The sequence below is a fragment of the Bos taurus genome, chromosome 10 (genome assembly GCF_002263795.3).
Source record: "Bos taurus isolate L1 Dominette 01449 registration number 42190680 breed Hereford chromosome 10, ARS-UCD2.0, whole genome shotgun sequence".
Taxonomy (NCBI): domain Eukaryota; kingdom Metazoa; phylum Chordata; class Mammalia; order Artiodactyla; family Bovidae; genus Bos; species Bos taurus.
The window spans coordinates 75,996,302-76,507,545 of NC_037337.1; the positions used below are offsets into that span (position 1 = coordinate 75,996,302).

Genomic DNA, 511,244 nt, shown 5'->3' on the forward strand with positions numbered 1-511,244 from the left:
TGCTAGCCCACAACAGGATATCATGTCTATCTAAATAGCATGTTAAAGAAAGCCTTGTCTCATAAAACCATCTGTGTTGGATTTACTAGAAATGTTATCAGTGCACAATTCTTCTTGCCCTTTAGTTTCATTTCAGCATTTATAAGGGCATTTATGTCAACGTGGGCTGTTTACTCAATCATTAAATTTACCTTTATGAATTTATGAATCTTGTGTATTCAATATTTCTATATATTTATGAATGTGCATATTTTACAACAAATCAAAAGCATATTTATCTATACATATGACTTCATCTATATAAAAATGTATAAAAAAGATTAGAGAGAATACAAAAAATGACAACAATGATTGTCTCTTGGATTTTTCCTTCATTTTATTTTCATGTCATTTTCAAATTCTCAATAATTATCTTTACAATTTGCAGAAATTAAATAAGACTTTGTTTTAACATATTCATAAAACTGTATGGTGATTTTTAGTATGTAATGACTATTTTAAAGGTTAGCAGTCCAAATGCAATAATTTAACATTTTATATGTAGCTGTACATCTCATTTATTCCTTTTGAGAAAGTTTTTTTCCAGAGTTTTCTCAAAATATAAACAAAATGACTTAATCAAAGAATATTAACTTTAAAAAAAGTGGTCTGCAAGCTTTTTTGCATGTTATTTATTTTTACATTAAATATATGTATTACTATACTGATGTATAATGTACGTTCCCTCATAGCTCAGTTGGGAAATCATCTGCCTGCAATGCAGGAGCTCTGGGTTCGATTCCTGGGTAGGGAAGATCCCCTGGAGAAGGAAATGGCAAGCCACTCCAGTATTCTTGCCTGGAGAATCCCATGGACAGAGGGAGCCTGGCAGGCTACAGTCCATGGGATTGCAAGAGTCAGACATGACTTAGCTACTAAACCACCCACCACCATGCACAGGCATTTTTAAGGGTGGAATAAAAATATAAATTGACATTTATTCAATAGTTTCTTTCCATACCCCGTGGATTGTCTTGTGTAGCCCTGAAGGACACACACCAGGCTTTGGAGACCATTGCCTTAGAAAACTAAAAAGTCAACTAACTTAGGGTTTTACATTTATCTATATGCTGGGTTCCCTCCATTATTTAAAAAAAAAAATGTGACAGTAAATTATTTTTTCCCCCTATTTTTGGTATTGTTTTTGAGAACCAAATTCTACATGTCTTTGATGCTAGATTTTGCATTCTTTTTTTTTTTTTTTTGAAGACTGTGTTTACTATTTAAGTTCAAAATTTGGCATTTGCTGCTTAAAATTATATTTCATAGAATTGTATAGGAAAGGCTGGAAGTATAAATGAAACTGTCAGGCAGCCCATGAACTATAAAATGAGGGCAAAGCAAGGTCAGGCTGTCTCTAAAACACTCTATAACATAATCTCAAGAGCTGTCCCTGGACAAAGACAAGCACCACTGGTTTGAATTAGAAGTTTTTGGCTTTCTTTTAGCCTTCTAGACACTGTTCATAGGAATAAGTAAACAGTTCAAGGAATTCAAGCAGGCGCTCCAAAAATACTTCCAATCTCTATAGTCTCCATCTTTTAGCAGGCATACAGATAAAGGGACGGAAATGAATCTTGAGTCATGCACAAGAGTGAAAAAAACTAATGTCTGTGAAGAAAAGAAACCTTGTTCACTGATGCGAGAAAACATTATTAATAAGTTTATATTTAATACACCAACCAATGTTAGCTAAAAATTCTAAACAGAAAGAATCAGAGAGGTAGTAAACTGAAAGAAAAACACAGTCATTGTTTTTATTTTGAAAGTGTTTAGATCAGATAAATGAATAATCAGGTACACCTTTGCTTTTTAGACTTGTAGTCAAAATTACTTAAGAGAAGCAAAATGAGTTGATTTAATTTTTATCTGTCTGCTCACTGGATATACAAATAAGTAATGAAATAAGCAAGAATTGACTAACACCCTCATTTGTTCATCATTCTTTTATGTCATCCAGTTAGCTGGCTATATTAGCACAATATTTCCTTTTTAAAAAATTTATTGGGGAAAAACGCTATCAGCAACATGTTTTGGACAATTCAGGAGGCTAGAATGGACTATACTGTTAGATTTCTTGGGCATAAATGTGGCATTGTGGGCATGGAGGAGAATACATGATGAACTGCTTAGTTGTGAAATGTCATGGAGCCTGCAGCTTATTTTCAAATGATTCAGAAAGTGAGAGAGAGAAGAAGGCAAATTGGTAAAATGCTAACAAGTGGTGAATCTAGGCAAAGAATACATATAGATACATTACACAATTATTTCCTTTTTTTTTTTTCTCTGTAGATTTGAAATAAAGAGTTGGAGGAAAATGGTGTAAATAAAGCCATTTTTGCAGCCTATAAAAGGTTTTTTCCCTTTGAAGCCTTTTGTAAGGAAGTAATACCCAGGGCTTTTAGAGGCTAAAAAAACCTATTTAAAGGAATTCCCTGGCGATCCAGTGATTAGGACTCAGTGCTTTCACTGCCGGGGCCCAAGGTTCAATCCCGCAAGCCGTGGCACAGCCACACAAAAAAACCTGGAATAAAAGGTGTGATGTGTGCGAGCTAAGTTGCTTCAATAGTGTCTGACTCTTTGTGACCCTTTGGGCTCCTCTGTCCATGAGATTTTCCAAACAAGAATGCTGGAATGGGTTGCCATGGTCTCCTCCAGGGGATCTTCCCAACCCAGGGATCCAATGCACATCTCCTACGTCTCTTGCATTGGCAGGCAGGTTCTTTACTACTAGCACCACCTGGGAAACCTAGATTAAAAGGCAAATAACCCTGAATATTCACTGGAAGGACTGATGCTGAAGCTGAAGCTCCAATACTTTGGCCATCTGATGCTTAGAGCATCAGACCCTGATGCTGACAAAGATTAAAGGCAAAGGAGAAGGGGGAAGCAGAGGATGAGATGATTGGATATCATCATCAACTCAATGGGCATGAATTTGAGCAAACTCCAGGAGATAATGAAGGATAGGGGAGCCTGGCGTGCTGCAGTCCATGGAATCACAAAGAGCTGGACACAATTTAGCAACTGTACAACAGCAACTTTCAGTGATAGATGTTACCTAGCTGAGGTTAAATCCTCATGTAAGCTTACTTTGAGTCTTTCCCTTTTGCAGTGCTTGTTTGAGCACAACTTGTTTGATGCCTTGCTCTCCTGCTGGACCATAAGCTCCTGATGGTGAGAATTCTGTTAATTTTTAAATTTTTTATATTGCCATATTTTAAAGTACATAGCAAAGAAGTTTATTGGTTCAATAAATAGATGAAAATATATCAGGAAACTTTGTGTTCACTTGTTGCTCAAAACAAAGCTATAACAACCAAGCATAAAATTATTTTTCAGATTCCTAGCAACCAGAACAAAGAGAGAAGAAGCCAAGGGCCTTAGCTTGTGGCCTAACAAGCCAGGGGTCAGCCTCCGTCTCAGAAAGCAGTGTGGAAAAAGCAAACATGCTAGCTAAGAAAGTCACTCGGGATTCCTAGTTGTTAAGTGCCTTGAGGAGTAGAGTACAGGGTCCATATCACTGGGCTGGGTTTCAGGGCAGGATTTTGGTCTCTTGAAAGAGCACAGAGGAACTAGCTTTCAAATGGGAACCCAGTTGATAAAGAACAAAATGCAAGCTGTGTTACTTGCAATGAGGGTTTAGGAGGTTACAGAATCCCATTATCAGTTCTGTCCAAGATTAGCACGGGACAAGCTTTAGTTGTAGGAAATGGACCAGAGCTAATACACTAAACTTCCCATTTTCAGGATTGGTCCCAGAGTACAGGGAGGGGTTAAAACTTCAGTGGCTGGGGACACTAAGAACAGAGAATCAGGCAGGCCATTACAAATCCTAGGGTTAATACCGATCCCGTTATTTTATCTCATGATATATCTTACCGTGCCATAGTTATGTGGGAAAATAAAAATAGTGGAATGCTAAAAGGAAAGAGGGGATATACTACAAAAATGCTTTAAACCCCCAAGATCCTCTTTTTTTTTAAACAAACAAACAAACAATTACTCATTTATTTGTTTTTGGTTGTGCTGGGTCTTCATCGCTGTGTGAGCATCTCCTAGTTGTGGAAAGCAGGGGCTCCTCTCTGGTTGTGGTGAGGGCTTCTCACTGCAGTGGCTTCTCTTGTCGTGGAGCCAGCTTCTGCAGTTGCAGGCACATGAGCTCAGTAGCTGCGGCTACCAGGCTGTAGAGCACAGGCTCAATAGTTGTGGCACATGGACGTAGTTTTTCCGCAGCATGTGGGGTCTTCCCGGATTAAGAATCTCCTGCATTGGCAGGCAGACTCTTTACCATGTAGCCACCAGGGAAGCCCAACCCCCAAGATCTTGATGTAAGAAATAGTGAAAAGTACCGATAAAGTACTCAATAAAGCTAACCTCCCCTACCTTATACATGTTTGGAGCCTGTGCTGTACATTCATGGACCACTTTGGATCCTCTCTGATGGCACATTAATCCTCAGTGATTACTGTTTTCAAAATTTTCTTGTAAATTAAAAAAAAAAATCCCATGAATAAATTCCTTTATTGATGTTTTCATTAAAAGTCATTTTGTAGTTTACCAGTCTTAAATATTCAAATAAATTAAAAATGAATTAAGAAAACAGTTGATAGAAACAGACCCTTGGATAAATGAAAACTTGATATAAGACAGACATGACCTGGCAGATCAATAAAGAAATGTAAACCAATTGGAAGGTGGGCGAATGATGTGATTAGATATTTCACATCTAATCTTAGCTATATGAAATAATCATATCATGTCTTGGAAGGGGGGCTTTCCTGATGGTTCAGTGGTAAAGAATCAACCTCCCAATGCAGGAGATATGGGTTCGATCCCTGGGTTGGGAAGATCTGAGAAGGAAATGGTGACCCACTCCAGTGTTCTTTCCTGGAAAACACCACGGACAGAGGAGCCTGGCGGGCTGCAGTCCATGGGGTCGCAAAGAGTCAGACATGACGGAGCACGCACACGCACATGGTAGTTCTATTCGTAGTTTTTTAAGGAATCTCCTTACTGTTGTGCATAGTGGCTGTATCAACTTACTTTCCCACAAACAGTGCAAGAGGATTTCCTCTTCTCCATATCCTCTCCAGAATTTATTGTTTGTAGATTTTTTTGATGATGACCATTCTGACCGGTGTGTGTAGTCCATAGCATTGCAAAACAGTCAGACATGACTTAGTGACTAAACAACAACAGAATCTTAGAAGGGAGAGCATTTACGGCCAAAAAAGCATGTGAAAAGATTCTCAACCTCATTAGTGATCAGAGAAATACAAACCAATGAGATACCATTTCATACCTACCAAACTTGCAGAAAGAAACTCGAAAATTGGTCAATTTTTGATGTTGGGAGGAAACGGAGTCATAGAAACCCTCATACACTTCTTGCCTGCATGCATGTTCACTCATGTCCAACTCTGTGACCCCATGGACTGTAGCCCACCAGGCTCCTCTGTCCATGGGATATTCCAGGCAAGAATACTGAAATGGGTTGCCATTTCCTCCTCCAGGGAACCTTCCCGACCCAGGGATCAAACCTGTGTCTCCTGTGTCTCCTTCATTGGCAGGTGGATTCTTTACCCCTGAGCCACCTGGGAAGCCCCATACGCTCTTTGCGTGCATGCATGCATGCTCAGTCACTTCAGTCGTGTCTGACTGTTTGTGACTCTATGGACTGTAGCCCACTAGGCTCCTCTGTCATAGAATTCGCCAAGCAAGAATACTGGAGTGGATTGCCATGCCCTCCTAGAGGGAATCTTGCTGACTTTAGGAAAACCTGCATTTCTTATATCTCCTACATTTGGGAGGTAGGTTCCTTACCACTAGCACCACCTGGGAAGTCCTTATGAGACTGTAACTTTGCTCAAGATTTTGGGTAACAATTTTGTATTGCCTTATAAGTTGAAAATACCATTTCTAATGACCTTGCAATTCTACTCCTAGATATTTACCCTAAAGAACAATTTTTACATTCACTAGTAGGCATATGCAGGAGCTTCTTAGCTATACTATTCGTAATAGCAAAGAACTGGAAATATCAATGGATAAAGCTGTGGTGTAGACAAATAATAGATTACTATACAGCAGTGAAAGGATGGACTACAGCCATAGGCATTAATATGGATGAGAATCTCAAAAATGTTGACCAAGGAAATAAAGCTAGCAAAGAAAAGTATTTAGAGTATGACTCCATTATATAAAGTTGAGGACAGGCAAAACTTAAAAAAAATATAATTCAGAAATATATAATTAGGAAGCAAAAAATATTTTAAAAGTTTAAAAGTTGCTGTTTATTTTTCTTTAAGTTGCACGTCCTTGCATTTACCTCTGTATTGATGATATGTTTCATAGTATAAGTTCAATTCAGTTCAGTCGCTCAGTCGTGTCCAACTCTCTGAGACCCCATGAATTGCAGCACGCCAGGCCTCCCTGTCCACCACCAACACCCGGAGTTCTGAGACTCAAGTCCATCGAGTCAGTGATCTCATCCTCTGTTGTCCCCTTCTCCTCTTGCCCCCAATCCCTCCCAGCATCAGAGTCTTTTCCAATGAGTCAACTCTTCACATGAGGTGGCCAAAGTACTGGAGTTTCAGCTTTAGCATCATTCCTTCCAAAGAAATCCCAGGGCTGATCTTCAGAATGGACTGGTTGGATCTCCTTGCAGTCCAAGGGACTCTCAAGAGTCTTCTCCAACACCACAGTTCAAAAGCATCAATTCTTCGGCACTCAGCCTTCTTCACAGTTCAACTCTCACATCCATACATGACCACTGGAAAAACCATAGCCTTGACTATGTTTATGTCAGCAAAGTAATGTCTCTGCTTTTGAATATGCTATCTAGGTTGGTCATAACTTTCCTTCCAAGGAGTAAGCGTCTTTTAATTTCATGGCTGCAGTCACCATCTGCAGTGATTTTGGAGCCCCCAAAAAGAAAGTCTGACACTGTTTCCACTGTTTCCCCATCTATTTCCCATGAAGTGATGGGACCGGATGCCATGATCTTCGTTTTCTGAATGTTGAGCTTTAAGCCAACTTTTTCACTCTCCACTTTCACTTTCATCAAGAGGCTTTTTAGTTCCTCTTCACTTTCTGCCCTAAGGGTGGTGTCATATGCATATCTGAGGTTATTGATATTTCTCCCAGCAATCTTGATTCCAGCTTGTGCTTCTGCCAGTCCAGCATTTCTCATGATGTACTCTGCATATAAGTTAAATAAGCAGGGTGACAATATACAGCCTTGACGTACTCCTTTTCCTATTTGGAACCAGTCTGTTGTTCCATGTCCAGTTCTAACTGTTGCTTCCTGACCTGCATACAGATTTCTCAAGAGGCAGGTCAGGTGGTCTGGTATTCCCATCTAGTAAAATACAAATTATTCATTTAATAGTCTGTAAGAGTAAGGATACCCCACTTAATTCATCTCTGCTTGATATCATTATGAAACTGCCTTCCAAATGTGGTTTATATCAACCAGATCTCTACTGAAACAGCATCAAGGCTTCCTATTCACCATAGTCTGATGTACAGCCACTCCGGGTGACAGAAGATTCAAGGCCCTCCCTATTTAGACCCCAGTTGATCATTCTTGTCTTGTTTTCCACCACAGCGTCTGTTGTTGACACAGTGATCCACTCACTAATACTGAAACACACTGAGTTCTCTCACTTCTTGGTCTTTGTTTCTGCCATTTTTATTACTTACTAATTTTAATTCTAGAAACTGTACTTTTTATCACCATCAAGCTACTTACTAGCAGTTACTATTTTGCATTTTTAAAATAATCTATCTAGTTTCAATATGTTGTAAAGAGCAAATTGCGGGATCCAAAGCAACAGACGGAAAAGTGCAGATACCAGGGCACTAGCCTGTTCTTGATTGTAAACTTTTTATTCTTTTGGCTGTGCTGAGTCTTCAGTGCTGTGCGTGGGCTTTCTCTAGTTGCAGCAAGCAGGGGCTGCTCTTCACTGCAGTGTACAGGCTTCCCATGGTGGCGGTGTCTCCCGTTGTGGAGCGCCCGCTTTGGGGCACACTGCTTCAGTACCTGCAGCTCACCAGCCCTAGAGCTCGGTCTTAGTAGCTGTGACACACGGGCTCAGTTGCTCCACGGCATGTGGAATCTTCCCAGACCAGGGATTGAACCCATGTCCCCTGCGTGGACAGGCAGATTCTTATCCACTGTACCACCAGGGAAATCTGGCCTGTGCTTGTTTGTGATCATCCTTCTGACAGAAGAATTTTTTTGTTTGAGCTGAGCACACTTGTTTTTGCAACATGATTATAGAATTAGTAATTCTGCCCACTCATCGACTCTTACAACTATAATAATATTATTAACACTTTGTATTTCTCTGACTAGCTGTGGGTAGCACAGCTGTTCAACCGATTATGAAGTAGCATGAGATTTCTCCCTCACCTTACAGTTTAGGAAACTGAAGACAAAGAGAACATTTTAATCAATAAAATCTGGTATGTGAGTTTAAATGATTGTGTTAGTACTAATAGTAGAAATTAAAACAGCAACAATAATATCCTGAATGTGAAAGTCCATGAGGTCCTGAGTCTTACCTGGTACCTGAATTACTCTATTTACAGAAAAGTTTAAAGGAAACAGCAACCCACTCCAGTATTCATGCCTGGAAAATCCCGTGGACCGAGGAGCCTGGTGGGCTACAATCCATGGGGTCACAAAGAGTCAGACACGACTGAGTGACTTCTGTGTGTGTGTGTTCTGTGTGTTACTAAATAAAGATGAATTTATTCAACAAACATTTGTTGACCACCTGCCAAATGTAAGGTAACACATTAGACACTGACAGATTTACAAAGATTAATGATATGGCATGGTCAGTGTCTCCAGGAAGCTTCAAGATAGGAGGGGGAACCTACCAGTATTTTAGATCAGGTACTTTAATAGCTTTTGTATGTGTTCCACAGATTAAGACATTGTGTTCTCAGTTCACACACTAAGAAGAGCGCCTAGTACTTTTCCTTTACCGTTGAAAGCCTTCAGAGTACATTCAGTAATTTGGTAACCACGCCAAGGAGGAGGGAGCCCTCTGAACTCTGCCAGTGTATTTTTATTTTAAACAGCATCTGGTTCACTGGAGGCTTTAAGTGAATGTTGATTAAAATATTTGTTCCTCTTGATTAAGATGATAGCAAATGATTAATGAATTCCATATCACAATTAAATGAAAATTTCTACCTTCCTGATTAACAGGAATATCCAGATGATAACAACTCTGGAACATAAATCAGAGAAATTACCACGTAACCCTTCAGACAGATCAGTTGCTCAGTCGTGTCCGACTCTTTGTGACCCCATGAATTGCAGCACGCCAGGCCTCCCTGTCCATCACCAACTCCCGGAGTTCTGAGACTCAAGTCCATCGAGTCAGTGATGCCATCCAGCCATCTCATCCTCTGTCGTCCCCTTCTCCTCCTGCCCCCAATCCCTCCCAGCATCAGAGTCTTTTCCAATGAGTCAACTCTTCGCATGAGGTGGCCAAAGTACTGGAGTTTCAGCTTGAGCATCATCCCTTCCAAAGAACACCCAGGGCTGATCTCCTTCAGAATGGACTAGTTGGATCTCCTTGCAGTCCAAGGGACTCTCAAGAGTCTTCTCCAACACCACAGTTCAAAAGCATCAATTCTTCGGCACTCAGCCTTCTTCACAGTCCAACTCTCACATCCATACATGACCACAGGAAAAACCACAGCCTTGACTAGATGAACCTTTGTTGGCAAAGTAATGTCTCTGCTTTTGAATATGCTATCTAGGTTGGTCATAACTTTCCTTCCAAGGAGTAAGCGTCTTTTAATTTCATGGCTGCAGTCACCATCTGCAGTGATTTTGGAGCCCAAAAAAAGAAAGTCTGACACTGTTTCCACTGTTTCCCCATCTATTTCCCATGAAGTGATGGGACCGGATGCCATGATCTTCGTTTTCTGAATGTTGAGCTTTAAGCCAACTTTTTCACTCTCCACTTTCACTTTCATCAAGAGGCTTTTTAGTTCCTCTTCACTTTCTGCCACAAGGGTGATGTCATCTGCATATCTGAGGTTATTGATATTTCTCCCAGCAATCTTGATTCCAGCTTGTAGAAGATGACAATCTTTTGTAAATGTGTCTGATCCTAGAAGGTTAGCACAGTTACAGCTCTGAACTGTTATGAAGTTCATAGTTCAATTAGTACAGCTTCATACCTGACTTTGAACTCTAACATTTGCTATGAATAGCACACATTCCTCAGCACAAATCTCTTTGTCTCTTAGTTTGATTATGATTATGAAAATACCAGGTTATACAGACTAGTACTATTGATGGCAAAATAATTAGTATTGAAGAGAATTTTGCATTATGGGTCTTTGGATGGGTTCAAATAGAAAGAAATCAAAGGACTATTTTGTTGATAAGCAGTTCTACCTGCTATCAAATAGACAGCATTTTGAAGGAGATCATGTAAAAATAGAAATTTCTTATGCCAACAATTACTAATATTAATATTAATAATAGATAAAATATTATTAATATTATTTGAAGATAGATTGAGATAAATTAAAAATGCCAAATTCAGAACAGAGATATAATTAATAAGCCAATATAAAAGATAAAATAGAATGTAAAAATACTCAAGACAAAAGAAGATAGGAAAAGAGGATACAAAAGGACAAAGAACAGATGAGACAGATAGAAAATATCAAAACAATAGACTTAAACCCAATGATATTAATTATTCTATTATATGTAATGACTAAACACTCTAATTGACACATTATTGACCAGGGGGTTTTTGCAGAAACTAAAGCCTGTGACCAGTGATTTGTTACGTAAGTGAATACTAAAACATCTTTGGTCAATAATGTTCAGGTAACAAAAGGTGTATTAATACATCTCTAGTCAATAATGTGTTAAAAGGCGAAGATTGTACTCAGTTGTGTCTGACTCCTTGCAACTGCATGGACTGTAGCCCGCCAGGCTCCTCTGTCCATGGAATTTCCCAGGCAAGAATACTGGAGTGGGTTGCCATTTCCTACTTTCAGGGATCTTCCCAACCCAGGGATGGAACCCATATCTCTTGCATCTCCTGCATTGGCAGGGGAATTCTTTACCATTGTGCCACCTAGGAAGTCCAAAAGCCAAAGACTGCTTAAACTGAAAGATTATATGCATCTATGAGAAACATTCAAAACAGTGACATAATGTCACTGATGTACATAGATGCAAAAACCTCAAAAAAATACCAGCAAACAGAATCTTAACAGCACATTAAAAGGATTATACACACTAATCAAGGCTGTATATTGTCACCCTGCTTATTTAACTTATATGCAGAGTGCAGTATGTGAAATGGCAGGCTGGATGAAGCACAAGCTGGAAATATCAATAACCTCAGATATGCAGATGACATCACCCTTATGGCAGAAAGCAAAGAGGAACTAAAAAGCCTCTTGATCAAAGTGAAAGAGGAGAGTGAAAAACTTGGCTTAAAACTAAACATTCAGAAAACTAAGATCATGGCATCCGGTCCCATCACTTCATGGCAATTAGATTGGGAAACAATGGAAACAATAAGATACTTTATTTTCTTGGGCTCCAAAATCACTGAAGATGGTGACTATAGCGATGAAATTAAAAGATGCTTGCTCCTTGGAAGAAAACCTATGACAAATCTAGACAGCATATTAAAAAGCAGAGACATTACTTTACTGACAGAGGTCTGTCTAGTCAAAGCTATGGTTTTTCCAGTAGTCATTATGGATGTGAGTTGAACTATAAAGAAAGTTGAGCACTGAAGAATTGATGCTTTTGAACTGTGGAGTTGGAGAAGCCTCTTGAGAGTCTTTGTACTGCAAGGAGATCCAGCCAGTCCAACCTAAATGAGATCAGTCGTGGGTGTTCATTGGAAGAACTGATGTTGAAACTGAAACTCCAGTGTTTTGGCCACCTGATGCAAAGTGCTGACTCATTTGAAAATACCCTGATGCTGGGAAAGATTGAAGGCAGGAGGAGAAGGGGACGACAGAGGATGAGATGGTTGGATGATATCACTGACTCAATGGACATGAGTTTGGGTAAACTCTGGGAGTTGGTGATGGACAGGGAGGCCTGGCGTCCATGGGGTTGCAAAGAGTCAGACACGACTGAGCAACTGCTCAGTTGTGAACTGAACTGAAAGTTGTAACTGGAAAAGTTACAGTTAATACACAGGAATCTCTTGCATGCCTATATACTAACAGTGAAAAATCTGAAAGAGAAATTAAGGAAACAACTCCACTTACCATGGCATCAAAAAGAATAAAATACCTAGGAATAAACTTATCTAAGGGGACAAAAGACCTGTACTCTGAAAACTATAAGATACTGACAAAAGAAACTGAAGATGACACAGATGGAAAGATATGTTCTTGGATTGGAAAAATCAATATTATCAAAATGACTATACTACCCAAGGCAATCCACAGATTCAAAACCATCTCTATCTAATTACCAATGGCATTTTTGACAGAATTATAACAAAAAATTAAATTTGTATAGAAACACTAAAGACCCTGAATAGCAAAAGCAATTTTTAAAAAATATTTATTTATTCATTTTTGGCTGTGCTGGGTCATTGTTGATGCACTTGGACTTTCTCAGTTGCAGCAAGCAGGACCTACTCTTCACTGTGGTATGTGGGCTTCTTGTGGTGGCTTCTCTAGTTGCAGAGCACGGGCTCTCGGCGTACGGGTTTCCGTAGTTGCAGCACATGGGCTCAGGAGTTGTGCCTTGCGGGCTCTAGAGCACCGGCTCAGTAGTTGTGGTGCACAGGTTTAGTTGCCACATGGCATTTGGGATCTTCCTGGAGCAGAGATCAAACCCATGTCCCCTGCATTGGTAGGTGAATTCTTAACCACTGGATCACCAGAGTAGACCAGCCAAAGCAATCTTGAGAAAGAAGAACAGAGCTGGAAGAATAAGGCTTCCTGATTTCAGACTATATTACAAAACTATAGTAATCAAAACAGCCTGGTCCTGGCACAAAAGCAGAAATATAGATCACAAAAACAGGATAGAAAGTCCAGAAAAAAACCCAGGCACTTATGGTCATCTAATCTATGACAGAGAAGGCAAGAATATACAATGGAGAAAATATACAATGGTCTCTTCAATAAGTGGTGCTGGGAAAACTGGACAGCTACATGTAAAAGAATGAAATTAAAACCTTCTCTAACATCATATACAAAAATAAACTAAAAACAGATCAAAGACCTAAATGTTAGGCTGGTCACTATAAGACTCTTAGAAGAAAACATAGGCATAACGTTCTTTGACATAAATTGCAGCAATATATTTTTTAATATTACTTGTATTTATTTATTTCAGCTCACCAAGTCTTAGTTGTGGCATGTGGGATCTTCAGTATTTGTGTGGCCTGTGGGGTCCTTAGTTAGGGCATGTGAACTCTTAGTTGTAGCGCTTGGGATCTTGTTCCCCAACCAAGGATCAAACCTTGGCCTCCTGTATTCAGAGCACAGAGTCTTAGCCACTGCACTACCAGGAAAGTCCCAGCAATATCTTTTTTGATCCACCTCCTAGAATAACGAAAATAAAAAACAAAAATAAACAAATGGGACCTAATTAAACTTAAAAGCTTTTGCTCAGCAAAGGAAACCATAAACAAAGTGAAAAGACAACCCACACGATGGGAGAGTATATTTGCAAATGAAGCAACTGACAAGGGATTAATCTCCAAGATATACAAACAGCTCATGCAGCTCTATATCAAAAAGAAAACAACCCAATCAAAAAATGTGCAGAAGACCTAAAGAGACATTTCTTCAAAGAAGACACACAGATGGCCAAGAGCCACATGAAAAGACGATCAACATCACTAATTATTAAAGAAATACAAATCAAAACTACAGTGAGTTATCACCTCACACCAGTCAGAATAGCCATCATAAAAAAAACAAATCTACAAACAATAAATGCTGGACAGGGTGTGGAGAAAAGGGAACCCTCCTACACTGTCTAGAGAGATGTCTAGAGGGATGGATATTTGGATAGATATGTAATAAAGAAAGCAGAGTAAAATATACATGTAGATTCTAGATGGTGGGCATTTGGGTAATAATCATATTATCCTTTCAACTTTTCTCTACTTCTGGAAATTAAAAATAAAATCTTAAATAAAATCAAGGATCTAACTTTCTACTTGAACAAGGTAGACAAATAGGATCAGCTACAAAACTTAGAGCCAACCTTATACAAATAGTAAAATATTAAATTTTTTTTTCTAAGTTCAGCAACAAGGCAATGATGTCCTTTCTCATTATTTTAATTCAAGATTGTGTTGGAGATCTTAACCAATGCAAGAAAAAGTAAAGGATTACAGGTAGGAGAAGAGAAAGTAAAACTGTTAATCTTCGCAGGTAATGAAAAAGTTGGAAATCTGAGCATCTATAATACAACCCCTAGATCTGATACTTCCAAGATCAAACGATACATAGTCAAAATTTACAAATCAATACTATTGGAAACACAATTGGAAAATGAAATGAAAACAATTCTATTTACAATAGCATAAAATACTTCAATTAACTTAACGAAAGCTGTGCATGACCTCTAACCTGAACACTGCAAAAGAAATTGTGATACATGTAAACAATGAAATACTATTCAGTAACAAAAAGGAACAAACTGCTGATACATGAATCAACTTGTTTGAACCTCAAAAATATTACACTGAATGAAAGAAGCTAGAACAAAAATAGTATATAATATATGATTCCTTTACATGTGCTTCTAGAACAGGCAAAACTAATATATAATTAAAAAGAAAATCAGGGCAGAGGTTGCTCCTGGATGGTTTTGGGATGGGAATTGATTGGGATTGACTGGGGAGGAACATGAGAGAAACTTTTGGGATAAAGGACATGTTTTTAGGGGTGAGTTAAATGGATTTATGTAGTTATCAGATATGTCTATTAATGTATGGATATATACATTTCTTAGCTTTGTCTGCTGAGAGGGCCTACAAACAAGGACACATCAGTAGCAGTGAGCATACCTAGCACCCAGATTTTATTCTTTTATTGAAATTTCTATCATTATCTAAATTTAGGACAATTTGAGCCTTATAATAAATGATAGAAATGGAGTATAATCCATTGAATAAAATAAGATTCTATGAATCCAATCTGTCCATTGGATTCTCCAGGCAAGAATACTGGAGTGGGTTGCTATGACCTTCTCCAAGGGATCTTCCCAACCCAGTAATCGAACCCAGGTCTCCCACATTGCAGGCAGATTCTTTACCGTCTGAGTCATCAGGAAAGCCCTACAATAGAGTGCTCAGTAAGAGTTATAGAAGAAACAGTAAAGTTGGATACCATTAGTAGACATTATAACTAGTGGGTAAAAATATTACACACAGAATATTAACATAGTATTGAAGTATTTTCACACAAATTACATAATATTTACATAGGGGAAAATATTAACTTTACAGTGGAGACATCTCATGGCCACTACCTAAGCTAATTAGCAAAGTTTGGCCAGTCTGACTGGGGAATCCCTGGTAGCTCAGATGGTAAAGAATCTGCCTGCAATGCAAAAGACCCGGGTTCAATCCCTGGGTCAGAAAGATCCCCTGGAGAATGAAATGGACAATTTGACATCATGTATCTACTGATACGATGCTCTAAGAAAGCTACAGCATCTCTCTGTGTTATTATTAACAGAAATGAATAACCTGAATCTAATTATGGTGAAACATTAGACAAATTCAACTTGAATGACTTCCTACAAAATATCTGGTGTATATTCTCATCACTGAGGAACTGTTCCATATTAAAAGAGACCAACAAGTCATAACATCTAAAAGCAATATGGAATCTTGGGTTGGATCCTAGACAAGGAAAAATAAATATGAAGAATATTATGAAAAATATTATCTGGACAAGTGATGAAATTTGAATATGAACTTCAGAGTAAATAACAGTATAGTACCAATGTTAAATTTTCTGATTTGGGTCATGGTACTGATTACATAAGAGAATGTTCTTGTTCTTAGAAAATACAAAAGTGTTTTGGGGTAAAGGCACAATTGCCCTCTCTCCCTGGTAACAACTTAATTTTAAATGGTTCAGAAAGAATATATATATATGTGTGTGTGTGTGTATATATATATATATATATATATATGCAGGCAGGCATATACAAACAAATAAATATATATCAGAGTGAGAGAGAGAATGATAAATGGTGCAAAATATAAATAATTTGTGAGTCTGGTGAGTATATGGGGTTTCTTACACTATTCTTACAACTTTTTAGTAAATGTGTAATTATATCAAGGTCTTCTCTGGTGGCTCAGATGGTAAAAAAATCCACCTGCAATGCGGGAGACCTGGCTTTGATCACTGGGTCAGGAAGATCCCCTGGAGAAGGGCATGGCTACCCACTCTGGTATTCTGGCCTGGAAAATTCTATGGACAGAAATTAAAAGTATGTTTAAGTGAACCTGTGTGTGTGTGTGTGTGTGCAGTAAACATAGGGGCGTGCTACGATATTTGTAAGTATACGAACTCAGTGTTCAGTTTGAAATGGTGGTTCTTATTCTTAAGCTGAACAAACCTCTTTACTGATAAGTCCCACCATTCTGTCTGCTTCAAGTGCTTTTTTGTTTCATTGTTTTGGAAATACTGAGAAATCAGGAAAAGATAGCCTACTTTATTTTCATCCATAATCAAAACTAGCAAACCTCTTTCCCGGAATCTACTCAGGATTTGCCCTGACAGGCAAACTGAATATTTACAACCATGACTTCAGATCTGTTCATGAGACAATTATGTGTCTGTTGACTTGCTTCAGGGGATGGATTACTGAAAGGCATTAGTGTAATCCCAAATAGGACATCATGTGTCTAGTGTGAAAAATGTATCCACAAAAATCCACAAAACTCAATAGCCAGAGATGTTTTATAAAACCCAGACAAATATGAAGCTTTAATGAAGCTTTTTGGTTTTCATCACTGTCAGCATTATATATGTACTTTGTTTAAAGAGTCAAGTGATTCAGCAAGTTTTGTTAAGAAAAAATATCAATACCCCATGCTCCCTCTACCTATTCCCCACTCTTCAGAGGTAACACTTTCATCTTTTGTAGCTGGTTATTTTTATGTTTGCTGCCATGTCTCTAAATAACATGATTAATTTTTATTTCTTTGATTTTTCAGTTTTGTAAATGAATATTTATTTGTAAACTTACTGTGGAAGGTAGGACCCAGATTCTCATTGCTCTCCCTTCACCCACCACACAGTTACACACCCTTCCCATCTTTCCATCCTCCCCTCTCCCACAACCTCCAAAAACTGTTCTATCAAATTTTGATTCATCTATATTCAGTTCAGTTCAGTCGCTCAGTCATGTCCAACTCTTTGTGACCCCATGATCGCAGCACGCCAGGCCTCCCTGTCCATATCAACTCCCGGAGTTCACTCAGACTCACGTCCATTGAGTCAATGATGCCATCCAGCCATCTCATTCTCTGGCGTCCCCTTCTCCTCCTGCCCCCAATCCCTCCCAGCATCAGAGTCTTTTCCAATGAGTCAGCTCTTCGCATGAGGTGGCCAAAGTACTGGAGTTTCAGCTTTAGCATCATTCCTTCCAAAGAAATCCCAGGGCTGATCTCCTTCAGGATGGACTGGTTGGATCTCCTTGCAGTCCAAGGGACTCTCAAGAGTCTTCTCCAACACCACAGTTCAAAAGCATCAATTCTTCGGCGCTCAGCTTTCTTCCCAGCCCAACTCTCACATCCATACATGACCACTGGAAAAACCATAGCCTTGACTAGATGGACCTTTGTTGGCAAAGTAATGTCTCTGCTTTTGAATATGCTATCCAGATTGATCATAACTTTCCTTCCAAGGAGTAAGCGTCTTTTAATTTCATGGCTGCAGTCACCATCTGCAGTGATTTTGGAGCCCCCCAAAATAAAGTCTGACACTGTTTCCACTGTTTCCCCATCTATTTCCCATGAAGTGATGGGACCAGATGCATGATCTTCATTTTTTGAATGTTGAGTTTTAAGCCAACTTTTTTATTCTCCTCTTTCACCTTCATCAAGAGGCTTTTTAGTTCCTCTTCACTTTCTGCCATAAGGGTGGTGTCATCTACATATCTGAGGTTATTGATATTTCTCCCGGCAATCTTGATTCCAGCTTGTGCTTCTTCCAGCTCAGCATTTCTCATGATGTACTCTGCATATAAGTTAAATAAGCAGGGTGACAATATACAGCCTTGACATACTCCTTTTCCTATTTGGAACCAGTTTGTTGTTCCATGTCCAGTTCTAACTGTTGCTTCCTGACCTGCATACAGATTTCTCAAGAGGCAGGTCAGGCAGTCTGGTATTCTCATCTCTTTCAGAATTTTCCACAGTTTGGTGTACATAATTATGATCATGTAAATATAATTTACAACTGATGCAAGTCATCTACTATGATTATTGTCTTATCCTGAACTTGCCTTTCTTTTCCCTGGAGTTAATAACTGTCACGTTTTGTAATTGGCTTACTTTTCCATGTATGTATCATGAATTCAGCCCCAAACTCTTTGACAGTTGTGTGAATTTCCTTTCAAGAGGTTCTGACACATCAAATATTCTAGTGGTTTCCCCTTCCAAGGAATAGTGCCTGTAATCCACTCTTGTCTGAACTGATATGCATGTGCCTGGTGACAACTGTCATCCGGAAATTTCCCTTCACTGTCATCTTGTATGTGTGCGTGGTCAGTCATGTCTGACTCTTTGCGATTCCATGGACCGTGGCCTGCCATACTCCTCTGTCCATGAGATTTTCCAGGCAAGTGGGTAGCCTTTATCTTCTCCAGGGGATCTTCCCAACCCAGGGATCCAACCCAGGTCCTCTGCATGGCAGGTGGATTCTTTACCAGTTGAGCCACCAAGGAAGCCAAAGAATACTGGAGTGGGTAGCCCATCCCTTCTCCAGCAGATCTTCCTGACCCAGGAGTTGAACCGGAATCTCCTACACTGCAGGCAGATTCTTTACTGGCTGAGCTACCAGGGAAGCCCTTTGCAAGCAAGAATACTGGTCATTTCCTACTCAAGAGGACCTTCCTGACCCAGGGCCTGAACCCACTTCTGTGTCACCCGCATTGGCAGGTGGATTCTTTACCACTGTGCCACCTGAGACATCCCCTCATTGTCATCATTCACCCCTCAATTACTGTAGATGTCCTGTTCATTTTCATCTTGAATTGTACTTTCGTTTTAGGGGACCATATGCGGGGAGCGAGCTCCGCCTATGGCAAAGGTCATGAGGAAGGAGGCTTGGCATACGCAAAGGCGGGATCAAGCCTCAGGAGTCTCCCTGAAAATTCTCGAGCATCTACCCCCAAAACCAGAGTCTGCCTACTTTCTGCTTTGTGCTTTCACCTACACCTCTGACTTTACGGGGGGCTGTCCCCCACTACCTCTCTCTGAAAAAAGAGTTAGCTTACAGCTCCAGTTAATAATTCCTGGGTGTGACAGTGTTTCAACCTACAAACTCCTTTGGAAATCCTCTAGCCTGCCTGAATAGGTTTTTCCGGCCACATGTGATTGCTCAGAGCCTCCCAACTGTGAGAGGCATGAGATGTTCTAAACTGTCTAAATACAGATTCCTTTGAGCAGTTAAAACATTGATTAGAAATTGTATTGGTGAAGGGATTTTCACTTGTTGGGCCAATGTTTGCTCCTAAGTCTCCATATCCCTTACCTGCTGTGTCCCTGGCAGTGTATTGATTAATATAATTGGTGTAAATAGTAGCTTTAATGTTTGTAACCTGGGACCCTTGAGTTAATTATTTTTCTTGTTATAGCCCACCACACCTCTGCTCTGTAGGAATGCAACTTTATCTAATGCTTTTGGAGGGTGGCGCTTGACTTATCACCTTTAGAGAAAAATAAGTTTTCTGAAGAAAGGGTCTTAAAATGTTAACAGGCCTCAGGGCCAGAAGATCATCGATGCAAATCACCTAAGCTTTTGCATATGATAAGTTTGCAGGAAGAAAGCCTGGCTTGCTGCATGACTCTACCCCTTCCCCCATTATCCTCTATGCATAACTTAAGGTATAAAAACTACTTTGGAAAATAAAGTACGGGCCTTGTTCACCGAAACTTGGTCTCCCCATGTCGTTCTTTCTCTCACCTTCTGGCTGAATTATTCAGCCTCTTTTCTCCACTAAATCTCCTCACTGAGCTATCCTTATTTCAGCCTCTTTTCTTCACTGAATTTTCCTCACTGAGCTATCCTTATTCTATTGCTCTTTATATCCTTAATTAACGTTTAATTAAGCAGTTGTTTCCTGATCCTCGCCGACGCCATCCCCGCTTCGAATTCCCTGGATCCACTGGGGCTGGACCCCGGCAACCACATTCTCCAGTTATTTCATAAGAAAGATGCAAAGGAATTTTGTTGTTCTATTTTTTTTTGTTTTCTGAGTATTTGCATTTCTGAAAATATCCTTATTCCCCCAGTGTACCTGATTTAAGAGTAAGTCCTTCACCAAAGACAATATCGTTGGGAATGGAATAAACGAATATAAAAGTTAAGATCCTGTTGTTGTTGTTGTTGTTGCTCAGTCACTCAATCATGTCCAACTCTTTGCGACCCCATGGACTGCAGCATGCCAGGCTTCCCTGTCCTTCACCATCTCCCAGAGCTTGCTCAGACTCATGTCCATTAAGTCAGTGATGCCATCCAACCATCTCGTATTCTGTCATCTCTTTCTCCTCCTGCCTTCAATCTTTCCCAGCATCAGGGTTTTTTCTAATGAGTTGGCTCTTCACATCAGGTTGCCAAAGTATTGGAGCTTCAGCTTCAGCATCAGTCCTTCCAATGAATATTCAGGGTTGATTTCCTTCGGCATTGACTGGTTTGATCTCCAAGGGACTCTCAGGAGTCTTCTCCAACACCACAGTTCAAAAGCATCAATTCTTTGGTGCTTAGCTTTGTTTATAGTCTAGCTTTCACATCCATAATGACTACTGGAAAAACCATAGCTTTGACTAGACAGATGTTTGTCGGCAAAGTAATGTCTCTGCTTTTTAATATGCTGTCGAATATGCTGTCTAGTTTTCATAACTTTTCTTCCAAGGAGCAAGCGTCTTTTAATTTCATGGCTGTAGTCACTATCTGCAGTGATTTTGGAGCCCAAGAAAATAAAATCTCTCACTGTTTCCATTGTTTCTCCATCTCTTTTCCATGAAGTGATGGGACTGGATGCCATGATTTTCATTTTTTGGATGTTGAGTTTTAAGCCAGCTTTTTCACTCTCCTCTTTCACTTTCATCAAGAGACTCTCTAGTTCCTCTTCGCTTTCTACTATAACGGTGGTGTCATCTGTTTATCTGAGGTCATTGACATTTCTCCCAGCAATCTTGATTCTGGCTTGTGTTTCATCCAGCCCATCATTTCGCATGACGTACTCTGAATATGTTAAATAATCAGGGTGACAGTATACAGCCTTGACGTACTCCTTTCCCGATTTGGAACCGGTCTGTTGTTCCACGTCCGGTTCTAACTGTTGCTTCTTGACCTGCATATAGATTTCTCAGGAGGAAGGTAGGGTGGTCTGGTGTTCCTATTTCTTGAAAAATTTTCCAGTTTGGTGTGATCCACATGGTCAAAGGCTTTATCATAGTCAATGAAACAGAAGTAGATGGTTTTCTGGAATTCTCTTGCTTTTTCTATGATCCAGTGGATGTTGGCAATTTGATTTCTGGCTCCTCTGCCTTTTCTAAATCCAGCTTGAACATCTGGAAGTTCATGGTTCATGTACTGTTGAAGCCTGGCTTGGAGAATTTTGAGCATTACTTTGCTAGCGTGTGAGACGAGTGGAATTGTGCAGTAGCTTGAGCATTCTTTGGTATTGCCTTTCTTTGGGATTGGAATGAAAACTAGCCTTTTCTAGTCCTGTGGCCACTGCTGAATTTTCCAAATTTTCTGGCGTATCAGCACTTTCACAGCATCATCTTTCAGGATTTGAAATAGCTCAACTGAAATTCCTTCACCTCCACTAGCTTTGTTTGTTGTGATGGTTCCTAAGGCCAACCTGACTTTGCATTCCAGGATGTCTGGCTCTAGGTGAGTGATCACAACACGGTCATGGTTATCTGGGTCATGAAGATCTCTTTTGTATAGTTCTTCTGTGTATTCTTGTCATCCCTTCTTAATATCTTCTGCTTCTGTTAGGTCCATATCGTTTTTGTTCTTTATTGTGCCCATCTTTGCATGAAGTGTTCCCTTGGTATCTCTAATTTTCTTGAAGAGATTGCTAGTCTTTCCCATTCTATTGTTTTTCTCTGTTTCTTTGCATTGATCACTTAAGAAGGCTATCTTATCTCTCCTTGCTATTTTTTGGAAGTCTGCATTCAGATGGATATATCTTTCCTTTTCTCCTTTGCCTTTCACTTCTTTTCTTTTCTCAGCTATTTGTAAGGTCTCCTCAGACAGCCATTTTGGCTTTTTGCATTTCTTTTCTTGGGGATGGTTTTGTACAGCCTCCTGTACAATGTTACGAACCTCTGTCCGTAGTTCCTCAGGCACTCTGTCTATCAGATCTAATCCCTTGAATCTATTTCTCACTCCCACTGTATAATCTTAAGGGATTTGATTTAGGTCATACCTGAATGGCCTAGTAGTTTTCCCTACTTTCTTCAACTTAAGTCTGAATTTGGCAATAAGGAGCTCCTGATCTGAGCCACAGTCAGCTCCTGGTCTTGTTTTTGCTGACCGTATAGAGCTTCTCCATCTTTGGCTGCAAAGAATATAATCAATCTGATTTCAGTATTGACCATGTGATGTCCATGTGTCGAGTTGTCTCTTGTGTTGTTGGAAGAGGGTGTTTGCTATGACCAGTGTGTTCTCTTGGCAAAACTCTATTATCCTTTGCCCTGCTTCATTTTGTACTCCAAGGCCAAACTTGTTTGTTACTCCAGGTATATCCTGACTTCCCACTTTTGCATTCCAGTCCCCTATGATGAAAAGGACATCTTTTTTTGGTGTTCATTCTAGAAGGTCATGTAGGTTTTCATAGAACTGTTCAACTTCAGCTTCTTTTGGCATTAGCATTTAGGGCATAGACTTGGATTACTGTGATATTGAATGGTTTGCCTTGGAAATGAACAGAGATCATTCTGTTCACCTATAAAATCTCGTAGGAGAGTTAGATTCTAAGAGTTTAGGAGTGGGTTCAGAGGGTTACCCCCAAACACTTACCTGAAACAGATGATGAAACAGGAGGAAACTGAGATACCTTTAACTAGCAGGTTTACATTCTTATCCCACGTCCACCCTCCCTCTGTGAAATGAGAACTGTAGAGGAAGAGTGAGTCAGTCAGTTCTTACTCAGAAAATAACAAATGCTGTATTTTTGTATATCTGATTTTATGATGTGATCAAACTTGACCAGTCCATGGACATTTCTGATTTCTTTTTTGTCCCCCTTTAATGAATGTCTTTTATAATCAGAAAAAGCAATATAGGTGTTTCCATTTTGAGGCAAAGTGTTTTGGAAAACCAAAGGATATGTTGTACAGAAGTATTTCTAAGGTGTGTAAGTTCCTAATCAACAGGTAATGAGGGTGAAAGAATGGTATTAAATAAGAAGCTGATACATGAAGCGTGTGTAAGGGGATCATACAGTTCTGTTAAATGTGATTTGACATTTTGCAGAGGTCTCTGGCCCTGTGCAGAAAGAACTACCACAGTTTTTCAAAGAGCAACATAAGGATATAATAACCTTATTTTGCCACTTTCTTCTTAGTGGAAACTTTATTCTCACTGGCGCTCTTCAAACTCTGCTGTCCAGCAAATTATGATAAAAGGGCAGGAGCTATTTAATAGTTATTCCCCATTCAGATCAGAGAAGGCAATGGCAACCCACTCCAATACTCTTGCCTGGAAAATCCCATGGATGGAGGAGCCTGGTAGGCTAAGAGTCGGATACAACTGAAGCGATTTAGCAGCAGCAGCAGCCCCATTCAGATGTCTGAGGGTGTGAGATCTAACTTCAGTGAGCTTTGTTTCTCTTAACACTCCATGTGTGTCTAGATCTCATAATTGCTAATAAAAGCCTGCTGATGATAAGTCCACGTCCGTCTAATTATTCTCTTTTTTAGTTGTCTGTTCCCCAGCCAGGGATTATTCCCCTCAGAAGTGAGAGGACAGAGCCCTAATCACTGGACCACCAGGGAATCCCCTCATTACCTTTGATTCCTACAGTTTAACTTCAGTGTGCCTTCCTGTTGATTTGTTCCTATTTTTCCTCATGAAGATCCTTTGTTGTTTTTCAGTCTTAGGATTCATGTTTAGGAAAATTCTCCTCTGTCACCTTTTGGATATTGCTTTTCTCTCATTCTACTTCCTCACCCTGAAGTTCTTACTGGCTTTATATTGGAGCTTCTTATTCTGTTTTTCATATTTCTTAGATACTCTTTGATATATTGTGTTTTTCTTTCTCTGTGCCACCCTCAGGATGATTTTTTTCACATCTCTTGTTTCCTCTTTTTTTGTTTTTCATAATGTCTGATGAAATATTATTTATATCTTATGGCAGGACAAGAAAAAATTAAACATAAACTTCTCTCTGTGTGTTTGGCCCTTCTCACTCCCACTGTGCAGTGTGCAACTGCCTTACACACTAACCAGGGTTCCTCAAAGATGGGATGCTAGCAGGGTAACTTCTTAGGAGAACAGTGTCCTTTCTCAGCTCTGTAGGGAGCCACAGTCACTTGCTGCTTGCTTTGTGTGCTACCCTGGCTATGTATGCCTGGTGAAGTTTATCTGGAATATCAGCATATCATTTTGATGTGTAGTCTTTTGTCTCAAAAATGTATATGACATGCCTTCAACTTCTAACAAATGGAACAGTTTTCAAAGTTTTCTGTGAATCTGCTTCCCGGGTTATAATCCTCTATTTAGCTTGAATAAAATTCCCTCTATTTCTTCTTGATAGTTGAAGTTTCATTGACATTTCCCCCCTCCTTCGAGTTTCACTTCTTTTCTGAGAAGAACATACCTAGACTTTAATATAGCTCAGTCACCTCAGTGTCTGGCTGTTTGTCATAAGTATTATTTGTTGGACCTACTGATCTTCTCTGATATTATTGTTTTCCATCTAATTTTTGATCCTGAGTTAGAGTTATTTACTGTGTGATTTCTATGTACTCTGGCTTATTAAGATGTCCTTATTGAATTAGTTCCGATTTGGATTTTGTCACCTTGAGTGCTCAGTCGCTTCCGTCGTGTCCGACTCTTTGTGATCCAATGGACCATAGCCCACCAGGCTCCTCTGTCTATGGGATTCTCCAGGCAAGAATACTGGAGTTGGTTGCCATTTCCTCCTCCAGGAAATCTTCCTGACCCAGGGGTTGAACCTGATCTTGTGTCTCTCGCATTGGCAGGCCGAGTCTTCCCCACTAGCGCCACCTGGGAAGCCTGGTGAGAATGTGTACCTACAGCCACTGCCTGCAGAGACTGGGTTCAGATCGTCTCTTGGTGATGCTTCCATCCATAGCACAGCCTGTTAGCCTGTTTCTACGCATGTCTCTACACACACCAGCAGGTGGGGTTTTCTTGTTTCACAGGCAGAACAGTTTTTCCCTGTGCCAGCTTTCTGCAGAGAGCTCATTTCCATTCTGACCTGTTCAGGTGTTTGTGTATATGCTGGTGGTCTCAGGTCCTCTATTCCCCTGAGCGTTTCTACCCTGACCCCTTATCCTTGAGGGCCATTTGATTTTAACTCATGATCATCGCTATTCTAGCTTGGTGTTTCTCTCCATTTATTAGCACCTGGAAATTTCTAGGTGGAACTTGTAAAGAGAAAGGCCAGGAAAATGATCTTTAGCTGGTAAATAAGTGGGTTTGAAAATTTAAAAATAAAACCAATCTCATTTCATTGCACTTCTGATATTACTTATTATATCAGATTTAACTTCATCTAGCTAATAGTCTACTAATTTGTAAGCTTTATTTAAGTTTGCATAGCCTTTTTTTTTTTTTTTTAGCTGTGTGGCATGGGTAACCTTAGTTTCCCGATCTGGGACTGAACCCATGACCCCTTCAGTGGAAGTGTGAAGCCCTAACCACTGGACTGCCAAGAAATTCCGTAGATTATTTTTTTAAGTTGAACTTATTTGCTGTTTGGTTTCACAGAACCACATAATTTCCAGGTGGAAGGGTAGGTACCCTGGTGAAAGCATAACATGGTAGAAAAGATAGGGCTGTAGCATTCAGGCACATCAGAGTTCACACGCTGGCTTTAGCACTTACTCTTACCTAACCTTGGGTAATTTACTTGTCTCTCAAAACTTTGGTTTCTCCATTAGAAGAGTGAATACAGTAATACTCATCTAATATTACTGCTGAGAGGATTAAAAGTGATCATAGCAATTAATAGTAATTGAGTATTTATGATGTACTCAACACTCGGCCAGGTGCTTTGATGGATTATCTCTTTTATTGTATGTGAAATTTTTAGTCCAGTGCCTGACAGACTGCAAATGTTTAATAAATGTAGCTATTAGTCTCACATAAGTTACCTCATCCTAGCCAGGCTTTGACCCTATGACACCCTTCACCTCACCCCACCCTTACCGTTAGTTAACAAGCTTCTGCTTAAAGAGAGCAGTCAGAATTCCAGCGTTGGAATCCGACTCAGTGGATTCAAATCTGCCACTTTCTTGCTCTCTGACATTGGGCAAATATATCTGTGAAATGAGGAAAATAGTAGTTTCTTCCAGGGTAATTTTAAGGTAAATTTGGAAAAGACCCTGATGCTGGGACACATTGAAGGCAGAAGGAGATGGTTATATAGCATCACCAACTCAATGGACATGAATCTGAGCAAACTCCAGGAGACAGTGGAAGACAGGGAAGCCTGGCATGCTGCAGTCCATGGGATCACAAAGAGTCAAACATGACTTAGAGACTGAACAACAATTTTGAGGCTCAAATGAGTTAATGCATGCAAAGCACTTAGAATAGTGCCTGGTACATTGTAAATCCTCAGCCAGTATTTTTACTACTACTGGAAATTTGTTATCACCTCGAACTTATTTTGTTTAGGAAGCATTCATACTCACCCTCATTTTTACTCTTTTTTTTTTCATCCATAATATGAAGGAACTATTCAGCCAGTAAATGAGAGTAGGGCATGAAGAAGGGATGAAACAGAGATACCATGGTGAGATTCTGTGCAAACTCAGTAGGTGACCTCTGAAGAAGGAAGCATTGACTAGGATGACTTTGCACACAGTGAGACTCCCGCAGTTGGGGTTATCACCTCAGAGTGTTACAAGCTAAGGAATGAATGTGTAGGGGCTTGATCCCACCTGAGGACTCACAGAAACCACATTCAGAGATCAAGAAAAACTCAGAAGGAGGGTTATAGTGAACTTTGGTCCAATTGTGTCTTCCTGAACATAGATATCACATTGAAAAGCAGAGACATTACTTTGCCAACAAAGGTCCGTCTAGTCAAGGCTATGGTTTTTCCAGTGGTCATGTATGGATGTGAGAGTTGGACTGTGAAGAAGGCTGAGTGCCGAAGAATTGATGCTTTTGAACTGTGGTGTTGGAGAAGACTCTTGAGAGTCCCTTGGACTGCAAGGAGATCCAACCAGTCCATTCTGAAGGAGAGCAGCCCTGGGATTTCTTTGGAAGGACTGATGCTAAAGCTGAAACTCCAATACTTTGGCCACCTCATGCGATGAGTTGACTCATTGGAAAAGACTCTGATGCTGGGAGGGATTGGGGGCAGGAGGAGAAGGGGACGACAGAGGATGAGATGGCTGGATGGCATCACCGACTCGATGGACATGAGTCTGAGTGAATTCCGGGAGTTGGTGATGGACAGGGAGGCCTGGTGTGCTGCGATTCATGGTGTCGCAAAGAGTCGGACATGACTGAACGACTGAACTGAACTGAACTGATCCTCTGCATTGCTGTTAAAGTGCTCTGAATGGATGCAAATGTGACCATACCTCATTATATTTTAAAATAATGTGTGCTCTACCAACCCCTCCCCTGTTGATTTAACAAGGTCCTTCATGATCTGGTGTTTGTCGTTTCTTTCATGTCTGTACTGCCGCTGCTGCTAAGTTGCTTCCGTCGTGTCTGACTCTGTGCGACGCCATAGACGGCAGCCCACCAGTATGCCAATAAATAGACTGTTTTTTGATTCATGCCTTTGCTTATGTGTATCCCTTTCCTGAAAGACAGTGTTTCTTTTCCTTTTTTTACTTTCTATCTCTTTAAAATATTTGGGACCTTTGAAAGCATCTATCTTAATCTATCTCTCCATTGAAGGGGAGGGGGAAAATGGCAGTATATTAGATCAAGTTTGCACATTTTACTAGAATTGGTCAATTGAAGCCTGAAGCAGATTGTGATAAAGATGCATACCATATTCCCTAGAGTAACCAGTAAGAAAAAGATCAAACAATAGCTTAAAAATGAACAAATGAATTAAAATGGCACACTGAAGAGTCTTGGTTTAATGCAAAAGAAGGCAGTAAAGTTGGAACAGAGGAACAAAAATGACACGAGGCATAAAGATACAAGTAGGAAACTAGCAGGCATAAATCTAACCCAGCAAGTAAGTACATTAAATGTAAATGGGTTAAGCCTTCAATTAGAAAGTAAAGATATAAAATAAAGAAATCAGATCCAACTACATACTGTCTATAAGATATACATTTTGGATTCATAGATTTAATATATTGAAAGTAAAATGACGCAAAAAGTGGCTGTAAGAAAATTGGAGTAGCTATAATATCAGAAAAAATATTTTGTCTGATAGACTTTAAGACCGAAATAAGTTACTGTAAGAGGAAAGTAGATATGCTATAATGATAAAGTGATTAGTCCATCAGGAAGATAATTATAAACATATATGCATTTAACAAGAGAGCTCCAAATTATGAAGGAAAAACTGAGAGAATTGAAGAAAGAATAATTCAACAGTAATAATGGGAGATTTTAATACCCTATTCTCAAAAACTAAAATAATAACTAGACAGAAAATCAAATCAGCAAGGTTAGAATCTTAAACATTATCAACCAACTTGACCTAAGGGAAATCTATAGATTTCCATCAAGCTGAAGTAAAATAATCCTTATAAATTTATTGAGACTTATTTTATACAACTCATTAAAAAGAGGCCAAACAAACCAACTAAAAATGAATAGAAGAATTGGTATACTTGGCAGTTACCTAGAAATTTAAACAAATTTACCATATAATCCAACAATTCCACTCCTAGATATTACCCAGAAAACTGAAAACATTGGTTCATACAAAGACCAGCATGTGAATGTTCATAGTAGCATTATTCAGAATAGCCAAAGCATGGAAACCACCTGAAAATTCATTAGTTAGTGAATGGGTAAACATGATGTGTTTATCCATATGATGGAATACTATTCAGCAGTGAATAGTCTGCTGATACATGCTACAGCATGGCTGAACCTCAGAAACATCCTGCTATGTGAAAGAAACACAAAGACTGCATGTTGTATGATTCCATTTACGTGAAATGTTTACCGAAGGCAAATTTACAGAGACAGAGCAGATCCATGATTGCCTAGGGCTGAGGATGGGGCTGGTATATATCAAAGGGGACAAGGGAAATTTTTAGGGTGATGGTAATATTCAGATGACACCACCCTTATGGCAGAAAGTGAAGAGGAACTAAAAAGCCTCTTGAGGAAAGTGAAAGAGGAGAGTGAAAAAGTTGGCTTAAAGCTCAACATTCAGAAAATGAAGATCATGGCATCTGGTCCCATCACTTCATGGGAAATAGATGGGGAAACAGTGGAAACAGTGTCAGACTTTATTTTGGGGGGCTCCAAAATCACTTAAGATGGTGATTGCAGCCATGAAATTAAAAGACGCTTACTCCTTGGAAGGAAAGTTATGACCAACCTAGATAGCATATTCAAAAGCAGAGACATTACTTTGCCAACAAAGGTCCATCTACTCAAGGCTATGGTTTTTCCTGTGGTCATGTGCATGGATGTGAGAGTTGGACTGTGAAGAAGGCTGAGTGCTGAAGAATTGATGCTTTTGAACTTTGGTGTTGGAGAAGACTCTTGAGAGTCCCTTGGACTGCAAGGAGATCCAACCAGTCCATTCTGAAGGAGATCAGCCCTGGGATTTCTTTGGAGGGAATGATGCTGAAGCTGAAACTCCAGTACTTTGGCCGCCTGATGCGAAGAGTTGACTCATTGGAAAAGACTCTGATGCTGGGAGGGATTGGGGGCAAGAGGAGAAGGGGACGACAGAGGATGAGATGGCTGGATGGCATCACTGACTCGATGGAGGTGAGTCTGAGTGAACTCCGGGAGTTGGTGATGGACAGGGAGGCCTGGCGTGCTGCTATTCATGGGGTCGCGAAGAGTCGGACACGACTGAGCAACTGAACTGAACTGAATATTCTAAAACTGAATTGTGATTGTTGAAATATTTAGTACACTGACTAAAAATCATTAAATTGTACTGTTAAAAATGGGTGAATTTTGGACTTCCATTGCAGTCCAGTGGTTAAGACTTCGTCTTCCAATGCAGGGAGTACAGGTTCAATCCCTGGTAAGGAAGCTAAGATTCCATGAAAAAATAAAACATATAAAACAGAAGCAATATTATAACAAATTCAATAAAGACTTTAAAAGTGGTCCACATCAAAAAAAACTTTTAAAAAATTAGAGAAAAAATTTTAAATGGATGAATTTATGTAAATTATACCTCAAAGTTGTTACATAATTACATGTAATAACTTGTTACTTTTTAGTATATTAGAAATAATATTGATAATAATAATGATACTGCGCTCTTGCTAAGTGCCAGGCACTGTTTTAAGCACTTAGTTAGTCCTCACAACAGTCTATGAAATAAATTTTATTATTCCACTTATACAGGCTTCCCTGGTGGCTCAGATGGTAAAGAATCAGCCTGCAGTGCAGAAGACCCAGGTTCAATCCCTGGGGCCAGAAGATCTGCTGGAGAAGGGAATGGCTACCCACTCCAGTATTCTTGCCTGGAGAATCCCATGGACAGACAAGCTTGGCAGGCTCTAGCCCATGCGGTCACAAAGAGTGAGACCTGACTAAGTACATACCACATTCCATTTATAAATGAAGAAACTGAGGCCCACATAAGTAACTTGCCAAGGTCATGCAGCAAATAAATAGGTGAGCCAGGACTGAAATCTAAGCAACTTGTTCCAGTAGTTGTGCTCGCATAAATCTACTAAGGCAAATCAAATTTTGATGATTTTTTAAAATATTCGTTTATTTATTTTTCCTCTGTTGCTGTGCGGGCTTTTCTCTAGTTGCAGTGAGCAGGGGTTACTTTCTGCTTGTGGTGTGCGGGCTTTTCATTGCGTGGCTTCTCTTGTTGCAGGGTACAGACTCTAGGCGATTGGGCTTCAGTACTTGTGGCACGTGGCTCAGTAGTTGTGGCTCCCTGAGCTCTAGAGCACAGGCTCAGTAGTTGTGTTGCAGTGGCTTAGGTGGTCCAAGGCCTGTGGGATCTTCCCGGACCAGGGACTGAAGTCGTGTCTCCTGCACTGGCGGGTGGATTCTTTACCACTAAGCCACCAGGGAAGCCCCTTGATGATGTTTTTTAAGTTCTAGTGAAGCAGCATCATTGTGAATCTCCCCTGAAGTTGAAAAATATATAATATACCAAATTTGACAGTACGAAGCAGGGGAGGAAATGTTATCTTTCAATTTAGGATAACAGTAAAATTGTTCCATCAGATTTCTAGAGAAGAGGTGAAGAATAGTTTCCATTTTCTTTTTCTTCTATCTGTATGGCAGGAAGCAATACACATTGAACAGATAATGGGATTTAGAACTGAAATAACTGAGATTTGATCTCTGATTCTGCTACTTAAGTTATACAGCCTGGAGCCTCATTTTTCTTATATATAAAGGTAGATTTAAATGCCTGTACTTCAGGATTGTATGTTTTAAATACAGTCTGATTTAATGGGCATGAAATCTTAGCATGACGTCCTGCTCGTAGTAGACCCTAAAGGAGCGGGAGCTTTCTTCAGTGATCAGTATCAGGTGTCTTTTCATACATTAGGACCAGTCCTGACTTTTAGAGAAGGTCCGGGCAATTCTCTAGGACTTCTTAACAAGATTAAACCTGAAGGAGAATGAAGAGCAATTTAGAACTTACTGATGGCTTGCTTGCTTTCTTAATTTATATTTCCCCTAGATTAGTCTATTAAAATATAGAATTAAGAAATATTTCTTCCTTGTGCAGCAATCTTACCTAGAACTCTTACTTCAATCTTTTTTTTCCCCCATTCTGGACTCTAACTAGATTCTAGCCCTGGCCTCTGAGTGGTATTATTTCACTGTTATCTCCATGTACCTTGGAGAAGTATGATCAGCACCTCCTCCAAAGTGTGGCTATTATCAGAACGCCCCATCAGAGTTCTAATAGGAAGACAAAAAATGGCTAGAAAGAGGTCTTGTTCCCTCGCCCAGGTGAGTTCTGTGGGACCTAGAGATTACCTGATATCCTGTTGAACAACTCTCTGGGGTACCCAAGGCCCTGGTCACACAAGTTACTGAGAACCTTTTTAGTAAATATATATATGAGAAAAAAATTTTTATTAGTGGCCACTGACCTGAGTGAATCTAAGGGGAAGAAAACATTTATTAAAGTATAAGTATTTTATAGCATATTTTTTCTTAAAGACAGAAATATAAAACGTTAAACTCACCGCCTAGTGGACATGAATCTGAGCAAACTCCGGGAGACTGAAGAACAAAGGAGCCTGACGTCTGCAGTCCCGTCTGTGGGGTCAGAGAGTCAGACAGGACTTTGCGAATGAATAAAAGCTCTAGTTAAGTGAAAGATTTTGTCCACTAGGTGTCGCTGTTGCGCTTGAAAGATAAAACGGTCTATGCTGCTGCTGCTGCTGCAAGTCACTTCAGTCGTGTCCGACTCTGTGCGACCCCATAGACGGCAGCCCACCAGGCTCCCCCGTCCCTGGGATTCTCCAGGCAAGAACACTGGAGTGGGTTGCCATTTCCTTCTCCGATGCATGAAAGTGAAAACTGGAAGTGAAGTCGCTCAGTCGTGTCCGATCCTCAGCGACCCCTTGGACTGCAGCCTTCCGGGCTCCTCTGTCCATGGGATTTTCCAGGCAAGAGTACTGGAGTGGGGTGCCATTGCCTTCTCCGCAAACGGTCTATAATAAAGTTATTATTATTATTATTATTATTTTTTGGTCTTAAAAGGCCTATTTCCTTCTTTTTTTTTCAAGCATTAGAAGATACCACCGGACGACTGAGACTAATTTGATTTCAGGATAATTTCCTTAAAAGGGAAATCAGGAAGGAGTTTCTTGTACAGAATTTAGGATTTGTCCAGAAGGTCTGGAAGCATCCAGCGTCTGCTGAGGAATGACAATTTTCAAAGTCCCATCTAGGAAAGAACTTTTAATTTTCCTGTTAGCCTGTTCATTTGGGGGCAAAAGTTTATTTTGACGAACCCCTTCATTTTTCATGACCTGTGTCGTGTACACAACCCAGGACAGGCTTTCTTCTGACGATAGAAGTCAGAGGTCCGAACATCGCTCCCATATTCTTTCCTTCTTTCGCATCCCAACCTCTTTTATGATCCAAGTCCTCAAAGCATAAAGTACAGTCATATTTCCATTTTTAAATCAAAACACTAGGGACTTCCCTGGTGGTCCAGTGGCTGAGACTCCACGACCCCAGTGAGGGGGCCCAGGTTCAATCCCTAGTCAGAGAACCTGTTCCTGCGTGCTGCAACTGAGACCCGGCGAAGCCAAATAAATTAAAAAAAAATTTTAAGATGATAGAAACAAAATTGTAACACTAAACATTTCTCTAGTCAAGATTTATAAAGATGACTCAGATTTTTTCTTCATTTCTCTTTCCCTGTTGTGTTTATTAACAAAACAGAAACAAAAATCCTACTAGCATATGGTTTTTGAGCCCATGAATGTTTCTTTATCCCTGAAGTTGTACTCAAATACAACAGATGGACTCACAGTAGGATATGACATATGCTGCACAGGGAGAAAAGAGTCAAAGACTATTAGCACTTCCAAAACAAAGAAAGAGAGGAAGAACTAAAGAGGAAGAACTAAAGACAATAGTGACAGTTCTTGATTGGTCCTATCTGGTACCATGTGGCTCATTAAAATGTTTTGAGGAGAAAGTTAAGCTCCTGGAAAGAAGCCACTTATCTATGTAAGTGTCACTTTAACCGTCTTTTAGTTTAAGAACTTCTATACTTGCCATTGTACAATTTCAGTATAAATGAAGAGTGATGGGGAAGTGACTTTAGAACTTCAATCAAAATTATTTTCCAGCTGCAGAAGATTGAGGAGGTAGAAGAAGTTTAGGAAGATATTCTCTGTGACCGGTCTTTCCTTTGCCAATTTCTTCCTACCCCAAGAATGATTCAAATTAATGAGTTAGGTTAGCATTGTTTGATTTTTTTGAAATCAGTTTTTGTTTCATAAAGTTCTATAATTTTTACATCATGTGAATTAAATGAAATGACTTACTGTCAGTATTCTGAGATAAGTACTGTAAAGTACTGCACTGAATACCTTACAGTTAGACCTGAGTTTAAGTCTCAGCTTTTTCACTTACTGGTTGCGTTATTGTGGACACACATTATTTTTATTTATTTGTTTGTTTGTTTATTTTGGTCACACCACACAGCTTGCAGGATCTTAGTTCCCCAACCAACCAGATTATGACGTGCTTTATTGTGATCATTTGCTCTCATGCAATATTTGTTTTATTGTGGTGGTCCAAAACTGAACTCATGACATCTCTGAGATGTTCCTGTATCTGTTTTGAGTCTCTGCTTTCAATTCTTTTAGATATATATTTCCCAGGAGTGGAATTCCTGGGTCATGTATAGTTTTGTGTTTAAACTTCTGAGAAACTGACCAAATTGTTTTTCAGTCTTTTTTTTTTTTTTAAATATTCATTTATTTGGCTGTGCCGGATGTCAGTTGCAGCACATGGGATCTTTGATCTTTGTTGTAGCATGTGAGATCTTTAGTTGGAGCATTTGAACTCTTAGTTGCAACATGTAGGATTTAGTTCCCTGACCAGGGACTGAATGCATGCCCCCTGATTGGTAGTGTGGACCACCAGGGAAGTCCCTCCCTTTAACTTTTTAATCTAGCTTCTATAATTTAAAATTTGACACATGATCAAAATGCAATTAATTGAAAATAAACAATGAAATATAGCATTAATACTCTGTATTAATATTAATCTAAAATGTATTAATATTAATCTAAAAATGCACTTGTTTAGAAACATGTTCACAATGGTGGAGTAAGAACATATTAAAATCTGCTCATTCACAAAAGCAAGAAATTATGTTAGTGTGTGTTAGTCAATCAGTTGTGTCCAACTCTTTGTGACCACATGGACTGTAGCCTGCCAGGTTCCTCTGTCCATGGAATTCACCACACAAGAATACTGGAGTGGGTTGTCATTTCTTCTCCAGGGAATCTTTCCAACCCAGGGATGGAACCCGGGTCTCCTGCATTGCAGGTAGATTCTTTGCCATCAAAACTAGCAGGGAAGCCCCAAAGCAAGAGAACAATGACAAAAAAATTGTCAAAATCAACTTATCAGAACTCTAGAAATGAACGAAAGGGTTGCAATATTCTAGGATCATTTATTCAAGAAAAATGGCTAAATATCAGTAAGAACAGTGAGCTTTGTGGCTCTTAACGTGCCCTATTCCCATGCCTCTCCCCCCAGTTCCAGGAATGAAACCATTGGCTTCACAGCTATGATAGATGTGAAAATCAGAAGCCTGGTAGCCACTGGTGGAGAGGGGCAGAATGGATTCGACACTCCTACTCTTTCCATCCCCAGATAATTGTCACTATTTGACCTTTTAGCTCCTTGAAAAGCTCTGTTATCACAGTTAGTCTTTATTTGGCCTGCATCAGAGCTTACTCTGTGTGCGTAGCCTTGTGATTATAGGACATTTACCAAAAACCAGTCGTGTCAGTTGTTTACCACTGCAGGTGCATGAGGCAATTGTATTGGTTGGAGGTACTAAGACCCTGACCAAAGAAATTAAAAGGAAAAAATATAGAATGAGATGTCTGTGTTACAAAGGTTCCACATATTCCAGGGAATCTGGAAGGTCCTGTGCAGTTATAGTGCTCTGCTCATGTTCAAGAAAGAGCTGAGAAAGCCATGATTTCTCACCTCCGACTGACCTTGAGGCTCTGCACAGGGAGAAAATGAAGGTGAAGGCAGAATTGTAAGCTACCTGCTTACAGCATTGAAAACATACCTCAAAATATGCACAGAGTGGTGTTTAGACTGAAATTTATAACTTTTTTATACATCTATACTAAAGTAGAAGAAAGAATTTAAATCAATAAATTAACCATACACTCTAGGAAACTAAAAAAGGAAGAGCAAGCCAAAATTAAAGCAAGCAAAAGGAAGGAAACAAAAAGATAAGAGTGGAAATAATTGAAATAGAGAATAAAAAATATATTAAAAACCCAGCAAAGCTAAAGCTGGTTTCTTGAAAAAAATGAACAAAATTGACAAACTTTTAAGTAGCTGACAAAGCAAAAAAGAGAGAAGACTCAAATTACTAAAATCATAAATGAAAAGGAAATGTCACTACTGACCTTGCAGATGAAAGGATTACAGGGATTCTGTGAAGAGTAGTATGCTAGCAAATTGAAATAGGCGAATTCCTAGAAGGACAAAGCTACCAAGTGGCCTCTAGAAGGAACAGAAAATTTGGATAGACTTAATCGGAGAGATTGAATTACTAACCAAAGCTCTTCCCAGAAATGAAGGTCCATGCCCCAGTGTTTTCACTGCTGAATTCTACCAAACCTCTGCTGCTGCTAAGTCGCTTCAGTCGTGTCTGACTCTGTGCGACCCCAGAGACGGCAGCCCACCAGACTCCCCTGTCCCTGGGATTCTCCAGGCAAGAACGCTGGAGTGGGTTGCCATTTCCTTCTCCAATGCATGAAAGTGAAAAGTGAAAGTGAAGTCACTCAGTCGTGTCCGACTCTAGCAACCCCATGGACTGCAGCCTACCAGGCTCCTCCATCCATGGGATTTTCCAGGCAAGAGTACTGGAGTGGGGTGCCATTGCCTTCTCTGACCAAACCTCTAAAGAAGAATTAATAGCCATCCTTCACAGACTGTTCCAAAAAAGTAACAGAGACAGGAATGCTTTCTTTCTAACTCATTCTATGAAGCCTGTATGACTGATACCAAGACCAAACAAAGACACCACAAGGAAAGAAAACTACAAACCAATATTTTATGAATATTTTAAAATATTTTATAAATATTTTTGCATCTTTAGGAAAACTGATGCAAACATTCTCAAGAAAATACTAACGTATCAAATTTATATAAAATTTTATATAAAATTTGATCTATTTATATAAAAAGGGTTATGCACCACAACCACATGGAATTTATCCCAGGAAGGCAAGATTGATCTAACCTACAAAAATATCAGTGTAATAAAACACATTAATAGAAGAAAGGATAAAAACACATGATCATGTCAGTAGATACAGAAGATAATTTGACAGAATCCAATATCCATTCCTGAAAAATCTCTCAGCAAATTAGGAAAAGGAGGAACCTTTCTCAACTGGATAAGGGGCATTGATGAAGAAGACTACTGCTAACATATACTCAATGGTGAAAAACTAAATGATTTCCCTCAAGTATCAGGAATAAGACATGGATATCTGCTCTCATTACATCTTCTATCCAGCACTGCCCTGCTATTTCTATCTAGAGCAATATGACTTTTTCTAAAAAAAGTTTCAAGATTGGAAAGGAAGAAATTAAACTATTTAATGTAGGTGACATGATCGTTTATGTAGAAAATTCCATTATATCTACAAAAAGTACTAGAACTAATAAACGTGTTTAGCAAAGTTGCAGCACAAAAATTAATATACAACACTAAAATGCATTTCTATATGTTACCAATGAAAAATCAGGGAAAGAAATTGAAAATATCATTCTCAATGGCATCAAAAAGAATAAGCTATTTGAAATAAATATAACCCCCCAAAAAGGCAAGACATACAATAGAAACTACAAAAGGTCATTGAGAGAAATTAAAGACCAAGATAAATGGAAAGACATCTTGGATTCATGGAGTTCTTCATATTGTTAAGTTGGCAATACTCCTCAAATTGATGTATGTATTCAATGCAATCTCAATCAAAACTTCAGCTGCCATTTTTTGTAGCATGGTGCAAGTTGATTCTTAAGTTCATATGGAAGGACTAGAGACCCAGAATATCCAAAACAACCTTGACAAAGAATAACAAAGTTGGAGGACTCACATTCCCCAATCTCAAAACTTACTAAAAGCTAGAGTAACCAAAGTAGTGTGGAGCTGGCATAAGGATAGACATATAGACCAATGAAATAGCATTGAGAATCCAGAAATAAATTCTCACATTTATGTCAATTGATTTTTGACGAGAATGTCAAGAAAATTCCGTAGGAAAACAACAGTATTTTCTGTGAATGGTGCTGGGATAATGGGATATCCACATATAAAAAAGTAAAGTTGAACTTCTACCATCCACAAAACTAAAGTTGAATCTGACACCATTTATAAAAATTAATCAAAAAAGAATCATCAATTTAAAGGTTTTAAATGTTAAAACAATAAAGAAACTCTTTTTGAAGGAAAAGAAAGAAACTTAGAAGAAAACCTAGATGAATATCTTTTTGACTTTGAGTTAGGCAATATTTTCTTAGCTATGATACCAAAAAGAGTAAACTATAAAAGAAAAAATAGATAACTGAACCTCATCAAAATTTAAAACTTGTGAGCTCCAAAGAACCTCATCAAGAAAGTGAAAAGACAGCCCATGGAATGGCAGAAAGTATTTGCAAATTATATATTTAATAATTGTCTATGCTATGCTAAGTCACTTCAGTTGTGTCCGACTCTGTGCGACCCCATAGTGACGGCAGCCGACCAGGCTCCCCTGTCCCTGGGATTCTCCAGGCAAGAACACTGGAGTGGGTTGCCATTTCCTTCTCCAATGCATGAAAGCAAAAAGCGAAAGTGAAGTCGCTCAGTCATGTCCGACTCCTAGCAACCCCATGGACTGCAGCCTACCAGGCTCCTCCGTCCATGGGATTTTCCAGGCAAGAGTACTGGAGTGGGGTGCCATTGCCTTCTCCGAATAATTGTCTAGTATCCAGCATATATGAAGAACTATTACAACTCAACAACAGCAACAAAAAGAGACAACCCAGTCAAGAAGCTGACAAAAGGTTTGAATAGTAGTGACTCAAAAAAAAAAACATATTAATACAAATAACCAGTAAGCACGTGGAAGGATGCTTGATATCATTAATCATTAGAGAAATGCAAACCACAACCAGAGTGAGAGACCACTTCACACAAGGATGGCTATAATCAAAAAGATAGATAATAAGTACTGGTTAGGATGTCTACAAATTAGAACACTCATCCGTTGCTGGTGGGAATGTTAAATGGTGCAGCCACTTTGAAAAACAGTTTGGCAGTTCCCCAAATGGTTACATGCAGAGTTGCCACATGATCCACTAGTCCTAGGCGTACACCCAAGAAACATGTTCACAGAAAAAATTCCAAAATTTCATAGCAGCATTATTTGTAATAACCAGAAAGTAGGAAAAAACCCAAGTGCCCATCAACAAATGAATACAATATATCTATGGAATATTATTTGGATATAAAAAGGAATGGAATGGTGATACATGCTACAAAAACATGCTAAGAGAAGGAAGTCAGTCACAAAGCATTACATATTGTATGATTTCATTTCTGTGAAATGTCCAGATAAGAAAAATTTATAAAGACAGAAAGTAGATCAGTGGTTGCCTAGGCCTGAATTTGGTCGTACTTATGAGGTTGTGGGCTGATGGCTACAGGGTATAAGTTTTCTTTTTGAGGTTAAAAAAAAATAGTCTAAAGTGGATTGTGATGATACATGCACAACTCTATGAATATACTAAAAGTCATTGAATTGCACACACACGAAAAGGTTATCAGAACGTTTTAACATTTCCCATATCTCCTCATTAGTTTTCCCCATCTATCTGGGGAACTTAAATCATTTCTTATATTCAAGCTATTTTTACCTTTAAATATGTCTTTTCTAAGACTTGATAATAATATATTCTTTGTTTTGTAATTATTCATAATAATTATTGCAATATAATCTTATGATTAAATGGATTTTTAATTCTTAGCACCCATCCTTCCATACAGTCATCTCTCCTCTCTTTGAACCTCTATTTTGACTACTTCTCTTGGCTGACCAGAATTTTACTTGAGTATATTTTCAAGAAGGGTTATAGGCAAGAGTTAGATAGCCAAGGGTAGTCCTTGGCTATCTAACGCTGTCTGTTATCTTCACATATGAAATGACATACTGACTAAGTATAAAAGTCATGAGACTCAATCTCTTTTAAGTACAAAGACATTATTGCATTGCTTTCTAGTATGTAATGTCATAGAAAAAAAGTCTGAGCTTAGTTTGATTATTTTTGTTGCTGGTATTTGTGCTTGATTTCTTATTTAGTTTTATGCATGTATGATTTTTTTTCTCTGTTTAAGTTCAAGATTTTCTCCAGCATATGTCTAAATATTGATCTATTTTTGTTAACTTTTTTCTTAAAACACATACTTCCCATTGACTTATGCAAGTAGAGAATGTTAGAATATACTACTCATTTTCCTAAAAATCTTATTGACTATTGAAGTCATTAAGATAATATGCATTATTTAAAAACTAATTTGAAAATAGATTTTTTTAGAAATTTTCAATATTTAAGAAACCACATTTTATGGGCATCATGTTCATATTATTTTATTCTTGTACTTCACAAAGATTGTTATTAAATGTTCAAAATAAACATCATGAAATAAGAAGAAAACAGATTTACCAAATTATGAGTTTCAAGTTAATCAAATATTCTTTGCTCTAAGCTGTCAAGATAAAGCTTTCTCAGCTTTCAACTGAAAGAAAGAGGAGCAAAAATAGGGAGGGAAGAAGGATGGAAAAGAAGAAGCCAAAGAGAAAGAGAGGCAAAGAGAGACAGAGAGAAAGCATAAAAATTACCAGATGAACAAAACAGACCAAAGATTCAGAACAAAGGAGACACACACACACACACACACACACACACACACACACCAAGAAAGAGGAGAAAATTTTTAAGCTATAAGGACTCAGTATAGGAGAAGACTACAATGGAGGTAGATTTAGAAAAACGAACAAAAAGAAAAAAATCAGGAAACAAGAAAAATAGTTCAGAGAAAGATTAATAGTAATTTTTTAATTGGTTCAAATATGTATTCTGTTTTCATTATATTATGCAGTGAAATTCAAAATAGGCAATTGCTCATCAAATTAACTGGAAATTTTAATTAAAATGCTAACCATATTCCTAACTTTGTAATTTGTCTAATCCTTGAAGTTCGGAAAGTTCTCTTCTGAATCCAAAAGTCATAATAATCCACCAAGGAAAAACTATTTTAGATTGCAGTTAAGAAGTTGAGAACACAATTACCACAAGAAGAGTGTCAGATGTGGTGTATTCTCCATCTCTGTTTTACAGTATTATCACAGAAAAGAAATGGCCAGAAGAAAACCATAATTATTAATAAGTTAGTGTTTAGCTTACTCCTTGGAAGGAAAGTTATGACCAACCTAGATAACATATTAAAAAGCAGAGACATTACTTTGCCAACAAAGGTCCGTCTAGTCAAGGCTATGGTTTTTCCAGTGGTCATGTATGGATGTGAAAGTTGGACTGTGAAGAAAGCTGAGCACCGAAGAATTGATGCTTTTGAACTGTGGTGTTGGAGAAGACTCTTGAGAGTCCCTTGGACTGCAAGGAGATCCAACCAGTCCATTCTGAAGGAGATCAGCCCTGGGATTTCTTTGGAGGGAATGATGCTGAAGCTGAAATTCCAGTATTTTGGCCACCTCATGCAAAGAGTTGACTCATTGGAAAAGACTCTGATGCTGGGAGGGATTTGGGGCAGGAGGAGAAGGGGACGACAGAGGATGAGATGGCTGGATGGCATCACTGACTCGATGGACGTGAGTCTGAGTGAACTCCGGGAGTTGGTGATGGACAGGGAGGCCTGGCGTGCTGCGATTCATGGGGTCACGAAGAGTCGGACACGACTGAGCGACTGAACTGAACTGAACTGAACTGAAAATACACCAAAGCAGGAAAATCTCATTGGCTAATAATAATGCACATATTGTATCTATTTGAACTTCAGATTGAACAAAAGGAGAGAAAATAAAGGTAACAAGGCCTGTTGCTGTTGGAATTTAAGCTGTTTAAAATAAATGTTAATTGAATTCTATATGGCACTCCAGAGATAAGGCTTTAATGGTAATTCCACTCCCGCTCCCAACCTATGTTGAGACAGTAAAAAGTTCACATGTAGACTTTAAACATTAAAAGCACTAACAATTATGACAGTCTGAAGATATGACTTGGCATGAAATCCCAATGAGTAGATTGTTTTATTTCATTTAGGTAAAAGTGAACAAATAAGTTTAGGCAATGCAGCTAGTTTAAAAACAAAGGGAAAATGATGCTTTATGGGTTCATTTAGTGTGTGAAAATTCACTGAACCATGTAGTTATGATAAGTTTTTTTGCATATTGTTAAGAAAAATTTATCTCTGAATCCATTCATATGTCATAAAATGCTCTTTCATTAGTATTAAAATATTTAAACATCCACATATATATTTTGTTCTACCAATATGCAAGGAGGTAGACTACACAGATATAATCACAGTCTTCATGTACTTTTCTTTCTCAAATAGATAAGATATGTGAAGACAGACATATAACAGACCGACACTCAAAGAGCTGACCACTGATTGACAGCAGTATCACCTCTCTTTGTTTATGATAAAGTCCCAGCTAAGTGCCAGAACCTTTTCTTTAATAGCATCTGTTTATTCTCTGTCCTTGAACCATTGTCCATAGATCATTTAGAAACTGTATCTGTCCAGTGTCTCAATTACCTTTCCAAACCTCATCAAATTAATAACTCCTTTTTAATGGTATACAATGTGCTTGGTACTCTTCCTTATGCCTTTAACTTAATGTTTATAAAACTTCAGTCTTTCATTTACTATCATCACAATTTTCAGTGTCATCATACCAACTGGGCTGTTATTTTTAAAATAATTTGAAGTTGACTCATATTCCTTTCATTGTAATGCCTACTTTAACCTAGTCCAAAACATTATTATCCATGGAATTGTTGATTTTTTTTTAATAGCCTGTCTGTGTATCATCAACTAAAATAATCACATAAACCCCCAGTGGCATGCTAACCACACTTGAATAACCACAGCGTTCTTGGAGTCAGCTTAGTTATCACCTAGTAAGAATGATAAGTGTACCAACACAGAATCTTGCCCTACAGAACATAAGTTACTTTCTCTTCTATCTCAAAAGGTAGTCTTATGTTTTTGTAATCTCTAGTAAATAGACACATTCCAAGATGTGCATAACGAAGAATATTTAAGGAACTCTTCTGAATTTTAGTTTAACATGCTGATTAGTTTCACAGATTAAAAAGTTCTTTTCAGAAAAATGATCTGTGGATTTTTTTTTGTTTAAAATTCTTTAGATTGGTTTAGTTATAACTGAAGTTTACTCTGATAATAATGACACATAAATCACTGTCTCTTAATTCTTATCATATAGAATGGTGAAAGTCAAACTCAGAACTTGTGGAATTTAAATAATAGGTAAAGGAAAAAATTGGACCTAGAGGAAAAATAAGGCTCTTTGTTCATTTATTCTGACTCCTGAATACATATTATATGCCTGCCATCTTTCTACATGCTGAACATGCATCAGTAAAGAAGTTTTAATAGACAAAAATACCATGAACATGCATACATAATAATTGTAATACAAAATTTTATAGAAAAGTTTTAAAGTACATGTTTAACTTTGAGATACTCCTACTGAGATATTCCTATCAGTGTTTTCTAGTATCTCATTTCTTATTATTCTCACTTTCAAAATCTCTAAATATTCTAATTACCATTTTAATTCATATTTATAATCTTTTTATTAAAAGTTATTTATTCTCAACATTTGCATATTATAAAAATTTGAAACATAAAAGTTCAGACAATAACATAAGACTTTATTCTTCCATTTGTTCAGACTAAAAGCATCAGTGTTACTGATTCCTTTCACTTTCTATGCCTCACCATTTTTGCAGTATCATCACACCCACTGTGTCATTATTTTAAAAAATATTTTAAAGTTAGCTCATTTTCCTTTCATCCTAATACCTACTTGATTCCTATCCTTCACCAATACCCCTCAAATTTGTTGCTTGTACCTTCATAATATATCCAGAGTTCTACCACTTCTTGTCATTCCCACTACCACAATCTTAGTCCAAGACATCATCATCTATTACATAAATTATTGCAGTAGCCTCGCAGTGGATCTGCCAGCTTCTGTTCTTACTTTCCACCCTCCACATTCTACCTCAACAAAGCACCCAGAAAAATCCAGTTACAATGTGAGTCATATAATATTATTCCTCTGCTCAAAGCACTACAATGAATTGTCATCTTACACTAAATAAAAGTCAGAATTCTTTTTCCTTTTTTTTCTTATTGAAGTATAGTTGATGTACAGTATTATATGATACAGGTGTACAATATAGTGATTCACAATTTTTTAGGCGGGGTATGGGTTGAAGGAAGGATTTATTACTTGCAACAAGTAAAGAGAACACCAGGGATCATTTCTCAAAACGTCTCCTAGAACTGCAAAACTGGGTGAGTCTTAAACTAAGGGTATGTGCAAATTCATGAGGGGTGTTGAGCAGAGGAGAATTCAGCTTAGAATTGGGGCAAAAGTCAACAGAGTCCAAGCTTGAGTTGGTTGAAGTCTGGAGTGTCTACATCATCATTCCCTCCTCCACCTGGGTGGGGTGCCTTAATTCCTGGTGTCAGGACTTAACAGATGCTCAGGTTTTTAGTCTTGTCATGGAAAGAATTCAGTGAGAGACAAAGTGATGGGTAAGAAGTGGTTTTATTTAGAGAGGTACATATTCCATAGGGCTTCTCAGGTGGCTCTTTCGTAAAGAATCCTCTTGCCAAGCAGGAAACTCAGGTTCTATCACTGGGTCAGGAAGATCCCCTGAAGAAGGAAATGGCAACCCACTCTAGTACTCTTGCTTGGAAAACCCCATGGACAGAGGAGCCTGGCAGGCTGTCGTCCATGGGGTCACAAAAGAGTTGGACACGACTTAGCCACTAAACAACAACAACACATTCCATAGACAGAATGGGTTTCATCTCAAAAGGTGGCCCTGAGAGAAAGAGACTTCACAGAGAGGGCGTGAGTCATCTCAGGAGGCAAGAGGCCATGATTCACATTTTTTAAAGGTTATTCTCCAGTTATAAAATATTGACTATTTTTCCTTTGTTGTACAATATATCTTTACAGTTTATTTTATACATATTAATAATAGTTTGTACCTCTTATGCTCCTACCCCTATATTGTCCCTCCCCTTTTCCCTCTCTCCACTGGCAACCACTAGTTTATTCTCCATATCTGTGAGTCTGCTTCTATTTGTTATTGTTTTATTAATGTTTGTTGTATTTTTTAGATTCTACATATAAGTAGTGTCATATAGTTTTTGTCTTTCTTTGGCTGGCTTATTTCACTTGGCATAATATCCTCCAAGTCCATCCATGTTGCTGCAAATGGAAATTCACTCATTTTTATGACTGAGTAGTATGTCATTTTGTGTGTATTTGTGTGTGTATGTGTGTATCTCATATCTTCTTATCTACTCATCTGTTGATGGACACTATAGGTTGCTTTCAAGTCGTGGCAGTTGTAAATTGTGCTTCTATGAACATTGAAGTTCATCAATCTTTTCAAATTATATATATGTATATGTGTGCGTGTGTGTGTGTGTATACACAGCTTATATGTAGTATAAGTTGTATATTGTCACCCTGATTATTTAACTTATATGCAGAGTACATCATGCGAAATGTTGGGCTGGATGAAGCACAAGCTGGAATCAAGATTGCCAGGAGAAATATCAATAACCTCAGATATGCAGATGACACCACCCTTATAGCAGAAGGAAAAACTAAAGAGCCTCTTGATGAAAGTGAAAGAGGAGACTGAAAAAGTTGGCTTAAAACTCAGCATTCAAAAAACAAAAATCATGGCATCCAGTCCCATCACTTCATGGCAAATAGATGGGGAAACAATGGAAACAGGGAAAGACTTTATTTTGGGGGGCTCCAAAATCACTGCAGCTGGTGACTGCAGCCATGAAATTAAAAAATGCTTGCTCCTTGGAAGAAAAGCTATGATCAACCTAGACAGCATATTAAAAAGCAGAGACATTACTTTGCCAACAAAGGTCCATCTAGTCAAGGCTATGGTTTTTCCTGTAGTCATGTATGGATGTGAGAGTTGGACTACAAAGAAAGTATCACTGAAGAAGTGATGCTTTTCAACTGTGGTGTTGGAGAAGACTCTTAAGAGCCCCTTGGACAGCAAGGAGATCCAACCAGTCCATCCTAAAGGAAATCAGTCCTGAATATTCTCCAATACTCTGGCCACCTGATGCAAAGAACTGACTCCCTGGAAAAGACCCTGATGCTGGGAAAGATTGAAGGCAGGAGGAGAAGGGGACGACAGAGGATGAGATAGTTGGATGACATCACCAACTCGATGGACATGAGTTTGAACAAGCTCTGAGAGTTGGTGATGGACAGGGAAGCCTGGTGTGCTTCTCTCCTTGGGGGTTGCAAAGAGTTGGACATGACTGAGTGACTGAACTGAAGTGATCCAAGAATAGAATTTTGGAGTCATATAGTAGCTCTACTTTTATTTTTTTGAGAAACCTCCATACCATTTTTCACAGTGGCTGCACCGATTTACATTTCCATTAGCAGTGTTTGAGGGTTCCCTTTTCTCCACATCCTTGCCAACATTTGTTATTTGTGGTCTTTTTGAAGGTAGTGATTCTGACAGGTGTGAAGTTTCACTGTGGTTTTGATTTGCGTTTCCCTGATGGTTAGCAACGTTGAGCATATTTCATGTGCCTATTGGCCATCTGCATTTCCTCTTTGGGAAAATGTCTATTCATTTCTTCCGCCCATTTTAACATCAGGTTGTTTGTAGAGTTCTTATTATTCTAAGAGTTTTCTATATTTGTGTATGTAGTTACAATAAATTCATTTTTCACTGCTAGATGATAGTCTAAGAAAATAAGTCATTTCATTAATCCATTCTTTCATCTGTGGACATTTAGGGACCTTTCAGTTGTCTTGCAATTATAAATAATGCCCACAGTAAGAAATGCTGAGAGAAATTCTTATGGATGGAGGAATTGATATTAGATATAATTTCAGAAGTTTGGGAAGGAATGACTACCTCTTATTTAGAGTTAACTGATTTTCAACAAGGGTGCCCAAAAAATCTGGTGGGGAAAACATGTTTTTTTTTCAATGAATGGTATTGGGATATTCAGATAGTCATACGTAAAAGAATGAAACTGGATCCCTGTATCACACTATACATGAAAATTAACTCAAAATTGATTATTGAAAAAAAAAATTGATTATTGACCTAAATGTAAGAGCTAAAACTATAAACTTACTGGGAAGAAAAAAACCTAGATTGATATCTTCTTGGATTTAGGTTAGATGCTGGTTTCTTAATGAGATCCCCAAAACACAGCAATAAAAGAAAAAGGGTAAATCAGACTTCATCAAAATTAAAACCTTCTGTGCTTTAAAGGAAATCATCAAAAAAAAAAAAGAAAATATAACACACAGAATCAGAGAGAAAATATTTGCGAATCATGTATCAGATTAGGGACTTGTATCAGAATGACTGAAAAATACAACTCAACAATAAAAGTACAAATACCTTAATTTTTAAAATGAGCTAAGTATCTCAACAGACAGTTCTCCAAAAGAGACATGCAAATGGTAAGAAAGCACATAAAAGATGCTTAATATGCAAATTAAAACCACAATGAAGTTTCCATTTCAACAACTGAGGCCCGAAGATTCTGGGTTACAACCCAGTAGGAAAATTTGGCCTCTGACTGAAGAGGAGACCCATGTAATGTTTGAGAAGACAGCAAAATTCGTCAGAGAGAACCTTCAGCTGCTGGTCAACAGGTCCTATGGCACCCATGGTTTCAGGCGGCACAATGACTGGACAGTGTACTATGTGAATGAGATGATCTTGAAGTTGGTTGTGGGTATCTCTGGTGACAAGCTGGTTTTGCTTGGGAGGTACTTTGGAAAATTCCCTAAGACCCACAAGTTTCAGTTGGACATATCAGCTCTGGATTACCTTGCACCCTATGCCAAGAATGGGGCTTCCCAGGTGGCGCTAGTGGTAAAGAACTTACCTACCAATGCAGGAGACATAGATGTGGGTTCAATTCCTTGGGTGAGGAAGATCCCCTGGAGGAGAGCATGGCAACCCACTCCAGTAGCTTGCCTGGAGAAAGGACATGTACAAAGGACCCTGGCAGGCTACCGTCCATAGTCCATAGGGTCACAAAGAGTTGGACATGACTGATCAACTTAGCACTGTGCCAAGACTAAAGTGTCCCTGAAGCAGAGCAAGCCTTCCTGTCTGGGAACCATGAGCTGAAATCTGGACTTGGTTGAATTACTGGAAATACTTCTCAGTACTAGGGAGTCATGGGGAACTCCATGGTAGACATCCCTTTGACTTTTGGGGTAGCAGCAAAGTCTACACAAGACTGCAGGAGAGTAGACACCATGATTATGGTGGTATTTCCTCAAGCAGACATTGGGGAGTACATTTGGCATGAAGAGATGTTGACTTTAAACCATCAGGAGGACCTGGGGCTGTGTAGATTGGCCTAGCTTTGATTCCTGCGTCTGTAGACCCCAGCATCATGTTGGATTTTGTCAACACTGTTACCTGTTCAGGGACTTCTTGATTTAATATTCTCTCGATTATGGACAAATGCAAGCTGGATTCTCATGCAGAAATGGCTCAAAAATGGAGTCTTGGATCTTTGTGATTGTGAAATAGAATACTGTGTTTTATATTTGAATCAGAGGGCTTTTTGTATTAACAAGTTCTAAATTGTTGGAACTGAGGACAAGAGGAGCTTATTATTGTTATCTGTGATAATACTATTTTACAAATATAAGAACATAATGGATTTTCTTATTTATTAATACAACGAAAGATAGATATTGCCATATCAGAATACTAGGGCATGTCTGGAATTTTACAAATGAAATTTGGATAAAATATACGAGCAGTTTATTCTGATGATTTTCTATATGGTAGGTGCTGTGTGGTGTGGAAGAAAAACTTGGATTCAAGCAACAGTTCTCACATCTACTAGATGTATGACCTTAGATGGGGCATTAAACTTTAATAAGCTTCATTTCTTCAAAAAAATAGTTTAACTGTCTTCCTAAGCATAGTTCTTAGCATTAGAAATCATAACTGTAAAGCACTTAGCACAGTGCCTGGCAAATGATAGGTGTTGAATAAATAGTAAGAATTATTACTGAGATGATTCTACTGAGTGTTTCTGTTACTGAGTAGGATCTTATGAATATAATTTGATTATATCTTGACTTTTAGAAGCAGTTTTTCAGTCTTTCTTGAATGATATGATCTCATGCTGAATGTTATTTTTATCACCTTGATTTCCTAAAACAATTTCTCTGATAAATCTTTTGTTTTGTTTTTTAATTAAAAAAATTTTAAATTGAAGTATGGTTGATTTACAATGGTGTGTTGGTTTGGGGTGTACGGTAGGGTGATTCAGATATATGTATATACATATACATACATATATTCTAATAAATCTTAACTTACCTGACTGAACTGGGTGAAAAACCACTAATCAGAGACTGCAATAATAATTCAGCTCTACCATCCTTCCCTGTGCCTTCCAAAATTATTTTTAGGATTTTAAAAATATTTTTTCATTTTGCTGTATGGCAAAAGCCAACACAGTACTGTAAAACAATTATCCTTCAATTAAAAATAAATAAATTTTAAAAATTTTAATGAAAAACATTACAAATTTTTAAACTACCTGTATTGCAAGGCAATTTCTTTAGTGAATATACTGCTTATTTTAAATTCTAAAGGTAGCATCTCTAAAATAAAGCATTTTTCAATTACCAAAAAAAAAAAAACTGAACTGCACAATAAAATAGGAGTTTAACTATTTCACACACTACAATAGTTAAAGTTAAAAAGATAGACAGTAATTAGTGTTGTTGAGAATATGGAGAAATTAGAACCCTTATACATTGCTGCAGAAGTGCAAAATAGTGCAGCTACTTTGGAAAAGAGTTTGACCATCATGGTCAACAAAAGAGTCTGAAATGCAGTACTTGGATGCAATCTCAAAAATGACAGAATGATCTCTGTTCGTTTCCAAGGCAAACCATTCAATATCACAGTAATCCAAGTCTATGCCCCAACCAGTAACGCTGAAGAAGCTGAAGTTGAACGGTTCTATGAAGACCTACAGGACCTGTTAGAACTAACACCCAAAAAAGATGTCCTTTTCATTATAGGGGACTGGAATGCAAAACTAAGAAGTCAAGAAACACCTGGGGTAATAGGCAAATTTGGCCTTGGAATACGGAATGAAGCAGGGCAAAGGCTAATAGAGTTTTGCCAAGAGAACACACTGGTCATAGCAAACATCCTCTTACAACAACACAAGAGAAGACTCTACATATGGACATCACCAGATGGTCAACACCGAAATCAGATTGATTATATTCTTTGCAGCCAAAGATGGAGAAGCTCTATCAGTTCAGTTCAGCCGCTCAGTCGTGTCTGACTCTTTGCGACCCCATGAATCACAGCACACCAGGCCTCCCTGTCCATCACCAACTCCCGGAGTTCACTCAAACTCATGTCCATCGAGTCGGTGATGCCATCCAGCCATCTCATCCTCTGTCGTCCCCTTCTCCTCCTGCCCCCAATCCCTCCCAGCATCAGAATCTTTTGCAGTGAGTCAACTCTTTGCATGAGGTGGCCAAAGTATTGGAGTTTCAGCTTCAGCATCATTCCCTCCAAAGAAATCCCAGGGCTGATCTCCTTCAGAATGGACTGGTTGGATCTCCTTGCAGTCCAAGGGACTCTCAAGAGTCTTCTCCAACACCACAGTTCAAAAGCATCAATTCTTCAGCACTCAGCTTTCTTCCCAGCCCAACTCTCACATCCATACATGACCACTGGAAAAACCATAACCTTGACTAGACGGACCTTTGTTGGCAAAGTAATGTCTCTGCTTTTGAATATGCTATCTAGGTTGGTCATAACTTTCCTTCCAAGGAGTAAGCATCTTTTAATTTCATGGCTGCAGTCATCATCTGCAGTAATTTTGGAGCCCCCCAAAATAAAGTCTGACACTGTTTCCACTGTTTCCCCATCTATTTCCCATGAAGTTATGGGACCAGATGCCATGATCTTCGTTTTCTGAATGTTGAGCTTTAAGCCAACTTTTTCACTCTCCTCTTTCACTTTCATCAAGAGGCTTTTTAGTTCCTCTTCACTCTCTGCCATAAGGGTGGTGTCATCTGCATATGTGAGGTTATTGATATTTCTCCCAGCAATCTTGATTCCAGCTTGTGCTTCTTCTAGCCCAGCGTTTCTCATGATGTACTCTGCATATAAGTTAAATAAGCAGGGTGACAATATGTAGCCTTGACATACTCCTTTTCCTATTTGGAACCAGTCTGTTGTTCCATGTCCAGTTCTAACTGTTGCTTCCTGACCTGCATATAGATTTCTCAAGAGGCAGGTCAGGTGCTCTGGTATTCCCATCTCTTTCAGAATATTCCACGGTTTATTGTGATCCACACAGTCAAAGTCTTTGGCATAGTCAGTAAAGCAGAAATAGACGTTTTTCTGGAATTCTCTTGCTTTTTCCATGATCCAGCGGATGTTGGCAATTTGATCTCTGGTTCCTCTGCCTTTTCTAAAACCAGCTTGAACAACTGGAAGTTCATGGTTCAGGTGTTGCTGAAGCCTGGCTTGGAGAATTTTGAGCATTACTTTACTAGCGTGTGAGATGAGTACAATTGTGCGGTAGTGTCAGCAAAAAGAACACTGGGAGCTGACTGTGGCTCAGACCATGAACTCCTTATTGCCAAATTCAGACCTAAATTGAAGAAAGTAGGGAAAACCACTAGACCATTCAGGTATGACCTAAATCAAATACCTTATGATTATACAGTGGAAATGAGAAATAGATTTAAGGGACTAGATCTGATAGATAGAGTGCCTGATGAACTGTGGACGGAGGTTCGTGACATTGTACAGGAGACAGGGATCAAGACCATCCCCATGGAAAAGAAATGCAAAAAAGCAAAATGGCTGTCTGGGGAGGCCTTACAAATGGCTGTGAAAAGAGAAGCAAAAAGCAAAGGAGAAAAGGAAAGATATAAGCATCTGAATGCAGAGTTCCAAAGAATAGCAAGAAGAGATAAGAAAGGCTTCCACAGTGATCAATGCAAAGAAATAGAGGAAAACAATAGAATGGGAAAGACTAGAGATCTCTTCAAGAAAGTTAGAGATACCAAGGGAACATTTCATGCAAAGATGGGCTCAATAAAGGACAGAAATGGTATGGACCTAACAGAAGCAGAAGGTATTAAGAAGAGGTGGCAAGAATACACAGAAGAACTGTACAAAAAAGATCTTCTTGACCAAGATAATCATGATGGTGTGATCACTGACCTAGAGCCAGACATCCTGGAATGTGAAGTCAAGTGGGCCTTAGAAAGCATCACTATGAACAAAGCTAGTGGAGGTGATGGAATTCCAGTTGAGCTATTTCAAATCCTGAAAGATGATGCTGTGAATGTGCTGCACTCAGTATGCCAGGAAATTTGGAAAACTCAGCAGTGGCCACAGGACTGGAAAAGGTCAGTTTTCATTCCAATCCCAAAGAAAGGCAATGCCAAAGAATACTCAAACTACTGCACAATTGCACTCATCTCACACGCTAGTAAAGTAATGCTCAAAATTCTCCAAGCCAGGCTTCAGCAATACATGAACCGTGAACTTCCTGGTGTTCAAGCTGGTTTTAGAAAAGGCAGAGGAACCAGAGATCAAATTGCCAACATCCACTGGATCATGGAAAAAGCAAGAGAGTTCCAGAAAAACGTCTATTTCTGCTTTATTGACTATGCCAAAGCCTTTGACTGTGTGGATCACAATAAACCATGGAATATTCTGAAAGAGATGGGAATACCAGAGCACCTGACCTGCCTCTTGAGAAATCTATATGCAGGTCAGGAAGCAACAGTTAGAACTGGACATGGAACAACAGACTGGTTCCAAATAGGAAAAGGAGTATGTCAAGGCTATATATTGTCACCCTGCTTATTTAACTTATATGCAGAGTACATCATGAGAAACTCTGGACTGGAAGAAGCACAAGCTGGAATCAAGATTGCTGGGAGAAATATCAATAACCTCACATATGCAGATGACACCACCCTTATGGCAGAGAGTGAAGAGGAACTAAAAAGCCTCTTGATGAAAGTGAAAGAGGAGAGTGAAAAAGTTGGCTTAAAGCTCAACATTCAGAAAACGAAGATACCACCCTTATGGCAGAAAGTGAAGAGGAACTAAAAAGCCTCTTGATGAAAGTGAAAGAGGAGAGTGAAAAAGTTGGCTTAAAGCTCAACATTCAGAAAACGAAGATACCACCCTTATGGCAGAAAGTGAAGAGGAACTAAAAAGCCTCTTGATGAAAGTGAAAGAGGAGAGTGAAAAAGTTGGCTTAAAGCTCAACATTCAGAAAACGAAGATCATGGCATCTGGTCCCATCACTTCATGGGAAATAGATGGGGAAACAGTGGAAACAGTGTCAGACTTTAATTTTTTGGGCTCCAAAATACTGCAGATGTTGATTGCAGCCATGAAATTAAAAGACGCTTACTCCTTGGAAGGAAAGTTATGACCAACCTAGGTAGCATATTCAAAAGCAGAGACATTACTTTGCCAACAAAGGTCCGTCTAGTCAAGGCTATGGTTTCTCCAGTGGTCATGTATGGATGTGAGAGTTGGACTGGGAAGAAAGCTGAGTACCGAAGAATTGATGCTTTTGAACTGTGGTGTTGGAAAAGACTCTTGAGAGTCCCTTGGACCGCAAGGAGATCCAACCAGTGCATTCTAAAGGAGATCAGTCCTGGTTGTTCTTTGGAAGGAGTGATGCTAAAGCTGAAACTCCAATACTTTGGCCACCTCATGTGAAGAGTTGACTCATTGCAAAAGATTCTGATGCTGGGAGGGATTGGGGGCAGGAGGAGAAGGGGACGACAGAGGATGAGATGGCTGGATGGCATCACCGACTCGATGGATGTGAGTCTGAGTGAACTCCGGGTGTTGGTGATGGACAGGGAGGCCTGGCATGCTGCAATTCATGGGGTCGAAAAGAGTCAGACATGACTGAGCTACTGAACTGAACTTTGGAAAAAAATTTGGAAGTTCCTCATAACTTTTATAATAGAGAATTACTAGAAATGGCAACCCACTGCAGTGTTCTTCCCTGGAGAATCCCAGGGATGGGGGAGCCTGGTGGGCTGCTGTCTATGTGGTCGCACAGAGTCGGACACAACTGAAGCGACTTAGCAGCTGCAGCAGCAGCAGATAACCTACATTTCCAGACTTACTCTAATGAGAGGCCCTGGCAAGTGACATATCATGGACATTATTTTCCTTATTTATAAAGTAAGAATGGTATCTGTTTGTTGATAATTCATTTCTTTGTGTTTCTTGTATTTTGTCGCTCAGTCATGTCTGACTCTTTGTGGACTGTCTGTTCATGGGATTTTCCAGGGAAGACTATCAGAGTGGGTTGCCATTTCCTCTTTCCAGGAATCTTCCCAACCCAGGGAATTATACCTGTGTCTCCTCCAATGCAGGTGGATTCTTTACCCACTTAGCAATCATTCAACTTCAAATAACAGCAAAAATAAAATCTTTGGCTTTCCATAAGACAATGAAAAACCAGCTCACAGACTGGAAGAAAATATTTGCAAAATAGCACATAAGTTTGATGAATGGACTTTATAAAGAACTCTGACAACAATACAAAGACAAATAATCCAATTTAAAATGGACAAAAGATTTGAACAGACACTTCACAAAAGAAGATACTTACACGCACATGTATGTTAAAGTCTAATCAGCAAATGAGGATGCTCAATATCACTAATCATCATGAAAATCATATTAAAATCTTTTAGATACATCTCTTCCCACCAATTAGAATGATTAACATTTAAAAAAATTGATGACACCAACTGAAGTAATTGGAAATCTTGTATATTGCTTGTGGAAGTGTAAAATGGTATAATCTCTTTGAAAAACAATTTCACAATTTTAAATATAATTAAAATAAGTATATACCTATTCCATGTCCTAGCAGTTTCAGTCCTAGATATTTTCTCAAGAAGAATGGAAACATATGTCCACAAAAGGACTTGTACAGAATACTTACAGTAGACTGATCTATAATAACCCCAAGTGAAATAATCCAATGGCCATCATTGTGTGAGAATTCATGCAATGGAAAATTAATTAGCAATAAAAATGAATGAACTCCTGATACATGTAAAAACACAGATGAATCTCAAACACAGTTATTTCAGGGAAAGAAGCCAACACAAAAGAATGTTTGCTGTATAATTTCATTTATATGAATTCTAGAACAGATGAAAGTAATCTATGCTGATAGAAGTCAGATCAGTGGTTGCCTGGAGGAAGGGATTGACTACCAAGGGATATAGAGGAATTTTCCGGGGTTATGTAAGTGTTCTGTATTATGATTGTGGAAATGGTAGCTCAAATATATGCATTCATTTAAACACATTGAACTGCACTTAAAATCTGTGCATTTTACTCTAATCCACAGTGAAGTGTATTTAAAAAGTAATGCTACTAGAAATGTTTATATGAGGCATTTTTGTACCTGTCACATACATGTACATTTTTTACATGTTCTAGATATACATAGTATATACCTGAAAGTGGAAATCCTCTGAAAGTTTGCAAATTTACTGTTTTACAGGATAATGTGAAACTGATCTTCAAAATTATTTTTCCAAGTTACACTTTTAATTTTTTACCAACTTACACACAAATGATTTTAACAACTTGCACTGGCAAGTGTTCCTATTGATTTATGCCCTCATCAGCACTTGTATTTTCTGATTTAAAGAATTTTCCAATCAGTGACTAAAAATATTACCTGACTATGGTCTTGTTAAAATTTTTTTCTCATTATTAATAAGGTGGAACTTTTTTTTTCATATTGATTATTTGGATTGTCTCTCCCTAAAGTTGCAGTTCAACTAGTGTGTTACTTTGTCCCCTTTTTCTCATTGATTTTGTAGAATTTCTAAATATATTCTGAATTCTAGATCTTTGACATGTGCTGAAAATATTTTCTTTCTGTAACTTGTCTTTTCACTCCTTTTAAAGTATCTTTTGATGAACAGTTCTTAGTTTTAAAGTGGGCTTTTCTTTTTCTTTATGGTTAGTGCTTTTTAATGCCTTCTTTAAGAAATCACTCCATATCCTGAAGTTATAAAGATATTTTCTATTTTCTTTGGAAAGTTTTATAATTTTTGTTTTCCACATCTAAATCTTTAATCCAGTGTCTTAGTATGGGTAAAGCTAAGCTTACTATAGAAAAGAGAGCTCAAAATGGAGGGCTTAAAGAATGTAGATGCTTTTCTCTTTCAGCTTTAAAGTGGGCCTTGTCCACCACACCCCGCTCCTTCCCTGATCAGGGATGGAACCTACGCCCCCTGCAGTGAAAGTGCAGAGTTTTAACCACTGGGCCACCAGGGAAGTCCCAAAGTGGACATTTTAGTCTGGAGACTGGTTTCATTTTATGGAGTCACTGGGGGCCCCGGTTTTAGACGGTGTCTCTGCCAGTTGTGCTCAATGCCATTGCTCTGCTGTGTGTGCTCAGTCGGACCCACTCTTTGCGGTCCCATGGACTGTGCCCACCAGGCTCCTCAGCCTATGGAATTTTCCAGGCAAGAATACTGAAGTGGGTTGCCATGCCCTTCTCCAGGGGATCTTCCCCGTCTGGGAACTGAACCTGTTTGCGTTTCCTGCCTTGGCAGGCAAGTTCTTTACCACTGAGCCACCTGGGAAGCCATGGCAAGATATATCCCTTCACTTAAGTAGTAGCTGTAAAAAGGAGACATTACTGCTAGGATTAAGGAACAAAATGGAAGAGATAGCATGGATAGAACCTGGGGACTTGCAGGAGGGGCTCCCACAGGCTATACCCTGTCCCCCAGAGAGAGTCCACAGCTGCGACCTCAAGGGGGCGCCATGGAGCTGGTCCTTGGATGCTGAGCGCTGCTCCTGCTCAGACGTCTAGAGGGTCAGGGCTAAGACTGGTGTTGGGACTTCAGGGAGGAAGGTGCCAAGCCTTTGAAGCTGTGAGCAGCAACAGAAGTGGGAGGCTGGAGATACACCTGTTCTTGTGCTGCTCAGGCGTTCTGACTGCGACTGGAAGCAGGAGGCAAGCCCCTTCTCCCTTCTCCTGCCTTCCTATCTCTGTCTCTCACTGACAAAACCTAAGAGAAACCGTCTGGCAGGGGAACAAACAGTGCTGCTATTTGTGGAAAACCTTGCTCATATGTTGTTTTGTCTTTGTGGAGGTAACTCCTCAGGGTAAATTCTTAAAGGGATTGTATGTCGCTTTGCTAGATATTGCCATATTTTTCTCCATATGAGGTTGACCCATTTTGTACTGTCAGCAATAGCACACGAAAGCATTCGTGCACAGAAGAGAGTGCATTATCAAACTTCTGAATTTTTGCCAAATAGATTCTAAATGATATTACAGTAGAATTTTAATTCAGATTTCTTTTATGAAGTTGAACATTGTCTTGTGTGTTTGAGATCCATTTATGTATCTTTTTCTGTGAATTGTCTATTCATGTCTCTTGGCCATGTTTATATTGGATTTTGATAATTTTACTTGTATATGTTAGGGCAAATAGCCCTTTAATTTCATGTGAGTAGTAATATCCTCCCAGTCTGTCATTTGTCTTTTGACTTTGCTTATCAACTTAACTCCAGAAAAAAATCATGTTAGTACCATTATGAAACTGACTTATATTTATGTATTAATTTTAAGGAAAATTAGCATCTTAATTTTATTTGCCTTATCCAAGAACACAGGATCCTTTTCATTTGTTCAAGATTACTATTGTGATTTCAAGAGTATTTTAAAGATTTTTCTCATATAAGTTTGCATATTTCTGGTTGTTCACTGTTTAGTATTTTAAATTTTGTTGCTTTTGTAAAGAAGGTTTATTTTACATTGTCTTCTATCTTACTCTTTGATATGTCTGAAGGGTAATATTTTTTGTATGGTAACTTAAAATTTAGCAACCATTGCTGAATTCTTTAACATTTGTGTTAAATTCCTTGGATCTTATATGTTTATTCTAAAAACATTGGCAAGTGTAATTTCACTTCTTTATTTCCAGATTTTATGCCTTTAATTGAATTGTCTTATTGCACTGGCTAATCCCCATTAAAGCAGTAAGTTACAGTGGAGACAGTGAGCATCTTTGTTTTGTTCTTGACCTTTAGTAGGAATGCCTCTGATGTTTCCCCAGTAACATGCTGTGATATATTTTGTTATTTTATTATGTTAGGGAGTATCCATCAATTTCTATTTTATTGAGTTCTTTTTTAAAAACAGAAGAAAAGATGTGGAATTGTATAAAAAGCCTTTTCAGCAAATGTGGAAATAATCAGCATTTTCCTCCTTGTATCTATTAATATGATAAATTATATTAATGGCTTTCTTAATATTGAACAATCTTTATATTCCTAGAATAAACCCATCTTGGTCATAAAGTTTGGGTTTAAAAATTTTTTTAACAGACTTTATTTTTTACGGCAGTTTTAGGTTCACACAATATTGAAAGGAAGGAATAGAGATTTCCCATATACTCCCTGCCCCACAGACACAAAGCCTCCCCCACTCTCAGCATCCTCCACCTTAGTGGAACATCTGTTACAATCAAATGGACCTACACTGACATATCATTATTGCTCAAAGTCCATAGTTAACATGAGGGTTCATTCTTGGCTTTGTACATTCTATGGGTTTGGATAAATGTGTAATGATATCTACCCACTATTATAGTATCATACACAATAGTTTCACTGCCCTAAAATTTTATACATCACCGATTTACCCCCGTCTCCTCCAATCCTTGGAAACCACTGATCCTTTTATTTTCTCCATAATTTCGCCTTTTCCAAAAGGTCATGTAGTTGGAGTCGTACAGTATGTAACCTTTTCAGATTAACTTCTTTCACTTAATAATAAACATTTAAGATTTCTCTGTGTCTTTTCTTGACTTATTAGTTTCTTTTTTAGCACTGAATAATATTCCGTTGTCTGGATGTATCAAAGTTTATGTATCCATTCACCTACTGAGGACATCTTAGTTGCCTCCATGTTTTGGCAATTATGAATAAAGATGCTGTAAACATTTATGTGCAGATTTTTGTGTGGATATAAGTTTTCAGCCCATTTGGATACATACCAACTGGTGAATTGCATAAAGTATTTTTTTAATGTGCTTTTGTATTCTGTTGCTGATGATGCTGACTTAAAATTCTTTGCATTGATATACATACATGAGAATGGTGGTGGTGCTGCTGCTAAGTCGCTTCAGTCGTGTCCGACTCTGTGTGATCCGAGATGGCAGCCCACCAGGCTCCCCTGTCCCTGGGATTCTCCAGGCAAGAACACTGGAGTGGGTTGCCATTTCCTTCTCCAATGCATGAAAGTGAAAAGTCAAAGTGAAGTTGCTCTGTCATGTCCCACCAGGCTCCTCCGCCCATGGGATTTTCCAGACAAGAGTACTGGAGTGGGGTGCCATTGCCTTCTCCGAGAATGGTGCAGGATTTGCCTATTTTGGAATTGATGTTATGCTGGCTTTGTAAAAACAATTTGGAATATTTTCTTCTTTTAAAATGCTCTGAATCACTATATGTAACAATTAAATAACAGCTCTTTGGGGATTTAGAATTTCCTTGTGAAACCATCTGGGCCGGGCACTTTTTGTGTGTCAGTAGTTTTTTGATATCTTTAGTTTTTAGAATAAAACTGATTAGTGTATGCTTTTTACCTTTACTGGGATTAATTTTGGCATATTGTGATTTGCATTAAATCTAGGTTTTCAAATGTATTTTTGCAGTACTATGAAAATAATTATGTTATATCAACAACTTCAAATATGCAGATCTGTCAGTTCAGTTCAGTTGCTCAGTCATGTCTGACTCTTTGTGACCCCATGGACTGCAGCATGCCAGGCCTCCCTGTCCATCACAAACTCCTGGAGTTTACTCAAACTCACATCCATTGAGTCGGTGATGCTATCCAATCATCTCATCCTCTGTTGTCCCCTTCTCCTCCTGCCTTTAGTCTTTCCCAGCATCAGGGTCTTTTCACATAAGTCAGTCCTTCACATCAGGTGGCCAAAGTATTGGAGTTTCAGCTTCAGCATCAGTCCTTCCAATGAATATTTAGGACTGATTTCCTTTAGGATGGACTGGTTGGATCTCCTTACTGTCCAAGGGACTCTCAAGAGTCTTCTCCAACACCACAGTTCAAAAGCATCAATTCTTCAGCGCTCAGCTTTCTTCATAGTCCAACTCTCACATCCATACATGACTACTGGAAAAACCGTAGCTTTGACTAGATGGACTTTTGTTGGCAAAGTAATGTCTCTGCTTTTTAATATGTTGTCTAGGTTGGTTACAACTTTTCTTCCAAGGAGCAAGCATCTTTTAATTTCATGGCTGCAGTCACCATCTGCAGTGATTTTGGAGCCCAGAAAAATAAAAGTTTGTCACTGTTTCCATTGTTTCCCCATCTATTTGTCATGAAGTGATGGGACCAGATGCTATGATCTTAGTTTTCTGAATGTTGAGTTTTAAGCCAACTTTTTCACTCTCCTCTTTCACTTTCATCAAGAGGCTCTTTAGTTCTTCACTTTCTGCCATAAGGGTGGTGTCATCTGCATGACTGAGGTTATTGATATTTCTTCTGGTAATCTTGATTCCAGCTTGTGCTTTATCCAGCCCAGCATTTCTCATGATGTACTCTGCATAGGAGTTAAATAAGCAGGGTGACAATAGACAGCCTTGATGTACTCCTTTCCTGATTTGGAACCAGTCTGTTGTTCCATGTCCAGTTCTAACTGTTGCTTCCTGACCTGCATACAGATTTCTCAAGAAGCAGGTCAGGTGGTCTGGTATTCCCATCTCTTCAAGAATTTTCCACAGTTTGTTGTGATCCACACAGTCAAAGGCTTTGGCATGGTCAATAAAGTAGAAGTAGATGTTTTTCTGGAACTCTTGCTTTTTCGATGATCCAACAAATATTGGCAATTTGATCTCTGGTTTCTCTGCCTTTTCTAAATCCAGCTTGAACAGATGATACCACTCTAATGGCAGAAAGTGAAGAGGAAAGAAAGGGCCTCTTGATGAAGGTGAAAGAGGAGAGTGAAAAAGCTTTCTTAAAACTCAACATTCAAAAAACTAAGATCTTGGCATCTGGTCCCATCACTTCATGGCAAATAGAAGAGGAAAAAGTGGAAACAGTGGCAGATTTTATTTTCTTGGGCTCCAAAATCAGTGATTACAACCGTGGACAGTGATTACAGCCGTGGACAGTGATTACAGCCATGAAATTAAAAGAGACTTGATCCTTGAATGAAAAGCTATGACAAACCTAGACAGCATATTGAAAAGCAGAGATCACTTTGCCGACAAAGGTCTGTATAGTCAAATCTATGGCTTTTCAATAGTTGTGTATGGGTATGAGAATTGGACCATTAAAACTGAAGAATTGATGCTTTTGAACTGTGCTGCTGGAGAAGACTCTTGAGAGTCCCGTGCACAGCAAGGAGAGCAAATCAGTCAATCTTAAAGCAACCCTAAATATTCATTGGAAGGACTGATGCTGAAGCTGAAGCTCTAATACTTTGGCCACCTGATGTAAAGAGCCAACTCATGGAAAAAGACCCTGATGCTGGGAAAGATTGAGGGCAACAGAGGATGAAATGGACATGAGTTTGAGCAAACTCAGGGAGATGGTGAAGGATAGGGAAGCCTGGCGTGCTGCAGTCCATGGTGTCACAAAGAATCAGACACAACTTTGTGACTGAACACCGAATAACAATGTAAGTTTTTGTTTCTAAAACCCCTTAGATTTCTTATATTGAATGTTTATGTTTCTTCCCCTTTTTCTGGAATAGGTTCATTACTGATCTGTCATTAAAATATTTTTTATTTTCCAATAATCAGCATGTGTTGACTGTTTATTGGTCGTATTGGTTCTCTGTATTCAACCTCATTGCTTTTATTTTTATTTTCTTCCTCTGCTTTTCTTTGCTTTAGGTTTTCATGTTAGAGATAGAATTCATTTATTCTTATTGTATAAATATTTGAAAGCTATAAAATTTTTTCTAATCACTAATTTGTTTTTTATAGATTCTGATATGTATTGTTTCCATTAGCATTATTTTTTGGAAATGCTTTGAGTTTACATTGTACTTTACCCTTTTCTAACACTTCTTTAATAGTATACTTTAAAATATTCACATGGGAAAGACTGTTTTCTGATTTTGTTATCAATTTTTAGTTTTATTATGGTATTTATTGACATTATTGTCTAACCTAAATACTATTTTCGTGATTTTTACTTTTTTCTACTATTGAGGAGTTCTTTGTTACATAGTACAAAGCCAGTTTTCATGACTGAGTCTATATGTGCTTAAAAAGAGTATATTCTCTATTTTTGAGGTTAAATTTGTCAATAAGGCTTACCTTATTTATCACATTGTTTAGCTTTTCAATATCTGTGCTTAATTTGCTCCATTAGACTTGTCTTTCCTTGAGAGAGATATATTGATGTCTTTTATTTTTATTTATTTATTTTTAATTGTGAGCTGAGTGGTGTGACTAATTTGATGCTGTGCTTTTGAGAGTAAAACAAAAAAGATGTACAACAGGATTTCTCTAAATGATACCTTTATTTCTGCTAAAAACTTTTCTAGGTTCTAATCCAGGAATTGCTTCTACTAGTTTTATGCCATTAGGGAAATCTTTTTCTCTAGAGGCTCAGTCTTTTATGATGTGAGCTATAGAATATTTTTTTAACCCAATACTTTGCCAGTTTGATAAAAGTGCTTTTGAAATAGTACCTTTCTAAGTCCCACTGTTATTTACTAAAGTTATTGTAATCATAGCTATCATTTGTTGAGTGCCTACTGCATGCAAGGCTCCGTGCTTAGCACTTTACATAAACAACTTCACTGAATCATAGCACATTTGTTTTTTCTTCAAACTCTACAATATTGAATAGGCAGAAATTCGATTGACTGGCTCACTATTTTAGGAGACTGTCTACTGCATACCTTGGCAGGGCACACTTGCATGTTGTTGGAAACACCTTTCTACTTGAAGCAGGACAATGGTCAGAAAGATCACATTGGTCCAGGGAGCAATTAGCCAACATTTATTTGTTAGTTTCCGGATTTGGCAGGAAACAAGACTAGAATGAGATAAGGAGCTCAGGCCTTTACAGGGTGTGATTGGACTTTTAGACAAAGAGAAACAGAGCCCTTTTCCTGGCCAGCTATTTTCATCCCAGGCTTACACATGTGCTGCTAGTGCGGTAAATATATGGTAGCAAAAGATTGGTCCTTGCAGTGGTCAGAGTTAACATCTTAACAAATTGTTTAGTTGTATATCAATCTCCTGATATCTTTAGTGGCAACACTGTTAATAAGATAGAAGTAAGTGGTAACATTGTCTTACCCTGCCTTAGTATAATATCTGCCTCTTGGCCTAGAGATACTTTGTGTTGTTCTTAAATTCACTTAACCATCAGGCCAATCATTTAGCATCATTATCTGCTATTGCCATCATGTTGATAAATACATGATACTAGTGTCAGTACTCTCCCCTTATGTGCCCAGGGTAGAGACTGTAGAGACTCAGTTACTAATAAACTTGTATTCCTCCTTGAAAAATGTAGATGCATCCCGTAATCCTTCTTAACCTGTTACCCAAGTACCACTCTAGAATTTACTTCCAGTATAAAATCTGTTGCCTTTCTTATTCAGGCACTCTGGATGCAAAGACAAGGGACTCACAGTTTAGTGTGGGGTGCAAAAATGTAAACAACAACTCTAGTTCAAAGAGGAGTCGTTGCCTAACTTAAAGAGAGGTGACTAGTTCCTTCAATGGCATCAGGATGTCCAACTCACTTGAATGCCTCAGATCAAGTTTTCTGTCTTGCTCTGTTCAATGTGCCAGCATATTTTGAATGTCTGCCTCAGTAGTTCTCACCACATGCCACAGCATGCTTGTGTGCCTAGTCACAGATGTGCTTTGTTTGATCAATTTGCAAAACCTGTGCTTCCCACAGTTGGAGCTAGCAAAGTCTCTCACGTGGGCTGTTGAGGTGGGTGGATCTTTTGCTATAAATATGAAGGCCTGATGTAAATAATAGCTAAGACACATAATATGGCATCATACTGTGTTATTGTATGGTATCTGTGTTTTGGTGCATGGGAGAATGTGGGCATAGCTGGGTTCATGGCAGCCCTTATTCTGCCAGTCAGAGATATATGAGCATATGAGCCATCCGTTCACATGCCTAGTGTTATATTTCAAAAGAGCCAGGTGTGTCTCTGTTTGGCTTAGCATTACTTTTTATTTTTATTTCAAAATGTGGAGGACCTGTTTCAGTGTTCTTGCCCTTAGTCTAATTTGTGGATTTAAAAGTATATATTAATATCTAAATTGGCATGGCTAGGAGATGCTACAGGTAATTAAAAGGCTCTAATTAGGGGTATCTGAAAACATTTTGAGACACTTTATTCTGGACTATCTTAAGTGCACTAGATACAGTATGGAATATGGAACAACAGTCCTTTCACTTTGAGGACTTTTAACCTAGATGCCTGGAAGCGAACAATAATGAAGAAATTATCTTCCCCAGAGACTGTTGCCATGATGGTTTTGCAGCATTTATTATAAAAGAAGCAACCAATATAAAATAGAAACAAATTGAATAGAACAGAGAAGGAAAATAGCAGACAATGCTTTGTGGACAACGTCATTAATCCTGGAGACCTGCTCCACCCCATGGTTGATTTGCATGTATTACATCAGGCAAAATGGTACTATGGGAAAGATACACCAGGACAAGAAAAATCTTGTTATATAGACCACTGTTGTGAACCAAGCCTTTGATAATAAATAATGCAGACCTATGTAGTCCAAGAAGAGAAGTGATACTATCAGAACTGTTATCTTGGAATACAAGGATTGGTAGTGTGCCATAGATTGTGCAGTAAATTGGTAGTATGCAGTTTTTTAAAGAGTTAAGCTATTATCAAAATAATGTGCTTTTAAAACAACTTACCCAAATCATCCTGCTACAGAGGTACAGCTGTTTGAAATAATTGTCCCAAATTGTGGGTGCAATTTTCAGCTACTTTTTTTCCATGTTAACTGAATGCATTATCAAACCTCTTAATCTCTGCTTCTTACCATTTAGTTTGGGTCATAAGCACCAAATTTAACTAAGTAATCCAAGCAAGATTCTTGAACCATATAATACATATGAACTAGGACTTATAAAAAAAATAAATTTGCAACACAAACTCAGTAGAGAAATACTTTAAAGTCACTGCTTCTTCGGTGTGATGATAGTGAGTTGATACAATACCTTTCATTTAGGACCTCCAGTGCCTTAGTAATAACACTATAATAGCAGCACAGGAGGTAAGTGGGAGTCAACTGACATCATCCTGAGTCCAAAGGCATTGAGTAATTTGCTGGAAAATTAAACTGACACTTGCAGTTTGGATTCCCGAGGATTCAGTTTCGACTGAGTATCAGACCAGGGAGTTATATATCGGTGTAAGGTTGAGGCTGTTCTCCACTCCCCAGCTTCCAGGAAGGAGGGACCCTGCATTCTGCATTAAAAACAAGCGCCTCATCTTCCCGCCAGGTGACACTGAGGTCTGGACCACGCTATAGGAAATACTGAACCAGATCTTAAAGGCCATCTAATCCAAATTTCTCGTTTTACAAAGGGTCCATAAACGTTTACGGACTTGATCAAGGTCTGGTATCTAATTCGCAGATCTGCTTTTCTTACCTCCACTTCCAAGACCTAGGAGTCCGAGAATGTTAGGGAAGTTTCTAGCTGAAATCGACTCGAAAAGCTTGCTTGAGGGAGTGTGTGACATTCTCCCGACCCTCGGTGGTGGTTAACCTGCATTCTGAGTTAGCGTCTCCCTCAGAGCCTCTCTGATGTTCCAGAACGTGGAAGGAAAGTTGCCAGTCCTGGGCTGCGGCGGGGCGTGCGGGGGGAGGTGGCTGCTCCGCCTCCGGCGCTCGCGGGCGGGCTCGACACTGGCCACCGAGCGGCGAGAGCGGGACTCGGCGGCGGGCGGGGAAGGCGCGGGGCGTGGTTTGCAGCTTTCCGAGCGCCAAGGAGCCGAGCGCGCTCTGCTGCGCCCCGAGCCTTCCGCTGGACCAAAGAAGCGAGCGGGAGACCGAGCAAAAGGCGCGATCGAAGGAGCAAGGCGAGCGGGGCGCTGACCCGGGCTGGCAGCAGCCCGCGCCCTCTCCGGGCCGGCAGCGGGTGAGCGCGACGGCGGCGGGGCCCCTGCACCCCGGTGCGCCCCAGAGGGAGCGGACTGTGGCGAAGAGGGAGGAAGAACGGGAGGGAGGAAAAGGGGCGGGGGCCAGGGAGAGCCAGGTCCCCGAGCTGAGGGAGGGGGCGGCTAGAGACGGGACCCGACCCACTGCGGGGGTCCGAACCGGGCCCGGGAAACTTTGCCCGGCTGGGAAGAGCGGGGTGCGTGGAGGGCGCCGCAAACTTGTCAGCGGGCGGGGCGCTCCGGGGATTGGAGCGAGCGCCAGCGGGTGGCGTTTGTCTCTCCGGCTTCTTTGTGTCACCTCCGGTCCCCAGCCCGCCGGTCCGCCCGCCTGGGAAAGGGGCTGCGCGGGGGGCTCGGCCGCGATCCACCCGCCGCCCCCGTCGGGCCCAGGCCTGGGGAGCTAGCAGTCGGCTGATTGTTTTCGTTCCTCGCGTCACGCTTGGGCGGGAAAGATTTTGAACGCCGCGTGAGCTAGAAGGCAGAGAGCGGCGGCGCGGAGATTGCCAGATAGGGGGGCGGCGCGAGGCTCGCCCAGGGTCCCCCAGGACTGGCGGGCGGGGATCCGCCGGCCCCCGCACTCGAGGAACCGCGGCGGCCGAGCGCCTCCGCGGCGTGGGCCGCTCGGGCGGTTCGGCTTGTATATTCCGAAAAGATTGCTTGCGGTCTTTGTTGTCTGAAATTGCCTTGCGCATCTGACGGTAGCACCTTCTCCTTCTGAGGTGGTTTTCCTTCTGTTAAAAAAAAAAAAAGAGCGAGGGGAGACTTGTGTGAAATCAGTGCTATTCCAAACAACGTTAGCCACCCTCTTTGATGGAGGTTGAGGAGTCCTATGTAACCTTTGCCTTTGTGGGCGCCTGTTATTTCCGAAAGTTATTATTTTCCCTTCCCCTAGTGGAAGGGAGCGTCTGAGCGAGATGCCAGCAGGCACGATTGTGTACATGCACCGGCAAGTCAGAGCCAAACCCAGGAGGTTCTTTCCAGCCGCTCAACACTTTGGTGTCGCCTTTTTAAAAAAAGTTTGATTTCAAACAGCTTTCACCTGCTTTTCTAAAAGTTCCCAGCGCTTCGAAGAACTCCTTGCAGATATTTTGTGGTTGTAGTAGGATGAGTTCGACCACTTTTAGGGTTGGGGTTAAACACTGGAACCACACCTGGCCAGTTCACCGCTCAGGTCCCTGCCCTTGAGCCATTGTAAACATCATCGGGGTGAGTGTTCACCTTTTATGAGATGGAACATTTGGTGTGTTTTTATACTTTAATGCATGACTCTTTCCTTACCTTTCCTTTCTGGAAAAGTCTCTTGAGACTCTCCCAGACTCTTCTTGAGATAATTAACTGATTGGCCTTAGCTGTGTCATTACATCCCCCACCCCCGGGAGCACCTGAGGGAGAAGAGAACAGGTGTAATCCTCATTAAGTTTTTTGTTTTTTTTTCGGCCCCCGTGATGAAGACTCTGGGGATGTCAAAATAAGCAAAAAGTGTAAATCCTTAGTTCTCTGTCCATTTATTTAAGTTTACGAGCTCTATTTGAAGTCACAAAAATCAAAATCAAACCAGCTTAACCTTAGGTCAGCTTAACCTTGTACATTGATTGTTTTTTTTTTTTTTTTTTTAATCATGTGAATAAGTTTACCCAGTTAGAAATTTTACAAGCAGTTCATTGCGTTCGTCCTAAGTGTGTTTGTAGGATATTGCAGTATGCTTAAAGAACTGAGTCAGAGTGGGATTATTCTTGGGTCATGCCCTTAATAGTATATCAGAGTTTAATATAAAGCTCAAAACCAGGATCAGTCAGGTCTTGATAGGTAAGGGAAGATATTAAAGGCAATTACTTCATTTGTCCTTACTCATATGCTTTAAAAGACTTTCAATAATTTCACAAAATTATTCTTTCATTTACTCAAATAAATGCTTACCTGTGCCAGCCACTGTGCTGGACTCTGGAGTTTCAAATAGTACTAACCATTTATAGAATACTGATTTGGTACCAGTAGATGCTTCACATGGATTACCTCATCCATCTAATAAATATTTATTGAGTGCTTTCAGTGTATTGTGGTAGGTGCTGGAGTTATAATAATGCACAGGACAGCTGTGGTTCCCGCCTTTATCTTAGTTGGTGGGGAGGATAGGCAGAACATAAAAGACATCACTAAACTAATAGTAGTTTTTAAAGTGTAAATCAGATCACACCACTTCTCTTCTATGTAAAACCTTCCTGTGGCTTCAGTCTCCCTCTGAGTGAAAGGCAAAGGCTGGTCAGTGGCCTCGGTGTTTACCCCATGTGATCCTTACCGCCCAGTCCTGTCTCCTTGATTTTGTTTTCTGCTCTTCTTTTTCCTCATACTTCTATAGCCAGACTAGCTTCCTAGCTATCTGCGGGCTGTCACACTTGCTGTTTGCTCTGCCTGGAATGCCCCACCATACCTATATGGTTCTTTCTCTGATCTCCCTCACTTCTTTACTCAGTTGTATTCTCTATGAACCTTCACTGAACCCCAGATTTAAAATCATAACCCACTTGTAACTCCCTTACTCTCCTTTCATAACTGATTTTTTCTCCCTCCATTTCACCATCTAACACACTCTGTATTTTATTTCTCTGCTTATGTTCTGTCTCACCCCACTAGATTGCACACCTCATCAGAGCAATTGTATTCACTGCTGCATCCTCAGAGTCAACACCTGGCATACAGTAGGGACTCAAACTATTTGTTGAAATAAGAAAACCACAGGATGCTGAGACATAGAGTAACCAAGAGTTCCGAAGTGAATAGTAAGAAGTCTTCTCTGTGCAGGTGACATGTAAGCCAAGACAAGTAGCATACAGTGTGTTGTGGGTGAGGAGGTGAGGAGAGGAGAGAGGCATGGAAGATTAGCTGAGGAGGTAGTACTGAGTCGGGAAAGAGTTTGGTGGTGCATGGATTGATTGGACCTGAGAGAAGGTCTTGAGGCTGAGCACTGTCAACTGCAGGGAGAGAACTCAAGGGAAAAAGAACGGTAATCAAATGATGGCAGAGGTTGAGATGGTTGGATGGCATCACTGACTCGATGGACATGAATTTGAGCAAACTCGGTAGTGAAGGACAGGGAAGCCTAGTGTGCTGCAATCTGTGGGGTCGCAAAGAATGGGACACAGCTTAGCGACTGAACAACAACAGCAGCAATCAGCTGACAGGTCATACAAGGCCTCACTGGCGAAGGTTTGGATACATTCACAGTGAATTCTCATGTATACCCTAGTGACCCTATGTTACAGTTAATAAAATTGAAGGAACTTTCAGAGGCTACCCAGCAGGTGAATGGCACAGCCTAGAAAAGGTAGGAAAACAGGTTCTCAGATCCTGCTTATATTTAACCACCATGTATGTGTGTGTGTGTGTGTGTGTGTGTGTGTGTGCATGCATGCATGCACGTGCTCAGTCTGGATTGTAGCCTGCCAAGTTTCTCTCTCCATGGAATTTTCCAGGCAAGAATCCTGGAGTGGGTTGTTGTTTCCTTCTCCAGGGGATCTTCCCAACCCAGGGATCTAACCTGCGTGTCTTGCATCTCCTGCATTGGCAGGCAGATTCTTTACCACTAGCACCACCTGGGAAGCCGCATTTAGCCACTATGCCAGCATCAAAAGACATAGTCTGAATTCTGATGGAGCTGTTTGTCTAGTGAAGACACGCCGTTGCAGTACACATATGGCAGTGCTAGAAAAGATGTATTCTCAGGGACTCTGGGAGGAGGAAAGCATCCATTTCTGCCTCTGGAATGGGAATGGGACAGGACAAATTGGAAAAAAATGAATTTACTTTTCCTTTTTTATAATTATGAAGTGTTTCAGATTAGCTATAATTAAGAAATAATCTTAACATCATTCAAACGCATAGCCCATTCTTCACGACTTTACTGTGTGCTCACTGTTGTGTTTTTGCTTTCGTATTTTCCAATGACCTGGGTTATGTACCCCCATTCCTACTTTCACCAAATTAAGAATTGTGTCTGCAATAGTGTAAAATCAGTTATGTTTAAAGCTTGTAATTCTTTGTGAAGTTGCAGGTTAAGTACTGTTTTGATTGTTATCTTAAACTCTGTCCTTTCTGGGTTTTGTGTGATAATTTTATAAACAGTTTCATTGAGTGTACTTGATATACAGTAAGCTGCATAAGTTTAGTGTTAAATTTGATACGTTTTTGACTTATTTGTAGACCTATGAATCATCTTTCCCTTTGGTCCCTTCCTATACCTTGTACCCTTCTTTCCCAACCGATGAGAGCTCTGACTCTATGGATTAGTTTGTATTTTCAGAGTTTTATTCGCATGGAACCATATAATATGTTTTCTCTTTTGTCTGGGTTCTTTCACTTAGTATAATTGTCTTGAGATTCATCTATGTTGTTCTGTGTATCAGTAGTCGATTATTTTTTATTGCTGAATGGTGTTCTGCTGTATGAATATATGCCAGTTTATTTGTCCATTCACCCATTGATAAACATTTTTCTTTTTTGCTAGTTTTTGGATGTTAAAAATAAAGCTGCTGTAAACACATTATATTCAGTCTTTATATGGACATCTGCTTTCATTTTCCCTGGGTAAATGTCTAGGAGTAGAATGGCTCAGTCATATGGTAGGCGTATGTTTAACTTTTAAAGAAACTTCCATACTTTCCCAGACATTCCCAAACTAGTGTGTGAGGGTTCCAGTTGCTGTGCATCCTTGCCAACACTTGGTATGGTTAAGCTGTCATAGCCATTCTATTAGATGTGTAGTGGTATCTCATTGTGTTTTAATTTGCATTTCCCTGCTGACTAACGATGTGCTTATTTACCATCCATATTATATCTTTTTTTGCTGAAGTTTCTGTTTACATTTTTTTGTTCATTCTTCATTGGATTGGTTGCTTCCTTATTGAGTTTTGAGTTTTTTATATATTCTGGATACAAGCTCTGTATCAGATACGTGATTTGCAAATATTTACTTTCAATCTGTTGCTCATCTTACATTCTCTTAACAAATCTATGAAGATCAGGAGTTTTAATAAAGTCTGATTTATCAGTTCTTTTATGGAATTACACTTTTGGTGTTATACCTAATAAATCTTTGCCTCGCTCAAGATCACAGAGACTTTTTCCCTAAGAGTTATAAAACTTGTAGAAAAACTATAAGAGAATATAAAACCATGAAGTCTTTCTTTTTACTTTTTGGTACATCTACCTTGAGTTAAATTTTGTTTATGGAGTGGGATATGGGTTGAAGTTTACTGCCACTAGAACACGTGACAAGTTTTGGAGATGAGATAATGTCTGGAGACAGTGTCTTGGGGAAGGGGGGGGGCAGGCATTTGCTATTGGCATCTAGTGGGTCAAGGCCAGGGATACTGCTAAAGATCTGCAATGAACAGGAGAGATCATCTCAACAAAGACTCATTCAGCCAAAATGTCAGTAGTGTCAAGGTAAAGAAACCAAAGGCGATTTTATTGACCTTCTCAATGTTTTGGCTATTAGTTTTCTTTATATTTTCTATCTTCTATTTAATTGATTTTCACTCTGATCTTTATTATTATTTCCTTACCGTGTGCTTGAAAAGGATGTTTTGTATGTGCTTGAAAACAATATTTATTCTAATTATTCCATGTCAAGAGAGCATTCCATCAACAGAGCATCACTATTCATGCTAACCTTGATTACTTAGCTGAGGCAGTGCTTGTCAGGTTTCCCTGCCGTAAAGTTGCTCTTTTCTCTGCATTCTGTCCTGTACTTTTTGAGATGGAAGTTACTATGTGTAGCCCACATTTAAGGAGTGGAGAGTCATGCTTCTTCTCCATGTGACAATCTCTGACTTTTAATTCTGGTATTTAGACCATTTATATTTAAAGCGATTATTGATTATAGTTCACTTTAAATGTATAATTTTGCTATTTGTTACATGTTTTTCTTATCTTTATTTCCTTTTTTCTCTTTTTCTGTCTTTGGATTAATTGAATTTATTATCATTATAATTTATTTATTTATTTTTTGCTTATTAGCTAACAGTCCTTTTTTTTTTTTTTAAATTTGACTCTTGGGAATCTTAGTTCCCTGACCAGGGATTGAACCAATGCCCTCAGCAGTGAAAGCGTGGAGTCCTAACGCCTGGAGTGCCAGGGAATTCCCTAGCTATCATTCTTTATTTTGTTATTTTAGTGTTTGCTCTTGGGTTGATAACTTACCACAGTTTACCTTCAGGTATTATATTATACCACCCCATGTACAGTCATTACCTCATGAGAGCCTTGGAATAGTTAATTCCCATTTCTCTCTGTTAACCTTTGTGATATTGTTATACATTTAACTTTTTGTCTGTTATTGATCCCACATTACATTACTGTTTTTTGTTTGAACAGTCAATTATTTTTTAAAGGAATCTAAAACCTAAAACATCATATATTACCCATGTTTTACACAGGTTATATTCTTTATTTTGCTATTTTCAAGTGAAAATAAATTATACATATTGAATTTATTGGATTCATTTTTATGAATATGTATATATTCTAACTTGTAAGTTTAGTGTAAACATTAAAGTAGTAGTGAAATTTGGAAATCAGAGCATAGTTCATTTTCTTAAACTAAATTACTGAGTTGTCATTGAGCTGATCATTGGTGTAATAGATACTTCAGGATACTGTGGGGTCTTATAAGATTCAGAACACCTGGACTTGGAGATCTCTATGCAGGTATTGATGAGTGTGCTGTCTTTTCTTTCCTTAGGGCAGCATTAGAAAAAGGGAAATTTCAGGAGTGAGTCCTCCCATGCTGACATTATCCAGACCCTGAGAAACTTTCAAAGCATTTCTTTCTTCCGATGGTATACGAGGTAAAAAGCACTTGGTTATAGCTACTTGGGTCAGAGTAACACATTTGACAAAGTGAACTTGAAGCTTCTGCTTGTCAGTGTCCATATTTGGTTGAAAACTCCAATCTGAGATGCAGTTCTTAGAACTCGCCAGAATTTCCTATTTGTTGCTCTGGTTTTAGTTAACTTTTAGTCTTCTTTATCAGTGAGGATGGAGTGGGTACCCTTTCCATCTGGGTATGTGTAAATGTACTCCTATTCTGAAGGTTAATACATTGACAAACACTCAACTATAAATGACTGGGAAAACTTAACTCATCCAGCAAATTAACTTACTTTGTAAATGTTTGTTGAATCTGGGCTCTGGCACATTGATGAAAATTTATGTCTCCTGCCCTTTGAAAGCCAACTCTCTTTTAAGAAAAGGGCCCATAAGCACAGGAGCATGCATTCCAATGTGGTAATTGGTGATCACTGCAGTGGAGATACGAACTAGGCAATGGGTGTAAGCTTAGAGCAGTGGTTCTCAAAGTGTGGTCCAGGGACCAGTAGCATCAAACCTACTGGTTCAGAAATGTAGAGGATGAGGCCCAGCAATCTGTGTTTAACAAGTCTTCCAAGTGATTCTGATGCATGCACAAGATTGTGAACCACTGGCACAGGGGATTAGATGATCTCTGAGATTTTTTCCCCTGGGTCCTAGTTTCTACAAATATGATTTAGAAATGTGATATTTACCACGTGGTACTTTAAGAACTATTTTGGCACTAATGAATTGTCAAACGTGAGTAGTTATGTGGGTAAAATAGAAATCCAAAATGGTAAAGTTTTGTCTGACACTGGAGCAAAAGTCAATTAGATGTTAGAACACTATTATGAAAAATTTTAAATATATTCAAAAGCAGAGATATTAGTGAAATGAACTCCTATATAAACATTCAGTAGAGTCACTCAGTCATGTCTGACTCTTTGTGACCCCATGGACTGCAGCACACCAGGCTTCCCTGTCCATCACCAACTCCCAGAGCTTGCTTAAACTCATGTCCATCAAGTCAGTGATGCCATCCAACCATCTCATCCTCTGTCGTCCCCTTCTCCTGCCTTCAGTCTTTCTCAGCATCAGGGTCTTTTCCAATGAGTCAGTTCTTCACATCAGGTGACCAAAGTATTGGAGCTTCAGCATTGGTCCTTCCAGTGAATATTCAGGACTGATTTCCTTTAGGATGCAGTGCTTGGATCTCCTTGCAGTCCAAGGGACTCTCAAGAGTCTTCTTCAATGCCACAGTCAGCTTTCTTTATGGTCCAACTCTCACATCCATCCATGACTACTGGAAAAACCATAGCTTCGACTAGACAGAACTTTGTCAGCAAAGTAATGTCTCTGCTTTAATTTCATGGCTGCAATCACCATCTGCAGTGATTTTGAAGCCCCCCAAAATAAAGTCTGTCACTATTTCCATTGTTTCCCCATCTATTTGCCATGAAGTGATGGGACCTGATGCCACGATCTTTGTTTTTTGAATGTTTTCAGTCAGTCAGTTCAGTTGCTCAGTCGTGTCTGACTCTCTGCGACCCCGTGAATTGCAGCATGCCAGGCCTCCCTGTCCATCACCAACTCCCGGAGTTCACTGAGACTAACATCCATCGAGTCAGTGTTGCCATCCAGCCATCTCATCCTCTGTTGTCCCCTTCTAAAAGTTGAGTTTTAAGCCAACTTTTTCTCTCTCCTCTTTCACTTTCAGCAAGAGGCTCTTCAGTTCCTTTTCACTTTCTGCCATTAGGGTGGTATCATCTGCATATCTGAGGTTATTGATATTTCTCTTGGCAATCTTGATTCTGGCTTGTGCTACACACAGTCTCCTTACCAAGGTTAGACATAACCTGTTTAGTTAGAACTCAGGCTATGAGATAGTTCATGTTTTGAGAAAGGGAACAGAATTAACTTACGCAGGTATACTACCTGTTTTCTCCCACTTTGACTTTGGAGGACTAATTGTAGTATTCTGAGGAAAAGCCGATTGTAATACACCTGAGCTCTTCAGGTTTGAGTGATATGTTAATTAAAGGATCAGACTGTGGGAGTCTGGGGCTTCCTAGGTTGTTCAGTGGTAAAGAATCCACCTGCTAGTGCAGGAGTCTCAGGAGATACAGGTTTGATCCCTGGGTTGAGAAGATCCCTTGGAGGAGGACACGGCAACTGACTCCAGTATTTTTGCCTGGAGAATCCTATGGACCAGAGGAACCTGACAGGCTACCGTCCTTAGTGTCACAAAGTCAGATGCAACTGAGCAACTGAGCAAGCACACAGTAGGAGTTAGCTAATTTTCATTTAAAAAATGCTGATTAGTAAGAAATAATTTTTATCTGAAGTGTAAATTGCAACAAAATAAATAAAGCTGTTCAGGATTGTTCCCCATGCCCTCAAATAAACCTGAAAAAACCCTGCAACAACTTATGCATCTAAGTCGTTGGTACTATGGTAGGCTATAGTCAACGTTTGATGAGATTGTTTGATAAAATAATGCATGCTGGAACTTTTAGTTAAAAATTGTTAGTGGTTCAGAAAGTAAACAAGAGGATTTACTATATAGTCTGTTTATAAAGCAGTTAAAGGCATGTTTTATTATTTGTGCTAGTATGTTGACAAAGAAAATAGGTAACTAGCAATCTCTTGTTTGACTGTCTTTTGTAGTTACTCATTTGATGGCATCGAGTAAAAAATTTTCCTCCGTTAATAGGCCTTTGTTTAAAAGAAAGTATGTTACCTTTGTAGTTTCTGTACTCTTTTTCATCAGAGAAAGTTCCAATTAAGTTGGGTAATAATTAATTTTATAAATAGTGTTTAGTCCAGAACTGATTATATTTCCTTCTGAGCCAAGTGAAAAGAAACTCTCAATCTATAACCACAGGTTGAAAGTTTGGTTACAAGACTGTGTTCGTGATGGTTTTTGAGACTTGGAAGGTAAGCTTGCTCCTTTCATGAGTCATCATGTTGTCTCACGGTTGGCTGTGTGTTTTCTTAGCAACAGCTGTTGATTTCTGGTTTGAGTTGGGAAAGTATGTTTTGAAATGATTCAACATATTCTTTCAGGTTATATATGCTTGCTGAACCTTATAAGCTTACTGTTAATGTGGTGAGTTCCACGATGAAGGAATGATTTCATTCTCTTACTGTCCCTGCATTCCAAATCATTTTTCTTCTGTTTTTTTAGGGAATTAAGGGTGGGTATAAGAAAAGAGAAGTCGTCAATCTGGAAGACTATGAACCTGATCGTTTATGACCCTGGAATAGAGCAGAACCAAAAATGGTCTCCACATGCTGATAGTATAAAATGTAATTTACTGGAGTCTTCATCTCGAGTAATACTCCAGGGTGCATAAGTACTAAAGGACAAGTGAATTTTTGAAATGTCTGTGATATTGTGCAATGGTTATGAGTATAACTTCTGAAGTCAGATGGACCCTGGTTCAAATCCTTGCTTTGCCATATATTAACTGTGTCACTTTGGGCAAATTATAAACCTCTCTGAGTAGAGCTTCTTCATCTATAAAATAAAAGGCAAAATGTGACCTACCTCATGGGGGTGTTAAGAATATTACTGAGGCAACACGTGTAGTGGGCAGTACAGCACCTATGATCAAACATTGTAGAGCACCTGGTGATAAGTGCTAGTTATTACATTCAGTTCGAGAGTGCAGTGAACAAGGGGCTAAGTGGCAGGTGTTAGAGGACAGTCAGCAATCAATCAGGCACGGCTCCCTTTTTGCAGGAACTGGGACAGATAGCCTTGTAAACAAGTCACTCTAGTATGATCCAGAATGAAAGAAGTGCCATCTGAAGTGCTAGCAAAGTGCTATGGTCATAAATGCCCACTTTGGGGAAGTTAGGACTAATTTTGTATAGGATATTGACATTTGAGCTGGACATATAGCTGGGTTTAGAGTGTAGAGTAGAGCTTTCATGGGTGGAAAATGGAGGATAGTAGATTGCAGGCTGAAAAATATCACAAACTGAAGCACAGGGCTTGTGGCAGGTTGTAGTGGGAGAGGTCTAGATAGATGCTTTGTGGTTAGATTGTAGGGCATTTTGCTCATGGAAGCATTTGGACCATATTCTTCTTGTCAGTGGGAACCTACAGCATGCACATGGTGTGAGCTCTGTTTCACAATAATGTTCTGAAAAATGAAGTGGAGAGGCAAGAAATCCAGTTAAAAGGATGTTTTTAGAAATCTAGGTGAGTGATGAAGAAATTTAGAGAACAGAGTCAGAGGGGATTAAAAGGAGTTGGAAGAGAGAGGATTCTAAATTTGATGCCAAGAAGAATGCTGGTGCTATTACTTGAGAGAGGTACCATAGAAGAAGGTGTGGGGGAAAACCAATGGTCTGGTGGCAGGATGGTCTACTGGGTCTTTTTTTAAGTTGAGGTACAGTTGATTTACAGTGTCGTGTTAATTTCAGGTATATAGCATAGTGGTTTATAGAGGGTGTATAGGAATTTTTATATAGAGTGTCTATGTTAATCCCAAATGCCTAATTTATTTGTCCCCCTTCCTCTTTGGCAACCATAAGTTTGTTTTCTATGTCTGTGAGTCTCTCTGTTTTGTAATAAACAAGCTCATTTGTATCTTTTAAAAAATATATTCTACATATAAATGATATTGTATGTTACTTGTCTTTGTCTGGCTTCATTTAGTATGATAATCTCATGTTGTTGCAAATGGCATTATTTCATTCTGTTTGCTGCTGCTACTGCTGCTAAGTCGCTTCAGTCGTGTCCAACTCTGTGCGACCCCATAGACAGCAGCTCACCAGGCTCTGCCGTCCCTGGGATTCTCCAGGCAAGAACACTGGAGTGGGTTGCCATTTCCTTCTCCAATGCGTGAAACTGAAAAGTGAAAGTGAAGCCACTCAGTCGTGTCGACTCTTAACGACCTCATGGACTGCAGCCTACCAGGCTCCTCCGTCCATGGGATTTTCTAGGCAAGAGTACTGGAGTGGGGTGCCATTGCCTTCTCCGTTATGGCTGACTAAAACTATATATATGTATATATACACACACCACATCTTCTTTATCCAGTCTGTCCTTATTTGTCTCTTATAGCAGTCTTTATTTTAAACACTGTTTAAATGCAGGGTCTTTGGGGCTCACAGATTAGTGAGCTGGCAGTTGGGAATTTAGTTCTGAAAGAAGGAAGCTAACATTTATTATGCACCTACCGTGTCTCAGGTTTATGCTGAGCATCTTTACAAATCATTATTGGAAGCAAATAGTATTTTTATTGATGAAGAAATAAAGGTCAAGAAGAGGCCTGATATTATAATGCTTAAACATTAACCGTAATTTCAAAGCATTTCTCACTTCTGTCATTTTCTTCAAAGTCGTTGGAGCTAGAGGAGGGCTGGGGCTAGAAAGATTGAGTGAATGGGTACTGAAGGCATTGAACTGTCCTCTGTGGCACTTTTCATCATTTCTGCATTCAGACTCTCATTACGTATTCTTTACCACAAGGAGAGAACAGCCCTCTGATTAGGTGGTTAGTATTTGTTACTCAAAGACTGTTGAGGGAGTTTCATAATTAACCATATTTCTCGAGTTCTAATATTCCTTTCCTTTTAGAACTGCTTGAAGGTTGAAGTCCTCCAGGACTGTTTTCTTCTCTTGCTTCTGATAAAATGGAAACATTTTGGTACGGGTGGGTTTTAACTTTATAAAATGAGCCTTGTTATATTGGGTTAGAGAGGATGAGCCAGGGCAGAGAGAATGATGCTCTTTTCCTTAATGTTGCCACCTTTAAAACGTCCTAAGGTCAAGACCATGAATGCAGATAAAAATTAAGACTGGGAAGACTTTGAGAATGTCTTAAAAACTTGATGACAAAAATCCAGCTACACACATACAGCACACACATATTAAAAAGCAAAAGTTCGCCTTCATGTTATTTTCACTTTCCATTTCTGTTGTCTCTGTCCCTAGAGATAATCACTGTGGACAGTTTTTTGTTTATCCTGTGTAAATGTTTATGAATACTTAGAACCTTGGCAGTAATTAGGCAAAATAACTAGATTTTAAGCTTTTTCCTTTTCACTCAGATATTTAGTATCAGAGTTTATATTGAAGTTTCATAAATACAGATTCTTCTTTTAGACTGTGTTCTGAGAGCCCTATAAACATCTAATGTAATTTACATTAAATGCTCTCAGATTACCTTTCAAATCAGTGACATACCTAGGATTAGAATTTAGAGAACTTGAGCTTCTCATTTGTTGCTAAACCAGTTCTGTTAGTTAATTTATTATACAAGTTTGCCAGTTAACTGCAACACTGGGCAAAAACATGTTTTATCTTATTTGAGAAGAAAGGACAGAGAACTGCAAATTTAAACTAACATAAGCTCATTATAGTCACTATATTAATCTCTTAATTACTTCATATTTTGAATGCTTAGACAATATGTGTTCTGATAAATTTCTCTAAAAACTCATGGACCAAGTTAGTATAGGTTGGTATCTCTTGGCTGTTAGGCTACCCACTCCAGTATTCTGGCCTGGAGAATTCTATGGACTGTCTAGTCCATGGGATTGCAAAGAGTCAGACACAACTGAGCAACTTTTCACTTCATTGGCTGTTAGGAATTTTAAGGACATGGAGTTCAGAACCTGCACATTTGTGTTCAAGCAAGAGTTGCCAGTAACTTGGTGTTCTCAGGAAAGGTGCTTATTGTCCCTGTTCCCCTAAATGGAGTAGATGGTGTCTATCTTGTGAGGATTAAAGAGATAGTACATGTAAAATGTTTGGCACAAATTAAGAACTAAATATTAGCTCTCCTTTCTACTGTTTTGTCATTATCAAATAGAGGGCCTACAATTTTGTTCACCCATGTAAGCTGAATTTACCTGTTCGTACTCTCAGGCTGTAACAAAGGAGACCTCATTACATTTCACTTTTTTTGCACTGTAGGTTGTTGGGGTATGGTTTTTAAGCAGATACAGATCTCAGTACCTCTCTTAGCTTCTTAGATAAATAAGTTAGAAGAGTTTCAACCAAAGGACTGCATACAATTTTGTTTTGTCCCAGTGGTCCTACTTCTCAAGATTCTTCATTGGTCCCAGTTTTGGTTCTACTCAGGAGAATACTGTAAAATCCACAAGACACTTTCTCAAGAGTGTTCCAATTGTTCATCAATGGGGAGAAAACTACTTAGGTGTATTCCTTTTTGAGGATGTTTTATGTTATATGAGTTTTGGGGGCTGGGGACTGGTCAGGGATCTTTCCATGGGGAGGGCTTTGAGAGAAGGAAAAAATATTTCTGTAGAAATCTCAAAACGGTAGTCTGAAATTCCATGAAGAGAAAATTTAAGATTTTCATATTCTAAGTTACTGGAGTTAAGGGGTCAGAAGGATTATTTATGTTTCAGGAAGTTTTTCTTCACACAGAGGTATATAACTTCTAAATATTTTAACGATGTAGAAGATATACTGAAGAAAAAGTAACCTTAGAAATGGACAGAAGTAGGATTTTTTTTTTTAAGCCAGACAAATTTCTAATGGAGTCCCTGCACATAAGTAACAACAAAGATAATTTTATATACACAGAAAAGTACATTCCGTTCTTTCCCTGAGATGATGTAACCTCATATCAGATGTTAAAATTGTGCCCACAGAACTGAAAACTGTATCTTTAGATAAACTCAGAAACAAATAATTCTGGTTGTTTCTCTTCAGGTGAGAAACTTCTGTGTGTTTAGAAATGGACGCTAGTTTGCAAACTCTGTAGGGAGTCAGGAGGGAAGCCTGGGAGAAGGAATGATCTCACAGTTTGAGGTTCTAGTAGACACTTTACTGGTATTCACTGATCTGCTCTCCACAACCTCCTAAATCTACTTCAGAACTCAAATCCCTTTTTCAGCCTAAGTGTGTGTGTGTGCTCAGTCTGACTCTTGGCCACCCTAAGAACCGAAGACACTCTCTATTTCTCTAGTTGCTTGATTCAGTACCTTTTAAATAAATGAATACTTGTTGAAGAATGGCACTGCTGGCTGACATCCTAGAAAAAACAGCTTCCAAACCACACAACAGTTAATTTTTCCGTTTTTTGGTTTTTTTTTCTCCTCATTTACTTTCCCAGTAACCAGTCATAATGCTAAGATTTCATGGTTAGGTAAGACTGGGTGTCTAGTATTTTGTTAGAACTCTACCAAAGTAGTACTGGATAGTTCCTTGGAAGTAAAGAGTTCAACGGAAACAAACTCAAAAAGGACAGATAGGAGCTCTAATTTGGTGAAGATTTGAATTAAAAATATCTCTAGAACAATTTCCTTAAAATTCTGGTCTGAAAACCCTTTGTTGCTGTTGTTTAGTCACTAAGTTGTGTCTGACTTTTTTGAGACCTCATGGACTGTGTAGCCCGCCAGGTTCCTCTGTCCTTGGGATCTTCCAGGCAAGAATATTGGAGTGGGTTTCATGCTCCAGGGTATCTTCCTAACTCAGGGATTGAACCCACCGCTCCTGCCACATCTCCTGCATTGCAGGCGGATTCCTTACCTAAAGCAATTAGAAGAAATGTCATTTACTCTTCAGGTCATAGTACTCACTAAACTAACTTTTATATACCAGAATCTGTGATCTACATGTTAAAATCTGCAGTGATTTACTGAGTGATTGAAGGATTTGCTAGTTTATTTGCTTTGTGCACCATGTAAGTCTTGGTAAATTAGTTAAAGTTAGATTGTAGAGTGTAGAGGGGAGCTCTTCTCTAAAACGAGTCTTGAGAGTATGAGAAATAATAGAGAAGTTGTAAGGGAGAAGGCAATGGCACCCCTCTCCAGTACTCTTGCCTGGAAAATCCCATGGGCGGAGCAGCCTGGGAGGCTGCAGTCCATGGGGTCATTAAGAGTCAGACACGACTGAGCGACTTCACTTTCACTTTTCACTTCCTTGCACTGGAGAAGGACATGGCAACCGGCTCCAGTGTTCTTGCCTGGAGAATCCCAGGGACGGGGGAGCCTGGTGGGCTGCCGTCTAAGGGGTTGCACAGAGTTGGACACGACTGACGCGACTTAGCAGCAGCAGCAGCAAGTTAAGAGCTGTACCTTTCCTAAGATACCAATTATGAGTTCAAATCCTGGGTTTATCTCAGAAAGTTTTATGTTCTTGAATAAGACTCTGATGTTAATGGTCTTAGTTTCTCTGCCTCAAGAATATCATGATTATTTAAAATCACATATGTGTGTGTATGTGTGTTAGTTGCTCAATGGTGTCTGACTCTTTGTGACCCCATGGATGGTAACCCGCCAGGCTCCTCTCTCTGTCTATGGAATTCTCCAGACAAGAATACTGGAGTGGGTAGCCATTTCCTTCTCCAGTAAAATAACCTATAAGCACAACTAAATACGAAGAATGTTTTGTCTTGGGTCAGTTAAACTGTCCCCACCCCTTTACTGATATTCATTGGTTTGCTCTCCTAAACCCCATTGGACAGCTCTCAAAGGTTTACCATCATCACAAAGGATGGTGAAAGAGAGAATGTCGTGGGATTCAAGTCCATTCCTAGGGTGACTTTAAAATGTGTGTGTGCTATCCATAGTGAGTTAGTATCTCATCTTATATCTGATTTATTTGTCACTTATACAGTGACACAGTGATGAGTTGTTACTAGAGTCCAGGGAGTTCAACACCCATCACGTTGACTTTAAATTTTAGACTGAATGATACCTGGATCTTCTTATTTCACAGAAGACAATCCAAGATTCAGGGATGGCAAGGTACAGTTGGCAACTGGCAGAACAAGGAGTAAAAATGCTGCCTTCAGATTCCTGGCTCTTGCTGGCATAGATATGTGTGTGTGTGTGTATTTAAAATATTTGTATTATCTATTATTTAAAACCTACAAAAAGGTATAAACCACCATACTATTAAGTACCTACGTGTTTTAGCATACTACATAAGAAATAAATTGTTGCTAACATAGTTGTGACCCCTTCCTCCTCAGAGGTAGCAGCTATCCTGAATTTGATGTTTATCAGTCTCATGCATTTCTTTACAGCTTTATTGTATTTGAATAGTAAGGGTGATTTTCAAAGTATTTAACAAACTGGAGTGTGTGGATATGGCCACTCATAATGGATGCTGGCAACAGATCCAGTCATGCCAAGGTCTACTGGCTGAATATCAGGCCCATCATGGACCCCCATAAGCAATGTTTTTAATACCATACATAGTACCATTTTGTATGCATTCTTCTACAAATTGCTCTTTTTCTTTCAGCTTTATATTTGTGAGCTGCATTTGTATTGATATGGGTAGCTGATTTATTCATTTTCAGTGTTTAATACCCTAATGTATGAATATGTCACAATTTATCCATTTTTGGACAGTTTTTTTTGTTTGTTTGTTTATGCCCTCGTACCTGTTCAGGTGTTTTGCTTCTTTTCCTTATTGATTTGTATATTACTTTTGAATTTTTTTGGTAAACTGCTCTTTAATAAACACATTCTTTAACATCTGTACTTAAGAAGTCACATAAAACCTATCATGGCTTTGTCTTTCCAATATTATTTCCAGCTATTACACATAGTTGTTCATATTTGAAAAGGATCTTTCAGTATTCCCTGATCAGGTTCACGTCAAGTACACCAAGGGCATTGCCTGTGACTGCAGACATGAACATGTTCCATTATTTAGAGTGTATTTGACATAGTCTTAACACTGATTGTGAAGATGGACTTAATTTCCCCATATTTCCATGGTCATGCTGGTGAAAGGGTTGACCTTATTGTAACTCTAAAGCATGGGAGGAAAGTCTTTATAGGAAATTATAAAGTTCTTTTTTTTTTCCTCTTTATTAAATCAAAAGCAGGAAAATGAAAGTTACGCTTGCTTCCTTAGTGAACCAGAGTGCCCCACAGGATATAAAAGAAGCTGTAAAGTAAATGGAAGGGCTGAGGCTATTGCTCAGGAAGTTCTTTCTGGAACTTTCTCTGTTTAAACTATGGGTTAGATAGCTAACAGGGACCTGATGTATATCACAGGGAACTCTGCTCAATACTCTGTAATAACCTAAATGGGAAAAGAATTTGAAAAAGAAAGAGGTGTGTGTGTGTGTGTGTGTATAAATAACTATCACTTTACTGTACACCTGAAACTAACACAACATTGCTAATCAACTACAATATAAAATAAAAATTGAAAAGCCCTATCTGGGTTGTTTGATTTTGGCTTCTTCCCCACCCCCTCCCTACCCCCTCCTCCGCCACCAGTGATCAGAAGCTAAAGAAGGGCATGTTAGGTTATTTGTTTCTTTTGTGGGCCAGTTTGTATCTGCTTTCTAGATGGTTATTGGTTTCAGGGATGTTAAACAGCAGGATCAGTACAGTTCAACTTTTCCGAGGCTTGAAAGGTATGATATTCCTGCTAGTTTTGCTCTCCTGGCTCACTTGCTTCCTTCTCTCCTTCCTTGTTTCTTTCTAATTACAAATGGCATTTGTTAGTTAACAATCCTTCAGAGCATCCAGTGGTTTGTTCCTTTTAATTTTTAACCATCTTTTTCTTATACAAAAGGACAAAAACATTTAAAATTACTTTTAGTACTGAGGCTTGCTTTATCCAGGAGCATCGCTTCCACCCCTCTCCCCCGTCCCCCAGCAGCCCCGCCCCACCCTCCACCACCTCCCTCCCACCCTCCCGGCTTTGTAGGTCTCTTTTGTTGTTGGGAGCTAACAAAGTGCTGTAACTTGCTGGATGGTGTGGATGGAGGATAGGCCCAGGGCTCCCGGAAGGAATTTCTGTAACCTGCCCGAGCTCCCTTCTCTTAAAAATTGCTGATTAACTAGACCCTTCTGTCCTGGGAATAGCCAAAACTTTAAAGTGAAGTGTTGTTCAAAAGAAACGTGTTTATTTTTAGAGGCAGAAAGTATTTTGAGCCCATTTGCCAGTAACTGTTTTTTAAAGAAACAAAACTGTGGACTTTAAGCCTAATCCCAAAGCGAAAATAAAACTCTTGCTGAAAGAATTAGCAATATATTAAACATTTTGAAAATAAGCTACATTTTTATTTTAGCTTTCTGTATTTTGATTGAAATTAATATTACTACCGTTGTTCTGTAATCTCCTTTTCTTTGCATGTTTTGCCATATACAGTTGATTTATTTACATAGAAGATAAAAAAATGTCAAAGGGGAAAAGTGTTTAAAGAAATTTCAGAGGACATGCATTTAAAATTAGCAGACAAGCCGAGTTCTCAGAGATAGTGTCGTCCAGATTTATTTTAACTTCATCATCACATGAATACAGAGAACCCCTTCAGTCTTTGGTTTTTAAAAAATCCTGGTTTCTTTTTGGAAGGTAGTTTTCACTTTATGAGTTTCGGTTTCTAGTAATGATGTAGCACACGACGTAGATAAAAGGGAAAGAGGGGGCCAGGAGCACCGACCTTCCCACAGGTCTTTGTGAGCAGAACCCCAAAACCTTTACAGAGGTAAAGGTCTATTTAAAGGTTCACAATAACAATGACCGCGTTTTAGGGCTGTCTTCCAACCCCATCACTTCCTTCTTCTAAGGGGAAGTTGAGCTTGGGGCGGAGGAGGTGCATTCAAGCTACAGCCAGCTTTTGTGGAATGACAGACCTTGATGGGATGTTACACCACGGGACTGGTGAAGTGAAGTCCTTTGATTGATTTAGACTAACAGAATAGAAAATAACAGTGGGTAAGTCAAATAGCAGGACTTGGAGAGGGGGAAAAAACCACACTTTTTTTTGAGGGAGGGGAAGCACATGCTTTTTTTTTTTTTTTTTTTAATCAAGGTATAGTTGATTTACAGTGTTATGTTAGTTTCAGGTGTACAAAACAATGATACATATATATATACACACACATACACATTACATATATATATGTGTGTGTGTGTGTGTGTGTGTGTGTGTGTATTCTTTGCAGATTCTTTCCCTTATAGGTTTTCACAAAATATTGAGTAGAGCTCCCTGTGCTATTGTTGGTCCTTGTTGGTTGTCTATTTTTAAATATAGTAATGTGTATATGTTAACCTGATAGTCCTCTTAATTTATCCCTCCCTGCTTCCCCTTTGGTAACCATAAATCTGTTTTCTATGTCTGAACCTCACATCTTAAGCAATAACAAATAAAACCTTCAGAATGTAAATATTTACAGTGGATTTTGTGTGTGTGTGTTTGGGCATGAATCTTTAAGCAGGTGTATTTGAGGGACTAGCAGTGTGTCACCAAGGTGATGCTTGGCTACTGAGGTAGAAGAGCTAGCCGATGGCCTCTCCAGGGTCTAGAGCCCTCAGACCATGCCAGAAGCCCCAGAATGGAAGAGGATCTCTGGCCAGAGTGCCTGTTGCAGGAGGTGTATCTTAGAAGGTCCCTCTGTGTAACACTGTTGTGCTCTAGGGGAATCTGCGGATCAGGATCATCCTGAGTGTCAAGCGAGTGTATTCTCCTCGGTTCTGTCTCATCACAACAAAGATTTGGAGTGATGGACATTAAAGCCCTTGGCACGTCACAGCTCTCGGGTCTTGGACAGACTGTGTTATAGCTCTTAGACAAATCAGTATTACAGCTCCGTGTTACAGCTCTATTTTATTTAGAAAGTAGCAGGAGAATCCATCCTCGAGGCGTGAGGGCATGCCTACCCAAAGATGTGAAGGGAAGAGAGTGGGGAGCGCACCAGCGTGGGGGGGGGCGGGGGGCTGGGGAGAGAGTGAGAGAGCCCTTGGGCTCCTCTTTTTATGTCCCCCCCCCCCCCCCCGCCCCGGGCCTGCCCTATGTAAATTGGGCCAGCCAGGAGTGCTGTTTGTTCTACCTGAGGTCCTCACTCCAGTCCTCGGACCTTCCTTTGTTCTATTTTCGTGGGCTTTTCCCTTCCTTGTCTTTTAGCCACTGCCATTTTGGCTCCTGTTTCCTATTCTAAGTACCTAACACTGAGGATTTTGATTTAAAAACTGTGAAGCACCTGAAGGTCCTACATTTTTCTGAGCAGATCTCAAGAATTTGTTTTATCTAAAGTGTCTTGTTTTTTGAGTGCTCTTTCTTCCTTCTTTCCAGTGGGACTTCATAAGGGGTTTCGCACATAGGGGCCTGGACCTCCAAATTCTCCCAGTGCAGATACTTCTCAGGATACCCTGAGCTCCTAAGGACTTGAAGTAGATCAAGACCTGGCTTCATTCAAATTTCTGGGGGTGGTTCCAGCAGCCTTAATGAAGTAGATGCCTCTTGGAGTCCCGAGGACCCTGTTGGGAACTTGATAACGTGAGTTCCTGATGGGACCCTGGATAATGAGAGTTCCCACAGCTGCCATGCTGTAGGTGCTCAAAATTTGGTTCCCCTTACTTGTATACTGATTCCCGGGCTTCAGGGAAATGCATCTCACTATCAGTTCAAATACAGTGTAGTCTTGCTTCCTAATTCCAGTGTGTGCTAGGGCTGTGGTTTATGACGGTACATGTTATGGATTTGGTGGCTGTGGATTGAGTTGGTTGCTTAAGCCTTATCTAATTGCAGTAGTGAATACCATTATAGTTTAATTATTTCTTAATTGAAAGAACAACAAAATACATCCCTTTTGACTGCTTGGTAATCATCCTATGATCAGAGAAACTAAGAGAACGACAACTGACTTGTTTAAGGCTTCCCAGTGAGTAAGTGAAAAAATAAGAGATCAGAACCACTGTCGCTAAGTGCCCAGTTTGTTACTTAGTCCAGCAAACCTGTGTTTGAGGATTAACATCTGCTAACAGCCAGAAATAGACCAGTTGAGATCAAAGTCAATTCTCATCATTGGCCACTGAAGACAAAAAGATGAGGGATACATCAGTTTGCTGGGTAATTGATTCTCCCTTAGGATAAGAGAAAGACAAAACCAAAATTGTCCATCATTGAAAATGGTACAGTAAATTATGTTTGGGTTTGGAGAACTTCCAGTCCTATAAATACATTATGGGAAGCCCTCAGGGAGAGAAAAAAAGCACACTATGGCTGTTTTCCTATGTAAAAATAGCAGGGCCATGCAACTTGAAGAAAAATAACTTAGAATGTTATTCAAAGTAGGAACTACGATTTGTGACCAAAACTTCACTTTTTAAGTTTATTATCACACACTGCCACAGATTGGTAAGTTGAGAAACAATAGGTCAAAAGTTTAGCAGGAAGGTTTTGGGAAATGATTTGTACAAACAAGAGGTTTCTGAGAGTTTCCCTTTTTTCCTGCGGGGAGGCAGTTGATTTGGTTACCTGCATTCATGTTTTGTCTTAGTAAAGGTTAAGGAAACCATGGAAATAGAAAGAAGAACCATCTCCATGCTTTAATGTTGTGATTGAAATAGAACTGCAGAATGCTTTGGGAGATCTGTACTGGTGCAAATTGTCATGGCTCTGAGTTTCTAGCCTGCGTTATGTATTCGCTTGCTCTAGTGTTCTGAGTTTACCTCCTTTTTCTTGGGTTTCCCTGACCATGCCAGTTTATAGCCATCTGTCTCAAGGTGTGGCATTCTGCATTTTACAGGCTGGGCCGTTTGACTTGGCACACATGGTCTTTAGGTAGTAAGTGGGTTTGTGAATGTGAAATGGCACATGTGGGAGCTTGAATGTGACTTTGCCCTGCGGGGCCAGCATGTCTAGATTTCATTGATCTGCCCTTGGTACATCTACATCATCTGATTGGGCCTGAAACCCCAGTAACAGGCCTGCTGTGGGGGCAGTGCACAACCTTACCTCTGGGTATAGGGCGGTGAGGTTGTGGGGACTGGTTGTTTGTCCAGAAAAGTTGGTTAATATATTTTATATTTAGGGCCATACAGGAATCAAGATAATGATTTGCTGACATCCATTCTTCCTAGATTTCAGGCATTTCGTTGTCTGCTGCTGAAGCTTGCTTTCTTTGTTTTTTAAAGCAGCAATCAAAATTTAGGAATAACCTATCTGATCCAATCTATTAAATAATACGGTTTGCTTCATTCACTCAGTACATGTTTTTGGTTCTTTTAAATATATGAAAGACTCCAGATCCTTGAGGAATCTTCTTGTTACATTAGGGACAGAAGGAATTCATGGATGTGAAGATAATGATATGCAGATTGAGGTTGAACTCTTGCATTTTGGAATAATAAACCTAAGGAAAAAAGAAAGCCTTTTCTCTATAGTTAAGAGTCACAGAGCATGTAGGATTCTGTTACATCCAGGAAGAAGGGAAGTCCCTGACTTCAGGCTGGAGTGTTTGAGAGTCTTCCAAGACAACCTTTGGACCTTTGCTTGTATAGAAGTAAGAGAACTGGGGAGAGAATGACCTTCTCCTCCATCAAGGGAAGGAATGTACAGAGAAGTCTGTTCTCTACCTGAAAAGATGCTGAATAAAGAGTTGCATTGCCTCATGAACTAAGAAGAAATGGGAAAAACTGAGGTAGGGTTAATTTGTTTCAAAAATAAAAGATACTGAGAAGTCTCCCTTTAGGCAAGTTTTATAAGAAAGTTAATTTTAATATCATTTTCTTCTTGCAAGTATGTTTCCACATCACATAGAGAAAGGAGACCAACATGTTTAAAAATTAACTTCTGTAGTTGAGCGGCCACCAGCCCAAGTCAGCTCCAGTGAATGCTGGCTGTGGTACCCCTTGTGATCCAAGCCATAAATCTTGGGGGGTGGGGATCTGGCAGAGCCCACAAAGGATCTTCATCCCCTGAATCCTGACATTTACCATAAATAGTCTGTTGGCTTTCATTTCTTTCAAGAAAGGCTCTCCAGGGGGCTAGTGTATCCTGGAAAGGAAGCTGAGAAGGTGGAGAAGCCAATTAGACAGAGACTGTTAATTGTGTGCACAAAGAAAGGAGAGAGTGATAGTACATAACTCCAGGGAGAAACCAAAGGACTTGCAAAGTTCATCTAAGGAGGGCTGAGACAGAGGAGGCGGTTTCAACTTGTTCAGATAAATAAGCAAGCGTAGGCAGAAATATTTGTGCTTTCCCTTTAGTACTCCACAGATAACATACTTTACAAATACTGCAAGATTAAATTCTTCAGTTAGTCTGGAAAAGCACTGCAGGGGAATTCAACAAACTAGAAAAGATTACTGTGGGGATTCTTAGGTTTGTAGTACCAACCAGTGGTAGAAATCCTAGGGGCACTGTGAGGACTTAGGTTTATTAATACTATTATTGTTTTTATTAACCACAAATCACATTCTTAAGGGGATATTTTCTTTCATGCTATTTCTTATTTTATAGGTAATAACCTTCTAAATTTTATGTATTTTGTTTCACTTGGTGGAAGAGTTGTGGCAAAAGTTGATTTTAAGGATTTTTAAAGAAATGATATGAGTTACTTGTTTTCATTTAGAAGATGAGGGAGCAGTAATGTTAAAGGTTTTGAATGAGATTTCTGTAAGTATTATATCACTAACAACAATTTTCATTTTTGCACCTTACCTTTTTACTCTTTGTCCACATGAATATGTATTTATATGGTGATATTCCTGTTGAATCGAAACACTATATGCTGTTTATCTTAATATTTTCCTGTTTTCTATTTTCCATAGACTTTTAGGTGATTGGTTTTGTTTGATTAAAAACTTCCCACATCCCAGGTTGATGTATCAGATTTTGCAAAGCATTCCAATGTTACACATATATACATATATTCTGTGTGTGTATATATTTATTTCTAATTAATTACCTCTTAGGATAAATTCACAGGAGTGGGACTACTGAGCATGTTTATGATTCAAGCTACATGAAGGAAAAGTGAAAGTGAAATTGTTAGTTGCTCAGTCATATCTGACTGTCTCTTTGTGACCCCTGGACTGTAGCCCACCAGGCTCCTCTTTCCATGGAATTCTCCAGGCAAGAATACTGGAATGGGTTGCCGTTTCCTTCTCCTGGGGATCTTCTCTACCCGGGAATTGAACCCAAGTCTCCTGCATTGCAGGCAGACTCTTTACCATCTGAGCCACCAGAAGCCCTCAAGCCACACATATCACTCTATTAATTTCCCAAATGTATATATAGTATAGAGGTATATAAGTTTCTTTGTCTACTAGGGAAGGTGAACATTTTTGCATGTGTTTGTTTAGTATTTATATTTCCTTTTAGGTAAATTATCTGTTCCTATTTGTCAGAACTTGGTTTGTTTTTTAGAGGAAACTCTTGACATCTTCTGATTACCCATGAAGCTGTTCACATGGTTGTTTCTTGTCTTTAGTTACTTTGTACATTATGTAAAATGCTTGGTGCATAGTAAGCACTCTCTTTTACCATGAATTTGGTGGCACTAGTGGTAGAGAACCCGCCTGCCAATGCCAGAGATGTAAGAGATGCAGGTTCAATGCCTGGGTCGGGAAGATCACCTGGAGGGGAGGGCATGGCATCCCACTCCAGTATTCTTGCCTGGAAAATCCCATGGACAGAGGAGCCTGGCCGCCTACAGTCCATTGGGTCCTAAAGAGTTGGACATGACTGAAGCCATTTAGCACAGGTGTTTTTTACTGGTTAACTATGTTTCAGTTCTCCTTTATTTTTTAAAATTTAGGATCAATCATATGCTTCTTCACTAATTTTTCTCATAACAGAAAAGTTAGAAAGAAGAAACCTTTTTTTTACAAAAAACAATCCCCATTCATTATCATTTCTTTTATATAGCCGCCTTCTTCTTTTTTTTTTTTTTAACTGACTTGAATGCAGTGAGTGATTGTGGCTTTGGATGGGCACTCTGACTGACTGTGGGCAGATATTCCTTGTGATCTTGTCCTTCCGACCATGTTTAGTCTTATGAGTCAAGCCTCAGGAATTATCTGCATTCCATGAATTCCATCTGTGTGTGAATCTTTGTGAGCAGTTTTGGCCTTTGATATTTGGAATCAGACTTGCTTTTTGTGGACATTTTATTACACTTTATAATAATGATCTATGTGTAACCAAATTCAGTTTCAGTTAGCACAGAAAAGGGCAAAATATATTGAGCATGACAGTTGAGAGTTTGACCTCATACATGCTCATAAAGAAGACTGAGTGCTGAAGAATTGATACTCTTGAACTGTGGTGTTGGAGAAGACTTTTGAGAGTCCGTTGGACGGCAAGGAGATCAAACTAGTCAATCCTAAAAGAAAGAACTGTGAATATTCACCGGAAGGACTGATGCTGAAGCTGAAACTTCAATATTTTGGCCACCTGATGTGAAGAGCCGACTCATTAGATAAGACCCTGATGCTGGAAAAGATTGAAGGCAGGAGGATAAGGGAATCACAGAGGATGAGATGGTTGGATGGCATCACCGACTTGATGGACCTGAGTTTGAGCAAGCTCCGGGAGATGGTGAAGGAAAGGGAACAAGGCGTGCTGCAGTCCATGGGGTCGCAAAAAGTTGGACATGACTGAGTGACTGAACAACAACATTTTGTTAAGAATTTTTTTGACCTATGTTTTGAAAAGTAATGGTCTAGATTTTTTTCTCTCTCTCTCTCCCTTCCTTTCTTCTTGTTCTATAAAATACCAAAATTTTACATGTGGCACGTGGGCTTCAGTATAGGAGCATGTGGAATCTTTTCAGGCAAGGGATCAAACTGGTATCCCCGGTATTGCAAGGCAGATTCTTAACCATTGGGCCACCAGAAAGAAAGAAAGTGAAAGCTGCTCAGTCATATCCGACTCTTTGCAACCCCGTGAACTATACAGTCCATGGAATTCTCCAGGCCAGAATACTGGAGTGGGTAGCCTTTTCCTTCTCCAGGGATCTTCCCAACCCAGGGATCGAACCCAGGTCTCCTGCATTGTAGAGGATTCTTTACCAGCTGAGCCATCAGGAAAGCCCCTGGACCACCAGGGAAGCCCTATAATCAGTTTTAAATTATTCAAGAGCTAGTTACCTAGCTTTTGTATGTATTTATATTCTTGTTTGTTCCTTAAATCGATTACCTTTATTTTTTCACTTGAACATTGTGGGGCCTGGGATGGGAATGGCTTGTTTTCATTGTTGTAAACATTTAGTTTTAGTCGTGTCAGACATTAGCTATAGTTTGCTGCTGTTCTAGGGTATGTATATATAAAGCACTTATGAACATAGTTGAAACTTACACTAATATACTTTGCCTGGAGTGGATCTTCTGGGATACAGATCTGTGTCTTCAACCTTTCTACCTGTTTTCTGCCATAATTGAGGAATAAAATAACCGGTATAACCTCATATTCTACTTAATGGAGAGTAACTGACACAACAGACTGTTCATTTTCAGGGACTTAGACTGTTTACATTGTAAACATCTTTAGTACAACTGAAATTTTCTTTGAGGTTCATTGCAAAGCTTCCAAGTCCTTTTATATTATTATCATTACAAGCTTCATTGTACTGTGGATATAAAAAAGTGAAGTGAAGTCGCTCAGTCGTCTCTGACTCTGCAACCCCATGAACTGTAGCCTATCAGGCTCCTCCATCCATGGGATTTTCCAGGCTAGAATACTGGAGTGGGTTGCCATTTCCTTCTCCAGGGATCTTCCCCACCCAGGGATCGAACCTGGGTCTCCCGCATTGTAGGCAGACGCTTTTACCGTCTGAGCCAGAAGTGACAGTTAATTGACAGTTAATAAAGGCTGAACATGCACCAAAAAAGAAAAAGGGAATTTCTATCAGATGATAAATATCCCTTCCCTTCAGAAGTATTTTGAATTTGGGAAAAAGTTTTCCTAAACCAGAACCTGATGTTTTCTGTGATGAAATAGAAATGTAGAACTGTTTCTGTTGCTTAAAACACAGAGACTACTGAATTTTTTTGAAGTGAAAAAAATATATTGTGGCATCAGGAAGAGAATTTTGTGAAGGGGCCTTGGGTGATGGTTGATGACCAGGGGAGAGTTGAGGGGTGGGTTCCCTTAGTCTGGCCCAGGAGATGAAAAGCAGCCATGAAGCTCAAAGCTTAGAGTCAGGCCATGGCCAAGATGTCGGGGCCAGACATGTCTGTGAGCATCTTCCCACTCCTCAACCATCTCAGACAAAAGAGAAAATTGAGGGTAAATTAAATGAAGTAAATGGACTTTGTCATAGACCACAATGAGGTAAAATTTCTAGGATTAGAGAATGGGGGGGTACAGCAGCTTTGTGGGGAAAAGGGAGAAGTGGTTGAGGCACAGTGTCAGTAGGAGGCATCTGGTGAGGATGCTTATTGGTTCTATTCTTCCCTCCCTCCACTGACTCCTCACACATTTATTGAGTGTCTACTTTGCATCAGAGGATGAGATGGTTGCATGGCATCACCGACGTGATGGACATCAGTTTGAGCAAGCTCCAGGAGTCAGTGATGGACAGGGGAGTATGGCGTGCTGTAGTCCATGGGGTCGCAAGGAGTCGGACACGACTGAGCGACTGAACTGAACTTGCGTCAGACTTGGTATCTGCTGCTGCGGCTACACAGAAGGAAGTGGTACTCACAAGAAGCTTATGGTTCAGATGGGGTCTCAGACACGGAGACCTGACAGTTGGGATATTTGTGCTGCGTTTGAGGTATGGGGTGTGTAGGGAGCCCAAAGGCAGATTTCCTCACTCCCCTGGGCTTGGGTAGGAGAAACAGCATGTGCAAAGACAGAACGGTGAGAGAGGACACGGGGCATTAAGGAGAGCGTCAACTCGCTTGCCATGTCTGTAGCCTGCACCCGTGTGGAGAGTGTCAGGAGTTGGGGATGAAGAAGGAGGAAAGTGCTAGGTCTTGACGAGCCTGGAAGTTGTGAGGAGGAGCCTCTAAAGTGTTTTAAGCAGGGAAGAAAAATCACTAGACTGATTAATTTAAGAGCTCCATCCAGATCTTGGAGCCTCTGGGAGAGCTGTCAGCCTTTCAGGGATTGCCTCAGGAGCAGTGAACCACCTCACCTGGTGTTATGCCCTTTCCCAGGGGTGCATGGTGATGGAGGCCCCACATCCAGTGACTGATGAAGTCAGAGTGTGATGACCCCCTCACCCAACTCAAGATGACTCTGAAAAGCATTTCACTTCCAGAGCCCACTGTTGGGTTAAGAGAGGCTGTTCTGGAGCCACTTTGCAACTCACCCTCGTCCCCTGCCTAACCCTGCCCCACTCGGCCTTTCTGAATTCTGATCTCAGTGGGTTGCTGAGCTTTATTTGGTGTTCCTCTCGAAGCACACATGCACAACACACATCAAATACTAGAAGGCATTGGCTTGGGGCTTCCCTGGTAGCTCAGATGGTAAACAATCCACCTGCAATTCAGGAGACCCAGGTTCAATCCCTGGGTCAGGAAGATCCCCTGGAGAAGGGAATGGCAACCCACTCCAGTATTCTTGCCTGGAGAATCCCATGGACAGAGAAGGTTGGCGGGCTACATCCATAGGGTTGTGAGGAGTCGGTCACAACTGAGAGTGCAGGCACTTGAAGCACTGAAGTCTGCATGTTGTCTCCAGGTAGAAAGCAGGAGCAGTCCTGGGGCTCACCTCACTTATCTCCCTCTCAGAAGGATGACCCTCCACATTGCCCGTTGCACTCTTAAAATCATTGTTTCCTACTTAAAAAAATTATTCTAGAAGAAACTTAATTCTGGATCCTGGAACTCCTTCATGGCCAGAAGTGAAGTCACCTGTTCTACTTGGACTATGTGGCATTGTTAGTTGTGGAGGTAGAGCTGTTAGCTATATATTGGCTGCATGTTCATTGGAGGTATTCAGCTTACATTTATTGAACACTTAACTGAAGCGGAGGGAAGATATTCTGAGAGTAAGCAAATTGCATGGGTGCTATTTCCTTAATTGTGCTTGGCCACCCACCTCTCCTCCCCAGCACCAACATAGGATCTTGCTGCTTTCCAGTGACTGAGCCCTACAACCGTGCACTAGCATGGACAGATATTGATGCCATTTCACAGGGTGAAGATTGCTTTAACACACCCTGATTTGAACAAGATTCCAAATGCACAGTTGCATGGGCTCATTACCTACCAAGCCATCCATACAAGCAGATACACTGTCTTATCACCTCTGTGTAATATCCTGTATCAAGGAAGGGGACGGACTGATGTGTGCCTGGGTTTTGAAAGCTGATGGTACTTTTTTTTTTTTTTCCTTTTTGGCTTTCTGATCTTCAGAAGAGTAATAATTATTTTTGGTAAGACTAATTGACTCTAATGCCTGTAAGGCAGGGTGGAATGCTCTGTTGCCCACTTATTATGGTGTTTTCTTCCTTTTTACTTTTCAAGTCATAGACTTTGATTTCATGAGGTAGGTAGAATAGAGGTGATTTTAAGAGTGCATTTTGTGATTATTAGGTGCAAAGGCAATTATTAAGTGCAAAGTTTGTTTACCTGCTGCTGCTAAGTCGCTTCAGTCGTGTCCGACTCTGTGCGACCCCATAGATGGCAGCCCACCAGGCTCCCCCGTCCCTGGGATTCTCCAGGCAAGAACACTGGAGTGGGCTGCCATTTCCTTCTCCAGTGCATGAAAGTGAAAAGTGAAAGTGAAGTCGCTCAGTCGTGTCCGACTCTTAGCGACCTCATGGACTGCAGCCTACCAGGCTCCTCCATCCATGGGATTTTCCAGGCAAGAGTACTGGAGTGGGGTGCCATTGCCTTCTCCATTGTTTACCTACTGGATGCATTTATATTTTATATTTTGTAAGTAAGTGTCTAAATTGTTTGACAGACTATTTTATACTTATTGGGGTGCATGCATGCATGCTCAGTTGTGTCCAACTCTTTGTGATCCTAAGGACTGTAGCCCATCAGGCTCCTCTGCTCATGGGATTCTTCAGGCAAGAATACTGGAGTGGGTTGTCATTTCTTCTTCCAGGGGATCTTCCCAACCCAGGGATTGAACCTGCATCTCCTTGCATTGACGGGCAGATTCTTTACCACCAAGCTACCTAGGAAATCCACTGGGGTAGTAGTGTTATTAATTTTGTGTCTTTAAATGGCATGGACTATTCTCTAATTATTAAAAAACTTATAAAGAAAACCCTAACAGCATAGAAATAGTGATCATTTTGAGAATGAAAATAAGTTTTCAATAACAGAATTTGTTTGCTAGTTTCCATACTGTCTGAGGGCTTCCCTCATAGATTAGTTGGTAAAGAATCTTCCTGCAATGCAGGAGAGCCAGGTTCGATTCTTGGGTCAGGAAGATCCCCTGGAGAAGGAAATGGCAGCCCACTCCAGTATTCTTGCCTGGAGAATCCCATGGACAGAGGAGCCTGGCAGGCTGCAGTCCATGGGGTCTCAAGAGTTGGACACGACTTAGTGTCCAAAGAGAGAAAGAAAGAGATACTGTCTGAGGATATCATGTAATGAGAGTGTGATTTTCAGTCATTTAAGGTGATATTTTGAACTTTAGCACTAGAAAAGCCAATTTGTACCCATCAGACTCACTCTTTGCGTCCATGGAGAAGGTGTTCATCCTGGGGCCATGTTAGATAACATAGCTGATTGTCCTCCTGGACAATCCAGAGGCTTGCCCCTGCCCTGGCCTTGTTGGCATTGCCAGCCAGACTGAGGATTGATGACAACTCAAAATAGCTCAGTACCTGAACTGGAAGGCATATAACTTCTAGAGCAGCAAGGAACTATTTTTTATTCATTCCTATTGTTTGAAATAATGCTTTTTAAAATGGTAAGATGGCTGGATTTGGTACTTTTGTGGACTGTGAATCTACTTTTTACAGCCTCATAAAATCACAGGTTTATTTAGCTGGAAGTGCTCTTAGAGAATGTCTAGTTCTACCCTTATGGATGAGAAAATTGGGGTTCAGATTTGTTAAATGCATTCTCTATTTTTGGGCCAGAATGAGGAACAGAACTCAGGTCTGTAAACCACTGATGTTGTTCAGTTGCTAAGTTGTGTCCTATTCTTTTGCGATCTCATGGACTGAAGCCCTCCAGGCTCCTCTGTCCATGGGATTTCCCAGGCAAGAATACTGGAGTGGGTTGCCATTTCCTTCTCCAGGGGATCTTCAGGGATCAGGATTCTGGCCTATGTCTCCTGCTTGGCAAACAGATTCTTTACAATTGAGCCACCTGGAAAGCCCTTGTAAACCACTTCTGCTGCTGCTGCTGCTGCTAAGTTGCTTCAGTCGTGTCTGACTCTGTGCGACCCATAGATGGCAGCCCACCAGGCTCCCCTATCCCTGCAATTCTCCAGGCAAGAACACTGGAGTGGGTTGCCATTTCCTTCTCCATGTAGTCTAGGAATAATTCTGCAACATGGCATTGCCTCTTCAAAGACCTTTCAGCTTCCCAGACCAGACTTAGTGCAACTAGGGTATTCTAAGCCTGCATGGTAATCATTGTCCTTTACTTGATAGCCATCCATCAGCTCATGTGTGCTGGTCCTTGCTTCTCTCACCATGGGCAGAGATATTGAGGCCAGACTTGCTTTTCGCCAACTCACATGAGCCTGGGTCCTTATTATTGCTGCCCATTCACCATTCCTGTCCTCCTGAAAATTAGTCTCATGGTATAACTCACTTAATTATTTGATTTAATCTACACAGAACAGAGCTGAAGGACAGTGGTAACAATGACCAGGGATCAAATAAGGTGAGGGATTATGTATCCCTCTTGCCTTGGAGACCATTTTTCCCAGGATTGACTATCTTGCTGACCATACAGCATAGTGCCTGAAATATGCATGCTGCCCATTAATACATTCTGGGTAAATTACTCTGTGGGAGAGGGAGAGGGTGGGTTGATTTGGGAGAATGGCATTGAAATATGTATAATATCATATATGAAACGAGTCGCCAGTCCAGGTTCAATGCACGATACTGGAGGCTTGGGGCTGGTGCACTGGGACGACCCAGAGGGATGGTACGGAAAGGGAGGAGGGAGGAAGGTTCAGGATGGGGAACACATGTATACCTGTGGCGGATTCATTTTGATATATGGCAAAACCAATACAATATTGTAAAGTTAAAAAATAAAAGAAAATTAAAAAAAAAAAGAAAAGAGAATGAAAAAGTTGGCTTAAAACTCAACATTCAGAAAACTAAGATCATGGCATTTGGTCCCATCACTTCATGGCAAATAGATGGGGAAACAATGGAAACGGTGACAGACTTTATTTTGGGGGTCTTCAAAATGACTGCAGATGGTGACTGCAGCTATGAAATCAAAAGACGCTTGCTCCTTGGAAGAAAATTATGACCAACCTAGATAGCATATTAAAAAGCAGAGACATTACTTGGCCAACAGAGCCCATCTAGTCAAAGCTATGGTTTTTCCAGTAGTCATGTATGGATGTGAGAGTTGGACTATAAAGAAAGCTGAGCACCGAAGAATTGATGCTTTTGAACTGTTGTGTTGGAGAAGACTTTTGAGAGTCCCTTGGACTCTCAGGAAGAGTCCAACCAGTCCATCCTGAAGGAAATCAGTCCTGAATATTCACTGGGAGGACTGATGATGAAGCTGAAATTCCAATACTTTGACCACCTGATGCGAAGAACTGACTCGTTGGAAAAGACCCTGATACTGGGAAAGATTGAAGGCGGGAGAAGGGTAAGACAGAGGATGAGATGGTTGGATGGAATCACCGACTCAATGGACATAAGTTTGAGTAAACTCTGGGAGTTTGTGATGGACAGAGAGGCCTGGCATGCTGCAGTCCATGGGATTGCAAAGAGTTGGACAGGACTGAGCAACTTAACTGAACTGAAACAATAACAACTTTTTTTTTCTGGTCTTGATAAGTTTTAGGAGATTAACCCTTGGTATTCTTTTCTGATTCAAATTTTTGTGTACCATCAAAATACAATGTAGGCATTAAAATGATGTTTATGAAGACTTATAACATGGAAATGCTTATGTTTAATATTTAGCAGAATAAAGAAAAATTTCAGCTAAAGCTGAAACTCCAGCTATGAAAACAAAAAGCCTGTGTTACAGATAAAAGTAGTCTAAAAACTCACCAAACTATTAGGAGTGGTGGTATTTGTATGTTGGGGCTGTGGATAGATTTCTCATTTTTTAGTTAAAAAAATTAAAACTTGACATTACAACTTACTTTAATACATACAGTTAAAATTCCAAAAAACCCTCATAAAAGTAAAGAAATTGTATATTCCATTTTGCAGGAAATAAATTTAAACTACAGTTTGACTTTTTATCTTTATAGGGTACATAATTTAGATTAAAAAATTTTTTTTTACTCTCTATAAAACTTGAATCTATTTTTTGTAATACTAACCACATTCTTTATATTTTTTTAACTTTCATTTTATATTGGAGTATAGTTGATTTACAGTGTTGTGTTAATTCTAGGTGTAAACCAAGTGATTGAGTTATACATGTATATACATCTATACTTTTTCAGATTCTTTTCCCATTTAGGTTATTACAGAGTGTTGTGTAGAATTCCCTGTGCTATATAGTAGGTCTTTCTTTATTTTATGTATGGTAGTCAATGGCACCCCACTCCAGCACTCTTGCCTGGAAAATCCCATGGACAGAGGAGCCTGGTGGGCCACAGTCCATGGGGTTGCTAAGAGTAGGACAGGACTCAGCGACTTCACTTTCACTTTTCACTTTCCTGCATTGGAGAAGGAAATGGCAGCCCACTCCAGTGTTCTTGCCTGGAGAATCCCAGGGACGGGGGAGCCTGGTGGGCTGCCATCTATGGGGTCGCACAGAGTCGGACACGACTGAAGCGACTTAGCAGCAGTAGCAGTAGCAGTATATATATGTTAGTCCCAACCTCCAAATCTATCTCCCCTCCAACTATTCCATTTATTAATAATAATCTGAAGTTTGTTTTCTAAGTCTGTGAATCTTTTTCTATTTTAGAAATAAGTTTATTTGTATCATTTCTTTAGTATCCACATATCATGATAACAGATTATATTTGTCCTTGTCTGACTTACTTCATTTAGTATGATAATCTCTAGGTATATCTGTATTGTTACAAATGGCAATATTTCATTCTTTTTTATGGCTGAGTAATATTCCATTGTATATATGTACCACATCTTCTTTATCCATTCCTTTGTTGATGGACATTTAGGTTGCTTCTGTGTCTTTGCTATTGTGAATAGTGCTGCAATGAACATTGAGGTGCATGAATCTTTTCAAATTATGGCTTTTCTCTGAATGTATGCCCAGGACTGTAGTTGCTAAATCATACGGTAGCTCTATTTTTAGTTTCTTAAGGAACCTTCATATTATCCTCCATAGTGGCTGTACCAATTTATATTCCCACCAACAGTGTAGGAGGGTTCCCTTTTCTCCATACCTTCTTCAGCATTTATTGTTCATAGACTTTTTGTTGATGGCCATTCTGACTGGTATGAGGTAATATCTCATTGCAGTTTTGATTTGCATTTCTCTAATAACGAGTGATGTTTAACATCTCTTCATGTGCTTTTTGGTCATCTGTATGTCTCTGGAGAAATACCTATTTAGGTCTTTTGCTCATTTTTCTGTTTTTTTTTTTTTTTTTAAAGTTGTTTGTATATTTTGGAGATTAGTCCCTTGGTTTGTTTTTTTGTTTGTTTTTCTATTAAGCACAATTTTTATCTGTTTTTTTAATCCCTTGTTGGTTGCATCATTTGCAAATATTTTCTTCCATTGATTCCATTTCTTAACTCTATTGTGGTGTTGGATTAGAGGAGCAAACTTATTTTTGCCCTTACTAATGATTAGTAATTTGACTAGATTCAGTTGTCCTAGCCAGCCCCCTCATCCACTAGTCTATATTTGCCAGGTCCTACCTGTGGTCATGTATGGATGTGAGAGTTGGACTGTGAAGAAGACTGAGTGCCGAAGAATTGATGCTTTTGAACTGTGGTGTTGGAGAAGACTCTTGAGAGTCCCTTGGACTGCAAGGAGATCCAACTAGTCCATTCTGAAGGAGATCAGCCCTGGGATTTCTTTGGAAGGAATGATGCTAAAGCTGAAACTCCAGTACTTTGACCACCTCATGCGAAGAGTTGACTCATTGGAAAAGACTCTGATGCTGGGAGGGATTGGGGGCAGGAGGAGAAGGGGATGACAGAGGATGAGATGGCTGGATAGCATCACTGACTCAATGGACGTGAGTCTGGGTGAACTCCGGAAGTTGGTGATGGACAGGGAGGCCTGGCGTGCTGCGGTTCATGGGGTCGCAAAGAGTCGGACACGACTGAGCGACTGAACTGAACCTGCTTTACCAGGAAAATCTTCAGAGTGAGAAGGTAGAACCTGCTCCTTTTCTGATAAGCATGTTAGGACAAGCCTTGCTTATTTGGATTCCCCCAGGCAATTAGTGACTGCTGTCAGTTATGCATCCCAAGCGCACTGTCTTATCTCTGGAGGATCTTTCCCACATACTCATCTTACATTCCTAGTAACTGATACAGTGCCAGGCAAGTAGTAAGCACTCAGTGGATATTTGTTAACTGAATGAATTAATAACAGTCAGTCTTACATGGAATGCTTAACTCTCCATGAATTTAGTTCATGCTTTTATAATATTTATCTAAAGCTTGAGTAGTAGAATAAAACTGGATCAGAAAGCTTCTAAGTTAAGCAAGAAACTTAGCAGTCATGTATGTGTGATTGAAGGCTGATAGTGGAACTTAGTCAGTGTAAGACAAAGGGGACCCTTATCTGAAAAAGGTTAATTCTGTGAATTTCCTCTGTAAGAACATGGTCAAAGAGAAAGAATGGGTACCTGGCCAAGCAGCAGCTGGTGCATCTGTTGATGAATATGTGTGTCATTTGGGTTGGTTGTAGTAGTGCAAGCCAAAAGGAAAAAGCAAATCACTCTTCCTTTTCCCATTTTTAATAGTGAGTTAATTTCAAAGTGTGAAAACATTTCTGCAGCTGCCACTAAAGTTGGCAAATATTTTTCTAAAGGAATAGTACATTTCAGAAACAAATTTCTCATCTTAACAGCCAGCATATTTCTGGCTGTTGTATTTGCTCGCAAACATTTCAAATTGAGAAATATTTATTTTAAATGTCTTGGAGATACCAGTATTTGGAATTTGACAGCCCACGAATCCTTCATCCATGGGGAAATGCTTCCCAACAGAAACAAAATTGCACATACAGCTATGTTACTTGAAACACTTGACAGAAATCCTGTTACAATCAGAGTGAGATCCTGCACTCACCAGGCAGCACCTGAAATGTCCAACTAGGACGTTTTCCCAGACGTTTCAGTCATTTCAGGATTTGGCCAGTGAACATGCAACCATTTTGGCCACAGCTCAGTAGTACTAGTAAGGCTTGGTAAATTTAATACAATTCATCTGTCTTCTTCATCCCTCCTTTTCTTCCAGAATGGTTTGGGACCACAGTTCCTCTGGAACCTTGAAAAATCCAAGAAAAAAATTATTATAAGTGGAAATAGGCATTTTACCTTAAGATACATTTCAGAAGACGCTTGAGGACAGTTCACTTTTTTGTGGCCAAGGATTCTGGCCATTTGGGGAGAAAAAAACAATCTTGTCAAAAGTGGAAGGAAAGGAAACAATTCAAAAGGAGATATCAAAGAGGATATTATAACTTTTTAAAAATACCTTGTGACCCAGGAGGACCTGAATTTCAGAATTATTTTTATTTGTGTATGTATTAGAAGACATCCTTGTAAAATACACTTTCTGAGTTTTGGTTTGCTTCCTTATTTGGTTATTTAGTTTTTTCATTTTTTTACCCTGTTCACAAAGAATTCAAGATGACCACAGCAAATATATATGAGAAAGAGACTGTATGTCAATGAAAAGTAAAAACAAAAAAACAAGATAAAGGCCAGGGAAAAACAGATATAACTAGCACCAACGTAATTGCTACAATTTGACCTTAGAGTTAGCTCTGTGTTTCTAGACATCCTAAGTGAAAAAGGAACACTAATTATATGGTTCTTGTTTTCAGAAAGGAAAACAATAACAAAAATAATACAAAAACAACCACAAGAAAATCCAACCCATGTCTCCAAGGAAATGAAATATTTCCTAGCATTAAATTATTAAAAAAAGAAATTTAATGGAGGGCTTCCTACCAGGCAAATGAGAGTTGTAGAGACAGTGTCCTCCATTACATCGCTCTCATTTGTTCAGTTGTTTACTCGTTCCTCAAACATTTATTGTGGAACACTTTGTGCCACATACTGTGCTAGAGGACAAAGATACAACAGTGAGCCATACGTAGTCCCTTTCTTAGAGCTCACAGTCCAGAGTCTCAAGAAGACCCAGGGCCAATGGATCTGCTCCTCCCTCAGCAGTGGAATTTGTGAGGGTTTCTCCATGTGAGCAGGAATGACATTTCAGGACCTACAGCCTCTGCCGCAATGCCAGGATGCTTGCAGTTTACTCTGACATGAAATCCTGGGAAGAGACTAGTAAGAACTAGGTGATCTAGGTGATCAAGACAGGGCTCCTGCTGTCTTGCCTGGGTGCAGGGCTGAAGTTATTCCTGGAGTGGGGACCAGAGTAACTGATCTGTTAGTCACACAGCTACTTCTTGGGGAAGTAGCCAGTTTCCTGAATGGCAAGTGGAGCTACCTAATTCCGTTTCTTTACACTGTTTGTTTGGAAAATTTCAGCTATTTATATATAATGATTTTAATGGCTTTTTGAAGTTGTATTTAATAGATGGTGTTTAAGTTGTCCTCTTTTCATTTTTATGTGCCAGCAATTTATGGAACATCCAATTTGTGCTTGTGCTGCTGTAATGGGAGGGGACTGGGGCAGAGAGGAATAAAAACACCCTCAGATCCTGGACTGCTGATCTTCAAGAGGAGACTGATGGTCCGGGAGTGGGGACATGTGGGAGAGGCAGAGTAGGACTATATTCACAAAGAATGCAATTATTGAAAACATGTTCTTGAGTGCAAAGAGTTCTTAAGAATATATATTTTTTGTGAATAATAAACCAATTTGTGCCCTTTAGTACCGTGTGTGTGTGTGTGTGTGTGTGTGTGTGTGTGTGGTAGTCACTCAGTCATGTCCAATATGGACTATAGCCTACCAGGCTCCTTCTGTCCATGGATTTCTCCAGGCAAAAATACTGGAGTGGGTAGCCGTTCCCTTCTCCAGGGGATCTTCCCAAGCCAGAGATCTAACCTGGATCTCCCAAGTTGCAGGTAGATTCTTTACCATCTGAGCCACCAGGGAAGCCCTCCACCTCCCCTAGAGGTGTTGCTAATCCATTGCTTCTAGGTTAAGACTCCCCACTGACTCAGGGTCTCCATGGGAAAGAGGCTACAGGTGATATGTACTTAGTTCAAGAAGATGGGAGAGGGGCAAACAGAACATGACTAATAGAGTGGGTCACAAAGTCATTCCTAGTGTTTTAGGAATGCTTCACTGTGTTGTCTATAAATTAGATCTCTTCCTAGAGCTTACAACTGGGATCTAGATATCTTCAAGCAACTGGACATTGAAAAATATTAAGAAGATCTCACTTACTAAAAGCACATAAACTTCATCCTCCACTAATACATTTTTCTTTCTCACCAATGGAGAACAACTTGCATTTGTGTCTCACTTTGTAAATTTCAACATGCTACATATGTTGTCTCATTGTATCCAACAAGACTGACATTGTCCAGCAATGTCAAGCAAGTCTGAGTTCATTTAACTCACTTATCTGTATTCTCTCTTATTCTAGAGAAAGTTTGAAGCAGTTTGCCGAGAAACAAAATTCAATAGAAAAAAAGCTGGCGAGGGTATTGCAGCAAGGAAAAAATGAGTAAATGCATAAAGCCAGTGGGGAGCACCTTGTTTTCTGTAAAGTCATTTGTAGTTGCTAGATCTGGGCTATACCAGCCAAAATAAATAGAGGGAAACTTTGTTTATAAAAATAACATGGTCATTAGATTAAAAGAATGAATGCTCAGGGTCACAGTTTTTCTTGGTACTGAGACCCGAAAATTTTCCACACTGTGTTCTCATAAAAGGAGGTTGTCCTCCTGAACTCCTGTGTAAGAAGTACAACGGTAGGTCTCTTTGACTGTTTTCTATAATATCCTGTTCGGTAAGGCTTACGGGATTATGCCAGAGTACGTTTTAATAAAAGCGATTCTCTGGGGGGAATAAAACAATACAGTTCAAGTTCACAGCTCCCTGGTGGCTGGACCGGATCCAAAGACCACATCCAGGAATGGAGAGTGTTCAGTCTTTCAAACGTTCCTCCAGGAATATTATTTCTTGTAATCCAGAGTTTTTAAATGCACAGCAGAGAACTTCGGGTTAGATTCTTTGGCAAGAATGTGAAAGCCTATGAGTTGGCTCAAACAGAATCATTTCACAGATGAAGAAACGGGACCTTGGAGAAGCTGATGATTTATCAAGGCCATGAGGTCGGTGGCAGAGCTGGGACCAGGGCCAGGTTCTTCCAACTCTACGTCTAGGGCTCTTTCAACCATTTCATCTCTCCTGTCTAACCTCAGTAGAATTCCAGGTTCTTCCAATTCTACATCTAGGGATCTTTCAACCATTACACCTCTCCTATCTAACCTAAGAAGAATTTATTACAATTTAAAAATGTTTACAGTGAATATTTCTTAATGATGTTTTGTTTTATATCATATTTACCACTTATTATGAACTTTATTAATAACTTATTTGATTCATAATGGGTCAACAGATGGCAGAATAGTTTAAAATCTGCAAATGTAAAATGATCTGAGAAGAGGAAATCAGTTAGGATACATGTTTTAGAGAATCCTCATTTAATTTGTTGTTCAAGAAAATAACTAAAAGTTTGGTCTGGGAAAAAAAATGAATGACTGTTTCTAACATATACAATGTACTTCCTCCTTAGATGTTAACTTTTTAGAAGAATGAGTCATTAACTGTAGAGCTGAAGCCCTACCTTCTCACTCTTTTGCCCTCCACCTTGAAATTGGTGGGTGTAATTTCCCAGCATGTTTCTGTTTTTTTACCATATACATATGTGTGTGTTTAAAATTTCATGTGTTTCATATGAGATACATTAATGGCTTCATAATGTATCAGTCCTTTTGCACTTTTTCTGCCCCTACCCCCCAACATTTTAGTTTTTTTTACAAAGCTTTTTATTTTGTATTGGGGTATAGCCAATTAACAAATGTTATAATATTGTTAGTTTCAGGTGAACAACGGAGAGATTCAGCCATATATATACATGTATTTATTCTCCTCCAAACTCCCTTCCCATCCAGGCTGCCACATAACATTGAGCAGCGTTCCAAGTGCTATATAGTAGGTCTTCAACATTTTAGTTTTAATGTATAACCTTGCTGATACTGGTCATTCATTTTAGCTGTGGAATAGTGTTTCCTTGTATAAATCAACTATAGTTTATCCACTCTCCTATTGATGGGATTCAACTGTTTCCATTTTTTCTGTTACATATAATGAAGCTTCTTGAAGATAAGTCCTTGTGTGTGCAATTTTAAAGCATTTTTTAATCAGCGGAGGTTCACTAGTTGTTGCTCCTCTTATCTGAGCATCAGTTAGATGCTGTGTGCTCCTGGGACATCCTTGCACCCCAAATTATGTTTGGGTCCATTTGCAGCCAGTGCTGATCCAGTCTCTGTGCATCTTCAGTGCCCTCCAGCTTCTTGTGGGTCTGTCTGCTTGGTTTGCTCATGTTCTCTACTAGGGCCTGTTTTAAGCACCTTTCATTTCTTAAGAACCGTACACCATCCTAGCTCCCTCACACCCAAGAGATGAACTGACTTCTTATTTTCCTGAGAAAAATGAGGTCATCTGCTGAGAGCTCCCTCGATCCTTCTCTTCCAGACTTCTCAGCATTTCTATCTAGGGGAATTTTCTGTACAAATCATAAGTGCTTTGTGATTCTCAGACCCCAAATTGGAACTCTGTCTTATGGGGAGCTGCAAAAATCACTAATTCAAATACCCTCTGCCACCAGCCTCCAGTTCTTCTAGCTTAATACCCAAAGTGAGTACCTCACTGTGACAGTTCTTCAGTTTCCCTCAGTCATCAGTCTGTGCTCCTTCCTCCGTCCGTTCACCTCTTCCTGTCTTCACGTCCCCTCTTTCTATTTCACCCTCCCTGTAGCTCCCACTCTGGCCCGCTCTTCTAGAATCCTGCTTTTTCCTGCTCAGATCTGCTGTGTGGCAGTCATCCTGGGAACTTCCCTTTATTCTTTCTCTGTTCTGTATCTACTCTGTTTTTCTCATGTTTACTTTAGTTTTCTGTTTTGTTGGAACACTTCCCTTCCTCTTTCTATTTTACTTTCTTATTCTGTTGGAGTAACCTTTTGTAGCAGCTTTCTAAGAGCCAGAGCATAGGAAATAAAGTTTCTGGAGCTTTGCATGTCAAGAAATGATTGTTTTCTACCCTAACACTTAATTAAAACTTTAGCTGGATATAGACTGTAGGTTGAAAATAACTTCCTATCTGATTTCTAAAAATTGTGTTAATACACATAACATAAAATTTACCCATTTAACTGTTTTTAGATGTATAGTTTGGTGGTATTAAGTACATTCATATTGTTGTGTAACAACCATTACCACCATACATTTCCAGAACTCTTTATCTTCCAAAACTGAAAGGCTATACCTATTAAACAATGGGTTAGCTAAATTTAATTAAAAGTTAATTAAAACAATTAACATCTCCCTCCCCCAACCTCTGGCAACCACCATTCTACTTATGTATCTATGAATATGAGTACTGTGGGGACTTCATATAAGTGGAATTATACAGTCTTTATCTTTTTGTTACTGGCTTATTACACTTAACATGATGTTCTCAAATTTGCTGTCATGTTGTAGTATGTGTCAGAATTTCTTTCTTAAAGTTGAGTAACAGTCTGTTGTATATACATGCCACATTTTGTTTATCCATTCACCCATGTATGAACACTTGGGTTGCTTCTACCTTTTACCCATTGTGAATAATGCTGCTGTCTTGATGAAAGTGAAAGTGGAGAGTGAAAAAGTTGGCTTAAAGCTCAACATTCAGAAAACGAAAATCATGGCATCCGGTCCCATCACTTCATGGGAAATAGATGGGGAAACAGTGGAAACAGTGTCAGACTTTATTTTTTTGGGCTCCAAAATCACTGCAGATGGTGACTGCAGCCATGAAATTAAAAGACGCTTACTCCTAGGAAGGAAAGTTATGACCAACCTAGATAGCATATTCAAAAGCAGAGACATTACTTTGCCAACAAAGGTTCATCTAGTCAAGGCTATGGTTTATCCTGTGGTCATGTATGGATGTGAGATTTGGACTGTGAAGAAGGCTGAGCGCCGAAGAATTGATGCTTTTGAACTGTGGTGTTGGAGAAGACTCTTGAGAGTCCCTTGGACTGCAAGGAGATCCAACCAGTCCATTCTGAAGGAGATCAGCCCTGGGATTTCTTTGGAAGGAATGATGCTAAAGCTGAAACTCCAGTACTTTGGCCACCTCATGCAAAGAGTTGACTCATTGGAAAAGACTCTGATGCTGGGAGGGATTGGGGGCAGGAGGAGAAGGGGACAACAGAGGCTGAGATGGCTGGATGGCATCACGGACTCGATGGACGTGAGTCTGGGTGAACTCTGGGAGTTGGTGATGGACAGGGAGGCCTGGTGTGCTGCGATTCATGGGGTCGCAAAGAGTTGGACACGACTGAGCAACTGAACTGAATATGAGTGTAAAAAAAAAAAAAATCTCTTTGCAATTCTGCTTTCAGTTCTTTAGTGTATGTACCGAGAAGTGGAATTGCTGGATCATCACATGGTAATTCTGTTTTTAGTTTTTTAAGGAACTGCCATACTGTTTTCCATAGCAGCTGCACCATTTTTACATTCCTGCCAAGGGTTCTGATCTCTCCACATACTTGCTAACAGTTGCTATTTTCTATTTTTTTTCTTTTTGATAGTAGCCATCCTAATGGGTTTGAGGTGGTATGTCATTCTAGTTTCAGTTTGTACTTCCCTTATGATTAATGATGTTGTGCTCAAGACTGCTGCCCATTTTAATTGGGTTGTTCACTTTGCTGCTGTTGATGTGGGGGAGTTCTTTATATATTATGGATGTTAATTTCTTATCAGGTGAATAATTTGCAAGTATTTTCTCCATCCCATGGGTTGCCTTGTTACTCTGTTAATTGTGTCCTTTGAGGAACAGAAATGTTAAATTTTATTGTAGTTGAATTTATTTTTCTTTTGTTGCTTGTGCTTTTCGAGTCATATCCAAGGAATCATTGTGAAATCCAATGTCATTAAGCTTTTGCTTTTTTTTTTTTTAATAATTTTATTTATTTATGTCCTTATGACTGTTCTGGGTCTTTGTTGCTCCACAAGCTTTTCTCTAGTTGCAGTGAGCAGGAGCTGTTCTCCAGTTGCGGTGCACAGGCTTCTCATTGCGGCGGCTTCTCTTGTTGAGGAGCAAGGCTCTGGAATGCGTGGTCTTCAGTAGTTGAGACACGTGGGCTCAGTAGTTGCTATTCCCTGGGCTCAGTAGTTGTGGTGCATGGGTTTAGTTGCTCCGCAGCATGTGGGCTCTTCCCAGATCAGGGATCAAACCCTTGTCTCCTGTGTTGGCAGGCGGATTCTTTACTGCTGAGTCCCAAGGGAAGCCCCTGCCCTATGTTTTTTCCTACAAGTTTTATAGTTTAAGCTCTTATGTTTAGATTTTCTCAGAATTTTTAAGATGTTTCTGTCTTCTATCGTCCAGCATGACTTATACAGAGTCTGATGCTCTTCCGATTCTTTTTCCTTGGTGTATGGTATGGTTTTATACTCTGGGAAGTTCTTTACTCTTGCTATTCTGAAATTTTGCAACCATGTGTTTTGCTGAGAGTCTTTAAAAATTTTTATTTTGTTGGCCACTCATTGTGCTTTTGTAATACTTGTTCTTTAGTTCTAGAAAATCCTGCATTACTTCTTTGATAATTTGCTCCCTCTGTTTTCTTATTTGGATGTTAGAGCCACTGGATTTGCCCTTTAAATTTTCTATTTTTTTTCTATTTTTCTTCCTTTTGTTTATTGGAGATGTCCTTATTTAATTTTCTAACCCTTTTATTGATCTTTTAAAATACACCACTTAAATTTTTTTTTTCATAGTATACTGTTCCTGTCTTATTGTCTTGCCAAACTCCATCTTCCTGGTCTGAGTTGATCCTGTCGATTTAGTTTCCCATGGGACATGAAACATTTACTTTGAAAAAAAAATGGAGTATGCACAATCACCTGGGTTCAGAACCGATGTCTGATGTACATCTGATATTTCAAACCTGGAAATTTTGCTTTGCCCTCAAACCTGCTCCAGCTGCAGCCTTCTCTGTCTGGCTCAACTCATGGCCTCTCCTTTCTGTTGCCTAAGTCAAAAACTTAGGAGTCATTTTTTATTCATCTTTTTCTCTCACATGTAACATCAAATCAGTCAGAAAACCTTGTTGGCACCATCTTCAACATATACTTAGAATGACCACTTATTCCTTCTGTTCATACAGCCCTCGTCGTAGCCATCATCATCTGGCTTACTGTAATAACCTTTTCCTCCCAGCATTTTAATATGAAAATTATAAAACATCCAAAAATTTGAAAGAATTTTATATAAATAGCCATATTCTTAATTCCTAGGTTCCACCTTTAACATTTTACCATGCTTGCTTTTTCATTTATTATCTATCTGTGCCTTCCTCTGTCCACCCGTTCTATGATAATCTTTTCATTAGTCTCCCTGCTTCATTCCTTGTCCCATATTTTGTTTCCACACATCAATCCAAATGATAGTTTAAGTCTGGTTGTATCTCTTCTCTGCTCAGAACTCTGCTATGGCTGCCCATTTCACTGTTACTAACTCTGTGGTCTTTTGATCCTAAAAAGGAAAATTGCCTTGGTAATTTTCAGATTCCTATGAAATTGTGGATTCATTCTGAGTTTCTGTGTGATATTTCCATTTGTTTCACTGACAATGGAATTGACTTTTCTCTTGGAAGAAATAGAACAAACAGTAGTGCTTGTTCAGAGGGCTTCGATTAAAATCTTTATGCGTTTATTCCTGCCAAAGTCATTTTCTTGCATTTTGCTTTCCATTTCAGCATATGTGTAAGTGTGAGTATTATAAGCAAGACTAAGTCTAATTTCACAAGGGCTTTGCAAAATTAATTTTGTCTAATAGAATATGCTTTTGCTTTGATATTGTTAAAAATCAATGGTTAAAGAAAGAGCTAGTGAAATGTGTCAGCATGCAGAACAAAACTTTAAAATACATCTCTTGTTATATAGTGCATTGTCATGTGAAGGAGAAAAATGGAAGAAATGTTGATTCTGTTTGCAACCGATATTGATAGCTTTTATCAGCTTTAAAATAAAGTTCATTTTATGGTGTCACTTCTAAAAAAATTCAATTACCAATTTCATTTTTTCTTTCTTTTCTTTCCTACACTTGCTGGTTCTTCCAGGTTCCTCTTTTGTGTTTGTTTCGATCTCTTTCATTCTTGGAGGCTCTCTTTAAATGTCTAGTGATCTTTGGTAATATAATCATTCAAGAGTGAAGGATGAAAAAACCAATTAGTGGAAAATCATAGTAGCGTGATTTGGCATGGAACTGACTTTCCTATTGAGGAACCCAAAATATCAATCTCTAGAGGTCTTTTCTGGAAAAGGCAATGGCACCCCACTCCAGTACTCTTGCCTGGAAAATCCCATGGATGGAGGAGCCTGGTAGGCTGCAGTCCATGGGGTTGCTAAGAGTCGGACACAACTGAGCAACTTCACTTTCATTTTTCACTTTCATGCACTGGAGAAGGAAATGGCAACCCACTCCAGTGTTCTTGCCTGGAGAATCCCAGGGACGGCGGAGCCTGGTGGGCTGCCGTCTATGGGTCGCACAGAGTTGGACATGACTAAAGTGGCTTAGCAGCAGCAGCAGCAGCAGCAAAGGTCTTTTCTAAGGGCTTTACTTTCTCCGGAAAAGGATCCTCTGAAATCCCACCCTTGTGGGTAGAGCAAGTAGTTTGGGGAGCAGGTCCATCTACCAGTGCTCATGAAGTAGGTGGGGTAGGTGAGGGCTTGGAGTCCTGCTGTTGCTGTGTATACTTGTCTGAAATCTTGCTCCAGTCTTGATGTTCAACGCACTCAGTTCCATTCATTTTCAGGCCTGTGTTTCATCTTCAACTTCTGCAGTATCTCACTACCAATCCTAGACTTCTTTGGGATGCTTCAAAGATACAGGTGGAGAAGCTAGAGTTAATACAAAAGCCAGAAATCTTTGGCAGCAGTTTAGGAACAAAGTCATGGGGTCGGGCTTCCCTGGTGGCTCAGACAGTAAAGAATCAGCCTGCAATGTGGGAACTTGGGTTCGATCCCTGGGTTGGAAATATCCCCTGGAGGAGGAAATGGCAGAGGAGCCTGGTGGGCTACAGTCCATGGGGTTGCAAAGAGTTCTAAAATATGACTGAGCGACTAAGCACAGCACAATGGGATCATGGGCAGAGGTGATGGCAAAAGGAATGAATATATATATGAAAAAAACCCAAACCACTGCCAGTACTTACAACTTAAAGATCTCTTAAGGTTTTTTTGGGAGACTGGTATTATGGTAGTAACAAAGGCAGGGAACTTTTGCTGGGGGGATGATGAGCTTTAAAAATTGGATTGTGGAGTACTAGGGCAGAATTTCTAGGTTAAAATAGACCGATGAAAATGAAAAACAATTACTTCCTGAATGCATGCTTTCCAGATCTGTGCTGATTTCACACATCAGGTTTTATAGCATTGGAGGTTTTATCCTTGTTTGATAGTCTTCATTTTTATATTGTCACTAGCTTTTAATTTTTACTGCCAGATAAGAAATGGGCTAATCTGGATAAAGTCATTTCCTGGATTGTAGTAAATACTGTTTATATACTGTAGTACATCTACCATAGTAAGCACTTAGTAGATGTTAGTTACTACTGTAGTTTTAAGTTTCATGTGCATCACTGAAATCCAATATGTAAAATGTGTATTATTCCCTTTCTGTAGCGGTGGACACTGCAGTTCAGAGCATTTGGGACTTGGCTGGGGCTTCCATGGTGACTCAGCTGGTAAAGAATCAGCCTCCAATGTGTGAGACATGGGTTTGATCCCTGGGATGGGAAGATCCCCTGGAGAATGGAAAGGCTACCCACTCCAGTATTCTGGCCTGGAGAATTCCACGGACTGTATAATCCATGGGATCACAAAGAGTTGGACATGACTGAGCAACTTTCACAAGGCCAACAGAAGACTCTTTTAGGAAGGAGGCTACATTTGCTCAGAGTGCTGTTACCGTGGTGGTGGTGGGTGGTTTAGTGGCACAGTTGGTATTGGCTGGTGAGTGACCCTGCTTTGTTGTGAAGTAGCAATATCATATCCAGAGAACTGCTACATGTTTGTTTTCTAAAAGTGTGGTGGATAATTAAGATGGATTATTCTGGCATTTTGTGCTGGTCATTAGAAAAATAGTATCTGAAAGCAGATAGGAGAGTGGACCTTAAAAATCAATGGATCTGGTAATTTGCATCAATTGCTTCTGGTCAAATACAGATGAAAAGATAAGTAATAACAGAATTAGGAAAAGTTAATGGGAAAAAGATGAAGAAACTTATTGCAAATATGTCATCAACTTTTCTTCTGTGAGCTTGTAGGCAGACTGGAGTTAATAATTGTCAGCTGCTAGGACAAGCTCAATATCTTAACTGACAAAAGGGAGATCCTTTACAATTCCTAGCTGGACCATAAATAACATAGTGCAGCTGAAAGAACAGAAAAAAGAACAGGGAGGTACCCCAGGGAAAATGTTGACATTTAAACCACTCTGTTAAAGAACGACCTACATGTACTTAACATGTCCTGCTCTGGTACATACACCTTCCGATCAAATTTTGAAGATGACGTAAAAGTCCCTTTCTCCCCACTGACAGTGCTTTTTTCAGTGCTTTTAGAACAGCAGGGCTCATTAGCAAACTGCATAATAATGGAAAATGAAGCCTTTTGAACTACCAAAAGGACTTTTAGCAATCCTTTCTACAAATGTCTGACAAACTCAAGAGTTTTTCTAATATCCCATTTGTGTCAAGAGAGTATTTTTCTCATTATGAAGCTATAGATATACAGTTTCATAGCAAATGGATTGGAGAACGGACCCTGAACTAAGTAATACCTTATTCCTCACTTGTCATTTCATCAAAATAAAAGTGTTTTTCTTATTGCAGCAGAAATAGGCATTCATCACTTGAAATTTTAAAAATACAGATAAGTGAAAGGAAGAAAGTATTTAATAAAAATCGCTAATAATTCCATCAATTAGAAAAAGATTTCTATTCAGATTTCACTTTTGAGTTGTAAAAATTCTAATCATACTAATCTGAAGTAAATACCAAGATTTCTCTTAAAAAAGAAACTGCTCTAGTGTTTTGAAGTTTTAGAGATACCGGATGCATATTAAGATATATTGCCTAAGCAAACCACAGTCATTTCAAAATAGCTTATGCCATTTATAAAAGCACATGCATTAATTTACATGGATTTTAAAAACACAGTTTCGCATGCTTCTTCTTGATCTCTGGGTCTTCAATGCCACTACGTGAATTCTCTACCTAATCTCTGATGTGTCCCTGAAGATGATTCATTATTTTCCTTCCGAACCCCGATGTTACATAATTGTAACCTTTATTTGAAAAGGAAAAGTAAGGCCATGAGGACTGCATGGGTAGAGACCGCGTTTGTCTTGTAATCCCACCAATGAAGGCGGCCTTTGTGCTCCGCACGGGGAAGTCAGAAGGCAAATGGCAGGTTGGCCCTCGGGATTTTAACTGATAGACACTTGTGACTCGTTGAGTACCTGGCCCAGCCTCATTCCTCTTTCTGCTTTCCCTTTCATACTCTTTCTAGCTTCTCAATTTGGATCCAGAGGCATCTCTCAAAGCTTTTCTTCTCTATTCTGTTCCAGTTTTTCATGAGCCCCATTTAGTAAGTATATTCCTCTCTGGAGATGTTAACTGTTTCTCACCCAAAACAATTACATTGGAAATGTCATCATACCTTGTCTTCAGTCAGATCCTCTTGACCTTTGTAGCATGTTTTGATAAATAATTGTACTAAAACAATATTTGGAACAGTAATCTAATACTTGTAATTGATTCCACCTTCATAGCTTGGTTTTACTTTTTTCTTTTTTCTAAATTTTTTTTGGCCGCACCCCAGCTCGCGGGATCATAGTTCCCCAACCACAGGCCGTTGTACTCCAACCCAGGCCCTTGGCAGTGAGAGCACAGAGTCTTAACCACTAGACCACCAGGAAGTTCCCTGGTTTTACTTTTTATTTACATTTTTTAGAAACCCTAGAAAAATTCATAAAAATTATTACATTTTATTGACTTGTTCATTAATAAAATTTCACTGTTAAAAACAGAAATGTCTGAGACAAATAGTTACTTTTAAGGTCTATACTTTCTTTTTACAAATACTATTTTTTCCTATGGCTTTAAGATAGAAAACAGTGGAACCTACATGCCAGTCTAGCACAGGAACATTTTCTTGATTCTCTGGTTATCGATTTGCTGTCTGTGGTTCTGTTTTTAAGTTTTTTCTCCTACATTTGATATTTTATATTTATTTAATATTGAATGGCAATGAGTAGCTCTCAGAGACATTCTTATTAATACCCCTATATTAGCCTAATAATGCTTACAGGACTATTTGGAGTGAGATGCTGTTTTATATTAAGTACACTGCTGGTATCACATCTGTCTCTGATTCATGTGATGGGATGTGCCCTCTCCTTTGCTTCCATAGCACCTTCTACATACATTTCTTAGAAGAGTTCTTTCAATATGTGTTCACTTGTCATTCTCAAAAGATTGAATTCCTTAAGAGCAGTGCATAGCATATATAAATGCTAGCTGAGTAAGTGAAAGAAGGAATTAATGAAATGTAAAGAGTCAACTCATTAGAAAAGACTCTGATGCTGGGAAAGATTGAAAGCAAAAGAAGAGAGCAGCAGAAGATGAGATGGTTAGATAGCATCACTGACTCAGTGGTCATGAATCTAAGCAAACTCTGGGAGATAGTGAAGAACAGACAAGCCTGGTGTGCTGCGGTCCACGGTGTCACAACCAGTTGGACACAACTTAGCGATTGAACAACAACAAAGCTAGCTATATGAGGTACCAACCTGTTTTAGCTAAGAGCATGAACTCTGAAACCAAAACCACGTGGATTCAAATCTCAACTCCATCATTTAGTATGGTATGTCTACGGACAGGGCTTCCCTGGTGGCTTAGCTGGTAAGGAATCGCATGCAATGTGGGAGACCTGGGTTCGATCCCTGTGTTGGGAAGGTATGTTTATGACATTTGTGCATCTCAGTTTTGTCATTTCAAATATGGGATAATTACCGTACCTAACTCATATAGTTGTGCTTAGAACAGTATCTTTATATAAGTAACTGTATCTCTATACAGTATCTCTATACAGTAACTGCTGTATATGTGTTTGCTACTATTGCTATTGTCCTTTTATTTAATAGCCCTGGCGTGGAATAGCAGGTGCCATTAGGAAATTGATTCTGGAATTCAGGTTTTCTCCTGTCATCATGAAGAAGTATTTTCTTTCCACTTTGGGTTCAGGAGCTTTCGGTATGGAAAGAGGCAGGGGCGGTCTTTAGTACATCAAAAACTGAGGACATTTGTACCTTTATCAATCATCAGGCTGCACAGACTGGCCAGAACTAACAAGGAGCTTTTTATTTCAATCAGAATTGTATCACCTTAGCATAGGAACAGGAGAAGGAAATGGCAACCCAATCCAGTGTTCTTGCCTGGAGAATCCCAGGGATGGGAGCCTGGTGGGCTGCCGTCTATGGGGTCTCACAGAGTCGGGCACGACTGAGGTGATTTAGCGGCAGCAGCAGCAGCATAGGAACAATGTTACCTCAGGGAGACTCTGATTCATCTTACTTCCGAGGATAAAACAAATTAATTATTAATTAATAAGCATAGTTTCTTTGGTAGGTAAAAATCTTTAACAACAGTGATCCATGGGAGAGATGATAAAGGAGCTTTAAATAAACAGAGTAGGAAGACAGGATTGAAAGATTTTTGAAGTCTGGCTCAACTGTTGGATATTTAATGATTTTTGTTCTTGTCATTTTGAAAAAGTGGTCTATTAGATATGATTGATTGTATCTAGCTCTTGGCCTCAGGTTTATTTATTTTTCAGTTCCCCTCCTCAACATTTTATTATGAAGAATTTCTAATACACATCGATGTTGAAAGATTTAACAGTGAATACTCATGTGTTCAACACAAAGATTCTGCCATTATTGGTTTTCTATACTTTGTTGATCACGTATCTGTACACTTAACCATTCCTCTTTCCATCCCTGATACATTTTGTCTTCTTGTATATTTGGTTAGGTTTATTTTGATAAGAAAGTCATCATCTGAATGGGAGAAGTCAATGATTTATTCTCAGCCCCCAGGATAGTAATAGCATACACATACATGAAGCAGTACTTTTAAAAAGTTGATGGTAAGAATTACTGGAAGGATTTCTTCTTCTTACTGGAAGGATTTCTCAAGAGTCAAAGTGGGGGTAGAGTAGAAAATGTGAGAGCGAGTGAGAGTGAAAGTCGCTCAGTGGGGTCTGACTCTTTGCTACCCCATAGACTATACAGTCCATGGAATTCTCCAGGCCAGAATACCGGAGTGGGTAGTCTTTTCCTTCTCCAAAGGATCTTCCCAACCCAGGGATCGAATCCAGGTCTCCCGCATTGCAGGCGTATTCTTTACCAGCTGAGCCACAAGAGAAACTCAAGAATACTGGAGAAAAATAAGGACTTGGGAAAATAATTCAATAAATAGGTAACCCATGAAAACATTCTTTTTCATACAGTATTTTTAGTTTCACTTTGCAAATTACACAGAACCAATTGTTATTGTTTCCAGTAAATGACAACCATCATGGAGCAGAAAAGGAAGTAAGTTAAATGGAAAGTTTTAAAGAAAATCCCTATAGGTGGAGGCTAATAATATAATACAAAGACCTAAGATATCAGTTTGTGTCAGCTTTACATCCTCTGGACAACTTACAGAATGTAATTGTGTAGCTTTCCTTTTCACTGGTAGTACAGAATCCACAATGCTAGCCCTTGTGGAGTTCTGCCCGCAACTCTGAAGGGCCTGAATAGATCATAGGGCAAAATCTTGATTATGACTCAGAAAAGACGGCGTAGTCACTTTGTTCCTCATGAAGTAAGCAAACACTCACTAGAAAGCTGTGATTCTTTTGGAGGGCGATTTCTGGTTGCTGTTGTTTTCTGACAGTGCATGTTTACTGGAAATGCAGAGCTGCAGAGTACTAATGAGCATTTATCCCTTCTATTTTTAGTTCACTTCTTTAATTGAGATGAACATGATATAATCTCACTGAGTCAAAGGATGGCATCTAGTCCTGTGCTTCCCGCTGAAGACCAACAGGTTTCCTTGGGCATTGATGATCTCCATTTTTCATTGCAAGGTAATTAAGATTGGTTGGGGTAACCCCATGGCAACTATGCAAACCTCACTGTCACCTGTTCTCAAATTGTACGGCTTTCTGTCTCTGTTATGGTAAAATCTATACATGTGGTTGTTGTGTTAGTCGCTCAGTTGTGTCTGACTCTTTGCAACCTCATGGACTGTAGCTCGCCAGACTTCTCTGTCCATAGAATTCTCTAGGCAAGAATACTAGAGTGCATAGCCTTGCCTTCTCCAGGGGATCTTCCTGACCCAAGGATCAAACCCTGGTCTCCTTCATTTCAGGAGGATTCTTTACCGTCTGAGCCACCAGGGAAGCCCAAAATGTATACCTATGTCTGTATTTTTCCATTTGTAGAAGCTTTAAGTATACTTCAGTATCTTTATTGCTCTCTCAGCTGCTTAGGAAAATAAGGAATACCTAAAAGGAATTTGGTATTTTGGTTTTTTACTCTTCAGTGCGTGTGTTTTTTTTTTTTAATGAAAATTAAATAGTTAATCATAGTTCGCTTGTCATTGTTTACACTTATTTTACATCTTTTTGTAAATCCTCTTTTAAATGTAATATGCTATTTTTGTCCTAATAAAAAGGAATAACAGTAATACTAAAAGTGAATGAACTTCCAGTCACATGAATTATGTATGAATTTATATGAGTACTGTCTATTTTTTTCATGCTTCTTGGCAATCTTTGTTATGTATTTTGAAAATTCATTAATCACTAGACTCTACCTTTGCTGCAAATCTTAGAGCCAAGTAAAGTTAGCTAGTGTAGAAAAAATAAGTCTATAGCAAGTCTTTGAAAATATTTATGTAACTGTGTTTTAAAGTAGTATACGGATTATTGACAGTATTGTGTAACATTCTTAGAATGTCACTTAGAAGCCATAGCCATAGGTTTGAGTCACTTGTTTTTTAAAATTTTTAATTTATTATTCTAAAATTGAAATATAATAGACATACTACAATGTATCAGTTTCAGGTGTACAATATAACAAAATTCAATATTTGTTTACCTTGTGAAATAATCACCAAAATAAGTCTAATTAATATCTGTCATCTTACATAGTTGCAGAATTTTGTTATTGTGATGAGGACTTTTAAGATTTACTCTCTTAGCAACTTTTAAATATGTAAAGTATTGTTAACTATAGTTGCCATGCTTTGCATGTGAGTAACAATAACTCATGTGACCTAAAACGTGTCAGGAAGATAGTGCATCAATAAATGGTCAGGTAAATCCAGTTTCTTTCTTTTTCCTGAATCAATTGATCCTGATATTTATTTATTTATTTTTTCGTTCCGGTTTTATTGAGATATAATTGATGTACAGCACTGATGAGTTGAGGGTGTACAGCCTAATGATTTGACTTACATAAATCATGAAATGAATATCACAGGTTAGTGAACACCCATCATCTCATATAGATGCAAAATCAAAGAAATAGGAGAAATTTAGTTCTATTTGATGAGAACACTTAGAATTTACTCTCTTAACAACTTTCATATACCATAGAGTAGTGTTAATTATATTTGTCATGTACATTACACCTCTGATACTTATTTATCTTAGACCGTGTGGAAGTGAAAGTGAAGTCGCTCAGTCGTGTCAAACTCTTTGCAACCCCATGGACTGTACCCTATTAGGCTCCTCAACTAGACTTAATTTAGCGGGCCTTTTGAAACTTATAGGTATATTTAATTACTGTGCTATGTAACAGGAGCTAATATAGTGTTGGAAGTCAATAAAACTTCAAAAACAACCAATCAAACATACGAACTCATAGGAAAAGATCAGACTTGTTGCCAGTTGTGGCAGGGGTGGTGGAGTTGGCTGAAGGCAGTCACAAGGCACAGACTTCTAAAGGCAAACCTAATTTCAAATGCTGGCTCTGACACTTACCACTTCTTTGAACTCAGATAAGAGACTTTATCTTTTTTGAGTCTCCGTTTCCTCGTATTTAAAATATGGGTGATAATGCCTATCTTACCCCTGTGCTTTGAGGATGAACATTATGCAGGCTTAGTACAATGCCTGCCAGATACAGAGTAGGAACTCAGTAACTGCATCATAATTTCTTTGTATATATTGCAGTTCAAGTCTTTGTTCCAAAGGATTTTTGTGCAGGAGCACAAGGCTAGAGTAGACACTGTGTGCTGGATAGGAAATAATTGTAAACCAGAAGTCTGGTTTTCATTGACTTGTGTTTTGTTTTGTTTTGACATTTCTATTCAACTCCGGGAAATAGTGGAGGTCAGAGGAGCCTGGTGTGCTGCAGTCCGTGGGGTCACAAAGAGGCGGACATGACTTAGCGACTGAACAACAACAACAACAATTCAATGGCTTCGCATCACATGTACAATGAAGTCGAAACTTCGTGGTGTGGCTCACACATACTGTTTGCTGTGCACCTTTCCCTGTGCCCTCCTCTCCTACAAGCACCCTGTTCTCCAGTCCCACAGGCCCCTGAGGAGTCATACCCACACCACCCCACCGACTGCCTGTGTGCTTTTGTTAAGGTGGTTGTCGCTCCCCTGCCATCTCCTCCCACAAGAGTCCAGCTCATCCAGTCCTCCCATGTCCCTGTTCATCCCAAACTTAGCCAGACTCAGCTCCTCCACAAGCCCCACTCTTCCTTTGGCTAAGATTTACGCTTCTCTTTTCTCCCATAGCGGAGAAGGCAAAGGCACCCCACTCCAGTACTCTTGCCTGGAAAATCCCATGGATGGAGGAGCCTGGTGGGCTACAGTCCATGGGGTCGCTGAGGGTCGGACACGGCTGAGCGACTTCACTTTCACTTTTCACTTTCATGCATTGGAGAAGGAAATGGCAACCCACTCCAGTGTTCTTGCCTGGAGAATCCCAGGGACGGGGGAGCCTGGTGGGCTGCCATCTATGGGGTCGCACAGAGTCGGACACGACTGAAGTGACTTAACAGTTTCTCCCATAGCACCTACTTTAGCACTTATAATAGTGTTCATATTATAAGTGTTATATTTAAAAATGCTTTCTTCCCCATTGCAGAGTTTTATGCAGCATGCTCTAGCTTACACATCACCCTTTTGTACATTATCTCATTTGATCCTCACACCCACACTGTAAGGTAGATATTTTATCTTCCAGATACAGGGAAGGAAGCTGTGGCTCACAAAGGTGGAATTACTCTCCCAGGGTTACACAGCTAGCGAGCAGCAGAGCTAGGTTTTGACCTGGAGGATAGCTCTCTTTCCACTGCACCACACCCACTCTGACACAGTTCAGAGAACAACCTGAAAGAGGAAATTTCCCTAACAACTTTCTTTGGAAAGTGCACATAAATCTTAGCTTTAATTTTAGTCAACCCATAGCAAACTTTTATTTTTTTAATTTTTACAGCCAATATGGATGGGCATTTTTAAGTAACATTAATCTCAGGTTCACAAATAGCTCAAAATAATGAACAAATTACTGGTAAATGAGTGTTTCCTATAGCATGTTTTTAATAAAATTTGGTTATTACAGTTTGCTTTACAGTAGGAGATGAGTGTGGGCTGTTTGGCAGGGGAAATGTGATATACATGTGCTGCCAGTGTGAATGATTTGCCTTCATGGTCTCTTTAGAGGACTGTAGAGCTGGGTATATTGCTCTATAGGGGGAGAGGTGGAAAGCCAATACTATAATCTAGTTGGCTTTACACGAAACAAGAGCTGCTCACATTAGCTACGTACCCTCAACCGAGGAGTTCCCGTGACTGTAGAATGAAGGCTTAATGGTGAAATGAATGGGTTTCCCAAAGTTAAGTTCTATATTGTTATTAGCAGATTTACAATGATTCTTCTGGCTTGAATTCTTTCTGGTTGAAAGAGAAAGAAAGCAAGGAGGAAGAGAAGAAGGAAGGAAAGAACTTGTATGTACTTCTGACGGTAACTTTGGTTTCATTGCAGGATTGTTAGCTATGTAGACAAAAAATTGATAGATAACATTATGAACATTAGTTACTTCCAAACTGCAGGCTGTTGGCAGTAGTCTTAAAAGCATTCAGCTCTGTCCACTCTGTAAGCCGACTTGTATTTCACAAAATTCACACGTGCTTAATGATCCTTGGAGTAATAGGAAAAAGAGATTTTATGTAAAATGAGAGGCTCAGGATGACTGCTCATAAGAAAGGTTTTTCCTCCTCATTTCAGAGCCTTTTTAAAAGGAAGAAAGAGGCCTATTTAACTAACAATGCCTGTTTTATTTTAACCAAAAAGTTACATAAGATGAGACAGTTACTGCCACACCTTGCCTGCAAATAATATGCTCAAGGAAAGATTAAAATGTCTGCATTGAAATGTGGTGAATCATTGTTGATATGCTATGAAAACCAGGTATCTTATGTGTTCAGGGCCAACAAGGCATCAGACCTAAGGAATCGCAGTGCCTTTCTGAAATTTATAGAGCAGGACAATAAACAAGCAATTTTGTCTTTCTCTTTGTTCATCATTTGTGTGATCTTTGAGAAAATGTCTTTATGGAGGGATTTTTAAGGGTCCTTTTTGTAAAGAGAGATTTGTGTTTTCTTAGTGTAATGAGGATAACAGCATTGAAATGGTTGGCTTTTGGGGAGGAAAAGGAAATGGAATTTGTGAATTTGAGAATTTATGAATTTGATTAATGTAAAAAAATGGAATTTATTATTTTTTTCTTTTTTTTATTCTTAAACTTTACATAATTGTATTAGTTTTGCCAAATATCAAAATGAATCCATCACAGGTATACATGTGCTCCCTATCCTGAACCCTCCTGCCTCCTCCCTCCGCATACCATCCCTCTGGGTCGTCCCAGTGCAGCAGCCCCAAGCATCCAGTATCGTGCATCGAACCTGGACTGGCATCTCGTTTCATACATGATATTTTACATGTTTCAATGCCGTTCTCCCAAATCTTCCCACCCTCTCCCTCTCCCACTTTAATGCATTTTGTGCTACTATGGATGGTGCACATTTGAAATAAATTATATATATGAAAGTTCAAGCTATTTAAAATGAGAAATAAATGGCTGCTATTTGCTTAACCGAGGTTTCCATTATAGAATTTCTTTACACCTTTCCATTGGATTTCTTACTTGGCAAAATGATAGGTGCTTCCTTCCCTTTTATCCTAAGAGAATAGTTACTACATTTTTTTTTTTGTCTGAAATAACATCTCTGCTAAGCTCATCAGGTGGGGAAAGTTATGTTCAGAGGATAATTCTTTGATGTATGGGGCAGATATGATTATAGAAGCAGTAAGGGGTAAAGTTGAATAATACCACCGAGTTTTCAAGTTGTATGGGATTTTCTTTGCTATTCTGTTTAATTTTGAGATGAAAGGAGGAATCCCTTCAGTAGCATTTCTGAGATGAAGATTCTGGAGGGAGTTGAATTCAAGCTAAGAAGTTTGAGGATTATGCTTTTAGGTAGCGGGTAGCTATGGGTCTTGAGAAGGAGAGGACAGGGTCCATGGTCAGAATTGTGCTTTAGGAGACTAATCTGACTTTAAGGTATGGGAAGATGAGAAAGTGAAGTTGGAGAAACTAACTAGAGAGTTCTACTCAGTACTCTTTGGTGACCTAAATGGGAAGGAGATCTAACAAAGAGTGGATAAATGTAGGGGTATGACAATTCAGCTAGCTGTTCAGCAGGAAAGTAACACAACACTGTAAAGCAACTGTAGTCCAATAAAAATTAAGTAAAAAAGAAAAGCTTTGCAAACATCTGGGTGTTGAGTAATATTGGCTTGGATTCGGGTGACAGCAGTGAGTAGGAAAGTATGGGACATGTAAGAAACTATTAGGTGGACTCTGTAATTATAATATATAATATAATATGACTCTGCAAATATTGACTATGGATAATAAGATGGAGAAGAGCCAAAGTTAGAAGCTGAGCTGCTTGAAATAAAGCAGTAGCAACTAAAATGTCCAAAGACCTCCCTTTTGAATTAGTGTGTTTTCACTATTATAATAGCATCAAATAATAAGACCATTAAATACTATTTTATATCAATGTTTTTAAAATAAATTGTTGCAGATAAAAGATCCTGTTTTCAAAGAAACTCTTTCTTGAGAACTTCCTATGTCGTGGAAAACTTAAAAGCATAACACACAGGTAGAGGACCCATTTGAAAGTCAAATTAATAGTGAGTGAAACTGACACCTGGAATTTAACACAATATTTTAAATCAACTATAGTTCAAAAAAAAAAAAGTGAAATTGACTGACTATGCTGACTCATCTTATGATATTATAAGTGGCAGCTGTGACAATTTTGAATTATTTTGGACAATTAATATATTTCATATTTAAGTTTTCTTTTTAACACATCAGATCAGATCAGATCAGTCGCTCAGTCATGTCCGACTCTTTGCGACCCCATGAATCGCAGCACGCCAGGCCTCCCTGTCCATCACCAACTCCCGGAGTTCACCCAGACTCACGTCCATCGAGTCATTGATGCCATCCAGCCATCTCATCCTCTGTCATCCCCTTCTCCTCTTGTCCCCAATCCCTCCCAGCATCAGAGTCTTTTCCAATGAGTCAACTCTTTGCATGAGGTGGCCAAAGTACTGGAGTTTCAGCTTTAGCATCATTCCTTCCAAAGGAATCCCAGGGCTGATCTCCTTCAGAATGGACTGGTTGGATCTCCTTACAGTCCAAGGGACTCTCAAGAGTCTTCTCCAACACCACAGTTCAAAAGCATCAATTCTTCGGCGCTCAGCCTTCTTCACAGTCTGATAATTTGGGGGCCATAAAAGGACACAAGAAATTTATGTACATGGAGCACATTATTTTGTTTTGAAAAATGAGGTGGGCCCATGATACCTCATTAGAATGACAGTATTCAAATACAGAATGCAATCATCCATTAGACAAAGGACTAGGAAGGAGTGTGTATTCTATTACCTTGGCACCATATGAGGAATTAACTTTCATGCAGTCCTGCTAAAATGCTGGTGGATGGTTAATCCTCTGCATGAACCTGTATAAAACCACGTTTAGCCAACTTACTGTGTAGTTTCAAACAGTGCTCATATGTTTTATTTAGTGCTGTTATCTTCCAGATGACATATTTTAAAAGATTGAAAAGCCCTTTGTGCCTTCTGAGTAGACATGCTTTGTGGACTGAGCAGTGAAATGTGAGTCTCTATAGTTATTACTCTCATTTATTCATGATTTACTGAGTATCCATCTGAAGGGTGGCTTTCAATTTAAGTATAATTTTTAATAATATTAGAAAATATTTATGTTCATTGAGGTAGATTACAAGCATAATTATGTGATGTAATGTTGAATTTTATTCAGTTGTTCACTAAATACTGGATGCCAACCATAGGTAGGGTGTTAAGGCTGCAAAGATGAATAGACTGAGCACCTTCCAGAGATGTGTAGCCAAGCTGTGCTTTTGCCTGTTGATGTCAGGTGAAAGGGACATCAACAAATAATACAAGTAAGAACTTCACTGGAGTTTTTCCTGCTGAATCCTCTGTAATTGTTTCTTATCCTGGAGTTTCCTTTCATCTTTGGACATCACTTGTTCTAATCAGCCATCTGAGTTCCTCTAAGGGTGTGTTAGGTACCTGTTAGGTACCCCGTTAGGAAATCTTGTATCTTTATTGCCAGTGAAATTTCTGACATGTTTTAGGCTTTTAGTAAACAACTGTGTAATGAAAAAATGAGTGGCCATTCCAATATAAAAGTATAAATAAGGAGTTTGGGATTAATATATACTCACTACTATATATAAAAAAGATAATTAACAAAGACCTACTGTATAGCATAGGGAACTCAATATTCTGTAATAAGCTATATGCGAAAGGAAGCTGAAAAAGGATGGATGTATGTATAACTGAATCACTCTGCTGTACACCTGAAACTAAAACACTGTTGTAAATCAGCTATATTCCAATATAAAGTAAACATTTAATTTAGAAGGAAAAAATATATATAAAGTACCCTGAATTTGAAGAGTTGTTCTGTGTTCAGGAAAATTAGGATAGAAATATAGATTTCTTTAGAAACAAGGCAGTGAGGTGTGTATGTGATGTTTAAGGGCTCAATAGTGTTTTAGTATCGTGTTTCTGAGAGAAATTCTACTCAGCCTTATGACAGTGAGTGAATGAAGCTGTGTGAAGTCCGAGAAAGAGGAGTAGATTTAATAAAATGCTTTTGAGTAGAATTTCTGCCCTTTTGCACTCAGGTCCCCACTGTGGAATTTTGATGGATCTGATGAATGAAGGGTAAGAAATGTGCAGACAGTATTTTTGCTCCTCTAACCAAGGCAGACTGCTTCATAATTATGAATAAGAGCAAATTATCTCTGGCTTTCTATTTTTTTGCCAATTAGATGATTATTACACCCAGAGAAATTAAGTTATAGTCCTTCATCAGCTATCAGTGCTGTACTGTTTCAACAAAAAACCTTCCAGAAAATTCCTGAAATCATAGTAGCTGAGGTCTTTTGCTATTTTTTTTTTTTTTTGAGGATTATTAACCTCCATATTGTAAAGCTTCATAATCTTAAAAATATTTCAATTAAATGAAAAACACAATAGCTCTGTAAGAAGTAGTGTTTGCAATGAACAGTGTTTTTCAGGGAAAGGTCCCTTTCCCCCCTCCACCGCCGCCCCTTAGTGGTATATACTGTTTCGTCTTCTGGGAACTTTGGTTCTGTTTTTGCCAGGAGTTTGGGGATAAGCTTACTTTATTCTGGGTCAGTTACATTTTGAAAAGTAGGGCAAGATAAATCCAGGGTCATTTAAGAGTCCTGTTAAAGTAGGTTAACAAAGATCTCATTCATTCCTTATAGAAATCAGAATCCTTTTTAATTAGTCCCATGGGAGATACAAGATTTTTCTGAGCATTTGTGTATGCCTGTGTCTTGGGAAGGGGTGTACTTATTTGGAGCTTGAAGTAGTATGTTAGAAAAAATAAAACTCAAAATGATTTCCCCTTAGGAAATGGTAAAGTTTGAGATAAATATGAGAGATTAATTTACAACCACTTAGTGGGTTTAGTGTGTGATTTTATACTCTAAAAATCAGAGGTCACTGTAAATGTGCCTCTTCAAGGGATTACTTCCCTCATCTGTTTTCATCACTGGTGATTATAATTCTTACAAACGGTTCCATTTTTCTAGAACGTTCAGCAGAGAAACTTGGTAAAAGCTAACTGATGATGTTTGTTGTTCTCAGTATGTATGGGAGGTGAAGTCAACTGATAACCACCGGGTATTTTTAAAGTCATTTAAAAATGATAGATAAGGGCTATGAATGATTTATTACAGAAATAAACGCAGTGAGTGATGTTCTCAACATGTGTGTCTTTACAGGAGAGGTATGAGAGTCTGGATGAACACTCTCTCCGGGTCAGTCTCTCTTGGTCATTCATGGTCTTTGAAGTGACACATGTTGAATGAGCATGGAAAGAAAAGGGAGAAGAGTAGCTACACACACTTGCTGTCTGCCTCTGGGGGTGGGCAGCACCCTCAGGTTTTGCTTTGGTCCTTTCAGCCTTTGCTACACAGAGGACTGCCAGTTACACGGGCAGTGAAATGCTATACAGTCAGAGCACTTGGTTCAAATACAGAACACGCGTGGCCCTTCTCAAATTTGAGTAACATGTAAGATCTTTCCAAAACGTTGGCGTTGTTGGCCCTGTCTTCAGTCAAGGATATTCATGGTGGCAACTAGTTCTGCTGTGTGCCTCCCTCTGCCTCAGTTTGAATGTTTACTTGGCAGAACTTCCAGGGTGGTTTGATGTCTTCAAAACAAAATGTTTCAAAAGTACAGGTGAATTTGCACTGAACTGCTTCATTGCATAATTACAGTTTTTATGAATACAGGTCAATCTATTCACTAATATATTCATGCAACCTGTGTTCCTTGAAACACCACTTGTATCAAGCACTATTTTTTTTAATCAAGCACTCTTTTGCAAGATTATTGAGATGAACGACTCCAACAAACTTCTTGTGTCCATGCATTTCAATTGGAGAGACAAACAATAAATAACAAAAAATATCAAATATTAAAAATGGATTTATGTAATTGTTGTTTGGGTGTCTTCTTTAGATCAGGTTGTCAGAGAAGGAGAAGACACTTAAGGAGAGATTGAATAACATGATGGAGCTGCTGTGCAAAGAACTAGGGAAGAACATTCTAGTCTGAGGCAATGGCTCAAGGCAAAGCTCAAAAGTAGAAACAAACCTGGTGAATTTGTGGAGCCAGGGGAGCCTGGTGTGGTTGGATTGTGGTGGACGAGGGGCAGTGTGATTGGTATTGGAGAGCAGGGCAAGGCAGAGCTTGGTCAGGCAGGGATTCGTCAGCTCTAAAGTTAACGTGTGTGGAAGGGAAACCTTTGGAAAATTTTAATCAAGGGAGTAACATGATCTGATGTACATTTTCCAAAAGATTATTCTGGCTGCTGGGTGGAGAGGGGATTATCTGGGAGTGGGAGGGGAAACAGGAAAGCCAGTTTTGTTGTAACCATGGTGAGATATCATAGAATTTGGACCAGGGTGGTAGCAATGGGATGAAGAACCATGGATTTTTTTTTTTTCCAAAGGATATTTGTGAATGTTGGGATGTGTGTGGGTGAATTATAGGAGAAATTAAGGATGATGTGTACTAATTAAATAATTTTCTATTAAAGAAAAAAAAAGTGTCAAAAAAAAAAGGATAATTTCTAAATTTTTGCCTTGAGCAGTTGAGCAGTTGGTTATACCATTTATTATGATGAAGAAGTTTGGCGGATAAACAACTTTTGGGGGAAATCAAGCATTTATTTTTTCCACGATAGATATCAGATGCTTATTTGGTATCCAAGTGGAGATGTCTAGTCGATAACTGGATATCAGGATTCAAAGTTCTAGACTTCTAGAGACTTGACAGCTATCAGCATATGGCTGGTGTACTTAGATTTAAAGCCACAAACTGAGATCACCTGTGGAGCCAGAGCAGCCCTTTTAGGTCTTGAACACCTTTTAGGTGTTCAGAGGTCAAACAAAAGAGGGAGGAGACAGGCAAAGAACACTGAGGATTGGTCAAAGCCAAAGAGGGAAAACTAGGCAAGCTGATGGGCTGGAAACCCCTCCATAAAGATATTTCAAGAAGAGGATATGGTCAGTTGTGTTGAGTAGACAAATGGCCACTGGATTTGGGCTCATAGTGTCAGTTGGTGGCTCAAACACATTCGCTACACTCAGGTGGTGAGGTGGAGGCCTGACTGGAGTGAGTTAAGGAGAAAATGAGAGGTGAGGAAGCAGAAACAGTGACTTAACATTTCAAGAGATTTGGATGATATCAGGTACTTGTTGAAAGAAAACGGGATTTTTTAAAAGTAAGAGATACCACTCCATTAATGGTTGTGCTTTCCCTAAGTATAGGTTCGTTTTTTCCCTAGGGCCCCATTCATGTATTTATTTGTTACTAAGCAAGTTATTTTGTAAAATGCTTGTGACATATAAGACACTGTACTGAGCACAGGGAATGGCACATAGCTTTTGCTGTCCTGAAACAAAGATACACACCAGTCTATTGGCGGTATAGTATGATGTGTGCTACGGGAGGGAGGTGGCATGGTGCTGTAGAAGTTCAGAGTGGGAACACCTCCCTCAGACTTGAGGATCAGGGAGAGCTTCCCATAGGAAGTGGTTTCTAAGCTTAGACCTGACGTGTTAACAGATGAGAAGGCTGAAGATGGAAAGAGGGTTTCAGGCAGTGGTGACAGCGAATCAAAGCCAGCAGATGTCTGAACGTGGCACATGCAAGGAAATGGAGGTTCAGTGAGTCTGAAGTTTGGAGTTTGAAGGAGAGTGTGAAAAGACAAAGTCATGTGGGGACTTCCCTGGTGGTCCAGTGGTTAAGACTTTGCCTTCCGATGCAGGGGGTGTGGGTTGGTTCCCTGGTTGAGGAGCTAGGATCCCACATGCCTTCAGCCAAAAAAAAACAAAACATAAAACAGAAGCAATATTGTAACAAATTCAATAAAGACACTAAATTTTTTTTAAAAACTGAAGTCATGTAAGTGTACAGAGGTTTGACATTTTTCTTAAGACCAAGAGAAGGCAACAGAAGCATTCTGAGTAGAAGCTTATTCAGAACTGGTGATGTAGAAATCACCTAGGGGGAGCTGTTACCAAAGTCTAACTGAGACATGATCGTGTCCTGATCTAGGAGGCGCCAGTACAAATAGAGAGAAATGGGTATCCAGAGATATCCAATAGGCCCAATTTTCAGAGCTTTGAAATTTAAAAATTTTTATTTTATTTATTTATTTTTAAAATTTTGACTGGAGTATAGTTGATTTACAGTGTTGTGTTAGTTTCAGGGGCACGGCAAAGTGAATCAGTCATAGTGAAAGTGTGAAGTCGCTCAGTCGTGTCCGACTCTTTGCGACCGTGGACTGTGGCCTACCAGGCTCCTCATCCATGGAATTTTCCAGACTAGAGTACTGGAGTGGGTTGCCATTTTCTTCTCCAGAGGATCTTCCCAACCCAGGATCGAACCTGGGTCTCCCGAATTGCAGGCAGACGCTTTACCATCTGAGCCAGCAGGGAAGCCATCAGGAATCAGTTATACATATACACATATCCACACTTTTTTTTTTTTAATTCTTTTCCCATATAGGCCATTACAGAGTATTGAGTAGAATTCCCTGAGCTATACACTATGTCCTTATTAGTTATGTATTCTATATATAATAGTGTGTATATGCCAATTCCAATCTCCCAATTTATTCCTTCCCCTTCATGCCCTGGTAGCCATACATTTGTTTTCTACATCCATGACTCTACTTCTATTTTGTAAATAAGTTCATTTGTACCCCCTCTTTTTTTTTTTTTTTTTAGGATCCACGTATAAGGGATGTCATATGAAAAATTTTTTACTTTATTTCAGTTTTATTGAGATAATTATCAGGGCTTTTTGATTGAGTGGGTGTGGGAAAGGGAGGGAGTAGCAAGTATCAAAGATGACTCAGGTTTATTCTTCAGCAAACGAACAAACGATGGAGCCATGCACTGGGGAAAAGATGCAGAACAACTTTGGTGGCAGAGGGAGTTGGTTGAGATGGTAACTCAGTTCTGGAAATGTTGAGTTTGGAGTGTCCCTGAAATAATGAAGTGGAGATACCCAGAAGATAGTGGGGTAAACATACACACAGCTCAGGAGAAATGGACACCTGGGCTGAAGGTAAAGATGGGAAGTGATGAGTGTATAAATGGTAATTTGTTCCGTGGGAGTAGATGACAGAATCTAGAGAAAGAGAAGAAGGGCCTAGCCAGAACATTCCAGAGATAAAAGAAGCCAAACAAACCCATAGTAGGGCTTGAAAGGGGTGTCCAGACAAGTAGAAAGAAAACCAGCTGAGTGTGGTATCATGGAATCCTAAGAGAATATTTCAAGAAGGAGAGGGTAGTAAATAAAGTTTCAGGAGTCCAAAAAATACTGACAAGTATCCATGAGGTTAGCAGTGGGCATATTATAAGTGGCCCAGCTGAGAATTAAGTGGAGAGGCAGGGGTAGATGCCAGATTTTTGTGGGTTGAGAAGCATGTGGTAGGTGAGGAAGTGAAGACAGCCAGGGTAGACAATTCTTTCAAGAAGTTCGGGTTTGAAGGGGAGGAGAGAAATAGGGTGGTAGCTGGAGGAGACATAGATCTGGCATTTCAGATGATTTTTAATTATAATGAAAAGAACATGGATTTTGGTATCAGACGCATCTGGATTTGAATTTCTCTCTCAGCCAGATGTGACATCTAGAGCACAGTATCCAGGACATAGTAGATTTTCAATAAATGCTTATTGCATGAGTGGCTACAAATCCTTCATCTTTTGTATCTACAGTTTACTCATTTACAGAATGCCTGCCTGAGCACTTGACTAGAAATGAAAATGAAATGTTATTTGCTCAGTCATGTCTGATCTCTGGGATCCCATGGACTGTAGCCTGCCAGGCTCCTCTAACCATGCAGGGAAGAATACTGGAGTGGGTTACCATTCCCAGAAAGTTTAAGGAAATAGTCTCATTGTTCCTTACCCTTGAGTCCTACTTATTCCTGGACATGGCATGCCTTCTGAGTCCCTTGAAGTGTGTCTTAGGATCCCCATAAATTAGAATAGATTTATATTTGAGTTATTAATTCATTATGTTAACATCTCAGAGTTTATTATTTCATTACTATTTTTGCTAGGTCCTTCCTGTTCCCTTGTATTTTTTCAAGAATAAGTCACACGTATAAACCCATCTAATTACTTTAGCGAGGGGTTTCTCAGAGTGAGCTGTGTGATCCCCCTCAGTCAGAATCTCTGGGAATTGGGGCATAGAACCCTGCACTTAACCTTTGACCTCCAGTTGATTAGCTGGCGTTCAAAAGTGTAAGAATCCTAGATTTGTAACCACAGCACCATCCCTTTAGCTCAGTCTGGCTCTTTTGAACTCAGAAGTCAGAGGTGTTTGGACTGCTGGCTCAAATGGAAGGTGTTCAGGCTCACACCTTCAGAGGAAGGTGATTTTCAGAAGAAAAGTGCTCACAGTATTAATGTGGTTGTTAAAAAGTAGTAGGGAGTGAGAAATATGTGTTAAAAGAAATGTGGTCATCTCTTTGATTTATTCATTCCACAGATATTTTTTATTGAGCAACCCAGGTGAGTCAGAAGAGGGTAAGAAAGAAGAGAAACAAAAAGCACCCCAGATCCTAGGCATGTTATTTGCATTGCGGGCTCATTTTCATGTGCTGGAAGTGCAAAGTTTGTTTTTGCAGAGAGCCAGGAGCTGTGTTCCGAGTGGCTGGAAACAAAAGCCTCGGTGTGAAGGTCTCAGGTGTTTGCATGAGGGCGCGGTTGCCTCATGTGGCTACACGACCTGGCTGGATCCTACATGCTAAGGCCCAGAGCAGAAATTCCTTGCTGTGTGTCACAGCGTTTCCCAGCCAACTAAGACCTTAAATCTCTGGATTGACTGGGGAAAAATAGCAGCAAAGCCCCACTCGCACCTTCCAGCCAGATAACCAACAAATACTTTTTGAATCCGAACAACATGAAATGCACAGGGGTACGTACTGCACGCAAGATGAGGAGCAGAATCAGGGTTGGCCTGTGCTCTCCTGGGGCTCACAGGCTAACGAGAAAGCAGATAGTAATCAAAGAAGTTCACAGGTCTTAGCCGCTGTTTTGGGGGTAACAGCATTATGGAGATATAATTCAAGATGTGATTCACATACCATGCAGCTCACCCACTTATAGTGCAATTCAGTCATTTTTACTATACTCACAAAGTTGTGCAACCATCACACTTAATTTTAGAATGTTTTTATCATCCCCCCACCCCCAAAGAAACCCCATACCCTTTCAATATTATTCCAAAACCTCCTCCTCCTCCTTGTATCAGCCCTGAACAAACACTGGTCTACTTTCTGTGTCTATAGATTGTCCTGTTCTGGATGTTTCATACAAATGGAATCATATACTGTGTGGTATTTTGTGATGGCTTCTTTCGGTTAGCATAATGATTTCAACACTCATCCATGTTGTAGCTAATATTCATTTGTATAGCTCGAGCATAGGCTGGGCCAAGGATTGGTAGCCTTTTTTTGTAAAGAACAAAGTAGTAAATATTTTAACTTGGAGGTCCGTATGGTCTCTGCCACAACTATGCAACTTGCCATTTTAGCATGAACAGACAATATGTACATTTTATAGACAATATGTAAATAAATGAATGTATCTGTGTTCCAAAATAACTTTATTTACAAAAATAGGCGATAGGCTACATTTGGCCTTTGGGGTTATCAGTTGTTGATCTCTGATCTACATCACAAGTGTTTAATCCTCTTAACAACTCTGAGGTAGGCACTGCTGTCCCCATTTTACAGATGAGAAGACTGAGGCTCACAGCTTGTATGTGTGGCAAACATGGATCAAACTCAGGTAGTCTGCCTCTAGAGTCCATGCTCTTAGACTTGTCAGTGATTATAAGTTGAAGCAAGTGCTTAAGTAGTAGAGGAAGACAAATCAGCTTAGGTTTCCTTTGGGATGCAACTATTGAGCTGAGCCCTGTGTGTAATTAGAAGTTAAGTACGTGAAGGGGAAGCGTGGTACAAACAGGTGTGGCAGCAGGAACATAACTTCTAGAGGTCCTGGAGGAAGATGGAGTGTCTGGAGCGCTGGGCACCAGGAAAGGGTAGTGTTAATATGTGCTGAGGCTGGAGAGATGCTGCGGGTGAACCATGCAGGGCTTCATAGGCTGTTCTGCTTTTGATCCTCAGAGCAGAGAGAAACCATCCGAAGGTGGAAAAGGTGCTGTGGGCAGATTTACTAGTTGAAGTGGAGACTAGATTGAAGGGAGCAGAGCCGACTTGATTGGCCGTGGCTGCGGTCTGCAGCAGAGCTGATGGTAGATGAGGCAGGAGGGCCATCAGATGTAGAGAGGGAAGTGCATCTGCCAGAGCCACGTGGAGCAAAGTTGGCAGGATTTGGCAATAGGCTGTACCTGGGGCTGATGAAAGATGGTGGTGTCAAACCCATGAGACGAAAACACAGATGAGAGCAAGTTTGGCGAGAAGTAGGGAGGTAGAGTGTGGTTTCAGTCCTGGAATGCTAGTTTGACAGTCCATTGCTGTTTCTTGTTTTTTCCTTTTCCGTAGCGACAATGTAGGTTCTCCAGGGAGGAAGTACTTGAATGAAAAGAATTTTGAGGTAGAGACATGTTTGCATACTGTGCTTACAAGATATGTTAGCAAAGACTTAGCTTCTAAACTCACTCTTCTGATTCAGTAAGTAAGGCCTCAGTCTTGGTACTGTTTATTTTTCTTTCTTGCTTCTTTGTTTGGCGTATGGTTCGTTGCAAGAAAATGTGTTGTAAGTTGTCGCCTTGCTTTCTCTATTGGTTAACAGTCTCCCCTTTGGTAGCTCAGTCACAGGCCTTTTCCTGTTTATTCCTAAGATATTTTAGGCTTTTCTTGTTTTGATTGTGCATGCCTGTGTGTTTTCTTTCTCTTAATTTGTTTCTTCATTTATTTCTATTTGTTATCATCTCCTTGAGAAACAATAGAAGAGGTGGCCTTATTGTTTTTAGTTCCCTTTCTATCGGATAACAGCTTGGGTAAGATTCTTTGGGATGGCTGTTGGAACACGTGGCTAAAATGTGTTGTATTATTGTCTTACTGAATTTATTTATCCTTACTGTGGCTGTCCCAACTAACAAGGGAGTTGGCAGGATTGTTTCAGGGGAGAGAAACAGGGTCTCATTAGTACATGGTCTTTTGTTCAAGACATTTTCTTAGCAGGAGAAAGAAATTGCCCAGGGGTTTTTATTTATTCACTTTATTTTTTTGAGTTTATGTTGTTTTTTAATTTTTACAATGTTGTGTTGGTTCCTGCTCACAGCAATGTGACTCAACCATAATTATACATTATTTTTATATGTATAAAATATATACTCCCCTCTCCCCCATCCCACCCCCTAGGTCATCCCAGAGTGCCAGACTGGTCTCCCCGTGTTATACAGCAACTTCTTACCAGCTATCGGTTTTACACATGATCGTGTACATATGTTGATGCTACTTTCTCCATGTGTCCCCCTCTTTCCCTCCCCAGCTGTGTCTAAAGTTGCCCAGGGGTTTTTAAAACAAGGATTAGGATAAGACCTAGGCCTAGTAACAGTTGCCAATAAATTCTTCTCCAGGCAACGACAAGTCAGTTTGAGCCTCAGTCTTTTCATCTTTACTAAATCTTTCAGTCAGCTAAATTTATTGAGTATCTCTTCTCTACATGGCACTGGGTTAAGAGGAAGCAAAAGCACAAAAGGATAAAAGTTTAGTTTTAAGGTTTGTACACTGAGTAGGAGAGAAGCCACGTGCAGTGCATGACTGCAGTATGTGAGCAGCAAGCGGTAATGACCGTAAGACTGAAACAAAACTTTTTCACGGAGCTATCCTGTCATAAAAATACAGATGGGATCATTATAAACCCGTTACTTTATAACTTGCTCTCTTTCACTTAAGAAAATACACACACACACACGGGCACATATATATCTACTTTGTTCTTTTTACTAGCCAGATATAATTTTCTTCCTTCCTGTTGATGTGGAAGGTTTATGATCTTTTAAAAATTTTCTTATGGTTCAACAGCTGCTTTTCTGATTTAAATAGTGTACCTACATCATGTTTATTTTGAATTATCAACTTTAAAAATATCATGTATAGTAATTAATTTACATATAGATTCATTCATTCAGTCGACGAGTTTTGACTGTCTTTTACTTCTTGGAGCTGGAGACCCAGTGACCAATCCAAACAGTCCTTGCCCTTTAGAATTTCTTTTCTTTGCCTACCTAATCTAGAAGGGATGTACAGGAGATTGTTAATTAATGTTGTCTCAGGGCAAGGAAAGTGGGTGTTTGGGGAAATTAAGAATAACTTTGAATTCTATTACTGTTTGAAAAAAATGTTTTATGAGGATTATATACTTTCTAATGGTAAAGATTAAAAAAAAAAGATCCAACAAAGTGTTGTGGTAAGCCAGAGCCAGAAGAGACTATTTCTGTTTTGCAAAGGGAACACTGAACAGGATATGTCTTATTTTAACAAATGTCGGTCTAACACCCACCATGTGCTGGGTGCTGGGGTTTCTGTGGGTCCAGAGGGATATGGAAGAATTGTCCAATCCAGAGGGTACATAGCATATTGATGCAGAAAACAGTGCAACTCAATTGGGGAACTGTAGATACTCTGGTTTGACTAGGGCAGTAGGATATGAGTGGAGAAATTATGGGAGATGAGTCAGGAAAAAGTTGATCAGAGTCAGATTATGCGTGACCTAGAATGTTAGACTAAGATTTCATTAAGGAATTAGGGAATGATCAAAAGATTTTAATGAGGAGAATGAAAGATCCAAGTAATAAATCTGGGGCCATGTGCAGTAAACCTATAATCAGTAATCCACCAGTAGAAAGGGAAATTCCTGGATAGAAGGAGATTACAAAGCTTCCTTGGTGATCTCATGCAGTAGAGAACATTCTTGGAGAAGCCACATTGTAGTAATGCATTCCTCTGTATTTTAGTGAAAATGTAAATTAGAGATTCTTATGCCTGGGTGACTTTTAATAATGGGAAGGACTGCTGGAGTCAACATTTTAGATGAACTTTTGTGAAACTGGACCTTGCTGAGACCCAGTGGCCATGGTAGTTTTATAATGAGCTTAGTAATGAATTTATAATCCACCCTCTTTAATTGAGCTTAACTCAATTTGTTTTCATTTAAGTTCCCCTCCAGCTAAAGATATGAGTTGCTAGCTCACAAAAGGCAGATTGAATAAGAACAAACTCAGGGATTAAATGTTATTTTTATGGTAATGACACCTAGAGAAAATCTTTTCCTTCTTTGCCTCCTTTCTTAAACTCAGCCAGATTTTTTCCAAGAATGATAATCAAGGACACCTATATGGGCCTGAATAAAATTCACTGACTACATTTTCCTGCCTTATACATATTTCTTATTTGCCTTAAAAAAATTAGGAGACAGAATTTCTCACTGTCTCTACTCCTTGGTATTTTTAAAAACTCATCATTATGGTAGATTTTATTATTCTCTTTCTGCTTTTGTTTTTTTTCCATCCCTAACGTCTGCTGATTAAAAAGTCCTATTCTCATTATTTAGCCATAAAAAAGAATGAAGTAATGCCATTTGCAGCAGCATGAATGGCCCTAGAGATTATCATGCTAAGTGAAGTCAAAGAAAGACAACTATCTTATGGTATCACTTAAATGTGGAATCTAAAAATGACACATATGAACTTATTTACAAAACAGAAATAGACTCACAGACTTTGAAAACAAACTTATGGTTACCAAAGGGGAAAGGTGGGGAGGAGGAATAAATTAGGAAGTTGAGATTACATGTATATACTATTATATATAAAATAGATAATCAACAAATACTGTATAGCACAGGAAACTCTATTCAATACTCTTTAATAACCTATATGGTAAAAGAATATGAAAAAGAACAGGTGTGTGTGTGTGTGTGTGTGTGTGTGTGTATATATATATATATCTGAATGATTTTGCTGTCCCCCTGAAATTAACACAACTGTACTCCAATATAAAATTAAATTAAATTTAAAAAATTAAAGAAATAGAATAAAAAAATAAAAGGTCTTATTCTCTTCATGCCATTCTGTGAAAAGTTTTATTATTGTGTTAGAAAGTTACTCTGAAAGTTTAAAAAATAAAACCCAACATTAATAAAATCTCACCCACTCAAATCAAGTTGCTTTAAAGCATGTAGATCTCAATTATTTTTTCCCCAATGGGTCAACCTTTGAAAAGAACAAAAGGTTACTTATCCTGCCATAGGGTGAGCTATTTGGCTCTGATTCCTGTTGAATTAATAGCACTTTTCAAGGGTAAGACAGTATGGAAGTGTGGGAAAGAGTGTCAAGGGATAAGTGACATGGCAAGGACAAAGCATTCAATCGAGTGGTTATAAAGGTGTTTAATGACACCTGGGACGTCTTTGTTTGCTGTTAGCAAAGGGTCCTTGTTGCATTTGAAGGTTTCTGATTTCCAGGATGACCAAGTATCCTGTATTTGGACAACGCATTCATTAAAAGCCATGAAATTTCCTTTTTAAAGCTTTTCATGAAGATTTCAATTGCTAACAGTAGAGTTCCGGGTGGGGATTTGTACTGACTGCTCATCTTACTGTTTTTCTCCTTGTTTTTATTAGATTTTAATCAAATTATGTAAAATTTTTGGTTATTTTATATTTGTTTGTGTAGATTATAGATTGGGTGCTCGATTATTGAGCACCCTTTAAGGTGTAAATGAGCTACAACTAATTTCAGCTGGTAATACAGAAAAAATGAAATGGATTTAAAAAGTTGAGGAAATCCACCAAGGTTCAGTGCATCTTTAATCTCTAGTTACAGTTATAAAGACCCTAAAATTCCATTTACTCAGGTTCTTTTCATTTTCTCACCCTGAGCTCTCATCAGATTAAAACATTTTTAAGAACTCAAACTAGGTGTCATGTCAACCATTTCAATTTAACCGTGTTAGAGATTAATAGGGGTGAATGGGAAGAGTCAAAGGAAAATAGTGTTTTAGAAGATAGAACAGTCAGCTTTTCAAAGAAGGAATGCAAACACATAAAGGTAGATTTGACCTTCTCAGTATAGAGTAAATAAAATATAACAATAATAATTAGTAAAATTATTGTTATTCCTATTCTTTTAGCAAATATTTATTTAGAATCTGGCCAGACTCTTCCAGGCCCTGGAATGTTTCACAGATGAAACATCTTGCTTATGTGCTGCTTAAATTCTATTGTGAGAAGAGCAAGACATTAAATGATAAACCTACAACATATATGATATACAGAGTGCCTGAAAAACTGTGGACAGAGGTTTGTAACATTGTATAGAAAGTGGTGATCAAAACCATCCCCAAGAAAAAGATAGGCAGCAAGGCAAAATGGGTTGTCTGAGAAGGCCTAGCTGAGAAAAGAAGTGAAAGGCAAAGGAGACAAGGAAATATATACCCCTCAGAATACAGAGTTCCAAAGAAGAGCAAAGAGAGATAAGAAAGCCTTCTTAAATGAACAATGCAAAGAAATAGAGGAAAACAATAGAATGGAAAAGATTAGAGATCTCTTCAAGAAAATTAGAGACACCAAGGGAACATTTTATTTATTTGCATTTATTGCAAAGATGGGCACAATAAAGGACAGAAACGGTAAGGACCTAACAGAAGCAGAAGATATTAAGAAGTGGTGGCAAAAATATGCAGAATAACTGTACAAAAAAGGTCTTAATGACCTGGATAACCATGATGGTGTGATCACTCACTTAGAGCCAGAAATCCTGGAGTGTGAAGTCAAATGGGCCTTAGGAAGCATTACTACAAACAAAGCTAGTGGAGGTGATGGAATTCCAGCTGAGCTATTTCAAATCCTAAAAGATGATGCTGTGAAAGTGTTGCACTCAATATGTCAGCAAATTTGGAAAACTCAGCAGTGGCCACAGGACTGGAAAAGTTTAGTTTTCATTCCAATCCCAAAGAACGGCAATGCCAAAGAATGCTCAAACTACCGCGCAATTGCACTCATTTCACATGCTGGCAAGGTCATGCTCAACATCCTTTAAGTCAGGCTTCAAAAGTATGTGAACCAAAAACTTCCAGATGTTCAAGCTGGATTTAGAAACAGTAGAGGAACCAGAGATCAAATTGCCAACATCCGTTAGATCATCGAAAAATCAAAGGAATTCCAAAAAACATCTACTTCTGCTTCATTGACTACGCTAAAGCCTTTGACTGTGTGGATCACAACAAACTGTGGAATATTCTGAAAGAGATGGGAATATCAGACCACCTTACCTGCCTCCTGAGAAACCTGTACGCGAGTCAAGAACCAACAGTTAGAACCAGACATGGAACAACAGACTGGTTCAAAATCGGAAAAGGAACATGTCAAGGTTGTATATTGTCACCCTGCTTATTTAACTTATATGCAGAGTACATCACATGAAATGCTGGACTGGATGAAGCACAAGCTGGAATCAAGATTGCTGGGAGAAATATCAAATAACCTCAGATATGCAGATGACACCACCCTTATGGCAGAAAGTGAAGAGGAACTAAAGAGCCTCTTGATGAGGGTGAAAGAGGAGAGTGAAAAAGCTTTCTTAAAACTCAACATTCAAAAAACAAAGATTATGGCATCTGTTCCCATCAACTCATGGCAAATAGATGGGGGAAAAAAAGACAACAGTGACAGACTTTATTTTCTTGGGCTCCAAAATCACTGCAGATGGTGACTTCAGTCATGAAATTAAAACACTGTTGCTTCTTAGAAGAAAAGCTATGACAAACTTAGTGTATTAAAAAGCAGAGACATCACTTTACTGACAAAGGTCTGTATAGTCAAAGCTATGGTTTTTCCAGTAGTCATGTACACATGGTGATAGTTAGAACATAAAGAAGGCTGAGCACTGAAGAACTGATGAACTGTGGTGCTGGAACAGACTCTTGAGAGTCCTTTTGACAGCAAGGAGATCAAACCAGTCAGTCCTAAATGGAATCAACCCTGAATAGCCATTGGAAGGACCGATGCTGAAGCTGAAGCTCCAGTACTTTGGCCACCTGATACGAAGAGCCGACTCGTTGGGAAAGACCTTGATGCTGGGAAGGATTAAGGGCAGGAGGAGAAGCGGGTGGTAGAGGATGAGATGGATAAATGGTGTCATCAATTCAATGGCCATGAGTTTGAGCAAACTCCAAGAGATGGTGGAAGGACAGGGAAGCCTGGCATGCTGCAGTCCATGGGTTCACAAAGAGTGGGTCACAACTGAGCGACTGAACAACAATACTACATATGTAGCTTACATAGGATGTTAAAGGTGATAAGTACTGTAGAAAAAAAAAAAATCAAGCCGGACCACAGGCAGAAGAAGGGTTGTTACAGTTTAAACTAGAATGGTCAGAATAGACCTTTACAGATGAGTGCCACTTAAACCAAGATTTGAAGGAGATGAGGGAGTTAGCTTGTGGGGATAGCTGTAGTAAGAGTATTCCTGGAAGAAAAGAGAGCAGTGCAAAAGCCCTCAGGTGGGAATGTGTCTGGAGAAATTTGAAAAAACAAACAAATAAACAAAAAACCAGGTAGGCCAGAATGGCTGGAGTGGAATGAGCATAAGGAAGATGGTGGGGTGAGGGCAGAGGGCAGGTGGTGTGGAGCTTGTAGCCATTTTAAGGAGTGAAGTGAGGAGCCCTTGCACAGTTTGGAGCAGAGCGGTTTCCTGATCTGAGTTAACATGGACCAGGATCGTTATAGTGAAGGTGGGAGAAGTGGTCATATTCTGGATGTATTTTGAAGGTGGACCTAAGAGGATTTCCTGAGGCTTTGGATATGAAGTGTGAGAGAAAGAGCAATGGCAGCTTGTGATGTAGGAGGAAGTCAGAGTGTAGGGGAAGCATGGTGTCGGTGTAGGGCTCTCTCTTGCCCCGGGAAGGAAGAGAAGACCCACCTCGAGTGTTCAGATCTTTCCTGGGACCCTCTTCCCGGTTAGTCAGAATGAGAGCTGGCACTTGCTCTGTGTTTCCTCGTTGCCAAGGTCCGTTCACTTCGAGTGAATCACTAACAGTCTCTCGCAGTGTGTACTGCCCACGAGGAACCTGCTCCATGTCCCACAGCTACTCAGTAACAGAGGCAGGATTTGAACTCAGGTCTCTGACTCTAATTGCAGCTCATTTATGGTGAATTCAGTGGCAATATATTCTTCATGATAAATGTCAAAACTAAACTGCCACGACTTTATGAGCCTTTAGGATGTTTTCAGGTGTTCTGGGTTTATCTGACATTCCAAGTGTTGTTGTCTTAGACTGCAAGTCCTTTAGGATTATCAACTTTTTTTTTTCTTCTTTACAGGTCTTTGTACAGCCCTGTCAAGGTTATGTAGGGGCTTAATTCTTTTGTCAGTAAAAAGTATTAAAAAACCATTGTCTCTTGCAATTAATCTGTGGGTTTGAAAAAAATCTCATATCAACATGTTATTTCCAAAACATTTCTTGGAAAAACATCTGAAATTTAGACTAAATTCCAAGAAAGTTTATAAGATTGTGAGACACACGCACATTCCCAGAGTGACAGACCTTTAATGCTCTGATTTGTTCAAATGGCTTCTGAGGCTTCTCATTTTCTAACTGCCGGTGTCCTTTTTAAACAGCGGAACAGGAAGACACTCAGAAGAAAACCTTCACCTGCTGGATAAACTCACAGTTGGCAAAGGTGAGGAAAAACAGAGCAAATCAAGCTAAAAATATATTTAAGTGATTCCTCCTGTTCTCTCCTGTTTTGGTCTCCAAAATGGCAATGGTGACAGACTGAAAATGTGTGTTGAATGTCACCTTGATCTTTGGTATTCTGTTTTGATATATTTGTTATTCTTTCCTAACACTAAAAGGGGGCACTTGGCCACTTCTGTTAAGGATGTGGGAGACAGTGCTATAAAATATTTAAAGCAGCAACATCTGTTTTATCAAATGCAATTATAATGGAAGTCCTATATATTGACTGTTATGTTAGACACTGTTAAGTTCTTTAAATGTACTGACTACTCATTACATTTCATTGAATTTGCAACATCCCATGATATAGATAGTATTGTTTCTATTTAAAAAACAAGGAATGTAAGGCACAGAGAAGTTGTGTGACTTCTCGAAGGTCCCACAGCTTACAAGTGATAATGTAGTAGTGTAGTGTTAGCTGCTCATGCAACCCCATGCATGGGCTCATGAAGCCCACCAGGCTCCTCTGTCCATGGAATTCTCCAGGCAAGCCTACCGGAGTGGGTTGCCATTTCTTACTCCAGGGTATCTTCCTGACCCAGGGATCGACTCTGGGCTTCTCGCATTGCAGGCAGATTCTTTACCATCTGAGCCACCAGGGAAGCCATGAGTGATCACACTGGGATGCAAACCCAGGCAGTCTGGACCCGAGACCTTGATCTTAATCTCTGTGTCACCCTGGCTCTCAGTGGTGCCAAGTGCCTGGAGTAACCTAGATACAAAAATGAATGAGCCTCTCTCACAGGCCACCCATCCTAGCCCAATGCTTGTAGTTCTAAAAAGAATCAATTCATAAACAGGTTATTTCAGAAATGTAACCTCCTCTCCAAATGGGTCACTACTGGCTGATTCTGACTATCTTGAATGCCACTTCGCACAGGTTTTAAGCTCTCAGTGAAAGCTGAAAGGGTGTTGTGTTTGGAACACAGTAGATTGGAAATCTACTGTGAGTTAAGTTCACTTCTTTCCTTAACATGTTTGGATGTGGAACTTTGTGTGTTTTCTATCATCCTGTTAATTAAGAAGAAAATCGCTACCGAATCTTAGCTTTTGCAGAGATCCTAAAGCACATTTATGAGATTCTTAATGTTACCATGTTGTTGTTCCAAACTGTTAACGATTACTTTTCTCGTGACCTTTGGTAGCACACCCCTCCCTCAGTTGTAACAGACCTGTTCACAGACATTAAAAAGGGGCATGTCCTCCTGGACCTGCTGGAAGTACTCTCAGGACAGCAGTTGGTAAGTTTTTAAAATTAAGTTGGCAAGCTTTTAAAACAACATTAAGAAATTTTGTGGATTAAAAAAAAATCACATTTCTGAGTAATATATTTTGCTTGAATCTCATAGCCTCGAGATAAAGGATCTAATACATTCCAGTGTAGAATCAATATAGAAAATGCTCTGACATTCCTACAAAACCAATCAGTGAGTATGAAATTCACATGAAAATTAGTTGGGGAGATTAATGCTGTGAAATATTTTCTCTTTTCTAACCTGCATTTTTCTTTTCCAGATCAAGCTAATAAATATTCATGTTACTGATATCATAGATGGAAACCCATCCATTGTTCTTGGCCTCATTTGGACAATTATACTGCACTTTCATGTGAGTAGTTTGATATGAAAAGTGTTCCTCTTCTAATTACCACGGTATAAAATAAGTGTAGCGCAAAAGTGTGACGATGCTGGAGCTTCTTTAGAAATGGGCCCCTTTGGAAGTCTTTTCAGGTGAAAACCATATAGCTGACCTTTTGTCACTTACGTTACTCTTCAGTTGAAAATTGAATGCTAAATTATCATGATATACTGAAATAGCATATATGTATCAGCCCCAGCCTGAATAGGACTTGCCGTGGTAAATTTTTGTTTACTCTGGTAGAAGAGAGAATAGGAAGCTTTTGGAGTAAATTCTGGAAAACTAACCCACTAAACTTGGTAAAAATCTCCCCATTTTTGAGGTCCCTTGTCTGTTCTAATAGTCCTGCAATGTCTTGTTCTGTCCCAAGACTGACTCATAACTTTTCTTTCATTCCATGAGTATTTTTGAGCACCTACTATGTGCTTTGCTTTTGTGCTAGGACACTAAGAAAATAATAGCAAATAAGATGATTAGAGTCCTGACTTTATGACACTTATGATTGATAAATACATACTTTCAGGCCTGGAATTTTGAATTAGTGCATGTTTTCTGCAGCTACTTAAAAAGTTTACATGTAGGTTATCTCCATAATTACTTTAAAAATAACTTTAAAAATTATATGGGGAATTTATATCCATACACCCGTGGCGGATGCATGTTGATGTATGGCAAAACCAATACAATATTGTAAAGTAAAAAAAAAAATTAATAAAAAATTTTTTAAAAATTATATGGAAAGCAAGTGCTTATTTTAGGAAAAATAGAAAGTAACATAACTAATTTATATAAAATTTCAAACAAAATGAGACTTTGTATCATTTCTGTATACCTATAGGAGAAGGCAGTAGCACCCACTCCAGTACTCTTGCCTGGAAAATCCCATGGATGAAGGAGCCTAGTAAGCTGCAGTCCATGGGGTCGCTAAGAGTCAGACACGACTGAGTGACTTCACTTTCACTTTTCACTTTCATGCATTGGAGAAGGAAATGGCAACCCACTCCAGTGTTCTTGCCTGGAGAATCCCAGGGACAGGGGAGCCTGGTGGGCTGCCGTCTATGGGGTCGCACAGAGTCCGACAGGACTGAAGTGACTTAGCAGTAGTATACCTATAGTTGGTACAAAATAGACTTTGTATCATTTGCAAAGGGAGACTTTGTATCATTTCTGATTACCTATATTTGTAGTTATAGTAGAATAATATGCATGAGGATGATGAAAACTAAATTTAGGATTTGGAGATTTTTCCTCTGGGAAGGGAAGGAAATGGAATTGAATGCACAAAGACAGAGGCTCAAACTGTGTTTTGTTTCTTTAAAAATTATGAACTAAATGTGGTAAAATGTTAAAATTTAATAATTCATAGGCATGTTAAATATTTTTCCATACTTTTTAGGGTATTTGAAATATAAATTAAAATTTCAACATAGATAATAAAAAGAAAGTCATCTAGAATTTCACCACTCACAGATAACCACTTCAATTAATTTGATGTACAGTCTTCATGACATAATATAGTAGGAATTAATATATATATTCGTGCATGTCTGTCTTAAACAAAATAGGATTGTGCTCTACATATTGTTTTCAAGTTATCCTAATTATCATCTTTCTGGGTTTATATATATTATAATGGAAGCATGGTGTTCTATAGTAAAGCATATATTTCATTAATGGACTCTCAAAATGTTCACAGTTTTTTGTGACTGTAAGCAATTCCAAAAAATTTATCCTTAAGATAAAACTTTTTTATATAATCTTAATCATTCCTATGGGCCAAATTCCTCGAAACAGCATTCTTGGTCCATTAAGTTTGCAAAATACAAGCTTTTTAAAATTTTGTTTTAATATTGTAAATGAAATTTTGGTAAGAGTATAACACACACAGAGAAAAAGGCACAAATCTTAAGTGTAGAGCTTGATGAATTTTCATAAATTAAACACATCCATGTAACCACCATGTAACTGAAGATAGAAAGATAGAATATGGCCAGCATGTCAGAGCCCCAGGTCCTTCTCCCAGTCTCTGCTCTCCTTCCCTTTAGATAACCACTACTTTGATCTTTATCACTGGTTAGTTTACCATTTTAAACACAATATAAAGGGAATTATAACTGAATTCTTTTGCATACACTATATAATACTCTTCTGTATCTGATTCATTTTCTTTAACATCATATCTGTGAGATTCATCCTCTTAATGTCTTTCCTTTTCATTGCTGTGTATGAATATACCAGTGCGTGAATATTCTAGAACCTATTTACCATTCTGCTGTTGACGCACATTTCTTTTGTTGCTAGTTTTAAGCTGTTACAAATAAAGCTGCTAAGAACGTTCTTGTATATGCCATTTGGTGCCTTTGGTGGCCTCATTTCTGTTGCATATTTATCTAGGACTGTTAACTGCTAAGCTGTAGGGCATATGATCTTTAGCTTCAGTAGATCACTGCCCAACAGTTTTTTGAACTTTTTCTGATTTGCACTATTATCATAGTTTGAGAATTCTTTGCGCCAATTCTCACTAATCATTTCAGTTCAGTTCAGTCTCTCAGTCATGTCCAGCTCTTTGCAACCCTATGAATCGCAGCATGCCAGGCCTGCATGTCCATCACCAACTCCCAGAGTTCACCCAAACTCATGTCCATTGAGTCGGTGGTGCCATCCAGCTACTCATCCTCTGTCGTCCCCTTCTCCTCCTGCCCCCAATCCCTCCCAGCATCAGAGTCTTTTCCAATGAGTCAACTCTTCGCATGAGATGGCCAAAGTACTGGAGTTTCAGCTTCAGCATCAGTTCTTCCAATGAACACCCAGGACTGATCTCCTTTAGGATGGACTGGTTGGATCTCCTTGCAGCCCAAGGGACTCTCAAGAGTCTTCTCCAACACCACAGTTCAAAAGCATCAATTCTTCGGCGCTCAGCCTTCTTCACAGTCCAAGTCTCACATCCATACATGACCACAGGAAAAACCATAGCCTTGACTAGATGGACCTTTGTTGGCCAAGTAATGTCTCTGCTTTTCAATATGCTGTCTAGGTTGGTCATAACTTTCCTTCCAAGGAGTAAGCATCTTTTACTTTCATGGCTGCAGTCACCATCTGCAGTGATTTTGGAGCCCAAGAAAATAAAGTCTGACACTTTCCACTGTTTCCCCATCTATTTCCCATGAAGTGATGGGACCAGATGCCATGATCTTAGTTTTCTGAATGTTGAGCTTTAAGCAAACTTTTTTACTCTCTCACTTTCATCAAGAGGCTTTTTAGTTCCTCTTCACTTTCTGCCATAAGGGTGGTGTCATCTGCATATCTGAGGTTATTGATATTTCTCCGGGCAATCTTGATTCCAGCTTGTGTTTCTTCCAGCCCAGCGTTTCTCATGATGTACTCTGCATATAAGTTAAATAAGCAGGGTGACAATATACAGCCTTGACGTACTCCTTTCCTATTTGGAACCATTCTCACTAATACTTGACATTTAAAAAAAACATTTATTTTAGGTATTCTGCTATGTGTAATGATTTATAGAAGTTTTAAAATATATTCTGGATCTAAGTCCTTTGTTGGGTATATATATAAATTGCACATATCTTCTCTGACTCTGTGACTTGCCTTTTCAATCCTTTAATTAACAGACATTCATAATTTTAATGTAGTTCAAATTTATCAGCTTCTTTTTTTTTCTGGTGGCTAGTACTTTTTATGTCTTTTAAAGAATTCTTTCCCATTGCCAATATCATGGAGATATTCTCTTACTTTCTAGAATAGTTCTTTCCAGTAGAACTTTCTGCAATAAGGGGTATGTTCTATACTTGTACTGTACAGAATAATAGATACTAGCAACCTATGGCTATTGAACTCTTAAAGTGTTGCTAATATGTCTGAGAAATTAAATTTAAAAATTAAATAGTCACATGTGGCTACTGGCTATCATATTGGACATCATATCTCTAAAAGCTTAATTATTTCACATGTTACGTTTAGATCTGCAGTCTTTCAGGAATGAATTGGTTTGTCTGTACACCTGAAACTAATACAACATTGTAAATCAAATATACTTCAATACAGAGTTAAAAAGAAGAATAAATTGATTTGTGTGAATATGTTATGTTAAAGCAATCAAGATTTACTTTTTCCATATGGCTATCCAGTTGACCCAACACTAATTTTTTTTTTCCCCTTGCTTTACTGAGAACTTGACTTGAGTTAGGGATTACCAAGGACATTGATAAGCATTGAAAATCTTAACTTACAGAAACTGATACTTTTTGCAGGGGAATGAAGAAATATCACATTTTCCCAATAATTAGGATATATAAGGAAGAAAAACTGTCCCTTTACATAGGGTCTTGAAAGATACTAAACACATCTAGTATAATTACTAGGCAACTTTAAAGCAATTGTGTGCAGAATAACTTTCTCATTTCCAGAACACTTTTTGTCTTCTGTTTGCTGTGATAGCAAGTGTCTGCACTTCCTGTGCTTTTCTCTTTTTTTTCAATTGGAGGAAAATTGCTTTGCATGTGTTGGTTTCTGCTGTACAACATCATGAATCAGTCATAAGTATACATATACCCCTCCTTCTTGAGCCTCCCTCCCTCCCAGCCCTCTAGGTCATCACAGAGCACCGAGCTGAGCTCCCTGTACTATACAGCAGCTTTCTGCAGCTATCTGTTTTACACGTGGTGGTGTATATATTGTCAGTGCTACTCTCCCAGTTCATCCAACCCTCCCCTTTCTCCCGCTTCACGTGTCCACGTGTCCAACATTAATTGAAGAGACCTTCATTTTCCTACTATGCTATAGTATCACCTTCATAAATCAAGTAGTCATGTAGGTATGGCTCCATTTTCAGATTGTTCTGTCCCATTATTTATCCTTGTACCAAGTCTATACTAGATTAATTTCTTTAGCTGTACAGTCAGTCTTGATATCTGATAGTGTGCTATCCTACTTGTTTATCAAGATTACCTTGGCTTCTCTGCTCTTTGTATCTCCATATAATATTTTTTTATTGAGATGTAATTGAGATATACCATTGGGTAAGCTTATTGTTAATTTACACACACAACCTACTGGAATTTTAATGAGGATTGATTAAAGTATAAAATCATTTGGAAAAAGTTGACATCTCTTAAATAATGCATCTTTTAATCCAAGAATATAATATTTTCATTTTTGTTCTGTTCAAAAGATTTTAAATTTTTAAATATGATTTCTCATTTGACTGATGGGTTCTATAACAATCTATGACTTAATTTCTAAATATTTGAAGTTTATTTTTTATATCTTCATTAAGTTCTAGTTTAATTTCAGTATGGTCAGAAAATATAATCTGAATTATTTCAGTCCTTCAAAATTTCTGTGGCTTGCTTTATGGCTCAGCATGTCAATTTTGGTAAATAGTCTATATTTACATAAATATATTTATATAAATACACATGCACTGGGTCCCATTTTAGGTGCAAGGCGGTTTGCAAACCAGATCAGGTTTGTTCATTGTGTTGGTCACACCTACTATTAATGGTTATTTGGGAAATCTGAAATTATTGGAAAAAAGTGTACATCTTTCAATAACACAGCTGTTTCTAGATTTGTCTTTTAACATTTTCTGTAGGTATTATCATATTGCCATCCAAGAAATCTGAATCAATTTATGTGTTTCCAGCAATATATGAATATTCATTACTGTTATCTTTTAAAAACTTTTGCCTGCATTACGAGTGAAAACACTGTCTTCTTGCTGTATACAATTAGATTTCTGAAATGATCAATGAGGTTATTTTTAATATATGTAAGAGGGATTTTTTTCTCTCTTGAAACTTAACATCTCCATGTGTTTGATTATTTTTTCCTATATGTATATTTGTTTTTTAATTGTTTATAATCAAGGGTGCATTTTAATTGACCCAGTCTCTCCAGAAATTTTCTTGACTAGCTCAATTAAGCTCAGTTGAGTTTTGATTGACATATGTTGAGCACCAGTGTAGTGCTCTGTAAGCATGGTGGGGGTGGTGAATAGATGCCTGCCTTCAGTAGTCCACTGAAAGAAAACCAAAGTGTAGCCCCGGATGCCAAATGGCATTGTTCAGGGACTTGTGCAGTGCTCATTTTACCACAAGTAAACTGTTACCGTTAAATGATACTTTTTAGATCTTGTTTTGGCTGAAGGTTTTGTCTCAGTGCTGCTAACTTATGATTCCGTACACATTAACAATGATTATGTCTTCCTTAGATTGAGGAGCTTGCCCGGACTCTTCCTGGCAATTACAGTCAGCCTTCCCTGGACAGTGTGAGTGCAGTTGACTCCTCTCCTACCTCAAGTCCTCCAGCCAAGAAATGCTCCAAAGTCCAAGAAAGATGGCGGATGTCTGCAAAGAAGGCTCTTCTCCAGTGGGCTCAGGAGCAGTGTGCCTCGTAAGTAGCTTGCTGTGACCAGGGGAGACACACAGGGTAGCTGTACCCACCAACATAACCTTACTGACCTCCAGGTCTGAAAATCTGGCCAAATAGGTGTGACAGCTACCTGAAAACTTCCCTGTCAGAAGAAGAAAATGCTCACTCTCTCCTTCTCGCATTGAATTTTTCACATGTAGATGTCTGCGAGCTCAGCCACTCTTGGTTTTAAAGACCAGAAGGTGGTATCACCTGAGTAACTTATCTCACTCCCATGCCCATGTATAGGTGGCCCGTTATGGTATACAAATAAAGTAGTCTTCAAATATCCTTTTCGTTAGGCACAATTCCCTTATGCATCTGGAAGGTGGATTTAGATTTTAAAAAGTTTTACCATGCTGGGAGTTCTTTAAAAGTCAAGACTGTTTTAGTTGACTGTGTATTCTCTTAATTTTAGCCTTATATGTGTTCACGGTATAGTTGGCAATAAAGTTAGGAAGGACTTACGGTTGAAAATGTCAGGGGTAGGAAGAGGATTTCCTTTATCTGAGGTGATCATGGAGTGCCTTTCTGAGGAGACCTTTGAGCTGAGACCTGAAGAGATGGCTTGAAGTATATGAAGATTGGGGAGAGTGTCCAGGCAGAAGGATTAAAAGGGCTATCGAGAAACAGGAATGAGGCTGGTGTTGCTATGTGTTGGAAGGTGGAGATGCTGAAAAATAGCCTCTGAACTGAAAAGGAACTTTTAAGACTGAGGAACGAAGTGGGCAACTCCATAAAGTGCAATTATGAAGTTTATTGTGGGTCACTTACAGGCAGGATCAGGCAGACAGGGATCCAGAGGCACTCCGTGCCCCTAAAAGGGGTACAGGGGGATTTAAAGGGGCCAAAGCTAAAAAACAGAATCAATTACGAAGAGAGAGGTATGTCTGCACCAACAGGAACCAGGGGTTTTTTTGCTCTCCCTGGGGGTCTTGACCATTAACCATCTGTGTCAGCAAAAGGCATTCTTCCAGTTTTCATATCAGATGAAGGCAAGAGAAAAAGTTGATGGGGAACTTACCTGGCTTGGGCATATTCCTCGTGAGCAGGCCAAGCCCGGTCATGCAGAGAGAAGAGGGGATGGGACTAGCAGGCCTAAGCTGAAGCTGACAAAATGGAGTCAGTGTGGTCCGGCCACACTGCAGCATTGTAAGAAAGGAGAGATAGAAAGACGGGAGAGGTCAGGAGGAGCCAAAGCTTGTAAGGCCTTGTGGGCCAGAGTGAGCGATGTTATTCTAAATATAATACAAACTATGATGTTTTTTTTCGAATAGTTTTTTATTGTGATAAAATATACATAGCAAAATTTACCACTTTAACAATTTTTAAGGGTACAGTTCAGTGACATTAAGTACATTCACAGTTGTGTAACCATCACTGCTAACTGTCTGCAGAACTTTTTTCATCTTGTGAAACTAAAGCTCTGTAACTGTTTAACACCTCCCAACCCCACCTTCCCTTCAGCCTCTGGCCACCAGAGGTCTACTTTCTTTATCAGTGAATTTCATTCTGCAAGTTTCCTTATATGAGTGGAATCATGTAGCAGTTTTCCTTCTGTGACTGGCTTATTTCATTCAGCATCATATCCCTAAGTTTCCTCCATGTTATAGCATGTGTCAGAATTTTGTTACTTTTTGGACTAAATATTTCATTTTATGAACATGCTACATTTTGTTTATTCATTCATTCATAATCCATTCTAAGCAGAGGAGTGACAAAGGCAGTCATCTATCCAGTGAACTATTGACCATTGACTTGGCACAAAATATTGTTTAAATTTTTCCAATGAGAAATAAAATTATTTCTTCCAGTGAAAAGAACTTAATGGTTCATAGAGATCCAAACTTAGTCAAGCCAACAGATTGTTGAATGAAGAGCATTAAATTTGAGTATCACTGTCATGTGAAGGACTTTTAAAGACAGATTTCAGGCCCACTTCCAGAGTATGATTCAGGTAGACCTGGGGTTGGGCCTGAGAATTTCTACCTGCAGTCCAAGTGAAGCTATTACTGCTGGGCCAGGGGCCACACTTTGAGAACCAATATTTTGTAGTGTCGTGAGCCTTATCAAACTTGACATTTTACTTTAATTTGATCTTATGATTAAAATAAAATACTTTTCTAGGTTGACTGACATAATTTGATTTGCTGAAATTTAAGTCCTGATGAATAGATTAGAGGTACTTTGGTATAGTCTTTTAAATAGTATTTTTAATGTTTTTATTCTTTTGTGATAGGTATGAATCTGTCAATGTGACAGATTTTAAGTCAAGCTGGAGAAATGGGATGGCTTTCCTGGCTGTCATTCATGCCTTGCGACCAGACCTGATTGACATGAAGAGTGTGAAGCATAGATCCAACAGAGACAATCTGAAAGAGGCCTTCAGAATTGCAGAACAAGAATTAAAAATCCCCAAAATGCTGGAACCAGAAGGTAAAGAAGCTTCTTTCTTTTTGAAACAATGTCCAGTGTGAAGAGGATTTGAAAATAGTATCCACATATGAGCAAACATAACAGCGTGATATTTAAGTCCTGGAGGGTTTAACTTTAAACTCCTTTAAATTTCATGAAATTAAGAATTTCTACCAATTACTTAGACTTAGTACTTGCAGGGATGATGTCATAGCTGAAAGCAAATGATGCTGTTTTGTGGAATAATGTGAGTCTTTGTCTTAATTTTCTTTTATTGTGTTCTATTGTGGCCTCCTTGATTTGATAATTCTTTTCTAAAATTTCTCAAGTAAGATATTACTTTGAGTTGTCTAGGTGGCTCAGATGGTAAAGAGTCTGCCTGCAATGCGAGAAACCAGGGTTCAATCCCTGGATCGGAAAGATCCCCTGGAGAAGGGCATGGCAACGCACTCCAGTACTCTTGCCTGGAGAATCCCATGGACGGTGGAGCCTGGTGGGCTACAGTCCATGGGGTCACAAAGAGTCAGAGATGGCTGAGCGACTGACACTCTTCACTTGAGTTGTCTGTTGTCTCTGTACCTCCCTTTTCCTGTTCCCTCTCCTAGTTAAAGCTGGACCTCTGTGAGGACAGAAGCTACTTTCCGTCTCTTCCTCTGTGGCGGGTCCAGCTTTGCCGTTGACTGTGCTCAGTTTTGTTGGATGGTTAACAACAGTAGCAAAATCCCAAATACTGGCTATACTCAAAGAGATAATTATCAGGTTATGTTTAACTTCATGAAATTAAGATTTAAAAAATTCACTTCTGGAAAAGCACTGTACTTTGGATTGCATGGTTTCCCAATGTGCGTGCTAAGTTGCTTCAGTTGTGTCTGTTTGTGGCCCTGTGGACGTAGCCCACCAGGCTCCTCTGTCCATGGGATTCTCCAGGCAAGAATACTGGACTGGATTGCCATGCCCTCCTCCAGGGGATCTTCTTGACCTAGGGATCAAACCTTATGTCTCCTGCATTGGCAGGAGGGTTCTTTCCCACCAGTGCCACCTGGGAAGCCCCTTCATAATGTATCCAAAGCTTATTTATTTATTTATTAAAATAAACAAAAAAACAAAGCACCAGTAAGGTCATAAAAATGGCATGTGGTGAGAGTTACAATGAACTAACAGGTCAAGAGGTACAAATTCTAGTCTTGGCTCAACAACAGGGGTGTGTACGTCAGTGTTTAATATTAGGCTCTCTGAAACAGGTATGTACGTGTGTATGTGTGTGTATGTGTTATATACACACATGTTTAAAGGATGTGTAGCACAATTTACAAATAAAAATATATGATGCACTTTATTAGAACTTCCATATAGCCCCCAGATGCCTATGATGATTTTTGCCAAACTCTTATATCCATCTGTAGCCAGCCTCTGGTTGCAGTTGCTGAACCGGTACAGTTCTGACATCAGTGTGGGTGGGTAACTTCCTTTGCATTAATGAGTAAGTGCAACAGCAAAGAGGCATGTCAGAACTTCACTTGTTCTTCAGTGATGTGAATAAATTATTGCTGAAAGAATACTGGAAAAGTTTGAGTTTTATTATAGTCACAGTTTGACAGCTATAGACAGGACATACTTTTAAGATTAACCTGCATTATTAACAATTTCTCCATCTCTTTCTTAGCACTCAGAAAGTGTTAGTCTCTCAGTCATGTCTAACTCTTTGTGATCCCATGGACTGTAGCCTACCAGGTTCCACTGTCCATGGAATTCTCCAGGCAAGAATATTGAAGTGGGTAGCCATTCCCTTTTCCAGGGGATTTTCCCAACCTAGGGATTGAACCTGAGTCTCTCTCATTGCAGGCAGGTTCTTTACCATCTGAGTCACCAGGATAGCCCTCTTAGCACTCAAGGAAACAGCAAATCAAGCCCACATTTGCTGATTTTCTGTGGTATAAATCTTGCCTCCAATGTGAAGTCATTGAACACATTGGGAAAAGATGCACAGTAGTATATCATTGCATATTATTTCTATCTTACAGATACTATAAGCATAGTCCCAGGCGTGTAGATAAGTAAACTGCAAAGAAATAGTTGAGTACTGATGAGTTTTGAGTATTTATTACCCTTGTTTTATTATAATTTATGTAATTGTACATTTATCTAATTTAATTTTTAATGCTGTGTTTAACAACTGACTTATGGAACTGCTGAAAATTTAACGATCAGCTCTCTCAGGCTGATATAAGCACATCACTGACTGAGTTGACTATGTCTTTGTCACTTAACCTTTCTGGTTTTCAATAGCCTTATTAGGATATATTCACATGCCATGTGGTGTACCCATTTGACTCTACAATTGAATGGTTTTTAGTATATTCACAAAATTTGCAACCATCATTACAATCAAATTTAGAACATTTTCGGCACCCCCTAAATAAACCCAGGGAGCCCATTAGTAGTCCCTTGCCATTTCCCGCAACCTCCCAACCCTGTCAACCCTGCCTCCCCTCCACTCATAGCCCTAGGCAACCACTAATCTACTTTCTGTCCCTGTAGATTTGCCAGTTTTGGAAATTTCACATGAATGGAATCATACAAATACCTGGCCTTTTGTGGCTGGCTTTCTATATTTTATTTTGCTGACAAAGCAAGAGAATTTGGGGGGGAAGTTTGCCTGGGTGGGGAGCAGCTGGATAAGGAACCCAGGAGAACTGCTCTGTGACTGACTTCTTTAAATTAAGCATAATGTTCAAAGTTCACCCGTAATATGTTGCAACATTTATTGATACTTCATTTATTTTTAATTTTTGATATACTTTATTTTTAGGAACAGTTTTAGATATACAGGAAAATTGGGAAGGTAGTACAATAAGTTCCTGTATACTGGACACTGTTTTCCCTATTGTTAATATCTTAGTGCAGTACACTAGTTACAATTAATGAGTCAATATTGTTATGTTATAATAAAGGCAGTACTCTGTTCACCTTTTCTTAGTCATCCCCCAACGCCTTGTTTCTCTTCAGGATCCTGTCAGGATACATTACATCTAGTCATCATATCTCCTTGAGCTCCTCTTGACTGTGATGATTTCTCAGACCTTTTTCTGTTTTGTTTTTGATAACTTGATGGCTTTGAGGATTACTGTTCAGGTATTTTGCTGGATGCCTCTCTACTGGAATTTGTGTTATGCTTCTTCTCAGACTGTCAGCTCGACAGCACTGTTGATGTTGACCTTGATCTCCTGTCTGAGGTAGTAGTTGTGAGTTTTCTCCACTGTGAAATTACTCTTTGTTTCCCCTATCCCATACTCTCCTCTCTGAAGGGAAATCACCAGGCACAGCCCACGCTCAGGAGAGCTATGCTCACTCTCCTTGAGGGCAGGTTGGCTACATAAATTATTTGGAATTCTGCACAGGAGATTTGCCTATTCTTCTCCATTTATGTACTTATCCAACTATTTATGTCACTGTAGACTCAGTACTACTTTATTCTATTGCTCTAATTAGAAAAAATTCCATTCATGGGCAGTTCCTTACTCTGGCACTACGAGATGCTCCAGGCTCATCTTCTGTACTTCCTACTGTAGTCCTGGGTCAGTCATTCCTCCAAGGAGCCCTGGTTCCTTTTATTGGAGAATGGTATTGGAAACCAAGGTCTGGGTGCTGCGTATGCTCACTGCTACTGATTCTTACTTTTTTGAAACTTAGTTGTTTTTGTAGAAGTTAAATTAGGTGATATTCCTAAGTTAGGCTAATGGTTCCATATTTCTATAATGTTAGGTTTGTTATTAGTCTGATTTCTTGTTGCTTGTTAATAATCCTTCTTATTTGACCTTCACCCATCTTCTTGTTTTTTCTCCCCTCCTTTATTTTTCTTACTTCTTTTTGTTTTTTAATCTTTTGTCCTCCCTAATTGACTTTTCATTATCTTTTAAAAATCTCTTCCTTTTCCCCCATGCTTTGCTTTATTTCCTATTTCTGTTTTTTAACTGCTCCTCTCCTTGTGTTTGCTAAGCCTTTATTACTAGTGTTAACTATTTTCTCTAGTCTAGTATGTGAAAATAACCATGCAACTAGAGGAATAAACAATTTAATCAAAACAAATTTCCACTGTATAAATGATTTCCTATAATTCGTTTTATATAGTTTAAATAATAGGTCAAAAATGTGAAGTACATCATGATTATTTATGCAGACCAAATACCAAAGTCATATTTGAATAAGGGAATTATCTTTTGAGACAATCTTGTTAATACTTTTATTCACTATGCATTCCTTCTTATCCAGTAAAAATATTTTAAAGTATCCAGTTAAGGTGATATAATTATTTTATGTATCTCTTGATATTTATATTTTTTCCAATAAAAGATAAAATAACTCTTAGGGATCCTTTCTTTATTGAAACCCCACTCCTACCTTTTTATTGATTCTTTTTGTGTGCTTACTGTCTTTACGTTTATTATTTGGATATAGATTAGTTTCACTTCTTCTCTCAGCTGACTTAAAGCACTCACTGGGAAACATGTTTCCTAAAGCATGCATAATTTGTTGTATTTGTTTGTTTTTCTCCTAACTGCAAGCTCGTTGAGGGGCAAATAATGTCTTAAGGCATCTAGCATCTACTCAGGAGTCTAGCATCTACTTGCTGAATGGAGGGATGAGACAGTCCCTATGAGCAAAGTCTGAGCCTTACATGTCATGCTTGTGACCTGCATTTGTTGACTGTCCGCAAATATTTTTAAATTGAGTTTAATGGAATTAATAAACATAGATTTCCTTGTCAATATCTTCACTGGACATAGCTAAAGACATCCCCAAATCATGTGTTCATTTTACCTGTAACGTACTGCAATCTTTTCTTTTGATTTTGCAAATTACTTAATTTATTATAGGCCTGGAGATGTTCTGCCCTTTAATTAATTTATAATATTTTAAATTTGTGTAAATCAGCATTTTCCAAATTTATTTCACCATGGACAATTTCAGTACAATGCAAAGACTGGCCCATAGACGGCTCTCAGTAAATGTATTTGTTCCATGAATGAATGAATAAAATCTTGCGGATGTTTTGAACAGATCTTCTATACAGCATATACTCTTTGAGATTCTTTAGGTACAAGTGCAGAGACCAGTGTGTCAGGAGTGAATTCCGTTTGCTCTATATTCTTAGACTCCTGGAGGAGTTTCTGCATTGAATCACCAGAAAGAGGAAGGCTTTCCTTTTCCTTTCCACCCTCCCTGACTACTTATGTCCTTGTACACACAACATGCACAGTGACTTTTTTATTATTAGGAAACCAAGGCTGTGCATGTACTCCTGCCAGGATTCAACCCAGCTCCATCTGACTCCAGATCTAAACTCTTAACTACTGCATAGTCTTGGAGCAAGGGTGAGTGTGCAGAGATTGCATGATTGGTTGACTGCTTTGATTCATTTCATGTTCATTTCAATACTGTTCTTGAGTATTACAGTAAATCACACCTGAGGCTGATTGGTGTATTTTGCAGACGTGGATGTTGTTAATCCTGATGAAAAGTCGATCATGACCTATGTGGCACAGTTTCTGCAGTATTCAAAGAAGGCACCTGGGTCTGGAGATGAAGCCCAGGTATGTCTTTATAAGTACAAACCAAGCTCATTTTTGTTGTACCCTACTAATGGTTTAATTGTTAGCATAGAGGCATAATTTGCACACAGATCTTAACTGTACAGTTCAGTGAGCTTTGACAAATGCACACACTATATGTCATACTTTAATCATGACGTAAAACATTTCTGTTACCCAGATGTTTCACTGTGCCTCTCTGTCCCTACTCCTCTACCCTAAGCAACAGCACTCCAGTTTCTTTCACTGTAGATTAGTTTTGCTTATTTTTTTTTAAAGTTAAAAGCAGTAATTTATTAAACTTTGCTGAATTACTTAAGACAACATTTAGATAGGTACTATATGGGACAACTTATAGCAGGCTTTAAAAATAGTTTAGAGATATCAGACTTTTCTCTGTTGTAATTTTTAGCAGCTTTATTGAGATACAGTTCACATACCATAAAATTAAATCATTTAAAATGTACAGTTCAGTGGTTTTAGTATGTTTACAAAGTTGTGCACCATCATCACGGTCTAATTTTAGCATATTTCCAGTTTACCTGTTCTTTAGCTTCGTATCAATGGAATCATTGTGTTCCACTCTTAATCCTTGTTTGTTGAGACACTCTTGAATTTCCATCAGATTTTTACAGTTTTTTCCTTTGACTTTCAGTTAATTACACAAAGTATTGTGAGTGGAAATTTCATAAAAATCAGAGCTGAAAGTAAACAACCTGCTTCTTTATGGATAAACGAGTGCTGTGAATTTAGTAAAATGTTTTTCAATATTATTTTTAAATGTAAACTACTTCCTCAGACATGTAAACATGCAGTCGTATTACTGCATTTTGTTTGACGAATTTAGGACTATGTGTTCCTAACTGTTATGTTTGAGGCACCAAGCCAGATTGTTGCTGACTCTGGAGGAGAGACTCAAGCTGAGACTTGGGCTTATAATGTACTTCATTTATTTCTGACCTGCTGAGGAACTTCTTTTTTCTAATTAATTTTCTTATTAAAAACTAAAATTAAAAATTCAACTGTCCATGAAATCAGATGCAAAAATATATAGAAACACTCTTCCTTAGTAGGAAGGAAAAAGTAAATGAAGGTTAAAGGAAAAAGTAAATGAAGTAAGATGTAATTTCTTTGGCTTTATTCCCCAGCAGTAAACTTTGCTTCTAAATGTGTGCAAGTTTACCACCTAAACGAGAATCTAAATGTTGCTCATTTCCATAGGATAGCTTAACCAAAGCCTTTAATAGTGTTATTTGTAGCATCTTTAAACTGTTCAAGATATGTTTTGATGTCATTTATTTAGTAGATGTAAACATTTCTTGAGTTACCCATGTTTGGGTTTATTGGAAAGCAGAATTCTGAAATGCCTGTTATAAATGAATAATTTAGAATAACATTCTCTAGAATTGAAGAATGATGGAAGTGAATGAGCCAAAAGCTAAGAGCTTGATTGCCCTGTTCTTTTAGCACGTTCTGTTCAGATTCTAGTTTCAGTCCATTTTAAAATTTAAGGTGCTACATGAGCAAAATCCTTCTTTGACACAAGTGAGTCACTGGTGTATAGTGATTACATTATTTCACTGCTGTTTGAAGTTGTTAATTTTGTTGTTAAAAAAAATCAGTCTATTTAGGATAGACTTTTAAATGTGTGTGTATGGGTGTGTGTGAATTACAGGGAAAGGTGAAAGATGCTATGGTCTGGTTAGCTCTACAAGAGAAGAAGGTACATAAAATGCTAACGGATTCAGAAAATGAGACCTACTGTAAAACGTATGAAGTAAGTATGACTTTAAACAGCAATTTTTTTGTGGTTTACTCTTAGGGAAGAGTAGGATGTTTTTAGAAAAAAAATCTTTCGGAGCTAATTATTTAAATACCAAATGAACTCCCAGGTTTTAATGCTGAGTTCTAGGGACAGAGCTTCTGGGAAATCTTGTTAAAGTACAGGTTCTAAATTAGTAGTTCTGGGATGGCGCCTTAGACTTTGCATTTCTCACAAGTTCCTAGATGGTGCTGATTCTACTAATCCTTAGAGAACTTTGAGTAGTAAGGTTTCAGTGTGGAAATCGCAAACTGGTCTCTTGACCCCACCACCTTTTTTATGAATACACTGTTATTGAATATATTATATTATAATATACATTGTATATGAGCCATGCCCATTAAAGTATGGTTTGTGACCTCATTCTCATCGCATTGTTGAATAGTAACAGCAGAGACCATATGGCCCAGGACACAAAGACGAAGATGTTTGCTATCTTGCCTGTTACACTACACGTTTTCCAATCCCTGGTCTAGAGCACAAATATGCTTTTCAGAAAGAATTTGAAGGAAAAAAAGATTAGGAAATCAGAAATGGAGCCATCCTGGAAGTACAGTGCAGGGTTTCAGCCAGCATGTCCTTTGGGGAGTAATAACAACTGATATTATCACCATATATTGAATATTTGCTACATATCAGGCACCTTGCTGATAAGCATTTTACATGTTATAACATCTTGCAGAGTATGGTATTGTTATTTCAGTTTTACAGATGAAGATAAGACTTAGGAGGACCCAGGGATTTATCTAAAGTTACATAGATACTATGAGGTAGAGGTGGGATTTGAATGAAGTCTAGCTTTAAAGCTGTAGCTCTCTTGGTGTCCTGATGCTTCTCCAGGGTAAGCAGTTATTCCCTCTGCATCTTGAAAGAGACTTAACAGGAGCCAATGTGAAGGTCCACAGGTCTATTTCTCAGAACCCAGTGTGCTCCCCACCTGGTCACCATCCTAAAAAGGAAACTCTCATGGGTCTACCCAGCATGAGCACCTCTAGGTCTTTATCCCCACATTGGTTAAGGGAGGGAATTGGATGAATCCAGTCCAGCCTTTCTGTGGGTTGTGTGACTTGCTGGCCTCCCCTTTCTTTTTGGTTTGGAGCCACCACCAAAGGAAGGGATCTCATCTTCCTTCTGTCTGAACTGCGTGGGCTTCTTGTGCTTCTTGCCTCTGAGCTCTGCCCTTAGAGTTTTTTCAACAAGGCGCTCAGTGTCCACAGAAAGTATCTTGCTCTCTCTTTGATTTACTAAAGTACCACAGATTCAGGCTTCCTAAATGAAAGACTATGTGAGGTTATTTTTAGAAAGAATTTAATTATCCCTCAGTTTGAACACAAAATTTAATTAGAAACATGGCCAAAGTTTATGGGTAATCTTTTGAATAGTATTTATGCAGTTGTTGACTCAAATACCAGTATTTCACACAAATATATGCCAAGAAAAGATTTATTTATTAAGTTTTTGAGGGCAAAGACACAGTATTTTCTTTTTTCTTTCTTTTTATTTATTTATTTATTTTAAAAATTATTATTATTATTATTTTTTACTTTACAATATTGTATTGGTTTTGCCATACATCAACAGGCATCCGCCACGGGTGTACACGTGTTCCCATCCTGAACCCCCTTCCCACCTCCCTCCCCATACCATCCCTCTGGGTCATCCCAGTGCACCAGCCCCAAGCTTCCTGTATCCTGCATCGAACCTGGACTGGCGATTCATTTCTTATATGATATTATACAAGTTTTAATGCCATTCTCCCAAATCATCCCCCCCACTCCCACAGAGTCCAAAAGACACAGTATTTTCTAAAATTCGTATAAAATGACTTGGGAAGAATTGACTGAAGCTCAGTAAATCATGGACACTTCAAAAACCATTTATACTTGACTGCTGTCATTTAATTCTTATTTCCACTCATTCTTATTTTGTTGTGAACACATATTTAGGGAGGAGAAACTTACATTTTTCATGGGTTATTACGACTTGTCCTCTAGAGCTCAGTGGCCTTGCTGCCTTACTCCAGTAGAGGCAAAAGCTGTGACTTATGTCACTATAAGGGTGCCCAGATCGTGAGGGTGCACTGAAGAAAGAAAATGGATTGGTGAGAGGATCCTAGATTTAGGGAATTTTCGTTTTTTTCTAAGTAAAAATTTAAATATAATCTACAGCTATAGACCTTCAAATAGCAAATTACATTTTATAAGCTGGTTTAAACATTTGTCTTTATTCTTCTAATTGTAGAGCCTGCTGTCCTTTCTGGAGTCATTCAACAAAGAAAAAGAACGCTTTTTGGATGTCCTGACAATAAAAAGGAATGTAGATGACCTGAATAAAGATCAGTTGCAGTTGAGAGAAGCCTGGGATGGTCTCAACTACCAGGTTACTGCGTTACGTTGATTAGAACATTTTTGTGGGGCAGCTCGTTTGTTGGACCAGAGCTTGAGACTTCCATGAGGAATTCTGTAAAAGACAGGGTAGATGCTTCAACAGAAAGTTGTGAGAATGTTACTATATTTTCTCCATGATCTCGTTTGAGTAGTGGTTGATATGAATAGGAACTTATAACATTCTCTTGAGAGAAATTGCAGGCTTATCCAAAGTTTTTGTATCTGCCATCAGTTCTTGCAATCGGAATCCTTATTCTACCAGTATTGACCTGCAGCCTCCTCTCTGCTTTGGGACAGGACCATGTGTCAATATCAATAGATGCTTCAAGTGGGTAGGGACTAACCCAGAGAGAAAGTGTAGTGATAAATGTGTGTCTGGATATATCTGTATGATTTCAGTCATTTAAAATTTATTGACTCATGTGTTATGGTATATATGGAAGAACATGTATTCTGTAGTCATCTGATATAGCATTCTGTAAATATCAGCTAGGACAAGGTGGTTGGTAGTATTCAGATTGTCTATGCCTTGACTGTCATTTTGTCTAGACATTCATTCTACCAATTTCTGAGAGAGGATTATTAAAATCTGTAGCAATCCTTCCTTTAATTTAGTCAAATTTTGTGTCATGTATTTTAAGACTTTGTTATTAAGTATGTACATTTATGACTGTTATGTCTTCCTGAATCAACACTTTTACCACTATGAAATATTACTGTTTATCTCTGGTAAGACTATTTTTCTAGATGTCTACTTAATCTGATATCAGTATCATCATTGCATTCTTCCTATGCTGACTGTATGCCACATCTTTTTCCTTCATTTATTTTCAACCTATTTGAGTCTCTCTATTTAAAGGGCATCTCATAGATAGCATATAATTGGATCTTGCTTCATTATCCACTCTGACAACATCTGCTTTTTCACTCAAGTGTTTACACAATATTTAATGTAATTATTGATATGGTTCAGTGTAGGTTTATCATCTTATGCTTTTCTATGTTTGTGTACATGCTAAGTTGCTTCAGTCATATCCAGTTCTTTGTGACCCCATCAACTGCAGCTGGCCAGGCTCCCCTGTCCATGCAATTCTCTAAGCAAGAATACTGGAGTGGGTTGCCATGCCCTTTTCCAGGGATCTTCCTGACCCAGAGATTGAACCTGTGTCTCTTACATCTCCTGCATTGGCAGGCGGGTTCTTTACCACTAACTAGTGCCACCTGGGAAGCCCTTTTTTAATGTTTATCCCCTCTGTTTTTTGGGAGGGCTTCCCTGGTGGCTCAGATGGTAAAGAATATGCCTGCAATGCAGGAGACCTGGGTTCAGTCCCTCCTCCAAGATCCCCTGGAGGAGGGCATGGCAGCCCACTCCAGTATTCTTGCCTGGAGAATCCCACAGACTGAGGAACCTGGTGGGCTACAGTCCATGAGGTCACAAAGAGTCAGACATGACCGAGCAACTAAGTACACACACCTCTGTTTTCGGTATCTCTATTCTTTCTTTTCTTGTCTTGTTTTAGATTATGTTAATTTTTAACATATTAAATTCCATTTTAATTTAGCTATTGGCTTTTTAACTCTACCTCATATTGTATTTTTACTGTGATTACAATATACATTATAAAATTTTTGCCATCTACTTAAAAGTTGTAAAATTCTAAGTTGTACAACTTCTTACAACATGTAGAAGTCTTGCAATCAAATCTCTCACTTTTTATGACTGGTTGCTTTATATATAAATATATGTATGACACACACATATGTTTTATAGTTCCCAAGACCATGTTATGAATTTTTGTTCAAAACAGTCATGTGTTTTAAATAAATTAAGGGGAAAATCAGTTTTTCATATTTATATAACTATTTACATTTCCATTGTTCTTTGTTCTTTCCTAGAGATTTGAGTTTCTGAACTCACTTCTTTTCAGCTCGAAAACTTCTTTTAACTTACCTTGTATTGCAGGTCTTCTTTTTTTATTTTGGCTTCCCTGGTCTTTATTGCAGTGTACAAGCTCTTCATTGCAGCATGCAGACTTCTCTCTAGTTGTAGTGCCTGGGGGATTCCCTTGTTGTGGTGCAAAGGCTCAGTTGCTCAATGGCATGTGGGATCTTAGTTCCCCATCAGGGACTGAACTCATGTCTGTTGCATTGGAAGGTGGATTCTTAACCACTGGGACCACCAGCAAAGTCCTGTCTTCATTCTTTCTAAACAGTTTTGTTGAGGTATGATTTATATGCCATAGTATCTGCTCATCTTAAATGGCTAATTGACTTTTAGTGAATTTACAGAGTTACAACAGATTATGCATCACAAATACTCTTTGGCCCTGAAAAACTTTGCCAATCCCTGCTCAAGACTCTTGACCACCTGGAGTGACAGCCTGTTTTCAGAATACGTTTATCACACCGTCTGTGAAATGTGTTCAACACTAGCTCAGTGGCTTAAAAAGAGCCACACTTTCTGAGTCCCTAATTTTGAAGGACCAGTGCAGCTCCAGAAATCTTCCCATAAAGTGGCAGTGCTCCTTGTGTTATCAGCTCCTGTTCTGATCACAGCTCTGACAACTCTGATCCTTGTGAAGGGCAGGAACTCTGTTACAAATCCTCAACAAGACAGGAGAGGAAGAAGATGCTGTCTGTATAGTTCAGGCTGTTCCAGGCCACTGAGATCTGGCCTCATTTTGCTGCCTATGATTTGGAAAAATCACCCAAAATAATGAGGAAAAATCATTAAAAGAACTATTTTACAAAAGTAAGTGCTACAAATTGATGGTAGCTTGAAAATCCAATCCTTAGGCAGACTGCCACTCATTTTCTTGGTGTTACATAATGAAACTTAGTAATTTTAAAGTTATCATATGTATAACAGTGAATACCATCCAGTTTCTGGTTCAATTGGTTGAGGACACAGATATCTCAAAGTATCTTGATAAATGGTTTCATTTTAAGCCTGTATAGGAAATAGCCACATTGTGTTATTTTGACCTGACAAGATCTTATATAAATTTTCATTCAAATTCAAAAGTAATTTCCAACACTGAGAAAGAAAGCATAGAACTAGTTTTCTATGTTAAGAGTGGAAGGAGAATGAAAGACAAATATTGCCTTCTATCGTTCCTCTTCCTACTGCTGCATAGCGTACAGCTCACAGTCAGAAAACTCACATTTGTCTTCTTTCAAAGCATATACGGAATTCAACCCTGTGCTCTGTGACAACCTAGAGGGGTGGGAGGAGGGACAGAAGTTCAAGAGGAAGGGGACATACATATACCCAAGGCAGATTCATGTTGATCTATGGCAGAAGCCAACACAACATTGTAAAGCAATTATCCTCCAATTAAAAATAAACAAACATACAGCTTTCTTTCAGTTGCGAAAAGAATAATAGCTGAGTTAGAGGTATCATTCTTAGCTCATCTTTTGCTCAGTTGTTTGCCAGTTTTCTGTTTATTTTGGGGGAAATGCTAATAATAATAAATCACACACATATATATATATAATAAAAGTACATCCTAGCTTCTTTATATTAAAATTCATAATAATGAGAATCTCTTTTTCATTTTTTTCCACCTGGAGGCTTCACGGCATATAATTAATGATTTAGGATTGTAAAGCTGTCTTTTGCTACATGTGTTTTGAGAAAATAAACTTGCATAACATCCCTTATATGCAGAATCTTTATTTAAAAAGTCAAACTTAGAAGTTCCCTGATGGCTTAGTGGTTAGGATTCTGGGCTTGCATTGCTGTGGCCTGGGTTCAATTCCTGGAAACTGAGATCTTGCAAGCAGCATGACGAGGCCAAGAAAAGAAAATGAAAGTCATAGGAACAGAGAATAGAAAAGTGGTTGTCCAGGACTGAGGTGGTAGGAAACAGGGAGAAGTTGGTTAAAGGGTACTTTCAGCTATAAGATGATTCAGGTCTGAAGAGATAATGTAAAACTTGGTGACTATAGCTTAACACTGTATTATATCACTGAAATTTGCTAAGGGAGTAAAACGTAAATGTTCTTGCCAAAAGAGATAAATATGTGAAATGATGAATGTTAATTAACTAGATGGTGAGACTCCTTTTACAATGTAAATGTATATCAAATCACCATCATGTACACTTTAAATATCTTACAGTGTTATCAGTTATACCTCAATAATGTTAAAAAAAAAAAAAAAGCAAACCAAAATGCAGAAAATTCCATGCTTCTAGTTTATGAATAGTGCCATTTGACTGCCTTAAAAGAGCCTAGCTTTGTTCTCATTTTACATCTTTGTATTTGCGTTGTGGATTTAATGGTTTTTTTTTTTTTTAATACTTGCCTTGTATATAGTGGGCAACCAATAAATGTTTTTCAATGAGTTAATTATGAATTAAAGAACCCTATTCTTAAAAAGTAACCTAATTTTTGCCTATTCTTACCTATAAAAGCAACTTAACTCTAAGAATACTGACAATTTATTTAGTAGAACTGTGATAAAAGAGAGAGTAGAAATTTAAAACTTATGCTTTCATCATCAGTGTGGGGTCCTCCCCAGCCCTTTGCTCTGTTATACTGCTGACCACCCTTTACTATGGGCTTCCCTGGTGGCTCAAATGGTGAAGAATCTGGCTGCAATGCAGGAGACTCAGGTTCGATCCCTGGGTCAGGAAGATCCCCTGGAGGAGGGCATGGCTACCTCCTCCAGTGCTTGCCGGGAGAATTCATGGACAGAGGAGCCTGACAGGCTATGGTTCATGGGGCTGTAAAGAGTCAGACATGACTAAGCAGCATTCACTTCACTTCACTTCTTCACACATTACTGTAACCATGAACTTGTTTGTTTCCCCCACTAGGTGGGTCTGGCAGGAGCTGTGGCTGCTGTTCATCTGGTTGACCCTCAGATGTGTGGACAGTTGTGCTAAACTTACTCTTGTCTTCATGACACATCAATCTGGACAAGATCCTACTCTTATTTTATTCACTTATTAAGTCTACAGTCCGTGGGGTTGCAAAAAGCCAGACATGACTGAGCAACTGACACACACAAATTGTGTGTTTATTTGCTTTTATCTTCATACCCTCCTTCCATTCTTCTTTTTCCTTAGGCCACCATTGTGATGTGCCTAGTATGTATCTTTTCGTGTATATGTTCTTTCAAAATGCAGTAAAGTATTTACGTAACCATGTATTAAGTTGTATAAATTGGTATTATATGTTATTCTGCTTCTTTCAGTTTTGAGCACACATATTTAAGCCACCTCCACATTGCCATTCATGTACCTCTAATTGGCTCAATGAGTGAATGTATGAATGTGTGAGTGAGTTTTGGTGGTTCCTCAGCAGGGAGAAAATTCAGGTAGAAGGGGCAGAAAAAGCAAAGACCTGAGAAGGTAATCAGGGCTTGGGGCAATAGGTGGTTGGCATGTGTGTGAGTCACACATGTCAGGAGTGGTGGGAAGACTGAGGAAGGAGGAGGCAGTGGGATTGAGGGGCGGGGGCTCTGGTGAAGGACAAATAATCAGGAGATGTGGTAGAGATATCTAATATAAATAGACGATTGGGGCTAGTGAGGAAAATAACCTATACATCTGCTTGCTAGCTGTAGATGTTACGTCAGAGAAGACAGGGGATTATAGGATTTCAAACGGTCGTTCAGTACAGTAGTCTACCCCCACTTTGTAACTATTTACAACTAACTTTTTACCCCCTTGCTGTAACTATTTCTGATTCCCTTCTTATAACTGATTGTGGGTTGATCAAAACATTTGTTTTCATTCTTGCACCCTCTTCTGAAGCTTTTGAACAAATTATCTTCTCGATCAGCAGCTAGCCAATGATACTTAGAAATATACCTATTGATCAGTATTTCCTTGACTAACATATCAGAATTAAAGTATTGTGTTTAAAGGGTTGTTTTAAAATAATTCTTTAGAGGATTAAGCATACTGTATGTGAACAAATAAACTAGAGAAGTGTCTACTGAAGAACATCTTTCCTTTTTTTTTTTTTCAGATTAACGTGTGGCAAACAGAGTTGAATCGTGTCTTGCCCTCACCCCTTTATCAAATAGAAACTTGGCTCCAGGAGGTAGAAAAGCTTATAGATGAAGATTTGTCAGTCTCCCAGGATTACAGTGAAGCCATGGCTCTAACACAAGAGAAAATTACTTTATTCCAGGTTGGCAAAGAAGAAACAAGGAAAAATCTATATTTTGTTAGAACTGTTCTTGAGGAAGACTTTTCTCCTAGAAGAAAGGGAAGGAAATATAGTGGGTATTTGAGGATGGTTTAGGTGATTCCTCTGGAGATTTTTGGGACCCAAAACGATTTGTCCAGTAAGTCCTAAAGCAACTGTAAAGTCTGGCCAAAAAGGAGAGGGGAGACTGTTTAAAACATGGGAGATTGGGTTCTCACTAAAATGATATGGAAGAATTTAATAGATGAGGTTTATAGCATTTGAGCCCACAATTGAATGGAAAATACATCTAAAAACAAAAGAATTTGATAATGCTTTTACCAGAGAAACCACAGTCTGCCTCTCTGTAAAATGTTCTAGTTTAAAACATCTACGATGGAAATATTTACTCACAACATTTTAGTTGAAAATGTAAGGGCTTTAGAATTTCTTTTAAAAAAGATGCAATGCGTGCACAGAGCAAATGAGGTTAACAAACCCTTGGTTACAGAGTTTGACAATAAATGTGGTTCATGTTATACTGAATTTCTTTTCAGAGTCTGATGGATAAATTTGACTGCCATTTGAATACTCTCCTGGCGTTTGAAAATAGAGACGAAAACCATTTGCCTTTGGTACCCCCTGAAAAATTGGAGGAAATGAAAAGACGGTTTGTACCACCATCCTTTCACCACTGCTGACATCTTCATGTATGAACACTAACACGGTTCTGCAGGCAGCAGGAAATACAGATTTGTAGATAATTTTTGACAATTAGTCTTTAGCTCTTGATAACAATTCCTTCGTGTTTTATGTAATAGTAGCATGATAACATACTTCCTCTTTTATTTCCTGGGAGGATATGGTGGTAGAAAAAGTTCTGGAGGTAGACGCAGAAACTGAGCTCTTTATCTTGGTTTTGGTCAAGTTATTATGTCTTTCTGCACATTTTCTCATTTGTAAATATAGAGTAATGGTAATCACTGTGTTCATGTCTCACAAGGAATACTAGGTGAAATGGGAGGAAGTATATGAGAGCACTTAATAAACTCCAAAAAACTATAAACTAAAGATTATTTAATTGGTGTTTGTCCACATCATCTTCTCTTTTCTCATTATTCAAAGAATGATAGTAAGAAGGTATTACCTTTAATAATGAAAGCTGTTAATATGTAAATGTGGAAATTATTGTTGTATTCTTATATGGAAGTTTTCAAATTCAGTAAAATGTTTTAGAGATTAACATTTTATCATAGAAGTTCTCAATAGGGGAATAATTTCTTCAGAACATAATTCTGTTGGGTATTTTTATCTTAGAAATAGCTGGTTTATATCTCATCACAATGTTTGTTTTACTTTAAAAAAAAAAAAAAAGAGGTGAGGATGCATCTGAGTTCCATGTGATTAAAAGAAAATGTTAAAGCCCCAGTATTTTTTAAAATGCCAAACAGGTTTTTCACATTTGGCCAATCGTATTAAATTAAATTCTAAAACCTGCACTATCTTCCAGAATCAACAACATTTCGGGGAAAAAAGTCATTCCACGTTTAGAATTTCATTACTATGAGTGCTCAGTTCTTGGTTTGCTAGAGGAGGTGAAATCAAAATTGCTTGTTTGGAACATCAAATACGGGAGCAAAGAATCTGTGGAATTATTGCTGGAAGACTGGCATGTAAGCTACTTTATTTCATGTCTTAGACAACTGTTCTCCATGATTCTGGGTTTGCATGTTTCCTGAGCACAATATCCCTTAACTTTTCAGGTTTTGAGATGAGTTTTCTTGGTAGCTTTCGGTAGCTTAAATATTACCTAGAGAAAAAGATTATAGGTAGTCAAATGACAGACATCGAGAAGAGTAAGAAGCAGACAATTACATTATTTAGCACAACAGAAGAAACTGAGTTAACCAGGCTAAGTTACAAAATAGTTAGAGATAGTTTCAATGTTACTTCCTTTAAAAAAAATTCCTATTTCCACCTACTGGATATCTTGCTTAATATCTTTCCCCACTCTGATATATGGTTCTATTCAAAAATTAAATTTTTCTTAGAACATTTTAATCTTAGCCTTTCAAGTTTAAAGAATGGGCAAAACAGTAAATTCTGTCTTGGAGGTTTTTCTGGGGGAGGGGTTTAGCTCTTACAATTTATAGGAAAAATTTTTGCAAATGACTTAAATATATGTGTTTATATGGTAAATTAAAACTGAAGCATCCTAGCAATGTCATTTCTATAGTTTGGCCTTATTACCCTTCTTCCTGTATCTCTGTTTTTATTTTTGACCATGTTGTGTGGCTTGCAGTGTCTTAATTCTCCAACCGTGGCTCCTGGGGCCACGGCAGTGAAAGTGCCGCATCTAACCCCTGGACCGCCAGTGCGTTCCCTGTTCCTCCGTTTTTGGAATGAGGGCCAGAAAGAAAAATCTAAGCTTATGAACATCAGTGGAAAAATTGGAAAAACATGATGAGGAAATACGTATTTACAGTTTATGATTTAAACACTGTACATTCCTGAATAGGAATCATCACTCTAAATTAGATTTTGAGTATTTTAACTTCTTTTTCCTACTTTGATTTTTCATTTTTTCATTTAAATAATCATACTGTTGCCACATAAGTGTATAATAATTGAGCTTTTAATTGTCTGTTCTTCCATGAAAGATTTTGCTTGCTTAAGACACATAACTTGGATAATGGTATTTCTCAAGGGTCTTTGGTAGATGATTGATTGTATCTATTTATTATCATGCTCAACATATCTAATAAAAATTGTTCAATATTAGTAAAGACATGAGAAAAACCAAGGTAGAACTGTGTCACTACATTAAGATAAACTTTGTCAAGTCTCGTACTTGTATATTGCTAATACTCATATGTATGTTTCTTTGACCTTAACTATCTTTCTTCATGAACTACTTACCCAAATATGTAGTATTAATTACTGTAAAGAAATTTTGGTGCCTAAGCGCTTCATCAATGTTTATGTCTCTGTCTGGATTTCTTGACACATTAAAAAAAATTGTCAATATGTTTTATTTTCATTTCCACCCCCAGAAATTTATTGAAGAAAAAGAGTTCCTAGCTCAACTTGAAACTTCGTTTCAAAAATGTGAAGAAATTCATAACAACTTGGGTAAAGCTGTATTTTCTTTTTGATGGAATGACCATCACTTAAAAATAACATTTCATTTGTTTCACTTTCCTTATGTATCTTAATGCTTTAGGAATTGGTTTTACATATATGTATATTTTGGAAAATTCTTGCATTCACTGTTAATACTGTTAGTTTACATATTTATTTTACCACTGTCAATTAGTATGCCAATATTTTTCTTAGCAGTATTATTTTCTTAATGAAAAACTGTTTTTTAAAATTGCTCTCTTGTCTTGTTAACATTATAGCTGGAGAATATCCAAATATTAGTAAACAATATACGATGGTGAAATATCATTTTTCCATGTATAGAGAAAATATACTTAATGTGAAGTCCACTCTACAAAAAGTTCTGGCATGTTGGGCTACTTATGTGGAAAACCTTCGTTTACTAAAGGCTTGTTTTGAGGAGACAAAGAAGGAACAGATGAAAGAGGTATTTTCAGTCTTATGGCATTTGCTTAATTTTAATTTTTTTTTTTTCATTTTGTTTGGATACCCTCGTTTTCAACCCAAAAACGAGAGACCAAGAATGAGTAAACAATTGTTGGAAAAATTCTCCAAAGTATTGGAAAGAGTTCAGGTTCTTTCTCCTATAATAGCTAAAAGGGATTTTCCTCCTTACTGTAGGTTTTATATACACACACAGAATTTTATTGAGGTGTAACCCACATACACAGTATAGCATTTGGAAGATATATTGCTTAATTCCTTGGAAAGAAAAGACATGGAGTACTGGATAGCTTATGCTGCTGCTGCTAAGTCACTTCAGTCATGCCCGACTCTGTGCAACCCCACGACAGAAGCCCACCAGGCTCCCCCGTCCCTGGGATTCTCCAGGCAAGAACACTGGAGTGGGTTGCCATTTCCTTCTCCAATGCATGAAAGTGAAAAGTGAAAGGGAAGTTGCTCAGTCGTGTCGGACTCTTCGCGACCCCATGGACTGCAGCCTTCCAGGCTCCTCCATCCATGGGATTTTCCAGGCAAGAGTACTGGAGTGGGTTGCCATTGCCTTCTCTGATACATTTAAAATAAATTAATAAATTAGAAAGTTTTCTTTACATTTAGGTGAGTACCTTTCAGTTCTAAAAGCTTTCTTACTTTCTAGAGGAAGAAAAACAAAATACTTCAGATTTATGTGGAGAAGTGTGGAAAAAATTTTGGTATAATTTATTATTGTTTTTATTTGCCATTTGTGTAATAACCTGTTTTATGATTTTTCTTTGAGGTAGTTTTCTTTCTTTCATTTGCTTTCTTCTGTTGCAAATAAGTGTAGACAAACTCTCAGATTAAACATTTTCCGTATAAAAGCTAAAGATACTGAACAAAAAACAGGCTGTTCGTATGAAAGTAAAATTTCTAATAAGTGTATGAGTGCAAAAAGAATATTCGAGTGAGTCATTACTTTTCCCTATAACCTATATTGATACCCAAAATTCAAATCTTTGGCTTTCAACAGGTCTTCTGTCTTTTAAAGGTCTTTTAATGAGATTCACATTTCTTTGAAAAAATAAGACTTTAAGCCTTGCAATTTCCAAACTCGATGCTGAGATGCCCTGAGCTACCAAAGAGAACTCTTGGGTAAATTTAAAATTTGAGGGAGAAAAGCAACATCTGTCTGTTGAACAGCACACAAATTACCACTAAGCTGTTTGGACCTGACTTATTATGAATGAGAAGTGTTTGGTACTTTTTCTAGCTTAGGGAATCCTTGAAAAAATTTCTGAGACATTAAGGGGGCCATGAACTGAAAAGATTTGAAACCTTTGCTCTAAGCCTGTCAGCTGCTTAGAAAAATAGAAGAACATCACATGCTTCTTAAAAGTCCAGGATCAAGAATGATGACAGACAGCTGCTGCTGCTGCTAACTGCTTCAGTCGTGTCCGACTCTGTGTGACCCCATAGACGGCAGCCCACCACGCTCCCCCGTCCCTGGGATTATCCAGGCAAGAACACTGAAGTGGGTTGCCATTTCCTTCTCCAATGCATGAAAGTGAAAAAAATAAAGTGAAGTCGCTCAGTCGTGTCCGACTCCTAGCGACCCCATGGACTGCAGCCTACCAGGCTCCTCCACCCATGGGATTTTCCAGGCAAGAGTACTGGAGTGGGGTGCCATTGCCTTCTCTGTGACAGACAGCTAGCAGCTGCCAATTGATCCAAGGATGAAGAGGTAGCCCAACAGGGAGGGTCAGAATCTCTGCAAAACCTTCACACTTACTTTTGCTCGAAATCAAGCTCAGTGAAGATCTTTTATGAGTAATAGAAAGACAAATATTATGTCATTAAAATATTGCATTGTTTATATGTTATATAGGTTCCCTTTGAGACACTCTCCCAGTGGAATCTACAACATACTACTTTAAATGAAGTGGGAAATTTCTTATTTCAAGTCAGCAATGATGAAGTTGGATCGTCTATTTCTAAAGAACTGAAGAGGCTGAATAAAAGATGGAGAAAGCTTATTACAAAAGCTCAGCCTGTAAGGTTTTTTTTTTTTTTTTTTTTGCTAACAGCTTCTTTGAGGTATAATTCACATGCATACAATTCACTCATTTAGTGTGAATTCCTCAGCGGTTCTCAGTATATTTAATGTTGTGCAAGTCATCACCATAATCAATTTTAGAACATTTTCATCACCTCATAAAGAAACTTTGTACTCATTAGCAGTCACTCCTCATTTTCTCCCAATGTCCCCAGCTTTAAAAATTGTCCTGTTCTGGGTATTTCACATAAAGGAAGTCATAAGATATGTAGTCTTTTGTTTCTGGCTTTTTTCACTCAGTGCAGTGTTTTTACAGCTCATTCATTCTGTAGTGTGCATTAGCACTTCATCCCTTCGGACCAGCAGAGCATAATCTGCTGTATGGACATGCCGCACTGTGTTTATTCGTTGACCGGTTGACGAACATTTGACTTCTTTCCACTTTTTTGACTCTTACGAACAATGCGGATATAACCATTCATGTTCAGCTTTTTCTGTGGACGTTCAGCATAGATTTTTAGTTGAACTTTATGTGCCATTAAAGAGTAACATAAGCATTTTTGCCTGTTAGATTTCAAAGCCTTTGAAAACATACAGCAAATTTTATCTTTATATTTAATATTTGTTGTTGTTGTTTAGTCCTAAGTCATGTCTGACTCTTTTGCAACTCCCCAGACTGTAGCCTGCCAGGCGCCTCTGTCTGGGGGATTTCCCAGGCAAGAATACTGCAGTGGGTTGGTATTTCCTTCTCCAGGGGATCTTCCCAACCCAGGGATGGAACCCATGTCTCCTGCATTGGCAGGCAGATTCTTTATCACCAGGCTACCAGGGAATCCCTATATTTAGTATAGTGCTTCATAAAAGCACATATTTAAAAAATAATTTTTGAACTTAAATGATTATTCTCTTATTCTTAATAATTTGAGACTGAGGTGTTGTATGGGAAATTTTATAATGTTCCTAATAAACCCTAAAAAAATTGTTTTTAATCATATATCTTAGAATAAAAGATATAAACATTACATTTCATGACATTAATTTTTCATAGGAAGTGAACCTGCCACTTATGAAATTACAAGATGAGCCCTTTCTTGACAATTCTGGAAATATTCAGCTATCCAAGGAAGAAAATCTAGCTGTTGGTTTTTCAACATATAGGTCAAGCGAACTTCCTGAAAACCACAATCAGAATATTATGGTAAATAATCATATTTTATGTAGTTCCTTTGTATTGATATATGGAAATAATTTAACTTTGCTGTTTTTTCCTTTGGAAAACAACCCATATTGTTGAAACATAGATAAGAAAGATTATTAGATAACACTTAAAGTATGGTCATTGTTCAGTAAAATGCCCAAGTGGAACCCTCACGCAGTGGTCATCAGTGCCTAAACAGTAGCCATAAGCCTCTAGCTTTTATGGTTGTAGGCTTATGGATTAAAATAAATAAAAAATTTGAAAGGAAATAGTAAATAAAAGCCCTGTGCCTCTAACTCACTGAAGAGTTTGCAGACACACAGAAGCAGTCATGCTTTCTGAGCTGTGGAAGTGCAGGTGCTGTTTTCTTCAGATTACTTCTGACTAGTACTCAGTTGTCCAGCTTTAGGCTAGCCTCTGGCCTGTCTTGCATCCTTTCTGTAAAATGGGGGGAAGTAAAATCTTTATTTCCTGCTGTGTTGTGTAATTCAGAGGGTGACTTTAGATTATAGATAAGAATATGGAAAAGAAAGAACAACAACAAGAAATCATACACATGTATGGTGTAGCTCCTGTGATTTTGGAAATATGCCCCCTTCAGAAAAATAACTTATACAACTTTAAAGAAAATACAACTTTAAAGAAATAAATTTATCTGGCTTTTGCCAGTTGCTGTGATGGAGTCCCTGTTTTCCCATCATTAGGAGACCTAATTATGGAACATCTTGAATCTGTGCACTATGCTCTTCGTATAGAAAAATACAGAATATTTTTCTCATACATTTAAAATGTGATCTGATTAAAAACAGCTTTAAGAATTTGTCATATAAAACTGTAGCATATCAACTTATAGGATACTGAGAGATTATTAATGGGAAAAGACAATTTTATTGAAATTTGATTCTGATATTTCACAACTACTGTTACCAATGGCTAGCTGTATTTAATTAAATTGTATACCAGTTTTAGAAATGTGTTTATAGAGTCAATACTATAATTTTCTAAGCTCTAATCTTTCCTGTAAAATGGAAATAATAGTAACTAACTGATAGGAATGATATCCTTAAGAAGATTTTGTGAATAAATCTCTTAATTTTTAAAGTATTTATATTATCATAATGTATCATTATCATGTCCAAAAAGTAGATCTTAAATCATTAAAATATGTTGATTTAGCACTCTCAGGGGGAAAAAAGCGATATAATGTGTTTATTTTTATTTTTTTGGCATAAAAGTTCAGTATGCATTTTAACTAACTTTTATAAAGATGCTATTAAAACATTGAGTTTAAAAAGCAGCCATTGTTTTTGAGACTTTAACTGTTAAATTAATTTAATGGTAAATGATACCATTTTCTCGAGTGATAATTTTGAATGTTGTAGGCTGGGGAAGTACATGAAAAAGAAAATGAAGACTTTTCAGGGCCACTGAAAGTGGCTAAAGAGGTTGAAAAGCTCATTGGACAAGTGGAAACCTGGGAGGCAGAAACCACGTCTGTTTTGGATCTTCTGAGACAGCAGGATGATGTAGAGACCTCAGTGGAAGAATCTTTGCAGGTATGACTGTAACAGCATTAACAAGACAGCTTTTGTGGCTGTAGGCTTATGGATTAAGATAAAAAGTTTTAAAGGAAATAGTAAATAAAACCACTGTTTGAATTTTCTTTGTTGGGGTTTTTTTAAAAAATGACATGGAATCTCAACCCTGGATCATTTGCTGTGATTTTGCCTGAAGACAGAGGATAGAGTTGAAGACTAATAATACCTGAGGAATTTAAATTCTTGAACTGATTTTCCCAGCTCCAGAGTGGAGATTAAAATATTCTCTTTCATCAGAGGGCAATGAGATGAGTGAGTTCAGTCTTCCTATAGCTCAGGGCAGTGTGAATATGAGAGACGATGCAATCTACTCTTGGAAAGCTCAGCCCCTGTGGAAGCCACTTTCCTTTCTTACCTGATGCAGGGAGGGGGCTGTATGTTGTTAAAACTCTGTTCTGTCTTTATTCTCAGGCAGTTGACGCATTGAAAAGCAATGAGGCAAGAGTGTATTTTAATATCACTCAGTTCTTCCTGGAAAGAAGTTACAATTGAGGTTTTACTGAGTTCCAGCTCAGCTATGAAATTTATAGAGCATGTCATACATTATAGCAAGATTGCAAGTTCTAGGAATAAAGAATTACTTGTTTAATTCTTTTGACTTTTGAAATTCTTTTCTACATTTTGAAAAGGTGTATATGAATAATTCTGTGTTTCATTGTTCATAAGAGTAATACCTTTCCTTGCTCTGAAAATATTATGTGAACTTAACCTGTGCCATCTGCTGGTACTTTTCTAATTTTATTTATCTATTTATTTTTGTAACTGGAATTTCTTTTAGTGTAATAAATGAGTGATAAATGAAAAACTCAGTATTTTTAAAATATTGAATTTTTAAAAAAATCAAAGGTGTTAAACAGTGAAAACACAAACATGCTGGAATATACTTCTGGTAAGAAAAAGTTAAGTAAAACTTATGGTTGCTGGGAGGAAGGAGATGGGGGAAGGGATACTTAGGGAGTTTGGGATGGACAGATATACACTGCTAGTTTTAAAATAGATAACCAACAAGAACCTACTATGTGGAACAGGGAACTCTGCTCAGTGTTATATGACCTGAACGGGAGGGGAGTTTGAGGGGAGAATGGATACATGCATATGTTTGTCCCTTTGCTTTCCACCTGAAACTGTCACAACATTGTTAATCGGTTATACTCCAATACGAGATAAAAAGTTTGATGAAACAAAAAAAAATGAACAAAGGTAGATCTTTATTGGATCAAGGTATATTGTTAATCAAGAAATACAAGTTGCTGAACAGTATGGGTCATGTGTTTTTAGTATTTTAATACTAAAACTCTAAATACTTTTAGTGTTTTTAAAAACAGTTGCCTTTTGTACTTTATACTTTTAAATCTATAGAAAAATATCTGTGAGCCCTCCTCTGAGTGTATTTCCTGGTACATAGTAGATATAAAGTACATATTTTTTAAATGAATATGCAAATGATTGATTAAATGACAAGGGAGGGATGGGGAAGAAGAAAAACTTTTTATTCATGTGCTCTACTTCTATTCTTGTTGAAGTATTTTACAGGAACTTTTGTTACTTTTATAATTAAAAATAGAAAAAATTGAAATTACAAATCAATGTGCTCATTTCAGAACATTTAAATAATTTATAAAAGTATAAAGTGAAAGTGTTAGTCACTCAGTCATGTCTGACTCTTTGTGATCCCCTGGACCATGGATCCATGGGATTTTCCAGACAAAAATACTGGAGTGGGTTGCCATTCCCTTATCCAGGGAATTTTCCTAACCCAGGGGTCAAACCCCGGTCTCCTGCATTGCAGGCAGATTTTTTACCATCTGAGCCACCAGGGAAGCCCATAAAAGTGTAAAGAGGAGAATAAAAATCACCACAATTCCTCTGTTCTATGATAAATAAGATCAATATTTCCATAGTTGATATCACACAATATAATTTATATTTTATAGAAATATACCTATGCCACCTCTGAGTTGTAATTTAAAATTTTTTTGTTATTTTGATAACTGAAAAGTGGTGCCCCATTATTTTAATTTGTAACTTATTTGATTACATGTAAGGTTGAACTGTCTTTCATATATTCATTAGCCATTTGTTTCCATGAATAATGTCTTTGTATTTTCTGAATTTTCTTTGGGATCTTAGTATTTTTTTTATTGAATTTATAAGCTCTCTGAATCATGACTCATTTTCATTTGTATGGCAAATATATTTACCAAGTTGTTGACTTTTAAGTTATTTTATTTTACATACAAAATTTTTGTATTTTTATAGTCATTTCTGCCTTTAAAGGCCCTCCAAACCACCCAGGGAGCAGATCAGTTTTCATGGATAATTTCTTCCCTTTCTAGTTTCATGTTTTATATATAATTTTCTAATTCATCTGAAATTTATTTTTGGCATCTTGTAAAAAGCATGGTTCTAAAAAGATGTTTTTCCAACAGCTGTTTTCTCCAGTAGCATTTATTGAACTCCTTTCTGACTGATTTGACTAAATGAATAATTTCACTTTAAGGTTTATTTCTACTCTCTCAACTTATTTTCTCTCTATCGGCATTGTATTCCTCTAGTCTTTATTTTATCTAAGTGCTTAGTGTTTAAGAATAATACACAAAAGACTATGTTGCTCAGAATCTGATTGTATTAATATAAATTTTAAAATGAATTTTAAAAATAACTTTTTTAGAATATAAATTTGCCTCATTTTGGATTAACAGTTAACTTTTTATGATTTCCTGATGAGATTAATAATATGTTTAACATATAATCAGAATATTTATTGTTATCTCACTCTACTTATAGCATCTTATTGCCAAAGGCTCTATGTATGAAGAGCTTGTATCTAGAATTGAAGACACTTTACAAATGGATGTACAACATGTTTCAAGTCAGGAGTCTCTCCAACATGTCCTCACAGCTGGACTTCAGGCAAAGATTCAAGAAGCTAAAGAGAAAGTCCAGGTCTCTCTTTAATCTTCCCTATTTACTGAATTTAGTCTTTAAAACCAAGTAGTCAATGGGAGGGCAGGACAGAGAAGGGGATTGCCTTGTAGTTTGAAAATTTTTTGCAAAATATTAATTTTCCCTTTTATTTCTTTATAATTTAGAGCATGTTGGAAAATATCAATATAGTAAATAGAATATTCTTATGTCTAGTGGGAAAATATGAGTTGCTACTCAAGCTGTTTTTCAATTTATGAGTTTTCTAAGAAGTTTGGCCAAGTGTTATGTTGACAATTTTCTGTCATTACAGATCAGTATGATAAAATTAGTAGCTGTGTTGAAGAACTCAACTGATGTTTCCCAAGACCTGGATGTCAGGCTGAAGGTGGAAGAAACACAGAAGGAACTTGAATCATACATTACAAGGGCTGAGCAGCTACTTGGGCAAAAAGAGAGCCAGAGGGGACTAATTACAAAATACAAGGTGGGGCTGTTTCAACTATCACATGTAGGGCATTTTTCATTACCTCATTTACAATCAAGATGTTTCCATCACTGTAATTATAATGAAGTTATCATAACTTTAAAAAAGTCCTAGTTTTCTATATTGTTCCCCAGAGACTCTTAAACATTCAAGTGATTTTTTAAATTCAAATTTTACTGTAGACTCACTGAATGAATTCAGTGATATAGTGTACAAAGCATGGCTGACTCTATGACACTGAGCAAGAATTTGATTTCTCTGGCTTTTTTAATCAATAAAATGGACATAATAATTCTAGTCCTATTCAACTGCCAAATAAATGAAAACAAGATATGTGAAGAAGCTTTGAGCGGTTAAAATTCCCCAAATGTAAAATAAAATTATTATTAAAATACTTTAATCAAAGTTACTAGGGACATATACTTATCAGCAGTTAAAGATCCAGTAATACTTTGCATGGAGACAGTGTTTGGTTGACTTCATGGTTTGATAGGCAGCTTAAGATGGTATCAAAATCAATGGTAAAAACTACTATGTATAAAATAAATAAGCTCCAAGGATATATGTGCAGCATAGAAAATATAGCTATTATTTTATGATAACTTTAAATGGAGTGTAATCCATAAAAATATCCAATCACTCTGTTGTACACTTGAAACTAATGTAATATTGTAAATCAGTTATACTTAAAAAAGAAAGATATGTCCAAGCATATCTAAAGCAGAGACTCACTATTAATTAATACTGGGAGGCACTGGGAGATATGAAATAAAAGTAAAACAAGGTCTCTACCCTTAGACATCGGAGAGGTAGAGAAATATATGTTCCTTCATTCATCCATTCAACATTTACTAAATTTACTGAACATTTTAGATGGGCTAGGCATTTTGGGAGAGATAAAAAGAAGTAAATCCAAAGCAGAAATAGACTACCAGGCATAAAAAGCAAACTTATGTTTACTAAAGGGGATAGCAGGGTGGGGAGATAAATTAGGAGTTTGGGATTAACATATACATACCTCTATATATAAAATAGATAATCAGCAAGGTCCTACTGTATAGCATGGGCAACTCTACTCAATATCTTGTAATAACTTCAGTATCTTATAATAATAGAAAATAATCTAAAAAATAATATATATATTATTTTATATATATGTATATATAACTGAATCACCTTGCTGTACACTTCAAAGTAACACAGTATTGTAAATTAACTAAACTTTAATTTTTTTAAACAAAGATGAAGTCAATCAGTACTCTGTGCTACTGCACCCAGTCTTTCCAGGAAAAGGGACTCCTCCAGCAGCCTCTCTTAATCCTCCTTGTGGCCTCCTCCTCTTGTCTGGGTTCAACCCTCTTTTGGCTTTCTGGACTGTTAACCATACTGGACCATAGCACCAGCTATTTCAACATTGCTTCTCCCACAACCATCTTATTCTGTTTGCACCTTGTCAGCCACCAGTTTTGCCCAGCTCCCACTGTCTTTTTTTTTTCTCCCAGTTTTACTCCTGGAATGCTGAGAGTGCTGAACTGAGCTTGAGTCAGTGGTTCTTGTAAATAATCACTAGGCTGGATTTCAAGAGGACAGATACAGTCAGCTGAGGAAAGAGTGAAGGGAAAGAAAAAGCAGAGGCCTCAGGCCCCTTCTCTACCAGAGGGAGGAATTACAGTGTTAGTCCTCATACCACTTTCCTCTTCCTGCCCTTCTTCCTTTTGAAATCTGAAGCCAAGGCCTCCTCCTTTTTGTCTCTGGCATTTAGTAAAATAGTCCCATTTTCACAGCAGAAGCAGAATCCGTGCCTTGCTAGTTACTGCCCTGAGGCCCCAGGGACTCCTGGGACACATGAGTGGCAGGAGTTCCCTGCCCGCACATGGGGCTAGCATGTCTTCCCTTTCCATAAATCTAGCAGTCCTCACAGAGGCTTTAGAGGAGGTCCCTGGGGCTCAGACTGTACCTTTTCTGCACGAGACCCATGATAAATATGTAATAAGTAAATGAACAAATCGCCAGCCTGCTTCATTGCTTTCTCCCTCAGAATTAGTTTCATCTTCTTGTCTCTTATAGATTTTTCTGCCCTTTCTTAGACACTAAACTATTTTCTATTCTGTTGTTTGATGGTTGCCTAAGCCGGATTTCTGTTCTTACAGAGTATTATTGCCAGGCAAGATCCTGTAAGAGTAGGTAAGTGTGAGATGAGGAGCAGGCACGTTCCAGTCTATGGGACTGCCACTGGTGTGGGCCCTAAACAAGCCTTTGAAGTCCATAAGAGGATGTCGCCTCCTTGCAGCATAAAGTGATTATGCACAGTATTAAACATTTGCCACATCACCCCTACTATAAACTGTGTCTTATTGCAACACTGATATCTAATACAAGCTGGTATACTCTTTGGACTGTATTACTTATGAAGTGTGGTCATCTGCTCAATACTTAAGAACTTTAGAGGATACTTTGCCAGTGGCTCATAATAACAAGCCTTTTAATTGTTTATGAAAGGGACCAAAAACTATTTGGAATATCAAAAGGAAGTCTCTGTCTTGGCCTCAAAGGTGTAACTATGTTTGAATAATAAATATTTGCAGTTCTTTTCAAAAGAAATCAAAGCATACAAAAGGGAGATCAAAAAAAAAAAAAACACAAAAGGGAGATCACCTTCAGTCTACACCTAAAAGTATCCCCTAAATCTTCAAGTAGTCTCCATGGAGTCCTCTCCTGGTTCTCCCTGTTAAAATTCTCTAAAATTCTACCTGTTAAATTAGCTTTGATAACATGGCCGTAGAATAAGGCTTTCATTCTCTTGTTAGTGGTTTTTGTTTGTTTGTTTTTTTAGGAAGCACTGATAATTTCTAATACTAAAAGTCTGGCCAAGTATTTGAAAGCTGTTGAAGAACTGAAAAATAATGTAACTGATGACGTAAAGCTGTCTTTGGAAGAAAAGAGTAGAGACATTTGTGCCAAGTGGGAGGTAAGAACATGCATGTATGTCTGGGGCTTATGATCCTGACATTGATCCTGATATTAATATATACACATGTAGAGTTTCATAGAAAATATGGGTAGGCTTTGGTGGCAGACAGACCTGGATCCAGCAGCTAATGAATGAACTTGAGCAAGTTGCTTAGCTCCTAGGAGTTTTATTGATGAATTGGGAAAAACCTCACTGACTTGGCAGGATTGTTGCAAGGCTTTATATAAAGCACCTACCACAGAGATTGTTTTTGCTAAATGTTATTGAGTATTAAATATGTGTGTGAGTATATGAAGAGAGAGAGAATAAAGTAATATAATTGAATGTCTACTGTTAAAGGGTTTCTTAAAACACATTTTAAAATAATCTTTTAATTTTAGAACAATTTTAGATTTACAAAATTATTAAAAAGGTAGTAATAATGATACAGAGAATTCCAGTGTATGCATGCCCAGTTTCCCCAGTTATTAATATATTAATATAGTACATTTGTCATAAGGGACTAATAGTACATTATTAACTAAAGTTTAATTTCCACCTAATATCCTTTTTCATCTGTTACAGAATCCCATTCAGGATATACATTGTAGTTACTTGTTATTTCTCAATAGGCTTATAGCTCTATATTTTATATATATTTTCTCCCAGTCTACCTCTTGTCTTTTAATTCTAACCATGTCTTTCACAGCTGAAACACATTTTTAGTTATTAGAAAGAAAAAAAAAATGTTTATGAGTTTTAAAACATCCTCCCCAAAGATATATGCATGAATCAGAATTACACATAAATTCATTTCTATGCTTGGTTACCACAAATATTTTAATTTTTTAATGGAAATCTTCTCAATATATCCTGTTTCCGTGGTTAATATGTGTCTTTGATTTTTTTTAATAGTCTCTTCATCATGAAATGTCCCTGTATATTCAACAACTAAAAATAGACATTGAAAAAGGAAAACTTAGTGATAGTATTGCAAAACTTGAAAAGCAAATCAATAAAGAAAAGAAGCTAATTCGCAGAGGAAGGACCAAGGGTCTCATCAAAGAACATGAGGTAAAAACCTGTTTTCATTCAAGTTTTGTCATCACTGTGGGGTTTATCCTAAATGGTTTAGTAAGTCCTTGGCTAGGATTAAAACTGCTCTGAAAATTACTTCAGTGCTTTTGTCCCCTGGGGTTCATCCCTTCTGCAGTTGAAGCTCTATCTAACCAGAGCCTGCGTGTCTTGTTTTTTAGAGGTGAGAAGAATTCAGCATTGACTTAATTTTTTTTTTTTTTTTCCATATATCTCAGTGCCCCTTGTCCTCAAGACTCTGGTTACAAACATGTCACCGTCTGTTGAAGTTCCCGTAGTTACTTTTGTAAGGACTCGGCATCCTCTGAAGCACAGCTTTTGTGAAAGATAGCAAATCAGGATATAAACCAGCCTGGGCCATCTTATGGTCTGTTTTTGGTCCTCATCCTATTTGATTGCTTTCGTATATTTGACAGTCCCGACCCCTCTTTTCATTTAAACTTTCTACTGCTGTGGCTCTCTCAATATCCATCTCTCTTGCATTTTATTATTTTGCGGGAGATCCTTCTTTTTACATGTTCTTCACAAATTTTCCTTTTTTCTTCTGATATCCCAATGCTTTTGTTCTGGTGTCTCTGTTCTTGGCTAATCTCATGCTTGCTCCAGGTGACTGTATGCACTTTGGTGCTTTAACTGTCCTCTCTGCAAGGAAAAGCCCAGATCCTTATCTCCAGCTGAGTCCTTTCCCCTGAAGTCCAGATTGTGTCTCTGAGTAGTAGATACCACCAGTGTTCTTCAGAGACCTCCACTTCAGCATGTCCAAAACCAGCCAATCTTATCTCAGACTTTTCTTCCTCTAACACATCCTGGTTATCAAAGACATTGCCGTCTCAGAACTCGCTCCCCCCTTCCTCTTCCCTCTTCCCTCTTCCCTCAGCCTTGGAGTCAGCTGCCAGGTCCCATCTGTTAATCTTCAGAAGAGCTGCTGCTTCTCCTTCCTTTCCATCAGTGTTGCTACTTCCCTTAACCTGGGTTATTTTTTCAGTGCGATGGTGGTGGCATCATTTTCTGGTCCCGTCATGAGAGTGACCCATTGAACCCCCCTTACTCTCAGGACATCTCCGAACTCCTCAGAACTCCATGCAGGCCCTTCACCGTGTGGCCCCAGGATACACCTTCAGTGCCCCTTCTGCCACGCTAGACTCCACGTCCTTTTGGAACATCTGGAGCTTTTCCTGTCTTGGCTGCTCCTTCTGTTAGGCACGACCCCTCTCTCCTTTTCCTTGGAGGACTCCGTGCATGTTCTTTCAACCTCTAGCCCAGATGGTTCCCTCATGTGAAGGGGTTTTCCTCTGACTGCTTAAGGCAGGAGGTGTCTCTTGTCATGCTGTTTGCTCATTATTTGTGTGGTTACTGTGGGGAAGGAACAAGCTTTCCTCGACGGTTTAAGATCCTTGGTTGGATCTGGAAATTGAACCGACAAAGACAGATTAACAGGAGAAAAGCATACATATTTCCTTGAATTTTTTTAATGTGCATTGGAAACTTCATAAGGGCATAATGACCCAAAGAAGTGACTGGAGCAGGAATCTTGTGTACCTTTCAGACAAAGAAACAATACATTTGTGAAGAATTGACAAGACAGAGAAGTTTGGGCTAGGGGTAGTGAAATGGTGAAGAAATAACTAGGAAGAGAAACGTTATGGTACAAGGTTTCTTGCACATTCCTTTGGTCCCATCTCTGGGCTGATAAAACTCTGTCTCCAGTAAAAGGAGCTTTATTTCTTGCCTTTAGGCAGAAAAGGAGAAGCCTTTTCTGTTTTATTTTTTGACCACACTGTGCAGCTGGCCGGATCTTAGTTCTTGAACCAGGGATTGAACCCTGGGCCCCAGTAGTGAAAGCACTGAGTCCTAGCCACTGGACCGCCGGGGAATTCCCTCTGCATTTACTGCTGCTGCTGCTTTTTTAAAAAATATTTGTTTATTTGTTTGGCTATGTCAGGTCTTAGTTGCAGCATGAGGGATCTCGGTTGTGTGTCCAGGATCCTTGCCGCTAATGGACTCGAGTTGTGTCTCATGGGCTCCAGAACTCTAGGGAGTCATAATGAAGAATAATATAGACATATAGTTGGCAGTTGGCCCTAAAGGGATTCGCCACAGCCTAATGATGGAGTGAAGGAAACCAGAACATGTCATCCCAACATATGCCTCTCTGACACACAAGGAAATTTTTTTTAATTGAAGCATGGTTAATTTACAGTGTTGTGTTAGTTTCTGCTATGTAGATGAGTGATTCAGTCATATGTAATTCCCTCTGCATTTACTGCTTCTTTTTAAAAAAATATTTATTTATTTACATATTGTATATATTGTTCTTCATTATGATTTATGACATGAAAATTATTTTTTGCTGAAGGCAAGTATGAAGCAGAAAAGGGACTTCCTTGGTGGTTTAGTGGTTAAGAATCCACCTTCCAATGCAGGGAAAATGGGTTCAGCCCATGGTTGGGGAACTAAGATCCCATGTGAAGTGAAGTAACTAAGCCTGTTCACCCCCACTACTGAAGCCCTAGAGTTCCAGAGCCCATGAGACACAACTAGAGTCCATTCACCACAAGGATCCTGGATACACAATGGAGATCCCTCATGTCGCAACTAAGACCTGACATAGCCAAGTAAATAAATACTTTTTTAAAAATAAGAGAAAAAAACAAGAAGTAATGCAGAGGGAGTTTTATATATATATAATATATATATTATATATATATATATATATGACTGAATCACTTGTCTGTATAGCAGAGACTAACTCAACATTGTAAATTAACCATGCTTCAATTAAAAAAATCTCCTTTCGTGTCAGAGAGGCATATGTTGGGGTGACATGTTCTGGTTTCCTTCATTCCATCATTAGGCTGTGGTGAATCCCTTTAGGGCCAACTCTCTCATCTTTGTTTCCAGTGCCCACTCCCACACCAGGCACACTGGAGGGGCTTATAAAAGAATGTGTTGTTAAAGCCACACACATCTGTTCATTTCTAATCCTCATGGACTAATCATGTAAACTCATCGGAAACACATTTCCCACTTTATTTCCTCAATCAGGCCTGCTTTTCTGAGGAAGGCAGCCTGTACCAGCTTGATCATCACATGGATGTCCTGCGGGAGCTGTGTGAGGAGCTGACTTCTCAGAAGAGTCAACAAGAAGTGAGGAGAGCGCTCAAAGATTACGAGCAGAAGATAGAGAGGCTTCGGAAATGTGCTTCCGAGATTCATATGACACTGCAGCCCACCTTGGGAGGCACATCGAAAAACAAGTTAGTGCCTCATGAGAATAGCTACATATGAGGGAGAAATAAGATAAAGCCTTTTGTGAAGGCACATGACACTGAACATTATTTATTCTCTCTTAGGCTTCATTTTTTTCTCCTGATACCTTAATATGCAATTTTGATTCCTTCCTAGGGGAACCACGGATGCATCTAAGAATGGAGGAGGGAATACCCTCAGCGAGGTGCCATCTGCAAAATCAGACAATCAGCCGTCAGCTGAAAAGGTGTTAAATCTGGATAATGTGTTTTAGAAGTAAACCCAATAAGAAAAAATACCAAGAGTACAATAATCCACTTCTCATTGAGTGTTGGTTTTAATTATCTGATTGTTTCTATCAGCTGAGAATTCTCACTTAAATAATGTAAGGAAGATTGCTTTTCAAAGAATTAGAATACAACAAACCAAAGCCAGGACAATCATACTTGATTGTCCCCTGAGGACACAAACAGTTCTTTCCAAAAGTGACCATTTTGAACCATTACGAATACATGCTGCCTATGTGCGTTACTTTTGAGAACACAAGAAGGTTGAGCTTAATCTGCACAGATGCTTCAGCATCAGAGATGAACTAGTTCATTTGTCATGTATTTTTTTTTTGTCATTTGTCTTTTTATCATTATAATGTCTTTTACTTTCTTTGGGAATTGGATTTTCTAAATTGTTGAGTTCTAGCTTAGTGGGGATTTGCTGTGAGTCTAGGCCACCAGTCAGAAGGTGTGGGGCAGGAATGAGGTGTACTTGTTTCAGAGGTCTGCTCCTATTGCTATGCTGTGCTTCTGTCTGCCCTTGACCATGGATGGCTATGTGGTCACAAGCAGAGACAATGCTTAGGGGTTGGGAGAACTCCTCTATCCTGCTGGCATACCAATTAGAAGGTGAGAATCAGCCTGATAAATCTCCTGTGTCCTACAGGAAGACCTGTCTCTGAGCTGAAGTGTGGGGTATAAAGAATCAGTGATATCCATTTGTATCACAAAACTGTTTATTTTTTCCAGGCTATTAAGTATATTGAAGATAGTATGTTTACTCTTTTGTGTATTTGCTTAGGCAATGGAATTGGTTCAGAATTTTCACCTGGAATCCAAGTTGAAGCTGCAACAGGAGGAAAGCATCATGGAGAAATATGAAAAGGGTCACAGTACCTCTATTGACAGTTTACTAGAGAGGTAAACTGTTTTTTAAAAAAAGATTTTTATTTGAAGTATAGTTGATTTACAGTATTGTGTTAGTTTCAGGGGTATGGAAAATGATTCAGCTATACATACATACATATATATGTATATATTCTTTTTCAGATTCTTTTCCCTTATAGGTTATTAAAAATATTGGTATAGTTCTCTGTGCTATACAGTAAATCCTTGCTGGTTATCTATTTTATGTACAGTATTGTGTATATGTTATGGAGAGGCAAACTCTTTTAAACAACTAGAAAATCCAGCAAAAATCTTTTATCAGTGCAGATACGGTGTACTTTAAAAAGTTTTTCTTTTCCTTTAGTCATAATTTTTGTCTGTAGTCCAATATCTTAAGCAGAAATTCCCTGGGCTTTCCTCATGGACAATTGACAGTAATTTAAAAAATTTGGGGGTCTAATTTAAAAACTCAAGTAACTTTGCATTTAATTTTTTTCCAGGTATGATACACACAAAGGCACTCTTGAACTTTACCTGCAAAACAGCATTGCCAGAATTACTTCTGATTTCTCTAGTGACAAGGAAAGGAGTAGTGTTTGTCTCCAGGACAAACTGACAGATCTACAGGTAAATACTGAAAATATAACTAGAGGAGTTTTATCTTTATTAGAAAATAATGTCACCGTAGGGTTTCCCTGGGGGTCCAGTGGTTAAGAATCTGCATGTCAGTGCAGGGGACATGGGTTCAATCCCTGGTCTGGGAAGATCCTACATGGGGCAGCTAAGCCTGTGTGCCACAACTGCTAAAGCCTGTGTGCTTAGAGTCTGTGCTCGACAACCATGAGAGAAACCACCCCAAGAGGAGAGTAGCTTGGTGCCCACAACTAGAGAAAGCCCATAGGCAGCAGTGAAAACCCAGGGCAGCCACAAAGAAATAATACATAAAAACAAATAAATCTTTTAAAAAAATCGTAAAAAATCTTTATTACAAAAGAAAATAATAGCACCCTAAGTATAGAAAATAAAGACACCCTAAGTATTACACCACCATTTTTGTTGAGGTCCCAGATGCTAGATGTTTCTGAAGAATGTTCTGTCACCCATTTTCAGAAAGACACCCCAACCCAGTGAAGAATTTGGTTTCAGGTCCTAATTTATTGCTTATGCTCTAATTTGATATTTTATCAGAAGTTTGGATTCTGTTTGGAATGGAGATGAAATTGGATGAAACAATATGTTTGAAGTTTATTTCAACCAATACACCTTCTGGTTTGCTCTAAAATTAAGGATATGTGAAAAATCAGCCACTCTGAATTTCTGTTTCAGCCAGCTATCACCTTACCTGAATTGTCACATTATCTGTTTGATGTTGGTCAGTAAGGAAGGGGCAGGTAGTGGAGAGAGTGTTCACAGTATGTGATGGGTGACCTTATGGAGAGCCTTCAGAGGAAGTATTGCATCTGACTCAGGAGCTGCAGAAAAAACAATTTATCTAGTGGTGGGCATACCAATTGTAAGTTCTACAAATAAACATCTTCCTTGGACTTCCCTGGTGGTCCACTGATTGAGAATTTGCCTGCCAATGCAGGGAGCATGGGTTCTGATCCTTGGTCTGAGAGGATTCCACATGCCACAGGGAAAATAAGCCCAAGCGCTGCAACTACTGAGTCCGTGTGCTGTAAATACTGAACCCTACTTGCCTTAGAGCCCACGCTCTGCATCAAGAGAAGCCGCTGCAGAGAGAAACCCATGCAATGCAACTACAGAGTAACCCCCCACTTGCTGCAACTAGAGAAAGCCTATGCACAGCAGTGAAGACCCAGTACAACCAAAAATTAATTAATTAATTTTTAAAAGTCTGTTTCTTATTTAGAAGATAATCGGCATTACTGTGCAGCACCCTTGTATGCTTGGAGGTACATTAGAGTGAACCCTTAGAGAAGGCATATCCAGTGGAGAAAAGGCCATGGGTGCTTCCTTCAATGCCTCTAATATTTTCTAGTTATCTTCCTTTTAAGATGCCAGTTCCTGAGTCACATTCTACCAAATGGCTCCTTTCTATTTTCTGTCTGAACAAGCAAAATTCATGTGTGAAAATCTCTGTTGTTCAAGTGATGAATTTAGTATGTTTTCATCACAATTAAGAAATCGCCTTTGAGACCTTATTCCTATGACTGAATAATAAGTTGATTAGAAAAACTGTACTAAATCCTTGGGGAAAGTGAAGGACAAATGATGCTGATGAACACTCAGATTTTATAGCAGTGCCTTCTTTTTTAAAAAATAGAACCAAGAGAAAGATTTGGAATAGTATAGAATTTTAGTACTCTTGCCTGGAAAATCCCATGGATGGAGGAGCCTGGTAGGCTGCAGTCCATGGGGTCGCTAAGAGTCGGACATGATTGAGCAACTTCACTTTCACTTTTCACTTTCATGCATTGGAGAAGGAAATGGCAACCCACTCTAGTGTTCTTGCCTGGAGAATCCCAGGGACAGGGGAGCCTGGTGGGCTGCCGTCTATGGGGTCGCACAGAGTCGGACACGACTGAAGTGACTTAGCAGTAGCAGTTAGATGTTTGATAATAAATCATAAATTAATTTTATTCACTTCTTATTTGACAGAAATGATTCTGTTTTGCTTCAGTTTTAGTTTAAGGAGAAAAATGATTATCTAGATAAAACTAGAATAGCTAATAGAATATCTGTCCTTCCTTCTCTGTGTGTCTTTCTGAGTTGTATTCTGTGTATCTCACTTCAGGAAGGGGATTTGGATTCTTTGAAAGTCATGTTGCTGATTCCCTTGACTTCTTTCAGTGGATCCTCTGAGAGCACATTAATGTAATTGTTCTCTGAAGGACAGTTTACTTGTAGATGGTTGGAAGATATCTTTTCAAATGTATTTTCACGTGAAACTTGAAGATGTGAAACTTGCTTGTGCCCACAGTTGTGAATGTTTCATTTTGTAAGAATAGAATAATTGTGCCTATTAACCCATTCATTAATCAATTATGTATTCCACACAGGTCTTAAAAAATGAAACTGATGCTTGCTGGAAAGAGTTTGAAATCACTTCATTGAAGTTAGAAGAGCTTGAGAGTGACATTAAGAAGCCTTTTATAGTTAAGGCAAGAGACAAATTAAAGGAGAAAGAAAGAGAGCTTCAGATGGCTCTTAAGTCCAGGTATCATTCTGGGATCTATTAACCATTCATTTACTAAATTTGCTGAATTTGTTAATGCTGTTTTAAGCAAGGTGAGTATTATATTTTGGAGAAGGAAATGGCAACCGACTCCAGTGTTCTTGCCTGAAGAATCCCAGGGACGGGGGAGCCTGGTGGGCTGCCATCTATGGGGTCGCACAGAGTCGGACACGACTGAAGCGACTTAGCAGCAGCAGTTAGCAGTATTATATTTACAAAGTATGTTATTTTATTGAATTGTCACAGCAGCCATAAGAGAAGCTGATGAGGAAACTGCTACTGAAGGAGGTTAAATCTTAAAACCGGGTTACACTAGCCAGAAACTTAAGTGGAACTTAAGTTTTGTTGAGTTCTAAAGGCTGAGCTTCCCACTGTCTCCCCTTGAGGCTGAATTTGGGCACATCACGCGACTTCTGGGCCTTGATTTCCTCATTTCTAGAATGAGAGTGCTATTGTTTTTTCTTTACATATTCCAGCACATCTACCCATTTGACATCAGATGAAACTGAGGCTCGGAATCTACATTCTACTGATTCAGATTCACAAATTTCAAATTATTAATTAGCTTAGTCTTTGAAGGCTATTATATTCTCAGTAGTCAAATAATTAGTATTCATATGAGTTTCTTTGTCACCAAGGCAAGGTTCAGTTACATCCAAGTATTTTATATGTCAAAAGGGAGGGAAAAGCTTAGTCTGTTTTACACCAGTTTTCTATCTAGTGCAGTGTCAGTTAAATTATCAAAAATACTTGGATATAGCAAATAGCTCATTTGCCATTGTGGATCACTGGGTTTGACTTTTAATGGGATGATCTATGCATTTGATTGTATGTATTTTCATCAAATAATTGTTTTCTGTTCTTGGTTAATAATGGCATTGATATGTTTTATAGGATAACTTTCTGCTGTGTTTTCCCCTAATGTCTGGCTTATTTTTCACTCAGAATGGAGTCTTTAGAGACTGTACTGAAGATGGTGTTACCCATGGAGAAGGAGTCACTGCTTCTCTGTGACACAGACCTGCTCCTCCGTGAAATGGCCATTCAGGAATTTCATCTCACTGATGCTGATGACATTTATCAAAACCTGAGGGTAAATATAAATTCTCACAGTATATTTATGGAATTATCAGTTCTTCAGAGACCTATATATGTTTATGGATTTTTATTAAACATCAGTAGTATTTCTTTCGAATATAAACCATGACAGAAAAACCTTCAATAATATAGACTTGTTATTTATTTCTCAACTCTTTAATTCCTCGCCAGTTCAGAAGTAGTTACCTTGGAGTAAATAAGAATGTATTTTCTTTGAATTAAAAATGAAGGCTTGCTAAGAGTTTGGGGGAGAATGGATACAGGTATGTGTATGGTTGAGTCCCTTCACTGGTCAGCTGAAACCGTCACAGCGTTATAAATCAGCTATATCCCAATACCAAATAAAAAGTTTTTAAATAAATGAAGGCTTGGTAATGAATGCCTTCTCCAGTGACTGAAATCCTAAATATCTGTATAGACTCATATACTTAAATTATCATATTCTGTAGTTTACTTATTCCCAGTCTCATCTTAAATTGAAAATATTTGCTTTATTTTTCAAATTATAAACAGGTGTCTCAGCAGATCAATCTGTAATTATTTTCCTTGCATCAATAATTTGATATACTTCTTTTCTTTTGGAGACCAAAACGTCAGGAAGGCTATCAGATAAGAAAACACCTGGGTCATTGGATCATATGTAATTAAAATGTTCCTGCTGTCAAAACTGTCAACCTTGGTTAAATTGAGAAGCAGTTTTCTAGATCAAACCTAGTGACATAATTCTGGGTTAGTTTCTGTTATACAGTCTGTCTTTCTTCTACCTCAGTCTTTCAGCTTTTCTTATTACTTTTATTTTAGAATATCCAAGATTCCGTAGTAAAACAGATTGAAACATGTAAGAATTTGGGACAGTCAGGCAACTTTGCATTAAAGGAATTGCACCCCCTTGACCTGCATGCAGCACAGAACATTATTTTGAAACACAGAACACAACTGGAAGAGATGAACCACAGAGTACAGAAGAGTAAAGATGCTCTCGAAGCTCTGGAAGATTTTTTGGCTTCTCTGAGAGCAGCTGAACTCTCTAGTGAGCTTCTTACAGACCATTCAGCCTCAGATTCACAGGGGGTACCGGCAAATACTTTGACGGTGGAAAATAAAGAGAGAGAAATTCATCGGATGAGAGACAAGGCCAGACATTTGGATGAGCATTTGAAGATGCTTGGTATAAGCATTAAAGACAGTGAACAGGGTGAAAACACTTCCTGTGAAAAACTTCTGGATGCTTTGTCCAAAAACTTATCTGAGACACGTTCTGGTGGGCAGGAGGAAGTCACTGAAGAAGACAAATTACTAGGGGCTTGTGTTTCTAAGAATGATGAACTCCTGAAAAATATTCAAGATGTGCACAATCAAATCAGTAAAATTGGCCTGAAGGATCCGACTGTTCCAGCAATAAAACAAAGGTAGGTATTTTTATCCATCTCCATGCAAGATGACATTTTTCTGTTGTTTTTTTTTTTTCCCCAAGTATCCATTAAGTGAAATAAATGCTTCCTATGTCTTTCAACTACTGTTCCATCCTCCTCTATTCAGGGTTCAGTGTTCTTTTTTGTAGACTTTTCAGACAAACTTCATTTTTGTTGATATTATGCCTTTACAAAGTGTTATGTAATTTTTTTCAATTTAATAGGGAAATAATTTTTTTCTTTAAAGTTTTCATTCTTCTGGACAAAGGAAGAGTGAAATAAGATACGTATAAGATCCATGAGTTGCTGAAAAGCCTCTTGACTGCTGTGTATTTATTATGGAGTTGTCTTGATGGGGAGAAGTCCTGGGAAACTACACACATTTGATGATAGACAAGTGGAAGATGCACAGGCCACCTTGGCCTGACTTCTTCTTCATTGCTTGGGGACTGAGTGGGAATGCAGGGGACTGAGTTTAATAGGTAAACTAAAGTTCGTGTTGAATTTGGAGCGTCTCCAAAGTCAGCTCCGTTGGCAGCTGCTATGAGTGCTGCTGCTCTAATTCTGGCATTCAGATCCTGAAAATGAAAATGTTAGCAAAAGCTAGCAAAAGAGTTACTTTGGTAGAGCTCCCCTCCCCCTTCTAAACCTCTCCCTTTTCCTGGCTTTTCTTCTGTCCACCTCTAATCCCTCAGGCTCAGTGCTCTCCCAGGGCTCTTTAGCTGATTAAGCTCTTCCCTCTGAAATCTCCCTGAGCTCTCGTCTCAATGAGACATCTGTTTCTGCAGTGCTCCAATTCTTAATAAGGCATGGAACTGATTTAGTTATTGATTGTTAATGCATTTACTATAGATTTATAAATAAATTAGTAATAAATATTAATTTATAAGTGAAAACTACATGTTGATAGATGGTAAGTTGCTTTAATTTTTAATTGAGTTATCAATAGAACAAGCCAGGCACTGTTTTAGGTCCTGGGGATATAGCAGTTAACAAAACAGACAAAAATTCTTGCCCTTTGTAGAGCTTATTATCTAGTGGAAAGAAGAAGATATACAGTATGTGTGCTGATGATAAAGGCTATGGGGAAAAGTTAAGCAGAGAAGGAGGAGGTGGTTGCAATTCAAAAGTGGTCATTAGGCAGTTTTACAGAGAAGGCTTTCACCATCTCTTGGAGCTTGCTCAAACTCATGTCCATCGAATTGGTGATGCCATCCAACCATCTCATCCTTTGTTGTCCCCTTCTCCTCCTACCTTCAATCTTTAGCAGCATCAGTCAGCTTTTCACATCAGGTGGCCAAAGTATTGGAACTTCAACTTCAGCATCGGTGCTTCCAGTGTATATTCAAGATTGATTTCCTTTAGAATTGACTGGTTTGACCTCCTTGCAATTCAAGGGACTCTCAAGAGTCCTCTCCAAACCACACTTCAAAAGCATCAATTCTTTGGTGCTCAGCTTTCTTTATGTCCAACTCTCACATCCATACGTGACTACTGGGAAAACCATAGCTTTAGCTATATGGACCTTGGCTGGCAAAGTAATGTCTCTAGGATTGCGTATGCATGTCGCAAAGTAATCCTGTCTATGTTTGTCATAGCTTTTCTTCCAAGGAGCAAGTGTCTTTTAATTTCATGGCTGCAGTCACTATCTGCGATGATTTTGGAGGGAAGTCAAGAGAATCCTGGAGGTCAAGTGAAAATGCCTTTCAATGAGGAGAAGCGATTAGCTGTGTCATATGCTGCCTACTGTTGAAGGAAGGAGATGATGGAGACTGGGACATGAGATTAGCAATGTGAAAGTTACTGGGTAGCTTGACAAGCAGTCTTGGAGGAATGAGCGCCTTATTGGAGTGGATTCAGTAGAGAACTGGAAGAGAGGAAGTAGAGATAGAGAGAGTATCTGATAAAAGCAATTTAGACCTAAGCAAATGGAGTTAGCCCTGCCAGGGTTAATTTTTACATTAAAACCCTTAGTTCAAATGACTCTTCTTTGTTTCCGGGGGCTTTTCGTACACATTTGCATTCCCCTTTCTTTTTACCCCCTCGTGCCCTGCCTGAGGGGTTTGCAGTGTTCTGCCACCTGTCTGTTTTCCTCTCTCCATATCATCCTTTCTATCCCACCCATGCACACATATTATTTCTTTTTTCTCATATGCATATATACACCCTTTATAAGTGTATTCATCACTGAGAAATGTTACTGCTCATGGTTTTGTATGTCTGTTCTATTTAAAACACAAACTAGTTCTGGAAATGCAGAACCTCCTGAACTCTGTCATAGGAATCTGTGATCTTGGCATAAATCTCATGAGGGCAAATTAAAGTTAGTGTGCTCCATGAATTACCCATATTTGTACTGAATCAAAATTGGCCAATATTGATACTTGGCAATTAAACTTTTCTCTCTCATGTTCAAGGAGAAAATCGTTAATCAGACTGGATAAGGACCTAGATGAATATGAAGAAGAGAAGAAACACTTGCAAGAAATGGTGAATTCTCTTCTGCAATTCAAAGATGGCAGAAACAAAGCCCTGAGTCAAAGGTGCCAGGACACAGCAGTCTTGTGGGAGAATGTAAAAACCTTGGTCACAGAATGGTAAGGAAAAAACATTCCTCCACCAGCTAAAATTTTAAAATAGAGAATAATAATAATAAAAAAAACCAAACCCCTCCCAAATCTGAAAGATTGTCTGTGGCACAGTTAACTTTTTGGAATTTGTATGTTAATAACACAGTCCCTTGGGCCTCAAGGAGAGGCCAACTTAAGAGTTTCACACTAAGCTCACTAGGCCAATGTCTGGGGCAAGACCTGGAATCCTAGGTTATAGGCAAATGAATTTAAAAGGTTATCTAAGAGACAGGACAAATATAGATAGTGTGTTTATAATCACTATTGCCCCATTTGTATTAGTTTTCTGTTGCTTCTGTAATAAATGGCCACAAATGTAGTAGCTTAAAGGCAGCATAAACTTATCGTACAGTCTGGGGGTTGGAAGACCTAAAATCAAGCTGCATTCCTTGCCGGAATCTCTAGGAGAGAATCCACTTCCTTGCCTATTCCCTTTTCTGGAGGCCGCCTGTTATCTTCCTTGGCTTGTGTCCCCTTCCATTTTTAAGGCCAGCAGAGGAGCATCTTCAGATCTCAATCTCTTTCATCTCTGCTTTTGTTATCACATCTTCTTCTGACTCTGACCCTCCTGTCTCCTTCTTATAAGGGCCTTGTCATTATGCTGCACCCATTCAGATAATCCAGGAAAATGTCCCTATTTTAAGTTCCTTAATTTAGTCACATCTGCAGAGTTCCTTTTGCTATGTATATAAGGTGTTCGCAGGATCCAGGGATGAGGACGTCGATGTCTTTGGGAGTTGGGGGCATTATTCTACCACACCTCTACTTGATTGACAGGTGTTGTCAGTCAATTACCACCATCTTTCCTACAGAGCCTGGACAAGGCTCAGAGTTTTCTTAATTTTGTAGCAGTCAGTACTCACCAATCCTGGTTGGCAGTGCAGCTGGACAGTCTTCATCCTTATCTTCTCCCTTTACTTTCTGCCTGAGGGTGGGAGTAGCTGGGAGGGCTGACCATTCCAGGGACCATACCACTCAAGCCAAGGGTTCCAGTTGGGTTAGGAGGTGGGAGAGACTAGTAGGAGATTCGTGAGCAAGAAGAGAGAGAAGACAAGGTGGTCTTAACCCCGTCCTTTTCAGCAGAGGTTCTGACCGCTCTTGTCGGCTCCCTCTTTGACTCAGGGCACTTTCCCTCTCTCCTCTGGAGGCCAGGTGGCACATCTGTTATTGGAAAGGTTAGTCTCCAGGTGCCTCAGCTCCCTTGTGGTCTCCCTTAACTCTACCCTCAGTGCTTCTTCCGCCACAGAACTCCATCTGAGTATACCTTCTGCTTCCGGCTAGAACCTGAGTATACAGTATTCAAGATGAAGCCGTCTGTGGTGTTTGATCTAGTCCACTCTTAGATTTTACAGAGGAAAGAAGTGAGGTCCACAGAGCCTGAAGTAACTTATGTAAGGTCACATGACTAATTTTACCCAGCCATAAATAGAAACCAGCTGTCTTTTAACTGCCGCATCGTCTATTCTACTTAAGTTTTTTTTTTTTTTAATGGCTAAAATCTATAATGAGTTGAAATAGACATAATTGAATTGTATTGAATTAACACTGAAACAATATCCAAAAATAATGCTAAAGAGGCTCATTTTCCAAGATATTTTTTAGTTAATGATGAAATCGAGGTGCTGATTCCTTAAGGTTATGAATCCTGTGTTTCTGTCTAGAGCTTACATCTGGTAACTTTTTAATATTGACCTGGTGAAAATAGTAATCCAGTCCTTATTTAGGCCATCCATTTGTCAAATAATTACATATACCATCATTTTTGGGTTAAATTGTAAAACAATATTATAAACCTTGTCTAGAGGAAAAATCCTTCTATAATTTATTAGGTTATTTTTATAGCATACAACAAAGAGAAAGAATGGTTTTGTAACTTTCAGAAATTTAGCTGTGTTATTTTTTTCATAGCCTTGACCAATGTGAAAGAGTTTTGGAGCTCTTAAAACAGTATCAGAATTTTAAAAGTGTCCTGACAACATTGATTCAAAAAGAAGAGAATGTCCTCTCCGTCCAGGCTTCCTACATGGGAAAGGAGAACTTGAAGAAAAGGATAGCAGAGGTGAGTCCAGATTCCAAAGGAAACTTTACACAGTGGCCTCGATTGCAAGCCTGACAATAGAGAGAAGGTTATCAGTGGAATCATTTTCAAAATGTAGTTTAGAAGTAGTTATTAGTGACTCTGTTTTACCAGGTATACAAGAATTTATTGAATTTATCCCCAGGGCTTGAAAAAATGTTGGTCACCAAGTTAATACTGGGTTGCATCTGTTTGGGTTTTGATATTGGTGGTATGGTTTGCTTGGAGTCTGAGCTTGCCTTTGCTGAAAGGTTGGAACAGTCTGTGCACTGACTTTCCACCTAAGAAGAACCTGACTTCACCACAGACTTAAGAGAAAGAGGGTACTAGGAAAATCCCTAAAATCAGTTCTTAGTGGATAAAGAAAAAATTATCTTTTTATTTCTTTGTTTTCTGTAAAGATGTGTGAGCTTATCTCCAAGTTGCTCCATCTGTATTCATAGCCTTGCCAATCACAACTTTATAGTCTAGGAAGAATTACACTTTTGGACACTAGATGTCATTATTTTCTATGATTTTATGTGGTTATCAACCAGAGTGGCAGAAGAATGGAATACTTAGAAAAGAATATGTTACACTGTATTCTTATACTCCAGAAAATTACACCTCCTCTTGGTTTTCTGAGTACTGTATACTAAAGTGCTGTCAGAGTGTCAGAGGCATGTGTGAAATATCACCTACTTGATACACCTGGCTGTTAGAAGGCAATTTTATTAAACTTTCCAATGACTGAGAGCAACATTAATGAAGCTTATATACAGACATACTTTGTTTTATTAGACTTTGCTTTATTGTGTCTTTTACAAATTTGAAGTTTGCGGCAACCCTTTGTCAAGCAAGTCTATTGATACCATTTTTCCAACAGCATTTTCTCTTTGTGTCCCTGTGTCACATTTTGGTAATTCTCGCAGTATTTCAAACCCTTCACCAGCAGAGGTTATGGTTTGCTAAAGGTTCAGAGAATGGTCAGAGTTTTTTTTAGCAGTGAAGTATTTTTAAATTAAGGTATGTACGTTGTTTAAGACATAATGCTATTGCACACTTCATGGACTGCAGTGTAATGTAAACAAAATTTTTATTTTTTTATTTATTTATTTTTTTTAACAAAATTTTTAAATGTATCTGGAAACTAAAATATTCACGTGACTTGTGTTTTTGCAATACTTCCCTTACTTCCATGGTCTGGACCCAAACCTGCAATGTCTCTGAGGTATGCCTGTTGACCAGATTCTTACGGACAATTTAGTCTTTGCCTAAAACACGTCCCAGTTCATACAGCTACTTTTCTACTCTGCCCTAGCGCATTTTCCAGCCTGCGCTCTTGTTTCAGGATCCAGGTCTCTGCCTTAGATACTCACAGATCCTGAGTCCCTGCCTTTCGAACTGACCAGAGAGCAAATCCCTCTTGACTTGCAGCTATTCTTGTTTTGTGCCAGGCCCACTGTGATGGCGTAACCTTACCCACCCCCCGACCCCCCACGCCCGGCTTGGCTGGACAGGTTAGCAACTTTCTCTGTAAACAAAGAAATAAAGTAAGGATAGGGGTTAAATAACTTTCCAAAGATTATATGGCTAATAAGTGATAGAATTATTATTTAAGCTCAGCCTGTCTGACTACAAAGTTTGTGTTTCAACCATAATATTGTCTTACCTGAAGACGTATTTGAAATGTGAATTGTAGAAGTAAAAAATGGCTAGCTTTATACCTCTTTCTCAAATCTAAATATTTACTCACAAGAATATCTTGAAATTAATGAAACAACTGATTATATTTAAGAAATGTATAAATGTCCAGGTTTTTACTATTAGATTGAGAATCTTATATCTAGCATGGTATTTTTGTATATTTGCTGAAATAATATATCATTTTGCATGGGAGATATAGAAGTACACTTGTGTTTAATCATTTTCTCTAATGCTTTTTTTTTTTTTTAACCTGTCTGGAAAAAGCAAATTGTGGTACCAGCTGTTAATGTAACTCTCTGTTAATTTTGTGATGACTTAGGTATGGTCTTGAGAAACAATCAACTTCTGGCATATGTATTTTCATGATACTTTGCACCAGTGGCTGAAATATGATACCACTGAGAACTTTTATCCTTAAGAACCATAGAAACCTGGATGTTTATCTAGGGTATGGTGCTGAATTTCCACTCTCTTTAATGAAAGGCAGAAGTGCAAAAGTAAGACTAGAAGGCTAGAATGTCGGGGGACTATTAAAGTCTGGGAAATGTCAGGGGGTATCTGGTTTCCTTTATTTACTCCTTCCATTCATTATAGGACAAAACCTGCAGCTCCTGTCAATACTAGAGGTGTCCTCTCCTGCTCTTGCTTTTCTCATCACCCACCAGTAGCTTGCATCAGTGTAACAACAAAGCTCTTTGAATGTAATAAAGAACAAGATACATACATATATATGTATATTCATATATATATATTTCCATTTATTTGAACAAGTGTCCTGAATGGGTAGAAAAAAAAACACCAGAGTCTACTTCTCTGCTCTGCCAAAGTATGAGTGAACTTCAGGTCAGGAGACAGAGACAGCCCAATTTTGTTTTTTATTTAAAACATTTAAGTAAATTTCGTTTTTTAAATTGAACTTTTAATGTGAGATAATTGTAGATTCACATACAGTTATAAGACATACTACAGAGAGACCCTGTGTACCCTTTACTCAGTTTCCTCTGTAGTAATGTCTGGTGTAACTATAGTACAATATTGTAGTCAGGTTGCAGACAATGATGCAATCAAGAGAAAGAACACTTCCATCACCACATGATACCTGGTGTGGTCATCTTATAGCCCTACCATTTCCCTCTTGCTCCCACCTCCTCACAACCACTGGTATGTTCTTCATTTCTGTACTTTTGTCATTGCAAAAAGTGTTATATAAATGAAATCATACAGTGCATAACCTTTGAGTGAAAGTTGCTCAGTCATGTCTGACTCTGCAACCCCATGGACTATATAGTCCATGGCATTCTCCAGGCCAGAATAATGGAGTGGGTAGCCTTTCTCTTCTCCAGGGTATCTTCCCAACCCAGGGATTGAACCCAGGTCTCCCACATTATAGGCAGATTCTTTACCAGGTGAGCCACAAGGGAAGCCCAAGAATACTGGAGTGGGTGAAAGTGAAGTCGCTCAGTCGTGTCCGACTCTTTGCAACCCGTGGACTATAGCCTACTAGGCTCCTCTGTCCATGGGATTCTCCAGGCAAGGATACTGCCTAGTATGCTTTATACCTAAAGCATAACCTTTAGGGATTGGTTATTTTCATTCAGCATAATTTTCTGGACATTCATCCAGGCTCTTCCATGCATTGATAGTTTGTTCTCTTTTCTTGCTGGGTAGGATTCCATGGTATGAATGTACCACAGACGGTTTAATGGTCTTCTGGACATCTGGATTGTTTCTAGTTTTGGGCTGTTATAAATAAAGCTGCTATAAATATTGGTATACGGTGTGTGTGTGTGTTGTCTTTTTATTTGTCAGGGATAAATGGCCTGGAGTATAGTTGCTGGGTTGTATGTTAATTTTTCAAACTGTTTTCCAGAGTGGCTGTACCATTTTACATTCCCACCAGCAATGTATGAGGGATCCAGTTTCTGCACATCTTTGCCAGCATTAGATGTCTTTTTGTTTTATTCATTCTGATACACATGTAGTGGTATCGCTCTGTGGTTTTCATTGGCATTTTCCTAATTGTTAGTGGTATCGATCAGCTTTTCTTGTGCTTATTTGCCATCTGAATGTCATCTTTGCAGAAATCTCTTTTCATACCTTTTGCTCATTTTCTAATTAGATTTTTTTTTTTTTACTGTCAAGTTTTGAGAGAGATACACACACACACACACACACACACACATATATATATATATATACACACATACATACACACACACACATTCTACACACTGGTCATTTGTCAGATATATGGTTTGCAAATATTTTCTCCCAAACTGTAGCTTGCCTTTTCATCTCCCTAACAGGGTCTTTGCAAAGAAAAGATTAAAATTTTGGTAAAGGTTGGTTTATTGGTTTTTCCTTTCATAGATTGTACTTTTGGTGTCAAAGTCTCAGAATTGTTTGCCTGGCACAAGATCCCGAAGATTTTCTCTTATTTCTTTTTTAAAAGTTTTATGGTGTTATGATTGACATTTAAGTTCATCATCCATTTTGAATCAGTTTTTGTATAAGGGATGAAATTTGGGTCAAGGTTCCTGTTTTTGTTTGTAAATGTCCAGTTGCTCCAGCACCATATGTTGAAAAGATTCCTATTTCTCCCTTAAATTGCTTTTTCATCTTAGTGAGAAATCAGTTATTTGTTGGCTTCACTTTGATCTATTGATCTGTGTATCTGTCCCTCTGCCAATTGATATAATCTTTATTACTGTACCTACATGATAAGTTTTAAAATCAAGTAAACTTCCCCCTTTCTTCTTCTTTTTTTCAAATGTCTTAGCTATTATAGTTCCTTTATTATTCCATATACATTTTAGAATAATCCTGTCTATATCTACAAAAAATGCTGCTAGGATTTGGTAATAATTGTATTAAACTTGTCCATCGGTTTCAGGAAAATTGATATTTTTGCTATGTTGTCTTCTGATCCATGAACTTAGTATGTGTCTGCATTTATCTAGACCTTCTTTGATTTTTTTAATTGGTATTTTATAGTTTTCGGCATATAATCACTATATATGTTTTGTTAGATTTACACCTATTTTGAGTAATTGTGGATGGTATTATGTTAAAAATTTTAGTGTCCATGTATCCATTGTTAGTATAAAGAAACACAGTAGATTTAAAAATTTTTTTCAGAGTCTTTTCCATTATAGGTTATTGTAAGATGCTGAGTATAGTTCCCTGTGCTGTGCAGTAGGACCTTGTTGGTTATCTAGTGGTTATGCTATATAGCAGTGTGTATCTGCGAATCCCTGACTCTTAACTTATCCCTCCCTGTTCCCCTTCCCCTTTGGTGACCCTAAGTTTGTTCACTATGTCTATGAGTCTGTTTCTATCTTGTACATAAGTTCATTTGTATCATTTTTTTTTAGATTCCGCATACAAGTAATATCATGAGATTTGTCTTTCTGTTTGGCTAACTTCACTTATAGGATAATTTCTAGGTCCATCTTGTTGCTGCAAATGGCATTATTTCATTTTTTATGGCTGAGTAATATTCCATTGTATATAGGTACCACATCTTCTTAATCCATTCCTCTGTTGATGGACATTTAGGCTGCTTCTATGTCTTGGCTATTGTAAATAGTGCTGCAATGAATATTGGGATACATGTATCCTTTTGAATTCGAGTTTTCTCTGAATATTGTGCATGTCTTTTTCCCTGAGTTTTGGATTTTTTCCCTTTTTTTCTTTTTTAAATTATGAAAGTATTACACATTTACAGGAGACTTGGAAAATACAAAACAAAGTTACATACAGTTTCACTATATATTACAACTGAGAAATGTACTCTATTTTTATATGTTTATCTTGTATCCTGTGACCTTCCTGAACCAACATATCAGTCCTAGGGTTGTTTTTGTAGATTCCTTGGGCTCTCTGACATAGATAATCATTTTGTCCACAAATAAAGACAATTTCATGGCACCCAAGATAGAGGCTTCCTTGTTACTGGTTGAGGGTGGGCATTCTCACTTTCTACAAGGTCTCCACTGCTACCTCCCTGAATCCTCCTTACAGCTCCCTATGTAGCCATCTCTGACATCATGAGTGTGTGTGTGTGTGTATGTCACTGCTCAGCAGGAATGAAAGTCTGAGCTCTACTTGGCCTTCTTTTTCCTGGCTGGGGGAGAGTGGGGCTCCTGTTACTACCTGGAGATGGTGGTGATCTAGGCTCTACACTTAAGCTTTGCTGGTACAGGACGGGGTTAGGGCCACGTGTTCTCTAAGGTTTTTTGCTCCAGCGATATTTCCTAAAAGTTTTCTGTTTTACTGTGTTGTCCTATTCCTGGTTCTTTGGCTGAAGAGAAGAGGCTTTTCTTGGTCTGTACACGTGGATATTGCCAGGTTCTGACTTCTCCAGCACACACTCTGGGATATGCAAGGGAAAAGGAAAATTCAGGGAACTGATCACCAGGCTGGCTTCAGGAGCTGATACCCCCAGCCATGCTCCCTCCTTGAGCGCCTCACTTTTTAGTTTTCTTAAGTCTGTTTTGTAGGTAGTGTCCAGGGTTTTTAGTTGTACTTAATGGAAATAAGGAAAATTATGTTCACTGCATATTCCCAGAAATGGAAGTCGTATCCCCCATAGGGATATAATTTTTAGTTTTTTATTTATGAGAAATCACTATTTTCAAGTTTTATATAATCATTAAAAATGCTTGTGTAAGATTAGTAAATTGAGTGGAAACATTAGAATTGCATTACTCAACACTCAAATTTTATTTTGTAGTTTAAAATCGTTGGCCTTTTGATAGTGTTTCACTTTCTATGTTAGAAATGATATGGGAGTTAAAATCATGAAAGATTAAACTAGAAGTCATGTTATTGATGTTTTAGAGCTTTGTCTGTTTTAATCAGATGAGCACTTAGGTTCTTCAAAATTACAAAAACGGTTCCTGTTGAAGCAGTCTAGGAGCTGTCATTTTTCATACCACTGAATAGAGGTGACTTTTTTGATAGAATATAATTTCATTTGACTAGAAACATAGTTTTAGACTATTATAAATATTTCATCATGCAGAGTGGGACAAGGAATTTGGCTGTAGGATTATTATTAAACCAGAAGTTTAGGATTCTAAGAATTTCTTGTTGAGAAAGTGGAACAATGTCTTACCAGTTTGTGTCAGTATATCAAAATATGTTTCATATCACTTTTACAGATTGAAGTTGTTAAAGAAGAATTTAATGAACACTTAGAAGTTGTAGACAAGATTAACCAGATCTGCAAAAATCTGCAGTTTCATCTGAATAAAATGAGAACCTTTGAAGAGCCTCCTTTTGAGAAAGAAGCTAATATTATTGTGGATAGATGGCTTGATGTAAGTGATAATTTGATTGACTAGAAATTCTGCTTTATAACAATTAAATTGATCTTTTCGTTTGCATCTTTAATGTTGTTATCTAATTATAAAATTCAAAAGTGCTTATTATAAAAAAATGTTCAAATAATATAAAATTTATGACTTAGGATTTAACTTTACCCCAGAGTTAGGTACTACTAAGAAACGGGTCCATACTCTTTTAGATCTACAAGTACATACTCAACTTATTTAAAATAAACTAGTTAATATATTACTCATCCATGTAAGTTATTGATGTTCAGCTTTGTATTTATTTACTAATTTTTGGTTGAGTAGTAATGATATTTCATGAATTACAAAATAAGAATTTGTATATTTTGAACTGGATTTTTGAAAGCTTCTTTTATTATTGTGGTTTAGAAATGAGAAAGACTATTTCTTTCAGTTGTTTATAAACTGCACCAAATCAGCTAAGTTATTTTTGTAGAATAATGAAACTATGGTATATTAAAGCAAAATTTTTGTTGATAAATAAAGCAAATAATTTAGCAAGTAAAGGTAATCTAAAATTTTATCTTAAAGTTGTGTTTGAAACAGTCGTTCTTATACTTTTCACCATTCAATGTATTATTTTTATTTTTAAATTGTGGTAGATAAATGAGAAGACAGAGGACTACTATGAAAATCTTGGTCGAGCTCTAGCTTTATGGGACAAACTTTTTGACTTAAAAAATGGAATTGATGAGTGGACTGAAAAGGTCCTTCAAAAATTGGAATTACATCAACTGACTGAAGAGGAAAGAGAAAAACTGAAGGTAATTGAACAGAAATAGAACATATGTCCTTATTATAGACATTGGCATTTTATTATCAAGTTTGCTTTCTTGAAGACGGATAGAGAAATCACAAAGAAACCCTTCATTTCTTTCATTGTTCCTCGAGGGAGACCTGAATTCCATTGTCTTCTTTGTGGTAGTCCAGGAAGATGTTAGCAGGTGTTAATGTGGGTTCACAGACAACCTGGAGGTTCATAGATAAAAGTGACCTCGGGGATGGGTCAAGTGTGTGGCAGCCTGAAGCAGGATCTTAGTTCTCTGGGAATGAACCTGTGCTATAGTAGTGAGAGCGCTGTATCTTAACTACTAGACCACCAGCAATTAGTGACTAGAAGCTACGCTCTGGCTCTTGTGTTTTTTGGAAAAGAATTTCAACAAGGAGACATAAAATAGTGAAACAGGTAGCTGTCTCTTTATTAAGAGAAAAGTTTTTATGAATAGGCACTTGGATGGGCTCAGAGGAAGAGAGGAAGAGAGTTGTGCAGTTATATGTGGTTCAATGTAATATAAAAATGTATGTATGCATGCATGATGACTTTACAGTATACCAAGTCTGATGCTTCAAATCTTTTTTTCTCTAATTTTGGTCCCTTTATTCACTTTTAAGTTCACATATCCATTTTTATACTTTTGGAAAATACTTTCCAAATGTGTTATTGCCAAAGTGTTTCACTCATAAGTTATAACATATGCCTGACTCATGAAGACACTTAGTTTTGTATCTCCCAGGACTCTGTCAAAAATCAAGTGATTTGGGAAAATTCAAAGCTCTTTTAGTTGCTAAATATTTTCAGTACCAATCACGGGTACCAGAAAATAAGGTATAAAATAAAAATATATTTTCTATTGGCATTGTGTGTTTTAGGAAGAGTTACAAGTCCATGAACAAAAACCTTCAGAATTTTCTAAAAGAGTGGCTAAAATACAATTCCTGCTTCAAAGCAGTGAAATACCTCTTGAATTACAGGTAAGAGAATTTTTGTTTAAAAGTTGCAGTTAAAAATGCTCTCTATCCTCTATAGTAATATTTATAAACCAGAATTCTAAAACTTAAAATAAAAACAGGGTCATTATTTGATTCACCTTTATTCATGCCCAACCAAATTTTTAACAGTCAGCATAATTTATTATATTTGTTCCAATTTAGAATGAGTAATTTTTTACATTGTTTTATTCTCAATTCACTTATTTCACGGACCTCTTGTGTGGAAGGGGAGATGTTACTGTGCTCCCATGAAAAGTAACAAGGGTTTCCTCATAAGTGTTCTTGGGCATAGGATGGAGTCATATGGCTCAATGATTCCAGGTTTATTAGTTGCTAGACAGGGAAACAGAGAGATTGCCCCAACTGGGATTTTCTGTTGTATGGAGAGATTTGTTAGACTTTTACTTAAATAAAAATGCAAAAATGCTTGAACATGAGCTCTGGAGTCAAACTTTCTGGGGGAAGGCCTTGCTCTGCCACCTGCCAACTTTGTGGTCTTGGGCAAGTTGCTTATCCTTCTCAAGCCTGAATTTTGTATATAAAATACTTACCATGATTCTGTGTACATAATAAACAGTAAATGCTGGCTACTTACTTTTTTATATATGTTTTAATATTAGTTTCCAATGAGCACCATGAGATAGTACCTCAACTGGTATGCTAAATAAAACTTGTTTCAAGGGGAAGAATTCAGTTACTCTCTTAGAAAAAAATTAGAATGTCAATTTCAGTTTTCCATGTTACTCTTTTTTTTTAACAGCAGTATTTAAACTGTTGTATCATCATGCAGAACAAGGAAAAAATCAGAAAGAGAGAGGTGATTTCACATTGAAATGAACAAAGTTTCAACTCATTCTTCAGCAATGTAGTTGTCTTAAAATCTAGTTAAATCAAATCCGTGACAGTACTTCATATGTTTCATAATTTCAGGTGATGGAGTCTTCTATTTTGAACAAGATAGAACGTGTGAAAATGTGTTTAATGGGAGGATCCCACTGTGGTGCAATCAGCGGCAGCACAGCTGAGCTAAGGGAAGATCTTGACCAGGCCAAGACCCAGATTGGAATGACTGAGTCTCTCTTAAATGCCTTGTCGCCTTCCGACAGCTTGGAGATCTTCACTAAACTCGAGGTACTTCCTGGTTGCTTCTCTTCTGTGGCTCAGATTTATTTTCACACTTATTTCTGGTAGTCTTATCCTTTTGAAATTAATACAAATAATTACTTTAAAAAAAATGAAAGCCTGGGGAGAAAAGTCAGAAAAACAATTTATGTATGTTTCACCTTTTAATTGGAGAAGGAAATGGCAACCCTCTCCACTGTTCTTGCCTGAAGAATACCATGGACAGAGGACCCTGGTGGGCTACAGTCCATATTAAATATCAAATAATTATTGCCCACAAAGGAATTAAAAGGTGAGTGAGTTAGTGAAAGTTGCTAAGTTGTGCCTGACTCTCTGATCCCATGGACTGTAGTTCACCAGGGTCCTCTCTCCATTGAATTCTTCAGGCAAGAACACTGGAGTGGGTTGCCATTTCCTTCTCTAGTTAAAAGGTGAAACTGTAAAATACATTTATTGGGCCTTCCCTGGTGGCTCAGATGGTAAAGAATCTGACTGCAATGTGGGAGACCTGGGTTCCATCCCTAGGTTGGGAAGATCCCCTGGAGAAGGGAATGGCTTCCTGTCTGGAGAATCCCATGGACAGAGGAGCCTGGTAGGCTATAGGTCATGGGGTCACGAAAGTCAGACTCAACTGAATGACTAAGCACATACATTTATTATCTAAGAGAAAGCAGATCCACCCAGTAAAAAATTATCTAGGTTTTAATAGAAACAATGGATACCTAATATTCTGTGTGTAAACTGAGCCCATTTTAAGTACTGGTTGTTTGTTTGTTTATATATTTAGGAGATTCAACAACAAATTCTACAGCAGAAGCACAGTATGATATTACTTGAGAATCAAATAGGTTGTCTGACTCCTGAACTCTCTGAATTAAAAAAGCAATATGAAAGTGTCAGTGATTTATTTAATACCAAAAAAAGTGTTTTGCAAGATCACTTTTCTAAGTTACTGAATGGTGAGTGCAATGCTTCCTTACTATTCCTGGGAATATTGAAAAGTGAATAGGTACTGTGAACACAAGGGCTAATTAATCTAAGCTTCACTTAGAGATGATGGTTGCACAGAGCCTATTTAAGGAAATAATATTCAGATAAATCTTTTGGGAGCAAACACTCACTGATGTATGTCTATTATAAAAGACATGCCTTTTGTTCAAGTCCCAGATCTTTATTTCATGAAGGAGAGGCACCTGGGTCCTAGCGTTTGACCTGCTCACTGTGGTCAGAGTCTGGGGACATGCCTGTGAGCGGGCTGCCCCTGTAGGTTTCTGTGTGGGTCTTGTATGATTGGAAAGGAGGTTTGGTATAGAAAATATGCCACAATTACTGTGTAGGTTCTTTTAACCCTCAAAATTAGGTTTTAGTTTATTATCATTTCACAGTGACTTGTATGTATGGCATGGGGAGCAAGTTTCAGAATCTCTTAATTTAACAAGGTAGGTGATGTCATCTTTGAATAAATACAGCTTCCTTTGTTTTTTCCTACAGATCAGTGCAAGAACTTTAATGACTGGTTTGGCAGCATTAAAATGAACCTTAAGGAGTGTTTTGAACCATCAGAAACAAAGAAGTGTGTGGAACAAAAACTACAAAAACTTTCTGTAAGAAGACATATATAAATTTCATTCAAAATTTATCAAAATTAAAATACTGGAGGCAGAACTGTATATAAGTAGATAAGATAATAGTTATTTTGACTTAGTAATTTCCCTACATAAAGGTAATATTTACCAAAAAAATCTGACTTTTTCTCAAATATTTTAATACACTGCTGATGGGAGTGGAGTGGAAGGTAGCCTGAGATAAGAGGCATTAATAGGGCATTTAAAATGTGTATGGCACCCTCAATTCTTGATCACTTTATGGTAGATTATCAAGTATTTTAGGTGATAAGGTATGCTCTCCAGCTTATTGATGGCATTAAATGTTCTCAGTATATTTCTTGCTTTGATGATAACCATTCTTTATCGACAGAATCATTTTTCTTCTGCTTTTTTCATTTAGAGTTCTTTTTTCTTTTCTTTAAATTTGCTCATTCCATGGGTCTCAGCAATTGATACTCAAACCTTGAAACCCAGACATTGAAATAAAATTCTGATTTGACAAAGTTAAGTAGAAAATAGGCTGCCTGGTTTTACATATTGGTTGCCAGAAAGGCTCAAATATTTAGGAGAAGTTGAACAGAATGTGGCTTTCCCGATCTGACTCCCACTGACCCACACGGTGGCATCATTTTGCTTGATGTGATTCCCGGAAAGTCAGATGCAAACGCCAATGTGCACACACAGTCTAGAACTAATATAAATCATCTTTTGATCATTTGCCATTGGAGTTAGCCGTATCTCCTAGCTCTTCTTTTACAGAGGAAGTTATGGAGATGGCTTGTCTGTGTACTATCTTGGAAAAGTGTCACTGGGGTGACAGGGACCACACTGAGGCTTGCCTGTAGGATATAATTCAGTTTTTGTCTTTCTTAAGGATTTCTTGACTCTTGAAGGAAGAGGCAGTGAAATACAGCAAGTGGGAACTGTACTGAATCATGTGAAAAAACATCTGCCCAAAGCACCTGTTAAGAAGCTTAACAGTTGGATCGTAAGTCAAGAAGTTGAATTAGAAAAAATGGAGTCCATATGCCAGGCACGAGCAAAGGAGCTTGAAGAGTGCTTGCAGCAGCTACTGAGGTAGGAAATAAAGGTGATCTTTCATAGTAAACTTACTGTGAAAGTTTACTTATGTAAAATCTTCATATGTACTCTGCCTCAGTACAGCTAGCAGTGGGATATATATACACATGAATTTCAAAAATAAAATATATACTTTCAAACCCATGTTTGACACTGGGGATACAGAGGTTTGGAGAATTCTTCAAATTATGGCAAAGGTTCAGGGGAGAGCCCCAAAATATTTTCTGTTTGTTTCTTATTTTTTATGATATATCTCATGCTCATGCTCATCGCTAAGTCATGTTCAACTCTTTGTGACCCCAGGGACTGTAGCCCTCCAGGCTCCTCTGTCCATGGAATTCTCCAGGCATGAATACTAGAGTGTGTTACCATTTTCTCCTCTAGGGGATCTTCCTGACCCAGGAATCAAATGCAAGTCTCCTGCATCAGCAGGCGGATTCTTTACCACTCAGCTACCTGGGAAGCTTATGATATATATTTATGGCTTATTAGAATTCCACTATAATACATGCTGTTATTATTCAGATTTTAATGTTATAATTTTGTTTCTAAATTTGTTATTTGTAACATTTTGTAAATAATGTTACAAAATTTTTTATAAAGAATAAAAATAAAATGTAAAAAACCTGGTTGGCTTACAAGATTGGTGCCAACGATTTCTTCAGATAGACACTTTTTGCTGATTTCATATTTTAACATGTGTGATGTTGTTTTAGACTCCATAATGACCACAGAAACCTGAGTAAGTGGTTGACTAATCAAGAAGAAATATGGAAAGAAATGGAAGGAACACGAGAGAAAACGGAGCTATTTTGCCAAGCTGTAGCTAGAAAGAGGTATAGATGATCTTGCACAAAATGTGTTTCTTGGGGATATGGTTTCTGAAGGTGTGTCATGGCTCCTATAATCTTCCAATGATATTTGGAATTTACAGAGAACAATTCGAATCAATGGCCCAGTTGAACAACTCTGTGAAGCAATATGGGATTACTGAGGAAGAAGAAATAGTAACGGAATCAACACATCTGATTGATAGATACCAGACATTATTGAGACAAATATGTGAAACTGACAAAGAGGATAAGTTACCTCCTGCCGAGGACCAGAGTTTTAATGATCTTGCACATGATGTAATTCATTGGATAACAGGAATTAAAGAATCCCTTATGGTTTTGAATTCATCTGAAGGCAAAATGCCACTTGAGGAAAGAATCCATAAAATAAAGGTATAACTATGGAAACTAAATGTCAGAGGTCAGGATGAACTCCAATTTTAATAAGATTTAGAGGAAAGTTGCAAATATTTGTTTGTTAATGGAAAATAGGATCAGTGTGGATTGGGTGAGAAATTCAGATGACTGAGCTTACAAAAGAGAAGGCCTGTGATGAATCTAAAATTATTTTAACGCATATAGAAAGGAAAGGTATATCCTCTCTTTGTGAGAGCAGTGCCCAGTTATTATCCATCTTCACTGACTGCAGATATGAAATAAAGACTATAAATTAGAACTGCAGCAGGTAGGAGTTTGCTAGGATGTTAAACGAATAGATATCAGTACATCAGAGGCATTGGCAATGTCAAAGTCAGGGCTGGAGAGGAGCTCATTTTCAGAGTGGATATGTATGGATCCTAAAGGGTATTAGATCCTGAGTGGGTTGAGTGTTTCCTGGTTTATCAGATACTAACTGTGGAGGAAGATAATGGTCAAGTTTCAAGGGTTAGTTTGACGTACAGAAGTAGTCAGAAGTGTTTGGGATCACATCTGAAAGGTTTTCCAGAGAAGGTGAATCTGAAGTAGTGTTTCTAAGAAGAGAAGAACTTGATTGTTTAGGGCAAAAGAGGAAAATCAAAGTACAGGGAATGAGAATTAATTATGTTGTGCTGGAGAAACAGGAGTGGGCCTGTGACACTGTGCATTTTCCTATAGGAAGCCGGAAACCCACTCTTAGATGTATAAAGACGTCTTGTTCAGGTTGTCACCCCAACTTTTTATTTATAAATAATGGTGCAGGTTGGGAGGAGGATTTGCCAGGGAGTTTTTTTTGTACATAATTTCTTTGAGTGCAATTGAGAATCGAGAGGAGAGTAGGTAACGTGACAGATGTTTACTGAGAAGCAGTTCTATGCAATGTGAAGGATATCTTTGTGCTTGGGGCATATGTAAAAGTGAAAGGGAAATTTTGAAATCTACTCCGCAGTTAGAATCTCTGAATGATGTTTATGAGTAAAAAGATATCATATGTAATCCCCAAGTAGTATGAATGGGATTTTAAGATCATTTTTATTTAATTTAGGAAATCATTTTACTAAAACCTGAAGGGGATGCTAAAATACAGGCCATCATGAGTCAGGCTGAGAGCAGCAAGACTCCAGTGGTTCCACAGACCCTCACTGATATCAAGAACCAGTGGGACAACACGCTCCATTTGGCCAACACGTATCTAAGGTAAAGGGCATGCCTTCACCATTTTCATGATTTTTCATTGCACAGAGAAGCCATAACAAGTATGTTTTGTCTGCCTTCTGGATGTAGATATAATATATCTGTTGGAGAGAAAGTAATGTCAGGGACAACCACAGTGTTGAGGCAGAAACAGAGACTAGTTCTCTGGATCAGATATGAAACATGCTGTAATAACTCCTTGTTTACTTTGACTGGTGCATCAACCCACCATTGGTAACAAATTAACATTGTCTATCTTTCTACCTTCAATAAAGTCCTTCTGTACCAAACCTCCTGCCCCGAGACAACCTCAGTGTTTACTTTACTGTAGGATAGTTTATGCTTTTAAATATATATGCTATGAGAAACATTTATAAATGTATGAATTAAGTGAACATAGTTCTGGTGAAAATTCTTAACTCCTTTCACATCAAATCAAATCATGATACATTTAATGTTCAGTGGAAATGTAAATTTCATATTTTTATAAGGAAGCAGTCAGATCAAAATTAAAATCAAGCTGTAGGAAGCATAAGCTAGTTAGCTGGCCAATATACTGCATGCTTATTTGTTTTACTTAAATGAAAAAGAAAAACACAGAATAATTATATTTAAACATAATAAAAACTGGACTAGTTTGAAATCTAAATTATTAAACTTTTGTCCTCAGATCAAATTATATAATGGAAACAATAGTTTTTTAAAATCATACTACAACTAATTTTTATCTTGATTTCTGAGTTAAACTTAGGGCCATTTAGAATGTTACAATGCCAAAGAAGTCTCTGGGAATAATGTACAGTAGTGTTATTTTAATGCTTTTTATAATAATGCATGTTGTATTATATGTTGCAAAATGCTGTTTTGTTTTGCTGTGTCATTTCATTTATAAACTATTTTGTAAAATTTAGCCATCAGGAAAAGCTTCTACTAGAAGGCGAGAAGTATTTGCAAAGTAAGGAGGATCTGAGATTAATGCTCACAGAACTGAAAAAGAAACAAGAAGTGGGCTTTGCTCTGCAGCCTGGTTTGCAGGAGAAGAAAGCTCAATTAAAAATTTATAAGAAGTTCCTCCAGAAAGCACAGGATTTAACATTCTTACTAGAGGAGTTAAAATCTCAAGGGAATTACCTCTTAGAGTGCACTAAAAATCCCAACTTTAGTGAAGAACCGTGGCTGGAAATCAAGCATCTACATGAGAGTCTTCTTCAGCAACTGCAGGTGAAATGCTCAAAACAAAACTTTAAGTGATCATCCTCAGTATGCTTAATTATGTACTATTTGTGTATGGGACCATTTTTTGGTTCTTTTGGAAAATCTAAAACTTTTAGAAATGTATCATTTTTAGATACAAATGCTAGCTCCACAAAATGGAGGAATCGATTTGGTCAGTTTTGCTAGAGAAATCTAGTGTGTATTATTTGATGATAGTGTTATCTCCTTTCATCAAAGTTCTCCTCTTCAGGGATTGGAAGGTTTAAAATTTTTTTCCAGGCCCTCGGCAGTGAAAATGTGGAGTCCTAACCACTGGACTGCCAGGGAATTCCCTTAGGCATTTTTATGTAAGAGGTAGTGTCAAAATTGCCCATGCAGCATCCATCTATCCATCCATCAGTCTATTATTGCCTTCACCCATCTATCCATCCGCACATCCATCCATCATCTATTGTGATAGTTGTATCCATTATTCTGTATAAACTTTATCAGATTTCTCCCTTGAGTCTTTCCACATGATCCACAATAAAAGAATTAAGAAGTAAAATGTCATTTTGTCATGAAGCATAGTATTATCTTAAGAGAATTATTTATATTCTTTGCACATGGAAAGTTGGATTCAGTGTAAGGATTACCTGGGTTAGAAATCTCACTTATACAGATAGCAGGATTTGTGCGGAGGTGAAGATTATGCTCACTTGGCTGTAAGTTATTTAATTGCTGCTTTTCTGATCAGGTGTGGTCACCTTATTTTCTTACTCCAGGAAGAGAACTTGAAAGTGGTTTTGCTCTTGAGTTAGGATTACTTTTTCTCAACTTTGGGGTTTGATTCTTAGGAAAGGAATCTGAGGTTAGGTTGATTTCACATAGTCTCATTTCTGAGAAGGGTAATCGAGGGAGCTGCTTTATTATGGATGTTTGTGATTTGGTGATATAATTTGTAGCCATTTCATTTTGTAAACCTCTGACAAGTTGTTTTTGGGAGTGAAATGAAAGCAAAGAAACGTGGGGTGGAGAACAAATAAATATCTCAACACTAAAAATTTTACTTAAGAACTCTGGATGATTTATGGTCTTATTTCTATTTCAAGATGAACCCTCATAAAATAAATATTTATGAACAATTTAATTATTTTCTGAGTGAGATAATTCAGAGATCTAATTCATACATTGTCAATGTTTTGTTTTTAGGATTCTGTGCAGAAACTAGAAGGTCATGTTCAAGAACACGACTCTTACCAGCTTTGCATCACAGACCTGAACACTGCATTGGACTATATCGCTAAGGAATTTGTCTGTTTTTCTGATAGGCCTGTAGATGAAAGAGTAGTTGAGGAAAAACTGCAGAAACTGCAGGTATTAAGCAATATCCAGAAATGATAGGCATTTTAAAAAATCAATATTAAACACAACTTGACAAATTAGTGTTCTTGATCAGAAATTCAAATGCTGAAAGGAAAGAAATAAAAAAAGAAAAATTAAAATGCTGAAAACGCTATTCAGATGACTATTGGATAAAGTCCTATCTGGTCATGAAAAGTGGAAATGTTCTTCATTAGTGAGCAAATCCATTTATCACTTGAGTTGGACAGTACTCAGCCCTCTGGACCCTCAGAGATAATTCCACTCATGACCAGTCAGCAGCTGCTGGAGATCTCTGTCTTAGAAAAAAGTGCAGTGATTCTAGGAGATAACTAGGTGATCAAATGGTGTACCTAACGCACTAAGGCCGAAGGGGAAATGGTTCAGTTTTTCAGTCTTCATCACAGGTGGATGGGAGTTGTGTAATTTTCACCTTATTTATTTTCATACTCATGGACTACCTTAGAGTTCTCTGCAGATGGAGAGCTTTTAAAATTCCCACCCTCACCACTTCAACAACCCCTCACCTTACACAGTAAGCATTGCAGCTCTTTACCTGCATTCTCAAAACACATTCCTTTGAAGCTCACTGCACAGCCAACAAATGCAGTGTCCTCTGGAAGGAAACAGTAAAGTATGTTCTTTACTTTTCTATGCTGCTTTCACAGTCCTTTGGAGATTGCATGGGGTGAGTCTCAGGAAGCCCTAGTGCCTTGAATTTGGGAATTTCTGATCTCTTCTTTTTAGGAGCTTGGGAATCAAGCAAGACTCCCCCTTCAGAATAGCTTGACACTCTGACAAGGCCACCTCCCTCTCCCTCTTTTTTTGGCCATGTGGCATGTGGGATCTTAGTTTCCAACCCTGAGGGATTGACCCTGAGCCCCCCTGCAGTGGAAATGCAGAGTCTTTACCCTGGACCACCAGGGAAATCCTGCCTCCGTTTTTAACAGTGATAATTTGACAAATGTTGAGGGTCATCATGTCCAAGCCCGTGTTTGGGTACCTCAGATACTGAGAAAAGTATAAGACATGAGCTATAGTTGGAAGGAATCTCAGAAACTATCAAGTTCAGATTCCTCATTTTATATATGATGAGCTAAATGACAGAGTGGGGGCTACTTCTTGGGTCTCCTGACCCCACTAGACTTCTGTACTTGGGTGTCTCCTAGTTATTTGTGGTTCAGCATGTCCAGAAAATAACTTGTCATCTCCTTCCTTTTGTCCATACCCCGACTCCTTCAAGTGAGCCTGCTTCTTCTCCTCTGATTCTGGATATCTACACCATCTCTCTAGGCTGTGGGTCAGAAACCTGGATATCCTTTCCTAGGCTGCCCAACCTAGAGGGACATCAGGAGTTGTCTCTTTCGTCTCTGGGTCACCTCTACACTTGGTCCCTCTGCTGTTACCCCCGTGGCCGCTGCGTTAGAGCAGACCCTCGTCTCACAGATGCCTGTGTTTGTTAGATGTCTGAGTAGGCTCCCTGCCTGCACTGTCACCCTTGCTGGTGCAGCTTGCCCATGGCCACCTCGTATCTATCCAAAATGCAATCTGGAACTCCCTTCTTCCAGCTGAAAATGTTTCAATGACCTGTGCGTATTTGTTAGCATACATCTTTCCACATTCTTTTACAATGGTCTGTTTACTACTGTGTCACTCTCACTAGGCTATAGGATTGTGAAGGGACTATATTTTACTCATCTATGTAATTTTAAAACTTGACCATATTACTCGCATGAATGAATGCTTACTTACTGTGTAGTCCATTAGAACAGTGAGCAATAAATACAGCATAGTTCACCTAGTAACTTTTAGGCTTATTCTGTTTCAGTAGTAATATCTGTACCTGCTATAGTTTATCAAATTCCTTTTGAGTCTGGAGATCTCAAATTAGCCTCATTCATTTAAGCATTTAGTAAATATTGATTGAGTCCCTACTATATTTAAGATATTGCATTTGATTGATTTAAGCTTTGCTCTGAATTTTAAATGTTAGCACTAGATTCATATGAGCACATACTAAATGATTTTATTCTTTTTAGGGCCTTGCACAAAGTAGGCACTTATTAGTGTTTTGGTTGTGTTTGATTTTAGTATTATTTATATATTAATTAGTATCTTGAACAAAATATATACTCAACAAATATGTGTTGGCCATTTCCTATGTTCTAGGAATGGGTTGTGAACATTTTCTTCATTACTTTTTATAAATGTAATCTTATAAAATTTTCTGCTGCTGCTGCTGCTAAGTCGCTTCAGTCGTGTCCGACTCTGTGCGACCCCATAGACGGCAGCCCACCAGGCTCCCCCGCCCCTGGGATTCTCCAGGCAAGAACACTGGAGTGGGTTGCCATTTCCTTCTCCGATGCATGAAAGTGAAAAGTGAAAGTGAAGTCGCTCAGTCATGTCTGACTCTTAGCGACCCCATGGACCACAGCCTACCAGGCTTGTCCATCCATGGGATTTTCCAGGCAAGAGTACTGGAGTGGGGTGCCATCGCCTTCTCCGGTAAAATCTTCTAGTATCTTATAAAATCTATTGGGGAATTTGATCTGGGTCACTACATTAGTTTAAATTTTGCCCAAAGTTTCTTCTTTGTGATATGGGTTGATATGTTTCTTACAAAGCTTCCCACTAGTGAAGCAGAATACTCTATAATTTACAAAAGTCAACTAACTTTTGTGATAATTGAACAGTGATACTTTTGTGACAATCTTTTCTCTGCTCACAGGACCTAGAGAATAGTCTCCATTTACAAGATGGCCCATTAGAGAAGATTTTAACTTTAGCAAAGTCCGTCAAGCAAAATACATCTTCAGCAGGACAGAAGATTATTAAAGATGATATAAAATCACTGAAGTGTAAACAAAAAGATTTGGAAAACAGACTTGCATCTGCTAAGCAGGAGATGGAAAACTGTCTCAACAGCATTCTCAAATCAAAATGCTCAACAGAAAACAAAGCAAAGTTTCCTCTGCCAGGCAGAGAGGAGCAGGTCACTTCTGATGTACAGGAGTCCACTCAGGACTCAGCTGCAATGGAAAAGTTGGAGGAAGACTGGGAAATCAATAAGGTTAGTGCTTATGATTGCAGCTCTAAGACATCATGTCTGCGAACGGAGAGGTGTTGTTGGGCTCTGAAGAGAGGGTCGTAAATCAAGCCTCCTGATTTCGTAATTAAACCCTCAATGTGCTGGCTATTTATGATGCTCACTTGTAAAAAGAGCCCTTAGAAAACTGTCCAGGATTTCAGCAGTGAAATATTACTGTTCATCTGTTAGAAATGTCAGTCATCAATTTAGGTTTATTATTCTCTCTGATATGTAATCAGATACAATTTCTTGGGTCAAGAGCTCAAAAGCAAATTAGAGAAGGCAAAAGAAAATGCACTTTACCCATTTTCTAAAGAAAAAAAAAATCTAACGGCTCTATTTTGGTGGGTCTTTGTTGTTGTTGTTGATTTCATAGTGAAATCAGAGACTGTATGGAAGGATAGCTGCCTTTCTTTATCTTCTTACGTTAACCCTATACTGCAAATGTATTTTTAACTGTTGTCAGGTCATTTAGTGTGAGAATAATGACATTCAGACTTCTGATCTTCCTGGGGAGAAGAAAGAAGAATATCGTTCTGTTTTCTTTCTAAACATCCAAATGGGTATATTTCCCTGTGGCTTTTAAAGTGGTTTCTCATAGGTGAGAGACTGAAATGGAAAAGGCACAAAGAGCCTTCCAATAAACTCTACTTGAAAGAGTCTCCTTGTTTGGCAGCCTCTCGCAGTCCAGGGTCCATTTGGACAACAGCGAAAGTTAGCCCTTTAATTGTCAGCATTTTATGGAATATGTGATACACGGGGATGAAGAGAATCTGCACTTCTGTTGTCTTCCAAGAGCAGAAATACATGGAGGGACTTCCCTGTGCTGGTCTAGTGGTTAAGAATCCACCTGCCAGTGCAGGGGAGCATGGTTTCAACCCCTAGTCTGGGAAGATTTTACATACCTTGGGGCAACTAAGCCCATGCAGCACAACTGCTGAGCCGGTGCTCTAGAGCTGGCGAGCTCCAACTACTGAGCCCAAGAGCTGCAGCTATTGAAGCCCACATGCCCTAGAGCCTCTGCTCTGCAATAAGAGAAGCCTCTGCAATGAGAAGCTCACCCAGCACAAGAAGAGAGGAACCACCCCTGCTTCCACAACTAGAGAAATCCCACGTGCAGCAACGAAGTCCCAGTGCAGCCAAAAAAAGAGAGAAGAAGTGCATGGAGGACTAGAGGAGCCAGATAGGGTTTCCTAAAATGAGAAACAAGGTAAAATGCCAATGGAACATGTCTCTGACATGAAGTCCCACTTGTTGGATCGAGCTAACAAAGTATGTCTTAAAAGCTTAGGGCCCTGTGATGAGACTCTTGAAGTTGTATCTGTAAAAGGAACTTTCTTAATGGTATTTAAAGAACTGTAAAAAGTAAAAAAGGAAAAACACTTGAGTACTTTTCTATCCTAATACGTGACATTGATAAGTGAATTTGCTTAATAACTCTAAGTTTAGCTTCTCAGACCCATGTTGGCTGTGAACTACCCGAATTCAGTAGAGTATATTGAAAACTAAAGATCACAACCCAATAATAGAAATTTTTGTTTATTAAGCTTTTACTCATTCTTGAATGATGAGCTAATGATAATTCATGCTACTTCATTAGAATGCTTTTTCCTTTTTAAAAGCAGATGAAGGGACTTAAGTCTTCAAATAATTTTCACAAGCCTGTACTAGAGGAAGCTAGTTTTAGTTTCTAGTAACATTTTTAACACCTTTTTTCCCCTCTATTGTAACATGAATCTTTTTTCTTTTTTTTTAATATGGAAAGGCATTTTATTTCAAATATAGCAGTGTGTACATGTCAGTCCCAAACTCCCAGTCTATCCCCACCCTCCGTCCTGTCCACCTGGTAACCATAAGTTCATTCTCTACGTCAGTGAGTCTACTTCTGTTCTGTAGATAAATTCATTTGTTTCATTTTATCTTAGAGTCCACATATAAATGATACATGGTTTTATCTTTCTCTGTCTAGTTGCTTTATTTAGTATGACAGTCTCCAAGTCTGTCTATGATGCTGCAAATAGCATTATTTCATTCTTTTTTTTTAATTTATTTTAATTGGAGGCTAATTACAATATTGTAGTGGTTTTTGCCATATATTGACATGAATCAGCCATGAGTATACATGTGTTCCCCATCCTGACCCTCCCTCCCATCTCCCTCCCCATCCCATCCCTCACGGTCATCCCAGTGCACCAACCCTGAGCACCCTGTCTCATGCATCGAACCTGAACTGGCGATCTGTTTCACATATGATAATATACATGTTTCAATACTATTCTCTCAAATCATCTCACCCTTGTCTTCTCCCACAGAGTCCGAAAGACTGTTCTTTACATCTGTGTCTTTTTTGCTGTCTCGCATACAAGGTTATCGTTACCATCTTTCTAAATTCCATATATATGCATTAGTATACTGTAAGGAGATCCAACCAGTCCATTCTGAAGGAGATCAGCCCTGGGATTTCTTTGGCAGGAATGATGCTAAAGCTGAAACTCCAGTACTTTGGCCATCTCATGCGAAGAGTTGACTCATTGGAAAAGACTCTGATGCTGGGAGGGATTGGGGGCAAGAGGAGAAGGGGACAACAGAGGATGAGATGGCTGGATGGCATCACTGACTCGATGGACGTGAGTCTGGGTGAACTCCAGGAGTTGGTGATGGACAGGGAGGCCTGGCGTGCTGTGATTCATGGGGTCGCAAAGAGTTGGACACGACTGAGCGACTGATCTGATCTGATCTGATACTGTATTGGTGTTTTTCTTTCTAACTTACTTTACTCTGTATAATAAGCTCCAATTTCATCTACCTCATTAGAACAGATTCAAATGTATTCTTTTTAATGGCTGAGTAATATTCCATTGTGTATATGTACCACAGCTTTCTTATCTGTTCATCTGCCGATGGACATCTAGGTTGCTTCCATGTCCTGGCTATTATAAACAGTGCTGCAATGAACATTGGGGCACACGTGTCTCTTTCAATTCTGGCTTCCTCGGTGTGTATGCCCAGCAGTGGGATTGCTGGGTCATATGGCAGTTCTGTTTCCAGTTTTTTAAGGAATCTCCACACTGTTCTCCATAGTGGCTGTACTAGTTTGCATTCCCACCAACAGTGCAAGAGGGTTCCCTTTTCTCAACACCCTCTCCAGCACTTACTGTTTGTAGACTTTCGGATCGCAGCCATTCTGACTGGCGTGAGATGGTACCTCATTGTGGTTTTGATTTGCATTTCTCTGATGATGAGTGATGTTGAGCATCTTTTCATGTGTTTGTTAGCCATCTGTATGTCTTCTTTGGAGAAATGTCTGTTTAGTTCTTTGGCCGATTTTTTGATTGGGTCGTTTATTTTTCTGGACTTGAGCTACTTGCTTGTATTTTTTGAGGTTAATTCTTTGTCAGTTGCTTCATTTGCTCTTATTTTCTCCCACTCTGAAGGCTGTGTTTTCACCTTGCTTATAGTTTCCTTCGTTGTGCAAAAGCTTTTTAGTTAGGTCCCATATGTTTATTTTTGCTTTTATTTCCATTACTCTGGGAGGTGGGTCATAGAGGATCCTGCATAATCAGATTATGTCAGAGGGTGTTTTGCCTGTGTTTTCCTCTAGGAGTTTTATAGTCTCTGGTCTTATGTTTAGATCTTTAATCCACTTTGAGTTTATTTTTGTGTATGGTGTTAGAAAGTGTTCTAGTTTCATTCTTTTTAATGGTTGGGTAAATTAAAAGATGGTTGCTCCTTGGAAGAAAAGCTATGACCAACCTAGGCAGCATATTAAAAAGCAGAGACATTACTTTGCTGACAAAGATCTGTCAAGTCAAAGCTATGGTTTTTCCAGCAGTCATGTATGGATGTGAGAATTGGACCACAGAGAAAGCTGAGTGCTGAAGAATTGATGCTTTTGAACTGTGTTGTTGGAGAAGACTCTTGAGAGTCCCTTGGACAGCACAGAGATCAAACCAGTCAATCCTAAAGGAAATCAGTCCTGAATATTCATTAGAAGGATTGAGACTGAATCTGAAGCTCCAATACTTTGGCCACCTGATGTGAATAACTGACTCATTGGAAAAGACTCTGATGCTGGGAAAGATTGAAGGCAGGAGGAGAAGGGGATGACAGAAGATGAGATGGTTGGATAGCATCACTGACTAGATGGACATGAGTTTGAGCAAGCTCCAGGAGTTGATGATGGACAGGGAGGCCTGGCATGCTTCAGTCCATGGGGTCGCAAAGAATCGGACACAACTGAGCAACTGAACTGAATATTCCATTGTGTATATGTAACACCTCTTTTTTTATAAAAAAAAATTTATTGGAACCTTTGGCCACCTGATGTGAAGAGCCAGTTCTTTGGGAAAGACCCTGATATTGGGAAAGACTGAATGCAAAAGAAAAAGGGGGTGACAGAGGATGAGATGGTTAGATAACATCACCGAGTCAGTGGACATGAATTTGAGCAAACTCCAGGAGATAGTGGAAAACAGAGGAGCCTGATGTGGTGTAGTCCATGGGGTCGCAAAGAGCTGGACACAGCTTAGTGACAGAACAACAAATCTGAATTTTGTAATACTTTCTTACTTAGCCCCAGTAAAGACACGTGGGCTTCCTTATAGCTCAGTTGGTAAAGAATCTGCCTGTAATACAAGAGACACCGGTTCAATTCCTGGATCCGGAAGATCTGCTGGAGAAGGGACAGGCTACATACTCCAGTATTCTTAGGCTTCCCTGTGGCTCAGCTGGTAAAGAATCTGCCTGCAATGTGGGAGACTGGGTTCGATCCCTGGATTGGGAAGATTCCCTGGAGAAGGGAAAGACTACCCAATCCAGTATTCTGGCTTGGAGAATTCCATGGACTGTATAGTCCATGAGCTTGCAAAGAGTCAGGCATGACTGACTGACTTTCACTCACTCACTCACTCAAGGGATATTTTAGAATCAGACCTTTGGCTGACTTTTTCTTTAATATCAAAAATGTTAAGGCAGGCTTAGAGGCACAAGAAATTACAAAATGCAGTCTGAAGGGTGTAGGTGCTTATGATCCAAGATCATACTGTATATTTTTACAGAGGTGAATTTCTAAAATTTTTTAAATATGAAAATACAAAACTACCTTCCATCTCCCCCTTCCTATATAACTTAAGTGGGGTTACAAATTAGGATATGATAAAAAGTGAGGTCTGAGTAATCTCTCAGGATTCTACATGTCATAAAAGGAAATGATAAAAAGGAAACACAGGGTGACTGATACATTATTCTCATTATTTTTCTAAAAACTCATAAAGCAGCATTATAGCCTAACCCATATTGAATGATCTTTCTTGTCCTTTCCTTCCCAAATGTCAACCTTCATGGCATAAATATGCCTAAAAAAAACAAAACATCTTTTTTCTATGATTGCTTTTTGAATGTCTTTGTTATTGGGTGTAATTGTCAGTCAGTATGTCTGAATCATTTTTTGTTCTTTTTAACATTTTCTGAGTGTTTATAATTTCCGTATTTAAATGAACATGGATGATCATAGACATAAAACATGCAAGGCATCCAGCTGTAGCTGAGTGACCAGAAACTCAGGGAAGTCAGTACTAGAATGAAGAGGAAGAAAGAGAGTTCATTCCTGGGGTAAATGATGTTTATTTCTGGTGTTGGTTATCCTAGTAAGTCAGTAGAAAAATTTTTGTCTTGGAACATGTAGTTAGGTCGTGTGTCAACTCTGTCTTCCAAGTATATTACTTTGCTTTCTGGCCACTATGCAAATCTTGGTTGTTGCTCTAGAGGTATTATTCTCAATCCAAAATTTATTTCTGTACAGGAGTGACTTACATGGTATAAATGGTATTAACATCTAGGAGCAACATGCATTTGAGGACATTCTTCAAAGTCTTAAAATATTAGGCTGAGGAACCTTAGAAAATTTCTATCCTAACTCTGTGTTTCGGGTTAGGGAATTGACATCAGAAGGTGTTAATCAGCCAAATTCTCATTCTAGAAGAGTTGGGATTAGAACCAGTCTCGTCTCTACCCAGCTTGATGTTTGGCGGTCTATCCCCCAATTTTATCAAGTGTGTTACATGGGCTGTTAATTGAGGTTTAATATGCTAATATGCTATCTGGCACAATGATATCTGACACCATGATAAACCTCAAATCATATTGCTGAATGAAGAAAATAAGTTATAAAATAATATATATGTGATTCCAATTTTATGAGTTAAAAATACATAAAATAATACTGTATGAATATTAACATATGTAGTCAAAGTATAAAGACAAGTGTATGTGGATTTAGAATAGTGGTTAGGTCTAGGGAAGAATAGATGAAAAAGAAGTGAGGACTGGACTTTAAATTGTATTTTTAATATGGAAAATTATATCAGTTATATCCTTGTCATGGGTAATGAGTAACCATGATATTGTATTCTTTTAATACATGAAAAGAATACATTATATATATTATGTATAATTATATATAATATATATAATAATTATATATATTATATATTCAAATATAATGCATTATATTTGAAACATCTTATTGTTTATTGTTTAAAATAAGATGTTTCAAGTGAGTCTGGAAAATCAGAATAGAGCTAAAGATGAGGAGCAAAAGATGACTGGTTACAAAAGAATCTTTCCAGGAGCCAATCAGGGCAGGTGTCTGTGTTCTAATTCTGGGGTGTGCACAAAGGAATGTTACTTTTTAAATTTAAAATGTTCCTTTGAGGGATTCTGTTGGATTTTCTGCCAAAGTGGAAACATGGCTTTTGGATTTGGTAAACAAATGGTGTTTTGGGGTGATTTCAGGCTTTTTAGGATGCTCTCTCTGACCACTGAAGGCTGAGTACAAATAGCAAGCTATAAATGTGGCTAGTCCAGTGACTGGTCCATCAGGTAAGAGAGACCAGGGCTCTGAATTCCTAATAAATTATTGATAAGGAGTGAAGATTTCCTGGGTTTAGTGTCTATGTCTTTAGCTCAGGAGCTCGTGCCCTGCAGGTGGATTTGTTGGGGTACTAAGTAACAGTAGCCATCAGGTGACAAAGAGACAGGCTTCGCCCTCACAGGACTTCAGTTTATGGTGCAGAAATCTGTGATGTGGCACCAACGCCCCCTCTTCTCACAGTCTTCCTGGATCTCCCTCCCTGTCCCCCATCCCATGCAGAGATCCTACCTTCCATGGGGATTAACCATAGTTCTCATGAATAAATTGTTAGAAATGGAGGAAATTGGCAAAATCATCCCACTTATTTACAGCCTTTTAGAAGAAGTGTCCTGTGCTAACTGCCAAGCAGATACTTCAAAACCAGTAACACTGGTCAACTGAATTTTCTTACCAATCAGTATTGGTGAAGCTCCAGACGGTATCTGTTTTATTTAAATAAACCCTGATTTTTTAATAGTTTCACATTGACAGAAAACTTGCAAAGATAGTACAGATAGTTCTCATTTATCTCTTACCCAGTTTTTCCCATTGTTAACATCGTAACATTACTATCTAGGCTGTATTTTTAAGACAATTTTTTAAATAATTTCTGCCATGTTTGGAGATGTGGATATATTTTATTCACAGACTTGGTACAGACTGGATGTTTACTGACATGAAAGTATATGGCAAATTTGAATGATATTTCACTTATAAAGTAACCTGAAAATGAAATCTACTACCTTAGCAAAATAATGTGAAATGTTTTAAAATTACTGCTGTGGAACCTGGTATATATAAGTGCTCAACAAATGTTTGTTGAAAAAATAAATAAATGAGTTGAAATGCCATCTCTGTATATCCTATTGAGAACCTCGAGTTCTTAGAGCTTTTAGAAAAGATCAAATTACCCTGTATATAACCTGTTCTGCCATACCCAGAATTGGTATTCTTACTGTTACTTGGTTTACGGCATGACATTTTTAATGCATGAAATTTTGGCATTTCTTTCATCTCTCCACTTACTGTTTTTAACTACCAGTTGTTACCATTGAATGCCTATTTACTAAACTAGCCCTCTGCGTCATGGTGAATACTAAGTATGCACTTTGGAACTTTGGTTTTTTTCCATATCTGTTTCTTTCTTTAAGACTGTAGCTATTCCTCAGTATATAATTGAGAAATGCTAGATCCTATACTATCTTGTAAAAAAAAGTTTCATTTTTCTTGGTATTAAATATTGCATGGAATATACTAAATATTGTCATTAAATATTGCATGGAAAAATCCACTTTGGTCATGGCAAAAATATACTTTTGAAAAGTCTTTAATGTGAGTAAATAGAAGAAACTGGAATTTTTTCACCAAGAAAAATAAAAATTATTCATTTGGAAGTTAGTCTATTTAGCAATTAATCTTTTTATGTTTTCAGAATTCAGCTTTGGAAATGATTTTGTCAAGACAACTTTCTCTTGATGTTCAAGAAAGCATGAAAAACACTGAAGATGAGCAGAAAGTCAATGAGCTGCAAAATCAACCTTTAGAATTAGATGTTATGTTAAGAAATGAACAATTAAAGGAGATAGAGGTATGGAAACAAGAAAAACACTGACAACATGATTGCATCATTTATCTAGTGCAATACAATATATTTTAATTACCAAAAACTTGCTTGCACAGAATGAAAAATCTTATTTAACCTTTGCCTGATGATCAATTTGGTAACTATATAATTATGTACTAATCAGTAAGTTGTATAAATCTTTCCATTTAAAAAGTGTAAGAGTTTAATGAACATTAGTCTTTCTCTTCCAAAAAGTTCCTAAAAACTTACTTATTCAGTGATAAAATTTGGAGATTCTGGCTTGTCATTATTCCTTTTTTTAGTCATATCTATTTTCCTGCATTTGACAAATTCCTTTTGTTTGTCTTAATTATCAATATTATGGGGTATTCCTTCTTCATTTTTATAGCTGTGTTTGCATAACTATGTTTATGTATTTATGTACTTATAGCCATGGAAAAGCATCCAAAAATCCAGTAGATGATCATGTTTTGAAAAATGATCCTTATAATTTTAGCCAAGTTTACGTAATAGTAAACGTGTATCTAAAAGAGGAAAAAGAGATGATGCATGTAAATAATAAAAGCAAGATAAATCTTCTTTAGACCTGGTAGAACCTTTGAACACAATAGGGTGACCAGATTGCTATTAGATATTAGACCAATGGTGAATGTTAGTTTAGATTTTAACATGACTCCAGTCGGGGGGGAGATCTTTTAAATGTCAGGACCTTCGTTTCTCTGGGTGCAAATGAAATATTTAAAAATATTCTTGGAATGGAATGTATTACTGGAAGGAAAGAGCAAGGGGGAAAATAAGTGAATTAATTAATCAGTGAATTAGTAAGTGCATATTTATTGATTTCCTTTACTTGTTTTCAGGAATTATGTACCCAGTTGGAAGGAAAGAAAGCAGCCATTGAACCTCTAGAACAAAGTGAATATCTCAGCAAAACAGAATCAAGTGCCTTGGTTCTCCACGATGAAAGTTATTCAGTGCAGCACTTGGATAATCTGCTTCAGGCACTTATTACTTTGAAGAAAAAGAAAGAAAGTCAATACTGTCTCCTTGAAGATTTTCAGGGACATCTCATGGCAGGTGAATCCTCCATGAAAGCCTTGTTGACAGAAAAGGAAAGTCTGAAAGTGTAAGTATAAGAATTTAGGACGTGCATTCTTTATTTGAACATAGGCTTCACTTTTTTGGACAGGCCCAGGGTGTTAAGAGCTTATATTGTTAAAGAATATTATGATTTTAATACTACAGTATAGAAATTAATTTCATATGGAAACCATTAAAGAAAATTCTTTAATGGTTTTCTTATTTTAAAGAAAGATTTGTATATTCTGGGTATGTGTATTAAATATAGCTTCTCCTTAAAAAAAAAAAGTTTAGCCTGATGGTTATGCCTTCTTGATCAGTGTCGTTATTGTTGGTAAGATAATAACAAAGGAGTTGGATATTGTCATTTTTCTTAGTCCTAACTTTGCACAAATACTTTGCAGATTATAGAGGACTTTTGCGTACATTGTTCCCTTCACAGAACCATTGTTCCTGTGGTTCTCCATTTTTATGATACTCATTTTATAGATGAGCTTTCTACATTGTCACACATTAATTGAGAGCCACAGTAAACAAGATTCTGATTTTTGTTTTAAGGAAAGAGTGTTCTTACAGACAATCCAATCTTCTCTTTCATGAATTCAGAGCAGAATTAATTTCTTTTAATGACAGCTAACTTCATGTTGAGGTAGTAAATATTAATAAGCTTCACTTTTTCTTCTTTTGCTAGGGGACTCCTGGACAGTACAACCTATATGGACAAAATTAAAAATTTTCTGGCATCAATAGAAAAAGAGAAAGATTCTTTAAGCAAGATGAAAATCGAATGGGAAAATTTATCAAACTGTCTGACTGACATGGATAAGAAGCTATTGGAAAGCCAGATCAGGCTACTTGAGCATGGTTGGGAGCAAATGAAACAACTGGCTCAGAAGAAGTATTCTCAACAATCAGTGGGACACGAAGAGTTTATGTTTCTCATGAGTAAGATTCAAGACCTTGAAACTTCCCTGCAGCAGCAGCAGCAGCATCTGCAGTTAAGGCTGAACTCTCCAGAAGCCCAGGAAGGGAATCTAAGCGTGGTTGCTTTGGCCACTGAACTCCATACTATAAAGCATAGGTTTTCTATGCTCAAGGGGCGAGCTGAACTTCAGATGAAGAGGATTTGGGGAGAAAAAGAAAGAAAGATTTTAGAAGATGCAATAAGTAATTTGCAGAAGCAATTGGAAGCATTGGAACCATTAAACATGGAGGTGGAAAATCAGATCAAGAAGTGTGAAACCAGATACAAAATAAAAGAGGCTATCTTATGGGTCCAGAATCTGTTAGGGGAACTCACTCCTCCCATTTCCCTTCTCCCAGATGATGTTCTTTCACAGATCAGAAAATGCGAGGTGGTGCACGATGGCATTCTAGCTAAGCAGCAGGTTGTGGAGTCGTTGGTTGAAGAGGTCAAAGATAATATTCCTAACTTCACAGCATATGAGAGCAATGATTTCAATAACCTCCTTCAGGACTTACAGAATCAATACCAAATGCTGGCTTTAAAATCAACCCAAAGATCACAGCAATTAGAACTTAAATTGGAAGAAAGAAGCAAATTTGTTGCCATAATAGGGAAGGTTCAACTTTCACTTCAAGGAAATGAAACACTGATAATCCCCAAGACAGATACAACCTCCACAGAAGCTGAACTAGAACAACTGTATGTTGCTTTGACCACTTCTCAGAAGGAATTGCAAGAAATTAAGAGTGTAATCTCGACACATCTTCAGGAACAAACAAACATCTCTAAGGATCTAAGTGTATTTGAAAGATTATTTCTAGATGATCGATTGAAAAATCTTAAGACTAGAGCCAACAGAACTCAAAGATTCATTCAAAATAAGTGTAATGAAGTAGAACACAAGATAAATTTTTACAGAGAATTTCATGAAAAAATATCTGCACTTCAGAAGGAGTTTGACCATATACAGCACAATGAACTTCTACTGAATCCGGAAGTAAATCCAGATGTTAAAGAGGAGTTGTATCATCTTAAAAACCAAATCACTGGCATTCAATCTAGTATCCTACAAGTACTGAAACTCAAAGAAGTGTTTGACTGTATAGAACTAAACTGGGATTGGACCCAACTTGATCAAATACAAACCCAAGTACTTGAAAAAGAACGAGAACTTGAAGAAAAAATTAAGCAGTTGAATACGTTTGTGGCAGAATACGACAAATATCAAGCATCACTAGCTAAACTGAAGGCTTTGGATTTACAAATTAAGAAAAGGGCTGAACCAGTACTAACAATGCCTAACACTCCACCAGAAAGCAGTCTGCTCAATGCTCAAGTTTTGAATCAGAGAATTGGGAAAGCCATGAGCTTGTATCATGAGATTATCAAGAAATTAAGTGAAAATAAAGACTTTGATGACTTATTCAAAGAGAGAGAAATACAACAACTAAAGCTGTATGCAGAAGAACATAATAAGTTGCGCCAGGTTCTCCAACAAAAAATGGCCCTGCAATCCCAACTGAAAGAAATGGATGAAAAGGATTTTAAGGACAAACTAGAAAATTCTTTACATGTTTTAAATCAGATAAAATCTCAGTTACAACAGCCATTGCTTATAAATTTGCAAATTGAATATATTCAAAATGAAAAAGATAATTGTGAAGTGTTTCAGGAAAAAGTTCAGGCAGAAATGGATAGCATTAAAGCTGTGACTGTCATTGAGAAGCAAAGTGAGGAAAATTCTTCTGAAGCTAGTGTTGTGGAAGCAAAATTAAATGACATTGAAGATCTTTACATGCAGCTTAATGCAAGCATTGATTCCCGCACTGTAAGTTTTTTAATTAGGCAGTTAATGTATTTGTTTTATTTTCATGTTTTTAAAACATAAAAACCCTATTTTATGTTTTACTCTAGTTAATATCTACATTTCTCAAGAAGTAACAGGTTCTTATGGCTGACCCACGTTATTGTTTGATAGAAACCAACACAATACTGTAGAGCCATTATCCTTCAATGAAAAATAAACACATTTAAAAAACGGAAGTTACAGGTTCTATAAGAACATTCTACACAGGAGAATAGTCATTTTAAAGAACTTCAAAGGGCCAGTTTATAGCCCCAACTCATTCCACATCAAAATGTAGTGCTTGTAGTGGAAAAAGATGTTTGACACTGTGAGTTCTATATGCCTTGTAGAATCTGTTGGGCTCAGAACCAAAAAGTTTGGGTTTTGGTTTGTTTGGGTTTTTTTTAGAGATAACAGAATGTAGTGGAATAAATATGGTGTAAAGAACACAAAACAATAACTCCACATTTCTTTAGCACTTACAGTGTCTAGTAGGTATGCTGAACACTTTCATCCTCACAGCAACTCTGTGAGGTGGGTGCTAATATTAGCCTCATTTTAAAACAAGGAAATTGAAGTTTAGAAACTACCATTTTCTCAAGATCTTTCAGTAGTAACAGAACCAGGATTCATGTTGAGATCTGTCTCCTTTTAGAAAGTGGTCATCAAATTAAGGCTCATTGGTCAATCTGCCTACAGCATCTGATTTTATAAGTAAAATCTTACTGGAACACAGCCATGCCCATTCACTTTATGGCTTGTTATGGCTGCTCACCTGCTACAACATCTGGGCTGAGTAGTTGTGACAGTCTGTATGTCTTGCAAAACCTGAAATATTTAGTCTAACCCTTTACAGGAAAAGTTTTCTGATGCCTGTTGAAGAGCGACTGTAACAAACTCCCTCCTTTCCTGTAGTAAAAGGGTAGATATCTTAGGCATCAGTTAAACACACTGTGCTTAACGTAACTCCTTTCACTGTGTTTTCTGAATTGTCACACTAAATTTATAGAATGGGGAAGTTAACTCCCTTCTTTAATTCAAAGAGTTACTAGATAATGTATTTGAACTATTTTGCTAGGTATAAATACTATAGAAATATAAAGTCATATGAACGCTAATATGTTCTTTAAATTGATACTTAATTTCTCCATTTGATTTTAATATGGTTTCCAGAAACACTGTACATAAATCCTCAAACTGTTATGCTTAGAGATGGACTGGAAGGGACCTTTCAAGTTCTTTATTTCAACTATTTGTTATTTCAGCAAGAAGACAGAGATCTGGAGACATTAAGTGATGTGCTCAAAACTAAAGTTAATGGCAGAGACATTAATTTAGTTCCAGTTTTTTTTTTTCCACAAACATTGCTTGAGGTTATATACACTAAATATATTCAGTAGTTTTATTTAATAGTCTAATACAAGAGTTCTAGAGCATTAATATATATCATTAGACGTGATTCATGGTGTGTATTTTTAAATTTAGATTGGATTTCTTAGAAATCTAATTTTCTTTATGAAATATTTGAAATTGAAATATGAAATAATTCTAGAAATAATTTTCTTTATGCAAAGAAAAACCTATTCATTTTAAAATATCAGTGTAATATTATCAAACTAAAAGTGTGAAATGCTTGCTCTTGTATGACCCAGAGATGTATTATGAATGTATCACAGACATTCAAAAATGACAAAAATCCCCCAAATTTGAAAATTTCATCACAGCATTTAATCTTCCATTCACCAGAGTGTCTTGAATGATGCTTATGAAAATATGACACGCTATAATGAAGCAGTCTCCAGGGCCATGGGGATCATCTCCGATCTGGAAACCATCATTGTGTCGCATAGAGTAGATCTTGATAATCCGAAAGAATCAGTGGAGGTGCCTCGCCAGAAACAAGAGGAACTGAAATCCACAATAGCAGGCATCCAGGACCTCACCGAGAATCTGGGGACCGTCTCCAGCCTGGAAGCTAAACGACAACTTGAGTGCACTTTACAGGACTTAGTTTCTAAGAACTCAGCCTTGAGGGAGGCAGCCAAAGTAAAGGAAGCTGAAGTAGAAAGGTAGGTACTTCTTTCTAAAGGTAACGCTTTAAGAACAAATATAGATTATAATTAACATGTACACATTAGAACTAATTTGGAAAATATGGAAAATAAAAATCACTGTCTAAGGAAAACTATAGCAAATATTCTGTTGCATTTATTTAATTTTTTCTTAACATCCAGTACTTAAAATGGAATGTTTATAGAAATCTGCATGTGGTATAAAGAATAATGATAATCACCTTTGTACTGAAAGGTTCAAAGGTAAACACCATGACTTTTTAGTTCCTTCGTGGACTCCTTCCCTCTCCTCTCAGAAATAACCATTATCCTGTCTTTATTGACCATGCCTTTGCTTTAAAAAATATTTTTACTATGTATTTGTATCCTATTTTCACATATGTATTCTCTTCTGTGACTTCATTGTTTTTTCACACTTACAATTATGATTCTGAAGTTCATTTGTGTTTTGTCTGTAGTAAAATTCACTCACCCAGGTATTGGTAGATATTTGGATTGTTGCAGTTTTTTCTAGGAAGAACATTTTCAAATTCAAGAGCTTCTGTTGGGTGTATACTTAGGATTGTGATTACCGGGTCAAAAGTTATACACATCTTAAATTTTTAATTCCAAATGATTTTATCTATTTCTACTCAAGCCAGCAGCATATTAATATTCCAGTGGTCCCATATCCTTATCAATACTTAATGGTGTGAGGTTTAATTTTTGCCAGTCTGATGGTTGAGAAATGATATTTCTTTGTGGTTTTAATTTGAATCTTTATTATTGCTAATGAACTTGAGCCTCTTTTGTGAATATTTCTTGATCAAAAGTTATGAGCAGTTTTAAGACGAAGGAGCTTTCTACAAGAATTGTACCAGTTTACACCTTGTTGGCAGTGTTCAAGAATACAGTTTTCCAAAGTTTAAATGCTTGGGGAACAGTCTTATCTACCTGTTAATATTTGCATTAAAACTCTCATGCAGATCTGGTGAGGGGGAAGAAGTCAATAAGTATTTGTTGAAATACACTGAGTAGCAAAAAGAGAATTAAATTCTGTTTTTTATTAGGGGTTCAGAATACATTCTGGAAAGCTCAGAATTTATTGCACTAAATAAAGTTTAATATTACTTTTTCCCCCAACTGTGCCTTACTAGGTGTCTTGACAATTACAAACGCTATAGGAATATAAATGAGAAAATTTGCACGAACCTCAGCCAGATGGAGACCATTCTTGGGCAGTCCATGTGCCCCTTGCCAGTATCTTACAAAGAAGCTTTGGAGCGCTTGGAACAGAGCAAGGTAACAGATACTCCAAATCTTCAGTAAGACTGTGTGCAAAAAATTGGCAGAAAGAGCAAGTGGAGGCATTGGGGGATGTGGCTCTGTTATGACCCACAGAAATCTTTAACCTAATTCATACACTCAAGAAAATTCCTAAACCAAAAGCCATGGGGAAAATGAAGAATTGTTTCTGAGAGAGTTAATTGGTCGAATTCACAGGACAGTCCTCTCCCCAGTAGCATACTGTCCTTATTGATCATTCTTTTGAAAGCTTTGCCTTGCTTGTTACTTTGTTGGAGATCACTGGGCCTATGACAGAGCATTTAATGCAACTATCTTAAGTGCTAAATTCTGGTTACTTTTTATACTCTATTACTGAGCAATTTTAGTTTTGCATTTTTTATCTGTTGCAGTATTGTGTTATAAGCATTTGGATGAGAACATTTTAAATCATCTGTGCTTATCATCTACCACAAAACTAAAAAACCTTAACTAATGTGTTAGTGGTTGATGCAGTAAGTGTTGTACAAATTATTAATACCTATCTAGTAAAATATGGGCCAAAGCTATGGTCTTGCCAATAGCTATATATGGATGTGCGAGTTGGACCATAAGGAAGGCTGAGCACTGAAGAATTGATGCTTTCAAATTGTGGTGCTGGAGAAGACTCTTGAAAGTCACTTGTACAGCAAAGAGATGAAACCAGTCCATCCTAAAGGAAATCAACCCTGAATACTCATTGGAAGGACTAATACTGAAGCTGAAGCTCCAATACTTTGGCCACCTGATGGGAAAAGCCGACTCACCTAATCCTGGGAAAGATTGAAGGCAAAAGGAGAAGAGGGCTGCAGAGGATGAGATGGTGGAATAGCATCACCAACTCAAGAACATGAACTTGGGCAAACTCCAGGAGATAGTGAAGGACAGGGAGGCCTGGCGTGCTGAAGTCCACGGGGTTGCAAAGAGTTGGACACAACTTAGTGACTGAACAACAACAAAATATGAGGCTTACATTAAAATTTTTTAAAAATGAACTTCTAGGAATATTTACCTTGGAAGACACATGTTTACTTGGAAAATCTGTGATTTAAGGGTCATTATTTGTCCCCATAATTCTAAATTCATGTGCTATATAACAATACATTGATACTTCTCATCTGTCTCAAATTGACTTTGAAAAGGAATAAAAAATGGATCATATCTGACTTATGGATGATTTAAAAGCATTAATTATTCAAGATTAAAATAGTTTATAACTTTCAGAATAGTTCTGAATTCAGAAAAATTCTATTCTTCCTTTTCTTTTCTCTCTTAAGGCCTTGGTGTCAAATCTTATGTCAGCCAAGGAAGAACTGCTGAAACAACGACAGGTCCTCAGACACTTGAGAGCCATGTGCACGGACAGTGACAGCCTCTGTTTGCTCAGAAGCACATCAGCTCTGTGGGAGAGATGGCTGAGTTTGCTGGAAGCTGCTAAAGAGTGGGAGATGTGGTGTGAAGAACTGAAGCAGGAGTGGAAATTTGTCCATGAAGAAGTAAGTGCTTCATGTGCAACAATCACAACATACAGTTTACTAACATTTGTCATTTAAATTGTTTTATTATTTTCATTTTTTTTTAATTGTAAAACAAGTCCTCAATCTGTACCATTTGTTTACATCACGTATATGGAACCATGTCCATGGTTTATAGTGATCAGGTCCTAGCAAAATAATCTCCAAGATATGATTCAAGAATGATTCAAGTTCATTCATGATAGTGGCATTTTTTTCAGTATCAGATAACTTAGAAATAAGTGATTAGTTGCCCATATGATCTTTAAAATCTTTATTGTGCATGTAAGTTCAGTTCAGTCGCTCAGTTGTGTCCGACTCTTTGCAACCCCATGAACCACAGCATGCCAGGCCTCCCTGTCCATCACCAACTCCTGGAGTCCACCCAAACCCATGTCCATTGAGTCGGTGATGCCATCCAACCATCTCGTCCTCTGTCGTCCGCTTCTCCTTCTGCCCTCAATCTTTCCCAGCATTGGGGTCTTTTCAAATGAGTCAGCTCTCCACATCAGGTGGCCAAAGTATTGGAGTTTCAGCTTCAACATCAGTCCTACCAATGAACACCCAGGACTGATCTCCTTTAGGATGGACTGGTTGGATCTTCTTGCAGTCCAAGGGACTCTCAAGGGTCTTCTCCAACACCACACTTCAAAAACATCAATTCTTCTGCACTCAGCTTTCTTTATAGTCCAGCTTTCACATCCATACATGCCCACTGGAAAAACCAAACCATAGCCTTGACTAGACAAATCTTTGTTGACAAAGTAATGTCTCTGCTTTTTAATATGCTATATAGGTTGGTCATAACTTTCCTTCCAAGGAGTGTCTTTTAATTTCATGGCTGCAATCACCGTCTGCAGTGATTTTGTGGCCCAGAAAAATAAAGTCAGCCACTGTTTCCCCATCTATTTGCCATGAAGTGATGGGACCGGATGCCATGATCTTCGTTTTCTGAATGTTGAGCTTTAAGCCAATTTTTTCACTCTCCTCTTTCACTTTCATCAAGAGGCTCTTTAGTTCTTCTTCACTTTCTGCCATAAGGGTGGTATCATCTGCATATCTGAGGTTACTGATAATTTCTCCCAGCAATCTTGATTCCAGCTTGTGCTTCCTCCAGCCCAGCGTTTCTCATGATGTACTCTGCATGTAAGTTAAATAAGCAGGGTGACAATATACAGCGTTGACGTACTCCTTTTCCTTTTTGGAACTAATCTGTTGTTCCACGTCCAGTTCAAACTGTTGCTTCCTGACCTGCATACAGGTTTCTCAAGGGGCAGGTCAGGTGGTCTGGTATTCCCATCTCCTTCAGAATTTTCCACAGTTTATTGTGATCCACAGAGTCAAAGGCTTTGGCATAGTCAATAAAGAAGAAATAGATGTTTTTCTGGAACTCTCTTGCTTTTTCCATGATCCAGCAGATGTTGGCAATTTGATCTCTGGTTCCTCTGCCTTTTCTAAAACCAGCTTGAACATCCGGAAGTTCATGGTTCATGTATTGCTGAAGCCTGGCTTGGAGAATTTTAAGCATTACTTTACTAGCGTGTGAGATAAGTGCAATTGTGTGGTAGTTTGAGCATTCTTTGGCATTGCCTTTCTTTGGGATTGGAATGAAAACTTAAACCCTCTTAAAAATAACTGTCTCTCCATCACATTAAAGGTTAGAATAAGGTAATATTCATAATAACCAACTTATTTTGAAATTAATTACAGTTATTAACTGTGGAAATTAACTACAGTTGTTAATTATTGACCTAAAAGTATGTAAGATGTTCTTTCCGAAGACTGTCTCAAAGAAAACCTCCATAGTATAAATTGATTACAGAAGTTAATTTAACCATGGTTGAGGCCTAAGGCATCACATACATTTAGAAGGAAAATTTAAAATAGTATAAAATTATCTTTGGTGTTTTTCATTCGCTCAATCATGTCAGACTCTTTGTGACCCCATGAACTACAATACGCCAGGCTTCCCTGTTGTTCACTATTTCCCAGAGCTTGCTCAAACTCATGTCCATTGAGTCAGTGATGCTATCCAACCAGCTCATCCTCTGTCGTCCCCTTCTCCTCCTGCCTTCAGTCTTTCCCAGAGTTGGCTCTTCACATCAGGTAGCCAAAGTATTGGAGCTTCAGCATCAGTCCTTCCAATGAATATTCAGGACTGATTTCCTTTAGGATTGACTAGTTTGATCTCCTTGCAGTCCAAGGGACTCTCAAGAGTCTTCTCCAACAGTACATAAAATTATCTTAGGGTATTCTTTAATCTTTCTACAGAACCAGTCATAAATGAGGTACAAATCAGAACGTTAAGTGAAAACTCTTCTCTCTTATGCCTATCAAAATTCCTGCTGAATTTGCTTAAAACAGAAATATAATCAATACTTGATTGGCAGTAGGTCACATTGCTTTAGGATTTAAATGTTTAGCACTGTCATATTTTTCTACGAGTCTAATGATAGAGGAAAGTTACCTACAGAACTTAACTTGAAAGTCGCTCAGTCGTGTCCGACTCTTTGTGACCCCATGGACTATACAGACCAAGGAATTCTCCAGGTCAGAAGACTGGAGTGGGTAGCTGTTCCCTTCTGCAGGGGATCTTCCCAACCCAGGGATCGAACCCAGGTTTCCCGCCTCGCAGGCAGATTCTTTACCAGCTCAGCCACAGGGGAAGCCCGAACTTAAAACTTGGTCTTCTTGAAAATGAGTATCATTTTAGTGATGTTGCCTGGATTGGATTAGTAAATAGTCTCTCGAATGTGAAAACATCAAGGAGCTTTGTAAATTGTACTTTTAGCAGGACTGCCAGCCTCCAGTTCTTTCTCATCCACAATGGCACTGTGTACTGAGGCCCTTCTGTGCAGTGTGTTCCTGTGTGCTGTGCTGAGAAGGCAGTCCAGTGGTTAGGGACATCTTACTCTCATTGCAGGGGGCACGGGTTTGATCACCAGTCAGGGAACTAAGATCCCACACATCACACAGGAGGGCTGGGGGAAAAAAAAGGCAGTTCACACATGATGCCACTGAATCTTTGCACAGCCCTCACGAGTTACCTGTTATCACCATTTTCTAAATGGAAAAGCTGAGGCACTTAGAAATTTAAGTTGGTACAAGCCCTCCAAGCTAGTGATTAAACTGGGGCTGTGGATTGGGGCCATATCTATTTTGCCCATGCCATAATTTTGGAATCTGAACAAGGCTTTGCACTAAATTGGCACTTAGTGTTTGTTGAGGGACAGCTCTTATTCAAATCCAGGTCTAGGCCAGTCCTAAGCTTATTGTTCTTTATATTTTATTACATTATCTTTTCTTGCTCTATACCCATTAGCAATCATATTTTATCAGTACCATGCAATCATACTTAGTAGTTATTTAGTTGTAGTTATATTTGTAGTTCGGAGAAGGCAATGGCACCCCACTCCAGTACTCTTGCTTGGAAAGTCCCATGGACAGAGGAGCCTGTTAGGCTGCAGTCCATGGGATCGCTAAGAGTTGGACACGACTGAGCGACTTCACTTTCACTTTTCACTTTCATGCATTGGAGAAGGAAATGGCAACCCACTCCAGTGTTCTTGCCTGGAGAATCCCAGGGATGGGGGAGCCTGGTGGGCTGCCGTCTCTGGGGTTGCACAGAGTCGGACACGACTGAAGTGACTTAGCATAGCATATTTGTAGTTATTCATACAACATTTGACAGTATCTGCTAACAGAATGTCTTTCAAAGAGTAATGCAAACAAAATATGTTCTCCTGTACTAACAATAATAACTACTAACACTTAATAGACACTTAATTGAATATGTGTCAGGCATAGTTCTAAGCACTTTACATGTATTACATTTACATTTATCCTCACAAGAATCCTATGAAGTGTAGATATTTTTACTATCCTCATTTTATAGATGAAGAAAGGAGGCACAGTGAGATTAAGTTGCTCAGTTTCATAAGTGAGTGATGGAAGATTCAACTTATAGTCCGTTTTTAACCACTAAGCTATCCACTTAAATGATATTTACACCTACCAAATTGATATGAGTTTAAAATATCTTTCATCCATTCAATAAAAATTATACCATCTAAATACCTGTACATCCAAGATTCTGTTGGCATGGTTGATGATTTTACCAGTGACAAAACGAATCTCTGTTTTTAAAAAGTACAGTCCACGGGGTGGGAGGTGGGAGCGGGGTTCAGGATGGAGAACACGTGTACACCCCTGGTGGATTCATGTTGATGTATGGCAAAACCAGTATAATATTGTAAAGTAATTAGCCTACAATTAAAATAAATAAATTTATGTTTTAAAAAGTACAATCCAGTATCTTTATGAAAGAAAGGTTTTGTAAATATATTTTCAAAAGCATAAGTGCTTATTTAAATTTACCAATTAAAAAATTAATTTAAATTTTGATTTACTGTGTTTTCCCCCTAAAGTCTTACCTTCCTGTTTTCTTAAGCAGAGTCTGCTTAATGTAATTATTCATTCCTGGTTATTCAGGATCATCATTTTATGCTCCACTGATCATAATGTGCTGAAATAAAGGCATGTCTTCAATAATGACGGGAGGTGTAAGGCTGTCTTCTTTCCCTTCTACCAAAGATCCCAAAGTCTTTTCTGTTTTAGTTTTAGTTCTTATTTTTGTTGCTTGCAAGTTTTTCAGTCTCCTTCGCTGTGTTTACTTATGAAACAACTATAGTTCCTCCTCCCTTTCTAGACTCAACTTTATAACTGACCGAACCTAAAAGTTTTATAACCAATTTTTGTTAGACTGCTCTGTCTAAGGAAAATCATCCAGAGGCTGCAGAATGAATGCATAGTCTTTGTGGTAACTCTTTTACTAATTTAGAGTTTGCTGCATTTTGAGAAATGCATAGTCACATGACCACCAATAAATCAAGGCTTCATTCCATCACCCAGAAATCCCCCTGTGCCCTTTGTAGTCAGTCCCTTCTGTTACCTCCAGCCTGTGGCAATCAGCAATCTGTCTTGCCATTTTCAGAGTCATAAAAATGGACTCAAATGCGTTTGAGCTTGGGCTTTTCCCGCTTAAGCATAGTATGTGTGAAATTCCTTCATGCTGTTGCTTATATCAGTAGTTCATTTCTGAGTAGTAGTCTACTAGACTCACACACAACAGTTTATCCATTCACAAGTTGAATAATTGCCTGGCTTTTGGATGAAAATATTGTCCAAAAAGAAAATTATTCTTCCCCCTTGCATTCTCTTCCTAATGACTTAGCAGCTTTAACAGCAGAGAGCAGAACCTGAGACAGGGGCTTGTCAGCAGGTGGTTTATTTTGGAAAGTGATCCAAGGGAACAGGAGTGGGAGATAGGAGAGCTGACCGAGGAAAGGCTAGAGCCTTTAGTCGCTTTACTCTTATCGGGTCCTGGTTGCTGCAGTTGCCCATTTATGGTTATCACTGGCCATGGAAGCACCAAGAAATGCTTGATTAATCCTGGATTATGAACATAGTTCTTTCAACCCCAGTGTATGTTGGAAACCATAGATGGACAGTTACCTCTGTCCACATGGCAATTTCTTTCTTCTGTGCATGCTGGTTCTTTGACTGGTGCAGGGTGGGGCATACTGTAAAATAATCCAGTGGAACCCGTTTCCCATTCCCTGGGGGAACTGCAGCTGCAGAACTAGGACTTCAGTTCAACTGAATTTAGGTTTGAGGTGATGGAAGCACGAACTCCGTAACTGAGTCCTTTGGAGAGGGGCCAATCTGCACATGTACCCATGTATTCTAGCAGTTGGAGACTCGGCTGGAACCTATGGCCCAAGTGACAGGGCTGCTTATACCACAACCTGGCCCTGCTGCACTGCCCCCTCTACACTGGCAGGATTCTGATAGATGGTCACAAGTTCTGAGCAGCAGTCACAAGTATAGCATACACAGCTGCCAAAATCCCAAAGGGTCCATCTGGTTCTGTGCCTCGTTCTTGGTAGTAGAAGTGCAATATTGAACAACTTCATCTTTACCTTATAGAAGTGCTGGCATGCCCCAGACCATAGGTCCCTGAGAAACTTAACTGATGCTGGGGCTCTTGAATTCTCATTCTTTGGCACGTCTTACTAGGCATCCAGTTCATCATTTCAGTTAGCATGTTGTCATAAATGTAGTTGAGCTGTGTGATATTCAGTGATGTCAAGACTGCAAGATGCCTGATTCTGTCTCAGCATACAGCAGGAATGTTAACAATGCTGGAACAATGTGATAAATGTTTGCTGCAGCAGAGGAGAGAGCTAGAGGATTCGAGGAGGGAGTAAGAGGGATCTGGTTTTCTGTGTCTTTGTTTGAGTTTCAGGGCTGGTAGAACTCCCGTTTCTAGAGATTTGATTTATTAGGTTATGTATTTCTGAATTCTACATTTAGCTGTGGTTGAGAAATACATGAGCAGTCCAGTCATTTGGGCAGCATTCCCATTGGTTTAGGTGACAGGTAATGAGGACCCATTGAACTTACTTTTCTGAGTATATAGGGATTGGATGTGAAGGAAAAGAGAGAGTTATAGAAAAATTATCCAGTACTTGCCTAACCTCTTCTACTTCATGGATGCAGTTTGGTGGAGCTCATTCAAGGATTTGCTTTAGTAAAGCAACTGATCATGAAAGGAAAAAGAAATTATGAAAATATTCAATAGCATTTCCTTCACTCGTAACAGCAACACTTCTTTTTAACCACACATCTACATGATCAATAGCTGGGAACTATGGGATTCAAATCCTGGAGGGATAATATTCCCAGCTATAGGAAGACAGATATTACTTTGAACTGGAATTTGGCTTTGGGAATCCTCTGACGAGCCAGTCTTTAAAAATTATGATTCCTGAGTCCTGAAGTGGTAAGAATATATTTTACTTATTTCAGCTCCTTTTTTTTTTTTTTTGCTTATTAAATTAGATTGAACGAGAAGTAATTATCCTAGATAATCTTCAAGAAGAAGTTCCTGAAATTTCCAAAGCAAAAGAGGCAGCCTCCACAGAGGAACTCTTGGGGCTGCTGGACTGTTTACGCCAATACGAGGAGAATGTGGAGCAGCAACAGCTGTTACTGGCCCTTCTTCTGCAGCGTATAAAAAATATCCAGAGCACTCCTGAAAGCTTGGGGGCTGTGGAAAGTGTTCCTGCATCTCAAGAGATTATGTCCATGCAAGAACGATGCCACAAGTAAGATTTATGAAAAACTACTAAGGAAATGGGTTTGCAACTCAGGCTAAAAATTGAGAAAATATTGAATTTCTAGAATATAAAAATATTATAGAACAAGGATAGATGGTATGGCAGAATTGAGTTGCATCAACACTGATAGGTATGAAAAGGATAGAAAAGATTAATATTAATGATAATTAAAACAAGCACACCTTCTCCATCTTGGTGTTACTGTGGATGAATCTTTCAAAAAACTTTTTTAATGTTTGCTGTTTTTCTAACTTAGTAATACATATTCATTAAAGGAAGTTTAGAGAATGTGGATAATTATGAAGATTAATATAAAAATCACCTTTAATTTTTCATTCAGTGACAGTTACTACCAATCATTCAACTTTCTTACTATGGTTATATTTTTTTAAAAAATTGTGATTATAGTACTATCCTGTTTTGTATTCTGCTGAGCCATCTATCAGCATATTTTGTTCATTTTCCTATGCTATTAAATGTTCTCTGAAATATAACTATATCACCTTGTAGATATGCTATAATGTATTTAGTAGTAGTAGTAGTAGTGCTCAGGTGTGTCCAACTCTTTGTGACCTCTTGGACTGTAGCCCACCAGGCTCCTCTGTCCATAGGAGTTTCCAGGCAAGAATACTGGAGTGGGTTGCCATTTCCTACTGCAGGGGATCTTTTTGACCCAGGGATCAAGCCTGTGGCTCTTGCATCTTGCGCATTGACAGGTTGATTCTTTATCACTAGCGCTACCTGGGAAGCCCAATAATGTATTTATGTGAGTGTGTGTGTTAGTCGCTTAGTCATAATCAAGCCCCTAACACAGAACCTTAAAATTATATATAACCTTTTTACTTTTATAAAAACACTACAGTGAGTATTGTAGAAGGAAATGGCAACCCACTCCAGTATTCTTGCCTAGAGAATTCCATGGACAGAGGAGCCTGGCAGGCTACAGTCCATGGGATTGCAGAGTCGGACATGACTGACTAAAGCTCATAGTGAGTATTATGCTAGAATTTCATTCTAGAATTAATTCATCAAGAAAGATGCCAAGAAGTAGGATCACTGGGTCAAAGGAGATAATATGTTTGTAGCTAGAAATACCAGATAGCCCTAAGGAAAAGTTTTAACGACTTAAGTTCCTCCAAAAACATGATGGCTGCATCCATAGCAAGTAGGGGCAGCTCAGATAGAAACACCAGTGGGGTCATCTCTGACCCTATGAGCCCACTCATTCCTTCATTCGCACCTCTGGTCATATTCAGTTGAACTCAGGGATTATATGGGAAAAAGGAGGATAGAGCTGGCACTTGGAATGTAAAGTGTGAAAAGAAGGTATTTTGAAATGAAAGTTTTAGAGAGGTTTTTGATGGAGTGATAGAACTTGATATATGTTTGTATATGGGGTTCCCTGGTGGCTCAGACGGTAAAGAACCTGCCTGCAATGCAGAAGACCCGGGTTTGATCCTTGGGTTGGAAAGATCCCCTAGAGAAGGGCATGACTACCCACTCCAGTATTCTTGCCTCGAGAATTCCATGGACAGAAGAGTCTGGTGGGCTACAATCCATGGGGTCGCAAAGAGTCAGACGTGACTAAGTGACCAACACTTTCACTTTTCATATAGTATATAAATCTTGAAAACTGGTCATTTTCTCTCAGGAGAAAAAAGGTCTTTTGTCAGCTATATAGACATCTTGTTAATTGTTGAAATAAAATTATTGACTAGAGAAAAACAGAATAAAGGAATAATCTTATTTTGATGCTCTACTTTAGGCTTTTGCAGAAAGCACAGAAAAATAAGGAATTGATGCAGAATGAAATCCAAGAAAGACATTCCTTTACAAAAGAAATAACTACTTTGAAGAATTTATTTCAACAGACCACAATCTCTTTCCAAAATATGGAATTACAAGACTGTCCAGAAAAGGCAGAACAGCTTGAGGTAAGTGAGGAATGAACTAGTGAATGTGGCTGATACAGGTCTGAAATCTTGGATCCAAAGTTATTAGAGTAAAGGTAATACCATGGCTAGTGTCGAGGGAACCTAGAAAAGGAGAATATGCACACAGGCTCTGTGGCATGGTGTGGGCAGACCCACAGGAGATCCACAGGAGACCCACAGGAGATCCACAGGAGACCCATGTGATTGGAGCACAGAGAGCAGAGTTGGGACCAGGTTGGGAATAGGCCAGTGTGGACCAAGCAGCCCCTTTTCAACTACATTTCAAGTGTGTATGATGAACAGGGTCTGTGACTACTCTTGTATAGTATGTTAAACTGCTCGCTTTAGTAGGATGTAATACCTTATCTCTGATGGACCACTCCATCAGAGTGTTTTTACTCAAAACATTCTGCCACCAAATGTGTGGGGCTTCCCCCCCGCCCCCAACACACACACATACACACTAACCTGTTCTCCAACCCTCTAGACACCAACTGGGACACCAATTCCATTCTGACACTAACTGCAAGGAGTTAGTACTGACCACCAGCTTTGGGGCTCAGTCCCACAAGACTTCCCCATTTCACATGCTACTGGTAAATTTTGAATGACAGGCTATAAAGCCAGGACTTCCATGACTCCTTCCTCAGGTTTGTAAATTTGCTTGAATGGCTCAAAGAGCTCAGGGAGGCACTTTATTTGCTATTCCTGGTTTATTGTAAAGGATACAACTCAGAAACAGCCAACCAGAAGAAATGTATGGGGAAAGGGGCAGCAAACCTCCGTGCCCTCTCTGGGTGTACCACTCTCCCAGCACCTAGATGTGTCCATCAATCCAGAGCAACCCCAAACCATGTTTAAGGTGACTGCAGCCACGAAATTAAAAGACGCTTGCTCCTTGGAAGAAAAGTAGGACAAATCGAGACAGCATATTAAAAGGCAGAGACATTTCTTTGCTGACGAAGGTCCATGTAGTCAAAGCTATATTTTCCAGTAGTCATGTATGGATGTGAGAGTTGGACCGTAAAGACGGCTGAATGCTGAAGAATTGATGCTTTTGAACTGTAGTGTTGGAGAAGACTCTTGAGAGTCCCTTGGACTGCAAGGAGATCCAACCAGTTAATCCTAAAGGAGATAAATCTTGAATATTCTTTAGAAGGACTGATGTTGAAGCTGAAACTCCAATACTTTGGCCACCTGATGCGAAGAACCGACTCATTAGAAAAGACCTTGATGCTGGAAGATTGAAGGCAGGAGGAGGAGGGGATGACAGAGGATAAGATAGCTGGATGGCATCACCGACTTGATGGACATAAGTTTCCGCAAGCTCACGGAGATGGTAAAGGACAGGGAAGCCTGCTGTGCTGCAGTCCATGGGGTTGCAAAGAATCAGACACAACTGAGCGACTGAACAACAGCAAATGGAGGCTCCGTTATATAGGCATGGTTGATTAAATCACTGACGGTGATTATCACAATCTACAGCCCTTCTCCCCTCTAGAGGTGTGGAAGTTCCAACCCTCTAATCACATGGATGGTTCATGTGGCAACCAGCCTCCTTCCTGAAGCTGTCATCCCCTACACACCCCCAACCTTCACCCAACCACCACCAAAGGTTGTCTTATTACCATAAACTCCCTTAGAGTTGGAAAAGGCTTGTTATAAATAACAAAAGACACTCACCCCAATCCAGGAAATTCCAAAGGTTTTAGAAGCTGTGCCAGGAACTAGGGATGAAGACTGAATATATCTAGGAGAAATTGTGAGATTGGGATTGATACTCTATATAAAATAGATAACTAATGAGAATATACTGTATAACACAGGGAACTCTGCTCAATGCACTGTCATGACCTGAATAGGAAGGAAGTCCAAAAGGGAGGGGATTTTTGTATATGTATGGCTGATTTATTTTGCTATGTAATATAAACCTATACAACATTGTAAAACAACTATACTCCAATAAAAATTAATTTTTAAAAACTCTAAATATGTTTCTTATACCACACTATCTATATATAAGTGCTTCCCAGGTGGCGCAGTGGTAAAGAATCCACCTGCCAGTGAAGGAGGCTAGATTCTCTCTCTGGGTCAAGAAGGTTCCCTGGAGAAGGAAATGGCAACCCACTCCAGGATTCTTGCCTAGAGAATCCCGTGGGCAGAGGAGCCTGGTGGGCTGCAGTCCATGGGGTTGTGAAAGAGTTGGACACAGCTTAGCAACTAAATATCAGTCTATACATAGGCTAAGGGTCCATCTCTTTTCATTCCATTCAGTGGTTACAGGCAAAAGTGATGAAGGTTTATTCAAAAGTTGCAGAGCTTTTGGTTTTCAATGAAAAAGGAAGCTTACCCTGTGTCACAGAAGCATTCTTCATGGGGAAGCCGTCTTGGGGTAGCTCTGAATGAAGATCTGTACTCGCGGCGAGGTCTAGATAAACCAGGAGCGCACCGTGTCTGAAACCCCACATTTGTCAGAATGGTGGTGTTCTCTGACTTTTCCTCTCTAGATTTGTTCTCTGCTGAGGGTTAAAAGGAAAGCAGTGACACATTGTGGAGTCATTCAAAATTGTAATCATTCTTCAGTGTGGTGGCTCAATCCATTGACACAAATAATGCTCCTGAACAGCTACTGTAGAAATGAAAGAAACCTCCAAAAGCCACAGGAAAGTCAAGAAGTATTTTTCCACTTTATCTTTGGGAAACTTTCCCAAACAAATGAGTTTCTCCTTTATAATTAGTGCAGGAGAACGCAGATCAGATTCTGTTTCTAGGCCACTACCAATAGACGGCTTGTTCAGGTTTCTTTTATCTCCTAAAAACTCACATTCTTTACAGGGAACTGGAACCCTCCCTTTTGAAAGAGGTTGAGCTCCACTGGGCTGTCTAATTACATGAAAGCAGACACTTCTGCTTCAAACACAGGGCTTTTAGTGGCCTTGAATCATTGTGATGTTAATGTAGGAAGAAGCAGAAATGGCAACAAGTTAATAAAAAAAAAATCTTTGAAACTTTTTGCTACTAGCAGCCTTTTATATCAAGACTGCTACTGAGATATACTTAAATCCTAGAGGTACTTTAGAAGCAGGAGATGTTGTAATGTCTTTTCAGGACAATGGGTTGACACTATGAAGAGATATCAAGCTTAATTCTTTACAATTTAGAAAGCATCATCTAACCGAACTGAAGATCTCTCAGGCTTAATCAGCTTGTATCAATAGTGAGGTTTTGTCATGCAAAGTTTGCTCATTTAAATCATAAGGATGTGCTGAAAAGCGGCTTTCCTGTTTAAAGTTAAACTTTTTCTCTGTCCTGGGAGCATTTGAAACTCTCTTGATTTTTTTAGGAGCTTCAAAGCATTCTTAAGAAAGGGAAGCTAACTTTTGAGAATATTATGGAAAAACTGCGAATCAAGTATTCTGAAATGTACACCATAGTCCCTGCAGAGATTGAATCCCAGGTGGAAGAATGCAGAAACGCTTTAGAAGACGTAGATGAGAAGGTAATAATGTTTGTATTCGTGGTATTATTTATGGAGGGTAATGAATATAAAGAAGAAAATATCATTTAATATCACATTTTCATTTGTCCTGATTCCAACTATGTCTGTTTTCATAGAGTTTAGTTGAGTGATAATTTTTTGTGAATTCAATACTGCTCTAAGTAAGTGACACAGGTAACAGAATTAGTCTATTTATTTTTAGTTGTCAAGATGCTTAGTTTTTCTTCTCTTGCACTTAAAAATAGAGTTATATATTGTCTTTTACTTGGCTTTCCTTTTTCTGGAAAGTCACTGCAAGTCATTCATTTTGGACATGAATAATACTTTGCCGTTAACGTTTTGAAATTGCAACCAAGAGCAATAAGAATACAGTTTCATAACTCACTAGGAATAGCACTTAACACACGGTGCCTTTCTGATGATGATGGTAACACAATTCTCACACAGCATTCCCAGACAAGTCTTTTATACCTAAAAGTCCAGGTTGAAAGAAAGAATAGGAAGTTTCTCTAGTACTTGGAGACATAGGAGAATAACAAGACAATTTTATTGTGTTATTTAAAGGCTGCCCCGATCCAACAGAGCAGCATTCAGTTTGGTCCAGAAGAATGCAGAAAGATTTTTGTATTGCCTTTTGAAGCCTAGAATACCTATAATTCAATAAGGTAGATATTAATTGCACACACAAAAAAACAGATTTCAAACTTATGGCAGATTTCTTAGATAATCTATTATGAGAAACTTCCTCAAGAATAATGTATTGTTAGAAAATATTAAATGTTTTTGAGAGAAACTAAATTGGTTTTCCTGACTACTTCATATGAAAATCCTTGACAAAGTGATTTAATCATCAAAATTTACCTTTTAAATTTAGGGTTGAAAGTTTCATCTGTAATTCTTATTTCTGTGTATGTCTGTAAACTGATTTTTCTTGCGTGGTATGTTTATAGGACCCACGCAGTAGACACAGTACCATTCTGTGTAATTCAGATGGCTGCATACTTCACCTAATTCATGATCTCCTAGTGTATGAAAATGATAAGCATTTCTGCCTGGAGAATAACTACTTAAAATATCAGAAAGGTTCATTTCGTGGTAATTTGTTATATAGCAATAAAAAGCTAATACAGGATTAATTTTTTTCTACAAATCTTGACCATGGTATGGTCTGTGGGATAAAATCATTATATAAACTATCACTTATTATATAAACTATAGCAACCTTATGTTGAGAAAAGAGCATAAGGCCTTGGTGTCTGATGGCTCAGGCTTCTTGTGATGAGTTCACCTACGCCTTGATGTGTGACTTTAAGCAAGTTATTTAGCCTGAGTTTCAGTTTCTGTATCTGTGTAGTATCTGCATTGGAAGGTTCAGCCTCAATGGTTGTACAAATATAGTGGTTTTAAAAAGTGAATTAAAAGGATTATGCAAAAGTATTAAGTATTATCTGATTCAATTCCTGGGTCGGGAAGGTCCACTGGAGAAGGGATAGGCTACCCACTCTAGTATTCTTGGGCTTCCCTGGTGGCTGAGATGGTAAAGAATCCACCCGCAATGCGGGAGACTTGGGTTCGATCCCTGGGTTGGGAAGATCCCCTGGAGAAGGGAATGGCTACCCACTCCAGTATTCTTGCCTGGAGAATCCCCATGGACCGAGGGAGCCTGACGGGCTACAGTCCATGGGGTCGCAAAGAGTTGGACACGACTGAGCAACTTTCACTTCACTATTTGGTTATTCAGTGGCTGCTTGGAGAAAGCTTTATCAACATAGTTTAAGGAGAAAAAAAAAAAAAAAAAAACCAAGAACTTAAACTATCAGGCATTTGAAAAATGATACATTCAACATTTATTATCTTTCTGAGAACAAGTTATTTTGTTAGGTAAATCATTCCAATTAAAAAAAAATACACTGTTTAGCAGCTAGATTTCTAATTGCTAGGAAAACATATACTAGAAACATTCACATAGAAAAACTAAGCTTTTTTGCTGCAAGAAACAGCTAACTTAAGAAGTTTTTTTTTCACCTAAATGAATATTAAGGTGAGGATTACATTTTTTACATCAGATTAAGAATGTTTGCTTTTATTGAAAACAGATCAGTGCAGAGGATTCTCTCATAAAACAGACTGTATGATAAATAAATGTTCTCCTAGGAATTCTTTCCTATCATTTGCTCCCTTGGAGTGTATTTCTAAGAGTCCTCTCAGTAATTTTGCCCAGTACAGCACACAGCTGTCATACATACTGTGGGTTACATTGAGCAAAATGTTGTTGGTCAGTTTTCTTTTTTTTTAGGTTGGCTTTAAAAATTCAGATCAGCCCAGCTGCCATTTCCTAGTCCACTAATCTACCGTCTCATTTTGGCAGTAGTCAGCATGGTTCGGAATTTTTCCCAGACCTTAAGAAATGCGTACAAGTAAAATTTCACACTTGTGTGACTGCCCCTTTTAGTATTTGAACCTCTGAATACAGTGCAGAAAACATCTCCGTTGTGTCTTTCTCACTTGTAACAGATTAGCAACGAAGTCCTGAAAAGCTCACCGTCGTATACAACGAGTAGAAAAATAGACGAAATTAATAATGGGCTTCGTAATGTCGAAAAGATGCTACAGCAGAAAAGCAAAAATATTGAGAAAGCTCAAGAAATTCAAAAGGTAACTTCCTCCCTTAGCTTCCTCCAGCATCTGGTGTATTCCCTGTTCATTAGTCATCACAGGGATCCTAACCCATGTTTAAGGGGCCTCCTTGCTGACAGTGTCACCTGCAAAGCCTTGATGGAGAAGGTTGCATTTAAGAATTGTGATGTTTCTTCCGTAATGGGAAGAGACCCAGACTGCTGAGAGCTTGTGATTGTGAACCAGCCTTTGCACAAGGGAAGAAAAGTAAGGATCCTATCTTGGGAACACTGACATATAAAAATATTTCAATAGGATATGAATAGGATTAACAGCTTGTCTTTAGACTGCCAAAGGAAAACAGAAAAAAAATAAAAATTTCAAATTTATTTCCCATGCAAAATGTCTTAGGTTTTAGAATGGTATATAAACATAATATTCTGCCTCTTAACTTCTAAGTAAACTCCTGAGTGTGGAAAACATTATATTTTACACTTTAAGGAAATATTCTACTATGAATGGAAACTTTTAAAAATAGGGCTAAGAGAGACTTCCAGTTGTCCAGTGGCTAAGACTTTGTGCCCCCAATGCAGGGGCCTGGGTTCAATTCCTGGTCAGGGGACTAGATCCCATACGCTGTGACTAAAAGTTCACATGTTGCAAGTAAGCAACTAAAGATCCTGCATGCCACAACTAAGACCCAGCACAGCCAAGTAAGTGTTAGAAATAGTTCAGAGAATCCATCTTAAAAGTCCTTATTACAGGGGGAAAAACATTTTGTAATTATGAATAGTGACGGATTTTTTTTTTTTTTTGGTTCCAAAACCCAGGATTATGGATTTTAATTAGACTTATTGTGGCAATCATTTTGCAGTAGATAGAAATAGTGAACCATTGTGTTGTACACCTAAAACGAATAAAATGTTATCAGTTCTACCTCGATTTTTTTAAGTTATCCTCGGAGAAGTCTTACTTCTTATCACTCCCCTTCCATCTATTCCCTCCCTGCAGTTAAACTTCTCCTTTGGTTTCTAACTCAACCTGATTGTGTTCCTTTTGGTAGAAAGAACAAAATAATTATAAATATTGAAAGAAATAATTGTACCTGTTGTATGTGTTCTTCTTTCTTATAAGAAGACATTAGAGTGTGTATATTCTTTTAAAATAAGGTGAACAAGATTTGCTCACAAACAATCATACCTGCCTTTGCTTTGTAGCTCCCTCTAAACCAAATAAATGTGATGTCAAAGGATAAAAAATTAAATTAAAAATAAAAATAGGTCAGAATATGGCTTGCCATTGGACAAAACCCTGGGCTCTCAATAAGCAACTTAACCAGATTTTTTCATTTCTAGAAATTATGTTCTTATGTAGATATTAAGTAATAATTGAATGTTGCCTTTGAAATTTCCTCACCCCAGACAAGTCCACATTTGAATCCAGTCTATTGGTTTCTTGAACCAAAAGCAGTTGCTACTAACACATGTGGCTAGAGTTTCCTGCCTCTGCATTACTCTGAGTCAGAGTGATATTTTCTTTTTATCATTTTTTTTTTAACATTTATAAGAATTGTCTTCTAGATTAAGTACATATATATACTGGTCTAAGATAGGTATTTACCCAAGCCCTTTTAAATATAATGTTACCTCATCACTCTGGAAAGATTCGGTTAGGGTTATGTTGACCTTGTTTGGTGTCATTCATCTCTGAAAATGCCCAGGACTTTGTGCCCCCTTACAGCTAATTTGTACTGAAATGAATACAGTTAGAGTTAAGAGCTGGAGAAGGAAATGGCAGCCCACTCCAGTATTCTTGCCTGGAGAATCCTGTGGATGAAGGAGCCTGGTGGGCTGCTGTCCATAGGGTCGCACAGAGTTGGACACGACTTAGGCGACTTAGCATGCATGCATGCATTGGAGAAGGAAATGGCAACCCACTCCAGTATTCTTGCCTGGAGAATCCCAGGGACGGAGGAGCCTGGTGGGGGCTGCCATCTATGGGGTCGCATGGAGTCGGACACAACTGAAGCCACTTAGCAGCAGCAGCAGCAGCAGAGTTAAGAGACCTCAGAAAAAGTGTTTTCCAGTTCAGGTCACATGCTGTTGCTGGGCATAAGTGAAAAACTTTGACTGCAGTGTTGTCTCTGCCATATTGTTTGGGTAACACAAGTACAGACACTGTGTGAAAACTTAGAAATTAACGTATTCTTCATCCGAACTGACTTATGCTTTTCATCTCCAGAAAATGTGGGATGAGCTTGATCTCTGGCATTCCAAGCTAAATGAGCTGGATTCTGAAGTTCAGGACATTGTTGAACAGGACCCAGGACAAGCTCAAGAATGGATGGATAAATTGATGATTCCTTTCCAGCAGTATCAGCAAGTATCACAGAGGGCAGAATCTAGAACCTCACAGCTAAACAAGGTATGGCTGTAACAACACATTATAGCTACGCAGAGCCAGTGGTGGTAGTGAGATGGGTTTAAAACAGAAATACATATTCAGAGGCAGCTGGTTTCCCTTGAATTGCCAGTTTTAGGACCTGAGGCTAGAGCCATACCATAGGTTCAAGTGGTCATCGAGGGCACAAGATTTCACATCTGGCAAAACTGGTATCTCAGTCCTACAACTAAATTCTACCAACAATGAGAATGAACTTGGAAGAGACACCTAAGCTCAAGATGGGGCCTTGATTGCAGCCTTGTGGCATCCTGAGCTGAGGACCCACCTAAGCTATGCCTGGACTCATACTCCATGGAAACTATGAGATAATAAGCAGGAATCCAAAAGTGAGACCACATAGGATTTCCCAGGCAGTCCAGTGGTTAAGACTTTGCCTTCCAGTGCAAGGGGTGTGGGTTTGATCTCTGCTCAGGGAGCAAAGATCCCACATACCTTGTGACCAAAAACCAAAATATAAAACAGAAGGAATATTGTAACAAATTCAATAAGGACTTTAAAAATGGTCCAATCAAAAAAAAAAAAAAAAAAAAGAACTTTAAAAATAAGCCAGAGCACACAAGGATTCTGGGTGAGAATTAGACTTCTCAAGAGGTAAGAGAGGCAGGCAATCTCAAGTATCCCTGGAGAGAACCAGAGAGAGAACATCATTCGGGAACAAGACACCCCACCCTCCCTGCAAGTAAGGGTCATGGTGGATGAGTTGTGCATGTGATCTAGCAGGAGCAAGGCAGGAACCTACTCTCAGAAGGACTGGGATGCTGCAGGACAAGGCCCTGGACAGGAAAACCAAGTGGAAACTCAGTTTTCAGAATAGAGCATAAAATGGGAACCAGACCAGTTGCAAAGCTAACTTGGAACCCATGCTGAGGCCTGTAGTGCCGGGATAGAACTTCTTCAATCCTTCCCACTTGTGGCCAGGATTCAGTTTATAGATTGAAGGATTGAAAGCTGGATGGGGTGGGCAAGTGTCCCAGCTGTGGGGCGTGGAGCCCTGTGAGACCTGACACCACTGACTCACAGCAACCAATTCTTTATTCAAGAATTGTTTGACTCAAGGAGGAGGCATCAGACTGAGTTTGGTTCTGCCTCTCTTTCACAGGCCACAATTAAGATGGAAGAATATCATGATCTTTTGAAGAGTACTGAGGCTTGGATAGAAAATACCAGTCGTTTGCTGGCTGATCCTGCAGACTATGACTCTTCAAAGACACTGAGTCACCATGCTAGCACCCTTCAGGTGAGTGAGCTTTCACTGTTTCCTGGGTGTCACAGAATCTATATAATGATTAATGGCTTAGCCTGACCATCATGATGCTTTCCTCCCCACGTCTTTCCTATAAAATACAACCTTATCCTGAAGCATGCCAAATGGCAGAAGGAAGTTTGGGAGAGTGGCAGGCTCTAGATAGGGGTTTTGGAGACCAGGATCTAGTTCTTTCTGTCCTCATGAGTATGTCATGATTTTATGAATAATTCACTGTGTCCTCCCTGGGCCACGGTTTTCCCCATTTGTAAAGTGAGAATGTGGCACTGAATGGTGGTGATGGTTTTGATCGTAGAATTCCAAGGCGGCTCCCAATAGTCCTGTTCCCTGGTGTACATGACCTGAATAATCCCCCTCTCTTGAGTGTGGGCAGGAGTATGAGTATGTGATGGGAGAGTCACTCTGTTGATTAAGTTACAGCATATAGAGATGTATATGGGATAGTCACTCCCATGAATACATGACTGATCATGGATATATGATTTTAAAACTCCCTGGTAACAGACTAGAATAAGATTCTCCTGCTAGATTGAATAAGTAAGACCTCATACCATGAGAGGTCTTCCCACGTGGTACTGGTGGTAAAGAACCCACCTGCCAATGCAGGAGACTTACGAGACAAGTGCTTAATCTCTGGGTCAGGAAGGTCCCCTGGAGGAGGAAATGGCAGCCTACCCCAGTATTCTTGCCTGAAAAATCCCATGGACAGAGAAGACTTGTGGGCTACATTCCATAGGGTCACAAAGAGTTGGACACGACTGAGCACGCATGCATAGCATAGCATACTATGAAAGGACCCCAAGGCCAAGACCCTTGCTGCTAAGTCACTTCAGTCGTGTCCGACTCTGTGCGACCCCATAGACACCAGCCCACCACGCTCCCCCGTCCCTGGGATTCTCCAGGCAAGAACACTGGAGTGGGTTGCCATTTCCTTCTCCAGTGCATGAAAGTGAAAAGTGAAAGTGAAGTCGCTCAGTCATGTCCGACTCTTTGCGGGTTGCCTCCAAAAGTCAACAGCTCACAAGAAAACTAGAATCTCAGTCCTACAGCTAAATTCTACCAACAATCAGAATGAACTTGGCAGAGAAACTTATGCTCTGATGGCACCTTGATTGCAGCCTTGTGGCATCCTGAGCTGAGGATCCACCTAAGCCTGAACTCATAAGCCATGGAAACTATGAGATAATAATTTTGTTTTATTTTAAGCTGCTAAGTTTGTGGTAATTAGTTATATAGCATTAGAAAACTAATCTGTCGTTCCTTCCAGTACTAGCACACCATGATTCCAAAGTTCCTATCTCCTTCCTGGTGCTCCACAGATGCCCTGTGTTTCCATACTAACCTACAAAGACAAAACAAATAAAAGTCTTTTCCTACTCAGGGCCATGACTGCTAGAAATCTTCTGGACACCAAGTGTTGGCTTAAACTTTATTGTGAAGGGATATTTCCCTTCTCTCGTATTATTCAGCCATGAGAAAGAATCTCTTAGGAGAAGGTTTATCCTATAACAGCTTTTAGAGTAATCAGACCTCAAAGCTGAAATAGCTCCTTTTTTATATCTTTTAAGTAGCACAATGTGTCCCTGAGTAACAGCTGACCTCTGGGTGTTTGAGATTTGTTGGCACACTTTTTTCCCTATGGCAACAATTGTAAGGATATTGCATTTTCACCTACTTGTTTCTTTTTACCTTGCCTGTAATTGCTGCCCCCACCTCTTGGGTTGATGTTCCACATATCCAAAACATGCCATCTTTTATTTTATTTCAAATCATTTATTTATTTTTGGCTGCACCGTGAGTGGCATGTGGGATGTTAGTTCCCCAACCGAGGAATGAACCCATGTCCTCTACCCTGGAAGCTCAGAGTCTTAACCACTGGACCGCCGGGAAAGTCTTTCATCTTTTTGTTCTAAATCACTTGGCGGATTCATTTCAATATTTGGCAAAACTAACACAATATTGTAAAGTTTAAAAATAAAATAAAAAATAAATAAAATGTAAAAAAAAAGTAAAAAAATAAAATAAAAATTAAAAAATTGGCAAATAGGAAAAAAAAAGAAGAATTTTGCAAAGACGGAAGAGAGGAACGATGCTTGTTTTTTCCTCAAATTCTCCTTAGGAGTTTTTTTGTTTTGTTTTTTTTTTTTTAAACTGTACAAGAATGAACTCACACAAAAACAGCTGAACTATTACTGCCTTCTTCTGACACAGTGTAAAAGTGTGGAAGTGTCTCTCAAACTGTTCAGGATACCCTTCTTTGCTGGCCTTTGTTTAGGAGCTGGAACTGAGTAGAATTTAGGTTATTTGGTGGAAAAGTAGGGACAAGGGGACGTGCAGGCTGATACCCACAGAATGTAACCTAGTAAATCCCTAAATGGGAGATAAGTCACAAATAACTAGTTACATGTGAATACCTCACTTTGTTCCTGTTTTGAAAATAGTTGTCCTACTTTAGAATGTTGTTGTTCTTTAGTCACTAAGTCCTGTCCAACTCTTGCAACACCATGGACTGTAGTCTGCCAGGCTCCTCGGCCCATGGTATTTCCCAAGCAAGAATACTGGAGTGGGTTGCCATTTCCTTCTCCAGGGGTCTTTGCAACCCAGGGATTGAACCCGGGTCTCCTGCAATAGCAAGTGGATTCTTTACCACTGAGCCACCAGGAAGCCCTGTACTTCCCTTAATAGCCTGCAGCAAAAGTAGGATTTGGAAAAGATTGGATGAGAGCCCTGAGTAGCAGAGTTGGATATTTCAAGTTTGGGGCTACATACATATACTGCTGTACAACTCATTACTCCTAAAGTTATCTGCTTAAAACAAGAAACATTTCATATCTCACAGTTCATGTGGGTCAGGAATTCAGGCATGGCTTTACCTGAGTGCTTCTGGCTCAAGGTCTCTTAAGAGAATGCAGTCAAGGTGTCAGCCAAGGGTGTGGTCTCATTTGAAGGCTCAGTTTGGGTGAAGGAAGAGAGAGGATGCACTTCCAAGTTCATTCACGTGGTTGTTGGCAGGCCTGAGAAGATCCACTTCCATTCGCAGACAGATGACCCTCTCTGCAAGACTGCCTCATGGTGTGGCAGCTGGCTTCCTTCACCATGAACAATCTAAAAGATATCGAAGAGCTCCCAAGACAGAAACGGTCTCTTACAATCTAATCTTGGAAGTGACAGCTCATCATTTCCACCATATCTTACTAGAAGTATATCAATAAGCTCAGCCTACAATCGAGGGAACTGATTATAAGGACATGAGTGCCAGGAGGTAGCGACTGCATGTGTGTGTGTGTGAGTTGCTCAGTTGTGTCCAACTCTTGTGTGTCCAACTCTTTGTGAACTGTAGCCTGCCAGGCTCCTCTGTCCATGGGGATTCTCCAAACAAGAATACTGAAGTGGGTAGCCATTCCCTTCTCCAGGGGATCTTCCCAATCCAAGGATTGAACCCAGGTCTGCTGCACTGTAGGCAGAGTCTTTACCACCTAAACCGCCAGGGAATCCCTATGAGCAAAGCTACTGAAAACAATGATTTACAAATCTTTGTGTGGACGTGTGTTTTCACAGATTGCTGGCTCTTACAGTATTTAGCTAGGTCAGAAACTGGCAAATTATTTTCCAAAATGGCTGTACCATTTTTCATTCCCACTAATAATATGAGTTCTAATTAATTATCCTGTATTTTTGTCAGGACTTGATATTATCTTTTACATTTTACTCTAGTGACATGTAGTGGCATCTCATTGTGATTTAAATGGCATTTCTTTAATGACTAATGATTAATTTATTTGAGCATTTATTTGTATACTTACTTGTCATTTGTACACTTCCTTTGTGAAGTCTGTTCAGTTTTTCTTTATTGCCCAATTTTAAATTGGGTTGTCTGTCTTTTTATTATTGAATTATAAGAGTGATTTATACAGTATTCTAAAATCCAGTCCTTTATTAGGAATGTAATTTACAAATATTTTTCCCCAGTTTGTGGCTTGTCTTTTCATTCTCTCAATATTATATTTCAGAGATCAAATGTTATTACTTTGATGGGGTCTAATTAATAAATATTTTTTCATTTATGTATTATTCTTTTGTGTTGTATCTAAGAAATCTTCTTCTAACCCAAGGTCACTAGGATTTCCTCGTATCTTCTAGAAATTTTATAGGTTTAACTCTTAGTATGTTATGAAGTGAGAATTAAAGTTCACTTTTTTTCCTCTGGGGGTAGCCAATTGTTCTAGCACCACATTTTGAAAGGGCTCACCCTTGAATTACTTCAGTGCTTTGTTGAAAATCAATGACCTCTCATATATGTGAGTCTGTTTCTGGAACGTCTTATTCTATTGATCTATGTGACCAATATGATACAACTTTGATTACTATAGTAAGTCTTGAAATCAGGGAGCATAAATTCTTCAACTTAGTCCTTCTTTTTCAAATTTGTTTTGGCTAATCTGAGTCTTTTGCATTTCCATACAAGTTATATAAGTTTTAGAATCAGCTTCTGTATCTGTGCAGAGGTCTGTTGGAATTTTGAGTGGGATTGAATTAAATCTAGATCAGTTTGGTGAGAATTTACATCTTAGCCATATTAACTGTTCCTATCTAAGAACATGATGTTTCTCTATTTATTCTGGTCTTCTTTAATTTCTCTTTAATGTAAATTGTTAAATTTATACCTGTGTATTTTTTGATGCTATTGTAAATAGTATTATTGGAAAAAGCATTGGTTTTAGTTTTGGTTTCCTTAAAGTTTTCTTCTGCTGGGATTTTGAATGAAGTCAGTAACCTTATTAATTTTAGACTTGATTCTAGTCTAGAAATAACTAGATTTCTAGTTGCATGGTCTTTCTCATGTCAGTTATTTTTTATGAAATTATCTGAAGGCAACATTATCAGGTTGAACATTTCCAACAGGTGGCTGAGATATTTTGATATCTTACGTTTGAAAGTTAATGCTTATAATTATTAAAAGGAAAAAAAGAAAAATTATAAGGAAGAATGTCTGAGAGACTTTAAAAATGGATGTTTTCCACTTTTATTTGGTTTTATCAGCTAGAACTCTTTGGTATCAAATTATTCAAGTGACTTCAAGCTATAAGGTTGTCTCACAGAAGTCAGTGACTCCATGTGGTAAGGCCAAGGAGGACACTGGCACCAGGACTGGCAAGCCACTGAACTGCCTCTTCATTTCTCATCCCCACTTCATTTATATATTTCTCCAAAGCCCATGTTCCCAAAATTACAAATCAGCCAACTGAATGGCTTTCTTGGCCCTAATTCCAAATTTATAGAGGGATGGACTTACAGGTCAGGTGTTTCTGATTCTGTTAATGACGGTGGAGGAGCAGGGCTACATGCTGTAAGACAGCTGCTGCAAGCCCACTGAAATGGAGTAGACAGTCTATAGTTACTACTGCCACTGAAGAGAATGTTCAGTGTTTCACTGTTGTGCAGTCACTCAGTCGTGTCCGACTCTTTGTGACCCCATGAACTGTACCCTGCTAGGCTTCCCTGTCCTTCACTATCTCCTGGAGTTTGCTTAAGCACATGTCCATTGAGTCAGTGATGCCATCCAACTATCTCATCCTCTGTCACCCTCTTCTCCTCCTGCCCTCAATCTTTCCCAGCATCAAAGTCTTTTCCAGTGTTTCATCACAAAAGTGGAAATGAACAGGAGTTTGAAATATTGAGACAAATTCAGATTTTCTCTGATTTAATTTTTTTAATTAAGGTATAATTCGCACAAAACATTTATTAGTTTCAGGTGTCCAATAGAATGATTCAATATTTGTATGTATTGCAAAATGATCACTCACATTAAGTCTAGTTGACATCCATCACCATACATAGTTATAGAATTTTCTCTATTTTAAATTTTGATTACCTTGTTCCAATATCTTGCTGTTTCTCTCTCATTTTTCATGTTTTCCGTTATCTAGATGGCTTTGGAAGATTCAGAACAGAAGCACACTCTTTTACATTCAGTTTTCACGGATCTCGAAGACCTGTCAGCGATTTTTGAGACAGATGACTTAGCACAGTCCATACAAGAGTTAAGTCATCAAGTAGCAGCTTTACAACAAAGAATCATAGAAAGCCTTCCACAGATTCAGCGAATGGCTGATGTAAGTCGGCACTATAAAGATGTAACTTCTTATTTTAAGTTTATATTTCATTTAGTAAATTAGACTTATGCTGCCAATCAGTTCCTACAAAGACACATTGATCTGATATATATTTTTTATTTATGTTATTTTTTGAATGATACTTTACTTTGTGCCCTATAGTACAACTACAATAAAAAATCATATCCCCATTCTCAGTTCAGAAGTGGTCTTTTAAAAGGGAGGAATCTTGGTCAAATATGCTCAGTGTATTCTCTTTGTCAGAGAGGAGATATTATTGATTTTAAAGCACAGATTAGCAAAGAGGGAGTTAAAACAGACAGCTTCCCAAGACTTCCATGACCTATAGCAAATATTTTTTGAGAGGATGCTGTATATGAGCCACTGGACTTTTAAATAATTTTATTTATTTTAGCTTGAAACGTGTGAGGCATTTATCTAAGGATGGAGTCGCACAGCAAAGGCAGATGCAGTTAGTCTTAGTAATTTACCTTTTACTTCTCAGTAACATTCCCTGCAGTACACTTAAGTAACTTCAGAGCATCATACTTGTTAAATATTCTTATTCCAAAACTGTTAAATGTGTCTACAACTTTTCACAGAAATTACCATAAAATGCATTATATACTTTTATATACTTTCTTAAATGTAAGGTGCAGAAAATAATTTCAATATGATTGAACTTCTCATAATATGAAGACATCACTATAAATTACTATAATTACTGCTTCATTTGCTTGTAGAGTTATGTTTGTCCTGTATTGAATGGCTCTAAATTGCTATAATTTGAAACCCTTTGTCGATTTCTATGTAGTTTTTTCTATTTCCTTCATTATTAGGCATACCTTATTTTTGCTGCACTTTATTTGCATTAAGCTCTAGAGATCTGAAGGCCTTCTTACAGTGTGAGTGGACTTTAAAATGCAGGTTTTATAGCACATATTCTTAAATATGGGGGTTTGATAGCAAAAATTGCAGCGTTTTTACTTTAATGTTTCGGCCATGTTCTAGAGGTTGAAGTTGACGGGAGAATAGCCACTGGACAAATGATCTATTGTTTATGTTAACCTGAGTAGGTTATAAGGTAATTTAATGATGCTGCACATGACAACAGTTTGTTAGGGAATTGGCAAGAAAATCTGTCAGTTTTCTAGCTCCTTGTGTGTTTGCTTCCCAAGGGTGACTGTATCATTCTACTTAGAGTAGTAAGAATTTTTTTTCAACATTAGACCCACTTGTATTCAAGTGTTTGAGCACATTCCAAAGATAAATCTAAAGAGTTTGCACATAATTGACAATTTACTTAAAATTGTTTCAGATGCATTCTGCTTTTGTTCTCATAGCATAAATAATTAAATATTGGCCTCTCGAGGATCTTTAACCCAGCAACTATATGCAGTGCTTTGTACTGTTACATGCCATTACTAACAGAACGGCGTTTTTATTGAAAACAATCTACATTATCTGTGAAGCACTTGGTTAGTTTTTAAGAGATACAAGTGGCAAACATGTTTTGGTTAAACGTGAAAATAAATGGCAACAAATTGTGTTTTATAAAGATGATTAACATATAATATGCTGTGTGAGTGTGTTATTTTGTTTATGAAATTTTAGGATGTGGTTGCCATTGAAACAGAAGTAAAATCAATGGAGAAGAAAGTTTCAAAAATCAAAGCTATCCTGTTATCCAAAGAAATATTTGATTTTTCACCTGAAGAACATCTTAAGCATGGAGAGGTAAGCATAGATCTGTTTAAAAATCTTTTCTCTTAGTACTTATTATGCTTATTTAAAAATATGTAATAATATGTGATTTAAAGTAAGAGCAAGATCAAGTTGAGAATGACTATAAGGCAATGGCACCCCACTCCAGTACTCTTGCCTGGAAAATCCCATGGACGGAGGAGCCTGGTAGGCTGCAGTCCATGAGGTCGCTAAGAGTTGGACACGACTGAGCGACTTCACTTTCACTTTTCACTTTTATGCATTGGAGGGGGAAATGGCAACCCACTCCAGTGTTCTTGCCTGGAGAATCCCAGGGACAGAGGAGCCTGGTAGGAGGCCTTCTATGGGGTCGCACAGAGTTGGACACGACTGAAGTGACTTAGCAGCATCATGTTTTAAATCCTATTCATAGTGGTCTCTGTATAAAGATCATTTTCCTATAAGTTATTTTTTCAATTAATTTCTTCCTAAAACTTCAAGGTTTGGCAGTTTTTCCTTCAAGTCAAACCTAAGTGTTTAATAGTCTAGGAGCTTATGCCTCTGAGTCAGGAGAACTGGGTTCCAGCCTCAGCTGCTCTGCCTCTGTGCCTTTACACGATTGGTTAATATTTCTTGGATTTGCTTTCATGACTATGCGGTGGTAATGCAGTGATTATGTTGGACAATTATAACATATACAGAGCCTCTAGCACAGAAGCTGGGACATACTGAACAGCAGGCAGATGTTGGTTCCCCTTCAGCCTATCAGTTAAGAGCGTGGACTTTGGGCTCAAGCAGCCCTGGGTTCTAATCCCAACCCTGCCTCTTTGTGATGTGCCCTCATGTGGGTCTTCTAACTTCTATGAACCCAATTTCCTTACGTGTTTTGATCTCTGCCTCCTAGGACAGTTATGAAGATTAGAGGAAATAATGTATATGAAATGCTTAGTAAAGTGAATACTGTCTTATAATTTATTCACTATGTAAATCCAGATTTCTATGGACAGGATGTCATTAAAGTGAAGTAGAAGTATACTTTTGAGACTTAAGAACTTTGACAGGATAGTTATCCCTTCAGTGCAGTAAGCATGTTTTGAGGGTCTGTTAGTGGGAAGCCCTGTGCTGGGTGCAGTTGCTGTGAGAGTTAGTAAGAGGGCACTACCTACCTTACGTGGCTCACTGCCTGGCGACAACACAGAAAGCGAAACAGTGGTTCTACGGACAGAGGTGGGAGGGGAGAAGGAAGAAAGGCTGTCCAAATGCGTCATGTTGTGCTGGAGGGCACTTTTGCCCCCCACATTCTTTCCGGAGACCCCCTAACTACCAGATCACAAGTAATATTAGTTCTTTTCAACCTGAGCTAAGAAACTGTTTCAAAACTGTAAAGACAGACGTTTAATATTTAATCGACTTAAGAGTGGCCTTTTTGTCCCCCACTTGTGTACCATGTTTATCTAAGGTGATACTGGAAAATATACGTCCCATGAAGAAAACCATTGCTGAAATCGTGTCTTACCAAGTGGAACTGAGGTTACCCCAGACAGGAATGAAGCCTCTGCCTGTGTTTGAGCGGACAAATCGGCTTTTACAAGACATAAAACTGTTGGAAAACGTGACTCAGGAGCAAAATGAGTTGTTAAAGGTGAGTGGCTTGTGATGACAGCCAGCCTGTTGGATGAAAATGTTCAGCAAAAGCTGGTTTTGTTTTCAGTTTTAAAGCTTGGGTAGATCAAATTCCCATGACAGTAAGACACTGCCTGTGTTGATTCTTTTTGGTCTCTTCCAGTATTATTATCCAGGAGCCAGGATTGATATAAGAGAGCATTTTATTGTTCAAATGGAGCTAACATGATTTTTTCTTAGCTCTTACCCTTGTTCTGGTTGAAGACATTGAAGCATAGTTATGGTCTGTTTCATTCCATTCTTTAATAATTGAAGATCTACGTGGGTAAAATGCTATGGGAAAAGATTCAACCTGCATAGTGCATTTGCAGTCACATGAGGCCAACAGACCCAACAATAATCTCTCTATACATCTCAGTTGCTTTCCTTTTAATCATTTCATTTTATTACCAACATGATGCAGGTCAAGTAGGCACTTTGCCATTTTATTTTTACACGTTAGGAGACTAGTGTCCAAAGGTTAGGTGATTTGATAAAATACCAGAGTTAACATGTGTTAGGATTAATTTATGTATGAATAAGACAAAAATTGGGGTTTCTAGCCTCCTAGTATTATTCTTCATATTAGAGTCTCTTCTTTCTAACTGATGGCATCTTCTAGCCTCTCCCTGAGGGCTTTCTTTTTATTCTTAGATTTTGATTGATCTCAAGCCAAAGAATAGATAAAAATTGCATTTTACTTTGGTTTGTGTTCCTAGATCAACAACCACTCCTATAGGGAAAGAAAGTTCCTGAAAGAGCCATGGACTTTTCAACCCTCTTAGTAGACTCCCACATTCTGCCTACTGTTCTTGATCAGGGGGTCAGGGTAGGAGAAAAAGTTATTTTTCCTCCTTCCCACTCATACCCTAGTTATAGGAAGAAAACTGCTATCTCCTTCTCCCTCTTCAGTTTCATTCACATTTGGTGGTCACTCTGTTCTCCTAAGATTTGAGGATATTGTATCTCTGGTTTGAGTCTTAGCTCACAGTCTCTCTGCCTAGCTACTAATCTGTTGACGTTATTTCCTAACACCCACAGGGAGAAAAAAGATCTGGCACTCAATGTACTATTATTTTTAATAATATAAAGAGAAAACAAAAAGCAACGATAGAAAGTTTGATCTGTTTTTCATCTTTTTGTGTTTTATTGGTCTCTTGGTTAGAAAAAGAAAATAACAGTCCTGACTATGCTTTAAAATGACTCCTTCACAAGATGAAAGGGGGAAATAGAAGAGGAAATTAGGTTTTGTACCAAGTTAGATATCAAGCTGTGCTGCTAAAATTTTCCATCTTATTGTGTTAGTGGAAATCAGATATCATCTCAGGTATTTCAAAGCTAAGTAAACTGATAGTAATGCAAATCATAAAATATGGTGCATTTCTTTTAATTTCTAGTTAGATATTGTTGTAAGTGCTCTCATTGTAGAAAATAAGACAAATTACTTTTGGGGGGAGTAATGGGATGCAGCTCATTACTGAGGGCTGGGAAACAGGTGTGTGCAGTGAACATAGTTATTCATTTCCAGCCTGTGGCTAAAATTATAGTTAAATGTTAAAGAGAATATAAGGAAGAATTCTGTGTCGACCAGAAACTTTGTAGTTTCAAAAGGCATTTGGTTTCATTGTGAAGCATACCAAGGAAATATCCAGATCTTCTTTTGAAGTCCATTTCTTTGACTTTCATCACACTTTGATTGTATCATTTAGCACACTGGTAGGTTCAAGCTCTTAACACCAGATTCCAGATATTGTTCTGGTCTGCCTTATTCTTCAAACTCTCAAGCCTCAACCTCTTACCACAAAATATACCTCACAGATCCCAAAGAGTACCAGGTGAGGATGAGTCTGTACCGGGGAAATCTATCATTTCTCAAATCACTTGCCCTTTCCATTCTCAGTTAGGATTGTCACCTCTTTGTGTAGAAATATGACAAGGAATATGTATTAAATGTCTTACGTGACTATCAGTAATTTCATAAAACTTAGCCTCTTTGTTTATATGCTATCAAATGCGTCCCAGAATAAGCCCATTACACTGGGACAACTTAAGAGCAAATGTATGTCTGATTCCACTCCCAGCATTGCCCAAGGTGCTCTGGCATCTAGTAGAGCAAGTCGGTCAGGTGCCAGCTTTGCATATGTTGTCCTCTATGTTGAGACTACCATTCCCTATTAAAAACTGTGTAGTTGTGTATTTGATAGAATTGATTGGAGTTTGGAACAGGGTTAGACATTGAAAGGAACCCATTGGTCTAGTCATTGGATTGTAACAGATTCTTTTGGGGGATTTATTTTATAGATAGCCATAAAACAGACAAATGAATGCAATGAAGAAATGGAAAAATTGAAGCAGATCTTAAATAATTATCCAGCTGAATTCTCCCATGAACATATGTCAACAGACCAAGCTGCCAACCTGTCACAAGTACAGGTATGTTTCTTTCATTTCATCTGTCTCATTCATTTGTCCAGCAGTTCATTCACTTTCTAAGCTGTTGATATCTAGAAACCTTTTTGATGATCTGGTGTATTTCCTACTTATCTCTTTCAATTGAAGGTATTTTATGTATATGATTACTTTCTATGCCTATTTCATTAAATAGGTTATTATATAATTATCATAATGAAAGTCTCTTCAAGTGTCTTTAGCCTCAACTTGGTGCATTTTGGCTGGTACCAAAGAAGCTGATGTTACACACGGTATTGGACAACCTGACTTCCCAGCTAGCATTCTGACATAGGGGTCATGCAGGCTGGGCTTTAGAGGTAAAGACTGAATGCTGTTGTAATAAAGAGTTCCATATACTAAGCAGTCTCACCATATGCCTTAATTAACAATGTCCTACGGGCCCAGTTACAATGGTTTGCATGTTAACTCTCTATTGCCATCAAGTTGGTGTTGGCAAGCAGTTGCTGTGGTATTCTTTCTGTGAGTCATAGGGCAAATTCTTTAATATCTAAAGTGAAGTACGAGGGAGTCTAAGATGACACAAGCTATTAAGTGGTGGACTCAATAAGGCAGACTCAATGTGTTAGTGATTCAGTATTAGAACAGTGTCATATTTCCCTTTACATTAAAAAATTCAAGAACTCCAAAGAGCTTTCATGTATATTAATGTTCAGAAATGTAAATATATCTGTTATTTTAAAATAGTGATAGTAAACCCATTAAATATTAATGGAAATTATATTTTACAGGGAAAAAATATAGTGAGAAGAATGACATTGTTTTGCATTTTTGCAAATCTCATGAGGATCTGGCTTTCTAGGAGACAGCTAGATTCTCACCTGGTTCTGCATTCAATCTTTTGAGGTATATAGTTTTGTGTGAAGCATATAAAGATTTCCAACCTCTCAAAGACACATACATGGAAGAGAAATATTTTAATAATGCTTTTGAATAATTTTGGACATCCTTTGAAACGACACTAAACTCTGACAAGTAGCATTACTTACAGGTTCATTGTTAAATGGAATTTGGAGCCATGTCAGTGAACTTTCATACTCTTTCATTAAAATCCATCAGTCTGTCTTATACTTGGAATGGATCTCCAACCATGCATGATTTTATAACATCATGCTTGATCATTTGGAAAACACTTATCTGACTTGTTATGTAGATCCTCCAAATGATGACACATCTCAGTAGCCAATATTAAAGAATTCACATTTATTAACATCTACAGATGTTACCTCTTCAGAAAAATCTGTGTATTATGTACATATGTATGTATAGTTTAACAACTGTCTTTTTTTCAAGTAAAAATAGTATTCTATGGGGAAAAAAATGGATAGGTCAGCTTGAAACTTAATCACATGAGTGCTTTTCCTCAACCATTAAACTTTGGTATACAGCAGAAGTGCTTTATGCAGGCTTCGCACTTTGTCAAACAGAATATTAAAAATACATGTTCTTTATCAAGGATATTCTTAACTGAAGTTGGCTTTTTTTGCAGTTAAATTCATGATACTAAATTACTAAATTTAGTATGATCCTAAATTACTAGATATGAAGCATCTAGTAATGCTAATACAGTTGATGTTTCTGCCTTGGTTCCTACCAGACTTCAGGAGTTTTCCCCACCATTGCTTTTACTACATCACACAGTGAAAAATGTCAACACAGTGAGAAAGGCCAGTAACATTTTGGTATTATTATGAAAATGATCTTGACCTCATACAGTGCAGACCTCCTGGGGTTTGCAACTACTGCTTTGAGAATGGCAGCTTTGTGCCCTTCTCTGCCTCCATAATTCCAGTGGCTCTGGAGACTGGTCTGTTTCTCTAAGTGCTGTTCTAATGGCTATAATGTTATGTCTGTTGGGGGGCACTGTAGCTCTGAAGTTTAGTGCTTATGGAAAAGGGACGCACACCACAGCTAACTCAGATTGAATTATTTCCCGAAGCAATCACAAGAAGGTTCATTTCAAACAGAATAGGGGTATGGTGTCAGAATGTGTGCGGGAGCACTGGAGTCATGGGGCTGGGTGTCAGAAGTCCAGGTCTGCGCTCTGTCCTGGCTGCAGCTCTGGAAGGATCACCTTCTTTCTCTGGACTTCAGAACTTTCACTCATAGGTGGAGTTTCTCTGTCTCTAAAAAAAAAAAAAAGATGATTCTATCAATGTCTCTAGGATAGATGGACTGAAAGAAGAAATAAGGAAAAAAGGAATGAATGAACACAGGGTTTAAAGAATACGTTAGGGACAAAATTTCAGTACCTGAAGTTCTGCTAAAAAGGAGCAGGTCTGTCTTCTGATACAGCTCAGGCTTTGAATGATGCCTTTCAGAGTACTGGAGAGGAGGATGTCAAACAAGACAACGCCTGACGTTCCCTCCAAATCCAGGATTCTATGACTCTGTAATCCTCCTGGACAGACAGTGGGCATCTGCACTTTTACTGCCCATGTATGACATTTTATTCCCACATATCAGTCACACAAATTTTTTAACCTTATAAAGCTTGGAATTATTTCTTCATCATTCCCGTAACAAATTACACTTCACAGCACCTTTATTTGCTTATTTATTCCCATATGGTAGGAAGCTTTGGCTGTAAGAAAAAAAGGAAATAAATTTAGGAAAACTAAAGAAGGCTTCAAAAGTGACAATAAAAGTGTGAGATTTCTAGCCTTGTTTTCTCTCAGTGGTTCCCGAATGTTAGTCTGCATACAAATCTTCTGGAAGTTTGTTAAAGTGTGGTTCTTTACCCCTGTGGATTCTGGCCGGTCAGTCCTATGGCCACTGAGGTGAGGCAACCCTGGCTGTACTTCACGGTCACCCATGGGGCTTGTCACAGATTTCTGAGCCACCACTTGACCCCCCCCAGCGATTGATTAACAGGGTGTCAGGTGAGGCTAAAGCATCCTATAAGGGAGATCATAAACCCTCCCTGGATCATTTAGAAACACAACCAGAGGGAAGGGAACTATGCCATACCAGGGACTAGTTCCTGGCTGTGTAAGCCCACAGCGTAGAAAAAACTTCAGCCCTTGCACCAAATGCAGCAGGCTCCTGTGGCAAAGGCATCAGATGTCCCAAACCAATGCAAACATTCTTTCTGCATAGGGAGAAATCGAAGGTATGGAAAAGCAGATTCTGAGCTTGAATCAGAAGAAAGAAGACCTGGTGGTGGACTTGAAGGCTGCCATACTAAATCTTCACCAGCATTTACAGCAAAAACAGCAAGAATTAGAACAGGAAGTGCTGTCAGTCGGGGCATCCGAGGAGAATACAGGGGCTGAGAAGGATGCTTCTGAGTGGAAGGTGGGTATGGCTGTAGTTAACAATGGTCCCACATTCCTCAAGAGCTTTAAATTGGTAGTGTTTTTCATCTGGAAAACCTGCGGCCTCTATATTTATGGCCTATAGAAAAGGAATTTCTTCACGAGGAAATACTCTGCCTGAGATTATTCACGAGTGAATATTAATTCTCAGGGTGTGTCTGTGCTGGACTCGATCCAGAATTCTTATGCCCAAGTTACTTAAGGGGGTGCTTATGAAATCCTATGGATAGGTGGGTGGCAGCCACCCTTTGAAGTGTCTTCCTACCAAACTGTGAGCCCATTTCAAACTCAGAAATGGGCCCAGCACCTCTCAAAGCCCACTTTGAATCTACATCAGTGAATCGCATTCTTGAATTGTTTGATGAGGGGCCACAGAAGGCAATGCAAATGAAAGGGATCTAAGATTTGACCGAGTCATGATATTTGGCTGGATGAGTTGAGAGTTGCTAAACCCAGAGGCTACTTGTGTGGGTGGGCATCCTGGATAAAGAGAGTAAAAAATTAGCTACATAAAAAAGCAGCCGGGCCGGGATCCTGATGAAGTTGAACAGCAACCCGGCTGAAAGTCTTTGTACTGTGCCTTTCAGTTGAACAGAACGAGTTCCATGTCCTTCCTGCCAGCACTCGAGGAAGAGGCAGAAGAGAGCTCTCTGAAGAGTGAAGTAAGGAAAATGATTTTCTCGTTCAAGTTTGGTAGAAGCGTAATCTCTAAAAGGTCAATGAGAAGATCTTAAAATGAATGGAAACATAAGGATTTTTCAAATTCGATGCCAGTATTTTGTAAGGGTGGTTGAAGTAGTTATCTTATGTTATTAATGTTTAAGTGCATATAAACCTACTTCAGGCCGGAGTGGGATAAATGTAATTCAGACACACTTGTTGGCAGAAGGGAGAAGATGAAGTTCTTTGTCATATCCTGAGTTCTGAGTACTTTCTCTGGAGTTTTGAGAGTTTGCTGTTTGGCTGGCACTCCTGGTGGCTTTATCTTTCCATATTTGAATTACTTTTGCAGTCAGACAGCACTGCCAAGGACACGGAGAACGGTGTTGGCAACTAACCCTACTATGTTACTACTCCTATCAGAACGGGTTGAATGAGACCTTTACCAGTTTCCTCATTATATCAATTTCCATTTCATACTTTAAGAACTAAAGCAGTAATGGGTCTGAGCCAAAGGGAAGAAAATTGCAGCAATTGACGGTTTTTAATGTCTCCTACGTAACGAGCAGACATTCTTCCTGCTCATTTTATAGATTGCTCAGTAGCTCCATGGTCACACGGAATAGCCTGTAGTCCTTCACCATATCACTGGGACACGTGGGGCTGAGTGGTCGGATGAGGAGTGACCCGCAGACAGCTTTGTGATCTGATTCTACCTCTTCATAGCAGAGAAAATTTTGAAAATGAAAGAGGTGCTGGAGCCAAAATAAGAGTGCATTTCAGTATGATTCTAATTTGAGACCTGTATTTGCCTCTGAGCTGATATGTTTATAATCATTGTTTGTCTTTGACACCAGTCAAAAAAATACATGTTGTTAAAGAGCCTTTGAGATTACATTTACCAAGGCAGATGAAATTCCTAAAGTGCTGTTTTAAAGGTCCCCTTTGTAGGACATGAACTGACTGCCAACTTTAAGAATATTTTTTTGGCTTTAGGAAGAGCTACCACATTTGGACTCCTGTGATGTAGTTAGCCAAAGAAATCAATGATAAATAGTGGGGGAAGGGGAGGAGAGGGTGGAATTAAGGACTGCAGTTATACTGCCTGGTAAGCTGAGTATTACATAAAAGATATAAGGAGGATGCTGTTATGATGGTAGGAAATCACCTCCCTCTGCTAATCAATTGATTGCTGTGTTAGAGTGGAGATAAGAAAGCAGAGCCGTCTTCCGGGTTCCTGTCTTTACTCTGGAAACATGACAAGGACGTGGAGGAGGACAGGGCATCCTCATCCTCTGGAACAATCATTCAGGTAATGCTGTGCGGGTCACATTTCTTGGGGGTGGGGATGGGCAGGGATAGCAAGTCAAAGCAAAGACTTTCTTGTTTGAAAGAATGTTTCAGGAGGGAATCTATGTGGGTTGAAAATGTTTAAACTTCTTACTGCCACCTCTGGACAAAGCAAAGGCAGCCAAGTATTAGTTGCGTTTCTTTTGTGCGCTCAGTGATAATGTTGTTGCTGAGTCCCTAAGTCATGTCCGACTCTTGCGACCCCATGGACTGTAGCCCACTAGGCTCCTCTTCATGGGATTTTCCAGGCAAGAGTACTGGAGTGGGTTGCCATTTCTTCTCCAGGGAGTCTTCTGATCCAGGGATCAAACCCACGTCTCCTGTATTGGCAGGTGGATTCTTTACCACTGAGCCACTAGGGAAGCCTGTAAGTATTTACCTGAGGAAAACTCCCTAAGTGAAAATCCAAACTGAAAAAAAAAAAAAAAACAAAACAGTTAAAGGAGCAGCTAAAAGGTTGACCAATGTGGTTAAAGCATTTAACATGCCTCTTTTTGGGGGAGCAGTTGAGGGTGAGAGTTCTCTTTTTGAACAAAGTAGTGTGGAAGATAAATTAATGAAATAAGTCTTTTTGCTCCTGCTTCTCTTTCATTGACTACGCTGAAGGCTTTGATTGTGTGGATCACAACAAACTGTGGAAAATTCTTAAAGAGATGCAAGTACCAGACCTTACCTGTCCCCTAAGAAATCTGTATGCAGGTCAAGTAGCAACAGTTGAAACTGAACATGGAACAACGGACTGGTTTAAAAAATTGGGAAAAGAGTATGTCAGGGCTGTATATTGTTATACTGCTTATTTAACTTATATGCAGAGTACATCATGTGAGATGTACTGGGTAATCACAAGCTGGAATCAAGATTGCTGGGAGAAATACCAACAACCTCATATATGGAGATGACACCACCCTAATGACAGAGCGTGAAGAGGAACTAAAGAGCCTCTTATTGAGGATGAAAGAGGAGAGTGAAAAAGCTGGCTTGAAACTCAACATGCGAAAAAGTAAGATCTTGGCATCGATCCCATCAATTCATGGCAAATAAAAGAGGATAAAGTAGAAGCAGTGACAGATTTCATTTTCTTGGGTTCCAAAATCACTGCATATGGTGACTGCAACCATGAAATTCAAATGTGCTTGCTCTTTGGAAGGAAGCTTTGACAAACCTAGATAGAATATTTAAAAGCAGAGACATCACTTTGCTGACAAAAGGTTCTTATAGTCAAAGCTATGGTTTTTCCAGTTGTCATGTATAGATATGAGAGTTGGACTGTAAAAGCTGAGCATCAAAGAACTGATGCTTTCTAATCGTGGGGCTGGAGAAAACTCTTGAAGAGAGTCCTTTGGACAGCAAGGAGATCAAATCAATCAATGCTAAAGGAAATCAATCCTGAATATTTATTGGAAAGACTGCAGCTAAAGATGAATACTTTGGCCATGCAAAGAGCTGACTTAATGGAAAAGACCCTGATGCTGGGAAAGATTAAAGGCAAAAAGAGAAGGGAGCAGCAGAGGGTGAGATGGTTAGATAGCATCACCAACTCAATGGACATGAATTTGAGCAAACTAGAAAATATTGGAGGACAGAGAAGTCTGGTATGCTGCAGGCCATGGGGTCACTAAGAGTCAGACAGGACTTAGTGACATGAATGAATGTCATGTCACTAAGAGTCAGATATGAATGAATAACAACTTTTTGCTCCTTGTGAACTTATAAGCTTCTTCAGTCTCTCAAAACAGAGGGCAAATGCCCTCACATTAGAAAATCATTTCATGCTGATATGAAGACGATGTTTTTCCCTTGCTTCTAAAGGATCTCTGCATCATTATGAACCACACTTCCCCCCTTACCTGCCTCCTGACTAGGGCTGACCCTACCCAGCTCCCAGACCAGTCCTTTCTTTGATAGTTGGCATGAGGACACTTATGCCAGCATCTTCGATCTCTGCTTCTTGGTCATGTCCTTTCCTCTCTACCTCAGAAGTGTTCAGATTTCCCTTCCCTAACAAGTTCCTTCCCCCATTGCCCTATCCCTCCCAAAGCCCAGACCATCTCTTTAGAACTGCTCTGCCTCCACGGGTACCCTTCTCTCCATATCTGCCTAAGGACTTCCTTCCTGCTCATCCATAAAGTCACTTTTCAACTCCCACTGCCTCCAAGAACCCCCCTGTTCTTTCCCTTTGTTTTCCCATAGCATTCTGAACCTCAGTTATTATAATTTATCACAGTTTTATACATCGATCTGACACAGTTTCATGAGAAGCAGGAACTTTATCTTTTACATTTTGATGTCCTGTACTGGGCTGATTATGCTACTTTGTAATTTATTTGTTTCTTTTTGGCTGTGCTAGGTCTTCCTTGCTACCCAGGCTTTTCTCCACTTGCATGGAGCAGGGGCCACTCTCTGTTAGTGGTGCCCTGGCTTCTCTTGTTGGAGAGCACAGGCTCTGGGCACTGGTCAGTAGTTGCAGCTTGCGGGCTGTAGAGCACAGGCTCAATAATTGTGGCGTATGGACTTAGTTGCTCCGCGCCTGTCGGATCTTCCTGAATTGGGGATCAAACCTGTGTCTCCTACATTGGCGGGTTGACTCTTTACCACTCAGCCACCTGGAAAGCCCTCAATATGCTACTTTAATGTATTGAATTTCTTGATCCTACTTTCCAGATCAATTTCATGGTGCTTCCTCTTTCATTTATGGCTAAATGTCTTTAGTTGGTGCTCCTCTTTCTTGGCTCCATTTGTAATCGAGATTTTGCCCCTTACTATATTTATACTGCCATTGACTTCTGGATATTAATTTTCAGTTCAGTCACTCAGTTGTGTTCAACTCTGTGTGACCCCATGGACTGCAGTACACCAGGCTTCCCTGTCCATTACCAAATCCTGGAGCTTGCTCAAACTCATGTCCTCCGAGTCGGTGATGCCATCCAACCATCTCATCCTCTGTCGTCCCCTTCTCCTGCCTTCAGTCTTTCCCAGCTTCAGGGTCTTTTCCAATGAGTCAGTTTGTATCAGGTGACCAAAGTATTGAAGTTTCAGCTTCAGCATCAGGCCTTCCAATGAGTGTTAAAGAGTTGATTTCCTTTAGGATTAACTGGTTTGATCCCCTTGGTGTCCAAGGAACTCGCAAGAGTTTTCTCCAACACCACAGTTCAAAAGCATCAATTCTTCAGCGCTCAATTTTCTTTATGGTCCAACTTTCACATCCATACATGACTATTGGAAAAACCATAGCTTTGACTAGATGGATCTTTGTTGTCAAAGTAGTATCTCTGCTTTTTAATATGCTATCTAGGTTGGTCTTAGCTTTTCTTCCAAGGAGCAAGCATCTTTGAATTTCTTGGCTGCAGTTACCATCTGCAGTGATTTTGGAGCCCAAGAAAATAAAGTCTATCACTGTTTCCATTGTTTTCCCATCTATTTGCCATGAAGTGATGGGACTGGATGCCATGATATTTGTTTTTTGCATGTTGAAGTGCCCTTTTATTAGTCCTGATCCTTCTTGACCTCTAGCAGTAGCAACCTCTTCCTTCTTGAAATGCAGTGTTCCTCTGGCTTTATTAATTCTATACGTTCTCATCTCATCTGTCTGCAGCCCCTCTTCCAGCTCCTTCTCTTTACCCATCTCTGTCATAGCGGGCATTTCCCCCAGTGGTTTACCACCTTCTTTCTTTTCTGTTTTGTCTCATGGCAGTTTCTCCTCTCATAAGTTTTGTAGTCACCTCTATGCCACAGATTCCCAAATTAAATCTCTGGTCTTGATTTTTCCTGTAAATCTGTTCCACATTTCTACCATCCAAATACATTTCTCTTTTTGAATGTGTTTTCTCAAAACCATTTACCAACTTTTCTTCAAAGCTTACCCTGCCTCGTAATCTCTCAGTGTCTGTTAGTGATACAACTCTCTTATCAGTGTCTGAGACAGACTTCAGAGTCATTTCGGGCACCTCATTTGTCTGGCCTTTTATGGCTACTGCTCAAGTGATGTCCATTCAGTCTTTACATCCTACTTCTCCCATTATTTTTGTCATTATCCTATTCCAGGCAATTATTAACTTCTTCCCTAGACTTTGAGAGGAGTCTTCTAAGTGGACTTGTAGCCTCCAATCATTTATACATCTTATACTTAACTGATGGATCTTCCTAAAGCAGTTCATGTTAAATTCAAGTCTTTCCTAGATTTTGATTTCTACTGAATAAAACGCAGTGTTCTTAGCCTGGCATTCCAGACTTTGCATGATCCCAGCTTACGTTCCCACTTTTATCTAAGCTTTACCTTTAGTTCTTGGTTCATACCTTTCTAATAGCAGTTACTGTTTTCAGTACATGGAGCTCTTAGGAATTACTAGGTGCTTTGTATGTGTCATCTTGTTTACTAATCACAGGAATGAGTGAGTGGGTTGTGTTGCCACTTTAAAGATGAAGCAGGTGAGGCTCAGAGAGTCCAGGTTAATTTGTCCAATATCACGCAGCTTGTAAGTAGAGCGGTCAAGATTGGTTGATTACAATATGCATACTTTTCCCACCACACTGGTCTTTTGTGTAAGTTTCATTTTCCCATTGTTTAACCTTGATTAACCTAGCAAGTGGATCAAAGTGTACATCCATTTAAAATGTGACACACATCATTAAACTGTCCTCTAGAAAGACAATAATTTTATTTCTACCAGAATGCATGGAAATGCCTCTTTTCTGACCCCAAGTTAATATTGGATATTTTCAACCTTAGTTAAACATAGCCAGTGGATTAAATAGCATATATTCTAAGGATGTTGACTATCACTTCAGGTATGAATTGGCTTTCATGTTCTTTTTTTATGAATCATGTATCCAGGCCACTTGTCATTTTCTACATAGAAGTTGATGTGCTCCTAATTTATTTGTAAAACTAATTAATACATTAAAGATGTTAACAGTTTGGAAGATGTCATCTCAATCTGTTATTTCTCTTTTAACTTAGATTATGATGTCTTTTTGTGGCACATGTTATTTAGGTTGTTAATACTAACATTTTTTCCCTTTATTGTCAAGCTTTAAAAGTCCCTTCCCACTCTTAGAACGGAAACAGATTCGCTCATATTTCCTTCAATAATTTTTATGGTGTATCCTTTACATTTAAATATTAGATACAATTGGAATTCATTGTTAGCAGTGAGACAGAGATTTGGTTATGTTTTTCCTGAAGTGCCTGGATAAGATAGTTGTTCCCAAATTTTAAAGTTTCATCTTTCCTCCATTATTGGAAATAGGACTTTTATCACATAATCTTATTTAAGTTTAGTTCTCATAATAATTCATTTAAATACCCAATTCTTTGGATTTCTTATGTGTTCCTCATTAACCACAAAGCTTTGGAGATTTAAGTCTTCAAATAAAGATAAACTTGAAGAAGTTGATTTTTTTCCCCTAATGAGCAGACTTTTTTTTTCTCAATGTACCTGACTAGTCTAGACATTTTTGTAAGCAGGTGACTTGTAAACTGAGCAGGTGCAGAAAGGACTTGTAAGGCTTCAGGGCAGGAACCTTTCTGAACCTGATTCTTTTCTTTACAGGAGGCAGCTGGGAAAATAAGCACATGTGATAGTTCCATGGCACAGGTTCTTGAACCAGACCTGCTGAACACTGAGCGAGGCCCAGAATTTTCCCTGAGCCCCAACCAAACACCAGAGGTAGGTCCCTGCTGCTGATGAGCCATCTGCCCAAACCCCTGGACTAGCACCCAGAGGCGGCGGGCTCTCTGTGTTTTGCGATATTTTTTTTACCAAGCAAGAGGTCTTTGTGAACCTTAACACCTCCATGTGTGCTGCCACGCTGGAGAAGTGGAAGATTTTCCATCAGATATTTACATGGAGACTAAGCGTGGCACAGGGCAAGTAAAGACTTTTTCCTCACTCACCACGTGCCAGGATGAACCAGCCTTTCCAGTAGTATCCCCTTCTTTTTTCTGTAATACAACTTATGGGGGTGACAGAAGTGGAGGAGAGCGAATGTTAATTATCTACCTATTACATTAGAGGCATTTGTGTTTGCTCTCTAATCCTCAGATTAAATAAGGTAGGTTAACATGTACCATACATTTACAAAAGCAAAATCAAAATTCAGGGTGTAAAAGTACAGTTAGTAAATGGAGGAATAAGGAGGTAGACTCAGAATATTCCAGTCTGCCTTCCTAATTTGAATATTTAGTATTTAAAGATGTAAAACTGAGGCAGATTTGGCCTCACCAAGTAAGCTGCCACCACACCATCCCAGCAGCATATTTAGTATTTGTGCAAATGCATTTAGGTCAGGCACTTTACCTAAACCTTCCCTCTTAGCACAGTAGGCAGCACATCAGTCTCATAACCTGAAGATCCTGAGTTCGAGCCTCAAAAAACAGCAGATCCTTCACTTTTGGGGCTTCCCAAGTGGCGCTAGTGGTAAAGAACCCGCCTGCCAATTCTGGAGACGTAAGAGATGCGGGTTTGATCCTTGGGTCCGGAAGATCCCCTGGAGGAGGAAATGACAACCCACTCCAGTGTTCTTGCCTGAAAAATCCTATGGACAGAAGAGCCTGGTGGGCTACAGTCCATGGGATCGCAAAGAGTCAGACACAACTGAAGCGACTTAGCATGCTAGGCACTTTAGCCAGGCAGTTTTGCATTTTATACAAGGGGGTGGTGTGTGCAGATATTTGTAGAATTGATGGAAAAGTATTTAAAGGTTTGGTATTTTGGCATGAAATACTGCTACAGCCAGAAAACTCATTTGCATTTTAACTGGATCTTGGTACTCAAATCAGCGATGTGTTGTACAGAAATCAAGCACTGCCACACTCATTGACTGAGAGGCTAACTTGAATGCCAGAATTATGTCAAAAATGTGGACTTGTAGACCCCAAGGCATAATGAAATCAGAGATTGAATCCTGGGTCTAGGATTGAATCCAGTGACCATAGGCAGTTTGAATAACTTCTCTAAGCCTCAGTTTCCTCATCTGTACACTGGGAATAATGGATTTGTGGCATAAAATATGAGATAGTCTTAGCACAGTAGCTTAGCTCTAGAACCCAGTAAAAGATTGGGTATTATTAATTTATATTTATGCTTTAGACTCTAGATGACATAATTCTCTAACAAGACATATTTGTGGTCATGTTTTTTTAGCCCTCCAAAATATACAGTTATAAAACTTTGATTAAAATAATTTCTGCTTTTAAAATGTGGGGTTATCATTTGAAGAAGATACTCAGCAGGCAGACTACTGTGGGAAAAAATGTAGACTCAGAATTAAAAGATCTTGAAACTTTGTGACCTTGGGCAAGTAATTTATGTCTGGGCCTGAGTTTCTCAGAAGCAATGTGGTGGGATGGGAGGGGTGTGAACTGATTAAACATTAAACACACTTGGATTTCTTTGGCTATAAAAAAGATGTGAACTGATTCCTGGCACGTTTCCCAGACCACCTTCAACTATTGAAATTCTACTGTTACAGATAATCTTTTTGTCTTCCATTACTTTTGGATTCTTTCCAAGTTCAAATAACTAGCAAATAAAACCAAGATTAGTACTCCAGCTTCCATATTTCCTCATTAATTCAGTGACTTAGTGGAGAAGGCACTGGCGACTCATTCCAGTACTCTTGCCCAGAAAATCCCATGAACGGAGGAGCCTGGTAGGCTGCAGTCCATGGGGTCGCTAAGAGTCAGACACGACTGAGCGACTTCACTTTCACTTTTCACTTTCATGCATTGGAGAAGGAAATGGCAACCCACTCCAGTGTTCTTGCCTGGAGAATCCCGGGGACAGGGGAGCCTGGTGGGCTGCCATCTATGGAGTCACACAGAGTTGGACACGACTGATGTGACTTAGCAGCAGCAGAGAAAACAAAGAAACTCAACTTTGTCGTTTTTTTTTTTTTAAACATCTGTGGCAGTTGTAGGTGCTCAAATAATGTTTTTGAGTAAATAGGGAAAGCAAATGGAAAATCTCTTATTGCAGATTAATTAATCAATCAATCACTGTTAACAGATTTTTATCTCAGGTGACAAAAAGGGGGATTGCAAAATCTTTGCCACTGAGATATAACAATATCTGAAAAATCTGAAAACTAGGAAGCAATCAGATGACTAGAAATTGATGTCTGACAGTAAACTCACATATGAGTTGCCTTTTTAAAGATCAGAATTAAAAAAGAAAATTGAAATGAGTGAATCTAAATGTGGATCCGACTGCGTATGAGCTATAGAGAAAACACAGTACTGGAAAGACTTCCTTAGGAAGATGATTCTTAAAGAAAACCCTGATTAAAGCAGGGGAGAAATAGCATTTTGGCAGAAAAGGCAGGCATCTGTGAAGTAAAGAGATGGTCAAGGGGAATGAGTACAACTCAGAGGACCCTTCTGTTGAACCAGCTCTTATAATCCTCATCAGAGTGTATGTGAAAACGAGTGGTATTTTCATATCCTGCATATTTTTGTTACCACTTACCAATTTTGTCTGTTTCTATTGTACTGAAAGTTCTGTGTTTAAACAAAATTCCATAAATATTAGGAAATAGTCACTTAAGTTGAGACAGGGTATATATTTGTGAGCAACTCCCATTTCTCAGTTGGCCAAAATTATGCCTTGTTAGATGCTGAGATGTAGTTAGCAAAGCCTTATATATTGAAAACATTGTCTTTTCCTCATAATCAGAATGAATAAAATGTTTATGTCATTGTTTAGTCGTTCAGTCATGTCCAACTCTTTTGCGACCCCATGGACTGTAGCTCGCCAGTATCCTCTGTCCACATTAACAGGTGGATTCTTTACCACTGAGCCACTTGGGAAGCCCTGAATAGATATCACTAATTTGGTAGAGCAAAACACAAATCCTTATTCCTAAAAATATTCCTCTAGAAAGGTCAATAATACTGTTTCAGTATTTTGGAAAAAGATGTGGGAAGCAAATATCTGTATTGGTTTATCTTTTGCCTCCAAATTGGAAGTATCTATCACATAATCACCAGAATACTTTTACTTGGTACCTGGGAGAAATTTTTCTATGGGATTGATAAACAACCTGGTTGTTTGAATATAAAAAGAATACATCACACACATCCTGCCTTCTTTATACTATACTGTGAGTATCCATTCCTTAACACGGTAATATTTGAGTATCTAGAAGCTAAAAACTAACTTTAGAGAGTCAAGAATACGAGAAAAGTTTCCAAATTACCCCAATGAAGCTTATCACTTGACTCAAGCTATTTTTAATAGAAAAAGATAAGTAATAGCAGGGCGGAGGGAAAGCTAAAATATTTTTTAATCTTAACCACTTAAGATGTTAAGTTAAAAGTGTGAGGTATTAACATATTTTCCTTGTGTCCCCACCAGTGTGTAAAGATCTCTTTTTTCTGTTTGAACAGAGGGCATAGCAATGTAAGCATTGCTTAATCATGTGTCACGCAACTTTAAACACTGGCCAATTCGCTGCAGTGTTTCAGACACACACACCCACATGCACACCCTCTCGCGCACACTCACCTGTCTCCTGGGACCCACCGTTTAATGAACCGTCAGCCTGTTTGCGTCCTCCGTGTCCAGGAACTCTGTGCCTGTGTTCATGCAGATTGGCTGCTTGGAAACCTGGGGCGCCAGGTCACGTGATTGTTGCTATGCCTGTGGAGGTGCCTTCTTCGTTTCTTTTTGTTTTTACTTCTTCTGCCCTTATATATTTGTTTTTCTTTTAACTGGGGGAAATGCTATAAGTTTGTAGGTCTTTACAAGTCCAAATCTGAATATTTTGGACTCCTAGTTTTTCACTGCCGGATTATCTTGGATTTTTTCATAGGGTGCCACACCTCCCATCAAGGCTGCAGCTACTGGCCTTTCGGACGAGCAAGGAGCTTTTGAGGCCACGGTGGAGAAAGTGAGGCCCGAGCCTGCAGAAGTCCTCCATGTCTGCAAGAATCAGGTGGCTGAGCTGGAGCTGTGGCTGCACCAAGCCAACGTGGCATTTGAGCCAGAAACATTAGACGCAGACATGCAACAGGTGGTGGAACAGCAGTTGGTAGGGTGCCAGGTAAGGCTGCTGGGTCTGAGTTCATGGCCTGTCTCTTCAGCAGTTACGAGAAGAGGAATTTCTCTGAAAGCAACAGTCTGATTCTTCCTGTTGCTCTGACACCTATGTTTATTTTGGCCTCAACTTTTTGTTCTCAGGATAATTCTTTGAAATAATTTATGTAAGCAGAGTATTTGGGGAGACAGTAGTGGAGAAGATCTCAGAATCTAGAGTTTAGATCTGGTCACATTAACTATGAACTGGAGGGAGTTACCTCTCACTTCATTTTCCTCAGATAGGTCAACTCCTAAGACTTTGTTAGGATTAAATGAGATAAAGTATCTAAATCAGTGTCTGGAGTATAAAGTATATATAAAGTGCTCAGCAGATACTAGTTTTATTCATAATATTCAGTTTTTAAAATTTTCATTCATCAGAAATGAAACTGAATATCCTGATTGGCAGGGTTACAGATACAGCAGAAAAGGGCTTTGCTGTCATTTTACTATGAATGCTCCTTCTCTTGCTGGCTTGGTGGCGCTAGCAGTGAAGAACCCACCTGCCATTGCAGGAGACGCGGGAGTCGTGGGTTTGATCCCTGGGTTGGGAGGATCCTCTGCAGGCGGAAATGGCAACCCACTCCAGTATTCTTGCCTGGAAAATTCCATGGACAGAGAAGCCTGGTTGGCTATAGGACACAGTGTCACAGAGAGTCAGACAGGACTGAACACACGCACCCTTGGCTAGGGAGGGGCAGGAATGTAAACTTCCTTGCCTGGAGTCATTTTGAGGAAGCTTTGCTGGCACAGCCCAAAGGTTGGGATCTCTGGATCCCTCCAGGGAGGGGCGAGACTGACATTGCTGGAGCAAAACTGAGTGTCCTCAAGAGCTCAGCCAAGACACCTCCCTCCAAGGCACTTACACCCACCTTGGCCTGACATCTCCACCTGATTGGCTCATTCGCAGTGGTGTCCAGGGACAAGGACTTCCTCTCAGAGTGCCTCAAACCACTGGCCTGTCCACAGGGAGCTCCACCCACTATGTGGGGCTGGGCATACGACCCACCTTGGCCCGAGGCCGGCGCTCCTCCCCTTTCCATTCAGACCCCCACTCTTACTACATCCGGAGTCTGCCTAGTAGGACCCAGCCAGGCAAGCTGACTTCCTTCCTCAGGCAACTCAGCACCTCTCACCCCAAAAGTCAGCTCCCGAGGGTTGGATTCATTCAGATACAGGCACTACCATGTGGCCTGACTGGTAAGACGTGCAGGAGGGTCTGGAGAAGACAGTGTAAGTGGCGCAGAGCAGTGTTCCTCTAACCTGAACCTTCGGTATTCCAGATGTTGAGACCCGGCCACTTAGGGCCTTTCAGGCGCCATCTGCCGACTGATGGTCCTGCTGACTGAGTAGACCCCACAGCCAAGTCCTTGATCATTACCGGAATCTGGTCCTTGGGCCTCTTGTGAATTTAAAAATGTGGGGGCTGCTCAAGGAAAAGACACGACCACAAGGTGGCAGTCGCGCGCAGTGAGCATTACTTGGGCAGCGTTTAGGTGGGGTCTGGAGGGACTGGGAAGTCTCATGCCAGATCTTCCAGAGGCTTTGGCAAGGAGTGGGGGTGGAGCCACCACCCAGAAGGGGAGGAGACAAGGGAACTCCTAGGGGTTAGAGAAACCAGAGGGGTGGTGTGTCAAGATGATGTCAGAGAATCTGAAGGAAGCAGAGGCTGGAGTCTTTAGAGCTCCAGAGTTTGTCTTAACCATGACTAGATGTGGGGGGTCCAGTTTTGAGTCTGGCACTGGTGAAATATGAACTAATATTTCTGCTGTGAAGAAATAAACAACATATAGATCCATATACACGGGCCAACTCTGGCTCATTTATATAACACCATGGCGTATAGACTTTAACACTGAAACATAAAAAGCTTTACAGTGCTCTGTAAAAACATTAAGTTCCCAGAGGGGAAATATGCAAGGACAGGAGCAAACAGATCAGTCAAGAAAAAATTGTATTCCGTAACTTAATATTGAGAAGAAATGTTCAGCCTTGATTATTAAAGATGCATGAGTCAAAACAGCTGTTTTGTTCCTACATTATCTTGACAAAAATTACATTTCCGGGAAAACTCTGGAGAAATAGATCCACTAATGTTTGCCTGATTGGTTCAGTATTTGTGGAAGTCAGCTGTTAGCAGATAAAATGTCTATCTTCTTTGACCTATTAATCCCATTACTTTAAATTTATCTTCTGAAAGTAACCCTAAAAGGAGAAGAATATTTATGGCTGCATTGATTATAAAAATGAAGCACCAGAAACAGTTTAAAGGCTTAACAATAAGGAGATGAAGAGAATCATAGAGTACTAATATGCAGCTATTAAAATAGATATCATGAAACATATATATGTAGACCCATGAAAATGTATACATAAAATAGCTAAGTGGACAAAAAGCACAAAATTATAGTACACTTTGTTTTCAGCCACTTTATAAGTACACGTTGTTTAAGCTTAAAAGAGTCTGTATTCAGAGGATATAAGTAGTTTACTTGGATGAGAAATTATAACTGTTATTGAAAATCTGTTTTAAGTTTTTAAGTTTCTCTCAAAGGATTGAACTTGTTCTTAGCACCCACGATTTTAGCGCAAGCAATCGCAGTGTTAGAATGTGTCTGACTCTACATTCTGCTGCTGCTACACTCGTGTGCCCAGCCAATTGGCATGACTTTTGCGGCTCCATAGCTCAAGGAGAGAGCAAACTTGATCTCTTGAGGAGGAAAACAATGATGATGACTTACTGGGAAACTTACTTCATCCTCCTGACTTATTTTTAGACATGGGTGTAAGTTGACCAGTGGTATCAATGACTAAGTGTTTTAGGTTCCAAGTTATGTCTTCCTGTAATCGTCTTCTGATATTTGGGGAGCTTATTTGGCTTTAGAAAGACAAGAAAAGAGCAAAGGAAAGAATTTCCCAAGGGTTCTGTGGAAGTATTTTTTTTAATTACTACTCAACACTTGGATTGCAACAGAAAAAGTTTAGGAATAAGGTGGGAAGTAATAATAGTAGGCACAGACTACATATCAAGCACTGGCCAAAGTATATGGATTTAACTCTAGCTTCTCAAAGTGACCCCGGAGGTAAGTTCTGTTATTATCCCCATTTTACAGATAACTAGAGGTACACCCATGCAACGTAAAGTGCCCAAATTTTCCCAGCTATGAAGTTCTAGTTCTAGTGTCTGTGGTCCTAACCACTGTGCTGTACTGGATGTGTTCAGCTCTGCGTTCTAAGGGGAATATAGCATCACTTGTTTTAGATTGTGATACAACCAATTTAGTTTATTTATTCACACCCAATTTGGAGTTGGTTTGGCTGAACCCCTACTGAAAAACATCAGAATTATGTGGAAGTTGTTTTTTTTCTCCCCCGACAAGGTCCCTATCAACCTGTGTTTCTGGAACTTCTTAAATACACTTAGGTGTAGAGACAGTGAATCTAACTTATTTTAGAGTGTAATGTGTGTTTGAGACCAAAACTGTGATTAATGAAATGATTTTACTTTCTAGGCTATGCTAACAGAGATTGAGCAGAAGGTGGCCTCTCTGTTAGAGAATTGCAAAGATCAGGGCCTGGGAGACAGTGGAGCCACTCAACAGGAGGCTGAAGCACTTTCCTTGAAACTGAAAACTGTGAAATGCAATTTGGAAAAAGTCCAAATGATGCTTCAGGAGAAATACAGTGAGGACCAGGTAAAATATGACTGTGTGTAGACATGTATGTAAATACAGGCATATGTATCAGGAAGGAGCTCTGGGTGCAGGTAAAGAAACAACTACAGAGGAATTACAGTAAGTGAAAAAGAATTGTGCCTCTTAAAGCTTTAAGGGGTGGGTACCCTGGCTTTTGTCATTGGTTTCATTTTGCTGTGTAGTTTGCTCATCTAGGTTGTTGTTAGTGATCGTGTTGCTTTGATTAGGTTTGGTTTGACTGGGTTGGTTGTTGTTCTTGCTGGTAATGAGATCTGTGCAACCTTTCATCATAAATTTTAAAGGAACTTCGTATTTGAAAGGAACTGTGTAATCATGGTTGACTAGAAAAATGAAGCCTTTATAGACATGCTTAAAATTTAACATCAGAAACACAAAAACCTGTTTCACAGGTACTTTTGTTTTCCATTTACAAATATTTATATATACTGATCCAAGTATCATATAGTTAAAGTATGCTTATGACTTTTAAAAGCATTCTGTGTATATAAGTGCAAATGTGCATCCTATGAGTAGAATCTTACTATGTAAAATTCACAGCCATTCTTAATGAGATGGTGGTTTCTACTTAAAGGACTTCTATTTACAGAAGTAAGATTGGCTGCAGATATACAGGCTGTATGGAACCCCTTTTATCCTAATATGTTCTCTCTCTTAAAAAATATACTTATGTTTTGGACATAGGGGAAATTTGAGTTCATAAGCTTAATACTATGTCTGTTTTTGATATTTATTTCACTTTGTTCTCAAGAAAAAAGGGCAATAGATTTTCTGGCTTTTAGTAATTCATTGGATGAATTAAATTGAGGAAATGATAAAATGACCACTTCATTAAATGTAGTGGTTTTTGAAGTAGTTATGAAATAAGTACATTAAATTGTAGTATGTAATCATTGTAATTAACAAAATACAGTCATTTACTTCATATATAACTTTTCCATTGTGTAGTTACATTATTAGAATTGAAATGGATCACCATTTTAAATAGTCTGCCATCATAAAATGTTTTGCAGCATTCTACCACACTAAAGAAATCTTCAGAGCATCAGAAAGTTCTCCAACCAGATAACCTTTCTGAATTTGAATCTGTTGTTACCGAAAGGCCACAATTCAGTAGACAAAAAGATTTCCAGCAGCAACAGGTATTTTCAGCCCCTAATAGTTATAAGGACAAGAATAAAGTTTTCTATATGGAATTTCCCACTAAGCTGTAATAAATACCCAAAGGCCACTGGAGTGCTTTCTTACATGACTGAATAGAAAGTGTGATGTGTAGGCGTTCCTGTGTGTACAGCAGTTTTGAGTTTTGAGCATTTGCTGCACTATCTACTTTGCTTTCATCTGCTACCACTGGGGATACTTGAACTTGGCTGCTTTGTTAACATGCATCTTAAACCAAGCAGGGATATACCTCTGCAACTGCAACACTTCTTTCCCTGTTTCAAAATGTGTTTGTATTTTTTTGGTGATTTTCCTTGTGTGTAGTATTATGTTAAAAAATGCTTGGTCATTGTCTAAATATTTTAAATAAGTTTTTGAAAAATAAATATTAACAAGAACAAGAGATAGTAAATAATGATTTAGGAAGTGGTTTCAAATCTGATGATCTCAACAGAAGAAATCCTTGTGTACTAAATGAAAACCTTGATTAATTGGACCATTTGAATCTTATTCAATTATAGGTTTTGGAGTTAAAACCAATGGAACAGAAAGATTTAATCAAATTCATAGAATTTAATGCTAACAAAACATGGCCCCAGTATTGCCAGCATGATAAAGATACAACTCAGACATCATCTGCAAGGTAAAATATTTTTAAAGAATTGGACATTCAGTAGTTTTGTAGTTGGGAGAATTAAGAGTGTTTCTTTTAATATCACTTATAAAACTCTGTCTGGATGTAACATAATTTTTGTACATTGATCATTCTTTTTACCTTTTGTTTTCCTTTAAAAGCAGTAAAACATCTAGCCCCCAAAATGATGCTCCAGACTTGATCTTGTCAACCCAGGGCCAAAGTGGAGATAAGTGGCAATATTTACACCATGAACTCTCATCAAAAATAAGGCTCCCTCTCTCTCAGCTTGTACAGCCCCAGGTCAGTGTATATGTACACGTAGTGTAAATAAACATGTTTACCTTTGAAAAGCCAATAAGCATTCATTAAACACACGTGTGTGTTCTGCATTATTTCCAGAAAGCGATTTATTTATTTTTAGAAAGCAAAAATGCCAGATAGATTTTCATACTTGGCTATCCTCTTTTCATCTTCCTGGAAATCTGCACTTCCCTTTTTGCTTCTGTAGCACCGTGGGCTTCCCCGCTCATAGCTGTTACTAAACTATACACCCGCTTATTTGTCTGTATTCCCCATTAGACAGCATGAGAAGAACGATTGTGTCTGCCTGGTTCACATTTGAGTACCTGGAGCAGAAACTAGAACATCATAACATCTTGGTTACTATATATTGAATGAATAATATATATTTTAAAGAAAACACTTTAAAATTATACAGTGCTATATGAGTGTCATTCATTCATAAAAAGATTACTTGAAATCTGCAGTGTGCTGGTCCCTATGCCAATGGTACCCGTCTATAGGTATTCTCACCAACACACCTTAGCATACCTGATCTTTGCCATTATGATCTTTGTCATACCGTGCCAGCTACTGATGCGTGTCTCTCTAAACAGAGCCCATGAGCAGAATAGCACCGTTGCTCCCAGCAGTCAAGCTTGTGCCTTCAGTTTTGCACTCAAACTACCCGGGCAGTGGTTACCAGTGGTTTCCCAATTCCCCAGTCTGGTGGGAACTTTTTCAGTTCTCTTCTATTCTGTGAAGAACCTTATTTGACCAATTAAAGTTGAATTGAATTCATTGGGAGGACTTTAGTCTTGGTTTCTCCTTGTCATACACGCTATAACATGTATGTTGTTCTTTTTCCAGAATAGAATAACCTCCCTCTTTCTCCACCCTCCCACCCCAGCAGAGTCCATCTACCACCCCATCCTGTTCCTTTATATGTTAGTTTTCCAATTTGGCAAAGAAATTAACTCTGAGTCATTCCCCCTTCTGAAGTCACAGCTCATTTTCAGTACTTATTTGGCTTTTCAATAACAAATCAAGATGCAGATCTGCCCCTGGAGGTTACTGTATACTATTTAAGAGTTGGCTGTGTGCCAGGAGTATGCCAGTAAACAGGGAAAGAAAGAGCTAACCGTGGAAGTCCAGTAGCATGGCCACAGATTGAAAAATGAGTGGTTTTACTCTATTTTTCAAATTATAGTTTCTTTTCCCTTGGTTTTTTTTTTTTTTTTTCCTTAATCTAAATGGACCCTCAAGTGTCTAAGTAAAGCCTGTCATGACTTTTCAAAGCTGTCCAAAATATTTAAATTTTAACTAGATCATTTTTTTTCTTTTAAATGACAAGATAGACAAAAATACTTACCAAGAAGATAAACTCAGAAGATAGCTTGTTAAAGCACTTTTGATGTTTTACATTAATAGGATCTCAAACTTTTCATAATAGTATTTCCTTTTTTCAAATGTAGGTTACCACAAATATGAGTATTCTACCCAGTGTGACTGTGTATAACTTTAGATACCCAACAACCGAAGAACTGAAAACTTACACCACCCAGCTTGAAGACCTGCGTCAAGAAGCAAATAATCTTCAGGCACAGGTAGCAGCTGCCTATTATGTATTTTCTTCATTGCAATAACAAAAAAAAGGGAAATGTGATACTGTAAAATACCATAATTTTCTTTGTGGATTCTTCAACTTACCCTCAGAGCCAGCATCCAAGGAGTGTGCCCAGTCACTAGGTTATGTCGAACTCTTTTGCAACCTCATGGACTGTAGCCCATCAGGCTCCTCTATTCATGGGCTTTCTCGGACAAGAATACTCTAGTGGGTTGCCATTTCCTCCTCCAGGGAATCTTTCCGACCTAGAGATCGAACCTGCATCTCCTGCATCTCCAGTGTTGGCGGGCAAATTCTTTACCACTGAGCCAGCTGGGAAGCCCATTATTTTCCTTACCGAACAAATAATAGGATGTACAATTGAAGGAGTCCTAGAATTGCAAATAGAATTTATCTCTGTTACTGACTCTGGTAAATTTGGTAGTGGCTACATAGAATACCACGTATACAGGCTTCGAAACCTGAGTCTAGGATTGGCAGAAACAAGGATCATGATCTATTAATACTGTCTGCAGTGGGGCACTGGGGTCGCAAGGCTGAGGAGAGGTGGAGGGAGGAAGTAGCAGCAGGGTTGCCAACCTTGAGTAGGCTTAACACTGAGATGGTGTGCTGGGTAGCTTAGGTATCCATCAAAGGAAACAGTAGGAAACAGCCCACATTGGGTGATTAATAGGTTTGGCAGGCTCCTAATTTACTTATAGTCACTATACTGTACCATCCCTGTCTTTAAGATGCTGTTCCTCTTTCTAATGAATCCCTTCAAGTTTCTTGACTTCTTTCTTCAGGCCATCCTTGGTGTCATTAACCCACTTTCTCCTTACATTAAAATATGGGGGACAGAGAACAGTGGGAAGAAGGGCAGTACGGTTTATCTGGAACCACACTTCCCTGGTGGCTCTGACAGTAAAGAATCTGCCTGCAATGCAGGAGACCCGGGTTCGATCCCTGGGTCAGGAAGATCCCCTGGAAAAGGAAATGGCAGCCCGCTCCAGTGTTCTTGCCTGGAGAATTCCATGAACAGAGGAGCCTGGTGGGCTACAGTCCACGGGTCATAAAGAGCTGGACACGACTGAGTGACTAACACTTTCACTTTCACACTTCCAGCTGGACAGCCCCACTAAAGAAGTCCATCTTTCGATTTACCTTTTAATTCTATTCAGTAGTCAACTCAATACCTAACACTGAGTTTCTTAAACTTGTTTCTCTCAGAATTAACATCTTAATTTTATTTATTTATTCTGCTACCTAGTTCACAAAGTATTTGAAATGACTAATAAACATAACATGAATGGTAAACTATAATGGAAACCAGGGAAAATATAGGCTTAGGAAGGCAAGGAATCTTAGTGATTTCTGTTTTTCCTTTTCTTCTCTTGATTCAGGAAAACACGTCAGAAGAAACGTACACGAATCTGGATAAGAAATTATTTGAACTGTTTCAGACCCTCCTTCAGTGCCTGGGCAGTGTGGAGGACATGCTGCAGACACCTGGGCTCTTCAGAGGGGATGTGGGTACCCAGCAGGTGCACTACGAGGTAGGGAGCACCCATCAAGCACGTGTGTTGGCTGTTACCGCAGGCAGCCCACCGGTTAGCCAGAACTGAAACCTCTCTTAAGGTCAGAACTTGTTCACGGTGTCTTTCTTCTTCTCCACTTTGCAGACATTGGCTCTTGAGTTGAAAAAACTTTACTTAGCTATGAGTGACAAGAAGAATGACCTTTCAAAAGCCATGACTTGGCCTGGCAAGAACGCCAGCCAGTTCCTTGACTGTTTTGATAACCTCCAAGTCTACCTGGAGCACACCCAGGCTACAGCTGCCTCTAGAAGCAAGGCTCTGAAAGCTGGCCTCGACTACACCCACAGTTATCAGGTACAAGTCTGGGCACTGGGCTGCTTTGGCATAGTGGTAGGTGACAGAACGGACCTCCAATCTTCATTCGCTCCTCTACCCAGAGGCATTCACGAATGGAAATTGCTAAGGAAAGCAGTCAGACTCTTTCTATGAAGGTCTTTAAGTTAGTTCAGCCGCTCATGGCTGGAGACCATTTGAAAGTGAGGTCCTTTCCAAAATCTCAGGTATGAATTTGTTAGGTCTCGCTAAAGTAATGCTTCTTTCCTGTATGACATTCAACCACTAGAAGTGTCACCTGGGAGGATTCCCAGGTAAGGAGGAGCTATTAAAGTTTTTGAACAAAGGTATTACAGTCTGTGTACGTTTCTGGTAGATCCAGCTGGCAATTGTCTAATGAGGATTGGGGCAGAGACTTGAGGCAGCCCTGGACTAGTTAGGAAGCTGTTAGAAATTGTCTAATGAAAAGGAAATGAAACACACCACCACTTAGGAAGGAGTCTTCCCTGTAAAATCAAACCTGAATCTGATCAAGTCTCTAGAATCCAAGTCCTATAGACACAAGGGAAGAAAATGGTAAGTGGTGCTAAGGGAGTGCAGTTAGCCATATACAGGCAGTGGCAAGTTGTACAGAATAGGTAGCCCATTTTTTTCCTACTACTGCCTCCCTCCCCGCCCCGCCCCCTACAAAAAAATCCCACAAACAAAAAAGAGAGATGGGCAGGGGGCCAGCAGATTATGAGGGATTTAAGATACATGAATCCACTCACCTATTGGACCCCATTTAGATCCCAATTCAAGCACACCAAAAGGAGAAAGTATAGGCGATTAGGGGAATGTGAACCTTGCCTGGGTAGTTAATAATGCTAAGGAATTATTATTGATTTGTGATATTTTTAAAGGGAGGAATCTTTGTCATTTAGAGATACATACTGAAATATATACTAATAAAATAATATGATATCTTGGACTTGCTTCAAAATAATCTGAGGGAAGGGAAGTCAGGTGTAGTCAAGAAAGCTCAGGGGAGGGGGCAGAAGAGTGACGACCAGCTACAAGTCATCAGTAATTGTTAAGGCTGATGGATGATGATAATGCAGGGGTTCCCCTATTTTGACATATGTTTGAAATTTCTGGTAGCTCAGAAATTAAAGGACAGCTAAATTTTTTAAAATGTTCCAAAGCTCTAAATGAGAGTCTCACTGTTTCCTACATTTCTCTTTTTATACAGAATGAAATAAAACGATTATATGATCAACTTGTTAAGAATAAGACATCTTTGCAACAATCTTTGAATGAAATTAGTGGCCAGACTATTGATGAACAGCTTCAGGTAATCAAGTGAAAATCGTTCAAACTGACTTAACCTTGAACCAGAGAGTCTCCTGCATAAAAGACTCCATAAGTCTCCTGTGCTTGTGAATCACTCCCTAAAACACAAGTCTGTGCAGTGTTGGGAAGGTTGTTGAGAAATGAGACCCTCATCCTCTTGGGAGGGGTGCTGACTACTCCTCCATCTAGAGGTCATTTGGCTACATATCAGAATTGTAAATCTAAATGCTCTTCATCCAGCAGCTCCATTCACTTATACAGCAAGTGTGAATTGACCTAATGTGTTCAGGCCATGGTTCTACATTCTGGGTTTGTACTTATCCTAAATAAATAAGACAAGTGCATAAAGATAAATATGTGTGTGAATATTCAAGGAGGGACCTGACAGAACTGCTTGAATTAAAAGACTCTAAATAGCCCAAAAGTCCATTTTGAACCAACCGTTACTAAAGCAGTGAGCAGCCTTACTGTGTCTGTTTAAAAGGCTCTAGATTAGTTTGTACTGCTATGACTAGATGCTGAGAAGCTGATAAGTAAAGCATGCAAACTGTAGAATCCAATGACATGTGCAAGCCAGTGCATTTCAGGATAGGAATGTATCCCTCTTCTCAGTACATGCTTTGAATACATTAGAAACAGACCGTCAACTGTGGATCTTTGGGGAGAACTGGAGAGGATGGAGGAAAAGTGGCACTTTCATTTTTCGTTCTTTTCTATATTGTTTAATTCTTTTTAAGTGACTATGTATACTCCTGACTTACTAAACAGTTTTATTTTTTTGTGTTGTCTCTCTCTTTAGAAAGTGGATGCATATACAGTGGAGCTGCAGAACTCTGAGAGCCGAGTGGCAAAACTAAGAGATGAAGGAGAGAGGCTTCATTTACCTTATGTTCTCCTCCAGGAGGTTTACAAATTAGAGGTACGTGTGAGCAGAACATATTCAATCCATAAATTACTATGATTATAAAAAGTTAGGCATTTTTCTTCTAGCAAGGAAATTTGTGCACTGTGTGCTCAGTCACTCAGTCTTGTCCAACTCTCTGTGACCCCATGGACTGTGGCCCCCCAGTCTCTTCTGTCCAAGGGGTTTCCCAGGCAAGAATATGAGTGGCTTGCCATTCTCTTCTCCAGGGGATCTTCCTGACCCAGGGCCCACATCTCCAGCATTGGCAGGTGGAATCTTTACCACTGAGCCACCTGGGAAGCTCTCCATGGAAATTTAGATATGCTCTTTATTTGGGTTATTTTCATGGTTGGGTGGAAATGTTTGTGCACACCTGTTCTTTCTTTTCAGGATGTCCTTGACAGTATGTGGGGACTCTTGAGAGCCAGGTACACAGAACTCAGCTGCCCTTTCATCACTGAGAGCCAGCAAGACGCTTTGTTGCAAGGCATGGTGGAACTGGTGAATATCGGGAAGGAAAAGCTTGCTCATGACCACTTACAGCAAACCAAAAGTAAAGTTGCCCTACAGGCTCAAATACAAAATCACAAGGTAAGACACACGGGTCAGATCACCTTTTCATAGACTGTTATTCTGAGTATGAACAGAGCATACATGTCCTTCCTGGTGAAATATACATCATTCCTTTATTCTTTAAACAAACATCTATTACACCATGTACCAGGAAGTCTGCTAAACTCTAAGAATATAATTGTGAATGAAAACAGACACAATTCTTAAGATTTATGGAGCTTTTAGTTGATTGAGAAGACATTTTTGTCAAGGAGCAATTCAAACAAATTTAAAATTGAAATTGGGATACATACTTTAAGAGCATTTAATAGAGGGAGTTGAATTCAGGAGGTTAGGAAGGGCCTTACTGAGAACTAAAATCAAAATAAATAAAGAAATAAATTACAAATGTATATGTAGTATAATGCTACAGTAAACCCTTTTGCTTTCCATTAATTTCATTAAATAACACCTCATGATAACCAACAAGAGATATGTAGTAATTTAAATGCTGATAATAAATGTGTAAGATATAGTCCCTGCCTCCAACAAGCTGAAGTCCAGGTTTTTGATAAGTAGACGTTAAGAAAAATTCAAAGGTAAATATTGTATAAAGAATGGAGGGGAAGAGGAGAAAATATATTAACTGATATAAAAATGTCTCAAAGCTTATGGTAGATCCTTTTATGTATCCTTTTCAGGGAATAAGAAAAGAGATTCACCTAATAAGAGGCCCCTCAAAATAATTAAGGGGGCAGCTGACTATAAATGGTGAACCATGTGAAGGAAAGCCTTTCTCTTTAAAGGTCTTAAAGTGTTGTTGTAGGAGCTTTGACCAACCAGAATCCCAATAGACCCCCATCAAGAAATTTCCTTTATTTAACCATTGTATTGAGTAGACGTTAGAACCAAAGTTTAGAAACCCCTGGCAATTGAATATGTGATGTGAATTTTTGAGGCTCACACATCTATCTATCCAATTTATTGTCTTGAAACCAATCAGCCAAATCAGCATCTACATTTTGGTAAAAAATTTAAAAAAAATAAGGTTCTTAAAACCTGGAATTTCCGATATACTGGAAATTTTAATTGCCTAATTAATAATATTGGCCCTTTAATATTGATAGTTTTGAGAAAAATATTACCAGGGATAATTTTTCATTGTGATTTGTTAAAATTCCATTAGTATTTGATGACCATGGATACATAGGCAATATTTGGTTTGTTTTCTCATGAATTTGACTCTACATGGCTGTCCTGGGATTTCAGAGTAGAAAGTAAATATGACAGTATAACATGTTGAAAAAACTTGAATTTTAAGGCTTTTCACAGCATAAAAATAAATAAATGTCAATATCTCATTTCACAGCTTTTTTTCCAGAAGCTTGTTGCTGACATGCTCTTGATCCAAACATATTCCAATAAAATGCTTCCTTCTTTAATGCAAAAGAAAGAAACATTTGGGGCAGAACAAGTCAAAGAAGTTAAATTGCTAGAAGAAAAGTCACATCAATATGGAATAAAGCTACAGAGTTTACTGCAGGTATGTGGCTTTCATACATTTTGTACTTAAGCCAGGAATTCTGGATTTTCAACCACCACCTCTAGGTTTGAAAATAAGTATCTGGTTATTATTAAGCAGTAGTTATGTGAGAACCAGCAATGAGGAACGTGGATCCTGTTCCAGCTCCTACTGCTGCTCCCCCAGTGAAATATTAGCTGAAATTTCCTATACGTCAGTTAGGGATGACACAGCATCTTTCTGCCTTCAAGGGCTGTGTACAAATAAACAAAATGGGAAGCACTTTGAGGTCTTGAATGAGATCATTTCATGAAACATCAGGGGTTCTGAAACTGTGCATCCCAAAGAGGATAAGCCCAGATGTTCTGTTGCTAAGTAGATTTATGCCAGTTCTGTCCTGATTCAAAGAAAAAAGGGAGGCGGTCCTAAGATGGAGGAGGAATAGGACAGGGAGACCACTTTCTCCCCCACAAATTCATCGAAAGAACATTTGAACACTGAGCAAATTCCACAAAACAACTTCTGAATGCTGGCAGAGGACATCAGGCACCGAGAAAGGCAGCCCATTGTCTTCAAAAGGAGTTGGAGAAGTCTTGAGGCTACTGTAAGAATATGACTGAAAACCAGAGGCAGGAGGCTTAAGTCCAAATCCTCAGAACACCAGAGAACTCCTGACTCCAGGGGACATTAATCGATAGGAGCTCATCAAATGCCTCCATACCTACACTGAAACCAATCACCACCCAAGGGCCAACAAGCTCCAGAGAAAGACATACCATGCAAATTCTCTAGCAACACAGGAACATAGCCCTGAGCTTCAATATACAAGGCTGGCCAAAGTCACACCAAACCCATTGACCTCTCAAAACTCATTATTGGACACTTCAGTGCCCTCCAGAGAGAAGAAACCCAGCTCAACCCACCAGAACACCAACACAAGGTCCCCTAACCAGGAAACCTTGACAAGCCACACGTCCAACCCCACCCACAGCAAGGAAACTCCACAATAAAGAGGAACCACAAACTGCCAGAATATGGAAAGGCCACCCCAAACACAGCAATATAAACAAGATGAAAAAGCAGAGAAATACCCAGCAGGTAAGGGAACAGGATAAATACCCACCAAACCAAACAAAAGAGGAAGAAATAGGGAATCTACCTGATAAAGAATTCCAAATAATGATAGTGAAAATGATCCAAAATCTTGAAAACAAAATGGAATCACAGATAAATAGCCTGGAGACAAAGATCAATAAGATGCAAGAAATGTTTAACAAGGACCTAGAAGAAATAAAAAAGAGTCAGTATATAATGAATAATGCAATAAATGAGATCAAAAACACTCTGCAGGGAACCAACAGTAGAATAACACAGGCAGAAGATAGGATTAGTGAGGTAGAAGATAGAATGGTAGAAATAAATGAAACAGAGAGGAAAAAAGAAAAAAGAATCAAAAGAAATGAGGACAACCTCAGAGACCTCTGGGACAGTGTTAAACGCCCCAACATTCAAAGCATAGGAGTCCCAGAAGAAGAAGACAAAAAGACCCTGAGAAAATACTTGAGGAGATAATAGTTGAAAACTTCCCTAAAATAGGGAAAGAAATAGTCACCCAAGTCCAAGAAACCCAGAGGGTCCCAAACAGAATATACCCAAGGTGAAACACCCCAAGACACATATTAATCAAATTAACAAAGAACAATTATTAAAAGCATCAAGGGGAAAACAACAAATAACACACAAAGGGATTCCTATAAGGATAACAGCTGATCTTTCAATAGAAACTCTTCAGGCCAGAAGGGAATGGGAAGACATACTTAAAGTGATGAAAGAAAATAACCTACAGCCCAGATTACTGTACCCAACAAGGATCTCATTCAAATAGGAGAAATCAAAAGCTTTACAGACAAGCAAAAGCTGAGAGAATTCAGCACCACAAAACCAGCTCTCCAACAAATGCTAAAGTATCTTCTCTAGACAAGAAACACAGAGAGGGTGTATAAACTCGAACCCAAAACAATAAAGGAAATGGCAACGGCATCATACTTATCAATAATTACCGTAAATGTAAATGGGTTGAATGCCCCAACCAAAAGACAAAGACTGGCTGAATGGATACAAAAACAAGACCCCTATATATGCTGTCTACAAGAGACCCACCTCAAAACAAGGGACACATACAGACTGAATGTGAAGGGCTGGAAAAAGATATTCCATGCAAATAGAGACCAAAAGAAAGCAGGAGTAGCAATACTCATATTAGATAAAGTAGACTTTAAAACAAAGGCTGTGAAAAGAGATAAGGACACTACATAATGATCAAAGGATCAATCCAAGAAGAAGATATAACAATTATAAATACATATGCACCCAACATAGGAGCACTGCAATATGTAAGACAAATGCTAACAAGCATGAAAGGAGAAATTAATAATAATACAATAATAGTGGGAGACTTTAATACCCCACTCACACCTATGGATAGATCAACTAAACAGAAAATTAACAAGGAAACACAAACTTTAAATGATACAATCGACCAGTTAGACCTAATTGATATCTGTAGGACATTTCACCCCAAAACAATGAATTTCACCTTTTTCTCAAGTGCTTATGGAACCTTCTCCAGGATAGATCACATCCTGGGCCATAAATCTAGCCTTGGTAAATTCAAAAAAATTGAAATCATTCCAAGCATCTTTTCTGACCACAATGCAGTAAGATTAGATCTCAATTACTGGAGAAAAACTATTAAAAATTCCAACATATGGAGGCTGAACAACATGCTGCTGAATAACCAACAAATCACAGAAGAAATTAAAAAAGAAATAAAAATATGCATAGAAACAAATGAAAATGAAAACACAACAACCCAAAACCTATGGGACACTGTAAAAGCAGTACTAAGGGGAAGGTTCATAGCAATACAGGCTTACCTCAAGAAACAAGAAAAAAGTCAAATAAATAACCTAACTCTACCTCTAAAGCAACTAGAAAAGGAAGAAATGAAGAACCCCAGGGTTAGTAGAAGGAAAGAAATCTTAAAAATTAGGGCAGAAATAAATGCAAAAGAAATAAAAGAGACCATAGCAAAAATCAACAAAGCCAAAAGCTGGTTCTTTAAGAAGTTAAATAAAATTGACAAACCATTAGCCAGACTCATCAAGAAACAAAGGGAGAAAAATCAAATCAACAAAATTAGAAATGAAAATGGAGAGATCACAACAGACAACACAAATACAAAGGATCATAAGAGACTACTGTCAGAAACTATATGCCAATAAAATGGACAACTTGGAAGAAATGGACAAATTCTTAGAAAAGTACAACTTTCTAAAACTGAACCATGAAGAAATGGAAAATCTTAACAGACCCATCACAAGCACAGAAATTGAAACTATAATCAGAAATCTTCCAGCAAACAAAAGCCCAGGACGAGATGGCTTCACAGCTGAATTCTACCAAAAATTTAGGGAAGAGCTAACACCTATCCTACTCAAACTCTTCCAGAAAATTGCAGAGGAAGGTAAACTTCCAAACTCATTTTATGAGGCCACCATCACCCTAATACCAAAACCTGACAAAGATTCCACACACACAAAAAGAAAACTACAGGCCAATATCACTGATGAACATAGATGCAAAAATCCTTAACAAAATTCTAGCAAACAGAATCCAACAACATATTAAAAAGATGATACATCATGACCAAGTGGGCTTTATCCCAGTGATGCAAGGATTCTTCAATATTCACAAATCAATCAATGTAATACACCACATTAACAAATTGAAAAATAAAAACCATATGATTATCTCAATAGATGCAGAGAAAGCCTTTGACAAAATTCAACATCCATTTATGATAAACCCTCCAGAAAGCAAGAATAGAAGAAACATACCTCAAATAATAAAAGCTATATACGAAAAACCCACAGCAAACATTATCCTCAATGGTGAAAAATTGAAAGCATTTCTCCTAAAGTCAGGAAAAACACAAGGGTGCCCACTCTCACCATTACTATTCAACATAGTTTTGGAAGTTTTGGCCACAGCAATCAGAGCAGAAAAAGAAATAAAAGGAATCCAGATTGGAAAAGAAATAAAACTCTCACTCTTTGCAGATGACATGATCCTCTACATAGAAAACCCTAAAGACTCCACCAGAAAATTACTAGAGCTAATTAATAAATATAGTAAAGTTGCAGGATATAAAATCAATACACAGAAATCCCTTGCATTCCTATACACTAACAATGAGAAAACAGAAAGAGAAATTAAGGAAACAATTCCATTCACCATTGCAATGAAAATAATAAAATACTTAGGAATATATATACCTAAAGAAATAAAAGACCTATATATATAAAACTATAAAACACTGGTGAAAGAAATCAAAGAGGACACAAATAGATGGAGAAATATACCATGTTCATGGATCGGAGGGATCAATATAGTGAAAATGAGTGTACTACCCAAAGCAATCTAGAGATTCAATGCAATCCCTATCAAGCTACCAACAATATTTTTCACAGAACTAGATCAAATAATTTCACAATTTGTATGGAAATACAAAAAACCTCGAATAGCAGTCTTAAGAAAGAAGAATGGAACTGGGGGAATCAACCTGCCTGACTTCATTCTCTCCTACAAAGCCACAGTCATTAAGACAGTATGGTACTGGCAGATCATACTGCCAGAAATATAGATCAATGGAACAAAATAGAAAGCCCAGAGATAAATCCACACACCTATGGACACCTTATCTTCAACAAAGGAGGCAAGAATATACAATGGAGAAAAGACAATCTCTTTAACAAGTGGTGCTGGGAAAACTGGTCAACGACTTGTAAAAAAATGAAACTAGAACACTTTCCAATACCACACAAAAATAAACTCAAAATGGATTAAAGATCTAAACGTAAGACCAGAAACTATAAAACTCCTAGAGGAAGACACAGGCAAAACTCTCTCTGACGTAAATCACAGTAGGATCCTCTATGACCCACCTCCCAGAATATTGGAAATAAAAGGAAAAATAAACAAATGGGACCTAATTAGAATTAAAAGCTTTTGCACAACAAAGGAAACTATAAGCAAGGTGAAAAGACAGCCTTCAGAATGGGAGAAAATAAGAGCAAATGAAGCAACTGACAAAGAATTAATCTCAAAAAATACAAGGAACTCCTACAGCTCAATTCCAGAAAAATGAACTACCCGATCAAAAAATGGGCCAAAGAACTAAACAGACATTTCTCCAAAGAAAACATACAGATGGCTAACAAACACATGAAAAGATGCTCAACATCACTCATCATCAGAGAAATGCAAATCAAAACCACAATGAGGTACAATCTCACACCAGTCAGAATGGCTGCTATCCAAAAGTCTACAAGCAATAAATGCTGGAGAGAGTGTGGAGAAGAGGGAACCCTCTTACACTGTTGGTGGGAATGCAAACTAGTACAGCCACTATGGAGAACAGTGTGGAGATTCCTTAAAAAACTGGAAATAGAACTGCCATATGACCCAGCAATCCCACTGCTGGGCATACACACCGAGGAAACCAGAATTGAAAGAGACACGTGTGCCCCAATGTTCATCGCAGCACTGTTGCTAATAGCCAGGACATGGACACAACCTAGATGTCCATCCGCAGACAAATGGATAAGAAAGCTGTGGTACATATACACAATGGAGTATTACTCAGCCATTAAAAAGAATACATTTGAATCAGTTCTAATGAGGTGGATGAAACTGGAGCCTATTATACAGAGTGAAGTAAGCCAGAAAGAAAAACACCAATACAGTATACTAATGCATATATGTGGAATTTAGAAAGATGGTAACGATGACCCTGTATGCAAGACAGCAAAAGAGACACAGATGTATAGAACAGTCTTTTGGACCCTGTGGGAGAGGGCGAGCGTGGGATGGTTTGAGAGAATGGCATTGAAACATGTATATTATCATATGTGAAATGGATGGCCTGTCTAGGTTTGATGCATGAGGCAGGGTGCTCGGGGCTGGTGCACTGGGAAGACCAAAAGGGATGGGATGGGGAGGGAGGAGGGAGGGGGTTCAGGATGGGGAACACATGTACACCCGTGGCGGGTCCATGTCAATGTATGGCAAAACCAATACAATATTGTAAAGTAATTAGCCTCCAAAAAATTAATTAATTAACTTTAAAAAAAAAATTTAAGCCTACATAAAGCTCTTTCTCAGTTTTAAGGTTTTTTCTACCTTTACCTTCTTAAACATGGTAGATATTTGTTACATAAAATAAAGAAATACTCAACTTTTAAATGGATAATAAGATTTATTATTTTATGCTAATAAAATTAATTTTCTAATAGTATGTCAAGTGGGTATTTATAGTAATAGTTCATGGTGTTTAAAAAAGAAAAAGATTCCATAAGTGACTTCCCTCATGGTCCAGTGGTTAAGACTCTGGGCTTCTGAGGTAGGGGGCACAGGCTTGATCTTTAGTCAAGAAACTAAGATCCTACATGCCATGCAGCACAGCCTAATAAATTATGAGTTAAGTTTAAAAAAAAAGAAGGAGACTCCATGAGTCCAGTGAGTGTCCCTAACTTTCAGGTGACCCACTATTTCACTCGGTAGGAAAATTAGTGAAGTGGTTCGTTTTCCAGCAGGTAATATTTTCTGTCCATAAATGAGCTCTGTTGAGGGTAAGGCCCCAGAGGTGGGCTTTTCTGGAAACAGAGTGCTGGGACCAGGCAGACTCTGGCAAAGGCAGTAGTACTCCCCTGCTGAAGTGTAAGCTCACAGCCTCTCAAACCACTTATTTGAGCAGCATGCTAGGGTAATGGATTGGGTCATGTTCAGTGGGCTGGGAGTTGGAGCAGGGAGCGTTAGGAACAGCCTAACATGAGCTTCTGTTGAAAAACTTTAAAAGTTAGCACCTTCCTTTCCAAGTAATAAAAGTCCTCTGAGATCACAACAGAGGCGTACACTGAGAGTATCATTTTAACTTAATCCTATTATTCCCTGGGTTGGGAAGACCCCTGGAGAAGGAAATGGCAACCCACTCCAGTACTCTTCCCTGGAAAATCCCATGGATGGAGAAGCCTGGTAGGCTACAGTCCATGGGGTCGCAAAGAGTCAGACACGTCTTCCCTGGTGACTCAGACGGTTAAGCGTCTGTCTACAATGTGGGAGACCCGGGTTTGATCCCTGGGTCGGGAAGACCCCCTAGAGAAGGAAATGGCAGTCCACTCCATTACTATTGCCTGGAAAATCCCATGGACTGAGAAGCCTGGTAGGCTACAGTCCATGGGGTCGCAAAGAGTCGGACACAACTGGGCAACTTCACTTTATTATTCCCTGCTCGATTTGACAAGACAAACATAAAACCCTAGTACCTCCTGGATTTTTTAAAACCTTTTCCACACTGCAGTGAAAGTGGAATCGTTTCCTACCAGACACTGAGCTCTCATTAGGGTAGGTTATATCTCAGAAACCCCTGGAATCTGTGCTTTAATTTTGTATGGTCTCGGAGTTCATTTTTGTTTGGGAGATTAATTTCATCCCTTTCTGGAACTAAGCCCTCTGGTGATCATGTGTTCTTAATTCTCTAGAAATGGGAAGAATTTGATGAAAACTACGCATCTCTTGAAAAGGACCTGGAAATTCTTATGTCTACATTGCCCTCTGTGAGTTTGGTAGAAGAGACGGAGGAAAGATTGGTGGAAAGGATTTCATATTACCAGGTATTTTGCTTCCACTTACACTATCAAAGTCATGGTCTGAAGCACTTTGTGTTTTTATTGTGTTTTGACTAAAGTACTTGATTTTGAAGGTGAATAATTTGAATTGAAATGAAATGTTCCTCAAACAACTCACAGGGAGACATATTTGGGAGAACTGCAGATTTGCTTGTGGGCTTCTCTTCATAACCATGTGCCCGACGTGGGGTCGGGACCTTGGTTTGAGTCCTGACTCTCTCTCATTTAGCACTTTGTCAGCTTTCTGTCCCTAAGGTTCAGTGTCTTTATCTATAGAATGTAGGTAATCAAGCTTGTTTTACCTGTCTCTGGAGGTGGATGTCAGCAGGTGTGGACATGAGCTAAAGTATGAGAAGAACTTTGCGAACTATGGGCCTCTGAACATATTTTTAGTCTTATGACAAGTGAAGCCCTGATTGGACAGAGCCAATGAGGAAAACAACAATCTGCTCCCTGCCACCAGCATTATAAAGAGACTTCAGACTTGAAATTTTTTCTTGTGTAACATTTGGTATTGTTATGATCAAAGTCTCTGTGTCTCAGATTTCAATACCATAGAAAAGATACAACCTTAGCATGGTTTTTGAGTGGCATTGAGAATGTGACCTACAAGATAAGAACAGGGTCTAAATATTTTCAACAGAAACTCGAAATGCTTAGTTTTTACTTTAGAATGTTTGTGGTCAGAACCTGGTTGTGTGGTTAGTGTGTGTATGCACTATCAAATAGCCACTTTAAAACTTCAAAAGCAGGTTTGTTGCCTGACCAGACTGGATGAAAAATGAAAAAGTGAATTACTTGGCAGGGTACCACCATTCCTTGGAGGCACTTAAACTCCTACAAAGAGCATTTTCCAGAGGCTGGAATGCTGTAGTTATGCTCTCTAGGTGTCTTGAAAGTTTCAATTGATCTCTTTGCCATCTTCACATATTGAGTCAAACTCAAACATAAATCTGAGTCTTCTGGGACAAGAAGCTGCTCTTTAATTCTTTGTTAGCCTAGGGGTGCAGAAGGTGCCATCTGAACAGCTGAGAGAATGCAGTGGAAAATATAGCTTTTAAACCTCGTGGGATTAAGAAACATTTCACATTAGCCAACCTGATAGAAGGCTGATTATTTCTCCAAGAGTAGCTGTATACCTTAAACCAGTGGTCCCCAGCATTTTGGGCACCAGAGACCGGTTTCATGGAAGACAGTTTTTCCACGGACTGGGTGAGGAGATGGTTTCAAGACGATTCAAGTGCATTATATTTATTGTGCACTTCATTTCTGTTATCATTACGTCAGCTCCACCTCAGATCCTCAGCCTTTACATACAGGAGGTTAGGGACCCTTGCCTTAAACTATAACCTGTGTTTCTGTTAAGCTTGAAATATTTTAAAAAAGAATAGAATTGTTCTAAGACTTTTAGATACATCTGCCAGACTAAAAGAAGACGGATTATCTAGTGAAGCCCATCTCACTGACAGCGGTCCTAAGATTGTTATCAGTCTTCTGTGTCATGGGGAAGTTTGTATATATCTTGACTAGGGGACATCTATGGGCTGGGAATATAGGGCCAGTCAGTTGTGTGACCTCTGGAGTTGAACAGGCCATGTTCAATGCTGGTTGTCACCTCATGGGCCAAGCGACTAGTGCAGCCTGACTCTAGGGGACAAAATGAGGAAATTAAAACTTCTCAGAGATGCTCTAAAGATGAAGTGTCTTGCACTGAAGGCTTAGAAAATTAGAAACATTTATTTTTTTAAACTAACATTGAACAGTTTATTCTAGCCTGCAGACTCAAGCAGGAAGAGGGATTTGCAACTAGAGTGGTAGAAAGGGATTGGAGGTAGAATTTTTAATAATTTTTTAAAGGCTTAAGTTAATTGGAAAATGGCAAATGTTCTGTTTGACCACAATTTATTTTTTAAGATTAAATTTAAGTAACTGTCAGGATGTGTCATTAAGCTGAACCCAACTGCAGGAGATAATTGCCTTTAGAGAGTTCTCCTCAGGGGATCATTGTATTTGCAGTTTTGAAGAATTTTATTTTTCTTTTCATGAAATTGAATTAGCAGTGTACATGAAATTGAATTAGCAGTGTACAGTTTTAATTCTTCTGAAGTCCTCTTTTTTCCTCCCTCCTGAGTCCTTATATTCAGAAGAATCTCAAAATGAACTTTTCCCCCTACTATTTGGGTCTAAAGAATAACCCCTACCTACCTAGCCCACTTCCCTGGTGGCTCAGACGGTAAAGTGTCTGTCTACGATGCAGGAGACCTAGGTTCGATCCCTGGGTTGGGAAGATCTGCTGGAGAAGGAAATGGCACCCCACTCCAGTACTCTTGCCTGGAAAGTCCCATGGACAGAGGAGCCTGGTAGGCTACAGTCCATGGGGTTGCAAAGAGTCGGACACAACTGAGCGACTTCACATTCACGTTCACCTAGCCCACAAGGTAAAATGCTTCCAGGGGCCCAGGCAAGAGAACAGAAATAAGGGCAGCTTAGTGGATGGATATTTGTGGGCTGGTGGGGAGAGCAATGGAGGAGAACCCAGGAGAACAGCCTCTTCTAAAGGAGCTTGCTATAATAGATCTTTCTGTTTTCCCAGAGTCACAGGAAATCCTGATTTCTATATAAAATTTCTTGATTTTTAGACTAATCCTTAGGTCACACAAACCCTCTGTGCAAGCTCGCTGTGCCCTGAAGACTGTCACCGTTTTAGTTTCTAGGTGAAAGAATTAAATGATCAGTTCTAAATCTGTGAATTTTCATTTCCTACTGTATATACATAAGTCCATGCAGGAGAATTGCATTAGACATTCTCATCATGAAAGATAATAATCCATTAATTATGCTCAGCCAGACTGCAAGAGTCTTGAGGATTAGGAAAGTGTTATTGTTTCTTTTTTTTTTAAATTGAAGTATAGTTGATTTATAACATTGTACCAATCTCTGCTGTAGAGCAAAGTGTTACATACATTATACATTTTTTTTAATATATATATTTTTCCATTATGGTGTATCACAGGATATTCAATATAGTTCCCTGTGCTATACATTAGGAACCTTGTTTATACACCCTAAATATGATAGTTTGCATCTGCCAATCCCACACTCCCAATCCATCTTTCTCTTTCCACCCTGTCCCCCTCGTCACCCCACAGGTCTATTCTCTCTGTCTGTGAGTCTGTTTCTGTTTTGTACGTAGGTTCGTTTGTGCTATATTTTAGATTCCATATATAAGTGATACATGGCATATGTCTTTCTCTTTCTTACTTCACTTAGTATGATTATCTCTGGTTGCATCCATGTTGCTGCAATTGGCATTATTCCATTCTTTTTAGGGCTGGGTAATATCCCATTGTATATGTGTACCACGTCTTCTTTATCCATTTGTCTGTCGATGGACATTTAGGTTGTTTCCATGTTTTGGCTGCTGTGAACAATGCTACTGTGAACATGGGGAAAACATATCTTCCCCCCATTATAGTTTTGTCCAGGGATATGCCCAGAAGTATAGTTTTGTCCAGGGATTTGCCCAGAAGTATAATTTTGTCCAGGGATGATATGCCCAGAAGTGGAATTGCTAGATCATTCTATCTTGAGTTTTCTGAGGAACCTCCAAACTGTTTTCCATATTGACTATGTTATTTTTTCTTCAGTAGCCTCAACTGTAGGTTTTTCATGAGATATTTGTGAGTTGACTGGCCGATTTAATTTTAAGTAATTCAATCTATGACTTTATTTTTATTAGCAAATAAAAAGAAACTTGGATGAGAAGCATGCCCGGCTTTACCAGACTCTGAATGAAGGTAAACAGCTGGTTGCATCCGTAAACTGTCCTGAACTAGAGGGCCAGATTGCAAAACTGGAAGAGCAGTGGTTGTCCCTAAACAAAAAAATTGATCATGAACTACACAGACTACAAACACTTCTCAAACATCTGCTCAGGTATGTTTTCTTAGGGATTGATTGGTGTCAGGTTTTGCTGTGGAATAAGACCTCAGAAGGGTTCTGCAGTCAGCTAAATTTCACATGTCATCCCCCAGTGGTACAATTTTTAATCATCTAAGGCAGTTGGGTCCCTCTTCCAGGCCAAATGGGATCTAGAGTCTCTGATGTTGGTTCATATGACTCAGGATAATGTGTAATCAGTTTTCTATGGAAACTAGGAGCTATGTTATAAAATTATATACATGTCACCTTTATGTCATGATGTTGCTCTTTCCTACACTCTTCCAAAATTCTTTTACATCTTAAAAATAATTTTAGCTAATGGAATACTTTGGAAAAAGTCTTTGAAGTTCTTCAAAGAATTTTTTTTTGCTTTAACAGCTCAAATCTTTTATAAAAAATATTTTTATGAAGTATACTTGATTTATAATGTGTTAATTTCTGGTATATAGTAAAGTAATTCAGTAATATATGTATGCTTTTTCTTTTTTATTTATTTATTTACTTATTTTTTAAATTTTATTTTATTTTTAAACTTTACATAATTGTATTAGTTTTGCAAATATCAAAATGAATCCATCACAGGTATACATGTGCTCCCCATCATGTATTCTTTTTCACATTCGTTTCCATTGTGGTTTACTATAGGATAATGAATGTAGTTTCCTGTGCTATACAGTATCTTATTATCTATTTTATACATATTAATAGTATTGTGTTTATGTTTATCTCAAACTCCTAATTTATCCTTCCCCCTCTTTCCCCTTTGGTAATCATAAGTTGTTTCCTATGTCTCTGAATCTGTTTCTATTTTGTGAATAAGTTCATTTTTATCGTATTTTAGAATCTTCATGTAAATGATTATCATATGCTATTTGGCTTTCTCTGTTTGACTTATTTCACTCTTGAACCCCTTGAGGAAGGTGGAAAACACATAATGTTTAACCTGATTCTCTTCCCTGCCCCTTAGGGGGCTGTCTTAACCTAAAGAAGTTTAGACATTTACCAGACGGAGAGCATTTTGCTTGGATATTTTCATTCTATCAGATATATTGGCATCCACTGAACAGCAGTTTGCTGTTATATAGCTTAAATAAATAATAACAGCATATAATAAATAAATGTTGGTTATATTTTTATTGTACACAAATCTATAGAGAACATTTGATGAATAAAAATAATCTCTTTCCTTACCTGTGGGTTTATTTTGGTATAGCTATCATAAATTTTTAAAAGAATATTGTAGACTTTAAAATGCGTCTTTGTTCTTGGTTAGTCATTATAAAATCATAGAAAATGACAGAAGCATCAGATTTGGGGCCTGGAATGAAACAGGGTATGCTGCTAAGTCACTTCAGTCATGTTTGACTCTGTGCGACCCCATAGACAGCAACCCACCAGGCTCCCCCGCCCATGGGATTTTCCAGGCAAGAGTACTACTGGAGTGGGGTGCCATTGCCTTCTCCAAAACAGGATATATAATCCTTTAAAAAAATCATGATTTTGTTCTGAATACCAGGTTTGGTCAACACAAGAAATCATACAGTGAAACAAAAGAAAATTTGTGGGTATTGCATATTGTTTCTTATTTCCTTTCTCTCTCACTTTGCCCCTGTTAGTTATAACAGGGATTCAGATCAGTTAACCAAGTGGTTGGAGTCTTCTCAGCAAACTCTGAACTATTGGAAAGAGCAGTCCCTCAATGTGTCTCAGGACCTGGACACAATCAGAAGCAACATAAACAATTTTTTTGTAAGTTGTAATAGAATATGCTTGAATAATTATTGGTTGGCTGTAAATAGCAGGGGAAAATTATGAGAGTTGATGTATTTCGTCTCCATAACCTTTATGTGTGGATAAGGAATAAGACTTGGGCTAATAGCAGCTGTATTCTTTAGACTTAGAACTATTTGTTTATATTGTGACTTATATGTTTATAATACTGATAAGGTATATTTTTTAATTGGCTCTATAAAATATATGTAAATTTAAAACTTACTCTGACATGGAACATGTTTCATAAGTGCAGAAAATATCTCTCCCACCAACTCCATCCCAAAACCTCACAAGAGAATCAATTCATAAATGTTAGTTAATAAATACATGGTTTTAAATTGTTCTTACAGAATTGATATTTCCACTAAAATGTTATTGTTCTGTTGTTTTCAGGTCTTTTTTTTTAAGAAAGAGTAGTAACTTTTGTAATATAAATTATACTTCCAATACCTGTTTGTCTTTTCTCTTAGTCTTTTCTCCACTTTTCATATTTTGTAGCTATCATTCATTTTGATGTTAAAATGAAAATATTTCTTAAATTTACTTGGAGAAAGCTTATAAATACACAGGAATATTTTCAAATATTTTAGTTAAAATTTTGTTGCATTTAATTCACTCAGTATGAACTTTGTGCTGTGTACCATAGTTTCTTTTTAAAGTTGAAATGATTTGGCTATTTTTAAAAACAATAATCCATCAGATTATAACCCCCTCGAGGGGCAGGAATTTCATCTCTTTTGTGCCCCGCCATATATTTAATGCCTGCAACAGTGCCTGACATTTAGGAAAAATGTGTGTGTGCATACATGTGTGAGTGCATGTATACACATGTGCGTATACATATAAATATTTACTATTTGAACTCAGTTATTTAGCTTTGAACTCTAACCAGTTATTCTGATTCTTAATTACTCCATGCCATATTTATATATTAAAAGTTTCTCTCTTTTATTATGTATTTATTGAATTTGGCTGTGCCGGGTCTTCGTCGCTACGTGTGGGCTTTCTCTAGTTGTGGCCAGCAGCGTCTACTCTCTAGCTGTGGTGTGCAGGCTTCTCACTATGGTGGCTTCTCTTGTTGCAGAGCACAGGCTCTAGGGCGCATGGGCTCAGTAGTTGCAGCAAGTGGAATCTTTCCAGACCAGGGATTGAACCCATGTCCCGTGCATCGGCAGGCAGATTCTGGACCACCAGGGAAGTCCTTCAATGTTTCTAAATTTTAAAACTGTTTGCTTTTAGGAGTTTTCAAAGGAAGTTGATGAAAAGTCCTCCTTGAAGACTGCAGTTCTAAGTACTGGAAACCAACTCCTTCACCTGAAGGAGGCTGATACGGCAACACTGAGAGCTTCTTTGGCACAGTTTGAACAAAAATGGACAGGGCTCATAACTCAACTTCCAGACATCCAAGAAAAACTTCACCAGGTGAGTATTCAAAGACCCAGCATTTGAATTAGCATCCATTTGTTAACGCACAACTCTTTTAAAATCATTTCTCTGACTCAATAATTTTCATTGACACCACCTTTTTTTTCTCTGGCAGCACTGAATATAGGTCTTAATTACTGAACTCTCCTCCAGTGGGATCTTTCTTAAGAGAGAAATCAGGCTTAATTACTTTATTTCCCAGTTTATCTGCACCACTGTGTTAGTTTATGTGAAGGTCATTGTCATTGTTTTGGGGTCACTTATTCTGAGCTTGAATGCTGGGTTTGTTTTCATGAGTAACTTGCATAATTATGTGGCATGACCTTTTATCAAACTAGATATCATCGTCAGTGATGCCCTGATTCATTTTGTTAACTGCAGGTAATTAAATGGAAATCATTTTGTTTTTGCAGCTTCAGATGGAGAAATTGCCATCTCGTAAAGCAATCATGGAAATGATTGACTGGATGAACAACGTGGAACATCAAACTGAAGATGAAGACTCTGAGCATTCACTGAGTTCTGCATCTCAAGTTAAAAATCTTCTTCAAAAGTACAAGGTAATTATCCAAAAAAAAGCCAGAAGCCATTTCATGAAATAAAGAAGGCAAGTCTGTGGGGAAAGAAATACTGAACAAAGAGACATGTAGAATATAATTTAGAAATGCTGATTTTATCAGTGGGGAATGGGATGGTGGATGATTCTAAAGAGAGAAGTTAGTATACTTGCTCTTATCCTGTCCTGATTCTTTTGGTAGCTCCCATTATCACAGTACAGAATCCAAGATTTCCGGCGGCCTCTCTTTTCCTCTCCAGCCTCATCTCTTCATTTTTCCACGTAAACCCTGAACTCTACCTGAACCAAGTCCTTTGTGGTCCCTCCACTGCTCCTGGGGCTCTCCCACTCATGTTTTTGTATGTGCTGTACCTTTGGCCTAGGAATTCTAGTGTCCCACTTTTAGCCATGGGAATCTTCTTAGTCATCCTTCCAGAGTCAGGTCAAGTGTCTCCTCATTTGGAAATCTGACTCTCCCAGCCAGATCAGTTTACTTTCCAGGATTAGGTATCTGCATGGTGCTATCAATAGTTCCTATCACCTGGTATTGTAATTATTGAGTTGGCCAAAAAGTTTGTTCCAGTTTTTCTATCACATCTTATGGAAAAACTGGAATGAACTTTTTGGCCAACCCAATGTTTCTTTACTTGCCCATTTCCCCACCTTGACTTTGCTTCTTGAGAGCAGGAGCTTCTCCTTTACCTTCCCAGCCCACCTAGCACAATAGGTATTAAGTAAATGTCCCTTGGATAAGAGAATGCCTAAGGAAAACTTGATATCCTTCTACAAATAGATAGGAATGTGGACTTCTCCATGATATTCAATTTCAAGTAGATTTAACTAACATTTAACAAGCCACATGCAAATACTTTTTGTGTGCCAGCAAGGTGTTTGCCACTAGGAACACAGAGAGAAATGAAGACTCTGGTCATTGCTTTCTAAGACCTCATAGGCTAATAGATCTAGCCTCTGGTCCGGTAAAGAACCTGCCTGCCAGTGCAGGAGACGTAGGAGATGTGGATTCAATCCCTGGGTCAGGAAGATCCCCTGGAGGAGGAAATCGCAACCCACTCCAATGTTCTTGCCTGAAGAATCCCAATGACAGAGGAGCCTGGCAGGCTACAGTCCATAGGGTCGCAAAGAGTCAGACACAACTGAAGTGATTTAGGACAGGCAGAAAATGAATGGCTTAAGCACAAATTTAGGTATTAGTAACGATTTTCTTTTTAACTCCTATCCCATCCTAACTTCAGTGAGTAGTAGAATCTGTAGAGGGACTATATGTATTTTCTCACAGGCCCTAGCAACCTAGCACATAGCTTGGTTTTCCCCCTAGATGTCTCCAAAGGAGGTGCTCGAACTTGCCAGGATAAACCTAACAAGTATTAGGCTTGAAAGAAACATGCTTGGCCCTAAGGAGGGTTTAGGATTGCTCTAGAACTTAAAGTCATCCAAACTTGGAGGCTCCTGAGACAGTCCCCAGGGGAACAGAGAAGCTGCCTAAACTGGCATTGTTCCTTAAAGGTGTCCTGGGTTTTCTGAGAGTTTTAACTTCAGGCTTCCCATCCAGTCATTTCACAGAATGACTCTGAATTCCAATGTAGCTCTCAGGAAACCTCTTACAGGAACCCCTTGGCAGATCTTGGGTCTTGATTTTGGTTCCTATGATTCTACTACCATTCATGGTGCCATCTTTGATTTTTCAGTCTGTTTGAAAGCCATGAGTCTCTCTGTTCCAGAAACGTGTAATTCCCAATAAGGCTCTCCACTCAAAGTAGACACCTGGTGGGGTTGGGGAGGGGTAAAATGTAAGTCTGGACAGGTGCCCCTTGATGACCCAGTGGCAGCCTGGGGCCCCCTACAGCACAACAAAGGGGAGGTCCAGTTCCTCTAACCTGTTTCAGTTCAGGCGTTGGTGGTTTAACTTTGTTTCCTTTGTTTTAGGAGTTTAGAATGGAAATGGACTATAAACAATGGATAGTTGACTTTGTAAACCAGTCATTACTTCAGTTAAGCACCTGTGATGTAGAAAGTAAGCGCTATGAGAGAACAGAGTTTGCAGAGCACCTGGGAGAGATGAACCGCCAGTGGCAGCAGGTCCACGGAGCCCTGAACGGCAAGGTGAACTCATGGTCACATGTGTGATTTGGCCTTCGCAAAATTCCACTTTCTGAAAAATTTACAAAGACATTTATGAGTCTTTCCTAGTGGTCCAGTGGTTATGAGTCGGTGCTTCCACTGCAAGGAGTGCAGATCCAGTCCCTTGTCAGGGAATTAAAATCTTGCATGCTGCACAGAGTGGCCAAAAATAAATAAATAAATGGACATTTGTGTGGTTAACTTACAGTCAAACCTAATAATCATCTCAATTCTAGCCCCTTTTAAATCCAGAGCTTCATTCTCCATTGGTGCATTTAAGAGTGGGAAATTGAATTAGGCAAGTGAAGATGAGACATGTTATTTAGAAAGACGTCGGGTATTGCATGAGGCTACTAAATGGTCAGAGGTTTTGACATTTTCTTTGAAAGTAGATGTTCAAAAGCAGCAAAGCTATTTCAGATTTAGGACTATAAAAAGGAAGAAAAATGTAGACTTATTGTTAGATTTTTATTCCATGACTGAAAAGACTAAGGAAACCTACTCTTGGGAAAATATTTAATATTCATATATAATAGTGAAATTGGTTGATTTCTTTGTTGTGTACAGAATGCAAACAAATAGATTTATACAATTAAGTTTAAGTACATGAATGAACAAAGAACATGAACAGATAATTTACAGAAGAGAAAATTATAATTAGCAAATAAACATAAGAAGGTTACAGCTTTGACAGCTGAAATAAACATTAATAACATTATACGCTTACTAAACTAGAACAAGATAAAGATAAAAGCCCAAAGCTTTCACATTCATGCAGATAATGGCTTCAATACCTTTTTGGAAAGCCGTCAGAAAATTTCAAGAACCATAATAATCATCTTACTTCTTAAAACAGCAATCCACTTCTTATACATTTATCTAAAGTAGATAGTCCTTTGAAAAGGAACAGATATGTGCACAGAGTGTTCAACATTACTTATTCTGGTGAAAAATGTAGACTGCTTGAATTTCCAACTTGAGAGAAATATTAATAATTAATCCTATGGTGTCCATTTGATGAGGTATCGGGCAGCCTTTTAAGTGAATGCAAGTCATGCCACAGCAAGTGCCTGTGGCATATGAAAAGGAGTATTAAACTTTATATATACTGTGGTTGTAACCTAATAAACATTGTGAGCATTGGAAATGAGGAGAATCACAGACTGAAAAAATACTACTTTATTAAGTTTATGCATTATTTGTGATATTCTTTATACTGAAAGTTTTTAAGAGAGTCTAATAAAGAGAGTCTGGAAAAAAGAACATTTTCTTAAGCTTTACATATATCAATAGATGATGCCATGAAAAAATATTGAGTGTTAGCAACATGAGTCTGTTTCCCAAAGATACTGTGGCACTCCAGAACAGCCAGTATTCTTAGCAGGTTAGTTTTCATTTCAAAAAGGAGATTATTATTCTTTTTTCCTGGTTTATGAATCTTTATTCCAAAAATTATTGGGGAATCTTATGTAAAATGTTAGAAATATGACAGGAAACAAAAATATCTTCTTAAAAGTATCATGAGATTCACATTTTAAAGCATGTAGTTGAAAATAAGAAAATTTTATTTTCTTATTCATAACTGGTAGATACAACATTTAGAACAACTTTTGGAAAGTATTACTGAGAATGAAAACAAAATACAGATTCTGAACAACTGGATGGAGGCCCAAGAGGAGAGACTGAAAACTTTACAAAAACCTGAAAATGTGATCTCGGTACAGAAGACGCTCCTGGATTGTCAGGTGAGAAGCTGTTAGCTCGGGCTAACATAGCTACCCCTCCTCCCCCGGGGAGCAACTCAAGCTGCTGCAGTTTCTCAGGGTTCTCCTCCAACCCCCAGGTCCTTACTTTCTTATATAAAACAGAGAAGTGTCCATGTGTTTTACAGAATTGCAAAATGCTATTTTTTTTTTCTGATGAGCAGAAAAAGGTATTTTCATGGTTATTGTGGTTCTTAAGAGATTTGAATGTTACTCTTAAGAAAAAAATGTTGGGAGTGCCCTCGCAGTCCAGTGATTGGGATTTGGTGCTTTCTCTGCTGTGGCCCAGGTTGACTCCCTGGTAGGAGAACTGAGATCCCACAAGCCGCATGGTGTGGCCAAAATTTAAAAAAAAAAAAAAAAAATTGCAAGGGAATTTTGATTTAGATGTTTTCCAATATTTGTGTATTTATTAATTTATCTACTGTTTACAAAATTATTCTGTCTCTGTGATTTTTATTATTTCATTCTGTTTCTTCAGAGGAAAGTGGCTTTCTTTTACCTACTGTGTAATGTGTTCTAAAAGGGGTGCTTTCCCTTGGAGACCCTGTCTAAATCCCATTTGGACGGGAGCGTGTTGGCTGTGCCCTTCTTTCATTCAGTCATCATTCTCCAGGTCACTCAATCTTTAAGGTCCCCCACCCTCCCTCCCCACTGCCCTGATCGTGTCACTCCTCCTGGGAGCCGTCCCCAGGTTCCTCGGCTTCTGTACCACCTATACGAAGACATGACGCTCCTCACTGTTGGGTGGAAAGTCAGCTCAGACCCCAATTCTACTTCGAAGGTTACAAAATGATACTGGATAGAACACGGGTGGCAACACCACCATCTGTGTTCATTTTCAGATGGTCTACCCTGTTTCTGACTACCCACTAGCCATTTCCACTTTTTTGTTTGTTGTCGTTCAGTCGCCGTGTCGTGTCAGACACTTTTGCGACCCCATGGATGGTAGCCTGCCAGGCTCCTCTGTCCATGAGATTTTCCAGTCAAGAATTCTGGAACGGGTTGCCAGTTCCTCACATACAACTCCTGAGTGGAAACTCAGTCCTACAGCACCCCCAACAGGCCACCCTGGTTTCACTGGAGTTCTAAGTTATTCATGCCTGGGATGTCATCACCATTTTCCAAATGAGAAAATGCAGGTTGGGGGTTTGATGACTTTATGCTTGGTCCAACAGTCAGTACAGGGCAGATATGGAATGGAGGCTATATCTCCTAGACTCTTTCTACTATTCCATGATGATAAGGGCTTGCTACCTAGACTCTTCTAAAGTCTAGAGCCACATAATAACTGAAATATTATTGTAAAAATTATTATTGTAAAAATTCATCCTGTAATTGTGTAAATTCATATTATAAAATTTCATTGTAAAAACTGAGTTGCATATGATTAAAATGTCTTTTGTGTAATGTTATTTTATTATATATTGGCAGTTTTACTTGAAAAGTACAAACTCCTCTTACCCTTATTCATTATTTTGTAATATTGCACAAATGAAAACCTTTTTCCCTCTGGCCTTTCCAGGATATAGAAAATCAACTTGCAATGAAATCCAAAGCATTGGATGAGTTGAGACAAAATTACCTAACTTCGGAGAGTGGGACAGTGCCATTGTTGGAAGACACGGCATCCAAAATTGATGAGCTATTTCAAAAGAGAAACAATGTTATGAACCAGGTACTAGAATTCATTCAAAATGTACCATTTCTTTTCAGATATCCTTCTTTTATCTTATTTGTTGTTTATTGGTGACTACTTGCTCTATACCAAAACCTGAAAAATTGCTGAGAAGAATACTGAAGTGAAGTACAGAAACATATTTTAAATCTCATGGGTTTTTTTTTCCCCTTCACTGGATAATTAGAGGCAAAATCACCAAATTCCCACATCTTTGGCAAGCTTGAAGTTCACTTGGTTATCTTTGTTTTGTCTAATTCACTAATACACTCAAAAATGTCTCCAGCCTACCCCCCAAACCCTACAGAGCAGCTGGCATTGTCTGCTGGTCAGATATACAGGAACAGCCATGAAGAAGCAGCTCAGATAGCCCACTCCCAGGGAGATAGCCCAGGGGTGGTGGGGTGTGGTTCTGTCCCATGTAGCCTCCGTTAAGCTGGAAGCATGGTCAGCATAGGAGAAGCTCCAGAGGTGGGGAGAAATGGCATGTGGTGAAGAGAAAGCATAGGAGAGTGTGGACGACATCTGCTGATTGTATCAAAGGCGTGACAAAGTCTGCATTTACCCCTTCCAGAAGAGCACCCAGAGAAAAAGGACAGTCATCCTCAGACTCTTCAACTTTGACATCTCCCCACAATTGGAAGGAGAAACTGTAAACAGTAGCCTATTATAAGTGTGTCCTTGTTTCCCAGAGAGCCCTTGTTGTGGATTATTTGTCATTTACTGAAATCTACTTTCAACCATTTGTTTCAAGAGAGAATTGGGAGTAACCTCTCTGAATGAAATCCAGAGGTAACCTTCAGCCTCATTCCTCCCCCAGAACTCAGGCAGGAAAGTAGGGATGAGCTTAACATATCTTCTGTGAGTCATTTGTTAACATATCTTTTGTGAGGCGCTATGCTCACTGCCAAGGGTACAGTGATAAACAAGAAAATAAATGGTTCTTGCCCTCAAAATGCTTCAGCCTCCAGAAGGATGCCTGTAATAAAAGGATGGAGTGACAAGTGTTGGCAGGGAGATGAAGACGTTGAAACCTCCTACACTGCTGAGACTGTGTAGGTTTTTTCCGCAAATGTCTGCTTTCAGTTCTCTTGGGTATATACCTAAGAGTAGAATCAGTGGGTCATATGGTAACTCTGTACAGCATTTCACTTTCTGAGGGACTGGCAGATGTTTCCATAGAGGCTGCACACCTTTATGTTTTCATTGCAATGTATGAGGGTTCCAGTTTTTCCCTGGTCTCGCCAACTCGATTAGTTTTTATCGAACTTTGAGGATAGCCCTTCTAGTGGCTGTGAAGTGGCATCTTGGGGTTTTGATTTATATTTCTCTAATGACTGTGGATGTTGTATGTCTTTTCATATGCTTGTTGGCCATTTGTATATATTCTTTAGAGAGATGTCTATTCGATCCCTTGCCTATTTTTTAGTTGTCTTTTTATTGTTGCGATATAAGTGTTCTCTACATAATACATAAAAATTTTTACACTTACATATTCTCAGTTGTGTCAGGAATCACTTACATGCTTCAAATTTCAACTTTTCATAATTACCAAAACACACTGAAGGATAAAATACAGCCACCATTGCATCTCCTCCCACTTTGCACTTGCTCATCATTTTGGCCAAGCATGTTCCCCTCCAATTTATACCTGCTCTGCAGGAGTAACCAGACTTAAGTGCCAGGTAACCCAGGGAACCCTTTACATTTATAATGCTTTATAGTTTGCAGAGCATTTTCACAAACAGTACTTCTTTCTTTATGTTTTCTTTTATCTGTTCTGTGGATTAAAAAGCAGACTTAAAGATTAAATACCTTGCCCAAGGTCAGAAAGCTAACAGGCTGTCACTGAAATGTGAAATCTCAGATTCTGATTCCTCACTCAGTGTTTTTTCCCTGGTCTGCCGCTCTGTAGGCTGAACTCTCCATGCTGATCCTTCTGGTCTCAGGGCTCTTTTCCATTCACCTATTCTAAAACTTAACCTTTGATATTTCTTGTTCATTTACCCACCTTCAGTGAATCATCAAAGCTCCACTCTGAAATTAAAATACCTAACTTGGATACAGTGGTAGAGTCCTTAGAAGGGAAAAAAGAGATGAGCGAGCTTCTTGTTGATGATTTCCTAAATATGTTTCTACTTTTTTGTATAGGTCAATGAGCTCAAGACCTCCATGCAGTCTGTTTTACAGGAGTGGAAAATTTATGATAAACTCTATGACGAAGTGAATATGATGACAATCCGATTCTGGTACTGCATGGAACACAGCAAGCCTGTGGTTTTATCATTAGAGGCCTTAAGGTGCCAGGTGCAGAACCTTCAGGTAAATTAACCAGATCTTGGCACAGTGCATTATTGGCAGAAAATCTCCAGTGGAAGAAAGCGTAGATGTGGACACAGCTGCTGTTGTGTTTTCCACAGAGAAACATGAAACAATGTTTTAAACAGCAGCATTAAACATATAACTTGTAATTTCAAAATGAATTACATGAACCCAATGAGTGAAACTTTGTAAATACATATTGTGAGTTTTTCTTCATCTTTCATGTTCATATTATTTCACAATTTAAAGGTTTTAATTTGGGGGTGTTTTTGTTTTTTTTTAAGTGTACAATTTTAAGTTCTAGCCTCAGATGAAAGAATACCTTCTTGGTTTTCTTCTTCATATTTCTGATAATTTACGGCTGCCCTATTAAGGTTTGAGTGCTAATATTATTGTGATATAGTGGCAGGTGTCTCTGGATGAGGCCAGTTCATTCTGAAGCTGACATACCTGCTCTGTCCTCCTAGACTCTTCAAGACGAAGCTGAGAGCAGTGAAGGGAGTTGGAAGAAACTCCAGGAGGTGATTGGAAAACTCAAAGAGTACTGCCCCTCAGTTGCTGAAATAATTCAAGAGAAATGCCAAAATACTCACACAAGGTACGCTTCAAGATGTGACTTGAATGATAGAGCAGATTTTTTTATCTTAAAAAAGAAAAGATTTTTTCATCTTACTAAGCCTTCTTAATCATCTGAAGTAACTGGTTTCATACTATTCTGGTCTCTTCTGCTTGCTTGGAAGGATCTAGTTCATGTAAGATTTGGTGTTGTGAAGGCTATTGTACTTGCCTTGTACAAGTGTTTGGTATAATCAATCTAGAACTAAGTACAGCCCTAGGATAGCCACTTTCAGTGGATAGAGGCTAAATGCCCGATGTGATCCTCACAGGCACTAAAAAAGCAGGCAGAAACGGACTAAGGGGTGGCCAGAAAGGCAACCTGTCTTACTGGGAACATTATAAGGTGGAAGAAAGTGGATGTTAGAGTACCTCTCAGGAGATATTTGTGAGATTCAGAGGAATTCTTTGATGACCTGCTTATGATTGACAGTTCCCTCTAAGGAGGGTGGCCCTGCTTAATTCTAGGCTTTTGCTGGATGGGGTATGAAGTTGGCTCAAAGCTGATTTGCACCAGACAGTGTTGATGAGATTAAGCCACCCTCGGTGATCTTCTCCATCCTTCCTCCATGCACATTCAGCCTCACCTGTGAACCAACTTGGAACAAGTGTTGAATAAGCGACACCACATTTCCACACCCTGCAGTGGTGTCCTGAGCTCTTGATCCAGTCTTTAGTGGAAGGAGGGGGAGAAGGGAAGGTAAAGAGGGACACAGACACATATCTGATTTCACATACAGTATTGGGACCACCCTCAAAACATTTGGTGGTGGTGCAGGTTGCTGTTAAAGGGGTTGGCTTGTCACCACTACACAGACTCATTCAGTTGTTAATACAAGAATATAAGAGCAGTCATACTGAAAAAGAGTGAAGAAAATGGCACTAAAATGCCAACAGTAGTTATCTCTAGATTACTGAGATATCAAGTGATTTTTTTTTTTTTTACTTCCTCTGTATAGATAGGTGGGTAGATAGGTAGATAATCTCAATATAGGTGTGGATAGATTTAAATATACATGTTTTATGGAGGGTTATGAGCATACGTTGTACTTATAATTGGATAAAATCTTATTTTTAAAACAGATGGTTTTGAGAAAATTTGTGACATACATAAAAGTAAAGCAATTATGCCATTTTTTACCTTTTTCACCCATTTAGTGGGGTCACTGATATTGTGAAACAATCATTCTCACTTGCTTCAGGTGAGAATGTAAATATTATAATGTTTTCAGAAAGCAGTTTGAACATATACCTATAACCTTAAAAATATTTACATATTTATCTTCTTTGACCCAATAATTCTCTTTTAAAAATCTAGTGTAAAGCCAATATCTTTAAATACAGAAAAAAAACCTTTGAATAAAGTTGTATCTGAGTGTTATATTTGGAAGCAAAAATTGAAAATTACTTCAATATTCATACTAAATTAGAATTTGGAAATTAAAAAATAGACCATTTATAAACCATTATGTGCATCCATTTAAAATTAGGCTTATTTTTTATTAATAACATGGCAAAATTTTTTTAAGTGGGAAAGGAAGGCAAAATGTTACAGTCCATATTATGGATTAAAAACAAATTTTTAATTTCTACCTTTTTTTTAACTTTCAATTTTAATAAAATGAAAAATGTATTACAGAAAATGTTTTTCTTATGATTTTTAGTTTTTGTAGCAGTTTGATAGTACATCTGAGATCCAAAAAATTTCATACAACCAATGAATGTGCCAGCCCCACAAAATTAGCTAATTTTCATGGATGCAAAAATACTTTTATTATTTGCCATTGTTCATAATTTGGAGAAAGAAATAGCAACCAGTATTCTTGCCTAGAGAATCCCATGGACAGAGGAGCCTGTTAGGCTGCTGTCCTTAGGGTCGCACAGAATCTGACACGACTGAAGCAACTTAGCATGCATGCATGCATTGAAGAAGGAAATGGCAACGCACTCCAGAGTTCTTGCCTGGAGAATCCCAGGGACAGAGGAGCCTGGTGGGCTGCCATCTATGGGGTCGCACAGAGTCGGACATGACTGCAATGACTTAGCAGCAGCAGCATCATAATTTGATGATATTTACTCTAAAAGTGAGATATCTAACTAGGTTTCATCAACAGCTCTAGTATGTTCACCTGGAATCCAAAGGTGATTTTATTTTTTAGCCTGGTCCTCATGGAGACCAGCTATGTAAATCTGGGGCCTGAGTACTCCACTGCTGCCTGCCTCCTAGACAGCACACTAGCATCCTTTGAAGGGCACACCTGGGGACAATTTTCTCATATGATTAAGATCAGGTTGCACCAAGTAAGTAACTTTCTGCTGCAAATCAGCCTAAGTAGTAAGAGACTATACAGGAATTAACATTCCTCTAAAGAATAAAATATTATCAAGTACCAGGTAATATCTGCATTTTTTCCTCAATTCACAAAGAAATTAGTCCTATAACAAAGCATATGTCTACAAAACAGTAAAACGTTAGAAAATGTAGAACATAGTAGAAAATAAGCACCCTTTGCTGAGAAGTAGAAAAGTATATATTTATTTCTACTTTTATATAAGGAACCTATTGCTTTTGTAATTAGAAAATAAATTTGACATAAATACATTTTAAATAAGGCCTGTCTAAAGACCTGCTTTATGAAACAGGAGCCCTTCCCATGTGGAGACATTTTCATCAGGTAAACAGTTTGGTACTTTTCCTCACCTTTGCCTAAAAGATGTTCATAATACAATAGATATTTCCTGCCAGTCACAAATTTTGCAGATTTTGTTGAGAATTATAAAGTCAATGAAGTATCCTAACTTGGAATTCTGTTGGAATTCTGTTTATATACTGATGATATCATTCATTTTGAAAAGGTATTGAACAGTGTCTTGTTAATTCATCTGCTGTTAGCTTAACGGATAGAGTATGCATTTGCTTTTTCTGTAAAGGAAGAGATGGATGGGGGTCCTGTTTCTTATTTTGCCCTGACAGGTGGACTCAGGTAAACCAAGACATCGCAGACCAGTTGCAGAGGGCCCAGAGCCTGCTACAGCTCTGGCAGGCATGCAGCAGTGCTCACGCTGAAGCCGCAGCAAGGCTGGAGCCGCAGGAGACAAAGTGGCAGCAGCTCGCAAACATCAACACATCTGGGAACAACCTGGCAGAGGTCCTGCCCCCGGCCCTGCAGGGTGCAAAGGTAGGCGTTACGCCTGCTGGGAAAACCAAGCGCAAGACAGCCTGATGGACAGGGCCGTGACCCCGGGAGTAGCCAGACCACAGGGAGGGAGAAGTGGGTCAGGGAAGCAGCAGACCACGGAGGACACAGGCAAGGCAGGGACGTGTGGGGTTGGGAGAGCCAGGCAGGGGCTCACAGGTGAGGGTCGGGCAGCTGCTAGCTGAGTCAAGGGCACCTGACCACCTCCTTCCAAGTCTCCTCTTTCACTCTAGCAGGTAACTCTCTAAGGCAGAAGCCTTGTACAAAGTCTCCAATTAAAGCAGAATGTGGGCATCTAAGAAGTAGATGTGGAATCTCTTGATTTAGAAAGAATTATAGATTTGCCCCTGTGTTAATAAGGCTTTTCTGTGGAAATAATGATTTTTAGACTAATATTTAAGAGTTATATACTTTTCTCTGTGGTTTTATTCTATTATGTTAATGATTGGCTATAAAGTAAATACTTTCTAATGTTAGATTAGGTGACCAGATACATTTTGTATCTTTTGATACTATAGGTCAAGTAAAGAAATATCAATTAGAGACAAGAATTCAACAGATATGAATCATATTTCTGATCAACTTCTACCTAATCTGTTGTTTAAAAAAAAAAAAACCCAGAAATTCACATAGATGCAATATTTCCAAAATCAGTTCTAAAATTGGCTTGGTCAGTGAGATTCCACTCTCCCTACATATGAATCCATTTATGTTACATTTATGTTACAAAGTCTCAGACAGAGAAAAGGGTTGGATTGATCCTTTAAATGCCTTAAAGCAGATCCCTAAAGTGTTCGAGGATTAGAAATAGAACTCATAAGACTCTACCAAAGTCATCTCCAGTTTCTATGATCTAGAAGCCCCAGCTTTATTTATCTGTGGTCACTTTTAGCTCTGAACTGACAAATTTGAAACTAGCACCAGTGATGTGCATCACATAAAGAAGCATTAGCTTTGTTGGCTCTTTAAAATAAACAGTAGGGCCTTCCCTGGTGGTCCACTGTGTAAGACTGCACTCCCAAAGCAGGGGTCCCAGGTTCGATCCCTGTTCAGGGAACTAGATCCCACATGGCGTGACTAAAGATCCTACATGCCACAGCTGAGACCTGGTGCAGCCAAATAATAAACAAAATAAACAGTTTAAAAAAAAAAGCCACACCCACAATTTCAGGGGAGAAATTCTTCTAGATGTTGGTGGAGTGGCATGAGGTGGGCCTTTCCCATTTGTTCTGGGAAAGGAAGAGGAATGTTTTACAATCACTTTTTCTCCTCCAGGAGCTGCAGTGTGAGGTGCAGAAGACAAAAGAGGCCTTTCTCCAAAATTCCACTCTCCTTGATCGACTCCCACAACCTGCAGAGCCCAACACCCATGTGCTCCTGTCTAGTCAAATGCACTCCCTTCAGAGAGCTTCCTACCTGGAAAAGATGCTGCTTGTGAAAACAAATGAATTTGAGGTTCTTCTTACTTTTTCCATTCAAGTTATAGTCTTGGACACTTGCACAGTTCCTAGTATCTTGTGAAGTGATAGTAATCAGTGCTTTGTGGGCTGCATGTTAGGGAAACAACAGAATAAAGATGCCCTAAACATATCTACCATTTGACACGATTCTGCAGTCATGTGATTCTTCAGTCACATTTCTTCTTTATTGAACTTGTTAAAGTGATATATTTTATATACTGTTCAGATCACACAGTATTTGAATCTTCAGGTGGGGTAATTGAGTCCCCCCAAAAAGAATGGCTGCTTAAAGCATGGCCATTTGTGGTATATTTTATTCTCTTTTTGAAAGCCTTTAGTTCATGAACTCTCAAAAAGATGAACAGAAGGCCATGGAGCTCCAGTATCACACAGCGGGGAAAACACTTAACTAGCAGGACTCTTCTATATGCCCCTGTCAAGCAGGTGGTCTGTTCACCCCTGTGAAGGCTTAGTACTTTACCAAAGGCACAAAGTAAATATCAGAGATGTTCTGGATATTCAAGATAATGAGCTGATAATGAACTCCTGAGGGCTGGAAACAACGTGAACTTTTATCACAAGGCTCTGCTTGCTTCTGTTGTAGATGCACATGAAAATTGTTTCTGATGAAAACTTCTCTTGTTCTAGTTTGTTCTATCACAATTCAAGGATTTTGGGGACCGGTTGGAATCTTTAAAAGGTCTCATTACACATGAAGAAGAGAATTTGGATAAACTCTACCGGCAAGAAAAAGAAGGAAATCCTGACTTATTCCTGGTATTGCCAATGTTTGTTATTTCTAGGGGCTCAGGCTCACCATAGGATAAAAAATAAGTGACTCACTGTCATATGATAGAATCCGTGTGCATCCTAACCCTTGAACCACGGTTACTGATCTGTCTTCATTCTCGTCCTATTTTCCCTAGTGTCTACAGAAGTATGACAACACAGAGATCTGTTTTTTTTTTTCACTTTAAATATATAATTCATTTGTCAATTATTTCCCTTTTTAATTTGTAAATTTATAATATCATTTTTAAAGATTACTTTCCATGTACAGTTTTTACAAATATTGGCTATATTGTACATATGTACAATATATCCTAGAGTATATATATCCATGTTGTACAATATATCCTAGTCTGTCTTAAACCCAATAGTTGTACCTCCCCCACCTCTGCTCCTCTATTGCCCTTGGCCCTGCCACTGGTAACGTCTGGTTTGTTCTCTTTATCTGTGAGTCTACTTCTTTTTTGTTATATTCACTAGTCTGTGGTGCTTTTTAGATTCCATCCATAAGTGATTTCATACAGTATTTATCTTTCTCTGACTTACTTCACTTAGCATAATGCCCTTCAGATTCATCCATCTTGTTGCACATGGCAAACGTTTGTTCTTTTTTTATGGCTAAGTAGTATTCCATTATATATGTACCATATCTTCTTTGTCCATTCATCTGTTGGTGGACACTTAGGTTGCTTCTGTATCTTGGCAATTGTAAATAATGCTGCTATGAACATTGGGTTGCACATATCTTTTTGAATTAGGTTTTGGAGGTGTTGGTTTTTTTTTTGGGGGGGGCTATATACCCAGGAATGGAAATGCTGGGTCATGAGATTTATTTTAGTAATATGCCTCAATAATTTAAGTAGACTTTTAAATCCTAAAGTCTTTACTAGTTAGTTTCAGTGAACTAGAATAATCTAGCAATTGGATGTTGTGATTAATTGAATTTTTCTGGTTAGTGGAAGATCAAAAAGTAAAATACCCTATTAAATTAATGGTATTTTTTTCCTTCTTTATTACCTTAATAAGTTGAGTATAGTTAACATAGATGAATGAAGAATTAATGAATTCTGGATCTTTATCCTAAGGACCAATATTCATAAATTAAGAGTCAGCAAACTATGGCATAAGGTCTTAATGCAGCCCCCACTTGGTTTTGTAAATAATGTAGCCATGGCCTTCCACTGTTTATGTACTGTCTGTGGGAGTTTTCATGCTGAATGTTTGCCACAGAGATCATATGGCTAAGAAAAGGCTAAAATATTCATGATCTAGCCCTTAACAGAAAAAGTTTGCTGACCCTGACCTAGACTTTTAGAGCAGAGTTCTGTAGTGAGAACATGGATATTGTGAAGGATGTTTGCTGAATACATTGTTGACCTAGATGCTGTCCCTAGAATATTGTTTTAAAAATAAAATTTTGGTGAGTTTGCTTTCCTGTGATATCACCATAATCTGGATGTTTAAGTACCATGCTTTGCTAGGGTTATTTCAGGGATTGAATTTTCATTTACTTAATAAATAAACTGCATGATCTGTTGAAAGTCAAATTGTTGGCAGACTAAATGGGACTTGAAGGTCCAGTGTGGATCCTTTAAAAAAAAAAAAAAGGAAGCTTATTTCCACCCTCTTCAAAGACAGGAATCCGAGATCACTGTCTGTTTCCTGGGCTGTTTTGATTCTGGCCATGTGTGCAGCTTATTCTAGAAAAGTCACAGAATTGACAGGCCTAGGTTCAGGTCCAATTCTGACACTAACTAGCTGTGTGACTTTGGGCAAGTCATTTACCTCTTTAAGCTCCGGCTTTCCCTCATCTTTGAGATAAGAAAGGCCTATAGGATTTCTGAGGCTTTTTCACCATATGCGTATCTTAGTGGCATCCAAAAGTCTGGAATTTAATTTCTTTTTCATAGAATCATGTGCTGGCACTGACGGCCCAGTCACCTGATATCGAGCATTTGAACGAAGTGAGCCTCAAGCTCCCACTTAGTGACGTAGCTATGAAGACATTACAAAACGTGAACCGGCAGTGGATCCGGGCCACGGCGACGGCGCTGGAACGCTGCAGGTCAGAACAGCCCAGCTCTCGCCTTCTGCTTCACTTGTGGTAAAATTGATGGTTGAGCGCAGTAATGTCATTGTTACGTGGGTCTGTTCTGTTTTTAAACCTTTGTAGTGAGCTTCAAGGAATTGGATTGAATGAAAAGTTTCTTCATTGCTATGAAAAGTGGGTCCAGCTTTTGCAGAAGATAGAAGAGACACTCAAGGCAAACATGGCTGACAGCCTTCCTGCTCTTCTAGAACAGCAGAAGACGTATGAGGTAAACAAACCCATGCTCTGCCCTCTGCCCCCTCTCCCTGGGGCAGCACTCATGGGATGAGAGGTTTAAGTAAAAGTATGCATAATACCTGTCAATCTTCAATCCCTAAACACAGAGTGTATGTCTTTAAGCAAATTCAGTTGTCGGTTGATCATTTGCAAAACTCTCACACATTTCATAAATTTCCAAATATTGTTTTGCTACTCTGTTTTATTAATGACTAAACTCCTCCTAGCCAGGCTTCAGCAATACATGAACCATGAACTTCCAGATGTTCAAGCTGGTTTTAGAAAAGGCAGAGGAACCAGAGATTAAATTTCCAACATCCATTGGATCATAGAAAAAGCAAGAGAGTTCCAGAAAAACATCTATTTCTGCTTTATTGACTATGCCAAAGCCTTTGACTGTGTGGATCACAATAAACTGTGGAAAATTCTGAAAGAGATGGGAATACCAGACCACCTGATCAGCCTCTTGAGAAATCTGTATGCAAATCAGGAAGCAACAGTTAGAACTAGACATGGAACAACAGACTGGTTCCAAATAGGAAAAGGAGTACATCAAGGCTGTATATTGCCACCCTGCTTATTTAACTTATATGCAGAGTATATCATGAGAAACGCTGGGCTGGATGAAGCACAAGCTGGAATCAAGATTGCCGGCAGAAATATCAATAACCTCAGATATGCAGATGACACCACCCTTATGGCAGAAAGTGAAGAAGAACTAAAGTGCCTTTTGATGAAAGTGAAAGAGGAGAGTGAAAAAGTTGGCTTAAAGCTCAACATTCAGAAAACGAAGATCATGGCATCTGGTCCTATCACTTCATGGCAAATAGATGGGGAAACAGTGGAAACAGTGTCAGACTTTATTTTTCTGGGCTCCAGAATCACTGCAGATGATGACTGCAGCCATGAAATTAAAAGACGCTTACTCCTTGGAAGGAAAGTTATGACCAACCTAGATAGCATATTCAAAAGCAGAGACATTACTTTGCCAACAAAGGTCCATCTAGTCAAGGCTATGGTTTTTCCAGTGGTCATGTATGGATGTAAGAGTTGGACTATAAAGAAAGCTGAGTGCAGAAGAATTGATGGTTTTGAACTGTGGTGTTGGAGAAGACTCTTGAGCATCCCTTGGACTGCAAGGAGATCCAAACAGTCCATCCTAAAGGAGATCAGTCCTGGGTGTTCATTGGAAGGACTGATGTTGAGGCTGAAACTCCAATACTTTGGCCACCTGATGCAAAGAGCCAACTCATTGGAAAAGACCCCAATGCTGGGAAAGATTGAGGGCAGGAGGAGAAGGGGATGACAGAGGATAAGACGGTTGGATGGCATCACCGACTCAATGGACATGGGTTTGGGTGAACTCTGGGAGTTGGTGATGGACAGGGAGGCCTGGCGTGCTGCGATTCATGGGGTGGCAAAGAGTCAGACATGACTGAGTAACTGAGCTGAACTGAACTGAAGCTCCTAGATTTTTCTGCAGTAGATGGAACTTCTGGCATAGCATTGGTTTCTTAGAATGTGAACATGGTGCCACTTCACCAAAAGCGTGTAAAAGTACTTCAGCTTCTCTTCGTATTTTCACTGAGCAGTTCTATAAAGTATTGAGGCACCTGGTATAATTATAATTGTAACATAAATAATTTTACAAAGGAGTTTCTTCATACTTTCACTGATGTATGTTTGAAAATCCTTCCACAGGCAGATCCTGCATTTCCAAACTACGTATGATTAGTTCACTGTAACTTTTTAAAGTAGCTGATTTCAGTCTGCATTGTTACATTAAGGTCATCCACTGAAAATGAAATCTGAAAATGAAAACTTTGAGTTAGTTCCTGAACAGTTTAGTTTCTTCCTCTTCAAATGGATCTAATAGTATTTACTTGGGTCCTAAGCTGAAGAAGAAGTGAGACAATGCTAGTTTTACTGAGTGCCTCTCAATTGAAGGAAATGGCAACCCACTCCAATATTCATGCCTGGAGAATCCCATGGACAGAGGGGCCTGGCAGGCTACAGTCCATGGGGTTTCAGAGAGTCGGGCACGACTGAACAACTGAACAACAACAACAACTCAAATTGAAAATGCACAATAAATGGGTCTTAGATGTAGTTATTATTAGACCTGTTTGCTTCTAAGATTGTATTCATAAGTGTGATGATTAAGCATTTTTTGCAGTTAGGCTCAAATCATTTGAAAATAAATTATCTCACATATCCTCCATAGACTTTATTAGGAAATTCATGAGAACAGTTTTCACTAATATTTTACATTTTGATTCACATACAGATGTTAGAAGCCGAAGTTTCTATAAACCAGACAATTGCTGATTCTTATGTCACCCAGTGCTTACAACTCCTGGACACAGCAGAAATAGAGAAGAGGTAAGCTCTCCAGGACTCATGATGGCTGTGAGAATGTGGAAGGCAATGCGAGTGGACGAGCCTTCCACCACATGAATCTTAACATCAGTGCCTGGGCTATGCGATTGATAGAGTGCTATGGGGCCAGTCTTCTGGCTGTATATTAGGATAAAGCCTTGCTTCGTGGCCATAAAAACATCAGGACCCCTTTTCCCTGTGGTAGAAGGGTGGGCTTAGCAGATCAGATGAGTTGCAAACACGTGTCTGCCAAGTCCAGTTAACTAATTTTTTTATTCCAAAGGGTTCTTTTATAGTGTGTTTTCCTCTCTACCTTCAGCCTCATGATATTTTGCTATTTAAAAAATAAATTTCAAAGGACTGCTGTTCCCAGCAGGTGGCTGTGTCACAATTGTGAAAGAAGAGACTTCTCTCTCTGCCGTGAACATGGGGTTGGGGTCTCTGGGCAGTTCCAGTCGGGCTGAGCGGAGCCCCTCAGCCAGCCTGGTGGCACCAGCTGCACATGCTCACACAGCTGGTACATCTGCCAGCAGCCGCCCGAGTGGGCCTGGCCTCCTAAACGACTTCTCCATACATCTCCATAGGCATTCATTTCCTCCCCGTCATTACCCATGTGCTTCTGAATCTTCTTTCGGCATAACTAAGAAATACAAACCCCATTTCTTCCTACCTCTGAAGTAATAAATTCAAGCCAGTTTCAAGATGATTAACTACTTTTGATTTGATTAGCATGATTTTTCCCATAATAAATAAAAGGTCCTATTTCTCACATGAAGGGTGTTGTTTATCTGGGAAAGAAATAGTTGAGTAGTTGCAGAAAGCATGTTCTTTATTGCTGCAGTTGTGTAGTGTACAATCCTCAAGTAATCAATAACATTACAAGGGACCTACCTATTCATCCGTTTGCCATTGACGCCATGCTTAGTGTTCCGTAAAGCACTTGGCATAATCTGTGTCAAAACAGCTTGTTCGAGGTCATGCGTGTCAGCAAACTACCAGGCCATGTGCAGTTCTCTTCTGCTCAACACCTTTCACCATCCCACACACTGCCCCCTCCAGCCCCACATTCCCCATCATGTTTAAGTTGGATGGGGCTGAGATCTATAATAGTCTTTCTAATTAAAAATGGAAAATCTGCGTTCCCATTACACATTGCTAGTTATTTTTTCTACACATCAATGTCAGAATTCTCTAACCATCTATTTTCCCCAAGACCGGAATTTGTTTGGAAGTTCACGAGGCTCAAGGGGCAGTGGCAGAGCGCGGCCCAGGGTGTTCGCCAGAGGAAGAGCGACATCGATGAGCTGGTGAGGCAGTGGCGGTCCTTCACCACCTCCGAGGGGGACCTGCTCCGCTTCCTCGCCGACACCAGCCACCTGCTGTCCGCAGTGAAGAGCCAGGACTGCCACAGCCTCCACCAAACGAGAAGCCTGATCCATGAGCTGAAGGTAGTGTGAGCCCAGCAGCAGTGTGGGAACCACAGGGTGCCTTTATTTGGAAGATATTTGTTCGCTTCAGGTTTTGTGTTTTCTCTGATGCTCAAGTGTGCTCTCTGCAGGGGGGAGGCCAGTTGGTCATGGGGACCTTACTCAGCCGTGTCCTCAGCCTTGTGGGGTCAGAGACCCAATCTTATCCGTTCGTCCAGAAATAGTGAGGCTCTCCTGGGCTGTGGGCACAGAGGTGGACTCGGATGAGGAGGGGAGTGCAGAAGTTTGGGGTGACAGACCTTTACAGCCTTGTGCTTCAGTCATGTCCAACTCTTTGCAACCCTCTGGACTGTAGCCCACCAGGCTCCTCTGTCCGTGGAATTCTCCAGGCAAGAATACTGGAATGTGTTGCCATTCCCTTCTCCAGGGGATCTTCCTGACCCAGGGATTGAACCTGCATCTCCTGTATCTCCTGCATTGCAAGCAGACTCTTTACCATTGAGCCAGTGGGGAAGCATGACAGACCTTTAAGACACTGACAAATATATAAATGATTACCACAGTAGTAGTTTACAACAGGACTCCTGCTTACTCTTTTTTATAAAAACAATATTTATTTATTTGGCTACACCAGGTCTTAGTTGTGGTACTCGGGATCTTTAGTTGCAGCCTGTGAATTCTTAGTTGCAATAGGTAAGGTCTAGTTCCCTGACCAGGGATCAAACCCAGGCCCCCTGTATTGGGAGTGCAGAGTCTTAGCCACAGACCACCTGGGAAGTCCCAGATTCTTGCTTACTCTTGAAGGGCAAATTCATGTAGACAACAATGTTTCCAATACAAAAGTTGCTTGATGAACATAGAACTTAGAACACTTAGTTGGCAATTCCCAGGGCATGTTCCATTGAGTTATCGAACCATGCGTCACATTAGAGGGACAGTTAAACAAACCAGCACTCCTCAGAAGTCCTGTGCTTGCCTCATTTGTTTATCTAGGTGTCAAATATTAATTGAGTACCTGCTCTGTGCTGGTCACTGTTCTAAATGCTAGTTATATTGTGTGGACTAATAGAAGACCTCTGCTCTCCTGTGGCGATCAGACAAATCAATAAACTAGAAAATACTAGTTTGTCTGATTGGTGGGGGAAATCGGACAAATTAAAAAATAAACTATCGGACTACAACATGGCATATGTGGGTCATTAAAATAGGGCCGATGATGGAGAGACTAAGTGGCTGCTTTAGATTGGGTAATCTCTGGGGAGGTGACATTTAAACTGGAACCTGAGTGATAAGAAGGAGCCAGCTGTGCAAAGAGTAGAGGGTTGGAGGCGGGGAGCAATTCAGACAGAGGGAACAACTTTCCTGAGTCCCTAAGATGGCAACAATCTTAGCAAAAAAGAGGAAGAAAGAAGGCTCATACGATGGGTGTAGCCAGTAGACAGCAGTGATAGAAAATGGACTTGAGAGGTAGTCATGGAGGAGCATTTTGGAGAGAGGCGTGACAGCTGCATAACAGTCTGGGTGTAATAGGAAGCTGTTGAAACTGGAAAAGGAGGCCACATGATATGATTCGTGTTTTTAAAGGTCCTCTGGCTGCTCTGAGGGAGATGGTTTGGGGGTGGGGGTGGGGTCACAGAAGCAGGAATCCCCGCGTATTACCTCTATTTATTGCTGCATCACAACGAAGAGTTCTTACTCTCTTACACCGTTCTGGAGGTTGTCAGGGCTGTTAGACGGCTCTCAGCAGGAGTATCTCAGGCAGTTTGAGTCAGATGGCAGCTGAAGCTGGACTCATCTGAAGGCTCCCTCACTTTCATGTCTAGTACTTCAGCTCTGGTGTTGAGAAAAATCCCCTGGACTGCAAGGAGATCCAATCAGTCCATCCTAAAGGAGATCAGTCCTGAGCGTTCACTGGAAGGACTGATGTTGAAGCTGAAACTCCAATACTTTGGCCACCTGATGTGAAGATCTGACTTATTGGAAAAGACCCTGATGCTGGGAAAGATTGAGGGCAGGAGGAGAAGGGGACGACAGAGGATTAGATGGTTGGATGGCATCACCAACTCAATGCACATGAGTTTGGGTAGGCTCCAGCAGTTGGTGATGGACAGGGAGGCCTGACATGCTACAGTTCATGGGGTTGCAAAGAGTCGAACACGACTGAGCAACTGAACTGAACTTCAGCTCAGACAGCCAGGATGTGGAGCAGCTGGGGCTCCTTGGGCTTCATTACCTGCAGACTCTACACGTGACAGCTTCCAGTAGCCGGACTCCCTACATCCGGCTCATGGCTTCAAAGGTGCATGTCCCATGGAAAGGAGAGCCAGGGAGAAGCTACACCACCTTTTTAGACCCTGCCTTGGACATCAGCCACTTCTGCCATCCTCTGTTAATCAAGGCTATCACATGTGCCCACAGGGGTTCAAGAGGAAGGGGTAGAGGTACCACCAGTTGATGGGGAGGGGCAAGGTTCTAGGAGAGCATGTGGGGCTGGTAATATTGTTGTGGTCATTCTGTGAAAAATACAGTCTGCTGTAACTCACTAGGCTGTTTTAGTGGTCTTGGTTAGTTGTTAGGATGGAGAAGACAAGGGCAATCACAGTGAAGATAACAAGGCTGTTTGTAGGTGAAGCTTACAGGATGTGCTTATGGTTTGGATATGGCAGGTAAATAAAAATCTAAATCCAGGTGACTCTAGGTTTGGAGGTTGAGGATCTTGGTGAATAGTGTGCTGCTGACCAATCAGGGGAGACTGGATGAGAAGCATGTCTTTTGATGAGTTCAATCTGAAATGGCTAAAAGACGTCTGTAACAGTGGCTATGTCAGCAATATTAGAAGGACAAGTGTGGAGGGGGAGTGTTCCTTGAATTGCAGTTTTTTTTCATTTGGTTTTCATGGAGTTTTTTCTTTGTTTATTTGTTCTGATGTTTTGATTTTTCGGTCATATGGCTTCTGGGATCTTAGTTTCCCAACCAGGAGTTGAACCCAGGCCCTGGGCAGTGAGAGCTTGGAGTCCCAACCACTGGACCACCAGGAAATTCCCTCTTTTTTGCATTTGGGCTATCCTAAGTATTGTTGAGACTATCTTTGTAAATAAATGCTCAGTTGATTTTTTTTAAATATCAGCTTCCAGTTTGAAAAATGCCTATATTATGTCTCCCTTGAGAAATTTGAAAATAAAGGAAGTCATATTTACAACAGAAATAAAAGCCATTTTTTTCTTCTGAAACCAAATATTTTGAGAAATATGAATCAGTTGTAAAGTTTTTACTTCGTTTTTGTAATATAAATACTTGGTTTCAATCCCTTTTAAAAGAAAATCTATATGATATCCAAAGAGAATTTTTAAAAGCTATCCCTTTAGGGCAAACACTGATGTATATAAGTGTTTAAGTGCTAAAGTGTCTAGTTTTGTATTTTACCTTTTTTATTTGTTCTCTCCTTAAAAAAAAAAAGATTATTTATTTATTTTGAGTAACTAGTAATTATCAAAGATTATAATTGTACAATATTGAGAAGTATAGAACAAAATACAATTTTGGAAGACAATTTCTCTATAATATTGTGTTGGCCTCTGCCACACGTCACCATGAATCAGTCACAGGTATACGTATGTCCTCTCCCTCTTGAACCCCCCTCCCATCTTCCACCTTATTGCATCTTTCTAGGTTGTCATAGAATGCTGGGTTGAGTTCCCTGTGTTACATAGCAAATTCTCACTTGCTTTCTTTTTTTACATATGGTAATGCATTTTTTAGCATAATGTACACATTCTACTCATGTGGGTTAGGAGTAAGCTGACTATATCATAATAATAATGGTATTTGCTCTTAGTATCAGATCTAATACTCCAGTCATTTTCTTAATACTCTTGAATTCCTTTATCTTATAGACTTTTATTCTGTGAAGTGTATTTTTATACACCTTTTATCAACGCTTGGAAATTGTTTTAAGAACACATCATTTGGTGGTATGCTGTCTACTCAATTGAATATCAGCCTTTGATGTGAATGAGTGTGTGTGTGTGTGTGTGTGTGTGTATTCTAACCAGATTTGTTTAATTTATATCTAGTTTAATATTTAAGAGAGGCTCTGAAGGAAATACACACAAACACGTGCAAAGACTCATATTTTGATCACATCAAAGGCTTAAGCAAATTACTATTTTTTTTTTTTTTTTTAAGAATAAAGAAATTCATTTCCAGAGGTGGCAGACTACGTATGCATTAACGTTGGAAGCTGGGGAAAAGTTACTGAACACAGCTAACCTGGAAACTAAAGAGTCAGTTAACAAGAGAATCAGTCAACTTCAGGACAACTGGAAGGACACAAAACTCCAACTTGGAGAAATGATTAAACGGTTCCAGAGCACTGCAGAGGTAACTCAACATTTTCTTTTCCTTTCATGGTATTTAAATGTAGTACATAGAATTTTTGTTTGCTCTGCAAAGATGGCAATGATTTTAGGAATTCACAATGTTGTGGGTTTTCCAAGGGACCATAGGTCAGGTCCTGCTGATCTGCAAATCATGATAGTTACTTAAAATAATAATATAACACTGGAAAAGCTTAATGTTAATATCTAAATACTTGAGGTGCTATTTTATATTTACCTTTTGAAACAGGAAACTAACTCACGTTCAACGGAAGTTCAGTAACCAAAGCTAACGTTCCACGTGTAGTCTGTCTTTGAATCTAGTATATGGAAGCAAATATAGTGATGCTTCATCTTTCTGCTACCTTCAAAGAATTATGATTGTACCTCTAAAAACCATAATGTCTTTTGAGTGATTATTAGAAAAATCCTTAATTTTTTTAATGTTAAAAAATCCCAAGTTGTTCTTTAAGAACTCTGAGCTGCTTTGAACTTAACTCCTGTGCTGTTGTGCTTTTTGAGTTCATATGTGGTTTTTATGGTTTTTCTCTCTTTCTATTTAATGTTAAGCTGTCTATTTTTACTTTTTATTTCTCTGAGAATACTTAACTCCTTATAGCCCACTCTTTAATCTGTTGTGTGTGTATCAAAACCAGATAACCAAGCTTGTCAGAGATATTTTTCTGAATAAAGAATAAATATGTGCTGAGTTAGGGCCTGAACAGCTTTCCTATAAAGTATCTGAATTTTATTTGGTGTACACACTACGTGAAATTCGTTAACTCCCAGACCGTTGTTGAGCACGTGCCATGTTTGTAAATGCAAGTGAAGGTTTGGTGGAAGTGGAAAGGACTCACAGTTTTGTTTCTCCCTTCACTTTCTTCTTGGTTATGTTCCAGTGTTGATGTTACTAGATCAAGTGGCTTCTCCTTCAGTGAGGTTAGCATATAGTTGGGCCAACCCAAGGATATTTAAGTGTCAGTTGCACTGAGGAATAAAATAGTGTTTGACTCCGTATTTGTCTGTTTTTAGTAACTTCAGGAGAGTAATTTTAGTAATATCAGGAATAGAAACTTATCCTAATGAATTATAATCTCCCTTGAAAATACAGGCAGAATTGAAAAAAAAAATACAGGCAACTATTTGTTCAGTAATGTAAGGTTTAAGGAAAAGATCTAGTATGAAAGAAAGGCATCTACAAGGGAAACTGTAGCCTTAGATCGACTCACTTTTTTTTTTTTTATTGGAGTATAATTTGTTCACAATGTTGTGTTAGTTTCTGCTGTCAACCATGTGAATCTGCTGTGTGTATGCCTATATCCCCTTCCCCTTGAGCTTCTCTCCCACCCTGCTCATTCATCACAGAGCACTGTGCCGGGCTCCCTGTGCTATATGTACAGAAGCTCCCTGCTAGTTATCTACTTTACACGGGGTAGTGTGTGCATGTCAACACTGCTCTGTCAGTTCATCCTACTTCTAACTGTATGTGCTTGGACCAGTCAGTTTTCTCTGCGTTTCAGTTTTCCCATTTTAAATGTGATACTAACACTTGCCCTGTCTGTCTCCTCAGCTTATTATAATTACAGCGAGATAGTGAAGTTGAAAAAGCTTTATAAACTATAAAGCACTCCAAGCAGGAGCTGACAGTTAGAACAGTGGTGAGAAATAGAATGAAACTGGACTGTGAAAGGGTCACTAAAGCCAAGCTATGTCTAGAAGGTGGGGAGAGAGCAGAGGGACGGCATTAGAAAAGAAGACAAGAAAAGTGGTTGAGTGCTTTTGCTTTTCAGTGTTAGTAGAGTGTATGGCCAAGACTGGATATGTTAAAAATTAATCTTTCCAGTAGCCTTTGAAATGTGAACTTTTCCAAATTAAAATAGAAACAAGTTAGCTAGATCAGAGATATGGGGAGGGAGGAAGAAGTATTTCTAAGCAAAAAGCAACCCAGTGGTTAAGATGAGCCCCACATAACACTGCAGAGAGGCGTTGAACATCCTGTCATCCCAGCTGCTTTGTTGGCTGAGACAAGGACCTGGGTGTCTGTGTGATTTACAAAGACACATTTAATAGAGCAATTACATGGATTAAGTTAATTATCCTTTTCCTGTAATTCATTCTTAAACAGAAAAGTACTTACCAATTTTAACACTGTTTTCAAATAGACCTGGGACCAGTGTGAAAAGAAAATCAAGGAGTTGAAAAACAGGCTGCACGTTTTAAAAGCACAAAGTAAAGACCCTCTTCCAGAACTTCACGAGGAGCTCCACAGAGAAAAAGAACTGATTAAGGTATTGAGTTCTGAAGTAGTGTTCAAGATAATCACTCAGCTGTTTTCTGAGAAGTTGAAGTGTTTGTCTTTCGTTGTCTGTGTGAAATAAGTTTTCAGGTCCACTTGGAAAATATTTTTTCTACCTTCTCTGTAATACACCATGCTGGTCGCTGAAACAACTAGCATCCACGCTTTTTGAGATTCATGTGTGAAGGCTAGAAAGATTTATCAGAAATTCTTCTTTTGGGGGATTTTGCCCTCAAATCGTCCTCTGTTTCTCCTCTGTAATGTAAGATGTGGTCTCTGAGATTACATTGAAAGCTCTTCCTTTATCAAATGGCCTTGTGTTTGAAATTAAAGCTTGATTGAAGAATTAATTTTTTAGAGGACAGTAGTTAGGGGTTTTGCTCAAATACAATGTTTCTGTAATATTTTCCAAGCTATATTCTGCTTAATGGACACTACACTCTCAAAAATTCCTGGGTATGTCAGGACTTTGCAGAAGACAAGGCAAACTCACCAATAGGAATTTGGACCAGTTAAATTTCCAGGTTAGGAACTCCCTCCATCTCTTTCCTTTCTGGAGATTTTATGTTGGAAAGACATCCACAGCCTAATGGAATATAGTTTAATTTTTTTTCCTTCCTTTAGTGACTTCAGGGATCTAATTGAAAATAATTAGGAAGAATTGAGTAGTCTCCTACTTCAAGCTGTGCTGGAAATTAGTGTCTTCCTGCCTGAACCGTTTTTCTTCATTGTAAACATTTCTAACATGCAAGAAAATTCAAACATAACAAATAATATGACAAACTTCCATGAAACCATCAGCCAGCAGAGAAATAAAATATTACAAGTACAGTTCAAATGTCCTGTATGATCTCCAAGGTATTCCCTGTCCCCAGAGGTATCCACAGTCCTAAATTTGGTGTTTTACCATTCTTATGTATTTCTTTATCATTTTACTACATGGGCATGTAGATCTCGGTGGAATATAGCAGTATTACTTTTGTTTTTAAACTTTATATAAGCAGTACCATTACTCTGTAGATAAGTCACAAGGATATACTTGTACGTTTCCTTCTTAAAGTTTTCAAATTTTACTTTTTACACTTGCAGAGTATCTTTATTCACTGAAGCACTGATTTTTGTTTTGTTCATATAGATGCCTATTATTCTGTTGTCCATTTACTGATTAGTCCAGTGTCCAATATCAGGTTTCCATATATGCATGGTTTAATTCTTGGTTCTCTGCTCTATTCCATTGGTCTGCCTATCTTAGCATTTATACCAAATTATCTTGAGTACTGTGTTTTATTTGAATAGATCTTCATTTCAGGTGTGGTGTATCCATCCCTCATTCTCACACGGGAGTGTGGCTGTCCTTGGTTCTTTGGTCTCTCACAGCTTTTAGAAGCAGTTTGTCAAACTAATGGAAATCCTGATAAGAGTTACAGTGGAGCTGTATTGAATTTATAGAGTAATTTGGAGGAAATTAACATCTTTTTGACATTGAGTCCTCCTGTTTTCAAATATGGCATATTTCTCCTTTTAGCCATGCTGAGTGTTTCATAACTTTCTTTATGTAGTATTGTACATCTTTTGTTAGATTTATTGATGTGTTACTTTTAAAGCTATTGAAAATACTGTTTTTTTCCTAATTATATTTTTTGTTTATACCGATGCCTAGAAATGTGACTGACTTTTCTGCATTGATACTATATTTAACTGTCTTGTTAAACTCTTTTATTAAGCCTGATAATCGTGTCAGTTCTTTTGGAGGTCTATGAACACAGTTACCATTGGTGAATAATGACTCTCTTGGTTATTTTAATTCTTATACTTCCGTTGCGTCTACGTTGGTCAGTACCTCCACAGCCGTATTGTAGAAGCATTGATAGCTGGCCCCTATGTGTCAGTCCTGATTTTAAAGAGAATGTTTTCATTTCACCATGAAGTATGATTTTTGCTGGTCATGTGTTAGTAGATGCCTTTATTAGGTTAAGAAGGTTCCTGTCTATCCCTGATTTTCAAAGTTTTTATCATCTCTATATCTTTAAGTTTGGATCTAGGCTTCAAGTAACAGATAAGAGGACTTGGAGTCCCTCTGAGTTGACACGTAGACTTTCCTCCCATCAAGTCCAGAAACCTGTGCAAAACGTGAACCATAAGCCCATGTTCAGTTCAGTTCAGCCACTCAGTCATGTCTGAATCTTTGCAACCCCATGGACTGCAGCATGCCAGGCCTCCCTGTCCATCACCAACTCCCAGAGTCCACCCAAACCCATGTCCATCGAGTCGGTGATGCCATCCAACCATCTCATCCTCTGTTGTCCCCTTCTCCTCTTGCCTTCATCTTTCCCAGCATCAGGGTCTTTTCGAATGAGTCAGTTCTCTGCATCAAGTGGCCAAAGTATTGGAGTTTCAGCTTCAGCATCAGTCCTTCCAATGAATATTCAGGATGGACTGGTTGGATATCCTTGCAGTCCAAGGAATTCTCAAGAGTCTTCTCCAAAACCATAGTTCAAAAGCATCAATTCTTCGGTGCTCAGCTTTCTTTATAGTCCAACTCTCACATCCATACATGACTACTGGAAAAACCATAGCTTTGACTAGATGGAAAGCCCATAAAGAGGCATAATTTCTCCCAAGTAGGACAATTCTCAGTTTCCACTAGGATCCTTTCAATTTCCATAGCCTCAGCATTCTATTTTTCTTTGCAAAGAATTGGGGAGAGTGGGCAAGAGCATTGAGTTCATTCAACCTATGACCATATTCCAAAGAGATCCCAAGTAACCTGAAGCCTGTCCAGAGCAGTGTTTATCATTCTTAAGTCACTTGGGGGAAATACCTAACCACTCAAACTTTACTTTCCTCCTTGGAAAATTACATTACCATGACAGCCAAGTTGACATATGGGGAAGTTGCTTTACATGGTTATATGTGTCTGTATATGTGTATGATTTCTTTGTTGTTGTTATTCAATCACAGTCATGTCTGACTCGTTGCAACCTCATGGACTCCAGCATGCCAGGCTTCCCTGTCCTTCACTGTCTCCCAGAGTTTCCTCAAATTCATGTCCATTGTGTCAATGTTGCCTGCCGTCCAGCCATCTCATCCTCTGTCGGACCCTTCTCCTGCCTTCAATCATATTTTATATGCTAACTATAAACTGTTATGAAAATTATTATCATTATAGTGGGCATCAATGTTCACAAAACTTGTCAAATGATTGAATCCATGGGATAGTTTTATTTTTAAAATAATTGTTATTGAAATATAGTTAATATACAATATTATACTAGTTTCAGGTGTACTACACAGTGATTTGACATTTGCATACATTATGAAATGATTCCACGATGTCTAGTAATCATCAGTCCTCATACAAAGTTATTACAATATTATTGACCATGTTTCTTATGCTATATATTACCTCTCTGTGCCTTATTTATTTTATAACTGGAGGCTTGTACCTCTTCATTAAATATTTTTTGAATAAGTAATGTGGTCACATGGTTCAGAATTGGAAAAAGTATACATGAAACTTTTTTTCCATCAGTTTCTCTCCACAGAAGCAGCGTTACCAATATGCTACATTTTCTTCCAAAGATACTCTATGCATATACAGGCCAATACACACACACACACACACACACACACACACACACAGATTCATTTTTTTGATCCTCTTTTTACCCAGCTAGTAGTGTAGAGAAATAGGACTTGACAATCCCAACAATAATTGAATCCACAGGAAGGCTTAAATGCTATTGTGCTGTGTTAGAGTTCAGTCAAAGCCTGTGCAGTGCACCACTTTATGTAGTCAAGTTTTCCATCACATTCCATATGGACAGTTGGAATTTCACAGGTACTTTTGCAGTATAGAAAATTTATCTTGTTAAATTAAGAAAGGCAAACTTACCTGACATGTTCTCTTTTGCAATTAGTTTTGGTAGCAAATCTGGAGTATTTTCTTTTTAAAATGGAAGTGTGAGTTTTGAAATACTTATAGAAATAAGTGAACTTTTTCAGCCTTAATAGATTACTTCAGTAGACCTCACCCAATATATTGTTTGATTCCTTGCTTTTTCACTTAATATTTAGGAACATTTTAAAGCTCTTGAGACATACTGCCAAATTCTTTTCTTTCAATCATACATTTTGATATTTGAGGATTTACTTTATCCTAGGTCTCTTGGTAAGTGCTAAGTGGGCAGTGCACTGGTGAGAAATGTTGTCATGGCTTCAGCCAGTGTGGTGCTGATAGTCTAGGCTACTGGAGAGATACATGTTGACCAGAGTCCTACCATATGGGTACATATGACACCATATGTGCATAATTGTAAGCATGGTGAGTATAAGAAGGGAAAAGGACAGAGGGGCCTTGAGAGCGTAAAACAAGGGTCCCAACCTCATCCCATGACTTAGAGAAGGCTCCTCTAAAGAATTACCTGTGTCTGAGACCTGCAAGTGTTGGTAGGAATTAACTAAAATACATCTGGGGAAGGATAAAGGTGAACTGGGTAGCATCTCAGGCAAGTAATTAAAGAACAACAAATTTAAACATAGCTAGGTTGGAGATACCAAAAGAACATTTCATGGAAAGATGGGCTCAATAAAGGACAGAAATGGTATGGACCTAACAGAAGCAGAAGATATTAAGAAGAGGTGGCAAGAATACACAGAAAAACTGTACAAAAAAGATCTTCACGACCCAGATAATCGCAATGGTGTGATCACTGACCTAGAGCCAGACATCCTGGAATGTGAAGTCAAGTGGGCCTTAGAAAGCATCACTATGAACAAAGCTAGTGGAGGTGATGGAATTCCAGTTGAGCTATTCCAAATCCTGAAAGATAATGCTGTGAAAGTGCTGCACTCAATATGCCAGCAAATTTGGAAAACTCAGCAGTGGCCACAGGACTGGAAAAGGTCAGTTTTCATTCCAATCCCAAAGAAAGGCAATGCCAAAGAATGCTCAAACTACCGCACAATTGCACTCGTCTCACAGGCTAGTAAAGTAATGCTCAAAATTCTCCAAGCCAGGCTTCAGCAATATGTGAACCGTGAACTTCCTGATGTTCAAGCTGGTTTTAGAAAAGGCAGAGGAACCAGAGATCAAATTGCCAACATCCACTGGATCATGGGAAAAGCAAGAGAGTTCCAGAAAGGCATCTATTTCTGCTTTATTGACTATGCCAAAGCCTTTGACTGTGTGGATCACCATAAACTGTGGAAAATTCTGAAAGAGATGGGAATACCAGACCACCTGACCTGCCTCTTGAGAAATTTGTATGCAGGTCAGGAAGCAACAGTTAGAACTGGACATGGAACAACAGACTGGTTCCAAATAGGAAAAGGAGTTCGTCTAGGCTGTATATTGTCACCCTGTTTATTTAACTTATATGCAGAGTACATCATGAGAAACGCTGGACTGGAAGAAACACAAGCTGGAATCAAGATTGCCAGGAGAAATATCAATAACCTCAGATATGCAGATGACACCACCCTTATGGCAGAAAGTGAAGAGGAACTAAAAAGCCTCTTGATGAAAGTGAAAGTGGAGACTGAAAAAGTTGGCTTAAAGCTCAACATTCAGAAAACAAAGATCATGGCATCTGGTCCCATCACTTCATGGAAAATAGATGGGCAAACAGTGGAAACAGTGTCAGACTTTATTTTTTGTGGCTTCAAAATCACTGCAGATGGTGACTGCAGCCATGAAATTAAAAGACGCTTACTCCTTGGAAGGAAAGTTATGACCAACCTAGATAGCATATTCAAAAGCAAAGACATTACTTTGCCAACAAAGGTTCGTCTAATCGAGGCTATGGTTTTTCCAGTGGTCATGTATGGATGTGAGAGTTGGACTGTGAAGAAGGCTAGGGCGGAAGAATTGATGCTTTTGAACTGTGGTGTTGGAGAAGACTCTTGAGAGTCCCTTGGACTGCAAGGAGATCCACCGGTCTATTCTACAAGAGATCAGCCCTGGGATTTCTTTGGAAGGAATGATGCTAAAGCTGAAACTCCAGTACTTTGGCCACCTCATGCAAAGAGTTGACTCATTGGAAAAGACTCTGATGCTGGGAGGGATTAGGGGCAAGAGAAGGGGACGACAGAGGATGAGATGGCTGGATGGCATCACTGACTCAATGGACTTGAGTCTGAGTGAACTCCGGGAGTTGGTGATGGACAGGGAGGCCTGGCATGCTGCAATTCATGGGGTCGCAAAGAGTTGGACACGACTGAGCAACTGATCTGATCTGAGGTTGGACATGACTGAGCAACTTCACTTTCACTTTTCACTTTCATGCATTGGAGAAGGAAATGGCAACCCACTCCAGTGTTCTTGCCTGGAGAATCCCAGGGACGGGGGAGCCTGGTGGGCTGCCGTCTATGGGGTCACACAGAGTCGACCAACTGAAGCAACTTAGCAGCAGCAGCAGCCGGAATCCTTACACATATTAAACTTGCCCCCCAAATATATAAAACTCGATACCAAACAGTCTGTGGAAAAAGATAGTCATTCCTTTGAGGACACAATGTGGCAGTATTTATTAAGAATCCCAAAATATCCATATTCAAAAGTTCTACACCTGTTAATTATCCTTTCAACTGTGGGAGAAGACGGGGTATCCAAACCAAAATTGATTTAAACCAGGCGGTGGATTACTTACCCCAGCCTCCCTTCGGGGCAGGCGTCTGAGCCCACACTTTTGATCAGGAAACACTGAAGTGCAACCATCTTCCGGTCTTGAGAGTCAGTGAATGGCAAACCTCTGCTTGTGGCTTGCCTGCTTCAGGTGATGAAGCTGGTAAAAAAGTGTTCCACTGCAGAATCTGCTCTCGTCCACTTTACTAGAATCGTGAAGCGAGAAGTAGGTAACAGAAGTTTAAAGTGATGATTTCTCCTCTGAAAAAGATGTTATGTCTTAAATCTCCATGCAACCTTTAAAAAGAACCCTCTGAACCATTTTATTCAACGTAAATCCTTGTTGGCAAGTTCATGCCAGTGTAGCCTTTAGAACTCTGAAAATCAATCAGAATTAACCCATTTTTACTGTTGCCACCCCTCAGGCAGGTTACTGATGTAAATGAAATACTCTCTTCTTTCAGATTTCAATAGACAGGTATGAATAGAGACCCTTCAAATGTGCCAAAATACAGAATACGAGAAGCACAATAAAAATCTGGAGGTCTCTTGAATGTTTGAGCTGTTTCATTTTACCCTCTCTCTCGTGAAAGTAATTATCTAGATTAAGTCCTAGAATTCAAAAAATGTTTTAATTTGACCAATACTTCATTTAAAAAGAAAAAATTGTTTCCAGAGCCAGAGGACATTTTCTGCTAACCCATCTCTGGCAATCATTAGGGAACAATTTTTTTTTTTTTCCCTTCAATTATATTTATTCTTTTTGAAAGTTAACCAAAATGATTCGCTTAACAGAAGCTGTCATTATGTGATTGCCACGTAGCAACAATGCATTTCTTAAGGTGTTTTTAAAAGTAGGGAAATCATATTTTATACAACATTCTGTAACACAGTTTCAGAATTACGTGTATGTAGGTGAGAGAGATTGTTGTGAGACTCCTAAAATACTTTACTTTCCCCTAAATAAAGGTAAAGACCTACTTGACTTTAACATAGAGTTAAGTATAGAAAAGTCTGAAATACCTGAGGAAGTGAAAATAAAGGTAGAAAAGAGTTCTGCTTTGAGAAAATAGGTGCTGAGGAATTGGCCAACCACAGCTGCAGAGGCCGGCCCTGGGCTGTTTCTCATTCAGAAAGTCCCACCCTCTTTCCTGGCCTCCCCTCCCCCAGGGTCCAATCAAAGGATTAGCCTCTACAGGTTTGGAAACAACAGCAGCTTGAGTTGAAGAGTTTTCTTTCTTTTTTCCCCCTCTTTCTTTCTTGTGTTTAAATGCAGGAACTAGAGAAGTCTTTAGCTAACTGGACTCAGAACTTGAAAGAACTTCACACAATGAAGACCGACCTAACCCAGCACATTCTGGTGGACGACGTGATGGTTTTGAAGGAGCAAATAGAGCATTTGCACAGACAATGGGAGGACCTCTGCTTAAGAGTAAGTCAGTTAACTGCAGGGCACGGCTCTTCTGAAGTTTATTGAAATGTCTCCGAAGGCCAGACAAAGTAGAAAGGAGCTTAATTTCATTGAACCGGGAGGCCCTTTTCAGTTGGAGCCCGGGCTGGCGCTGTTCCTTGAGAAGGCAGCAACAAGGTTTAACAGATTTGACCCTTTGTTTCTCCAGCACTCAGTGCTGGAACTTTGCACACTCTTAATGAGCTTTTTTAAAAAAAAAAAAAAATCACCTTGAGAGCAGGGGGGAGGGGAGGACTGCGGTTTTGAGCAGCTGTGTGCACTCTGCTCTCAGTCGTGTAGAGATGACAAGTACCAGTCCTTGTCTGAGTATCAGAACTTCAGCAGAGAGGTCTGGGCTGGCCTTACAGCTGTATCTCTGCAGTGTCTGTTCTGGGCCCACAGACAGCAGGAGTAGCACTGAGTGCCAGGCTCCAGGGCGTTTTATCTGAGCACTCTGCATTCACATGCAAGCCAGTGTTTATTTCAGGTAGCTGGCTTTAAAACTCTGAAAGAAAGGGTCAGCTGCTACACTTACTATCTCAGTGAATCACTTATACTCATTAAGAATGAATTGTAGTTAAGGTATTACAAGGTGTAAGTTGATGACAGGATCAGGTTGGAATTGAAGGGTTCAAATAGATCTTTTTTTAAGAACATTTAATTCTAAGAAAAGTCCTTAATCTAATTTTTGTGAATTAAGAGATGTACGTAAAAGTTGAAAATTCAGACACTTCTGAGTGCATTTTAATAAAATAAAAATGTTTTTCCTTCTTTATTTTAGTATTTAATATTCATGATATACCTGTCCTTTTACAATTTTAGAATAGGCCTTTTAGACTATTTTAGAATAGTCTTTTTAGACTTTTAGTCTTCTAAAAGACTAAAGGACTTTTAGAATAGTCCATTAAGAATTTTTATTCAAATTTTATATAACAGAAAATTGAGAATATGTGAAGGTATCCTGTAAGCTAAGGAAGAAGTGAAGACTGGGGCCCAGATGTTCCTAATTGTTACCATCAGGAATCCAATCAGAATGATGCTATACAAAATGCCAGGATTTTTAAAAGCTGAGTTGAATAGATGCTATGAAAAACAGAAATACAAAACGGGTTTTTAGCGATAGTTTTTTCAGCCCTCTCAACACATTTGGTTGGGTGAATATAGAAGCATTGGCTATTTTTGCTTCACTCTGAAAAGAGCAGAGGTTTTTTTTTTGTTTTGTGTATAGTTGAAAAATGTCTAGGAGTTCAACTTTGGTTTCCCCATTTGTAAAGCGGGGTGTTAAAAGTTAACCAAAAAAACTTTTAGGTTACCCTTTTTATCTCTAGGATTCTGAAGATTTCTAAGACCTGGGAATACTTTGTACATTTAAAGAGGCTGATTTGCATTCTTTAAATTTACATTTATTTAAGTAATAAATTTGAACCCTGGAAGGCGGAAGATCCTTTGCTGATGTCAGCTTAGGGGTTGCTTCTGCAGAACAGAGCATTGGGTATTTGGGGGTCAGCCTGCTCACTGCAGACCAGGATTTGATTCCGTTTCCATGGTTTCCATCCAGAGCAGGGGTGCATATTGGGAAGGTGGATTAAATGAATGATATGCACTTTTAAAATTTTGCTTTGTTTTTGAAATATACCACTCAAACATTTAAGTGATGTTAATTTTTGTGGTCCATTTGCACTATATACATAAGATTTATATTGTGACCGAGATGATAGTTTTTAAATTAAACAGGTGGGACATTGGCCTTAAGTAAGGATAAGGACTTGATCATTTTTTAAAAAGAAAGAATTTGGATCATAAAACAAAAAAGTAACATGTAGCAAGCAGTAAATAAATGTATACTTAAAGAATAAAGAACAGAAGAAATTTAGGTGATGGTTAAAATACATTCATCTAAACTTCCTGTTTCTAATTTTTAATAAAATGCGGTAATAATAAATTGAAGGGCATGGCAACCCACTCCAGTATTCTTGCCTGGAGAATCCCATGGACAGAGGGAGCCTGGAGGCTCCATAGGGTCTCACAGAGTCAGACATGACTGAAGCAACTTAGCAGCAGCAATAATGGATTACCGCATTATATTAAAACTGTTTTGGATAAAGCTGAATCCTTTTGGTCAGTTACAGTTCAGGTACAATCTTTTGTTACTGTCGCTTTTTAAGGCATTTATCAAAGGTGTAAAACTTCTGTTGACGTCAAACCCTGGGTCTTTAAAAGGCAAAAACATGATAATTTAAGTCCTTGGGATCACTTGAATGGAATCCATAGTCCTTTCGATGGGGGGTGGGAGGAAGAGAAAGTCCTTCCTTCCTGCCTGTACTCAGCTGCCAACTGCATTGTCATTTCCAGGTGGCCATACGCAAACAGGAGATAGAAGATAGACTCAATTCATGGATTGTGTTCAACGAAAAAAACAAAGAGTTGTGTGCATGGCTGGTGCAGATGGAAAACAAAGTTCTCCAGACAGCAGATATTAGTATTGAAGAAATGATTGAAAAGCTCCAGAAGGTGAGCAGGAGTCCCCAGAGGGGTGCGGTTATGACCACCATGGTCTTCTCTGCCCTCCTCACTCCCAGACTCAGAACTGTATGCCGTAGGCACATTTCCAAAGAGGTGGGAAAGGTGGGCTGTCCTTGGCGGGCAGGGTGCTGTGTACTAGGGCGTTGCTTTCCTTGGTTAGGAAGAAAAAGGGGCTCAGGGTTTCTTAAGCCTCAGTTTACATCCCAGGTGGGTTATGGTTTTTCTAACCATGTTAAGATGATCGCCTGGCCAAAGGAGAAAGACCAACAGCAGTGGGGCTCGTAATTGTGAAGTGGTCGCTGATTCCCATAAGGAAAGGAAGAGAGAACCTTCTCATCGCAGTCACCCCAAATGCCACTCGTTTAAACCTCAGGAAAACTCTTGCTGATATTAGGCTAATTTAGCTATACCCTGTAGTCCTCAGCTCCCAAGTGCATTAGAATAACTGTGAGAGAAAGCAGGGCTTTTGAATTAAGAAACTACTGCCTTAGGTATTACACATGCACTGAATGGGGGTGACTTTTTAGCCACTCACTGAAGGGTTGCATTAACAGGTGAGAGAAGTGTTTTTATTTTTTAAGAAATTTCAGGAGGCACAACTGTGTGTTTGTATCTGCCAAAGAAATGAAGTTTCTGTAGTGATTCCAGCTTTGTGTTTTGGTGCCTATGCCAGGACTGCATGGAAGAAATAAATTTGTTTAGTGAAAACAAGTTACAATTAAAGCAAATGGGCGACCGGCTGATCAAGGCCAGCAACAAGACAAGAGCAGCTGAGATCGATGACAAGCTCAACAAAATCAATGACCGTTGGCAACATCTTTTTGACGTCATTGGCTCAAGGTAAGGAATGGCCTAAAAATGGGTTCCTACTCCCTGGCTACAGTCGTTACCTCACAGATCTCAAAACTGAGCCCCATCTTCCTCTAAGGTAACCCAGCAGTTTTCTAAACTTACAGATAAAGGTAGAGCTTGATAAAAATGAATGGAAATTCTTATTTTGATATTATAGGAGGATTATATTGTAGCATGGTGGTTTAGTCATGAAGTCGTGTCTGACTCTTTTGCGATCCCATGGGCAGTAGCCTGCCAGGCTCCTTTGTCTGTGGGATTTCCCAGGCAAGAATAGTGGAGTGGGTTGCTGTGCCCTTCTTCAAGGGATCTTCTGACCTAGGGACTGAACCCAGGTCTCCTGCATTGCAGGCAGATTCTTTACCAACTGAGCCACCAGGGAAGGAAGGAAGATAAACCAAGTATATCTCACCTTTTTTTTCTTTAGCTTAAAATTGCACATGACTTAGACTTGGTTTAAATGAGAGTTGGTCCTTGAGGAGGAGGTATTATTTAGAAATTCTAACACTACCTTAAGACTTATGTGAAGTCTTAAGATGAAGTTATGCCTGCCTGTTCTTGCTTGTGTGTGGCAGGTAGGTCAAGGCATTGGCCTGATTTTCTGGGGGCTGCTTCTGGGGGTCCCTGGAGGTTCCCCTCCCTCTAATCACCACCATCAGAGGAGCTGGGCTCATTCAAGGCAGGGCCCCTCTGCAGGTTTGTGCTGGGTGTGCTAGGTCCCCAGTGGGCATCTGGTCCTAAGACGTGGAATCTGGAGGCACGGCTGTGACTGTAAATCAAGGCTGTCCAGTGCTTATCGGAAACAAGACTGACCATCTGATCTCCCCTCACAAATAATGACGACAATACCGCCCAGAGCTTCTAAATGTTTTCTGTCTTCTCTGTCCAAACAGAGACCCCAAGCAAAGTGTTTTTCAGTTGTAAGCTGGCACACAAAGAACAGTCACCTGGCTTTGGGGCCATTCATGCAGCTTTGTTTTCACTGGCTGAGCAAGTCTGTTACATAACAGAACGCTCACATATTTTGACCACATGTAGAACATGGACTGTACAGGAGAATCCTGTAAGATAAATGAAACGCTGGGGAGTACGGAAAACAGAATACTCTTAATAATCCTTTTCTTTTACCCCATCGTTTACCCTAAACCTTAAGTGAACCTGGTTCAGTCAGCAGAGGCACCAGGCCAAGTGCTGTGAGAATTACAGACCGGAAGTGCAATAAGATGAGTCAGTTAATGTTAATGGGAGCAGACATGCCAGCAGCTGTAAAGCCAAGTGGTCTGAGAATGCAAATCTCATCTTCCCCGGAGTGGGGGTGGGGATTGGGAAGAACCTGATGGAAGGGCAGTGTTCCCAGATGGTCTTGATTAAGGGGATGGGATTTGAGTGTTCCTGGTGGCAGAGAGAGAGAAAGGTACAGGGTAGGGCAGAATAGAAACTGTTCAGGAAATTATAAGAAGCTCCACTGGCTCAGGAATAGGAGATGAAGCTTTTAGAGAGGTAGGTTGGAGCTAAGTCTTAGACAAGCTTAAATCTCAACTAAAGACTTGGCCTCCTAAATAAAGTCTGAGTCTTTTATGATTTTTTAGCAGCTGAGGGTCTGTTGAAGATAAATACTAGAGTGATTGGCTGGCAGCATAACTTGGACTAAATTTAATATCTCTTTACTACCATTTGGCGGGGGTGGGGGGGGTTGGAAATCTATGTTAACTCAAGAATAACATGGTGATAACTCAAGTAAGAGCACAGATTTTGAGCTAGTCCTGACTATCTGACTTCTACCTACCATGGAAACTTGAGTAGTGATTTAACCTTTCTAGGCCTCAGTTTCTCAATCTACAAAATAGATCTAACAGCACTGATTATGGAGAAGGCAATGGCAACCCACTCCAGTACTCTTGCCTGGAAAATTCCATGGACGGAGGAGCCTGGTAGGCTGCAGTCCATGGGGTCGCTAAGAGTCGGCCACGACTGAGCGACTTCACTTTCACTTTTCACTTTCATGCATTGGATCAGGAAATGGCAACCCACTCCAGTGTTCTTGCCTGGAGAATCCCAGGGACAGGGGAGCCTGGTGGGCTGCCGTCTGTGGGGTCCCACAGAGTCAGACACGACTGAAGTGACTTAGCAGCAGCAGCACTGATTACATCAAAGTCTGCTGTGTGAATGAATGACAACACATGTCTTGAATTTGTCACAGGACCAACACATAGGAGTGAGCATTTATTGAATGCTATCATTATCGTTATCAACGCTATCATGATAGTAACATTATCAATGTTACTATCATTGTCTTTCCCTAAGAAGACTTTAAGTGGCATGTTTTTGGAGTGTTCCAGGATTCCCTTGCTTTTGTCTAACAGTGAGAGGTCTTTCTTCCATGAGACCAGTGTCTTTGTCTTATTTCCAGTGCTTAGAACAGTGCTTCAGATAATTTGTTGAATGGATGTTCCAGGACATGAGAATGTGATCGTTTCTGTTGGGTCAGTTGTGTCTGGTGTGCCTTTGTCATCACTGTCTGTATCTCCTAAGTCTTCTTGGGCACCTGACACTAATCCAAGGTATGAGGACATCATACCTGTTCTTAGATCATTCAAGAGCAAGATCTAGATTCTGCTTCCTGAGGGCTAGAGTGATTATGCATTCTTACTTTGGTTCTATCACTTCAGAGTTAAACAGACTGCTTGCTTTCCTCCCTCCTAACTGCCTGTCTTCAGCCAGTTGCATGGTGCGAAAGAAGGAAAAACAGCCGGTGAAATTTCAGTGGTCTTTCTAGAAGGAGCAAAATAAGGAGTTGAAATAATAGCAAATATATTGGCTGCTGGCTATATTCTTCACAATGTGCCTTTTATGTCTGATTTCACATAATCATCACTGTAATTCTGAAAGGTAGATGCCATTATCCTGTTTTACAGATGAGGAAATTGAGGCACTAAAGTTAAGTAACTTGGCATGACTGCATAGTCAGCACATGAGGCAACCAGGATTCCAACTCAGACAGTCGTATTGCCTCCCTGCAAACCCAGACCCTTCTGATTTGTTATACCAAAATGAGTAGAACATGTTGAAATCCATTCAAAACTGAGGAACTAGAAAGGAATAGCTTATTTTACCTTAAAGCAAAGGCCAGGGTGAGACATATGACTGACAGGCTAGGAAACTTGGTTAAAGTGACACTTCAGGTGAATCTGTGGGTTGAGGCGGCCAGCTTGGACTTGCCATAAATTGACCTCATGTATTAATAGAATCAGCTCCTTGTCTGATCACTGGCACTCATCACATCACCATCAGGAAAGCAGGCGAGGGTCTGTACAGGCTGCAGAAGTCAAACCACACAGAGGAGAACCTGCAATCCTACAGGGTCCATTAATAACCCCGTTTGTCCAAAGAGCTCTGGACATCATTTAATCATTCCTGTCCTGCTCACAGCATTCCACGGCTTCATTTCTGTGGCAGGAGACAGTGTCTCTTGTTAAAAATAAGACTTGGAGGGAGACCATACACAGGCATCCAGCTTCATGACTTTAAAATTCTAACTGCAGCCTTTAACTTCAAAGCTGGAGATGGTTCAGAAGTCCAAGACCTAAATAAATTGGGTTGGAAAAAGGCCTATTGTTTTGGGATTATTCTCAACAAAATAGAGGTAAGTTTCAAAAGAACTGACAAAACATGAAGGACAAGATTAGTTCAGTGCACATTAAATTTACGAGTCGTTTCAGGTAGTAGGCTTCTTGTGGGGTGGATAGGGTGTGGGCTGTTTTGTTGTTTTTTTTTCAGTGCCAGGCTTATATATATTATTTTATTTCATTCTTGCAAGAACCCTACATGGTCAGTATTCTCCAACTTTCAGAGAAGGATGCTGTAGCTAAGAGAGGGTCAATAAGAACTGAGCCAAGGGCAGAAGCGATTCTACCTCGGGCAGGACGGAGCCACAGTCTTTCTATCCCCCTGCACCGTGCATCAGAGGAGCACTTGGCCCTTTGAGACCTTTAAAGGTGCTTTATCAGAATTTTTCTAAAACCTGGAACTCAGTATAGACTTGACTGTTTTCTATGGAGCTGCTGCTGCTAAGTCGCTTCAGTCGTGTCCAATTCTGTGCGACCTCATAGACAGCAGCCCACTGGGCTCCCCCGTCCTTGGATTCTCTTGGCAAGAATACTGCAGTGGGTTGCCATTTCCTTCTCCAATCTGGAGCAGTGGTTCTCAGATTTAAACATGCAGCAGAATCCTTGGAGGGCTCCTGAGAACATGGATGGCAGGACCCCACCCCCATAGCTTCTGATTCCCTGGGTGGGGGAATGCGCCCATTCTCTGGGCCGAGAATGCGTATTTCTAGCAAGTGACAAGGTATTGCCAATGGTTCAGGTCTGGGGATCACAGATGGAGCGAGGAGCCGGGTGACTTGCCACAGAGTGGACTTGCCACTTATGGTAACCTTGTGGCCTCTGTAGCGTATCTCCTTGTTGATGAACCATGGGCTAGATTCTGGATGAAAAAGCACCAGGACAGTGATGGCTCCGTCCATATACATGTGTGTAGTATTAGTGTATGATCCGGGAGGTGGGGGGAAGGTGCTTTGACCCAAACCACGGTTTTTCCCCTGCATGTAGAGTGTTTTTCAGCTTCTGTAAAATTCTTAAAGCAGAGAGTCTAAAGGATACATCTTTTGAAATAACCACATAATCAGGGGGGCTGGGGTGCCTAAGTCAGTCTTAATGCCGACTTCCTCACATAAGGTCACATAGGCCCTGGTGGTGGTTTAGTCGCTAAGTCGTGTCCGACTCTTGTGACCCCATGGACTGTAGCCTGCCAGGCTCCTCTGACCATGGCATTCTCCAGGCAAGAATACTGGGGTGGGTTGCCATTTCCTTTTCCAGGGGAATCTTCCCAACCCAGGAATCGAACCTGGGTCTCCAGCATTGCAGACAGATTCTTTACTGACTGAACTATGAGGGAAGCCCCTGGTGTGGGCACTAAACTTCACAGAACTGACTCTCCATCAGAATTGCTGCAGGAGCTTTTAGCATTCCTCATGGGCCCCTGGGTGGCTTCTTATATTTGTGACATCTAAACTCTTATCAAATGTTATTAATTTCTTTCACAGAAAGGGCATTTGAAGCACTATGTATTTTTTGGTGAATGGTGTGAACCCAATCTGATTTGATGACATTAATTATATCCTACTATGCTCAGTGACAGATTAAATGAGTTAATTTTTTTAATTGTAGACATTGGCTATGCCTCTTGCCCATGTTTTCTAAGATAATGTCATTAAAAATTGACCTAGCGAAACCTGAATGCAGGAGAGATGGCTAAGTTACAGAAGCTGTTTTTCAGAACCACCAATATGTGTGATTCGTGTTTTGGGTCAGCTGGGTTACCTATTAAAAAGAACAGTAAAGGCACAGGATGTTGGATGGTGAACCAATGGATGCAGAATTGCCTTGCTTCAGCAGCACAGACTAAAACTCCGAAAATAAGGTTCTTGGCCATCAACAGGACTGATGCCAAAGAAAGCTTCAGCTCAACACATAATCTCACCTATGGGTACCCTTGATTTCAAAATCCCAGTAGCTAAACTCCTTAAAAATCCACCTCCTTTTGTTTCCCAGAGCCTCCGTCCCCCTTTATTAATCAGAGCCTTCTCTGTGCCTCCTGAAGCAGGGGCCCTGTGTCCTCAGTGAGTCACTCTCTAGTTGTTCATCTGGGTGGAGCCTCTTTGGAGACTTGGGGTTAGTCTTTAAAGTTTTAAAGACTTTTCTAGCAGCCTGTGAGGATAATCTGGTGAAAGCTTTGCATGCCTAAAAGAGATGAGACAGCTGAGCGGAAAGACATACCCCAGAGTATTTCCATTGGTATCTATTGGGTGTTGGCATCATTGGTGGTTTTAATTTTCTTTTTATCTGTTTAGTAAATGTTCATTATGGAAGAAAGAATACAGGAACTTTTTTTTCTTAAAAAAATGTCATAAATGTTGTTACCTTTCTTCTCATCTCTCATTGATGGTAGCATCATTTAATAGACTTGGCATCCTTAGGCCAGTGTTATGAAGGAGGGATGCACTCAGACACACTACCTTATGGTCCCTTTGTAATTAGACTAGATAGCTCTCCTGCTATTAGCAAGATCAAGTCCATGAAAAAACTTTTTAATGAAGCATAAATTTCCTACCAATGTGAAAAGCCCACCTGTTTTATATTAGTAGCAATTAAAATGTTGTCATTTAAGCGCAGCAGTTATTACCATGGCAACTGCGTGTTAAGATTGTTTTTCCATCCCTTGAAGAATGGCCAAGGAGATGTGTGCCTTTTTAAACTGCTACGTTTTTCATTGCTCTCCTTTTATCTGTATTTTCTCAAGGTTACTCTGGAAGACCAAACAATGCTGCTAGTCATAAAGCTGACTTGCTCTGGTCTTAGCAGGTTGCCTGATTTAGTGGGACTGGAAAGACTTAGAGGCTTTTAGCACAGGGAGAGCCAGATGTGAGGTCGGCCTCCCCCATCTCCTTGTTCCTTCCCATCAACCCCATCGTTCCACCTCTGGAGCTGGCGGCTGCGGCTCTCAGAGCCAGCAGAAATGCCTTTCTGAGGGTCGGGGATCCTCCGCAAGGAGACAGCAGCCACCACAGGGACCGTGAGCCTCAGGAGCCTGGTGTCCAGCAGCAGATAGGTCCGGTGTCTGAGCGGTGGAGGTCACCCTGCACAGCCAGGCATGTGGACACAAGTTAGACGCTGCATTTAAGGGAACTATTTCCAAATCTGTACCCCTCATTTCACTGGTTTAGAATGTGTTTGCTGTGTTCAAGTGGGGATGAAATAATGACTAAATGTTGGGCTTTAGGGATCCATGAAAAATGATTGATACCATCGAGTCTCCAAATAAGGCTGAGACTGAGCCTAAAAGGGGCTTGGACACAAATCAGTGGTGCTCCACCAAGCAGAGCCACTCAGGATCACATCAAGAACCATGAATAGGGATGTGGAGGAATTTTCAAATCCTCACATTATGGTAAACCTTAGGGGGAATTAGCAAAGAAAACTGCAGAATTTCTTCCTCTGCAAATCTTGAACTCCTTTTGTACAACAAGATAGTTGTTTGTTTGTTTGTTTTTGCAAAAAAGCAAAGAAATGGACTAAATAAATTCTCTGCTCCTCCTAAGCCAGGATGCACAGGACTAAAAAGGCAAGGCAGAAAATCTCCTGGGGCAATTTCTTCTTTAGGAGAAAGCCATTCCCGTTGGACCTGGGGGCTTCAGATTACACCCTTGCTTTTAAACCTGAAACAGAGACATTTAATTTGATGAGAACAGAAATCCTCCTTTCGAGCGCCCCAAATTAAATGTTTCTTCCCTGGGTTTATAGCACTTCATAAATAACCCATAGATAATACAGGGACTTTCTTCCCTGGCATTGCAATCCTGTAGCGTCAGAACAAAGACTGTGTGTGTGAGAGACAGGCAGGGGCTGGAGATGTTTGTTTACTGGAAGGGAGAAAACTAAGATTTAAAAATTGCAGTTAGCGGAGTCGCAGGTCACTTGCTCGCCTCTGGGCACTGTTCTGTGGTGGCCGGCGAGGCAAGCCCCTGGGAGCCTGCGGGAGGGCGGCCTGGGGAAGATGCAGAACCAGTGAATGGAGAGGCCGCCGTGCGGGGGAGGGGCCGCCTCGTCCCCGGGAGGTGGAGGTGCAGCCGGGAACTTGGAGGTTTCGCTCAACCTAAGGAATGATTTTTTCTCATCAACAGTAAGTGCCATTTCGATCATCAGCTCTGCATCTGGGAGGGGCGGCTGCTGTCTCTGGGTGTCTCTCTCGCGCTCCCATGTTCGTTACAATAGAAATGACCGATGAGATGGTGGCTGCGGAGTGTGTGTGCTCGGCCATCGGGGGATGGGTTCTTTCCACTGTCAGCATGCCGTGCGGTGTCTGCAGCCAGCCTTTGACAAGCTGGGCAAGAGAAGTGATTATGCTGTGGGGAAAATGGAAGTCCTCGGGTTCAAAGAGAGGATTAGCTCAAATGTGATGTCCCTGCCCTCAAATCAGGGCTTCAGGATCTTGGAGTAATTGATTATCTTACTACAGGGCTGGTTAGTTGTTTACAAAGATGCAATTATGCAGAATTCATACAATGTTTTTAGCAACTGACAGCTGCCCACGAGTCTGAGTGTCCGTTTTAGCACAAATTCGGATATTCAACCATCTCAGTTTTCCTTTTTAAGTTATGCAGTCCGCATTGGCATGGGAATTTTTCTAGCTAATGCTGATCCAGGACCTTAATCATTTAACTGTAGACCCTTTTGCATGGAGAAAATAGGGCTGCAATGTAAACTCTTCCATATACATGAATTTTATATTTAAAGCTTCCCTCACACATTAAGACTTATGCCTGACTCATGAAGTGATATTTAGTTACCTGGCTTAATTTTTATTTTTGAGAGAGAACAGGGTTCATAGGTATTAAATTCCCATCCATCACTAGATGGAAAACTTTATTCATCTTGATTATTTTCTGCATTTCTACCCACAAGCCCCACAAAAGAACTTCTAAAATGTATACTCTTTGGCAAACTTCTTATTTTGTTTGGTATTATATAAAAATGTGTTAACTTTATTCAGGTCTTCTAATAGTTCATATAGGTGAAAAACTTCCTCTTTGCACTTAAATATTTTGGTTTTCTAGTCCTTAGAACTGGAATTCAGCTCAGGGAATTGTGTTTATTTTTTCCAGAGAAACATGATTTGTTGAAATATATGTGTGATTAGTATTAGTCAAGCGCATCTGGGGTGAACCATGGGCCAGTGCCGAGATGGTGAGCTACTTAAGCTGCCTGGGTGGTTGATGCAGTCCAGAATTGTGCTTGCTTCCCTGTGCCAACAGTCTGCTCTCTGAATGGATTTCCTTGTTCCCAATATTAACTCGAGATTTAAAATTTTCCAAGAGCAAAATTAACAAGGCCTAACTAGGAGGTTGGTTGCCTGGGTTGGCAAATGACGTGTACTTCCTGACCTGGGAAAGGTGATGATTAGATAATTATATTAGTGTCTCCACAGAATAGAACCATACAGACTAAGCAGTGCATCTGATGGTTCTCAGAGTAAGTCTTAGTATGATAGTATGAGGAACAACATTCATTTATACCACTGGGCATTTGGGGATATTTCGCATTTGGGGACATTTGGTCAGAGGTTGGGACATAGAAGCAGGTTAAGTCCTGACTGATAGGATGTTTTGTAGCTTCTTTTCCTTTCCCTCCCACCCTCTCCCTTCCTCTTTTTTTTTTTTTTTTTTTTTTGCCCCAAGCAAGCATGTGATGTATAAGCTTGGAGTTCTTAGCATGTCTAATATAGAACCAAGGTCTAGGAGCGTGTGTGACTCGTAGAATACCAGCAAATTGTCTGTGTCTGGATGGCTTGAAGGTGTTCTGATCTTTACCTCTTTCCTTTAAAATGTATTATGACCATCTCTTTTATGAAAAACACAAGTTTGAAGGGATGTGTGAATGTCACTTGCTCATTCAGAAGATATTTATTGAGCAGCTCCTATATTGTATTATAATGTCAAATTAGATCATGACCCCTGGGAATAAGTTATCTTGGAATCCTCAGGATCTTCACAGGACCCCAGACAAAGTCAGTGGTTAAAGTTTATTGAAAGGAAATCATGAAGGGGCAAAGTGGGCACTCAAAATGCAGCATTTAGTAGGTGGGTTCCTACCCCCCATTGTGTCCCGAAGCCTGGTCATATTCCCTGACAGCGATGAAAACTATCCTGTACCCCCGCGCATGTGCACATTATCATGTGTAGGTTTATACGAGCCATCACAAAAAAAGCGCTTAGGAACAGCAGTTCTGGCCAGATTGCCCAGGTTGACATCCTTCCTCTGCCATTGAATGAGTATGTTACCATGGCAAATTCTTTAACCTCATTGCCTCGGTTACCTCATCTGTCAAATGGGCATGATTCTATACTGATTTCACAGCACTGTTGTAAGGATTAAATGAGTTAACTACTATATATAAAGCACAAGCCTGACACATGTAGATGTCGGCATTTCTGTAGATGTTCCATTTTAGTAATATAGTTTGTGAACTATAAAGCATGCCCATTGTAAGAATGGGATAACAGAGAAAGTCTAGTATTTTATTCCCACACCTAACTAGTTTGGACACCAATGGGCCTGAGCCCCATATTTTGGGCACCACTGGCCTGGAGTACCATAGTCCTGGGGGTGCCAAGCTAATTTTGCATCCACCTTGCCATATTCCCCCCTCTACTTGTTGCACACCTCACCCTTAACAGAATTCAGGATCACTGTATCTTGCTCTTTTTGCTCCTAGGTTATTTCGTTACTTGTTAGCTTTCTTCATTTAAAAAGTTGTATTCTAACCATTTTCTTTCAAAATAAAGAAACTGAGATCCTTATGATGGAATGGGGTCAGGTGCTGGGTGAAGCAGTGCGGGCTGCCATTCTGGGAGAAGAGAAGGGGACGGATGGGGAAGCAGGGCGCTGTGCAGAGGTGCTGGCCTGAGCACCTCTCCCCACATACAGGGAGCTCTCAGGGCCGCGCTTCTCTAGCCCCTTGCAAACTACATGGGAGACTTTGTCCCATGGGGCCTGGGGTTCCCAACTGCTCTGGCATTGTCTGGAGTGTTCTTTCTGTTCCTCAGGCAGTCAGGGTGATAAGACATTGGGGTGAGGAGGATCTAACTCTAAAGTCAGGGGAATAAAGGAAGGATCTAGGTTACAGCTGGCCTGGCCTAGATCCAGGCCTGGCCCCAGATTCCATTGCTTCCTTTTTAATAAATCATCTTATGGCTTTAAAGGAAATTTCTTGTGGTATTTGCAGTAAGAATGTAATTTGGAAAATCTACCTTCTTCAGATGATCACAACCACAATTTCTGGGCATTTATCTCTGTCAGGCACTGTGCCTTTCATGTATTTATATCTCATTCTGTCCTCTCAGCCACCCCATGGAGGAAGGTTCCACTGTTCACACCGTTTTACACATGAGATTAAACAGAGCCAGGGCTCATACCCAGACCCTTAACACAAAGTGTGTGCTCTTCATCACCAGGCTCCTTGGACTCCTTCCAAGCTTGCGCTCCTCATGGCACTACGAGGATAAAATATTTATAAAAGGACCGTGTGAGGGCTGGTGCCATATAAATGAGGCCTTATTGTAGCAGTGTGTGATCCCAGTCATCAGTCATAAGAGCTGAGTGAGCATAGTGAGTGCTTGCTTTATGCCAGAGGTTTACATGCATCCCCCTGTTTGTCTCAGAAACCCCTACAAGGTCGATAATTTGCTGGTTAACAAGGAAACTGGGAATCAGGAAGGTTAGGTCCCTTGCTGGGTACACAGCTTATAGATGGTACAGTGGGGCTCAGACCGGGGTCTGCTCACTCCAGGGCTCTGGCCTGCATGTTGCCCAGATGCTACCACCTTCCTGAGGCTGAGGGGACCTGAGAGTCATGCTGGAGGTGAGAGCCTGAGGTAGAAGGATTTTCCCTAAATTGTAAAACTAACTGGAAATAGAACTGAAGCTAGAAATCATTCCCCAAGGTTGATTGGGCTTCCCTGGTGGCCCAAATGGTAAAGAATCTACCTGCAGTGTGGGAGACCAGGATTCAATCCCTGAATCAGGAAGATGCCCTGGAGAGGGGAATGGCTACCCACTCCAATTCTCCACTTCTTGCCTGGAGAATCCCATGGACAGAGGAGCCTGGCGGGCTACAGTCCGTGGAGTCACAAAGAGTCAGACATGACCGAGCAACTAACACACACACACAAGGTTGACTTTGTCAGTAGTGTGCAAAAAAGAACATAATAATAAAAAAACAACTCTCTGGTAATACGTAACTCTATGGTTTTACTAGATAGTCACATGAACTAGAGGTGCTCATACATATTTATTCATTCAGGAAATGTTTGTAAACACCTCCTGGCCACTAGTTGGTCTGAGGGTGTGCGGTGCACGCAGAGGGGGCCGCATGCCACCTGGCTGCTGTGGACTCTGTCTGGATGGGCACAGCGAATGAGGGATGTGAACACACTTAATGCCGGAGACCCCCAGGGCTGTGGGAGCACATGGGCGAGAAGCCCCCAGCTCATCTCAGAACAGCAGTAGAAGCTACGGGAGAAGGAAAGGGGAGCTGGTTTGTGGAGGGCAGGGCTGGAGGCAGACAGGACACGGACCACTTGAGGAATTGAAAGGGTCAAGGTTTTAAACTGATATGTCAGGGTAGGCGAGGACCGTGGAAGGGTTTGAATGAGGATCGGACGCTGTATGCTTCAGCTACAGAACCAGAAGCTGGTAGGAGGGTGAGGGGGCAGCAGGAAGCTGTTCACAGGCAGTCAAGGAAGAGATGCTGGTGGCTGGGGCGGGCGGGGCACTTCCTGTGAGTTACAGTCAGTGCCCCAGTTTCTCTTTCCAGCACCGTGGGATGCAGTTCTGATAGCCTCGTAACGTGAGTATCAGTAAGTGGGAACTTTCCATTGTTGCCATTACCTTAAGTCTCTGGGATTAAAAAAGCCCACAGATTACCAGAGCAAGCCTTCACTTGCTCTGCTTGAGGATTTTCACATTGTCTGTGGGGATCTATATGGAGATCATTTTCCCTCAGCCCCTGCATCACTCCCCCTTGACAGCACTTTGACATGCCCATGAGCTCTCTGTGTATGCTGATGCCAAGCGTGTTAGTTCAAGTCTACTCCATGCCGAGCCAGGTGGATTGATTGGGTTAAATGGAGCTGGAACCGTGCTTGCTGACGACGTGTCCACCCCTCCCTTCTTGGCTCAGCTTTCCCATGACGGGCTGGTTCCTTGTGTGCAACACTGCCAGCGCCTCAGGCTGGATGTGGTGGGGTTTAGGACATGCTCTGTGCTGACTCAAGGAGAGGGTCTCATGAGAGGCATCTAGGGCCAGAGACCCCCAGTAAGACAGGTGTGTAACATCTTTACCCGTCATGGAAGGTCCCTGACTGCTGTGCCCTTGGTGATACCCAAGACCGAAACTGGACAGAAGTCACGTGTGGTGATGTTAAGATGGAAAGAAAGAAATGGCATCTCCTGACTCCTCTGAAGCCCCGGAAAGATGTACTAGGTCTCAGGGGACCCCACCTTGGGAACGATAGGATTTTATATGTGCCTGGGTAGATTAACTCTTAATCCATTTAAAAATCAACTGCAACAGCAGTTTTGTAAATTGTCCCATATTCTGTGAAAACTTGTATCTGGTGACATGAGCATTGTCCCTGCTGTAAAATCAGTAGCCAATGATGATTCCATTTTACTCTCCAACACGCTTGTGGGTGCATTTTTCTCACCGCTAAACATTGTGCTTTTGTTTTCCGTCTCTCTTTTTTTTTCCCCTGCAAATATATTTAGGGTGAAGAAGTTGAAGGAGACCTTTGCTTTTATTCAGCAGTTAGACAAAAACATGAGCAACCTTCGCACCTGGTTGGCTCGGATCGAGTCTGAGCTTTCTAAGCCCGTGGTTTATGATGTCTGTGACGATCAAGAGATCCAGAAGAGGCTTGCTGAGCAGCAGGTGGGGAAGTGTGGAATGGGTTTTTGTCAGGGCCCACTCACTCAGACCTGTCTCACGCTGGCTGTGTGTTTTAGCGGGTTCACATCCATAGTATTGGTTTGTTTCTTCCAGAGAAAGCTGACCACCTGTCTGTGTCCCTGGGGGTGTGAGGCATCTGTCTCTTACACGCACACCCCACCATTCGTGTGGCTTCTTGTGAAATATTTTGAAAGATGCAGACCTTAATTGTAGTGATAAATAAGGGTTTTTTAATTTTGTATTTTCCTTAACTTTGATCTTTGTCTTTTGGTAACATAGTTTTGGCAATGACTTGAAAGAAAAATAATTTTCCAACCAAAGAAGGTCTTCATGGGACAATACTTGGGTCTGATAGAGTTTCAAAAAAAATGGGAGGCTCGAGGGGTGGGGAATACAGAGGACCCATAGCGGAGGAAGCCTCTCCTGTGGATGTTCTGTACATTTCTGCCATCGGTTCTGTCGCCTCTTAGCCAACCTTGGAAATCCCACAGTTTGAACACCATTGAGTCCTGCCCCCTTACCTGGTGGGGTACTCTTTGGTCTCACTGACTTGTCAAATCCACTCTCCTGCCCTCCGAGGGCTCATGTTCAGAAACTCACTCTCATATGCAGTGCCCAAGCTTCTCTTTATTTTTAAAATAGCTAAGTTTATGTTAGTTTAGTAGCTTTCCTTCTCTTGATTTTCTTAGCCCTGTGAACACATTCGGTTTTAACCATATAAAGCAATATGGTCACCATCAAGTTCACAGACTTGTATATTTTCTTCCTATTTCCTCCAAAGCCTTGGTGTTTGTTTGTAACTCACCAGGCAGGGGTGATTCACCCACATATCACAGCTGCTTGGGGGGGTAAACCTTTTTCATCAGATTATCATCGAGGCCAGAAGGCCACCCCTTGATGATAAATTCTCTTGAGTTCAGGTCAACATTTCATGCTCCCCTGAAACAGAGCTAACTATTTGATAATACTCTCAACTTAGATCTTTATTTAATCCTATTACATTTTACTGTTTGAATAATGCCTATTCTCTGATTTTTAAACTAGTATGATTTAGCAATGCTCCTAAGTAAAAATACTGGTTTTTCCACTTAGTCTCAGAAATTTAAGTATATCTTTTCCACTGAGGTCATCTATATTCCATCTTTCTTTTGTGGAGAAATGAATATTGATATAACCACCATGTTAATGGACACTGCAGAGATTTTCATGCCTTTTCAGTATAGTCACAGCTGCTAAATATTATCAGCTTTAATTACAAGATTTACCCATTAGGTTGGATTTCTTTGAATAGTCTCTTCACAGACAGGCCTTATATATAACCATTTACCCTGACTGGTGAGCTTTTTCGGGTAAATAGAACCAAAGCTGACATTTTTCCCCTTGAAGAATGACTGGCTAAATTTGGCAGGTGCTGATTATATAAATGTGTTAACATTTTATAAATCTGACGTGTGACAAACATCATTAAATTGCAGGGAATTTATTCCCAAAAGTGTATAATTTGGAGCAGCTGCCATTCTCTTGGCCATGTTTGTTCCTGTATACTGAAATGGTATATAATTTTAATCTGGCTGATTTGAAGTTTTCCTCTTCATAGAACTTAGAATCACCATCATGGAATTCTTATCCCTTGGTTATAAAGCAAATTATGGAGTTAGTGTTCAGGATCACATTGCTGTAAAGAAGTCAGACATTGTATTAATTTTCTATTACACTGTCACAGATTACTACTGATTGAGAAGGTTAATGCACATGTATCGTCTTGTAGTTCTGGAGGTCAGAAATCTGGCACAGGGCTGAGGTCAAGGTGTTGCCAGGGCTGCCTTCCTTTCTGGAGGTTCGAGTGTTAGTGTTCACTAACTCAGTCGTGTCCAACTCTTTGTGACCCCATGGACTGCGGCCGCCATGAACTGCCGCCAGGCTCCTCTGTCCGTGGAACTCTCTGGGGATCGAACCCAGGTTTCCTGCATTGCAGGCAGGTTTTTTACTTTCTGAGCTACCAGGGGAAGTTCTAGGGGAGGATCCGTGTGTTTGCCTTGAGTTCCTAGACGCTGCCCACATTTCTTGGTCCATGCCTCCCTCCTCCATCTTCAAAGCCAGCAACTTTGCCTCTCTCTCTGCCTTTCTCCCTCGAATTGTCTCTACTACTTTTAAGGACCCTTGAGATTCCATTAGACGCACACAGAGAATCCAGGATAATCTCCCTGTTTTAAGGTTGATTGGCACCCTTAATTCTCTTTGCCGTGTAACCTAGCATAGCTACAGTTCTGGGGATAAGGACCTGGTTCTTAAAATGCCGATATTCTGCCTACCACAGATGTCCTGAGGAAACCTTTAGTATTCTTATTTAAAATAAAAAAAAAAATTATAACTTAACCTAGACTTTAAATGCTCCACCAAAACCAAAAAATGTGTCACACACAAAAAAGTATGGGCCATTAGAAAAAAACTTTACCTGTGTCGCTGCCACTAATTTCAATATAACAAATTGCTTGATTACTTCCAGAAATAAGACCCAAGCTTGAGATCACCTAGTCCTACCTTCTGCAGAAGCCCTCAGGCCCCCAAAGTGATTAAGAGCCGTGAGGTCCCTGGACCCTCACTGTAATGTCCTTGGGAGCCGGGTGCAGAAAGGCTCAGACCTTACAGAAGTCTTTTTGCTTCTCTTCTTTATGAGAAACGCTTTAGGTAGTAAGGGTTGTGTTGTTATTCCTGTAGAATATGTATCATCTTCAAAATGCAGAGGAAGCAATGGCCACCTCTGTGACATTTTTAAACCATGAACCACTTCCACTATGTCTTCAGCATTCCTCTCCAGTTTCCTTCGGCTTCTTGGTTCTCTGTGGAGGTGCCTGGTGGTGGCTGGGGGCGTTAATTATCCTGCACCCTGTAATTCCCAGCAGTCCCCTCCCCAGTGGGTCATGTCAGCCTTCTGCAAAGCCCCCAAACCACTCCCCAAGACCACCCTGCTGGACTTGCTTGACACCCCCAGTGCCTCCCAGGAGACAGTCTGGAGCCACTACCTGGGGTCCCATAACACACCCCGTGACTTTTGCCCTCTCACCCTGGTTTCCCTGATTTCTGCTCTTTATTTCATCTTTTTCTGGTTCCACGTGTATTCTCACTCTTCCCGGCTGCATTCTCGTCCCTAGCTTCCTGCCTCCCCCATCTGCCTTAGCCCTTTTCCAGCTCTAGTGCTCTGTGCCACCTGCTCAGGAACAGAAACACAAAGCAAACAGGCGCCCGTGTTTCCAGAATTGTTGGCAAAAGTCTTTCACGTGGCTTTAGGATGTTTCTTAGGTTAGATTCATCTCTGCATTTGAACACTTTTGAAACCAGGGGCCTCACCACAGGTGCTAGTCACGGGATATCTCAGTTTGCAAAATGTCACTTGTCTCGGACTTCACTGGTTTGTGTTTTAAAATAGAGTCCACTATTTATTTTATACTTTACAAGATGACTAGTTCACACTACAGTTGGCCATTTTGTGGTGTTTTAGAAGTTTGGGAAATTTTGGAAAACTTGGGGCTCCTTTTTTGCCAAGATGTTCATGGTCTTTTATAAAGCATCGGACAGCCCGTTTCTTGCCATCATTCACCCCTTATATTACCCAGTTTTCTTCAGCTGTTTCATTCAGTATAAGCTGAGTAGAAAATGTAGAGTAACTGCAAAGAGGCTATTAAAATACATGGCATTTATGTTTATCCATAGACTAGACTTTCTCAGTGCTTTTCAGTCAAATCCTACCAAGCAAGGTCAGGGGCAGGTACCATTTTTGGAAGGTAATTGTCAGTATTATTCATTTAGCACCAGCATTAAGATTCCTTATCTGGCAAAACAGTTAAAAGGGACTTATCAAAATCCCTTATCAAGCTGTAAATTTTAAGAAAGCCTGTGGCAATTCTGTGAACTGGTGAGAATTCTTAAATCTGAAATTCTATTAAACCTAATAAAGCTAGTCTTCCACTGACCCCAAGACGACTGCCCCCATTACAGCATCTCAGACATTTGTCCTAGACCGCAGAGCTTAAAGAAAATCACCTGCGCATCTCTTTTCATAGAACATATGGTGACAAACTAAAAAAAAACATATTTTCTTCTGAATGTAACTTTGCGGTACCCATTGTTCATAAGTTAGGATCTGTGTTGAGAACTGCGTGATTTAAAACTTGATTTGAGTATTAGCATTTTGTTCCCACCTAGACACAGCATGAGACAAATGTGCATTTATCAGAAGAAGAGTAGGAAAACATTAGTCCTATCTAGTAATCCAGTCATAATCTCCAAAATTTTTAAATACTGAGATGACCTGGAAGAAACTTCAGGCTGCCTTTCTGTAGACAATGGTAGACACTGTTTATAAAATAATCCCTCTTAAAATGAACTTTGTTGAATCCAGGGAACTTTCTGTTGAATCCAGCAGTTTATTTCACTTTGTCTATTTCACAGTGTAGTTTGGGTAGTAAGATGAGTGGCGTGGCCTCATGTCACTTATCACGGAGTTTGGATACAGGAGAGGACTAACTCGTCCAGAATAACAAGACAAACAGGCTGCTCACCTCGCCCTCGCCCAGCCCTGCCCCGTGTGCAGAAGCAGTACTCCCTGGGTGATAACTGAAAATGCTATGCTTATTCTTAAACAAGGTTTCCAGCGACCATGAGCTTTCTCTTGGTGAGCCTTCATTTTCCTGAATCAGCAGTGCTCTCCCTATCATGGGACAAGACCCCAGAGACCCCGCCCCCACCCCCATGAGTTAGAGGGCAAAGTCTGTAGCCCAAATTCTCCCCTTGGGCCCATAGAGCCCTAGGATGCGCCCGTGGGGAGGCTGTGGGCACCGTGCCACTGTGTGCACAATTTGGGGGTGGACTGTATGAAGATAGCACAGAACTCTTGGTAGAGTTAAGAATCCTGTGATCCGTAAAAGGTTAAGAGTTTGTGTTGCTGAAGTGTTAGGTCCTGTTCAAGACAGTTTTCCAAGGAAAACCTCCCGAAAGCCAAATCTAAACTGGAGGCCCTTGAGGTTGGATGGTGTGGAGTAGATCGACTGCCACCCCAAAGTCTGGGGTGGTGGGCTGCCAGGGAAGGGGACCCCCATTCCTTTGCCTCCTTCACCTATTTCAATACCTTCATCCCCTGGTTGCCCACAGTTAGGCCTCCTGTCGGGTGCTGGAGCACAGGGGTTGCACAAAGGTGACTCGGCCTGTATTGCGGAGTCCCAGGTGGAAATGCACGCAGGACTGTGTCCCCTAGGCTGGAGGGAGGGGCTCCTTCGGTGCCAGCCCTTCCACCGCCACCTCCCCCTCACAGTGCCTCCTCCTCTCCTGTTGTTGCAGGACCTGCAGCGAGACATTGAGCAGCACAGCGCAGGGGTGGAGTCTGTGTTTAACATCTGTGATGTCCTCCTGCACGACTCGGATGCCTGCGCCAACGAGACCGAGTGCGACTCCATCCAGCAGACCACCAGGAGCCTGGACAGACGCTGGAGGAACATCTGTGCCATGTCCATGGAGCGGCGGATGAAGTAAGGGCTGAGCTGCCCTGGGTGATTTAAGTGTGGTCCGCCCACTCCATGTTCCCGTCTGACCTATGTAACAGTGCCCGTGTTCTGTTAGCTTCACTGAGGGACGTGCTGAGTGCTGGCGGAGAAGGCTCAGTAGGTGTGGCCAGTCCTTATTAAAGAAATCATTCAAGGAAAGCATGATCAGGGTCATGTCTCTCCCTGGCTCTGCTGTGTCTTGGGTGTAACTGCGGGTTACACTGTACTGAAGTGTCCCAGATCTGTGTGGTGGAAGACGCCGGTCTCCTGTTGGGTGACCACTGTGAAGCTGGAGTTCAGAGAGGCCTGGTGTTCCCAGAAGGAGGGTTTCCTGACCACGAAGTGATGTCTCTGGTTATTTCCTGGAAGGGGTAGCAGAATCACCCCCACCACCCCCCTGATCCCCAGACTTTTAGTGCCAGTGCATGGGGCCAGGGCTGGAAGTGGGAGAAGAAGCTGTACGAAAGCTCTCATTGGAATAGGCAGCTTGCATTGAGTTCTTTCCTTCCATTAGAATTGAGGAGACGTGGAGGCTGTGGCAGAAGTTTCTAGATGATTACTCCCGCTTTGAGGACTGGCTCAAGGCTGCTGAGAGGACAGCGGCCTGTCCGAATTCCTCCGAGGTGTTGTACACAGTTGCCAAAGAGGAGCTGAAGAGGTTTGAGGTAAAGACCCAACCACCCCCTGCCCCCCAGCGGCACCTTCCAGCCAGTGGTCCTGAGAACCAGGAACTCGCAGGGCTCGGGGATGGCTACAGGGTCTTCCTATGAGTGGCAGGCTTCCCCACCCCTAGTCAGGGCCGCCCAGTCTGTATCAGCTGCTCCAGCGACTTTGCAGGGCATTACTGATTCATGCTAACCACCTGGCCATGACCTTGAAAGGCTGTTCGCTGGTAGCATCAAAAGAATGAGTGAAGCTAGCGACCCGTGCCTTTCCTTTGGGGATGGACACTTGAGGCAGGTGGCCTGGGGCCTGGAGTTGTGGCACTGACGGTCCCCGCCTGCTGCAGGCCTTCCAGCGGCAGATCCACGAGAGGCTGACACAGCTGGAGCTCATCAACAAGCAGTACCGGCGGCTGGCCCGCGAGAACCGCACCGACACGGCCAGCAAACTGAAGCAGATGGTGCATGAGGGCAACCAGCGATGGGACAACCTCCAGAAGCGGGTCACGGCCATCCTGCGGAGACTCAGAGTAACCCCCTCTACGTCACCGGGTCACTTGTAGATGCTGGGGGGTGTGGGAAGCTGATACTTGATATCAGTCAGGCTTGTAACAAAAGCAGCGGGTAGAAGGTGTCTCTTGAGGCCTAAGCTGTCTTAGCATTCTTCCTGCAGAGCCTTCCCCTTTGTCTAAGCCCAAAGCTGCCATGAGAGCTGCCAAAAAAAAAAATTTTTTTTTAAAGAAGTCATTTGCTTCAGAATAGGTCTGAACCTGTTTATGGGATTTGTGTTACCAAATACATTGCTTTTTTCAGCTTCTGTCACCCCCAAGGGTGACACCCACACTGCCCAGGGTCTGGGGCACTGTCGTCACTGGGTCTGGTGAAGGTACCTCTTAATCTCGGAAGAGGCGCACTTTGCCGTCTGCCCATGTGTCCTGTTGGCTCTCGCACTGTGAGGGGATGGACAGAGCCCCCTCTGTGTTGGGGGTTGGGGACAGTGACTGTTCTCCCAATTTTAGAGCAACTGATGAACCTCAAATGTTGGGTTTGGTTGGGGGTATAAACAGTCACCTTAGGGTTCTGTAACTCCTAAGATATCATATGTCAGCGCTTTGTGAGTCCAGGTATAAACGGACAGGACCGGTGTGGGTGGTGGCTGAAGGAAGTAATTTTAATCCTTGATTCTATTCTCAAGGCTGAGCACTGTTAAAGCCATTCTAAGAAAAGGCAAATCTGGGTGTGTGTTTTTTTGTTTTTTTTTTTAACCTTCTCAGGGAGAAGAAATTGGCTAGCTTTCCAGACACCCCCTTGTGTTAATTTATCTCCTACTAATTTGACTGTGACCAGCAAAGCCTTCACTTGGCACAGTGTTTGTCTGAGAATCAGCTGCCTGTCTATGAGGTGGTAACCCGAGAGGCCTCCTGAATTGGAGGTGATAAATCTGGGTTTTTTCTTTGAGGAAAGACACTCGGAATTGTATCAGTGAAGGCAGATCGGGCACTAGTCCAGGTTCAACCCCGAGATGGGTACTTTTCCATCTTGAAAAAAGTTCCCATAGAAAGCTAACAGGTAGAAACAGGCAAATGCCTGGGCTGGACTCTTAAGGGGTTTCCTCAAAGGACAGACTAGGAAAATCACTGACCTAGACTAGAGAATTGTAGAATTTCCATTGCTGAAAGAACCCTAGAGATCATGGTCAACATTCCCACACCTCACCTCATTTACCAGCAGACACTGAGACTCAGAGAAGTTAGGGGGCTTGTTGGTATAACAGCCAGGACCAGACCCCAGGCTCCTGACCCCACAGCGGTCCCCCTGCATGCTGAGTGGGCCTCTGGGGGTACCCCAGGCTCCCCTTCCCCTGTCTGAAAGTGACCTTGCTGTCTGCCTGAACTCCTGTTCTGCCATCAACACAAATGTGACCTTCTCCCCCTTTTTGTAGCATTTCACCAACCAAAGGGAGGAATTTGAGGGGACCAGGGAGAGCATCCTGGTGTGGCTCACGGAGATGGACCTACAGCTGACCAACGTGGAGCACTTCTCAGAGAGCGATGCTGACGACAAGATGCGCCAGCTGAATGTAAGGCCTGCCTCCCTGGCTTCTCCCCACAGAGCGCACCCTGTGGAGAGCTGGCCAAGTACAGACTCCACCTGACACCCTGAGAGCAGATTCCAGAGCTGCCGGAGCAGCCAGACCGCATCCACCTGCGTCCTGCCAGGTTATCACGAGCAGGCATACCGTTCCTTACAGTCCAGGGGTCATTGGAATGAGGCCCTTCGTTCTCTTTGTCATTTATAATCGTCCAAGGGGAGAACACTCCTGAGGTGCCAAAGAGAACTTCATTCATAAGATGCTGTTTCTCCAGCACTCAAGCCTGAGTACACCTGTGGGCTGAGGCAGGACGAAACTCTCCCTCAGGAGCGTGGGATGGACTGGGAGGCTGGGATTGACATACATACACTGTTGATACTATGTCTAAAATAGATAACTAGTGAGATCCTACTGTCTAGCGCAGGGAACTCGACCCAGTGCCCCTGGTGACCTAAACGGGAAGGAAACCCAAAAAAGAGGGGATATGTGTATGCACATAACTGATACACTTTGCTGTGCAGTGGAAACTAACACAACCTTGTAAAGCGACTATACTCCAATAAAAATATAAATAAATAAGTTAATAAAAAAGAAACAGTAGGACCAGGAACAGACACTTCTCACACCCAAAAGCAGTAAATGTCCGTTTGTGCCAGACCCTTAGAATTATTTTAATTGGAAAAGTCCGTGCCCAAAAGGGGAAAGAAAAAAATGTGTATGATCATTTTAAATTCTTAACTCATTATAGTCACTTAGTTCAAAATTGATGAAGCTAGAGTTTGAAATCCTTTCTTCTTCATCCTCTAAATAGGGTTTCCAGCAGGAGATTACATTAAATACCAACAAGATTGATCAGCTCATCGTTTTTGGGGAGCAGCTCATTCAGAAGAGCGAGCCCCTGGACGCCGTGCTGATTGAGGACGAGCTGGAGGAGCTGCACCGCTACTGCCAGGAAGTGTTCGGCAGGGTCTCCCGGTTCCACCGGAGGCTCACCTCCCACGCGCCGGTAAGGGCACCGCCCCTCCCACAGGGGTTCTGGGCCACCCAAAGCTGATATTTGACTCCACTTTTTTAATACTTGTTTGGCTGCCCTGGGTCTGAGACGGGCACACAGGCTCTTTAGTTGCAGCATGTGGGGTCTAGTTCCCTGACCCCAGGGATCGAGCCCCGGGCCCCCTGCAGCAAGAGTGTGGAGTCTTAGCAACTGGACCACCATGGAGGTTCCTTGACTCCACTTTTAAAGACTGGGAAACTTACCATGTTACAGCTAACAATAGTTTGGTTTTTGTTTTAAAAAAAAAAAAACAACCTGTGTTTTTGTTTTATTAAAGTGTAGTTGCTGTACAATATTATATGTCACAGGTGTATGGTATAGTGATCCAGTGTTTCAAAGTTATACTCCATTTATAGTTATTATAAAATATTGGCTGTATTCCCGTGTTGTACAGTGTATCCTTGAAGCTCGTTTTTACCTGATGGTGTGTACCTCGTACTCCCCCTACCCCGATGTTGCTACCCTCTGCTCACTAGTAGCCTCAGTACTCTGTGTCTGCGAGTCTGCTTCAAGAAGCTGAGTGGAAAAATGTTCTTTCCACTCTTACTAATATAGAACCATACTTACTGAGGAGCTGCTATTTCTCAGTGGAAAGGATGGCCCTCCTGCAAGTTCTTGTTCCTCTTACCTGTTTCCCACGGGTTCCTCAGCACAGAGCTTCTCTGGCCTGTGTCAGTACCCCCAGGATATGATGGTAACTGTCCTGGTTTTGCTTCTGGCAGTAAATTGGTGATGTATCAGCCTTTTCCTGTATCTTAATATTTGTGCCTTTCTAGTACTTTATTCGGAGAAGGCAATGGCACCCCACTCCAGTACTCTTGCCTGGAAAATCCCATGGACGGAGGAGCCTGGTAGTCTGCAGTCCATGGGGTCGCTAAGAGTTGGACATGACTGAGCGACTTCACTTTGACTTTTCACTTTCTTGCATTGGAGAAGGAAATGGCAACCCACTCCAGTGTTCTTGCCTAGAGAATCTCAGGGATGGGGGAGCCTGGTGGGCTGCCGTCTATGGGGTCGCACAGAGTCGGACACGACTGAAGCGACTTAGCAGTAGCAGCAGTAGCAGTGCTTTATTCTCACCTTTGAAGCACCAAAAGCACCAGCTTTCCAAAAAAGTTGTGATGTTTCCCTGGAGAGAGGCGCCTCTGGAACGTTCAAGTGGAGTTAAGGCCATTATTTACAGCTCACTGCCTCTGCCAGAAGTTTCACTGGTGACCACTGACCAACACGATTGGCCACTTTTTCTATCTTTATGTCTCCAACTGGCCAACTTGAAACAACTTCTTTAAAAATTAGCCTCAATTCCTTCATTTTATAACATAACCATATAGTCATTTTTCTCTATATATACAATTACTACAAAGTAATTGTAACATAGGGGAATAAAATTCTGTATTTGGAACAGTAAGATTGGGGGATAAGAAGAAAGAGCCTGGGGCATGATGTTGTGAATTTCCTTTTAGAACATGCTAATGGCCTTTAAAATTGTTTTTTAATTTTCTGATTCTTAGATGAACCTACCATTAACCATCAGTGAAACTTTGTCCTCCATTTCCTTATCTTCTATATATTTAACTTACATGATCAAGTTTCTGGTTTTCTGAGGAAAGAAGGTAGAGTTTTGGAAACTATAGATTCTGGGTCCCACCCTTGATACTCTAAATTGGAATAACCACAGGCAGGGCCTGGGGACCCGATTCTTTTCAAAGTCTCCTCAGAAACACTGGTGGTAGCCATTCTCAGGAGCTGCTAGTTGGGCAGACTTAGATGCTAACTCTCCTCATCATGGCAACAGGCTATGATTTGGTTCATTCTGAAAACTGGACACCCCTGTTGTAGGGCTTGGAAGATGAAAAGGAGGCCTCTGAGAACGAGACAGACGTGGAAGACCCCAGAGAGATCCAAGACGACTCTTGGCGTAAAAGGGGAGCAAGTGAGGAGCCCTCATCCCCGCAGTCCCTTTGTCAACTGGTGCCCCCAGCGCTGGGGCCCGAGCGCTCTGGCTGCGAGACCCCTGTCAGCGTGGACTCCATCCCACTGGAGTGGGACCACACAGGCGATGTGGGGGGCTCCTCCTCTCACGAGGAAGACGAGGAGGGCCCCTACTACAGTGCACTGTCAGGTATGGACCCAGGCGGCTGTTCTCAGCGCCCGAGCCACACGCCCAGCTCTTGGTAGTCAGAGTGCAGCCTGTGGTTGACCAGACATCCTGTGGCTTCCTGTGTCTGTCCTGCCCACCTCTGACCCTGAGAGCTGGCTCGTTCCTATTACTGATGGAATGAAAGGGAAAAATAAAATCTACATTGGGATGTGAAGGCTGTTTGATGATGGCTCTGGATATTGGAGGCTCATCAGCGGACTTCTCAGTTGAGTTTTGCAGAGTTATCAGGGATTGTCTCTGTCCTTTCTATGCAGTTCCTCTCCCCCAGCACTACTTTGGATGGTCAGGAGTTGGCTGGAAAAAAAATCCTGTTTTTTTAAATCTTTTAAATAAAACAGATGAAGGATAGTTACTTTTCTCCTCCCAGGTGACAATGTTTCTACTGTTTTAATCCTTGGACATTCATCTACAGCGCCTGCAGTGAGGAAAATGACATTGTTCTTTTTCAGATATAGAAATCCTTGAAAATCCTGAGGCATATCTTAAAATGACCACAAAAACTTTGAAAGCGTCTTCTGGTAGGCCCCTGCCCATGCATGTGTCTCAACATGGCAGCGTCCTGTGGCACGCACTGCATCCTAAACCTCGCTCCCATGTCGTGTCTGACCTCTGCCTTCTGTGGACACCATGCGCCTTGGTCCTCGCGTCATGGTGTATGCGCACTGCCATACTCACATATAGCTTTGTGCTCCATGCAAAACCCTCCAGACCAGAGCAGTCTCCACACCATCCTTCTCCTCCCCCTCAGGCCCATGTGGAAGGGAGTTCTTCACGGTGCCTTTAAAAATTTTTCTCTCCATCTAACTCAAGTCCTTTGGCACTGGCCAAGCTTTCTTCAGGGTGGCTTGGTTTGGAATTACCTACCTTGCTTATGGTGATTTCCTGGGAAGAGGGTGGGGGGTGAGGGTACCGCTGCCTTTGCCACAGGAGAAGACACCTTCGTCTCCCTGACTTTCAGCTCTGCTCTTCCTTCCCTGCCCCATCCCCACCTGCAGTGGTTGGCTAGAGCCACGAGCGCCCCTGGGGTCCTTGAATCTACCCTGATGTTCACTCTTCCTCGCACTCCTGAGAGAGCTTCAGTTCTCTCAGGCCCCAGACCCAGCCTTGCTGCCAGCGCCCCTGCCACTAGGGCCCCCGGCTCCAAAAGGCCATTCATCTCACAGCAGATCATGTTTGTCGTGCTCCATCGTGAACCCACCTAGTGAAGACCCAGTGTCGCTCAGTTGCATGAGTCTCATTTCATCCCCTTCTGGGACATACTGACATTTTGCAAACATGCATGCTTTGCAAGGAAAGCTGCAGAACTCATATTATACTGTAACCCGATGCCACGTTACCCATGACCTTTTTTGTGTAACTAAATATGAACCCTTTGGTTGGAGAGAATGGACCGTCACTTGCCATTCTTTTGTTTCAGGCAAATCCATTTCTGAAGGCCCCTCGTGGCATGTTCCTGACAGCCCTTCCTGTCCCAAGCGTCGCTACAAACAAATGGGAGGTGACAGGAATGTTCAACCCATCCCCTCTGATTCCAGCACCCCTTATAAACCAGCCTATGTAAGTCTTGACCCCACTGAGAGTATAACCCACATCCATGAGTTACAGTTTTAAAGAGAGAGAGATTTTGGTGTATACTGCATGTGCTCACCTGCCAGGCATATTTGGGGTTGGTTTTCCCATGGTGACATACTTCATGAGGACTCTGGCACAACTGACTAGACTTAGAGATGGGTGTCTGGCTAAACACCATCTTTGAGTGCTGACACACGATGACCATGGTTATTACTGTTGAGTCAGTCATCTGTGCAAACAGCAGAGAAGCAAAGTGGTGGCCTTTCTGAGCTGTTCCTGAGCTCCCAAAGCTTTGATATATTCACCTTGACTATGGTGGGTCAGCTGGTAAAGAATCCACCTGCAATGCAGGAGACCCCGGTTCAATTCCTGGGTTGGGATGATCCCCTGGAGAAGGGATAGGCTACCCACTCCAGTATTTTTGGGCTTCCCTGGTGGCTCAGTCGATAAAGAATCCACCTGCAATGCAGGAGACCTGGGTTCAGTCCCAGGGTCGGGAAGATCCCCTGGAGAAGGGCATAGCAGTCCACTCTAGTATTCTTGCCTTGACAGAGGAACCTGGCGGGCTACAGTCCATGGGGTTGCAAAGAGTTGAACACGACTGAGCGACTAAGCACAGCACATACATTCTAGTCAAAAAATTGTGACTTCCTATTCAGAAAGATGACAGTGTGCAGTGGTAGACAGAGGATGAGCTGGTTGGATGGCATCATCGACTCAGTGGACATAAGTTTGAGCAAACTCTGGGAGATAGTGAAGGACAGTGCTGCAGTCCATGGGGTCACAAAGAGTCAGACACAAGTGAGGGACTGAACAACCAATAGTAGACCTGGGTTTGATTCCCAGCCGTATGAGGAAATTGCTCCAGGGCTGTAAACACTTAACTTACCCCTGTAAGCCTTCCTTACCTGAAGGTAAACCTACCTGACATAAAGTCAGAAAAGGAAAACAAATACCATATAATATCGCATATGTGTGGAATCTAGAAAAATGGTATAGATGATCTTATTTTCAAAGAAAAAATAGAAACACAGACATAAGAGAACAAAGATATGGACACCAAGGGGGAGAGAGGGTATGGGCCGAATTGGGAGCTTGAGATTGACATTTACACACTACCGTGTATGTGTGTTAGTCGCTCAGTCGTGTCCAGCTCTTTGCAACCCCATGGACTGTAGCCCACCTGTTCTCCTGCCCATGGGATTCTCCAGGCAAGAATACTGGAGTGGGTAGCCATTTCCACCTCCAGGGGATCTTCCCAACCCAGGGATCCCACCTGGGTCTCCTGCACTGCAGGCAGATTCTTCACCATCTGAGCCACCAGGGAAGCCTCCATGTATAAAATAGATAAATAATGAGAACCTACTGGATAGCACAAGAGACTCTCCTCAGTACTCTGTGGTGATCTAAATGGGAAGGAAATCCAAAAAATAGGGGATGTATGAATACATATAGCTGATTCACTTTTCTATGTAGCAGAAATTGACCAAGCATTGTAAGGAACTATACTCCAATAAAAATTCATTTAAAAACAAAAATCTACCTTCCATAGTTGCTGCTAGGATTAATGTGTATGAAAACATAAATGAGGCCCTCAGAAGTGGTCACCAGCATTATCATCACTACTGATATGGTTTGTTGTTCTTGTTGTTCTACTGGTGACTGTTTCTTCTAGTTACATGTTCCTCAGGCAGCGTAAGTCCTTGCCACGCTCTGGTTATGCAGCTGTTGGGGGCTAGCCAAGCCTAGGATTTAATGTTGGCCCCAGATCATTCTCAGTATTGAGAATTAGTGACCAGCAAGTCGAAATTAAAACGTCTCACACATTCTTAGTGTCATCTCTTAGAGAACCCAAAAGTGATGTGAGCATCACTAGATTCATCCTCAAAGTCCCCTCTGCATGTAGGAGTGCATGTTGCTAGACAGCAGAGAAGATTCTGCCTAAACATGGTCAGAGCCTAGTCATTTGATAATGGGTTGTCTGTACTCAACTCAGAAACTCTTCAGCAAGCAGTTAGCATTTCAACTCTGTCCCTTTGTGGTGCACAGTAAGACCCGATGGCCCCAGGGAGAGACCCCCCTCACCTCACTCTTTGCTTTGCATCCAGGGCATGTGGTATGGCCTCTGCAGGTGACTATGCTTGTGTTCTTACCTGCCCACTTTCAAAAGCTCAACCCTTTTTGGATGTGTCTGCAACCACAAATCTGAGGGGTTTTTGCCTTTTTTTTTTTTCTTTCATGCCACACAAATAGACCATACGGACACAATCCAAAAAACATGACTTTTCTAAAAGATACATTTATTTTTGGGAAGGCCTGAGGTAACAGCACAATTAGCTCTGTGATAACAGAAGAGTCGGTGTATGCACTGAAAGGAAAAGGTTTGTCACGAAGGGCCCTAGTTGGCAGATTTGTGCTCTATTTCTGATACCTGGTGGTGATGATGCCACCCAGTTCTACAGAGTGACTGGGAGGGATAACGAAAATTTTGTAAAAAACTGTGCAAATGTAAAAGTGCTAACACAGCACAGTCTGGTAAGCTCAACAATTGTTTGGTCTTTTCGCACATTTCAATAGGGGAGCATTAGGAAGCCTCACATTAAATCAGGCCATTCTGTTCCCAACATTGACCTCTCACCTGCTTCCCCCTCCCTGGGCCTTTGATGAGACTTTATTTTTGCCATCAGTTCTGCTCCTTACAAATGCTACCCGTACACTTAAGTGCCTCTGCATTACCAACAAGTTACCCTTTGAAGGAAAGGGCTCCATATCTTCATTTCTTACCTGTTACTATGAACCAAGACAGTCTTCAGACAGCCTTTAAAATTTATAGATGGTAATGTAAAAATTGTCTCATTCTAGGTAAAACTGCTGTTGTCTCCAGGGACTGAAGGTGGCAAGGAAGATCCAGGGGTTCTGACTGGCAGTGCACAGCAGGAAGATGAAGACCTGGCCGCCCTCACTGGTCAGCAGTCAGGTACAGTTAGATCAGGCAGTTGTTCAGAGGCAGAGACTATGTCTTGGGTTGGTTAGACATTTACTCTAAGTCTCTGCTCAACACCTATTACCTGATTCACCAAACTTCTAAACTTGACCTAGAGCAGCTAATGTTATTTTAGATCCAGCTGACTTTTATTTATGAACAAATTCCTAGGCTATTCACTTTACTTTCACAACTATTCTTTAAATATTGACAAAATGAGCCTCATATGATGAAGGGCCTGTTTGCACCTGCATGACTTTGCTTGTGTGCAAAGATCAGACGTGAAGATGATGATCAAAGTGTGTGTCAGGTGTCTCCTTTTACTGTAAAAGTAATGACTCAACTGACACTAAGTCAAGTTCATAGCATTGACCTGATCACTCATGGACAGGAGGACAGAGCATCTTAAATACAGCATGAACTGGAGTGTTGAACATGGGACCACAGAGCATCTTGGCAACATGTTGGGCCTCCTAGCCACTCCACACCTTGTCCCAGGCCCTGTGAGAGTACACTGGCACAGGCCTTGAACCAGAGCGGAGGAAACGTGCTGTTCCACACTTGGGGGAAGTGCTAACCCCGGGCCTCCTGCAAAGAGCATCGCCTCCAGGTTTTATCACCGTGACCCTGAATTAGCTGGAAGCAGGGAAATCTGTTTGCATTATTGCTTCTTTTTATTGGCGGCTTTTTTATTCCAGGTGCCTTTGACAGATGGGAACTGATCCAAGCACAAGAACTTCACAATAAGCTCAGAAAAAAACAAAACCTGCAGAAGCTGAACTCTGATATCAGCAACATCACCCCTTGGCTGGAAAAAACTGGAGCAGAGCTGGAGACGTTAAAGCTGGCAGAACCTCCCTCTGATATGCAGGAAATGGAACTCCAAGTGAAGAAGCTGAAGGTGAGTCAGAGTGTGGCAGGGAAGAGGGCTTCAGAATGCATGTGCAAACACTGGCTGTGTGTACGAGCACATCAGATCTGCTAGCTGCGTCGGGGGTGATGTGTACGCAGCGTGTGTTCAATAGTCTCTCCTGTTTTACTTCTGTAACCAGCAAGGAGACGGATGAAGATTTGTATTTTAATTAGAGGAGCATCTCCAAATGATCCGAAAGCCCAGAGCTCTGATCTGACTGCAGAGGGAGCAGTCCTAGACTCCCTAGACTCTTACGGAGGCACCAGTGGCCATGGCAGGCAGCTTAGAAATACCTTTCCAAACTATGTGCAGGCAGCACTGGGGGTGGTGTTGAGGGTGGGGCGGAGGACGGCTTACCCACTGACAAATTCTGTAGCCTGATCTGTAACTCAGATCAGAAGTTACAGCAGAGCTGGCACCCAGTCAGCCAGCCCTGGCCCCACTAGAACTAGCCCTAGGAGAGGGGTGGTTTGAGCCCTGCACTTTGGGGGTGCTCTGCACATGAGCCTGGTCTCCTAAGAGGACCCAGGATAGGAGTTTTGGGGTATCCAGGCAGTCTTCACATTTGTACTATTGTTTTACTTTGTGCCTTGATATATCAGGGGTTACCATTCATTCTAAGAAGTAACACTTTTGTGATACCTAAGAGGCAAACGCTGGATAGCTTCATGTGTTTTACCTGGAAGGCTTTTAATCTGATCCAGAAATGTTATTAAGCCAAACAGAGGTCAGGGGGTCCATTCATGCCTCCGGTATAGCTGGTCCCCCAGGAGACAGGCCGCCGCCCTGGGTCTGGTCAGCTGGCCAGCCAAGTTGTGACCTTGTATGGCAGCTCCCTCACCTGATGCCTCTCAGCCAGTCACAGGCCACGCTGCTCTGGTATTCGGGGCCAAAGCTCGGAGGACTGTCTGGAAGATCTGTTCCCCACAGAGGTTCAAAATGAACCCCACATCACCGTTTTCAGAGTGCCTGACCCAGCCTTTTCCCTCTGCGGTAGGAGATACTGAAAGCCTTTGACACCTACAAGGCCTTAGTGGTCTCCGTCAACGTGAACAGCAAAGAATTTCTGCAGAGCGAGAGCGCCGAGTCCAAAGAACTCCAAGGTAGAGTCGGCCAGCTGACCCTGCGCTGGAACACGGCCCTGGGCGCGGTGGAGAGCTGGAGAGAGGGTTTGCGGCGGTCGCTCATGCAGTGCCAGGTACGCCGACTCAGCACCCAGCCAGTGCCCAAGGCCTATTCCGGGGCACAGCCAGGCCCACGTGGGCGGGAGAAGAGGTATTTTTATCATCATCAGGCTGCTCTGGCACAGCCAAATACGGCTTGTGCTTAAGAAGCATGTGCTTTACCATTTGTCTCCCAAGAGGCCCACCTGCTGTCTTCTCAGATACCTGATACTCACCCTGCATTTCCCACTCTGCCACCCAAGCCCACCCATAGTATATCGGTTCCAGCAAGCGTTCCAGTAGGTTGGAAATGTCAGACCAGCCCTGCACCGTGTCTGTCCTTTTGCCAAGAAGGCTGGATAGCAGAGTGATTTAGAGATCTGGCCTTGGAACAGGGAGCAGCTTAACCCTGCTCTGTAGCTTTAGTAACTGTGTGACTGTGGGGAAAGCACTGAACCTTCTAGACCTCAGTTTTTTCATCTGAAAAATGGGGATAATTCCAGTGCCTACCTCACAGGGTATTTTCTGCAACTCCACATGTGTAACCTTGGCCCAGCACCTGACACATAGTAAATGGCCAGCCCGGGTTAGCTCTGGCCCCTCTTAGAGAACAGGAGCCCACCACCGAGCCCACGTGCAGCCTGTCCCTGGGCCATAGTCTGTTCAGTTGAGGGGTCTCCCTCGATCACTGAATCAGCACATTCATTGAGTAATTTGTGTGGGGCATGCTGACACCCACCTTCCAGCTAATACTTTGCACTTGGCAGAGTTCACCATGCCTCCTGGGACATGCCAAGTGCTTTCTTGTCCTGCTTTCCCTCCACTGGGCGGGGGGCCCTGGCATCTAGTTTAAATCTGGCCCTTTTAGTCACTGAGTAAAACCCAGAAGAGCAAGTGCTGTTGATGGATTATCATAGTAAGCTGCTTCCCAGCACACCTGCCTTCACAGACTGAGAAAGGGCAGTGCCCTGATGTCTGTTGTTTTTAAGGACTTTCACCAGCTGAGTCAAAGTCTGCTGCTGTGGTTAGCGAGTGCTGAGAGCCGGCGGCAGAAGGCTCATGTCACCGACCCGGAGGCAGACCCCCAGGCTCTCCTGGCGTGTCAGGAAGAACTCGTGGTGAGTTTCCTCCTAAGGGGCCCTGCGCTACCACTGGCCTGTGCAGGACCTCAGGACCGAGCGGCCTCACCTGGCATTTCTGGAAACTGTCCACTGGTGTTCCGCCCTCATGTTCCGGTTGGCATCCCTCCGCTGAAGTGGGATGAGCGCAAGGGTGAAGCGCCATGGTCCAGAGCAGGAAGTCTAAACCACTGTAGAACTGGGGCTATAGGCGTTTAGCAATATCCTGGGACCCTTAAGGCCGTTTAAAGTCTTTCTCCCTTGTGAATAGAGCTCATTTGGGAAGAAATGCGGTGTTTGGTTGCCCTGCAGCCCTGGTGAGCTCTATGGATTTTCTATATCCACACACATAGTCTTTTTCCTTGTGTTTGTGTATATTTCACCAACTAGTGAAGATGAGACCCGTAATTCTCACTTGCACTCAGGGTGACATTTTTATCCATGTATTTGTATGTGGTTTAATATTTTAAATTTAATCAAAATGCTGGTCATTGTTAAAAAAATATTTTTGTATTAAAATCTTTGTAAAGCCCCACTCTCCAGAGCAGTGGACTTTTCATTTCTTTAAGTAGACACATATTGTCTAGTGGCTACCACTTTAGACATCGAGCAAGACAATACAAGCAGATTCACTTGATCCCTCTCTAACCATAAGCTGCGCTCTCTCAGTTTACCCACTTTAGATTTTCTCTCGACTTCCTGCCATTACTAGATGAGGGCCTAGTCTTCCCAAACCACCCTCTCACTCTTTCCTCTAATTTCCCCAGCATCATGTCTCCAGAATGACAAGGAATTTGAAAAAATAGGGATGGAGCGTGACCAACTTGCTATCTAGATGATGCCAGGCTTGGGGACCGGCAAATAGGAGAAGGGGGTGGTTCTGGACGAGCACCAGCCACCATCCATCCCAGAACTTTCCAGGCACTGAGAAAGCTGCTTCCAGCCACACTCGCTTCCCTTTTGATAAGCAACTGTTTTACACACTTTTTTATTCCTAGCAACTGGAAAAGGAGCTAGTGGAACGTCAACCTCAAGTAAATTCCTTACAAGAGATTTCCAGCACCCTGCTTATCAAGGGGCATGGAGAAGACTACATTGAGGCTGAAGAGAAGGTCCATGTTATTGAGAAGAAACTCAAACAGTTACTTGAGCAAGTGTCCCAAGACTTAGTGTCCTTGCAGCGAAGCCAGGTGAGTCCCCTTGTAGCCCTTAAATATAGAATCGTCCTGTTAGATGCAAACGGAAAAGCTATGTTACGCCCTGCTAGGGGAGGGAGGAGCCCTGCCCGCTCTGCCGTGTGAATAAGTTATGAAAGCTCTTTAAAGTTGTTTTGTCATCTGTGAGGAGGAGGTGACAGCAGTACCCATCAGTGTGGCTGGGGGTGTGTGGAAAACAAGCCAAGTCACCGCGACCTTTCTGCCTTCACGCCCTCACTTTTCTCACGGGACAGTTCCTGGTCCTCTCACTGTCCTGGCTGCTCTCTTCTGACCACTCTGATTTGTCTACCTTCTTCTCTAAGCTGTGATTCAGCCCAGAACAGGTGACTCACCAGATGTAGAGCAGCCCCTCCTCTCCATCCCAGAGAACACCTCTCCTCCTGTGCAGCCCAGATCATATGGCCACGCTATTACACCACGTGTCCAGCTGTCTGTCCTGCTCGGCTGTGGGTTTTAATGCATGTGACTGGCCTCACTTGTTTACAGTCCCTCTAGCCTTAAGAAAGGCCATTTTAGAAGCGGGGAGTGAGCACACTAGAAGAGCCTCTCTCCTTCTAGAAAGATCAGAGTCGGGGAGGGGTAGGTAAGCAGTAAAGTGAAGAAGCTGCAGGAAGCAGGTTCTGTGCTCTTGAGACTTTTCAGAGCCTTCCGTTTCCCTGAACTCTTGTGTGGATTTCAGAACCCAGACTCACCTCTGCCCAGCGTGGACGAGGTAGACCACGGAGAGCCTCTAGCAGCGTCTGCGCCAGCTCCCCAAGCCAAGGTGAGAGCCCCTTTCCGCCGGGGGAACCACACTAGTTACTGTTGAAAGTTATTGAGATGACCGGGACTTGGACCTCCAAGCTCCCTTCCAGTACTTGACAATAGTGCAGATTTCTGCTTCAATCTGCTGCTCAGTGGAGTGGCTTACTCCAGAGATTTGAGGGGAAAAAAAAAAAACTTTTAAAGACCTGACTGAAAGGCTGTCCTGTGCTCAGTACTCTTCCCTGGGATTGTGGAAGTCAGCAGCCCTCCGGGCACTGCTAAAGGGGCTTCTTGATCTCTCCATCAGCAACAGCTCAACAGGCTGGAAAAGTGCTACTCTTGCTAGTTCAACCCAATATTTTCTTACCTCAGAGTGTAATCTCAAACGTATTACTCTAGTCTCAAAAGCTTGGCAGGAGGACAACCTAAGAAACATGTATAACTTAAGAAAGAATGTTTTATCATTCACAGAACTAAATTATCTTCCATTTACTAATTGGATTATTTTTATCCAGCAGTTCGAAGCAGAGAAAACTACAAAAGAGAAGAACAAGACCGCCAGCAGGTAACAGCATCACAGTAACAGCAGTGGGTTCCTGCCCTAAACTGTCCCCCAGCAGGCTTGCCAATGCCTCTCTCAAGGTCTTTGTAGAAACTGCTTTTCTACCATTTAGAAGGAAAAGGAAATGGCAACCCACTCCAGTGTTCTTGCCTGGAGAATCCCAGGGACGGGGGAGCCTGGTGGGCTGCCATCTATGGGGTCGCACAGAGTCGGACACGACTGAAGCAAGACTTAGCAAGCAAGCAAGAGCTAGGCTTCTCTTCCATGCCGGGTCCTAGTTTCGGAACTTGGAATCTTTTAGTTGCAGCATGCTGGCTCTAGTTCCCTGACCAGGGGACAAACCCAGGCCCCCTGCATTGGGAACACGAAGTCTTAGCCAGGTCTTACACAAGCAGAGGCTCAGGTGATGGGAGGTCTCCAGAAACTCCCAGTCAGCTCTCATCTCCTCTGTTGCCAGGGTGCCTGGTCCCGCTGCCCCTGAGAGCTCCAAGCCCCAGCGCTCCTTCCTTTCTCGGGTGTTCAGGGCAGCGCTGCCCCTCCAGCTGCTCCTGCTACTGCTGCTGTTCCTGGCCTGCCTGCTGCCCTCCTCCGAAGAGGACTACAGCTGCACTCAGGCTAACAACTTTGCCAGGTCCTTCTACCCCATGCTGCGGTACACCAACGGGCCACCCCCGACATAGAGGCTCAGCCTGGCCCGCAGTGCCACGCCACCAGCCTGTTGACTTGGTGTCCACCCTGTGAGTGACTCTGAGCACTGGTCCAAGGGCCACCAGCTGTGGATACCTCCCTCTGGGCTTGACTTGGGAGAGCTCTCTCCAGACCCTGGGCAGCAGTCACTCCGGGCAGTTTGGCAAAGCTCAATTGATTGGATTTGGGATCTTTGGAAACAGCAGTTTCCTGAAGAGCCAAGCACTTTGTGAATTCTGATTTGTCAAACCACATTATTAAAACGTAGTGAATATGGTCAGTGAACAGTAGTATTCATCACATAGTATATATATTACAGAAACAAGCAGATTCCACCTTGGAAATGGTTCAGAAACTCACACACCCTTAGCTGATTGATTGAAACAATCATATTTAAGATGTTTGTTTAGAATTAATTTTACTTCAATCAGCAGCAATCTTGAGCTACAGGTTATAAAACCAAAATGATCTGTTCAGTACTTAGGTCTGCTCTTTATACTGCTTTAAATTTTTAAAGAAATTATATTGCATGGATGTGGTTATTTGTGCATATTTTTTAACAATGCAGAATCTATGAATAATGTAAACTTTGATTTTTTAAAAACAAATTTTTGCTTGAGCTTTTTTGACTAATGTACAGTAAATGCCAAACCACGGACTTGATAGGGACATTTTTGTAAGTTAATTTTATAAGACTTTTTCACACTTAAAGTGATGCTTCAGGTTTTAATTGTTTGACCATGGGGGATTGGTGCAGAAACTTGAAGCTGTTTGTGGTATGTACAACTCAGATGTTTCTCATTAAAACAAAACAAAAAAGCCATACCTTTGTCATAATGGATTATATTTACAAAGCCATTAAATGTCATGCGTAATCCTCCATAGAGGAAAAAATATTTTAAAAATATTTGAAGGGATTTATGGGTTTTACTATTTTTGAGCTAAGATTTATATTCTACTGTTTTATAGGGGAGATGAGGGCAGCACAAGTTGGATGTGAAAGGATCATTTCACTCAGATTTTTTATCCCCAGCTCCCTCCAGAGCCAACCAACACATAGTGTTTAATGAATATTAACAGACAAAGCCATCTGGCTTTCCTACAATTCCAGCACCACCATCTATCTCCCACCCAAACAAAGAGTGTAATGATAAGTTACTGATCCAAATGGAACAGAAGAGAGAGCCCAGAAATACACCCACACACTTACGATCAGTTGATCTTCCGCCAAGGAGGCAACAATATAAGTGGGAAAAAGTCTCTTCAGCAAGTGGTGTTGGGAAAGTTGGATATCTGCATGTAAGTCAGTGAAGTTAGAACACACCCTCACAACATGCACAAAAAGAAAACGGCTTACAGACTTAAGACGTGATCCCATAAAACTCCTAGAAGAGATCAGAGGTAAAACGTTCTCTGACATAAAGGGCACCAGTGTTTTCTTACGTCAGTCTCCCAAGGCAATAGAAATAAAAATAAATAGAATCTAATCAAACTTAACCAGCCTTGGCATAGCAAAGGAAACCATTTGACAAGAAGACAACCTACAGAATGGGAGAAAGTATTTGCAAACGAAGCAACCAACAAGGGCTTCATTTCCAAAATATACAAACAGCTTATACAACTCAACAACCCAAAAAACCCAATCCAAAAATGTACAGGAGACCTAAATAGACATTTTTTCAAAGAAGAAATACAGATGGCCAATAGGCATGGGAAAAGATGCTCAACATTACTAGACAAAAGCAAATCAAAACTAAAATGAGGTACCACCTCACACTGATAGCCATCATCAGAACGTCTACAGTGCACCCCTATGTTCATTGCAGCACCATTCACAAGAGCCAGCACATGGAAGCGACCTAAATGTCCATCAACAGAGGAATCGGTAAAGAAGATGTGGGGGGTGTGTGTGTGTGTATACACACATATGTACACAGTGGAGTATGACTCAGCCATAATTCTCATACTGAGTGAAGTAAGAGAAAGACAAATATGATATGGCTTATATGTGGAATCTAAAAAAAGCTACAAATGAACTTATCTACAAAAACAAAATAGTTACAGATTAGAAAATAAGCTTAGGATGAATTGGAAGATTGGTATTGACACATATACACTGTTATATATAAAACAGATAACTAATAAGGACCTACTGTATAGCACAGGGAACTCTGTAATGACCGATATGGGAAAAGAATCTAAAAGAGAATGGATATATGTATAACAGATTCACTTTGCTAAACGCCGAAAACTAACAACATTGTAAATCAGTTATGCCTCAGTAGAAAAAATCAACAAATAACAAATGCTGGAGAGAGTGTGGAAAAAAAGGAACCTCCTGGAGAAGGAAATGGCAACCCACTCCAGTAATCTTGCCTGGGAAATCCCATGGACAGAGGAACCTGGTGGGCAAAGAGTCAGACACTGAGGGAGGGGCAGGCGCTCGCTAGAGGCCCCAGAGCTTTTGATGGCAGAGCCAGCACTGTGGCTGAGGACTCCTGGCTCCCAGGCCTCTCTCACCAGATAGGAGCATGGAAAACTAGTCTAAAATACGCCTGAGGGCTTTCCTGGCGGCTCAGTGGTAAAGAATCACCCCCCTGCCAAAGCAGGGGACGTGAGTTCCACCCCTGGTCTGGGAAGGCCACACGTGGCAGAGCAGCTGAGCCCATGCATCACAGCCACTGGGCCGGGGCTCTCGAGCCGGGGAGCCGCAGAACTGAGGTCTGTGGGCACCAGAGCCCATGCTCCGCAACAAGAGGAGCCACAGCTAGAGAAAAGCCCACGCAGCATGAAGACTGTGCACAACCATAAATAAAATCATTAAAAAACAAACAAAAAAAAAGGAACCTCCTACACTGTTGGTGAGGATGTAAATTGGTGTAACCACTGTGGAAAATAGTATGAAGGCTCCTTAGGAAAGCTAAAAATAGAGTTGTCAGCCACCCCACTCCTGGGCATATATCCAGACAAACTATAATTCATAAAGATAAATGCACCCTGGTGTTCACAGGAGCACTATTCACAGTAGCCAAAACATCGAAACAACCTAAATGTCCACCGACAGATGCATAGATAAAGGAGATGTGGTGCATATATGCAACATCACTCAGCTGTAAAAACCACCACCACCAGCTGAGGCAACATGGATACAACTTAGAGATCATCATGCTGAGTCAAGTCAGAAAGAGAAAGACAGTACGGTATCCCTTATATGCGGGATTTAAAGTGACACAGATGAACCTACCTATGAAACCGAAACAGAATCGCAGACAGATAACAGACTGGTGGTTGCCTAAGGTGGGGTTGGGGGAAGGATGGGGTGAAAGGCTGGGGTTAGCAGACATAAGCTTCTATATAGAGAACGGATAAACAACAAGGTCCTACTGTATCGCACAGAGAACTATATTCAATATCCCATGGTAAACCATAATGGAAAAGAATATTAAAAAAAGTTACTGATCCAGTTGCGTAGTTACCTGGTCCTAACCTGCATCTCTGGACACTCAGGAGATACAGGGACTTGAAGCAATCCCAATACTGCTCTTCTTCTCTGCAAAGCACAAACTTCAGGGGAGCCAGGGCAGCTTGTCAGTAGATGAAGCCCAGACTTCAGCGCTGGCGGCCCTGCTGTGGCTCAGACACTCCAGGACGTGCGCAGTTCACCAGGAGCTTTGCGTAAAGGGACCAGCTAAAGGGACTCTGTCTTCATTTTACCACGCAAGCTCCAAGTCTCTTCTAACTCTAAAATAATTCATCTCTTTTCAAAGATTACAATAACCCTACAGGGAAATTTAAGTGAAAATATTACCACCACTTTTTCTTTTAAGTTTAGAAGGTCACGCCCTAAACTGATGCATTGCATACCAGGGTTTTTATATTCATGAGCTGCATTTTACTTGATCACACAGTGCCTTCTTCATAAATCACAAGTGTGAAATTAGCTGACTAAAGTTTAAATTGCTGCTGTTTAAAAAGTCTTCAAGGTTAAGAAAGAGATTCTTAACTCAATATGTAAGCATTTTGTTTCTGTGCCTTTTTCCCAGAAGAGTGTCTGATTTTCATCAAATTCTTAAAGAGCTCTGCAAACCTAAAACAATAGAATTCAGAATAGATTGGGCACACTGATGACTTACCCTAATTATCGAAAGTTCTTATATTCCCAACAAATACATTTCTAAAACCAAAACTATGAAAAAAAAAAAACCACTTTATTTAGCTTATGTCACATTCAACTTCTTTCTGCAACAGTTCCATAGACATTAAAGGCACTCAGCAAAGAAAAAGTCATACCTGGAGGACTGGAAAGCAGATACCAAAATCTGCTTTCACACAACAGCAAACATTCATTTGTCAAAAGACCCATAATTAAAAGCCTGCTTAATGGTACAAAGCATTCATCTGGAAAAAAAAAAAATCACAAATTATAGCGGGCTCTGAGGTACACAGGATCATCAAATAACAAAGTTACAGGACCTACAGTCATGGCACTTAGACATCCAGCGCAGAGAGACGCAGCAGCACAGACCATAGGATCACAGGAGCTGTCAGGGCTAGCATCATCAGACCTTGGTCCTTCCCATAAAGGAAGTCCACTATCCCATAACACTGACTGGCCCCACAAGTAAATAAGCATTCAAAAAAAGAAAAAGGATCCTTGATTCCAATTCAACAAAAAGGGTTATAGGGATAACACTGCAGAGAATGCACATCTTCCAGCTGCCACAGGAGCTAAAGTTCCAGCAGCTTGGAGAGCTATATGAATAAATGCATGTGTTTAAGTGCTGCAGTAGACCAGACTCAGTGAGGAAGCATCGGTGCCTAAAAGGTGTGAGAATTTTACACAGGTAAGTTTCCAGGGAATCTACCTCACAGCAATACATCTGGGGAATAGTAGCAGACAGGAGGAAGTGACAGCAGTGCTGCCCACGAGCTTAGAAGCCCAGGATGGGAGGGCAGGCATGAGAGAATTCATCTTTTTTAACCCCCCGTTTCCAGGACTGTTATTCTGTAAAGCTTTGTACAGACCCCATCTACATGGTGAAGGCAGACAGTACAGTAGAAGGAACCACAACGTAACGGTCTCTGCTCCGTGCACGGAGGCCCTGCTCCATGCACCGAGGCCCCGCTCCGTGCACCGAGACTCCACTCGAGCAGCAGACCCCTGTGGAAGCAAGTCTAGAGCAGGAGCGGTGCTCGCCAGGCAGGCTGAAGACCTAAATTCGGATCCAAGTTCTGGCATAAGTAGTTGTATGATCCTGGGCAGGTCTGTATACCCCTCTGGGCTTTACACATGTATAAAAGATGGGACTGAACTCCTTGTCTACCGGGGTGTTCTGGAAATGAGGCCACAAGCAGGCCCCACTTTGAAACCAGAGTAGCCACACATGTCAGACTGCATTTGACAAATGGATTCTGCAGTCTAAAAATATTTTTCCTTCAGTTTTTTAAAGTTGCAATGATTACTTTCAGCACTGGAACTTCAACTGCCTATGTTCAGCTCTGTCACTTACTCCCTATATGACTTTGAACAAATCTGCTTTGAACTCTAGTTTCCACAGCCAGAAAACTGGGGTAACAGCAGTTAGTATGGGGATTAAATGAGTGTATGAGGCACTGAGCGCTGTGTCTGGCACACAGTCCATGTTCCACAAATACTATTTTTAGGTATTAATGTATTTTTATCATTTCCTTCATATGACTTTTATAATGTCCTTTTAAGATTTTTTAGCAGCTTAAAGAAATGTGTCAAATCTTATATAAAAATGTTTGGTTTCAAAATAGACTAGAAACTGAAGGTTCACCTTTGAATTTGAAAAAGTGTTAATATATGCAAGTTTCTTAGCAGATTAAAATAACCAAACTGTTTTCACATGCTAGAACATTCTAGAATTGCTTCAACTTAGCTTTTATATAATATATATATATGAATATATAACATAGTTCTGCCAAGAATTGGAAACTAATAATTTTTTTTTGTGAAACTAAAAATAATTGCCCTTCCAGTTGAGTTAGCAAAGGAAAGAACCCAGATAAAGACTGTCTCACCGAAGAGCGTTTGTTGAATTTGCATTATTTTTTAATACAGTTAAGACCCTCCAGAAATGTTTTTAAGCTGACAACTTAATTTTCTGTTTCTACCACAATTTTCGAAGAAAAATCAGTTCAAAATTATTTTAGGGTTGAATCCTTTGTAGTTAGTCCTGGTGGACACTGAGCATGTGAGAGGCCTGAGGCCAGACAGGATGTGGTGAGGGCAGAGGGAGACAGAGTCAGAACGACAACTCACGGTGCATTCTCCCAGGGGGGCCACGAGGGTTCTCTTTAGGGGCTGCCAGCTTTCCTGGGAACCTGCGTGAACACTGTCATGAACACTGTTTTCTGTATTAAGAATATTCCATGGTAATTATTTTATTAAAATTTGTCTATATGATTCCTATATTAGACACATGTTTTTGGAATTTAGCTCAAATCTCACTTATCTACCACAAGTAAGTTTCTCACATTAAATGATCAAAGTGGAGGAAAGGACTCTCACCATATGAATCTCAGGCAAAGCTGAGCATCCCTTTTCCGTAAGACATAAGATGTAGTTGGGTGGGTAATTATTTTTTTCCCCAATACTCACTTAATTCTTATTTACAGTTGTCACAGGTCCTATTCTCCCTAGTTAATTCCTTTTAAAAACTGAACTTGAAAGCACTGAAATCTGTACTTAGCTATGGGAGAACTTTAAGTTGCCCATGGACCATTTGGGTGGTTGGTGTTAGTTGCCCAGTCATGTCCAACTCTTTGTGACCCCATGGACTATAACCTGCCAGGCTCCTTTGTCCATGGGATTTCCCAGGCAGGGATACTGGAGTGGGTTGCCATTTCCTCCTCCAGGGGATCTTCCTTACCCAGGGGTTGAACCCAGGTCTCCCACATTGCAGGCAGATTCTTTACCATCTGAGCCACCAGGGAAACACTTTGGGAGGTTAGATACCCTCCAAATAGAAGACATTTAAGAGAAAGCACTATTTAAGAGAAATGGCTCATCTTTAAAATGAACATGGAGGATTTACTCAAAACCCATAAAAACAGCAGCCTGATTTTGCAGTTTGCAATCCTCAGAGAAAGGATTTGGAGCAACTGGGAACAGATGTACACACTACATCTGAAAGGGGGAAAGGGCCCTAGGGAATTCAAAACAAAACAAAGAACACCTTTAAATGACATACCATATTATCTCAACTGCCTGCTTGGCCTAGATGCCAGTCTAAGAGACAGCCTTGCACCAGGGCAGCCTCTCTGGTTGGACTGACTCACCAGCACACCAGGTGAGACCACAGCCAAGAAGAAATGACCCAAAGTGTTAACATCCTCCTCACGGGCTAAATCCAAATGCAGTGAAACAAGCAACCTCAAGCAGCATACAGGAGTGTTTGTGGGAGGTGGGCAGTGGGCACTGAAGGAGTTTTCATGACAGCAAGCACCATGTGGGTGACATACAGGGTTTGGCACAGACAGGTGCTTGGACACCTGAGACCAATCAGATGCCTTCCTTGGTGTCAAAATCCAACCTGAAAAACTTCATTATGCAGTCATGGGGTGGTGGCTTGAACTTCATTCTGTATTATTTTTGTTGATTTTTTTTTTTTTTCAAACTGGTAGTCTTTTTTATAAATACAATTAAGAGAAATTCATCAGCAAATAATTGTTCTTCAAATAACTGCCTTCTTGCCTCCCACTTCCCACTCTCTAGCCTCCATCACCTTGTTTGCCATAGGGGGTCCTAAACTGACTGGAAAGAAAGAAAATTGACCTAAACCCTGGTTCCTATAAAATCTAAAGTATCTGTTGTACTAAAGCTACAACATTGAGTCACTAAGAATAATTTCAAATACCCTCAGAATATAGACAACACTGTGTTCTTCTTGGTTCGTGATTAAGGGTTTCTGATACAGCTTTGCTCAACATTTTTAGTAAAACTGCATCGAAATCAAAATTAACAATTATTCAAGATCACACTGCCAGAAACCAACCTTATGTTATTGAATGTAATCTTCCTAGTGACTTAGATTTACTGTGGTGAGCACATTCTGTATTTACCATTTTCAAAAAGAAAATGTGTTTAATCTCCTATTACAAGGTAATTTTTAAAAACATCACAAAAGTCACACATGATTATCTAACTGCTCTCTTCCAAAGTACTGATGTAAACTTGCTATATGCATTCACGATGCTCCTGAAAATTTGTACGAAAACGTAAATTTAAAAAAATGAGTTAAAATTGTAATTTCAGAGGTGCTTTATCATCACGTCCTATTTATGTTCCACTTGAAATAAGAACTAATATTTTACTAAGTTTTTATTTCACCCAACCCACCATATAAATGTTCTGATAAGAAAATATTTTAAAAGAGCCCTAGGGTATAAAAGACTTTTTTCTTGCTATAAATAATTACCCTAACTATCTCTCTTTTCTAATAGAGCTCACAGTCTTGTTCAAGTGGTGTGCTCATCCCGTCCATAGTTTGACCCTGAACCTGACACGCAGATGCTGACGTGTGTGTAGCCATTCATCCCTCTGTGGATCAGCACACCTCACACACACACACCTGCAGTGTCCCTGTCTCCCCTGGGTGGCTGATGTGGCAGCTGTGGCTGCCCCAGGGAAGCCTGGTGGCTGTGACCCACACCCACAGGAGAAACCCCATTCCTCAAACACTGGTCCTTCCTCCAGCACACATGCTGAACTCCTTGGGACACAAGAGTTTTAAGAAAGGCAATTCCAGGAGCAGAGTATTTGCATCTCCACATTTCTTCTCCATGGAGGTGAAAACCACCCCCCCCCACACACACACACACACACCCCACCCCCAGATAATTCACAGGCTCTCTGAATGCAAACCAACAGGGGTGAACCTGCAGGAAGGCGGCAGCAAGGTCTTGGGGGAAGATGTGGCTCCCACCCCAGCCTGACCACTGGCTCCCTAGGTCACATTCCCTCTGGCCTTGGACAAAATCATAGCAATGTATGACCATCCATCCTCACAGGCCAGTTAGCTGACGGTCACTGTGGTTTTCAATCCTACAATCAAGCGGTCCAGAAGGCAGCACACAAAGGACTCAAAGGGCAGCTTAAGTGGCACAGAAAAGGTTAGTCCCCTTCTGTGCGTGTCCTACATTTTCTCCCCTTTCTCCCAAGTCAGTTTCCTCCAGTCACTCCAAAATCCCTAAGATATTTTCCAAAGAGTGGGAGGGAGATGGGAAGTAACGGAGTGACCACAATGAGACCCCATGAGGCCAAGCCAGACATAAACCTTGTACTCAAACTCTGCCCTCTGATGACAAGAGTACTGGCTTTTGCACCCTGACTCCCAGGAGATGGAGAGGTCGGGGAAGGATGGCATCGAGGAGCCACAGGAAGGACCACATAGCAGAAAGCCAAGGAAGCCCGCCCCCTTCTGACGGGGCTCACGGTTCGTGCTGGAGTTCATGCTTCAGCCTCTGACCTTCTCTGCAGTCTGACCACAGCTCGGGGCTGGGCGTCACTGAGCCTGGGGTTTCTGGGAGCCCTCTTTGCTCTCACTGTCCTCCACCAGGTTGCGCTCAGACCCTGTGACCAAAGACTTGTTGCCGCGAAGTGTGTGGGCATTCAGCATCTCCAGCAGCAGATCGTAGACGGGGACCACGTTTTTGCACTTCATGTTGAGCAGGTGTTCCATGCCCTTGTTACTGGAGAGAGAAAAAAAAAGGTGCTGAGATTCCCTCCTGAAGCAGCCACAGGAAGCCTGACATCTCCCCGACTCTCCCCCATGGAGCTGGTCCTCACCTTCACCCCAGCACGACCCCCAGCCCTCTGCTTTATGGTTCTTGCATCTGGCTCCTCCAATGATCTGCAGGTGAGGATGAAGCCAATGTCCTGTGGACGATGGTGTCCCACCACCCACCCCAACAACTTGACCCATAGTGTGATGGGGTCTCTGAACACCATAGGTACATCTTCATGGTCTTTGAAAACACTGAACCATTGCTACTGGGAGAAATAAGAGTTAGGTTCTGAGAGATCCTGGTCCCAACATTTTCATCAGCCCATTAATACATAATCTTGTTTCTTCTGAGTTATTGTTTAAAGGGCCTTATTTAACATAAATCGTTGATTCATTAACATTTCATTCACAGCTTGTAGCACTAAAATTCATGCGTGAACGAAACTTATCTAACATGCATTTTCTCTGTAAGCACATCACAGGCCTCTTGCACTTAAGAGCTAGACAGTGCTTTAGCACTGTTCCTGGGGATCCTTTTTAGACTATGAAATCTCCAAAAAAGCACAAAATGCCAAAACAAGGTACTAAATAGACCATATAACACACCCTTGTTTACACTCTGAGAGCAGAAATAAGAAGGCAGAGCAAGCAGCACCTGATATGACCTCCGCTGGGAACGTAAGTGTGGGTAACTCAAATTTTCTGCCAGTCTGCACACGTCCTCAAATGACCTCAAAAGCACCGTGAGTATTGATTTTGGGGTTACAAATACATTTTCGCAAGCAGGCAAATTCACAAGTAGAGAATCTGTGATTAATGAGGATGGACTGTTTCTGCTCTGTAAATGGTCGTGTGCTGAGTAATCATTAACGAGTAAACAGAGCAGAGCTTATTTCCACTTCCCTCCCCCTTGTTAAAACCCATGAGGTGTCGTCTTTTCTCACCGCCCCTAGACTTTCCTCCTCAAGGGAGCATTTGCCTTCCTTCCTCTTCTCCCCTCCTCCAGCCCCAGCACCCCACCCTCCTCCTGGGTGATGGCCAGCACTGAGCCTCACAGCACCCGCATGAAGCCACCATCAGACACCATCTCCCTTCTTGAGGGCACACAGTGTCCATTTCCTGGATACACTTTACCCATGCACTGCCTTCCCAAACCTACTCGGCTCACTAGTTCTCTTAGTATCATATTGCAAGATGGATAAGGTAGACTTGCCACTTTGAAGGGAAAATGAACTCCTGAAAGGGAAGGCGGGCATCATCAGTACACACACTGATGGCTCTTATAGGATGCAGTTGTCATAGCAGCTTTATGGTGTCTTGTTAACAAGCCCAAGCTTGCTCTGCTTGCCGCATGATAGATGGCAAGAGACAAGGTGTTGAGGCAGGGAATACAACTTTAGGCTGACCAAGAGGATGGCAGACTAATGTCTCAAAATAACCATCTTATGAGAGTCTGGATGCCAGGTTCTTTTATAGATCAAAGGTGGGGGGAGATGGGCAAACAAAAATAAAAAGGCCACTAATCTGGCAAATATCTCCTAGAATGGCAAACCTCAGGCAGGGGATGTGTTGCAAAGATACATAATATCCTTTTCTATAGCAAGAAAAGGACGACTCTTAGGGAAGCCTTTGTGATCGCCCCAGATCACCAGCCCCAGAGCTGATCTAGAGAAGCTGGGTTTAACCTTTTTAAGAAAACACCTCAGGACCCCAGCCCTGTGTAGTGCAGGAAGCTGGGGCAACTCACTTTACGGGAGGAACTAACTGCCCCTTTCAGAATCCATAAACAAGCTAAAATCCCCAGCAACTAGAAACCGGATAAGCCAGCACAATGTTGCAGGGAAAAGCCAATTCTGGCTCCATGTTGGAACTGTTCCTTTGACTTGCTTTCTGTTGCTTTTGTTATTATAATCACACATAATGACCTGCCTCAGAGAATCCTGCCCCTCTGCCTGACTTACTAAAGTGTCTTTGTTCAGGACCCTGTCCACCTATAGGTGGCAGGAAGGAAGACACTAACACATCCCCTGCCTGGGGTTTGCATTCTAGGAAATATTTGCAAGATTAATGGCCTTTTTACTTTGTTTCCTTGTCTCCCCCCACCTCTGATCTCGAAAAGAACCTGGCATCCAGACCCTCAAAAGATGGTTATTTTGAGACATTAGTCTGCCATCTTCTTGGTCAGCCTAAAGTTGTATTCCCTGTCTCAACACCTCATCTCTTGCTGTCTATCTTGCGGCAATTAGAGTGAGCTTGGACAGGGTAACAAGACACTATAAAGCTACTACAACGACCGCATCCTATAAAGGCCACCAGCGTGTTTACTGATGATGCCCGCCTTCCCTTTCAGGAGTTCATTTTCCCTTAAAGGTGGCAATTCTACCTTATCCATCTTGAACTTGCAAAACCCTTTTTCCAAAGCTCTTCACCCTTCTGTGAGCATCTGCACCCTCCCTCCCACCACACACCCAGTGGAGCAGACCCCGCAGGGATCGTACCTGGCGTGCCTGACGTGAGACAGGAGCATCAGCAGGTTAGCCAGGCGCATGGACTGCTGCTGGGAGGACATGCCACTCTTGGCAATCACCCAGACCAGAGCGTCCGTCACAGCATTCAGCAGGTGAGTCAGCTTCCGGCCACTGTCAGCCTCCTGGGGTGCTGTAGCTGAAGGGTACATACCTGGACAAAGAATTAAAAAGCCAAGAGTCACTGTCCTGAGAAAACAGAAGTCATGTGCTCAGCCATTAGGCATGTGTGTGCTAAGTCGCTTCAGTCATGTCTGACTCTGTGTGATCCTATGGACTATAGCCTGCCAGGCCTCTCTGCCCATGAGATTCTCCAGGCAAGAATACCAGAGTGGGTTGTCATGCCTTCCTCCAGGGGATCTTCCCTCTACGTTCTCCAGGAAGGAGGCCCAAGTGGTCTCGGCTGTTCTGACATCTGCGTATCTGGTGAAACCTTAAAAGCATGGCTTCACCTCTGCATGCTGTCTACTCCCCCAAGAGCCAGCCCATCACTGAGCTGGAAGGGAAAGCTGGCTGAATGCAGGCAGACTCAGCAGCCTCTCAGAGGGCTGCCAGGCCCACAAGTGTGGCCGTGCCACAGTAGGAAATGTATCCAGCTGCCTCAAACCATGACATGGTACCTCTCAGCTGCAGCAACAATACCCATATGGAGATGGCCAGGAAAGTGAGGTTAATCCAACTCTTAGTCCCTAGGAGGGCCACTGGTCTAAGGGGAGTTTACTAAACAAACTAATCACCACTGCTATGCAGCCCCCAACCCCTTACACGGCAGGGCCACTGCCACCTCACCTCTGTCCAGACTCTCAGCATTTCACTTCAGGTGACGCTTTGGTGGAGCAGGAAGACCACCGATTTGCAATAAGACAGACCTACTTTATATTCACCATCTCTTGCTCTCTGGCCCCTGACCAGTTACTTTGTTCTTCCAGGCTCAGCTCACTGAGCAAAGCTTACAAGCACGTGAGTCCTGAGGTCCCCACAACTACCTCAGGAGGTAGGTCACCTCCCCCTTCCTGCCTGGCCCTGTGTTTAATTCCCCTCTGACTCTAGGAACTGAGATACCTGGCCTCCTGAAAGTTAAAAATAACAGCTCAGTTGTGTATCCTTGCCCCTACCATCCCCCTCCCCTACCAACCCTGACTTTTTGATTCTGGGCAACAGGGAAGTAATTAGCTTCCCTTCCAGGCTTTCGATTTCAAAGACATGAAATCAACAGGGGAGCTGATGACTTTTGACTGTGACGAGAACAAAGGATCATCCAGAGTTTGTTTTGGCAGCTTTTGTTCTCTACTTTTATCGGCATTTTCAGTTCAATTAAGGCAGCTCAGTTCAACCCAGTTCAGTTAAGGCAAGGGACATACTGAACCACAACCATGCCAGTGCAGTGCTTTACCACGTCCCTGGGGGCATGTCCCTCCATGATGTCTCATGATGCAGATTTCAGATACTCATCTTTGGCCCAGAAGCTGCTGCTCCAAGCTACCTGCTCACCTTGTTCCCCACAGTGATTCTTCCTGACCCCTCCGCATCCTCACGGAGGACTCCTCTGTCCCTCATGGCAGATGACCTGCCGTCTTACTGCCCCCACCCAACATGCCCTTGAGTAACCAAAATGGAAAATGCAGATCACGAAGCACCCTTCAATGACTTCCCAGCTCTTGGGGTGGAGTCCAAACCACTTAACGCCATTATCAGGGTACCAGGCCTCTCTCTGCTCTTTCCATCTTCAGTTCTCAGCATGCCTCAACTTGAACTGTAGCTGGTGCACTGACCATGCTGAACGTTCAGCTTAGACCTGCCCTTCCTTCCCTTCCCTCCTCCATTCCACCTCCTTCTTTCCACACCCCCTCCTCCAGCTTATCTGCATCCATTCCTCCTCTAGACTCCATACATTCCGTGTGTCACAACTACTGGTCATGAACTTCCCTGTAGAAGCTGACGCTCCCAAGACGCCACATGCTTTCCCAGCAGAGGGCACCACATTGTGCCACTGGCTGGAAGTCCTCATACACATGCTCTGACCCTCAGCAAGACTGGACGTAAGTACTGTGGGGGCACAGACCCTGTCCATTTGTGTGCCATTCTATCCCCATCACTGACTGCAAAGACTGGCCTGGAAGAATTAGATGAATTTATATAGATTCAAACTTCTAGCCAATCACACCATTATAACTGAAATGATAAATATGCATGTTAATGCATATTATAGGTACATACACAGAAAATTATTAATTAAATGAAAATATAGCAAAAATTATTTTAAGCTTAACTTCCTTAAAATGCAGACCCTGGCTACATGAACAAGTGCTTTCTTGTAACTACCCTTTTTAGCTTATTCTGCTCCATGTACTTCTACTGCCATAAATAAATCTTCTCTCTGGATTCTAAAAGGAGTTAAAATTGTGTACTTGTACATACATTGGTCTAAAGTGACAAAAAGTGAAAATGTAAAAATACTTGGCTACTATACAAATGTTCATAGCAATATTACTCATAATAGCCTAAAAGTGAAAATACCCCAAATGTCCATCAACTGATGAACGGATAAACAAAATATACATCCATATAACGGAACATTTTTTGTTGTTTAGTCACTAAGTTGTGTCTGATTCTTTTGTGACTCCCACAGACTGTAGCCCACCAGGCTTCTCTGTCTATGGGATTTCCCAGGCAAGAATAGTGGAGTGGGTTGCCATTCCCTTCACCAGGGGATCTTCTCCACCCAGAGATTGAATCCTGGTCTCCTGCATTGCAGGCATATTCTTTACCCTCGGAGCCACCAGGGGCACAAGCTTATAGATATGCTAAAAACCAATGAACTGTATGCTTTAAATGACACTACGCTTTAAACTCAGGACATCCCTGGTGTCCAGTGATTAAAAATCCATCAGCCAATATAGTGGGCAGACATGGGTTTGATCTCTGGTCCAGGAAGATTCCACATCTTACATGGCAACTAGCCTTCCCTGGTGGCTCAGATGGTAAAGAATCTACCTGCTAATGTAGGAGACCCCGGTTTGATCCCTGCGTTGGGATGATCCCCTGGAGAAGGGAATGGTTACCCACTCTAGTATTCTTGTCTGGAGAATTCCATGGACAGAGGAGCCCGATGGGCTACAGCCCACGGGGTCACAAAGAGTCAGATACCACTGAGCCACTTTCACCCCACAGGGCAACTAAGCCTGTGTGCCACAGCTACTGAGCCCATGCACCCTAGTGCCCATGCCCCACAACGAGAAGCCCCTGCAATGAGAAGCCCACTTGCCACCACTAGAGAAGGCCGTGCGCAGCAACAAAGACCCAAAGGAGACAAAAAATTTTAAATACAAAAAAAACAAAGCTCCTCAGTACCTCCCCATGCCTGACCAAGGCTCCCATCAAATAACCTGTGTTGGCTATTGGGTCATGTTCTTCATAAATGAGCAAGCAGTCACTGCCAAGGGTGAGCCCTGGATTTTCTACAGGCTGTGGAGCCAACACAGCCCCACACAGGGCTCAGGGTCCATCACTGATGAGGGGTTTGGGGATAGGAGTCACTGTGGTTTTGTAAAGGCATGCGCTATATCAATTTTATACATGGGAAAGATTTTACATACAGAAAGATTAGCCTATATAAAATCATCCTGGGAAGGAACTAGGCTGTAGAATAGCGACCTTGCTGCCTGACTCTCTTCAGTCAGCAATGCTGTGCCTGCACTTTGGACATTCATGTATGCTCTGACTCATCAAAATGTATGTACACAGTAATTGCTAAGTGGCAGGCCCTGGGAGAGGCAAGGGACAAGACTCAAAGCCCCCACCCCCAGGACACTCACTGCCCAGACACATAGGAAATGGCAAGAATTAATCCCCTCCAGCCCCTAAGAGTAAAAACATCAGATTTCATTTTAGAATCAAATTACTTTTCCTAAAACTAAAGAAATACAGGAAAAAAGTCAAGATTTTGGCACAACACCACACACGTACCAAGGAAAATAAAATAAAGTCAAGGACACAATTTCCTCTCCTCTTTATCGCCTGGGAACAGCTGTGTGCTCCTTCCACCAGCCCACCTGCTGAAATTCTGAGCAGCACATGGGGAGAGCTGGGCAACCCACCCCCGCCCCCCACCGCATTTGCCACATCCTTAGGGTTCAAAGGATGAAGATATAAGCTCACCTTGACCAAAAGCAAATAAATCAGAACAGATAAAGTGTTTAATAAAACTTTCAGAACACTGACCAAAGGAAAAATGTTCTGGCTTTCGGGAGGCATCTGGTCCCATCACTTCATGGCAAATAGATGGGGAAAAAGTGGAAAACAGTGACAGATTTTATTTTTTTGGGTCCAAAATCACTGTGGACAGTGACTGCAGCCATGAAAATAAAAAGACACTTGCTCCTTGGAAGAAAAGCTATGACCAACCTACTGCTACTGCTACTGCTGCTGCTAAGTCACTTCAGTCGTGTCCGACTCTGTGTGACCCCATAGATGACAGCCCACCAGGCTCCCCCGTCCCTGGGATTCTCCAGGCAAGAACACTGGACTGGGTTGCCATTTCCTTCTAGACAGCATATTAAAAAGCAGAGACATTACTTTGCCGACAAACGTCCATCTAGTCAAAGCTGTTTTTTCCCGTGGTCATGTATGGATGTGACAGTTGTACTATAAAGAAGGCTGAGTGCTGAAGAATTGAAGCTTTCAAACTGTGGTGCTGGAGAAGACTCTTGAGATTCTCTTGGACAGCAAGGAGATCAAACCAGTCAATCCTAAAGGAAATCAACCCTGAATATTCACTGGAAGGACTGATGATGCTGAAGCTCCAATACTTTGGCCACCTGATGCTAAGAGCCAAATCATTGGAAAAGATCCTGATGCTGGGAAAGATTGAGAGAAGGAGGTGACAGAGGATGAGATAGTTGGATGGGCAACACTGACCTGATGGACCTGAGTTTGAACAAACTTCAGGACAGAGTAAAGGACAGGGAAGCCTGATGTGCTACAGTCAACGAGGTCAGAAAGAGCTGGATACAACTTAGTGACTGAACAAGATACGACCATCTCCTCTATCACCACCTCCCCACCCAGCACCATGAGCACGGACTGGTGTTGAAAGGTGACAGTGACATGGGCCCAGCAGGCTGATGACCGCAGTACTCTGTGCCCATGTTCTCCATCAAGAAGAGAAGACCCATCTGACCTCTTCAGTGTCCTTCTGTGGATCCTTTCATGCCATGGCCTTCTCTACCCACCCATGTCACGAGTGAACCGGAGTGAACCAGAGCTTGAGTTGATATCTCTTAAAAATTTTCTTTATGTAAAATAAGAAAATCCTGTTTATGCAAAATAGGATAAACAGGTTCTAACTATTTCTTTCATTTAATGAAAAGTTTCATCCATATGAAAACTTTGTAATAAAAAGTTACAAAAGCTTGATAAGTCCTAAAATTATTTAGATAAATAGATCTTATTCCTAATTTTAAATATTTCAAAAGACTTTTTATCTGCAGATTGATTCCACTGTGTTTCTAGATTCAGTAGCCTCTAATTCTATGCAAGGGAGGATTTCTCTCGTTTTCAGGTTTCTGGATGATGAATGGCTGGTCCCATGACTCTTAGTTTGGATATGTTATTACGTTAACTACAACACTCACACAACACCTTCATGTTTCTAAAACACCTTAACAATATTTTAACAGTTTGTGTTAAATGCAACATTGCTCTTGTCTCTGAGTTTCAGAAGCCACATCAAAGACTGAGTATTTATAACACAGCAATTCTAGGTGCTCGCACATCTTACCTCTGCATGGTGGAGGAAGATTTGCTGAGAGGGAAGTCCAGGTGGTACTGTCCTCATCCCATCTCTCCCCACAGAAAGGAACATGTACTTCTCCTAAGCTTGGTAAGTACCTCATTAACTGTAAGAGTGTATAACCTTATTCTAGACCAAAAGCATTGTATCTAGTTCATTACCACTAAGACTTTCTTGGGATCAAGTTGAATTTAGAGATTATTTGTGAGGAGGACTGACCTCTTAACATACTGAATCTGCTAACCCATTAACACCTCTCCCCACTTATTTAGAATTTCTTTAATTTCTGTCTGCAATGTTTAACAGTTTTCAGTGTGCAGTTTCACATCTTTTGTCAAATTTGTCGTAAGGTTTCATAATTTTTATGCTATTATAAATAGTATTGATTTTTAATTTCAAATACCAATTGTTCATTACTACCATATAGAGATAAAATTATTTTTTATATATTTCCCCTATTACCTGCAATGCAGGAGACCCGGGTTCAATTCCTCAATCAGAAAGATCCCCTGGAGTAGGAAATGGCAACCCACTCCAGTATTCTGTCTGGAAAATTCCCTCAACAGAGAAGCCTTGCAGGCTACAGACCACAGATGGGGTCACACAGGGTGGGAAACGACTGTGCGACTAAGCACACACATACTTTTCTACACAGATTATCATGTTTTCAAATACAAGAGTTTTACTTCTACCTCTATAATGTTGATGGAGGTACTTTTACCTCTTTTCTTGCCTTGTGGCACTAAAACTTCCAGTAAAACACTGAACAGAATTCATGACAGTGGATATTCTTGCCTTGTTCCTGATAACAAGTACATTAGCTGTTGTTTTTTCATTAATGCCCTTGATTGGGTTAAGGAAGTTTCTTCCCATTTACTAGTTTGTTGAGAGTTTTTAGCAAGAATGGGCATGCTGCTAAGTCACTTCAGTCGTGTCTGACTCTATGCGACCCCATAGACGGCAGCCCGCCAGGCTCCCCCGTCCCTGGGATTCTCCAGGCAAGAACACTGGAGTGGGTTGCCATTTCCTTCTCCAATGCATGAAAGTGAAAAGTGAAAGTGAAGTTGCTCAGTCATGTCCGACTCTTAGCAACCCCATGGACTGCAGCCCACCAGGCTCCTCCGTCCGTGGGATTTTTCAGGCGAGAGTACTGGAGTGGGATGCCATCGCCTTCTCCGAAGAATGGGCATAGATTTTGTCAAATGCTTTCTTTGCACTTCCTGGGAAAATCATGTGATTTTTCATTAATTACTCTGTTAACACAGTAAATTATGCTGATCGATTTTCAAATGTTAAAGAACTCTTGTATCCTTGGAAAAATCACATTTGTTATATACTATTGGATTCTACTCTAAAAACTTTTGAGAATTTCTCCATCTGTGTACATGAGAAATATTCATCTGTTGCCTTTTCTTCTAATATGTTGGTCTGGGTTTACTGTCAGAGTAATGAGTTGGGAAGTTATTCTTAGCTCCTCAGTTTTCTGCAAGAATATGTATAAACTTGGTATTATTTATTCCTTAAATGTTTGGTAGAATTCTTCCAGAAAAGTCATCTGTGCCTGGAGTTTTCTTTGTGTGAAGGTCTTAAACTAAAACTAAAACTAGCTATTCAGAGTTTTTAGGTTTCTTTTTGATTCAGATTCAATAATTTGTATCTTCCAAATAATTTGTCCATTTCATCTAATATTCAAGTGAATTGGCATAAAGTGTTTATAATATTATCTTATTATTCTTTTTAATATCTGAAGAATAACAATGTTACATGTCCCAGTACTAACATTGGTAATTTCTATCTTTTCAGTCTGGCTAGAGGCTTATCAGTTTCATTGATCTTCTCAAAGAATAAGCTTTTGACTTTCTTAATTTTCATCTACTATTTTCTATTCCATTGTTTTCCACTATATCCTTTATTATTTCTTTTCTTTTACTTGGGATTTAATTTTCTCTTCTTTTCCTAAGTCTCTTTAAGGTTGAAAACTGAAGTCTTTCATTTCAGACCTTGATTTCTAATTGAAATATAGTTGACACACAATTCGGAGTCAGGTTCAAGTGCACTGCATGGCGATTTGGCATTTGTGTACATTATGAAATGATCACACAAAGATATTACAATATTATTGACCATATTCCTAATGTTATATATTGCTTCCCCACGGCTTTCTTTTTTTAATAACTGCAGGTTTGTACCTCTTAATTCCTTTCACATGTTATTTCATGCTCCTTTGCCTCCACCAACCACCTGTTTGTTCTCAGTATTCATTTAGTCTATTTTTGTGTTTTGCTTTTTAAATTCCACATATAAGTGAGATCATACAGTATTTCTCTGATTTATTTCACTTAGTATAATGCCCTCTAGATCTTTCCATGTTGTTGCAAATAGCAGGATTTCAATGTTTAATATATGAGTAACATTCCACTATGTGTGTGTGTATATACACACATACATATATATGACATTTTTTATTCACTCATCTATTGATGGACACCTAGGTTGCTTTGTTATCTTGGCTATTGTAAGTGAGTCTCCAGTGAATGTTTGTTTTGTTTTGTTTAGTCACTAAGTTGTGTCTGACTCTTTTGCAACCCCATGGACTATAGTCTGCCAGACTCCTCTGTCCATGGGATTTCCCAGGCAACAATACTGGGGTAAGTTGCCATTTCTTTCTCCAGGGGATCTTCCCAACCCAGGGATTGAATCCATGTCTCCTTTATTGGCAGGCGGATTCTTTACCACTGAGCCACTAGGTAAGCCCTCAGTGAACACTGGTGTACATAAATACCAGAATACACATTCTCTTCAAGTATACATAGAACATTCTCCAGGATGGATTACAGGCTAGGTCAGAAAACAAGTCTTAATAAATTTAAGAAAATTCAAAATACACCAAACATCTTTTGGCTATAACATTGTGAGATTAGAAATCAACAACAAGAAAAAAAAAACTGCAAAAAACAGAAACACACAGTCTAAAGAGCTACTACTAAAAAGTCAATGGGTCACTGAAGAAATCAAAGAGGAAATAAAAATATACCTGGAGACAAATGAAAATGGAAACACATGATGTGAAATCTATGGGATGCCACAAAAACAATTCTAAGAAGGAAGTTTATAGCAATATAAGCTTACCTCAGGAAACAAGAAAAAATTTGAGAGGTTCCTTTTATTGGAATATGAGCCTTGAGTGCTATAAATTTCCCTCAACTGTTGAGTAAGTTGCAACCCCAAATTTGGCTGTGTTCTACTTTTATTTTCCGTTAGTTAAAAATGCTAATTTTGATTATTTTTCCTGTGATCTACAGATTATTTAGATATATGTTATTTGGTTTCCAAGTGTTTGGAAATTTTCCAAGATCTTTCTAATATTAACTTCTAATTTAGTTCCATAGTGTCAAAGAAAATACTTTGTATGAGTTAAATTTTTTTAAATATATTCAGTTTTGTTTAATGGTTCAGAATATGGTCTATCCTGGTAAATAATTCAATGAACACTTACAGAAAATGTGTCTTCTGCTGTTTGGGGGTTGAGTGCTTTTAAAATGTCAATTAGGTAAAGTTGGCTGGCAGTGTTATTCAAGTCTTCTCTATACTTGCTGATTTTCTGTCTTCTTGCTGTATCGATTATTAAGGGGTATTAATATCCAACTATAATAAAGGATTTGTTCATTTCTCCCTGTAGCTTTTTTTGGATGAGTTTTATTGTTGTTTGTTTGTTTTGGCTGCACTGGGTCTTGTGGAGCGTGGGGCTTCTCCAGTTGCGGAGTGCAAGCTCAGCAGGTGCAGCGCATGGGCTCTCTGGTTGGGCTTAGTGGTCCCATGGCATGTAGGACTTTAGTTCCCAGACCATGGGTCGAACCTGTGTTCCCTGTAATGGAAGGCAGATTCTTAGCTACTGGACCACCAAGGAAGTCCCCTCCCTGCAGTTTTATCAGATTTTACTTCATAATGTTTGAGGTTCTCTTATTTGGTGCATAAATGTTTAGGGTATTTACATCTTCTTGACAAACTGACTCATTTATCATTGTGAAATGAACTTCTTTATTCCTAGAAATTTTGCTCTAAAATTTACTTTTTTCTAACATTAATATAGCCACTCCAGCTTTCTCTTGATTAGTCTCAGAATGTAATATCTTTCCCCCATCCTTTACCATTAAATTATATCTTTAAATGAGCTTGTTAGTAGTAAACAGTTGTGCTGTTTATCCAATCTGAAAATGTTCTCCTTTTAACTGAGGTTTAATATAATTATTGTTAGGATTAATTAATTAGGAATTTACCACCTTGTTTATTGTTTTCTATTTGTCCTATCTATGCTTTATACTGCCTTTTTTTTCTTCTTTTTGGCTAATTTTTATGGTTCCATTTTATCACCATTGTTGGTATTAGCTCTAATTCTTTGTTATTTTCATGGTTGCATTTGGGTTTGTGATATACATTTTTTTTAATTTAATTTTATTTTTTTATAAACTTTTTTATTATTTTATATTTATTATTTTATATTTTAATATTTTATAAACTATTTTATTATTTTTTATAAACTTTACATAATTGTATTAGTTTTGCCAAATATCAAAATGAATCCACCACAGGTATACATGTGTTCCCCATCCTGAACCGAGTTTATCTTCAAGTACTACTATAGTACTTCATGTACAAAATAAAAACCCTATACCACACTACACTTCCATTTGTTCTATCCCAGCCTTTGTGGTCTTGTCATCTGTTTTACTTCTATATAAACCCACAATATATGTTTATTTATTTTTTTTGCTATAAACATTGGATCTTTTAAATGAAAATAAAGAGTCTTAAATAATAAGATAAATTCATTATATTTACCCACATTGTTATCATCTGCAGGACCTCTTTATTCCTTCACATGGATCCATATTTACATCTGGTATCATTTTCCTCCTGCTTGAAAGACTTCCACTAATATTATAGTGCTAGTGATGAATACTTTGAGTTTTTGTATGTCTGACAATATTTTTATTTATTTTTAGTTTTTATTTTGCCTTCATTTTTTTAGATGTTTCTTTTTAGGTGGGCCATTTTTAAAGTTTTTATTACATTTGTTACAATATCTCTTTCGTTTTTATGTTTTGGTTTTTTGGCCGTGAGGCATGTGGGATCTTAGCTGCCTGACCAGGGATTAAACCCATACTCCCTGTACTGGAAGACGAAGTCTTAACCACTGGGCCGCCAGGGAAGGCCCCTGCCTTTGTGTTTTGAAAGGCATTCTCATTGTGTAAGGAATTCTACTTTAGTGCTCACTTTGGCAGCATGTATACTAAAACGAATTCTACTTTAACAATGTTTTTCCAAAAGTACTTTGAAAACGCTGCTCCCTTGCCCCATTCACTTGCATCAGAACAGAAATTTGCTGTCATCCTCTTCTTTGTTCCTCTGTATGTAATATCTTCATTCTCTAGTTGCTTTTAAGATTCTTCTGTTTATCACTGATTTTAAGCAACTTGAACATGATGTGCCTTAGTGTGGTTTTCTTTATGTTTCCTGTTCTTGGGATACATCAAGCTTCTTGGATTTGTGTGTTTATTGTTGTCGTTCAGTCACTAAGTCATGTCCAGCTCTTTGTGCCCCCATGGACTGCAGCACACCGGGCTTCCCTGTCCTTCACTGTCTCCCCGAGTTTGCTCAAATTCGTGTCCATTGAGTCAGTGATGCTACCTAACCATCTCATCATCTGCCATCCTCTTCTCCTTTTGCCTTCAATCTTTCCCAGCATGGGGTCTTTTCCAATGTCAGCTCTTTGCATCAGGTGGCCAAAGTATTGGAGCTTCAATTTCAGCATCGGTCTTTCCAATGAATATTCAGAAAATCAATCCAACTGATTTTCCTTTAGGAAAAGGAAATCCTAGTGTGTTTATAATTTTCATTAAATTTTGAAAAATTTCAACCATTGTTTCTTCAAGTATTTTCTTACCCCTCTGCTTTCAGGGACTACAAATTCATGTATATTAATAACTGTAGTTGCCCCACAGCTTCCTAATAATCTGTTCATTTTTAAAAACTTTTCTTCTTTCCATTCTTTTTTGATAGTTTCTATTGCTATCGCTTAACATCCACTATTTTTTTCTTCTGCTATACCTAATCGGATGTGAAAGTGAAAGTCGCTCAGTCATGTCTGACTCTTTGTGACCCCATGGACTATACAGTCCATGGAATTCTCCAGGCCAGAATACTGGAGTGGGTAGCCTTTCCCTTCTCCAGGGGATCTTCCTAGGATGTAAATCCATCTAAACATACTTTTCACATTTAGAAATTCAGTTTGAGTGTGTTTCATATTTTCTATGTCTCTTCTAACCTGTTCATGCTTTCCTCTTTCTGGTGATTCTTGCCCTATCCTTGGTTAGTATTGCAATAAGCACAAAACTGATATTCAGCTAAAGACCTGAAGGGGACCCTCTGCAGATTTTGAAAGTCTCTCTGGCCAGCTTTTTCCTCTCTAGTACTCCTCAGAAATAAGGAATATAGTTATACTAATTGTTTTAATGTCCTTGTCGACTAATTTTATCATCTGCATCATCTGGCATCTTTTCCAGTTATTGTCATTTCCCTCATTTTAGGTCATATTTTCTGCTTCTTTGCAGGCCTGCCAACATTTGATTGATTTACCCTGTTAGGTGTTATATATTCTTCTATTCCTTTAAATTGTCTGGAGCTTTATTCTTGGGTGCAGTTAAGTTACTTGGTAATAGTTTGATCCTTCAGACCTGTTTTTAAGTTTCCTTTGGAAGGACCAGAGCAGCCTTTGTTCTAGGGCTCGTGTTACCTCACTACTGAAACACCTTTCTGAGTACCACAGCCAACATCCAGTAGAGCTCAAGGTTTTCCCCGTGGCTGGTGAGAACATGAACTATTCCTGGCCCTCTGTGAACTTCCAGGGGTTGTTCTGCCTCCTCCTTTCTGATGATTCTTTCCCTGTCCTTAGTTATTATCATACTAAGCATGAACTTGATGTTCAGCTGAAGACCTGAAAGGAACCCTCTGCAGATCTCGAAAGCCTCTCTGGCCAGCTCTTTCCTCCCCAGTACTGTCCCCTGCAAATCCTAGCTGCCTTAGCCTCCCCAAACTCACAACTCTGTCCCTCAGTTTAGGAAGACCCCTGGTGTCCACTTGGTTACTTCTCCCCGTGTTACAATCTGGAAACTGGCTCTAGGCAGTCAACTGGTCGATCAAGGACTCATTTTGTGTCTCTTCTCTTGAGAATCACTGTCCTTTGTGGCCTGTGTCTGTTTTATATATTCTGTAGGGTTTCTTAAATTAAAGGTGCCTAAGTGGATTCTGTCCCTGTTTTCAAGTTCATGTTATAAATAATCAAAAGGAAAAATAGCCTGTAACTTGAAATGCTTAAAATCTAGCAAAGACTTCTCCTAACAGTGGAAATTTTCCAATAGAATGAGAACCCCATTTTCTGAACAGTAATGCTGAACAGAATAAATTCACTTTTGGGACTTTCCTGATGATTCAGAGGTTAGACTCTGTGCTTTCCCTGCAGGGGACACAGGTTTGATCACTGGTCAGGGAACGAAGATCCCACATGCCATGTGGCACAGCTTAAAAAAAAAAAGAATATATTCACTTTGAAAACTGTTTTGACCACCAGGCCAAAAGAAACTTTTTAAAAGAAGATTTCTTAAATTGGGGTTTACTGTAAACAAATTCTACCCATTTACCACCATGAGTGATAATTACATCACATGCCTGCCTCACCCTCTGTAATCCCCTCCACATGGCAGCTCCGTGAGACGCTGCACAAGGAACGCCGCAGCCTTAATCTTTCCCATTTGCACAGATGATGCTTCTAGCTTCCTAACAACACAATATGATGTCTCAGAGGCTAAAATGTCTGTAAGGAGCCTCGCCAAACAGAAACCTTTAGACATGAAAGTGTTCTAACAAGAAGCAACTGCTTTCCAAGGAGCACTCTGCTACACAGAAAAGAGTCCTAAGTTATTTCTGCAAGTGAGAGAAGTCCCATAATTTGGCATTTGATAATCCTCTTGTGCCAAGGTACAAATGAACTTTCCAGGGAAATCTTTCCTTTAACAGAGACAAACAACAGCAAACATTTGAGATAATGTAAGTAGGTAGATTCAAAGACAGGATCTGAAAAAGCTGATTTCCTTCCACAATCAGTTTCAAATGTCCTACCTGGTCATTACCTATATGCACATCAACTTAATCACTGATGTAAGCCATGTCCTCAAATTATTCTATAGAAGCTGAATGGTAACAGTCAATGTCAAGAAGGTGATAAAAGCCCCAAAACATTTAGCATTTTTCTTGACTTCCCCTACAATTTTCACTTGTCCAACGATTTACTATTTCTACTCACAAATGTTTGTTTTCTAGATATGGCATAGAGAGTGCATTGGGTGCAGGGGAAATGTCTTGTCTTATAAGTAAGGCCAGATTCAGACCCAACTAGTAAGTACCCAAAGTTGTCTTCAGGGTGTCTGAGCTTCACAAGACCTTCAAATTTCTTCTTCATTCCCCACCTCCCCTCCTTCAAGACCTAACTTCCTCCCCTCACCCTGTCCCTGTACCATGATCCAGTTATCTCCCAGACAATATTTCCTGCTCAATACTAGAGTTATGCAAAGTACGACCTGTTACCAGTACACAAAGAGAGAAGTAAAAATTGAGGGTAAGCACTTGGAAACTCTTACAGCAACTGATAGAGTCATTTTAAATCAACTGAATATAACAATAAAACACTAGGGCTTAGTACTTTTCAAAAATTTTTTTATTTTATGAAAGTACTATCCATAGAGATTCCCTGGTACTCAGCTGCAGGGAATCTGTCTGCAGTGCAAGAGACCCCAGTTTCCTGGAGAAGGGATAGGCTACTCCCTCGAGTATTCATGGGCTTCCCTGGTGGCTCAGATGGTAAAGAATCCACTTGCAATGAAGGAGATCTGGGTTCTAACCCTGGGTTAGGAAGATCTCCTGGAGGAGGGCATGACAACCCATTCCAATATTCTTTCCTGGAGAATCCCCATGGACAGAAGAGCCTGGCGAGCTACAGTCCATAGGGTCACAAAGAGTCAGACACAACTGAGCAACTAAGCATGGCACAACTATCCATATAGAAGGATTCTTTTAAGAATCAATACTGTCAAAATGACCCAAGGCAATCCCTGTGAAATTACCAATGACATTTTTCACAGAACTGGAACAAAAAAATTCTAAAATTTATACAGAAACACAAAACACCCTACATAACCAAAGGAATCCTGAGAAAACAAAACAAAGCTAGAGGAATCAGACTCCCTGACCTCAAACTATACTACAAAGCCACAGTAATCAAAGAGTATGGTATCGACACAAAAACAGAAATGTAGATCAATGAAACAAGATAGAAAGCCCAGAAATAAACTCAGGGACTTACGGTCAACTAATCTATGGACAAAGGAGGCAAGAAAATACAATGGAGAAAAGATAGTATCTTCAATTGTGGTGCTGGAAAATTGGACAGCTACATGTAAAAAAAGGAAATTAGGACACTTTCTAACACCATACACAAAAATAAATTTTAAATGGATCAAAGACCTAAATGTAAGGCCGGACACTATAAAACTCTTAGAGGAAAACATAAGCAGGACACATGCCTTCATGCTCAGTCATGTCCAACTCTTTGTGACTGGACTGCAGCCCACCAGGCTCCTCTGTTCATGGGACTCTCCAGGCAAGAATACTGAAGTGGATTGGCATGCCTTTCTCCAGGGGATCTTCCTGGCACAGGGATCGAACCTGCATCTCTCCTGTCTACTGAATTGCAGGTGGGTTCTTTACCACTAGTACCACCTGGGAAGCCCTAAGCAGAACACTCTCTGACATAAATCCCAGCAATAGCTTTTTTGATTCACCTCCTAGAGTAATGAAAATAAAAGCAAAAAATAAATTTGTTTATTTAAATTTAACTTGGGCCTAATTAAACCTAAAAGCTTCTGCACATCAAAGGAAACCATAAAAACAAAAAGACAACCCACAGAATGGGAGAAAATATTTGCAAATGAAGCAACCAACAAGGGATTAATCTCCAAGATATACACGCAGTTCATGAAGCTCAATATCAAAGAAAAACAAACAGCCCAACTGAAAAATGAACAGAAGATATAAACAGACATTTCTCCAAAGAAGACATACAGATGGCCAGAAAGCACATGAAAAGATGCTCAACATCACTAATTATCAGAGAAATCCAAATCAAAACTACAAGGAAGTTATCACCTCACACTAGTCAGAAAGGCCATCATCAAAATGTCTACAAATAATAAATGCTAGAGAGAGCGTGGAGAAAAGGAAACTCTCCTACACTGTTGCTGCAAATATAAATCGCTACAGCATCTGTACTGGAGAACAGTACAGAGGTTCATTAAAAAATAAAAATAGAACTACCAATGATCCTGTAATTCCACTCCTGGGCATATATCTGGAGAAAACCATAATTCAAACAGACACATGCAACCCCAATGTTCATTGCAGCACTATTTACAATACCCAAGACATGGAAACAACCTAGATGTCCATCTACACATGAAAGGATAAAGAAGAAGTGGTGCATATATACAACAGAATATTACTCAGCCATTAAAAAGGATGAAACAACACCATTTACAACAACATGGATGGACCTAGAGATTATCATACTAAGTAAAGTAAGTTCAGTTCAGTTCAGTCGCTCAGTCGTGTCCGACTCTTTGCGACCCCATGAAGCGCAGCACGCCAGGCCTCCCTGTCCATCACCAACTCCTGGAGTTCACTCAAACTCATGTCCATTGAGTCGGTGATGCCATCCAGCCATCTCATCCTCTCATCCAGAGAAAGACAAATATTATATTGCTTACATGTGAAATCTTAAAAAATGATACACATGAACTTATTAATTCAAAACAGAAATAGAGTCACAGATGTAGAAAACAAACTTACATTATGCGGGGAGGGGGATAAATTGGGAGACTGGAATTGGCATACACGCTTAATGTGATCATCTCTCAATTATACAAATTCAAATCATTTATGTTGTACGTGTTAAATAATATCACGTTATGTCAATTGTGTGGGTACTTAGTCACTAAGTTCTGTCTGACTGTTTGTGACCCCATGGACTGCAGCCCACCAGGCTCCTCTGTCCATGGAATTTCCGAGGCAAGAATACTGAAGCATCTTTACCTAAAAAAAATATATATATATATATATATATATATATATTGGAGTTGCCATTTCCTACTGCAGGGGATCTTCTCGACCCATGGATCAAACCTGAGTCTCCTGCATCTCCTGCGTTGTCAGGCAGATTCTTTGCCACTGAGTCACCTGGGAAGCCCAATATGTCAGTTACACCACAACAAAATAAATTAGAATGTCAAAAAACACAAAACAACGCAAGGTAAACATTTTAAAGTTCATTTTTTCCTTTTCCGGTGGAGTGGCTTGAGCCACTTTTTAAATTACCACCAGTAATTCACCTAATGAATAATTTATATTCAAATAACCAAAAGTTAAGTACAGTTTAAATCCCTATAAATGAAACAGAGAAGTCAGAAAGAAAGCCATTTTCCCCTTTTTAAGTAAAATAAGAAATTCTGTTCTCCTCAACACCATGCCGACTCTAGAAACAGCATCTCTCCCCCATAAAACATGGCCCAGGTGTGTGGTTACTTACTGGAGTTGAGGAGGATCATGGCCTTGACACAGAGATATTCTTTGTGTTGGAGTTTTAACTCACGAAACCTTGAAGTCGTTGCCAGGAGCATGTCAAAGATTTCTAGAATTCCTTCAACACATTTCCCTTCATCCCTACAAAAGTCCATTTGGAAATGTAAGAAACATATAGCTTTAGGTAACCATCAAAAGTAAGGAGTATTTTCTTTTTAATCTCAAATTTCATCTGGCACACCCTTTAACAAGGTAGTAATGAGAGCACACCCAGAAATATGAAATTACCAGAATAATTTTTATATAAGGAAGACAGGAGATTTCCTATAAGTCCCTGAACCAAACATATGAATAAATACTATTTAGGCAACAGTGTGCACTGGAAGTACATTTGCCTTCTACCTGTTCACCAAATGTTTTCTTAAAGGAATATCATTTCTGTTTATTATTTTCGATCTAAACTATTTCAGCCAACCCTCAAAATATGACATATTTTACTAAAAAGAGACAGTTCATGTTCTCATCCAAAGACTCTAAAGTATTAATGAGAAAAGACTGAACATTACAGAAGCAAATATTCCAAAAAGAAATAACACTTTATATCTAGAGTTTAACTCTCACATCCTGGTGGTCAGTTACAAACTGGTGGGGCAATGAACATACATTTAAATGTAGTTTGAAAAAAAGCTACTATGACATACAAAGAAATCAAAATTATAGCAGATAGATCAGAATCAGGAAAAAAAGGTAGAAATGGAGACATGATAATTTTGACTTGTCAAAGATTATTTTTAAGCAAAAGCTTTAGACAAACATTGGACCATATAATCAAAATTCTTTTGAGCACTCTTTATGGAAATGAACTGTATAAGTGTATTTTGAAGTAAATTACTTGAACTGCATCAAGAAAATACCAGCTTCAATCCACTCCAGCCAGACACATATTATTCCACCTCACTGCTCCCCCCGCCCAAAACATGCATTATCATCCATCATAGAGCTATTGTAAGTCCTTGACAAGCAAGCATTTAGATGATTTTGTCATGAAAGTTTCATTTGCTTCTAAAAGCCTGCAGTACACATCAAAGGGCAGCTGTGGTAAAAGTGAAATCATGAAAGTTTCATTTTCAGTCTCTGGAGGAGCTCCTGAAGGGGACCTGAGATCTTCAAAGAAGTGGCCAGTCCCTTCTTCTTCCTCCAATCTCAACCCAGGACGTTTCCAGCGATGGTGGGGTTTGGAGAAAGGGCCTCTGTAGAGTTCAGTGAACTGACACCAGTGGGTGCCACCAATCTTGGTAAAGCCTTTGCTATTTGGTGCTATGATGGCCACTCACCAGTATCCTGCACATTCCTGCAAACTCACTATACCAAGTTACAAGTACGCAAACTGCACACTTTGGCAAGCAAGCGTGGTATCTTCAGCAACCAGTCTAGAATTTCTGAAAGTGTGCAGTTTAAATGATAAAATATCATGCCCCTTAGAAATCACTTCTAAGGGAAAGGCCACTTTGGAGAATCAGAGCCAAAGGTACCAAAGCCTGTAGGAAACCCCAGCCCTCCACGTGTCACCCACCCACCTCCCCTGCTCTGGCTTTTCCCAGGCAGCTTGCTGCAACTGTCCAGTAAGGACATGCATGCCCTGAACATAGCAGAGGCACAAGGAATACTTATTCACTGAATGCCCCTCAAGCCAATCACCAAATCACTCTGCCTAGGATAATGAGTTATTGGAAATTGTAATTGATGGGTTTAAGGACATTTGATACTGAGAAAAGTTAGTTTTAAAATATCTCTGGGGCCAAAAACAAAAAGTCCAACAAGTCCTGCACTGACAGTTTAGTAGTTTGGCTCTTTACTCTTTTGTGCAACTCAGAGAAGTCACAGGCACACATGTGCACACACGCACACATCCACTTCCCCAAGTAGTATAAGAGGACTCCTTTGAAATTAATCCTATTTTGCAGGAGCTGTCACCTGAGCCCAAGAACACATCCCTAAATACTGAAGTCAGCACTGTTTCCTCATTAAAATACATAATATTTTAAGTGTAAATTCACATTTCAAAAATGGAGGGAGAACTTCTATCACATGGTATCTTAAGCCCTGATGAATGCTGCAATTCACAAAAATCAGAACATATGTACCTCATGGAAAAAGAGAATTTCTAAACCCATTGTAAAGAACTAGGTCTGATTGCTTTCTCCAGCAAGTGTGATAGCCAATCATCTCTCATTTTGGGGGTGGGGGCAGGCAAGGTTAGAATATTTATATTCACTTCACAGGCTGTAGAAATCAAACAAATTTTTAGAAAAGAAATATGAGAAACATAGAGGCAATGAGGTAAAATACTTTATAAAGTGACAGTCTCTCAGTCGTGCCCAACTCTTTGCGACCCCATGGACTACAGTCCATGGAATTCTTCAGGCCAGAATACTGGAGTGGGTAGCCTTTCCCTTCTCCAGGGGATCTTCCTAACCCAGGGATCAAATCCAGGTCTCCTGCATTGCAGGCAGATTCTTTACTAACTGAATCACAAGGGAAGCCCAAGAATACTGGAGTAGGTAGCCTATTCCTTCTCCAGCAGATCTTCCTGACCCAAGAATGGAACTGGGGTCTCCTGCATTGCAGGCAGATTCTTTACCAACGGAGCTATCAGGGAAGCCCTTACTTTATAAAGGACACCCTAATTAAAGTTCTACTTTAAGATGAATAATACAGAATAGTGAGTAAGGACTTTAAAATATCAACAAGACCTATTTCATTTACCCTGTAAGTAACTATGGATTGACACTGATTTATGAGTAATATATTAGGACAGGTTTAAAAGATTTGAATTCAACCAGTTGGGTATATGAGTTGTCAATCTAGTAGGTATATGAGTTGGGTATTAAAATATCAAAACAATATATCAAACAAAACCACTCATGGAAATTTACTTTTTCACCCCATTAATCCACAGTGAAAGTGAAAAAGTGAAAGTCAGTCACTCGTGTCAGACTCTTTGCAACCTCATGGAGTATATAGTCCATGGAATTCTCCAGGCCAGAATACTGGAGTGGGTAGTTGTTCCTTTCTCCAGGGGATCTTCCCAACCCAGGGATTGAACCCAGCTGAGCCACCAAGGAAGAACAAGAATACTAGAGTGGGTAGCCTATCCCTTCTCCAGGGGATCTTCCTGACCCAGGAATTGAACCAGGGTCTCCTGCATTGCAGGTAGATTTCTTACCAGCTGAGCTACCAGGGAAGCCCGTTTACCCATAAACCAGTGCTAAATAAAAATAAAAGTAGTAGTTTCAAGCAGACTATTATTTGATAACAAAATAAAAATATTCCATTTGATGCCAAGGACATCTTGAAAAAGATGTCCTTTGGGGCTCGCTGCTTTGTACTGACAGTACACATGTGGCTAATGAACCACAAGTCGTCTACCTGTGTGAGAGGCAATGGGGTTGGGAGACACATGGGAAGGACTTTAATATTCAACTAAGGTGGAATGATCTGAGTACAAAGGGGAAATAAAAATTTAGAAGTGAAAATTCTGTGGGTCTCTTGAAGAAAATTCAATATAAAAATACCTAATATGAATGAAAACTCAGCACATTTACATTTGTCAGTCCACAGAACTCCATAAACATCCACTTCCTCTGACTCTGTAATAACATTTGACAGTTTTCCCCTCCCTGGTGGCTCAGCTGATGTTAAGGACACATAATGTCTTAGCATATACGATTTCTCAAATAAGTAGAAGTTCAAATTCTCTGGTAGATCTTCATATGAATTGGGATTCTAGTGATTACCTAAATAGCGACCTTGTTAGAAATAAGCTGAGATACCTGGATTTTTCTCTCATCCTCAGTAGGTTCAAGTTTTTTCACTGCAGAAGCCTCAACAAGAATAAAGGGAAACAGAAATTATAGTCTCAGTCTCCACAAATAAATAGGCTAATTTAGTTGTATTCACTGCTTAAATGGTCATACTACCACATAGAGGAACTCCAACGGGACAATCCACCAAAAGACAGTTACTTTCAAGTAGTGTGAAAAAGTTTTATTCACATTGCAGAAAAGATTCCCATTAGAACTCCTTTATGGTAAATAATTTGACTTTTGGAATTGTCAAAAATGTTTAAACATGCTTGAATAAGCAACTCCTCCAGATATATACCCATCACACTAAAATATATTTATGCTGTATATATAATAGATGTACTAAGAATCTGAGACTTGAAATTCTAGACTTTACAGAGTGCTCAAAACAAGTAGAACCTGCAACAAAAAATAACTAGTAGACACTCAAAGAAAAATGCCTGTTGGATGTGAATGCACTTACAATTCCCAAGAACTCCTCTTCTACACTCAAATACACACAACTTCTATAAATTCTTCTCTTCTAATGTGAGTCTAATTAAAATAAATATATAAGAAAAATTACTTCTTTTTCTTCTATTACTTAACCAACAGGTAGGCCTAAACTTTATCTGGGATTTGTGTCAATTTACACTAACCTATTTACATATAGGAGTTGAACCCATACAAAAAGGCGAGTTTGTTGAGGGAGGAGGGTTCGGGATGGGGAGCACATGTATACCTGTGGTGGATTCATTTTGATATTTGGCAAAACTAATACAATTATGTAAAGTTTAAAAATAAAATAAAATTAGAGAAAAAAAATAAATAAATAAAATAAAACTGGGAAAAAAAAAAAAAAACCAGGAGTGAAACAGTCACTGAAAATAAACTCTAAATGTGGCAACACTTTAGAAATCAACACAAAAAAGCAAACCCAGTCCCAAAGTCTGCAAATGTATTAGTTTACCAAAGGATAGAACTTCCTAGCGCTAACTTCTAGGGAATTATGTGTGTATATTCGTGTGTGTGTATGTGTGTGTGTGTGCACCTTTATCTAAATTCTAAGTGGAACACACTGAATGCAGGAATGAATGACAGTGATGGTGTGACTGGGTGCTTGGCCTTTCAGCCTGCCTTGCAACATGGTACCGTGAAACGACAGCTGGAGGAATAAGTTTTCTGAAATGGCCAGAGAGTAAAATAGAGTTGTTCTAAGATAAAAGAATAAAGCAGAAAGTTACTTTGCCTTTGGCCTCCTCCTCTTTCCTCATCCAGTTCTCTATCCTGCTGAGAGGCATGTACTGTTGTTGGTAAGAGGGTGAACTTCACAGCCAGTCCCCGTGTCCATCACCATAACTGCAGGCAATCTACCTAACCTCCCACTTCCATACCTGAAGGAAAGGGATAATAATGGTGCTCATCCAAAAAGGGCTACTGTGAAGATGTAATGACCTAAGACATTAGTGCTTAAGATGGTGCCTGGCACATATAGGCCAATAAGTTAGCTATTTTGATTGTTACTGAAGGGTCTGGGCTTCCAGAACCTCCCTCTGGGCTTACTGCTGCTAGAGCCATAGTCCATGCTCCAGCTCCTCCCAAAGGCCCTGCTCTCCACCAAAACACCTCCGTCACTTAGAACAGCGCTCTTTGTCAATGCCATCATCCCCGACAACAGGAGGAATAGGTGCTAACACCCTGGCTATTACTTTTCATCTGAGTAAGGTGTGTATGGGGAGCTTCTGAAGATCTAAAGAGGTAGTGCCTAGAGCTGGGGGCAGATCCTTTCCCTCCAGGCTTAGGGTCCAATGTGACTGAACACTCAACACTACCACTTTTTCAATTCAAGGAAGACAAAAATCAATTTCCATGGAGATTCTCAAACTGTTCAAATACAACACCAAGAAAGTGTTCTACTTTTCCTACTAAAAAGCTTCAGTGTTGCTGTACATTCCAGCTTTCCCTCCATGTACAGTTCACTAAGTCAGTTAAAAAGTGGTTTCGCCATCTTCAAAATAAAACTAAATGCAAGAAATTATAGCATAAACACCATCATTCCCCAGTTTCCATAAACTTTCATCTGGTTTTAACAACCATTCCTTTCACTGCTTTGCCCAAAATGCTATATAATATGTGTAGTTAGAGTGAGTTAAAGCATGTAAAAATAAACTTGGTAGATTTATAAGAATTTTACCACTGGTCCAGATAGCTGGAGATGTAAATGGCCCCTACTAGTGGAAAGAACAGCAGGACAGCTTAAAAATTAAAACCCCAAAATGGATTTTTTGTAATGCAGGAAAACCTAAGGTGAGCTTCACACTGAGTGCCCACACACCCTCAGGACACAGGCCCTTGTGTGGTCTGGCCAGTGAGCGCTGCTGCATCGCAGGAAAGAATGAGTCACAGGACACTGAATCGTCACACTCACGCTCTCCTTCTCAGGTTCTTGACCCAGTGAAGGAGCCCACGACCTTCTCCTCCTCCTACCTGCCCTTTCAGGAGTGAGGTTTTCATTGCAGAACTCAGGACTCTGTTCCCACTTCACTTGGCACTTCACTCAAGTTGGAGAAGAAATACAAGGAATTTGTGTCTCACCTGTCCAGAATGAGGTCTGGAGCAAAGATGAGCTTGCCAGGGTGGTCGATGGAGCGCCACATCAGCCCCACCATGAGCACCTCCAACCAGCAGCTCTCCAAAAGCCGCACTTGGTCGTACAGGCTGAGCTCCACGAAGCCTGGGGAAAGCAAGAGGCTGTAAGCATACCCGCCCTCCTCCTCAGCTCCCTGATTCCATTAAAAAAAAAAAAAAGAAGAGCAACTTTTGAAAAGCTAAGAAAACACAAATCACCCAGAGTGCAGGGGAAATCAATATTTTAAAGATGTGGTTAATAGCTGGTGAGGAAGAAAATCCTGAATTCAGAGTGAGTAACTCACAATTTCTAGTCTCGAACACCTTCTAGGAGAAATGTACATCATTCAGAATTTCCAAAGGATTATTAGCTGGGCTTATACAGCTTCCAGACACATGCTAGGGAAGAAGACAAAGCTGGCACTGACCTTTGTTAGTTATATCCCAGTAATCCCTCTGCACTACCAAGAAAGATAGAGTTCAGACATCAGCCAGAGGGGCTGCCTGTCTGGCCCATCCCATGATGGGGGCAGGAGGAGTAAGGGGACAGGATAGTGGGGGTGATGGGTGGGGGGCTTGCAGAGAAAATAGGACCAGCTCCTGGAGAAAGTCAAAGTTCCAGCTGAAAGAGTTTCTCCAATTGCTTACCATTTCCCATCCAGTATTAGACTCATTCTTCTGAGTGGGTGCACTTGTTTCTGGGCTATTCTATGCTGAAGAACACACATAACAACAGAAACAGGTCCCTAAGGAAAAACTTCAGAAGCAGAGCTCACTGGGGCTTCCTCCATAAGTCATGATAAGAGGAAGAAGCTGTATAACATAAATAAACAAACAAATGACCTTGGAGTGCAATGGACTTTGGTTAGAACCCCTGCTCAGCCTCATCCCAGCTAGTTACTTAATCTTCTTTTAAATCTTTGTTTTTCCTACAGAAAAAATGGGGGCAACAATGCCTACCTCTGAGAATTTCCTAGAGGTGAGATCTCTCATCATCCTCATTTTAAGGATGAAGACACGATGGCACAGAGAACATATGTGGTTCAACTCTTTGAACAATTATAACAGAAATCTGAACAAAGGAGAACTGAATGGAAAGTTGGATAAATCCTTTCCAAAGCCACATCCTACATACTCAGTTCACATTCCTGGTATGTGTACACATTCCAATCTCACCCACAGTTACAGACAATAAGCCTGCCTAAGGAAGATCAAGCTTTTCATACTTATAGATCTTCAACAAAGCCAAGGCTAGGTGATAGACTAAAATTTTTTTGGTGGGGGCTAGACAATGGCAATGAAGAAGAAGGCAATGGCACCCCACTCCAGTACTCTTGCCTGGAAAATCCCATGGACAGAGGAGCCTCGAAGGCTGCAGTCCATGGGGTCGTTGAGGGTCAGGCACGACTGAGTGACTTCACTTTCACTTTTCACTGTCATGCATTGGAGAAGGAAATGGCAACCCACTCCAGAATTCTTGCCTGCAGAATCCCAGGGATGGCGGAGCCTGGTGGGCTGCCATCTTATGGGGTCGCACAGAGTCGGACACGACTGAAGCGACTTAGCAGACAACGACTATGCTAACTGATAAAGTGTGGGAAAAAGCCCACAACTTCAGACTATGCCTAAGCTTTCAGAAAATTTTCCAAAACACCAGGCTTGAAGAGGGACTGATGCAGCTTAAGAGATCTGCTTTGCTTTGGCACAAAGAAGCTACACAGCTCTCAGAAGTAATTAATCACCACTCTCCAGGTGGGGTCTTGAAAACTAGGCTTGGCATACACATAGATCAAAAGCTAGAGGAAAAAAAAGAAGAAAAAAAGCTAGAGGAAACTGCACCAGTATTGTCTCCTATGGGAAAGAGCTCAGGAAAAAAACCCATCATTCTGGCAAAGGAGAAGATGCTAAACCATCAAAACTGAAGTGGAAAAACCTGAAAATTCTCAGAAAGCTCAGGAGCCAACAAATGACCCCTATGGATCCTATTCGCTGAGACCCTTAACCCAGGTGCTCTTCCCCAGCTCCCTCAATCTTCAAAATCTGCCTAATGTAGTTGCTGCCCTCTAGGCCATGGGAATCATCCTTAGTGACTTAGAACTTGGAGACCTCATTTCTTAGACAAATGGAAAGATGTACATGGAGAAGCCCTTCCAGAGGAAGCATGGGTTGCTGTCAATGTATGTTAGAATCCTTGATTCATTCTTTCACGGAAATACCAATTCAAATAACTAGATGGTGACCGTGCAGTACCTTGGGTGTACATGTTACAAGCCGGTCTGGGAAAATGAACGCACTATAGAATAGAAAATGCATGTTCTAAATGACAATTCAGGAATAACCAAACCCATTTTTAATTTTATCATTTTTAATGGTTAAAAACCATTCCAGGTTTACTGATGATTCATGTTACTTTTGTAGCTGATTTACTCTATCCATTTTATTCATTTATGTACATATTACTGATTTTTTTTCTTTATTGAAACACAATTTTACAATTCCTATTTAGCATCTGAGAAACCTTTCACTTTCATACTGTGAAAGGTCATACTGTGCCCCACCCCACTCTCACCTGATCACACCCCTCCTCCCAAGGTGATGAGTCCACAGCCAGGAGATGCGTTAAGGTGGAGCCCAGATTTCTTTCTTTTAGATCATGCTCCAGGTCCCAGGACCTTAAAATTCCCTGCCTAAATGGCCCCACACCCACATCCAGAGTATGGGTGGGTCTCTTCCCTGGGTCTATCTTCCCAGAACATATCTAGGCATGAGATATAGCCAAACCAGCTAATGTCTGTAAGAGATGTGAACAGGCAGGATTCAGTGTGTGCAAGGTAGTGTGGGATCAGTGGAGCGGGGAACAGGGGCGGACAGGAAGAGAAGGGGCCCGCCATATACCACTCCTTCTGCACTGCCATGTCTGGTACAGAACTCAGAGGAATTCAAGAATTCTAAATTGAAACCTGGCCACCTGTGTTGAAGGCACAAGTGTCAAGATAAGAAAAAAGGATGTATTCCATTTAAAGCTTATAAATCAAGCTGTCAAACCGCTAAATACAGGAGACACAGCTTGCAGACCTCCATTCTGTATTCGTGCCCCATAAAGGTTAGGAGCAGACCTTTCTACAAATAAATTTAAAGCTAAGACTCAGAAGGCCCTACCCGGAATCTTCTTGGCCCAGCTGATCATGTGTACCAGTTCCTTGTCGGCCAGCTTGGTGAGGGACATCATCATGGAGGCCTCAGTGAAGGGCGTGCTGGGGCGGCTTATGAGCACGTGGGGCGGCTCGGCCTCCAGGAGCGTAAGCACCAGCTGCTCTGGGCTCAGGGCGCTCAGCAGCAGCTCTTTCACTCGGGTCATGGGTCCACCGTTCCTCTTGGTTTTGCTCAGGCAGTGCAGCTGCTCATCAGAATTTCTCTGCCTTCGCACTATGCGGTACCCACACCTTTCTCTCCGAGAGCCTAAAAGAGAGCAGATAACACAGTGCTTTCCCCGTCTCTTCCCCAATGCAGCATCAGGTTCCCCCAGTCACCAGGATGAAAACAGAAATCACTGTAAGACCTGAGTCTATTCATAGAATATGGCTTAGAACACGAGTCTGATTTTTATTTCTGGAGCCTGTGAGGCATGTACTAAAGATTATTACATTTGTGACTGTATTAGCAAAATCCAAAAGTCTACAAATAATAAATGCTGGAGAGGGTGTGGAGAAAAGGGACCCCTCTTACACTGTTGGTGGGAATGCAAACTAGTACAGCCACTATGGAGAACAGTGTGGAGATTCCTTAAAAAACTGGAAATAGAACTGCCTTATGATCCAGCAATCCCACTGCTGGGCATACACACTGAGGAAACCAGAAGGGAAAGAGACACGTGTACCCCAGTGTTCATCGCAGCACTGTTTATAATAGCCAGGACATGGAAGCAACCTAGATGTCCATCAGCAGATGAATGGATAAGAAAGCTATGGTACATATACACAATGGAGTATTACTCAGCCATTAAAAAGAATACATTTGAATCAGTTCTAATGAGGTGGATGAAACTGGAGCCTATTATACAGAGTGAAGTAAGCCAGAAGGAAAAACACCAATACAGTATACTAACGCATATATATGGAATTTAGAAAGATGGTAACGATAACCCTGTATACGAGACAGCAAAAGAGACACTGATGTATAGAACAGTCTTATGGACTCTGTGGGAGAGGGAGAGGGTGGGAAGATTTGGGAGAATGGCATTGAAACATGTAAAATATCATGTATGAAACAAGATGCCAGTCCAGGTTCAATGCACGATACTGGATGCTTGGGGCTGGTGCACTGGGACGACCCAGAGGGGTGGTATGGGGAGGGAGGAGGGAGGAGGGTTCAGGATGGGGAACACATGTATACCAGTGGTGGATTCATTTTGATATTTGGCAAAACTAATACAATTATGTAAATTTTAAAAATAAACTAAAATTAATTAAATAAAAAAAAAAATCAGTAATGACTTTTTAGAGACAACAGCCCAAATGATCTTTAGGTTTCCATTTCAAGATCATCTATTCCATTTCTAAATCTAAATTCATCTTTCTTTTAAAGAGTACTAACAGACTTCAGTTTCCAAACCATGAAATTAGGAATTTTCTTCAAGCAGAAGATAGGGAAAAGTAGGAACTGACTATAAATAATACATTTTTATAATACATCCTTAAATTTTTTCTGCATGTATGTATGTGTGTCTGTGTATTCTTTTTTTACATACTTACACAAATAAGTTTATTTCAAATAATAAGTTAACTGAAAAAATTTGAGATTAGATATATTTTTTTTTAATCTAGACATAATGCTCAAAATTCCCCAAACTAGGCTTCAACACTATATGAACTGAGAACTTCCAGATGTTCAAGCTGGATTTAGAAAAGGCAGAGGAGCCAGAAATCAAATTGCCAACATCCGTTGTATCATAGAAAAAGCAAGAGAATTCCAGAAAAACATCTACTTCTGCTTCATTGACTATGTTAAAGACTTTGACTGTGTGCATCACAACAAACTGTGGAAAATTCTTCAAGAGATAGGAATACCAGACCACCTTACCTGTCTCCTGAGAAATCTGTATGCAGGTCAAGAAGCAATAGTTAGAACTGGATATGGAACAATGGACTGGTTTCAAATTGGGAAAGGTGTACATCAAGGTTGTATATTGTCACCCTGCTTATTTAACTTACACGCAGAGTACATCATGAGAAACACTGGGCTGGAAGAAGCACAAGCTGGAATCAAGATTGCAGGAAGAAATATCAATAACCTCAGATATGCAGATGACACCACCCTTATGGCAGAAAGCGAAGAGGAACTAAAGAGCCTCTTGATGAAGTGAAAGAGGAGAGTGAAAAGGTTGGCTTAAAACTCAACATTCAAAAAACTAAGATCATGGCAACTGGTCTCATCACATCATAGCAAATAGATGAGGAAACAATGGAAACAGCGAGAGACTTTATTTTCTTGGGCTCCAAAATCACTGCAGATGGTGATTGCGCCATGAAATTAAAAGACACTTACTCCTTGGAAGAAAAGTTATGACCAACCTGGACAGCATATTAAAAAGCAGAGTCATTATTTTGCCAACAAAGGTCCATCTAGTCAAAGCTATGGTTTTTCCAGTAGTCATGTATGGATGTAAGAGTTGGACCATAAAGAAAGCTGAGTGCCAAAGAATTGATGCTTTTGAACTGTGGTGTTGGAAAAGACTCTTGAAAGTCCATTGGACTGCAAGGAGATGAAACCAGTCAATACTAAAGGAAATCAGTCCTGAATATTCACTGGAAGGACTGATGCTGACTGAAGCTCCAATACTTTGGCCACCTGATGCCAAGAGCCAACTCATTAGAAACACCCTGATGCTGGGAAAGATTGAAGGCAGGAGGAGAAGGGGATGACAGAGGATGAGATGGTTGGATGTCATCAGTGACTCATGGACATGAGTTTGAGCAAGCTCTGGCAGATGGTGAAGAACAGGGAAGCCTGGCATGCTGCAGTCCATAGGGTCGCAAAGAGTCAGACACGACTGAGCAACTGAACAACAACAACAACATAGGCTGGTTATTAAGGGATACATCTAACACAGAGTAACTGGAAGTACAAGAGCAAAGAAAGATTTGGCAAAAGTTAACCAAATAAATTGGAGTTACTGTCAATATCAGACAAACTTTAAGACAAAAATCATTATTAAGGTCTCGTAAGTAGATTATAAAAGAAAGATAAATAATTCTAAACTCATATACATCAAAACAATTTGAAAAAATTATTACATACTAGGTCAACTTTAACTAAAACTGTTATTATATAGATCATATTCTCTGACCACAATAAAATAAAAATAGAAGTCAGTAACAAAAATATAATTCCCAAAGCCCTATATATATAGGCAAAATATTTCTAAATATCCATTGATAAATGTAAAAAATATAAATGTAAAAAATGTAAAATGGAATTTAAAAAGACACAAATCAGGATGTCATTAGCATGGGCACAACATTTATATAAATTTTCCCTAAAAAAAAAAATCTAAAACTTAAAATCAGAATGCCTACTTTCTATACTCCCACCATTGCCTTTGTTCACTAAATTCAATTGTCCACATTTATAAAGGGAAATATGAGTTAGGCGGTATGAGCAAATTTATTTACTTCCAAGAAAATTTATCTGAATTTCTCTTATCCTTGGCTAATTACAGTAGAAAGAAGGGCTCTATTCATCTAGGAATAACTGAATCGAACAAAATAAGAAAAGAATTAAAAGCCTAGAATGTAATTTATTTTACTAGTAATCACATAGAGAACTATTATTATATAGTTATATAATTTATATATTTATAATTATTATTAAAGATAAATTATACTTTCAGGGTAAAATGGGATAAAATGTATTGCTTAAGAGAGTATCTTTCTAATCACACATTTCTCTTCTGTGGAGAACATGAGGATAAGGAGTTTACAAAACAGACTCCATACAAAGTGAAAGGTTTTGAATCCCAACATTCAAATTTATTTGACCAAATTTCCCCAACAAAGTTCCATGTACTAGACCCTGTTCTAAGTTAGGATCAATAAAATAAAGCCCTTAGAATCTATCGATAGAGCTCCTAAGGTAAATCAAGTTGTATTCTATAAACCAGAATAAAATGAAATTGAGAAGGTCAAAAAATAAAGCCACTGACAAAGAACTCACATTTCTGTACCAAGGACATTCCCAGGGTTATGGCTATGACACTGTAATCTAGGCAGAGTCACTCAGTGTGCCTGAGTGAGCTTAATGAGAAACTACCAAATAGGAGCGCTCCATATTAGAAAGTGTCCCAGCAAAAACAAGCTGACAACAACAACAATGGTAAATGATGATCACAGCAGCTATCATAGACTGGAAGCTTCTATGTGCCAGGCTTTGTATATTACTGTACATAGCTTATCCCTTTCTGACAACTGCCTGAGAGGACACGTGGTATTACTATCTTCAACATACAGGGGAGGATCCAGGCACAACAGCTCAAGTGACTTGCTCAAGGTAGAAAAGCTAGAAAATAGCAGAAGCAGGACCAAAACCCAATCAGTGGTCTGAATCCGGAGCTGGTGCTTTTAGCTACTATTTTATATCACCTCCCCAACAAATCACTTTCAAGTATCTATACAGCAGGCAAATAAAGAGATGGCATCAAAAGATGCTGAGCTGTTGTCCCAACAGAAGGCTACAGATCAGATATACAGTTATTCAGATCAGTTTGGTGGCTGCTTGCATTGCAGTGTATTCTTATAATGAAGCTTTTCCTCTGAAGCTAGCCTGGGTGGGTATCCTTCTACCATTTAAACAACCTTATTAATGCTTCAGCGGAAAGGACAAGATTGGAAATGAAGCAGAAAAAGGTGCTGACTGAAGGGAAAGGATTTCTGAATGAAAGGAGGAAGTGGAATTACGCAGGAGGATCTAGAATACAGGGAGAAACCCTAATCCTCTGAGATTAGATAGAAGGAAGAATCTAGATGAAGGATTTTCTCAGGAGGGCAGACAAGAGGGCTGGAAAAGGAGAAAAGCCACAGCTAATGAAATTCACTCCTAATGGTCTTTCCTCATGGTCAGTAAAGGGCCAAAATACCCATCTGTTTGCACATCAACCCATCTCATTTCTTCTGTAATCTCCAAAGGTAATGCAAATCTTTTTCTTAGCTCTATCCGGTGACTTTTTGGTCAAATTCAGTGACCTTTTCCAGGAAAATTTTAGGTATATCCATGAACTCTGGTGCTCCCAACTTAGATGTGTTTTTCAACGAGAGAATGAGAAAAAGGACGGGAAAGTAATATTCAACACCACAAACTGTGCTAGGTCTTTATTCCTCACAAAACTCAGTGAAGCAGATATCTCTGCTTCAGAGATAAGGAAAACAAGGGCCAGAAAGGTTAGGTCATTTAAGCACTGTCACAGGTAGCAAGAAGTGATGAGACAAAGACTAGAGATCTCTTCGAGAGAATTAGAGATACCAAGGGAACATTTCACTCACAGATGGGCTCGATAAAGAACAGAAATGGTATGGACCTAGCAGAAGCAGAAGATATTAAGAGGTGGCAAGAATACACAGAAGAACTGTACAAAAAAGATCTTCACGACCCAGATAATCACGATGGTGTGATCACTGACCTAGAGCCAGATATCCTGGAATGTGAAGTCAAGTGGGCCTTAGAAACCATCACTACGAACAAAGCTAGTGGAGGTGAGGGAATTCCAGTTGAGCTATTTCACATCCTGAAAGATGATGCTGTGAAAGTGCTGCACTCTAATGCCAGCAAATTTGGAAACTCAGCAGTGGCCACAGGACTGGAAAAGGTCAGTTTTCATTCCAAACACAAAGAAAGGCAATGCCAAAGAATGCTCAAACTACCGCACAATTGCACTCATCTCACACGCTAGTAAAGTAATGCTCAAAATTCTCCAAGCCAGGCTTCAGCAATATGTGAACTGTGAACTTCCAGACGTTCAAGCTGGTTTTAGAAAAGGCAGAGGAACCAGAGACCAAATTGCCAACATCTGCTGGACCATGGAAAAAGCAAGAGAGTTCCAGAAAAACATCTATTTCTGCTTTATTGACTATGCCAAAGCCTTTGTGTGGATCACAATAAACTGTGGAAAATTCTGAAAGAGATGGGAATACCAGACCACCTGACCTGCCTCTTGAGAAATGTGTATGCAGGTCAGGAAGCAACAGTTAGAACTGGATATGGAACAACAGACTGGTTCCAAATAGGAAAAGGAGTACGTCAAGGCTGTCTATTGTTACCCTGCTTATTTAACTTACATGCAGAGTACATCATGAGAAACGCTGGGCTGGAAGAAACACAAGCTGGAATCAAGATTGCCGGGAGAAATATCAAAAACTTCAGATATGCAGATGACACCACCCTTATGGCAGAAAGTGAAGAGGAACTAAAAAGCCTCTTGATGAAGGTGAAAGAGGAGAGTGAAAAAAGTTGGCTTAAAGCTCAACATTCAGAAAACAAAGATCATGGCATCTGGTCCCATCACTTCATGGGAAATAGATGGGGAAACAGTGGAAACAGCGTCAGACTTTATTTTTCTGGGCTCCAAAATCACTACAGACAGTGACTGCAGCCACGAAATTAAAAGACGCTTACTCTTTGGAAGAAAAGTTATGACCAACCTAGATAGCGTATTCAAAAGCAGAGACATTACTTTGCCAACAAAGGTCCGTCTAGTCAAGGCTATGGTTTTTCCAGTGGTCATGTATGGATGTGAGAGTTGGACTGTGAAGAAAGCTGAGTGCCGAAGAATTGATGCTTTTGAACTATGGTGTTGCAGAAGACTCTTGAGAGTCCCTTGGACTGCAAGGAGATCCAACCAGTCCATTCTGAAGGAGATCAGCCCTGGGATTTCTTTGGAAGGACTGATGCTAAAGCTGAAACTCCAGTACTTTGGCCACCTCATGCAAAGAGTTGACTCATTGGAAAAGACTCTGATGCTGGGAGGGATTGGGGGCAGGAGGAGCAGGGGATGACAGAGGATGAGATGGCTGGATGGCATCACCGACTCGATGGACGTGAGTCTGAGTGAACTCTGGGAGTTGGTGATGGACAGGGAGGCCTGGCGTGCTGCGATTCATGGGGTTGCAAAGGGTCGGACACTGAGCGACTGAACTGAACTGAACTGATAAGACCAAAAAAATGAGATTTCATCTATGCAGGGATTCAGTCCTCCTGTTCCTCTCACCACATATACTGCCCCCTACAGGTGGAGTGGATGTGCTACTGCCCCAGTCCCAAACCAAGAGAACCACAGCCACTAACAGATCCTAGCACATTGAAAACATTCTTTTCCTAAGATCATATTAGAAATCATTTATTTAAAATATGCAATTTAAAATACTGTTTTACTTAAAACATTATATATTTATTTGCAGTCTTTAGTTAGAAGGCCAAGGGATTTCTCTTTAAACACTTCTGCCAATTTAAGTCACAAGTTACGCTGTCTCTAGATTTTCAGTTTCAGCTTTCTTAAAACAGAGCAAGAACTTAGAAACTCATAAAGCACTCTGAATGCAGACTCTTTCTAGGTTTATGATGATTTTGCCCTAATCTTACCCATCCAGTTCCAGTTTAGTCGCTCAGTTGTGTCTGACTCTTTGCGACCCCATGAAGCGCAGCACACCAGGCCTCCCTGTCCATCACCAACTCCCAGAGTTCACTCAAACTCATGTCTATCGAGTAGGTGATGCCATCCAGCCATCTCATCCTCTGTCGTCCCCCTGTCTCCTCCTGCCCCCAATCCCTCCCAGCATCAGGGTGTTTTCCAATGAGTCAACTCTTTGCATGAGGTGGCCAAAGTACTGGAGTTTCAGCTTCAACATCAGTCCTTCCAATGAACACCCAGGACTGATCTTTAGAATGGACTGGTTGGATCTCCTTGCAGTCCAAGGGACTCTCAAGAGTCTTCTCCAACACCACACTTCAAAAGCATCAATTCTTCAGTGCTCAGCTCTCTTCACAGTCCAACTCTCATATCCATACATGCTGCTGCTGCTGAATCACTTCAGTCGTGTCCGACTCTGTGCGACCCCATAGACAGCAGCCCACCAGGCTCCCCCGTCCCTGGGATTCTCCAGGCAAGAACACTAGAGTAGGTTGCCATTTCCTTCTCCAATGCATGAAAGTGAAAAGTGAAAGTGAAGTCACTCAGTCGTGTCCGACCCTCAGCGACCCCATGGACTGCAGCCTACCAGGCTCCTCCATCCATGGGATTTTCCAGGCAAGAGTACTGGAGTGGGGTGCCATTGCCTTCTCCGCATATCCATACATAACCACTAGTAAAACTATAGCCTTGACTAGACGGTCCTTTGTTGACAAAGTAATGTCTCTGCTTTTGAATATGCTATCTAGGTTGGTCATAACTTTCCTTCCAAGGAGTAAGCGTCTTTTAGTTACATGGCTGAAGTCACCATCTGCAGTGATTTTGGAGCCCAGAAAAATAGTCTGACACTGTTTCCACTGTTTCCCCATCTATTTCCCATGAAGTGATGGGACCCAATGCCATGATCTTTGTTTTCTGAATGTTGAGCTTTAAGCCAACTTTTTCACTCTCCTCTTTCACTTTCATCAAGAGGCTTTTTAGTTCCTCTTCACTTTCTGCCATAAGGGTGGTGTCATCTGCATATCTGAGGTTATTGATATTTCTCCCGGCAATCCTGATTCCAGCTTGTGCTTCTTCCAGTCCAGCGTTTCTCATGATGTACTCTGCATGTAAGTTAAATAAGCAGGGTGACAATATACAGCCTTGAAATACTCCTTTTCCTATTTGGAGCCAGTCTGTTGTTCCAAGTCCAGTTCTAACTGTTTCTTCCTGATCTGTATATAGGTTTCTCAAGAGGCAGATCAGGTGGTCTGGTATTCCCATCTCTTTCAGAATTTTCCACGGTTTATTGTGATCCACACAGTCAAAGGCTTTGGCAATCTTACCCATACCTAACCCAACAGCTGTTAGTTCTTCACATTTTACTCAAAGCTTTCACAGAACTATCTTTTCCTACTCATATTTCATATGTTTGCATAAATTTTAAATTATATAACTTAACAATTACAATGAGTAGAAACAGGTTGGGAAGAAGTTAGTGGTTACTGATAAGGATATAACTGAAGTGGCATTTATGAAAGTAACCAATACCCACTGGGAGATCATTGGCAGGATGTTTTACAGAGGAAATGGAGAACATCAGTGATTTTAGGAAGCCAGAGAACTAATTAAAAGAACTTCTGCTGTAATTCTGAACTAGAGGAAGGGACAAAGAATGTTTGAGGGCAGAGCTACTAAGAGATTATCAGAAAAGAGAGGACTTAAAAAAATATATTTTCAAAAAGTTACAAAGAGAGAAATTACACCAAACTACTGCTAAAATACTGGCTGGCAGAAGAATAAGAAAAGTTTAGGCAGAGTTGACATGAGTGCATACAAACAAGCAAATGTGTACGGACACATGAATTGAGTTAGCTGGCTGGAGGAAGCAGATTGTAAGCATCATTGTCAGTTGTTACACTAGTGTTCCCATTTCCCTTTGTCTGTTCAAGCATGTATACATGTGTGTATACACATATATATGCACACGTACCATCTTAGAACAAAATTCATGCTCTATGTGCTTTCCATAGGTCTATCATGTTTCTGACTCCTGCATATATATTTTTTCCAGTTCTAGAAAGTTAATGGAGTGACAGGCATGAGTCATCCCAGTAACCCACAATGTAGTCTACCTTCTTGTCCCAGCTTTAACTGTTAACATGTACCAGAACTTCATCCTGGGACTTTTCAAGGCCTCAGGCAGATGGTGATCCAGCCCATCTGAGCACTTCAGTGGCTAGAGTTCTCTAATTCATGCAGCAGCCTATTCCGATGTCAGACCATTTGACCTGTAGAAAGTTCTTCCTTATGCTGGGCCCAAATCTGCCTCCTGCAACTTGTTTCTGTTCACCCCAGCTCTGTCTTCCACAGTTACAGAGAATAAGTCAATGCCCCTGCCATGGGACAGCATGCAAACACTTGAAGATAATTACCGCGCCTTAAATCTCCTCTCACCCAGACTCCATGTCTTCAGGTCCTCAAACTGTCCCCAGTTTGACCTGGCTCTCAGCATGTCCCACATACCACAGAAGGGGACGGGAACACTCACCACACTTCACCATTCCAACCTCATAGCACTTCCGAAGTCGACAGGCCTGACAGCTTTTACGTCGGTTCTTATCTATGGTACACTGATTTGTAGCTGGACAAATATAATCATTATGTCCTACAACAGAGCAAAAAAAAAGGAAGTTTATTGTTACAATCTTTTCTGGTCAACAACACAGCTAAAGCCACGCAGCTGAGAAATAGGAAAACAGCTTCTAGATACAGGAACAGGTATAAAAACCAAGTGTAACCTCATCAGTGCCTCGTTAGTGAGTAAAAGAAATCTAGGAATATTTTGATATCCTACATCTTGACCAGTAGACTATTCTCTGCATGTTTTTAGAATTCTCAAGAGATACACTAAGAAATACTCTTCTTTGGACGTGGAAAGTGAGACAATCACCTGAAATTGATTTGGTCAAAGTCACAAAATTCCTCAAGAGTAGTACTTGGTGTCAGGTCAGCAAACTAAACTCCTTGTACTCTTTTGCATACATTGTTCTTTGGGATTTAACATGACTTTTTAGTGGGAATTCATAGCTAAGAGAACTAAACTGGTCAATAAGAGAATATAAAAAATCAGCAAACTAAACAAGGAAAAAAAGAAGTACCACTTGATAATCACCAGATTTTAAAGACCTCTTCAAAAAGACATAGTTCCCTGATTGAAACATAATGAAATTTTATAATCCTCTCTCCTTTCAGGTAGACTCCAGATTCCAGTAACATGTGTTCAACAAAACATAAATTGAACTTCAGTTGTTTGTGACTTGCCAGCCATGTCCTGAGTTGGCTTAGGTACCAGCAAAGGCACCTGAGAGATGCAAAAACCACTCTCTCAAGTGCCCCTCCATCCTGGCCGTGTACAGGAAGCAATGTCTTCTTAGCCTGACCCATCAACATTTCTGACCTCCTACTGATTTCCAGGTTCTTTCCATGAGCACCTCATTTACTCATATAACTTCCCTATAAAGAGCTATGATCCCGATTTTACAAATGAAAACACTTAAGCTCAGTTCAATAATCTTAAAGTTACTGCTTTTTCATTTTGCATAATAAATTCCTTTAAAAGCTTAAAATAAAACAAATTTATTATCTCATCGTTCCCATGAGTAGACAGTTCAAGGAAAATTTACTCAGGGTCCCAACAAAGCTTCAACCAACGTGTTGACAGGGCTGTGGCCTCATCTGAGGTTCAGGGTCCTCTTCCAAGCTCATTCAGGTTATTGATAGAATTAATTCCTTGCAGTTGTAGGACTGAGGTCCCCATTTTCTTGCTAGCTATAGTCTGGACACTGCTCCTAGCTCCTAGAGGCACTTGCCCAGAAGCACTTGACAACAGGATGTCTGCTTTCCTCCAGGGTAGAAGGAGTGCATCTCTGACTCCACTCCTCTCCCCAGGCTGCTATGATGGAGTCTCACATAACCACAAGAGGCGATCCCATCACCATTTGCCATATAATGTAACCTAACTAACACAGTCACTTATAATAGATACATTATATATATATAAAACATTTTTATTTATGTTTTATGTTTATGTTTATGGCAATTCCCTCATAGCTCAGTCGGTAAAGAATCTGCCTGCAAAACAGGAGACCCAGGTTCAATTTCTGGGTCAGGAAGATCCTCTGGAGAAGGAAATGGCAATCCACTCCAGTATTCTTGCCTGGAAATTCCCATGGAAAGAGGAGCCTGGCGGGCTACAGTCCATGGGGTCCCAACAGTCAGACATGACTTGCAACTAAACTACCACCACCATAAAACATTTTAAGGGACAGATAATTATCTTGTTATTGGTTTTATCCTCACTTATATTCAAAAATAAATTTTAAAAACCAAAATGTATTTCTAATCAGAGACTTTCTATTGTAGTTTCGAATATAATGCTTTATAGTTTGAAGGTAAATGTAATCCCACAGTATTTCCCATAGCAGAAGTAATCTTTTACATATCTTCTAAAGCCTCAAAGAACTGTACATGATGTTATTCTCACTGATTTTATAATGAGGTTTACAACAATAAGCATTTAAAGAACAACTAGAGGTTGGTCACAGTAGCTGCAATGGCGCACACGCACAGCCGAGAAGAGCTGCCCCAGGCCCTAGAAAAGGCAGAGGAACCAGAGATCAAATTGCCAACATCCATGGATTATGGAAAAAGCAAGAGAGTTCCAGAAAAACATCTATTTCTGCTTTATTGACTATTCCAAAGCCTTTGACTGTGTGGATCACAATAAACTGTGGAAAATTCTGAAGGAGATGGGAATACCAGACCACCTGACCTACCTCTTGAGAAACCTGTATGCAGGTCAGGAAGCAACAGTTAGAACTGGACATGGAACAACAGACTGGCTCCAAATAGGAAAATAAGTACGTCAAGGCTGTATATTGTCACCCTGCTTATTTAACTTACATGCAGAGTACATCATGAGAAACGCTGGACTGGAGGAAGCACAAGCTGGAATCAAGATTGCTGGGAAAAATATCAATAACCTCAGATATGCAGATGACACCACCCTTATGGCAGAAAGTGAAGAGGAACTATAAAGCCTCCTGATGAAGTGAAAGAGGAGAGTGAAAAAGTTGGCTTAAAGCTCAACATTCAGAAAACGAAGATCATGGCATCTGGTCCCATCACTTCATGGGAAATAGATGGGGAAACAGTGGAAACAGTGTCAGACTTTATTTTTCTGGGCTTCAAAATCACTGCAGATGGTGACTGCAGCCATGAAATTAAAAGACGCTTACTCCTTGGAAGGAAAGTTATGACCAACCTAGACAGCATACTGAAAAGTAGAGACATTTCTTTGTCAACAAAGGTCCATCTAGTCAAGGCTATGGTTTTTCCAGTGGTCATGTATGGATGTGAGAGTTGGAATGTGAAAAAGGCTAAGTGCCAAAGAATTGATGCTTTTGAACTGTGGTGTTGCAGAAGACTCTTGAGAGTCCCTTGGACTGCAAGGAGATCCAACCAGTCCATCCTAAAGGAGATCAGTTCTGGGTGTTCATTGGAAGGACTGATGTTGAAGCTGAAACTCCTATACTTTGGCCACCTGATGTGAAGAGCTGACTCACTGAAAAAGACCCTGATGCTGGGAAAGATTGGAGGCAGGAGGAGAAGGGGACAACAGAGGATAATATGGTTGGATGGCATCACTGACTCAATGGATATGGGTTTGGGTGGACTCCGGGAGTTGGTGATCGACAGGGAGATCTGGCGTGCTGCGGTTCATGGGGTCACAAAGAGTCGGACACAACTGAGCGACTGAACTCAACTGAGTGGTTGGTCTCAGAGTTTGTTGTAAAAAAGCATTTTAATTTTTTAAAAAAGGATTGGAAAACACAATAATATGAAGACAATAGCCTAGAGAATGCCGTGTGCAAGAAGGTGATAGTAATTCACTTCATTTCTGGCAAAAAGAAAAAAGTCCTCCTTGAACTGCAGCAAACACTGCACATATTAAAATGGTTTTATTGCTCTGTGCAAGAGTCTGAGAAGCATACTACTCTATATGAACAGAACTAAGAAAGATGCAAAGCAAAATTCAAGGCAAATCATGAAGCTAATTCTTTAAGATATAAAGCTTTACAGGGAGGCCTGGCTTGCTGCACTCCATGGGGTCACAAAGAGTCAGACATGACTGGGTGACTGAACTGAATCCATACAAAGTACTCAATTATAGTTTGTTGAAGAAATGAATGCATATGAATGTGTGGGCTTCCTTTGTTGCTCAGACAGTAAAGAATGTGCCTGCAATGCAGAATACCTGAGTTCGATCCCTGGGTGGAAGATCCCCTGGAGAAGGGAAAGGCTACCCATATCTGACTCTTTGCGACCCCACGGACTGTAGCTCACCAGGATTCTCGTCCATCGATTCTCCAGGCAAGAATTCTGGAGTGGGCTGCCAATCCCTCCTCCAGGGGATCTTCCTGACGCAAGGATCAAACTCACATCTCTTACATTTCCTGCATTGGTAGACAGATTCTTTACCCCTAGCGCCACATACGGAGCTTATCATACAAGTAGCAATTTTACTCATAAGTATTTACCCAAAAGAAACAAAAAGAAATGTCTAAACAGAGAGATATGCATAAATGTTCACAGCAGTTTTATTCAAAATAGCATAGAACTAGAAACAATTCAAATGAACAAATAAACATGTAATTCCCTGGTGGTTCAGTGGTTAGGACTCCACACTTCCCTCCCAGAGTTCTATCCCTGATCAGAGAACTAAGATCCCACAAACCTTGCAATGTGACCAAAAAAAAGAACAAATAAACAAAATGGGGTACACTTACTGGAATATTAGTAAAAAAAAAAAAAAATGGAATGAACTACTAATACATCCAACAACACAGATAAATCTTAAAAGCATCATAAGTGAAAGAAGCCATATGCAAATGGTTACAAACTTTAAGACGCAATTATATGACATTCTAGAAAAGGCAAAATTGTAAGGATAGAAAATAGATCAAGGGTCACCAGAGCCTGGGAAGCTTGGGTGAAATTGGCTGCAATGGGTATGAAGGAATATTTTGAGGTTATAGCAATGTTCCGTATCTTAATTACAGTGTTGGTTACATGACTACATATATTTTCAAAATTCATAAAACTGTAAAATTTGTGTCTTCCCTGGTGGCCCAGTGGTTAAGACTCCACTCTTCCACTGCAGGAAGCGTGGGTTCAATTTCTGATGGGGAACTAGGATCCCACATGCCTCATGGCTTTGCAAAAAGACCAAAAAAAAACTATAAAATTAAAATAGAGGAATTTTGTTGTATGTAAATTATATCTCAAACAAAAAAAAGGTCCTATATTTTTTAAATCAGTGAAAATGGATTTATTTAATAAAACAAAGTGAAGTGAAAGTTGCTCAGTCATGTCCGACTCTTTGTGACCCCATGTACTGTACAGTCCACAGAATTCTCCAGGCCAGAATACAGGTACGGGTGGCTGTTCCCTTCTCCAGGGGATCTACCCAACTCAGGGATCGAACCCAGGTCTCCCATATTACAGGCGGATTCCTTACCAGCTGAGCCACCAGGGAAGCCCAAAAGAATCTGTTTTATTCTTTTTCAATTTATGAAAATATATTTGATTCTCATTCCATTCGACATACCCAAAAAATTGAGTAGTTGTTTTGAGTTACTGCAATGCATTTATACCAGAGGGTACCAAAAATAGGCAGAGTCTAAAGAAATAATCAATTAGGCATTCAGCAATTGTAAGAGCACTAACATTACCATCTGCACTTTTAGGATATGACCTTCCTTCTCCCTTTCCTGACAGCTCCTTTGCTGATGCATTAGGAAGGAATGATGTGGGGAAAGCGCAGTAAACTTATTGTTATCAGCTGCAGTCTCAGGGTTCATGAAATATAGTCCATACAGAGATTTTTTCCCAAGGAGCAAATAAGAAAAATTCTTTCTTTTAAGGATGTAGTTAGTGTTTTTTGGATCAAAACTTCCTTTAGAATATAAAATTCTAGAACTTCAACAAAGTAGGGAATTGTCATCATATCAAGAGTTTGGTTCTGAATTTCAGAAAATCTAAATTGTTCTTATCATATATCACAATAAACTGAACCTGGCCTGATAATCTACTAGTACAATGATAACCAAAAAAAATTTAAGCACTGAAAATGTTAAATGCAGAAAAGTTCTGTGTATATAAAAGAAAAAAATAGCCAAACATGATTTACGTTTTGATAATATTTGATGACATCAGCTTCCTTTATTTGTGTTGTTTTTCCTTTTGACAAGCAAAGGAGCTTGGAAATGGCAGAGGCCCTCATCCACCTAACTATGAAGATTTTAGAGGAGATGGGTTTAAATGAGGTTAGGATTAGAAGAGAAACAACACAGGCAGAAAGAAAAGACGCCGACATTTGAAAACAAAAGAGTTAAAAGAAAAATTAGAATAACTTGAATTTGCAAGTAGTTCTACTCTTGCAGTGTTTATAATTGACCAAATATTTTTCACATAACTACATTTCACATAACTACATTTTACAAATATGTTCACATTTCAGTTTTTGAATAACTACCTCCATTTCACAGATGAGGAAACCAGGCCAGGACATCAAGTCACAGAGCTACTAAATGGAGGGTTGAGGACAAACAGGTGCCAATCTGCTGCTGCTGCTGCTGCTGCTGCTGCTGCTAAGTCGCTTCAGTCGTGTCTGACTCTGTGCAACCGCATAGACGGCAGCCCACCAGACTCCCCCGTCCCTGGGATTCTCCAGGCAAGAACACTGGAATGGGTTTCCACTGCCTTCTCCAATGCATGAAAGTGAAAAGTGAAAGTGAAGTCGCTCAGTCGTGTTCAACTCTTAGCGACCCCATGGACTGCAGCCTACCAGGCTCCTCCATCCATGGGATTTTCCAGGCAAGAGTACTGGAGTGGGGTGCCATCGCCTTCTCCGAGGTGCTCATCTATGAAGGGTGAATTTCCCAGGGACTCAGAGGAAGGTGATTCCTTATCTACTAACATTCCACCCCTCATCTCCCTCTAGATTACATCAGCTTCTCTGCTTGAGGTAAAATGCTGTCAATCTAGAGTTTCATTGGGTGAATTAACTCAATAAATTGCTGTTTACCACTTGCACACTATGAATTGCTTTAAGGTAGCTTTCCTTAACCGGTTAAGAACAAGGCTTTGGCAGAAAAGGGAAGGGAGCTCTGAGATGGGAACACAGGCCACTGCCTGGAAGGAGGGCTGACAAGGGAGGGGTTATCGGGGTAGAGAGACAGCTGAGAGCACAAGCAAGCAAGAAAGTGCCTGCAGCAAATTAGGACCAGCAAGGAAACGTGTGGCAAGGGGCTGACTGGCCTCGAAACCAGGTGCGTACAATCTGAAATTGATTAAAGAGATGATTTAACAAAATGACAGAAACAAAAAGCCAGCCTAACAGAAATTTGGAGAAGGGTAGGGAAACAGTCTAAACTCAGACCAGAAAATGGGATTGTGAAGGAGGTTCCACTAGTTGAGCTACTGACTGCATAAAATATATTCTCTCTTCCTCAGGAGCCAGCCCACCATCTCAACTGTTACGTATGCTAGATATTAAACACAAGTCAAAGGAAGAAACAATCTTTGCAGTTCCTAATGGGCACACATTTTTTCCAACCTTCACAAAGGTTATAAGATGTTCTCTCCTAGGAAGATAGCAACAGGTGATGGTGGTACAAGATCCATTTGGGTTTTGGGGTACAGATCTGTGTGAAAGATAAAGTACTCTATACTTGAAACAATTCCCCCCACCCCCAAAGACACATGATCCTCTGAAACACTCATCAAGTACTCTGTGTACCACGCAGGGCAAACAAAGGTGAAATTTCTGCCAGGTCATCTGCAAAATTGTTTAAAAGCAAAGTGGAAAACAAAAAAAGCAGCTAACAACACTCTTGTACCTTGAATACTTCTTTTAAAAAAGGCCTTACATCCTTCACACGACCAGACTCCATAGTGATATCCCGACGCATAATCACTGCAGACAGCACAGAAGTGGGCATCCCTCTTTGAACTTGGACTAGTAGCAGGGCTGGCACAACTGCTCCCACTAGCCTTCCTTTTCAATGTCTCCCTAGGGGCAAAGAGAACATTCACTGTAAAAGAACATTGATGGTAAAACAAGCCCTTTCTAGAAAAAGGAACAGCATGAACATTGCCTCATGTATCTCTTTGCCCTCCAGGCTTCATAACAAATATATTCCAAGAGATCTGATCAAGCAAAACCTTTGTTACTGATATCAGATCTATTAAGAGTCGCCTTGTCGGGATCGCTGGTGTCTGAAAGTGGATAGGTGAGTTTACACCCATCCACGTAGTGCAAATGAACACTGGTTACCATGGAGAACTAGCTGTAGCCATCAGGGTGTACATCTCTATAATCAGTGACCACATCAAGTCTGGGTGGGAACAGTGGGGAAAAGGGGAGAGCAAAGGAGAAGAGAAGGGGAGAGGGGGAGAGCATAAACACATGCCTGTCCCTTGAGAAGGCTCTGAAGAAAGCAGGTTCAATGCAGGGTGGAGAGAGGGCCAGGGCTTATCACAGAGGAAGGGAGAACCCACAAGGGAGCACCTGCAGACACCAAGAACACACCGGGCTAGTTCCTAATTTTGCTACAGCATATTTCCTTTGGAAAGGACATGGCAGAGGTATGATTGATTTATAAATTTAATATGCTGAGGTTTACTGTACCCAAATATTCACAGAACTCTGCTTAGAACTTGTCCTCAGAAATAAGATATTTCTTCCTTTAAAAGGTGAATGAGAAGACATTATTTTTAAAAAGTTATCTACATTTTTCATATTCTCTTTTACCCGTCAAAAACTTCTTTAAAAAAGAAGAAAAATAAAATTAGTGTGTAATATGGCTTTCTCAAAGTTTTATGATATTCAAAAGTAATAAATTTCAATGTCAAATATGCTATAACTTAGTGCTTGGGTTGTTGTGTAAAGTTATGCCCCCTCATGCTTCTCCCTGTACTACCTCTGCCCTCCGTAGCCATGATTATCATTAAAACTATCTGAGTTCAATCCCTGGTTGGGGAAGTAAGAACCCACAAGCCACCTAGCACAAAATATATACGTGTGTGTATGTATAACAAATTGAATGCGAATAATCCATCATGTTACCTTGCACTTAAAGTTTAAGAATGTTCAACTAAAGTCCACATTTAGATTCCTGTCAATCTTTATAAAATGTTATTTAGTTCACTGTTTAAAAATTTGTAGCAAAGTTTATCTTTTCACCTGTCTAGCATTTCATCAAGCTGTAATACCAATGGTTACTTTTATCTTGGACATAATTTGTCATGAACACTAAGCTGTGATTTCAGTTCAAGATAGGAAGGATCTAACTTGAAATTAAAATTCCTTTTTGAAACTCAAATCACTTCATCAAGAAGGAAGTGATTTAAGTTAAATATTTTCCAAAGACAGTCATGAAGTGAATTCTCCCCCACAACACAGATCTAAAAGCTCAACTTTTTAGTAAGGACTAGAATATCAGAATAGATATCCTAGAATTCAGAACATCAGATGTTTTAGGTGCTCTATGTGATAATGAAGACCTTGTATAACATATATCTTTCTTCTCACTAAATCATAAAGCAATCTGAATATCGGCCATAATGTAATTCAGAATGAAGACTGGATTTACCTGTTCACAGGTAAGGTGTGTTCTAATGATCTGGTTTCACGCCAAGGACTCTTTTGAGGTTCTGCATACAGAACTGACGGCTGGCAATGGATGGCTAAAGGAGAGAGGTGTCCAGGAGTTGGCCACAATACATTTGGGCTTGTGGTCTGTCGACCAGGCCCATCTTCTGAGTTATTGGGAATACTGTAATTCATCACAGCAGGGCTATAGAATGTCACGGCTGAGTATTCATGGCGGCTCTCTACATAGGAAGAGGGTAAATAGATGGGGCCTGGCTCCAGGGGTAGGATGGATTGACCGCAGTTATAGGAGACAGGAGAGTTAAGGCTAGATGGTGAGTTTTTGACATCCATGTCTTGAGTAGGTAACAGCTAGGAAAACCCCTTGTAAGAAGAGGCACAAAAGGACATTATAATGTTCACAGAGTCATGGACAGGTATGGCTGTAAAGAAAAAAGAAAAGACATTTCTAAGTTACAGGTACAAGCATACTGTGAAAAAGGTTGACACATTTTTATTATACATACACACTTATATGGACCTAGAAATACATCATGAAAAATATACACACAACCTTAGAGGGGGAGGAATAAAAGGCATGGAATTCGTTTTCTTCTTCATTCACTTCCATAAAGCTTTTGTTGTTAACTATAAGAATTTTCTACCATGAGAATTTAATATAAAATACTTTTAAAAATTAAAAAACACAGGGAGTTCCCTGGTAGCCTAGTGGTTAGGACTTTGGGCTCTCAGTGCTGTGGCCTGGGTTCAATCTCTGGAGAGAAAAAAAAAAAAACTTAAAAAATATAGGATTAAATAAAAATGCCAACCAGTTTTTTTCCCCCTAGAAGTAGATAAATTCATTTTTAAATTCTTACAGAAAAATTTAAAAAACCTACCTCAAAGGGTAGATCAGTAAGCATGACTAGCATTAACAGATCTTCAAATATATTATGAATAGCCAATGATAAAAAAGGAATACATAGGCCAATGCACCTGTCAATGATCAATTTATTGCCTCTCACCTTCTAATGCACTCTTCAATATACATATGTTCTATGGCAATAGAATTCCTTTAAGCATTTAAACTGAGCCCAGTGCTAAGCTTTCTCAGTAGAGGGCGCTGCAGGGACTGCAGGAGGAAGAGGCCGCTGTGATTTCTGGCAGGGGCAGAGGCTGACACTGTGGGTGAGAACAGCCAGTGGAGCCTGTGCTAGTCCAGAACAAGATCCCATTGCAAACTTGCAGCCCTGGCATGGCAAGAATCTTTCTGCAACGACCTATTTAGACTATGTCCTGAGGAGTTAGAGAAGTTGTTCCTTGTGCAAGCTTCATCACCAGCACCTGCATGCTCTGAAGGCCTTCCGCTCTGGCAGGCAACTGGATTTCCAGGGCATGCCCAGGCTACCAAATGCTGGTTGCCTGCTCCCCACCTGCAACTCCAGACCACTTTTGTCTGGGTAAACCAGTGAACATTTTAGTGGCCAAACTGTCTTTTCCAAGGAGGTCCGAACACCCCCAGCCCCCGAAGTTTGTCCTTCCTTGGGTACTCTACCTCGGCTCTTGGGTGCCTTATAGAGTTTCTTACATCTTACACTTAATCTCCCATCACAGTTGGGAATTCTTATATTAGACTGCTCCTGTTGAACCTATTGTGTAGTTTCTTTCCTGACTGGAGAGAAACACACTGCTATGCAACAGAATAGAAAATCCCAAAACAGCCAATTTAAAAGTCAAAAGTTTTTGGAAATTTGTCATATGATAAAGGCGATGTCTCAAATCGCTACAAAAACATTGGAACACAGAATAATCATTGGAAAAAGACATGTATGCCAGAATAAACTCCAAATGTTAGGAGAGAATTGGAAAGAGAAAGGAGAGGGAGGAGGAAGAGAGGGGGGTAAGACAGGAATGGGGGGAGGAAGAAGGGGCTGCACAGGTTAGACTAGAAGAGAACACAGATAAATCCCCTTATAATACGGGTGTAGGGGAAACCTTAACTATGACTCAAAATCCAGATACAATTAAAAGATGTGCATAAAAGTACATAAACTCATGAAAGTCAATATCCGCATATCATAAAAACGGCATAAGTCAGTGCTCACTTTGGCGGCATAGATATTAAAAACTGGAATAATACAGAGGTTAGCATGGCTCCTGTGCATGCATGACATGCAAATTCTGAAGCATTTCATATTTTTTATATGATACACATATATGTGGAATCTAAAAAAAGGTACAAATGAATCTATTTGCAAAACAGAAATAGAGTCAACAACATAGAAAACGTATGGTTATCAAGGGGGAGGATAAATCAGGAGACTGGGACTGACGTATGTACGTTACTGTATATAAAATGGATAGCAATAAGAACCTGCTGTATAGCACTGGGAACTCTACTCAATACTCCGTACTGACTTACATGGGAATAGAATTTTTCAAAAGGGTAAATGTGTATTTATGTACCTGATCCACTTTGCTGTGCATCAGAAACTAACACAACCTTGTAAATCAACTATATTCCACTAAAAACTAATTTTAAAAAAAACACCATAACTCAAAACGTTAATGACAAACTGGAAAAAAATACTCCCAACTCATATTAGAAACAAGGGGCTAATTTCTCTGGTATATAGAGAGAGCTCTTAAACTAAGATTTTTTAAAAAATCCAAACTTCATTGGGAAAACAGGCAAAAAACACAAACAGAACACACAAAAAGGAAGGCAAATGGCTCTCAAAACACATAAAAAGATGTTCAACTTTGTTCAATAAAGAGATACAAATCAAACTGTACCAAAATACCATTTCTCACTGATGTTTGCCAAAAACTCAAATGTTTTACAACAGACTCTCTTGGCAAGGTTACGGAAAAAACATGGACTGGCTTCTACACTGTTGGTGAGAATGCAAAATGGCACAACTTCCATGGGTACTTGGCAATAAACAGCAAAATTACATATGCTTTGGACTACGAGTCCATACTGGTGTTCAAATAAAATCATCTGCTACCGTTGCAAGTGACTGTCACATCAGTTCCTCACTCTCTTAATTAGTCATCAGGGGAAAAGAATTAAACCTGTACTCTGCCTTTTTAAGAGGACCTGTAGTTTTTCCCAAGATAGAGGGGGAAACCCTTCTTTACCAAAGAATGCCACTCAATAAGTAGTTCAGAAAAATATTCAGATGGATAGATACAGTGGGCAAATAAATCAAAATGCTGATAATTACTGACTCCAGATAGTGAATATATGGACATTATACTAGTCTTTCAACTTTTCTGTAACTGAGATTTTTCATAAGCTTGGAGAAAAAACAAAACAATACAAGAAATTAAAAATGGAAAACTTAAAAGTTTAAATATCTGGAATAATATACTTTGGGGAAGGGAACAATGACCTTTAATAATGAGACTGGTTGAGAGAGATCATTAAAAAATTTGCCTAGAGAAGTTCTCCATTTTCAGTATTTTCAGCTCCAGCTGGCACCTACCTCCATATGCAGGCAGCTTGGCTCTCTAAAGCTCCCAATTCCTTCTTCCTGACATTTTCCTCTGAATGCTCACTCCATTTGTCATCAAAACAATATATCTGTGGTAGTTTTAACACTCCTCCCCTTCAAAAGATGGTGCCTAACCTCCCCTTTGAGTATGGCCTGCATTTAGTGACGCCCTTCTAGAATAAATTATGGCAGAATGAATGGCATGCACTTCCATGACTAAGGCACTGCAGCCTCTATCTGGCTTGCTCTCTTGGATCACTCATTCTGCGGGAAAGCTACCTGCCATATTGTGAGGACACTCAAGTAGCCCTACAGTGGCCTCTTGCCAATAGCCAGTAAGGAACTATAGCCCCAGTCTAATGGTCAGGTGACTGCAGCCCTGGACAATATCCTAGCTAAACTGCTTCTGGATTCCTCTCAGAAACCATGTGAGATGTTTGTTGTTTTAAGCTGCTAAACTTGATGACAACGTGTTATAGAGCACTGGCTAATGGTACAATACATGCATGCATGCTAAATTGCTGCTGCTGCTAAGTCGCTTCAGTCGTGTCCGACTCTGTGCAACCCCATAGACGGCAGCCCACCAGGCTCCCCTGTCCCTGGGATTCTCCAGACAAGAACACTGGAGTGGGTTGCCATTTCTTTCTCCAGTGCATGAAAAGTGAAAGTGAAGTCGCTCAGTCGTGTTCGACTCTTAGCGACCCCATGGACTGCAGCCTACCAGGCTCCTCCATCCATGGGATTTTCCAGGCAAGAGTACTGGATGCCTTGAGTACAAGAGTACAAGGGTGCCATTGCCTTCTCCGGCTAAATCGCTAATCATGTCCAACTCTTTGCCACCCTATGGACTGTAGCCCTCCAGGTTCCTCTGTCCATGGGATTCTCCAGGCAGGAACGCTGGAGTGGGTTGCCATGCCCTCCTCCAGGGGATCTTCCTGACCCAGAGATTGAATCCAAGCCTCTTACGTCTCTAGCATTGGCAGGCGGGGTTTTTTTTTTACCACTAGTGCCACCTGGGAAGACCAACTGGTACAATATCCATGGGAAAATTCATCATTTTCCTCCCGTAAGCCACTCATTTCCTATTTGTGTTAATGACAAAGCCCATTACAGTTATCTGTCTTCTCCCCTTCATCCAGCTGCCTTTCATCAAACCCGTCATCATGAGTTTCTCTCTCCATTATGCCTTTCCCCCAGTAAGTCTTTTGCCACCATTGGAGCAAGCTCTTGCTACTTCTTATCTGTGCATCTTAAATAGGTTCCTCACTGCTCCTAGACTCCAATTAGCTCTCTCCAGGGCCCCAGAGGGGCCAGATTAACATTCTTAAAAACCCAGCTCTGAGCAGCTCTGCTCCCCACCAGCCTCTTCTAAGCCATGCTCTTCTAACAGTCAAGGCATTCCACTATGTTGCCCCAACTCATCATTCCACTCTAACCTCCTTCATTTTCCTACAGAAAACCTGCCCCATCCATAAGAAATACACAAAGTACATTGTGAAGTGGTTGGCATTCTATGCCTTAACACTTTTTTCACACTAGCACCCCTATTAGATGAGAACTACACTGAATCCTTCTTGGAAGTGGTAACGGTGGAGTGGGAGAGTAAGAAGTACATACAATTAGGTTTTAAGCTCCCTGAAAGCACACACTATATTTTATTCACCTTCCAATACAATGCTATAAATATCTATTGTAAGAAAAGAATATGAAGAAACTTCCCTGACAGTCCAGTGGTTAAGACTCCACATTCTCAATGCAGGCAGCACAGGTTTGATCCGTGGTCAGGGAACTAAGATCCCACATGGTACAGATTAAAAACAAGGAAAAAATGAAGAAATGTGTAGAAAATATATGCTTTCAGCCAGTAAAGAGTATGAAAGATGGAGCACTTTCAGTAGGCATGGTATTAAGCAGATACAGAGGATCTAAAGGAATCCCAAGAGACATACACCCTGCCTTCAAGGAGCCACGGTCCCCAGTAAAGGAGGCAGGCAGACCAGGTAAAATAATAAGGAACTAATACAAAGGTGCTACCACTTCCAATCAACACTGACTGACCACAAGGGACCGGAGAGAGAATGGTAGCTGAAGATAAATACAAGATCAAGGAAATTTTTAAAAATATCTATGTGTATTTATTAATCATGAGTACACGATTCCATATTTCAACTACTTAGATTCCCAGTCAATGTATACAATCCCTGATTACTAAAAGAAAATATAAAGGATAAAGCATAATGCTAATTATTGTCCAGTGGTCACATATGGATGTGAAAGTTGGACTGTGAAGAAAGCTGAGCCCCGAAGAATTGATGCTTTTGAACTGTGGTGTTGGAGAAGACTCTTGAGAGTCCCTTGGACTGCAAGGAGATCCAACCAGTCCATTCTAAAGGAGATCAGTCCTGGGTGTTCTTTGGAAGGAATGATGCTAAGGCTGAAACTCCAATACTTTGGCCACCTCATGCAAAGAGTTGACTCATTGGAAGAGACTCTGATGCTGGGAGGGATTGGGGGCAGGAGGAGAAGGGGACGACAGAGGATGAGATGGCTGGATGGCATCACCGACTCAATGGACATGAGTTTGAGTGAACTCCGGGAGTTGGTGATGGACAGGGAGGCCTGGTGTGCTGCGATTCATGGGGTTGCAAAGAGTCGGACATGACTGAGTGACTGAACTGAACTGAATTATTGTCAAAACTAGCAATTTCCAAACTTTAAAAAGTTGTAGTAAAATACACATCAAGTTTACCATCTTAACTATTTCTAAGTTTACAGTTCAGTAATGTAAAATACTTTCTCTTTGTCATGCAACCAATCTCTAGAACTCTTCATCTTGCAAAACTAAGGCTCTACACATGTTAAACAACTTCCCCATTCCTCCGTCCCCCAGCTCCTTGGCAACCAGCATTCTACTTCTGTCTGTATGTGCATGCATGCTTGTGTGCGTGCGTAATCACTTCAGTCACGTCTGACTCTTTGTGACCCCACAGACTGTACCCTGCCAGGCTCTCTATCCATGGGATTCTCCAGGCAAGAGTACTGGAGTGGGTTGCCATTTCCTTCTCCATCTGTCTGTACAGATTTAAACTATTTAGTACCTCACATACGAGGAATCATACCGTATTTGTTCTTTTGTGACTGGCTTATTTCACCAAGCCTAATGTCCTCAAGGTTCACCCATGTTGGCACACATGTCAGAATTTCTTTTTTAAGGCTGAATAATATTCCACTGATGTTTACACCACATTGTATCTATCAAGGAAGGTCTTTAATAGAGATCCTTGAAAACATTTATAGAACCATAGAAATGACCTGTTAGAGCAAGTGACTGAATATAGGAGTTGGCAGTTAGGTCACTGGTAGCCTTTAGATGTCAGCTCTAAAATTGACTGTATTGTTAGGAGGTTTTTTATCCCTCAATTTGCCCTAAAAACACTTCTCCCATTTCAATCGACCTGCACATACACATACACTGTGCTTATGTTTTCCATACTGCACCTCAGTGACTGTATTTTAGTGGGTTATTTTTGCTAAGTGATCTGTGAGAGTTGGCCTATAAAGAAAGCTGAGCACCTTTTACTGAATGAAGAATTGATGCTTTTGAACTGTGGTGTTGGAAAGGACTCTTGAGAGTCCCTTGGCCTGCAAGGAGATCCAACCAGTCCATCCTAAAGGAGATCAGTCCTGAGTGTTCATTGGTAGGACTGATGTTGAAACTGAAACTCCAACACTTTGGCCACCTGATGCGAAGAGCTGACTCATTTGAAAAGACCCTGATGCTGGGAAAGATTGAGGGCAGGAGGAGAAGGGGATGACAGAGGATAAGATGGTTAGATGGTATCACCAACTCAGTGGACATGGGTTTGTGTGGACTCCAGGAGTTGGTGATGGACAGGGAGGCCTGGCGTGCTGCAGTTCATGGGGTCTCAAAGAGTCAGACACGACTGAGCAACTGAACTGAATTGAGCATCTTATGTGGCCAATTATTTAATCAAAAGACATTTAAAGTATTTTAAAACACAACTTAAACAGTATACAATTGAGAACAAAATAGTTAAGTAACATGCATAAAAATTGTATTCTGGAAGCAATATTGAAGTATAGCTGATTGGGGCTTCCTAGGTGGCGCTAGTGGTAAAGAAGCCACCTGCCAACGCAGAAGTCATGAGACGGGTTCAATCCCTGGGTCTGGAAGATCCTATAGAGAAGGAAATGGCAACCCACTCCAGTATTCTTGCCTGGAAAATTCCACGGACAGAGGAGCCTGGCGGGTTACAGTTCACAGAGTCCCAAAGAGTTGGACACGACTGAAGTGACTTAGCATACATGCACATAGTTGATTTACAGTATTAAATATTTATTTCTTAAACTTAAAAAAAAAAAAACAAGACGGCTTACACAATTTAATAATAATTTTAAAAAAGCATATCCAAAGTTTAGTGCGATCACCATGGTGAGTATCCCAACTTTCTTATACAGTTATTTAGTCATTAAGTCATGTCCATCTCATTTGCAACCCCATGGACTGTAGCCCACCAGACTCCTCTCTGTCCATGGGATTTCCCAGGCAAGAATACTGGAATGGGTTGCCATTTCCTTCTCCAAAGGATCTTCCCAACTCAGGGAGCCAACCCACATCTCCTGCATGGCACGCCGATTCTTTACTGCTGAGCCTCTGGGTAAGCCTATTTCTTATACAGAACACTACTCACAGTAAACTTACCTAAGGATAAATTCAACACTCTCAATCATCAAATGAAGATCAAATTATATTCAAGAAATTAAGCAGGAAAGCAGTAGATTTTAAAATAAGAATTTGAAAACAGGCTTCAATGTAATACTCAACTTTTAAAAACCAATTAAATTGCTTAAACAAAAAAAAAAATCATTCTCTGAACATTTTGGCCAAAGTTGGGCTGACTTTCATGCTATCTGAACCTTACATTGCCCAAAAGAAATGTATTTGGCATTTCAGCTTAAGTAGCTCAGAAAAGCCAACCCACTAAACTATCAGAAAACCAAGGCCATCTTTTCCTTTCACTAGGCCTCTTAAAACCATAAAGTTTCTACCAACACAAAGTGATGAATAGTAGCAAGGAAACCCATGAACTTGAAATAATACTCCCCATTATCCAGTTGGAAAGAGAAAACATTTAAAATCAAAATGACATCTCTCTCAAGAGCAAAGAATCAATCCCATTGAACTTTTACACCTATAACTGAAATGTTCATTCTCGACCCAGAAATGCTGAAATGACCTATCAGATGCGTACCGCAAAATAGCAAATGCCAGGAGATTCATCCAGGCAATCTATTGAATCTATGAATCCAGGAGATTCATCCAGGCACAGCAACTTGGTTTAGAAAATACAGGTTTTATACATATTCACCAACTTCTCTGAGATCTCCACACATACCCCAGTACCATGATAATTCATGTGATAGCTGGTTGCTGGACAGTGCTTAAGAGGATGTGCTGGGTTTTGGTTGGGTATCTTTTAAATTATCCAGATTCACATGACAACTATTTGTCAGCGGAGTTTTGGGTAACTAATAACTTGGTAGCCAATGCAAAGGGTTTTTCCTTCTTAAGCAAAGACACAACAAAGGGTGATGAATTTAAATCACTGCAGTAGACCTGGGACCCAAGAGAACAGGTAGCAAAAGGAAAGTCTTCTTCACTGGAGGTCTAGAAAAGTGAATAAACAACCTGTGGTCATTTAAGCAGTTCTGCTCTAAACCAAGAATATAAACTGACTGAAGGAAAGGATTCCCAAAAGAATACATATCTACAACAATGTACCAACTGGATTGTCCTGACACATTGGTTTGAACATCGAAGCATTGCCTCTGTGACCTCAAGCTCTGGTATAACAAGGAAAAACAGTCTCTAAACACCTTAATTGTTGGGCCTGGCAGGTGTAGAATTTCACCAGGCCAACAAAAGAATGTGTACCCGGACATCCCGAATCTATAAGTAGTCATTTATTTGCATGCTGGTTTTAAATCCTCACCATAGCCTAAAACAGGTGGCCCATATCCTTCATGATGAACAGCCCTTGTCTCCTGCCCAAAGTTCTCTCTCTCACACTCCTCCAGCACACACACCTGTGTGGAGCCCTCTCAGGTCATGTCTGTGTCCAGCACGAAAGCTTTTTGTACACATGGGATTATACACAGTGTTCTAACGTACTAGCTGGGGAATGCATTATGGCTCTTAAACTAAAAAATAATTTTAACTTTTTAAAAGTTTTTAAAATTCCAAATATTGACAGTGATTCCTTGGCAAAGAAAAGGGCAGGCCCTAGAAACGGCACAAAGACACTCTAGAAAGAGTAGACTGATTTTTATCAAAGTGCCTATTAAGCCTGGTTAAAAAAAAAAAAATCAGAAGGCAGTCACCACTAGGCCTGTTTTTATATATATTCTTGTCCAGAGGACAGAGCAGAACACTGGGCCCAACGCCCAGCTGTGCCTGAAGGCCAGGTGACTTTAGACAAATCACATAAACTCCCTGAGTTCCCACATCTTCAGTAAAAACAGGGACCTCACATGGGTTCCCCTCAGTCTTTCGGTATGCCACTGAATATGCTTAGAGTGTTAGACAGGATTTCGAGATGATTTAGATTCAGATGCCCTTTTGGCCACCCTGAAGATTTCTGCCTCCTGATTTTACTCTCACCTTCTTGACAGTCCATCGCCACCGCCCAAAAAGCTGAGCTGCAAGTAGCTGCGTGGGACACAAAACACCACATGCTCCTATGCTGTATTTTCCAGTCTGCCCATCACACTTGTCCAAGCATTCAGCACTAACACCCCACATCTGTGCCTGAATAAGTCATAAATTCACATTCACAAAGCAGACAATGGAAGGAATTTAAAGATGAAGAGTATGTCTTAGGTGTCAAGTGCCCTTGATGTGTATAGGTGGCTACTTGCCAACCATTAGCCTTAAATGTATCTTTCCCAAAGAAAAATATTAACGCTCTCAGTTTGATATTAGAAATAAAAAGCACTCTAAAATCATCACACTATCATCATTAATAATTAACTCACATGCAACTCTTAAGACCATGTACAGGTATTTTCCAAAATGAGAAAAATAACTTCCCTTGTAGCCTACTGAGCTGGACAGGAGATAGGATTTTTAGGGCTTGAATACAGGAAGAGGACAAAGCCTCAGCCCCATGGTTATCACACTGTAAGGGTAGGGGTGGGGCTGCGCAGGGCAAGCCCATCAATCTTCTCTTTCATCATCAAGTATTTGCTCCTTCCCAATACCAACTGTCAGTGACAATGCTCCACTTTTAGGAAACCGAACCATATTAAAATATTTGGAGGAGGGTGGAGGAGAGCTGTGGGTGAAGATATTCAAAAGGACATGCCCTTGCAGAGTTGAGCACATTCAACTCTCCTGCCAGTCCGGGGTTCGACAGTAGAACACAAAACATTCATCAACAAAACCGCAGTCCTGCCTTGTGGAAGTATGAGTCCAGTAATTTGTCTTCCCAGGTGACCCTCATTCTTCTGTCCTCTCTCAAGTACACCTGCAAAAGAGTCCCTTTGTAAAGCCCTTAGCTATTATCAAGAGCTGTAACGGTTTCAGTCAGAAATGCCAACTATCCAGTTTGCTGGTGCTTCATAAACTTGCCAGTCTGCGTTCGCTAGTTACTGTCACTGTAGTTCTCTGAAAGGTAAGTTGTATGCATATTTAAAAGACAGGCTCTTGTTTTTCACAACACCAAGGAAAAAGGAAAACGACATCAATCTGACGTACCTTTATTAGGAGTGCCTAGCGATTACAGGCTCCTGCTTACTGATATGAATAATGTATTAAACAGGAAACAAATATTGGTTTATAAAAGATTTTATATCTATGTCCTACAGAGAAATCTAGATTTCACGACATGGGCAAAGAAAAGAAAAAAACTGACATCTACAAATAAATTAGACACGGACCTTAGCCCCTATTAAGAAGATTATTAAATATTTTAACCTATGTAGTCTCAATCACTCTATATTTTATTTTAAATGACTACAAATTGTCATTTGCAATTCTTCTTATGCTTTTCATTACTTGATAATATGTAATTTCAAGTAACTTTCTTAATCTCAAATATAAAAAAGTATCTCTTAAAGGCAAGATTATAAAAAACTATATATTCTATTAATTACATTATATATTACATTATATATATAATTACATTATATATTACATAAGTAATAAATGTATTTTAAATGGCCTTGTTTTTCAGTTCAGAATAACGAATGATGCACACTATAACCAAAGGCTTATACCACAATGGGATCTGAATTTGCTAAGAATTAAATCTACTAGCCCAATATAAATTTAACGTGTCTCTGGTTTCCCATTTTCAAAATAGTTTTGTCTTTGCTTCAATTTATCCCAAGGGGACAGGATTAAAACAAAAATATTACAATGTGGCTCATCCTCAAAAAAGGAGGGGAACTGAGGTTTTCTTTTGAGAAAAGGACAACAATTATTTCTGAGTAAGAATATATTAAAGAGTAACACGATATAGTCAGCAAACAGACAGTGATTTCCAGGGGTTGGGGTTGAGAGGAGAGGGTCAACTAGAAAGGGCACTTCTGGGGTTGATGGAAGGGTTCCATGCCTTGATCATGGAGGGGATTATATGACTGTGTGCAACTGTCAAGATTCAGAGTGTGATATACCTGAAGAGGCCAGATTTTACTCTATGTAAATTATACTGCAATAAGCTTGACTTTTCAAAAATGCTATATGTCTAAAATAGTGTGCTTGGTGCTGAATGATGAAGTCTAAAATTCAAGTACACATTTCTCAAGGATTCTAAATGTAATTACCAAAAAACATGCCAGTAAATAGTTCAAGTTCAGCCTTCAGTATCCTATTATTTTATTATTTATAGATATTATGTAAAATGATTCAAAACATGATTTTAAATTATTAAAAGATGTATCTTGAGTTACCTGTTGGATACACACGTGTAGAAAACTGTAGTGTAATATTCTTAAAAGTAGACATATCAAGTGCTGATTATATTTTGAAGGGTTGAATCTATGTATTCCATTTTATAAATAAATTGAGAAATGTAAATGATGATATGATTCATTTGTGTCCCTCTATGAAAGATGTCCTAAACGTTTTTTAAATTGACTTCAGAGACTTGTATGTCTTAAATGTTACAGGAGACTGGCAACTTTTGAAATAAAAATGGTTCAGTAACTCAAATTAAAAAAAAAAAAAAAAAAAAGGCTTGAACATAAAATGGAATCCTAAGTTTTATGCTTTACCACCTGTTGATAAACAGATCCAAACATTTCCCCCTCTTCTAGAATGTAGGCAGAAACATAGGTTTTTCTGCAGGACAAAGACAAGAGCCAAAGAATAAGTGTGTAATGTTCTTTTCATGGTCACAGTACATTTACTTTTTACAATACTCACAGCACAAATCTTTCCACATGTTCACTTTTTAAATAACAAGCCTCTTTCCCCCCACACAAAGGAAATCAGCCACTGTGAGTCTGGAAACTTAGAACAAAAATAAAAATTCCCAATGGAATGCCCATGTAAATACTAGAAACCTAACAATACAATTTTACTCAAAAGTGTTGTGTGCCAACACAAAGCACAAAGTTGCTTTTTATGAAGCTAGTAAAACTGAGTCAACCTTATTTTCCTAAATATTCACCCAAGTCCAAAGTTTTGTTTTTCACAAAAATAATATTCCCTTGACTTAATTTAATATCCAATATTAATTAGGCAGGAACTGAGAAACTTGTTAAGAGAACAGTGGCGGGGTTCCGGGTCAGCACATAAAACAGTCCAGGTGATCTCAATCTCGATCGATCCGCCAGGAAAGAAGTTAACTCTGCTTTTCTGGTTTCCCAGTTAAATATATTTAAAAATATTAGCTATCTGCCTGATACATGCACGTCTTCCCAGGCCCACAAAACTCAAGCATGAAGTGCCCTGGTCAACTTTCCTGTCACCATTTCATCTACGGTCGGGAAATCCCTAGAGAATATAGAGGTTTGTTTTTTTTTTTTCTTTTTTTCCCTTCGAAAACGTCTATTAGCACAATGAACCCGGAGCTTACAGGCACAAACTCATTAGTTAATACGCCAGCTTCTTGAATGAAAACATTTAGTCAAAACATGAAATGTCTGTTTCCAGCAGTTTTTTTTTTTGGGGGGGGGGCGGATTAGGGGGTGTCTTTTATTGTTTTCAATATTACTGTTTTCCCACCGTTGGATTTCAAACATTAAATCAGACAATCAAATCACAGCTGGAGAGAAGAGGCACTTACCTTCCTTGTGCACACCAACCTAGCAGTCACTAACCCGCGGCACGTGCTTCCCCCGGACTAGTTCTGTGCCCCGCCCGCGGCTGGGGCACCCCGCAAACGGGGAGCGAGCGCACGCAGCGCAGCCCAGACCCCAAACGCCCGCCTGCACCCGCAGCACCGGATGCCAGTCGCAGCCCAGGATGGTTCCACTATGGTCGGGCTCCCGCCGCCCCTTATCTGCTCTGCAAGTTTCCAGAGGCGTCTCTCGAAGCCTCCGCGCTCCCAGCGGCCTAGCAGCAGGAGCCAGGGAGTGGGTATCCGAAGGGCCAGCAGTCCGACACACTGCAAAGATCACAAACGACTTAATTAGGAGCCTCTCCTTCCTCTTATAGGCTCGAGGCGGCGGGGGGGCGGGGAGGGATGGAGATGCCGAAAGCCCACGTGACCACCTAGCCTGCGGCCAGATCGCAGGAGGACCCGGGCTGCCTGCCTCGCCATCCACTCTCACCTGAGCGAAGAAGGAAGCCCCAGGGCAGGGGCTGTCACCGTCCAGCGCCTCACTGTCACTCTCAGGGGCGGCAAGGTACACACGGCGCCCCTCCCCTGTCTTGGATTCAGGAGATCTGGGGCGCGGGCCTGCGATTGAGCATTCCTAACAGGTGATGCTGAAACTGAAGCTGCCGGGCTAGGGGCCTCGCATTGACGGGCGGCTCCCCAGACCCTGAGCCACGTTGAGTCCGAGAGGAGCTGTATGCTTCGGTGTCATTAAATAGAGAACTCTGCCTCTTTAAGCGAGGCGTTGGATTTGCCCAGTCCCCAGCGGCTAGAGCAGCCATGTGCCCCTGGAGAGGCAAAGCCTCTTAGCGCGGGTCGGGAGGTGGAGGGTGAGGGTTTTCATCTCTCAAGGGCTGGCTGGGAAGGCCGTCTCTCCCTAGAGCAAGATCCCGGGAAGCTCCTCAAGCTCATCTACTGGAAGGAAGCCCAGGGGATCTGAGGCGGAGAGGTGGTACTGTGCTTCTCTGCGGAGGCGCCCCCAGTCCCCGGCGGCTCCTCTACCAAACTCTCTCCGCAGGCGAGCGCCCCCTGGTGGTAGTTCCAGTTTCCCAGGTCTGCACGGTCCCCTGCACGCTTCTCACCCACCCGACCCGGCAGTATCCCACAGTGTGCACACTAGTAGATTTAAGTCATTAATATCTATACACGTGACAAACGGACACGGTTCTTGATGCGGTTGCGGCTCCAGATCGCAGATGAAGGAAGACCAAAGGGGCATATGGAAGGAAACTTTTACAGACTTAAATGCTGGGGTTTAACCAAAAATAGCCGCTAATGTGCTCCGGGCTTGTAAGAGTCAAGTCCACAGGTGGTGGAGACACGCTCCAAATATGGAGAGTCACCTACTTTAAAAACAATGGTTATCAAAAATTTGTACTCTCCCCACCTCCAAGTTTCATTAAAGCTCGGACTCCTGGATTCTCTCAAGTTGTAGGGCAGAGTTTCCTGGTCCTTGAGGCTGAGAAGTTTAGACAGAAGAGTGTATAGCTGGCAAGATCCACCCTGTGGAGGATGGTAGAAGACAAAATGCTTATCTTTGCCAGCCTTTGCTCCCCTGTTCCCTTTCCTAGGTATTTCTCCAGTACCTAATACCCATGTGCTTTTTCCTTCATTCCACTTTAAGGAGAAAATTTTAAAGGATGGTGTTTTTAAAAAAAAAAAAAAAAAATCAGTTCAATTTGTTAGTACTTGTCAACAGATATCCCAGAATTAAAATTATTATGAAGGAGTTCCAGTCATGCAGGGGCCAATGAGGAGACAAAGATTATGGAACAGTTAAGAAAACTGACATCTATTAAGTATCTGCATCATGCCAGAAAGTGCATTACATGCTTGCACAGCATCTCACTTAATCCTCATTGACCCCACTTCTCGGATAGGGTAACAGAGAGAGGCTCACAGAGCTTATATCAGCTACCTGAAGTCACGCATAGTAAGAAAAGAACCCAGTAGCAACAATGCTTTCATAAACAGCTACCATTTATTGGGCATTTAGCCATGCTCCACTTTCTATGGGTGTCTCTCATGGCTCAGCTGGTGAAGAATCCGCCTGCAGGGTAGGAGACCTGGGATAGGAAGATCTCTATCTTTGATCCCTGGGATAGGAAGAGCCCCTGGAGAAGGGAAGAGCTACCCACTCCAGTATTCTGGCCTGGAAAATTCCATGGACTGCCTAGTCCATGGGGTTGCAAAGAGTTGGACTTGACTGAGCGACTTTCACTTTCCACTTTCTATACGTATTATTTTATTCTACAACAAGCCTCTGTGTCAATTCTATTATGAATTAGCCCCATTTTTTTTTCTGGTTTTATTATTTTTTTTATTTTAAATTTTATTTTATTTTTAAACTTTACATAATTGTATTAGTTTTGCCAAATATCAAAATGAATCCGCCACAGGTATACATGCGTTCCCTAGCCCCATTTTATGATTGAGAAAATGGCCAGTCAATGGCTGAGAAGAACTTGAATCCAGGCCAGTGAGAGCTCAAGACTGTTTTCTTCCGTACCATGGCTTCAGTCAATTGGAAATGAAGATGGCTTGAATGTCAGAACATTGTATCTCCTGCAGACAAGCCCCACTTTAAAGCCTCCTGCCATCTGTGAAAAAAGCTTCTGCTCAACTCTGGGAACTAGAGCTCCCTGTTTGCTGTGATGCTTCCTTCAGAAGTCATTCCACTCACCAGAACAACATGTTCTCTTTTTAAAGATCCTCAAACACCCACAGAAGCTGTTTGTCACTCAAGGAAACCTCACTGCAGGAAATATTAAGCAAAGAGAATGAATGGGAATGAGTACATTTCCTTCTGACTCACCCTGTGGATCAAGAAAAATAATAGTACCTTAGGGATGAAAACTTGCCTAGCTGAATGCAGTGAGAGGGAAGGTGACTATTCCAACCCCCCCTGAACCAAGGCTAAAACCAAGAGGGAATTCTTGAAACAGTTAATACCATTAGCGAGGCCAACTAGTACCTGAACTCTAGCGTTGTGGATGTACCTTTTTTCAGCAGGGTCTTTCACTTCCACCTCACCTATGACCTACCTAAGGAAGCACCTACATGGTACGACATGGAAAGGCTTTTCGCTCTCCCAAATATCCTACGATAAGGGCTGAATGGTGAGGACTTCAGTCCTTTAACTTCCTTTGGGGTTAAAGCTTTGGGTTGTTACAATTCAGTTCTATAAGATGTGTAATGTTAATTTTACTAGCATTTATAATTACATTCATGAAATGAGCTTGCAAGATGAGCTAAATGTCACCTGGAAAATCAAAGGAAGTCAGAGTAAAACTCAGTGCATTTTGCTGTAGGAAAAAGGGAAGCATGTCCAATGGGGTGCGTCTCCCTCATCTTCTCATCCCAGCCCTTCTCTGTCTGGAGAAGCCAAGAGCCTAAGTAAAGCGAAGACTGTGAAAGTCCAGCAGAACATGCACACTGCCTCGCCTAGCGCTCAGCCCACTTGTCAACACTGCCTGCACTGTGACTGCACCATGCCCGTCTTGTATCTGCACACCCCCCACCACAGCAGCACCCTGCCCAGGGCACCCACTTAATACAACCCAGGCATTCAACAAATACTTCGTGAAGGCTTCAACTTGGAAAGATCAGAGGTAAAGAGGAGAGATTTTCTGTAGCAAAGAAACTACCAAGGGGCTAAATCAATAAATGCTGTCGAAGACAAAGCAAAAGCTGATGTGCAAAAGTGTAAAGGGGAAGGAGACTTACCGATGACCTGGAGAGTGTCATGCTACAAAATGGTTTGGGATCATTATTCTTTCTCTTCTCAGCCTGAGGGCAGGTGGGAGGATTTAGATTCTGGGATGCTCTTACCTGTTCCAAAGTATAACAGGATCAGACACCTTCATATTACGTGGGTATAAAATTCTGTTTTAAGAGGATCCAAGAGATGAAACCCTAAATGATGAAATTAATAAAAGAGAAGGGAAAGTTTCATTGCACCAGCAATAACACTTTGATTTGATGGCGATGAATTGGGAAGGTGGTGTTACTAATGCAATGTATTAGAGGTTACCTCAGCTGCTCATAAATCAGGGTTTGTAAAATAGAACTTGATATGTGAAAGTTGAATTTGGACACAGCTCTTCAGGATTAGGTCTTCTGTAGAAATTAAAGTGAACCTAATATTTATGCCATCTTTCTAGCCTCAGTACAATGGGCAGGCCTACACAAATTGGCTCACTTTATTTCATTTAATCCAGATAACATCCCTATGGCCATCTCTGCTCACTATGGAGAAAATGAGGCACAGAGAGATGATTTTTTGCTAAGATCACCCAAATACCTCACTTTCTCCAGTTATCCTGTGATGCTTTTCTTGCTTGTTGTAGAAACTGAGGGATATTTGTCCTGAAGAGCCCGGATATTGCTGAATGAATTTTTGCCAAGTTCTTTTCTAGGCCTGGCCACCTGTGTGCATATTTACATAACTTTATTCCTTACTGACATGTGTTTGACTAGAGCCTCTAGTAAGGTGACCAAGGACATAAGCTGCAAGGTAGACCTAACCTAATACCTGGGCACTCAGACCAGAGGACAAGGTTACTGTGACTCGCAGTTGAAATGAACCACCTGGGCAGTCAGCATGTATCGCCAATTCCTTATAACTCATCCTTTTTTTCAGTCTTGGTCTTCGACATTTGCAAATGTACAGGTAAAATAACTTTTTGTCCTGTCTTCTTCTTCTGGAAGGTACTTAAATTCTGCACAAATCTCTCGTAGACCTTGAGTTTCTAGTTTTTTATCCTCGAAACCAAACAATGTGAAGAATAAACATTCCTTACCTCAGCCTCAACTCTGATTGAAGAAATTCCATCTTGAGCTAGAAAAGTAACTAGCCCCTGGAGGTCACTGGCATGAATTTGAAAACCCAGCTGAGAAAGAACATCTTGCAGAACTGTTAGAAATGGTGGGAAATTGTAATGTGCAATTTCACATATGACTCAAATGCAATTCCAGAAATGCAACTTCCTTACTTTCTTTGGCATCAGTGAGTTAGTCAGTTAGTTCAGTCACTCAGTCATGTCCGACTCTTTGAGACCCCGTGAATTGCAGCATGCCAGTCCTCCCTGTCCATCACCAACTCCCGGAGTTCACTCAAACTCAGGTCCATTGAATCGGTGATGCCATCCAGCCATCTCATCCTCTGTCGTCCCCTTCTCCTCCTGCCCCCAATCCCTCCCAGCATCAGAGTCTTTTCCAATGAGTCAGTTCTTCATATCAGGTGGCCAAAGCATTGGAGTTTCAGCTTTAGCATCATTCCTTCAAAGAACACCCAGGACTGATCTCCTTTAGAATGGACTGGTTGGATCTCTTTGCAGTCCAAGGGACTCTCAAGAGTCTTCTCCAACACCACAGTTCAAAAGCATCAATTCTTCGGCATTCAGCTTTCTTCACAGTCCAACTCTCACATCCATACAGGACCACTGGAAAAACCATAGCCTTGACTAGATGGACCTTTGTTGGCAAAGTAATGTCTCTGCTTTTGAATATGCTATCTAGGTTGGTCATAACTTTTCTTCCAAGGAGTAAGCGTCTTTTAATTTCATGGCTGCAGTCACCATCTGCAGTGATTTTGAAGCCCCCCAAAATAAAGTCTGACACTGTTTCCACTGTTTCCCCATCTATTTCCCATGAAGTAATGGGACCAGATGCCATGATCTTTGTTTTCTGAATGTTGAGCTTTAAGCCAACCTTTTCACTCTCCTCTTTCACTTTCATCAAGAGGCTTTTTAGTTCCTCTTCACTTTCTGCCATAAGGGTGGTGTCATCTGCATATCTGAGGTTATTGATATTTCTCCCAGCAATCTTGATTCCAGCTTGTGCTTCTTCCAGCCCAGCATTTCTCATGATATACTCTGCATGTAAGTTAAATAAGCAGGGTGACAATATACAGCCTTGACGTACTCCTTTTCCTATTTGGAACCAGTCTGTTGTTCCATGTCCAGTTCGAACTGTTGTTTCCTGACCTGCATACAAATTTCTCAAGAGGCAGGTCAGGTGGTCTGGTATTCCCATCTCTTTCAGAATTTTCCACAGTTTATTGTGATCCACACAGTCAAAGGCTTTGGCATAGTCAATAAAGTAGAAATAGATGTTTTTCTGGAACGCTCTTGCTTTTTCGATGATCCAGCGGATGTTGCCAATTTGATGTCTGGTTCCTCTGCCTTTTGTAAAACCAGCTTGAACATCTGGAAGTTCACGGTTCTAGAATAATTATTAATAACAGGTCTGCCAGTGTAATATTCCCAGAAATAAGGTCAAAAGAAGATAGGTTATAGACATACATGGCTTAAGAAGCCACAGATTCTAATAAGACTATCTGATTCCATAGAGTTTAGAATTCAAAAAAACTAATTTTGTTTTTTTATTTCTTGTAAATGTATTTGACATGTTCAAATTCTTTGTTCACATCATGGAAAGTTACTAGAAATGTTTCACATTGTCCTTTAGACCCACATCAACTAACACTCCAGTGATGCACATTGCAATAATGGCTTTTATAAAACTACAGATCCTGTCTTTTGTATACAGAGAGAAGGTGCTTCTTTCACATATGTTACTTACTACTTGATCTGATGAGCCTAATGGGAGAAAGAAATGGTATTTAGTCTTCTCCAGTATTCAGTCTCCTCCTTTGCTGGGAATTACAGCCAGGAAAAAATCTTCTCCAGATAGTTCATACAGCTTCTGAGGTCTTGTCAGTGTTGTCCAATGTACTAGAATTTTTGCATTTTCCCCTTTTTTTCTCTTCTTTCTACAGGTCTACACTTTTTCCCCTATCCATCCAGGCAGTTTTGCTCACTTATCTCTCCTTCAGGTTCTGCCAGTGTTCAGGCCATAGTATTCCTCAGCCTGTTCCCACCCACTCTTCCATCCACCAGCCACAGCTTACTAAGAACTGCTACCCTAGGATAACAGATTACAGATCACTTTTACGGTTAATAGTAGTCCCTGGTGGCTCCGATGGTACAGAGTCTACCTGCAATGCAGGAGACCCAGGTTCAATCCCTGGGGTCGGGAAGATCCCCTGAAGGGGATGGCAACCCACTCCAGCATTCTTGCTTGGAAAATCCCATGCACAGAGGAGTCTGGTGGGCTACAGTCTGTGGGTTCACAAAGAGTTGGACACAACTGAGCGACTAACACTTTCACTTTCACTTTACAGTTAATAGATCACTTAGGTGTCCACGTAATGCTTCAGTTTCACACCAGCTCTGAGACAATGATTTTATCCTCGTTTTGCAGATAATTGAAGAGTTCTCCAGGTTTATAGTTCCAGGAACCCCAGTCACCAGTCATCATATAGGTCCATACATGCCTCCCGTCAGCAGATTCATTTCCCACGTTCCAAGCACTGGGGTCTCTGAATGTCCTCCTTGCTGCTACTGCTGGCGTCTCTAGACTTAGGTCAGTCTGACCCCTTCCCTTTCCTGTGCCTTTCCCACTCTATGTCAGTCTAAAATTCCATTCAAGGAAGAGAACATCACTGACCGCTTCTTTAGTGTTTTTTCACCTTAAAATTACTCTGACACTAGACATTACATTTATTCTTTCATAAAACACTTTTTTTTAGAATGCTTCTTGACCTTATGCATTTGTTTCATTGTGAAAATGCCCCCATTAACGATGAGGAACAATAATGCTTTAACAGCCTGCCTGAAACACAAAGGCATATGAAGGTGTTTGCTCTCAGATGATGAGAAGGAAGGAGGAGATGGAGAAGGCTGTGACTATCATTTATTCAGCAATTTCTTGTAAACGCTCTATCTGCACTATTTCATTTAATCCTTAAGACAATCTTACAAGGCAGGTATGACTGATGTTCCCACTTAACAGATGAGAAGACTAAGGCTCAGAAAGTTTAAGTAACCTGCCCAATATCATACAGCTAGTATAGTAAGGACAGAGGGGTGAAACTGGATCTGCTTTAGTGTAATGCCTATTCTCTCTGAACTGCTGACCTCCCTAAGGCTTTATACTCTACTTAAGGAGGATGAGGTGGTTGGATGGCATCACCGACTCAATGGACATGAACTTGAGCAAACTCCAGGAGATAGTGGAGGACAGGGAAGCCTGGTGTGCTGCAGTTCATGGGGTCACAAAGAGTCGGACACGAATTAGAGACTGAAAAACAAGTAGAGAAGACAAATGCCTAAGAAATGACCTACGAGAACTATTATGAATGATAAATGACAAACAAATGGTGGAAAGCGGGAGTTTTGTGGACATTCAGAGGATGAGAATTCTCTTCCCTGAGTGTTTGAGTTCCTCTTAGAGAGAGATTTACGTTAAACCCCTGCCCCCAGAGTGCATCACCAGAGCTCCCTGAGTTTCAGACACTTAGGGCACTGACCTCCCATTGGGTCTCCTCCAAATTCTGCAGGTGCCCAGGCCCAGCTCTGCAACCTTCCCTCAGAATCCCTCATTATTCTGCTCTGGCCTCTGGCATCTGCATTCAGAGTACAGGACTTCCAGAGATAGGACAGTCAGCACAAAGGCACCTGTGTAGGCAGGCCACAAGAGCCCACAGCAGGATGGAGCCCAGGTTTGGGGTCAGTGGGTCCTGGGTCAGGTTTTCAGCCTAACCACTTACAGTCGTTTACCCTTGAACACTTTCCTGGCCTCTTTGGTTGTCCTCTGTAAAATGGGAAGAACATGTTAAGAATCTATGCCACAGGTTTGTTGAATGCATGAAAACAAAGAATGAGTTGTAACATGCCTGACACCTGGTAAATTCCCAATAAATGACAGCTTTAAGACAACAGAGCAGTCTTTCGAACAAAGGACTTCTTGGATATAAGGGAGCCTTGGCCTAGGAAAGTGCAAGGAGCAAGTTTCCTGATATGAAATGTATAAGCTCAGAGGGTGGAGGAGTAGTACAGAAATTACATACCTACCTGGAGTTAGTCCTAGAACTCTGAATACATCTCTTCAGGCAAGCCCCATTGTGAAGGAAATCAGAGAAAGACCTACTGATGGGTGGCCAAAATAGCAGACTAACTGAGAGCAGTATTTCCCCACCTTCCTGTATCCTAAGAGTTACCTGGGTCACTTGTTTAAAATGCAGATCCCCAGCAGGGGTCCAAAATGGCAGCTAATAAGACCCTGAGCTCACCTCCTCCCAGAGCCGTGTAAAATCTACACCTACATGTACAGCAATTCCTCCTGACGAAGACCTGAGGGCTGGCTGAACAGCAATTGCATGTAGAAGAACCCCACAGTAACCAGGAGAAAAGATGGAGACACAGGAATATCCTCTTCACATGGCAACCTGCAGTGGGGAGGTCTGTTGCTGAGGGACCCACTCGTAAACTGGCCAATCCTGTGACACAGCAAAACACTGTCAGTTTAAGCACCCCTAGACTACACTAGAAGGAAATTCAATGCCTAAGCCTAGAACTTCTGCTGAACAGGCAGGGGACTGCTGCAGCCCTCTCTGGGGTCAGAGGCGCTGGCAAATGCCATTGTTTAAGTTCCCCCAGGAGCCCCTCATGCCTGCTCCAGTTCCAGATGTCCTACTAAGGCAGCCTTGGGTGTGATGTACCCCAGTACTGTCCCAGGTCTGCACTCACACCAGTTCTAGAAGTGCTCCTAAGATGGCCTCAGTGTGGTGCTTCCCAGGGACTTCTCTGAGCTGCATCCACTCCAGCCCCAGCTGGTCTATTAAAGCCACCAGGATAGATCACATAGATCACAAAACAAGCTTCAATCATTTTTTTTCAAATTTTTATTTCGAATTACCTATTGATGTTATACAGAGATAAAACCTTTTTCTAATAACCTTAGGTCCTTACTAAATTCACTTTTTTTTTCAAATTTTTATTTTTTTTATTTATCATTTGGGGTTAAGCTGGGTGTTTGTTGCTGCACGTGGGCTTTCTCTAGTTGCAGTGAGTAGGGGTTACTCTCTTAATTTCGGAATGAAGGATTCTCATCGCATTGGTTTCTCTTGTTGAAGAACACAGGCTCTAGCCGCGGGCTCAATAGTTGTGGCTCACAGGTTCCAGAGCATGGGCTCAGCGGTCGTGGCGCACAGGCTCAGCTGCCCCTCAGCATGTGGAATCTCCCCAGACAAGGGATTGAACCCGTGTCCCCCGCATTGGCATTACCACTGGACCACTGGGGAAGCCCAAGTTTCAATCATTTTAAGAAGACTGAAACCATATCAAGCATTTTTTATGACCACAACAGTATGAAACTATAAAGCAATTACAAGAAGAAAACTGGAAAAAAACACAAACGAGGAGACTAAACAACATGCTACTAAACAATCAATGGGCCACTGAAAAACCAAAGAGGAAATGAGAAAATTCCTGAAGATATGTGAACATGGAAACACAACTTCCCAAAATCCATGGGACGCAGCAAAAGCAGTTCTAAGAAGTTCACAGTGATACAGGCCTACCTCAATAAACAAGAAAAATCTCAAATAAACAAACTAAATTCACATTTAAAGAAATTAGAAAAAGATCAAGCAAAGTCCAAAGTTGGTAGGAACAAGGAAATCATAAAGATCAGGCTGGAAATAAATGAAATAGAGACTAAAATTTTAAAATCGGATAGAAGATCAATGAAACTAAGAGTTGGTTCTTTGAAAAGATAAACAAATTTGACAAATCTTTAGCCAGATTCATCAAGAAAAAAAGAGAAAGGGTCCAAATAAATAAAATTGTAAATGAAAGGGGAAAATTTACAACATCACAGAAATATAATATTACATGCCAACAGATCAGAAAATCTATAAGAAACAAATAAATTCACCAAAACATACTATCTTTCAAGACTGAATGAGGAAGAAATGTAAAATCTGAATAGACCAATTACTAGTAATAAAATTGAATCGGTAATTTTAAAATTCCCCCAAAACAAAAGTTTGGCTCCAGATGGCTTACAGGTGAATTCTACCAAACATTTAAAGAAGAGTCAATATCTGTTTTTCTCAAATGAGTCCAAAAATTGAAGAGAAAGGGACATTTCCAAACTTATTTTACAAGACTGGCATTACTCTGATACCAAAACCAGACAAAGGTACCATACACAAAAAAGAAAATTACAGGCCAATATCATTGATGAACATAAATGAAAAAAAATAATCAACAAAAGATTAGCAAGCTGAATTCAATAATACATTAAAAGGATCATACACATGATCAAGAGGGAGTCATTCCAGGGAGCCAAGGATGGCTTAAAATCCATAAATCAATCAGTGTAACACATCACATTAACAAAATGGATAAAAATCATATGATTACCTTAATAGATACCGAAAAAGTACTTAACAAAATTCAACATTGATTTATGAGAGAAACTTTCAACAAAGTGGGTATAGAGGGAACATACCTCAACATAATAAAGGCCATCTATGACAAACCCACAGCTAACATTATGCTCAGTGGTGGAAAGCTGACACCATTTCCTCTAAAATCAGGAACAAGGATGCCTACTTTCACGACTTTTATTCAACATATTACTGGAAGTCCTAGCCACAGCATTTAGGCTAGAAAAACAAAAGTTATCCAAACTGAAGAAGAAGTAAAACTGTTACTATTTGCAAATGCTATGATATGCAGAAAACCCCAAAGATTCCACCAAAACAAACAAACTATTCAAACTAACAAATGAATTCAATAAAGTTGCAGGATACAAAATTCATACATAGGAATCTGTTGCATTTCTATACACTAATAACAAACCATCAGAAAAAGAAGTAAGGAAAACAACCCCATTTATTATACAAATGCATCAAAAATAATAAAATACTTAGGAATAAATTTAACCAAGAAGGTAAAAACCCTGTACTCTGAAAACTATAAGATTCTGAGGAAAGAAATTGAAGACAACACAAATAAATAGAAAGATACACTGTGCTCATGAATTGGAAGAATCAATACTATTTAAATACCCACACTACTCAAAGTAATCTATCGATTCAATGCAATCCCTATCAAAATATCCATGGCATTTTTGACAAAACTAGAACAAATAATCCTAAAATGTGTATGGAACCACAAAAGACGCTGGTTGCCAGAGCAATACTGAAAAAGAATAATAAAACCGGATATATCATCTGCCAGAGTTGAAACTATACTATGAAGCTACAGTAATCAAGTGTATGGTACTGGAACAAAATAGAGCCCAGGGATTTCCCTGGCAGTTCAGCATTCACGATTCCATGCTTCCACTGTGGGGACAAGGGGGTGGTTCAATCCCTGGTGGGGGAACCGGGATCCCACATGCCATGTGGTGTGGCACATACACAAAAAAAGCCCAGAAATAAACCCATACTCATATGGTCAATTAATCTTTAACAAAAAAGGCAAGAAAACACAGTGAGGAAAAGACAAATAAATGGTGTTGGGAAAACTAGACAGCTACTGCAAAAGAATGAAACTGGACCACTTTATAACATCAAATACAAAAATAAACTAAAAATGGATTGATGACTTAAACATAAGACCTGAAACCATTAAACTCCTAGAAGTAAAAGTTGGCAGTGATCTCTTTGACATTTGTTCAGCAATATTTTTTGATACATCTCCCAGGCAAGGACAACATAAAAATAAACAAATGGGACTACATGAAACGGAAAAGCTTTTGCACAGTGAAAGAAACTTCCAACAAAATGACAAGGCAACCTACTGAATGTGAGAAGATATTTGCCAATGATATACCCAATAAGGAGTCAATTAAAATATATGAAGATCTCATACAACTCAATATCCAAAAAACAGCTCATTTGAAAAATGGGTAGAGCACCTGAATAGACATTTTTTCCAAAGAAGACATACAAAAAGCCAACAGGAACATGAAAAGGTGCTCAACATCACTAATCATCAGAGAAATGCAAATTAAAACTACAATGAGAAACCACCTCACACCTGTTGAAATGGCTATTATCAATAAGAAGCAAAAGTGTTGACAAGGATGTGGAGAAAAGGGAACCCTTGTGTACTGTTAGTAGGAATGCAAACTGGTGCAGCCACTATGGAAAACAGTATGGAGATTCCTCAAAAAATTAAAAATAGAATTACCATACGATTCAGCAATTCCACTTTTGAGTATTTATCCAAAGAAAATGAAGATACTAATTCAAAAAGATACGTGTACCCCTGTGTTCATTGCAGCACTGTTTACAGTAGGCAAGATACGGAAATATGGAAACAACTGAAATGTCCATCAGTAGATGAATGGATAAAGAAAATGTGTTATATATATGCACACATACACATGAATATTAGTCAACCATAAAAAAGAGTGAAATCTTGCCATATACAGCAACATGGATTGTCCTAGAGGATATTATACTAAGTGAAATAAGTTACAGAAAAACAAATACAGTATGACCTCACATGTGGAATCTAAAAAACAAAACAAATGAACAAACAAAACAGAAACAGACTCATAGATACAGAGAACAAACTGGTGATTGCCCAGAGGAACAGGGTTTGGGGAGACAGATGAAATCCAGTGGCGGTAATCGAAAGATACAAATTCCCAGCTATAAAATAAATGTTATGGGATGTAATGTACACATAGTGAACATTTAGTCAATAATATTGTGGCAACTCTGTATGGTGATAAATGGTAACTAAACTACAGTGGTGATCATTTCATAATGCATAAAAATATTGAGTCACTATGCTGTATGCCTGAAACTAACACAATATTGTTTGTTAATATAAATCAATTAAAAATTTAAAGGAAAATGTAGACTCTCAGGTCCCTCCTCCCCAGCAGACTCTAAACCAGGACCTCTGAGACAGGTCCTGGAAATGTGCTTTTTCCACAAGCTACTGGGTGATTTTATAATCTAGGGTGTTTGGGGAACATCACTTTGAAGTCTTCAAAGTGCTAATGTGTCCACTGTATGATGGGTGATTTATTGTCCCTATTTTACAGGCAAGATAACTATGGCCCAACAAAGCACAGCAAGCAGTATGCAGGAGCCTGGTCACACTCAGGAGAGCTTATTATTAAATGCCCAAGGAATTTGCAATTCAGTTGTTTAACCAGTCATAGCTTGAAATCAGCCTGGTGAGTAGTTACACTACAGATGTCTCTTGGTCAGAGAAACCCTTAGGGGTGCTCAGGTCTGTTTCCTTCAGAACTTGACTGATGTGGACGCTTCTTGACTATTCTCTGGTTTTTGGCTCCTGGCTCACTTTGAGTATTATCTTTTTCTCTAGGGAATCTATAAACATTATTACAAACAAGCGGGACTGTTTTTTTGAGAGCTGGTTTACTAGCACAGCACTGAGCAAAGGTGATGAATTTGTCCTGCTGTTAATAACTGAACAGAACTCACCTATGTCCTCCCTCCTAGTATGATGCTTTCTCCTCCTGCAATTGACTTCCTTTATCATCCCAGATCCTGCAGTCCTGGGTAGCTTTATCAAGGGCTAAGATTCCACAAAGGACCACCTGCTGTAGAGTTGGTTCAGATTTTCTAGTTAGAGAATCTACATGTTGACTTTACACAACAGGTTCATGTCTCCCTCTAATGGATGGAAAAGAATAAGACAAGTCAGATTTCTACTTGTTTCTATTTGTTGTTAGATCAGAAGACTTCTATGGTTTGTCTTTGTCATGCACAATTCATGTAGCATGAAACAACCTATAGTTATGGGATGTAATGAATAATGCTTATTCAGTTAGTTCCAAGAGTGCCACGAAGGTGTCCTTTTGTTTTCATTCACTCAATATTTATCATTTATGTGCCTGATGTTGAGGTATAAAGATATGAATGCTGCTGCCAAGTCGCTTCAGTCGTGTCCGACTCTGTGTGACCCCATGGACTGCAGCCTACCAGGTTTCTCCATCCATGGGATTCTCCAGGCAAGAACACTGGAGTGGGCTGCCATTTCCTTCTCCAATGAATGAAAGTGGAAAGTGAAAGTGAAGTCGCTCAGTCGTGTCCAACTCTTAGCGACCCCATAGACTGCAGCCTACCAGGCTCCTCCATCCATGGGATTTTCCGGGCAACAGGACTGGAGTGGGGTGCCACTGCCTTCTCCCAAAGATATGAATAACACCATGCAATAGCAAAAAAAAAAAAGACTGAGAAAATATGCTGTATATTGAGATAGAAAGATTGCTGATATATTATGGGGAAAAATCAGAGTACAGAATGGTATGAATAATATGCTACCATTTGTTTAAAAAGGGAAAAGAAAGAATACATGCACACACACACAGTCACATGAATTATCTCCCAAAAGATGTTAAAAAAACTATTAACATTACTTGGTTTCCTCCTAGAAGGGTAACAGTGTATCTAGAAAACAGAGGTAAGAGAGTTTTCACTGTATTTCTTTTACATATTTAACATTATGAGCCAGGTGAAGATATTTCCTAATCAAAACGAAACACTGAAAAGACAGAAATAAAAGAGGCAGGTCCTGTTTTCAGTTACTTGGGAGGAAATTCACATACACATAAAACAGAGGGAAGATCACCAGAAGCCAGACCTGCTATGGCAAGCTAAAGAGCTTTCACTCTGTTTTGGAGGCAAGGAGTTATTCAAAGACTTTAGCAGGAAAGTAAAAAGTAGATTCACCTTTTAAAGGGTCATCCTGGTGGCAATGTTGAGGGAAGATTCAATGAAGTCTAGGCTAGAGCAAAATAGAATCAGACTCCTTTTTGGTAATTTTCCTGCTTCAAAGCCTTGTTATCTAGGGTCAGAATGTCTGGGTGGTAAGAACAGAAATAGGCTTGAATGAGTTTAGGTTAAAGAAAATTCATGGAGTCTTTACTCAAATGAATTGTTGGAAAGGAGAGTAAATTATCCAATAACTGTAATTTACTTAGAATGTGCTAGGCATGCTAGCAAATACTTATCAAATGACACCTCATTCGTCCTCAGAATAATCCTATGAAATAGGTCCTAATTTATTCTGCTAAATTTTACAAGTGATAATACTGAGACCCAAGCAGATTAATCAGCTTGTCCAAGGTTAGATAGTGAAAATGTGTCAGATGGATTTGAGCTCATCTGTCTGAAGCCCGTGTTTTCAAGTATCAGCATAACAAGGCCCTCTCTTAGCTATTCTACAGAAACCCTAATTCCCTCACTGTCAAAACCTGACTTCCATAAGACCAGAAACTATAAAACTCCTAGAGGAAAACATAGGCAAAACACTCTCCAACATAAACCAGGATCCTCTATGCAGGATCCTCTATGACCCACCTCCCAGAATATTGGAAATAAAAGGAAAAATAAACAAATGGGACCTAATTAAAATTAAAAGCTTTTGCTCAACAAAGGAAACTACAAGCAAGGTGAAAAGATAGCCTTCAGAATGGGAGAAAATAAGAGCAAATGAAGCAACTGACAAAGAATTAATCTCAAAAATATACAAGCAACTCGTGCAGCTCAATTCCAGAAAAATAAACGACCCAATCAAAAAATGGGCCAAAGAACTAAACAGATATTTCTCCAAAGAAGACATACAGATGGCTAACAAACACATGAAAAGATGCTCAACATCACTCATTATCAGAGAAATGCAAATCAAAACCACAATGAGGTACCATTTCACGCCAGTCAGAATGGCTGCTATCCAAAAGTCTACAAGCAATAACTGCTGGAGAGGGTGTGGAGAAAAGGGAACCCTCTTACACTGTTGGTGGGAATGCAAACTAGTATAGCCACTATGGAGAACAGTGTGGATATTCCTTAAAAATCTGGAAATAGAACTGCCATATGACCCAACAATCCCACTGCTGGGCATACACACCGAGGAAACCAGAATTGAAAGAGACACATGTACCCCAATGTTCATCGCAGCACTGTTTATAATAGCCAGGACATGGAAGCAACCTAGATGTCCATCAGTAGATGAATGGAGAAGAAAGCTGTGGTACATATACACAATGGAGTATTACTCAGCCATTAAAAAGAATACATTTGAATCAGTTCTAATGAGGTGGATGAAACCCAGATCCTCCCTGTTGCTTTTCCAAATTCAAATTTGTTTTCAAGAAGTACAAATATGCTAAAAGACAGACAAGAGTTAAATTTAAGATAAAGTTCCAAGGGTGGAATTTTATGCATCCTTCAGCACTGAGCAGAACTAGGTGAGGATGAGGAAGTCAGCCAGGCCCCTTGCAGGTCAATGCACACACACAAGTCTTTCCAGGTGCCTCTTTTGCCACTCCAGAGGCTCCTCAGCCCCTGTGAGTCTTTCTCGGAAAGGGAAGTGTATAGACGGATCTCCAGGAGATTCCTTCTCCCTCTCGCCCAGTTTTCAACAACAAAAACAAGAGGGAGAAAAGGAAGAAGAGATTAGCCAGAGTTGGCTCAGATCAGATGTTTCCACAGCAACCACAGGAATAGCTTCAAGACCCTCCTTGAGTCCCTAACAGCTTCAGGACCTTGGACAAGCATACAAATGAAGGCTCAAATGCCACAGTTTAAATTTTTAAATGTGATAAGTAAGCTAAAGAATTGTTAAATAAAATGTACTCTATCATACAACTCTATTCTGCAAATACACCTTTGAAATGACAAAATTGAAAACTATATGGTTTACTAGGACTGGAAGCTGGCAAAATATCAAAAATGACTAAATTCAATTATTATCATGCATGTGTAGGTTCAGTTGATAGGACAAAAGTGATTGGATGCATAATAGTATTTGACTGAGTAATAATATGAAAACATAGGCTTCCCCAGGGGCTCAGATGGTAAAGAATCCACGTGCAATGCAGGAGATCTGCATTAGATCCCTGGGTTGGGAAAATCCCCTGGAGGAGAGCATGGCAACCCACTCCAGTATTCTTGCCTGGAGAATCCCATGGACAGAGGAGCCTGGCAGGCTACAGTTCATGGGGTCACAAAGAGTCAGACACGACTAAGCAATTAAGTATAGATTACAGATGAAAACATACATCATTCACAATTACTTCCTAAAAGTTATGGTTTTAGTCCTTTTGGGATACTCTAACAAAATACCCCAGACTGAGTAGCTTATAAAAAATAGAAATTTATTCTCAGAATTATGGAGGCTAGAAATTTAAGATCAGGGTATAGGCATGCTCAGGCCTTGGTGAGAGCCCTTTTCTGGCCATCAGACTGCTGACTTCTCACTGTGTCCTCATATGGTGGAAGGGATCTTTTTTATAAGGATGCTAATCATACTCATGAAAGTTCTACCTTCAAGATCAATCACCTCCCAAAGGTTTCACCTCCTAAGACCATCACCTTGGGTTTTAGATTTCAACATGAATTATGGGGGGACATAAACATTGAGACCATAGCCGTTATATTTCTTACCTCTGTTTCAAAAATTCCTAATTATTTTGTTATAATTGAATTCACACACACACACATACAATTGAATTTAAGCCTTAGCTGGTTTGAAAAAGAGTGGGACCAACAGGAGGGCTGTAAGAAACCTAGTTTCAGCTTGCAAAGAATGCACACAATGCCTGCTTACTCCGGGGAGCAAGGTGGAGGAAGCAGATTGAAACCACCTAGCACCTTGGTCAGTTTCCCATGACTGCCCGAGTGCATGCCCCAGCCCATGCTGAGCACCCATTCTGCCACCCCTTGTTCTAGTGCAGCTCTCCACTAGAGTGAAAGCTGCCAGTGCCAAAGAGCATGCTCATTTGCGGCAGTCAGAACAGGCTTGGAGTGGACCTGGTACTGCATCTGAATGGGGGTGAAGATGGCCATTACTGGCATTCACAGAAGCAGTGGATTGAGAATTGTCCAGAGAAATCAAAGAGGAAATCAGAAAACACCTTAAGACAAATGAAAATAAAAACACAGCTTTCCAAAATCTATGGGACACAGCAAAAATAGTTATAAGAAGAAAGTTCACAGTGATACAGGCCTACCTCAATAAACAACAAAAATCTCAAATGAACAACCTAACACACTACCTAAAGAAATGAGAAAAAAGCAAGGCCTAAAGCTGGCAGAAGAAAAGAAATAATAAAGGTCAGAGAGAACATAAATAAAATAGAGACGAAAAAATAATAGAAAAGATTAAGGAAACCAAGAGCTGTTTTTTGAAAAGATAAACAAAATTGACAAGTCTTTAGCCAGGCTCATTAACACATTATTGACCAGAGACAGGCCACAGGCATCAGTTTCTGCAAAAATCCCTTGGTCAATAATGTGGTAAGAAAGAGGACTCAAACAAAAAAGAAATGAAGAGAAATTAAAACTGATATCATAGAGATATCAGTTGTAAGAGAATACCATGAAAAAAAATAAGAAAACCTAGAAGAAACTGATAAATTCCTGGAAACAGGCAATGTCACTTAACAAGTTTAGGTATAGGGCAGTTGCAACTTTCATTCCAAATCAGAAACTCCATATCATCACTGAGTCTGTTCTTTTCATCTTCTGTTCTGACATCTTTGGTGTGCTTCACTTTGTCCTCAGGTCAGCTCTTCTCGGATTCTAGACAACAGCGGCAGCCCAAGGGTCACAATAAGACAGGACATTTGGTCGAAAAAAGGATTATCTCTACCCTCCATCTTTTTTTCAGAGCAAGGAAAAACTGAGTTTCTCAAGAACATTTCTCATGTCTCCTTGACCAAACTGGTTCAAATTCAACCTCTAAGCCAATCACTGGCTAAGGGAAAGGGCCACTTTGACTAGCTTGTACCTATTGGGATTTTACCTCTTCACTGAGCACAAGACGGCAAAGAAAGGGTGGCACCCTAACATATATAGGGCTGTTCAGTTCAGTTGCTCAGTCGTGTCTGACTCTTTGTGACCCCATAGACTGCAGCACACCAGGCCTCCCTGTCCATCACCAACTCCTGGAGTTTACTCAAACTTATATCCATTGAGTCAGTGATGCCATCCAACCATCTCATCCTCTGTCATCCCCTTCTCCTACTGCCTTCAATCTTTCCCAGCATCAGGGTCTTTTCAAATGAGTCAGTTCTTCACATCAGGTGGCCAGAGTATTGGAGTTTCAGCTTCAGCATCAGTCCTTCCAATGAATATTCAGGACTGATTTCCTTTAGGATGGACTAGTTGGATCTCCTTGCAGTCCAAAGGACTCTCAAGACTCTTCTCCAACACCACAGTTCAAAAACACCAATTCTTCGGCACTCAGCTTTCTTTATAGTCCAACTCTCACATCCATACATGACTACTGGAAAAACCATAGCCTTGACTAGAAGGACCTTTGTTGGCAAAGTAATGTCTCTGATTTTTAATATGCTGTCTAGGTTGGTCATAATTTTTCTTCCAAGGAGCAAGTGTCTTTTAATCTCATGGCTGTGGTCACCATTTGCAGTGATTTTGGAGCCCCAAAGAATAAAATCTGACACTGTTTCCACTGTTTGCCCATCTATTTGCCATGAAGTGATGGGACCAGATGCCATGCTCTTAGTTTTCTGAATGTTGAGTTTTAAGCCAACTTTTTCATTCTCCTCTTTCACTTTCTTCAAGAGGCTCTTTAGTTCTTCTTCACTTTCTGCCATAAGGGTGGTGTCATCTGCATATCTGAGGTTATTGATATTTCTCCCGGCAATCTTGATTCCAGCTTGTGCTTCATCCAGCCCAGTGTATGGGACCGTAGAAGACAACAAAAAGGGAACGGCTACTGGGTATGAAACCAAAAGTATCTGTTACACTTAGAATATCAATTCTTTGAGGATCAGTCAGGGCTACTTAGAATCCCTACATTTGAATGCAGCATAATAAAAGATGGAGTAACCTCAGTAAGTTTGTATCCTTACTGAGGTTTGTATCCTTACAGTCAAGAGTTGTTAAGGAAAAACCCAAATTAATAACAATAAAAAGACAAATGTTACAAGATGAAAATTAGCATCGTGTATATTGCAACAGTATTTAGTGTACAATTATCTCATATACAATTTTAAACACCTTGTTCTAAAGGCAAAATTATAGAAGAGTGCAGTTTGCCTTTTTCAAGAGATTCTGGGGAACTTACTATACACAGCACTTTCATTTGTATTCGCAAGGCTGAACAAAGCAGTATTACATATCTTTCTATGCTGCCTCTATCTTTAAAAGTCCATATTGGATGCAACCAAAATGGCATATTGACTTCAAAATCTCATTTACAGTGCATTCAAAATACTTAATTCAATCTGTTTGACCTACTTCCATGTCCATGGTCCTGGTCATTCTCTGTCAATTACCTAGTGTGCCCGTCTCTTCAAAATGACAAGAGGGTTTTTTTTTTTGGTATTAGATTTTTGCTCACAGTGCTCTAAAATCATTTCAACTTACAGCTGTGCTTATTAGGAGAATGGAGGATGGTAAAATTACAGAGAAAGGACATTGACTTTAAAATAATTATGGAGAACTATTGGCTTAGAGGGTGTTAAGGGATGCTAAAGAAAATTATATTAAAATGCATTAAAAGGAGAACTTATATTACTTTATAAAACTCTAACTTAAATTCATTATTTGGGCCTCTTGACATTGCCAACTAGTATAACACTTTTGCTTTACGTTTTCAAAGCCAACATTTTTCCAAGCTTCTACATTCTCTACTACTCATTTACAATGATACAATCAGTGATGATGAACACTGAAGGTGTCAAGAAGTCTCACAACTGTCTGTGAAACATACATAACCAATTCTAGATGTATGATAATATATTGTTTATGAAAACACTGCTATAAAAGCTATGTGAACACAGAAGGGGAAATTATTAGCAAAAATAGAACATGGATTTTTTCAGAGGCCAGAATAGCCATATTTATTCCACAGAAAAAGGTATGTGTGTGATTTGGTTACTCCCTCTGACAAAATTGGAAAGATTTTAAATACAGACTAACAATCTCAGAACACTTATTTCAGGTTACTGGACCAATCAATGTAACTATGAGAAATGGATAAGACATTCTTGTCAGGAAGAGTTGAAGGCATAAGTTTAATTATTAAAGTTGTTATCTTAGTGCACATTTATACTCAATTGTTTGCAGTGTTTTGCTTCTACTTATTCACTTATCTGTGAAATCAAATATAGGGTTGAGACATCTATAATTAACCAAAAGCAGATATGCCTGTAAACTGCCTTTGAGGAATTAAATGATCATATTTTGTTTGTCAAATAAAGTTTTATGTACAAATATCTACTCAAAAATGAAATTAGGGCAAACTTTTGCTATTATATAAATAGTTTGCTCTAAGTCAATACTTAAAACATTTCCATACATTCAAAAGTCATATTCACCAAGCATCTCAGGACACTGAATGTAATTAAGATTTGCCAAATGGACAACAATGATCTTATAGTAATGGTAACACTTTATCTTGTCAAAAATGATTTGGCCACGATACCTTAGCAAGACAAACCACACAATAATATCAAAAACTTAAGATGGAGACTTGCACTCTGGGAAATTAGGGTAGATATACTTTTTCCTATTCTTCCTGCTACTTAAATAAAACTAAAACTCTGGACATTGTATATAAAACAAACCATAAGGAGACTAATAGATGGAGAGAATAAAACAGACCGTGCTGGGCCCTGAGGAACAGCATAGTTAGTTGCCTGGGTTTTCTTTTATATCTCATATATCCCAGAATTAGAACAGGAGTCAGCTGCCCAGAAATGCCCACATCAGAAAAATAACAAGGGAATATTACTTTCTTAGTTCATTTGAGTTGATATAACAAAACACCACACTCTGGGTAGCAACATAATTTTATTTCTCACAGTTCTGGAGACTAGGTTGGATCCATATACAATGGAAGGAGATGAGGTATCTCTCTGGAATCTGTTATAAGGGCACTAATCCAATTCATGAGTGTTCTTACCTCACGACCTAATCGCCTCCCAAAGCCCCCACCTCCCAGTACCATCACATTTGGCATTAGGGTTTCAACATATGATTTGGGGGTGGATGCAAACATTCATCGGAGAAGGCAATGGCACCCCACTCCAGTACTCTTGCCTGGAAAATCCTATGGACAGAGGAGCCTGGTAGGCTGCAGTCCATGGGGTCGCTGAGGGTCGGACACAACTCAGCGACTTCACTTTCACTTTTCAATTTCATGCATTGGAGAAGGAAATGGCAACCCACTCCAGTGTTCTTGCCTGGAGAATCCCAGGGACGGGGGAGCCTGATGGGCTGCCATCTATGGGGTTGCACAGAGTCGGACACAACTGAAGTGACTTAGCAGCAGCAGCAAACATTCATACCATAAACAACTCCACACATATAAAGTTGAAAACTTAGGTGAAATGGACCAGTGCTTTGAATAACAAAACCCACAACTCATCAAATACTAAATAGATAATACAATGGCCCTATAAGTATTAGGAAAATTGAATTAATAATTTAAACATCCCCCCAAAAAAAACACCTTCTAGACCCAGATGACTTAACTGGAGAATTCTTGTTGTTATTCAATTGCCCAGTCGTGTCTGACTCTTTGCGACCCCATGGACTGCAGCACGCCAGGCCTCCCTGACCCTCACCATCTCCCAAAGTTTGCCCAAGTTCATGTCCACTGCTTCAGTGATGCCACCCAGCCATCTCATCCTCTGATGCCCTCTTCTCCTTCTGCTCTCAGTCTTTGTCAGCATCAGGGACTTTTCCAATGAGTCATCTGTTTACATCAGATGACCAAAATAGTGGAGTTTCAGCATCAGTCCTTCCAAAAAGTATTCAGGGTTGATCTCCCTTAAGATTGACTGGTTTGATCTCTGTGCTGTCCAAGGAACTCTCAGGACTCTTCTCTAGCACCACAATTTGAAGGCATCAAATTCTTCAGCACTCTGCCTTCTTTATGGTCCAGCTCTCACAACCATACATGACCAGTTGGAAGACCATAGCCTTGACTGTATATACAGACCTTTGTTGGCAGAGTAATCAACACACTGTCTAGGTTTGTCATGCTTTCCTGCCAAGAAGCAAATGTCTTCTGATTTCATGGCTACAGTCACCATTTGCAGTGATTTTAGAGCCCAAGAAGAGGAAATCTGTCACTACTTCCACCTTTCCCCTTCTATTTGCCATGAAGTAATGGGGCTGGATGCCATGATCCTAGTTGTTTTTAATATTCAGTTTTAAGCCATCTCTTTCACTCTCCTTCTTCACCTTCATCAAGAGGCTCTTTAGTTCCTGTTCACTTTCTGCCATTAGAGTGGTATCATCTGCATATCTGAGGTTGTTGATGTTTCTCCCGCCTATCTTGATTCCAGCTTGTAACTCATCCAGGCTGGCATTTCTCATGATGTGCTCAGCATATAGATTAAACAAACTGGGTGACAGCAGACAGCCCTGTCGTACTCCTTTACCAATCTTGAACCAGTCAGTTGTTCCATACAGAGTTCTAACTCTTGTTTCTTCATCTGCATACAGGTTTCTCAGGAGACAGTAAGATGTTCTGATATTCCCATCTCTTTAAAAGCTTTCCACAGTTTATTATGATCCACACACTCAAAGGCTTTGGCATAGTTGATGAAACAGAGGTAGATGTTTTTCTGAGATTCCCTGGCTTTCTTTATGATCCAGCAAATGTTGGCAATTTGATCTCTGGTTCCTCTTCCTTTTCTAAACCCAGCTTGGACATCTGGAAATTCTTGGTTCACATAACGCTGAAGCCTAGCATGTAAGATTTTAAGCATGACCCTACTAGCATGAGAGATGAGTGCAACTGTCCAATGATTAGCACATTCTTTAGTACTACTCTTGTTGGGAATTGGGATGAGGATTGACCTTTTCCAGTCCTGTGGCCACTGCTAGGTCTTTCAGATTTGCTGACATATTGAATGCAACACCTTGATGGCATCATCCTTTAGGGTTTTGAATAGCTCTACTGGACTTCTGTCGCATCCACTAGCTTAATTAACAGCACTGCTTCCTAGGGCCCACTTGACTTTGCTCTCCAGAATGTCTGGCTCTGGGTGGCTGATCACACCATCATAGTAATCTGGTTCATTAATCTTTTTTGTACAGTTCTTCTGTATATTCTTTACATCTCTTCTTGATCTATTCAGCATCTACTAGGTCTCTACTGTTTCTGTCCTTTATTGTGTCCATCTTTGGGCAAAATGTTCCCTTGGTATCTCCAGTTTTCCTGAAAAGATCTCTCCTCTTTCCCTTCTGTTGTTTTCTTCTAGTTTTATGCACTGTTCATTGAAGAAGGCCTTCTTGTTGCTCCATGCTGTTCTTTGGAAATCTGCATTTAGTTGGATATACCTTTCCCTTTCTCCCTTGCTTATTGCTTCTCTTCTTTCTTTAGTTATTTGTAAGGCCTCCTCAAATAACCACTTTGTCTTCTTGCTTTTCTTTTTCTTTGGATGGTTTTGTTCACTGCCTCTTGTACAATATTACAGACCTCCATTCATAGTTCTTCAGGCACACTGTTTACAAGTTTGAATCCCTTGAATCTGTTCATTACCTCCACTGCATATTCATAGGGCATTTGATTTAAGTTGTACCTGGCTAGCCTGCATTTTGCTATGAGAAGCTGATGATCTGGGCCACAGTCAGCTCCAGGTTTTGTTTTTGCTGACTGTATACAGCTTCTCCATCTTCAGCTACAAAGAATGTAATCAATTTGATGTCCATGTGTAAAGTAATGTGTAAACTTAGATGAACTGGACTGATTCTTTGCAAAACAAAACCCACCACAACTCATCAAATATTAAATTGATAATACAATTGCCCTATAAATATTAGTGAAATTTAATTCATAATTTAAACACTCCTCTCCAAAAACCCCTTCAGGTTCAGATGAGTTAACTGGAGAATTCTACCAAACATTACAGAGACTTAACATCAATTCTACACAATATCTTCCAAAAAATGGAAAAGAAAAGACTATTTCCCAATTCATTTTTAAAGTATTTTTCCATCTTATTAAAAGATTTGAGATGAAATTTTCACATGCCATTGTTTTAAGTGTACAACACAACGATTTATTTGACTCAATTCATTTTATGAATCCTGACACCAAAACAAGACAAAGACAATAGAAAAGAAGAAAACTATTAGATTGGTAAAGAAGTAATTGTGGTTTTGCATTATTGAACTTTGCCATTAGGTATTAGAATACATAAATAAACGTGGTTCGTAAATAAATGTGCTTATCTTATACATTATTTTAATGCACATTTCTCGCTTTATGTCTTTTTGCTAATGACATTACTTGCTACTTATTTATATGTATTTTAGACTATGGAAATGATGTTAAAGAAACAGCAAATTCAAATGATTTTCTTATTTGAGTTCAAAATGGGTTGTAAAGCAGCAGAAACAACCTGCAACATCAACAATACATGTGGACCAGGAACTGCTAACCAACATACAGTGAACCAAACTTGGTGGTTCAAGAAGTTTTGCAAAGGAGACGAAAGCCTTGAAGATGAAGAATGCAGTGGCTGGCCACTGGAAGCTGACAGTGATCAATTGAGAGGATCATCAAAGCTGATCCTCTTTACAACTACCAAAGAGAAGTTGCCAAAGAACTCAGTGTCAACCATTCTACGTCATTCAGCATTTGAAGCAAATTGGAAAGGTAGTAAGTGGGTGCCTCATGAGCTGACCATAAATCAAAAAAATTGTCATTTTGAAATGTCATCTTCTCTTTTTCTATGCAACAACAACGAACCATTTCTCAATCAGATTATGATGTGCGATGAAAAGAGGACTTTATACAACAACCAGCGACAGTGGTTGGACAGAGAGGAGGCTCAAAGGACTTCCCAAAGTCAAACTTGCACCAAAAATTCCATGGTCACTGCTTGGTGGTCTGCTGACCATCCGATCCACTACAGCTCTCTGAATCCCAGTGAAACCATTATACCTGAGAAGCATGCTCAAAAACCGATGAGATGCACTGCAAACCACAATGCCTGCAGCCTGCATTTGTCAACAGAATGAGCCCAACTCTTCTCCATGACAATGCCCAACCACACATCGTACAACCAGTGCTTCAAAAGTTGAACAAATTGGGCCGTGAAGTTTTGCCTTCTCCACCATATTCACCTGACCTCTTGCCAACTGACTACCACTTCTCAACAACTGTTTGCAGGGAAAATGTTTCCACAACCAGCAGGAAGCAGAAAATGCTTTCCAAGTGTTCGTTGAATCCTGAAGTATGGATGTTTATGTTATAGGAATAAACAAACTTATTTCTTGGTGGCTAAAATGTGTTGATTGTAATGGTTCCTATTTTGATTAATAACGATGTGTTTGAATTGAATTATAATGATTTAAAATTCACAGTTCAAAACTGCAATTACCTAATTAGGTTTGCACCAACCTAATACAGACCAATATACAGCATGAATAAACACAAAAATTCTTAGCAAAATATTAGCAAATCAAACTTAGCAATATATAAAGAATTATATACCATGACCAAGTAGGGTTTATTCTAAGGGTACAAGACTGGTTCAACATTCAAACATCAGTATAGTTACCATATCAACATGCTAGAAAAGAAAAATCATATTATCATATCAACAGCACAGAAAACATATTTGACAATATTCAAAGCTCATTCATGATAAAAACTCAGAAAAATGGAAATACGAGTGAAATTCCCTAACCTGATAAAAAGTATCTACCAAAAATATATATCTAACATTACATTTAATATTGAAAAACTGAATTCTTTCCCTCTAAGATTGGGAAGAGGATATCTGTGCTCATCATTCTCATTCAATACAGTACTTGAAGATCTAGCCAGTTCAGTAGGACAAGAAAATGAAATAAAATGAATACAGATCAGAAATATATTATTGTCTGTATGAGAATATCAACAAATCTACAACAAACACCATGGAATTAGTAAGAGATTATAGCAAGGTCAAAGGATACAAGATTAACATTACAAAAATCAATTGCTTTCCTATATGCCAGTAATAAATAACTGGAAATTGAAATTAAAAGCCCAATGCTATTTAAATTATCACTAACCAAAGTAAAATACATAGGTATAACTCTACCAAAACATGTACAAGGTCATCATGAAGAAAATGAAATCTTTGTATGAAAGAAACCGAAGATCTAAATAAATGGAGAGATATTCAACGTTCATGTATAAAAAGACCCACTCAATATTATTAAATGTCAATTCTTTCTAACTTAATCTGTAAATTTAACACAATCCCAATCAAAATTCCAGCAAGTTATTTTTGTGGATATCATCAAACTGACTCTGAAGTTAATATCAGAAGGCAAAAGACTCAATACAATATTGAAGGAGAAGAAAAAAGTTTGAGGACTAATAATAACCAACCTCAAGATTTACTATAAAGCTAAAGTAATCAAGACAATGTAGTAGGGGTGAAAAAATGGACATACTAGAGGCCAAGAATAGACCCATGTAAAAAGAGTCAATTGATCTTTGACAAAAGAACTAAGGCAATTCAATGGAGAAAGGATAATCTTTTCAAAAATAATGTGAAACAACTGCATATCAACATGCAAAAATAAGCAGATAAATCTAGACACAGGACTTTCACTTTTCACAAAAATTATTAATAAATCAAAATGGATCACAGACCTAAACATAAAACATGAACTCTAAAACTCCTAGAAGAAAACATGGGAAAAAATACAGGTTATCTTAAGCTTGGAAATGACTTTTTAGATACAACACCAAAAGTATAATTCATGAAAGAAAAAATTAGTAAGTTGGATTTCAAAACCAGAAACTTCTCCTTTATGTACAACACCAAGGGTAAACTATAATGTAAACTATGGGCTTTGGATGATTATGGTGTATCAGTGTAGATTCATCAATTATAATAAATGTAACACTCTGATAAGGAATGTTGATAATGGAAGAAGCTATGCATGTGTGGGGCAGGTGGTATGTAGGAAATATCTTTATCTTCCCCTCAGTTTTGCTGTGAACCTTAAACTCATCTAAAAAAAGTATTAATTAAACAAACTTCTGCTTTGTGAAAGACACTAGTGAGAAAATGAAAAGATAAGCCACAAACTGGGAGATAATCTTTGCAAAAATACATATCTGATAAAAGATTGTTATCTAAAATATACAAAGAAATGTTAAAACTCAACAATAAGGAACAACTTTAAAATGAGCAAAGTTTCTGAGGAGAACCTCACCAAAGAAGATATACAGATGGCAAAGAAGCAAACACAAATATACTTACCTCATATATCCTTCAGTTCAGTTCAGTAAGTTCAGTCGCTCAGCCGTGTCCAACTCTGAGACCCAATGGACTGTAGCACACCAGGCTTCCCTGTCCATCACCAACTCCCAGAGCTTACTTAAATTGATGTCCATCGAGTCGGTGATGCCATCCAACCATCTCACCTTCTGTTGTCCCCTTCTCCTCCCACCTTCAATCCTTCCCAGCATCAGGGTCTTTTCCAATGAGTCAGTTCTTCACATCAGGTGGCCAAAGTATTGGAGTTTCAGCTTCAGCATCAGTCCTTCCAACGAATATTCAGGACTTATTTCCTTTAGGATTTACTGGTTTCATCTCCTTGCAGTCCAAGGGACTCTCAAGAGTCTTCTCCAACACCACAGTTCAAAAGCATCAATACTTTGGCACTCAGCTTTCCTTATAGTCCAACTCTCACATCCACACATGACTACTGGAAAAACCATAGCTTTGACTAGAGGGACCTTTGTTGGCAAAGTAATGTCTCTGCTTTTTAATATGCTATCTAGGTTGGTCATAACTTTTCTTCCAAGGAGCAAACGTCTTTTAACTTCATGGCTGCAGTAACCATCTGCAGTGATTTTGGAGCCCAAAAAAACAAAGTCTGTCACTGTTTCCATTGTTTCCCCATCTATTTGTCATGAAGTGATAGGACCAGATGCCATGATCTTAGTTTTCTCTTAGTTTTCTGAATGTTGAGTTTTAAGCCAACTTTTTCACTCTCCTCTTTCACTTTCATCAAGAGGCTCTTTAGTTCTTCTTCACTTTCTGCCATAAGGGTGGTGTCATCTGGATATCTGAGGTTATTGATATTTCTCCTGGCAATCTTGATTCCAGCTTGTGCTTCATCCAGTCCAGCATTTCTCATTATGTACTCTGCATATATATCCTTAGGCGATTTCAATTAAAATAATGCAATACCACTATACAACTGTTAGAATGAATGAAATCCAAAACACTGAGAACACCAAATGCTGGTGAGGATACTGAGAAATAGGATTTCTCATTCATTGTTAGTGGGAATGCAAAATGGAACAGCCACTTTGGAAAACATTTTAACAGTTTCTTTAAAACCTGACAATATTCTTTTTATATAATCAAGCAATAGTACTCATCGGCATTTACCCAAATGAGTTGAAAATTTATGTCCATACAAAAACCTGCCCACAAATGTTTATAGTAGCTTATTCATAAGTGCCAAAAATTGGAAGCAACCAAGATTCACCAACAGGTGAATAAGTAACCTAACCAGTGTATCTGTACAATAGAATATTATTCAGTGATAAAAAGCAATGCACTATCAAGCTATGAAAAGACTTGGTGTAAGCTTAAGTGCATATTGTGAATGCTAAGCTTAAATGCTAAGTGAATGAGCATAGTCTGAAAAAGCTACTGCCATATTATTCCAAATATAGGACATTCTGGAAAATGCAATATTATGGAGATGGTAAAAAGATCACTGGTTGCCAGAGGTTTGAGGGTAATGAAGGCATGAACAGATGGAAAACAGTACATTTTTAGGGCAGTAAAACTGTTCTGTATGATACAAGAATGGTGATTACATATCATTATTTGTCAAGACAATACAAAGAACTTTAGTTAATAACAATGCATCAAAACTGACTCATCAAATGTAACAAATATATCACACTAAAAAAAAGACATTAATAATAGGAGAAACTAGTGTATAGAGTTATTTTCTGTAAACCTAAAAATGCTCTAAAGAATACTCTGTTGATTTTTTAAAGTGTGATATATCTGACACTGTCTTTGCAGATGCAAGGGAAAAAGTAGAGAAACAATAATCTACACAGTCCTTATTAAGGGATATCATCAAAGGCCCCAGCACCCAACACCCACCATATCTAGGAACAACAGTGCCTAAATTCCACTATTAGAGAGTCATTCCTTTGAGTTCCTTTTCCTATAATCATCCTTATAAGTACATTAAGAATTATATACAAGTGCTCTCATAGCAAATATCAAATACATATACAATCAAAAAGCATAAGATACACAAAAGGGAAGGCTTTTTGATGAAGATAGAAGCATCGCTTTAAGGATTTATAGCTGCTTTTCTTCATTTAGGGCTTCCCTTGTGGCTCAGCTGGTAAAGAATCCGCCTACAATGCAGGAGAGCTGGGTTCGATCTCTGGGTTGGGTAGATCCCCTGGAGAAGGGAAAGGCTGCCCACTCCAGTATTCTGGCCTAGAGAATTCCATGGACTGTATAGTCTATGGGGTTGCAAAAAGCCAGATATGACTGAGCAACCTTCATTCACTTCACTTTCTTTACTTAGGTGAACTGTGAACTTCCAGATGTTCAAGCTGGTTTTAGAAAAGGCAGAGGAACCAGAGATCAAATTGGCAACATTCACTGGATCATCGAAAAAGCAAGAGTATTCCAGAAAAACATCTATTTCTGCTTTATTGACTATGCCAAAGCCTTTGACTGTGTGGATCACAATAAACTGTGGAAAATTCTGAAAGAGATGGGAATACCAGACCACCTGACCTGCCTCTTGAGAAATCTATAGGCAGGTCAGGAAGCAACAGTTAGAACTGGACATGGAACAACAGACTGGTTCCAAATAGAAAAAGGAGTATGTCAAGGCTGTATATTGCCACCCTGCTTATTTAACTTATATGCAGAGTACATCATGAGAAACGCTGGGCTGGAAGAAGCACAAGCTGGAATCAAGATTGCTGGGAGAAATATTAATAATCTCAGATATGCAGATGACATCACCCTTATGGCAGAAAGTGAAGAAGAACTAAAGAGCCTCTTGAAGAAAGTTAAGGAGGAGAGTGAAAAAGTTGGCTTAAAGCTCAACATTCAGAAAACTAAGATCATGCCATCCGGTCCCATCACTTCATGGGAAATAGATGGGGAAACAGTGGAAACAGTGGCTGACTTTATTTTTGGGGGCTCCAAAATCACTGCAGATGGTGGCTGCAGCCATGAAATTAAAAGACACTTGTTCCTTGGAAGGAAAGTTATGAGTAACCTAGACAGCATATTAAAAAGCAGAGACATTACTTTGCCAAATCTAGTCAAGGTTATGGTTTTTCCACTAGCCATGTATGGATGTGAGAGTTGGACTATAAAGAAAGCTGAGTGCCGAAGAATGGATGCTTTTGAACTGTGGTGTTGGAGAAGACTCTTGAGAGTCCCTTGGACTACAAGGAGATCCAACCAGTCCATCCTAAAGGAAATCAGTCCTGATGTTGAAGCTGAAATTCCCAACATTTTGGCCACCTGATGTGAAGAGCTGACTCATTTGAAAAGATGTTGGGAAAGATTGAGGGAGGAGGAGAAGGGGACGACAGAGGATGAGATGGTTGGATAGCATCACCGACTCAATGGACATGAGTTTGGGTAAACTCCAGGAGTGGTGATGGACAGGGTGGCATGGCGTGCTGCGGTTCGTGGGGTTCCATAGACTCGGACATGAGTAAGTGACTGAACTCAACTGAAGTGAAATAGTTTTATCAGCTTTCTACAATAAACAAAATTAGTTATCAATATTACAATTATATATCATCATTTTGTTTGTCCAAATTAACATCTATCATTCAGAAAAGGCTTTTTAAAAACTAAGACAAATCTTTCTTGAAAAAAAAAACTCACAGCAATTTTTCTTTTCAGATATTTCAAGGGTCTTTTCTGTTCCCTTTACTTTTTCCAGCCTGGGATGATTCATAAACATTTTATTCATAAAGATGTGCAGCTGCTCTATTTGCTGAGTGAGCATCTGAATTTCCTACTGAAAATCGTCCTTTCTCAATAGCAAAAGAAAAAAACACTTCCTGATAGTTATCACTTATGTTTATAGGAACAAAATCCAAATTAATATTCAGAGCCAGAGTTTATCAATTGGCTAATATCAAAATCTAGATCTTAAGAGTAACTCATCTATCTGTCAATACTCTTATAGACATTCAAGATGGCTCATTTGCACCAATTTCCAAAATTCTCTCTTTCACAGCTGCCTTCATTGCTAGTATGGGGCAGCACTTGCTGAGAAGTGCAGACAACTGACTAAGGAATTTCTGATAGTAGGATTACATAGATTTAGTTTTCCAGTGGAATGAATGAGGAGGTGTATCTAATTCAGATATTCATTTTTCCTATGAATCAAATATTGTTGACATTTATTCCAAATATTCTGCCCATCTTCTTGTCCTTTGGAGTAAAAAATGTCTCTTTCAAAGTTCTCAGCCAGGACAGCTTCACTTTTTTTTTTCCCTTTTTTATGGCTGCACCCCACGGCATGTGGGATCTTAGTTCCCTGACCAGGGATTGAACCTGCACCCCCTGCATTAGAAGTCCTGAGTTTTAACCACTGGATCATCAGGGAAGTCCCCAGGATAGCTTCATCTTTATCTTAAATATACTGACATACATGTTAAACTTTCCATTTAGAATCTAATATGAAGAAATCTATTTTTCTCCTTTTGAAATGTAAATACAGTCATAGTATGAAACCTCAGGACAAAAAACCCACATAGAAAGAAAGACTTATGAGTCATCAAACTAGAATGCTAACAGGTTTTGAAATGATAATGTTGGGAAATCATTTCTAGAATTCAGTAACTGAGCACAGAGAAGGAAAATTTTAAAGGCAATCCAAAAGATGAAAGTTAGAAGGAAGTAGGTTTTAGCTTTAAAAAAATAAGAATTTCATTATAATTTGAGCTATCTAAAAATGTAATGGCTTCAGTGGGGGGACAGTAAGTCCTTGTCACTATAAATGTAGAAATAGAAGTAGAGAAATACCTGTAAAGAATGTTGACAGAAAAATTAGTATATGAATTTTAATATTGTTTACACTTCTAATATTTTGTATTTCTACGCTATAGATAAAAAACTACAAGTTTGGGGTCACAATCACAATTCATGACCAGTTCAGTTCAATCGCTCAGTCGTGTCCGACTCTGCGACCCCATGAATCACAGCATGCCAGGCCTCCCTGTCCATCACCAACTCCCGGAGTTCACTCAGACTCACGTCCATCAAGTCAGTGATGCCATCGAGCCATTGCATCCTCTGTCGTCCCCTTCTCCTCCTGCCCCCAATCCCTCCCAGCATCAGAGTCTTTTCCAATGAGTCAACACTTCGCATGAGGTGGCCAAAGTACTGGAGTTTCAGCTTTAGCATCATTTCTTCCAAAGAAATCCCAGGGTGGATCTCCTTCAGAATGGACTGGTTGGATCTCCTTGCAGTCCAAGGGACTCTCAAGAGTCTTCTCCAACACCACAGTTCAAAAGCATCAATTCTTCGGCGCTCAGCCTTCTTCACCGTCCAACTCTCACATCCATACATGACCACTGGAAAAACCATAGCCTTGACTAGACAGACCTTTGTTGGCAAAGTAATGTCTCTGCTTTTCAATATGCTATCTAGGTTGGTCATAACTTTTCATCCAAGGAGTAAGCGTCTTTTAATTTCATGGCTGCAATCACCATCTGCAGTGATTTTGGAGCCCCAAAAAATAAAGTCTGACACTGTTTCCACTGTTTCCCCATCTATTTCCCATGAAGTGATGGGACCAGATGTCATGATCTTCGTTTTCTGAATGTTGAGCTTTAAGCCAACTTTTTCACTCTCTCTTTCACCTTCATCAAGAGGCTCTTTAGTTCCTCTTCACTTTCTGCCATAAGGGTGGTGTCATCTGCATATCTGAAGTTATTGATATTTCTCCCAGCAATCTTGATTCCAGCTTGTGCTTCCTCCAGCCCAGCGTTTCTCATTGATGTACTCTGCATATAAGTTAAATAAGCAGGGTGACAACATACAGCCTTGACGAACTCCTTTTCCTATTTGGAACCAGTCTGTTGTTCCATGTCCAGTTCTAACTGTTGCTTCCTGACCTGCATACAGATTTCTCAAGAGGCAGGTCAGGCGGTCTGGTACTCCCTTCTCTTTCAGAATTTCCCACAGTTTATTGTGATCCACACAGTCAAAGGCTTTGGCATAGTCAATAAAGCAGAAATAGTCCTTTTCATTATAGGGGACTAGAATGCAAAAGTACGAAGTCAAGAAACACCTGGAGTAACAGGCAAATTTGGCCTTGGAATATGGAATGAAGCAGGGCAAAGACTAATAGAGTTTTGCCAAGAAAATGCACTAGTCATAGCAAACACCCTCTTCCAACAACACAAGAGAAGACTCTACACATGGACATCACCAGATGGTCAACACCGAAATCAGAATGATTATATTCTTTGCAGCCAAAGACGAAGAAACTCTATACAGTCAACAAAAACAAGACCAGGAGCTGACTGTGGCTCAGATCATGAACTCCTTTTTGCCAATTCAGACTTAAATTGAAGAAAGTAGGGAAAACCACTAGACCATTCAGGTATGACCTAAATCAAATCCCTTATGATTATACAGTGGAAGTGAGAAATAGATTTAAGGGACTAGATCTGATAGATAGAGTGCCTGATGAACTGTGGGCTGAGGTTCGTGACATTGTACAGGAGATAGGGATCAGGACCATCCCCATGGAAAAGAAATGCAAACAAGCAAAATGGCTGTCTGGGGAGGCCTTACAAATAGCTGTGAAAAGAAGAGAAGCAAAAAGCAAAGGAGAAAAGGAAAGATATAAGCATCTGAATGCAAAGTTCCAAAGAATAGCAAAAAGAGATGAGAAAGCCTTCCTCAGCGATCAATGCAAAGAAATAGAGGAAAACAACAGAATGGGAAAGACTAGAAATCTCTTCAAGAAAATTAGAGATACCAAGGGAACATTTCATGCAAAGATGGGCTCGATAAAGGACAGAAATGGTATGGGCCTAACAGAAGCAGAAGATATTAAGAAGAGGTGGCAAGAATACACAGAAGAACTGTATAAAAAAGATCTTCACGACCCAGATAATCACGATGGTGTGATCACTCACCTCGAGCCAGACATCCTGGAATGTGAAGTCAAGTGGGCCTTAGAAAGCATCACTACGAACAAAGCTAGTGGAGGTGATGGAATTCCAGTTGAGCTATTTCAAATCCTGAAAGACGATGCTGTGAAAGTGCTGCACTCAATATGCCAGCAAATTGGGAAAACTCAGCAGTGGCCACAGGACTGGAAAAGGTCAATTTTCATTCCAATCTCAAAGAAAGGCAATGCCAAAGAATGCTCAAACTACCACACAATTGCACTCATCTCACAGGCTAGTGAAGTAATGCTCAAAATTCTCCAAGCCAGGCTTCAGCAATACGTGAACCGTGAACTTCCAAATGTTCATGCTGGTTTTAGAAAAGGCAGAGGAACCAGAGACCAAATTGCCAACATCCACTGGATCATTGAGAAAGCAAGAGAGTTTCAGAAAAACAGTTCATGATAGAGGTGAGTAATAGAATATAAGACTTATAAGTCCTGACATAATGCTCTGAACCACAGCTTGATGTATGTCATGTAATTTAACAAAAATGTGCCAAAGAAGCATGGAGAAGACAATGGCAATCCACTCCAGTACTCTTAACTGGAAAATCCCATGGGCGGAGGAGCCTGGTGGGCTGCAGTCCATGGGATCGATAAGTCAGACATGACTGAGCGACTTCACTTTCACTTTTCACTTTCATGCATTGGATCAGGAAATGGCAACTGACTCCAGTGTTCTTGCCTGGAGAATCCCAGGGACGGGGGATCCCGGTGAGCTGCAGGCTATGGGGTTGCACAGAGTCAGACACGATTGAAGTGACTTAGCAGCAGTAGCAGCAGCAGCCAAAGAAACACAAGAGTTTTTGAAAAGAAACCATGTACTATAAGCGCCACATAGTGGAAAGAAACCATGCAGTGTGTGGGCCACAACTATTAAGCCTGTGCCCTGGAGCCCAGGAGCCACAACTACTGAGCCCACTAGCCGAGACTGCTGAAGCCTGTGTGCCCTAGAGCCTGTACTCTGCAACAAGAGAAGCCACCACAATAAGAAACCCATGCAATATAACTACAAAGTAGCCCCCTGCCCCGCCACTTGCCACAACTAGAGAAAAGCCCACACAACAAACAAGACTCAGCACAGCCAAAAATAAATAAATATATAATATAATAAAACGAGCTTCAAAAAAAACCTCAGTTCAGTTCAGTTGCTCAGTCGTGTCTGACTCTTTGCGACCCCATGAATTACAGCACGCCAGGCATCCCTGTCCATCACCAACTCCCGGAGTTTGCTCAAACTCATGTCCATTGAGTCAGTGATGCCATCCAGCCATCTCATCCTCTGTCGTCCCCTTCTCCTCCTGCCCCCAGTCCCTCCCAGCATCAGAGTCTTTTCCAATGAGTCAAGTCTTCACATGAGGTGGCCAAAGTATTGGAGTTTCAGCTTCAACATCGGTCCTTCCAAGGAACACCCAGGACTGATCTCCTTTAAGATGGACTGGTTGGATCTCATTGCAGTCCAAGGGACTCTCAAGAGTCTTCTCCAACACCACCATCAATTCTTCGGCGCTCAGCCTTCTTCACCGTCCAACTCTCACATCCATACATGACCACTGGAAAAACCATAGCCTTGACTAGACGGACCTTAGTTGGCAAAGTAATGTCTCTGCTTTTGAATATGCTATCTAGGTTGGTCATAACTTTTCATCCAAGGAGTAAGCGTCTTTTAATTTCATGGCTGCAGTCACCATCTGCAGTGATTTTGGAGCCCCCAAAAATAAAATCTGACACTGTTTCCACTGTTTCCCCATCTATTTCCCATGAAGTGATGGGACAAGATGCCATGATCTTCGTTTTCTGAATGCTGAGCTTTAAACAAATTTTTTCACTCTCCTCTTTCACTTTTATCAAGAAGCTCTTTAGTTCCTCTTCACTTTCTGCCATAAGGGTGGTGTCATCTGCATATCTGAGGTTATTGATATTTCTCCCGGCAATCTTGATTTCAGCTTGTGCTTCCTCCAGCCCAGCGTTTCTCATGATGTACTCTGCATATAAGTTAAATAAGCAGGGTGGCAATATACAGCCTTGACATACTCCTTTTTCTATTTGGAACCAGTCTGTTGTTCCATGTCCAGTTCTAACTGTTGCTTCCGGACCTGCATACAAATTTCTCAAGAGGCAGGTCAGGCGGTCTGGTATTCCCGTCTCTTTCAGAATTTCCCACAGTTTATTGTGATCCACACAGTCAAAGGCTTTGGCATAGTCAATAAAGCAGAAATAGATGTTTTTCTGGAACTCTTGCTTTTCGAGGATCCAGCGGATGTTGGCAATTTGATCTCTGGTTCCTCGGGCAGTGAGAAACTGACGTTCTCAGGAATGGAACTAATAATTATTAACTAAAATAGAATATAACAAAAAATTGTTACTATTTACTGTTGAAAACAATACTGCCCCCAAAACATAGTGACTTAAAGCAAAAATGTATTATCTAAGAGGATTTGAGAGTGGCTTACTTGAATGATCTGGTTCAGGGTTTCTTGTGATACTGTTGTCAAGTTGTCATCTAGAGACGCAAACATCTAAAGGCATGACTGGGGCCAGGAAAAAAATGCTTCTAAGGTGGTTCATGCATGTAATTGTTGGCAGGATGCTTCAATTCTTCCCTGGCTATTGGGAGTAGAGCTCAGTTTTTGGCCCCAGGGGCCTCTCCAAAGCACTACTTGATATGTCCTCATGATAGGACTCAGCGGAGAGAATCCACCTGCAATGCACGAGATGCAGAAGTGGGTTAGACCCTTGGGTTGGGAATATCCCCCGGAGAAGGGCACGGCCACCCACTCCAGTATCCTTGCCTGGAGAATCCCATGGACAGAGGAGCCTGGTGAGCTACAGTCCATAGGGTCACAATGAGTTAGACATGACTGAAGTGACTGAGCATGCATGTGTGATATGGGCAGATGGTTTACCAAAATGAATGAGCCAAAGGAGGGAGAAGAAGGAAGTCATGATGGATGCATTTAATGACCTATTGACATGCCTCCCCTGCTGCCATATTCTATTTATTAGAAGCCAGTTACTAAATCCAGCCCACACTCAAGAAGAGGGGAATCAGCCACCAGGCTGTGCAGGAAACAGTATCAGTGAATTTGTGGTCTTATTTTAAAACCACCACAGGAATTCTGTTTGAGGTTTTCACCTAAAACAATGTATTTAAAAATTACATACCCCTGCACTGGGGATACAAAGAAAAATAACTAAGGCAAAAATGTGATAGAACTTACCTCCTACAATGACAAGAAAGACAGTAAATAAGCATAAAAATTAATAAAATAGTCCTAGATAGTGATAAGTGCCATAGATAGGAAAGAAAAATGTAACAGTGTTCAGGCAAGGTAAATGAGGAAGTAATTTTTGATGGTGTGATTAGATAGGCCTCCTATGGATATATTAAAATAACTGAGATCATACAATACATTCCGTTAGAAAACATGACTTTACCATCCAATAAGGCTAGGGCTGCTAACAAAATACCATAGATTGGATGGCTTAAGCAATGAACATTTATTTCTTATAGTTCTGGAGACTCAGAAGTCCAAGATCAAGGTATCAGTCAATTCAGTCCCTGGTAAGCCCCTACTTCCTTGCTTGTAGTGTCCACACATAGCAAAGAGTTCAGTTCAGTTCAGTCGCTCAGTCATGTCCGACTCTTTGCGACCCCATGAACTGCAGCACGCCAGGCCTCCCTGTCCATCACCAACTCCCGGAGTCCACCCAAACACATGTCCATTGAGTCAGTGATGCCATCCAACTCTCTCATCCTCTGACGTCCCCTTCTCCTCTTGCCCTCAATCTTTCCCAGCACGTGGATCTTTTCCAATGAGTCAACTCTTCACATCAGGTGGCCAAAGTATTGGAGTTTCAGCTTCAACATAAGTCCTTCCAGTGAACACCCAGAACTGATCTCTCTTAGGATGGACTGGTTGGATCTCCTTGCAGTCCAACGGACTCTCAAGAGTCTTCTCCAACACCACAGTTCAAAAGCATCAATTCTTCGGTGCTCAGCTTTCTTTATAGTCCAACTCTCACATCCATACATGACCACTGGAAAAACCATAGCCTTGACTAGACGGACCTTTGTTCACAAAGTAATGTCTCTGCTTTTTAATGTGCTATCTAGGTTGGTCATAACTTTCCTTCTAGGGAGTAAGCGTCTTAATTTCATGGCTGCAATCATCATCTGTAGTGATTTTGGAGCCCAGAAAAATTAGGTCAGTCACTGTTTCCACTGTTTCCCCATCTATTTGCCATGAAATGATGGAACCAGATGCCATGATCTTAGTTTTCTCAATGTTGAACTTTAAGCCAACTTTTTCACTTTCCTCTTTCACTTTCATCAAGAGGCTCTTTAGTTCTTCTTCACTTTCTGCCATAAGGGTGGTGTCATCTGTATAGAACAGAGCTCAAATCTCCTTTCTTCTTCCTTTAAGAACAATAATCCCAACGTGGGATTTCTGTTTCTATAGCTATTGTCAGCATGAACATTTAGATCAAAAGATTTTAATTATCTCTCTAACAAATGGGCCATTCTCAGTCTTCATTTTATTTGATCCATCTGTAACTTTTGACATACCTCTTCTACAAAACACTTTCTCTACTTGTCTTCTAAGGCTGAATCTTCACCTAGTTTTCTTCCTAACACACTGAACTAGCCTTTTCAATCTTCTTTCCCGGCTCCTTGTCATCTCCAACAAGAGATGAACAATATTTGAATTCTAGATATTGAAGTGTCATAAAGGATCAGTTCTTGGTCCTCTCTCTACTGACACCCATTCCCTTGGTCAGATGACATTTGCTTTTTCTCTTAGTCATCACTGCATGGATGACTAAGAGGCATCAAAACATATCTAAAGCTGAATCAATCATCTTAACCCCAAAACCTGGTACTTCCATAGTATTACCTAATAGATTTCAACTCAGTAAATGGCTGGAGAAGGCAATGGCACCCCACTCCAGTACTTTTGCCTAGAAAATCCCATGGACTGAGGAGCCTGGTAGGCTGTAGTCCATGGGGTCGCTAGAGTCAGACATGACTGAGCGACTTCACTTTCACTTTTCACTTTCATGCATTGGAGAAGGAAATGGCAACCCACTCCAGTGTTCTTGCCTGGAGAATCCCAGGGATGGGAAGCCTGGTGGGCTGCTGTCAATGGGGTCACACAGAGTCGGACTTGACTAAAGTGACGTAGCAGCAGCAGCAGTAAATGGCAACACCATCTCTCCAGTTGTTCAAACCAAATCCTTGCTTTCTTTTTCTTACGCCCCAACTTTCTCTCTTCTCTCAGATTTTTGTTAAATCAGATCCTGCCTTCCACCACCATTCCCTATACTCTTAATTAACCTATTTTTTTTTTTTTAATAGCATGTCTTGGGTGGTGGTCAAATGGTTAGGTTTCATGCTTTCAGTGCTGGGACCTGGGTTCAATCCCTGGCTGGGGAACTACAACTCTATAAGCCTTGCAGCATAGCCAAAACAAAGAAAATAGCATCTCCCAGTATTTAAAATTAGAATATATATATATATATATATATATTTTTTTTTTTTTCCAGTTTATCATGAATCTTCCCTCAAGGTTCAGATGGTAAAGAATTTGCCTGCAATGTGGGAGACCCAGGTTTGATCCCTGGGTCAGGAAGATCTTTTGGAGAAGGGCACGGCAACCCACACCAGTATTTTTGCCTGGAGAATTCCATGGATATTGGAGCCTGGTAGGCTACAGTCCATGGAGTCACAAAGAGTCTGAAGCAACTGAGCAACTAACACTTTCACTTTCTCTCTTCAATTGATCATTGTCTCCTCATCAGACTATCAGCTGAAGTTAGAAACTTATCTGGTTCACTATGGTACCTCCAGCACTTCAAGGAGTGTTTTTGGTTGTTGTTGGCATAGTGGTCACTATATAATTATTTCCTCAATAAATGGAGGAATTGTACAGGTAATATATAATTGGAAACCAGTCCAATGAGGTGGCAAAGGCAGATAAAGCATCCAGGCTTGGGGCCTAACCGAGGCACAAATATGTAGCTTTAGACAACTTATTCTTCAAACTCTTTTGTCATCTTTAAAATGGGATTTATGGCATATTCTTCATAAAACAAGACACTTGGAATGGTTATAATCTACTTCGTATTACAATACACAAAAGTTTCACTACCTGCAACTTCTAGGAATATTTACTTTAATTCTCCTCTTAATTTCACCTGCTCAAGTATAAAATGACTTGCACTTAGATTTTCAGAGGCTCTTAGGTTGTATTTCCAAAATGTCCACTTAGACTAACTTTTGAGAATAGTAAAGACTATTACCAGGGGGATTAAAAATTACCTAATTCCATTATGGTGATGGTTGCAGGACTCTATAAATATGTTAAATATCATTGCACTGTTTACTTAAAACTGGTTCATTTCATAGTATGTAAATTACATCTCAATAAAACTGTTAATAAGAGATTATCTAATTCCATATTTGTGGCTCTTATATTGTTTTTGGGCTCCAAAATCACTGCAGATGGTGACTACAGCCATGAAATTAAAATACGCTTGCTCCTCAGAAGAAAAGTTATGACCAAACTAGACAGCATATTAAAAAGCAGAGACATTACTTTGCCAACAAAGGTCTGTCTAGTCAAAGCTATGGTTTTTCCAGTGGTCATGTATGTATGTGAGAGTTGGACTGTGAAGAAAGCTGAGTGCCAAAGAATTGATGCTTTTGAACTGTGGTGTTGGAGACTCTTGAGAATCCCTTGGACTACAAGGAGATGAAACCTGTCAATCCTAAAGGAAATCAGTCCTCAATATTCATTGGAAGGACTGGTGCTGAAGCTGAAACTCCAATACTACGGCCACCATATGTGAAGAATTGACTCATTGGAAAAGACCCTGATGCCGAGAAAGATTGAAGTCAGGAGGAGAAGGGGATGACAGAGGATGAGATGGTTGGATGGCATCACCTACTCCACGGACATCAGTATGAGTAAACTCAGGGAGTTGGTGATGGACAAGGAAGCCTGGCATGCTGCAGCCCATGGGGTCACAAAGAGTTGGACACGACTGAGTGACTAAACTGATAAGATATCCTCAGAATTTAAGAATAAGGTAAAACAAGAGTCGGACACGACTGAGCAACTAAACAATAACAAAAAGCCATCTACCAAAACCCCTAAACAAACAAAAATGAATAAAGTTCAATAGATGAGCCCTGCCATTGATTTACACCATCCCAATAACCTCAGATATGCAGATGACACCACCCCTATGGCAGAAAGTGAAGAGGAACTAAAAAGCCTCTTGATGAAAGTGAAAGTGGAGAGTGAAAAAGTTGGCTTAAAGCTCAACATTCAAAAAACGAAGATCATGGCATCCGGTCCCACCACTTCATGGGAAATAGATGGGGAGACAGTGTCAGACTTTATTTTTTTGTGCTCCAAAATCACTGCAGATGGTGACTGCAGCCATGAAATTAAAAGACGCTTACTCCTTGGAAGAAAAGTTATGACCAACCTAGATAGCAAATTCAAAAGCAGAGACATTACTTTGCCAACAAAGGTCCGTCTAGTCAAGGCTATGGTTTTTCCAGTGGTCATGTATGGATGTGAGAGTTGGACTGTGAAGAAGGCTGAGCACCAAAGAATTGATGCTTTTGAACTGTGGTGTTGGTGAAGACTCTTGAGAGTCCCTTGGACTGCAAGGAGATCCAACCAGTCCATTCTGAAGGAGATCAGCCCTGGGATCTCTTTGGAAGGAATGATGCTAAAGCTGAAACTCCAGTACTTTGGCCGCTTCATGCAAAGAGTTGACTCATTCGAAAAGACTCTGATGCTGGGAGGGATTGGGGGCAGGAGGAGAAGAGGACGACAGAGGATGAGATGGCTGGATGGCATCACTGACTCGATGCACGTGAGTCTCAGTGAACTCCGGCAGTTGGTGATGGACAGGGAGGCCTGTCGTGCTGCGATTCATGGGGTCGCAAAGAGTCGGACACGACTGAGCGACTGAACTGAACTGAATTGAACTGAAGAAATGGTCTGTAAAAGAAACCCAGATATTTGGTGCAACGTGATCAGAGTAACAGATAAATTACGTAACTGTATCAAGGTAACCGTTTGTAATCTGAGCGCCTAAGAAACCAGCCAAGTTCCTCAAGCAGAGACAGCACTCAAGGGACTCAACTTGCACGACCGGAGCACTGCTCACCAATCCTCCAGCCCTGCTATTTTTGCAAACGCCCAATCTCACTTCTCCAGAGTGTAGACGCCTACCCCAGATCTGCGTGGGGGATAGGACAAAACCGAGACTTGCAAAGCTGACCACCTAACTGGCCAACCTGGGGTTAACCAGAACCCTGACGCAAATCACGCAGCGTTCCAGCTCCGCCGGCGGGCAACAGTGGGCTGGGCTTCAACCCTGGCCGAGTATCAGATTCTCCCGAGTATTTCGAAACGGTCAGGGGCGCCACCCAGACCCTCCGATTCAGTATCGGGCTGGAGACCCCGACACCAGTCTGAGGGTGCCGGGACCCGAGAACGCTGGACACAGCCCCACACTCTGAAGCTCCCCACGAAGGAGCCGGGCCAGAACCCTCCAGGAAAAGACCTGCGCCCGCAGCCCGCGTTGCCCTCCTGCGCCGGCCAGATTGGTCTCCAGCCAGCCCTCTCCTCGACTCCGGCCCCTGCCCCGCCACCTACAGGATGGATTCTAGGCTGATTCCCAATCCAGCTGGTTCCCCGCCTGCACGAAGGTGCTATTTGGAATGGTCTTTCCACCAGCCAATCATTCCCCTCAGCCAGTCATCATCAGCTCTGAATCTCCTCCGCCCTCTTTTCTCTTTCACAGAGAAAGCCCCACAAAAAACAAGTGCTTCCGGCTTTCCAGCCGCTGAGGAATGCGCAGGCGCAGTGGCGCGAACTTTCAAACTGCGTAAGCAAGTGGAACGGACGGTTCCAAAGGAGAACCAACCAGTCCATCCTAAAGGAAATCCGTCCTGAATATTAAACTCCAATACTTTGGCCACCTGATGCGAAGAACTGACTCATTTGAAAAGACCCTGATCCTGGGAAAGATTGAAGGCGGGAGGAGAGGGGGACGACAGAGGATGAGATGGTTGGATGGCATCACCGACTCAATGGACATGAGTTTGAGGAAGCTCCGGGAGTTGGTGATGGGGCGTGCTGCAGTCCATGGGGTCGAAAAGAGTTGGACACTACTGAGCGACTGAACTGAACGCATTGGAGAGGAAGTTTGGCTACGTTCCCCGGTGGAATCTTGAATAGAAATGCTGCACTGTAAGGTGGAGTTGCCTCTGCAGCTGCACTTGTCGCTAGGGTGTGTTGGAGCGCTAGGGTGTGTTGGAGCGCTAGGGTGTGTTGGAGCGCTGGCAAAGGCTCAGAATAGGGAAGGAGCACTAAAAGCCCTTCTGGGAAGGGGACAACAGGCGCTTTGCAGTGAGGAAGTGCCTGGTGGCTATACCTGCTGGCTCTTATACTTATGTGGCAACAAGCTCCGTTAAACTGGCCCGAAGGTATTTCTGCCACGATCAGGGATGCCTGGAATCTAGAGTTGAACTCACAAATCAGCTGGTCTTAAAATAGGGATTTTATTCTGGATTGACCAGGTGGGCTTAATGCAATCAAAAGAATCCTTAAGAGAGGAGGAGGGAGGCAGAAGGAGAATAAGAGAAGTAGTAGTGTTAGAAAGACCTGGCAAACCTCAAGACCCTGGCTTTGAAGAGAGAAGAAGGCAATGAGCATAGACTGTGGGATTCTTCTAGAAGCTGGGGAAGATAAGGAAATGGATTCTCTCCCCTCCCCAGAAGGAACATAGCTCTGAGACCTCCAGAAATGTAGAATAATAAACATTTGATTCAGCCACAGTTTGTGATAATTTGTTACAGCAGCAGTAGGAAACTGATACACTGCCAAACTTTTCCAAAGTAATTTTACCAATTCATACACTTAAGCAGCTTTGAAAACATGTCCATACTTTACCCCACACAATATGCACTGAACTGGAATCTCCAGATAGGTCCAGAAAATGTATTATTTTAAATTAGATAATTTTTCTGAATCTTGAAGGCTGAAAATTATTTGTCTAAATCCTTAAGTCTAAATTCACTTCTCATTAAAGAACAGAGTGGCAGCAACTTGTTCCAGGTACTGGAAGGGTTCCTCTCCCTCCTCTGCTCAGAGCTAACACAGCTGACCTTATACAGTGCTCTGTGGTTGAACAGTTTCTATTAATACAATTCATAAAGGAGCCTTAAGACTAGGGACTCTGTACTTAAAGATGAATTTTCTTTAACATGCTTATGAACTGACTCTTTGAGACTGCCAGACCTTGCCACTGTTCACATTCATGAAGAACTTGATCCTGGAGCTGGTAGTATTTGCAGTTCCTCAGAAAGGAGAAGCTGGAGGAAGGGGTCCGGCAGCTTGTCAGGCTCATGGGGTTGTGCTATCCTTCCAGCTCTTAGAAGCTGAGGCTGTAGCAGTCACCTGACCGAACCCCCGACCACTGACCATGGGGGAATCCTGAACAAGAAGGTGGTTTTCTTAGAGCTTGAGCAGGTTGGGCTGTAGGTGGAGGCTCTGTGCAGGGTGTCCCTACCTTTCCTTAAGGATATTCTCCAGAAAAAAAGGTAAGTGAACCTCTTACCTTGCCTCCAGGGATCCTGGAATCACCTTACTTGGTAGTGATACCACCAACTGCTGACCCCCACTTGGCAACAAATTCAAAAGTCCTCAGAAACCCTGGGAAGTTTTTATTAAAAATATGTGTCATCAAAAGGAATGAAGAGTGAGCCAGTGTTCAAACTATAAATTAGTAGGAGCTAATAGTTCAAGTACTTTCCTGACAAGTGTCAAATGTCACTGTTTCTCTTTAAAATTTTAAACACTCCATGGCATGCTGAGATCTTGTAGTGCTCCAGAGTGCCATGGGACACAATGTGAGCATTTTAGAAGTTCACTCATCTTTTCCTTGAATGAGTATTCAAGAGAATCATTTTCTTCCAAAGTGTTACTACTATAAGGTCCAGTGTAACATCACTTCTTCCACCCTGAAGATCCCTCTAAAACTAAGCCCCACAGGAGATCTTTTCAAATGACAACAGCAGGCACTGGGTATCCACAGGCCTGTCCAGATTCTGACCTGTTCCTACAGAGGACATCTTGAATAAATCTAAAACTATCTTGAAAGATGAACAGTTTCCTGTTCTAAGTAAAATTTAGAAATAATATATTTTAAAACATCATTAACTTAGAGATCTATCTACAATTAGGAAAACACTGGCAGACACTATTAACTAAGAAAAATAAACAATATATTCTTGCACATTATTAATAATTCTTAATGAGTTTCCTACCTTTCAATATTTCATATCTGCTGGGAGCCAGCACAGGAGTCCCTACCCATGACAAGGCCATGTGGGAGAGTTCTGGTGGGCAAGGCGAGCCACAACTCGAGGGGTGCCCCTCTGGGCCTGCCTGTCTACCCCAAAACCAAAATCTGTCTGTTTTACTATTTCACGACTTTCACCAACTCCTCTGACATTAACGGGGGGCTATCCCCGACCACCTTTCTCTGAAGAATATCAACTTAAAACTCTAGTTAATAAGTCTCCTGGGCATAATAGGAGTGTTTCAATTCAAACCCCTCTGATGACTTTCTAGCTTGCCTGACAGGTTTGTTCAGATTCACAGCCTCCCAACCACAAGAGGCACAGGAAGCTTAAGATAAAATTCTAACAATGCAGAGCTTCTCAGAGAGTTAAAATTGTTAGAATAGAACTAGTAGAGGATTTGGAGAAGGCAATGGCACCCCACTCCAGTACTCTTGCCTGGAAAATCCCATGGACGGAGGAGCCTGGTAGGCTGCAGTCCATGGGGTTGCTAAGAGTCGGACACGACTGAGCGACTTCACTTTCACTTTTCACTTTCATGCATTGGAGAAGGAAATGGCAACCCACTTCAGTGTTCTTGCCTGGAGAATCCCAGGGACGGGGGAGCCTGGTGGGCTGCCGTCTATGGGGTCGCACAGAGTCGGGAAATCTTAGCAGTAGAGGATTTCTTTGTTGAGCTAATGCTTGCTGCCAAGTTTCCATATCCCTTACCTACTGAGTCCCTGGGAGTGTATTGATTAATATAGTTGGTGTATAGAAATGTAAGTAGTACCTTTAATGTTTGTAACCTTGGACCCTTGAGTTAATTCTTTTCTTGTTATAGCCCACCACACTTTTGCCCTATAGGAATGCAACTTTATCTAATGCTTTTGGAGGGTGGCGCCTGACTTTAGAATAATCACCTTTAGAGAAAAATAAGTTTTCTGAAGAAAGGGTCATGAAATGTTAACAGGCCTCCTGGCCAGAAGATGATGCGCCTAAAACTTTTGCATATGATAGGTTTGCAGAAAGAAAGCCTGGCTTCGATAAGGATCAAGGACTGCTGACCTTGCATGACTCTACCCCTTCCCCCATTATCCTCTATGCACAACTTAAGGTATAAAAACTACTTTGGAAAATAAAGTGCGGGCCTTGCTTACCGAAGCTCGGTCTCCCCATGTCGTTCTTTCTCTTTCCTTTTCCTATTCAGGCTGATTCCATGGGGCGCAGGGGCTCTCTGCGTTCACTTTCCTGCCTGGGCTTCTAAGACCCACTCGAGAAAGTGCCTAAGGTGGGGCACGTTCCTCGATTCGAGAGGGCGCCTGCAGCCTACGTGAACAGAGCAAGTCCCGTGCTGGGGCTTTATTGGCTTTCTGCGTAAACCAAGGAACATCAGCCTCTTTTTTCTCTCCTCTATTTTCTTAACTGCAAAATTCTTTCCTTATCTCTTTATCTCTTTATCTATTCTTTAGCCAACGCTGTCATCCTGAGGGAATCCCTGGATCCTGCTGGGGCTGGACCCCAGCACATATCTGATTTTCAAACTCTCAGTTAATCAAATAGATAAAATAGATTCAAATTATAGACTGTAACTTTACCTAGATTCA

General features: G+C 39.9%; 3 protein-coding genes, 1 long non-coding RNA gene and 2 other non-coding genes across 28 annotated transcripts; 4 read left to right on the forward strand and 2 right to left on the reverse strand.

Annotated features, from left to right (window-relative positions):
• The first annotated feature begins 48,228 nt into the window (after nucleotides 1-48,228).
• On the forward strand, nucleotides 48,229-49,100 carry LOC100850347 (60S ribosome subunit biogenesis protein NIP7 homolog). The gene is made up of 2 exons (XM_005212130.3): nucleotides 48,229-48,575; nucleotides 48,944-49,100. Exons 1-2 carry the CDS (start codon nucleotides 48,229-48,231, stop codon nucleotides 49,098-49,100), a joined length of 504 nt encoding a protein of 167 aa, XP_005212187.1.
• A 17,737-nt stretch (nucleotides 49,101-66,837) lies between these two features.
• On the forward strand, nucleotides 66,838-390,588 carry SYNE2 (spectrin repeat containing nuclear envelope protein 2). 22 transcript variants are annotated; one of them, XM_059890586.1, is made up of 118 exons: nucleotides 66,838-66,961; nucleotides 73,720-73,825; nucleotides 114,683-115,012; nucleotides 120,071-120,199; nucleotides 144,926-144,987; nucleotides 146,192-146,287; nucleotides 146,396-146,473; nucleotides 146,562-146,654; nucleotides 152,914-153,095; nucleotides 155,353-155,549; nucleotides 161,019-161,119; nucleotides 162,792-162,893; nucleotides 165,180-165,317; nucleotides 171,311-171,475; nucleotides 172,030-172,142; nucleotides 172,983-173,145; nucleotides 174,526-174,604; nucleotides 174,874-175,061; nucleotides 176,940-177,104; nucleotides 178,156-178,305; nucleotides 179,688-179,861; nucleotides 182,691-182,849; nucleotides 183,142-183,315; nucleotides 186,149-186,283; nucleotides 187,181-187,339; nucleotides 190,406-190,617; nucleotides 190,766-190,856; nucleotides 191,681-191,799; nucleotides 192,267-192,393; nucleotides 194,790-194,947; nucleotides 195,911-196,058; nucleotides 196,865-197,472; nucleotides 199,893-200,072; nucleotides 202,014-202,164; nucleotides 209,034-209,192; nucleotides 209,828-209,989; nucleotides 210,876-210,977; nucleotides 211,926-212,126; nucleotides 212,905-213,076; nucleotides 213,609-213,721; nucleotides 214,599-214,801; nucleotides 215,521-215,640; nucleotides 215,739-216,030; nucleotides 217,100-217,251; nucleotides 218,160-218,469; nucleotides 219,655-219,819; nucleotides 222,554-222,895; nucleotides 231,256-231,411; nucleotides 232,269-232,534; nucleotides 233,180-235,283; nucleotides 237,048-237,370; nucleotides 238,510-238,654; nucleotides 239,953-240,171; nucleotides 247,093-247,358; nucleotides 249,136-249,304; nucleotides 252,648-252,803; nucleotides 255,318-255,458; nucleotides 257,661-257,843; nucleotides 258,982-259,119; nucleotides 265,074-265,259; nucleotides 266,874-266,996; nucleotides 268,423-268,605; nucleotides 270,927-271,058; nucleotides 274,194-274,391; nucleotides 274,999-275,073; nucleotides 276,273-276,383; nucleotides 281,971-282,087; nucleotides 286,232-286,462; nucleotides 290,010-290,192; nucleotides 291,224-291,352; nucleotides 291,893-292,014; nucleotides 292,167-292,308; nucleotides 293,763-293,894; nucleotides 295,297-295,449; nucleotides 295,576-295,785; nucleotides 296,996-297,097; nucleotides 297,896-298,015; nucleotides 298,391-298,591; nucleotides 299,922-300,095; nucleotides 307,676-307,807; nucleotides 311,562-311,758; nucleotides 313,381-313,513; nucleotides 314,777-314,959; nucleotides 315,376-315,522; nucleotides 317,463-317,639; nucleotides 319,247-319,402; nucleotides 320,946-321,098; nucleotides 323,250-323,420; nucleotides 323,888-324,018; nucleotides 327,010-327,214; nucleotides 328,508-328,687; nucleotides 329,341-329,469; nucleotides 331,392-331,546; nucleotides 331,655-331,799; nucleotides 334,095-334,189; nucleotides 335,400-335,634; nucleotides 339,799-339,993; nucleotides 342,152-342,277; nucleotides 350,187-350,342; nucleotides 352,713-352,871; nucleotides 353,557-353,723; nucleotides 367,118-367,280; nucleotides 372,633-372,820; nucleotides 373,350-373,500; nucleotides 373,845-374,027; nucleotides 375,440-375,577; nucleotides 376,401-376,595; nucleotides 378,483-378,765; nucleotides 379,254-379,322; nucleotides 380,222-380,361; nucleotides 383,239-383,353; nucleotides 384,058-384,260; nucleotides 385,270-385,470; nucleotides 386,425-386,553; nucleotides 387,552-387,743; nucleotides 388,450-388,533; nucleotides 389,030-389,079; nucleotides 389,534-390,586. In XM_059890586.1, exons 4-118 carry the CDS (start codon nucleotides 120,121-120,123, stop codon nucleotides 389,754-389,756), a joined length of 20,763 nt encoding a protein of 6,920 aa, XP_059746569.1. In that variant the 5' UTR covers nucleotides 66,838-66,961; nucleotides 73,720-73,825; nucleotides 114,683-115,012; nucleotides 120,071-120,120; the 3' UTR covers nucleotides 389,757-390,586. The 22 variants fall into 22 exon arrangements, with proteins under 22 accessions (XP_059746569.1, XP_024853538.1, XP_010807810.1 ...); XM_024997770.2 differs by lacking the exon at nucleotides 114,683-115,012; XM_010809508.4 differs by lacking the exons at nucleotides 73,720-73,825; nucleotides 114,683-115,012.
• LOC101904397 (uncharacterized) lies at nucleotides 272,283-286,352 on the reverse strand. Its single transcript, XR_236208.5, has 3 exons — nucleotides 285,925-286,352; nucleotides 273,347-273,678; nucleotides 272,283-273,220 (listed from the first exon to the last, which is right to left on the reverse strand). It is a non-coding gene; the product is annotated as an uncharacterized lncRNA (long non-coding RNA).
• Nucleotides 316,087-316,145, forward strand: MIR2285CQ (microRNA mir-2285cq). The gene has a single exon (NR_162357.1). It is a non-coding gene; the product is annotated as a microRNA mir-2285cq (primary transcript).
• ESR2 (estrogen receptor 2) lies at nucleotides 370,926-462,568 on the reverse strand. Of its 2 annotated transcripts, XM_010809436.4 has the most exons (10): nucleotides 462,173-462,568; nucleotides 448,361-448,802; nucleotides 446,606-446,778; nucleotides 439,192-439,308; nucleotides 429,149-429,448; nucleotides 425,957-426,095; nucleotides 419,524-419,657; nucleotides 402,014-402,194; nucleotides 399,258-399,480; nucleotides 370,926-374,209 (listed from the first exon to the last, which is right to left on the reverse strand). In XM_010809436.4, exons 2-9 carry the CDS (start codon nucleotides 448,711-448,713, stop codon nucleotides 399,294-399,296), a joined length of 1,584 nt encoding a protein of 527 aa, XP_010807738.1. In that variant the 5' UTR covers nucleotides 448,714-448,802; nucleotides 462,173-462,568; the 3' UTR covers nucleotides 370,926-374,209; nucleotides 399,258-399,293. The 2 variants fall into 2 exon arrangements, with proteins under 2 accessions (XP_010807738.1, NP_776476.2); NM_174051.3 differs by lacking the exons at nucleotides 370,926-374,209; nucleotides 462,173-462,568 and having other exon boundaries at nucleotides 399,294-399,480; nucleotides 448,361-448,740.
• LOC112448595 (U6 spliceosomal RNA) lies at nucleotides 450,457-450,560 on the forward strand. Its single transcript, XR_003036979.1, has one exon. It is a non-coding gene; the product is annotated as a U6 spliceosomal RNA (small nuclear RNA).
• Nucleotides 462,569-511,244: the final 48,676 nt, after the last annotated feature.

What these genes read in the sequence shown, in the direction of transcription:
- LOC100850347 (XM_005212130.3), top strand. Translation starts at nt 48,229, where the DNA reads ATGAAGTTTCCATTTCAACAACTGAGGCCCGAAGATTCTGGGTTACAA. An exon ending in CTTGCACCCTATGCCAAGAA is followed by an intron (nt 48,576 to 48,943) that starts TGGGGCTTCCCA and finishes CATCCCTTTGAC; the next exon opens with TTTTGGGGTAGCAGCAAAGT.
- SYNE2 (XM_059890586.1), top strand. Translation starts at nt 120,121, where the DNA reads ATGGCATCTAGTCCTGTGCTTCCCGCTGAAGACCAACAGGTTTCCTTG. An exon ending in TAAACTCACAGTTGGCAAAG is followed by an intron (nt 144,988 to 146,191) that starts GTGAGGAAAAAC and finishes GACCTTTGGTAG; the next exon opens with CACACCCCTCCCTCAGTTGT. An exon ending in AGAAGGAACAGATGAAAGAG is followed by an intron (nt 175,062 to 176,939) that starts GTATTTTCAGTC and finishes TATGTTATATAG; the next exon opens with GTTCCCTTTGAGACACTCTC.
- ESR2 (XM_010809436.4), bottom strand. Translation starts at nt 448,713, where the DNA reads ATGGATGTCAAAAACTCACCATCTAGCCTTAACTCTCCTGTCTCCTAT. An exon ending in CCAGACCTCATTCTGGACAG is followed by an intron (nt 419,658 to 425,956) that starts GTGAGACACAAA and finishes GGACTTTTGTAG; the next exon opens with GGATGAAGGGAAATGTGTTG. An exon ending in TCTCACGTCAGGCACGCCAG is followed by an intron (nt 399,481 to 402,013) that starts GTACGATCCCTG and finishes TTCTCTCTCCAG; the next exon opens with TAACAAGGGCATGGAACACC.